This window comes from Triturus cristatus, chromosome 4_1 (genome assembly GCF_964204655.1).
Source record: "Triturus cristatus chromosome 4_1, aTriCri1.1, whole genome shotgun sequence".
Classification (NCBI taxonomy): domain Eukaryota; kingdom Metazoa; phylum Chordata; class Amphibia; order Caudata; family Salamandridae; genus Triturus; species Triturus cristatus.
Genome location: NC_140585.1, coordinates 1,274,245,946 through 1,274,719,968, shown reverse-complemented (window position 1 = coordinate 1,274,719,968; position 474,023 = coordinate 1,274,245,946). Strand labels below are relative to the sequence as shown.

At 43.3% G+C, this 474,023-nt stretch overlaps 1 protein-coding gene across 5 annotated transcripts; it reads left to right on the top strand.

Annotated features, from left to right (window-relative positions):
• The first annotated feature begins 166,549 nt into the window (after positions 1-166,549).
• Positions 166,550-434,320, top strand: TESPA1 (thymocyte expressed, positive selection associated 1). Of its 5 annotated transcripts, none has more exons than XM_085654778.1 (9): positions 166,550-166,715; positions 255,481-255,699; positions 265,063-265,105; positions 300,045-300,094; positions 353,535-353,588; positions 423,733-423,769; positions 428,383-428,481; positions 430,447-430,655; positions 432,556-434,320. In XM_085654778.1, the coding sequence occupies exons 2-9, from the start codon at positions 255,534-255,536 to the stop codon at positions 433,266-433,268; spliced, it is 1,371 nt and encodes a 456-aa protein (XP_085510904.1). In that variant the 5' UTR covers positions 166,550-166,715; positions 255,481-255,533; the 3' UTR covers positions 433,269-434,320. The 5 variants fall into 5 exon arrangements, with proteins under 5 accessions (XP_085510904.1, XP_085510902.1, XP_085510906.1 ...); XM_085654776.1 differs by having other exon boundaries at positions 166,586-166,715; positions 428,380-428,481; positions 432,556-433,669; XM_085654777.1 differs by lacking the exon at positions 166,550-166,715 and adding an exon at positions 217,637-217,706 and having other exon boundaries at positions 428,380-428,481; positions 432,556-433,379.
• Positions 434,321-474,023: the final 39,703 nt, after the last annotated feature.

The window sequence follows — 474,023 nt, the reverse complement described above, 5'->3', positions numbered from 1 at the left end:
ACCACACCATATTGGGCACATGACAGCCTCCGGAAGAATTCAGAAGTCAAACTAGACAAACACGTTCCATTTAAAACAGCATCTAATTAAAAGGAGATATGTGCCTGCCTGCTTTCATAACACTTAGGTCATGAGAATAAAGCAGTGGGCGTAATAAATTCCACAATTGCAGAATCCACATACTTGGGGAGCAGCTGCAACCAGAAATATTGAATATGTAAGTGTTTTCTACCAATTGTCTGTTCGCACCCCCAGAATGGTGAATGCCTAAGTGGCTTACAGTATTAGGGTTTTCGAACTTCTCACTTTTGAAGTCCTGCTCTATGGAGGTTAGTACAATATGCCAAGTTGCATTTTGAAATTGCAGTAGTCCGCCCTTTTGCTCTGGGCACCCAGCCCAGCTCAGTCATCCTGAAGACATCTTCAGGAGGCGTCTTCCTTCTTCTTGCCTGTTGGGGCCTGGAAAGGGCCAAGTGCCAGAAACTCTGCTTCTCAGCATTCCAGTTAGCCCAGCAGAGACCCAACAAACAAATCAAGCAGGTAAGTCACCCGGGAGCAGCGCAATTTAGGCTCCACCCTTATTCGTAACAGAAATGCAATTCTATACTATTTCCTGACATATTTACTATGTGCCTTAACTTCATTAACACATCTGAAGCATTTAAACATATGAATGGACTGGCACCATTATAGGGATTATAGATGCTTAGACATATCCACTCTGTTCAGTTGCAACACATAAAGGTGTACTTTTTACTCACGTTTTACATTTATTCTTCAAGTTCTTCATGTATGTATAATCGTGTATTCAAAGGGCATATTAAATTCTCATCTAAACTTAGCCTGCCTACAGGCCTCAATTGAAATACATTTTGCTTTGCCAGCATATTCTCTCTTTCTTTGCAGGTGTGTTGTCATGATTCTCATTAGTTAGAGAAAGGCCTACTGTTTGTTTTAAACTGCTTATAGTGAGTCCTGAAGGGAAGAACATGGGGGTGAATGGGGGAATTAATGGTCTAAAGAGGCCTTTTGTTCAACATGTACCAGAACAGACAGATGCTTAAGGTTGATCACTCCAGTCCAAGTTTCCATGCAAAGGGAAACTGAAGGGATGTTGCAGATGCTCTCTCAAATAATGATTTGGTTGGTTCCTCGTGGTGTGAAAGGACCAAGGATGTTTCTGAATCTCCTAGGTGTTATTGGTACCTCTGATGCAGATTGGGGTATACAAAATCTCCCTACTTCCACGGATAGAGTAATTTCACAGTTACACGCACATACACTCACCATACACTAGGGCCCATTTCACTAACATATACTCAAATACTCTACCAGCATTGAACCTGTGGAAAGAAGCCTTCTAAACTCCTAAACCCCACATCTACACCGAGGTCGATAAGACCTAGCTATTGCAATTGTCATAATCTAAACAATCTATACATTAATAATCAAATAGAGTACTCAATAATTGACAAGAAATAATTACCAACACCGTATTTAAAATTATGATTCTTTATCTAAAATTAGTCAAAGAAATTAATCAGAATAAATCATTTTCTCATAATTACCTATTCTAGCTAAATGTCAGAATGGGTCATCAGGACAAGTCTCTCAGTAGAAATCTCCCAAGTCACCGTCTTCACAGCATCGATCCTCACCAACGCAGGTTTGGGAAGAAAATGGCAAAGTGGCAATAACCCTCTCTAGGCTAACAATTTTTATAATATTTTAGACAAAAGAAAGCAACAAAAAAGTATTCATCGCATCCGCTGAACCTCTGAGCAAAGCGAGAAGGAAAGGATGTCGCATCGCTACATTTGGAAAATCTCCGCTCAGGAAATCACAAAAATAAAAAGACAGAACAGGAACCAAAAAATAAAAAATGTATCTCTTCACAGTCCACATTTCCTTAGCGATGACACAATGCTCAGAGTTCTTTCTTAACAGTTCCTTTGTCCTCCAAGGCTGTCCAATACAGCTGGAAACCTGCCCAGAACTGCTGCTGTCCTCACGGAAAGTTTTAACCAGGCAAGGACTGTGATCAAATGTGTTCAGCAAGGCCTTCTCATCACAAATTCTCACTCGAGGCCAGGCTGCAAACGGCGGACATTTTTGGTTAGGCCAAAATGGACCATCTTAATTAAAAGAGACAAAAACAACGTTACCACAGCATAGTGATTGAACAGTGTTAACCCCACTAATACCCTTATGTGTATGTAATTATCTAGCTTTAGCAACACAGAAAAGCATTAATTCAAAAGCGTTTCGTGCTTAAAATAAACAGCACTCAGCAACGTTTACTTAATAAAACATGCACATTTATTAATAGCAATACAAAAGCGTTCCCACGTGTCGGTTTTCTTCTCATTAGTATGTTGGTAAGTTTAAACACACACTTACACAAAACAAATAATTATTAATTAATGATTATTAATTTTAATCATGACAAATAGACAAACCAGAGCTTCAAAACCCTATAGATTTTCATTTAGAAAATCCTGCTCCAGCACCTCTGGGTACATTTACCTCACAAGTCCTGCTGGTGCACTTCTGTTTGTGTTGCTAGAGCACTTTTTGTGCCTTTACTCCCTTTGCTTCTGGTTAGACCTCATGGAGATAGTAGTTTCTCAGCCCCGTTTTGGGTTGCCCTAATTCCTTTTTTTGCTAGGCCTGTTAAACCTACTATTGTAGTGTCAACACTCCACCAAACCCCAGGTTACCCTAATCTTTGCTTCTGAGAAGGCCTCAGAGACCTACTACTGTAAACCTTAGCTCCCTCCACAGTTTCCCAATCTCTGCTTGTAGGTACACATCTCACACCTAGTATTATTGTGTGATTGCCTCTTCATATGTAGCTTTTACTCCTCTTCTGGATAGGACTCACAGACTTACTACTGTAGCATCTGGGTCGAATCTTAAGTTGACCTGTCTCTTTTTCTGGCATGACCTCTCAGTCTGGTTACATAGTGTTGAGGTCCCCTATTTGATTGGTTTATCTCTGCTTCAGGGTAGGCTTTTCAGACCTACTACTGCTAGTGCTAGGTCTCTCCCTAAGTTGCCCCTTCGTCAACTTGGGCATGCCACACATACCTCTGGGTAGCCTGGGTACATCACTGCTACTTGTGTTCTGTTGTGGGTACGCCCATTTAGGCTGTCTGGGGTATTGCTTGCTTAGATGTAGGGCCGCCTTCCTCTATTGCTGGTGTATACCCTTTGACATACTATGTGTACTGTTCTTTGGTTTCCCTTTTTCCTATTTCTGCTTGCTTTACTTTAATAACCTCCAGACCAAGGGAGCTAACAGCAGTGCTTAATTTGAGCGGGTGATTGTCGGTTGGTGGCACAACATTTATTTTCGGGGACCAGATTTATTTTCCCGCATCGGATATTTTCCTAGAACAATAGAGGGAAAACACACAAATTGGAACGGAGGAGGAACAGAAAGGGAGAAAGAAGGAAACTGTAAAAGTGTGATAAAGTAGCAAGGAGTGTTTGGTAGTGGATTAAAGAGGTAGGATACCTGCCTTGGCAAGCGGTGTGCTGATGTTGAATGCATCAGCCGTATGCTGCTACAGGGTGGAATTTGCCTGTAGGGCAATCTGGCTGTGCTTATGGGCTGGTCTAATAGGTCAGTGTGTGGTCCCATTTTTTGCAATTTAGGAAACTGTTTAATGGCCAGGTGGGCAGGTTTTTACTGTTGATTTCCCGAAATTACCACAAATATTGCATGCAGCAAATACAAATGTTTCCCATACCTTACAAAATACCTACACACGGTGTGCCAAGTTCAAAATAGGCCTGATTTTCTAACTGGGCCACTTTCTTTTAGCTGCCTGGTTTGCTACTGAGAGTCAATTATATTTTGGTGCCTAAACCTATTTTTGGTCTCAGTTTGACTCTGGGCTTCTGAGGTGGCTTCAGGCACTGGCACTCTTTGTTTAACAAACTAAGCACTGCCTATCGGCCCAACCTCAGTGTATCAGCCTGAGCATAATCCATGGCCAAAATAAAACTAGGAAATGTCAATCGCTGAAATAATTTATCATAATTCTTGAAAAAAAGAATGGTCCAGGTTACAATCACTTATACCAGTCCCGTTCATCAAAACACACTGCTTTGTTTACCTAACCAAGAGACCCAGCTATATGCTTAGTCATGCAAAAGCACCTCTTCAATCAGACCGCCCAGCATGGATTTGGAAATTATGTGGCACAAAAATGGCAATTTTGCGGCACCTTTTATGGTGACATTTAATAGCTGTTCCATAATAAGAAGGGAATCTGCAGGAAAATGGTCTTGATTTATCCACTCTTAATCACAACACCATTCTGCCTGTCACCCACTCTCTAGTCTCATCCTCCAAGTCTTAAGGACAAAGCATTAACCTTTTATGTCAGAAAGAGTTACACAGTGTGAAACTAATAAAATCAATTTGGGATCAATCCCAGGTTCCTGATTGCCCCAATTGTGTGATCTTAGCCAAATACTTTTTTTTTGTAATGAGCCTTCTTTTTGTTAATTACCACATATGAGAGAGCCTTGAAATACGTGAGCATAGAATGTGCGCTGTACAAAAAAAAGGATCATTTTGTACTGCATATATCTTGAGCTAACTTATTGCCAGGCATTCTCATATGTGTTAATTATCTCATTAGCACATATCAGAGTGCATAGAAATATGTGAGCTCTTGATGTGTGCTGTACACAAAAGGGATACATTTTACACAGCGAACATCCTGAGCTAACATTTCGTAAGGAGATCCTATGTATTAATGACCTCATTAGCACATATGACAACACCTTGAAATACATATGCTCAGGATGTGCGCTGTAGAAATAATAATCTATTTTGTACATCACACATCGTATCACATTATGGAATCAAGGAAAGCCACAAAGCTAAGCAAAAATCCCACTGTTTATATAAAATTGAAATCTGTGCCTTTCAACTTAAATGTTGAAATATGCGGCACATGCAGACACATTAACCAACTATGCTATTTAACGATGAGTCAAACCTCACAGTTTTCTCCAGCAAGTGCAAGAACCACCAGGATTAGCCTACAATTATAATACCCCTGCAATATCTCTGCAGTGGTTGTCTTAACCTGTGAAATATTTAAAAATGCAGCTTGTGACCAATTTAGTAGGCCAGTGTTAGAAATTAGATACCTGGTTGACTGAGGTATGCACCCAGGCCAGGAAGGAGCCACCACTCTAGTCAGGGTGAGCTAGATACATACTAAAAGATAACCTGTGCTCACCCTCTGGTAGCTTGACACAGTGCTTTCAGGCTAATAGAAAGAGGCAATGTGTAAGGTATTTGTGCAACACAAAGTAGCACACAGGTTTAGAGAAATAGATTAACATATATTATGAGCAAACCAAGACCATAACGACAATAATCCAATGTATAGAAGTTGAGATATGGAATTTTAAAGAAATAAATGCAGTAAAGCACTTAGAAGCAAGTAGAGCTAAAATTTTTATTTTAGGTCACGCTGGACTGGTGCAAAGTCAAAATTTGGACCAGCCGCGATGGTGCACCAGCTGGCTACAGGACCAACGCAGACCCCAGTGAAAAAAGTACCTTTCCTGGCACAAACAGCGAGATGTGTCGATGTTGAGGCTCGCAGGTGCAGGATTCATTGAACTTCTTCATGCAGGAAAGGTGATGGGTCTGTTCGGAAGACGGGTGCCGGAGTCGAGAGGTGTCTAGCAATGTGCCTGATTCTGCCATGCTGTCAAGGGGATACGTTGATCTCACCAAGCTGCATCAGTGGCAATACACTGTCTCATGCGGCAATCTCTGCGCTGCATTTACTGTAGCAACCGGGTCGATGCCCCTGTTCTGCTACAAGTAGACAGGAGATGCATTGAAATCCTTGTTGCAAGTATCTGGCCCACTTCCAGTGAGCCAGGCACAGGAGCAGGGGTAGAGAATTTGATATCCTTGAGTCAATCAGTAGGAGGCAAACCAACAAGCTCCTGGAGATCACTGGGAGTGAAGGCAGAGTCCAGCTCTCCCTCAGCAGAGTCAGAGAGCAGTAGGCAGCAGGGCAACAAACAGAAAAACAGACCTTCCAGATCAGCAGTCCACTTGAGTCCTTTAAGCAGCACATTAGTTCTTCTAGCAGAGCTTCAGTTATAAGTCCAGTAGTGCCTGACTTGATGGGGTCAGCAACCCAGTACTTATACCCCAAAGTGCCTTTTATGTGGGGGTGACTTCAAAACAGCTCTCCGAAGTGCACAAGTATCCCTTTCAAGCCTTTCATGTCTGCCAGGCTATATGTTGGGGGTAATAAGCCCTTTGTGTGGGGACAGGACACTGCCTATTCAAGGAAAGTGTTAGCCCCTCACTTACACCCTACCCAGGCAAGGCCATCATAATACAGATGTATGTAGATGGGTTCTAAAACACACCTACACTTCCTGTGTTGTGGATGTCTAGAGGGAATGCAGAAAGAGTATCTGTCACTGAGCCCAGATGTGTATTAGAGACAGGCTGTCAGGCAAACAAATCAGTAAGTGCAAAGAAACATCCACTTTCTAAAAGTGGCATTTCTAAAACGGTAATGTTAAATCCAACTTCACCAGTAAGGAGAATTTATCATTACAATTCCAAAGATATGAAATACAAAAAACCTACTTCTCTCGGATCACTAATTACAGCATAAAAGTGTATTATGGAATTCCCAATACTAGGCTAAGAGAGGGGTAGGCCTCACAGTAGTGAAAGAAGAATTTGGGGGTTTGAAACTACCAGGACAGGTAAAGATTAAACACACATGTCCTACCTTTCACTTACATGACACCATACCCTCAGGGTCTCTTAGGGCCTACCTTAGGGGTGACTTAACAGTAATAAAAAAAGGGGGGTTTAGTGTTTGGCAAGTGGTTTTAAATGGCGAGTTGAAGTGGGAGTAAACTGGGCACACAGGCACGGCAATGGCAGACCTGAGACAGGTTTGAAAGGCTACTTCTGTGGGTGGCACAATCAGTGCTGCAAGTCCACCAGTAGCTTTCAACGTACAGGCCCTGTGTATATGGTATACCACTTTACAAGTGACTTAGAAGTAAAATGAATATGCCAAACAGAAGTAAACCAATTCTACCATGTTTAGAGGAGGGAGCACATGCACCTTTGCACTGGTTAGAAGTGGTAAAGTGCTCAAAGTCCTAAGGCCAACACAAAGAGTTCAGCAAAAAGAGGAGGAAGGTAAAAAGTTTGGGGTGACCCTTCAGAGAGGGCTATTTACCAACAGCCAGTATGATGTACTTGCACATTTGTCCTTGTTACTTATTTCTTTGTTGGCAGAGGTGTACAAAATGTTTAAGTTGACTTTCAGACTTGACTTCACATGACTCCACACCTTGTGACTGCACTCCCCTTTGTGCCCCACCCTTTGAATCGACATATAAGGGATCACACAGCATGATTTCCAGTTGGGTAACAACATCCTTCACCTCCCCCCAGAGGTACATAATACTTCTTTCAAAATGGGATTATGAAATACTTGTCAGAGACTCTGTTTCCTCCTCTTTGAAGCATAAGGATCACATCATGAAAAAATGTAAACATGCCTTCAAAAACTGGCTAATTTGCTAACTTTGCCTTACACAAAATCCCTTAAATCCCACAAATTTGTCAGGTGTGAAATCTCACACAATTGTTTCAGCAGGGGGCTAGTTGGAGACAGCAATGCCTTGAGAGGCATTAGTTTGAGCAGGACATATTTCAATGAAGACTAATTAGGGCAAAGAAGGTTTTGTGAGACATTTTCTACTTAAATCAGTCCTGTTGCCTGTATACAGTGCAACTTTTGAAGGTTAGGTGCACCTACCATTCATGCAATATTATTGTAATATTTTTAAGTTCTCAAATGAAAGTTTCACAGTTTCACATTGTCCTGATAAAACATTTGAGTGATTAAACATTTGGAATCATTTGTTAAAATAGAATTAACATCATTTAAGATTAATAAGTTGGAATTGTGATGTTAAATGTCACTGTGGTGAAGGAAAACTCCCGCCTTTCTCTAGGAAGCTTCTTTATTGCTGAAACATAGACCACGTTTTTACTTTTTGTGCAAAGCGTTCGCCTTAAAGTTGAGGTGTTAATCGTGTTTAACTTGGCTAATGTTCCTATCACAGTGGCATAGCAATGGGTGGTTGGGGGACCCGGACGGCATGAGTTTTGGGGGCGTGGGCCTCCAAGGCTCTTACCTGCAGCCGTCTAGCAGCAAATGCGGGAAACTCTAGACTCCCCCACTCTTACATTCGGTTGCCGCAGGCAGAAAAATTAGGGACCTACATGGGCGGCACAAGGCCTAGCTACTCCACTGTCTGAACGTTTTTTTCTCAATTTAAAAACTTGCTGGTCCTCGAAGATTGATAATTTTACTGACCTCCAGTTGAGTGAGGTGTCGACAGCTTGTATTAGAGTCATCAGTCACCACACCAACCAGCAGTCTTGTAGGCCACGGCTGATGTCTCTCTGTCGTTCATGTCAGACGCCCCAGCTGCTCAGGCATTTAGCAGCAGAGAAAAGTACTCAAAACAGGATGGTGGGTGGGACTCCAGTCCGGACCTGCTGCCACATTGAGAGGGGAACACACTTTTTATCTCTGCACAAGTGCATGAAATTGTGGGCATTGCTTACCTTGCAGAATTTTACTGCAAATTCACGATTCACAAAATTGCGAAAAGCTGGAGGGTCTGTTTAATGACTTCCCTTCATCTTTTCTCACAGATGCCCAGAACTGACATATCCATCATAAACAATGCAAACCTGAACTATTAACAAACTCTCCCTGGTCAGTTAAAGAGTTCTACCCTACTCTGACCTTCACACTCTCCTTCCTCATCCTTTCCAACATGCTCTCCCAACTTCTACCTGCCACCTGTTGCAAGTTTCTCTCTTATTATAACTCTCTTAGTGCATATACCTCTTCCTTCTGTCCAAACCCTAAAAAGACTCTAGTTGTCCTGATAGAGCCACTGGGTAAAGTGTGTTGTAGACTATTCTCCATCTTTCTGCTGTCAGTGTCTAGAGTGATGCCATCAATCAGTGCATGAGCAGCCTGAGATGTTGAAAGCCACACTTATATTCTGCCGCCACCAAACTCTGACACTCCCACCTTATAATTTCACGAGTACTGTTAGACCTAGCATCTTTTAGCGTGTTTCTCCAGTCTTTTTGCTTTCTGACCTACCGGGTTTGACTCTGTTTTTGCTAAAAACTATGACTATGTGTCGCGGCAGTACATATCAGCTTCCACTCTCACTCTCCCTACATACTGCACACGATCGTGGCGGTACACAGTTGATTTTCACGCTGTCCCACGCTGGATTCGTTCCAACTCTCAAGGTAAGAGCTGCGTTTTTCACGGCTTCGCTTACGGTTCTCGGTTCCGTACCGTTTGACCACTACGCATACCGTCGCAACAGCCCACTTCTCCCGGGCTAAACTTGTATGCTTGTTTCTCCACAGATCCTGATCGCACACAATTGACTGTGTGAAACCCAGAAATCTCCCGCATCGCTGATGTCCTCTCGGACACGGCTTCCAATCAGCAATTGTTTTCTCACCCAGGTAATTCACGCACTTATCCACTCTTCACATGCATGCCGCCCGACACCGTGTGAACTTACTCCTGCCTGCTCACACTCTTCTCCTTTACCCCTAGGTTCCATTGAATCTCGCTAGACCGGTACTGGTACTTCCTTTTCCTGGCAGACCACCATTACAGTGGACATGGAACCGTGCTGTGCATGCTGTGTTTTAGTGACTCCTAAGGTGAAACGCTGTGTATCTTGATATATTTTGCACTCTTTGGGATATGTGGATTCTAACATATAAATTGCTGCTAACATCGATTTTTATCTTTTAAATACATTGCTGCTAACAGCGATTCCTATTTTTAAAAAAAAACATTACCAATCCTTCTAACCGTGTTATCGCTCACCCGTGATAGTCAGCCCCATTGCAGCCTTATCTGTAACAGATAGTACTTGGCGTTCGACCCCTGCGGTTGCCGGAAGTAGATCAGAACCGCACTGCACTCGGGGTTGACGCACTAGACGTTAGGCCGCCACTTGCTACTTAAACCACGCTGGAGCGGTCACGCAGTGGGCGCGCGCAGCGGGCACGCCAAAGGCAAACCCGTCTGCGCCCATCGGCGCCCAGAGCGCGCCCAGCGCCAGGACCCCTGGTCCTTGTGCCCCAGTTAACTACAGCAGGCAAACTCTACTGGATCTAATGCCTGCTCCATGCGCCCACAAAAATTTATTGGCAGCGGAGGCCACAAGAACGGCTATTGAATGCCCAGGTTGCACCTTCAGACTGAGCCCTAATCCTCAGAGAAATGATCGAAGGTGGAGGACGGGGGGTAACGCTCAGAACAATAAGGAGGCAGAGTCAGGCCCTAGGGAGGAAAAGACGGAGCAGACATCCAATAACCTGAAGGGAGACACACTTGAACATATTAAATGTCTCCTAATTAACGTTCGGTCCGTAGTTAAATACAAACATGAACTAGAGGACCTTATTCAGCTCACGGCACCAGATCTAGTCTTTCTGACAGAAACTTGGACAGACAACGCCTCCATCCCCGACTGGAATATTGCTGTCCCCGACGGTTATGCATATTCAGTTCAAAATAGAACATCAGGCAAGAGAGGGGGGATAGCCATTCTCTATCGAGCGAATTTCAAAGTTCATGTAGAGTCTATCTCGGCCCTCCCGGCAGAGGCACTACAATTTCGTATCAAACCTAATAATGCGCAGACCTTCCAGGACATACTAATCTACCACCCCCCAGGTCCAAGAAGTGCTTTCTCACAAGCCTTATTGACCCTCTTGGAGTCGTATACGGACTCCCACTCACTCACAATCTTGGGCGATTTTAACTATCACCTGGAATTAAACAAGAACCCAGACACTATCAGACTCTTAGACTACCTTATGGCCTTCGACCTAAAACAACTGATAACTGAGCCCACCCACACAGCGGGTCATACGCTGGATGGGATTTTTACTAACGATCCAGATATTATACTCTCTCAGTTATTAGATTTGCCATGGTCTGGCCACAGGGCTATTTATTTTACCCTTAATAGATCTCAATCCCAGCCTAAAGCACAAGTAAGCTCAGTTAAATGTCCAATAAGATGATGGAGTAAAATTAAGGACGGCATATTCGAATCAGCGCTTGACCAAGACCCTATCAAGTCAGAACATGACAACAATAAAGCTGTACAGCAGTTTAATGATTGGATTTTGGCAGCAGCCGACAGGGTTGCACCAATAAAAATAGTCAAAATAAAGGAAGCAAAGATATCAGCTCCATGGTATACTCTCGAACTCAAGGACCTAAAGACCAAATGCAGACAGGCGGAACGGTATTGGAGGACAGACTATGATAGCCTAAAGAAAATCGCTTACAGTCTCTCTGTGAAAACATATAAAGAAGCGATAGTAGATGCTAAAAAGCACTTCTTTACAGTCAAGATCAAGGACGCAGGAAATTCCACTAGGGAACTGTTTAAAACGATCAACCTGTTGGCAAAACCCCGGCAGGTTAGCACCTTCAAGCCAGACCAGCACTTTTGTAACTCCCTCGCGGAACACTTTCAACAGAAAGTAAATAAAATATATAACAACTTCTCGCACACCATGAAGCCTTCGGATCTGGCTGGGTCTGTTATATGCTCCAACCGGATGTTGATCAGCTTTCAGCCGGTGAGCAAAGAAGAGGTTAACGCTACTCTCCTCTCTTTAAAGTCAGGGGCACCTACAGATCCATGTCCACCAACCATCATGCATCAAGCTGCAGGTCCAATCACTGAACATCTTACCCCACTCTTGAACCAAATTTTGAGCTCTGGACAATATCCCGCCATCTGGAAAAAGGCAGCCATCACCCCTCTGTTAAAAAAACCTAGCTTGGATCCCTGCAACCCTAACAACTATCGTCCCATCGCAGGACTCCACCTCGCAGCCAAGGTCCTAGAAAAACATCTGAACAGATCCCTTAACGCTCACCTATATACACACGGCCTGCTCGACTCTTCCCAACATGGCTTCCGGCCACGCCATTCGACGGAATCAGCACTTGTAAAAACTGCTGAACAGATCTGTAGGATAGTGGATGGCGGTGGGAGGGCGGTTTTGGTACTCCTAGATCTATCGGCCGCATTTGACATCGTTAACCACACCGTCCTGGTGCAGCGCCTGAGGGACCTGGGAGTGGGAGGATTTGCCTTGGCCCTATTAGCCTCCTTTCTAGAAAATAGAGAGCACAGGCTGTTCTGGGAGGATTTGAGATCTGACAGTTTCCACCTCCCCTGTGGAGTGCCACAGGGGTCGGCCCTATCTCCTACTCTCTTCAATCTCTATGTCACATCTCTAGCTGACCTCGTCAGGAAACATGGTTTCACGTTAGTATCGTATGCTGATGATTCCCAACTTATCATATCTACCATCAATCAGCCTGAATCTGTTGCATGCAGATTTCATGCATGCCTCACGGAAATCATATCCTGGATGGGTCAGAATTATTTAGAAATAAACACTGACAAAACAGAGGTGATGGAGTTTGGACCCGGCCTACCCTTGTGGAACCAATCATGGTGGCCGGCAGAGGCGGGAGAACGTCCGTCCCCTGTAGAGAAGGTCAGAAAACTGGGGGTCCTTTTTGACAGCAAGCTCAATTTTTCTGCTCAAGTTAACAGCTTGACGTCTTCGTGCTTCTTTCTACTGAAGACGTTAAGAAAAATGTTCCCCTACATACCCCAGGAGCTTCAAAAAACGGTAATGGTGGCCCTTTTTCTCTCCAAGCTGGACTACTCAAATGTCCTCTTCTTAGGGATAAACAAGTTCCAACTGCTGAAACTACAGTCCTTGCAAAATGCTGCTGCCAGGCTGACTTTGGGTTTACACAAAGGGCAACCCATTTCAGATGGGATACGTTCCCTTCATTGGCTGCCTATAAAACAACGTATAGATTTTAAAGCACTCACATATGTGCATAAGGCAATCTATGGTGGAGCAGCTGAAGATCTTGAAAGCTTCTTCATACCATATGTCCCTCTGCGTGCCCTAAGATCAGCCACCCAAGGCTTGGTCAGAGTACCAGAGATCAAAAGAGAAGGCTGGGGGGGCCCGCACAATTACATACTGTGCAGCCAGACTTTGGAACAAGCTGCCCCAGTCCATGAGGCTCCAATCCAACCTTCAGATCTTCAGAAAACATCTAAAAACCAAGCTTTTTGCTGCTACATAGGCCGCTAAACTCCGCCCGTCCCCTGCCATAGCACCTTTTTAGCACCAAAAGGGAGTGATGCATCCTTTCCTCGCCTTTAGGGAGTGCTGCTCAAAGTGTGTGTCACTTTAAATGCACCTGAATTTGTTTTCTTGCCTCGCCTAAAGGGAGTGCTGTGTCCTTTCCTCGTCTTTAGGGAGTGCTGCTCAAAGTGTGTGTTACTTTAAATGCACCTGAATTTGTTTTCTTGCCTCGCCTAAAGGGAGTGCTGCGTCCTTTCCTCGTCTTTAGGGAGTGCTGCTCAAAGTGTATTATTTAAAGGTGCAGTGGTATATTTGCCTCCAAAGTGGGAGTGCAGGGTTTGGGTGTGGCTTATTGGTGAGAAGTCACATTCATTACAATCTCACACTACAACCCTGGTCTCACTGATGACTGCAGCCACCGAGCCGCTGCTTACACCGTGACCTGGGGGCACCACACTCGGCACCGCCTTGCTTCACTTCACAGCCCTGGCCTCATCGACACAGTCGCTGCACGCTGACTGCGACTTCCGTGAGCGCATTGTGGCTTGGGGGCACCACTCATACGTCTCACGATGCACCTGCTCATCCCACACCGCAGTCCGGACAGACCAACGCCAGCTCCCCGCAACCAGTTCATTCGCCTGCACCGTGATCTGTCAGCACCACATCGAGTACAGCCTTCACTCCGCACTGCAGCCCTGGTATCACTAATGCCGCTGGATGACCGTCACCGACCCGCTGCCTGCACCGCACCTTGAGGGCACTGCTCGCTGTACCGCTACGCTTCACATTGCAACCACGATGGTTGCCACGACCGGCCCACACCAACGTGTCGGCCGCAACACAAAAGGTACTGTCTACGGGTCTGTCAACGTCCCTGACCGATGTGGTCTGACGGAACTGTTGGATTCTGTTGTTTACAGTACCGCTGTAGCACCGGACAAAGCTACCGACCTCAAGAAAATATGTTTTTGAAGTATTCTTGCAAAGTGCACATTTGTAAAGTACCGTATGTTGGATTTGTGTCATTTTGGTCTTGTTTTGGATGTATAAAAATCTTGGATATTTTTCTAACCTGGTGTGGTGTCCTTTTTTAGTGTTTTCGCTGTATTCGTGTTGGTTATGTGCAAATGCTTTACACACTGCCTCTGATATAAGCCTGACTGCTCGTGCCAAGCTACCTAGGGGGTGAGCAGGGGTTATTTTAGGAGTGTAACTCTCTTACCCTGACTAGGAAAGAAGGGTCCCTACTTGGACAAAGGTGCAAACCAATGTCAACTAGAGATCCCCATTTCTAACAAGTACCAATTGGAGGAATCTTCAGTAGACTTGGTTCTAGACATGTTAACAATGTGCCCTGTACAAAATCTAATAATGAGCCCAAAATATGTTCCATTCAGCAAATCCAGTACACAGTAGCACTCAGTAAACCAGAAACCTCAACACAGCCCAAATATCAGTTCACCCACCTAGTACGCATACTAATCAATACAAGATCCCTAAGAAAAAGCAGTAATCACATTTACGGTGTGGTAGCAGACTTCAAATGTAATCTTTTCCACACAGAGACCTTTCTTAGAAAAGATACTAGTTGATACGACAGAAAACAGTACCTAACAGATACAAAATACTCTTGAGAAACTGACCTCATAGAAAGACTGACAGAGAATCATCAGTGGTCCACAAAAGGACTCTAAACCAGATTTAGAGTTTGGGAGACAGGGTACTCCACCACAGATGTGGTGCAGTACCCAATCCACCAAACTGACACTCTGCCCATTCTACTGAGATTCGGGATGACTGTCATGTTTCAGACGGCGGTGCCCCCCCGGCCTCCACCTTCAGAAACCCTACACCAATGTCTCAGCTCAGTTGGGACTGTCAATGTAGGTGTAATAAACCACCCCTCACATTTAGAGAGGATGTTTGATATGTCTTTCTTCAGTTCCGAACCACCATGGAAAGCCTTGTTGTCCCAAACTGAATAAAAGAAGAAAAACTACCCTCACACCCTGGGAGAAAACTTGGTGTCAGGGATTTTTTTTCTCCATCAAAATCAAACTCCCACTTTGGGAATTTATTTTGGACAATAAAAAACATTGACATGTGACTGCATGAAGCATAGCGGCCGCTCACCAAAAACATTCTTTAAATGAGGAACTCTGGCGACATCCTTCATCAATGACTTCGCAGTTTCAGAATGCAAATCAATGCTGGTTTTCGTTGCATTAACTTGAAACCGTCTAGCCTCATTCTTTTTCACCTAGTCACCTCTCCTCACACCTTGATATATTTTTGAGTCCTTTTTAGAGTCAATAGCTAACTCCACTATGAATCACAAGAATTTTTGTGTATTTATGGACCTCAACATCTTGTTTAAAAAAACAAGTCTCATGCCAGTCCTCCTATCTTCTCCCAACCACTGAATCCCCTGGCTTCCACCCGTTGACTCTCCTCCCCTCTCAGTGAATGTAGCCACCTTTGATGCACTATTTATCCCAATAAACGTAATCTTGGTCACTGGAAACATCACTGTTACATGGAGTGATCAACAAATAGTTCAACGAACATTTCTTTGGCAACCAAACCTCCTGATGTCACTAATACATACCATAATACCATGGAAGTCATTTGATGTGAACACATTCCAAGGATTTCTTTTCAACTCTCCATGATCAGACCCAGAAATGTCAGTTAAATAGTTTCAACAATGGCTAACAGTTGCTTTTTAAATAGTGTTTCCACTGAAAGCTACATACCTGCTGCATAACAGAAGGAGAGCTTGCTGGTATAACTCTGGTGTAAATATGAAAAACTCAAACCAGATCCCTCCAAAGACTTTGAAGGAACATGCTAAATATGGCTCCAAAGATAGCACAGAGTCTACAAAACCTTCATCAAGATGGCCAAAAAACTCCTTGTACTCTAAATACATCTTGGAGTCTACATGCTCTCACAAAGGGTTTTCCAAAATTGTTAATGAATTCCATAAGTCCAGCAGCAACAGTAAATGTATAATACTTTCAGTAAATCTGTAATAATGTTACACACAAATTAATAAAGAAAGCAACTAACCTCAAGCTTATGTCCTTTTAAAACCAAGTAATGCTTTCTCAAAGCCTCATACACCAAATCTGGCTACAGGGAGCCTTCAACTCATGATGTGCTCAATCAACCTATTAATACAAAACAAACTACCAATCTAATAAAAGCCATATAGTTCTCTAGTGGATCCATGCCCACCAAACATTTTCAAATCAATTAATAATACTAATATTAATAGATGGCATCCCACTAACACTCTTCTCTCATCCATGCAGGTCTGAACCTTTGACCCAGGTCTGCAATGGGACTTCTACAAGAGGAGGGGAAGTGATATAGAAATGCTGCAAGACGGTAGAATAAAAAAATATCCAGTAGTGCATGCCACTAAGTTCAAGAAAATTGTTCCCCACTTTCAGGCAAATGGGCATGGTTTAGTTCAGAAGACTTGGAGGCGAGCTGCTCTAGTGATGTACCAGACCACCATGAAAGTTATGTGATTCTAGGCAAATCACTGTGGGTCAGTTCTCATTCTGGTAAAACGATGTCCTTGTAGAAGTAGGCAAAAGGACAGCATTAAATACTGAATCTGTTTCTGCTCAGAATTAAAGGTTTCCCTTCTTATCTTTTGACTTTCATGGTTGAATCATTTTCAGAAAAAAATAGATATTCGTGCCTTCAGACTGGATGCGTGGACAAGCTGCATAGCTGAGTCCAGAAGATGACCAGGATATGTGGCTAAATAATAGAGAAGTATCCCTTAATGCAAGTGCACTGTCAGTAGCACATATGATAGCTTTGTTTAGAATAGGACCAGAAGACTGCATTGAACTCAAGGCAAAGATAGCAATTAAATACCAGCTCTGTCGGAGGAAGGTTTTGAAGGGTAACAATGCTGGTCCTTGTTAGATTAAAATGGGGATTGTAGTTAGAAGAGGAAATCTGTTAAGAAAAACAATGGATCAAAAATTGCAATTATTAGGGACGTAATGAAATAATATAATTGAACGAACAGCAGAAAGCATTTTGGGCCTCATGTAGGTAAATAAATTTTACCGGTTCTTAAATACCGAGCCGTACCGAATCGGTAAATTAGAATCGGTAAGTTATATGTAGGTAAAAATTCGGTAACAGTTACCGATTCGGTAACATTCGGTAAATACGAATCGGAATTCACCGAATCGGTAAATACCGAGGTGATAATCACCGAATCGGAAAATACCGAGGTGGTATCTACTGATTCGGAAAATACCGAGGTGGTATCCACCGAATCGGAAAATACCGAATCGGTATGTACGGATTCGGTAAATAACATCACATGACTTGACGAAACAGCTAATCCTGTGCAACGACAGCCCACCCAACCAGGAACTGCCCACACCCAGGCAGGTGTACACAATTAGCCGACGTGGCCACACCCAGGCAGGTGTACATAATTAGCCGACCCTGGAGAGGCTTGGAGTGCAGAGGAGAGGCAGGGAGCAGTTGCATGTGCGAGCGGGAAACGAACAGCATGTCCAGCCAGAGAACACAGAAAGACGGAGGGGAAAGGAGGAGGAAGCTCAAATTCAGCCCCAAGGAACTCCAGGTGCTGGTGGAGGAGGTGGTGAAGCAGCACCAGAAGCTGTTTGGGAGGCAATCCCTGCAAGTGCCTGAGGCCGAAAAGCGCAACATATGGCTGGCCATCCAGGCGCAGGTCAATGCTGTGGGAGTGACCCACAGGGACATTGAGGTCCTCAAAAAGCGCTGGTATGACCTGAGGATTGTGACCAAGAGGAAGATGGGCGACATCCAGAAGGAGGCCAGCCAGACCGGAGGTGGAACCAACAGGGCACCTGCCCTCACCGAACTGGAGGAGCTGGTGGCGGCCACAATCGAGCAAGAGAGCGTCGTGGGTCTTGGGGACGCCGACAGCTCTGCCAGAGCCGCAACACACCAAGGTAAGACGAAAGCACAGCAATGTAGCCTCCCCTACCCCTATCCCACATTCCCCATTGTGAAACGAGAATCACACTGCAGTCCACACGTGTCAGTGCAGACAGGCAATGCATTCCGGGAGATGTAGTCAGGGCAACACTAACCATGACGTAAATGTCACAGGGCAACAGGGCATGTCACGCACTCGAGGCACAAGGAGACAGAGGACAGATTGGAATGTGAAATGATTTATTGTGACGCTTGCAATGCAGCCCTTCGGGGACACTGAGCCAATGTTGTTTTTCTGTCCACAGATGTGACATCATGCAGTACAGGGCATGCTGCAGGGGAGACGGCACACCTGCCACAAAAATCACCTCTAGCCAGCACGAGTTCAGACCAGGGAGCAGGCCCACTGGCAGCCGCACCACCAACACAGCCAGCCTCGCCGCACACAGAGCCAGCATCACCTCACCGAGAGCCAGCATCACCACAACCACAGCCAGCATCGCCACTCATGTTCGAATCACCGGCCACATCTCCGCTTGCAGGTGTGAGAATGAGGAGGCGTCCAGCAGCCAGGCTACGAGCCTTCGACACCTCGTCAGACGACAGCATGGGCCCAGAAGACCGCACCGGGCACCAGGAAGGGAGCCATCCCACTGTGCCCCACACCTCACAGGCAGCACAGACGGGAGCAAGAGGGCGCCGCAGGTCGCGTGTCCAGAGTCCACCAGCACCCACTGACGGCCATGGTGTCTTCTTGGGGCTCGAGGGCCAAATGTTGAAGCAACAGCGCCTGCAATCAAAGGCAGTTATGTCAGTCCAGAGGCACATGCGGGTGATGAAGACAAGCTTAGTCAACATGGACACAAACATTGGCGGCATGGCTGCGGGCATTCGGGACATGTCCCAGTCAATCCAGCAGTTGTGCAGCAAATTAGATGCTGACATCGAAGCACGGCGCCGGGAACGCCAGAGAAGGGACACTACCAGCAGGGCACTCAACCGTCTGGCAACTGCGACTTCCCTACTTTGCCGGCGCTCTGTGACGATGCAGGAGGGCCTAACACAGTGCTGCAGCGACCTGTCTCGGGGGATGGTGCAGGTGACAAGTGCACTAGGGGTGCTATTGACTAGTCAGGCGTCGACAACTGCTGCAGGGGATGCTGCGGAGAGCATCGACACCAGCAGCAGCATCACACCCCCCGTCCCCGAAGCACGCAGGAGCAGCAGGCGGCTTGGGGTTGGCTCTAGTGAGGATGCACAGGCCGTGCAATCCACCACTGCAGCGCGTATGCGCAAACATTGATGTGGCCCTGCTTAGCCACTTCCCATTGGGTGACGTAACCCTGGACATACTCCTTGTATAGATGGTATATTGCCAGATTGGCCTGTTCATGTGTTCATGGCGTGGTGCCACATTAAACTACGTCATGACTTCTCACAACTCGCTGTGTCCCCTCACTTACTCAGAAATAGTTGCATGTGATCTCTGCCCGTCTCTCTCTCCCATCGATTGCAGTTGGCACTCTAGCTGCGCTGCCCTCTGGCTGGCCTGACTCATCCTCGTTGTCCTCAAAATATGTTAGTTCCACATCTGTACCTTTTTTCGTGGCAAGGTTGTGCAGCATTGCACAAGTGGCAATAATCTTGCAGCAGGTGATGGGTTTGTACTGGCGTGCGCCTCCGCTCTTGTGGAGGCAGCGGAACCTGCTCTTCAGTAGTCCAAACGTGCGCTCCACCACATTGCGTGTTGTTTTGTGGGCCACGTTGTATCGTCTCTCACTCTGGGTTGCTGGGTGTAGGTAGGGAGTGAGGATGAATGAACGGCATGCATATGCACTGTCGCCTGGATGAGTAAAAGGGAACCATCAGTTACATGCCTCTATACACTCTGATTTGCAGGTTTCAAGGGGCGTCACTGTTACTTACCCAGCAGGTATCCCTCTCCGAATTCGCCGGCACTCAGTCGTGTGTAGATCCCACTATTCTGGAAGATGTAAGAGTCGTGGGTGCTCCCAGGAAACTTTGCAACAATATCTGTGATGATGTTCCCTGCATCACAGATCACCTGCACATTGATGGAGTGGGTGGACTTCCTGTTCCTGTAGATGTGCTCTGTATCAGCTGGTGGACAGATTGGGATGTGTGTACCATCAATACAGCCGATGACATGGGGGAACTGTGCCATGTGATAAAAGTCTGTTTTTGTTTTCTGCAGTGCAGCCTGTGTGTTTGGGAAGCTTATGTAGTGGTGCATTCTCTGCATCATGGCATCCAGGAACTTCCTGAAGAAACGGGACAGGCAACTCTGGGATACACCACCCACCGCAGCTATCACCACCTGATAACTGCCGGATGCCAGTAGATGTAGGCTGCAGAGCACCTGCACATGTGGTGGTATGGCGTGCGCCCTTCTTGTTGGCTGGTCCAGGAGTGGGTGCAGGTCCCTTATCAGGTCCATGATGGTTTCGGGGTGTAGCCTGTACCTCTCATGTATCTCTGCATCAGTCAGCTGTAATAGTGTGATGCGCTGTCTGTAGATTTGTTCCTCCCGTCGCCACACCCTCAGTCCTGCTGCCTGTAGACGTAGGCGCCTTGCAATGACGTACATGGCGGCCATGTTGTCCACGCTGTTGCATTTTGGGATTGCTAATGTGCATTGTTGATGGTTACCACCTGCTTTCAATCCGTGTTAATTACCGACTCTTATTTACCGATTTTCCTGGATTTCTTAATTACCGCCTGCTCCTACATGTCATTTTAAATTTTTACCACTTCATATTTACCACTTCATATTTACCGATTCGTTAATTATGGATTCGGTAAACATGAATCGGTATTTTGGAATTCGGTAACTATGAATCGGTATTTACCGCCTCATATTTACCGAAAAGTGGTTTTTGGACTCCTACATCTCACTTGTCTGAATACCGGTCGGTAACGGCATATTTACCGAAAATCGGCCGTTACCGACCGGTATTTCGCTACCTACATGAGGCCCCTTGTGTGGTGAAAGGATAATTGAAAAAGAAAATAATCTCCAGCAAGGGAGGGAAGTTGCTGATATGGAAAACACCTTTTAAATTCGATGGGGAAAAAGCAAAGTTGAGATAAAATCTCTTTGCTTAAAGATGAATTCAGGGCAATGACTAGTTTCTATGCGGCCATTTGGGTTATGTGAAAAAGTGGGAGGAAGATGAGGTTTGAATGGAAATGAAAATGAAGAGGATTCATTTAAGGATCTCCATGGCAGAAGTATATTTAATCCTGTGGCCACCCATCATCCAAGGTAAAGAAAACTAGTGGACTTTAGTACATTTTTTTTTTGTTTTCAATATTTGTGTGAAAAACTAAGTGAAACCTTGGAACCATAAGAATTTTATGTAGTATTGTTCCAATCCAGTGGTTAATGATGATTATTTCAAACGCCTGAGCTCATCCATAGATTGCTAAATATTTGTCGAAATTAATAAAACATCCTAAAATTGTTTAGAAATTATGTCAAGATAAAGTTTTGGACCTAGCAGAACCAGCAGTGAGGAGTTTGATATGACAGAGGTGAGCGTGAAAAATACTCATATCGTTAAAAATTGCTTAAGATACTGGATTCAGAGAACAACGCGTATACTGGAGAATGCAAATGCAGCATTGTCAGGAAAAAATCCACCCTTATGAGGCTTGCTCCAAAGCTGGTCGGAGGTTTTCTGACCAACATGGAAAGTTTGCACTTAGTATCAAAAAGTTTTATTGTAACATTTGGTGATGAGAGTTTTGTTGTTGGTGATATTTGGATAATTGGCAAATGGGCCAATGACTCCAAGTTTTTGAGTCTGTCAGGAATTTTATATTTCTTAGTTTTCTTAGTAGAATCACTGAGTTCCCTCCTACAACAACCATTGAAGAAAGTAAGACATGTTTAGAGGGAGCTGGTCGGAGGTTTTCCGACTGATGTGGAAAGTTTGCACTCCGACTGATAATTTACAATGTCGTACAATGAATGTAAACTGGCAGGGCAAACCGACTAGCTACTGACGAGCTCAAGGTGCAAGTCAGAAATCACACATAATCCCTTAAAGAAGGTATTTCTGCCGTCAGAATTATGATATCGTTTTCCGACAGCCTTTCCATGTCAGCCTTTCAGACATGGGAAGGCTGTCGGAAAGCAACTCTGGGGGTAGCAGGACCCCCTTCTACCCTGGCCCTACTGTTGTGACCCCTGTGGTGCCCCATTCACATCCCTGCACCGTGTGGAAGGCACCATGAGGTGCCTGCCACATGGTACAGGGATTTGCAAAAACTTCCATTTTACAATGGGAGTTTGTGCTGCAGCCGGTTTCAGACTGCCGCACAGGCTTCCATTGTAAAATGGAAGTTTGTGATTGCACCATGTGCAGTTGCATCCTAATTGCGGTCAGTCGGTTCTGCATCCGCGGCGATGTCGCTAGATGCAACTCCGACCCAAATTGTAATGAGGCTCTTCATGTCACAATATAGGTTTTTAGAGTGATTTCGTTTTGGTAAAGAAAAAGAACAATGCGTTATAGGACACAGGTCCCGTATAAATCCTGTGATAAATCCTAAGGATTGAAATTAGTGGGTGTCATATAATTTGAATTTATAGGGGATACATTTGTTCAAACATACTCTGAGAGTGCAGGATTAAATGTTACAGCTAGACTTGAAGGATGCTTATTTCAAGGTTCCTATATGTGAAAGGTTTGTGAGGCACTTTCATTTAGCTGGAGGAATAGCCATTGGGAATTTACTTGCCTTCCTTTTGGACCTTTCTCCATGCCTAACCAAGGTATAAAGGTTTGATTGTTGGTTTTTTTGCGTCAAAGGGGAATTTGTTTCATGATATACCTTGGTGATTTTTTGGTGATGGCTCAGTATCAAAAAGTTTTAATGTAACATTTGAAGATGAGATTTTTGTTATTGGTGATATTTGGATAATTGGCAAATGGGGCAATGACTCCAAAGTTTTTGAGTCAGTCAGGAAGTTTATATTTCTTGGTTTTCTTAGTAGAATCACCTCCTACAGCTACCATTGAAGAAAGTAAGACATGTTTAAAAGGAGTTCAGACTTTTGTTGGGAAGAGTTTTTCTCATTAAGGGAGTGGGCACATGTAATTGATTTTGTATTTGTTGTCTATTATTATCTATCGGCTCTTTCCAACTCCTGAAGGAAGACTGTGGAAAGGCTGCTGATATTATCATTAGATTCCACTGATTGGAGCGGTGAGGTGGGGAGATTGAATAGTGTCATTCCAAAACAAAATCTCGGGAAGCTCTTTCACTCTTTATTACGGGCACTCAAGATGTAAATGTCAAAGTCAGTTCAATGTAGTCCATGATTCTGATCAACAGCCACTGGGAGGCCCTAGAGTTATGTTAGATTTTTCACAGTGTTCTGAAATGTAGTTCAATACCCTTTCAGATACGAAGACACCACACTTCTTGCGAACCAGCACGGGAGAAGTGCAAAGAATATACAGTACACAGTACACCATCGAGCTGCCAGGATATCAATTTATCTTCGTCTTTGAGTCTCCATCTTAGGAAACCACTAGGAATGGTGACCTGCCTACACCCCCCACCATTAAAGACACATTCACCACTGGCTAAACTACATGTGTATCCAGTACCCTCTCTGCCACCATTAGGAGCTTAATCCACCCGCTCCTCTGGAGTCTAGATCCTTATGGATTACTCAACTTTCTTTAGCCTTACTCCTACCCAATATACGCTGCAAGAATTAATTGAGGACTCCTGTGCTAATTAAAATCTCCAAAACGAGTTCCCCAGGATTAAAATTCAACATGTATTTACAGCCCAGTTGAATCCACATAGTCTTCTCGAACAATACGATAGGAGCAGATTAGTACTTATTAGATGATATTATCCCTCTTGCTCCCCATCAAACCTCTCATTGGACTACTACAAAGGTCTTCTACGCACCCTAGGCAGACCTTGAATCTGCTCAGTAATCTACCCAAGAAGTCTCTTGTCTTTACAATGGGGTCCATCCCCAATTTATTATTCAATGATTTCTTTTGAATTGTAAACTCTTCAGTTCTTGAAATTTCTCCCATCTGTTTTTACTGTGACCCATGTGTGTTGTATGACTTTGTGTGGTGTTTCACTGTCATAGGGAAGGGGTTTGGACACATTGTCACATCCGAATTTATGTTTAACTGTATTTGTTACAGTTCAATTTTTATGTTTAGAACTCAGTGACAAATTGCCCCATTTGCTATGAATTATCCCATATCTTGAATTCATATTGAGAATAAGTTGTAAATATGAAAGGATTTCATTTCTAGGGGCATTACTAACTCATGTTTACTTGCTTCCTGAAACATCAGTCTTGATTTACGGTGGAAAGGTTCTCTTGTGTGAAAGTGTTTTATGTTCTAGATCCACATCCCACTTCCACCTCAATAAGCCTTACCCAGCATGTCACTCCTTTTGATTATTGCATAGCATGTTCCTGTGTCTATCAGTATACTTAGGAGTCTCCCAATAATTTCTCTGTATTCAGTGCTTACTATGTATGGCCTCTTAATTGTCTTCACCAGTCGCGGCACGCATGACTCAGGAGTGGGTAGTAGCGGGTGGGGGGGGGGGGTTCGCGCGAGGGGAGCCGACCAAACAGTCAGGGCACTCAGAGTGGGCAAGCCACTCCTCCCCGACTCAGCCACCCGCCTTCCCCCAACCAGGCATACCCTTTTGCTTTCTTGCAGCGCGAGAAGCAGAAACATAAAATGGTATTTTAAATACCATTTTATGTTTCTGCTTCTCGCACTGCGAGAAAGCAGTGGGGCGATGCTCTGCCCTAATGGAGGAGCCGCCCCTGGTCTTCACCGTGAAAACTAACCTATCTTCATAACTTTTCTTATCAAGCATCTTTCGAGCTGGCCATTCAAATATAACTCCTATATGTGGAGCGCACATTCTTGTTCACTTTTTCATCCTCTTACCAATAGATCAAAGCATGACTGTTTCTTTATTGTGCTTTACTTTTCTTTATTTATCATTATTGCTGTGAAGGCAAAAAACTTGGGAGTGTTTTTTGATGACCGCATGTCATCTCACTCCAAACTAAGGAAGAGGTCATGGATGTCAGCCTACAGCTATCCTTACTCTGGGAAATACTCCCTTTACTCCAGTGAGAACACCATCTAGAATTAACAAGATCTTGGTGATGATGCATCAGCACTTTGGTAATCTGGTTCAGAGTGGGCTTCCAAAAACACTGACAAACAGAATACAACAGTAGCAGAATCAAGCAGCTAGACTGTTCCAGAATCTCTGAAAGCATGACGATTTAAAGCTAACTTGGAAATCGCAACACTAGCCTGCCAGCAGAATAAAGAAAGAAATTCCAAATATCATGTCCTGTACGCAAAGCATACTGGGAGAATGTCCTGGGGTTCATGTGAGCTCTTGTCCTTAAAGCACTTCAACCAGGAACTACTGTTCGTCAACATCATCAGGAGTTCTTAACATACTTTCAAAATGCTAAAACTTGGAGTAAGCTATATAAAAGTCCACACCCATAATGAGTTCAACGTGATGTTTACAGCAGAATTAACCTACCTCTGATTCAGAAACTCATTAAAACACAACTACTCTATCTGGCATTCGAGTATACAGGAATATCAGGGAGACTTATTTCTGCATCCAGTTGGAATTCTTCAAACACATCCCTCTGGATTTGTAACAAATTATATATAGCACTCTGAACAAACTGTAAGGTGATGCAGAGCACTATAAAAAAATTATTTAAAAACTATTCATTATTCTTCATATAGATTATCCACATATCATTCACTCTGTTTCGCAGAAATAAATGTAACACATTACTATACAGTTCTACCCTGAGTTCTCTATCTGTGGACTCTGAAGTCAGCCTCTCTTGCACCAAGTATTCACTTGCAAACACCATCGAGGTCTGGTACTTCCACCCCTCCATGTGGAATAGTATGTGGTAAGCAAGACACATAATCCTGGCATGCACTTATTTTAGTCTTGTACTACAGCATCCTGCATGAATATTACATGCTTGTGATCAACCACTGTATGCACTAGTACTTTTTATTTAAAAACTTTCAAAAACTTATAGAGTACTATCAATTTTGGAAATAATTTTTAACTCTGAATCATTGTTCCATTTAAGACTGATATATATGCCTTGTGCTGCTTATATTTGTGAGAAGCAAGCCTCTTGTGGGCATCAAGGAGAGTTTGATCTGAAACACAATTTTACTGATAAAGTTGATACATTTCTTCAGGGCACAAAGATTAAAATGAGGCCCATCTCAGGATACCTGAAAATGAGCCACATGCATCAAAGTCAGGATTTGCGAATCCAAAACAGCGAATTTTAAGAAATCGCTATTTAGGACTCGCAAATCCCTATGCATGTAGGAATCGGCCAAAAAATTGAAATTCCTACAAATTCCTTAATTGCGACTCGCAAATTGCGATTCACAAATAAGGAATTGCTTCCCATTCATTCCTATGGGCCTAGAGGCCCGTAGGAATGAATGGGAACTGCATGTGCAATTTGCGCGTACCAAATAGGTACTCTCAAATTGTGCATGCAATTTCAAGGGTGCCAAAAGGACACCCTGTTGCACCCCTGAAACTGAGATGTTACCACATGTTGCGCACATATATGCCCCAAGGGCATGTGTGTGTGTAACATAAAACTTTGAAAACTGCACTTTAGTGCAGTTTTCAAAGTTTTTGCAAATTACCATCAAGTTCAAATTGATGGTAATTTGCAATCCCTAATTGCAAATTCGCAATTTGGAATTGCATCATGCATTGCATTTAGGGAATCGCAATTTGCGATTCCCTAAATGCATTCGTAATTTAAGTAGTCGCAAATTTTGCAATTACTTAAATTGCAAATTTGCTTTTGGGTTGATGCATCCCAAATGCAAAAATACCGGTCGCAAATCTGGTATTTTCGCTGATGCATGTGCCCCAAAGAGTAGTCCAGTGAGATCTGATTGTTTTTCTGCTTGCAGTTCTGACCTTTGTCATTCATATGTCATGTATGTACTATATGATTCGACATGCCTTGATGTAAGTCCTTCTGTGGTGAGCATCTTTGCAATAAAAAGATAACAAAACAAAAAAGAGAAGTCGAGTGAAGACTCTTGCAACAGAGGCTGAAATAAAGTTCATCAGAATCTTGGCTTAGCACATTTGTGCCATTTACCATTGCAAATCATTTTGGCAGATTCAGAGAGACATGTTTTCCACGCTCTAAACTTTGCAGGCTGTGCTTGTGTTTGGACAAATGAAACCTGTGTATTAAAAGATGCCATTGCACCAGAATTGATGACTAACTAGTGGCTGATATGAAGGTCTCAGCCTTTAGTCTCATTGTTGATAGTAGCAATAATCAATGCAATGAAAAAATGAATCCCATAATTGTACGTATTTTTGATTTGAAGCAGTGTTTGATATGCTGCAAATTTCTTTCCATGTGTTTAAGCAGATAAAGTATAGCTGAAGGTATATTGACTTCAATATCTGATATTATGGAAAAGAGTTGCATTCCATGGGAAAATTATGTTGGCGTAGAGATAGTGCCTTAGTGCCAGTCCACCAATCAACCTTAATCGGTAAAATGCAATAAAAGTTACAATAAAAGCATACAATATGAAATTCAAAACAGGGTCAGCTTATAAATGCAAAACAGTTCATCCAATATTAATAACACAAACATAGTTTTTAAAATCAGATCATTGCGCATACCAAGTCCAGTGATATCAATAAATAAATCCTACAAATATTAATCATGGCTCGATTTCATATCTTTTCCTCACCACTAGAACTGTACTTATAAAGTTAATACTGCACTTTATATTTCTTGAGTCTCAATTCATTGTAAATATACTACCTAGCTTAAGACAACTGATATCAGATGCCCACTTGCGTGGTTGTTCACAAGTATGTACTGAGCAATCTTAGTGCAGGATGCTGTAGTGCAAAACAAAAACTCTATGTTTCATGAGATTTGTGACAGATTGAATAAGAAACTATTAGTAAACACCAATCATTGTATTGAGCATTCTGCCTCTACCCTACAGCCTTATAATAGAGAAGTACAGTTCATCATATTGCTTTGAATGTACTCCCACAGTTTACCAAGTACTTAGTGGAAAACAAAATTGCCACATCGCTTCCTATATAGTATGGGAAACAACCACTTGCCATTTGCATTTACTCGAAAAACATATAACTCATTTCTAAACCGATGATAGAAAATCTAGGTTGAAGTATATGGATAGCAAAAAGAAGAACATACAGTGAAATGAATATAATATTTGTCAGCATACTTTAAAGCATATAACCTGATTTCACTTCCTTTGTATTGCTCTGCTCTCATCTAGGACATGCCAAGCTTAATTCAATAGTACTGTGCCTCAGATTTCTTCTTGCTAGACTTTATTTGACTATCGACAGCCTTTCCTTTTTTGGAACTCAGAGCCGAAGTGCAGCACTCACTGTTATCTCGTAACCCTGGGCGTAGTTCGCGAAGTAGCACTTCGCGAAGCTACGCAAAGTGCAGTTCGCACTACGCGAGCTACGCGTAGCACTTCGAGAACTGCGTAGTACCTTGTTCGCACTGTGCCAGATGTCTTTTTCAATGATTGCACAGTGCGGACAAGCAACCGCACTGTGGAGTAGATTTTTACTCGAGCGGCAGCTTTCTCAACGCGAACTGGTAGTTTCTCATCGCGAGCGGCCGCGAGCATACGCGACCGCTCGCAATGAGAAACCTGACCTCCTCGCGTTGGGAATCTCGCTGGGAGGTTTATTTTCCATGCTCTAGATCGCCAACTTGATGTTGCTGATCGCGAACAAGGAAAAAGTCTCGCTGGGATGTCATTTTGCTTGCTCGCGGTCGCCAACTTGACGTTGAGGACCGCGAGCTAGCATAAAATGACCGCAGCACTACGCAACACTACGCTACGTGTGTACGCACTGTGCTACGTGCAATTCGCGTAGTGCGAAGTAGCGCGAACTTCGCAAACTAAGCAAGCGTAGCGTAGTGCTTTGCCCAGGCTTAGTTATCTGTAGCAGATGTAGCCTTACGGCTAGAGCGGTCAACCTCGAGTCTGGGGAACCGGGTTGAGTCTCGGCAACCACACTCAACATCCTGTGATTCTGGGCAAATCACTTAATATCCCTGTGCCTAACAAAAATGAATGTGTCCATCTGTAACGAAACTGGTGTTCATGTAAAGCGCTCTGATGTCTGATATCTTCGGGTCTAATTCCTGCTATAAAAAACTAAAAAAAATAATAATAATATGTGTTCGCAATTTCGCATGTATGACGAACAGGGCTAAAGCTGCTTCAGACAATTTGTGATGGTCAGGTGAAGCTGCAGTGCAGCAGGTGTCTTCTGTTACTGTTAGGTCCTAGTACTTCTTCTTGCCATTTCCTGAGCTCCCTCTAGTTTTTCAAAGTAAGAACTCTGTTTTTCACTGTTTACGTTTATCTGACACTGAAAATATATCCAGTTTCTTAGAAGTCAGACTTGTTTGCAAGACACAACATTGACCTGTTTTACCCTCTGGGAATACTAATTACAATAAAACTTAAAAGTTTAGGACTCATAGCCCTTCTGAGAAGTTGTTCTACTATGCGGTCTGCAGAGACTGGTCCTGTTCACTATAGTCCTAAAACGCTTCCTGGGGTCACGTGCTGAGAGATGGAGGGAGAATATCTGAAAATCATACACATATTTGAATTTACTTGTCCAGAAAGAATTCAGGTTTTAAACATACTTATAGGATGCATGATCATACTCAATGTAGCAGAAATAACAATGCAATTCCATCAACACAAATTAATATTTCAAAGTGGTATCATCAAATGTCAATTCAAGCACAGTATCATAGGAGACATGGAAGAAAATGAGAAAACAAGTTGGAAAAGTCTGAGCTATATTGTTACGGTTTTGAATGTTCCCCAGCCGCTATTCCTACACTTCTTAGCTCCCGGTGTGCCACGGCTGAAAACATTGGTCAAAGGCAAAGAGAGAATGAATGTAAAATAAAAGGCGACAAGGGCTTTTATAATCTAGGTCCAGCATACATGCCCTGCAATGTATCGGTACAACAAAAGGGTATGCAGTTCTCACGGGGAGGGAGCGACGGAAGGTTGAGGGAAGGGAGGACAACCAGTCGGAGAAGGAACACTAGTAGGGAAGGGGAGAGCTCCAATAGGAGCAAGGGCCCTCGCACACCCCAAGGGGTGTCATGTTTTATCATAGGGCAGCTCTTCGTCCGGCCAGCGCTGCAATGCCCAACGTGCTCTGTAGGGGGGCTCCTTGCTGGAGATCTTCAATGTTCTTAAACTGGTAGGCTCTATATGGTGAGGCAGAAGTGTGGTGGGTAGAGTGGTGTAAGTGTCTTAAAAATAGCTAAAAGTTTCCAGAATATACTTTATTCGCTGGACACTGATGCCATGGCTAAAAACAGACTACAAAAGTCCAGGCTCGAAGGAAAATTAAACCTGCTACAGCTCAAAATGTGTAGTGTGAAGGGATAGTGTTTTAAAAGGTCGACATATTTCATGCCTCCGTTCTTCTGACAGATGAGTGGCGTTTCTTCAGGACCGGGGTGCAAGGGGTACCTAATCTACTCTCTGGTTCAAGGAAACAGTCAGGGGATTCCTAAGGTGTACTGTCCCTATGGTTTATGATACTAAGGTAATCCGGAGTGGGGGGCAGAAATGTCAAAAAGGTCCTTCTCGTGGACCTATAGGTTACGGAGCAGGTGCGTCAGCCTGTACGTCCACACCACGGGACGCTTCCTGCTGTGTCGACTGAACCTGCAAGGCCTACAAGAACCCCAGAGCGCACACAACGCCCGGCTCACATGTCCACTCTGCACCCGGCCCCACCGGCCCCAGCACTGATTAACTAGCTCTGCTCCCATGGTCCCTAGGCCATTGTGATCTCCTACCTCTAAGGAGACACACCAGAGTTACCTGTAAGTTTACCTCTGCAGTGCATTTTCAAGTGTCACCCTTCATCTTTGCGCCCCAGTTTCCAAGACCGTCAGCGCCTGATCTGGGACTTTCCCAAACTTCTCCTGGTGGAACTTTGGACCTGGTCCCAATATCGATCTAAAACGAGAAGGTGAACTTTGTAAAAACATTGCCTGATTTTATATGCATTTTTCCTCTTTTTCCGCATTGTTTCCTATGGTGCGTAATTGTGCACAAGTGATATATTTTCCAAACTTTGAAAAATCTTAACTTTGATATTACTTACCTTAGAAATGTGTTCTTGGTCTTAAAAATGTGTTCTTATTTATTCTTGATCTGTGTCTCATTTATTGCCTCTGCGAGTACTACAAATTCTCAGCACTGCCCTCTGATAAGCCTAAGTGCATGCTCACTCTACAACAAAAACAGAATTAGAATTATCTACTTTTACCTCTGTGCACCATTTAGTGATTCTCTGGGCTCTCTGCACAGTGTACCTCTTTTTAGTACACTATATAGAGAGCCAGCTTCTCACACAAGGCTCTAAAAGGTACTTTCACTGTGGAAGTCCTACCTGTCCTCTGTAGAAAACCAGAGTACAAATTATAATACTTATACTGTATCTAGGGAATGGTACCGGATAGAAAAATAATGTAAACTATACTTTTAATAGCAAAAACTTCAATTCAATCGTGAAGTAACATTTTTACATTTTACCTGCCTGAACTGTCAGATGGCTAATTAGCATAAGCCTTTGCCAGCTCTAAGCCTTGCATATGTTTAAACACAGGGGTGGCCGGCACGGCTCGCGGGTGGGGGAGGGTGGGCATGTGTGCTTGTGGCTACATTTAAACAATAATAAACAAGCATTGGCATAGCCAATAGGTCTCGCCTTTGGGACCTTGTAAGTGTTTAGCCATGCAACAATTGTGCTGCATAAATAAATACTTATAAGGTCCCAAAAGCGAGATCTATTGGCTATGCCAATGCTTGTTCTTTGTAAAGAAATAGATGCTTGTTTCTATTTCTTTACTTTTGCTATAATCGCGGCACCGGCGCTTTATTTTTTTTCTTTATATTTAACATTAAAAGTAAAGCGCGGGTGCCGCGATTATACCAAAGGTAAAGAAATAGAAACAAGCATCTATTTCTTTACTTTTGCTATAATCGGGGCACCGGCGCTTTATTTTTAACATTAAAAGTAAAGCGCCGGTGCCCGATTATAGCAAAAGTAAAGAAATAGAAACAAGCATCTATTTCTTTACAAAGAAAAAAGCTGGGGGGGAAAAATGCTACCGCCAGTCATAGCCTGCAGTGCAAGCGCGCGCCCGCGCACATGCACTGCACACTGTAGCCGGTGGTAGCATTTTTTTAAGCCCTCCTTACATAAGGTCTCCGCCAGACCAGCGCAAGCGCTGGGTCAGGCTCGACCTAAAAAAAAGAGTTTGAGAAACTTTATTTCTATGCTACGGTTCACAGATTCCCGGGGACAGTCAGTGGACCGCAATAAAAGGTCTTGTCACGTCGCCGGTGACCTGTGGGCCGTAAGTTGAATACGACTGAGGTAAATGGTTCAGACAGAGACTTAGTATGCTTGTGTCATTGAAATGGGGCACAAGCAACTTATGGCGCTTGGTAAAATCTACCTCGCCTTGAATCATGGTGGGCAGTTGTGCCCGACATAGAGCATTATTATTACTTAGCAGCATAGCTGCAGTGGATTGCTAAATGATTAATGGACCGCACAATTTGGAAGCAACTTATGCACTGGTTAAAGCAGGGGAGAGAAAACTGATCAACTTACCTTTGGGCCGCAACAGCCATAATAAAAAATTAATCACCTGATGGCAGCTGAACTAAATTGCTTAAAGAGTTGCTAAGGACAATGACTGAAACAATTTCATGCATCTAACCTCCTGCTAAGAATACTCCTGGGTTAACTGTAATGGAAAGACAAAATGTACATATAGAGGAAGAGGTAGGACTGCATACATCGGGTGACCTGTATACCCATAGGACGCTAGTTCCATTCTCGCACTTTGCAACCTCCTAAAATATTTCAAATCGGCATTTCTTGACACACAGGAAATTATTGAAACTGGTATAGGACCTGGTTGTGGGGCATAGAGATGATGGAACGCTCTGCGAACAAAATTATGCACCCCATATTGCTAATGGGTGATGGACGGATGGCTGTTATTATACAAACAAATGCAGGAGGAAACCAAAGGTGACCTCGAGGGTCTCAGAGGGATCTGGTCCAGAGACGTGGTGAGAGACTTGGATAACAAGAGTGGAACATAATATTGAATTGTGCTCCCAAAATTTCCTGAAATGCAAAATTTAAATTTTCCACAGAACGTACCTTACCCCTATGAAGATTGGGGCGATTAATCCGCAGAGCAGCCAATGGTTGCCGTCCGTATGGGATGGGGGGAGTAGGTTTATCTCATGTTTTTGTCCCTGGGAAGTTACATGAATTTGCATTAATTCGCCTTAAAGGCAAGTACAGGGCTGACTGTATGTGTTCCTCATTCAATGCAGACAGTCTTTGACATGCAGCAAAAAGAAGAATTTCCCTGTTTGTGATTATTATGGGATGTCAGTAACATTCACCGTTTGGGGCAGCTAGTCATTTCTGCATCTGTGGCTGGTAACTGGATATGGGCCGGTCCTAGTATGGTAAGAGCTCTGCCTCCAGAAATCCTCCTTCCAAAGCTCAGTTTGTCAAAACCCTGGTCCTCACCCACCTGAATGGAGGTAACACTCTGCTAAGCAGCCTCCTTGACAATATTCAGACACCCATGAAAGCACCTTAACCACTGTAATACTTCCCATCATGGGCTTGTAGAAGTTGCCCAAATCCACCCACACTTAAGGACGAAACTATGCTGGCTCGCCACCAGGGCTCCGGCCATCCTCACTACCATCTGCATCAGCCATCAGAAAAAGAACACTTACATGCCAGGCCAAGAAGAAATCCACTTCAGGTGAACAATCCTACTTCCTCTACCTTAGTGCCAAGAGACCTTACGGTGAACGTGCACCGTATAAGTACCCAGTAACAACACTACGATGGAGTACAGCAAGAAGGGAAAAACTGAAGGAAAACATTCTTAATCTCCATATCCATGATCTGGAACAACATACCCAAAATTGCTTCAATCCTCATACAAATCAGAATGGAAGTGAAAATGCATTTCTCAAAGGATCACTATCTCCCTTCTTAAGAGAAATGTACTTATATTGCCTCATATTGAAACAGAACCCAGGGATCTTGCACACAGTTCATCATTTCGATTTTCACAGACCAGATATAGAGCCTCTTCCTTGACTGCATGGAAGTAGCTGCAGTGAGAGTAAACACAATTATTGTTTTAAATAATTTTATTTAAAAACCCTTCACAAAGAACAGGACACCAGGAGCGCCAGCCACCTGCTTTCCTCCCCACCCTTGCCCAGCTGCAGCATCCTGCATCGGGTGAAAGCCTGAAAGGTAGGTCACTGGGGTGAAGCATTGCAACTGCCCCTGCAGTGCACACAGACACATTCATTTCTTTTTTTTAGTCATGAGGAGATTTGGGCGGGGATGTACAAAAGGCACTCACCTACGGAGTGGCATAAGTTTCCTCGTCACTGGGTCCTCAATCGGACTGGCACAGACACTTGTGGGAAACCTGCTTCTTGCTCATCAGTGGAAATGTATGGCTGCTTCATCTCCTGCTGTGCTGGCTGGCAAAGAAGAAAGGGCAAGCCAGAGCTATGTGTGTTTTTAAATGGCTTTCCTTTCTTCCTACTGCACAGCTACCTGGCGGGTGACGTCACACTTTGCTTTGCCGTGGCACGTCACTGCTCCCTGGGAAACTGCCATCATGTGAGCATGCGCCGCAGTGTAGAAAAACGAGGAATGCTCACATCGCAATGTGTGACCTTAAATGCTGCCCTGATACGGTGTGTACCGGTATTCTCTTTGGTTACTGAGAAGTGCTGGTACTCGGGGGGGGGGGGGGGGGGGGGGTGGAGAAGTGCCGGTACTAAAGAACGTTGCGTATTGGCCCACTTAAAGCACTGTCTATGTGACATTTTTTAGTTTGCAGACAAGTAGTATGAGGAGTTAACATAGGAAATAAATGTAACTAGCAGAATTTTTGACACTGATCATGCACTCGATGTTTTTAATAATAATACGTTCTATAATTAGGTAAATGTGTTAGTCAAAATGTAATATAGTTATGCAAACTCGTAATGCTTAAGTGATGCATTCTTATGTTAGCTGAAGTTGTAGGCCTGAAATTCAAACCCCTGACAAACTCTTGCTTTAGGATTAATGTTCAGAATTTTATCTGCACGGTGGAAGCTGTTCTTTCTCATGTTTTGCATTGCAGGTGGAAAAGCATTCTTTTAGGCAAATTAATGTCTTTGTTTTAGCAGCTAGGCAAGGAGAGAAGTAGTTACACTTACAGGGCCTGGAGGTGATAAGGATAAAAGTCAGTTTCACACGGGAGAAGGCACGGGAACCAAGGACAAATTGTTGCAAAGGATGTACATGGAGAACACCATGGAAAAGTACGTTCACGTCTGTACCAATTGTGGAGAGCGTGCTAGAAGTGCATCATGCGAATTCTACCTGTGTATAACTAGTTTTTGGAAATAGGGATAGGCCCCACATCTTCATTGCCTTTGTAGAGAGAGCAGCTCAGAAGGATCTCTTTCTCTTGCAAGAGTGGCTTTATGCTGCTTGACCCATCTCATCAGGAAGAGCTATTTCTAAATTGACTGTGAATTAATGTTTTTTCTACCCTTTACGCTTTCACTTAAAAGAACCATCAGAGTGTGTCTCTAGAAAAGTTCCAGAATGAATGGGCCCAGCCCTTTCAGTGGAAAGCCACATCCGGGATGGCACTACCGAGATCCATGTGAGAGCAGTGAGACCACACCCAACCAAATGTGCATACCTGCCAATGTTTCAGATTCCTATGTGTGATTATGAGTGACATATCAACAATTATGTGTGACAGTTTCTTGCAAGCAAACTCAAGCAGTGAAGAAAAGGGAAACATAGAAATATCAGAAATGACACCCATTTGAGCAATGAGAAACTGCAAGAAGATCTTCTGTAAGAAGATCATAAAACTACAGAAAAGCACCAGAAATCAGGAGAGGGGTGCGCACACATTACAGTGAATCTGGACGCTGTATTAGACTTGACTATAGTACTGTTTAATCAACCCTAATAGGAACACGGATCTCCTCAGCTGCTGCCTAATCACAATAAGTCATTAGTTACCAACAGTCAGCTGACTCGGAGTTGCTTCAGCCCCCCAACGCAGACTGTAATGGGCATTGTGCAAGGCTCAGGAGTGAGGCTGAGCCTGGCACACGTAGTTGTTCTTCTAAACAAATTTAATTAAAAGTAAAGTGTGTGTGTTCATGGTCATAAAATCTATTTGCACGGCTGCGTTATTTTGTGTAAAATAATAAAGGCCGTACTCTGTGCAACGTATGGCTCTGGCTTTGCAGATTGATGGTACACTTGAATGAACTGGTTTTAATTGTTTGAATTCACTAGAAAAGAATGGCACCATCTACTTAGCTGCCATGGATCTGTCTCTTGCATTTGATCCTGTTAACAGATCCAAGCTTTGGCAGATAATGCTCTTGATTGGCATCAATGGAGACATTGTTCTTTTTTTAAGGGCTCTCCATAGAGACACCAAAGATGTAGTACGCTATTCTAATGATCTCAAAGTATCCAGTTCGTTTTGTATACAGAGAGGGGTCTATCAAAGGTGTATCCTGGACCCTTTTCCTTTTAATTTGTATATTAAGAACTTGAAGCAGGCCCTTTTGAAATTAAATACTGACTCCCCTCATGTGGGCAAGTGCAGTTTACCTGTCGCTCTGTTTGTTGACGAAGCTGTCCTCATGGCAAGTACCGCGAGGGATCTGCAATGCTTATTGAACTCCTTTGTACATTTATTGGGGGACTTGGACCTGTTGGTTAATACCAGCAAATAATTTATCATGCAGGTGGGCCAGCGTCCAGCTAAGCCCTGCACTTTTTTGGTGGGGGCTCCGCCGGTCTCAAAGACCAACATCTTTTCTTACCTAGGGGTGGTGTTTGATGTAGCTCTGCTTTGGTGCCCCTTGACAAGTCGAAAGACGGGATTTTGCTAGGGCCATTGCGGCAGCTCTTAACTTTGCCTCCAGACTAGGAAGTAGATTGATCGGGGTACCTTTGCAGATTTACAAAGCTAAATGCATATCGAAGGTCACCTATAGGAGTGAGATTTGGAGTTATATCGAGCACAACATATTGCAATCAGTTGAAAACATTTTCCAGAGACTGATTCTTTGCTTACCCCAGTGTAATCCATAGTTTATAGCCCACGAAGAACTTGGGATGGCTTTCCTCTCATATGTGCTGGCCCATCGTCTATTGTCATTATGGATGATAACCTGGATGAAAAAGTGAGTCGATTTAAGTAAAGAAATCTTGAGGGATTGTCTTTCACTTGACTATTCTAACCGTATTTGCTGGTTAAAGTATATTCGAGAAAGTCTCTCCAGTTTGGGAAGGGCTGATCTATTTCAGAATCCAGTTGGAATATGTAGAAGGGATATGTATTGGGTAAAGTAGAACTTCTTCAAAATGTGCACATGGGCCAGGGAAGAAGAGGAGTTAAGGAAGCCCAGTGTTTGTAGGTATTCCCTGTTGAAGACGGTGCCATTTACCAAGCCATATCTCTTATGGTTTAAAAGTGGCCACAACCATTTTTTACTGACTTGATTTCATCTGGACCTCTTTCATTATCTCTTAGCCCATCCCCATGGTGCATATAGAGGGCAGTGTCTCTTACCCTGTGGCTGCGATGGAAAGTCTCCATAGGATATGATTCACTTTTTAATGTTGTGCAGTTTTTGTGAGTTTCCTAGAAAGTCTTTTATTATTCCTATTCCTAAGAAAGCTAGCTTTAGGCAGGTTAGACCAGCTTTTATCTTTTTACAACTGCTTTCAAGCAACTCGATATTACACACTCTTAGCTTTTTAAGGGCAGCAATTAGGCTTAGGTTGAGCTGTGATTAATTTTTAGGGTTAAATCTGGGTTACCATGTTAAAATAACATTGTTTTTACCATAGATCCATTAAAAGTGTTTGCTACTTAGCTCTGTATTATGTATTGTTTGTGTTAATTTACTTGATGGAGTCTTTTTTAAAGGTGTTAGTTTGACATTTATGGTTTTCTTGTAAAAACCGAAAATGTATGATGACGACTAGAAAAGTGAAGTCATCGCTTGGCTCCCTCCTACCACCACTCCTTTCATCATTGAGGTGCAGTCCTAAATAATAGGCAGTAGCAGGCTCAGTCTAAAAACATTTTGCAGATGATCATCAAGCATATCGGCTTGCATCAGAGAGGGCTGTGCAGCTGTAGCACTCTGATTTTGCTCGTCAAGTGACGTCTCTGTGGCGGCGGGTGCATATGTCAACGTCCTGTGTGCCATTGTGGAACTTACTGGAGGAAAACAGGACAAGCTGTGAAGCACATAATTTGAAACTTCAACTTTATCACCTGAAACTACATTGAACTTACTTAATGACTTTAATTCATGCCCCCGGACTGACTTAGACCTAGGTCCGCCTAGGCAGACACACTTACTTGAATTTGCAATGACCGCTGGCAGCCAGGCAAGTGAGAGCTGCTGCATTTTCGTGTACATGCAAGACGGTCAGCTCAGGTGGGGCCTGGCCCGGCTGGGTTGGGTCCGTGTTAGTTGCAACATGGGCTGCAAGAGGATTCTGATTACCGTGGTGCTGCGAACAGCTCATCAACAGCAGCCTGCTAATTCTGAACTGCAGACAGCACGTGCCATGCGAGGGAGACAGTCTACCAACAACCCATAACTGTGAGTCTGACAGAACTATCTGACTCCAGACCTGTCTCAGAGGTACCCATTGGCAGGCACTGACTTGACGTCAGTGAAATATGGCAGCCCCAGAGCGGTGTTTGAATCATGAATGTGAATCAATCTAGTTTTTGTTACATAGTAATAAGGTGAGCCTAGCCCCACCCTAAAGAATTCTGTTGAGCAGCGCCCACCGCGCGCTGCCTGCCACTATGCCTGGCTATTATAATAACAGCAGCACTAAGAGTCGCACCAGTACCTTGACAGTCAGGCACAGGCTCTAATATGCATTACTTTGCATTTCAGTGTGATGCTGATCATCACACTGAAATGTGTTAGTCTAACACCTGATCCGTGGCACTTGGCAGGGCGGAATTTGTTTATTTTGTGTCCTAAACTGCAGTTCACACGCTGCATGAAACGACACTGGCTGCTCAGGGGCCGGACGCCTTTGGCTCTTCCCCACATAACCACCATACGCACACAGAAATATACAGCATATCCCTCTGTATATACGCATTTATTTGTACTATAGATATGTACCTACATATGTGTATTGCATTGTATTAATGTGTAGAGTAATTTTTTTTTTTTAAATTATAGATATTCATTAGTTCTTCTTAACAAATGTACATATTGCTGAGAGATACATTATTCTATGTTTTTAAAATGTAAATAAGTGACTGCATAAAAAAGTAAATCGTTTATCATAACTATTTATCTACAATTGCTTCACTATTGAATTAAACAAAATATATATAAATAAATACAATTAATTTGAAGTACAACACTTAAAAGACAGAGTTTTTTTTAAAATGCATCTTTAATCTACATATACTACCTTCTTGTATGCATCTATATACCTGCCATGTACTTATGGACCTATATATTTATTACTTTTCTTCAAATTCATCATATTCAATGCACTACCCTATTTCTCATCCTATACCGCTCTCAATATATCCTGTACCTCAACTCTGACTCATCTCAAATCTCTTTCTACTACTTTTTCAAATGCACTTCCACATTATTCACCCTATACCTATATCAATATATCCTCTACCTCCACTTTCTCATTCACCCAAACCCATACCACTACTATGATCCACAAAATAAACCTTTCTAGACGTTTGTCTACTCTACCACTCATTGTATCATCTCATACCTCTTTTACTTTATTGATCCCACAAAACAAGCCTGTCTAAACCTTTCCCTCTGACTCTTCCCCTCCACCTCGCATTTACTCATCCCACGCCTCCTCTTACTACTATGAGCCACAAAACATCCCTCCACTATCCTTTTCACTCCAAATAAAAGACTAACATGTCCACCACTCAAATTTAATATTTCACTACACTAATTCACCACTACTCCTTTATGGGTTACGGAGTAGCGTGCTACTCGATAAAAAAGCACTTCAACACCTATTCAGGGGTAGCAAGCACTATATAAATGCAAACCTTTTTCCTTCTTCTTTCCCTCTACTATCCTTCTCAATCCAAATAACTAACATATTCACCATTCAAATGACTTTCATATTTCACTATACTAATTCACCACTAATCTTCTATGGGTTCCAGAGAAGCGTGCTACTCGCCGAAAAAGCACTACAACACCTTATCAGGGGTAGCAAGTGCTATATAAATGCAAACCTTTTTCCCTCTTCTATCCCTCCACTATCCTTTTCAATCCTTATAACTAACATATCCACCACTCAAATTGCTTTAGCTTTTCATTATACTAATTCACCACTAATCCTTTATGGGTTCCGGAGTAGCATGATACTCGCTGAAAAATTTGCTTCGACGTCGTGTCAAGGGTAGTTAGCACTATATAAATGCAATTACAATACAATACAAGCACTCTAGGCATGAGAAAAAAACAAGCATTAACACATTGATACAAATTAGACCTCAGTAGCTTCTTCAGTTCTGATTTCAACTTTGCACTCCGGTGCTTAAAATCATGGATTTACCCCGAAAAACAAAATAAACGTATCAAAAGGCAAAGCAAAAACCAGCACTGGATAGGCTAGGGTGATATGCAAGCTGAGTAAGACAGTTGTGTGCAGTTGACATAGAAACATCAAAAATCCCTCACCTGAAGAGTTAGAAGGACTCCAGTAGCTTCAGGGAGGCAAAGAGCAGAAAGAAGAGCAACAGCTAAGCTATAGAGGTGCAAAATGAATACTGGAGCACATAAGCTGCAGGGAGGCCTCAGGCTTCAGTGGAATTAGCATCTTCAGTTGCAGGCACATGATTGAGAAGAAGGTGAAAAGGAACATCTAGGAGGCAACTGTATGCACAGGAGCTGCAGGAATGCTGGATTTAGATGTGGCAGCACAGGTACGAATGTGGCCCAGAAGTTTATTGAGGACAGGAACTGCAGGAAGTAAACATCAATGGGCTACAGGGAGACTAGAGACTTGGACTGCAGGGATATTTGGACCTGCAGTACGACCTAGAAGCTTTCAGAGAAGCTAGGATCTTGAGGCCGACCAGAAGCTCTAGGGAGGCCAGAACCTAAAGGTAGGGTAAGAGGAGCAGTAGCAGGATATGTGAGTCAGGGGTAGGAGGGCTTGCAGTGAATATTAAACCTGATGCAGGTGATGGGTTTATTTTTCATATGAAATATTTTGCATTCTATTGATATTAACATGTGCTTACGCAAATGTATTAACATTTCCTTTTCTCAGAATAGTCAAGACATCGAACTTGCAACAGGTTTACCATGACCTGAACAAAGGCCATCCCAAATCGGAAAATACACGATCCGGGGAACGCCATTTCCATTGCAAACAAGGGGTTACATACTCCCGGTTGTTCTAGCTGTCCTGAACTTTTCGATCAACTATGGATGTTTTTTGTGGACTTCTTAGCACATATTAACCTTGAAAAAGTCCTTTTGGACGAAACACGTGTCGGCTGTTTCTGTTTACATATGTGGCTATCAAAAGAAGAAAAAATAAAGAAATTTTGAAAAGAAATTCCTGCAGTATTTTGTGGACTTTAATCTGATACACACAAGCATAAAGTTGAGACCAGCTTCACTGGTTATACGATTTCTCATGTTATGCCTCGACAAATGTGCAATAGGCTTGCAGTGAATATTAAACCTGATGCAGGTGATGGGTTTATTTTTCATATGAAATATTTTGCATTCTATTGATATTAACATGTGCTTACGCAAATGTATTAACAGTGTATCATTCACGGTTAGATTGACTTTAGCAAAAGTGTAACTGCATTTTAAAAGGGCAAAAGTCTGATTGCCATCTGGTTTCATATCATGTGTATACCTTTTAGTTTGAGGACAAGTTGAATGAACGTTTTTCAAATGCATTGTGTCCTTGTCGTCATTCTCATGTGAAATATTTTCCTTTATGTAAAAAGTGTAGAATGTTTCAACAAACTGTTACAGTGCTCCTACAAAGTAGAGGCTGGTCCAATGTATCTCATTATTTTGCAGATAACTGTAAATTGGAAGTGTTTAGGGAAGACTCGTAAATGATACTTAGAAAATAATGAGCTTTGATTATCTCTGTGTGCCTTAACCTGGTGGAAGCATTTTATGGGAAAAGTGTGTAGGTGTAGCAATTGTTCAATTTGTGTGAATTAAACTAGTGCAGTGTAGAATACAGCTCATATGTATTGCAGTCATGCTTTCATCCACTTTGAGATAACTTAAAGCAGAGTAGGGTGTTTTTTATGGGTGTGCTGCTATACTTAAGATTTCAGTTCTGTTAAATACTCTTTATTTCGGTATAATACCATAAAAGAGACAAACAATGTTAAAACAGTATAAAACATTAAATATAATTAATAAAACTTTAAAGAAGTAAATATAATAAAATAAAAATAATATAATCCTAAAATTGAATATAAATAGTAAGTAATTAAAAACAGTGCTATAGTACCTAATACATATACTAAGAGCTGTAAAATCATTAATTCATTTATTCGAAATCTTATTCCGTTGCTAAAATCACCATTAAAGGATACAAAACGAAACATCACTATCAAAATCATAAATGTTATATACAAATATAAAATTACACATGCAACTATTGACAATGGGACAATTAATCAAGTCTTGTTCTTCTGGACACCAGTGCTGCTCGTAATAAAGATAAAACTGTAAAAATTACATAATCTGTAGGAAGCATTTGGAGATACATCAAAGCAGGCCTAGCTTGATTAAAATCCATAGATTTCAACAGGAGAATTAAAAATTGCTTCCTTGGCCAGCTGTAATAAGAACAAAACGTAAAATGCAACATTTCCTGCGGGGACGTATTGTCGCAACCAAAGGGTTCCTTTGTCTCCGACCACACCCTCCCATATGGAGATGCCAAAAAATTATGCGATTGATTGAACTTAATCTGGCCAACAAAAGCTTATCATGCTGTGAACGCATCTTGGCAAGATACGGTTCCAGCCCGTGCACGTTTTTTAGCAGCATGTGACCCCGATCTGAAATTTTCTGAAGCTCGACATGCTCCCTCTCCAAGTGACAGGATTCTAAGAACAATCTTTTAACACTCCCCAGCTCTCGCTCAGACACAATGAAGAGGTAATAAAAAATGTCTGACCTACCTATGTAGGTAAAAGCTGCCTTGACTTGGCCTATCTGCTAGGACAATCCCATTTAACGTTGATTCCCCCTACTCCAAATATTGATCCAACAAAGGAGCACACCGAGGGATATAAAATCCGACACCTGTGCGAGACCAAGGTACGCCTGCATGGAAAAAGCTAAGGGTGGAATGTGGAACCTGTACCATTATACATAAAAAAATGTTCTTGACCGATTGAAGGCAATCCAGCTTAACGTACCTCCATACCTCACTACCATAACGTAGCTGAGAAATACAGTTCACCTGGTAAAGTCCCTGGGCACCCTAGAACCAACCCTCTGTGAGAAATAAGGGAAAGTCTTTACTTTGCCCAAAGTAAAATCCGCAACCTTAAAGGTCTTACTACTGGTTGATTTAGGGCCCACTACCATCATGTATGTCTTTTAAAGATTTGCTGTCTAATCCAAATTCCCCATAAAAAACACATATATCTGATTTCCACATAATATCATTTGTGTACTACATAGATTTATCAGTAAAACTGTATATCTTATAAAATTTGTAACCATTTTGATCGAAAATGTGCTGTCTGTAAATGACAGTGCACTGCCACACAATATTTTAAATATATAATTGCAAGAGTGTGCTCCAAAATGCACCGCCAGCTACATACTCTACCCTTACCCGTCGCCTGCTGAATACATTTGCAAAACTTTGTGTGAATCTAGGATTTTTTCACAGTTCAAATGACTTCAGTAATCTAACATTGATGTCAGGATACCCACTCTTTTTCCCAGCACCACTGATGCAAAGGTGCTGAACTATGCCCCTAAGTCCAGTTTTAAAACAAACTATTACAAATATCCATAAGCAAGACTGAGTGAACCTTCCAGTATTTATTGCTGATGTGTTTTTACTTTGCAAAGTAATTTCAACAGAGAATGTGCACCCTATTCATAAACGTACACAATAATCCCACTAGTGTATGACTTTCACACATAAACTGAGAAATATGGATGTGGCCTAATGGGCAGCGCTGATGACTTTGGATCTGGGAAACCAGATTTGAGTCCCGGTATTGGCTCCGAGTAAATCACTTAATCTACTGTCCTTTAAATAAGTTTAATCTAACCTCATACAATGTAAAGTGCTCCAATGCTGTTTGCAATGTTTGTACTATATAAAACTGCAGGCACCGCTGGGTAGTTATAGTTAGGATGTTTTCAAAACTGTAAAGTACCCACCTGACTATGCTGAGAAAGACCCACAAACAAAATGATCGTCTTTCGTGTCTTGAGATACAGGGGATGAGAAATACTTTCTTTTATATACAACCCTCAGTCACTCTAGTAGTGACATGCTTTTACATCGGGTTCATCCTGGCTGCTAAAAGCCAGGAGGGGCTCGATCATATTCAAGGGAGCACTTTCTAAATATATTTTTCTTTTAGGTGACCAGGATTTCATTATTAACAAGCATTTACAATGCAATAGGTCTTGCATTTGCGAGAGTTTGAGCTATTGACATTCTAAATGACAATGCCTTTTATGCATGTATTGGCTTTTAAAACCTAAATAAAAGGCAGTGCCATTTACAATGCCAGTAGCTTAAACTCTTGCAAATGCGAGACCTATTGCATTGCAAATGTCTTTTCTGCAAAAGCGCCCCAAGCTGCGCTTTCACTTTAATGTTGGCCATGTCCCTTACGTTAGATGACCTGGCTCTAAAGAAAGGTGGGCGGCCACCATTAAAGGGAAAGCGGTATGTTGTAGTGTATCTCATGTTGTGCACCTTTAAACCTGTGATGATGTCTTATGATGTTTTATGCTCTAGAATGTATGTCTCCTGGCAACTGTATGAACCAGAGACATTCGTGTTGTGGCTGTTGGCAGAGCTGGTCCTCCTGGCTCTGCTACTCATGTAGCCAATAAATAACCAGCCTACTATCTTCTGTGTCTGCCTGGTTTCTACAAAATTGTGGCGACAAACTTTGGCTACATGGAAGAACCCACACAGCTGAGTTTATGACTCCTGACTTCATTGCTACATCGACTATCAACTTATGCTGATTTTCACATGGACTGACACCGCTGGACTTCTACCCACAAGGTATTTGTGCGCTTATAAGCTGTGCTGTCCAGCACTGGCATCTACGTTCAATTTCGCCCATTTCTGCAAAAGAAGGACATTGTTTACCTTTAAACTTCTAGCAACCGCCTTCTTGCCCTGCGCATCCTTCTCGCGCTCCTGTTCTTATTGCGCCATAAGCCTCGTTCCACCCTGCCTCCAGCCATCTCCACCTTGTGTCCCGCGCATCCACATTTATTCAGTAGCTTCGACTTTGCTTCAGCTCTGTTTGCTCATCACGTCGTGACCTCATCGCGTCACGCCACGCAAAGTCAAGGCGACCATCTTAATAGTTTGGGAAGCATTGTTTCGACCAGCACGCAATGTTGCAGCCATCTTTGTTTAGTCGGGAAGCATTTAACGCAACTTTTATATCTGGCATCACATTGCCTTGGCAACACAGCTACATGTGTCTTTATCGGAGCATCGGTGATACAAACACCCTTTATTATTGCTTTAAAGAACCAAGTAGTCAACGTTTCAAGTTTGCATCAAGTTGCTTTGACAATTCACCCACGTGTGTCTCTATTGCTGCATCGGTGATACACACACCTTTATAAAAAAAAAGAAAAAGCAGGAAGTCAAGTGTATTACCGCAAAACAAAAGGTGATACATAGTTGAACAGCCCAACAACGTGTATTTTCTGCAACTCACGGTGATACACACACCATTCTAGTCTGTTCATCAACAGTCAAACAGTGTTTCAATTATCAAACAGCGTTCCTTTTGTGCTGCAACTACTACATCATTGGTGTGCTTCAGCTATTTCATCAATAGTGTATCCTCGGTGATACACACACCTACAAGTCTTGTATTCCCATTTATCTCTAGCGTATCCTCAAGTTGTTACTTGCGCTACATTTTGACAGTGTATTTCCACTGTCCATCTACGGTGATGCGCACACGTTCTCTAAGTGTCATGTTCTACATATGCAGTGCTCTTTAACAGTATGGAACACTCATTCCTTCTCCTCTGATTTTTCACTTATCTTATCCTCATCTTTTTTTTTCTACAAACATTTACCACCTCTTTCCTATGAACAACTCGATAGTATTGATGAATATGAGGCAACAATCATTAAATTAAAAACCAGATTTGACAAATAACCGAGCCTTATGGTTTTAAGGCACAAAGGGGCATATGCATCAACCAAACTAATACCGATTCCTTAATAGCGAAAAATAAGGAATCGCCATTAAGGAATCGGTAATTGGCATGCATCAACAGATTCGGTGAAATTTAGCGATTCCTTAAAAATCGCTAAATTTACCGATTCCTTAATAGCGGGACACGCAAACGGCCTCACTAGCAAATAGCGACTTCGGTAATACCGATTTGGCTAATAGCGAGTTCGGTAATACCGAATTAGCTATTACCGAATCGGTAATACCGAAATCGCAAATTGCCGCGTCGCACCGGGAACAGGCTTATGACATCACCAACCAGGAAATACTGCTGCCCCACCCACATAGCCTCGACAGAGGAGCAGACAGGAGCTGGAAAGAAGGACAGGCTGTGCAGAGTGAGGCCACACAGATTCTGCCATTCACATCACACATCCATCATGTCGCAGGAAGTGCCATCCAGCGCAGAATCTGCACGCAAGCGCAAGAAGAAGTTTTCGGACAGGGAGCTGGAGTACCTCATCGAGGGAGTGGCCAGCAAACACGACCGCCTCTTTGGCAAGCTGTCCCTCAAGGTGCCTGAGACCGAGAAGCGGCGCATCTGGCAGCGCATCCGTGAGAGGGTCAATGCGGTTGGCGTCACTAGCCGCAGCATCGACGACCTGAAAAAACGCTGGTATGACCTGCGGAAGCGCGCAAAAGAGAGGATTGCTGAGAGGCTCCGGGAGGCAAGAAGGACTGGAGGCGGAACAACCACTGCACCTGCCAACACAGCCCTGGAGGACCTTGTGGAAGGGACCATAGAGCGGGAAGCCGTTGTGGGGGTGATCCAGATGGACACGTCCGGCGCAGCCACAAGTGCCCAAGGTAAAATGCATGCCTGTGCCACACCCAGCATAGCGTAAATCCATACCCATGCCCCCAGCCCAATCTCACTGTGTCTGCAGCTCTGACACAGACAGCTCCACACATGACACTACTGCATCTTGGGAGTTGTAGTCTAGTCAGCCCAGAGTGCAGGTACAGGCGTATATCCTCTGAGCACAAACCACATATTTTGGACATGGCTGTAGATTGTTCATTTGTTGGACCACAGAGGGACATTAATGGGTACAACACTATGTAGGTGTAATCATCCCACTAATCATGCACTGTTTCACACACAGATGCATCACCTGGGGACTCTGACGACAGCGACCAGCTGATCATCTCTGAGACACCCGTGGAGTCAGACCAGGAGACTGCGCAGGATGCGCAGGCACCGCCAACACCTGCCACCCCACCAGCACCACCTCCACCAGCGCCACAATCAACCGCACCAGCACCTGCGCCACAAGCCAAGGCACCAGCACCTGCGCCACAAGCAACGGCACCAGCAAGACAGCCTGCAGCCAGTACAGCCACAATACCGCAGAGGCACAGGCACCAAGTTGCGCCCTTGCAGGAGATGGCAACCCCCCCCCGCAATTGGCACCCACGCAGCGCACATCCACACCACCTGCTGCACCACCTGGAGGATCAAGACACGCACGGCGTCACAGGGCCCGTCGCAGTTCCGTCTCCTCAGCAGACCAGGATGTCCCAACAACCTCTGCAATCGAGGAGAGGATGCTGCGTACGCAGAACCTGCAGGGAAGACATGTGGCTAGCATCAGCTGCAATATCGTGCGCCTAGCGAGGGAGATGCGCGCCATGACTGCAGCAGTCACTGACATGGGCTCCGCGGTCAGGGACCAGACCACTGCGGTTGCTGATGGCAATGCTCAGCTCAGGGAGGAGGTACGTGAGCTCACCCGTGCCATCAGGGAGGGCCATGAGTCCCAGAGGAGGAGTAACCGGCAGCTAATGTCGCGTTCAGCCGCCGCTACCAAGGCCATACAACGGCACAGCAACTGCACCGCTGTGTTGGCACGCCGCACAGTCTCCCTGCAGGTGGACCTTGGGCACTTCTGCGGTGATGTGGCCAAGTCACTGGGACACATCACCACTGCTGTGGAACAACTTCAGAGCAGCACATGCAGTGCTGCAGCATTGGGAGGGGATGACACCAGTGAGGCTGCCTCCAGTGTCAGCAGCGTGTCACTGGCAGAGGCCAGCACCAGGCGCCGAAGTTCGCGTGCCTCCACGGGGACAGGCCGTGGTGAGGCTTTGGATGCACCTGAGCGGAGGCTTGGTGTACGTGGCAAGCGCCACTAGAAATTTGGACATGCTGCAGGTCCATGGTGGAGCAACCATGGCCATCCAATTATTGTGTTTGCACAGGCCTGACTTTAAGGAACCTTTTATTTACATTTATGCAATCGGAGCATGATTCCCATTGCTAGTTCTGTTGCACATTCCTCAGTGCTACTGTGCATTAAACAGTTGCACCCAACACCAACTTGTAATGTCTCATTTTACCCAGGGTCAAAAATGATTTTGCATTATGTCTGTCCGCCTCCTATGGCCCTCTGCTGTGTTTGGGATGTGTGCCGGTCGTCGTTGGGCGGGTGGTTGGTCAGCCTGGGGGTCGTCATCCCTGTCCACCTCCATGGGTATCCCCCTTCTGGTGGCAATGTTGTGCAGCATTGCACATACAGCAATTATTCGACAGCATGTGTCTGGTTGGTATAGCATGGCGCCGCCAGTCTTGTGGAGGATACGGAAGCGGCTCTTGAGAATCCCAAAAGTCCGCTCTATCACATTCCTCGTGCTGATGTGTGCAGCGTTGTAGCGATGTTCCTGCGGGGTTGCTGGATTTAGGTATGGGGTGAGTATGTATTCCCGCAGGGCGTAAGCACTGTCTCCTAGAAGATAGAAGCATAGACTTAGCATTGGTGATGTACATACATGTGTGGTGTTGGTGTAGGGAAGCGTAGTTCTACGTACCTAACAGGAGTCCCTCTCCGAATTCTCCATTGAGTAGTCGCCTGTGCATTCCACTGTTGCGGAAGATATATGAGTCGTGTGTGCTCCCTGGGAATTGTGCCACTAGGTCCGTTATGACGTTGTTGGCATCGCACACAACCTGCACGTTGATCGAGTGGTATGACTTGCGGTTCCTGAAAAGGTACTCATTTGCAGCTGGAGGACATATGGGGATATGCGTGCAGTCGATGCATCCAATCACATGTGGAAATTGTGCCACCTGGTAGAATGCCTGTTTGGTGCGGTCCAACTGCTGTGGGGTTGCGGGGAAGCTGATGTGTGTGTGGAGCATTGTCAGCATGGCATCTAGAAATTTCTTGAAGAAGCGTGACAGTGCGCTTTGCGACACACCTCCGGCAACCGCAATTACCCCCTGGAAACTCCCTGAGGCCAGTAGGTGCAGGCTGCATAGGACCTGAACGTGCGCAGGGATAGCATTTGTCCTGTGTGTCTGGTGCTGCAGTAATGGTTCCAGGTCTGCAATCAGGCGCATGATCATAGCGCGATTGAGGCGATACTTCTGGTACACCTCGTCCTCATTCTGGCCGAGCAAGGTTATGCGCAGTCTGAACACTCGCTCCTGGACCCTTCTCCTGCGCTGTCCTGCTGCATTGATCCGCATCCTCCTTGCAAGCACGTAGAGGGCAGCCATTTTGTGGGAGCCAACAGGGTCTCCTGGGCCACATTTAAGGGTTTAGTGATTGCCTCAATCATTTGCACATGTTGGAATGTTTTTTTAGAATTTTTTTTTTTGTAACTTTACCTCCAGGTTTTGATTCCCCTTATTTAGCTCTGGCAAAATAGCGATTTTTGGGATTTTCGTTATTAGCGAGTTTTGTTGCATTGGGGTGCGATTCGTTATTTGCTATTGGCAATTTCCGGGAGCTAATAGTGATTTCGGTAATTGCGATTTCGGTATATAGCGATTCGGTAAATTAGCATTTTGGGTATTAGCGATTCGGTATGTTCGAGGTTATTTATTTAGCGATTCGTTATTTGCTCGGGTTTTGGGTTGATGCATTGGGATTGGGTATTTTTCACTCAATACCGGGAGCTATTAACGATTCGGTATTTTACCGACTGGATTTTGGCTTGATGCATAAGGGTGAAATTCTTTAAGAGGAAGCAAGCTGAAGGAGAGGATGTGGATGCTTACATTTCTTCCTTGCGCAGATTAGCTGCTGACTGTAAGTTTGAGAACTTTACGGATCAACTCATCAGAGACCAGTTCGTTTGCCAGTGCAAAGACAAGAATATACGTCAAAAACTGTTGAGTTTGGGGGATCCATCTCTAGACGAGTCTATTAAAATTGCTAAAAGCATAGAGATATCCATTGTTTCACTGAACGAACTGGATGATAAACCCTTAGATACTGTTAATGTTGTTGGGAACAATCCTGTTAAGTTTCATAAGCCTGGTCAATCGCTCAATCAACCTTCTAAGCCTAAATCTGATTTAGACAGTTATTCCAGGGTCAATAGTAATAATATGAGAATCAGGTGTGGTAATCCTTCGCATATCAAGGGTTCCCGTTGTCCTGCTAGCAATGTCATGTGCAATTGTTGCATAAAGATGGGGCATTTTGCTAAAGTCTCCTTAAAAAAAAGGAATGTAAAGAAACCAACCATTTGCACTGTTGAATCTGATTACGAGTCTGATTCTGAAGTGATCTCTGTTGTCAGAAACTCAGATGAAACTAAACCTCTTTTTAGGGAAGATGTTGTGGTAGATGATCCCGCTTCATGTGTGATCCTATTGTTGACATCAATATTGGGGATCACATGGTGAAATTATTAGTAAACTCAGGGGCAAAGATCACGATGATTACTCAAACATTGTTTGAGAAGACCTGGAATGGTTCCCAAGCCCTATCTCCTGATTGCTCTCCTGTCTCGTATGAGGGACAAAGGATAGATTTAATAGGCTTCTTTGAAGATGAAATGGCATTTAAAGGTAGGAAAATCAAGGGAAAGATATATGTTGCAGTGAAGGGCCTAAACATAGTTGGTTGGTTCCATCAGGGCTTGTTCGGTATGATATTGAAACACGGCGCCAAGGAGCAGGTGTTGATTGTTAGTTGTGAAGATGCTAGTTTTCTATGGAAAAACACGTTTCCTGAAGTTTTTAGTGGGAACCTGGGAAGAATCAAAGGATTAAGGCACAAGATTATCGTTAAAGATAGTGCCCTTCCCATCAAACACAAACTTAGAGGAGTGCCATTCAGTGTGAGGGAGGATCTAGAAAAGGAATTAAAGGGGCTATGTGAAAAAGGAATCATTGACACAACCGATTCTTCATTATGCCTTTACCCCTTAGTCGTAGCCAGAAAAAGGGGAGGAGATCTCCATGTCTGTGTCGATCTGAGATACCTCAATAAAGAAATATGGGTAGATTCCCACCCTTTACTGAAACCTAATGACCTATTCTCTTCCACCAAAGGAGCACGATTTTTCACGAAGCTTGACTTGGCTAGTGCCTATCATCAGGTGGAATTGGATCCAGAATCACGTCATCTAACCGCATTTCACTACTGTCGCATGCCCTTTGGACTTGCGTCAGCGGCATCTGTTTTCCAGAGGATAATGAGCAATATACTCAGGGACGTTGATGACGTCCTCGTATTTCAGGATAATGTTCTCATCTTCGGGAAAGATGTGGCTTCTCATGATACTGTCTTAGAAAAGGTTCTATCACTGTTCAAAAAACGTGGTGTTGTCTTAAAGGAGGAGAAGTGTCAATTTTTGTGCTCCAAAGTTGAACACTTAGGGCATGTTATTTCTCATGATGGGGTCAGTCCCCTACCAGGATTGCTTCAAGCCATCATAGAGGCTCCTGAACCAGAAGACAAAGCTGGGGTCCAGTCATTACTGGGACTATGTGAGTACTACTCACAGTTCGTTCTGAACTTTGCATCTATTGTACATCCCATAAGTAATCTTCTCAAAAAGGGAGTCAAGTTTTAATGGTGTAATGAATGTATAGTGGCTCTCAAGTTTCTGAAGTCTGACTTAAGGGGCGGTCCAGTTTTGAAACCATTTGATCCTAGTTTACCATGTTGTGTCACTGTTGACGCCAGTCAAGTTGGAATTGATGCCATATTAACCCAATTGGACAACAAATGTGAGAACACAATATGTTTTGCCTCCAGAGTGCTAAGAACCCCCGAGCTACAGTATTTTGTCATTGAAAAGGAGCTTTTGGCCTGTACTTGGGCCCTTGAGAAGTTTCGAACTTACATATGGGGCAAGTGGTTCCTGCTTTTGACAGATCATAAGCCGTTAGTAAACATTCTGGGGGGAGTGTGAGTAAGTGCTGTTCCCCCAGAATTATGCGTATGGTGACAAAACTCCTTCAGTATCATTTCGGAGTGAAACATATTCCTGGTGGTAAGAATGGAAGATTTCTTATCCCGTTTCCCTGTCAAATTGAGTGAACATGATGAGGTCATTCTGGACGAGTTTTAAAGTGGAGACTGTGATAACTGTCTAGTTGCAGAGTTAGATTTACCTGACTTGAATCTGGGTTCTGAGACTGATTGGGTGCAGGCGCTGGAGTCTGACGGTGTGATACGTGAAGCCTGTACTTTCGTCAAAAATGGGTGGCCCAGGGAGAAGGTACTTCCTGCTCCTCTCCAACCTTTCTGGAAGGTTGAAGGTGAGCTCTCCATTGAAGATGGTTTGCTGCTCAGGGCAGACAAAATCGTACCCCCTGATGTTTTCTGCAAAACTATCATTGAAAGAGCCCACAAAGGTCTTCTTGGTTCCAAACTCACCAAGCGGCACTTCCGGGACGCCTATTGATGGCCAGGGATGGATACCGAAATTGATCTTGTGGTTGCAAATTGTTGTGTCTGTGGTGCAGCCGACAAAAGTTTGAAAGTGTCCGTTCCCCCTTTAATCCCTATTGAATGGCCCAAAGGTCCATGGTTGAAACTAGGTATTGATGTCATTGGGCCGTATGAAGTTCTTCCAGATGGTTCTTGCTTCATTTTGGTCCTCATGGATTACACATCTAAATGGCCAGAGGTCAAAATGGTGAAAGAAGCCAACACGAAAAATATTGTGGAGTTTCTCAAAAACGTGTGGTTGAGAGATTGCTTTCCTGAGACCTTGGTCTCGGACAATGGGAAGCAATTCATTAGTACGGAATTTGAGTCCTTTCTCCTTGAGTCTGGTTTGAAACATCACAAGAGCTCTCTTTACCACCCTCAAACAAATGGTTTGGTTGAGAGAATGAACCGGGTGGTGGGGGAGTGTATTAAGTGGGCCAGAGCTGGTGGTCATGATATTTGCAAGGCACTGGATGCAATGATATGGTTCTATAGGACTACGCCCCATTCCGCCACCAAAATTTCTCCTTTTGAACTTTTGCTGGGATGGAAGCCTAGCACTAGTTTCAGGCCTGCATGGATGAGTAAGTGGGTCAGGTCCAAATCTGATGTTGCCCAGCTAATGTCTTTGGCAAGTGAAAATATGTCTGTCGCACAATCTAAACAGAAGCAGTGGATCGACTCCCGTAGGGGTGTTAAAGTAGCTTCGCTTGAAGTAGGAGACATTATCAAGATCAAAATTGCTGTTCATACCAAAAAGGGGGACAGCAAATTCAGTCATCCAGTCAAAGTTCTGAAGATTCTTTGAAATGCGGTAAAGGTTGAGGGTGGTCATTGGTGGAGCCTTAACAGGGTGGTGAAGGTTCAGGTAAGAGATGCCGCCTCATGTTCGGATAAATTGGTTCCTTTCTGTAATGACCAAGCCTGTTCAAGAAAAAGTTCTAGAAACATAGTTAGGCCTGTTAGGTACAGGTCGTAATTTAGTTTTCTGTTTCTTTGTTTGTCTGTTTTTCCTCTGAAGTTTTTTTTTATTATTTTGTTTTTTTTTGTTTTTGGAAGAAGAGAACATATGTTGTAGTGTATCTCATGTTGTGCACCTTTAAACCTGTGATGATGTCTTATGATGTCTTATGCTCTAGAATGTATGTCTCCTGGCAACTGTATGAGACATTCTTGTTGGAGCTGTTGGCAGAGCTGGTCCTCCTGGCTCTGCAACTCATGTAGCCTCTATCTTCTGTGTCTGCCTGGTTACTACACAGTTTATGGGGCACCTTTGCAAAAAACAAAAAAAAATGTGTTTGTTAAGGTGACAAACAAATAGGTTTTTTTGGGTTAAAGTGCCCCATGCCGTGCTTTCACTTTAATGGCAGCCAAGCCCCTTTCTTTAGACGCAGCTTTTCTATAGAAAGATGTGCAGCCTCCATTAAAGTGAAAGCACAGGATGGGGTGCTTTTACAAAAAAGTTGACAAACAATTTTTTTTTTGTAAAAGTGCCCCATGACGCGATTTTACAAATAATATTTAAAGATAAAGCGCGTTGTTGCAGCGATTTAAAAAAACAAACATTAATATGGCGAGGGACGCATAAAGAAAGGTGCGAAATGATTAAAGAAAGATGCACGTTGGTTAAAACAAAATTAAAGCAGTGACAACATGTCCTGCCTGCAATAGCATGCAGGAGAAAGTCATTAAAGCAAATAGTATTTGGAGACTGTAATTAAAGTCTACCGAGTAACAACGCACGTAAGAGGGCCAGTCCTTATGGGAGGTTACAAGATGAGACAAGGCAGTACTACGGCGGGACTACTTAGCCTATTGACCAATGAAAAGCCACAGTTTACAAAGGATGGTGACAGGAGCCAATTAAAAAGATGGGAGGAAAATAGGTCGAGCTTAAGGTCCATACATGAATACAGCATGCCTCACAGAGCAGCACATGCGCTGCCCAGGCTCGACCTAAAAAGGGGAAAAATGCTGTTAGATATCGGGTCACACTACAACAGTCAGCTGCTGGACCACCAGGCCACATGCTTGACCTTTTGCAGAGATGCATTTGGTAGCAGATGTTCTACCAGAAGTAATCAAAATCATAATTTGCTAAAACTATCAATGTCGACGGATAGACACTAGTGAGAATGCCACCCATGCTCATTCCCACATCAAACCGTGCAAGAACAATAACTAAGAGTGCAATGCCTTGCAATAGTAAGAGACACACATGGATGTATGTAGAGGTGACTGTGGTATGCAACAGCTGACTTTGCTATAGCCTTCCAGTATTCTTGTATCTGTCAGCATGAAGAGGATTAAATATAGAATATTTGGCTGCAAAGCACACAGCCGCTCCCTACTAAACCACTTAGAAACTGAACAAAAACTCAAAATGTTTAATTCCTACTAAAGTGTAAAAGGCACTTGCAAAGCCATACGCCCTGGAAAGAGGTTGGTGGTACTTATGAAATATGGCAAAAGTTACAAAAATATAAAATACATAAAAATAAAGGTCTGGTCGAGTAGCCGAGACACAGCACTGGCAACAATGTGCACTACTTTTCTGGCAGCTATTCATGATTGGTAAAATGAGAGTGAGGCAAAAGATGAAGTGGCTGACCTATGCTGCATGCTTTGATGGGCAGCAGCAAACTATAAATGACACTTTAAAACACTCTTGGATGAACGGGGCTGAACAAAAACCCCTGCATGTATGTATCCAAGCATGTGTTCTAGTATATATATATTTTTTTTAAACATGAAGCTGGCATAACAGCAACAGCTGTCTCTAGCACAGACCAAAAAAAGGAAAAAGTTGCACAAGACTGGGGCAGAAAAGGAAACAGTTGGACCAATACGTTCAACTACATACAGAGATTTCAATAACAAAACAGTACGCTTTTTTTAAATCAGAAAACTGGTTAGTCCCAGGTGTGAGACTTCATGAAAGTCAACTTGGCCAGGGAGATTCTTCAAGACTGAGACTGCACCCAATGGTATGACCCAAAATTCCAACCAAGGATGGAGGCACATAGAGCCCATTCATACTGATATATAATGTCTGTTCGTATTGGTAGCGGGTCGCTGATACCACCTTTAAAGACCTGTGGTCACAGAATCCACTCCACCTATGGCTTTTCTGAATGGGCTTAAAGGAAGAGAGTGTTCCTTTGTCTAAGAACATTCTATCTGCCCAAATCATTAAAAATACAACTAAGGTCTAGGTTATTGAAGGAACTCATGTGCCGACCTCACTAAATACACCACAACGGTATAGGCGATTGGTGATCAGCAGCAGCATACCTCCACTCCATTCAGTTATCATAGGTACACCCCGATTGCATCCAATGCGAGTAAACAGTCTCCACTTTGCCTGTCAAGCTAGTGGAAGCCAATCTTGCTTCTGGTGTGCCACATCGAATCCCTAATGATGTCAGGTGTTCCACAAAATACCTTCTCCAACACTGTTGACCAGCCCCAGTCCGTGCAGGTAACAGCGGTGGGGAGGTGGGGCCGGGTAAGGCAGAATTTCGAGGTACGATGCTGAGGGAAAATTCTTTATTTATTTAATTTTCCCTCTGCATCGTCCCTCAAAACCCCCCTTACCCGGCCCCACCACTCCACTGCTGTTACCTGCACGGACCACAGATGCTGTTGACAACCCTCCCTATCCTCCCTACATTTCATACGTGGTTGTACCCTTCACTCTTGGCACTCCGACTCCACCCTTGGCCACTGCTCCTCGACCAGCTTCTCCCCCTTACCTCACTCTTGGCTCCCTGCCCTAGGGACCCCTCCATAATCAGCAGGTTCTGCTGAAGAGCACCATCGCCCCATGACCACAACAACTTCAAACCCTGCTCTGCACAATGATGTCATCACATGGGACCGAGGGCGTCACCCAGAAGCGATGTCTCTGGCGTCTGCTTGTTTTTTTTTTTTTAAGTAAACAATTCTTTATTCATGTTTGAATTTGATTGACATTTATTCATATGTGTGAATTGAGATGGTATGATTTGTGGAGCATATCGGATAGCACGCATTACAAATATAAAACCATACATGGCAACATTTTTGAAGATGGAAGTGGGACATTTTAAAAAAAATGCGAGACCTAGGGAATTGAATTCGAAGCAGCCACCATTGTCCCAGCTGCTTTAAAAGTGAAAGCACACACGGCACGCTGAATGTAAGCAAAGCACGTTGTCGTGCCTGCAGCAAGAGAAACTCAATAAAGAAAATAGTACAAGCACCGTGTAACAACCAAGTAAAGGGGCCAGTAACCATGGGAGGTTACAAATGCAGACATGGCCGTACTAAGGAGGGACTAAAAGCCTATTTAGGAATCAGAAGCCAGCATTTAAGAAGGACAAAGACACAAGCCAATGACAAATGTGGGCAAGGGAGTGGCCGGGGCTTCTCTCCCGTACTGAACTACTACAGATCATCCCCAGAGCAGCACTTGTGTGCTGGCTCAGGCTCAACCTAAAAAAATACAACTATATTACAAAATAAAACCTAGCTATTCTCACATCGGGTGAAAGCTTTTTGTAGCCAAGCGCATTCCGGAAAAAACAAACAAACAAAAAGAACATAAAAGCACTCAAGCAGCATGAGCGTCCCTGCTCGTTCCCGCGGTTCCCCTGCAAGTTAACTCCATGGGAGTTAAATTGCATGGAAAGGAGGGACATGCACCAAGCATCAGCCATTAGCACACTTTCATTTTTAAATAAAACACATATAAGCCAATCCTAAGCAAAGGAGGAGTCAGATCCCACAAATTAGATACTATAGATTGCCGAACATTGCAAGAGCTGTTTAGGCTCGACTTAAAATGACCCATCTACGCATCGGTCTCCCTATATTAGCGGGGTGGTTGGGCTCCATCAAAAATATTTATATCAATAATCATAGGAAGGGGTGATCAAGGAGTTTAATGGTCCTATTACCTTCAGCTTGTCAACATGCTTCTGCCCTATTCTTAGGACCAAAGATGGTCCTGGACATTCGGCAGGACAAAAAGAAATGCCACTGCCTTGGTCTGACTCTATGTATGTGTAAACAAAACTTGCACGCACATTTTTGGCATGCAACAGGGAAGGCTACTTGACTGTCTGTTAAACTGGCACAATAGTATCAAATGCACCAAACCTGTATGGGTGTAATTGTCAAGTCCCACGGGGTGCGGTTGGTGGTTTGGCCTTGTAGTCTAACAGATTTCAAGGGTCCTGCAACGGCTGTGTACGTACTTGGTACCACACCTCCCGGCTCGCCCTACAGTTATAGTTAGGACCAAGTTTCCATTAAAAATGTTTTTTTTGGTTTGCTAATTACTTTGACACTGACAAATCTTCACATAACTTTCCAAACAGAAGTCTCATCCACCTTCTCTCCTTCCTGGAAAGTTTTAGGGTAATCAGTCAAGCGGGGGCTACAAAAAGGGGGACAGGGTTGGCCCCAAAACACATTTTCTCCATTCAAGTCAAGGCAAAATTAACTTAATTTCGGCCACTAGGGTCATAAAAGTACACATATACATAATAAATAGATAAAACCTAATAGGAACGTATAAAACAACAAAAAATCATGAAACAGATTCTGTACTTAGCCATATCCCCCAGATAATTAAAAACTGCAGGATGCAAGCAGAACTAAAAAACAATCAAGAGCCATCCTAACTCTACTGGGAAAGAAGACACTTCCTTTTTAACAACCACATGCCCCCTAAAAACCTGTCAACCGCACAAGCAAACAAGGGACTGCAGTCAGATCTAAGAATACGCAAAGCAATGGAGTAGCTACGCATACAAAGCTGAGTGCATATGGAAGTTAGCCATAAGCTGAACATGCAAAGAAAACATGAGGAACTGCTTTCTCCAGTTGGTTGCACCAGGGGTAAGTAGAAGGTGATAGAGCAGACCATTACGAGGTAAAGTTCCTTAGTGGCCATACTCCTACTCTAAACTTGAAATATAATTCCATTGCCGCTGTAATTAAGTCCCAGTAGGGCTGAAGGTCGCAGAGACAGCTTAAAATCAAGAAATCCCTGTGATGTAGAGGTACTGGCTGCTTTCGGAGTGTCTGTGCCCATTACAGTGAGCCAGTACTTTTGCTTCAAGACAACTTTGGAAGGAAATGGCCAACAGCAGGAGCTTTCCAGAGTGCATCAATTCAAGAGAAAGGAGCTGCTCCTTAATTAGCTGCAACTGGGAAATCTTGTCAAAACATTCTGCAGCAATGACATCCTGTAAAGTGGTTGCATAAAGAGCAATTCGGGCGTAGTCCAAATTCTCCACCATTCATTATTCTATAGGAAAATTGAACTGCGACACCGCATAAACTGCTGAACCGAATTACTCCAAGTTTGACAGAAAATGTACTTTTTGTTAAAATTCTTTTTAGCAGTTTTAGAGAAATTAAGGTTAAAAAAAAAAAATATTTCATGCCACTAAGAATCTGCAGATCAGACAGATCTAGAGATAAGATCTGATTGGCAACCATCTTACCAACAAAGATGTGATAAAAGTAATTTAAGACTTGGGGACCCAGCCCCTTGTCCTGAAAATAAATTTAAAAAACACATACAGGGGACAGAAATTGGGTTACCCTGCCACTCTAGCCCTGGTGGGGCAATCCCTGGGGCCAAAACCAATATATTTTTTCAATTTACATTGAATTTGCGGAGGATCCTATAACTAAAACTCATTGCCCAAAGTAACTATAATTCACACCCTCCCCATGCATTGCTGATTACCTCACAAATTACACACTTATGACAAGGATATAGCGATATACAAGGGAAACTAGGAGGATTTTCTTTCTCCTACATGGCAGCAAAATAATGTATCTCTTTACCAAAAGGGCTCAGAGACTTCGAGTCAGAGAAGTATTTCAAGTCTGCTTTGAAAACTCAAATGTTTAGGGAACTCGAAGAACAGACCTCTCATTGGTCTACTGGTGGGACGCCTCTTTAGAAGCAGCAGCATGCTTTACAAGTGTCATTCATTCAATCATTCAATAATGTATTCACATGTAAGACATCATTGATAATATCACCGCAACATCTGAAGTGACCTTGTTGATGACAACACTGTGCATGGCAGAGACACAAGTTATAGTTTCTTTTGGATATGAGTTATAGTTACTTGTGATACCTGTAACTGGTGAACTATAACTCACCACTCTACCATCCACTGTGTTGTGTCAAATAATATGATTTGAAATCTCATAAATGTTGTGATAAATGCTATAAGTTCATATGTTATAAGTGATGTAATATGAAAGGGTATATGCAGTGCATGGAGAAGGTGCAAGTTACAGTTAATGTAGTGTGGTTACAGACTATGTTTTTATTTTATAAAAAGTATTTTAAATCAGAGTCCAATGTCATGAAGTGGAGTGTCGTACAGTACAGTGGAGAAGAGGAGAGTGTCATACAGTGTAGTGTCATAGAGTGGAGTGGAGTTAAATAGCATACAGTGGAGTAAAGTGTCATAGAGTGAAGTGGCGTATTGTACAGTAGAGCGGTGTGGAGCACAATAGAGTAGAGATTTGTACTGTAGAGTCGAGCAAACTGCCATAAATTGGAGTGGCATCTTGTACAGTAGAGTGGGGTATCATAATGTCTTGGAAAGTATTGTAGAGGGGAGTAGAGTGTTGTACAGTGGATTGCAAGGACATAGAGTGTAGTGCAGTGTTTTGCAATGTACTAGAGAGGTATAGAGTGGAGTACAGTGTGGTATAGTGGCACAGAGTGTAGTAGAATCTTGTGGAGTTGAAATGTATTTAGTGGAGTAGAGTCAAGCCACTTAGAGTGGAGTATCATACACTAGCATAGAGTCGTGTCTCAGAGTAGAGTAGAGTAAAGTGGGGTGGAGTGACATAGATGGAGTTGCATATATTATAGTGCTGTGGAGTCACATTGCTAGGAGCACATTGTTGTACAGTGGAGCGCTAGAGAGTGGAGTATAGGGTAGTTGAGTGACAAGGTGTAGACTGTCGTTGATTGGAGTACAGTATGGCTTAGCGGAGTAGGGAGAACTGGCATAGAGTTGGGTAGAGTGTAGTGGCGTACATTGGTATAGTGTAGAGTAGAGTGGAGTGTCGTATACTATACAGCGAAGTGAAGTAGCATAGAGTGAAATAATGTAGATAAGAGTGGACTAGTGTACAGAGGAGTGGTGCGGAGTGGCATAGAGTGGTGTGAGGTAGAGTGGAACAGTGTACTTCGGAAAACGGTACAGGGGAGTGGCGTAGAGAAGAGTGACATACAGTGGAATAGCGTGCATTACAGTGGCATATACAGGAGTGGTGTGCAGTGGAGTGGCATTGACTGGAGTGGCATAGAGTGGAATATCACACAGTGGAATGGCATATAGTGGAGTGGCCTAGATTTTGATTGATGTGGAGTGGGTAGTTTGGAATAGCACAGATTGGAGAGGCATAGAGTGTATTTGCCCACATTGGAGTAGCGTGGTATGGACTGGAGTGGCAAAGCCTTAAGTGGCATAGATTTAAATGTGGCACAGACTGGCATACAGTGAAGTGGCATAGCGTTGAATGGCATACAGTGGAGTGGTGTAGAATGGAGCAGTGTAAAGTGGAAAAGCATACAGCAGAGTGTGCAGAGGGGAGTGTCGTTTTGTGGATCAACTTACAGACTGGACTGACATGCAGTTGAGTGGTGTAGAGTTGAATGGTGTACAGTAACGTGTCATACAGTGCCTTACAGTAGAATGGTGTACAGTGGAGTACCATGGAATAGCATGAAGTGGGGTGTAGTGGAGTTGGCATAGAGTGTAGTGGTATAGAATGGAGTGGCATAGAGTGGAGATGTGTACAGTGGAATGGAACTGAGTACAGCAGAGCGGGCTAGTGTGGAGTGTTGTGGTGTTGAGTGTGGTAGAGCGAAATAGCATACAGTAGATATGCGTAAAGTGGTGAGGTGTGGGATGAGGTACAGTGTAGTGGCGTACAGTGGAATGGTATTAACTGGAGTGGCGTACAGTAAAGTGGAACAGCATACTGTGGAGTGATGTACAGCAGAGTGGTGCAGAGAGAAATATTGTTAAGAGCTCAATCGAGTGACATAGAGTATAGTGGCAAATAGTGGAATAGCATAGAGTGGAGTGTCGTACAGTGGAATACTGATGACTGTAGAAGCATAGAGTGGTGTTGCACACATTGGGGTAGCGTAGACTGGAGTGGTGTACAGTGAAATGGTATAGAGTGTAATAGGTTAAAGTAGAGTGGTGTGGAGAGGCACACAGTGGAATAGCATAATAGAGTTGAATGGTGTACACTGAAGTGTTGAGAGTGGATTAGCATAGAGTGCAGTGTTGTAGAGTGGAGTTGCCTATAACATGAAAGCGTTGAGTGGAAGGGCATAAAGTGGAGGGGCATAGACTGGAGTGGTGTAGACTGGAGTGGTGTTGACTGGAGTGGCGTACCGTGTAATAGTGTACATTGGAGTGGTGTAGAGTGGATGGCTCAGAGTAGAGTGGAGGAGAGTGGAGTGCTGTATAGTGGAATAGAGTAAAGTGAAGTGGCAGATACTGAAGTGACATAGAATTGAGTGATGTAGAGTGGAGTGGTGTAGAGTGGAATAGCTTACAGTGGAGCATCGTAGAGTGGAGTGGCATACTGTAGAGTGTGGTAGTTTAAACAGACTTAGCTGAAAGGGCTTGAATGGATGTTGTTGTAATGTGGCAGGAATATTGATATTGGGGTATAAATGGTAATTTTTAGTTGTAGGAGTAAAAATTGTTAAAGTAGTGTTAAAGTTATGAGTGTAAAAATACTTAGGGCCTCATTACAATGTCGGTCAGAAACGCTTCGAATGGTATTCGGATTTTCCTAACCCGTGTCGGAACCCATGTTTGCGACTGGCTGGGAAACATTTCCGACCGACCGATTAGGAAAGACGGTAACCGTTCGGTCATTCCGAATTAGTTCAGACCGGCATTCGGAGAATCTGAGTCTGTCAAAGCCGATTCATACAGCTCAATGGACTGCGTTTCTGACCGACCGATTACAATGTTGGATTCTGACAGCCTTTCTGAGTTGGACTGTCAACACAAAAAGCCTGTTGGAAACCGAATTTGGGGGCCCCTAGCAGGCCCCCATTCACCCTGGGGGCTCTGGTTGGGACTTGTGGGGTTACCCAAGGGACACCCATTTAAAACCATGCACAGTGTGGCAGGCACCATGGGGTGCCTGCGACAGGGTGCAAGGTTTTCCGGAACCACCACTTTTTTCAATGGGAGCCTGTGTTGTCGGTCGGAACACAGGCTCCCACTGAAGTCAATGGGAGAGTTTCCAAATGGTGTTAGGGACGAATGTATGACGTTACAATGCAAACATTTACAACGCATGCCTTTACAACACAGTTTTTACATCGTAACATCCATTACAACGCATGTTTTTACAACGCTTACCATTACAACGCACACCATTATATCACATAATTTTGGGGGTTAACAGTGGGGTAAGTGTTGGATAGTGTAGGGGTAAAAATTACTATTCCCACACCAGTGAGTGCAACAGTAGGGTAAGTGTTGAATAGTTTAGGGGTAAAAATTACTATTCCCACTCCAGAGAGTGCAATAGTAGGGTAAGTGTTGGATAGTGTAGGGGTTAATATCACTATTCCAACTCCAGTGAGTGCAACAGTAGGGTACGTGTTGGATAGTGTAGGGGTAAAAACTATGCTTTGTAATGGTATGCGTTGTAATGGCATGCGCTGTAGTGACATACGTTGTAATGGCTGTGTTGTAATGGCATGCGATGTAAAGGATGTTGCGATGTAATGACTGCATTGTAAAGGTTCTGCGTTGTAATGACTGCGTTGTAAAGGTAGTTTCCCATTAGGAACCATAGTAATCAGTCGGTCGAACTCTCCGAACATGAGCCGGTCGGAAATGTTTCCGACAAGGAGTCGGTCTGAATGCTTTCCGACCGACATCATAATGAGGCACTTAGTTATATTTTGTGCTGTGGTAACAGTGCGGTATACCACTGTACATGCTGATGACAACGCAGTATATAATTGGTTAATAACTGTCTTTCCAAAACAACAAAGGCAGCTATGTAGTTTTTAGCACACTTTGACTGCGTTCTGGTTTAGGGACTTAGATATAGGTAAGATATATATCTTATTGTTGTTCAATACCTATTACCGATTTATTATAATGGTAATAGGTAGTGAAATCTATTTATATTTTTCTATGTTTTTTAAAAAACGTTTACAGATAACAGCGCTGGTATCTAAAAAAACTGTGGTAGTTATAGGAAAAGAAATACATAGAAAAAATTATAACTACACCTTAGTACACTGTATTAGTGAATTATAGTGTAGTATAGTGTACTTGTAATTGTTTGACAAATGTAATTAAAAAAAAAAATTTAAGTAGCCCAGTAAATTGTAGGTATCACTATGATACTCCTTACACTTTTTTATAAAGAATTAAATATGTAAAAAAATGAAAATACACTGACAGAGGATCTTGCATCACAGCCATGCACCTTTTCAGAACTGATGATGTGTGATGCATCTCTGATCAGGAACTTGTTCAGACTCAGCTGCGCGAAGCATCCTCAGTGTTTGACACTGCAACTCTTCCCAACCAAAATTTAAGGTACTCTTGTTCAGCGGGCCTAGCTGGACCCATATAGCTAACCCAAGCTCCATCACGGTCAGACTGAACTTTGCCCCGGTGTAGCGCAACCAGATTTCCACAGTTGCAGCTTTGTGCTTTCTGGTGCTTTATGCACTGAAATCCTTAAAATTACATATCTCTGGTTCTACTGATTGGAATTTTGTTGTTTTGGTCTTGATTTATTTATTAGAATGTACCCCATTGTTCTACATTGGTGTGGGATTTTTCTTGTGCTCTGTTTTCACTTAATTACTGTTTGAGGTGCTACATATATATATAACAGAATGCTATTGTCCATGATCAGCTGGTGTTTAAACAATTTTTTTAAATTTTTTGAAAATTAGGTCTTCCAGCAGTTGAGGGGGGTCGCCATGGGAGCCCGTTTCTCCCCCAGTTACGTATGTTTGCATGTGGGCTGGTGGGAGGAGCAGGTACTCATGGTTGAACACCAAACCTATTGGGAGGAACATGTGGTGTGCTGGTTGCGCTTCATAGATGATGTGTTTTTAATTTGGAAGGGAACCATGGAGAGCGCTAACCGATTTGTTGAGTATATTAATTCAAATGCAATGAATTTGGAGTTCACTGTGCACATGAATATACAAACTATTGATTTTTTAGATGTGCAAATCTACATCAAGAACAACAAACTTGAATCCAGATTACACTGCAAAAGTACAGCGGGAAATTCCACACTACATGTATCCAGTTTTCATCCGCACATTTGAAAAACAGCATCCCATATGGGCAGATGTTGAGACTACGTAAGATCTGTAGCTCAGAGAGTGATCTAGCCCAATGCCAATCTGAGGCCTTTAAAAGATTTATTGAACAAGGTTATGCCAGAACATCATTGAATGGGCGATGAAAAAAGCAAATGATACGTCTAGGGAATCCATACTCTTTGGAGTAAAAACAAATACTATTCAAAGGCATGATCTCAGTTACACTAACCAAGATGATGAAATCAGTATCAGACTAATTACCACCTATAGTAAACAAGAAAAATCAATCAGATCAATTCTCTACAGCCAATGGCCTATAGTATTAACTGACCCTAGTATAGGCCCGATTCTCCCTAAAAAACCCAATGTAACAGTCTGTCGGGCTTTTTCAATAAAGAATGCATTAGTCAAGAGTAACCCTGAAACAGTTGAGAACACCAACTGGCTCACTTCTAGAAAAGGTAACATTGATGTAGCTCCTGCCGGGCTTGCCAGTTTGGGGTCAATACTTCCAATAACATCACAGCGTTCAGCCCAAAGCCAGTTGCGTTAGCAGGTCTATACACATGTAGAACAGATTTTGCTGTGTATGTCCTAGAATGCACTTGTCAATACTGATTCATAGATCTACATACAAATCCACTCACTCACCCAAACAGCCACTCATACATCCACTCACTCACTAACATAACCACTGATATATCCACTGATACACCCATATAGCCACTCACACACTGAGTCAGACACCCATAGAGCTACTCACAGATCTACTCATTCACCTATACAGTCAACCATACAGCCACTTACTCACCCATACAGTGACACACACCCACTTACTTACTCATTCATATACTAACATATACTCACTCACCTATACAGTCACTGACACAAGCATACACTCACCCATACAGCCACTTTCACATCCAGTCACTCATCCATACACTCATATACCCCATCACACACCTATACTGTCTTTCCCATACCTAGTTTCTCACCCATATGCCACTGACACATTCACTCACTTACCCACAAAGCCATATACATACTCACTCACCCATAGAGCCCATCACACATATACCCACTAACCCATACAGCCACTCACTCACTCACTCACTCATCCATACAGTCAACACACCCTCACCCACCAACAGAGACACTCATATAAGTACTCAGACAACCAATCAATCACCTATATAGCCACTCACACACTCATTCACACCATCATATAGTCGCTCATATGCCCACTCATACACCCACACAATCACTCACATACCCATTCACAGACCCATACAAGTTTTTACACAACCACTCACTCATCCATAGAGCCACTTAGACACCCACTCACTGAGAGAGCCTGATCATACAACTAGTCACTCAACCATACAGCCACTCACACAGCCACACACTCATCTATACAGCTACTGAAACACCCAGTTATTAACCTATACAGCCACTCACACACCCACAAAACCACTTACATACCCATACACACATCCATAGAACCTCTCACACAGCTACTCATTCACTCATAAAGCCAATCCCGCAGAAACTCGCTCTTCTATACAGCCGCTTACACACCAACTCACTTAGCCAAACACTCACTGAAACAGCCACTCACTCACCCATACAGTCACTTACACACCCAGTCCTCTACTCATTTAGCCATTTAGACACTCACTCACCCATACAGTCAATGACACACCCACTCATCCAGCCATACCGTCACTCACACAGCACTAGGCCACCAACACAACTACTCAGATACCCACTTTTACACCCATACAGCCACTCACACACCTATAGAGTCACTCAGACATCCAGTCACTCATGGATACACACAGTCACACAGAGACTCACAAAAGCTATTTAAAAAATAATCACTTATTAGTAGTACACAAAGTATACTAATGTTACTTTTGTGGTACCCTAGTATATACGTTTAACACACCAAAACGTTTAGAAAAACACTCACAATCACTGGATGATGTAATCAGTGATATCATCAGGGATTTCATTCGAGTTGTCATCATTGATGTCACTGACCAAGTCATGATTGATGTAATATGTGAGGTCATAAACAGTGCATTGTGGGGGGTAAGTTATAGTTAACTCAGGTAACTATAACTGCTGAATTTAACTGGTTTTGTACTGGTGAAATCTGAGCCTAACTGTTTTTTCAGTGAATATGTATATATATCTTCAGTGATGGTCATCACTGGTTAGTTATAGACATTTACATTGGAAATGCCTCTGATGTGTTGCTAATAACTTTTGCACTGTTTGAGAAATCTCCATGAAACTGTCCAGAAAGTGCTACTTTATGCCTAGTGTGGGCATGGAAAGTTTCAGGGTCAGAGAAAAAGGGTGGGGGCTCAAAAACACGTTTTCTAAATTCATTTTTCCGTAGGAAATTTAGACACAGCTGTGGCCCAAACTGCTGAACGGATTTACATCACATTTGGCAGAAATATAGATGTTGGTCCAGAAAGAGTGGTTTTGTGATTTGGTTGCAAATGCATTCAGTAGTTTTTGAGCAATTAATACTAACATATGTTGGATATCTCACCCCACAGATCTCAAGATGAGATCTGATTGACTGCCATCACATCAACCAGGATGTGGTGGAAGCCATCTTAGGACTCAAGACTCAGTCCTAAGTCCTCAAAAAATAGGTAAAAAGGCCTTAAGGGGCAGGGTAGAGATAACCTGATCCCTAGGCCTGTTGTAAGGTCTGGGGCCAAAAGCGTCCCAACAGCTAACCAAGACTTAGGGAGAGGCTGCACGCCCCCTTCCTTTTTTATGGCATTTGGCCTCAGGGGACAGGGTTAGGGGTCCCCCCGACCTGCTAAGGCTCGGGGAAGGGGCCTGTGCACCTACTCCCCTAAATTTAAGTAATGACCTCAGGAGCCACTATTGACTCAAAGAGAAGAGCCATGCTTCCCAGGCCAGGCCCTGTGGCCAACCCCATGCTTGCACCCTCATCATGCACTTAAAGGTCCTCAGGGTTGGGATTCCCTTGTGGCTTGGTGAGGTGATCTAAATGCCCCTCCCATTCACAAATATATTTTGGACCTTGGGAATGGGGAACTTGGAACCCAAAGTGGTTCTGATGGTGGGAACCATGCACAACCTGCCCTTTAAAAAAAAGGCTTTGGGGACGGGTTCCCCGGGGCCCAATGTGGATTTGGGAGAGGGGGTGTTCTAATGGGTTAAATAAAGACCAACCCCATGCCATGCATGGCCAAAGGTAACTAAGGTAACTATAACTCATGCCCTCTCCATACACTGCTAAATACCCTATATATTACATCACTCATAACATTTTTTTTACATCATTGATAATATCACTGCAACATAGACTCTGATTCACGCAGTCACACAGCTACTCAGATCACATATGTTAGACATAGTATCACTCATTAGTAGTACACCTAGTATACTAATCTAACTTTTGTAGTAGGTTAGTATACATGTTTAATACTCATAAACACTTAGAAAACACTTACACTCATGTGATGATGTAATCAGTGATGTAATTTGAGATGTCATGAGTTATGTCACTGACCATGTAATGAGTGATGTAATATGTGAGGTCAGAAGTAGTGCATTGCGGGGGTGTGAGTTATAGTTAGGTCAGCTAGCTATAACTGCTGAATTTCTCTAGTTTCACAGGAGTGAAATGTCAGCCTAACTATAAAGTCCCTGTAACATTTATTTTTTTCTGTGAATTATCTAAGGTTTTATCAATTCTATTTCCTAACTATAACGTTCCTGTAACCTTTGTTTTTTTCAGGGATGTATGACGTTACAACGCATACTATTACAACGCATACCATGACAACGCATTTTTTACAACGCAAACACTGTTACAACGCATTATTTTACAACGAAAACTGTTACAATGCAAAACTTAGTAAATTACTTAAAAGTGCATTTACAACGAAAACAATTACAACGCATACCATTACAACGCCAAAATATATATATTTTTTTAAAAAGTACAATAAAATCTGGCACGGGATGCAGGGAAATTAGGGGTTTTTGGGTGGGGAAGTGTATTAAAATGTGGAGAAAAACTGTACGTAAATTAAGTGAAATGCATTACAAAATGAATACGCGAGTATTAAAATTAATACGCGAGTATTAAAATTAATACTCGAGTATTACAATTAATACTCCTATTTCCCAAAAAAATCCGTTATAACACATTTAAACGTTTTACACAAATAACGAATAATTAATCAACAGTTCATATACATGCAAATCATGATTATATCAGAAAATAAGTAAACGGATTAAAACACAAAACACATACACATAGTCGCCATTTTAACCATCCCACTTCTAAAACTTGTCCTACAACACTTTCTATGAAAGCAATAGCAAAATACATGTTCCAAAATGGATGCCAAAACGGAGCAAATAAGTGAAAAAAACACATCTTTTAATGCTTTTTTAAATTATCATTTTCCACAGCAAATAAAAGTATACTAAAAAACACAACGAACGCTGTGTTTAAAAAAATTAATAATGACACTTACTAAAACTTATAGATACCAGCAAGACACCATTTTACAATCAGTTGATTATCAACTACCAGAGAGACCAGACGCAAAAACCTGACCCTCTGACTCCTAGACTGACAGAACACTGCAATCCATTGGAGAAGCATTCTTTCTTTCCTACTACAAGTAAGTTACTATTATATTTTAACACCATGTTTTCTCATAAATCATGTTTCATTTCCATCCAAACAGTGCAGCAAATATAATTTTAATATTTTGTAAAATGTTCTCTAGCCATTTTTTTTCTGTGAAGTAACTTTAATATATACGAACTTAGAATATCTTATTTTTTCTTACCTAAACCAGGAATTTGTTTTTCTTTCAAAACCAACAAATCGTTTGCAAAATTTTTTTTCAACACGACTCACCTTTCTTAATGTGAAGGTAAAATAATTTATACTTCTCATAATTTTAATTTTGTAAATAAAAACATTAACTTTACCACTAGCAAAAGTGTTGGATGTTATAGGGGTAAAAATTAAATTTTTTACTCCTTGAAGGTGCATCATTAAGGAAAGTTTGGGATGGTGCAGGGGTAACAATTACTAATTAACTCCAGGAAGGTGCAGTAGTAGGGAAAGTGTTGGATGGTGTATGTTTAACAATTATTATTCTTACTACCGTTAAGTGCAGCAGTAGGGAAATTGTAGGATGGTGTATGTTTAACAATTATTATTCTTACTACCGGTAAGTGCAGCAGTAGGGAAATTGTAGGATGATGTAGGGATAACAATTACTATTCTTACTCCATTTAGTTTCAGCAGTAGGGAAAGTGTGGGATGGTGTTGGGGTAACAATTACTATTCTAACTCCAGGAAGGTGGAGCTGTAGGAAAAGTGAAGGATGGTGTAGGGGTAAAAATTACTATTCTAACTCCAGGAAGGTGCAGCAGTAGGGAAAGTGTGGGATGTTTAGTGGTAAAAATTATTTATCTAACTCAAGATAGGTGCAGCACAAGGGAATATGTGATATGTGATGTAGTTAGACTTAAATAAAATGTCACCTTTACAAAGAAGTTTTCAAAATTTGCATTTTTCTCCAACGTTGACAAAATTTTTCATTTCTTAGTTGTTTATTCTTTCTTTTTCTCAGATAATTCTTTGCAACTTTCTCGAAAAAGTCAAAAAACAGAAAACCAAACAACCAAAAACTCCAGCCAGCAGGCCAAAACCATAGCAGAAGCAAAACCAAGAAACAAACACCAAAAACAAAAGGTATTTGAAATAAACACTGTTATAAATCCAACAATATAATACTGAAACCTTTAATTTAATAATTTAATTAAAATCCCACAATACAGAAAATATGAGTTGTAGTTCGAATAACTATTACTATTCTAACTCAAGGAAGGTGCAGCAGTAGGGAAAGTGTGGGATGGTGTTGGGGTAACAATTACTATTCTAACTCCAAGAAGGTGCAGTAGTAGGGAAAGTGTGGGATGGTGTTGGGGTAACAATTACTATTCTAACTCCAGGAAGGTGCAGCAGTAGGGAAAGTGTGGGATGGTGTAGGGGTAACAATTACTATTCTAACTCCAGGAAGGTGCAGCAGTAGGGAAAGTGTGGGATGCTGTAGGGGTAAAAAATACTATTCTAACTCCAGGAAGGTGCAGCAGTAGGGAAAGTGTGGGATGGTGTAGGGGTAACAATTACTATTCTAACTCCTGCAAAGTGCAGCAGTAGGGAAAGTGTGGGATGGTGTTGGGGTAACAATTACTATTCTAACTCCAGGAAGGTGCAGCAGTAGGGAAAGTGTGGGATGGTTTTGGGGTAACAATTACTATTCTAACTCCAGGAAGGTGCAGCAGTAGGGAAAGTGTGGAATGGTGTAGGGGTAACAATTACTATTCATTCATCTGGTAGGTGCAGCATTAGGGAAAGTGTGGGATGCTGTAGGGGTAACAATTACTATTCTAACTCCAAGTAGGTGCATCAGTAGGGAAAGTGTAGGATGGTGTAGTGGCACAAATTACTATTCTAACTCCAAAGTTATGTGCAGCAGCAGACAAACTGTATGAGTGTGGTGGGGTTAACAAATATTAATGTAACTCAATATCGGTGCACAATCAGGGAATATGTGATATATAATGTACTTAGACTTAAATAAAATGTCAAATATACACAGATGTTTTCACTTTTTGCAATTTTTCCAAACATTGACAATGTTTCCCATTTGTGAATTGATTTTTCTGTCTTTTTCTCAGATTAATCTTTACTACTGTTTATGAAAAGTTGAAAAAACAGAAGACCACACAACCAAAAACTCCAGCCAGCAGGCAAAAACCATACCAGAAGCAAAAACAAGAAAAAAACTACTCCATAAGCAAAAGGTATTTAAAATAAACACTCTTATAAATCCAACGATGTTGTGGACTAACCTTTTTTTTAAATAATTAAAATAAGCTGCCACAATACATTAACTATGGGTTGTAATAGGAATAACAATTACTATTCTTACTCCAAGTAGGTGCAGCAGTAGGGAAACTGTGGGATGTTGTAGGGGTAAAATTTACTATTCTAACTCCAGGAAGGTGCAGCAGTAGGGAAAGTGTGGGATGGTGTAGGGGTAAAAATTACTATTCTAACTCCAAGAAGGTGCAGCAGTAGGGAAAGTGTGGGATGGTGTTGGGGTAACAATTACTATTCTAACTCCAGGAAGGTGCAGCAGTAGGGAAAGTGTGGGATGGTGTAGGGGTAACAATTACTATTCTAACTCCAGGAAGGTGCAGCAGTAGGGAAAGTGTGGGATGCTGTAGGGGTAAAAATTACTATTCTAACTCCAGGAAGGTGCAGCAGTAGGGAAAGTGTGGGATGGTGTAGGGGTAACAATTACTATTCTTACTCCTGCAAAGTGCAGCAGTAGGGAAAGTGTGGGATGGTGTTGGGGTAACAATTACTATTCTAACTCCAGGAAGGTGCAGCAGTAGGGAAAGTGTGGGATGGTGTAGGGGTAAAAATTACTATTCTAACTCCAGGAAGGTGCAGTAGTAGGGAAAGTGTGGGATGGTGTAGGGGTAACAATTACTATTCTAACTCCAGGAAGGCACAGCAGTAGGGAAAGTGTGGGATGGTGTAGGGGTAACATTAGAGATAGTGTATTTACTTTTACTGACTAATTTATTTTTCTTCTCTTCTCTTCACAGATAATGTCTACTCTTGAAGCTGCTAAATATATTAAATCTAGGAAAGGAAAAAATGTACTGAACCATGCAGGATACATATATAGTAAAGAAAGAATACGTTTTCCTAGAAATCATTGGAGGTGTGTGCAATACTACTCTACCCATTGCAGTGGCAGAGCGGTTACACTTGATAATTTAGTTGTAAAAACAACAGAACATAACCACTCTGCCTCTGCAATGGAGGTAGAAATAAGAGAAACAGTAAATGAAATGAAAGCCATTGCAAGCACCTCCAATGATTCTACAGGATCCATTTTAAGAGAGGTTGCACAGCATGTCCCCAGTCATGTTGCTAGTAATATGCCTATAATTCCTAATTTGAGACGAATTATTCAAAGACAAAAGCAGGCAAGTAACATCCAATTATCTACACCACATACATTTTCTGATATTAGAATTCCACATGATCTTTCTATTTCTTTTGCTGATGAACCTTTCCTTCTGCATGATAACGAAAACCCTCTAAAACGAATTCTTATTTTTAGTACCCCACGTAACCTTGCTAAGTTAGAAAATAGTGAAATTTGGATGATGGATGGGACGTTTAAAAGTACACCCCATCCTTTCACTCAAATTTACACTATACATGCAAAAATTAACGATAATGTAATACCCTTAGTATATAGTTTGCTACCTGATAAGACTTCTGCAACATACTCTGAACTTTTATCAGTTATTAAAAATAAAACTTCCCAAAGTCCTAGGAAAATCATAGTAGATTTTGAATTGAGCATGATCAATGTGATCACTAAAACGTACATGGATACCCAAATTCAGGGATATTTTTTCCATTTTTCCCAGGCATTCTGGCGTAAATTACAAAAAACATCCCTAGTTGCAGAATACTGTCGAGATAGCAAACTTCAGTTTGAATGAAAAAAATTAACAGCACTTTGTTTTGTTCCTCCCGATAGTGTGGACGAGTACTACACTGCTATTACAGAATCTGAATATTTTACCAGTAATGAAGAAAAATTGGCACCCATCCTAAATTATTTCGAAGACACATGGATTGGGCACCTAAGCAGATCGGGTCGCAGGAGGAAGCCACGATTCCATGTGGAGTGGTGGAACTGTTACACAAGCTGTTTAGAGGGAGAAGCGAAAACAAATAATGCCATTGAGGGATGGCATAACTCCTTCAACCATACAATTGGCAAACCTCATCCTAATTTCTACTCTTTCTTGGAAACTTTGAAGAAGGAGCAAAGTTTTCAAGAAATGAGACTTTCCCAAACACTTGCTGGTAGTCTAAACCCACGAGTAACTCTAAAAACAAAGGAAATGTCTGATAGACTATTGGGAATTTTACAACAATTTACGTTGTGTGTGGCTCTAGACTACCTGGAAATTCTTGCTAACATTCTTTCTTTTTAAACATACATATCTACTTACTTTCCTGCTTTGCTTAAAATTTAATTAACCATTATTTACAATTGGCATACAAATCTTACACAATTTTTTTTTCCAAATTACGAGTCGGGTCTACTTATTTTTCATTTTTTCTTTTTCAATCTACTTTTTTTCCAAACAACCAAAGTATCAAAAACGACTTCCCTAGAATATGTTTCCAATTTTCCAATTATCAAATTCAAGATATTAATTTCTTATAAACATCCTTATTTTCTACCACCAAAAAAAACCAAAATATCTCTACCTCTTCAAATATCCCTATGTCAATTCATGAATCGAAATGTACATTGCTGCATAAACAACAGTAAAAATACAATCATTTTTTCACCAAATCCGAAAACGTTTTTTTTTTTAAACAAAGTTAAATCATTTATATTTCTTCCGAAGTGATTTAATGAACAGTTTTGTACAAACTTTAAATAATGTTACACTAAAACAAGACTTTTTTTTTTTTACAATTAACTTTCCTCGACCCGACATAGGCATATACTAATGGCATGATCGTGGACATGCTTTTTTACATTTAAAACATCAATTAGTTATTCCGCAACCTCTCCTTATTGTTTATTTACTATATATGTATCTATTTTTAACTTTATATCTATAAATAAATGTGAAAAAGTTTCCTACCTGCACGCAGATCAGCTTCCTGCTGCTTCCTCCTCCGATGCTATCCAAAATGGCGCCTTACGTTTACGTTCACGTCATGACGTCATCGCGTGCATCAATGTTAAAAAAGGACTATTTTATTTATTGTTTCTTTAAATATATGTTTTATTTTATTAATAAATAATGTTTAATTTTTAAAAAATATGTACATTATTGTAAAAAAAAGATTAAAACCAAAATGTTTATCCTATGCTTTTTTCAATAAAGAAATATTTTTAACACCTTATTTGTTTATGGTTATTTATTATTAATTTTTTATTTAAACATATTAAATATATATTATAATTTCTAAATTTACTAAATGTGTTCCTTACCTCGACTCTACTTTCTTTTTTCTTTCAAACTTTAGTTTTCGTCTTCTTTCACTCCTTCATTTCTTGTTCCGCGGATTGTATCTTCTTAAGCTGCCAAAATAAATGAAGGACAATTTTTCTCATTGACTTCAATACAAAAGCGTGGAAATCTTTTCAAAGTATGTTCTATTTTATTTTTTATTTTTTGTTTTTTTAATATTAAAAGTAATATTAATTTTTTAAAACTGTAAAAATAATATTAAAATTATTTCTAACTTTTAATAATTTTTTTTAAATATTATTTTATTTATAATATTTTAAAATATTTTCGATTTAACCTAATCTTTTAAATATTAATATATTGTATCAATACAACTTTTTTTAATTTATTTTTTAATTTATTTTTTCTACATACATATTTTTTAATTATATGTATTTTTAGTACAGTAATAAAAAATAATAATTAAATACTCTATAAATACTCAAGTATTATTCATTATTTATAATACTCAAGTATTTTACTTTATCTTTATTACTTACTTTTTAATACTCATAAATTACTCAAACATATTTTTACATTATTAATATTTTTTCTTTGATTTTAAATTAAAAATCTATAAATACTCATGTATTAATCATTATTTATAAAACTCAAGTATTTTACAATATCTTTATTATTTATTTTTCAATACTCAAAAAGTACTCAATCTTATTTTTAAATTATTAATATTATTACTTACATTTTAAATAAAAAATCTATAAATACTCAAGTATTAATCATTATTTTTAATACTCATATATTTTACTTTTTCTTTTTTATTTATTTTTAAATTCTCAAAAATTACTCAATCATATATTTAAAATATTAATATTTTTACTAAATAATCAAATATTATAATATATTTAAGTATTTTTTTTTTTTTATAAATTAATAAATTTGCGATGTAAAGGTCTATGCGTTGTAATAGTACTTACCATATAAAAGCATGCGTTGTAAATGCATGCGTTGTAAAAGCATTTGCGTTGTAAAAAATGCGTTGTAATAGCATTGCGTTGTAAATGTTGCATTGTAAAGGTTGTTTACCTTTTTTCAGTGAATTTCTTATTTTTTTAACTTTGTAATCCTAACTGTTACCTGCCACCTTTGACAGTGGCTGTGTGAGTGGCAGTGTGGGTCTTTGAGTGGGTCTGTGAGGGTCTGTGTGAGTGGGTGTGTGAGTGTCTCTGTGGGTGTGGGTGTGAGTACCTGTGTGAGTGGGTCTGTGAGGGCTTGTGTGGGTCAGTGAATGGGTCTGTGAGTGCATGTGTGAGTGTCTGAGTGGGTGCATGAGTGCTTGTGTGAGTCTGTTAGGGGGTCTGTGAGTGCCTGTGTCAGTCTGTGAGTGGGTATATGTGTACCTGTGTATGTCTGTGAGTTGTTATTGTGATTTTTTTACCCACATATATGTACATATAACTAGGGGTGGGCGGAATTTTCAAAATTACCTTTCGCAAAATTCCGCAAAACAGCAAAAAATCTCTGCGAACACGTGGAATTTCGGATGCTCACGGAGATTTCAGGGGCGGGGCTTCTTTGCGAGTTCACATGCCTCTTACAGCAATCCCTGTCAAAGGAATGAATCCACAACAAGTCCATGCTCTTTAGATGTCAAATGCAGCGCTGGGCAGCATGGGTTCCAATTTTTCTATAGAAAAGTTACATAAATCCTTGCAACTCTTTGTCCAGGGGTGGAGAGACTTCACGTCGGTACCCTGCACAGACCTTAGGTTCAACTCATCACCAGTCATGTAGAGATCCACGCATGCATATGTAGGAAAAATATGCTTTATTCCATATCAAAGACCTCCAGATTACTCCTCCAGTTACCCAGTTTCAACTCCTCTTTCTTCAAAGAAAGACTTTCCATTTTCGTGTCCAAGTTCCATACTATCTGGAGAGTTCCAGCAACTCCGCACTCTCTTTGGTGCTGACTCACAAGTGTTCTCTCCCTTGTGCTGAGTCACGTTTGCCCTGCCCCTGATGCGGAATAACATGTTCTCCATCTCCCAGTTCACGTCTTTTCCTGGATCCCATCAATTCTAGGGAGCAAGTACCAGGCGCAAGGATGAAGCTGCATATCTTTCCCACTTCCAGGTCTGAACGAAAACGTTAGCTCCATATCCTTCGTGACTCTCGTTGATTGATTATTCAATGCCTGGCTCACGGATGATGTGCATGTTAAAACATATGCTCTCTCTCTCTATAGTGTCTCTTTATTGCTGTCTCTTTCTGTCTGTCTCTATTTTTCTCTCTTTATTTCTCTCTCCAATCTCTCTCCCTCTCTCTCACTCTCTCCCTTCTGTGTCTTCCGCGCTCTCTCACAAACAACTGACATATAGATATAAAAAAGATGTATTACCTTCCACGATTGTGACTGTATAAATAAATAATACTTCATTGAACACCTTGCAATGAAAGTCCAGAGAGCAATCAGAGCCAACAGTGCCAGTTCAAACTCTTTAGCTCAATCATTTCAGAGATAATAAAAAGAGACGGGTCTCTGGATATGGGCTTTGAAGGCTTTTTCATCAGCAAAGTTATGCGAATATGCCTATATTGTCTCTGATCTGTGCAATAGACTGGGACTGCTGGTACCCTGCAGCCTCGGGCTGAGACAGCACACAGCAACTCATTATAGTCAGTTCTGCCTGCCCAGGACCAGGCCCTATTCAAAAGCAACGTTCTGCAGCTGCCTGAGTTGGATGCTGGGGCAGGACGATTTCTAGTATCCCCCTGAGCGGGAGCAGGAAATGCAAGGATGAGTGTAACTATGTCCACAGGCTCTCCATCACATGGAGACAGCCGTGCTACAATGAGTACCTGCGCACAACAGACATCCTCCCCACACACTCACAGTGGTGGGAAAGACCCCGTTAGAGGGGACTGGCCATGTATAGCCTGCAGGATCAGATGCATGCACCACCTATACTAACCAGCGGAGCTCTCTTACCGATCGTGAGGGGAGAAACGTCCTCTAGAACAGTGATGGGGAACTCTTGGGGCCTCTTCTCCCAGCAGCATCTCAGTGCCGTGCACGGAGCACTTGCATCAGGACCTGCCTCGTCCCTTTTACTAGAGAGTCTTAGACCGGACACTCAAACAGGAGAACTAGCGGAGGCATCCATTACCGAGGGGGGAGAGGGGGTGCCTGGTACCAAGAGTTAGCGGCTTACGTTGTCACAACATGTTCTCTGTCTCCAATGCTGAGCCACATGGGCTCTGTCTCTGATGCTGTGTAATCAGTTATGATTCACAAACGTCCCGTCTCTGGTGCTGCATCACGTGTGCTCTGTCCCGAAGTCACCATCGACCTGGGCCTGGTTCACATGTATTGTTTCCCTGGTGCTCAGTAATTTCCGCACTCTCACCATGCCAGAAAGAATCCTGCCATGCATATTTATCCACGAAGATGCCACCGTTTTGTGCAATGCAATTCCGTTCCGCCGCGGATCGCGGAAGTTTTGACATTTTTGCGTTCTGCGCGGAACGCGAAAATGCCGAAATTTCGCAAGTTCCGCGAGCGGAACAGAATTTGCCGCCCACCCCTACATATAACCTGGGGTGTCTTGGCTCTAGCTGAAGCAGAGCATGAACTGAACACCCTTATTTTTTAAAAGCTATGTTTTCAGTTATTTGCTAAAGGAAAGCAGGGAGGGAATGTCCCAAATATGTGAAGGAAGACTGTTCCAAAGTTTTGTTGTCCCAGAGACAAAGCTTCTTCCACCACAATAAGCCTTCCTGGATCTGGGGATTGGAAGAAATCTGGCTCCCAAAGAGCAAAGGGATCTACTGGGAGAGTACCACTGAAAGATGTGTCTCAGAAACTGAGGGCCCGTGTTGTCTAGTGCTTTATAGGTAATGCATGGGGCTTTAAATTTTACCCAACTACACATAGGAAGCCAATGTAGCTTCCAGATTCCAGGACATATAGAATGAGGCAGTCTCAGAAATAATCTGGCTGCAGCATTTTGTACTGTCTGAAGTCTGTTGATGTGCTTTTCCTGAAGATTCATGTAAAGGCCATTGCAATAGTCTAATTTGGATAGACCTAGAGCAGTGACCACATTTAATGGTATTATCAGGGATGTATGCAAAAATTGGTTTGATCATCCTATGAGTGTGGCAGGCAGATGAGACAACAGCAGAAATCTGAGCACCATACTTTAGCTTATTATTGATTTGAAAATCCAGGTTTCTGGTTTTGGACACAGGGGTTGGATTAGCACCAATCATTACAGGCCACAAGGTGGGAGATCAGGTGGGAAACAGGTTGCCGAATAGCACAACCTCTGTTTTCCCTGAGTTGAGCTTCAAACAGTTCCTGTTCATCCAAGAGCTACTCACTTTCATATAGTCCTGGAAGCGAGTAGGCACTGCAGGGTCATTGTTAAAAACTGACACAACTAATTGAGTGTTGTCAGCCTATGAAGTAAGTGCAAAGTTGAAGCTTTTGATTAAAGAAACAAGTTTGTAGACATATATGTTAAAAAGTGTGGGACTGAGCGAGGATCCATGAGGCACCCCGCAAGGAAGTGTAAAAGAAGAAAACTCAAAAACAACCCAGTCCCTCTGGGACCCCAGCACCTGAGCTTGACAGTCAGGGAATTCCTACCTTGCCCCTTTTCTTTTTTCCTGCCTTTCTTTTTGGGACTCGGCTGAAGCTGAGTCTCAAGATGGCTGACATAACTTTCTAGTTAAAGTGTTGGCAGCCAATCAGAGCTCTGCAGATCTCTGCACAAACTTGTCATTATTCACAAAGGCTTCACTCAAACTACTAAATGGATTTACACTGGATAACTGCCAGCATGATCGGGGGACCAAAATCTTCCTTTCTGCCAAATTAGTTGTAATTCCGTCCAGCAGTTTGGACTGCAGCCTTGTTCACCTCTCAGGAATCCCGCTGTGTGGGTCTTACAGAAGGTACCAGGAGGGCTTCTTGGCCCCCAAGTTCCCTCAGGAGTAAGGTGGACTTCATCTCCTAACCAGTAGTGCACCACAAGATGCGTTTGCAGGGTGGTGGAGAAAGGGGGTGTGGCCTATGAAGAACTACTAGCAATCCCAATGTGTGGGACTTACTGGAGATAGCAGGAGGTGTAGCTAGCCCCCAAGAACACCCTCATGGGTCAATTACCTCTCCTGTTACCGCCAGTACGCCCCAATCAACAGGATTGTTGAGACCTGGTAGGAGGCCTTGCCCCCTTTCTCCACTACTCTGAAAAAAGCACCTCCTGGTGCAGTACTAGTAGGTGATGAAGTCCCCTTGACTATTGAGGGGCCTTGAGGGCCAACTACCCCTGCTGTTACCTCCAGCAAGTCTCACACATTATGTTCGGTGAGACCTTTTTGGTGGCCATGCCCCCTTTCTCCACCACTATGCAAATGCACCTTCTGGTGCACTACTAGTTGTTAGATGAAGTCCCCATGGCTCTTGAGGGTCCTTGGTGGCCAACTAGCTCTCCTGTTACCTCCAGTAAGGGTACCTCCAGTAAGACCCACACAGCTGGATTGCTGAGAGGTCATCAGAAGCCACAACCTCTTTCTCCACATTTCTTCTAACACTCCTCCTGGCACACTGCTGCTCAGGAAGCAAGGGTTCCTCACCCTTCAACCAACAGTGAGCCAAGAGGCACATATTCAAAGTGGTGGAGAAAGGGGGCATGGTCTTTGACCACCTCTCAGCAATCCCACTGTGTGGGGCTGACTGGAGGTAACAGGAGGTTTTGTTGGCCCCTAAGGACCTTCAGCAGCCAAGGAGACATCCTCCCCAACCAGTAATATGCCAGGAGGCACGTTTGCAGAGTGGTGGAGTTGCCAGCTTAAAAAAACAAAAATCTATTTTTTAGGAAGGGGGCCGCATGCCCCCCCCTTACCTGGTCAGTTTTGGGTCCCGGGGCCCCATCCCCCCGGGCCTGCCCTTTTTAAAAAAAAAAATATTCCCATGCCGATTTTTGCCCCGGGGACCCCAAAGGTTGGGGCCCGGCCTTTCTTTCTTTCTTTCTTTCTTTCTTTCTTTCTTTCTTTCTTTCTTTCTTTCTTTCTTTCTTTCTTTCTTTCTTTCTTTCTTTCTTTCCTTCTTTCTTTCTTTCTTTCTTTCTTTCTTTCTTTCCTAAAAGGAAGGGGGGTCGTGTACCCCCCTTTCCTGGGCCCATTTTGGCCCCGAGGACCCCGTTCCCCGGGGCCCAGCCTTTGCATATTTTTTTAGCAAAGGGGACGGGGGTCCGTGTGACCCCCCTCCCTGGGCTGATATGGGCCCCGGAGATCCCATCACCCAGGGCTTGTCCAATTAGTTGGGGACTGCAGGGGGAGCATGAAGGCCTCTGCAGTCCCTGCCAGCTCCCCACCTTCTGTGGAAGGCTGCATTGCTTTTAGGCCCAGGAAGCTGCTAACATGCAGCTCCCTGGATCTCAAAGCAATGTCTGTTTCCATGCTCGCATGACAGCGGGCAGGGAAATAGACATGCTCTGCTTTCAACAAGCGAGAGCATTTTCAGCTCGCTCTTGTTAAAACCAGAGCTGAGTTTTCTATGGCATGGCGGGAGTGGTGCTCCTGCCATGCCACAGAAAACTGCAATGTCCCAGGGTGGGCACGCTGGGACATTACTGGAGCCAGCCCTGGGGGCTGGTGGTCTCCAGGGCCATCTAGGGCTCTACAGGGGAGGGGACGTGGCCGCTAATAATGATGCGGCTGCCCCGCTGAGATGCAGGTCCCTGGGGTTTTGAATTGCATGAGGAGGGGCGCCTGTGTGCCCTTCCTATATTTGCACATGCCCCTGGACCCAGCCCAGCCAGGGGCCATTTTCAAATGAATCACGGAAGCCTGTGCTTCGTTTTTTTAAAACTTTCAGCAAGAGTCGGGGATCCAGCTCGACTCCTGACAAATTCTTTTACCCTGCCCCCTTTTCTTTTTTTAATGTTTTTTTCTTGTGATGCGGTTCAACCGAGTCACAAGCTGCCTGCCAACACTTCCTGGTTTGAAATGTTGGCAGCCAATCAGATCTCAGGCACGAGATCAGGAGGGGTAACAGATTCTCCGTGGCCTCAGTTGTATATCTGAGAAATCTTTACATTTCTCAGCAACTAATGAAGGGATTCATATTATTTAACTAAAAAGGCGCTTTCTGGACCAAGAGCTACCTTTCTGCCATATTTGTGACCCTGGGCGGAGTACGCGGACTGCCACTATGCGGAGTTCCACAGAGTTACAAAAAACTCTGTGGAACTCCGCTCCACCCTCCAACACTGGAAAATGGTATAAAAAAAACACTTACTTGCTCTGTTATCTCTGGGCAGTCCTTCTCCTCACCGTGGTCTCTCCTCCTAGCTGTCCTGGTCCTCGCTGGTCGCAAACCCCTACATTGTATGTCTCTCTAGTACCAGGACGGCAAGGAGGAGAGACCACAGCGAGGAGGGCAGCCTGGAAATGCCAGAGCAGGTAAGTGTTTTTTTAAAACATTTTTTGGGGCGTCGGCAGGGGCTAACTCCCCTCTGCTGTGGAGTCGGAGTTTTGCCTGAACGGAACGCGTAGTTGGCAACACTCTGCAAACGCTGCTGGTGGAGTTCGCCACCCAGGCTTACAAATTTAGTGGAATTCAGCAGTTTGTGACTAAAATTTCCTATGGAAATTAACTGGGGGAAAAAGCGTTTTAGGCCCCCCTTTTTCTCTGCCCCTGCTTGATGGATCACCATGAAATTTTCAAGACAGCAGCTGAAGTGACTGGCGTATTAGCTTTGAAAGTTTTGCGAGGCTTTGTCAAATGACGCCAAAGTAATTAACAAATAAAAAATGCTCTTCCTACGGAAGCTACAACCTATCTATAACTACCTACTGGTGACCGCCAGTATGATATATATATATCCGCGGCCAGGGCGTCTGACTCCGGAATCTGGGGATCACGGTTCTATCCCCGGCACCGGTGGCAGATTAGCCCACCACCATGTGACTCTGGGAAATAGCTCTTAATCTTCCCAACGCCCCCCGCATCTTCTAGAGACCCTTACGGGTAATTGTTCATGCTTTACAAATGTAGATATTATTATTATATATATATACATATATTGTATATAGGTATATATATATATGCATATATTTTCACAAAAAATCAAAGGATCCAGGGACGTTATAGTTAGGAGATAGAATTTTTTTTGAACCCTTAGAAATTCGCTAAAAAAAAAACAAAGGGACGGTATAGTTAAGCTGACATTTCACATGTACGAAACCAGAGAAATTCAGCAGTTATAGTTAGCTGACCTAACTATAACTTGCCCCCCAACAATGCAGTGCTTATGACCTCACATATTACATCACTCATGATATGGTCGGTGACATCACTCATGTCACCACTCATAACATCTCATATGACATCACTCATGACATTACTGATCACAACATCACGTGATTGTGAGTGTTTTTAAAATGTTTATGAGTGTTGAATATATACAACAAGGTGTATTGGTGAACCAGTGAGTACATTAGTGCCTGTATGGATGATTCAGTGGGTGCATGACTGACTGGATACGTTAGTGATATAGTGAATTACTAGGGTTTTTTTTAAATTCTATTTCCGAACTACAACGTCCTTGTAATCTTTGGTTTTTTCAGTGAATTCCGTAGGTTGTTTAAAATGTATTTCCTAACTTTAACATCCCCTTAATTCTTATTTTATTTTCAGGAACTTTTAACAATTTCATAATTTTTATTTTATAAGTGTAACCATTTAAAATTTAATTTCTTCAAAATGAGAATTGTATCTAAATGAACCCTGCCTCTGTATGTATTGAAGAACAGCCAACACTTTTGTGCAAAACCTCCATACAACTGGTCTATTTTTTTATGGCTAATTAGTAAGTGCTACCTCGTTCACTTAATGCATAGTGCATCTCCTACAGTAAAATAGTGCTGAGAACACTAATGAAATGTGTCCAATGACCTTGTGTGTCTGAAAGTGGGCTATTGTGATTGTTCTATGAGCGTGTTTAGCTGTAATGTTAATGCAGTGAAAATCCACTTTATGATTTCCTATTTGCTGAAGTAACTCCTTGTTTGTGTGATACAGATGTGACTGTATTCCCAGGTATGAACAACCCAAAACTAATTTTTTTGAGAAATGTGATGGAGGAGTGTTTTAGAAAGTGATTTTTTTTATTCATTTCAGTAGATTAATAATTGTGTGTTTTTCCCCAAAATTTTTTGATTCGTCACCATGTCCTTGTGATACTCGCAATGTCACCACAAATAGCGCATGTTTTCCAGGGACTCTAAAAACATATATAGACTTATTTTAATTGATGTTTCACACTAGTTGTTTAGTAATGTTCTCTTTAAAGTTGTGTGCCTATAATGATTTTTCAATAAAACCACTTTTACTTCGTGTTTTCCGTTTTTGTGGTGACACCGGACGTCGCAGTGACGTTGATAATCGTGGATAGTGCATGTTTTCCCGAAACTAATAAACACATATTTAGACAAATTTGAATTGATGTTTGACACTAGTTGTTTATTTATATACTCTTTAAAGTTGTCTCTCTGTAAAGATCTTTCAATAAAACCACTTTTACTTGATGTGTTATTGTGTTTGCGGCATCACCGGACATCATGGTGGGTTCGCTAATGGCGGAGAGAGCGTGTTTTTTAAAAAATTTGAAACACATATATAGAAATATTTTGAACAACTTTCAGTATAGCTATTCACTACCATAGCATTGAAAGGTCTGCTTCTCTCATTTTTTCAAAATGACTTTGAAATGTAGTTTCAATCTCCGCTCTCGTGCGGTAGTTGCAAATCAGTTGGTCACCGCGAAGGTGGTAAGAAGATAGTCTTGTGCTGTGTTTTTAATCTTTAAAACTGCAGTTTCTTACTACCCGTGACTGTTTGAATTTAATCTCCTGTTCTGTGTGCAATTGGTACTGTTAAAAACTGTGTTTTTTTCCTGTGACTGTTTGAATTGAACTCTTGTTTTTTGTGAATTTCGTACTGTGTTAAACTGTTTGAAAATCTGTCCTAGTTTCCCCTGTACTGTGCTTAGGCGTGCAGCGGCAACTCCCCAGTCACCCCCACCTCCATTTGAGTCTTTAAAAGTTAAAAAGGCACACTGCAACCTCAGAGACTAAGCAAAGTATGTTTATGAGACTGCAGAATCAGCTTTAAGGTTTAAAACGGCTTTTGGAAAGTGTATGTAACCCTCATTTTTGGTTAGAAAAAGGGATTTGTTGAAGTGCGCAAAAAGCAGTATTTATGTGGCTTAGACATGGACCTTCCTGCATGATGAACCAGGGCAAGCAAAGTGTGGATTGAGCTTGTCTATATCCAAGGAGATTTTGATCTTCAGAAGCAGCTCACTGCCTCCTGGCCATCAACCTGTGCTTGAGATCACACGATCCATATATATGTTTGCAATTGGATGGTACAGTTGTTCTCTGTTTGGCTGCTGTATCTGTTTCTATTGGGCTTAGGTTTAGGTTTCTGATTGGGTGATAGGTCCGGGGTAGTGATTGGCCCCTGGGGTAGTGATTGTATTGGACTTATAGCTTAGGGTTCTGATTGGTGGATAGGTCTAGGGTCTGGATTGGTTCCTGGGGCTAGGGTTTCTATTGGGCATGGGCTTAGGGTATGGTCCCTGATTGGCTGCTAGGACCAGGACTGTGATTTGCTCTAAGGGCTTATCTCCTATTGATCCTAGGGCTTAGGGCTAGTGCTCTGATTGATTAGGGCTCGGGTTCCCATTGGCCAAAGATTATCTCATTCAGGGCTATATAAGCTTAGATTTCAGGGCATCTCAGCTCGGGCTTCGAGGCTATGGGTGGCGAAAACAGGAGCAGTTGCCTGTTTGAACCTGTGTGGGACTGGTTCGACTTAGGGCCAGAGATGCTGCCCTTTTTTCCATTTGCCATCCACCACCTTAACCCATCCACATCCACAAACATTAACACGCTCACAGCAAATGCACTCTACTCATTTACTACAAACAAACCCTAACAACGTTTCATTGTCTCAACAACCACTACAAAATACCACAAACCACACATGTAAACCCTTCTACCCCAACTACCACACAATGGCACCTTCACTCACACACAAAACACCACTCTATCGTATACCACTAACAAATCCACACATCACCAACACAGCCCAAATCCACAATATACGTAATTATATCCCATCGAGACACACACTCCCTGCTCACACAAAGCACCAACTCTGCCCTCAACTTACCCCTAACAGACCACAAAAGCTATATTGAACCTTCCATCATCTCATCCACTAGCAACCGCCTCCTCTTTTTCACAAAGAAACACAACCACACAACCCTTACATTCCACTCTACCATACCACTACCTCTTCCAGAGATCATATCTAACACAAGCACTCAAATCTTGTCCATCCTCTCTCACACACCACATGCACTCTGTTGGACTTGGCCCTTTTTGCTGGATCATCCCTGAACTTTTTGCCTTCCTCGTAGCCTTTTTTCTGACATGGTGTTGGTGGTTTTAGGACTCTGGGCACTTTAGCACTGCTGTCCAGTGTAAAGTGTAAAGTGTGTGTGCTGTCTGTGGTAAACATGGTAAAATTGGTCTACACCTTTTTGGCATATTTAATGTACCTGTCTGTCCCTGGTAAAGTGGTATCTCAGATACCTAGGGCCGGTAAATTAAATGCTACTGATGGGCTTGCAGTACAAAAGGGGGTGGTGATGGACGGAGCATCAGAACCAATCAAACACTCACACCCAGTCAACAGATCCGGGTTTGATCCATCACCGTTCTTTAGCCCACTCTGCCACCCCAGTTCAGACATGGCCATATGCAAATCAGTCTGACCCTGTGCCTCATGGGAACAGTCCAGCCCGAACTGCCAAGCCATGCCTTTCCTGGACTGGAAACAAGCTTCCTAGGACCGGACTGATGGGCTTGCGGCACTGATTGCACCACCCACCAAAGTAGCCTTTCAAACCTGTCTCAGACCTCTGCCATTGCAGGGCCTGAGCATGCAGTGTTACTGCCACTGTGACGTGGCACCAAAAGTGTGTGTCATGTCTGTGACCCCCTTTTACTGCATGTCAGGCACCCCTAAGGTAGGCCCTAACTAGCCCTATGGGCAGGGTGCATGGTAGGTAAAAGGTAGGACATGTACCTTAAGTGTGTGACATGTGCTGGTAGTGACAAACAACAGCCAGTTTGGTTTCTCACTGCTGTGAGGCTGCCCTCTCATAGGAATGCATTGGGGATTCCCTGATAAGTGTTTCAGTGGTAATTCCTGATATGAGAGGAGCAGCGTGGTCATGTTTGGTATGGTTGGGATAGTAATAATAAATGCTGCGCATTGGTTTGTGCAGATTTATTATCACTATTTTAGAAATTCCACTTTTAGAAGTTATCATTTCTGTGTGCTATGTGTCTGCCTGCCTGATGTGTATTGCATGTCTGGCTTTGGAGTGACAGGGGCTGGTGAGGTGTGTGTGGCTCCAGAGAGGGCAGGGTGAGTCAGCGCTAGGCTGAATGGGAGATCTGCATTTGGAGTAGTGCATATACACATATACAGCAACTCTTGTTCAACTGCCTTCCATTCATTGGACAATTTAGAACCTTGCAACATGACCCACATGCTGCACTACTGCCCCTAACTCATGCAACCTGCACCCTAAACAGACACAAACAAAATATTAAGATGCCACTCTTCACAACTTTGCATCTCCGTATCTACTGTACAACAAGGCTATTCTACAAAAACAACACAGCTCACCAACACACTCTTCACCACTACCTCCACTTACAGACCCAACAAAATGCCTTCCTAGCCTGCCGGACTAGGAATACAATACAGAAAAGTTACACTGTTGCCATCCTCATGCAGCTAATACCAGCACTAAGGACACTCTTGTTACAAGTCCACAAAAGTACTGCTCATTCTTCTGCAAAACAATTCACACCATCACCAAAACACATTCTCTAAGCTGCCTACTAATAAATGCTTGATCACTCTTTAAAAACAGGCATCACATCTATGACCTTCTTACTGACACACAACCTGACTTACTCTTCATAACTGAATCATGATTGGGAGATGACATGGCTCCAGTGATGCATGAGCCGTTCCTCTAAGCTATCAAGCTATCACACAAAATTGTAAAGGCAAAAGAGGAGGTGGCCTAGCTGCTGTATTCAAGCAAACATTATATATCACTAAAGTTGATAATGTCTCCATACATGGTTGTGAGGCTTTCTTAACCAGATACAACCCTACACCATCTTCCTCCTGTAACGTCCTACTCCTTTGCAGACCTCCACCTAGCAATGCAACATTCCCGAACACACTTCTAGACAGTTTCAAACCTGGTAACACTACACTCCAACCTAAGCAAATCTTATGACAACCTAAACATTTGATTTGATAAACCAAGTGTGCCCTATCCGAAAATAATCATGACTGGCCTAGACACACTGAACCTACATCAGATCATCTACAAACCCCCACAAATTGCTGGACACACACTAGATGTCATTTTTTACAAATACAGAACAAGTTACCTTTAAAACTATGAGTCCAGTCACATAGTCAGACCACCATTTGCTTGGTATCTTTCATAAAAGAAAACCTAACAACCCACCTAAAACCACCTTACATGCATCCACCTATGGACCTTGGAACAAACTCAATTTTGAACACTTAGTAACACAATTAACATCCAATACAGCTCTAAGCACATAACTATATCAGTGGCTCCAGGAAGCATTTGATATGTTATTACTGCTAAGGACAATAAATCAAGACAAAAGAAAACTGGCACCTTGGAGAAATACAGAGTTAAAACAGATAAAACAGCAAATTGGAAAGCTGCAACACATCTCGCTCAAAACAAATTCCAATCAAGACAAACTTCACCTACAGAAACTTAACAGATTATACAAGTCAGCAATCAAGACAGCTAAAAAATGACTCTATTCAGACAGAATTCAAAATGTGAAATGTGCAAATAAAGAATTGTATGAAATTTTTACCAAATTGCCTAAAAGAAACTCATCCCATTACTCAAGGATTCACAGACAAAATGGTAAATCATTACCATTTAAAGCAAAGGAAAACCACCAGCAATGACTCTTTTCCAAATACCCCTCCTAGAGTCGGCTAACCCAGCCTCTCCTTCCAACAAATATCACAACAATAAATTAAACGGTCTGGTCTAAGCAAGCAAGCCTGCCGGCAGCCCTTTTGACCCATGTCCATCACAAACCTTCAAATTATTCTATCTACCTCTTCTGCCACACCAGAAAGAATAATCGTCAACAGTTCTTTAACTACGGGAATATTTCCAGAAGACCTGAAAAAAGGCAAACAAAACGCTCATTACTAAAGAAAACAATCCTGGACCTGCTTAATACTGACAACTACAGACCAATTTCAAATGGACCTTTCCTGGGCAAACTGATAGAAAGAGCAGCGCGTCCAGATGTCACAATTTATTGATGATAATTCCATACTTTCAGAACTTCAAACAGGATTTTGTACAGGAAGAGGCACAAAATTACCTTAAGGACACAGTTGACTGGAACAGGGTTGCTGCACTACTTCTCTAGGACCTCTCAGCTGCCTTTGACACAGTTGACTATGACTCTCTAATACAAAGACTCTACAAAGCCAGCATAGATGGGACTGCTGTTGACTGTATCATATCCTACCTTCAAAACGGAACAGATGTTCCAAATCCCCCCCTTCCTCATCCAAACCATACTTCACAAAAGCAAGGGCCCCTCATGGCACTATCATCTCACCCATGCTTTTAGCAACTACATACTGTCATTACCGGCACTGATCAATGATTTTCACCTCGCATCCTATAGCCATGTAGATGACAAACAAATTCACCTTTAACTGGAAAGCCCCAAAGAGATTGGAAACTCACACATTTTTAGTTGCCTAGGAGCCGTGGATCAGTGGATGACATGGAGCCATCTCAAATTGAATGCTTCCATAACAGAAATACTCACATGTGGCGATTGGAAAAATGATGACCCGTTCGCTGCCTGGCCTGATCAGCTGGGAAAAACACATAAAGTATCTAAGGAAGTAAGCCAGCCTCTAAATTACCATGGACTCCAAGCTATCAATGAATGCCCAAGTGGCAAACTAGCAAGATCAAGCTTCAATACTATAAAAGATATATGCAAAGCATCTTCCCCCAACTGGGATTACCATGCAATATCCAGGTGTGGTATCTTCATCTCTGCCAAGCATTCTCCTCTTAGTGTTACTTATGTCCCCTGCTGCTCATTTCCATGCTAGTTATTTGTCTAAACACAACTATGCCGATAGCCTGTACCACGGATCATCTTCAACAAATATGAAAAGACTACAACGTATTCAGAACTCTGCTGCCAGACTTCTCCTACATGTAAAACCACTACCCCATATCTCCCCTGACTTGACCCTATATTGGTTACAGGTTGCCAGAAGATCCACATTCAAGCTGTTTTACATGACCCACAAAGTGATACATGGAACATGGCCTCTCTTTATTAGGAATAAAATCACTAAATACATTCATCAAAGGAAACTCAACTCAAGATTGGCACCTTGTCTCATAATCCCACCATACAAGAAAAAAAACATAGGTGGCACATCCTTCTTTGTTCAAGCAGCCAAACTATGGAACTCTTTACCCCAAACATAAGATTCATGGATAACTATCTTATCTTCGTAAGACTACTCAAGAGTCGGTTCTTCCCCACATAACCAACATACTCAAACATAAATATACTGCAAATCCCTGTGCATATAAGCATTTATTTGGATTATATGTATGTATCTAGATATGTCTGTTCCTTTGAATAAATAATATTTCGATATATATATATATATTTGTTAGGTCTGCTTAACAAATGTACATATTACTTATGGTTATATTATTCTATGTTTAACATGTATATAGGTCACTGCATAAATAAGTAATTTTTATCATAACTATTTCTCTACAATTGCTTCACTATTTAATTATTAAAAGGAAAACATATAACTGTAAGCATGGTCCTTATAAAAGTTGTTTTATAAATCCTGGTGAGGGAAATATGCCCATTTTATGTTTTCCCCATTGTAGACACTTAGCCCATAGGCTAACATTCCAATAATTTATGCACGCATAATTATTGCTAGGAAGGGAATAAAATATCATTTTGTAACTAAGAATGGTATTGATAAAGACGCATGGAAGCCTTACCTCTTGGTCTATGGCAGAGGAGGAGCCAAGCAGGAGCTCCCGGCTTTCGTTACGACAGCAGCAGCAGCCCTACCCGGCTCCACCCGCCCCCCCAACCTCACATTTCAGAATCAGCGAGCTCAGGGGGGTACCGCGGCTAAGCGGTTCAATACCTGAATCCGCCATCGACCGCTGAATTCGCCCCTGGCCTGCTTCTAGCAGGAGGAGCAAGAGGAGCTGCAGGAGAGGGCAGGCTAACCGCCAAGTGAGTGTGGCTGCAGTCAGATGGCGGCCGCAAAGAGTGCGCCACAGGCGGCCACGGAGGTGGCACAGTTAGTTCCGGGAGCAGCCTGTGGTCGCGTGTTTGGCCCCACTCACTTTTGTGGTCGCAAACCATCAGATTGCTCTCTTAGACATCGCCGCCTTCCTTTTATAGCCTGTGCCTGAAGCCTGGAGCCTCGCCAGAGCCAGGGGAGTGCAAGGGGTCTCTTTGGGCTCAGGCTCTGGCCTTTGTTCCTTGCCCAGGGAGGCAAAAGGCCTGTAAGCCCTAGGAGCAGCACCAAGATCAGTGCCAGTACCTGTGGGGAGCCACGCCTGTGAAGCTTCACTCCACTCCACTCCTGTGCTCCCTGGGGGTGTTTTCCTGCTGTATACACCTGCTGTATTCCTGCTGTATCCCACCCAAAGGCATAAGGACTGCCAGGACCCAGGATCAGTGCCAGCCACCCCTACAGCCAGGAAAACTAAAAGGTAGGTTGCTGGCTATTATCAGGTGGGTCTGATTATAGCACGCCCAACTACTTTTAAAATGCCTGATTGTAATTAAGGAGTGCTTTGGGACTTAAAAGGCATGCTTATAGAGAGGGGATTTGTTGAGGGGGAGCTCGGCTCAGGATCTAAGGATTTAAAAACGTTGTCATTCGCCTCATTTTATCTTTAAACAAACCTCTACACTTTACCACCCCCCTCCTCCCCGTCAGCCTCCCTTCCCAGCCGCAGTTATTCAGTCTCCTAATCTAATCTAATTCACCAGACTGTCCCAAGGTCAAGGCACAGAAATTCAGCCATCTGGAAGAATACAGCCAAAACAGTGCCAAAACTGAATACAGCAAAGCAATACTCTTTTTCTGGCCCAGTAGCACGGCCAGCAGCATGGTTAAAAAGAGAAATACGGCCAGATACTTGTCCAGAAACAGACAAACAGACACCTCCCCAAAGAGTCCCAGTCCACACCAGCTTAGCCAGCACCAGCAGAGTCCGCAGCTGAGCTCAGAATCTGAAGGAAAGAGCAAGGAGAACCAGGTCAGTAAGGAACCCGAGACCTCAGGTATGGGCCAAATGGAACCTCAAATTTATCCTGGGACGGAACCAGGAATTCATCTGACGATCAGCTCTACAGAGGAAGGTCCAAAGACCTTGCCCCGGGGCAGTATCCAAAACGACTTTAAAAAAATTACACAAACCGCAAGCTCATGTTCTTATCCCGTGAGAAGTCCACAGGAGCTCAATCTCCCTAACTAGGTCGCCTCTTATGAGCCCTGTGCCCGCCGAACCCATGGAAGGCAAAATCAGGCGTGTAAACTCTCACCTTACACTCTATCAAGACTGTGATCCAATCACAAGGACCTTTCAAAACAATTGCCTTACAACAACAGTGCAAATCCACACAATTTCCCCTCCTCTGGGAACTGAACCCCAGCTAAGGTCTCTAACACCACTGGAGCCACCATCTTCTCTTAAGGGGCAAAGATGCCATAGCATATTAGATTCTGAGAAGGGGTCCCTATCAGACCAGTTTTTAGCATCACTAGAAGCCCAGATAGACGCGCACATGGAAGCTTCTCTGGCTCAAATGCCACTAATTAAGATTGCTATTAGTACTCTCAACTCTCCGCACCAATCCCACAAAGGTGACAGTGACTCAGATAGCCCAGTAAGCCTGGCAAGCTCAGTTACCTCAAACTGGAACCAGTCATTGTTTAAACAGGACACAATCGCCTAAGCTCTTCTTTGGCAATCACAAAAAATGGAGCTCCAGATTGTCCTAATACAGTCGATTGCCACTAGCCTAGTGGATCTAGGAACTAGGTTGTCTTTGCTTGAACATAAACTAGGTCAAATAGAAGTGGGCCAATTCTGCTCTTGTACTCAATTAATTGACAAGCTGATCTCACTACTAGAAAATTTAGGGGCCATACTTGACAACGCAAAAAAAAACTTCACACCAAAATCTAAGCAAGTAGAAAACCAACCATTGGCAGCTTCCAACCCCATAACAACAGTGAACCCAGCCTCGAGCCCAGTAACTGTTAGCTGTGATGACACCTAGAAGGCTAGCCTAGATTCTAAAGCAAGCAAAATTTCTCACATAATCTCCCAGTCCAAACAAAACCTCACACAGCATGGTCTCACTTCCCTCACTTCGGGAGAACCTGCCCTCTCTAGAAGAGCAAAAAAAATGTTTTAAAAGCTCTCAAAAAAACAGCGTCTACAAAAGAGGCACTTGGTAGCCATAGGCTTAAATCCCGTAGCAGACTCTATCAATCAACAAAGAAAGTCTGTTAAACTCTTCCCAATCTTCAACCAAAGTCTCAAAGAAAAAAGTAACTCGAAGGGAAATCACATAGCTGAAACACGCCCAGGGCCCTGCATCTTGACAACTCAACACACTCCTGAGTCAGGAGAAGAAAAAAAAAGATGAACAATTGACGCAAACTACTAACAACCAAGCTCAAGGTAACTCATGTGCCTGTTCGCTGCCCCCCCCTTGCACAAAGGATATCACACTGCACAATGCCGAACATGTAATTATGTACGAGCCTTGCTCAAGGAACACGACAACTAAATATGGGGAATCAGAAGGCTTTAGCTCGCGCCTATATACAGCTTCAACCACTACCATCGGCTCTATCTTTACCACAACCAGCCTGGCTCCATCGAATGGAATCTTTACCACCATTACTCCCCAGCTCTGCACTTCCACAAGACCCACTATACCTACACACACTGCCCTCCAATCTGGAAACCTGACGGACAGCATCGCTGTTCCTGGGAGACACGAGGGTTGGACTCAGGAAAACCATATCAATGGAAGCAAAAAACTGCGGAATCTATCCAAGTCATCCCACATGGCCTATTTCCCGAGGATGAACGTCAATCACCATATCCCTACACTATAAGCCTGCAATTGAGGATGAGGAAACAAGGGGGAATAGCAGCAGACCCCCACAATATAACCATGTGAGGACCGACTAGAAGCAAGGGCAGAGGGTCACGACCTCCGGGAATATCAATCAAAAAGATCTGCCAGTAATTAACTTCGCAAATCCATCTAACCGGCAACTTGGAGAATTAATGAAATCTCGTCCAAACGAAGCTGCTCAGAAGGGGATAGAGCTACAAGGAGAAGGATTAATCTTTATCCCCCACTATACCTCAAACGGCCCTTCGGATATTTTAAACAGAGGGAATCTTTTACGATTATTCCAGCATATACCAACCTTGAAACACCTAACCTCAACAGAACTCATCTCGGTAAAATGTGCTCACACCTCAGGGACAGTGTATTCAGAATCCACAATTCCCAACTAGGATTAAACAGCAACCAGAGATGCTATAATGAGAGAGGCCCCCACCTTTGAGGAATGGGGCATTGAGTTAGATCTCACTCAGCCACAGAAATATTCGTATGTCCTACTGGGAGACAGTATTTCACATCCAAGGGGATCTATGTTGAAGGGAGCTTGGGGTGCAACCCACGACTGGTTGGTTAGGACCACAAAGACTTCCAACCCCCTAATCATCCACTGCGGGACCAAGGATAGGATTATCAGCTATCAAACAACAAATAACCACCACGAGAGAGAGATCCCTGCCGACATGTTCCAGGGGCAGCAACTTTCATTCTTCCACCTAGCAAAACGGAATCACCCTCCTCTTTAGCCCAGTTGCATCCACAGCCGAGTAAGCAGGCAGTAAAAAAACAGCTTTCTATCATCTCTTGGACATGTGGCAGGCTTGGCTTACAAGTCACAACATTATATGCTTTCAGGAGACGTGGTCACTGAACCTCACGTAATAGATGGATTCCACGAAGTGTTTCAAACAGCAGTACAAACAAGTCTTTTTGGACGGCCTTCAGGAGGTCTCTCGACTTTCCTTAAGCAATCAGTTAAAATACTGCATTCTCCACCTTTACAAACTCACAGGGATCTGTAAGCCTTTTCCATAGAAGGTCTAAAAATTGGTAAGAAGGCCTTCCCTTTGCTTTTTTTCAATTGTTATTTCAATCTCCACAACACTCAAAGAGCTCGCACTATGAACTCCCTGTGTGCCAGCATAAAAGGAATCGCTGAATTCCATCCGTCCCACAAAGTTACACTGGCAGGGGATTTCAGCATAGAATCCCTCTTCAGATACTGCACTGTCTTGCACAAGAGCATGGAACAAGAAAAAACGTAATTACCTTCTTGAGTCACTCGGTTTACAGTCAGCAGATCAGATCCAGAAGTGCCCTGGCTTCAAGAGGCGACACATATTCAAGAACATTTCCACAATTGATTATATTTTTATGTCACATCACCTGGTAACTTGTCTTCAGAATTTCGATATAATAAATTGCGAAAAAAGATATCATAACTCTTTAGTCATAAGTTTGGACCTAAATTATCTGACTGCTGACAACAGCCAGGAGCTGGGTCTCTCGACTGGAGCTGAAACACATACTCTGGTAAGGAGAATTAAGTGGGAACCCTTCCTTTTGCCTCAGGTGGGCAAATGGCTCTGCGAAGGGAGACTACAGCATGTGAACCAACCAGGCAAACTCATAGTTACAAACTGGGACTCCATGACTAGAGCTCTTGTTAAATCACTTCAGGGGCGAAAGGCTTTCTCTAAGTACTCATTGCAAACACCATGCCAGGGAAAGAAACTCCTACCTCAACGGAACATCAGTCCCACACAGAAGAATCTAAGGAGTTGCACTCACCGTTGGAAGCTCAACCCGACATCAAGAAATCTAGAAATCTTTATAAAAGCACGTAAGACCCACAAAAAGGACATCTGGGTTTTGAAATCAGCCCAACAGGAGGAGGAATGGAAACAAATCTTCACTATGCTCAAAGAAAGATCGCTAGCTAATTTTTGGAGGTATGTGAATAATCTAAAATCACTTGGGACATAAAGCGCAAATGGGGTTTCAGCATTGGACTGGGAGAACTATGTCAGCAGACTGTTTCTCGCCAACAAGCACACGTACCCTAAGCTGTACTAACCGCTGAACGTAGAAGAAGATCAAGACTTGCCCTTGCCTACAGACTTATAGAAGAAAGCTACGGCCATCACCTACGGTTTAATCAAACTTAACAACAAACTACAAAGTCCGTCAGCTGAAGGAATGAGGAACGTTATCCAAGCATCCCTTCTCCCGGCACTCTCTTACGGACATCAAGCATTCTCAGGTGCGTGCACTAACTGTCTGGAGCAGGCTCAGTGTGTGGGCTATAAAAAGATTCTCCGACTAGCAAAACATGTGCTTAGGGCCAGACTTAGACTGGAATTTGAACTGGCCAAACAATCCCTAACAATCGAGGTTGACTTCTTCAAATATTACATCCGAATTTTGAAATCTTTAAAGAACTGCCTCAGACTTATATTTGAAAAAATCTGCTACCCGTCAAATACTCAGCTCAAGAATGCACTTGTCACTCTGAAATTAACCAAGCTGCACTTGTCTTGCCCTGTATTTCTTATGCAACCTGGAAAAAGATCATTAACAGACAGGTGCAATCAGCCTCCTTTCAACAAGATCAGACCTCATTAAAAACCTCTTTGTTCTTTGCCTCATATCTGGGATCCAAACCGCAGCCTTACTTCTCAGCTGCTCTCAACCTTAAAGTCAGAAGAGAGAGAATGTACATGCGACTGTTGACTCTACCGATTGCGGATTTTAACCGGGCCTGGGCTAAATATACACCTGAATGAGCTTGTAGACTCTGTAATTACCATCATGAATCTTGTCTGCATCTTTTATGCTGCTATCCCGCCATAGCCCACAGAAGGAGAGTTCTCCTTAAGGAAATATACTTAAGAGAAGGAGTGAGTACCTGCTTAGAGGCCTCGGCCTTATGCCTTACTCAAAAGGCCCCCTCAACCCTGGCTCGCTGTGCTAGATTCGTACAAACCCTCAGATATGCTTTTTAGCCTTGTCTTGGTACTCCTCAACACACACACAAAATGCAAAAACTGATACTGGACTACTTCAAATGTAAACTTGGCCCTGGTCCTTTTGCCGATCTAAAAACGACATTATGAGACCACATCCTTATTCCAGCTTAGTCATGCCATGCATGGAGCTTACAGTACGCCAACAAGATTTATTAATTGGGGCCTTACCTACTGGAAAATGAACGTTACTAGCATGAACTATAAGCGTTAGGCTATCGTACAGAGTGCATGCACCTTACTGGAGAATAGGCCCTTGGGCTAATCACATGCTGCTGAAAGGTGAGGGCTACTGGGCTGGAGAACTAAAAGGATAGAACTCTGGGGATATTGTTTGCATGGGTCGGCCTGGGAAACATGTGTCTTCTCGGGCATTACCTGAAATGACCCTACCTCTCTTGAACTTTGACGGAAGGATCTGCCGTAACGTTTTGTTCAAAAATCCTTTATTTGGACATGAAAGCAATTGGAGTTTTTGTGGTTAAGAATCATGGTTTCTTATTATCTTATTTGTTATGCAATAGTTTTAATTTATATATGCAAATAAAATACAAGTATTGATAAATCCAACAGATTGCCAATGTGGAATTAATCATATCTTGTCCAGAAAACAAGTTATAAGACTTATCAGACTTTCTTGTCTGTAAGCCAAAATGTAGCCTTCCCTGATTGGTCATAGCTAAGACGATTTGCCAGGCTGTCTTGATTAGGTAATAAGTGGCCATCCAGGGGAAAGGCTATCTGCTGGAGAGAGCTCTACAGCTACAGAGGAATGCCAGAGCAGGGAAGATGGTTCATAAAGCAGGAGGCTTCAAAGGAGGACAGGACATACATGGCATGCCAGGCCTACCTACTCCTGTCCCCTGTGCCCCAGCCAGATAGCAGGTTTAGGAGAGGAATCAGCAGATGTCAGGAGGGGGAGCTTATGGAAATTGACTTCACTATGAGTTGGTTTAGCTAGCTCGTACTGCTTTGCTGAGATTTCATCCATGATGGATTTTGAAGGAATAGTGCTCTCTAGGATAAGAAGATGCCACACTTTGGAGTGAGAAGTCATGCGTCTGGGTGGCACTCTGCATCCAATTGGTCAGGGGTGTCCCTCTCTTAATGCCCAGATGCTGGGAATAAATATGTGAAAGGTGCATAGCCTCTCAGTTCTGCTGCCTGAAACTACAAGGAAAAGAAGGACTGTCCTGCTGGAATCTGAATTTGCACCCAAATGCCAGCACTCTGCATGACTGCACCGGCTGCACATTTTGATACTACAGCTCTGAGGACTGTGCCTTGCTTCTAGAAGGATTAAGGAGTGGACTCCCTGCAGCTACAGGTTAACAGAGCCACCTGCATCATCTCCGCCAAGAGTCACCATCCTCGAATGCATTCAGTGGATTTTTCAGGAATAGGCCAATTGCATTATGGGAATTGTGGTCCCAACCTTCCAAGGACCATCTGGAAGATTCCAGAACCTTGGATTTGTAATTTGGACACTTTGAACCCATGAGGAGACCTTCAGTAAGCACCTCCTAAAGTTCAAGAACTTTTGGGGAAAAGTTCCATTAGGTGACCGACCCGACCGGAATAGTCAAGTCGGCCTCCTTCAACTGCGACCTGGCCTGCATTTCAGGCTCTTCCCGCTGAAAAGCTCAGGCACTCCGACTTCCAGGTTTTTAACTGGGCCTCGTGAAACTCAAGCCGGCATACCCTCTCCGAACCTGGCCTGCTGTAGAGCAGCGAGAGCCATTTGAAGAAAAAGCTCCAGAAAAGTTTCTAAGTGTGAAGGTAAAATTTTGACCGGGACCCCCAGCTTATTGTATCCGACCAGAACTCCATTGCGGTCAGCCTGAAACTTTGACTTTGTACCGGTCAAGCACGACCAGATGTCCCCGAGTGGCATTGTAGGTTTTAAGCACTATAAAGTGGTTAATATTTACAAATTCATATCTCAGATTCCCTACATCGGATTTTTTGTCATTTGGTGTCTGTTTGTTCATAAAAATATTGACTATTTGTATAAATTGGTGAGGGATTTTTGTTGTGTGTTGTGTCTTACTGATTTGATGTACTGGTGTTTTAAAATGCTTTACATACCTGTTGCCTAAGTTAGGCCTGACTGCTCTGTTACAGCTACCAAGGGATGAGTAAGGGACTAATTTATTGAGGACCTTACTGGACCCTATACTGTGCTAGTGAACTTATTGCTGGTTATAGGTGCATACTTACCCCTACCAATAACCCACTTTCCAACAGTGCACTTGCATTTCTGTTCAGGGTTTCGCTTCCAGTGCCACTATATTATTTAAGCTCCATGTATGTCAGAGGGCAATCCATTTTTAAATACATTATAAAATAGTACAGCATTGCCTCCAGTTACTTCCCAACCTGGACCTCCTTCCTGGGTCATTTCTCTTTCATCCTGTTACGGAACTGAGCTGGATCCTCATTTGGCTGCATTGGCTTAATCACGAGGGATCCAATGTCTGGCCTATTAGGATACATATTCCTCAGCTGATCCCAAACCACAGTTCTAACCAAATTAAATGGAGGCCCGTCACACCTAGTCTCAGTGAGGGTAACATTTCTTACTCCAGGCTTTTGAAACACAGAGGCAAATCTACAAGGATTTAACACCGCCATACTGTCAATTTTTTCACGTTACGTCAGCATTTTTTATCACTGTATTTACAAGTTGCTGCTAACAGCACTACCTGCACCAACTTTGGTGAAAAACTACAGCAACTTTGAAGTAAGCATACTGCATTTGCCAGAATGCTATGGGGTGAACTGTGCTGGGATAAGAGGCAGTGTGCTCCCTCCTCCCTTGTGTTAAAAAAATTCTCCCTTGTGTCAACAAGTTGACAAGCTCACCTGGGATGCACCTTTGTGTTTATGTAGTGGTACTGTGACCTGTGAAGACTTGGGCAGCATTTCAGCAACCCCAGATGACATTTCTCTGCTCCCTACTACTTATACTATCTACTTTTGAAGGGCTAAACCCAGAAGAAAGTGGCTAGAGATTACAGCACTACCTGCACCAACTTTGGTGAAAAACTGCACCAACTTTGAAGTAAGGGTACTGCATTCACCAGAATGCAATGGGGTTCACTGTGGGTTATAGGACTATAACTGTACCCATAAGCTCTGGCCTACTTTTTTGTCCCTACAGGGCATCTAAGAAGTCACTAATATGCACTGTCTAGCAAGTTCTCTGTCAGCATAGGGTCTATGATAGTCTTAAACTTGCTGCTAAATGGAGTAATGTCGTCTCTGATGACATAGTCCCCTCTGAAATCCTGGCTGCATTAGAAACTGTAGAGCGCTCAGTACACTCTATTATTTTAAAATTACAACAATTTAAACTACATATACTTGCTCACTTTGCCATTGGATTCAAGCTAGCCTGGCTGATGATGGCTGATTAGCCCGAAACCGGTCCCAGGATGCTTGTTTACGGTCCAGGGAAGACATAGCTTGGCAGTTCGGGCTGGACTGTTCCCATGAGGCACAGGGTCAGACTAATTTGCATATGGCCATGTCTGAACTGGGGTGGCGGAGTGAGCTAAAGAATGATGATGGATTAAACCCAGATCAGTTGACTGGGGGTGAGTGCTTGCAATGTTCAACACTCCGTCCATCATCCCCTTTGGTTTTGCTTTGTTCGCCCTAAGTGATTACATACTCATATGTTTGTTTTCTATCTTTCTCTGCCATCTTGAATATTAGAAATGTAATTGTAATGTGTTTTTAAAGTTGGGATATAACCCTACGCCCAATGTATTGAATTCATTCATTTACTGAACTAGATGATTTGTGATCATGTTTGACATATTACAATAAAAAGAATTTAAAAAAAAGAAAAGCTACAGCAACTTTGAAGTCAGTGTACTGCATTTACCAGAATGCAATTGGATGAACTATGCTGGAATGAGAGGCAGTGTGCTCCCACCCCCTTGCATCTATACATCGGCATTTAGCATTGCCAAGAAAACACGTCAATATATAAATAAGGATTGTAATCCGCTCTGTCTTCACCTTTAAAAGATGGCAGTCCCCAGATTCCTCCCAACCCCCATGCACAGTCAGAACTTCAGTAGAATACATTGTCTGCTTACCTCATCACAAAAGTATGCAATGATCTATGCAGCAGGGGGTAAGCAGTCTCCCAGTACCAACATTCAGGTGGGGGCAAAAAGCGATCTCATAGACTGGCTCGCCAACTGGTGGCTTAAAACCCTAATAAAAGGGGAAAAAAGCCACAGATTCCTGTTGGCAATGCAAAGAAAGCTCTTTACTGACTGTCTTAACAGGGAGAAGGATCCTCTCCTGCACACTGGTCACACACAAAATGCTGCTTCGCGTGCAGATCTTTTTATACACATCTTTCACAATACTTTATTACAAACAGTAAATAATGGCTTGTAGGTTGTAGATAAAAGACAGAAAACCCTCAAAGACCTGTGACCCCATAACCCCAAACTCTGACCTAACCCTCTGCACATTATTTATTGCACTTCCAACAATGCTTAACATACAAAGCATTCTTCTGCTCCTGAATGCATATGTAGTGAAGGTAAATGTAATTTAAGTGGTGTGTGTGCTTATATCATTGCACACCTAAGACCTCCATGTGCTCTAAGCTAATTTAATTTCCCTTCACCTGTTGTCTTATCAGGTTACAATCTGTTTGGAAACATAGAGCTGGTGCCGGTGATCATGTGTGCCAAACTCATCCATATTTTCATGCTTGCTAAACACGAGTTGGCCTTTAACTGAAACCCTTTCAAAATACTTATCCCATTGTATCCACAAGTGAATTTTTCACCTAACTCTGGTCAGCGCAAGACTTGGGCCTAAACTGGTTTGTAACCACATACAGCTGTGTGTTTCTACTTGTGTTTGGTGTTGCATCATGTTCTTGTGTTTTACATTTTCTGCGTGTTTTATATTATCTGTGGTGTGCTCATATTACATATTTCCTACAACACGTGCCGCAGGATTTAGGATGCACTTTTATAGCACTGTGGCCCCAGGAACAGGTGCAATCATTGGAGGGCTCCTTCTCCGCCCCTGATGCTAACTAGGACTGGTAATCCCTCTGGCCAAATGAATGCCGCTCCCACGCGGTACCCAGGATGTGTTTTTGTAGCGCTGGCCCCCAGGAACAGGTGGCAGGGCTCCTCCTCCTGCCCTGATGCTAACTGGGACTGGTAGTGCCTCTGGCCAAATGAACACTGAAGATGGTGACTGGAAAAAGGGTGCAAAATTGAGGAAGAAACTACATGATAGCAAAGAGGAAATGAGAAGGGTGTAAAAGTGGAACGTTAGTAAAAGGACGGACCAGAGATTTAGTAATTGAGGAGAAAAGAAAATTAGAAAATTGGCAGCTGAAGACTTTGCACAAGGGGAGAAATGTACAGCTACATTCCAAATTGAAAGAAGGAAAGGAAGAAAGACTGTAAAAGGGGAGTAGTGATAAGTATGCAAAGGAGGATGAGAAGAGTAGCAGTCATAGGACAGGGGCAAAGTTGAACCAGGAGCTTAATGGATGCCAGGGGCTGCAGAGCCAAGAGCTGTAGGGAGGGCTAAAGTAGTAGTGGGGGGGGGGGGGATTACTCACAGGGTGTGACCTAGTGTGAGGCAGGAGCTAGAGAGAGACAGAAAGGCCATGAGTTGTGAAGAGCTGCAAAGCTGAAGAGAAACAAGAAACTTCAGGGCCAGAGTAGATGCAACAATGGGAGCAATGCCATGGGCTAAAGGAAACCCTGAGCCCTGGAGTTGCAGAAGTGGCAAACGTTAATGTGAGTCCTCCGTCCATTCAGGCCTTGAATACAAGGAGCTGAAATGAGTTCAAAGCTCAGAACCTGCGGTTGGAGCCAGGAGCAGTAGCAGCAGCCCAAGAGTTGAAGGGAAGCTTCAAGACGTCTGAGAGCAGCACGGGTAGGACAGTTGAGCAGGGACACAGAAGCGTCAAGAACACCTAGAGCTGTAGGTGGTCCGCATGGCCGCACAGAAATGAACGCATTCATTGCAATAATATGCATGCGAAGTCATGCATATTAGCCCCTTCGCCCGACTGTCAGGGCACCGCGGTGAGCCGTAGCGCTGCTGTTATTATAAGAGCCAGGCACAGTGGCAGGCAGCGCGTGGTGGGCACTGCTCCGCGGACTTCTTTAGGGAGCGGGGCAGAGCTTGCATCGCTGCAATGTAACAAACACTAGATCCATTCGCATTCATGATTCAAACACTGCGCAGGTGCTCGGCATATTTCACTGACATCAAGTCAGTGCCTGCCAATGAGTACCTAGGAGCCAGACAGTTCTGTCAGACTCACAGTTATCGGTCGTTAGTTGGCTGTCGCCCTGTCTGGCGCGTGCGGTTTGCAGTTTAGAATGGGCAGGCTGCTTTTGATGAGCTGCTCACAGCGCAGCGGCAATTACAATCCTCCTGAGGCCCGCGTGACAAACGACCTGGACCCGACTCAGCCAGGCTAGGACCCACCTGAGAAAGGCGAGTCACAGGCGGCTGGTGCGTATGTGGAAAAGCAGCGACTTTCACTGTCCTGTGTCTGCTGCCTAGGGTGAACCGGAGTCAAAGTCAGGCCAGGGGCATACATTGAAGTCATACAGTACGTTCAATTTAGTTGCGGGTAATAAAGTTGAAGTGCCAAATGAAGTGCTTCACAGCTTGCCTTGCTTCCCTCCAGTAAGTTCCATGATGGCACAGGACGTCGACACATGCACTCGCAACCACACAGACGTCACTTGACTGGGATACTTGACACATACAGTCAGTGAACTGCAGCTAACAGACAGCACACTCCTCTCTCGTGCAGGTCGACGTGCAGGATGATCATCTGCAAAATGTTTTCGGTCGGAACCTGCCCCTGCCTATTATTTAGTGCTGCGCCTCAATGGGGAGAGGATGTTGTCCGTCGGCCTAAACTGCCGACTTTGGTGCAGGAAACTAGGGTTCGAGCCTCGAGGTCACGTCCATCTCCTGTGATTCTGGGCCAATCACTTAATGTCCCCGTGCCTGAATATGTAATGTAAATACGGTGCTCATGTAAAGCGCTCCAATACCTTCGGGTCGAGTTCGCGCTATATAAATATGCAAAAAAATGATTAAAGGAGCGGCGGTCGGAGGTAGGCGAGACTTCACTTTTCTAGTCAATTCGAACAACTAAAACCAGTTCATTCAAGTGTACCATCTATCTGCAAAACCAGAACCACACGTCTCACAAAGTTCAGCTTTAATTATTTTACACAAAAACGCGGCAGCGCAAAAAGATTTTATGACCATGAACACAAGCATTTTAATTAAATTTGTTTAGAAGAGCAACTACGTGTGCCAGGTTCAGCCTCACTCCTGAGCCTTGCACAATGCCCATTACAGTCTGCGTTGGGGGGCTGGAGCAACTCCGAGTCAGCTGACTGTTGGTGGCTAATGATTTATTGTGATTAGGCAGCAGCTGAGGAGATCTGTGTTCCTATTAGGGTTGACTACGCTCTATAGTCAGGGCTTTAACTGTACCGGGCTGGGCACCGTCACATCCCTGTGCGACCCCAAAATATATGAAAAAATAGATTTCCATGGGGTTTTTCCTATGGGATATTCACAGGTTTTAACTTTCGCATTATCTTATAGCAATGGTGAATGGGGAAATAGTTGATTGCTGAGGCAGCACTGCCACCCAGTGGTAAAAGAAAAATTTACTATAAGGTCTGACGGTGTGATTTATAAACGTGAAACTAACTACATAAGACAACGGAAGGCCACACAGTCCTCGGAAACCATCCCAAAATATAAAACAGATATCTCTTTCGTCTCCCACCACCAGCATATAATTCTTGCACGATATATGGCCCCTAATTTCCTTATTTTTCTTAATTCGTGATATAGTATTCCCAACTGAGTTAAAGTGTACATATAAGAAGAGCAGTGAAGCAGTGTACTTTTCCAAAATGCTTAACAGGGGTGGCTAATATTTTTTCCCTTGACATTTCAATAAAATTATATAAAAAAACGCAAAGGGTACTTGCAAATATATTGAAGTCAGAGCCGTGCCTCGTTTTCAAAAGTGACCTGAGGCATTGCCGGAGAGGAAGAAAATGTATCTCATCTTCATTTATTACTGTTTCGGTGAAAAACTTTATTCAGGAACTTATCTCCGGTGGGCGAAAATCATGCAGCATTTTATACTGATGAAACAGTGCGAAGCTTTGCATACTTACTTAAGACTTCCCTCGGAGACTACTTAACAGTGTACCAGTATAGGTGAAAAAAATCAATGGGGCGTATTTACAAGCCTCTTGCGCCACCCGTACCTCACTTTTCCCATGTTAAAAATGACGCAAAAGTGGTGCAAGGGGCCTGTAAATAAGCCCCTTAGATAGTGAGGCTCCAGGCGATAGTTGCAGTTTATTTGAGATCTCTAGGTAAATAAAGGGGCATATTATCAAGCCAGGGAATAAAATTATCTCCGCTTTAGAGGCAGAAAACTGCCGCTAAAACGGCGCTAATGGCCTTGATAATATGCTCTATGGAATTCCAATTGAAGCCCATGTCAGATGTGAAGGACATCTAAAATGGGCTTCAATTGGAATTCCATAGAGCATATTATCAAGCCCATTATCGCGGTTTTAGCGGCAGTTTTCTGCCGCTAAAGCGGCGACAATTTTATCGCCTGGCTTGATAATATGCCCGAGGTTTCTGAAAGTAGAGATAATGGAGCAGGAAACCTCTCTGATAAGTACTGGAAGAGCATTTCATATATTTTTCAGGTTTCCCGAGAATAACCCTCTGAGGTTGGACATTTCGTCATCTGCTTGTGTCCCATTTCAACAGGACTTTTTTCTTTTTAGGGGTTTGTTTCGACCTGAGTTCTAATGTTTTTAAAGAGAATTTCAGGAATAGCTCCATGCACTATGCTTGCACTTTTAAATTCAGAGTGACGTACCAAGAAAAGCTCCCGAAAGGAAAGATGGCATCTATGATGCACTCAAAGCCTTTTGTTTTCACTATAAGGTGGTCCGCCACATGAAGGAGCACTTTGAGTGTAACTAGTTGAGATTTGTGAAGACCAGTTAGTTGTGCATTTCCAAAACGTATACATGAGAGGATCAAGGCAGGTTTTGAATTGTAAGACTTTGGGACTATGGAGAAAGTTTAATTAGAATCCTAAATTTCTGGCCTTATCTTTGACATGAAGCTCAAGCTGGAGGAGGTTGAAAAGTCAATGTATTTCTGGTGATTTGACCAATCTGTGAGTAGCTCTTGGCAGTTATTAGTGGGAGTTGGTGAAATTTGTTCTTCTGTAGGTTCAACTTTCAGTTCCATCTCTGATATTCGATTTTGAAGCTCCTCAAGGGAAGGGAGTTAAGGCGATGAGACTTTTTTTTTTTTCTTCTTTTTACAAATCTGTTATTTAAATTTTTAAAAGAAACACAGGAAAAACACGTTTGTGCACCTACGTGATCAGTAGATTAAGTAGCATCTCAGAATAGTATATGACTTCTCCTACCCTTCCCTCAGTACAGACAATAGTTGAGTTTGACACCAAGGGGCATATGTACAAGCCCCTATTGCCACGGGAACGTCACTTTTTGTGACGTTCCCGTGGCAATAGGGGCCTTGCCTTATGTACAAGGCAGAGTTAAGCCACTTAGAGTGGCTTAACACTGCTTTGTACATAAGGCATCCTTTCACAGTATGTTTAGCGTGAAAGGGGCATGCAGTGGGTGTTGTGGTGGGCGTTCCACCGCAACACCCACTGTATTTGACGCTGCCTCCTATGTAAAAGGGTGGCATATATAGGAGGCAGCGCCGAAACTAAGACCACGAAAATCCTGGTCTTAAATTGGCAAAACGAGGAGAAATGCATTATTTCGCCTCATTTTTGCTTTTTCCATGTGTGCTGCCTTGGCCCTTTTAGCAGGGTCATCTCAGAAGGTTTGCCTTCCTCCTGGATTGTTTCTGACCTGTTTTTGTTGGTTTTATGACTCTGGGCACTTTACCACTGCTGCTCAGTGCTAAAGTGCATAGGCTCTCTTTGTAAATTATGTTATGGATCAGTGTATCCATGATTGGCTATTTGATTTACTTGTCAGACCCTAGTATAGTGCCTGTAAATCAAATGCTGCTGGTGGGCTTGCAGCACCGGCTGTGCCACCCACCAAAGCAGCCTGTAAAATGTAACTCTGGCCTGCCATTGCAGAGCCTGTGTGCAGTCTGGGACTGCCATGTCGACTTGGCAAGTGCACACACTTGCCAGTCCCTAAACCTTCCTTTTTCTAGATATTAATCACCCCTAAGGTAGGCCCAAGGTACCCCTGTGGGCAGGGTGCATTGTATGTGAATAGCAGGACATGCGCGATGTGTGTGGCATGTCCTGATAGTGAAATACTGCCAATTTCGTTTTTCACTATTGCAAGGCTATCTGTTCCCATAGGACAGAATGGGGAGTTTGTTTATAATATCTTATAAACATAACTGACCCTGGGAACAAGATGGAAAAATAAAGTTTGTATGCCTGAACTCAGAATGTTAAAGTGGATCTTTTAGTGAGGGTGATTTTTACATTCTGCATTTGAAATATCACTTTTAGAAAGTAGGTATTTTAATGTCTAACCATCCAGTGTGCCTCTGCTAGGTTTGTGTATTGCATGTCTGGATTTTGGATGACAGGGCCTGGAGAAGGGCAGCGGCTCCAGAAGTCTGATGAGACAGGGCTGTGCTGAATAGACCTGGTCTGCATTTGGTGTGGTGGGAGGAGTAGCAGCTTCACCTGAATAGGGCTGTGCCTACCTCCCACAGTGATGTCTCTGCCCCCCTGTGGTGTGTCTGGAGGCAGGGCTCACTCTGACAATGGAGGTTGTTGTGCACTTGCACAGTGCCCCACAGAACTGCTTTTGGCTGCGTACAGACACTCTCTGCCTTCAGAGAACAAATGATTTTTGTGTATAAAAAGAGGGGCCCAGAACCCCAGACTTTTAGATCAATTCTGGGAAATCAAGAGGAACCTTTGCCAAGGAGAAGAGCCGGATAAGCTGAGGAGGATTACTGCCCCTGTGTTGTTTTCTGTCTGGGGTTGGCCTGCAGTGACTGCTTGCTGCCAAGGAAAGGAGAAAAAGGACTTTGCTGTTTGCCTTGTCACCTGCTTGAAGAACAGATCTCAAAGGGCTTGAAACAGAGTTTGCATCCTGTTCTGAAGTCTCAGGTCCACAAAGACTTCACCACCATCTCCCCGGAATTTCCTTGTTGGGAATTCCAACCTGCTGCCGTTTATGACCTCTAGAGAGTGTTTGTCGATGGGAGCTGGAAAATCGACTCAATATCGAAGAAGCGTGTCGCATCCGCACCTATTTCCGACGCATCGCCAAAGAAACCATCACAGTACCTGCCATGGCTCGAGAAATCGCTGCACGACGCATCGGGTGCAACGATCTCCAAAGCCCGAGATAACCACACCGATCCCAACGCAAGCCTGCTGTGCGGCTGCACGAAGCCATGCATCATACCAGATTGATGCATCGCATCGAGGCACTGAGGCTGTTGTATCGTTGGGGGACGCAGAAGAAACAGATGCATCAACTCCCCAGGCAGTAAGAAAACGACGCATCACCTCCTCTCCGGTGAGGAACCGACGCATCACCTCCACTTTCATGCAGCACACACGAAAGTTACAAAATAGCATTTTAGGATTGTTTATGTGCAGGAAGGGACACCTTCCTACACATAACCAATCCTACCCTGCACGCAGACACCCTTGCACTCTGGTGCAAGAGTGCCTGTGTTGGCGTTAAGCTGTTAAACTTAGTGCATTGCAGGGGGAAACGCAAGGCTGCACCACATTCTTGTAAATATGGTGCAGCCTTGCGTTTCCAAAGTGGCGGAGTGTGTCATTAAGCCCAGGAGGCCAATGACATGCCCCGCCACTTCATTGTACATATCCCCCCAAATGTCCAGACGTAGAACCTTCCAGAGAAGCCGGAGCAAAAGAATCACAGATAAAACATCTATATTCATTCCAATGTCCCCAGATTTGTGCCCATTTTTGGGGGCATCCGCGGCAATCATATTCCACTCCCTCAGCCAGCATACACCAATCCATGACCATCTGCCAGTCTATCTGTTGTGGCACTTGTTCCGCCCCACAGAGTCTTGCAATGTTCCTTTTGGCAATGGCTAGCCCCAGGGTTACCCATGTTTGCTCAACGTGATTGAAATCCTAGTCTCCCCAAATATTTAGCAAACACCATTTAGCAGAGGCGGTAACATTACTACTGCATAGGGAACCCTTACATTCCACAATCGATTCCCAAAACCGTTGTATCAGCAGGAAGTCACACACAGTATGATAAAAGTCTTTGTCCACAGCCATGCCTACAACACTCATCAATTGTTCTACCCATTTTTAGATCTCGCCTGACCCAGCGCATGCGCTGGTCTGGCGAGACATTTTGTGAGGGCTCCAAAAAGTGGTACCAGGCCAGCCTAGACTTACAGTGCATGTGCGCGGGCACGCACGTCGCGCTTTCCCGCGATTACTTTCACTTTCGCGGCCGCACGGCCGCTTTGATGTTTGATCGCAATCGCAATCACTTTCACGGCCTCATGGCCGCTTTGATGTTCTCCGTGAGGCTTCAATAGATTGCAGCAGTTAAAACAAGCATTGGCATAGCCAATAGGTCTCGCTTTTGGGACCTTATAAGTGTTTAGTTATGCAACTGTTGCATTGTTAAACACTTATAAGGTCCCAAAGGCGAGACCTATTGGCTATGCCAATGCTTGTTAACATAGTGTGTTGTGTATAGTATGAGCGGTGTAGTACTTTAAGTTGAACTAGAAGTATGGTCTTCTATTGGAAGATGGGAGATGGTCACTATTCTTGGGGATGCTACGGCCTCCGTCCACTCATCATCTTCCAGGGGCGATGAGACTTTTTGAAAATCAGGTCCAGTTGGAATATTGAAGAGAAGGGATTCCCCGTTTTGTTAAGTCTTCTCCCAGTGGCTCTCCATGAAGATTAAAAAGTGAGGGGAGAAGAAAGGAAATCCTGTACAGAATGCTAGAGAAAGAGTTGTTAATGTGCTTGTCATCGTAACCTGTACTATTTGAGCTCTGTTGCTTCATGATTCATTCTGTCTTTTAGGATCTTTGAGGTTTAGGTCAGCAATAGACCTCACAGTTGTGTTTCTAAGGATTAAATTGTCAGTGAGTCACAATGCACTAACCATAGGAGTGGATGGTAATAAGGAACTGAACCAAACCAGATGCAAAAGATTATCCTGTTGAAGCAAATAGTGATTAGCTTTCACAAAATGAAATGTGAGGAAAGGAGTGAAAAGGACGAATAGAGAAGAAAGGAGTAGGGGTTCTGCCCCAGGCCACACCTAGCCCTAATGCACCCAAACAGGGAAGAGAACACAAGAGGCCACCCTTAAGCACCAGGTCAAAACACGGAAGCTGCAGACAACGTTCCTCTACATCGCTTGAATGATGTGGCTTTTCCACCCATTGCTGAGACTTTTTTGATGTTTGTGGCACTTTATTCATAAGTCTTCATAACTTTTTCTCAACTGAACGTATCAGGGCCAAATGTATGTGTCGTTTCCCCACATTTTGAGTATTCTAAAGGTACCCAGGTATTGTGAATTCCCCTGAATGGAACCAAGAAAGTAACCAAAATATAGCATTTATTTTTTAATTGAGGAAAAAAGTGCTGTGCAAGTGTATCTTTTATTTATTTTATTTTTATGGCATCAGCAAAAGGTTAGTGTATCAGCCTCGCTCGAGCTTTCATTATGAGTTAGAGTTGTGAAAAAAAGAATTTCATTTTTGCCACATTTATTACTTTTTCTTTGCAGTAGCTGATTTTTCCGATGGCAGCATGTTTACACCAACACAAGACTAAACTGTGTGTCTGCATTTTCATATCCAATTTGCTCATATGTAAGGCCGTGTAAAATTCGCGTAATTTGATCTCACGTAATTACGCAAAATTTAAGAGAATGCAAATCTGATGTTTAGCGCTATATTAAGCAATAAATGCGCCCTCGTGCAAAACAACTGTTTAGACTAATTCAACTACCCTAACTTAGATGAATTCTTATTCCTATGAAACAAAGGGAACATATTCTCGAATAGTGCCTCTACAGGGGCGTATTGCTGCAATATTAGCTTCAAGACATAATTTATAAAATCCTTCCGTCTCGTGTAAAAATTTGTGAAAATAGAGAAAAATCAGGCAAACTATTATCCAGCATAACCTGATGTGATAACAAGACTTCCACAATTGCTCAAATTAGAGGCAAAATGGGGAAAATGAAAAAAACGATGCCCAGAGGTTCATAGCGTTTTTGAACGCTACTCGGCAGTGTACCAGGAAGAACTGAATAACACCAGTACTGCCATTCAGGATTACCTCAAAAACACCAACCTGCTCAAATTAGACTACAACGGTAACAATATTCTCACCATGGAATTCACAATAGAGGAGGTTACAACCAGTGGCAGGTTGCATAGGGCGTGCTGCGGGGCGGTAGGGCGGGGAGGGGCAGAGTGGGGAGGGTAGTAAACTCGGACATACGACGGAATGGGGGAAAGTAATTATTACGTTCCTGCGTTCCGTCATATGTCCGAGTGTACTACCCCCCCACCCTGCCCCTTCCCCGCCCCGCCCCGCCCCACTGACCCGCAGCACGCCCTATGCGAGCCGCCACTGGTTACAACTATTATTCTTAACTTGCCTCCTCGTGAAGCTGAAGGACCTCACAATATTCCTGCAGAAGTACATAAACTGGCAGTTTATATAATTTCTCCATTATTTTTAGATGTACTCAAAGAAATTCAAACACAAAACACTGAACATCCACTGTCTTCCTGGCACAAAGGTATTATAACTGTTATGGTAAAAATATACATTCCACCAGAGTGCAGTTCATATCGCCCTATATCACCAAATAATGCAGATTCTAAAATATTTACCAAAATCATGACAGATAGGATGAACAGCAATATTACAAGATTAGTTTCTGATGGACAAAACAGCTTTCTTCTTGGTAGAGACACTAGTACTCATACTAACTTAATTACTGCACTAATAGGACAATTTATGTGAACCTCTGTATAGTATATTCTTAAATACCGTTAAAGCGTTTGGCCGGATCTCTTAGTGAGTTTTGGGGGAATTATTGAAAAAATTTAATATCAGCCCTGAATTCTTTTGTCTCATACAGGTAAAATATCAGACGCCCAAATTGAAAATTCATATACAGCATGAACTTACCTCCTCTATAACAAGTAATCGGGGCACCCGACAAGGCTACCCACTGTTGACATTTCTGTGAGCTTTAAATATGGAACCATCTATTGAGAATTTACGTAAACCCACTGTTCTCAAAGTATCAACGGCCGAGAACAAGAGACAAGGGAGACCCTACTCACAAAGAACCAGGGTAGTCTAAGTATAAACAGAAACAGTGGTTCCTGTGGAATAATAGAGTAAATAATGATACTACTTATATGTACAATCGCAATAGAAGGGTTAAGTCGGTGTCCAAAGGAGAAGAAACCATAGACACCTCGATTTCTGGTAATAACAATCGTTATTTATTTATACAATAATGCAATTTTTACAAAAAAAACACAGAGCAATAGTGCGTAGTGTCCCCAGTGAACATGGAATCTAAAACATTAGTGACATATTTGTGAGATATACACTTGGTTTCCAATATTTTGTAATGTCCTTCTCCTTCTTTGATGCACCGCGTGTATCGATTATTATGAACCACACAATAATAATACTCGCTAAATCCTTCACAGAGACCAAAAAGGACTACACGGACCGTCGTGTTCCTGTGTACCAATCCAATTATCCACATCCAGATTTGCAACTCTGTGCAATCAACCTCTCTCTCAGCCCTCCCACCCCACACACTGGGTAAGTTCTTCTACGGAAGCACTCTCTCTCATTAAATAATGTGGCTAATAATATTTATGTATCGTTCTGGATCATTCTCAATCTTAATTCCTTTCTTCACACGTGCAGTGCCCGGCTAGGTCCCATGTGAGTAACCCCTTTACACTTTCACTTCCTTAAGGTGTACGTCCATCATGCTGATAGATAATCTTTGCCTCAGATACAGGCCACCCCCAAGCGCTCCAATTCTAGCAACGTTGTTACCCTTAAGGCCACACACTAATAGTTTGCATAATACAAAATCAATTTCCTGAGCCACAATCATAGTTTGCATCTGTTTCCTTTTAATTTTAGATGTTCCTATATCAGTAGGTCCTGATGAGACCCCTCATTACATTAGGGGTCAAACGCCATCAACAAAAATTAAAGCGAACCATTCATCAGCGCTTATTATTTTATAAGAACGCTGCTCCTATTACTTAACATTTTTGATGGTCGACTTTACAAACTATTGGAAACCAAGTGTATGTGTCACAAATATGTCACTTATGTTTTAGGTTCCATGTTCACTGTGGACACTAGGCACTATTGCTCTGTGGTTTCTTTGTAAAATTACATTATTGTATACATAAATAATGGTTGTTATTACCAGCAATTGAGGTGTACATTTTTTTCTTCTCTTTTGGATACCGACTTAACCCTTTTATTGCGATTGTGCATATAAGTAATATCATTATTTATTCTATTATTCCACAAGAACCACTGTTTCTGTTTATACTCAAAGTGTCAACAGCATCTTCTTTAACTGTCTATGCCCATGATGTATTGCTATTTTTGTTCTGCACTAACCCCACCTTAATATTATAGAACAGGATGCTGTTCAATTTGGAATGATTTCTGGGTACAAATTAAATTCCCACAAAACTCAAATTGTTCTTGCTGGAGGTGCTACTAGTACAGATACACGTTTTACACAAAAAGCTACATATTTGGGTGACTGCTGCACCAACATTGGGTCTTTGCTTCAACTTTAATTATACGTACTTATTACAACAGACCAGGGCTTTATTAGCCAAATGGATGCACTTACTAATCTTGTTAATTGGATGTATTAATCTGATTAAAATTAATATTCTCTAAAAAATACTTTATTATTTTCGGGCATTGTATTTGAAAAGGTCAAATACCATGCAAATCCATTGAATTTCAAAAACTCTCTATTACCAAAGGAGGATGGGCTGGGCCCTACCCCTCTCAGATTGGCAATTGTACTCATTTACGAGCCTTAGTAGTTGCATCAAACTGTTTTAAGATAATATCTAGGCGTGGGTGGAATTTTCATTCAGCTCGTGGAATAGGCCGACTCTGCATTACTCTTATAACGCGGAGTTCCAGTCAAATTCTCCCAATCGCCACATGGCTTTTTTTTCCCTAGGAGGTTCCATAAATGAGAGTGAGATTTGGCTTTCCCTGGCGACATTTTGGTAACGTGGGCCGTCACGGTCGTAGGGCTGCTTCTCGAGTAGATTTGCTGTCACTCAAGTAGATTTTCATCTTGAATGGCCACGCGCTCTTGCGCACCGGACGGTGCAGTTTGCGCTACTTTTTTAGCGCTGATCACGCAGCTGCTGCTAAATTGCAACGCAAACAGCGTGACGTGAATATTTACGCCCGTTGGCGGAACTCCACAGAATCTCAAAGAGTTTTATGTAACTCTGCGAGTACTGCCCACCCCTAATATTAACCTGGTTAACTGTCTACGTATAATATCTATTAACAACATCTCAGATAACGGGGTAATAAATTCAACAATAGAATATTGTTTAAGAAGGTTAGATTAAAAACCTTTGGATACCTGAGTAAGATTTGTGTGACATTAAAAAATGGCTGCAGAACCCAGATCTCCATACTCATACTGTGCTACTCAATAACCCTGAGGATCCAGAATGCTGTACATTTCCTTCCTTTGCAACCTGGCACTAGGTGGGGAGTACTTATGCAGGAATTTGTTTGATAATGGGCGAAAATCTTTTTTAGGATTACAAACCATCGTAACACATTTTTAAAATACTTGCAGATAAGAGTTTTTTTACTTAAAAATAATAGCACTGCTGATTCAATACGACTTGGCTAAGATGCTTTTTAGCCCCAATCAATTTTTCTGCGAGATATTCTTGTTTAATTCAATATAAAATGGAGGATTTAGATTTATGGGCCATCAAATTGTCTACTGCATTAGGAGTAGTAACTATAAGGCAGGAGCCTGCCCATATTCTTGCCCGTTTCTGTAAAGTCAATAATGTAACAGACTACGTGGGGAACAACCTTTACAACGCAACTGTTACAACGCACTACACTTACAACGCATTTTTTACAACGCATAATCCATTACAACGCACTACACTTACAACGCATGACACTACAACGCATTTTTAAAAAATACCTTTACAACGCATACCATTACAACGCCTACCATTACAACGCATAATATTACACTACACTATCCAACACTTACCCTACTGTTGCACCCCCTGGAGTTAGAATAGTAATTTTTACCCCTATACTATCCAACACTTACCCTACTGTTGCACCCCCTGGAGTTAGAATAGTAATTTTTACCCCTATACTATCCAACACTTACCCTACTGTTGCACCCCCTGGAGTTAGAATAGTAATTTTTACCCCTATACTATACAACACTTACCCTACTGTTGCACCCCCTGGAGTTAGAATAGTAATTTTTACCCCTATACTATCCAACACTTACCCTACTGTTGCACCCCCTGGAGTTAGAATAGTAATTTTTACCCCTATACTATCCAACACTTACCCTACTGTTGCACCCCCTGGAGTTAGAATAGCAATTTTTACCCCTATACTATCCAACACTTACCCTACTGTTGCACCCCCTGGAGTTAGAATAGTAATTTTTACCCCTATACTATCCAACACTTACCCTACTGTTGCACCCCCTGGAGTTAGAATAGCAATTTTTACCCCTATACTATCCAACACTTACCCTACTGTTGCACCCCCTGGAGTTAGAATAGCAATTTTTACCCCTATACTATCCAACACTTAACCTACTGTTGCACCCCCTGGAGTTAGAATAGCAATTTTTACCCCTATACTATCCAACACTTACCCTACTGTTGCACCCCCTGGAGTTAGAATAGTAATTTTTACCCCTATACTATCCAACACTTACCCTACTGTTGCACCCCCTGGAGTTAGAATAGTAATTTTTACCCCTATACTATCCAACACTTACCCTACTGTTGCACCCCCTGAAGTTAGAAAAGTAATTTTTACCCCTATACTATCTAATACTTACCTTAAATGCAATTAAATATTATGCGTTGTAATGGTATGCGTTGTAATGGTAGTTTTTAAAAATGCGTTGTAGTGTCATGCGTTGTAAGTGTAGTGCGTTGTAATGGATTATGCGTTGTAAAAAATGCGTTGTAAGTGCATGCGTTGTAAAAGTGTGCGTTGTAACGTCATACATCCGACTACGTGGCCAAGTGTATGGCACTCTGTTCAATTATAATGTTACCCCTCATAAAGTTTGTGAGTGGTATAAAGCACCCTTTCGATGCATATGATGTTCAACTGACGACTATATCCATATGTTTGTTAACTGTCCTAGACTAAATGAATTTTGGACTTCTATAACACGAAGAATTGAACTTATAAAACTCTCTATGGTTACCCCTACCCCAAAAATTATTCTATTAGGGAGTAAGACGGAAGATTTGTATGCAATAACTTTTACCGGGCTGATATTCGCTAAAAAGTGGAAATCAGAGCTTGCACATACTTATGAAGGATGATGGAGGGAAATCACACAGGCATACAAACTCGAGCATCTGAAAGCTAAAATATGAGAAGCTTAGAGGAAAATCAGGGACTGTTTAATGAAAAGAACTTTTGTTATCCCTTTTTAGCTTTCGTATTATGATATTACTCTTGCTTTATTGTTGTATGCTCCTAATATAAATAATTTTAAAAAAAGAATATTGTTTTTTTTGTTCGGCCTAAATATACGTATAAGGTGTTGATTGTAAACATAGAAATTAAAATACATTAGAAATGACTCAAAGATACTTTTCACTCAAAATGTGCTAAAAACACAAGGGCTGTGAACCACAGCAACTTGTGTGCTGGTTATTTGCATTATTCCATGCTCCTTTGCTATAATTTTGCTGCAAACTTCAGCTTACTTACAATTTCTTGAAACAAGCAGAACACAACAGTCATGAAATGCCACACATTATGCCGGTGTCATTTAAATTTAACTCGTATCTACTCATAGCACCCTAGGTGATGCAATGAACACAAAGTCAGCCGTGATAGCTTTTCCACTGGACTGTTAGGTGTCTCATTTTAATGAGCCAGCCCATGGGCTGTTTGAAGGAGGTCATACATATGAGCTGGTCTTCAGCCATTTTTGAAACATCCAGAAGAATGATTTCTGGAATTATTTAGTTAGTAGTAGCAATGAAGCACATGCAGCAAAGCAGGGATGAGCGGAGTGGGAGATCTTCTAGATTCGGCTTATGATGACCCATCACCAATCACAGGGCCGGACCGAACTTTTATTCAACCAGCATTTCCCTGGTGGGCAAGAGCTCTTGAAGCCTGGATTTGGAAGTTTAAGGCCACTCATGGAGCCTCTCTTACTTTCCCCAGATCCCTGAAGTTCATTGCAGCACACACAGGCTGGCTTTAAAGGAGGAATAAAGAGAGGGACGAGGGGGAAAGTAGAGAGAAGGCTATCAGAGAAGAAAGAAAGTAGAGAAGGAAAAAGAGAGAATGAATGAATGAAAAGAACGATTGTGCCAGGAGAGGCAGGGAGCAGAGTTGGTTTGGGCATTTTACCAGAGCTGGTTTTAGTTCCCCAGTCCGATCCTGACTAACCATTAGCCAAATCCTACTACATAAAAGGTTCCCCTATCCCAGAGACTTAGAACCAAACCCGGCTTTAAGAAAACATGTAAAAGGAGAATCCTGATACTATGTACCTGGGAGGGACTGAGATCTTAAAAAATGGTTTTCCTTGTACTCATGCTTTAAAAGTGCTTCTCAAGGGTCCCATACTCTGCCTCCTTCAACCCCATGGAGATAAATGATAAAAAGGACATCTTTGCAGAAGGATCAGCTAACCGGTTTGGATTGGATTTTGGTTGGTCCCAGGCTTGAGAGAATATTTGTGACTGTCCCCTACTGCCTCCTGTGCCCCGGTAACCGAAAATCTGTCCCTAGCTGTCCAAAAGCTTACCAGGCTATAGATAGCTGCCATTGTGAGAAACTAGGTGCCAAAGATTACTTGACCTTCGGAAGAGTAGTGTAGGGTACCTGGGCTACCCAAGAAAAGTAAGACTTTTCAGGCAAGATTTACCATTTAGAGATTTTAATTCAAGAAACAGACCTTCTGCAGGACCATATACAAAAGTTATCTATCCTCATGGAGCCGTGCCACAACTCCCAGCCTTGTCCTGTAAGATTTTTTTGAACTCCAAAAAGATGACTAAGTCTGAATATATAGAGAGTACTAAGGAAAAGGCAGTCAAGAGATTCCATTGACAAAGCAACATCAATGACTGCAGATTTCAAGTTGGTCTCACTGGAGATTTAGGCAAAAAAAACTGAAGGCATCAGCAGATACTCAGCATATTCAACAAATTCAGCCTCATGGAGTTTTTTGGCAGCCACAGCGTTCTGCCTGCCCCACTGAATGACTCTGACTTCTGTGTAAGAGGTTAGTTGTGAAGGTAAAAATGTTGACCGGGTGAACTGCTTTGTTTCACCCAACCTGCACTCTATCACATTCAGCCTGAAAAGGCGACAAGGACACCTCTACCTTACAGAAGAAAATTGATGCATTGGTTTGGATTCTCATCGGCATTTTTTGACATTTGTTTAAAAAATCTGTATCTTCTAAAGCCATTAAAAGTTTATTGTATCATTTGATGTTGCTTTATGTACCTCCCTTTATATTGTTCTTTCTTTTACTAAATTGATATGAGAATTGTTCTCTCTGATTGCTTACATGATACAAGTTGGTTCACAACCACATTGCTTTCTACCTGTTCTCTCTAAGCTCTGCAGCCATTTGGTCTGGCCACAAACATTGTTTCACATCATTTAAGTTTCTCGGTTTAGAACAGATCACTAGAATAGGTGTTAAAGGGGGGCGAGGCTAACCGGCAGAGCCGCTTCTTAGAGCGGCTCCAATGTCCAGAGCTTAACCCCCAGCCTATCCGTTAATTTATCCGGGGCAGTTGTCCCCAGACCGAGATCCGACAGTGAGAGGTGCTCGGTGAAACGTGCGGACCACCTTACGCCCAACAAAGAGGCTGTGGGGCCTGAGATCGGTTCCGTGGCCTGGAGACGAACAGCAATGCTCCGCCTTGATTAGCGAAAGAGCAGTTGCGGCAGACGGCTGACAATGCAAAGTGTGTGGAGCTTAGGCGGGAGCTCTCGATTGACATTGGGACGGTGGATCAGCTGAACGACGATCCGGAGAGTGGATTACTGTGAAGCCCCAACAAGAGCACCCCGCAGACAGTGACTATGGGCTCGAAGATTAAAGCGATGGCCCACGGGTGAAGTGAGGCCCAGCGATTCCAGCAGCATGATGCAGTTTGACGGCAGAGTAACAGACCCGACTCCTGCTCTCAGATCGGGAGAGACGAGTGTGCCAAGCAGTGTCTTTAACCCCAGAGGTTGGGTGAAAAGCGAGGGGTGGCATGTCATGGGCTGCAGATGGCCGTGTTTGGCCCCGTGTGAAGAGGCACAAAGCACTGTGAATTACTTTGGTGTGTGGGAGGAGGACCGGCCCCAAGCCTACAGCTACCTGTGGAGGGGAACCAACAGTGAAACAGCCAGCGGTTAGGAGAGCGGCAGCGGGGGCTGATCAGTGCACCAGGGGGCCTGGGGGCTTCTGGGAGCCTTGACAGGCCGACCAGGGGGTGTGTTCTTCTGCGACAGGCGTCAGGGTGTAGCTGAGAGCCAGGGGCCCCTGCCTCTCCCCCAGTACTCCCCACGCAACAAGATCGGTCTCCCGGTGTGAGGGTGCCCGGAGCCCGTGGCCAGAAGGGAATGCACCAAACTAAATTGGGCAAAGCCGCCCTGCCTAGAGGCCAAGAGGGGACAGATCCCTCTGGGGACCAAATGCCAGCGACTTCAAAGCAGCAGGCTGCGGGAGAATTCCTTTAATTACAAGACATCATGGTCGCAATAAAGGGAGTGTGAACGGCCCTAGAGGGGCAAATAGATAACGTTGGTTAGTAGGCGACCCTGATGCGAGCGGATCTGCGTAATATGGGAGCTAGGCTCCAAGGAGTGGAAGACACCACAGAGACACTTACACAGGACACTAAAGCCCTGCAGGAAAAAGTCGAGCTGCTTCAGGCCGCGATCTCCAGCCTGGAAGCAAAGCTGGAGGACTTTGAGGGAAGATCACGGAGAAATAATGGGCGCATCGTAGGGGTGCCAGAAAGAGCTAAAGGCCCAGCCACAGACCTATTTGCCGAGGACCTCACCGCTAACCATCTACAGCCTTGGGGCCTTTCGAAATTATTTACGGTGGAGAGAGCTCATAGAGTGCTGGGAGGAAGACAACATCCTGTGGCCCCACCGAGACCTATACTGGCCCGCCTCCTTAACTATAGGGATCATGATGTAATACTTCAGACAGCCAGAGCGGCCTCACAAGTCTGTTACGAGAACGTGAAGTGCAAGAAGCAGAGATGAACATTTCTGGCGGTAAAGCAGGAGCTGAGGAAAAAGTGAAGTACTCAATGATATTCCCGGCAAAGTTTCGAGTGGAAGAGGGGGGTAAATCATGGTATTTTGAGTCACAGGAGGAGGCATGGGCATGGTTGGAGGGCTGGTGGACAGTGGGGCGCCCCCCAGCCAATCTGAACCAAGGATCAAGACCCAGGAAAAAGTCCAGATCGACGGAAAGTGAGGCGGGGGTAGACAGAATGGAGGAAATACCAATTCGGCACGAGAGAGTGACTGAGCTCCACGACAAATTAAGTCCAAAAGGCAAGACTGATTTGAAAGAATGATCAGAGAAGTGATCTCTTGGAAGGGTCTACCCGAAATTGACTGCTACGGTCAACAGAACAGGCGAGGTAAAAGGGTGCAGAATGGAAGGACTGAACTAGGTGTAAGGCACCACACAAAGGCCGACTTTGGACACATTGAGTTACAAGGTTTGGGTAACAATCTCCATTTTGATGTTAAATGTAGGGGGGGGTGGCTGGGATGGCAGGAAGGCACGTATTTTCCCAACACTATTCAACTGGGGAGGGACGACAGGCAGGGATGCGGGGAGGGGGTAACACCAAGGGAGCTGGGAGGGAGTGGGGGAGAATTAGACATCATGTTGGGTGAGTTTATACTAGTTCTGGTTGTACAGCTTCTCACTGTGGACTTATGGGAAAATCACCAGACTATAGCGCAAACACCTGCAGTTCACAATGCGAACCATCAATTAGTAGGACCTAGAGAGATGAGCTTCCCTGGGACCCAGCAAAAGCATATACCCTTCCAATATCTAATATGGCCCACAAGGTGATACCGGAACTGAAGCTGTTGACGTGGAATGTCAACGGCTTGGGGGATAAAATTAAAAGGGGAATAGTTCTGCAGTTTATCAACCATCACTCACCTGATGTAATCCTACTGCAGGAAACTCATTTGCTGGGCAATAAATGTAAGGCACTGGACAGATGGGGTTATAAGATGGAGAGCTGGTTTCACTACTAGCTCCAGGGGCACTGGGCTACTCCTTAAGAAATGATTCCCACTGATAATCGAAAAGACATGGGTGGATAAACTGGGCAGATATACAGCCCTCTCCGGGAAATGGGAGGGAGAAACGTTTGATATACTCTCAGTTTACGAACCTCCGGACTTGGCAAGCTTGATGCTCTCAGAACTGAGGAAACTGCTTCTAGAATTCCCGATAGGCCATCTCATCATTGGCGCGGATTTCAATATGACCCTAGATGACACATAAGACAGACATCCGGGAGGAAGTCCCACACAACACAGACACAGTTGGCCGACTTTCTCAGAGCGTTCGGCCTATGCGACATCTGGAGAGCCCAAAATTCGCAACAGCGAGAATACAGATTTCATTCTAATGTACATAATAGTTGCTCTAGAATAGACCTCCTAATTATACCCTCCACCCAAAGTCTGGGCTTCAGTGAGGCTAGGCATCTCCCTCGAGGAATATCCCACCACTCCCCATTCTGGGTAAAATATTCAGTCGGTAAACAATGTTTATGGAACACTATCCCAATAAATGCTATGTATTTGAAAATTCTCAAGATCAGAGAACTATTTCAAGGAAAACAACTCCTCAGTGGCATCAACAAGAACACTCTGGGAGGCATACGAAACTGTCATTTGGGGGGCAAGCACTGTCATGCATAATAGGACACAAGTGGGACAAAAGAAAGGAGGTGGAGGAAGTGGAAAAGAGCTTACTCGACTTAGAACAGCAAGTAGTAAAACTAGACAACGAAGACACAAAACACTTATTAAGCCACAAACATTAAGAATATAGGGACTTGGCGATATGTGCAGCTCGAGCTGCTCAGGAGGAGACTATGTATCGTGTGTATGAACATGGGGACAAGGCAGGGAGATTTATCGCCTGGCTTTATAAACAAGAAAAAGTCAGTCGATGGGTGGCCTCAATCTGCTCGGAGGACGGGGAAACCCTTATAGACCTGCAAGATATCGCGGAGGAATTCGCTAATTACTATGAGAATATTTATACATCCGACTTCTCCATTACAATCCAGGAAGCCCTAGAGCTACTTAAAGATAGACCTCTCCCCCACTAACACAAGAAGACGCCCATGCGTTGGATGAAGAGCAAACGCCTGAAGATCTGCTGCAGGCCCTCAGGGGGGGTCAAATCAGGGAAAGCACTAGGCCCAAGTTGAGCTATACAAAGCCACGGCAAAACACACAGTGCCCCATCTGTTGAGTATGTTGAGTCAAGAGGCAGGCAAATTACCCCTACACCAGAGAATAGCCTCTATAGAGGTAATCCACAAAGAAGGGAAGCCAAGGGATCAGTGCGGGTCATACCGACCCATTTCCCTACTAAACACTGAGGCAAAAATCCTGGCCAAGCTATTGGATCACCGCCTAATCAATGTCATCCCTAAAGTGATACATCCAGACCAATCTGGGTTCATGCCGGGCCGAAACACTGCCCTTAATCTTTGACGACTCCAGGGGGTCTTGGGTCGAGTGAACAGAATACAAGACGCTGCCGTGCTGTCCCTGGACGCTCGCATGGCCTTCAAAATGATTGAATGGGCCTTTATACTTGTGGTGCTGGAAAATAGGGGGGTGAGTCAGCGATTTCGAGCATGGGTTCAACTCCTGTATACGGCACCACTAGTGAATTTGAAGGTAAATTGAAGGCTCTCACGAATTTTCCAACTTCACCATGGGACCAGGCAGGGCTGCCCCCTCTCGCCCTTAATATTTGCATTGGTCCTTGAGCCGCTAGTGATCTGGATCCGAGGGGATCCGCTGATTCGTGGCCTTCGCGGGACAGCCGACTGGGCAGATAAAATATCACTGTCTGCCGACGATATCCTTTTATATGTGGCATCGCCTAGCTCCTCTGTCACCAGAATTCTAAATGTCTTTGCTACCTACTGTAGGTTTTCAGGCTAAATGATCAACTGGTCAAAATCAGTGGTCCTCATTTTGCACGAGCAGAAACTGAGAATGCTGAGAGACTGCGAGGCTCAGGTGGTGGCAGAGGGGTTCCGATACCTGGGTGTCTTCGTCACAGCTAACAGAGAGCTCTTCACTGCTAAAAATCTACTTCCCCCTCTGACCCAATTGAAGGAAGATGTGCAGCACTGGGAATCACTTCCTTTGTCCCTCTTGAGCAGAGCAACCCTGTTTAAATGGATGGCGCTCCCACGCTTTATCTATGTTCTCCAAAATACACCCTTTCCGGTGCCCGATGATTACTTCAAAGCTATACAGGGCGAGATTAGAAAGTTGCTGTTGGATGGAGGGGCCCCAAGGATAGCTCTAAATAAACTCATTATGGGATGGTACAATGGGGGAATAGCTCTCCCCGGTTTTCGAAACTACCACACAGCAGTGCAACAAATCGTTATCAATCAATGGGCCCACCAGCCCATCAACGAACCGGCGTATCGGATGGACCGACTGATGCTAGGACCCAGAGGGTACCTACGTGCCCTAAATACCCCATCAAAAAACTCCAACTGATGGGTCCCATGGCTCTAACAGTCCAGACTGGGCACTCAACATTGGGAGAGATGGGATGGAAACATAAAAACACACAGGCAACACCACTGTGGGAGTCCCAACTCCTCGACACATTAGGAAGGAGACAGGGGTTTATCAAGTGGGACTTGCTGGGTATCTCGACGGTGGATGGAGGACGTGTGGAGGGGGGAGGTGTTAGACCATTTGCAGTTCTACAGAAAGAGTATAACCCAGCCCCTACGGAAGCGTGCCGATACATACAACTCCGGCATGCCCTGCAGGCTGCCCTCTCTAAGGGGGAGTCCCTCCCAGAGTCTTCCCCACTCGAGTGCAGGCTACTGGAGGAACATATTACCAAAAAGTCGATCTCACTAACATACAAGAAATTAATAAATCATGCTCCTGACCAATTAACTCACTTAAGAGGAAAATGGGAGGGAGACATTCCAGAGTTGCAAGAGGAAGAGTGGATGGAGGCACTTGCCTCCCCTCGAGAGGTAGCTATTAGAGCCTGTAGTGCTAGAGGCACTCTTGTGGTTTGACACCCAGTGATGACCTTTGACTGCCATTATTTTAACTGACTTTAGTGGTTTTTTTTTATCCTAGCCTAAATGTACGACGGTCCTGCATATGCCTTGTTTCTCTTCTTTATTGTAATCTTGCTGTCTTTCAGTGGGAGCTGTCAAGGAGTAGGACAGCCTTGCCAAGAATAGAACGTGTGGGATGTGCATTTGAAAGCGTGAAAGGGAGAGAGAGTTTTGGAATGTACTTTTTGGTCTCGAAGTGCAGTGTTGTGGGCAGTGATGCAGACATGTGCTCGGTGTTGTACATTGAGAAACGAAGTGTGTGAATCTATAAGAAGTTGTGCACAATTGTGCATTGTGTCGTACATTGATGAGAATTATGAAGTTCTTACTATTGGCTTTGACATGGCATCATGAAATCTTGTTTTCTGACATTGCCTTGCTTGAGCTTTTCTGCGTGCACAGCAGTGCTTGCAAGTTGCTTGGGTTATTCACGTTCAAGGTCCTTCTGTTTTTGTGAGGGATTGTTTATGTACTCTGAAAGGCTTTGTGAGCTTCGTCAAGATAAAGGCTGGAACATGCAAGATTTGAAGAAGGGGACGTGAGAGCTCCTTCCTGACGTGGGAATGCTAGCTTGGAATATGGCCAGTTTTGATAAGATTCCTCTGGCCCGGGGGGAGGTCTTTCTTGAACCTTCTAGTGTGTTTAAAGCTGAGGGTTGCAGACTCAGAAACTGGGAGTTTGGAATCCGAGCAAGGACGTCTATCTCAGAGCGTGGACCCTGGCTGCTGAGGCTCTCAAACCACTGCTGTTTACTTCCCCAGTCTGAGATGCAGTGTTTGCACCAGGTGATGTATTGAGTTTTGGTTATTGCTATTGTGATGTTTGGCCAGTGGCTTTGGTCATTTGAGGTGTTTTCTTTGTGATGTGGGAGTTATTTGAGGTGCACATCCAGAGTAATCATCTGATGTGTATATATATATATATTCACTGAAAAAACCATAGGTTTCACACATGTTATAGTTAGCTGTACATTTCACTCGTAAAAAACCAATGAAATTCCCCCCTTATAGTTAGTGCAGGCAACTATAACTCACGCAACCGCAATCCTCTGCTGATGCTAATACTGTATTTAGACACTTATTTGCCCATGTCTTCTTCCATTAAATTTTAGCTATACATATATTACAAATATTTTTTTTTCATAAAGACACATATGTCATCAGCAGAAGATTGCGGTCGCGTGAGTTATAGTTGCCTGCACTAACTATAACGGGGGAATTTCATTAGTTTTTTACGAGTGAAATGTACAGCTAACTATAACATGTGTGAAACCTATGGTTTTTTCAGTGAATTTGCAAGGTTTTTTAAATGCTAATTCCTAACTATAACATGTGTGAAACCTATGGTTTTTTCAGTGAATTTGTACGGTTTTTTAAATGCTAAGTTACTTTACGCCATTCGTGGCGTGCGCGCCCAGTTAACGCAGTTCGTTCCGTGCGCGCACGGTGCGCTTCGCGCACCGTGCGCGCACAGTGAGCACGCGGTGCGCTTCGCGCACCACGCGCCCACTTTACGCAGTTAGTGCCGTGCACGCACGGTTGTCACGCGGTGCGCTGCGCGCACCGCGTGCCCACGTTATGCGGGATGGGCCATGTACGCACGATGCGCTTCGCGCACCGTGCGCACATGGGGGACATATTATGCGCATCTTTGTGAAATGTATTCTTATTATTTTCATTGACAACATTGGCCATGCACAAAAGGTGCCCTTTGGGCACCATTTGCCCACGGGGTGGGGAGATTGTGGATAATTTTAGTTTTTTAAAAAAATTTACCGTACGCGTACGGTAAGCGTAATCGGCGATTTTCCGAAAAAAAAAAAATATTTTTTTTTTGGGCTTGGGGGTTGTTTGGGGACCCCTATATCAATGCTGGGTGGTTAGGATCACAAGAAACCGCCCCTTTAGACATTTTTTGGCTTCATTTTTGCTGCCCAACTCAGAGAGCGAGAGAGAAAATGGCGGCCGCCGCTTCCTGGTTTCGACCGATTTGAATGTTTACTAAGATCTAAGAGCCAATCAAAATCGCGCTCGCGCACGCCACCGTACGCGTACGGTAAGCGCACCGTAAGCGCACTGTAAGCTGGCTCAGATATATATATTGATTTAAAGGCTATTTTCTCAGAATCTACTGAACAGATTCACACCAAACCTACAAAAGGCACTTCCTTGACCTGAGGACTACCTCTCTGCCAAATTTCAAGTAATTCTGTTCAGCCGTTCGGGCTGTAGCTGTGTCTAAAGGTCCTATGGAAAAATGCATGGGAAAAACGCGTTTTGGGACCCCCCTTTTATCTCAGCCTCCGCTTGACGAATCCCCCCGAGACTTTCAGGGTAGGAGCGTAGCGTAGCGCCCCACCTATTTTGAAAAATTCGCGAGGATTCGTCGACCGGCGCCAAAGTTATTCAAAATAGAATGTTGCGGTTTTCCTATGGAAACAGGGTCCTAACTATAACTACCTACTGGCGACCGCCAGTAGGTAATATATATATATATATATATATATATATATATATATATATATATATATATATATATCTATATACGAAAAACACGAAAAAACGGAGCCCACAGCTTCTGCCTCATTTCATGCTGAGACTTTTATTTCTCTCTGTAGCGTGGCAGCAAACAACTCTCAACACCTTACGCGTTTCGACGCACAGCGTCTTGCTCACAGGTGAGTTGAATTCTTACTTTATATCTCCAAGTGGTCATGTGATCCATAGTTCCGACCACAATTCCCATAATGCATTCTTATTCAAATTTAAAAGCTGGGCTTGACATCGTATCATATTTTGCATTAGTAGCATTGTAATATAGTCAAAGTCCAATTATATGCACTCTTTTCACACTGCATTTCAGGAAAATTATTTCAACTGCATAGTGCACTTCGCTGCCACGCAAAAGGATACTTGCTTGAATTGAAAGCACGAAGTCCGTCAGAAAGAGGAACACTCCTCCTTCGTTATCCCTTTCACTCGTATTCACACCAAATAGCTTGGAAGTCCTTTTTTAGCTGGTGTGACAAAGCGCGAGTCATGCCCCCTCGATTAGATATGCACATCTTCCTCCACTTTACCGGGGGCCTCCAACTCTGCAGGGCGGGCTCCCAGACAGGAATGGAGAATCCTGTTATTTAAACACACGAAAAAACGGAGCCCACAGCTTCTGCCTCATTTCATGCTGAGACTTTTATTTCTCTCTGTAGCGTGGCAGCAAACAACTCTCAACACCTTACGCGTTTCGACGCACAGCGTCTTGCTCACAGGTGAGTTGAATTCTTACTTTATATCTATATACATATATAAAAGTACTCCGCAGTTGAGCCGCAGTTGTATCTTCAACAACGTAACGGCATACACGGACACGGACCAAACAAATTAGTGCTGTTTATTTTATTTTGTGCAGTTTTGCCGCCATAACGTTTCCGCTCCTCCGAGCCTTCATCACATGACAACGTGAACCAATGAGACCACAGTTTTTAAAGTGACAGTGCATAACAAAGACCGATCATATGACTGGTTTGTTGAAAGAGATGGAAGACATACTATGATACTAGTCCATAGAAGCATTTGCAGTTTTTGTGCATCAGAATATACAATTTAAAATTAACAAATTTAAATTTCAAAATTAAATATTACCATATATCCTGTATGATAACACAGTACTTCCAATGGCTTGATATATGTGCAACAGTTGGCAATAAATGTGCAAACGCGCTTGAGTGCAAAAAGATGCTGTAAACAATGTTTCATTTAAGATTAGTGAGGATATATGGATAAATCCAACTGTGAATTTAATGCCTCTTCTACAAAATATCGCTACATGTGCGGAATATTTTTCACATAAGGTTAAATCCTTGACTGAAGAAATCATTGTGCAGTCGATCAAATTACAAATACTTTTCATCGACTATCGACGCATCTCATACTATAGGCATTATATACGTGATAATTTTATCATACTTCTATATATGCCTAATATCTGCCATTATTTTGGAGTAGTGTAATTGCTAAATAAAAGTGCACGATCTAAGCAACTATGGCCAATCATATATATATATATAGATATATATATATATATATTCACTTAAAAAACCATAGGTTTCACACAGGTTATAGTTAGGTGGACATTTCACTCGTAAAAAACCAATGAAATTCCCCCGTTATAGTTAGTTCAGATAACTATAACTCGCACACCCGCAATCCACTGCTCATGACGTCACACATATCATCACTCATGACATGGTCAATGGCATCACTCATGACATCACTGATGACATCATCCTTGTGATAGAGTGGCGGTCGCGCGAGTTATAGTTATCTGAACTAACTATAACGGGGAATTTCATTGGTTTTTTACGAGTGAAATGTCCACCTAACTATAACCTGTGTGAAACCTATGGTTTTATAAGTGAATTTGCAAGGTTTTTTAAATGCTAATTCCTAACTATAACGTGTGTGAAACCTATAGTTTTTTAAGTGAATTTGTACGTTTTTTTAAATGCTAAGTTATGTATTTATTAATATTATTTTTTTTTTCAAGGTTTTTCACCGTGCGCGCACCATGCGCTCGCTTTGGGCGCACCCAGCGATTTTTTTCAAAAATAATAAAATGTTGTTTTCACCCTTGGGGGTCCTTCTGTGACCCCCTGACAAACGCTAGGGGGTCAGGAACTCTCTTCCAGGCCCCCTTTTCACGTTTTCCACCTTTTTTCCACCTTTCCTTTTTAGTGCGACAGACAAAATGGCGGCCGACACTTCCTGATTTCGACCGATTCGAATGTTTACTGACATCTATCAACCAATCAGAATTTCGCTCGCGCACGGCACCGTGCGCGCACAGTGCGCGCATGGTGCGCGCGTATAGATATTTATATGCTTTTAAATGCTATTTTCTCAGGAAATACTGAACAGATTGACACCAGACCTGCAAAAGGCACTTCCCTGACCTGAGGACTACCTCTCTGCCAAATTTCAAGTAATTCAGTTCAGCCGTTCGGGCTGTACCTTCGACTAAAGGTCCTATGGAACAATGCATGGGGAAAACACGTTTTGGGACCCCCCTTTTTTCTCGGCCCCCCCTTGACGAATCACCCCGAGACTTTCAGGGTAGGAGCTGAGCGGAGCGCCCCATTAGTTTTGAAAATTTCGCGAGGATTCGTCAACCGGCGCCAAAGTTATTCAAAATAGAATTTTCAGATTTCCTATGGAAACACGGTCCTAACTATAACTATCCACTGGCGACCGCCAGTAGATTATATATATATATATATATATATATATATATATATATATATATATATATATATATCTTTCTGAACTCTTGCAGGACGTCCAGTATATTTGCTTGAGTCTTATCTCATATTATTTGCTGTTTATTTATTAATCAGTGTTATTCATGCATTTGGATTATTGCTTGCGTACAAACATATATATCTCTACATATATTTAAATGTTCTGCATTTGGCATCTGGGAAATCCTTTCTGTTAGAGAGCATTGTGTAAAATAAAACCCCAAGCCTGATTCTAAGAGAGAGAGTCCTGTTTTTTAAAGGTGTTGTTTGTATTGTGTTATGTCTTTTGCTTCGCCAAGTGTTGAGCCATCGTGTGAGAGCTATATTATCTGATAGGCGTAAGCAAGACATCTAAAAATTAAATCATTACAGAGCCCAATTTCACCTGGTGCAACTCCAAATCCTCCACAGGGCCTACATCCCATGCACCACATTGTTAAAGATGGGGAAACAAGCTGAAGCATTTTGTCGAAGACGATGCAGGTTGGAGGGTACATTTTTTCATATAATGTGGGCCTGTCCCAAAATTCAAGAGTATTGGGCATCTGTAATCCAATGTTTGAACGTAGTATATGGGAGCAAGCTGGGCATTTCGGCAAAATGGTGTCTCTTGAATGTGTGGGAGGAGACGGATCTGGGGCGTGGGGACAAAATCGGAGTGACTTTAGCTCTAATGATCGCCAAAAGAAATATAGCACGAACATGGGGTGCTGAAACGACGCCCTCCCTGAGGGACTGGAAGAGGGATATGGACTGGTGAAGTGAAAAGATATTATTTTGCAATTGTGGTGATTGTAATGGATTTGTTGTTTTTGAAATAAAAAGAATTATAGAAAAAAACACTCAGAACCCTCTCACCCAAACCATGTTTGGAGCTCCTGTTCATCCATTTCATCTGCATTTAGCTGGAACCTCGCTTTATGGTGACCGTTGTTGGAAGGGATTCTTCCCCTCTTAGTCCACAGATTAAAAATGTAATGGGGCATCGGCACCTTTAGGTTTAGCTCACTAGTTTCTTAATCTCTGATTTTAATATCGTTTTTTGCTAGTCTTTCTAGTGGAGTTGATGTGCGTATGTTTAAGTTTTGGGTTTCTGGGCTTGGCATCCCTTCCCAAAGACGAACAGCAGGTTTTCCATTAAGTGAATATATTAGTGGTGCAGACCCTTTTTTGGTCGAGGCTTGAGCCAGCGTGCATGTGCTGCACTGAGAGACTTGCTGTACTGGAGTATGGAATAGAAGCCCCGCCCACTCTCCGCCCCTATTTGTCATTGGCTTGTGTCATTGTTCTTGGTAAATGCTGGCTTCATATCTCTAATAGGCTTGTAAGCCCCTTCTTTTCTTCATTTGGAACCTAACAAACACACCGGTCCCAGGATGCTTGTTTCCAGTCCAGGGAAGACATGGCTTGGCAGTTCAGGCTGGACTGTTCCCATGAGGCACAGGGTCAAGACTGATTTGCATTTAGCTGTGTCTGAACTGGGGTGGCAAAGTGAGCTAAAGAATGATGATGGATTCAACCCAGATCTGCGACTGGGGGGTGAGTGTTTGAAAAGTTCCAGCACTCCATCCATCACCTCCCTGTGTTTGCTTCATTTGTAACCTCCCATAGTGACTGGCCCCTTTATTTCGGTTGTTACCCAGCAGGTGTTATTTATTCTTGTAAGCACTGTTTTCTTTATTGAGTTGTTCCTACTTCAGGCAGGACAACGTGCTTTTCTTACATTCAGCGCAGGATAATGGCGGAAGCTTGTTTGCAATGCCATACGACCTATGGCATTGCAAATATTTTTTTAAGGGGGGCTGGTGCCTCTTGGTGTGCGTGTATTTACATACTTTGTAAATATGGACAAAAATATATATTTTTTATTTTGTAGTCGAAACAGCTTCAGAACTTTTGGAGAGAGGTAGACACAGTCCTGTGAAATAAAGGGTGCTCTCAGTCATTGAGGTGACTGTGGCAGTCCGAGGCGTATTTTAACAGGCAGTGATTGCTTTCATGCCCCCAGTGTCCCACCTTTGGAGTGTTTGTTTGTTGTGGTCAAAGTGTGGACTTTGGGAGGGGAAATGCCTACCTGTAACAATGTGATTCCTTTTCCACTGGGCTCCGACCTACCCCCTTATATTATTTTCAAAAAGACATCCACACCAATGAATGACTCCCCTTGTGAGCCGCATTCAGGGCCAAGGTGAGGCCACCATTAATGCCCTCTTAACCTCACTTCTCACAATCACTTTTAGGGGCCCTACTGTGGAGGGCTGACCTCTGTAAAGGGCCCAATAGGCCAATCCAGAGGGGTGGCTGGAGCTGAGGGGATTTGTGTGCGGGTAGGGGGCGGCTGTTGGGGGAAGGGACAGGTCACGTGGTGTACACAAAGTTCAGTGCCCTGGGTGCAGTGAAGTAAGCAGACTTTTTTGTGAGTTCAGTCATTGTATACCTTCTGAGGGAAATCTGATACCTCTCTTTGCTCTGATTGAGGCTACAGTCCAGCCCAGTGAAATTTTTCTCTCTGCCTACGAGGAGCCCATGTAGGACAGAGAAAAGCCCCAGAGCTTCGCCTGCAGGGTCAGTTTTACACTTCTTTTTGCTTCTTTTCCCTGGAGGTTAAATGATTTGGAAATGTAAGTGTTTGAACAGCACACAGATAAACAACATTTGTTTTTACATTTGATTTCCCTTTTAAACTCTAAAGAAAAAAAACTTAATTCCCTTTCACTGAATTGGATTTTTCAAACTACACAGTCGCATTCAGACACGCCCCTTGCAGGTAAGAGCGGTAGGGTCGGGTGAGGGGGGATTTTGACGGATGATGACGAGGGAAGAATTAAATAAAATTAAATAATGCTGGTCGCATTATGAAGATCATTTTAATGATACAAAAAAAAAACGTGCAGTATTTACTTAGCTCTTTCGCCAAATTCTTCACACTATTTTTATTAAATGTGGACTGGAAAGTGAAAATTGTCTTGTCTTTGAATCATTGTATGTCGTGATCTGACGTTCTTCTTTTATAACGTTTCCGGGTAGATGTTTAAAAGTATTATTCAAAAGGGATTCATTGTTTTCAGCCTCTGCCAATGTTATACAAATATTTCATCCAGCAAATAATATTTGGACCATTTTCTCTGGCCCTGGCTGGACCGGCTCCGAGAGCGAAGATTATTCCCAGCAGCAAATGAAATGACAGTGTTATTTAAAGGGGTTGCTGCACAACAGGGGTGGCTTATCAAGTTTATAGAGCAGTCGTTACATAGCCTTCCTTGGAAAGGAAGCGAACGGGAGCGAGGTTTTTTTCATGTATCATTATTGTCTAATAATAACCTGTTTTCTATATAGCGTGCCGTACAACGCTTCTGCAGTGTCTAAAGGGCATATTTACAACGAGGCGATAATAAATTATCGACGCTTTAGCGGCCGTTTACGGCCGAAAAGCGACGCTAATTTTATCTCTATATTAGCAAGGTCACGCTAACGCGTGAAACCTTGCTTTAGCGTGGGGATTTCCAATGCCCAGCTTTGCATCTCTAATGAGATGCAAAGTGGGCGTTCCTGACCTGACATGATAGGAGAAATGTCGCTAAGCGACATTTCTCCTATCATCAAGCCCCACGCTATGAAGCATAGCGTCAGGAAAAGTAGCGAAAACACCTGTTATCGCTACTTTCCTAACACCTGCTTCAGGACTGACTTAGCTATGATATCCTATGGAAGGTGGATATCATGGCTAAGTTTGTGAGTCCATATCAACAAGGTAACGTGAGATTATCGCTGGGTTTCCAGCGATAATCTCACGTTAGCCAGTTAGCGTGAGGATTTTTATCGCTATTGAGATAAGCGTTGCTAATAGCACGCTATCTCAGCGATAAAAATCCGCGCTAGCCAGCGATAATTATCCTAGCGCTAAATGCGCTTTGCGACCTAGAGGGTAGGGAGGGATACAAAGGAGTAGCGGAGGACGAGGAAATACGTCATGAAGGATTGTTTCGTACATACATTCACTCTCTCTCTCTTGTTTGAAATATTTATATGACCTGGGAAATGCCTCTCATTCAACAAAGTAAGGTGCAGGGTGCATTTCTTCCTCAACCTCTCAAATAGTTTTACTTGTAGGTAGCTGTCACTGCAGCGCCCAGATACACCTAGGGGTGACAGTGCTGCGCTATACAAATGCTGCTTGATTGATTGAATGAATAGTATGTGCAATATGACAAGAAATGATGATACCGTGATGCTAGGCTCAACACTATGACTGATGCCACGTCCATCATTATGTCTTGCTGGCTATCCCTGTGGTAAGGATGGCACACATAAGTAAAGAGTTACCGCCATTATGCTAGGGCCAACAGTAACCATACGTAAATAGTACATGTATAGCAGCATTAAGCCAATGGTAAACAGTATGCCAGGGGTGTGCAGCATCATGCCATGGATGCCCATAGTATGCTGAGGATGATCTTCATTGAGCCAATCTTTGCATCATGTCAGATGTGGGTCCCATATTGCTTTGGGTGACCTCAATATGCAAATAATGACCACCATAATGCCAGGGACCGTATTGGTCAAGTGGTGGGTTTCAACATGCCATTGAAGTCCATATACTGACAACAAATAATGGATCTTGTGGATGCTGTGTGAGTAAACAAAGTGATCATAAATAGCATGTAAATAATGTGGTAAAGTGCACTCTGACACAGTATTTTACATTTCTTAGCACTTTGCTGGTCTACAATTATGCTAATGTATATTTAAATTGTATCTGAATTCAAAAGCAAATGTTCCTTTAATTATCTAACTCATCAATTAATATGTTAATATGAAAATGAAAATCTCATCTCAAAGAAAATATATTCAAGTGTATCATATGGTGATTTGGAAAACATCTTGAACAATCTTTATTGAAAATATGTGTCGCAAAGCTGGCAGCACTGAACATAACACCCAAAAGTCCCCCCCAGCACCTCCCCCATCCCTTCTGCTGCACTCAGGAGGAAATCCCTGACCTTCTTTACATGGAAAGGACTTCCCTATCTTTCCATTTCTCAGACACATGTCCTACTGAGCAATGCTATGCCTAGCTGGTCAGTGGACACCTTATTGTGACCGAGCACTCTCCCATCTAGAGTACTACACAGATGACTTCAGACCACAAACATGGCAGCAAAACATAGAAGATGAGCGTTCTAGCATCCTATCGCTGATCTGTTCATGAAATAAGATGCTCTTAGCAAGAGCTTCTACTCGCGTCCTGCACACTTCTTATGAAGATGCTAGCAGACACAATGTATCTAAGCCTGTGTCAGGTCTCAAGAGTTTGGGTTTGAAGTTCACCAATCCTGGAGTATCACACTGAAAGCGGGTCACTTCCATTAGAGACAATTTTATAAGGATTGGCCGCCTGTTTGTAAGCAGAACTGTTTGACTAAGCAGAAACGTGATGCTTTAACTGGGTGGTGATGCCAATTATAAGCAGGTATGTGACAATCTGAATGGATGTTAACAAACATTTAAGTAGAACTCCCAGGAGTAGACGGGGTTGTAATGTTCTTGAGAACAGACAGAGGATTTTTAAAAGTCACCAAAGCCAATTGACCCACACAGTTTGCATTTCTTGAGGCAGCGAGAAAGAAGATTGACACTGTAGAAAATCCACTTTTTCTCCGTGGTCACCAAGGATTTTTCACCTTTTGGTGAACCATATATTTTTGCTCGCTTTAGTACTCTGTGTGCATTAACCCTCCTAACCAGTGTTGCAGTGCTTATGCTTCCCCTCTAAACGTGGTTACATTAGCATATTCCTAATTTATATATTTAAATTGCCTATAAGACCCTAGTATATGATACAAAGTGTACCTAGTGCCTGCAAGTTGAATGCCAGCAGTAGACTGCAGCACCTATTGTGCCATCCACCACAGTGGCAGTGCAAACATGGCTTCAGGTCTACCCTTGTAGCCTGACTGCAGCAAGGTAAAAACTATTATTCAGCCTGTCAAAATCAACCATCTTGACAAGTCAAAACCTTAATTTAAATATTTATGAATCACCCCTATTTAGGCCTTATTGACCATGCAGCAAGGTGCATTGTATTTGAAAGTAGGCCATGTAGAAAGTTCATATTACACATGTCTTTGCAGTGTTTAGACCCCAAAAGTCATTTTCACTGTACTAAGGCTGGCTTTCCATAGGAAAGTATTAGGATGCTTTATTATATTTAATAATGCTATCTTCAACTGAGAAACAGCTACAGAATTAATTCAAGGACTCTTTTAATTAATTATTAAAAATCCAATTTAGTTGTACAATCAAAATTTTAATAATTATTGAGGAAAGGGTACTTTCAGAAAGCTACATTTTCCCTCCCGAAAGTCTCTGGACACTAATTTGCATTAACCTCCAGCTGCCGCCCTCTGATTGCTCAAGTCCTGATGAGGTATGAAATTCCTCACAGGAGCTACACAATAACTAACTAATATCCTGCGTAAGTGTCAGAGTCTGCTTGACAAGTCTAGTGGGTTTACATATAACCCTTTGGGGTGCACTTGAAAAGAATGAAGGAGGTGCCAAGACCATTGTTGTGTGTGCATTTCCTCGTTGCAGGTAAACTTTTGTCCTTCTGTTTCAGGGTTAATTGGGCTTCTATTCGAGTCATAGTGGCTGCTTGAATCTGAATTTTGGTTTTAAATGTGGGAGGATCCTAGGATTACCGTAGTACACCCAGTACAAAGTATACAACAAGCTACAAGAGGCCGTTCCTGCTACTGCCCTGCTGAGTTGTGGCAACATGACCTGAACTGGCCCTTGTTGTTGGCCTCGGCTTGACACCCTGTGAGTTTCTAAGTGCCTCCCCAGAGGTCATGGGGGCTTTAGAAGTGTATGCCTGTGTTGGAGTAGGACTTAAAGGACTACGTTGGAAGATTAAATCTTTGACCAGGACAAACCTAGTTGGTGTATCTGACTCACGACCATTGCGGTAAGCCTCAAATTGTGCCTAGGTCCTGGTCTACCACGACCATTGACTGTTCTTGGAACCTTGTGCTATTTGGTGCTATTTCTACTTAAAACTTCAAAAAAATCATACCTATGGTTCCCCTTAATGGGTTTCTGTCATTTTGTTTATTAAATTGCACTCTATTTTTCTAATTTATTTTGAGATTTTTATCCTTATGCATATTGACTTTATTACTGCTGCAGTACTGTGTGACATATTCCCTGCTGCATGATAAGGCTGAGCATGCAATATTGGCCATCCGTGTATACATCCACTCTCCTCCAGAACATGAGTACAAAATATTTACATTTCCAACGCCAATAGCTCTAGCTCTCATTTTCTAAATCCTCACTCCACTGCAAACAAAATAACATAAGTAAAAAACATTGTCATTTACAACGGCAATAGCTTTAACTTTCACAAACGCGAGAGTTACTGCATTGCAAATGCTTGTTGCCATTTTAGTCACTTAAAAAAGTGCATGTTTGTTTTTATATTATATCGTGCTAGCCAAATGTATGCACAGCTCCACAGAGTTATAGCGGCAGAAATGCCAGCCCAGGCCTTCAATGCCAATAAGGAAACACTATTCCAGCTGATGAAGATTGGTGAAGGACATGCAGTCTCGCGCTGAGAACTGATTTTTTTTAGAGTATTTCCAAGTAGCTGCAGGCAGTCCCTTAAATGTGCAGCCTGAGGCGCACAGGGTCCCAGGCTATATTGTGATAAGCCCAGCCACTGTGATGTTGTGTCCGCTCCTATTGAGGGGGAGTTTCCCTGATCTCCAGGGCCAATGCTCTCATTTCAGTGCCACTGCCGTTGCCAGCAGCAGCCCAGCGATGTGTAACCTCATGCAAAGGGTAGCTGTGTGGATGGGGTTTTGCTAACTTGTAACTTAAAATAAAGAACTCAATGTACTACTGGCTCTGCGGTTTTACCTTTTACCAGTAGCCAATATAATCATGGGACAGATAGGCCAGCATTGAGGGCTGGTTTTGTAGGGCTGAATGATTCACAAACATTCTGGCTACTCAATGGGACAAGACCCTTAGACCAAACCATCAATACAAATGATGTGGACAGTTGTGTTTAGGCAGATCTCTGACTGGCAGTGCAGAGTGATCAGGAGGTAGCATTGTTATAAGATTCTACATTTTTAACAAGGAGGACAGCAAGATAGAAACGTCCAAAAATTACTAAACAAAGGCTTTACAGTTTCCAAGAGAAATGCTGGGCTTACCCTGGTATCTTTGGCACAGCAGTGACAGACCTTCCTCAGAAAAAAGTTAACAAATATTCAAGCATCAGCAAAATAACTTGAAATTCAAGAAATCAAGCAATATCGTGTTCAGGAGAATTTAGTAAAAAAGAAATTACTTGCGCATTTTACCAAATAATTTGTTGGCCGTGTAACGTGGTATTGGACACTTTTTGGCACATCAGCCATTTATATATTTCTTCTTCCGAGTTGGATTGGTGTCAGATATAGTTCCTCTAATAGACCCTGCAGGCATAATTGGACTTATATAGTCTTTGCTTGCTGTTACTTCTGATGAAAAGCAGTAGGCCATGGTGACGGATCGGTGGAGTACACTATATGAACACATGTTTTCATTTTGGTCATATATTGAAGACACCGAATAGACTTGCCCTGATGAAGTTCTTGGTATAGAACGAAACGCGTTGGCTGTTTTGCTGATTGCTGTACAATTGTCATCACTATTAAGAAGAATAAAGAACTCTTGTTTTTTCTCAACACTGGACGGACATTCGTATATTTACTTTTCTTTGGACTCTTTTGTAAGGTGGTGCAACCTACAGTTGATACAAGTGTATTTTTGGTTATTCTAACCGCCCCTATTGGAACGGCAGGGTTAGTGGAGTTGCGCACAGTGTGAGCTTAAGGCTCTGTGTTTTGTTTGGAAAAGTAACAACGTTTTTTAGGGAGAATATATAAGGAGGCAGGTGCATCACAAAACCAGGGAAGTTTTTGTATGGGTTGGCTGTTCCTTTGTTGCTTTAAAAAAGAAGTTACATTTAATTAAAAAAACAATACCAAAATGGTGAAAAAAAAGATAAGAGGGCAGATTTTTTTTTTTTTAAAGAAAATGACAAAGAATGCCTAGAAAAAAATGGGAAGTCAAGAATCAATGTATGCGTTTTGGTGTTGGAATCTGGGAACTGGGCACCTTTTCCGGTTCTGGATCAAGGCTTGCACACAGCCTAGCAGTTCACTTTCGTCAACAGCTGTACATCCGTAGTTAAATGTAGATGACCAGTGTCTGCAAAGCACAAACAAGTACCGAGGGCGTCAAGGCACTGGGGGCCATCTGGAAGATTATACGAGCTATTGCCCAGAGTCACATGGTGCTGGGCTGATCTGCCGCCGGGGATCAAACCATGAGCCCCCGGGTTCCGGAGTCAGCCGCCCTGGCCGTGGTGCCACACCTCTTTCCTAGTCTCTCTAATGGAAGTAACAATCCTCCAGCAGGGTATGACAGGATGTTGAGGTTAGCGAGGATGCCATGAGGTTGAGTAAAAGCTCAGAGCAGAACTAACTACAAATCTGTAGCTGCTAAATTCGCTTGAGCACTGGGATTACTTTACCATCTATTGTGCGCCAGCACAGGGGAAAAGGACACAAATGTGCCGCATCTAACAGATACGGCGCATTCCTGCCCTTTTCTTTTGCTGTATGGGCAGTGCAGCAGCAAGGCCTGCTGTGCTGCCCTATGGCAAAAAACCCATAAATGAGGCCCATAGTATTTAGCAGAGCTAAAATAGTTAAAAAGTTAAATTACAGCACAAAAATTTCCAAACACAATTTAGAAAACAATAACGAAAGAATGATGGATTTAACCCAGAGCTCTTGACTGAGGGTGAATGTTTTGATTTGTTCTGCATCCCCTCCATCAACTGTGTGTCTTTTGCTTTCTTCCCCTAAGTGCGCTGGGTATGCTCAGACGTGGGTCCCGGGCTCACTGTGCCACTGGATTCAAGCTATGCTGGCTGATGAGGGGTGAAATGCCGAAACCGGCCCTACGTTGCTTGTTTCCGGTCCAGGGAAAACCTGGCTTGGCAGTTCGGGATGGACTGCTCCCATGAGGCACAGGGTCAAGACTGATTTGCATATGGCCTGGTCTCAACTGGGGTGGCATGGTGAGCAAAAGAATGATGGATTCAACCCAAATTTCTTGACTGGGGGTGAATGTTTTGATTTGTTCTGCATTCCGTCCATCAACTGTGTGTCTTTTGCTTTCTTGCTCTAAGTGCGCCGGGTATGCTTAGACATGGGTCCCGGGCTTACTGTGCCACTGGATACAAGCTATGCTGGCTGATGAGGGGTGAAACCCCGAAACCGGTCCTAGTTTGCTTGTTTCCGATCCAGGGAGGACCTGGCTTGGCAGTTCGGGCTGGACTGTGCCCATGAGGCACAGGGTTAAGACTGATTTGCATATGGCCTGGACTAAACTGGGGTGGCATGGTGAGCAAAAGAATGATGGATTTAACCCAGATCGCTTGACTGGGGGTGAATGTCTTGATTTGTTTTACCATCTGTCCATCAACTGTGTGTCTTTTGCTTTCTCGCCCTAAGTGTGCCAGGTATGCTCAGACGTGGGTTCCGGGCTCATTGTGTCACGGGATTAAACCTAAGCTGGTGGATGAGGGGTGAAACCCCAAAACCGGTCCTAGGATGCTTGTTTCCGGTCCAGGGAGGACCTGGCTAGGCAGTTCGGGCTGGACTGTTCTCATGAGGCACAGGGTCAAGACTGATTTGCATATGGCCTGGTCTAAACTGGGGTGGCATGGGGAGCAAAAGAATGGTTGATTTAACCCAGATCTACATTCCGTCTATCAACTGTGTGTCTTTTCCTTAGGAATAGTCATGGCACACCTAGGTGTTGGTGTGACCATGGGAGGCAGCCGAATGGGATTGTGAGTCGTACTTCTATAAGGTTGTGGCAAATTGGCCTATATTAGCTGAGGAGCAAAGAGAGGCATTCTGAAGGTAATAGGGAGATACGTCAGGGTCATTGTAGGCAAAAGTGCTGTTCAGGACACGATTTCCCTTGGTGCAGTGCCTAGCATCTTCCCTAGTTGGGGGGCTTCTCACCATTGTGCAAGGTGCCCGCGTTGGCGCATGGCTGCCCATTATGCGCTGGCGCAGGGTAAAAGGACAGGAATGTGCATTATCTAATAGATACGGCGCATTCCTGGCCTTTTCTTTTGCCGTATGGGCTGTGCAGCAGCAAGACCTGATGCGCTGCCCTGCGGCAAAAAACCCATAAATAAGGCCCTTAGTATTTGGCAGAGCTAAAATAGTGAACATTTTAAATTACAGCACAAAAAAATCCCTAACACAATTTAGAAAACAATGAGCAAAAATATAACAAGAAAAATAACACAAAAACGATTCAAATCCAATTGAGAACTGGAGACATGAATTGTTAAAGTTCTAGAGTCAAAAGTTATGAAGAAACAGCATAGCATCTATGGATGGGGATGACTGGGACCTGGGAGCAAGTGGAGGCTTCCTGCAATGCATGGGTAGCCGGCTAAGTATAGTGGGTCTATCTGTTCAGAGATTTTAACTTCGCACTTAGGGGCATATTCACAATAAAGTGGCGAAGCATGTCGGTAAGCCAAAAAGGCTAACAACACGCTTTGTCACTTTAGAAATGCAGGGCTGCACCATATTTACCAGAATATGCTACAGCCCTGCATTTCCCCCTGCTAGGCAGCTAACTTTAGCTGCCTAGCGCCAACGCAGGCACCCTTGCACCATAGTGCAAGGGTGCCTGTGTTGAGGGGAAGATTGTTTATGTGCAGGAGGGTCCCCCTTCCTGCACATAAACAATCTTTAAATGCTGTTTTGTAACTTTTATGTTTGCTCCTTAACGCAGCACACATAGAAGTTGCAAAACTGCATTTTTTTTAAATGATTGTTTATGTGCAGGAAGGGGGAGGTTCCTGCACATAAACAATCGTAGGCAGTTTGCTGTTTCTATGTGTGCTGCACAAGGCAGCACACATAGAAACAGCAAAAACGAGGAGAAATAAAGCATTTCTCCTGTTCCGCCTGTTTAATACCAGGTTTTCCCTGGTCTTAAGTTTGACGTTGCCTCCTATTTACACTGCCCTTGTAAAGAGAGGGCAGTGTCAAAATCAATTGTTGTTGCGGTGGAACGCCCACCGCAACACCAATTGCCCTCCCCTTTCACGGTAAACACAGCGTGAAAGGGTGCCTTATTTACAAGGCAGCGTTAAACCATGTTAAGTGGCTTAACGCTGCCTTGTAAATAAGGCGAGGCCCCTATCACCATCACAAAGTCACTGAAAGTGACATTGTGGTGGCAATACGGGCTTGTAAATATGCCCCATAGTCCTTTTTCTGGTGCTTGAAATCTACCAGCGGACAAGGCTGAAGGCTGTAACCTATGAAATCCTCTCAAAGTCAGATTTGCATTGCATGATGTCCTACTGAATCCATTGAGTTTAGAGGGGAGGGCACCAGGCAGGAAAATTCATATGTCAATCCCACAGAAGTCCACTTTCCAGTCAGATACCTCGATCGCCTATGCTGGTCCCGATTAATATACTGGTACTTAGTCTTTTTTGTGAGCTTGATTTCAGTGGGAGAAACAATATTTGAAACTGTAGCCAAGCAGGATGTGCGGAAGCCAGATACCTTTGCTGTGAGGGTTTCCTGAGGCCGTCTTCTTCGGTTCAAAAAAGATCCCACAGCCGAAACCTGGTGTTGTTGCCCATCAAGGTTTGCCTTTTTTTCCATATGGCCTCAGCAGTTGGTCCCGGTCTTCAGGAGGTCAGAAATATTATAAGTGCCAACTTTTCCATTTTTTTCTGCAGCTCTACAATTTAGTCTCACAGGACATCTGGGACAGCACCTGGAAACCAGACCTCACTCCAGCCGAGGCCACCAGCAGGGTCTACATGTAACTGGTCACTCCTGAATAAGGTCCCTTGTAGCTTGTTGTGTGCCTATGGCCCCACTGGTGGTCCTCCAACTGACCCTTGGAGATCACTTCTCAATCCCGTGCACAAGTGAAAGCAGGTCCATCCCTTCAGGTCTTCTCACAGGTCACAGGCAGCAGGCCTCTTTTCTTCTGTTAATCTTCAGGTATAGAGGTGTTGCAAGGTGCTGGGGGCAAGTTGCGACTTGTGTGCCTTCCCCTACAGTGGGTGGAACTAGCTCCCTGAACAGTGTATAAAAAGTTCCAAAGGCTAAACCTTCTCACTTTTTAGCACATTCTCTCTCCCTTATTGTAAATTATCCTACAGTGCACAAGTCTTGGGGAAAATCAAAATGGCAGAACCTTTCACCTCTTGGAAGAGGCCCGCCCAGGATTGTGTCCATAGGAATGATCAGTTCCCTTCAATCAGTTCACACCAAACTGGTTCTTGGACTCGTTTACCTTCCACTGTGAATTGAGTCATAATGGCTGATGTGTACTCTGGAATCAGAAGGCCAATGTTCCCACGGTCTCATCTTACACCAAAGTATGCAATTGCAGGCCTCATCCTGATGCTTTCAAGTTATTGACGTTCCGAGATCCTCCCAAAAGGTGATTCCTGGGATATATTTTGCTACACCCGTCATACCCAGGCCATCATGCAAAAAAGCCTGTGGCATTGTTCCTATTCTGGGTGCAGTTTCACAACTAAAGCACTGACAGGGAGAGCAGCCCATATAGGCTAATTATAATTAGCCTATTGCAGTATTTAAAAGTCAATTTTTCTTCATATTTATCAAAGATCCAACTTCATAGTCTACCAATATTAAAAACAGTGGTTGAATAGACACTATAGATTTTACAAACCAGAGTTATGAAAAATAGCATTTTAGTTGTACTTCAGCTGTTCTCATAAAAAAACACACACAACACGCATGCAGTAAGAATAGCTTTTGGGGGGGAGCCACTGTAGGAACATGCCAACCTTTAATATCCAAATGTTTCAATTTTAAAATCCTGGGCACCCTGCAAGGCCTACTTAGAATTGACTTATTTAGTATTTAAAAGTAAGGATCTTTCCTTTGAAAAAGGATTTATTTTGACAGGTCTGCCTGCAGATTTCTCAGATGTAGCAGTCAGTCTACACATGCAGGCCTGAAGCAGTGTTTTCCTTGATAGCAGTGTGCCAGTGTGCAGAGTTCAGAGTCCAGCAGCATCAGTCCAAAAACGGTGGTGACTAAGCAAAAGGAGAAACATTCTTACAGTCAGTCTGTTACACGTCTTGCCAACTTTTCCTCTAACAAGATTGAATTGACCTGTGGGGTTCCCCAGGGCTCCTCCTTTTCTCCGCTCCTTTTTAATTTGTATCTACTTCCTTTAATCTCCTCCTTGCGAGAAAGGAAAGTTAGGACATATAATTACGCTGATGATGTTCAATTGGTTTTCAACATCAATCTCTCTCCATCCTGTGTCTCACTTTCAAGATACTATGATCTTCATAAGTGAATGGATGAACGAAAATCAATTGAAGCTTAACCCTGATAAAACTGAGCTTATCCTCACTGGCGGGTTTGCTAATCCATGGAACTCCAACTTTTGGCCTTCTATCCTGGTCAACCCTCCTTTACCGGTCAGTTCAGCCAAAAGCTTGGGCATAGTGATAAGCAATGATCTGTCCATGAAGGCTCAGATCAGCTCTGTTGTCTCTGCTGTTTTTTTTCAACTGGATGGAATAAAGAAGATCAGCAGATTTTTGTCCAGGGAAGCCCTGACTTTAGTTATCCTGGCATTGGTCATCTCCCGACTGGACTATGCCAACTCACTTTATGTAGGCATCCTGGCTTACCAACTCAGACGCCTTCAGCTAGTCCAGGATCAGGCTGCTAGACTGATTTTTCACCAACCTAAACGGCATCACATCAGGCCACTGATGAAAAGCCTGCATTGGCTCCCAGTGGCCAAGCGTTGTGTATTTAAGATGGGATGTACTATTTTCAAAGCTCTTCACGGCAACAGTCCAGCCTTCATCTCCTCTAAGATTCTACGTTATGCCCCCTCTCGAGTCGTAACCTGCGATCCTCCCATCAGAATCTGTTAGTCACTACCACTTTTAAACGCAAGAAACATGGTGGCTCCCGATTTACAGCTTTAGCCCCCCAGTTCTGGAATTCGCTCCCCGTGGAGATTAGGTCTGTTACCTCCTTTGCACTATTCAGGAAACAGCTGAAGACCTGGTTGTTTTCCCAGGCATATGATAACTAGGCTACTTTCCCTCTGCTGCTACCTTACTCACTACCCCAGCACCAAGAAACCGTCCGGTGAACGTGCACTTAATAAATACTTTTAACATACCATATTCCTGTTGAGAAACAAGAAACTCGACCTTAGAAAACACCCTGTGGAGAGACTGCAAAGTGCTGGTTGTCTCTCTTCTCTCTTTATCTCAATCCTCCTTTTCTCAAGCATGAATGTACTAGCAGAATCATGTTCAAAGAAGTGGGGTTGGATTGTCATCAGACCTCCAGATACTGTGCTCAAGGCTGGAGAGTTTGTCAGGCCTTTTACTTTTGGCATGAGTTCTGATCCAAATCCCCTACAGGTTATAATTAGGCAATTGTGGAAATCACAGATGAATTATCAGTCAATCAATCAATAAACTTTATTTTGGTGGTCAGACGTTAAAACTGCCAAGTGTATGTATACATTTTTTGCCGAATTTACATGTAAAAAACATATACATTGTTATCCTTTAAAAAGTAGTGTTCGATCGATTTCTAAAACTTAATACATAAAAATATGAACCATATAAAACTATATAAATTTAAAAACTTTGCATTTGATGAGTAAGTTAAAGGAAATCATAAATCTCTGGGGACCTAACGTCCAGGGCAATAGGGTCCACTCGGTTGTCTACTCCCAGCATACGCACATTTAGATTCCCTGCTAAGTAGGCCCAGTGAGGTTCATACAATTAGGCCTAATGGGTAAAATGTGAGATTACAAATATACAAAGGCAATCCCTATACTACTACACAATGGTACAATATTCTTACACAATACCACGCAGATATAATTAAATCCCAAAGATTGTCACATTTATTATAAAAAGTTTACATGTATCACAGTTAAAATCGATTATCCATTTTTACAAAACATATTAAAAACACATCATTAAACATTAGTCAATCCTAATACAAATCACAACCTGTTATGAGCCCGCATAACAGAAAACCTAAACAGACAGTGCACTTTGTCATAAGTAACACATCCTGTATGACCATCAATTTGTATCCGTAGTTTGTGATATGTAAGACCCAATTATATCTCCAATTCGCTACGGTGGTCCCCTGGATTGTGTGTGTAACTTGCGTCGACGCGTTTCGATGTTTTTTTTCTTATAGAGCCATCTTTTTCAAGATGATTCATAGGCTTTATTCTTATCGGCTCGATTTGAACCTATAGAGAGATAAATATTTTTAGTGAACTTAATACAAGTTCTCCTGACAATGAAGTAGGGTACTACTTCTATGTTCACAAATACCTCGTTTATTATTTATACTATTATTTACCTTTTCCTACATTACAATATCTATGTAATTACATGTTGCTACCATAGGTGCTCCCTTTAATATTGGTTCCATCATTTCAGATTCTTTAATAAGTCTATCGAATCTACATAAAAAAGACCGTTAATGTCTCCATGTTCCCGACATACTTAATTACCGCCTGGATAATTCATTTAGATAGAAAGTGCCTGAGATCTGACGTATCGGCTAGTTGTTGCTATATATATATCTGCATATGATGCTCCTATTTCTAATAGCTATCCCTGTGTCAGATAATATATACGAGGTCTCCTCCTCACCTTTATTTATTACTTCCTGGGCTTTAACAAAGCTCCGTATGATTCTTGTTCGTTTGAGTCCTTGAAGGCTCAGTGTTTTATTCGCGTTATATCGAGTTCAGGAACGCTCGTTGCTACAATATAACGGCGTGGTGTTATTATTTCAACAGCTCATGCTTGCCCTATCAAGCCGTATTCATTAAAAATGCTTACCGTTCACTTCGACACGCTTGTGTAGCTGTAGCCAAAATGTACGTGTCGCTCAAATGATGTTATCAAAGGCAGCGGGTGTCCATTAGAATCCACCCTTGTATCGCACCACCTATTTCGCAAATATATAAGTGGTAAAAAACGGGGTTTAGCTAGAAAACCAAAATGTTCTGGCTGATACCGCCCCCAAGTGCTGCTCTGTACTGGCAGGCAAAAAACTAAACCTTTCTCCCTTCTATCGACAATACGGCTGGGACCTCACCTTACAACTTGATGTTTATTACGCCGGTCTGGGAGTACTCCTGCTCCGTCTATCCTGTTCCTATCTACCGAGTCCGCCTATTTGTTGATATAGATCTCGTCTCGTTATTGGCTAAATCTAACACGTGTTGTCTCCCACGTGTTATTGCTCTCACGCATAGGAAAGTGCGTTGGTTCTTATTGGTTCCTTAGATCGATTTCTATTTAAATATACTCGTGTTTATGTTTCATGTGTAGAAAGCATACTGCAAGATCCCTACGTTTCTGTTCCTAGTTAAAGGCGTATGTACGTTACTATACTGCTAATCGTGGAATTATTTACTTTTAAACCCACCATTGACACCCGTGCACTCTGTTCGAGTGCAACAAAACTTTATTGTTCCCTCCCTCAGCTATTACTCACAACATATCGTCATACCTCTTGGCTACATTGCATTGTTTGTTCGAGGTAATATATCCATACAAATATATACTGGAATATCCAATTAATAGCCCATCAAATGTAGGAGATATTATTGCCATGTTTTTCCAACATTAAAACATTATTTGTGGATAACATACACCAAGTATGGCTCACCCTACGAGTTGGTGCTAGTACAGACATGTCCCTTTGGATCTCCCCCAATTATGCATAGTACACAGTTTACAAAATTATACACTGAATTGCATGATAGAGCATACAGCTTCTTGGAAGGATACAGTCATAATACATGCAAATGTACACCCCACATCTATTACAAATGTCACCATTTAGATTATGCCAGTAGGGAACTACGTGTCCGGGTGTTGGAACATAAATCGGCAATTAAAACGAAGAAAGAGAACGCCCCCCTGACTGACCATTTCAACAAAATGAACCATACCTGGGATCAAATCCAATGGTTTATTTTGGAGAAAGTATTTGTCAATAGAAGAGGTGGTGATCCCAACACAATCAGAAAAAAGAGAGAACAATGGCATATTTGCCACTTGAATACAGTAGATAGGGGATTAAATTCAAAAGAAGACTGGATGAGCATAATTGCCACATAATCTGAATGGTGACATTTGTAATAGATGTGGGGTGTACATTTGCATGTATTATGACTGTATCCTTCCAAGAAGCTGTATGCTCTATCATGCAATTAATTGTATAATTTTGTAAACTGTGTACTATGCATAATTGGGGGAGATCCAAAGGGACATGTCTGTACTGGCACCAACTCGTAGGGTGAGCCATACTTGGTGTATGTTATCCACAAATAATGTTTTAATGTTGGAAAAACATGGCAATAATATCTCCTACATTTGATGGGCTATTAATTGGATATTCCAGTATATATTTGTATGGATATATTACCTCGAACAAACAATGCAATGTAGCCAAGAGGTATGACGATATGTTGTGAGTAATAGCTGAGGGAGGGAACAATAAAGTTTTGTTGCACTCGAACAGAGTGCACGGGTGTCAATGGTGGGTTTAAAAGTAAATAATTCCACGATTAGCAGTATAGTAACGTACATACGCCTTTAACTAGGAACAGAAACGTAGGGATCTTGCAGTATGCTTTCTACACATGAAACATAAACACGAGTATATTTAAATAGAAATCTATCTAAGGAACCAATAAGAACCAACGCACTTTCCTATGCGTGAGAGCAATAACACGTGGGAGACAACACGTGTTAGATTTAGCCAATAACGAGACGAGATCTATATCAACAAATAGGCGGACTCGGTAGATAGGAACAGGATAGACGGAGCAGGAGTACTCCCAGACCGGCGTAATAAACATCAAGCTGTAAGGTGAGGTCCCAGCCGTATTGTCGATAGAAGGGAGAAAGGTTTAGTTTTTTGCCTGCCAGTACAGAGCAGCACTTGGGGGCGGTATCAGCCAGAACATTTTGGTTTTCTAGCTAAACCCCGTTTTTTACCACTTATATATTTGCGAAATAGGTGGTGCGATACAAGGGTGGATTCTAATGGACACCCGCTGCCTTTGATAACATCATTTGAGCGACACGTACATTTTGGCTACAGCTACACAAGCATGTCGAAGTGAACGGTAAGCATTTTTAATGAATACGGCTTGATAGGGCAAGCATGAGCTGTTGAAATAATAACACCACGCCGTTATATTGTAGCAACGAGCGTTCCTGAACTCGATATAACGCGAATAAAACACTGAGCCTTCAAGGACTCAAACGAACAAGAATCATACGGAGCTTTGTTAAAGCCCAAGAAGTAATAAATAAAGGTGAGGAGGAGACCTCGTATATATTATCTGACACAGGGATAGCTATTAGAAATAGGAGCATCATATGCAGATATATATATAGCAACAACTAGCCGATACGTCAGATCTCAGGCACTTTCTATCTAAATGAATTATCCAGGCGGTAATTAAGTATGTCGGGAACATGGAGACATTAACGGTCTTTTTTATGTAGATTCGATAGACTTATTAAAGAATCTGAAATGATGGAACCAATATTAAAGGGAGCACCTATGGTAGCAACATGTAATTACATAGATATTGTAATGTAGGAAAAGGTAAATAATAGTATAAATAATAAACGAGGTATTTGTGAACATAGAAGTAGTACCCTACTTCATTGTCAGGAGAACTTGTATTAAGTTCACTAAAAATATTTATCTCTCTATAGGTTCAAATCGAGCCGATAAGAATAAAGCCTATGAATCGTCTTGAAAAAGATGGCTCTATAAGAAAAAAACCATCGAAACTACGGATACAAATTGATGGTCATACAGGATGTGTTCCTTATGACAAAGTGCACTGTCTGTTTAGGTTTTCTGTTATGCGGGCTCATAACAGGTTGTGATTTGTATTAGGATTGACTAATGTTTAATGATGTGTTTTTAATATGTTTTGTAAAAATGGATAATCGATTTTAACTGTGATACATGTAAACTTTTTATAATAAATGTGACAAACTTTGGGATTTAATTATATCTGTGTGGTATTGTGTAAGAATATTGTACCATTGTGTAGTAGTATAGGGATTGCCTTTGTATATTTGTGATTGGTACCCCCTTTCCCTTTATTATATGAGGGGTCGCTCTCAGTTCGATATACATAAAATGTGAGATTAACCTTGGGCCTTCCTTCTTATTCTTCACATTTTTCCCAAACATTTTGCAAGCGCACAGGCAAATAGAGTTCATGCATCAGATTTTAAAAAGCAAGAGGCTACACAGTGTTCTCTGTTTCCCAACTGTTTACAGATAGCGGTTATACACATTCTTCTAGGGCCAGAATATGCTTTACAGCCAAAGTGGGCTTGGACACTTGATTCAGTGGGAGCAGAGCAGCAGGGACAAGCCTTGCTGTGAGCTGTGTTACACAACCATGAATTTGAGAAAGTATTCAGGGAAGTGAACCATATCTATATTAAGTATAGAGTTTGCTATCTGTTGGTGACTGTATAAGATCAAGGTAGCCTTCCAAGGAACACAGCAGTTTAAAATCAACAAATTCCTCTGTCAATCTGCCCAACTTGCTATCTCTAGTCTCATTCTGGGCTACCCAATCCCAATACATGGCTTTTACTTGCTTCTTTGTGGGCGGCCCTAGACGATTGGTACTACCCCACTGACCCTTTACCCTTTTGATGTTTCTGATCCAAGCTATCTTCTTGAATGGATCTAGGGTGCAAACTTCATCCAACGCTGAGGTGTACGAGGACAATTCAGGGGTAGAGACAAATCTCTGCCAAAAGAGGAGCAGGCAATGTCTTGCTAGATCTTTGATGGATTTAACGCCCATATCCAGTTTAAAAGGATGTAATGGTGTACTTTGGGGAAGTTACACTAAATTCCTTTGAAACTTGTTCTTCATCATTGTCAGGTTGGTCAATCGTTCGAGACCCCACAACTCGGCCATAGAAAGGGCACAGCTCACGGCTTTGCTTTTATAAATGTCTTAGGCAGGTGAAACAGGTTTTGTGTGTGAGCAGTAGTGTTCCTTCCTTAGGGCCCCAGTTATTTGCTTGAACTTTAGTTTATCTGAGTTAGATGTTGCTTCCAGGTCATGTATTTGGACAATTTGATACCCAGGTATTCAAAGCTATTCACCCTTTCTAATGGAATACGTTTTAGAGTAAGACGCCCTTTATATGATTTATAGGGATTCAACATCATAAGCTTTGTCTTGGTGGTGTTGATTTCTAGGCCTATTCCTTCACAAAAAACCTTGAACTGGTTTAATAATGTCTGGAGGCCCCCGGGTGTTTTTGAAAAAAGGAGGGTATTATCCGCAAAAAGGAGTGTTGCAATTTTTTCCTGCCCTAATGTTTGCTTCATCCGCTGGGGTCCTTGATAGATCATCAATAACTTGGTTGATGAACAAGGAAAATAGCGTTGGGGGCCAGGACACAACCTTGGTGGACCCCCTACTGAGTTTAATGGGATCAGTAACTTGGCCCTGGTCACCCCATCTTACCATAGCATGGTTATCCTCATGGAGGCGGACAGCTAGTGTCAAGATTTCTAAAGGCATCCCCATGTGCTTCAGTACCTGCCAGAGCGTATAGCGAGGCACATGATCGAAGGCTGACATCCAATCTATAAAAGCTACATATAAGCTCCCTTTGCCCAGCAACACCACCATCCAGTGTAGGTGGATGAATCAGAAAAGCTGGTCGATTGTTCCTGTTTTCTGCCGGAATCCTGCCTGGTAGGGAGACAATATATTATTGTCAGACACCCACTCCTGCATCCTCACCAGGGGGAACACGACAGAATACCTTCTGGATACAGTCTATGAGGCTGATGGTCATCTAGTTGATCGGATTATTCCTGTTGCCTTTTTGAAGACAGGAATAACTCCTGCTCCCTTCCATGAATCAGGAATTGGGGCACTCCCTGCAATGGCATTTGTGAGTGGCAGTATATAGTCAGACGAATTATCTTTGTCGTAACGAAATAAATCACCTGGGTTCCGTCAGGTCGAGGGGCTTTAGCTGGAACAATGGCCTCAATTGAAGACACAATGTCGTTCTTGGCAAAGAGACCCTTACTTCTAATTGACTATGACTCCTCATGGGGAGTCAGCATGGTAGAACAGCTGGAAGTAGAGTAAGGAGCACCAAAGTGATCTTGCCAGACTGTAGCTGTGATGTTATTGGCTAGCAGAGCTGATTTTCCATATCTCCCCTCCCAAAGAGTGCCCCACATTTTAAAGATCTTTATGGGAGCATGCCTCGACAATTTGCCTCCATTTGTTCTCGTCCCAATTCCTCTTGGCCCTAGCTAAAGCCAGTTTATAGGACCTACTTAGTTCTGGCACACAGGTCATGTTCTTCATTTTGATTGCCTTTGCAAGTTGGCGCCTTGATGAATTAAAAAACAGCGAGAAATGAAAGAGCCTATTTACTGGGTCATCTAAATGCGATCACTCAGGTGCCAGGGAACTTAGTGATTTTACCCAAAGGCTATCCTTTGTTGGTGATACTAGAGAACTCGCCCCTCGCCTCCAATATTATAGTTCTCAGGATAAACGCTCTGGACTGACTCCAATGGAAAACTCGCAGGAGACCCTCAGCATTTTCAGTCATTTTTGGCACAATGCACCCTACTTTTTTTGTCATGCTCTATTTAGTTCCTAAATGATGCTGCCAAAGTCTCCTTTAATCTGTAGTTTCTCAGCAAGGAAACCTTAGTTTGGCACCATAAATTGTAGATCGGAGTCCTTGGTTGTAGCAGTATAATGTGTTTATTGGGCAGTTCAAGGCAATTTTTGGTCAGAGACAAAATATTTGAACATCACACACTGCTCTGTAACTGTAGGTCAAGGGCCAATTTGTACTGCTCCATACATCAGTTTTTTAGTCACTTGAAGGCTGAAGCAACCTGCAGCTGCAGCATTTTACCACTACATGAGGAGGTATCTTAAGGATAGGCTTTCCTTGGTAGCCAAACACACGACTACCTCCATTAAACTGATTGATCTGCTTCTACATGTAGACAACCAACAAAAAGAAAGGTGTTTCGAGAAATCAATTACACCTTATCATTGGATCCCAAGAGATTCCCTAGCAGAAGCTACTCTTACTACACTCCAAGATGAACACATGTATACTGGGATTCACTGCAATCCACTCGATCTGGAAGAGAGACCGAAAAGGGAAAAACTGATTGGTAAAGCAGCACATTTTGTTTATTAATAACCTCTGTTAAAGGGGAATAAAAAATACACAGTCTTAACATGCTGACCAAGACTGGACGCTTCTTGACTACACGTATCTGCAGAAAGTCTGGCTCATTTTTGTTGAATGATACATTGGTCACTTCTTCTGGTCTTTTAGAGCATTGGGTCTCAGTTCATTTAGGCGCTTGAGATGTTTTGAAGACCTAACATTGTTTTATCCAGCGACCAGCTGTGGCTGCCGCAGGTAAGAGCGGTGGGGCCGGCTGGGGGGAGGGGCAGGGGGCATTCTGAGAGACGACCACCAGGGAAAATTATATAAATAATTAATTGTTCCTCATAGTCGTTCTTCAAAATCTCCCCCAGTCGGCCCCACCACCCCACTGATCTTACCTGCAGCAGCCACTGCTGCCAGATACATTTCTAAGAAGGCAAAGACTGAATCCAGCTAGGGTATCTTAGGTAGCTCCTTGAACTCTGGGATGTATGCAAAAAAACTCAAGATCTGCTGTTAGCAACAGATTTTGGACATTGTGAACCTATTTGTTTTGATATAATTGACACGCCAAATTCATGGTTATGTCAACACAACCCTTCCATCAATTGTTAGTAAGTAGTATGGAGTATCCATTGTACTTTGGATTTCTGTAAAACTCATCGCTATGCTGGGGATCTAGTCCTTTGATTTATCCTCTGTTGTAGTGTTCCATTTTAACCTTGAAAATAGGAGAACGCCAGATGCTTCAAATAAATGCAGATTGTCAGGATGTGTTTAGTGAAAAAGGAGCAGATTTCTTGCCTCCTCACAGGTAGTATGACTGCTCCATCGATTCAGTCAAGGATGCTAAGATTCCAAATGGCCACATAAATCTGTTAGCAGGAAGAAAGATGAATACCTTAAAGAAGCAAAAGGCTTTCTCATGTTTCAACCATGTCGAATGTCTTGAATGTTTATTGAGTGCCTGAGGTGGCTAGTGTATTTACCTAGGTATGCCAGTGAACTGTTTCCCCCTAATTTATAGGTAATGCAGCAGGTTCTGAATTTGATGTACATCCAAAGATGCAGAACATGCTAGTCTTTCAGGGCGAGGACAATGTCATATATTGCAGTCCTTTGGGACAGAGTATTGCATGGAAAAAGCCCTTCAGTGGGGCAACAGTAGCAATGGATGAGCAGGAAATTACTCATGTTACTGCACATATAAGATTTTTTTTTTCTAACTCTCGGAATATACTCGGTTTAATAAAAAACCCACACCCCTTAAAATTCAGCAGGTCAAATCTGTTAAAATATAACGGGAGATAAATGCCCGAAACATACAGGGACAGCGGATTTTGGGCCACTGCCTATAAAAATCGTCATGTTATGCCACATTTTGAGGAATACACTCATAATAGGTGCTATTTATGGCCCCTGATAAACAAAGTATCCCACAGTATTGTTATTGATGTCTTATGATAAATATCTCACCTGGCAGTGGGTGACTCTTAATAAGGGCCATAGCATGAAATGTTGAGCCTGAAGCCTTTGAGCTGAGTCCTGGTACCATTTGGAACCCCTTCTCTTCCTGGTACAGTTGTTGGTGTTTCCATATTCAGAATCAATCTGCATTTCATCTTTATAAAACGTTTCTCTGCATACTATACCATAAAATAAGCGAGTCTGCAGTGCACCAGTTCCCCCTACGGGGTATCGTCGACCTTTTAAAAAGGGACAGATATGTGTTGTTACCCAACTGAATGTTACTCATTTTGGCCGAGTGAACTCACTGGGATTCAAACCTGTGACCGTGCTGTCATCCACAGAGTGGCTGGATTATTCCATAGATCTAGATCTAGGTTTATGTTGGGAAACAGTCTTGAATCAAAGTTGACTATTGAAGTTTGTGAAGAAGAGAATTTGTTGTTTGCCAGTTTTATTCTCAGGCACTTGAATATCATGCCATAAGTCATTCAATGTAATTGGCGGTAAGTCTTAATTTTAGAACTTGTGTCATTGGTGTCTTGATGGATTTTGAGGGTGTCTGTGGAAGTGTGGTGGGGGGACAGCCATGGTTTTCCATAAATACATTGAGGATGATGGTGTAGAAATGGGTCCCTGGAGCACTCATATGACTCGTTGCTCCTTGGGTCTTCCAATCCGTATCTGGACAAAATAATGACATTTTGACTGAAAGTAGTCGAATCACCAAAGTACTGTGTTTGCGAATCCCAGGCCTGTTCTAGGATGTGTGTCATGGTCTTCTCATGGGTGTTGTCAAAGCTTGCAGTGAGATAAATCAGTGTCAACAGCCAGGGATCACGTGTCCTGGTGATAAGGATAGAGTACGAGGCTTGGCTATGTGCAGATACTATACTCCTTCTATAGCCAAGCTAGACATGTAATATTTGATTTGCTTTGCATGATGGTTCTGTGTCTGGAATACACTTGTTCTGTTGTGCAGTTCACTGACATTCAATATTACAGAGCTTTATCTTGCAAGGATGTATTTCAGTTTTTATTTGTATTTGTATCCTCCCCAGTGAAGTGACTTTCGATAATGCTGCTACCATGACACCATCATAAATGAAAGGTCAAGTGATGATATATTATGTGAGCAACATCCTTATGTCACTGTCACTTTAATCATCATGTGGCTGGACCATATTTAGGAGGGTCATACTGCCGAGTCTGTTGTTTTAAGTGTAAAGCTTGTATCCTCTGTGAATTGTGGTTTAATTTCTGTTGAAGAATAGGGTGGCTGGTATCCTTTGAAAGTGGTGGGGTGAGCGAAGTGCTCCATCGCTTCTCAGGAGACATAAACACAAACATGCACAATAAATAAACACTACATCACTGGTATGCATTACAGTACCATATTATATAAAATTAATGTTACCTGTCTGCATCCTCTGTGTCCTCCTTTGCAGTCTCTGGCGCCAAGCAGGAGTAGAAGAGCTAACATCCATAAGCAATCCAAAGGCTGCTCTCATGCTGTTAATCAGCATGAAAGCAGCACCAGGATTGGATGGAGTGGGGTGCCTAGACTCTCCTTCAGGCACTGGAGGCTGGTGCTTGGTCTCCACCCAGCTGTCTGGAGAACTTTAAAGTGCGCATGCCACTTTGGCCAGGGCGAGTGACATGCGCACTTTGGAGCATCCAGCCAAGCCACTGCTCCAAGTCCTCTATGCTGCCACGCGACAGCAGAGGACATGCCCCCATTTCTCCTCACTCGGGGGAAGGCAAGTGGCTGAGGCGTGCCGTTGTGAAAAAATAAAATGGCAATGCAATGATTTAATTGCCAATTTATTTTTAATAGCGCGGTTCACAGCGGGCGGGGAGGTGACGCTCCCCCTCCCTCATGAAGGAACCGCCTCAATGTTTACCTCCATTAATTCAAACATTATGGGGCATATTATCAAGACAGGCGTTAGAATTATCGCCGCTTTAGCGGCAGAAAACTGCCGCTAAAACGGTGATAATGGGCTTGATAATATGCTCTATGGAATTCCAATTGAAGCCCATGTTAGACGTCCTTCACATCTACCATGGGCTTCAATTGGAATTCCATAGAGCATATTAGCAAACCCATTATCGCCGTTTTAGCGGCAGAAAACTTTTATCGCCTGTCTTGGTAATATGCCCCCATATTTGTAAAGCGTCAAATACCCAATTGGCGCTATTGCAGACTGCTGAACACAATTCTCAATAAGTTTTATGGCCTATAATTATGTAGCTATAAGAGAAGAATCGCCTGAGTCCGAGCATTAGATATTATGTATTTTGAGGAATTTTAATAGTAGATCATGGGCTTTCTAGAGAGAAATGCTGCCATCCTTCAGGATCCCCCACCCTTTTACATGGCATGTTATAATGAACATCTGCAACGTGACTTTCTTCTTCAAGGCAGCAGAGGGCGTTCGCACAATAAATCACCAACCACCACTTACTTGTTAGCAAAAAAGGCCACTTTATTAAGACAGGTGCCAAATCATAACTTTTTGCAATGCAATAACTTTCCACAGTTTGTCCTCAAATCACCCCAAACCTAACCCCCAATGTAAAAGCCCTACCCCTAAACAGAATCCCGACCCCTGTGTGCATTTTCCCCTACTTCTCATTTCCTGATCACGTGACTGCTCCCCCCCTCCCCCGTTGGAGGATAGGCTAACCCGCTCAAGGCTGCCCACCCCCCCAGCAAAAACCCCGCCTACCCAGGGCACTGTACAGCCTGAAAAACAAAACACAAGAAAAAACCTGTCTTACCGTGGCAAAAGGAAAAAGAAAATCGGTGTCATGCCAACACCGGGAAAAATTGATGAAGAAAAACCATGCTAATAAACCAGAGGGTGGGTGGGTGGGACAAAAGAGAGTAAACCAGCCCCTCCTCCCCGCTCCCGAGGGCCCAGTGATTTTCCCGCCGCTGTCTTCCCCTACTTATCAACTTCGGCGCGCCTCGCGCCCCTAATTAACCCTCTACCCTGGCACCTGGGTGGCCGCTCCATTGTGCGAAGCCACCCAGGGGGAGACCTGGCTCGCGCCCTGCACCCCCTGGGTCCCCCCTCGCACAATAAATCACCAACCACCACTTACTTGTTAGCAAAAAAGGCCACTTTATTAAGACAGGTGCCAAATCATAACTTTTTGCAATGCAATAACTTTCCACAGTTTGTCCTCAAATCACCCCAAACCTAACCCCCAATGTAAAAGCCCTACCCCTAAACAGAATCCCGACCCCTGTGTGCATTTTCCCCTACTTCTCATTTCCTGATCACGTGACTGCTCCCCCCCTCCCCCGTTGGAGGATAGGCTAACCCGCTCAAGGCTGCCCACCCCCCCAGCAAAAACCCCGCCACCCAGGAAAACCCACAGAGTTTTCCTGCCCCACCCCGCAACTTAGTGGTCGTGCGCAAACCCATTTCAAGCGCACCATATTTGTTCCTTCCAGATTTTTGCAATCAAATCCCGCAACTCCAGCAGGTAATATGCTTGCCCCATTGTAGATAAATGTACCCCATCCTCTCGAAACATATACCCTTCCGTGCATTTAATGTAGGGGTGAGCTAGGACATGCACCCCATGACCCTCACAAAAATGTCTCATAGTGCGATTAACCTTTCGTCTCGCTTTTTCCATTGCTGCATGATGCCGTGCTCCTCTCCAGTGCAACCTTGTAATGAACTCCGTCCAGATCAACTGGGTGCTCTCCCAGGTAGCCCGGAGGACTTCCAAATCCTGTTTCATCAACTTTATTAATGACAGGCCTGACAAATCAACGAGGTCATTTTCACCCAAATGAAGAATGAGCAAATGTGGCGGTCCCCTTCCAGAGCACATCGTGGCCAGCAGCGGAAACAAACCCCCCCAACGCATTCCCCCTTTTCCTTTCCATACCACCTCGTGGTTGGCACTGCACAGTCCAAGGGAACGCCCACACATCTGCTGTTCGGCATAGATTGCAGCCCATTTAACGAAGGAGTGTCCTACTATCCATGTCGATTTTTTCAAACTTACGGGCCCCGGAGCCAGACCTAGACAGAAAAACAATGATTAACCAAAGAAAAACTAGAACCTATGCAGAGACTTTCCGCACATATTTCTCACAACATTTGGACTTCCACCTCCCAATACGGCGTATGTCTGCCCAGGACCACCCCAACCTGGCCGCCTCTGTAGCCGCCCCGATCCGGAAAGAGTGTGTCCCAAAACATAAAGGGTTTTCCCCTAAAAGAAGAAGTACTTTTCTCATGACCGCTAGCAACTGAGCCACTAAAAGAGGCTGCCCCGAGGCGTGGCAAAACACAAGCCCCATGGCCAAACCACTAGAAATCTTGAAACTTTCCCATTCCCCTACCGGGCAGCACAAACCATCCTCACTACGGTTTAAGAAAACCCATTTACCCCTGCCCAGCTGATCCGTCTTTGACATTCTCAACCACAGGCTCAACCTGTGCCCCTCAAGAAATACCTCATCCCTGCGGATACCTGTCCTATTACGCAGCCCAAGCAGTTCAGAGGCTCTGAAAGCCCCAAAAAACAACCATAAGAAACATAATCTAAACAGCCTGCACTCAGACTCATCGTAGCATACCAAAGGTAACTGCCCCAGCATTCCCTGCAGCAAATCAAAAGTTATCGCCCTTCGTAACTGTTTTGTCCCCGCCTGCACCCTGCTCAAACCTTTGAGAACCCTTTTCACCAACACCCCCTGAACCAAATCCCTCCCCCACCACAATTGCCCGTAAAAAGAAACCCCCGCCAACTTGCAAGAGATGGTAGTATGCGAGAGGCCTTTGTCAATCAAGTGTAACACAAAACCTAGCACCAACTGAGCATCGGTCCAACTCCCCCTCTTCTCAGCACACATGTTACCATAGCTCAAGAACTCTCTCCACGCCTGCTGATAACTCCGTCGTGTAGAAGCCGCTATGGAATTTTCCACAAAAGCGGCAAGTCTCAATCCCCCCACTCCCAGACACACTGCGGGATTGGCGTCTTGTTGTGTTCCGCCCCAGGAGCCAGCCTGCGAAACCTCTCCCACTGTAAACGAGACAGAGAGTCTGCTATACTGTTATGCACCCCCGGGATATGACGCGCCTTAAACACAACATTGAGCTGTAAACATTTGAGCATAAAAGCGCGCAGCAAGCGTAAAACTCTCAAATCCCTGGCTTTCTGCTGGTTAATCAACTGAACCACCGTTAAATTGTCAACGTGGAAAAGCACGGAACGATTCTGAAACTCATCGCCCCAGACATATAGAGCAACCAAAAGTGGAAAAAACTCAAGAAAAGCAATACTGCGCCCTTGTGACAACCAATGCCGTGGCCAACTCTCAGCGCACCAGCGGCCCTCCCAGAATACACCAAATCCATGCGCGCCAGATGCATCCGAGTAGATCTGCACTTGCCAAATCATGTCTTCGTCCGCAAAAAACAAAGACACCCCATTAAACTCTGCTAGCAATGTCAACCATATAGCCAGATCAGCCCTCGTAGCCGCTGAAATACGCACTCTGTGGTGAGGAAGAAAAGCCCCAGACATAGCCATGCCCAACCTCCTGCAAAATGTCCTCCCAGCCCGGACCACCCTGCATGCAAAGTTTAGATAACCCAACAGCTTCTGCACCTTCCTGAGCTCCAACTTGCGCTCGTCAATCACAGATGACAAAAATGCAGTGATTTCTTGAACTTTCTCCGCTGGTAACCTTGCTACCATTGCAATGGTGTCTATTTCAATACCCAGAAAAACCATCGTCGTGTTGGGACCCTCTGTCTTATCCGGGGCCAATGGCACACCCAGCTCCTGCGCCAGCGTCTGAAAAGCCCGCAGAGCTCCCTGGCACTGACCTGTACCTTGAACTCCAATGAAAAGAAAATCATCTAAATAATGACAAATGAGGGCATGTCCAGTAACCTGGGTGAAGCGCCACTGCAGAAATGAGCTGAAAAGCTCAAAGAGGGCACAAGAGATAGAGCAGCCCATAGGAAGCATTCGATCTACATAAAAGGCTCCCTGCATCTGCATCCCCAAAAGTTCAAAATCAGAAGGATGAATGGGTAACAGCCTAAAAGCAGATTGGATATCACTCTTGGCCAATTGCGCCTCCCTCCCTGCCGATCTAACCAAACGCAAGGCATCATCCACCGAAGCGTATGACACACAGGCATCGTCGGGCGAGATGAAATCATTAATGGATGCGCCCTCAGGCCATGACAGGTGGTGTATCATACGGAATTCCCCAGCTTTCTTTTTAGGGACCACCCCCAGTGGAGATACAATCAAATTGGGCATTGGACAGTTGGAAAAAGGACCAACAACTCTTCCGGCTTCTACTTCACCCTGCAACTTCAGCTGAACCACATGTGGCAACTCCTTAGCTGACTTCAAATTATCAGACCACCTACCCAGTCTAGGCCCCTGGTAACCTATCTTGAACCCTTCCTTGAAACCCCAAAAAAGCCTACTGGCGGCCTCAACATCAGGGTACTCCTGCAACCATTGCCCCAGAACCTCCACTTTAACCGGAGTAGGACCCCTTTCCTGTAAACTGGACAGCATTGCCCCTTCCCTTCTGTCCCCTCCCCATGTCACTGAACTTCTGGCCAGCGAAGCATTGCGTGAGGGGATGCCGTCCACCACACTGGGAACACTCATGTTTATATCGGCAAAACTGCCTATTGCAGAAACCCCTGTTGAAATTCCAACAGGCTCCAAAAATAGGGGTCTGACCTCTGCCACCAAACCCCGCCCCAGGCTGGGCGGGACGAGCGGGAAAGGGCCGATAGGATATAGGTAAACCACTAGCCGTGTGCGTAGTAGCAGGCGGCTGAGAAGACGCCATCCATTGAAGCCACAGCTCGGAATCCACATCACCCCAAGGTCTGTCCTGAGACACACTTAAACGGGCTCTAAACTCCTCATCATAAGACAGCCACGCAAAACCCCCAAAGTAACTCTGAGCCTTCCGAATAATATCCATGTATTTGAAAATCGCTACCGCCCTATCTGGGTATTTTTCACAATATACACTGGCATATATCAGGAAAGCAGACGACCAGTTCTCAATATTCTTAGGCACCCTGGGACGCCTCGCCAGTTCCCACTCCTCCTCCTTGGAGCCCTCCTTTGCCTGAATGTCACGGTGCAACAGTTTAAAAACATCCACAAACTCATGTCTCCAAATCCTGTTTTTAGTCTTGTCAGATAGATGTGAGCCCAATGGCATGGCAATCCCCATATACGGCAATTTCTTGTGGATATTTTTATCTTCCTCCACCACCTCCGGGACCCCTTTACCTTTCTCCAGAAGAGGCTGAGACCCAGGGACGGGGGCAACCCCCCCCTTCCCCACACCCAAGGAGGAACCTTGCTGCTCAGACACTGTCTTGCCCCCCAAAGCATCTCCCCCAGTCCCAATAGACCTGGTCGCTTTTGGTGGTTGACCCCCTTGTTGCCAAACCGACCACCACCCCGTAGTACCTGAAGGCAAAGGAGCTGGTCGAAGCGTGTTGACGGGCCATGCTGCTTGCGTGCGACTGGTATCCTCCAGAGCCTGGTCCGTTGCATTGTCCGCACTAGACGTCTGCAAAAAACTAAGCACATTTGGTTGCCCCACAAAACCCCTCTTCCCCCTCACAGGCTGCGCCTGGTGTGCCCCACAAGCCCCATCCCCGTCCCGCAATTCCCCTTCCTCCAATTCATCACTGTCCAAATTCAAAGGACCCAAGACACCAAAATCACCAGCAGGTGCCCCATTGTCCCCCGTCCCCTCCAGAAAACCCCCTCTGCCAAACCCCAAACGTTGCTGAACAGTCCCTCTAGTGGAGGGGTGCCCTCGCTGGGAAGGGCAATCCGCTCCAGATCGCCCCCCCTCAGTAGGCCCCCCAGACAGAGCCACAGCGTGCTCCATCCGCCTCGTGCGCTTGCCGGCCGCAAACCGTGAGGCTAAAACCGGCATATCTTCCTGTAAGCCGCTCAAACCAAGACGTTCCTTTCCAATCGACTGAACCCCCTGACCCTCCAAACTGCCACCCCTCCCAACCCCCGAAGCCGCAGCCCCTTGCACCCAGATCCACTGACCATCACGTGGCGCCGGTAACCCTCTAGCGGGAAACCCCTCTAAGTTGGAAAACTGTGCTGCGCGCCCTAACGTGGAGCTCGGGCCCTGAAAAGCTGCCTGGCCAGAAGAGTCACCAGTACTAACAAGGGGGGAAGCGCCAATTAGCGCAGGAGAACTGGCAGACGATGACGCAAAAACCGGCCCCTCCGGCGCACTCTGCCGCCCCAACGCGCTGTCACTCACTTGAACTGGACCCGTCACCCCTGTGCCCATGGCCCCAGACACCCTCCTGGGTGTCACCACCACTGTACTCCTCCTTAAGGGGCAGTCGGTAGGCACCTCCGGGGGAAAAACAACAGGCAGGGATGTCGCAGGGCTCAACAGAAATGTCTGCCCATTCAATTGCACCAACTGTGAGCTGTTATCCACGATAAATCAACTGACCCTATAACTGGGGTGGTGGCGTGCCTCTGAACTGGCCCGGGGACCTGTAAAACCTCCATACACTTCCCCCGCCCCTCACTCCTGGCACGTCCAGCTGGACCACCGGCCCTGCAACCGGCTCTCCTCCCACGCAGCCCGGCCTTCGAGAGGGACCGCCCCCTCCTTCCTCCCACTGCTGTCCGCCTGGGGCCCACAACCAGCCGTGCAGGAGCACATACCTGCGCCTCTTCCGCCGCCTCCTCCGACGGGCCTGCCTGCGCCTCCAGGTCCCCGCACTGGGCCGATTCCGGCGCCCCCACCGGATACATCGCGACCTCCTCCATCGCGTCGGGCCCCGGGGATAGACAGGCCGCCACCGCTCGAGCGACGCCCCTCCTGGCCTTACGGGGTGCGAGGTCCAAACCCACCCATGCCTGGCCAGCCACGCCAGGCTTCAAGAGGTCACTCCTGCCGGCTTCGTGTAGCACCCGTAACGCCTCCCGCACCGCCTCCTGTGACGCCATGACGCCTACGCAAAGCTACGGGAATCGCGAGGCAACAAAAGAGAGTAAACCAGCCCCTCCTCCCCGCTCCCGAGGGCCCAGTGATTTTCCCGCCGCTGTCTTCCCCTACTTATCAACTTCGGCGCGCCTCGCGCCCCTAATTAACCCTCTACCCTGGCACCTGGGTGGCCGCTCCATTGTGCGAAGCCACCCAGGGGGAGACCTGGCTCGCGCCCTGCACCCCCTGGGTCCCCCCTTTGTGAAGGCTGTCGGCGTTCTCCGGAGCTGAATCAAAACTTCAGTCAGAGTGGGCTTGCGGCATCAGTAGCGTTTACAAAGCACCCCCTAGGCACCCCCCCTTAGCAGAGCATGGCAGATTGGTGTTCATTAGTGACTATACATGCACGTTCCACCAAGATCTGTCCTATAGCGCGTGAAATCATACGGTTGTATAACACATTTTGCAGCACATATGAACTACCACGCCATACAGCCACTAAAATGTCTGCCTATTTTGCACATTTTTGCGCAATATATAAATTTAATATTCTACTATTTATATATTTATATTTATTTTATATTTATGTTTACTATTTTATTGGGTGAATGTCTGGTGGAAAATAACGTGCGTGTCGGTGTCTGGGGCAGTAATAAACTCAGGGATGTTAAACAATAAACTTCCACTGGAGTGAACTCTTCAGCTAGCGTTTAGTGCAGGGTTTCGCTAGTTATCTTTCAGCGCCGCCCTTTACAGAGGGCTCTTGGCATGCTCTTTTGCTCATTTGTTTTGTGCCGGAGGATGTGGGTGAGAGTGATGCTGGCTGGTTTCTCCCCTCCTAAAAGCAGGCGGCCTACTTCCTTTTCCCCCGCTGATGTCACAGCGCGAGACCGAGCACGCTCCGTGACAGTTAGAGGGAAAGAACAACAGTTAAAAGCTGACAGAGCGTCGCTGTGCTGACTTTAGGAGATGGGTCACTTCAGAGAGCAGCGGGGGTCAGTACATCTAACGAGGCTGCGTCACGCCGGCCTAGCACGGAGGGACTGTAAGTAGAACTTTGTCATCTTCATGTGTTGTTCTTTCTGTGTCAAACTCGGAGAAACGTCTTGCTGGGAAGCCTCGCGTTTGCACCGTTTTGGTGCACGGAAAAGATGGAAGGGCGAGAAGACACACGTGACACGCGGTATGGAGTGCAGGGGTATGCAGAAAGGTCTATACAACCACACACAGGGTAAAGGAAATGTGTGTTTAAGATTGAGAGAATTGGGGGAGGGGGGATTGTGGGCAAAGAGGCAGCAGAAGAGCAAGCAAGGGAAGCAGGACTGTGAGCGAGTTCATACAATGTGCACCAATCCAATAGTTACAGTTGCAGAAGGCTGTGATTCCACCTGAATTCTGTTAATTAATTCTCACTTTCTATTAATCACTGCTTAGGTCTGGCTGTTTTTCCCTTTCCTGATTGGCCCTCACTTTGTCATATTCTCTGTCCACCGGTTTTCTCGGTTGTATATCCATCCTCACTTCTGCTGCAGGTGTAGATATAAGTAGTGCAGCGGGTGCAGTGTACTAGGCTCTAGGAGCACGAGGTGCTTACCACACCTCAATTATGGGCTTATTTTACTAACAAAAAGGAGGTCAGGATGGCCCATTGTTCTCTTTCTTTTTTCAGGGCCAATGACACTATTGCTAAGCCACTGTCTTCTGCCCCATTGTCTCTTTCCCATGCCTCGCCTCTTCTGCATGGTCACACTAGATTTTTCAGCTTTTTCTGCACCTCACGTTTGAAGAACTTAAACCACTGTGCGCTTTACCCAGTGGTCGAAGTGGGGGAAAAAAAGTAGGGGAACTGGGAGGGGCAAATCAGAAGGCGGAAATAACCCGAAGGATTGGGTCAGTGGGCGGAGTCAGAGGTGTGGCCTGAAGGAGCAAAACATCCCAATTTTTAGTATTTGTTTGGCGTTTCACTGACCAGTTACAGCTTACTGCATCATTTAATTCAACCAATGGATATACATGTTTATTTACAGTAGTGGCTCGTAGTGGGAGTGTTGCGCGGCTGTGGGGCGGGACAGGGGAGGGGCATGGTGGGGGGTAGTAAACGCCGGCATACGGTGCCCAGAGGTAAGTACATAAATAAATAAAATGAATTACATTGCGGGCGCTGCAACGCAAATGGCGTTGCAGCGCGCGCAATGTAATTCGTTTTATTTATTTATTTATGTACTTACCTCCGGTCAGCCGTATGCTGGAGTTTACTACCCCCCACCCTGCCTCTCCCCCGCCCCGCCGCCCCGCAACACTCCCACTACGACGAGCCGCTACTGTTTATTTAAGGTTTAATATGAGTTATTGATATTACAATACATTCACAAAGTGGGATACGTTCCTAATCACAGAATGTACCAAATACGCTTAAAAGTGGAGTCACAAGCCATTTGTCTCTGAGCCATGGAGTTTCTGTCATCAGCACTTCTCCCTTTTTCCACAAGAGCAATTCAAACATTAATTGGCAAAATATCCTAATTTGCAAATGTTTTCCACATAATTATGGCTCTGCCATATTTGCCACATAATACATCAACTGCTGCATAATCTAACAATTTTAACTAATAAATTGTTTGCAGATCAAACGGATCAAAAGTTACTAAAAAATGTGACTTGTATTGCTGCGAAGTGGACGGCCCTTTGCAAAGGTTAACTGGACACCTTTCTCACTGCTGCATTTCTATGTTAAACTGGTACTAATAAGGCAACATCTTTGCAGAGACTGTTAGTATGTGTAGAAATATCAAAATAATAAAGTATCAGAAAATATACCGCATTACGCTGCAGCCTTTTTTATGATGCATAATTTAGTCAACACTGTGGCATAATTTTGTCCTCCATTGCTGCATAATTCCAATGGCCCCAAAGCACATGTTAAAAGTGCTTGTGAATGAAGCAGAGAGACCTTGAATTTTGCAAACATAGGGGTCTATTAGGATGTAGGGCAGATCGCCACCGCCCGCAAGGCGGTGGCGATCTGCCCTATATCATACCCCGCCCGCCACCCATTTCCCCCGCCATATTAGCATGGCGGGGGGGCCCCGGCGGACGGAAAGACCTTCCGCCAGTTGGAAAGGCATGCAGGTTTTGCTTAAGGGGGGCCCCCAGCGTATTAGGGGTGGGGGGTGCACATGGGGGGTACCTCTGGTACCCCCTACATTGTCACGGACAAGGTGGCAGGCACCACGCGGTGCATGTCACCTTGTACATGACAATGCACAACATGCATTCCCAGCATTCCCAGCATTGTGAGCACCGCCCACCATAATGCTGGGAATAGAGGATGCCACCGCCACGGTGGCGGTGGCATCCTAATTGCAGGTGTGGGACCGCCACACCACTGGCGGCCTGTCCCAGCACCGCTAGGGTGGCGGGCGGACTAAAGTCCGCCCGCCATCCTAATAGGCCCCTTAGTTAGTTGTCTGTGCAAATCCTGCATTGCCGATCCCTGGTGAGTTACACAACTACTGCTGAAACAAGGCCAACGAAGGTGCCAAAGGCTGAGGTGGACTTGCCTCAATGGTCCTGTGACCTCAGTGACAGAATCACTGCCACTCTGGGGTGTGCTGCTTTGTAGGCCTGCCCACAAGACTGAAAGGTGAACTTCAGTATGGATTGTGGTGGACAGCCCTTCAAGGTTAACCCATACTTGCCCCGCTAAGACACCAGGGCTTCTAAGGCCTAGCAAGGCCTTTTAGGGTCTAGCATGGGAATGTGCTGTCTCAGGAGAATGGTCAGATGGACTGCTCATGAAGGCTGAACCTGGTTCCCCAGTTCAAAATTCAGCAGCTCTGGCCATAGTACGACATCCTCTCCCACACTGAACACGTTACTGCCCCACTGAGAGAAACTCGCAATGCCTTCAGCTATAACCCAATCGTGCCCTGCTATAAATACCTAAAGGCGACTCAATTCAAATTATGCACTAGACAAGAGTAATATGCTGCCTGAAGAAAAAAAAAGTAACAACATCCTGGAAAAAGCAATTACTCATAGGGAATGCAAAATTAGGTAAAGTATGTGAAATGTAAGAGGGAACAACAAACAACATGGTTACCTTATAGCTTTTACACTCATTCAGAAATCAGTGGGTGCTTTAGCCTGAAAAGTTAAGGACAGGGCTACAGGGCCCAGAAGGGACCAGTTTCAATGTCCATTCCTTATGTCCTTAGAAAATGTAAGCAGTATGGTTTAAAAAGACCACTTCCGTAAACACAGAGGCGCGGTACACATTTGTTTTCCAATCCACCCATCAGACAGGTTTTACAGAACCTCCAGGAATGGTGCACTTCCTCAATGTTCCCCAATGTTGTTCTGGCTACTTTGCAAACACTGTCTTGCTTTATTTAATTATTTTTTATACTTTAAACCTTTTATTTCTCTTCATCCCGAGGCTGCACTTTATAATAGAACGACATTTCAAGTAAAATCAACGTCGTAGCGGATAGCACGGATTGCCTGCGCGAACTGAGTGTGGGTGCTTTTTTAAGTTAGAGCAGCGCGCGGAATTGGCAGCGCGTTTTTTAAACAGAGCGCCCGTTTCTCTGTGCAATTACATTGTTTATTTTAGCATTTATTCGCGTTAACGATCGTCAGAGTAGCACTTACTTGCACTCTAAATTGTGACCTTCACTGCGCTTTCCGCAGGCCGTTAGCCGTCAGTCCGGGACACTGCAGCACCGCCATCTTGGGGGTAGTGTAGAGGACTCTGGAGAGGCGCCACTTCCGTGTGTGCTCTAGTTGGAGACACAGGAGGCGGGGCCCCTACTTAAGACGAGGGGAACAAGCAGCTCGTTCCTTGACATCGTCTAATCAACGTCGTAGCGGATAGCACGGATTGCCTGCGCGAACTGAGTGTGGGTGCTTTTTTAAGTTAGAGCAGCGCGCGGAATTGGCAGCGCGTTTTTTAAACAGAGCGCCCGTTTCTCTGTGCAATTACATTGTTTATTTTAGCATTTATTCGCGTTAACGATCGTCAGAGTAGCACTTACTTGCACTCTAAATTGTGACCTTCACTGCGCTTTCCGCAGGCCGTTAGCCGTCAGTCCGGGACACTGCAGCACCGCCATCTTGGGGGTAGTGTAGAGGACTCTGGAGAGGCGCCACTTCCGTGTGTGCTCTAGTTGGAGACACAGGAGGCGGGGCCCCTACTTAAGACGAGGGGAACAAGCAGCTCGTTCCTTGACATCGTCTAATCAACGTCGTAGCGGATAGCACGGATTGCCTGCACGAACTGAGTGTGGGTGCTTTTTTAAGTTAGAGCAGCGCGCGGAATTGGCAGCGCGTTTTTTAAACAGAGCGCCCGTTTCTCTGTGCAATTACATTGTTTATTTTAGCATTTATTCGCGTTAACGATCGTCAGAGTAGCACTTACTTGCACTCTAAATTGTGACCTTCACTGCGCTTTCCGCAGGCCGTTAGCCGTCAGTCCGGGACACTGCAGCACCGCCATCTTGGGGGTAGTGTAGAGGACTCTGGAGAGGCGCCACTTCCGTGTGTGCTCTAGTTGGAGACACAGGAGGCGGGGCCCCTACTTAAAGCTGCTATGACAACGCGCAGCGGTGACGCGCAGCGGAAGCGCCGTCTCAGCGCCGGAGTCACGCCAGAGTCCAGCCCGTCTGTGCCCGTCCGGGCACAGACGGGCATAGGGCAGGTCACTATGGCGAAACCTAAGGATGCGATTCGTTCTTACGATCGCACAGAACTTATGGCTCTTCGGCATGTATTGCCTAACAGCGAGGAACTTCTTTCGCGACGCTCTTCCCTCCCTTTCGTTAGTGAGGTAAGGAGAAATCCCTTGGCCCCTAAAGGTAAAAATGACCTGGTGATAGGTCTTTTGAATTGCAGATCCCTCCCGCGTCATGCGACAGAAGTCAATCTGCTTATCCAAGACTCTGCCCTAGACGTTCTGCTGCTAACTGAAACGTGGTTGACCCCTAGCTCCGATGCAGATATCGTGGAGGCCCTTCCGCCAGGCTACCTGATTTGTCATGTAGATAGACCTGAAGGGCGAGGAGGCGGCCTCGCCATTATTTACAGGAGTCTGTTTGCTTGCAGGGCACAGAATGGCCAACTCTCGGACTGCGAGAGCTGCCATTTTGCCCTCAGGATATCCCCGACTGTGTCCATATCGGGCCTACTGATCTATCGCCCCCCAGGTGGCGTGGGCAACTTCGTGAGTTCCCTAGTTGAATCAGTTACGACTCTGGCCACATCGACGGCTAATTTTATGGTGCTGGGCGACCTGAATCTCCACTTCAACGAGCCCACTGACCAAACAGCTCTGGATCTCCAGAGCGTTTTAAAAGAGTGTGACCTGAACCTAATTAATTCTGGGCCCACTCACGAAAAAGGACACTTACTTGATCCGATCTTCTCGAACATCTCTCGCCTCACGGCAAAGCCCGCCCTCTCTCTCCCTTGGTCAGACCATTTCTTGGTCCCAGCCCGCTGGCTAATTGATTCACTACCGGTACGTACCAAACAGGCCTTCTTGGTGGACCGAGCCTGGTCTAGACTGTCGGTGGAGAAGGGGACCTCGAAATTGGAAGATACGATCCCTCCTTGTGCGTCGGACCCAGTCACGGCCGACTCCAACATTAACAACTGGCTATCCGCCTCCCTTGACTCTCTGATTCCGAAAAAGAGAGTCCAAAAGAGGGAGAAACGAGTTGGCTCGGCTCCGTGGTACTCGGTAGAACTACGGACTCTTAGGAAAGGATGTAAAAGGATGGAGAGGCTATGGAGGAAGAACTGGGACGATCATAGGAGAGAAGAATATCGTGCTGCAATGAGGGGCTACAAGTCAGCTGTACGACGTGCGAAAACCCTTTTCTTTGAAGATCGGATTAAATCCGCTTCTAGCTCCTCTAGGGAAAGTTTTAGAGTGCTCAAAGAACTGCTTAAAGTTCCGGAGCCGGGTGCCATGCATGATAAACAAAAGAGCACGGAACTAGCGGAGTTCTTTCACACGAAAATTGAGAAGATTCTAATTTCTCTCCCCCAGCCCAGGTTATCGCAGGACCACGGCAAACGAACTGGGGGAACTCAGGACAGAGATAGCGCTCCCGGCCTTGACATCTTCGGCCCAGTGTTAGTGAGCGACGTCACCAAAACTCTATCGCTGATTAAAAGTGGCTCCCCATGGACCCGGTCCCCATGAAGTTCCTTAAGCAGGTAACAGCGGCCATTGCAGCCCCCGTGACTGACCTAATGAACGCCTCTTTCACCCAAGGCCTGGTCCCACCCTCTTGGAAAATGGCAGTTGTCAGGGCTCTATTAAAAAAATCTAATTTGGATCATACGGTCCTTTCGAATTTTAGACCCATTTCATTGCTGCCGGGCCTGGGCAAAGTCGCTGAGCGACTGGCCAATAAGCAGCTGTCTGCCTTTTTGGAGCTGAATGGTCTTCTCCGGCCATCTCAAACTGGTTTTCGCCCGGGTCAGGGCACCGACACAACTCTAGTGGCGGTCGTTGATGAGGCCAGACGGATCCTAGACTCAGGAGGATCAGTGGCAGTGATCCTCCTGGACCTCAGCGCAGCATTTGACACCGTGAGCCATCAGTTGCTGATACAGCGGCTGGCTGAGGTCGGGGTGTCTGGGATGGCTCTGCAGTGGCTGAGTTCTTTCCTATTGGATCGAACGTATCAGGTCTGGGATGGATTGGAGAGATCTAAATCAATCCCCCTCCAGTGTGGAGTGCCACAGGGCTCTTCGCTGAGCCCTACATTATTCAATGTTTATATGGCCCCGCTGGAGGATGTAGTCTCCCCCTATAACATCAAAATCGTCAGTTATGCTGACGACACGCAGCTAGTGGTTTCTAAGTCCCACCTGGCCGACAACCCGGACATCTTGAAGTCCTGTCTGGTGGATGTCCATACGTGGATGGGAGAGTCCTCCCTCAAGCTAAACGGCTCTAAGACGGAACTACTGCTGCTGGGGAGTAAAGCTACCCTCCTTCCCCCACTCAGCTGGCCTGGTTGTATGGGTGAACCTCCAGCCCCCAAGGAAGCAATTAAGAGCCTGGGAGTCTGGTTAGAACCTGACCTGTCACTCCGTACCCATGCCAAGAAAACAGCAGGAGTGTGTTATGCCTTACTTAGGTCAGCTCGGAAAATCTTCCCTCTTCTTCCGTTAACATCAAGGAAATTGCTGATTCAGGGTCTTATAACATCTAGACTTGACTATAGCAACGCTATTTTCTTGGGCGCCCCTGAATCTACCTTCAAGATTCTGCAACAGGTCCAAAATGCGGCGGCAAGGCTGCTCATGGACATCCCGAGGATGCAATCTGCAAAGCCGGCACTAAAGGCACTGCATTGGCTCCCTGTAAGGGAGAGAGTGATTTTTAAGGCACTTTGTACGGCTCATAAAATCCTCTTAGGGAAAGGCCCCCTTATCTTAAAAAATCTTGTTACGGCATACAAAGCAAGCAGAACGTTGCGCTCAGAGAGGCAACACCTCTTACTTGTCCCTAGAGTAAAAAAGGCCCGCACAGGTGGAAGAAGATTCTCCTTTAATACGGCAAAGCTTTGGAACTCGCTTCCGCTTAAACTACGCGCTGAGACCTGCACACTGCGCTTCCGCAAAGGTCTCAAAACCTTTTTATTTCCCGGATAATGTGTCAATGCTGTCCTCCATCTTGTATTGGATGTTTGTCGGGAAGCGCCGGGATGCCCAAGGGTACCTGCGCGCTATATAAGATTTTAAATAATAATTTAAATAATAATAATAAAAGTGTTTTTCTGTTTTTGGATCCATTTCACAGTGGAACAAATAAACAAAAGGAGAGGAAAAAGAGGGTAAGAAGAGTTTCTAGAAGTCACGGTTTTCAGCAAGTGAGGAGCAAGACACAAAGAGAGGGAATAAGAGTAAGCAATAGGGTGTGGGCGTCAGCTGCCAGTGGCAGAGCAGGAGAAGTGGACACTGCCCTTGTCTTCTCTGGTCAAGAACGAAAAGACAGAGTCCTTTTCTTTCTCTGCCCAGCCTGCCCGTCCTCGAATGTCCAAGAGTGCCGAGCCTGCCGTCCTGGGACGCATTCTTAAAAATAAAAAGTAGGGGAACAGATTCCACTAAATTAAAGAATTAGGGGCACGCCGTGCCCTGCCGGTCCCGCCTACTTCGACCACTGGCTTTACCTCTCCTAAGGAGGAGTAAAGTGTCACTGCTCCCACTCCATATCTGGTTAAATTGGCATACACCTTAACTTGCAAGCATATCCCTAGTACATGGTGTAGCAAATGCATCCTGGGTCCGGCAGCTAAATGCCACCTGTGGACTGCAGTACCTATTATGCCCTCCACAAGGTGGGCCTGTAAAAACTGATAGCCTTCCCCAAGGGTCATAAAAAAAAGCTACATATGACATAATGAAAAAAATCAGAGCGGCTAAGGGTAAAGTGGCACTAATAGCCAAACATCATGCCTGGATGGTCCTTAACGACTACAAAGCCCTTAAACCTTAGATCTACTTGTAGGACGGTGGTCAAAGCAACTAAAAGGGGGTGTAGATGCACAAGATGGCCGACAGGGCGCACTTCTAAGAGGCTCCCGGCTGACTCCAGAGAATCCTTCAGAATACTGCCTCTACACAGTTTACACCACCCATTGGTTTCCAGAGACCACCTTTGCAACCCTGAAATCCTGTTGAACGGATTGTATGGATGTTCCTGGCAGTAGTAGTAGGAGGTGACTCGTGGCAGACCTGGAGGCCTGAGCCGGGCAGATATGGGGGCTGAAGGTGTTGCATCTGCCGGGACAGACGTGTCCCCTTTCACGGCGGGGGTCTTGCCCTGGTGGTGTTGTGGGGAGGCCTTGGTGGAGGTGGCTGACTGCCGAAAGAGGTGACGGTTGTGGGGGAGGTTGAGAGGCCTTGGCCTGCACTGGAAGAGCTCCATTCAGTGCTAAATGTGGTCCTGCTGTAGGCTCCTGCGGGTCGGGCTGCTTGGTGTTTGGAGGCCGGCACCCCAATTGCCAGTGACCAGGTGGTCAGAGACAGGAGCTGCTATTTCCCTGCCTGCACCTCCAGAGTGTCCATGTGGAGGTGGGTGGCCTACTGCTTGGGGAAAGGGCGAGGGGCACCGACATTCACCCAACCGGACCCTGGTGACAGAGGTTGTTGCAAAGGGGGCTGGGATTGAAAAGGGCCCTGTGGAGGGGCACCCCCTGACTCTGCTGCTATTGCTGGGGCAGCTTCTGGGCTTGTCATAGGCGGCTGGAGCAGCAATGGTGATGTGACTGGGGCCGGGCCCTGGGAAGATCTGCTGTGAGTGGCTGGAGGCGAGAGGCTGAGCCGCGGCAGGTCGCTGTTGAGGGGTGGCGACGCTCGGGCAGCCCCTAGGGAGACTGCCTTGTGACCATACACTTTTTGGGCCTGGTTCACTGACCGCAAAAAAGGGTAGCATGTACAAATGCCTGCCCTTAAAAAAATGAAACTGAAAACGGGATGCATTTAGAAAAAAAAACCTGCTTTATTAGAAAAGCAGTCACACACATGGTGGTCTGCTGACCCCAGCAGGCCACAATCCCTGTGAATGGTAACCATTCCTAAAGGGGTCGCAAATTGTGCCTGCCTCATCAATATTAATTAGGCATGCAATTTGCGACCCCATTAGGAATCGCAAACAGTGTCTCAGACACTGTTGTGCATTCCAATTAGCGAGTCACAAATTGCGAGTCGCAAATGCGATGCAATTTGTGGCTCACAAATTGGCGGGTCATACATCTGACCCTTTATGTGTGTCACCACAGCTTGCCTAGAAAACAAAATCCCTAATGAAGTATCATATTAGGCCATTGTCATATGCAGGCTGAGCGTAGGGCCTCCTTCATAACAGAAGGCATTAATACTGTTAAACTGTAGCTTAAAAAAATAATGTTGGAAAAAGAGTCAAAAGATGAAGTTGCGACTTTTAAAGGTTCTACAGCAAAATACTGAACAGTATACCTTTGGAAAAGGGACAGTGTTTTCATTGAATCTCTAAGTAACCTTACGCTGTGCATGTCCTTGTGAAGAGAGAAGTTTGTAGATCCAACAAAATGTTATTATAAAAGCAAGTACAACACATGAACATGCAAGGGTGATTAATGACTAGCACTGGCGCTTTATGACAGGCTAAGGCATCAGAAACAGCAAGCACTTGCTATATAAATGAATAAATCAGCAATTAAACTTCATAATTCTCGCAATGTAAATATGTGAAAGAACACTCACTCGCTCTCAAATAGAAGCTACACATTATGTTGCATTACTGACCTAGTCTGCATTTCTAAATTGGTCTGCAGTCTGCTATGTCTTGATCATTTGTCCATCCATGTAGGACATGGCTGTCACATGTGTATACATTAGTTCTGTTCTTCTTGTAGGTTTGTGGAGTGTGCATGGCACAGGTGGCTATAACCGCAATGGTATCCATTTTGGTTTTCTACATCCCAGTTGTGCATAGGATGGAGGATGGAGAGAGCCCCAGACAGCATTGTAAATTTCAGGGCTTCTTTGGGGCATTTTAGAGACCAATTGTAGTGAGTCAGACTTTTGGGAATGGAGTAGAGGAGAAAAGGGGCCACCTTAAAGCTTAGGGAGTTTTCCTAGCCCCTTCCTGCCCCTTTGTTTACTGGAAAGGCTACCCATACGTTACCAGATAGTTAAGTGGGGCAGAATCCCTTTCTTTTGTTCCTTTAGTTTGTATCTCTCCTTACCTAGAGGTTCCCAGTTCCACCGAACCTCTTGCTAATACTTGGATATGGATATGGATAGACCTTTATGAGTATAATAAGAAAAAGGCAGGAATAGCCCAGACCGACTTTCAGACCTGACTGTTGGAAGGTACACGGTCTCCAATTTTGATATAAATTTGAGACAGGAATTACACTGCCTAGAGCCAGTCTTAGAACTGACTGCTTGGATACATAAACACTATCTGCAATTTCGATACAGAGATGAGACAAAACCTTTCAGCCAGAGTACCAAGATTTCTCTACCAGAATTTGGGTTCTCTACACCAATGGCGACTGAGAAACGCTCTAAGTTGCAGATTTGTGGTAAATACTGCCAACTCCCCTTGCCAGGTTTGGCAAAAGAAAACAGATGACGTTCTATCAAACTGGTAGAACAAGCTGTCTTTGTCTTGTCTCAAGGTGGCGAGTTGTCTGACTGATCAGGAGTAGCGTCAGGGACTATAGACTACATTCCTCAGTTTCTTATGAAAGAACCAGGGTTCAAGTCCCCAAAGGAGGAGACTTCAACTAGTCGAAAGTACTCACACCTGGGACTTGAGGTGGGTACCTAGTTTCATTGGATGGTGAGTTTTGTGTGGCTGAACCACCCTGAGAGTTTGCAAATACCTCCCTGAAATTCTGACAGACTCTAAGTCTAAGTACACTGCTAAAGTGAACTCCTGCAGTTGCTTGGGAACCAGGAAAAAGTTGGGAAACTTTTGAAATATTTTGCTTCAGAGGATTGAGTTTCAGATTTGTCCCCCTGAAAGGCTCCAGCATCTCTGAAAAAACGACAAAGTCCCTTTCTGTCATGGGTCTTAGAAGATTTGCCGGATGGACCATTAGTTGGTCCAACCTGTTGCAGGTATATTTCCTTCCTCCATAGCCCGCTCCCTGCTGAAAAGGTAAATGTGGTAATTTATGACAGTTCTAGAACGCACAATCATTCCCAAAGGGATATGTTGGCTGTAGACAGAAATCCAACTTAACTCCATATGTCCCAAGTACGAAATCAGTTAGGGAATAACCATATCTTCAGCATACTACGAAAAGTCAGGAGATCAGAAGTCGAGCGTAAAAACAGATTGAGGAGCTTTCCAGTGGAAAGCTGACATATAATTAAAGGAGTGGCCCCCTATTTAAAATGTCTTAATTCGTCTACAGTGAATCAAAACCTGACTGGCAGATCAAAGGGCAAGCACTGGCTTGTGAAAAACAACTCCACCATTTGAGTCTCTGGTCTCATGAACTACTTGGTGCACATGACAAATAAGCTTGAAGATAGCTCTCTTACAGACTGGTTGCCAATGAAGGGAAATTAAACAAGCCCAAACATGAGCTCCTAATGGGAAGATTCCAAATCAATCTCTCCACCGAGATTTGACACAATTATAGGCGGGTGAACATATATAATCAGCCATCTCAACATACACAGCATTACCATAGTGTAATATACTCATAATAAGGGCTTGCTAAATAGTCTTGCGGTATGCCACAGCAATCCACAAAAATATCCTGCGGAGGGTCTGTGGGAGACCAAAGCAACTCCCACAGACTACATTCACCTGGTCCTACATACAAAGAGAGACTTCTTTAAGAAAACCCAGATTCATAACTACTCTTTTGGCCGTTCCAAATAGCAGGATCTCAGAATTCTCTGTGTTGAATTTCAAAGAGCTGGACTGCATCCAAATTGCCACCTCTGAAAGACAATTCGCTAAGTTTCCTCTTGTCTCTGTATTCCTTTTACCAATGGAAATGATCGGCAGAGTATCATCACAAAGATAATAATCTCAAACTCTAACAAAATACCCACCATAGGAGACACATAAACATTAAACAATGTGGGGCTCAGGAATAAACCCTGAGGAACAACACAGGCTTGGATTTAAAAGGAGGCAGCTTAACATACTGAGACTGTTTTTTAGAAAAGAGCAAAACCGTTGCCAGGTGGTAGAATGCAAGCCAATTTCATGCAGCCTTTGTAGCAATAGATGATGGAAAATGGTATTGAATGTGGCAGACAGGTCCAGGTGGATGAGAATGGCAGATTTGCCCTCACCAACCAGGAGCCTGATGCAGCCCAACACCACCAGCAAGGTGGATTCAGTACTATTTTTGCCTAACAACATGAAGGTACGTTTCATTTCTATTTAGTACACGGAGACGAGGATTATGCTTTTCTTCCTTCGCTTTAATACCATATTATCAAAACAGAAGCCATTTTAACATTTCCAGAAAAAAATCTTCCCATGAAACATCAGGGAAGCAAGCAAGTTTGTGCTGTATATTTGCCATCTTCTGAGAAGAAAGACTCAACAATGCTGACGTTGGGGTCATGATGAAGCCCAAGAAGGTTGCACTTTGTAGGGGGATAGAAGCGACTTCTTCTCTTTGATTACAAAACCCAGTCTTTGCGGCGATAATCTGATCCTGTCACCGTAATTGCAGAAGTCTGCAATGGGGAGAAAAAACTGGGATGGAAAGGTAGAAATCCTTCAGATCCTGGCACACCATCCAGTCCATCCAGTCCAACGGGAGCAGGAGTTCCCTGAGAAGATGACTTCCTTCCATTTTGAAATGGCGGTACACCAGTCACTCGTTGAAATCTAGGAGGTTGATGACTGACCTACGGTCACTATTAGACTTGTCAACTAGAAAGATGTTGCTTAAGAAACCATTGGGTTTCAGGTCCGAGTGACAGATGGCTCCCTTTTGTAGGTGCCTCAAGACCTTCTCGTTGATAAGAGCCGTTTCGTGGGCAGAGAAACATATGACCTGTCTGTGTGAAACCTGAAAGGGGGTTAGTATAATTCTTTATGGAAGCCCGGAACAGTATGCAAAACCCTAGCATCTGAGGTGTTGGGAGCCCAGGCTGAGAGGAACCCTACCAAGTTCCCCCCCAACTTGGATCAGAGCAGAGGGAAGGACACCCACTATTTAGGTTGGCACGACCTGCTTGTCCTCTGTATCTACCTCAATCTTGGAAGCATTGCCCTTTTGTTCGGTAGAAGTTGTTAAAACACGCGTTATTTTGATATTGGCCGCACCCTGAGCCTTCACCCCTGACATGGGTTTGGTATGAGGAGTGGCCAGTCGAGCAGCCCCTGCCTCGTCCAGCCCTCTGGCAAACCTGTGGGGTAAAAAAAATGTTAATATTGGATATTAAAAATGCAACCATCATCATGAACCACAGGCTCAACATCGTCTCTTCTGCTGACGACACCCAGCTTATCCTCTCCCTCACGAACAAACCTGCATCACCAAACACAACATCCAAGAAGAAATGAAAGCCGCGGCCACCTTGATGAGGATCAGCTGCCAGATACTCAACTCTTAGAAAACGGAAGTCCTCATCCTTGGCTCCACCCCCTCCGCATGGGATGAAGCCTGTTGGCTCCCCACACTCAGAAACTCCCCCACCCAGACGAACCACACACGAAACCTCGGTATCATACTAGACTCATCGCTCACAATAAACCACCAGATCAACGACATATCTTTGAACTGCTTCAACACCCTTCGCATGTTTCGAAAGACTTTCAGATGAATCCCATCCAAATGAAGAAAAACTGTCACGCACGCTCTCATCAGCAGCAGACTGGACTACGGCAACACTCTCTATGCCAGAATTAAAAAAGACATTTGTACACTCCAGACCGTCCAGAATGGCACAGCCAGACTAATCCTGGCATCCCCACTGCAGCCACATCACCCAACACCTCCGCAATCTCCACTGGCTGCCAGTTGAAAGAAAAATAACCTTCAAACTCCTCACCCAAGCATACAAGGCCCTTCACAACACCAGACTAACATACCTGAACAACCGCCTTTCCTTTCACTCACCCAAAAGACACGTCCAATCAGACGACCTCTTGCTGGTCACTGTTCCATGCATCTAAAAGGCCAGAACGGGAGGAAAATCCTTCTCCTATCTTACAGCCAAGGCCTGGAACGACCTCCTCCTCCACCTCCGGCAACCTACCACACTGCACCTGTTCAGGAAGGACCTCAAGACCTGGCTCTTCGGATGACCTCAGCACTCAAAGGAGATCCCGCCCCAGCGCCCTGATACCCTAGCTGGTGAGTAGCTGCGCTTTACTAACCCTGATTGATTGATAGATTGATTGATTGTGCTTTATCCAACAAAGTGAAAGTTGTTTTAAACTTTAAAAATTCCTTGACTAAGGGGTCCCGGAAGAGGCCAGGTCTCCCGGTTTGGAATCGAGCTTGATCGGCACTGAACGCTTCCGACCTGTTGAAAGGGCGCAGTTTACATTGCCCATAAAAATAAGTTGCGGGTCAACCAATTCGAGGAAACCTCTGGGGAAATGAGCGATCCTGACATTTTGGCCACTTCCGCCATCTCCAGGATCTTGGTCATGGGCCCTATGGCATCTAACAGCTTGTTTTGGCACGAGCGCCACAACCTGTCTATGCCCTTCTTAGTGTCTTTCATGTATTTTACTAAAAAGGCGCCCCCTTTTTGGAGTCGATGTCGGGGATAAGGGCTACCTTACCCTCCAGAGCAGGTTGTGGGTACTCTGCTCTGAGGCAGTTACTGCTTTCTTTTCCAAGTGTTTGTGGAGGCGACCAGTGACAAACTTAGCGACCTTGTTGCTCGGGGCCCAAACCGCTGACCGCGGGTGAATAATGTCGTCTGGATCCAACTTATCCGCATCGCCTCCCTGAGAGGGGTAGGGACTGTAGTTGGGTGCAAAGGCCTTGAGGAACCAGCCTCATCCTCAGAGTCCTCTGGGGAATCACCATCCTGGGGGTCATTAGTGTTGGAACGAGTGGGCCCGGGGAAAGAGGGCGCAGGGTCCAGGGAAGCAGACTCCTGCGGGAAAGACTTGGCTAATAAGGCTTGTTTAAGACGCACAAATGCATCTCTATCCACCCCTTCCTCAGATTCCTTCTTCTAGGGGTGGGGGGGGGGAGTGTCTCCTGGGGCATCCGTTGGGGAAATGGGGCTTCTCAGTAACCTGGGCCTGAACCTTGTCAAGCTTGGCACACTCCTGAGCAATCCTATCGGAGAGGCACTGCTCCATAGGTCTCAGTAAATCATTTACAGTCCTGTAAATTGGGGTATATACTGCCTCACAAAAATCCTCATCCCACTGCAAATAAGCAAGGGAATCCTCCTCATCATTGGTATTTTCCGATGGCTCCATGCCTAACTCAGTGCACTAGAAGGTTCCTATGTCCAGGCTGATATTACAAGTATGCCTGGTATTAGGAATATGTAATGGAGAGGAGGACCACTTTAAATGTGTTGGAGAAATTGATTCATGCACTCACTCACGTGGTATGAATTTCAGGCAGCACACGTGTGCAGAATTGAGTGCTGGGAGGGCCCAGACTATTAGGCACACGATATGGAAGTGTTTTTTTCTGAAAATGTTAAAATGGCTGCTGTTTTGATAATATGCTATTATAATGAAGGAAGAAAAGCATAATCCTTGCCTCTGGTCCTGACATAGAATTAGTACTCTTTATTCTAGGATTGTACCATAAATAAGCTCCTTTAGTCTACCTACGATTGAGGGTATATTTGCTCACATACCTCACAAATGTCCAGCCAGGAGGCTAAATACATAATTTGGGGCATGTCTCCAATGTCCCTCATGTGCCTTGACTTCCCCGGACCCGGCAGTTTAAGCTAGCTGCTTCCTTCAACACGCCCTGTATACTAGGATTGCTAGAAGAGCCTTCCTAATACCAATACCTGTATGAAATAATGCACTATGTGATGGCTGTTTCCAATGGTTATGTGTAAAATGGGCAGCCCCTGCTCCTGAGTCATTCTAAGGAGCTACTTGTGTCCAGGCTATATGGAGAGTCAGAGTGAGAAAGAGAGCCCCATTAACCCGGCATGTCATAGGGACAACAGCACGGGATCGCCATTGCCAATTAATTGGTAATGTTCAGGGCAACCCTTACTACTAGATGGCAAAAATGGAACAGTCTTAGTTTTCTGATAGTATCAACAGCATTCAAGAGGCCAGCAATGCAGGATATGTTGTAAATGCAGCACAGGGCAGGCATTGGAGCAGGCGGTCTGCAGTCTCCAGGCTAATGAAAAGGTAGTGGTAGGAGGCCACAGAAGACCAAAGATGGGCTGTTTTCCACCTACTCCTCATGTGTCTGAAAAGTTGTTTAGATGCAAATGACACTGAGAAATGATACAGATCGATTTCCTTAATATTTGTTGCCATATATATAACACATAAATCAATCTACGGCAGGCAACCCAACCTCCAGATTTAAGATGCCTATTGATTTTGAAAAATGTAGAAAATAATTATGACCATCAAAGATCACCACTTTCGGAGCTCCATGGCTCTGGCTGGTATCACTGTTCTTTATCTGGTTGACTGGAAAGAATCAGAACCCTTCTATGGCGTTGTCCCGGCCTCATAATAATACCACTAAAGTAAGACGCAATGCCAATCCATCATTTCCGACCCCTCATTCGACGTGGTTTGAGACGGGAATGTCCCCTGCCTGGTTTTGTGAGTGTGTACTGCTGCCTGAGTTACCCTTATGCATGTTATACTATGTTCTTGATTTTTCAGGTCAAAGTGCGCAAGATCGTCATGCGTGCATGCAGTGGTTTGCATAGCACAGCTGGTGTGTAGGACCAGAGTGGCGCTCTGTAGTCTGGAGGGTACACTATGACTTTCCTTCCTTCTCAAGAGTAACTATTGTTCCGTTGTCCACTGACAAGAGTTTTGCAGTGGAGGAAGCAAAAGTTTTTAACTATAGGTTCTATGCAAAACCTATTTTTAACTATAGGTTTTAACCTCTGCTGTGTGCACTGGGTGAGTGGCCTACCGCCCTTATCCCTCCTCTTCCGTTCTGCAAAGTCTTAAGTGGCTGGTTATATCCTGTGTGCCTGGGTGGCACATGTATGTATTTTAGATAGATGGCAGTATATCCCAGTGGAAGGTAGGCACTGCATGACTGCAGAGTTTAACTTGATCTGCCACAGCAGGCATGCTGTACAAGACGGTTAGAGGCGGCTTCTTAGCACTGTGTGATGCAAGACGTTCTGAGGAACATGTTTGGCCACAGACTCTGACGTTAGGACGGAGGATGGAGAGAGAGATGTTTTTACGTGTGAAGAAATGACGTTTTGCTGCCTTGTGTTCCTTCCTTGGGCACTATTAGATTAGAGGGTGGTTACGAGAAGTCTGGAGACAGAGGCCTTCTCTGAAGTGTTGAAGGCTCTCACTGTTATTCCCCCTGAGGTGCTGCTTCCTAAAGGGTAATGGATGTCACTCAGGTCTAAAGGTTTCTCTCTTCTGTGTACTCGTGTTGTGAGTTTTTCACTATGGAAACTCCCATCATTTCTTTTTCCGGCGGCATAATGCCCTTGTCAAAATGCCCCTATTTTCTCCTTACAGCGTGAGACTTGCATGGGCGCATTCAGCTTCTCCCAAGCCTTGGGCCTTAGGCAGAAGTATTTATGCTCATCTGCACTAGACAGTAGTGAGAAGGCAAGGGCTGCTGCTGTACTTATTCTCTGAGAACAGTGGAATTTTAATCATGTGTCCAGTTCATTTTAAAGATTGTTTCTAATTTTCTGGGAGAAAAGACACACCTCATACTTGGAGCATTTATATTTCAGGAGACCAGCCAAAATGAGGCTGTCCAAAAAAAAGGGTGCATACTCATAGCTCTATTGTGTTTAGTTTTTTTCCTAAACAACCTCGTTTTTCCTAAACATACATTTTTATTTATAGGTAGACGTTCAACTTGGAGTATCCTTTCTAGTAGAACGTTCCGATCTTCATGGATCAGATCTCTGCCACCGCTTACGCGGAATGCTCACCTTTAAAAGGCATAATGCTCTTGTGGGATTCAAATGCTAAGTTAGATCTAGGCTTGGCCAGCTTTCAAAGATTTAAGGAGTTTGTTGTTTTGTGAGGGAATTGCCAAGTTGGATTGGAGAGTTTCTAGGAAATACACACAGGGCCGATTTTCCGGTTCCTTTTTATATGTATGACCTGCTTTTCTGTTTTGCTGTTCTCTCCGATAGACTAAACATTAAGAGTAGGGCCTTGCCCTCAATAATTGACCACGTTATGCTATCTGGAGTAGTTTGCGACCACATAAAATCAATTGAGATGTTTTAGAGAGTGACGAGAGTGAACACAACCCTTTATTTAGTTGAATTTTGCCCCATCATAGACCCTAACTGTAAGCCTCACCAGCCCTTCCAGCTTTGGGTCGAAATGCCCTCATCCAGTGGTTCCCATGGATTAATTTGGATGCATGCAAATTCTATTGCTTGGATTTTAGATGCAAATATATTGAGACTATTACTGAGCTTCAAAAGAGTATATTCATTATTGTAAACTATTTAATGACTCAAGGCAAAATAGGCTGTAATAAAAGGGCTAGAGCGGCAGAGGGTTCAATATTGCTTGCAGGCAAGCAATGAGGGAATTGAGTATGATCAGAGGAAACCCTGAGAATTGGACCTGTGCTCTGTGGCCTTCCCAGCTGGGTTCTACAACCTGCCCACTTGTAGATGGGAAGAACTAAACTCGTGCCTCCTGTTTGATAAGAAATTGTCTTTTCAACTGTAACTCCGCAAAGTTTTGTCAGCAGACTTTATTCCAATAGCAATGTTGAAAAAAAAAAGATCTGTCCCTTGATCCCTATGGAGTAGTATGGACAGGTGTTCAGTAGCGGCCCGTGGAGGGAGCAGTAGCGGCCCGTGGAGGGAGTTCTGTGGGGCGGTGACGTGGTGCAGGGGAATGGCAGGGTGGGGGGGTAGTAAACACCGGAGTATAGATGAATGGAGGTAAGTAAACAATTAAATAAATAAAACAAATTTCGTTGCGCGCGCAACGAAATTCGTTTTATTTATTTAATTGTTTACTTACCTCCGTTCATCCATATTCTGATGTTTACTCCTCCCCGCCATGCCTCACCGCCCCACAGAACTCCCTCACCGTGCCGCTACTGGGTGGTCGGACCCTAGCCGATCAACGTTATTATAGTGCCCTTCACTTCGGACTTACACGGTAGCCTATTTCTAAGCTCTTCACAATATGACAGTGAAATTGGGGAGGGGTCTCAGGAAATGTAATACTGTCTGATACTGGTGAAGGAGTCTGAAATGGCTGCCCATAAAACAGAGAATCTTATTGAAAGTACTCTGCTTTACTCTATGGATTTTGTAATACAGACCTTGCTTTCCTATGCAGCTCAGTGGACTCTTACATACAAGTGAGACACTGTGGTTTAGCTCTAAACTCTTAGAAGCTCCCTGGTTCTAATGTTTGTGATGCAGTGGGACAGCATTTTGATGGCTAGTATAGAAGCTTTACAATGACCTCTACCAAGGCCTCTGAAATAGTTCAAAATGTTCAAGTTTTCAAATACTCCGTTAATTTTCACTTATTCTCAAAGTTGTGTGTACTTTCTCATTTTTGAGGTGGTTGGTTCCTTGAGATCTTTATTTCTCTTCATTCCTAGTACCAAAATGCCCCAGTGCACATTAACTTGGGTATGATGAGAACATGGATCATAATATGTTAACCTTAAACAGGTCATACAACACCTTCACAAGTCCATTATAGGACACCCTGCGAAGTGTGTGGCTAAGGATTGTAGATCATTGTAGACATTCAAGTGGAAACTAAATTTTTCCCATTTGAACAAGTTATATAGCACAGCAGAGAAGGAAACTGAGATCTGTCACTCACCCTTTAAGGAAGAGAAAACCCTTTTGTTCTACCTGTGTGAGGCACTTACAAAAATTGATGAGAGTCCTAGCAATCTGAGCCTAAAGAGGCAGACTTATGGATGTTTATAAGGACCCACGGAGTCATTGGATTCCTGTTATAGTTTTTAAGGTTTGGATTCTTATTATGGATTTGATCATTTTAATTCCCAACTAATTTGTGACCAAAAAGCATCAAGGTGTAATTGTAAGAAGTACAGCAAAGATTGTTGGTGTGCAAAAATCATACGATAGATGAGGCAGTCGACGTTGCAAAAAAAATAGCGTACTCCCAGGAAGATGCATGGTAATTTGAATCGCATGTCTCTCTTGTTGCTAAAGTAAGTGGCAACTACAAAGGCCAGATGTTCAATCAGTTAGCCAACACTGGTAGAGGTAGAAGTGCTCCTCGTCACTGAACAAGACCACGTTTTTGGATCTTTGCCTAAGTATCTAATTTCAAAAATTGTTGAGCCATGTCTCAGGAACGTTGGAGGTGCAATAAGATAGGACACTTTGGCAGTGTGTAGAGGGAGAAAACTCAGTAATGGCTGGTGTGTACAGGATCAAGCTTTGACTGACGATGTTGGCACTGTTGAGAACAGGGTCAAACAACTTGTGAAGTCCTTGGAGGTAATAGAGCTAGGAAGTTTCAACAAAAAAAAGTTTATAGGAACCCTCACATTCGCATCACAAATTATAGGTCTGGTATTCGGTTGCTGTTCTACTCAGAGACAAGGGTTACCATACTTGCTGTTGATAAGTATAAAAGAAAAAGAGTCTGAGAAAGTATTATGAGCTTCTGACGTCATGACCACTACATTTGAAAGCAGTAACATCAATCTGCTGGGGTATTATTGGGCGGGCATTGGTTTCCAAGACAGGAGCATTAGCAAGCAGGTATATGTGGCTCAAAAGGGTATTAATATTCTTGGATGGTGGCATCTTGGGTTAGTCGAAAGTATAGCGAAAGCTCCACACTCTTGTGACAAAGAACAATTTGGTTCAATTTTAGACATGTATGAATTTCACTAGAAATTTATGAAAAATTAGGTCTCCGTTGTGTCAGGAGATTTTCCAACTTAAAAAAAATTGGGCCCCTGCATTACAGCTTTACCGAAAATGTTGTAAAACATTTGGAAAGGTAGACACAAGTGTGTATGGTGTGGGAGCTTTCAGTGGGACGGATCTAAGGAGGTCACAGTAGAATTTACTTCTAAGCATTTGAAAGATGTGGACTCAAGATACTCCATAATAGAAAAAGAAGTGCTTACCATATATATTGGGGCGTGGAAACGTTTCCACCCCATTTGTTGGGTGGGTCATTTGATTTGAGAAATGATGATCGCCCTTTGGTTGATATTTTATCTGGAAAACAAATTAGGAAATCGACGGGCGATTTGGCAAGGATGCTAGAATTCAACTTTGAAATAGTGCACATTGCTGGTGGTAAGAATTTCAAAGCAGATATTCTGCCAAGGTTACTAATTGATGACCAACAGGACAATTTGGAGAAAGAGACTGAAGAGTGCATTATAGCTAAAGTTGAGGATCGTATAGTGTGTGCAAACATTGTTTATTGGCACAAAGAACTATAGACTGATGTTGAGTTGAAGGAAATCACTCATTTTGTGATAAATGGATAGGGAGCAAATGCTAAGAGTCAGTTTGCAGACTTTTCAACAAGGTTGCAGATGAGTTGTCCTAAGAAAGTGATTTGCTGGTGAGAGGTGACAAACTCATTCCTCCCAACTGCTTCAGACAGTGAATGTTTGAAACTGCACATGCCGGTCATTTGGGTATGAGTGCAACCAAGCAGAGAGTATGTGGCAACTTCTGGTGGCCGTGCATTGATGGAGGTGTTGAAGACTAGGGTCGTAGCTGCATACAGGGTTGTTGCAGTGATAAACACCGTGTCTCAATGGTTCCTATGCTCAGAGTGACACCTTCTCCCAAAAAAGTATGGCAAAGTAGTGGTTGATTTTGGGGGCCCATTTTTTATTTTACTGAATCAGTTTAATAATGCCTTGTGCCGATTGACCTACTGTATTTTGGGGTAGGGGTAAAAGGGAAGTCTAAACCTATGACAAACAGTCATAGTATGTTTCACAGAAGTTATTGCTAACAAAGGTGATCAGTGTGAGGTATTAATGGACAAAGGGGCATATTCACAAGGACTTCTCTCCGATTTATCTCCACCTTAACGCATCAAAAGTGGAAATAGAGTCAACACCCCATTCACAAGCTGGTGCACACTGCAGACATCGCCAGTATACCAGTATGTCAAATTCCATGTGAATTGTTGAGAGGGAGAAAGGTGGTTTCCACTTTTTCACTGTTTGGATGTTAGACTTCAAGTATGTTGTTAACATGTCACGCAACAATGCCAAAATTCCAGTGATGCTACAAATGAAGCACGGTATGATTGTGAGTGTTTGTTGAAAAAGAAGAATTTCACAAGATTTATTTTGTGAGATTTTGCCCTCATTAAAGACTATTTGCTTTTTAAAAAGTGGGTGTCTAAATTCAGGGAGCCTGCACAGATCTTAGACGTGCAGGGAAATGCTGTAAGTATCTTGGATGGTCAATGGAGGAACAATTCATATGTGGCCTATAGCCTGGCAAAGATTACTTGTTAAATAAATGTAACATTTATGCATATTTAAGCTTCATTTTTTCACAGTCTAAACTAAATACTAATAAATAAAAATACAATTTGCAAAAAAGAGCTATGTAGAAATACAGAAGGAATTGTAAAAAAAAAAAAACCATAAAACCGGGAGGCCTAATTACAGTATTAGAAGTTGTGTAGTATCTGAAACAAATAAAAAGTTTTGTTCTACTTTTCTTTTAAAGTGGGCTAGTTTCTTGCTCAAACAGAAACTGTTCGAGGCCTCCCAGCTGCAGGGATCGAGGTGCAGTCAACACAGTTGAAGCAAGTGTGACATTTTCCATTGATGACAGCTGGAAAAAGGGTGGGAATCCCCACTTGCTGCATGGGAGGGTTTCTGCTGCGACGGACGGTTGTGGTACCACCCGACACCTGGTGGCTAAATGTGTGCTATGGCTTTGCATTTTTCCATTATGGAGCCATATTCAATGTGTGCCTTTAAATAGACTTGCAATGTACTTGAGGAGGCTTCTGGTTAATACACAATGCACTATGGAGCAGTACAAGCCAAAGGCATAGGGAAGCAAATGTGAAAGTGACAGCATATGCAAAAAGCAACTGACACACACAAACACTATCTGGTGCTGCACGATGAGTGTTGCAAGGGCAGCCAATTAGCATGGAGAAGAAAGTTTATTTCCAGTTCTAAAGTTGTTAGTGTTTGAGTGAAAAGAACACATATGCAGGGTTTCTTGAGTACAGACATTTTATTTTGCCTTCCTGAGAAGTAGAAAAGATCTATTGCTAAAGTGGTGAAAATACTTTTCACTACTTTATGTACTTGCCATGGGAATGAGTGTTTATGGCCATATTTCCACACGTGGCAATGGGCAGACGGCTTATCTCATGGAAAGAGAGAGGAAATAGTGTTTTTTGCTGCAGCACTATGATGTTTGAAGGACATTGTGGATACGAAAATGTGCTGGGAAACTGCACAACTCTCAAGTCTGTAGTTTTTATAAATGCCCAGCATTTATTGGGTTCTCCGGCTGCCAGAGAGGAGCTTTGATGTTTCTAGATGCAGTCTTGCCATTCACTGGGTAAAAAATGTGTTTGGATCCACACAGGTCATACCACAGTGAATTACATTGGCCTTCTAGTGACCAGAAATGTCCATGGTTGTTAGGTCTTCTTGGTTGCCGAGCGGCTATGAGCCCAAATGTTACAGTCATCCGCTGTGACAAATGAGAGGAAATTGTAATTTTTTTATCATAATTTAGATCCCAGGACCAGGAAAGATGATAGACCCCCAGTCTGACTGCCCAGAGAAGCAAAATGACTGATTTCTCTGGGTCAGATTTCAGACCAATGCCAGCACAGGCCGGACTCCTTTCCACCCCATTCTTTTTCATGCACCGTAACCTGTTGTCAATAGGGCTTCCTGTCCCCTGGGGCAGTAACAATGGAGGTATATCCCAAATCTAACTTGTGAGTACCAAGGTTTGGGGGAAATGCCTGGTTCCTGATCCATACAAAACCCCCCTCCACCCCCCCCCCCCATTGCTCATTGCTAAACTTTTTTTTTATACCCTGATAGCCTAGCTGGCTTACTGACCTCCTAGTGGGCAGAATGGGGTATAACTATTGATGAAATCAGTGGCGGCTCCTCCGCTATGGTGAAGGAGTGTCGCGCCCCCTATAAGTAGCCTCGAAAGGTCAAAAATAAAACAGAGCTGAGGCTTTGGGGCTGAGCCAGCGCGGGGGGGGCAGTCACAGGGGCTGCAGTGGGCACTGTTATCAGTGCGCATGATGGTTTGGATGGCCGGCCAAACCATCATGCTCACTAAAGCTGCATCACCGGTTTGGAGACAGCAGGCACAGGCTACCAGCCTCCCTGGGAGGGCAAACTGAGGACGCTCAGGCCAATCCTAGCGCTGCTCTCATGACGGGAGAGCAGTGTCAGGATTGGCCACAGGGAGTCTGGAAGCCTGTTCTGCCGGCAGCAGAGCCTGACAATCAGAAGAGGGACGATATGGCAGTAAGTTCTTCTTTGTATTTATTTTTAAAAAAAAAATATTTGTCGTCCTCTGTTGTTCATCGTCCCTTCCTCCTCCCACTCCTCCTCTCTACCCTGACACCAACCGTCACTGGATGAAACAGAGTTTTATATAGAATAGAGTAAGTGATATATAGTGTTTTACATATAATTGCAATGAGATATGCTGCGTCATATCACAGTAGTTTTATTTTGGAAGAAGTAAGAGATTGGGCCTGCCAACACGTTTTTCACCCCCTCTATGGTGCGCAGGTCTGGGGCATTTTTAAGGCTGTTTACAGTTTTTCTCAAAAATTATCACAGACAATATATAACAAAATTACATACATGCCAGTGAGATGTACAGAAATAAGGAGAAGGCATTAATAATTATTAAGGGAGGGAACCAAATAAAGTAAGAGAGAAATGAAAAAAACTAAAAGGCTAAACAAATAAAGTTATATGATTATACTACATCAGTTTTTAATACAATCTCTGTGCCACAAGTTGCTGTGTTGTGCACTTTGAACTGTGCTGACATACACTTCATGTCAGTAGGAAGAGTAGTGACCAAGGGTTTGCTGTTAAGTGTGTCTAAGTGCTTGTGTTTAGCATCATGGTTGGAGTGTATAATTTCCTTTGTAGGTATAATTCATTAGAGAGCATGAGAGCATAGAATATCCAGATGGTAAAGGTTCCATGCAAAGTATTTTTTGTGCCAAACCGTTGGGTCAGTATAAGGTGACTGAGTTGAGCCTGTAGTCGAATTTCAAAGTTTTGTGATTTTCAGAAAAGGCATTTATGTCAAGGTATAGCTATGATCCAGTCGGTTACAAAAAAGATACATTTGGTCGGGCTGTCACGTTAGTGTTAAAAAGGAGCGACCAGGGAGGCCAATGCGGACTCAGCATGCCTACACTGGTGGCAATAGGTATGTTTAAAACTCAAAATAATGTGGTCTTGTATGTATCAGCAAACCAATAAGTCAGGTACCGGACCATATTGGTTTGGTACAAGAATAGTTTTTTCTGTAAATAGAAGGTACATGGCAGGAATAAGATCTAGTTTGGAAAGGGGTGGGACCTAAATGATAAAAGAGGGGGTCGTGAGGTGAGCTTATCTCCGGTGAGCTTATCTCCAGTCTAAGGATTTGCAAATGTCCCTGCGGTCCAAAAAGACATGAAGTTGTCTGCCTTAAGCTGTGATGTATGGTAAAACAGATTTGGGAAGTGAGAAACTAATCTGTATAATAACTGTTGCAAATGTGGGGCAAAAGTCGTTGTGTGAGAGTGAAGGCAACTCTAGGAAAAAACCTGAGTACATGTAAACAAAATTGCAAAAATGGCAGTGTTTCTCTCTAGGCCTAACTGGGACACATTACAGGTTCTCTCAAGTCCTAAAATAAGGCATTTCTGTTTTTGATGGTTACATATTTGCAAAATTATAGCGATAAATATAGCATCTATGGAAGAAATTTGACAGTCACATGGAGAAGCAGTAGTTGTATCGATGGGGATGCTTGTAACATTAAATGATGTAGTCATCTTAGAGTCGAAACATTGATCTTGGTTGTGCTTATTTTCGAATTGTGTGTGGCTGCTTGGAACAGCAAATGACAAAGTCATCTTGAAGTGGGATCATTCATCTCATTTGTACTTTATCTTAGGTCCTTGGTGGCATGATGCTAGCAGTTTCTCCGTGCATGTGTCAGTATTCTAGGTGTATTATGATCAGGGGCATAACTTAGTCAACGAGAATCGGGAGAGGGGGTGGTTGAATTACAAATGACCCAACTAAAAACAGTGGGGCAGATTTATGAGCCCCTTGCGCCTCATTTACGCCGCCGTTGCGTCACTTTTGTGACGCAGCGGCGGCGCAAATCCTGCGCCATGCTGTGGGGTATTTACAACGTGACGCATCTGGGAGATGCGTCACGTTGTAAAGCCCTGCACCAGCAGTAGGCGTACCTGTGCAGGGGGTGCGTTCCGTCGCAGGAACGCCTCCTAAAAGTGGCTAAGTGAAATCTACAAGATTTCACTCTGTCACTTTTGAGCCCATGCTACGTCAAAACCCTGCGCCTGCTTGCAGCAGGCGTAAGGATTGACGCAGCATTGTAATGATAGGGCACCCCAGAGCCTTGCTGGATCTGCGTCACGCTTGCGACGCAACTCCAGCAATGCGCCGCCTTTCCGACAGGAGATGCGTCACGCATCTGCCCATCCGAGTGCCACGGTGCGCCGCATTTACAATGCGGCGCATCAATGGTGGCGCACGGGTGGGCAGATGCGTCGCAACTCTTCTGGCGCATCTCTACTGATTAGCAGAGATGCGCCAGACGTCATATATCTGCCCCAGTATGTTGAGGGGTGGAGGGTTGACCAAAGTTTGGGATACTCTGTTCTCATGAGGAACAGGTTTAATTTTAATTTCCTTTAAGTGGGCCTCTGTCTAAATTCCTTTAAAAAAAAATAACAGATTAAAACCTTTTAGTCAAACGAGAATAACCGGAAAAACCAACAAAGGCATGGGAGACCCAACTCAGGGCTCCCATACCTATCTCTCAAGCCAAGAATGCATTTATTTTAGGGTGTTAAAAACCCCAAACCCTCCGCCTGCAGCTACACCCCTGATTATGATGACATCAAGTATACATATGCACTCTGGTAATATAAGAGTGGACTATGACAGTTCATCCGGTCCTTTGTTTTTATTTCATTACAGTATCTCAAGAGAGATTTTAGTGATTGATTGCAATAGCGGGTATGGGAATACAAATATGATGTAATGTCATTGGTCAGAAAAACTCAGGAAAACACAATTGGACTCAGTAAGCATATGCTTATTAGGGAAGGAACTTCAACAATAAGGACTGGCTTGAGAAATTCAAACTACATTCAAAATCAATTGTGTGAAAAAAAAACTTAGGTTTTTTAGAAAAAGCCTCACCCACCAACCTAGTTGGTGGCATGCTTCATCATAGAGTTTTCACCTAAGGTGCTGAGTGCATCCTACGTGTGCTTCGACGCCTGATTGCAACGGAACAGGATTTTATTGTGACAATTTGTGAGAAAAGGTGAGTTATTCTCTCTCCAGGATCCCCCTCCTAGCCAGGAGAATTTTAATAATGGGTTCCTGGGACAGGATTAAAAATGAACTGTGGATGTGAGGGAGATATGATTTATCTTGCACATCCTGAAATAGGTCTACATGTTTCAGCCAATTGGATTGGATTAGAAATGCTTTGTTCAGGAGCAACAGTGGCAGGCCAGAAAGGAGGAGTGGGCCCTTGGAGATGTGAGTGCACATGCGCTAAGTTGTGCATAAAAGTGGAGATATTATCTCTGTTTCTGGGGTTAAACAGTGACTTACAGTTTTCACCAAGAACGCTGTACCTGTAAGGAAAAAATGTGACAAGATGACTGGTGGTCACAAAACAAGATTATTGGAAATGCAGTGCTAGGCATAGTGCACCTATGCCGTGTCACATATACCTCAAGTGGTTGCATGCACAAAACATTCCTCCTTGCATGCACAAGTGTTAGTCACTTGGTCAGTGCATTCAGGTGATTCAACGATTGCACAACATTTATCAATCACATGACTCTTTCAGTTCCATATATGAGTTTATATTACCACATGTACTGTATATGCGTGTGCGATAAACTAGAATTTGTGCCTACATCAGAACTATCCGCAACAGGTATCCTGGGGGTCAGTGCTCACATCCGAGACTGTGACCTCTCCTGCAAATATCAACAACGTGTATTCACTTATCCATTTGTGGGGAAACCCTGTGCAGGCAGAGAACCGTGAGTGGTTGTTTAGTGTAAATTATCGAAATTGTGAAATATCCTATCTGGTGTATGCACCCAACTCTTTTAAGAGAAACATACGTTAAATGTCTTTGAGGAAGTAGATGACTAACTTAAGTCTCTATAGTTTTTAGTGACATGGAATGTGGCCGGGGAGTGCCTGTAGTCACACTCTGGGGAAGAAAGAAAGATATATCCTTCACAGGTTAGTGACCCCCCTTCTCGTCAATCGAGTGGTGACATGGCCTCCCACCAGTCAACCCCCCTAGCCGTTAGGCCACAACCTCTCCCTAGGGTAATCTCGATCCCTGAATTTATCAGACAGAGCCATTACCTGGGCGTGATAATCTTCCACTTGACAATATTTTTTTCTGAGTTGGAGAAATTGCCTGTACTGTAAGTTCTCACTGAGTGCCCTGGTATGAAAGCTGTTAATTTAAGTAAGGTGTTTCTCACTGTGGGCTTGTAGTATGTCTTTGTTTTAAGTTTTCCATTTTGGGCAGTGATTGTAATATCCAGAAAAGTGATGGTATTATTATTCATATAATGGGTGAACCTTAGGTTCCTGTTGCAGTTGTTGATTTAGGGTATCTTCTTGCCCCTGCCAGATCATCAGAATAGCATCTATGTAGCGTTTTCAAGATTTTGATCCTTCCTTTGAAAGGGTTATTGGTATTCAGTATATGCGTTTTCTCAAACCCAAAGACATACAATCCAGTCACACAGGGGCAAAGGTACTCACCATGGAAGTATCGTAAGTTTGAAAGAACAAATCACCTTCAAACTCAAAGAAGTTTTCTTTCAGGGCCAACTCTGCGCAGTCTACAACAAAAGCTTAAGGGGTTTTGAAGTCCCGTGTGGTTTCATCTAGGACATTCCTAATGACCCTGATGGTATCATCCTGGGGAAGACTGGTGTACAGGCTTGCTATGTCCAGGCTAACCAGGAGACTGGTCACTGGATGAAAAAGTATCTCTTAGAAAGTTCAAGAGATCTTGTGTGTCCTTTAGGTAAGTCGAGGTGTTTTGTACTAGGGGTTTTAAAAAGAAATAGCAGAAGTGTGACAAAGGTTCGAGAAGGGAACCAATCCATGACACAATAGGATGGACCGGAGGTGGCGTCCTGTTCTTATGTGTCTTAGGCAGTGTGTAAAAAAATGAGATTATTGCATTTTTTGAACACAGGAAGTCTGCCTCCTGATTTGAGATATATCCCAGTATCTCTGCCTCCTCTACAAAAAAGATTCATCCTGTTTTTCAGCTCCTGTGACTTTGTTGATTATTTAGGGGAGAAGGACGAGCTCTTTTTTATCCTTATTTTGTTTAAATTTATTAGGGAAGGAAATCACATAAACAAGTCCTTTCTTTAGTTGAGGATTTCTTATACTAGAGGAAAGGTTAGTGTGTCTATGATACACTAATACTAGTTTACTATAATCAAGTAAATGATGGATAGGAAACGGTTGGGGGATTATTAAGGAAGAAAATCACATATACAAGTCCAATATTCATAAGTTTAATAGTAATATACATTTTCAGATATTAGTTTTAGTGTGTTTATTGAAATCAAGGGGGTAGAATTCTTATCTCCCTTTCCTTAATTGAAGATTCCTGTTGCTCAAGTTAAAGGTCTGGGTGTCCTTTATACATTAATACTAATATACAATACATAAATAAATAAATGAAGTTCTAAGAGACAGTAGGGGTTTTAAGGTTATAGGGATATTTCTGGGTGGGTCTATGTATAGAATGAGTGTTAAACTAAACATGGATATTTGTTATGTTAAATTTCTTGTAGCCAGTAGTGCATTTCTGTTTCTGTTTAGTCTGTTTTGGAGGTGCCTAATTGTATGATGTCTTCACGTACCCTTTGTCTAATTTTCAGTTCACGATTCCCAGGCCTTGAGTGTAGTATAATTTGTTCTCGTCCAAAGAATTTGAAAGTTTTATTTTGGAGGTGTTCCTGGTTGCAGATATCCGTTAGAGGAGGGCCTATGTCAGATTTATCGATTGTTCTATACTGCTGCTGTATCCTGGTTCTAAGTGGTCTGATGATGCTACACACATAAGGGCAGATTTACAAGCTCCTTGCGCCACTTTTGCGTCACTTTTCCCATGTTAAAAGTGACGCAAAAGTGGCGCAAGGGGCTTGTAAATCTGCCCCATAATGTTTGGAGTAAGGGCATCGATGACGTAAATTACAAATGTGCTGTAGCAGTTTATTCACGCTTGGATTCTGAGATTTGTTCCTGGTTCTGGTACAAATTCCTTGATTTTGTTGATGCGTAGCTAACAGATGTTACAATTGTGACATGTATAGAAACCCAATGCTTTATCCAGAAAAGTGAATTTTGTTATTCTTCTGTAAATGAATTCCAATTTACATAATAGGTCGTTCAGATGTCTTGCATAGTGGAAGCCCATTTGTGAATGAGCCTGAATGTTGACGTTAATAGAGGGATGATTGAGTAGGTGCCAATGACGTCTTATATTTCTGATTTTCTGATGTCCATTATGAAATCTGTCAGGCAGCATATGACATTCTGTAGCTCATTTGATCACGTTGTCTTAATTCGTAGGAATGACTGGCATATCTATGCCATTTGTTGCGGCCTGTAGTTGTTTTTTTCTCATAGCCCCTCTCTTCCCCCAATTCCATCATATATTTTGGTGCTGTTGTGTAGGTCTCTTTTCCACTACAATTATTTTTGATTTGTTGTGATTCTCCTTTTGGGATATTTTTGAGGGTGTGCTGAGGGTGATAACTCTCTGATATTAGAATGGAATTTGCTCCTGTGTTTCTTCTTTAAAGTTTGGTTTGGATTTTGCCATTTTTTATGTAAATCATGATGTTTAGGAAATCACTTTCTTTAGTAGAAAAGTAGAATATGGTCCAGAGGTTTCATCAATTGGTGTTAATGTTCTGGAGATATTGTTTTAAGGTGCTTTCAGGATCCTTCTAGAGAATATATTGTTAATATTCCTGCCGCAGAATATTATGTGGGGAGTGTATTCTGCAAATTGTTAATCCCAGATCCAACATTTCTCTACTTCCCCCATAATGATACAGGCGTACAGCAGTGCAAATGTTTCTCCCATCACAGTACCCTGGATCTAGTAGTATTCTTGGATGGGACTGAAGATGTTATTTAGTAAGCAAAATGATAGCATTTTCCTTTGATAATATTACTTAGTTTCATGAAATGTGCTAGTTTAGTACCAAGTGCCTTCTGGGCTGCATTGATCCCATCTGTATGTCATATAGAGGTGTATAGACTCAATAGGTCTATAATAATAGAATTGAGCTTTTTAGGTATAGCCATGATATTCACAGGGCATTCTGGTTAAAAAAATGTGAGGTTTACTTCCAACCTTCTCACATCGGGAGTCAGGAGAATATGTAGGCAGGAACGTACTGTAGGCTTGATGGGTATCAGGGCAGCTCGGTGCAAGGAAAGGACACCCCTCATTCCTTTTATTTGTTATCTTTTGCTAGTGTCTAGTGGGCTTTCTGGCCCCAAATGTGGAAAACTCCCCAAAGTGCCCCCTGAGGGGGCAGAAATACTGTCTTGGGCCTAGGGATTTGGGGGCATGCTGGTGCCAGGACGAGCCAGCCCCCACCCCACTCCATTCCATTTTATTTTCCTTTTCCTGATGTCTAGCAGGCTTCTGTCCACCTTGTGCAGGTAGGGATTGTGCAACTGGTAGAGGGAGGAGTGTTGGACCATACATGGGGTGCACTACAGTCATGCCGAACTCTCAAATTGGCCACTGGAGTGGATGCATACACAGGAACCGCCTTCCTGTGACCCAATTGCGTTACTCAATACCTTTACCATCCAAATCACTGCTCAAGGGGGTGGGCATGGTGCACTGATAATCATAGAAATAAAGGTTTGAGCTTCAGGGAAAGCACTTCCGTAGCAGCCCAGGGTAAGTTCAAAGGGAAATCCCTCTGGTGCGCGAATAAGAGTGATTGTCAGCCCTGGGTATGTGAACAACCCCTTCCTATCCACAGCACTTGAAAGTGTCTTTGATCTTAGCATCCAACAGTTTAATGTTCTAATGCTGTTGTGTGATATCTTTGAATACATAAAAAAAGAAGACATCAATATATATATACAGCCAAAACCAAGATGCATAAGCACCCAACACACACACATATGGATACACGTTAAGTCAGATAAAAATATATGGACATGTAAATGTTAGATGGGTGGTTCTGGGTACAGAGATGGGTGCCTGGAAATGGGTAGGATGGGGCATGGATGTGGTTGCACAAAATAGGCGATTTCCCTTTATGGTGATCTGTAAGTGAACTGCAAGGGATCACTTTTTAATAGTTATGTATGCACTTCTGTGGCATGTGCAATTTTGCACTGCTCTAGCAGGCTTTTATGTGCGGTAAATTGCGGTAATATTTTGCTTCACAGTAGCACAGTTTGAAACTTAATTAAATATAGCCCCACAATTTTTTGAAGAGTTACACTGCAAACTTAAAAGACCACGCCCTATATATTCACAGTGAATCTATGACCTTATTCCGCAGCCTTTTTCCCCGCAGGGAATCACAACGCGATCGTTACAACGACCGCATTGTGATTCCGCATACCATTACTCCGCAAGTCGAAACAACGACTTGCGGAGGGGGGGCGCTGGATGTTGGAATAGTATAATTTACTATTCCAACTCCAGTCTGTGCGGACAAAAGGGAAGGTGTTGGATTTTAAATTCAACACCTCCCCCCCCCCCTCCGCAAGTCGTTGTTCCGACTTGCGTAGTAATGTATGCGAAATCACAACGCGGTTGTGGTAACGACCGCGTTGTGATTCCCTGCGTTGAAAAAGTTTCGGGGTAAACGTTGTTTACCATTCACAGTCGATCATTCATTGTGGATTTATTTTATTCAAATATCTTGTAACCCTGTGTAAAATAATATGCATCTGCACAGACAATGGTGTCCATTTTGTCCTGGCTAGGACCCTATGATCTACTAAGTCTGTCCAAATTGGCCAACGGAGGGTTTGTCAGACAAACATGGGTGAAGAACACTGAGAACCTCTGATATTCACCTAAAAACACAAGGCTTAACAAGGGTTCAGAATCTAAACGAACAGCCACAGACTAAAGACAATATATTTAGAAAAGTCTTCAATGAGGAAAGCCATTTACGTTCAGCTTTACCATACAATTCAGCATGAAAAAGGCTCTTTGCAAATTAGTTAGCAAGTGCTGGAGGTGGAGTGTCCCCTAAGACCCCTACTTCTTTCATTTTGTGGCATGTCCCGCAAAAATATGACCGCCAGTCAGGAGGATAACTAGTCTGACTGTAAGCTGAAGAAAGAAGTGCTGTGAAGCAGGTAGGGTTCTGAGGGAGTATGCCAATCAAAGGCCTTTTGCTGTTTCTATGTGTGCTGCACAACGCAGCACAATTAGAAACAGCAAAAACAAAACATTTCTCCTAGTTGTGCCTGTTTAAGACCAGGTTTTAACTGGTCTTAATTTTGTCGCTGCCCCATGTTTACGCTGCCCTTGTAAAAATGGGGCAGCATCAAAATCAATGGGTGTTGCGTTGAAACGCCCACCCCAACACCCATTGCCCACCCCTTTTACGCTAAGTATAGTGTGAAAGGGGGCCTATTCACAAGGTAGCGTTAAGCCACTTTAAGTAGCTTAATGTTGCATTCTGAATAGGGCGAAGCTCCTATCGCCACCACAACTTCAGAAAAAGTGACGTTGAGGTGACGATAGGGGCTTGTAGATATGTCCCACAGTATCAGTGAACAGCTTGGATTTTAACTCCAGAATCCAAACATGGGGGGGCAAGTTATGGAGCTAACAAAGAGACCACTTTCTATCTTTATCTCCTTCTCCGATGTTTTGGACAGACCCATTTACCCCTCACTGCGTATTACTATTCTGGGGCACATGGAGGATTTGGTGGGTGAAGGGGAGAGCGGGCCCTGGTGGGGTTGGGCACCCTAGTTGTAAAGAGAGACATTGTGCGGGCCTGGAACTCTGTCAACTCCCCCTCGCTGATGGCTAGGCGTGGGCCGATGGACAGGTGTGCAAAATGGAGGAAACCACCTATGAAACACGAGGCTCCCCCAAAAGCACAACTGGTGGACTATTATGGGCTGGTTAGTATGGGGTCATGCATTGCTTGTTCACTGATTGCGCTGCACTCTGCTGCTTGCACTACAAGGTTTCTTGTTCAAATGTACAAAATCAATAATATTTGGTTTATAAAAAAGAGATCAATTGGGTGCATGATATACTTATTCACCAAATGTTAATCACCAGGTATAGTCTGGTGTATCTTCTGTATTTATACACATGTATTGCTCTGAGTTCTTGTTGTAAATGCACTTGCATGTTTAATTAGCCTATAGCCTCACTGCTGGTAAGTATAGCATTCTGCTAGCCCTAGGCATAGGGTTGTACTTTTTAAACACCCCCAATAAACTAGAGGTAGTGGCCCCCCCACTAGACATGGGCGTTGATTCACCAAAATGACAGAGGTAATGGAAGTGATATCACATAACCTCTGCCCTCAGTGACATCAAAGGGAGTGCCATCATGTGACCCTTGTCCCTGATTTTTCCAGGAAGACTTGTCACACGACCTAACGTCACAATTGAGGATTTGCGATGGATAGAATCACAAGGTAATGCAAAGCTGTGCTATGTAAGGGTCTTTCCCTGGAAGGTGCATTGAGTTCCCTTGAGAGCAACCATAGGTTTTGATGCAAATCCCTATCTGTCAAAAGTGCTTCAGCGCACTGGGAAGAAAATGATGTGCCCCTTTTGAAGTAAGGCAGTTCAGCAACTTTGGTGTAGCAATGCCTTGTCTCAAAGAATACTAAAGCTTGGCCTCAATCTCAGACAATCTCACTCACTACTTGTCACTCGACTCTCATTCACTTACACACACACACACGACTACATTTACAGAAATATGTTTTCACGCATACGCATGCTCTCTCACCTCAAACACGCTGTCACCCACAAGCACGCATACCACATGCATTTAAAACCATTTTTACTTACCATGGCTGCCACCAGAGGTCCTGTGTTCTCCATTTTCTATTACACTAATAGTTAGTAATAGAATAACATTCAATATAATTATAATGAAAGACAGTCAGGGAATAGAGGAAGCGGAACACCCGCCTGTTCTTGGCAGTGATTTTGAGACCCATGAGGCAAGGGGTTGCAAAGGCAGTACCAGGGGTCAACAGGGGCAAGCTCAGTGTTGGACCTGTAATCCCTGGCGACCCCTAAATGACATCCATGAAAACAGGATCCGTGTTCACCCCTCCCAAATTTGGGGGCACCCGCACACCGCAAGGGAGGCTCACAGAAAACCTCCCTTCCATCCCAAAATGCTATCGATAAAAGCCTAGGTGTATTAGGGGTGGCATTTCACCCTCCACCATTGATATAATACTAAAAAGTACCACTTTCATAGCGGTGAAAAGGGCGGGATCTTGTGCACCGTTTAATTCCAGGTCAAAGAAATGATGCTTGCTATATGAGAAGAACCAAACAGTTTTGATCAAGGACCAGGGCCAGGATTGGAACCCATGTCATCAGACCAAGGAACTTACAATAAATCCAGAAAAGACCAAAGTATTGATCTTTGGGAGTTGCACAAAAAGAACACTTCTCAATTGGCACATGGGTAAAGATACAATAATTGTTTCAAAGTCTTATAATTACCTCAGGTGCTGGCTGAGTGACTTGGGCAAAGCAACTTTACATTTAAACAAAATTAAATCTAAAGTTGAGTCCACAATCTATGCCTTGAGAAAATGCAGAGCCCAACCACTATCCCAATCAGAAAGGTGCTACAATCAAAAATAAGGGCAATCGCGGGCTATGCGTAGCAGGCATTCCCAGGCAAAATGAATACAATGATGGAAAAAGTACAATGCCGGGTGTACAAACGTATTTTTAAATTACCTAAATACACCCGCAATAGCGACACCCGTCTGGAATTCGGCCTGGTGCAACAGAGCAAAGAATGCTTGGGAGTGCACGCAAAATATTATTATCACGTACTCACAGCACGGGAAGGGACCATGAAGAGCATGCTAAAACCCATCTTTAGTGGACCTCCTAACCCATGGCAGGTCTACATGCAGGAAGCAGTAGAAGTTTTAGACTTGGCAACACATAATTGGGGTCAAGAGATTATAACCTACCTGGGCGTTAAGAAGGCAATCAACAAAAAATGCTTTCAATTGTCAAGAGAAAGTGATCTAGCACATTTTGAGAGTGGAAGCGGTCGATCAGGACTGATGGTAACCTACATGGAGCACAAATCTCAGCCTTACCTCCAACAAGGCTCTAAAAAACATTCAGTGGGCTAGACTAGTGCCACTCCCAATAAAATAACTAAATCCGGGGTGGAAAGCCCTTGAACATATAATCAGCTGTAGAATCTGCAATTTCAGAACAGAATCATTACTACATCTGATGTGCTGCTGTCCGGGTCTGTTACAATCTCGTCTGAGGCTATTAAAGCCAATATGGCTACGTAAAGGTGTTCGGACAGTAAAAGACACTGTTTTGGCTTTATTATCCTGCACTTTACGGACTGACCTTGCCAGGCTGGGGAGATATTTAGAAGAAGTGCGTACCACACTTGTGAAGGAATAAGATCACACCAACCGCGAGAAAACAGTCTCGCAGTGGACAGACAAAGTCTTACTTCCCTCATAATGCTTCATATATTTTTCCAATTACTAATTGGATTGTTTTCTTTTTTAACTCTCCCACATTTTACTTGTACTTTTCATGAAAATAATTTGTTTATAATTGTAAAATAACTTTTCTTAATGTTCTGCTTTTAAATCATTCTGTCACATTGCAAATGGTTTTAAAAGTATCTGTGCAATTAAATAAATGTATATTATAGAGAGGGTCCAGATTCAGCTGATTTTTTAGCAAACGCATCTGCGGAAGAAATACCCTTACAGTAAACATTTGAAACACTGGATTTTGCAGTGAATTAAAGGTGCACATCTTATATTCCACATGCGCTTGCGAGTTCAAATGAAGACATAAAACCAGATGTGGATAAAATGAAAAACAAACCTAGAATCCCAATAAATGTTTGGTAAATATTATCCAAAAATAGCCGGTCTACATTTTGCATGTCTTAGTGCCCTAAAATGCATTAATGAGACAATCTAATTTCATATGTGATATAGCTTGAGACTTCTAAGCAAGTGCATTGGATCATAATATGGGTGTAGTGCACAATGAAATGCAAACGTCAAGTTTTGTATGTTTGAGTAACCGAAAATAGCGTGTAGAGGAAACCGCAGGGCGCGTGCCTGCTGCCGGAGGACCCAGGATCTCCTTCCTCTGGGGACAGCAGAGTGATATTACTCAGAGTTCTGTCACATGTGCACTTCTGATTGCAAGCAACTTGACATAAAATAGCTGCGTGAATAACTTGGTGTGCTCTTCATTTGGAATAACAACTCAAAAGAGCGACAAGAGCCCAGCCCCTTACACCAGTTAGCAGTGCTTAATTTGAGCTGGTGTTTGAAGGTGGAGACCACAGCACTCCTTTTTGGGGACCGAGATGTATTTTTCAATATCAGACTTTGACCCAAACCAAGGGAGAGAGATACAGAGAGAGAGAGAATAAGAAAGAAAAAGATGGAAGAACAGCGATGGAGGGAGAAAGCAGGGATGAAAAAGAAGCAGCAAGAGTGAGGCAAAAGTCCATGGAGTGTATGTCGGTGAAAAAGGAAGCATGGGGTTGAATCAAGACTAGACATGCTTTGTATTTGGCAACCTCAGATTCAGCAGCTGGCTACTGAGGCAATTTTTAGCCCTAACACTTACTATTTTACGAAAGTTCGGCTGCAAGTGAGACTAAAACTAGCCTTAAACACGGGCGGTGTAGGCTAAATCCCGTGGATAAAACATTCTGAGAGACACTCAGAGCTGCCTGCATGCAGGTCATGCAGCACTCTCTCTCCGACCAGGCTACAAAGAAAAGTGTATTTCATCACTGTTTGTATAGGTTGCCAGCAGAGATGTAGCTATCAGTGGTACCACAGGTACTGTGGCACTGGCCCAATGGCCCGATGGGGGCCTACTGAACCCTGATTATTGCTGTATTTTACTACTGAACCAGTGGTCAAGAGGCCCATTTTTTTGTTTTCACCAGGGTCCTTGGCAGCTGCCAAGGGCCCTTTCTATTCCACTGGCTACCGGCTCCCCGTTCATCCTCTCTGTATATAATCTTGTGGCTCTCCTTTCCCTTGTTATTTTACACGTTTTAAGGCACCTCCCATCTTGTTTACACTCCTTAGAAGCACTGAAAAAGCCCTGATTAGGTGCAGAAGTAAATTCCAATACTCCCCTTGACCAAAATCTCAGATTTTTGATCCCTGTGCTAACACTTCACCCCCTGCAATTTTCAATTGATCAGTTTACTGAACAAAACATGTTAATTAATACATTACTTACCAGTAAACTTCATTACCCCGATTAAGATCCTTGTCCCTGTGCTAACCACATGAGGCAGCCCCTCCCCCAGACATGCTATACTCACGCTAATCCTGTTTCTAATTTTGTAAAAACTTAAGACTCCTCCCTCTCTCCACCATCCCTGTACGTGACAAGTCAAAAAACAGAGGCATAAAAAGGGAGGGAGGAGCTATGAGTGGGACGAGGAGTACCTTAATCGGGGTAATGAAGTTTACCAAGTAGTGTATTTATTACCCCCTCGTTTGTCCTCCTTGTCGCAGTCCAAATCAAGTGACAACATCACAAGCAATAAACAAATAATGTTGTACACAGTGTTTTGAAGCTCAGTGTTTATTGAAAATAACAATTACTTCATTGCTGCTGTGAGAACCCCAAAATGCTAAATTATTCATAGATGCATTCTGAACCTCCAATTGTTAACGATTAGCAAAATAATGAGATTTCCATGTGGCGCTCTGTAGATTTCATGGATTAAATTCCCCCTGCCTCTACCCAAGAAGTGGGAAAGGTCCTAATGCAATGGATCTGAGCTAGGGGAACCACACCCAACGACTGGTAAGCCTGACAAATAGCTAGTCGAATCTGTCTATTCAAAGTAACTTTTTTGGCAATATTGACACATCCTGAAGAAATAAAGCGAGATTTTGATATCCGAAATTCCTTAATGCATTGCAGATAAATAAGAAACAACCTTTTCACATCCAGAAAGGAAGGAACTTGGTCACCTTCCTCCTGTAGGACAGGAAAACAATCTCCTGCTGTAAGTGATGTTTTTAATTGATTTTTGGAATTAATTTAAGATCTGGTCACGAAACCAACCTATCTGAAGGAATCTGCAAATACGGATAAGAAATAACCAGGCCTCACAGTTCTTTTAACCTCCCAGCTGATGTGATAGCTAGAAAACAATAGCTTTGGCTGAGACTCACCTCATGGCTGCCTGTTCAGGAGGTTCAAATGGCAAAAGTTGTAGACCTTTGAGTACCGTAGGCAAGTCCCAGTATGTAAAAATAGCCTGTGAAATTGGTATCTGTAAACTTTTCAGCAGGCAAACAACCAATAGAGCAATTTGATCCATCTCACCTCTAGAACCCCTAAAGGCTCTTATTGCCACCCATTGGGCTGCCAAGGTAGCAGGAGTCAATTCCCCTTTTTTGGGGAGAGGGTTGGCCTAACGGCTTGGCCGGTCGACCTTGAATCTGGGGAACTGGGTTTGAGCCTTGGCAATGACGCTGAACATCCTGTGATTCTGGGCAAATCACTTAATCTCCCCGTGCCTAACAAAAAAAAAAAATTAATGTGTCCTCATGTATCACAGCTGGTGCTATGTAAAGCGCTCTGATACCCGATTCGGGTCAAGTTCGCTGTATATAAAACTCTGTAAAAAAAATAAAAAAATCCAAGATCTGAAATGGATCTCCCAACACTGGATCTATCTCTTTAGGAGAACACCATTTAACATGTGAACCCCAACTTTTCTTATAGGATGAGACTGTAGAAGGTTTGTTGAGAGAGATATGCGTCTCTGGCTACCTTGCTAGAACAACCCATATCTTCTAATGCTAACCTCTTAAGTGCCATGCCGTCAGCTTTAGTGGTTGAAGCTGGTGCAGAGGTAAGAGTGGGGATTGCAGAGGAGAAGGAATGAATGGTGTTGAATCCACCCCGGCTCTGGAACACACAAAAGACTACCGCACACACAGAGCTCTGTAACACGCGTCTTTATTCCTCAGCATGCAACCGTTAACTGAATGCACTACGTCATAAACTTTATTGCCTAGACCCAGTAAACTCCCAACTGATTATATAACTTTGTAAGGAGTCTGGCAAGGACCACAAGGGTCCAGCTGCACATGATCACATGACACTACATCTCCCCCTTTCTTAAATAACAAGCATTTGCAATGCAATCGGTCTCTCCATTGGGACCTTATATGTTTTTAGCTATGCAGCACATTAGCGTGGGTTCTGAAACATCTACTGTTCTTTAACATAGAGGGAAAGTAAGTACTAAACTCTGTGACACACCAGGTATGGGAGCACATGGATGGAAATATTGCCTTTCAGCGGGAAATGGTATAGTCCAAAGCTCTGTTTTTAATATAAAATCAGGGCCTTCGGTGGTTATATCACTGAAAATATAAGATTTGAAAAAAATATTATTGCCTGCGAGTGGTCATAGAAGACAATTTGTATGGAATGGAATCTAGAGAATGCTAAAGTGATTCTGGTATTTTGCTGACCTCTGCTGGTTGTTTTTTATCAAGAAAGTTAAATAGAGGCAGTTGCCAGAAAAAAAAAAAAGTCCCTCAGCAGAAAGCAATTCCGGTATTTTACTGACCTCTACTGGTCGTTTTCTATCAAAACGCTTAAATAGAGACAGTTGAACAGAAAAAAAGTCCCTAAGCAGAAGCAGACAAGTCCTTGGGCTGATTTCCAGAACCCACAAAGTACATCACATATAAGTATATATTAAGGATATAAAAGATGTCTCAAATGCTCAACCTAAAAGTACGGCCAACATATATACATTAGAATTCTGCAATAAGTCATTGAGGTGCTCGGACTAATCTTCCAGATCCAGTCATATGAGGTGAATGAGTTGCACTGTTATTTGGCATTATATCTCTAGGCTCAAAGAAGTTGGGGGGAGAGAGAAGCAGAGATTAATTCAGCTTCCGGAGTTAACAATATTGTAATAAAAGGGGAATAAATAACTTGTGTCAATATTTCAGAGCCTCAGGAAAATTGTATAGGAGACCCTCAACCACACACTCACAGTATGCAGTGTATATTTATTCTCCTCTCGTGTGGTTTGGTGGATAGTGTCATCATTGGGTCTATCACTTGAGTGCTCTGTTCTCCATGTGATCTAGATGTAGACTCAGATGCTTGACTTGGGTACCCAGGTGGACTTGTCTCACTCGTGATGTCTTGAGCCGACGAACATCGAGGCAGATGCTTGAAATGTGACGAGTCTCTCGTAATGGACTTTCCAGGATGTTGAGCGGTCACCATATGTCCTTTACTTGTCACGACTTCTCAATGGATCAGCATCAAACGGAGCGTCAGTCTTGCATCTTTGATTTTGTTTGACTAAAACCCTGTCTCCTTTTTCGAAAACTGTGTCCCTAGCGCATCTGCGCTTATGTACATAGACCTTTATCTTGCTCATCAGTCTCAAATCTCATCAGTGTCTAGTACTCGGCTCGTAGTCCATTGTTGTAGCTTTGTCCCAGGTGTTCTGCCAAACAGCAAGGTGGCAGGGCTTTCACCTGTTGTAGAATGAAGAGTTGGCCAATGGGCATGAAGGGCTGGACAGAGGGCTGACCTGAGATCTATTCCTTCGAGTGCAGCGCGGTGAACGACTTTCTTCAGGGTGCCCATTAATTGTTCAACAATGCCATTTGCCTGTGGCCAGAGAGGTGTTCTTTTCTGATGCTTGATGTTCAAGTGACTAAGAAGGTCTTTTAACTCTCTGCTATTGAAGGGACTGTTGGTAGATTTGAAAATGGAAGGAACACCCCACGGTGCAAAAATATCACCCAGACTCTCGATGAGTTTGCTATGGGTGGTCGATGATAAATCTTCCACGAAGGGAACACGCAAGTACTCATCAATAACTACTATGAGATGATGTCCATTGTTTAAGGGCCCAAAGAAAACTGCAATTTTCTCTCAAGCGCGTTGGGGGGAGTGGTCAGACATATTTAGCTGATGCTGTGTTGTCTTGAGAAATAAGCAATTGCACAGGTGATATGCTTTCAGTTTCTTGTTGACTTGCTCATCAAGGCGAGGAAACCACACTTGGTCTCTGAGGCCTCTTTTGGTGGCTACAATGCCACAATGTCCTTCATGTGCCATTTCAATGACTTAAAGTCTGAAGCTCTCAGGTATGACAGTTCTTGAACCTCTTAGTATAATACCTTCTTGAGTGATAGAAAATTCTAACTGCACATTTTAGAATTTTTGATATTTATTGTCATCTGTGAGAGGTTGAGTATGTTTTCTCCATGATTATGTTGCAATGATATCCTTAAGTATGTGCATGTCTCTGCCTGTGTTGATAGCAGCAGTGATCAGTTTAATGGATAGAGATGCAGGGGTGCTGGACTTTACTATGAAATTGATATAATCTTCACCCAATTTAGACGTTGCACTGTGATTCTGTAACAGTACTCTTGGGAAGTATTCAGCGGGGTTTTGATCCTTCCCCAGCTTATGCACAAGGGTACAATCATGCTCTTATAATTGCAATCTCTACCTCTCAATGCAAGGGGGCATCTTCGCATTCGTATTTCTGAAAATGGAGAGCAATGCCTAGTGGTCAGCTCGAGTTGATGGTATCCTTTGCTCAAATCAAGATGGAAGAAGACTTTGGCACCATTCAGCTGTGTAATTATGTCCACTCTGTGTGGACCTGGGTGTCTTTCTCTCTCGATTGCTTTGTTGGCCTAGTGCATATCAAAACATATGCGCAGTGCACCTCCATTTCCTTTTTCGCACTACCACTATGGCCAAAACCCATGGTGTCAGACCAGTGGAGCACTCGATGATGTCATGCCTTAATAATGTTTCTAGTTATTGCTCAACGGCCTCCTGTAAATGAAAAACAATTTGTTGGTGTCACTGAGCAACAGGACAAACGTCCTAATTAATGTGAAGTTGCACCTTCATTATCTTGAGTTTTCCTTGTCCATGAAACAACAAAGCAAATTGACTTACTATTTCAGAATGTGCATTGAGGTTGTAGTTGATGGATATCAGTCCCATGTAAGCAGCAGTGCTGAGACTGAGTAGACACGCACTCAATGAAGTACCTTGGACAACATAAATTGGTGCTTGTACTGTCGTTTTCCTATGTCTCATGGTCGCTACAAATGACCCTTGACTTTGCAATGGTGTAGAAGCAGCCCATGTGTACACCTTTGCTTTTGATGGTGTTAGATGTGATATTGGAGACAGTTTACTGTATTTTTCTGCCAGCACGATGTTGATCGATGCATAACTGTCTATAATTAATATATGGCAGCCATTCACCTTTAGCATGATATTGGGGCACTACCAAATGAGTTTGGCTGCTTTACGTGGCGATCTCTCCTTGACTTGTGTTCTTCTTTGCAAGCAGCCAATTCAACATGTGCATGTCGTTCTGCAATGAAGTGCAATGATTCCAACTGACAACCCGGGAGAATGGACTCCGTAGGCTGTAGGGGTGTCCTGCACATGCAGGGGCACCCTCTCACTTAGAACCAAGCACCCTGACTTCAGGAGTGCAAAGGCCTGCTATAGGAGTGACATAGGTTTTAAGTGCAGTGACCCTTAGATATAGTAAACCTATATATTCAGTAAGTAGTGCATACACCAGCTTACACAGGCTGCAATGGCAGACCTGTAATTCCATTTTGCATGGTCTCCCATGGGTGGCATAATGCATGCTTCAACCCACGGGAGACCTCTAGGGTACCTATGCCCTGGGTACCTTTGTACCATATACTAGGGGCTGATACGGGTAACCCAGTATCCAATCTGGAGTGTACCTAAGTGCTCAACACAACAATTTAGGGACAAAGCAGATAGATGGGGGTCCTAATTAGCAGGATCCCAGTCAGACTAGTCATAATACAGCTTAGCACCAGGCAAAAAGTGGGGGTACTCATTAAAGTAGACCCTACTTTTTTACACGGTGTCATCTTCTTTCTTGATGGTGAGTAACGTTTTTGTCTCTTGCATATGTTCACCACCGCTCTCAACTTTGTGCATCATACCTGGTTGTCATTGGCTTTACCAATTCTTTGTACCTCACTGTCGCTGCCTTTGGCGCTTCTTTGTACCTGGTTGTTTCTGCTCTTAGCAGTTCTGCTTTGTATGGGTCTGTGTTACGCTGTGGTGCAGTATCTCATCTTCCAGCCTCACCAATACGATTCTGCTGGGCTTTCTGACTGTGCTCCTCTGTAAGGCCTTAACCTTCTTCGAGGGTATTGTATAAGCTAGAGCGGCACTTTTACTGCACCTACACCAACTGTAGCCTGCTTCTTGGAGCACATGTGGCATGTACGAGAAGTTTGCTAGACCTCAGCAAACTCTCAGGGAGAGGGGTCTTGTTTTTTCAGGACACATATCAAGAGATCTATCCAGGGATCCCCGAACAGATGACAACCTGATGAAACACTGAACGAGACAGGTGGAAAAGAACACACAAGGGGATTTTGTGAGGCTGTCTGCATGGTAATTGAGATCTCCCTGAAGATAAATTACCCACATGGCCATGAGATTGTTCTCTGTCCGTGAACAAATCATCAGTGCTAATGTATTTAAAGGAAAACATTTTTACCTCTAGGGTGATTAAAGTAGTGCCATTTTACCTGATTGTCCGTTTGTACTACCAGGTTTGAACTCAACAGGTGGGGGTTGCAAATACTAGACTACTTCCCACACCAAAGCCAACTCTCTCCAATAGGATGAACAGGCCCTGTCAAACTGCGACCACTGGCCTTTGGCTTACAGCCTTCTCAGGGTCACTCCCCAACCCCACAGGCTGGCATATATTGTCAATAGAACAGGGGGGGTCATCTGAAAAGGAGTATCCTTCTACAATTTGCGTGTGTACAGCGACTAACTCAACTCCTATACAATTGTTGCCAACAAAGGAACTTGTATGTCGTAATTGGCTAAGTGCGACTTCACCGCTTCTTGAGTTTCAGAGAAGAATTGCAAATTAACCAGTCATCAAGATATGGAAAGAGAGAGACACCTTTAAGTTGTAAGACTGCCAAAACTGGAGCCAGTACCTTGGTAGAAGCCTTTGATGAAGTTGATAGCCCGAATGGAAGGGTCTAAAACTAATAGTGTCTCTCCTCCACACAAATCTTAGATACTTCTGGCTGTCCTTGTGGACTGGTATGTGGAAAGAGGAATCTTCCAAATCTAGAGTAGCCAAATTGTTGCCTCTCTGAATCAGTTTTGTTGATATGTTTAAATCCAGTTTGGGACAAAAAGAGCTGTCTTGTTTTCATACCAAAAAGAGTATTAAATAAATTCCCAGACTTTTCTGATCCACCTAAACTGGCCCCTTTGCCTTCTTTAGAAGCAATTTCTGAGCACCATTGATAATTTCTTCCCTTTTTAGAGGGTTTTTTGACAGTGGTGTAGACCTGAGGAAATTTAGAGGAGGATGACCATCAAAAGGAATCCGATAACCCTGATGAATGATGGACAGGACACACTGATCCGCAAATCTGTCCCATCCATTGAAGGAAGAGAAACTGAAGTCTTGAGCCCACTTCTAGAAAGTTATTTCAGACTTGGTTCTTGAAAAACCTGTTTTTGTGGTCAGGATTTGGCCGCAAATGTGACTTCTCGACCTTGAGCCCAGCCATGGAAGGGACAACTATTATCTTGCTGTCCATGAACATTGTTTGTGAAAAAAAACTTCCACCCTGGTAGGGCTTGAGTAATTTTTTCTCCTACGCTGAGCATTAGACCATATCCATAAACTGTTCACCATAGAGTTCGGGACCCTAAAAAGAGAAGTTTATGGACTAATAATTTTTGGTTAATTTCCAGTTTCCAAGGCTTCATCCAGCCACCACAGGACCGGAAGACACAAATGCCACATACGTAGAAATTGAGCCAGAATCTTCATCTTAGCCAGAATGGGAGTCAGATCGCTCTTCTCCTGTAAGCAATCAAACAACTTCTCAAAGTTTTTTAACAACACAGGCATATGAAGCATATGTGCTGGCCCGCAAACAAAAGTTACATGCTGCGTATGAACATTTTAAGGTTGCCTTAACCTTTCTGTACTGCCAGGGTAGAGTCTTCAGAGGCCAAAAAATATGAAGATGCCATTGATGTCAAAAGGAGGATGACCTACAAAATAGTATTAAACTTTGGGACTTACGGAAATTGTCCTTCAAACTGGTTAATTAGATACCTTTTATTCCAAAAGTGTGGAATATTCTGCTTATCAATATCTCTTCATTCCTTGGCAATGAGCTCCTTTAATACACCGTGAAGGGGGAGATCATCAACTACTGAGCACTATATTGAGCACAGAACTGTTACACATTTAGGGGCAGATTTACGAGAACTGGTGCATCTCTATATATCAGCAGAGATGCGCCAGCTAATTTGCGTCACGGAAAAAAACCCTTGCGCCACCATGGATGCGTCGCATTTACAATGCGGTGCACTGTGGCACAAGGATTGATAGATGCGTGGCGCATCTATTGGCGTAAAGGCAACACATTGCTGGAGATGTGTCACAAGCACGATGCAACTTCAGCAATGCTTCGGAATGCCTATTTCTATTAAGCTGTATCACTCCTTATGCCTGCTTCAAGCAGGTGTAATGTTTTGACGCAGTGGCATCGTAAAAGGGAATCAGTGAAATCTTGTAGATTTCACTCCATCACTTTTACGAGGCTTTCTTATGTCGGAACGCCCACCCTGCATACATTATACCTGACGCAGGTATAATGTAGCGCAGGGCTTTAGAATGTGATGTATCTCCCTAGATGCGTCACGTTGTAAATATGTCGCAACGTGGCGCATTGTTTATGATGCCGATGCATCACAGAAGTGACGCAACGGTTGGTTAAAGTTGTCACAAGGGGCTTGTAAATCTGCCCCTTAATGTTTAGTATCAAAATCAAGTAACATTTTTATATGTACCAACATGTCCGAAAAAAGCTTCCACTGGCCATATTTTCCTTCAAAAGAAGTATCATGATTATCATCCATTTCCCCCTTCTGCTTCTTGCTATGAGTATCATTTAACACACTCTCTACCACATGATAAATCATGGACTGGAGATCCGTCTTTGAAATTTGCAGCAAATCTTCTGCCTCCAAGGACAGTACGTTTTCTTTTCTGTGCCACTTTCCCCCCAGCAAGCACAGTAAACCCGTCCCAAGACTTAATTGTAGTGCTATAAGAAGCAGGAAGCCCGAAGTGGTAAGGTTTTTTCCTATTTCTCCCAGGATCCTTTTTTCTGGTCCAGGGAGGATCTGGCCTGGCAGTTTGGGCTGGACTGGTCCCATGGGGAGCAGGGCCAAGACTGAGTTGCATATGGCTGGGTCCAAACTGGGATGGCAAAGTCAGCAAAAAATGATGGATTTAACCAAATCCGTGACTGAGAGTGAGTTTTGACAAAGTTCAGCATTCAGTCCATCATCTTTTTGTGTTGTTATAGTCACTCTAAGTGGTAAGGGTATGCCCAGATGTGGGTCCTGTGCTTGCTGTGCAACTGATTTCAAGCTAGCTTGGATAATGAGGGGTGATACCCCGTAACTGGTCCCAGGATGCTTGCTTTCTGGTCCAGGGAGGACTTGACCGGGGAGCAGGGTCAAGAATGATTTGCTGATAGATGAGGAATTAGGTTTGGAAAACGCCCATGAATGGTACCTAATTTTCCAGGATTGGTTTGTGTGCTGAAAAGGGCAGTGGCAAAGCAAAAGGTTTTCCTACAAAATAGCTTGTAACTGTCCTGTAAGCAAACACATTTCACTATGCCCAAGACACCTGAGGGTAATCGCATGCTTTATAAGACTTATTAACATAACATACATAAGATAACATTTGTTAAAATCTACTCATAAAAATAATTAAATGTTGTGTGATTTCTGGTAACAAATTTCTGTTTCTTCTACGTGCTGTACCAAAGGTGTTAATCATTACCCTGGTTAGTGAAAATCAAATTAACAGCCACAGAAGGATGGCAGACTGTGTTCACTTTGCTGGTCTTCATACCCATGACCTCCCTGAACAGAAGATGTCAGCAGCGAATCAATGTTTACCTCAGGGCGGTAGCTTGCTGCCACTTGGTAATCGACTTTTGCAGTCAGTGCTCATGGCTCACTCCTGTACATAAAGTTGTTATTAGGAGAATTATTTAATTGGGTTGTTAACCAAATATAAGTTTTACTGTGGACATTTATGTCTATATAATCTATGACATATAAGTAAAGAGATTTTTTGGTGCATCTTTGCTGAAATAATTCTCTAGAGGGCTACTGTCATGAGGGGAGAGAGTGGGCTATACAAGTGAAACTGCTAGTAACTCCAGGGTTTGTGTTCATTGCAACCTAGAGCACATTCTAGGGCTCATTTGAGAAGACACACTTGCTGCCAAAACTCTGGGCTCATGATCAAGAACTTTGTCTAGGTCCATCTCCAGTGCCTGGAACTGGAGTCTCCTTCGGAGTGCAGTAGTAAAGTTTATCTGAGAAAAAGATAAAGACTCCTTTAGCACTCCTCTTTAGTCTGTTTTTTTTGTCACCATCCTCTGGTGTGAACAATCTCCTATATCAGTGTTGGAACTGGAATGTTCTCTGCATTGTAAATGGGTATGTACCCCTGGCCGGGGTGCCCAACTGCACATGAAACTGGTATCCTGACTTTTTGTTTGGCCCTGAAGCCATGCTAGTCTAATGTCGACACAGAGGCCTAGGCCTGTCCATGGTAATGCAAAGTCCAGTACCTATTCTGCGATCTTCATCGGTGTACCAAGTGAGCTGGTTTGGTACTACTAACTGCCCAGGCTGAGTCACTTAGGTATGAGTAGATGTTGGTCTACACTGGTAACACACCATGATGCCATATCCGTTATCGATGTACAGTACTGCTGCACCACAATCCCTATTTTATAATATGTCACTTTGAATTGGCTTGGTAGTAGGATAGGATCTATGTAAAAGCAAAACATATATTTGCAAATAAGTCCCTATGACACCACGAATCTGGCTCCCAGAGGACCAGGCTCAAAGAAAACTAAAAAAGAGGGCTCTTTTGGTAAAGCAAATATACTCCTTAGGCCAGATTCAAAAAGTCCATACTAGTAAAGGTAGGACTAGATTCCTAACTTTTTTGGAATTCACAATGAACCTTGAGCTGCTCCCATTTCCACCCCCCAAAAAAATACATGTGGATTGTCCATTAAATGGAAACTGGTTAAATGAAGCGAAACCCAATCCTACAACCAGATCACATGCAAACTGCTGCCATGCTCTCCTGCTTGGACTTGCATTTATAGCAGAGGCTTCTCAAGATGCCCAAATGCCACTAGGAGCCGCCCTACATGTATTGTATAGCTGTGATATGATATACACGATTACTGAAGGAGCAGGGTATACCTTGCAGCGCCATCTATTATTGTGCCATTAAAGTTACCTGTGTCAATGCAACTAACCTTAAGTCGTTCTCTGCACCAGTGGAATTCACTGGAGTGTCCCAGATGCAGTGCTGCACATTTATGCAGTGTGCTCTGGACATATTGCTGCAATCGTATGTTTTCTGTCACCAGACCACATTCATTGCCTTTTCTAACGGCCTCTCAAGTCATAGAAAGTGAGTAGGAGGGGAGTGTGTCTGTGGGTGAGAGAGGGAGTTAAAACCATCTCCTTATCTAGCTCTCCTTCCTGGTGTGCAGCACATCAGGATCAACTCGTTCCACGCTTCCTGCCTCTCTATTACTGCTAAAGGTGGCGGCGTTGATAAGTCACGTCAGTGCGTGCCCGCGGCTGAGGCGCAGCGTTTCACCCGGCCGGAGCTGTGTTGGGTGAGTACAGCCTCCTCGCGCCGCTTGGCTGCGTCTTGCGTGGTAAGGGTACGGAGGTCATTAATGTGTTTAGCGCTGTTTGCTGCACTACGACTTTGTAGCTGCGTTCAGTTGTGTGCTTACCCTTTTTTCGCTGCATAACAAAATAGTTATTTCTCAGTGTCAATGTCTGTTTTGATATTGAAAGCGCCTAGTTAAAAGACAGGATAATGGAGGGTAAGTGAGCTAGTATGTATGTGCACGTGCAGCATTATACAGAATAAAATAAGCAGCATTCTATATGTGTGCTGTGCAGTAAGATTCTGTGTTATCTGGACTGGTGCTGTGTATGTGTGGGTTAAGTTGCAGTGTAGCTACAGGAAAGTTGCATCGCTGTGTTGTGTGATAGAAGATAGCATATCTAGTATGCTGTAGATGTGCAGTAACAACTAGTAGTCACAAGGTCTCCTCGTGTGATTTTACCGCAAGGCACAAATGTAACCCCTTGCAACCTGGTTTTGTTAAACAAGTACATATGAAAAAATCCCATGCTTTTAAACATATCTGCAGCTTCACCGAGGTTAATGTGCTATTTATTGTTATTAATATTGTTATTAATAATAATAATTACTATTATCATTATTATTATTAGAGTGGAGGGCCAACATGACTCACTTGAGGCTTTGTATTCAATTTTTTTACATTTGCCCTGCATATGGCGTTGCAGCTGATGGTCACCCCCCCCCCCCCCCATTTGTGCTGAAGAACAACTGAAGTAGTATTTTACTCCACAACCTTTTAATGCTGTGCAGCCAACCAAGTTTTGCAAGATGCTTTGTACCTGCCCCCAAATTGAGTCAGTGGACAGTCCTCATTCCACAACTACAATTGGTCAATTACACTTTACCATTGATACCCAAAGAACACCACCCCTTGATAGCCTGACCTCTACTAAATTCATTGTTAAAGTACTGCTAATTCCTATACATTGGCTTTTCTGTCTTTTGAATTAACAAACTTTAGTTTCTAAAATGCTTCCTTCGGTCTTATATGTGGCCTGGGAAAATCTCAGAAACCTCACCCAGCATCTCAGAAACTTCCACTGACTGGTGGCACAGGAAAGGGTTAAATCGAAAAGACTCTGCATCACATTCAATGCGTTGATGGCTCAGCACCTAAACACCCACAGAAAAAATCAAGAACTAACCTAGTCCTGGCCATCAGCTCTAACATCTGCAACCTCCCAGCTGCCCTTAAAAGAAACTGCAGGACGCAAAGATACAAGCTCTTGTCAGTGGCTGAACATCACCCAAGGAACGAACAACCCGCCTCAACGTTGAGGTAACGGCAACAACCTCCTGGCATTTAGAAAACAGCAGAAAAACGTCATTTTTTAGACTTTCACCCTATTCTGTCGGATTCACCCTTCGCTCTCTTGCCAGCACCTAAAACCAATTCAGTTATACAGTGTGTATCACGCCCAATATGTACATAAAAAAAATACTAGAACAGATTGAAGCAGTATTCTGTATTTCACAAGTGTAATGATATGTTAGCAAGGTAGTTCCGTATACCTCTGTAACGTAATGCAAATGACCATTATCTCATATCTGCAGAGAGTACCATACAGTAAATAAATTATGAGTATGTATCCGTGGAATAGAATTCCGTTGCATATGAGCCGAAGTATGATGCTGTATACACACAAGGAATTTGAATTCATCCCCGCCTGGAACTGCTCAGAGGTGTGTAGGCATTAGTGGCCATCTTGAATCCAATGCTGGTGACAGAGACAGACACTGTAATGCTAGCCATGTTTTTGATGGCTCTTGGAACCATGCCACCCACAGTAAATGTGGTGCTTGTGGTCTTCCCATAGTGTAAATACTCTCTAGACAGAATAGATGGAACAATTTTCAAATTCGACAACAAATGCTTTTTTGCTGCCCCATGAGGGACAACTGACTTCCTGCACTGCCACTTCAGCTTCCTTTAACCCCTTAGCAATCGATAGTAGATGAACATGCAAGGTCTGCATTCCATACACACTCTTAGAGGGTGTAACCAGAGGGAGCCTACTCCCCTTCAAACACTAAAGAAGAGCTACTGCCATGAAAGTTAGAAAAAAGGCTGGTAAAGCTCACCACAGCTCTCATGTTCCCTTCTCAGTGAGTTCTATTTTGAATATATGTCTCCAAACTGTATTTCCTTTAAAAGTCTATTCACAGAACAGTATAAAGGACTTTATTTTAAGTATTTCAAGCTGGCTACCAGGCAGCTGGGGAGGGAGTGGCAAATTAAGATGTTTGCGCTTTTCGCTGAAAGCGCTCCTGGATATTCACATGGAGTACTTCTGGGAAAAAGGAACAATGGCAAAATGTTTTAATTTATTTCCATATTAGAGTTTGCTTTGGAATATATAATCAGTAATGTCCCTGATGCACTGTGATATTTCTACTACAGACTCTGGGTCCTCGATAGTTTTTTAGTTGAGCCTAGGCAGCACATGCACTTTATCTGCGAGACATGCTGCGTTCCCTCTTTGGGTTTACAGCTCATTCATTGCTTTTTTATTCATCCCTTCTATTGTTTTTCAAAAATGTTTGCTTGCTAGTAGTTAATCCTTCCTCTTTGTCCCTCCTTTTTGTGTTTAGTTTAGTCCCACAGAGCACAGAAAAATTACTGTTAACATCATATGGGGGGGGCTATTGTTTTCTTTGATTCCTGCTCATGTCACTGTTTACCCATCTGCGATGGTTTAGCTTTAGTGCCCATCACTTTATCTCCCTGTCATGTTCAAATATGAAGATTAAATGTCAGACACTTCAGACTCTGTTTTAGAAATTGCCTCTTCAATTTTCTCTGACTTCAAAGTGTGAGGATTTCCTCTAAACTCCTCCCGCTTTGCTGCTTGTTGCTTTAGAGAGCCTCAGTCATCGGACCTGCAGAAGCTCAACCTTGCAGCACAGTTAAGGGGAAGGCTTGGGGAACTCCCATCACATTTTCGCTGACGCTTGTTCATATAATGTGAGCTCAAGCCACCCCGTCATGTTGGAGAATTTTACGTAAGCTCTATATACATTACATGATGTCAGATTCATTTTTGGGGGCATTTTTCTAGAGCACAAACTCGACTGATCCAAAGGTATTGGAAAGCACCAGTTACATTACACAAGGTCAGGTCAATTTGCTTGTTTTTAGGTGCAGTAAGATTGTGATGCCTCCACCAACCCTCTTTATTCGTTATTTCCCCTCTACCTGACAAATGGGAGCAGTATTCATCTCTCCCACCTCCTATCATGTCGCTGCATGCCTGCCTCCCTGCCTCTTCATGTTGTGCGCCTCCTCTTCAAGCTCTAATTTTCAAAGCACATTCACAGTAGCTTCCAGGGACTGTGACGCATTTTTTATTGTATATTGTGAACTCGAGCGACCCAAAGGTGTTGAAGCACTTTACATGAGCACTAGTTACATTACACAATGACATTCCTTGGGCTGCACCACTTACCTGCGGACCTGCTGCTGATCCTCTTGCCGTCTTGCCGCTCCTGGGGTGCTGACGCTGTGTGTCTCCTCTGTCGGCGCCTAACGCAATCGCGCCCGCGACAGGGGGAGACTACAGCTCCCAGGCTGCTTTGCGGCCAACTTCCGCTTGTCTTCGCGCCCGGAGGCACAGAAAAGGCAGAGGCTCCCTCGGTGGAGCGGGGGTGACATTCCTTGTGCTGCACCACTTACCTGCGGACCTGCTGCTGATCCTCTTGCCGTCTTGCCGCTCCTGGGGTGCTGACGCTGTGTGTCTCCTCTGTCGGCGCCTAACGCAATCGCGCCCGTGACAGGGGGAGACTACAGCTCCCAGGCTGCTTTGCGGCCAACTTCCGCTTGTCTTCGCGCCCGGAGGTGCAGAAAAGGCAGAGGCTCCCTCGGTGGAGCGGGGGTGACATTCCTTGTGCTGCATCACTTACCTGCGGACCTGCTGCTGATCCTCTTGCCGTCTTGCCGCTCCTGGGGTGCTGACGCTGTGTGTCTCCTCTGTCGGCGCATAACGCAATCGTGCCCGCGACAGGGGGAGACTACAGCTCCCAGGCTGATTTGCGGCCAACTTCCGCTTGTCTTCGCGCCCGGAGGCGCAGAAAAGGCAGAGGCTCCCTCCGCGTTGCGGGACGCGCGCGGGCGACGCCGGGCTAAGCCCGGGCAAAGGGCGGGCCCTCTGTAGCCCTCAGGAGCCGAAGGAGGCCGGGCCGGGCTCACTCCCTTGACTTCAGTTTGTACTGTTCTTATTTTACCTTGGCACGTCACTTTGTGTTTTATAGTGATATCTCTGTCGTGCTCCCTAATCTCTGTTGTATGCATTGCTTTAGTGGAGTGCATTTTTAGTTGCTTTGACATGGCTGATTGTGCTAATAAGGGTACCCTTGATGGCTATTTATTTAAAGTTAACTCGGGTTTAGATCGTGAGGCAACTCTCGCAGAATTAAGAGCGAGGCGTCGCAACTCTATTGAGCTCATTAAAAGTACGCCCCCATCTGCGACCCCACTTCATGTAATGACTTCTCCAAATATAAGTGGGCTTCTTCCTAAAGAGACTTCATTTCTCTCTGGCAATAATGACTCCGCCACATTGCCTCGAAATGTAACTACTGTTGAGATATCGAATGATTTGTCCCCAATTGTTTTATCTGTACCCCCTAGCCTAACTGTTGAGCCAGTCGTATCGAATGGGTCATTATCACAAGTCATCAAGCCTCTACCACATAAGGTCAACTCATTTAGGCAATCTAAATCTACAGGCCCATTACCTAGAAAACGGAGAAAGATAGACTCTGAGTTATCAAGGAATAAAAAAAAACCTAGCCGCAATTCTGGTCTGGCATATATAGATCAAGGTTCTATACCTTGTACTGCTAACACATCCTTCTCAGGCAAGTCTGTATCTTGTCCTTTAAATGTTACAACTGTCACAGAGCTAATGGGAAATATAGATCAGCTACTGAAATCTCTCATTTTACCTATTGTTGAGAGCTTAAAAACAATCGAAAAAAGGTTGGAGAAAGTAGAACTCCTAATGAGTAATAAAAGGGAACTAACCACGGATTTTCTAAAACCAAATATAGTGCCCCTTATTGTTTCAGCTTCTGCTGAATCATCTTTAATTGCACCACCATTGGAGTCCATCTCCCAAACCCACCCGAGCACCAACAAGGTAATTAGTACCAATGTAGGTGGAACTACTATCCCAAATCTAATGCAACCCATTATTCCAAATAATGGCAGCGACCACCTGGGAGAAAATATCCCGTCACAAAAAGGTCCAATGTGCGATAGAAAAGGACGCAATTCATCTCTTATTGCAAAGTCACGTGGGCCTTTCTCTATTGATTTGCCACCAGAGGCTGTCCCTCTTGTAGTAGTCCTTGCGGGCGTTCCTACTCTAAAAGATGGTACAACAGAGGGATATCTGCAGTTAAAAAATAAGGTGATTCACTGGCTTGGCCAGAACCGCCCTCTTCCGTCGTATATCAATGGGAAAATTTTACATGTTCGGCGCCTACCCTGGCTGGGAAATACACCAAAGAATATAAATGGGGACATCATTTTAATTAATTTTAGGGACCCTAGAGCTGTCAGCCATATTCTTAACTGGCATGCAAACCATATGAGGTCTTTTATTACTACTTGGGAACTGACCTATTTCTATCCTAGAACCCAGATAGCTCCCAATATTAAATCTGGGGTTTCACTTTGTAATCAATCCAATCCTCCCATTCTGACCAGAAATCGCTATGAGGCATTAGCAAATCTTGAAGACGTGGATTGACTTAATAGTCCCAAAGCTTCGTCTTCGGTCCCTGATGAGCTACCTCCTGATACACTTCCTTTCTTTAATGAGCTAAGAAACTCAGTATCAGAAGCAAGTGTGGACACCTGTATTAATTATTTCCCTGTTCCAGATTCCTTACCATCTGTCAACTGTCTGGCTGGCACCGAGGCTACCACGGGGAACTTACTCTCCTGGAATATTGCCGGGCTCTCCTCCAAATTGGAATCTGAGGATTGGATATATTTTGTTAATAATTTTGATTTATGCATATTCCAGGAGACCTGGTTATGTGAACCCTCTTTTACCCAGGGATATTTGAATTATTCGGTGCCTGCATTAAAAGGACCTAGGGGGAGACCTATGGGGGGATTAACTATATGGGTCCGCCAGAGTCTAAAACTATCTATTAAAGTTGTTGATACTAAAAACCGAGATATTCAACTAGTTAAAATGAACCTATAAAAACTAGGAACGTTGGATATTTATAACGTCTATGTTCGGAGTAATAGGGGAGGGAGGTCCGAGGCGTTAGCAGCCTTGAGTTGTCTCCTTGACACCTACTCTTCAAACAATAACATCGTTATTGCGGGTGATTTTAATAGAACATTTGAACCCCTAGTCAATGAAGATGACCTTTTCGGGGATGAAGAGGATTGCCAATGGGGAGTTCCTAAACTGGAGCTCAATCCGGTTGGGCGATGGACCAATGATGTTATCGCCTTAAACACCCTCTGTTATGAAAAGGGCTTAAGAGCTCTAAATGGAAGGACTAGTAGTGACAGAAATGGGACCAGTACATTTGACAATGGGCGACACAATAGTAGAATTGACTACGTTTTATGTAGTCTTAAACTATGGCCCTCGATATGCGATATGGAGGTCGTTGGGAGGATAGAGAGCGATCACAATCCCCTGTGCGCAACTCATAAATGGTGGTCCCACACTAACCAGCCTGCTGGCTCCTCTGAGCTCGTCCCTCCCCTAATTGTTCCCACTAACGACCTGCGTAGATTAAGGTGGGAAAATATAGTAACTAATCATCAAGCTATTGCTAACATTAGTGGTCAGGTTGATAAAGCAATATTGACTATAGAGCTCTCCAACTCTCCTGGCACTGGCTTAGATAAGGTAGTAGGAATACATAATACCCTCTTTTGTACAATTAAAGACTACTTCCTTAAACCGGTAAAAAATAATGGAGCTATAGCTCCTAAGCCTGCTAAGTGGTATAACAACCAGTGTAGGGAAGCACGATTAGCCTTGGGTAATGCCATAAAGGGCGGTCAACCTGCACTAATCCAATCAGCTAGAAAGGACTATAAAATTAGTATATACAAGGCAAAGAAAGACTGGGATGAGCATCACTGGTCTGAGTTAAGGGCGGCCAGCAATAGAAGGGATTCCCGGTTATTCTGGCACATTGTCAGGTGGGGAAACTCGGGTTTTCCCGAGTCACCGCATAACAATGTGCCAGAGGAAGAATGGGTAACATTCTTTAGAGAACAGTATGCTGAGCCAAATAGCTTCGATCTGGGCCCAGAAATTAGTCTAGATCAACTCCAGGAAACCTTTTTTAGTATTTCAGAAATAATGATGGCCCTTGGCTCAGTGGCTTGTGGACGTGCCCCTGGTCTTGATGGAGTCCCAGCTGATTTATTCATTAATGATAAAGAACGCTGGTGTAAGTACATTCATCTTCTTATGAATGCAATTGCACTGGGCGCAGCGGTACCAACATCCTGGCAGGGTGCAGTAATTATACCTATCTTTAAGAAAGGCGACCGGTCCCAGCCGGGTAACTATAGACCAATAAGTCTCATAGATACTATTCAAAAGGTTGTGGGACGTGTGATCGTCAACAGGCTCCTGGACTGGGCGGAGGAGTTTAATGCTCTTTCACCCTTTCAGGCAGGTTTTTGTCGATCCACAAGTACGGTGGACCAGGTCTTCCGTTTTACATTGTTGCAATGGAGGACCGTTGTGCTGGGTGAGGGAAGCTTGTACGCGGCTTTTGTTGACCTGCGGGCCGCCTTTGACCTTTTTCCTCGTTCTAAGTTATGGTCGGTCCTCAAGAAGCAGGGACTCCCAAACGAGCTATTATCCCTCATAATGAGACTCCATGAATCTAACTATGCTAGAATTCCGTGGGGGGGGGCTGGGTTCGGTAACTGCGGACTTCCCTGTTGAGAGGGGAGTACGCCAGGGATGTTCGATGGCTCCCGTGCTTTTTACATTGTATATTAATGATGTTGTGGGCCGTATGCTTTCAGCTCAAGTGGATGCCCCTTTTTTAGCTGGGACTAAAATCGCCATTTTAATGTTTGCAGATGACACGCTCATCTTATCTAAAACCCCTAGCGGTTTGCAGCATGCCTTGTCTATTTTTGATCAATTTTGTGGGGAGTATGGCTTAGAGGTCAACACAGCCACAACAAAACTTATGATTTTTAACCCCCATTGTAGTTTTAAATCTAAAATCACTTTGAATAACCGCCCACTAGAGGTAGTGAATACTTTTACATATCTAGGTATACACATATCTAGCGAGAAGAGTTGGCGGCATCATATTGATATTGCTACACTTAGACATAGGCAATTGTCTGGTGCTATCTGTGCTGAGCACAGAAAATCTTTAACCAAACCTGTCAAACCTGCTTTGCAGGTCTATGAAGCAAAGGCTCTAGGCTCTGCGCTTTATGGTGCCGAGCTTTGGGGCTTTGAGAAGGTGGCTGCACTCCAATCCTCGGAGAATAAATTTCTCAGGGCTATAACTGGTGTCCCCAAAAGCACCCCATTGCTGCCCTTAAAATATGATTTGGGTAGAAGAGCAGTTTCAGATTTGATAAAGCTTCGCCCGATTATGTACTGGCATAGGCTATGGACTACTCCTGTGCTCCATCATTACGCAGAGGGCTTCTTAGATATTATAAGATCTGATGTATACCATAAAATTGGATGGTTGAAATCACTAAAGATTTTCCTGACCGAGCTTTGCATGTGCTCACTCTGGGAAGACCCTGTGAGAGCACTCTTTCCGTCCAAAAGCATCTTAAATAGTACTTACTGGGAGATGGTTGCTTCCCGGCACTGGAGTAGCTCCAGTGCTGATTCCATGACTGGTGAATTTTTGGAGGCTAAAATGTATCCCTGTTTAGAACCCTATTGGGACGTCATAACCAGCCCTGGAGAAAGGAAGCTTCTCTTCCAACTCAGAGAAGGTGCACTTCCCCTCAAATTTTTGACAGCTAAGTGGGCAGGCGGATCTTGTGATAGCTGCCCTGCTTGTGGTATTACTAAAGAAACTATCGGTCATTTTTTATTTTCTTGCAGATCTTATGCGGTGCCAAGGCGTATCTGGTTGTCCCCAATGTGTAAAAATCTGGGGACAACCAGAGGTATCGTGGCTCTGCGTATTATATGCACCAGCACTTTGACATGGATTTCAGTAGCTACCGCAAAGTATTTAGGATGGGCGTGGTCGATCAGAAAGAGATTGCTAGTCACTTGACTATTCTCTTGATTAGACAGAGATTGCTAGCCATTTGACTACTCTCTGTTATGTTATCCTCCTCTGCATTTTTATTTGTATGCTTTTTTAAATTATTCTTATCCGTATATTTTAATATTTCTTAATCTGCCATTGTAAATAGAATAGTACGTATATATAGGTCTAGTAATCGAGTCAGAAAACTTTAAGAAGTGTGCTTTGTACTTTGATGTTATTGATTGAAATTTAATTCTATTTTAAATTGCTGTATGTATCTGTTTTATATTGTATTTGTTCTTGCTTTTATGAATGAAATTCGAATAAAGCATACTTTGACTTGACTTGACTTGATTACACAATGACAGATTACATTGTGGGTGCATTTTTATAGAATGCAAACTCGATTGACCAAAAGGTATTGCAGCAATTTCTGAAAGTGCCAGTTACATTACACAACGTCAGGTTAACTTTTTTGGTTTAAGGTATGCAGAGTTTAAGTGTTGCTGACGCCGCCCCTATTTATTCATTAGTGCCCCTCTACCCTGACAAATAGGAGCTGCATTCGCACCTCTCACCTGCTCCCATGCTGATGCATGCCCCCCGTTGCCTTTCCCTGTCGTCCTCCTCCTCTCATAGCATTCACAGCATCTCCTCTGGGACTGTGAGACATCTTGTGTTAGATAATGAGAACTCGAGTGACCCGAAGGTGTTGGATCACTTTACATGAGCACTGGTTACATTACACAAGGTTAGACTAATTTTTGGGGGCATTTTTATTGAGCTTAATCTCGACTGACCTGAAGGTATTGGAGTGCCTCCATGGGGCCTTTTATTTTTTAAGAAGGGGGAGCTGCGCGGCCCTGGGGACCACCACCTCCCTGGAGCGGGCCATTCAAACAGAAGGAGGGGGCCACACCCCCCCTCGCTTGGAACCATATATGGCCTTGAGGACTGTAACCCCCGCGGCATAGCTGTTTTCATTTGCTTGGCAGGAGGTTTGACAAGGTCTGCGACATGTCTGCAGGCAGGGAAAGAGATGAAACAGATTGCTCTGGCAAGCAGAAAGCTGCATTGAGCGGAAAGAAGGAATAAAAGGTCAGAAATGAGTAGAAAGAGGCAAAGTAGGGGACAGCAATAAGCAGAAAGAGGCAAAATAGGGATTAGCAATGAGCAGAAAGAGGCAAAATAGAGGTCTGAAACGAGCTGAAAGAAGCAAAATAGAAGTCATAAATGAGGGGAAAAGGCAAAATAAAAGTCAGAAGTGCAGAAAAAGAGTAAGAAATTGAGCAGAAGATGAGCAGAACTCACTCGGGCACTCATGCACCCAGTCACAGAACAAATCAGACACTCTCACAGTCACTCACAGACCCATTCTGACTTTCATGCATCCACTCACAGATGAACACAGACATACACCCACTCACAGACCCAGTCAGACACTCATGCACCCACTTACCGAATCACTCATTCTCTCTCTCACCCACTCACAGACCTACTCAGAGACCCACACATCCACTCACAGTTCCACTCAGAGACTCACTCCCCCACTCATAGACCCCCTCAGACACTCATGCACTCACTCACAGACTGACTGGCACACTCATGGAGGTACTCACAAACCCACACAGAACCTCTCACACCCACTCAGACACTCTTGCACTCACTCAGACACTTACACACCCACTCACAGATCTACTCAAACACTCAGGCACCCTCTCACACACCCAGTAAGAAACTCATGCACTCACTCCAACACTCATGCACCCACTCAGACACTCATGCACCCATTCACAAACCCACTCAGACACCCATGCACCCACTGGCACACCAACTGAGACACTCATGCATCCACTCACACACTCGCTCTCTAAGGTTACAAGTTACAGTTAGGAAATAAAATGTTAAAAACCTTAGACATTCGCTGATAAAAACAGAGGTTACAGGAATGTTATAGTTAGGAAAAAGATTTTTAAAAGCCTTAAAAATTCATTCAAAAAACCAAAGGTTACAGGGACGTTATAGTTAGGAAATATAATTTAAAACACCTTAGAAATTTACTGCAAAAACGAAAGGTTACGGGGACGGTATAGTTAAGCTCAGATTTCACTTGTACAAAATCAGTGAAATTCAGCAGTTATAGTTACCTGAGCTAACTATAACTTATGCCTCCGCAATTTACTGCTTATGACTTCACATATTGCATCACTTATGACATGGTCAGTGACATCACTGATGACATCTCAAATGACATCACTGATGACATTGTCAACAGAACCACTAACACCCCATCCAACCTCTCATACACCCACTCACACGCCCACAAACCACTCACATACCCATTCACAGACCCATACAAGTACTCACACAACCACTCACTCATGCATAGAGCCACTCACACACCTACTCGCTCACTCATACCTCTCGCTACCTATAACGTCCTTGTAACCTTTGGTATCTTCAGTGAATATCTATGTAGGACAAAACACGTTATCTTTCATGGTGCCTAATAAAGCACCTTGATGCTTGATTACCCTACCGGTGTGGCTGGAATTCTTCAGTTTAACAAAGGGAGAGTGACTGTGCATCATATATATATATATCACTTTATTACAATCACAGAGATCTTAAAAAGTACATTAAAAAACGCACAGTTTAAGATGGATATAGAGATAAAACCCAGTGTTGAAAGGAAACAATTATTCAATATATACAGGTTTACAAATACATAAAAAGAATTCATACAGTATATTTAGAGCTTTGATCCATAGTGCATACCAATATTTGGCTAAGCCAAAGACTATTACCCTACGAGTATTGGTGGATACAATTCTCAAAATAAAGTAATTGCCAGGACCAATTTGCTTACACAGGGGGATTATCCTCTTGCCCCTCAAGGACAGAAAAATAACAAAAGGACCAGGGATTTGGGACTTTAATTACAAGTTGAACAAATGTCACCAGAAGAAATATTTATATGCCACTTTTTACAAAACAGTTTGGTGGGTAATGACTTATAATGAAATAGAATAAATAATTTCTGTTACAATTTCGTCAATAGTTTCCTCGTATATATATATATATATATATATATATATATATATATATATATTATCTACTGGGGGTCGCCAGTAGATAGTTATAGTTACAACCTAGTTTCCATATGAAATCTCAAAATTCTATTTTGAATAACTTTGGCGCCGGTTGACGAATCCTCACGAAATTTTCAAAACTAATGGGGCGCTCCGCTCAGCTCCTACCCTGAAAGTTTCGGGGTGATTCGTCAAGCGTGGGCCGAGAAAAAGGGGTGTCCCAAAATGCGTTTTCCCCATGAATTTTTCCATAGGACCTTTAGTCGCAGCTACAGCCCGAACGGCTGAACAGAATTACGTGAAATTTGGCAGAGAGGTAGCCATAAGGTCAAGGAAGTGCCTTTTGCGGGTCTGGTGTAAATCTGTTCAGTATTTCCTGAGAAAATAGCATTTAAAAGCATATCAATATCTATACACACGCACCGTGCGCGCACTGTGTGCGCACCCTGCCGTGCGCGAGCGCAATTCTGATTGGTTGTTAGATGTCGGTAAACATTCGAATCGGTCGAAACCAGGAAGTGTCGGCCGCCATTTTGTCTCTCGCAGTCTGAGGGGGTGAAAAAAAAAGGTAGAGAACGTGAAAAGGGGGCAGAGTGGACAGTTCCTGACCCCCTAGCCTTGGTCAGGGGGTCACAGAAGGACCCCCAAGGGAGAAAAAAACAATTTAAAAAAAAAGAAATCACGAGGTGCGCGCACCGCGCGTACACGGCACGCACTGCGAACCGTGGGTGCTCGGTGCGCGAAGCGCACCGAGTGCCCACAGTGCGCGCACATCGCGATTTAAAAAAAAAAATGAAAAATCACGGTGTGCGCACGGTGAAAAACCTGAAAAAAAAAAAATTAATAAATACATAATTTAGCATTTAAAAAACCGTACAAATTCACTGAAAAAACCATAGGTTTCACACATGTTATAGTTACGAATTAGCATTTAAAAAACCTTGCAAATTCACTTAAAAAACCATAGGTTTCACACATGTTATAGTTAGCTGGACATTTCACTCGTAAAAAACCAATGAAATTCCCCCGTTATAGTTACTGCAGGCAACTATAACTCACGCGACCGCAATCCTCTGCTGATGACGTCAGATATTACATCACTGATGACATATGTGTCTTTATGAAAAATAAATATTTGTAATATATGTATAGCTAAAGATTAATGGAAGAAGACATGGGTAAATAAGTGTCTAAATACAGTGATGTAATATCTGATGTCATCAGCAAAGGATTGCGGTCGCGTGAGTCCATCTGGGAAAAAAGATTACTAATGATACCTAGATGCATAGAGGTGGAGAACTGAAGACCACCCAGAGTTAAGAACCCAGGATTGAGTACATGTCAGCTATCAGGAAGGAAGAGCATTACTTATGACAGAGAATATTTTCCTACTGATGATGAGCAAGTATGTTAGAGCTGACGTTCATTACAGGGAACATGGACCTGCTCCTGATGAGAATGTTAAGAGGAATTACAGTCAGAATAGAAAAGCGTTATTGAGACGCCAGGGCACAGGCCATGCCCCCTACAAGAGGAGCGACTTTTCTAGAGCTGAGAATCATGGTCAGTGAATTTTTGATCGATCATGGTGGGAGTGCTTTATTGAACCGAGGGGCCATGGTAGACCTCATTTCCTGGCTAAAGATGGGCAAGTTAAGGGGACGCTGTAGTGACCATGTTCTCATTCTTAAAGGAAAACAATTCTAGAGGTGGTGACTCTTGACATAGCTTTTAAAATGTTAAGCTAGAACAATATTCCAGAGCTGAAGACAAACAGCAGAGAATGTGTTCTCCTCCTTGATACGATGGAACACATGACTTTCTATGGAAAATGGCATTCTTCTAGAGCACTCTAACATCGTTAGTGGGCCTGCTCCCTGTTTTACAAAACACTAAAACTAACAAGCATTGGCAAAGCCAATGGGTTTAACGTTTTTATGGAGACTGCATAAATGCATAAAATGTGTAACCTCCCATGGGAATAGTCCAGTTTTAATCTATGCTAGGATTCCAGCATGTGTCCTCACTGACACATGCGCACTTCTTGGCATTAGTTGTGCAACCCGATCTGCTTTGTTATGCATAGTTTGCATTATTTAAAAAATCTTTTGAGTATTACGAGTTGGATCAAATGCCAATTCACAATTCAAAGACCAGGGATTTTTCCCATGCCAGGAGTAAGCCTCTCATCCTGTTTTGTTTTTCATTTGCATTCTCACATACATGTAATCAACCAGGGCTAGCTCACCTGCTCAGACCTTACAACAGGAGAACGCTGTTACGTGATAAAAATGGCTGGCCCTGCTGTGTTAGAAAGAATACTGCATGCTATGTTAGCAATATTTTCACATATCAATCGTTTATGCTGGGAGTTGACATTAAGTAAAGTCAAAGCTGTTTATAAAATGTTCATTCTTGTCTTTGAAAGGAAACCCTGTTCAGTGCTGTGGGACGGTCCATTAGGCTGTGTGTGCACCAGTGTCAGCAGCAGTCTTTTAGACATATCCTGCCAGATGTAACTTCACGTATGACACTTGCCCTATTTGCTCGCTATTGTCTGTGTAGTTATGCATCCACTAAGGGTCTATGACTGTCTGCTATAAAACACAGCTTGGGTGGAGAAATCGAAGTGCGCATGAGTGTTTGCCGGGCCTTTGGCGGCCGGCCAGACTGTCATTGCCACTTGAGACAGTGCCACCACTTCTCCTACTTTCTGGTTCTGTAGCGACCTTCCAAAATGGATGGCTCCGCCCTTGGCTCAGCTGCAGGAAGTAATGGAGAAGGGAGAAAAAATAAAATGATAATAAACTTTGCTATTATCATTTTCTTTTTCATTTTTCAATGCTCAAAAGCAGTGGGGCGACACTCGTGCTGTACCAGGGGAGCCGCAGCTGACCTTTGGTCATTTTAGAAAATAAGAGACAAGTGAGACATGAAAGGTGATGGGGTGTGGCAATTTTTCAAGCAAAAAGGCGAATCCAAAATTAGGGCAAGGCTCCGGAAGCAGCGGTCCAAGTGGTGCTGCAGCACCTTTAAAGATACCCTTGTACGAGGTCAGAAGGCAAATGAGCAATATATACTGCATTACATTTTGTTTTAATCTTATTAAAAAAAAAATAATAATTATTGAGCAGAATAGGAAATATAAGTTAGAACAAACATCAATAAACATATATATACATACTAATACAGTTAATGCTATTCAATACAGAAGATCACCAATTTTTGAATAATCGGGGGAATAATCAAATCATAAAAGTTAAAGTGCATCTAGTAGAGTGCTACAAACTCAAAAAACTTATTTTTCCATCATCAACGATAATCATCACCTGGGTCACATATATTCAAGGTTAGGCCATTCTCCTAATTTAAAGTGCAAGTGCAAATGCGATTGAGATCAGAGAAATACAATTAAACAGTTAAACAGAAAAATTAGTACAATTAACTAAAGTGCAAATGGAAGTGCAAATATACTTTAGAAGAAAAGTACATACATCTCGGATGCTATTTCTTCAGATAAAAAAATGCAAATCTGGAGCATCACCTGAATGATAATACTCCAGAGAGAAAAGCCCTTCTCTTCAACTAAAGTACACATACAATTGATATCATATTGGGATATAATTCAAAAAAGGAGAAAAACACCTGGTAGTAATGATAATATAAAATTAATAACATTTATCCCTGCAAATCCCTTTCCATTTGATCGAAAAGTTTCCAAGCCGAAACAAATTTTTAACAGCTCCAACCCTTTTCGCGTATACTTCTTCATAAGCTCTAACTCGTTTAATTTTTTTATACCATTCAATAAAAGTTGGGGTTTTTGTTGTTTTCCATTTCTGCAGAATCAGTGAACGTGCCACCAGAAAGGAGATTGATAAAAACATTTCTCCCTCTTTTGTTATAACCTGGTTTGGGCTTTTTTTTAATAGACAAAATAATGCCATCTCCGGTTCTAATTGCATATTGCTTCCAAGAGTGCGGCTGAGCCCAGCACATAATTCCATCCAAACTGACTCAATTTAGAGCATGTACAAGCAATATGAAGCCAACTGCCCTCACCAGGTTGTTGGCAGCGAAAACAAATATTTTCAATCTCTGGAAAGATTTTATGAAGAGCATATGGCATATTATAAGCTGACCATCGGGACAGGAAAGCCATCCTCTTGAAATTTGCAGCTCTAAGTGCCTGATTACAGTACTACGAGATCGCTTGCCATTCGCTGATTGAGAAGTTGCAGGACAGTTCATTTTTTATTTTTCCAGAAAATTAGTGACAACGAGAGGCTCCCCTTGATTTTGAAAAAGTCTATACCAATTCCCTATACCTCTCAATTTGGTTCTACACACGGACAGAAGGATCAAAGAGGTGCCTATGTTACCTAAAGGTAAATTTTTATCTATCAAAGATATTACCTGGAGGAAGCTGAAGAAAAGGAGCCTACTCTGAGTGCCTCATCTGGACTGAACCTCCTCCCAGGTGATACATCTACCTCTTATTATAAAATGGCTTAACTCTTTAAAACCTTTTAATTCCCAAAGTTTGATGTGATTACTACGAATAAAGAGGCCCATGCTTCTAGCCTCTGTCAACCCCAAATATTCAAATCCCAAAGACTTAACTTTTTGGAGAAAAAATATTCCTAAATCTAATGGAAAATTTTTGAAACGTCTTGTAGCTTACTTTTGAAGGCAATTTTGATGTTTTTAAGAAGACCAGTAGCTGAGTCCCAGCTTCATCAGCCATTTTCTTCATAAAAAAACCATCCAAAGCCCCCCTATTATCGAGCAGACGAACTAAAATATCCATAAATGCAGCTTCATAGTAAGTTCGGATATGGGGGAGTGCCAGCCACCCCAACTTGTATCTAGTTGTAGAATTGATAGTTTTACTCTTGATGCTTTTTTATTCCAAATAAACTGGCGAAAAAGTTTATCCAATTCCCTAAAATATGCTGCACCAACTTTGATCGGGACATTTGAAAAAAGGAAAATGAATAACGGTAGTACAAGACATCTTAATCAGGGCAACACACCCTATCAATGAAAGAGGAAGCAATCTCCACTTTCCCAATAAATCTTTGATCTTACTCAATGTGGCTTCATAATTTAGGCTAAATAGATCTGCATATTGATTTGACACATAAATTCCTAAATAACGGATCGGTACAGACGAATGTGCTTGCTGTTTCAAAATATCAGGAAGATAATTGCAGGAGACATTTAATGCCAATACTTCAGTTTTTTTATGGTTGATTTTATATCCTCCAATTGCCTCAAACTGAGCAAACTCCTTTAACCCCTTCAGTGCCCATGACGAGCTGGACTCGTCATGGGCTGCGGTGGCGCTGTGCCCATGACGAGTCCAGCTCGTCATGAACTCCGCCCGCTAATGGAAGGCGCGGCACTGGGCGGGGAAAGGGGCGGGCATGCAAGGGGTTAATATTAAATCAACATTTTGTTTTTCCGGTTTGAGGTAAAGTATCACGTCATCAGCAAACAATTTGATTTTAGACATCCCCCTTTTAGAGTTTTTATATCTCTATTATCCCTAATCCTCACTGCTAAAGGCTCTATGAAGAAAGTAAATAAAACAGGCGACAGGGGACACCCCTGCCGAGTCCCGCGTTTTATATCAATTAGACCTATTGATTTAGAATTAATCCTGATCTGGGTCTGAGCTCCTTGATACATATTTCGAAGCATAGTAATAATTTGCCCTGGAAAGCCAAACTTTTCAAGGCCATAGAACAATGCTCTCCAGTTCACTAGGTCGAATGCCTTTTCAGCATCAACCATTAATATTATTGCAGGGGTTTGATGAGTGTTAAAATAATCAATTGCTTGAATAAGAAAAAACGTATTTGACGACATTGACCGGCCTGCTATAAAGCCCGATTGGTCGACATGAATTACATGTTGAGCCAAAGAAGTAAATCTGTTTGTCCAGATTTTCTTCAGAATTTTGTAGTTTAAATTTAAAAGAGTAATTGGCCTATAAGAGCTATCTTCTCTGGGATTTTTTCCTTTTTTTTTACAAAACTGACTATTGATGATTCCTTAAAAGACGCTGGGATTTCTCCTCCTGCTCTGACAGAATGGAAAAGCTCAAGCAAAAAAGGAAGTAGTTCTGCCGAGAAGGCTTTGTAAAATTTGGTCGTAAGACCATCATTTCCACAAGCCTTACCTCCAGGCACCGAGGCTAGAGCCAAGGAGATTTCTTCTATCAAAATATCAGTCATTAAAGCCCCTTTTTGTCCTATAGAAAGTTGAGAAAGGACTAAATCATCAAAATAAGACTTGATAGCTTGTTTAGATATCTGATAGTCAGTTGAGTAGAGATCTTTATAGTGATCTAAAAAAAATTGAGATAGTATCTTGTCCAGAAACTAAATTTTGTGTCCCAGGAGTTAGCAGTTCATCGATTACCGCTGCCTCTTGTTTAGCTCTAGTTGACCATGCAAATAATTTCCCTACCATCTAACTTTCTTCATAGGTTCTCTGCTGGTATGCTTTTGTACTACATATCTCTTTCATGATAAAAAATTCCCTCAATTCCTGTTTGGCCCTATTAAGTTCCTTTCCAGCACCCTGACCCCTCTCAGAAGAACCTCTCTTTTTATTAATCAAAGCCATATCCACTGCTTTCTGAAGTTCTCCAATTCGAACTTTACGTTCTCTAGTTTGCCCTGCCATAAAAGCTATCATTTGTCCTCGTATTGCCGCTTTAAAAGCCCCCCAAACTGAGAAAAGACTTGCAGTTCCTCTATTAATCTAAAAAAATTCCCTGATCCATTCTTGCATATTCCCAATCCACCGTTGATTGGTTAAGAGGAATCGATCCATCTACCATCTGGTAACCCCCAACCCTAAGTCAAATTCCAATTTAACTAAAGAATGGTCTGAGAAAGAATTGGCCATAATCTCTTAAGTAGCATAGAGAGCGTGACACTAAAAAAAAAATCAATACGTGAAGCTGACCTGAATTGACCAGCGTAATAAGTAAACTGTTTAGCTACACCATGAGCCCTTCTCCAAGGATCAACCAGTTGAGGATCCTGTTTAATAACATCTATCAACTTCTTGGTCCCAGGTTTCATCTGCCTTTTTGCTTTATTAGATGTGTCTAATTGCAGATCCTGTATAAAATTAAAATCTCCTCCTAGAATAATTGGACCTAGCGCTGTTCTAGCTTTATCATTAATACTTTTAAGCGCGTATAATCATCTACGACAGGTGCATAATAATTCACTAAATTCAGCAGATTGCCATTCGCCCTTACCACAATCCAAATCCATCTACCATATGGATCTCTAACAATCTGAACAGTTTCCCAATGTAATCCCCGTCCAAAGCAGATAGCGACCCCTCGTATTGCTGCCTGGGCTGAGGCAAAATAGGCCTTTGAGAAATTGTTTGGGATAAACAGATTAGGTTGATTGGATTTAAGGTGGGTCTCCTGTAAGACCAAAACTTGGGGGGAGAATGCTGCCAACCATCTTATCAGGCCAGCATACGTTCGCTTATTCACGATACCGTTTACATTAATCGATATAATACGAACATTAGTTCCCATTTTTCACGTTATTGTTGAAATAAAACTCTTTGATAAACATACCCTTTTAAAGAAAGAGCGACTTATAGCAGCATAGAAAGCTGTTTGTTCCTTTTCCTTGTCCTTCGTGATTCGCTGCAGAAGCTCCTGTGCTTCATCCAGATTTGAAAACATATGGAAATTTCCATGAACCAGGCCTCGCAGTTTTGACTGCTGGGCAATACCTGCTTGCACCCCCTGTGCCGTAAATAGATAGAGGAGCTTAACAAACTCCTTTCGACGGCGTGCCGCTGCAGCACTCATATCTGAAAAAATATGGCAGAGGGGGACCTCAGATGATGAAAATTGCTTCTTTTGAATTTCCCTGGTCAAGATTTGCTCCTTTATGCGATAATCTGAACAGTTCACTAACATGGTTCTAGGAAGTTTAGAATTAGGAAAGGGCTGGGTTGGAACTCTGTGGGCACGGGTGATCGTAAGGTCCCCAGAAAATTCAGGAAGAACTGTCTCTTTTATGAAGAACTCCATCCATTGAATTGCTTGAGATCCTTCACATCCCTCCGGAACACCGAACAACCAAAGATTAGTCCGACGTGCATGATTTTCTAGATCTTCGAGTTCCAGTTCCAGAGCATTCTTTAGTTTTTTATCATCTAAGACCTGCTGGTGGATTGAGGTGATCTGATTCTCTAACTGAGAGATTCTGGATTCAGCTTCCTGAAGTCGAGATGGCATAGTCCCCACTACCTCTTCAATTTTTGATAATTGTGCACGTAATGCTGCAATTTCAGTTGCCTGGGTAGCTTTCATTTCCCTGATCTCCTCAAGAATTAGATTGAGCATACTTTTATATCGCACTGAAAACTAGGCCCAGATTCTGTTGTGGATCCTAATGCTGATCCTGTCGCGGATCCTGTTGCAGACGCATTTACCTTTTTCAAAGCTACTTGCTTAGTACCTTCGAGTAGCTCCGATGATAACTCAAGAGGAGAAGAATGCCCCATTGGATGGAGGAGCAGGGGGGGTGCATGAGTAGGAGTCGGGGAAGAAGAAGAAGGCTGAGCTTTTTGGTCAACTTGTGGAACCCTCACACTTTGAATGTCCAGCTTAGGAGGCTGTTGCTGAGGAGAAAGCAGAGACTGTATTAAAGTTTGAGAAGATTTGGTTTTCTGGAAAATCAAGTAGTCCTTGTTTTTACCTGCCAATAAACTGGGTGGGTCTATACGCAAGCCCTCTTGGTTTTCCGTTAGGGGATTCTTGTCCTGATTTTCCCGGTTCTCAGTCTCCCAGACTGTATCAACACTACTGCCTTTTATGTCCAGTGTAATTGAATTCGTCGGTACCTGGCAAGTGTTGACTGATACTCCTTGCGACCACCTTGCGACCCCTCTTGACCACCTTCGCCTTGATCTGGAAACTCCTCCTCTGAGCTCGAACAATTGGCTATGGGGGTAGACCCTCTACGATTTTTCTGAACTCGCTCCTGGTCCACTTTTGACGTACCCTGGACCATTTTCATTTGTATATTGCGAGTTCTTGATTTTGAGGGTGGGTTAGAGTCTGACTGAGACGGGGTAGTGGGATTTTTAGTGTGACTTCCCATAATATTGGAGTTAATCACTATCACAATATATATGGTTAACTGACAAAGACCACACCCAGTGCACTTTCCCCTTGAAAAGAAGTCCGCTTTCCACCTACTCCTAATCACCTTAATTTCACTTCAGTCCAGTATTTTGGTATTTTAACAAATCCCCTGGAAAAAAAGATTTAAAAAAGAAACCCAACCCCTGATAGGGATCGTCTTCTCTTCACTCCTCCACAGTCAAATTATTAAATTGTCGGAGTGTCACCAAGTTTACCTGCTCCCTTAACCCTCCGGATCCAACACATCGAAACACGAGCGGCCCACAGGAGAACCGCAGCGATCGAACCGGAGCAGGAAGCAGGAACAGACTCCAAGGTACCAGCCCTCGAGTAGCACAACCCCTCGGGAGAGTCTGAAAAAATGCAGGCAGTGGGTCTCAAACACAACTCCGGCTCCACCAGTCCTAGTCCCAGCAATCCTGAGGCTCCAAGCATCAAGCATCAAAGAAGATTAGTGGAGAGAAACGCGAAGATGCTGATCCTCAGGCCGCCATCAAACCTCTTGTGCTTCCAGGTACGGGGTGAGGCGATAATCACCTAGGCTACGTGGAGGCGGGATCTTCCATAGCCTAGCCGTGCTTGAACTATCTTATTACATTTACTAAGCATTTAAAGACAGTGGACAAACGTCAGGCAAAGTCTTCTGACAAATATGGTGCTCATTTTTTTAACACAGAGATTGGTGTTTACTTTACCTTTCTCAGTCAGCATGGTGAGGAAATTTGTAATAAGATCCAAGGGAAATTTGTAATATGATCAAAGGGACAATCTTGCTGGGGTACAGGAAACAAAAAAGGATGTCAAATGTTTTGTAACACCCATCATTAAAATAGTTGTAAACGAGCTATACAAATATTGGAAAGTACACCAGCAGTATGAAAGAGACAAAGGAGCCTTGATGGGTTTCTCTATAATTCTGAATTGTGATGGAAAAAAACCTTTCAATAGGATCAAAGTACGCCAAAAACCAGAGGCGGTTCCTCTTCCACAGCATTAGGGCTTTGTTCTTCTATATTTGTGGCCCCTTGACCCCTATTTGTGGGCCCCCAATCCCCAGTAATAATGCAATAAAGCAAAACATTTTTTTTCTGGCCTCAGTGGTCAGGTTTTTCAGCCACGGGCCAGTTGCATAAAGTAAAGCTCCTGAACGCTGAGTGAGGGAGGTGGGTAGGGTGGGACTTCAAAATACACGTGCACAGTACACATGATTGATAGTCACTCACTCAGTGAAGTGTGCATGTCAGGCATGCCACATAAAGGCAGCCATCCCACCCAGCATGCGCACTAGAGCACCTTCTCACCTGCTCTATTAGTGAGCTGGGGGACTCACAGATGCAGCCCCCAGTACCTAATGAGCTCTAAATACTCCTGCTCAAGCCAATTCTGGCCCTGCTCTCATGCTATGTTGGTACTATTACAGCAAGAGAGCAGTGTCGGAATTGGCTTAAAAGACGCAGTTAGTAGGCCTCTCTGCTGCACAGGAGGCCACGTGGGTGCGGGAGGTTCCTTTCAGGCCCATATAACTCACAACCAATTACCGTGGCTTTATTATGAAGCCATGCAGTGATTGGCCCTTCTGCCCTTGCTCTCTGAGGGACATATTTATAAGCCCCTATCGCCACTATAATGTAATTTTTTTTTATGTTGTTGTGGCGATACAGGATTCGTCTTATTTACCAGGCACCTTAACGTGGCTTAACGCTGCCTTGTAACTAAGGCCCCTTTTCACACTATACTTGGCTTGAAAGAGGTGGGCAATGTGTGTTGCCATGGGCATTCTGCTGCAACACCCATTGATTTTATTGCTGGCCCATATTTACAAGGGTGGCGTTAATATGGGGCAGCACCGAAATTAAGACCAGGTAAAACCAGGTCTTCCCCTGGCGAAACGAGGCGAAATGCTTTATTTCTCATTGTTTTTGCTATTTCTATGTGTACTGCGTTGTGCAGCACACATAGAAAAAGCAAAATGCCATTGATTGTTTATGCACAGGAAGGTGTCTCTTCCTCCACATTAACAATCATTAAAATGGATGCATTCAATTTAGCACAAAGTACCGTAGATATGTCGAAAATCGAAGACGGTGCATGGCGCTTGGGAGGTGAGGTGCCTGAAAAGCTAAGCAACACGTTGGTTCCTTACTGCACACTGGAGGTGATTTGTCCATTCCTTACTGGCAGGGGAGGTAATGCATGGGTTATTTACTGCTAGGCAGGGGAGGTGATGCGTTGGTTCCTTACAGACAGGCAGCCGCGACCCACGCAGGTAAGAACGGTGAGGCAGTGGGGCCGGGTTGGGGGGGATTTGACAGACGACAACAAGGGAAAATTAAATAAATAATGATCTTTTCCTCATTGTCGTCTGTCGAAATCCCTTCCACCCAGCCCCACCGACCTAACGCTCTTACCTGCATGGGCCGTGGCTGCTGACAGGGGAGGTGATGTCTCAGTTCCTTACTGGCAGGTGAGGTGATGCGTAGGTTTCCAGACACTCAGCCTCGGTTTCTGACTGTGGTGCAGTGTAAATGAGAATCGGCATTGAGGGATGATGCATCAAAAATCTAGACATGCTGTATCGATGTGACAGTGGGCTCGAGACTCATCCTGCAATGATTCTTCTGACACACAGTGACCATGAGCTGGGGCCTGCCATGAAAGCCCAGGTCATTGCTTCAAGCGGGAACCACGCTTCGGTGCAGGCAGCAGTGATGCAACAATCGTTTGCAGTGGTACATCGAGAAGACATGCGCTAGGAGTTGATGCATGGATTTCCCCCTTAAGATCACTAGGTTACCCTTCCAAGGACCCAGCAAGCAGCTGCCCAGCGCAACAAAGCAACAGGCAGAGTGGCAGTCCCACCTACAGCATCCAACTCTTCTTCCTGGCAGAATGTCCTCACTGCAGACGTGTTCTGATTTTGGGGTGTCAGAGGTCCAATACTTTTATCCCTTTCTGCCTTTGAAGTAGGCCCACTTCAGAGATAAGTCTCTGTAGTGAACAAGACCCTGCCTGTCCCTGAACGGGCTCAGGACACATTACAGGGTAGTCCAGACAGATTTTTGTGAGTACAGGCACAGCCCTATTTTGGTGTCAGTGACTACTAACTACTCCCACCATTTTAGCTCAGGAAGGCACATCAGCCTGGTGATGGGCCATCAGGATATGGAAGGCACAAGTCAGCTCCATTTGTGTGGCTGTCTGGAGTGAATGCAGAGGTATTTATTGCAACACCAGGGCTATTGTAGGTGCAAGGAATGGTATTCCATCCGAGCTTAGCGCTCTCATAATGAGGCCCATAATATGGTGATTTATTATCCTAAAAAGTACAAACACAAGGTGGAGATGAGAAGCAATTGTTTTGAACTACTCATAGGCATAATCATATAAGGCAACTCTTGGCATTGAGAGACGCTCAGTGACATGTAATGGCCCGATCGATCCCAGTGGCAAACCTCATATAACTCAAAAACATGTCATACTGGTTGGGAGACAAGACAGAAGAACCTTTCAGCACAAAGAGAAGTCTAAGATAAAAGTCATCAAAGTGAAACCATACCTTTTATGTAAATACTTTGAGGTGTTTTCATTTTTTACAGGGATAATCAAGTCTGCCTCTTTTTGGGGTTGAACCTCACACTTTGTATGAGCTGTGATGAATAAAAAGTGGACATGGTGGTGTTGGCATATTATTATTTATGCTTGCACTTGGTAATAAACCTTGCAGGTCTTTGAGATGTTTCTGCGCTTATTGCTACCATGACTAAATTGATTAAAGAAAAAACAGTGTTTATGGCTTGTGGACAATAGATACAAAACTCCAACCTGCCTGGGTACAACAACATGTTCAATCAATCAATCAATCAATCATAGGCATTTATAAAGCGCACTACTCACCCGGAGGGTCTCAAGGCGCTAGGGGGGGGGGGGGGGGGTCCGCTACTGCTCGAACAGCCAGGTCTTGAGCTTCTTCCTGAAGGAGAGGTGGTCATGGGTCAGGCGTAGGTCGGTGGGGAGGGCGTTCCAAGTCTTGGCGGCCAGGTGGGAGAAGGATCTTCCTCCTGTTGTCGCTCTGTGGATGCGGGGGACGGCTGCGAGGGCGTGACTGGTCGAGCGGAGGTGGCGTTTGGGAGCGTAGAAGTTGAGGCGGCTGTTGAGGTAGGTCGGGCCTTGGTTGTGTAGGGCTTTGTGTGCGTGGGTGAGGAGCCGAAAGGTGATTCTTTTGTTGATCGGGAGCCAGTGCAGGTCTCTCAGGTGTCTGGAGATGTGAGTTCGTATGGGGACGTCGAGGATTAGTCTCGCCGAGGCGTTCTGGATCCGCTGGAGTCTCTTCTGGAGCTTGGCGGTGGTACCGGCGTAGAGGGCGTTGCCGTAGTCCAGTCGACTGGTGACGAGGGCCTGGGTGACCGTTTTCCTGGTCTCGGTGGGGATCCACCGGAAGATCTTACGTAGCATGCGCAGGATGTTGAAACAGGACGAGGAGACGGCGTTGACTTGTCTGGTCATGGAGAGGGAGGAGTCCAGGATGAAGCCCAGGTTGCGTGCGTGGTCTGTCGGTTTGGGTGCGTTGCCCAGGGCGGGGGGCCACCAGGAGTCGTCCCAGGCGGAGGGTGAGGAGCCCAGGATGAAGACTTCCGTCTTGTCTGTGTTCAGTTTCAGGCGGCTGGTCGTCATCCACTCGGCCACGTTTTTCATCCCTTCGTGCAGGTTGGCTCTGGCGGTGGCGGGGTCGTTGGTCAGGGAGAGGATCAGCTGGGTGTCATCGGCGTAGGAGATGATGTTCAGGTTGTGTTGGCGTGCGATGGCCGCAAGGGGGCTCATGTAGACATTGAAGAGGGTGGGGCTGAGCGAGGAGCCCTGAGGGACGCCGCAGATGACTTCCGTGGCTTCTGATCTGAACGGGGGCAGGCGGACTCTCTGTGTCCTTCCGGTGAGGAAGGAGATGATCCATTCCAGTGCCTTCTCCTCGATCCCGACGTTGCTGAGGCGCTGCACTAGGGTGCGGTGGCAGACAGTGTCGAAGGCCGCGGAGAGGTCCAGGAGGATGAGGGCCGCTGTTTCTCCGTTGTCCAGCAGGGTTCGGATGTCGTCGGTGGCGGCGATGAGGGCAGTCTCGGTGCTGTGGTTGGCCCGGAAGCCTGACTGGGAAGGGTCGAGGGAACCAGTCGTCTCGAGGAAGGCTGCCAGTTGCTTGTTGATGGTCTTCTCGATGACTTTGGCTGGAAACGGGAGGAGCGAGATGGGGCGGTAGTTCTTGAGTTCGGTGGGGTCCGCCGTTGGTTTCTTTAGTAGAGCGCTGAGTTCGGCGTGCTTCCAGCTCTCAGGGAAGGTGGCGGTGTCGAGGGAGGTGTTGATGATGTCCCGCAGGTGGGGTGCGATGACAGCGTCGGCCTTGTTGAAGATGTGGTGAGAGCAGGGGTCGGTTGGGGATCCGGAGTGGATGGAGTTCATCGTGCTGATGGTGTCTTCGAGGTTGATCGGTATCCAGGCGTTGAGGGTGGTGGTGGGGGGCGTTGGTTTGGTCGTGGGGAGCGTTGGTTGTGTTCTGAAGCTGTTGTGTATGTCAGCGATCTTGTTGTGGAAGTAGGAGGCGAGGGAGTTGCAGAGGTCTTGCGATGGGGTGATGTCGTTGGTTCCGGCGTTGGGGTTGGAGAGCTCTCTGACGATGTTGAAGAGTTCCTTGCTGTTGTGTGCGTTGTTGTCCAGCCGGTCCTTGAATGCTGTTTTCTTGGTGGCGTGGATCAGTTGATGGTGCATTCGGGTGGCGAGCTTGAGGGTAGTCATGTTGTCCGGCATTGGGTCTCTTCTCCAGGCTTTCTCGAAGGCTCGGCAGTTCTTCTTGGAGCTCTTGAGTTCGTCGGTGAACCACGGGGCCTTCTTGCTTCCGGGTCTGCTGGGTGGGGTCCTCAGAGGGGCGAGCTCGTCCGCGCAGGTGGAGATCCATTTCGTGAGGTTGTCGGCGGCTTGGCTGGGGTTCGGTGAGCTGGCGGGAGGGTGCTGGCTCAGGGATGTTGTGCTATTCAGAAGCTGAACTGCCCGTGAAGCGAGGGTACTCAACTCTCTGCTGATACTAGCTCATAATAAAGGCTGCGCCTGCGTCCCCTCACCACGCCCAGTAATGTTTGAGCAAATCGGTATCAGGCAAGCAGTGCTTAATTTGAACCGGTGGTTTCCGGTGCTCGGCCTTGGCACTTCATTGTCAACATCGGAGCTTGTGGCAGTCTGCCACAAGGTGCCGCTGTCTGAGATGACCAACACAACAGTCAATTATTAATTCAGTATACATTAACAATGACTATTACCTGTCACCCAAGCTATTCTTATAGCGTTGGGGGGCCTGAAATAATCCGAATTGCCACACTTGTAGAAGTGTGATGGTTAGTAGTTGTTTTGTTATTACCATTAGCAGCATGGAGGGACAATGTGTGGTGCAACCTGCAGTGGCCTCTTGACAAAAGCCCTGGCACTTATTTTTTTACAAATGAAGTACTGCAGGCATGCACATATAAAATGTATCATACTGATTGTGGCATGCCACCCTGACATCTGTCTAGCTGTACCATTGCCTTCACCCTTTGCTTTCACTGATGGTGAGAGTGAGGACAGTCAAAGCTAAGCCACCAGTCACACTTCCTTGAAACGGTACTGCGCTCATATGAAACGTGGTTAATTTCTCTTACAGCTAAGTTTGAAAAGTGCGATGAAAAGAGCATTTCATGGCTCATACATTCCCATTATCAAGATGCAAGCAATGCTTTTAAAGTAATTTGTCAGGGCATAAACACAGGACCTGGCAACAGAGCAGATTGGCAATGGCATGTACATATGGTAATGGGCTGTAGTCTACTGTAGTGTAAACTTTGGAAAGGAAATCCCAGGGAGGCCCTGCCAGCCGTGCCTTTATTGCACACTAGTTTGCTCTTGTGACCAGGCCAGGGAGTTCACAGATGTGCTGTGCTGCTTCATCTGCAGCACACAGCAAGATAATAATCTGTTTTGTATAATTTATATATTATCAATATAAGGTGCAGAAGTGGATCCTTAGTTGCAAACAGTTATAGAACTTCTTCTAAAAATAGTTTTGAACTTTATTTTTGTAGCAAAGCACTGAATAGCACGCTTCTATAACTTTTGAGCATTTTTAATCAGTAAGATATGGAACCTGCTTTTATTTGCTTCAATTTTTTAAGTCTACACTTTCGCAATTATTTTCTTAACCTTCTTGCTTTCTCAAATTTGTGCACCATATATTAAGCAGCAAATGTGCATGTCAGAATATAGTGGCAATATCAAGAGGAAATGTAAATTTACATGTGCTCTTTCAAAATGACAGTACTCTACCACATCATGCTTTAGTCATATATTCGGTTCAATGTGCTCCCAAATGCAACACTATTGTGTGAAGGATAGTGCAAGCACTCTGCTAGCAGGGGTGGGGTTCATGTATGAGGTAGGATTATGAAATAGAACAAGATTACACACTTACTGACGACAGTGCTGTGAGTGTGATTCCTGCTGCTGGAGTGTGCCTCAGAAGCCACTCTGGTGCTGAGCATTTTTTATTTGGTTGCAGGTTAACATCATATGTGGTATTCAAGGAAGTCTTTCACACCGGTTAACTCAGATGTTGCAAAAACTTTCTGCTTAATGAAGTTAAAGTGGTGAGGTTGCAGAGTAATTTGTTTGCTCTCCTTCACAAATCTGAGTCATATATTAGTAGGGTAAATTCCGTCATTAGAAATGCCTACTGCTGCAACCTCCCAATGGGGGTTAGCCCAAAATGTGAATGACAGTCAATGCCTAAAGGGGTTAACCCATTTCCCTATTTTATGTAGGCAGCCTTGTGGGTGGACCTAGGTTGTAAATGGCACTTTGACAAACCATTGGGAAGAAACGTCAGAAGAGAGTTGGCATGGAGCCCGTTGCTGTGATTAGTGATCAAGACTTTATTTGCGCGATTAATAAAAACTATTGCACTCAGTTGCAAAATAAAGAATAAAAAAGCATTGTGAACACATTAGGTGCGCCATGAACCATGAAGATAACAAGCATTGGAATAGCCAATAGGTCTCGCCTTTGGAACCTTATAAGTGTTTAACCATGCAACAGTTAATGTTGTTGCACCAATGATATTGTGCTGCATAACTTAATACTTATAAGGTCCCAAAAGCGAGACCTATTGGCTATGCCAATGCTTGTTAAACTGTGCACGCCTCACTACTGTAGGGATGCGGGGTTAGGGGAGTTAAAGGCAGGTGGGTCCGGTGTCGCACCCGTCCCGACGTACCCACTGACCCAGCGTGACCATTGAATAATGCCCGCAGTGGGTGGGAATCAAAAAAGCTCAGAGGTCACAGTGAATTTATTTAAATTTTTTGTACTAGTGAATGGACGTCATGCTGCTGTTTTGATGGGAGGTGGAGGATGGCAGGAGGCCGGCTTATTTCACAGAGCAGTTGTGGACATTGTGAGAGTAACCTGCACTGTGAATTTAAACATACAGAGGGAGTGTGCAGCTAACTGCAGAATAGTTATTGGTGGCCTTGCGCCAGTGTGCCTTCACCACCAAGGATTCTTGTCCCAATTCCACGAGGGCTGGGGACAGCAGTCTCAGGATTTTCCATATACCCACCTCATGTGTGACAATGTTCCTGTACTGCAGAACACAGAGCAGCCCCGCAAAGGCATATAGGAATTAGGAGATCATGGCCATGGCCCTATTGCCATTGCGCAGTCAGTTCGCAATGAGGCACGTCAGGGAGGCAGCATGGAGGAGGTGAGTCATCTGTGCCCAGAGCAGGTCCCATGAGTTCAGCTGGATCTCCAGCCGTGAACATCTCCCTACTGTCTCTGCAGCCCACTGACCTAGTTAAACCAGGTACAAGGGAAAGCAAACACAGAGAAAGGTTCTGGTTGTGTTTTTAGATCCAAGCATTGTGTTTAGCCTGAAAACTGGGCAACAAACGTCTTGTAAAAATATGATGAATACAGCTCCTAATTTATATGTGCATGTCTTACTCTGCGGAAGCGTACAACTTTAATCCAATAGAATAAATCACTCTGACTGGCAGTTAAAAAAATTGATAATATGTATGCAGGAACTAAAACAGTATTAAGCTGTCTAGCTACAATAGCATTAGTGAACCAAGAGGCAAGTCGGCTGTCATGTACCCACTTACATTTCACCTACATTATTATTAGAGATGAAGCAACATCAAAGTTTATTAAACCATCAACAAGAGAGACGCATGTACAGCACAGAACCTGAGCCAAATAATTTCAAGGAGCTCCCAGATGTGATAATCAAGGAAAGGGCAGAACGGCAAAATAATGTGTTCAAGCAGGAAAGCCTAGATTGAACACCGGTTTCCTGGTTATAAACTGTGTAATTCAGCCCCTGGATGCGAGTCTTTTTCTCTCTCCTGTTTAACCCAAAGGATAATTATTGGTGTTTAATTATTTTAGGTGCTGAATAGGTGCACAGTATTATCTAAATTCATGTTAAATCTAGCAGACACAAGGAGTTTTACTTTAAAAAAAACAACAACAAAAACAACAAGCGGCCGAAAAAGTGAAAGTGATCGCAATCGTGATCAAATATCAAAGCGGCCGTGAAAGTGGAAGTAATCGCGGTAAAGCGCGGTAAAGCGCGGTGCGCGCGCCCGCGCACATGCACTGTAGCTCTAGGCTGGCCTGGTAGCACTTTTTGGAGCCCTCTCAATAAGTCTCGCCTGACCCAGCGCATGCGCTGGGTCAGGCGAGACCTAAAAAGAACTAGTCATAAAAAAAGTGCCCTAATCATTATGGTGGTCTTTAAAAAGGAGTCATGGTCAGAAGCAAGAAAAGTAAAAGTACTGCTGAGCCATGCTTCTGCTAAAGAAGGTATGCAGCGGAGGGGAAGGTGCTGCCAAGTCCAAGCAAGACCTGATGGCATACATTCCGAAATCGTCCCTTTATTTTGTTGCATGTCCCAAGAGCGTAGTATCGGTGAGTTGCTAAAGCACAGTGCATTTGGCATTTGTTAAGTTATTGATCCAGTAATAAATAAGAGATGATGGTAAGTCCTGATAGTTGATTACATTTCTGCTCTGTTCTGGATTCCCGAGGATTAAGCTGCTGTATTATTTTATGGTGCCGGTGCCGGTGCCAATACATTTCAAACCTAAATAAGCATTGGCATAGCCAATAGGTCTCGCCTTTCGGACCTTATAAGTGTTTACCATGCAGCACATTACCCTGGGTGCTGTGCCACCAGGGATTGAAGAGCTATACAATTACAACACACTCGGACATGCAGTGTGATTCAGAAATACAGACTTGCCTCAGGAAACATTTATGGACACATTCCAAGGCTTTTTAATGCAGAGACAGAAAGGCAAGTGCCTCGATGCAAGTCCACAGCAATTATCTGTGCGACTGTCTCACTAGAGTATTGAACAACCGATAAAAAATACCAGTTCAGTACTTTCCAATGGTGGGGATGTCACATCTCTCCTCCCCCGGGCCTCTATACACCAGGCACCCTTCCCAGACTTTTTTATTCAAAACGCTGCTCGCACCATCCATTTACCAGCAAAACCCGGGCCCGCCCTCTGTCCCAGCCCATGGGTATAGGGGCAATGGACATAGCAACAACAACATAATACTCCCATTTGTCGGTTAGAGAGGAAATAATGAATAAACAGGGACGACGTCGGTATAAATTAATCTCCATATAACTAAAACCAAAAAGATTAACCTGACCTTGTGTAATGTAACTGCCTCTTTTGTAAAGCGCTCGAATACATTCGGGTCAGTCGAGTTCTTGCTCTATGAAAATGCCCCAAAAAATGTATCTGACCTTGTTTAATGTAACTAGCTCCACAGAGTGAATACAACATGACTCGAGGGGAGAGCGTATGCGTTGTGTAGGCTTGACCTAAAAAATGATAGGAGTGACCAAAGAGACAGAAATAAATATATTCTCGTCTTTATTATACAGTTGGAATGATCTGTGATATGAAACGTGTTGCAAATCTTCTGCGGTACCCCATATGAAATAAAACAAATATGCTAAAAGTAGCGTAAAGAGAGTGTAAAGTATATTACCATTATATCTTATTTTTTGACCTCACAAAAAATATTTTCTGTTATCTGCATCTAGTGTGATGTAGCTGAAACCCTGGAGGAATCGTGTTGATGCAGTAGATCACCCTGGTGCCAGACTTACATGCAATAGTTTGAAATATTAATGATTTTTTCTGAAGCTCAGTCGAGTACACAGTTCTCCATTTAATCAAAACACTTCTTGAATTAGCTGATGTTTGAACTGCACGAGGGATCCTCATTTAAAGCTTCTCAGAAAGCTCCAGATGTGTTCATTTGTTGGCATTTGTAAAGTTCAAATACTCAGTGCCCAAACACCTGCAGTCTCATTCAAATTGCATTTTTTCAGACCTCAAATCCAGGTGTCCTGAAAAAGTAGATCCCTCAAAAAATCATAATATTTTACTACTACTGGGCCAGTTAATAATACTCTAGATATTTATTTATTTTTGGTGATTTTTGCAAAGTATTGTTTTTATTTTACGTTTTCGTGACAAAGACGTGCAACAATATCATGTCAACAGTATAACATTACAGCATTTCTCCACATATGCAATACACAGTTCCCATGAGAAACCCATGCCAGGTGGCACAGGAAGGTTTAGTTTGCTCGTACTACATACCTACGGTAAAAAACATACATTAGCTTAGCCCAGGACCACAGGACCAGCAGACGTCCTCAGCCCTCGTCCCCACCAGGGGTCACCACACTCCCACAGCATCTCAGCACTTTTCCAGGGACCCACTCCCGCCTAAGGGGCCCCCCTCATCAGCACCAGTACATAATGGGCAGGGATCATCATTCTTCCGCTCCACCGCCTCAACCTGCTTCACCAACTCTGCCCATATCTCTAGGTCTTGTTCCTCATTCTCATAATTTCACACTCTTTTCAGCCTGCACCGCTCAGTTATGGTGCACTCCCGCAGTTCAGCCAGTCATTTGTGTAGTGAGGGTGTGGGGGCTCAGGCCTAGTCCAGTGTATCACTATACGTCAACTCGCTAACACCAGTCCAACAACCTATGCCTAATCTTACTCCCTGTTGTGGGCTTCAGTAGGAGATCGAGAAGACAATCTTGAGCCGTTAGCTATATCCGGGTGCATGTGACCTCCTGAAGTGTCCACCTGACCCTGCCCAGTCAGCCCCTAACTTGTGGCATCCCCATGTCATGTGTAAAAAGTGAGCTGGGTTCACACTATATCTAGTGCAGCCCTCTGCCTGATCTGAAAATATTCTGTGCAGGGTTGTGTCATACTATATGCATGGTGCAGGTAATAGAACTGTGTCAGCTTAAAGTGCGCATTACTAGCGTTTTCCTTCACTTCACATGTAGCCCGCCTCCGCTTTCAGCCGGTGGGGCACCCCCAGTTCCATAAGCTGTGTACCGATCCATTTATGTCTACTGGGCTCCTCACAGCACCCTATCCATGCCCATTAGCAGGCCACAGTGAAACCTCGAGCACAGTCCTCAGCGCAGCTTAGGCAAAAAGTACTCACGGTCTCACCGAGTCCCAGCGCTCGTCTCCGATCCACCCAGTAGCGTCCAGATAGTTATAGTTCTGGAGCATGAAGGGTCCAGTGCCCCCTGCACCAACAAACTGGGATCTGTCACCCCCAAAAATAGACCCCTCTCTGGCCTCACCACTGTCTCGGAGGTCCAGGCCACAGGCCTCAATGACACCATTGGAGTCCTACAGTCTCATCTTCGTCCACAGGAGACACCTCATCATCTGGTGAGCATTCTCGACCTCTAAGCTGCAGGTAGGCTACTCCTCCAGAGTCCAACACCCTCAGTCTCAGGCATCAGTCTTTCACCTTGTGTCTGGACGCTGTAGGTGGCACAACGTACTCCTGCCTCCATGCTCTCCCTTTGGGCTGGCCTCACAGGCCCGCAGCGACCCCTTTGTCATCACAGTACCTCAGTACACAGGCCTGTTTTTCTGGATATTCGAGCTCCCCCTGTGTCCCTCCCTACTCCTTGTAGGAATATGGTTGGTAGGGGTAGGCACTATCTCTTAAATGTGTTTAACTCAGACTCCCTCTGCTTGGCCAACCCCCTCCCAATCTGCTGGGTGGTGGTCAGGGCTCCTGGTCCGGAGGTAATACAATTTCCTCTCTGTGGGACAGTCCAAACAAGTACCAAGAGACTGGAAAGCAGGGCTGCAGGCACTCTTCACTCACTGATCTGGCTTTTCCATTTTTTCTTACTGGACACCCACCAGGGTTGTTGAGGAAACTGAGATACGGGAGTGGAATCCAGAGGAGTTAGATTGCTATTCTCCTTTGCAGTCCCGGGAACAAAGATTAGACTTGAGAAGGCCTGTCTGTGGCAGACCATCCATGAAAAGAATTTGCCATTCTGACAGAAGGAGCTGGGCTTCATCTCATCAGGTGGCATCCAAGCAGAGAATGAGCTTCTGTGATGCTTGTGGAGGCAAATGCCACATTGAAACATGAGGCGACTGCACACAGCTGAACAGATGCTCAAGATAAGGAAACTTAATGCACATTATCACCAAGGTAAACGTTGGAAGCTTTATACGTTCATTAAAGGTGAGACTGGTTCACCCCTGGCCCCTCTCCTGTGCTGTGGGAGCCTGTGGGTGCTTCCAGGCACCATCTGTAGCTGGGAAAAGAATGCCGTGTTAAAAATGTTAACATTTGAACTCTACATCTCTTCCTCAGGTATTGCATAGACTCCAGCTTTCCCTTACCTGTCTTGTGCTAATAGCAGTAGACCCATCCCTGTGGGTGCCATAATGCTAGGAGATCTAGACTGTGACCACCTTTTTGTCATTGGAGGGTATCAGAGTGGACTGGCACCATGGTGAGCGACTACTCTCCTACAGCTAGTCCAGTGACTATTGGACTAGTGGGACTCTGCTAACAATGTCAAGACAGAAGGCACCTGTATAATGCAATCTTAACTTTGTTCTTTATAATGCTTAGGATCTAGGTGATATAATACTGCTCGAGACCAGAACTCTGGCCCAGAGGGACAAAGATACTTCTGTTTTTATTGTGTATCTTAGTTTTATGTGTAGTATATTTTTCATGTGTTCTTGTGTATATTAAAGTTATTTTCCTTTCTAATGTGAAGACTTGACTGGTCACTGGTCGTAGTAGGTTGTATTACCGAGTAAATTGTATTCCAAATGTCTCACCCATCAAACCCAGAGACATTTTAAGGCATGAGCTAAGTGGGCCACCATTTAAGTGGACCACTCTTTAGGCTTTTGTGACAGTCTAGAGTTTTTATATAACTGGTTTGTCTACTTATTTATTTTTTTGCCATTTTTTAGTCTGTCCATTCTGACCCCTACCTGAGTGATAGTGAGGTATAAAGAAAATTACCAATTAGATTCTGGTTAGATTCAGCAAATATTTAACATTCTAAAAAGTGTATGCCCAGCCCACTGACAATCCTTTGCCTCTATGCAGTATGTGCCACTTACTATGGACTAAAGCCGGGCATTGTGTGCTCCCGCTGCGACTGCATCATTCTTGTGAAGCTGCTGCCAGACCGGTGTGACTACAGCCTTGGGCCTCCTGACTCTGAATACCAGTCTCATGCAGCAGAGACAGCGCAGTAAACAAAAGCACCCATCAGCACCATATGCCTGAAGGGGATGACAGACTAGCCTCACCATACATTGTGGGTAAAAGGCTTGGTTCGATCACTAGTCTTTCTGATTTTCTGGTGCAGTCCAGCGGGAGACTGCTTGTGCTGCAGTGCGACCCAAGTGTAGACCGTGATGGTAGGCCACATGCATTGCAGAGCAACATTATATGCTCCCTTCATGTCTGCACTGTACATGCAGAGCTGCTGCTGGGCTGGTGTGATCACAGGTTAATGCCAACTGATCCAGAATATATGTTCCTCATAGAGCAAGAACGGGAGAACATTGCACAAAAACTGCATCCTCCATATGCACAGACCCAAAAGATCAGACACCAGTCCACTGCACCACATGCAGCCGGCATGTTCACGCTGCTACTCTTTATGCTTCTCTGGTGCTGCTCAGCCTAAATGAAACTGTGCGCTGCTGGGTTGGACCAATATGTCGTCGGCCAAGAAGAGGGATCTCATTGATCTCACCATAGCTGCAGGGGGTTTGAATGAGTTCAAAATGTATAATGAATTCAGTGTTCTTTCAAGCAGGGGGCCCCAAATTATGTTTGGTCCTGGGTCTACTAAATCCTTGATATGTCCCTGACCCCGCCCCCTTGAATAAGACTGTTCTGTCGCACTAACCTGAGAGAGGCAAGTGCTGCAGAGAAATACTTGGTTATCTAGTTTGGGGTCCAGTAGTACTGTGGCCCCGGACACCAGTGGGGAACAACTCCAATTGATGCAACTGAAGCGTGGTAACCCCTAGCTGCTGTGGTGAGCCAGGAAGCTAGTCGTCACAGACACTCTCTCTGTAACTCAGGGTCAAAGCATGATGATTAAAAATAAGTTCCAGTCACTACTCTGGTCATTAATCATGTGAGAGCTCCAGGCAGGTGCCTCCCAGCTCGGATATGCCTTAACTCCCATGGTCCAAGCGGGCAGTGCCTACTGATGCCATCATTCTCCTGCCTCTTCGACACTGTTACCCACTGAAATTTAGAAGGTGTTGCATTTTTTCAATTACATTTCTACCCTTAGAGTAGTTGTAGAAATGTAACTCTGTACTCTTCCATGAGCACTGTGGAACGCTGGACTTACAATTCAAGGAGGGGCTGAAGTTCGACACCAGTCAACATTGCACAATCCTTTGTGACAAAGTAGCTCTAGCATAGAGGCCTGGGATGCATTCAGGCACACTTCCTACCACATCTAATTCAGAATCCAGAATTCAGCTAAAACTGCATCTTCTCCATTTCTGCTCCTTTCCGCGAGGGAACATATGCCTGACTGCCCATTGTGTCTATCTGGCTAATGCCAGGCAGGCTGACTACATTTATGATTTTAGGGCTGGTTCCCTGCTGGCTTGGGGCCGGAACCCAACTAACTTAGGACTTCTTCCCAGCAGGGCTTCACATTGTTCCATCACACCCGCTATGCTGCAGTAACAGGTGTTGTCTCAAAAATCCTTCAAACAATTTATTTGTTCTTCCTCCCTTCCTTCTAGGTCTTTAAGGCAGGCCTAACAAGTTCAGCTATATACAGTAACTGCCTCGCGCCATGATGGAAGGCCTATCCTTCGCCAGCCGATCTACGGATAAAAGAAGAGCCTGGGCCCGGCGCACGCGACACTGGCACACCACAGTGGATGAGATGGATGCCGATGCGGCCATGCAGGATGTGCCAGAACTGCCACAGCGGCAGCTGGATGACGTCTTCCTGGACGGTAAGAGCCTGCAGACCAGTGCTTTGATCACCTCGACAGACTTTTGTTAGTACTGTTTGTAGGCAAAACTGTATGATATAATGATCAAAATGTTATACATATTACCCAAATAAATAAATAATCTTACTGCAAACGTTTGCAAACCACGAGGCGAGGGACATTATAACGATCTTCAGTTTCAACAGTAATCCTTAAACATAAGAAGAACATGGATAATTCTGGCACACGTCTGGCATGCTCCGAGTCTGCAATCCGAGGAGTGGGCGCTAGGCCTGCTGGATATCCAACAGGCCTTTGACTCGGTGGAGTGGGTTTATATGTGGGCAGTACTGACTAAAATGGGACTGGGACAAGCATTTATACAATGGATACAAGTCATATATAATAGACCGACCGCAAGGTGCGCATACAAGGGAAAGTCTCACAGAGTTTCAGTTTACAACGGGATACTCAGCAGGGGTGTCCCCTATCCCTGCTCCTGTTCACCACCATGATGTAGCCACTGGCTATTATTTTACGAACAAAGATGGAGAACTGGGGGATACGATTGGTGGGGACGGTACATGTGGTCTCTATGTCTGCAGATGATACGCTGTTATATTTGCACCGCCCGGAGGAAGCAGTCCCGGTGCTTATTGCCGTACTGGATAGGTTTGGTGTAAGGTCTGACCTCCTTAACCCCAGAATATCCAAGCTGTTTCCCATGGGGAGTTTTATAGGGAAGCCTGATAATGAGCTACCAAATGTAGGGATGAGATGGGTACTGGATGGGGTGCGTGACCTGGGGTTTCACACTGACGCATACTAGCACGGCATACCTAGCCCACAATATTGTGAAGAGAGTCGACAGTATTAAAAGATATGTTGCCTTCTGGAAGGGACACCCGTTATCATTAATGGGGAGGGTAGCATTGACTAAAATGGTTATCCTGCCGAGATGCCTGTACACCCTACAGAATTCTTTATATATGGTCCCGCAAACGTTTTTTTCTCAGCTTGATAGCCTGATCGTAGAACTCTTGTGGGGGCCCAAATGGATGAGGATAAAGCTGAGCGCTCTGAAGAGCCATGGGGAATGGGAGGGCTGGAGGTCCCTCGTTTGAATTTTTATTACATGGCTGCACAACTGCAGCACGAGGTGCATTGGTTCGATGAGCAAGACAATTGGGAGAAGCGATTGTTGGCGGGCAAGCATTGAGAGATTTCCCTCCCTGAATTTTTATGATGGGGTCAGGGGTGCCAGGCTCTTTTCCCTATGCCATACGTCATGTTGCATCGTTTTGAGGAATGGTGGTTCAGAAGGTACTATAGAGAGCACCGGCTGCCCCGGAAAACTCCACTGTGGGCGGTAGCACCCTTCAAACGGATTGGGCACACAATGAATGTTAGAAAATGGAGGGAGGGTGGCTGTCTTTTGATGGGAGATCTGTACATTGCGGAGCGGTTCATGACGAGAGAGGAAGCATATGACGCGTTCCAACTAGGCAGGGGACAGTTCCAGCAATACGCTAAGATTTCGGCGGTGACTAGAGAACTGTGGCTGACATTTCCACAGGAGCCACAGGTCACAACAGTGTTTCAGAAGATAGTCACCCTGGCGGGAGGATGAAGGTTCGTTTCGCACATATATAGAGCGCTGAAGGATGATGTCCCCACTACTCCCTTTCAACTGCACACGAAATGGGATGATGCAATGGGTGAGCCCCTTACGGAGTCGCAATAGCAGAAAGTACATGAAGGGGTCAGACATATAAGCTCCAACACACACTTTAAATTAACTCAATATAATGTTGTACATCAGACTTACCTCACTCCCCAAATACTGCGCAAAATATACCCGGACCGGGCAGACACATGTTACAGATGCAAATCCTCGGATGCGGAATTTTGTACATGTGTTGTGGGACTGTCCTGAGTTGGCGCACAACTGGGGGACAGTTATAGATATCCTGCAGACTGTCACAGGATGGACCATACCAGCCACTATCAAATAAGTGGTGTTGGGACTACTGACCATGCCAAAAGTCAAAAAATTCACTAGAAAGTTCATACAACTGGGTCTCGTGTTAGCATAAAGGTGAATCACAATTCATTGGCTGAACCCAGATCCACCCACATTCAAGAGGTGGATTAGAGATATGCTAGAGTGGGCCACTGCAGAATTAATATGGATGAAAAAGGTGAGGAGGGATGATAAGCTTGAGGAAGATGCGAGGGCTTGGTACCTAATGATCACAGACTTAACCACAGGAAAAGATCCCCCGGAGAAGGAGATGCTTTACTTGCGCACCATTCCGGAAGGGATTGGCTCATTACCCATACCTGAGGTCCCTCATATCCCAGAGGATAGCATAGTTAGTTGAGGTACACAATAGAACAGATGGCCTTCAAGCCTTAAAGTGAAGGTTGTGACTTATGAACCGGGGGAGGGAGAGGTGGGAGGGGGGTAAGTTTATAGTTATTGTTACAAATGTTTTAACAAAGTGATAATAACATATGAGATATGTGGATTTTGGCCCGAAGTAGGCAAAACAATGACAATAGTCTATGTTAAATGATTATATATACTGAGTGAATGTAAGCAAGAACAAACAGTAGAGCAGCGCTGGCAGTTACGGCAACTTATTGCACCACTGCAGGCTAAAGGGGCGCAAGCTTTTTTGCTAAATCCCGCTAAGCTAAAGGTGATATATAAGAAGCATACGCTCTTCTTTACATCTGAAATACAAGCAAAGGAGTATCTACAGTCTATGTGAGGTCAGGACAGGCGGTTGGCATTTTTTTCTCCTTTCTGTAGTATTAGATGATGGTTTCAAATATGAAGTTGAATCTTACAACTAGGTGTTTTTGATTGGAGGGTCATTATATCTTTTTTAGGATCGTCAAGGAGGGGGGGTTCTTCTTGCTGGTCCTGGGTGTTCATGGTCCCATATCTATATGGTTCTGTAAGATAAACAATAATAGCACGGATGTTAACTGTGGGCTTTTTAACGGCATAGGTGTTTTTTTTTTTTTTTGTTTAAACACAAGGGATGTGCCGGTGGAAGGGCGCTATCGGGGAACGGGAGTTCGTCATCATAGGGACCATTGGTCCTAAAGCCTCACTACGGGGGGGGGTTTGGGCCTGGTGGGCGGGATGACTGGGAGGGGGGCTGTTTTGGGGGGATATGGGGGAGGGGGTAAAATAGAAAAAAAATAATAATCCACAGCATTTCAAATATGATAATGATGAGAAAGCACACATTTGGATAATAGAAGTATCGATTTTGGGCATGCATCCATATCCAACTGGGAGATAAGATGGCTAAAATAGGATTACATATTTGTTCTTTTAATGTATGAGGGCTAAATACCATTAATAAAAGACAAAGAGTAGCCGCAGAGTTGCAAGTTATTCACCCTGATTTAGTGTGTGTACAGGAAACGCATGTACCCTGGGCAAAGCCGAAAAATCTAACAGAACTAGGCTTCGCGGTTCTGGCTTGCTCACAATAATCCACAACAACTCGGGGGTTGCAATATTAGCTAAATGAAAAATCCAGCAATCAGGGCGAGCATTAGTGGATAAGCAGGGTCGTTGGGCCATTGTGGAATGTATGGCGGGGGAAGTAGGTATACGGTATGTACAATTTATGGCTCCAACTTCGATGAGGTTGCAGTCCTCGAGGAGTTAAACATCGAATTGGCCTTATGGCCCACCCCTCTGATACTATGCGGGAACTTCAATATACATATGGGTTTTGGGGAATTACAATGCGGTAGGCAAAGATATAAAGGTAGGAAGCCTGAGCTGTTTGAAGCATTACAGCACCTGTTGACAGATCATGGTTTGATCGACGTCTGGGCAACACTGCAGGAGTCGGATCTGGGATATACATTTTATTGCCATCCGCGTAAAAAATTAGTGAGACTTGATTATTTTTTTGTATCTCCACCACTAGTTACAGGAGCCAAGATTCAAGTCTTTCCTATGATTACCTCTGATCATGGGCCAGTAGTGATGGATATCCCAGCTCTTGGTAGCCATAAGACTCCGAGAGTTTTTACATTCGACAGGAAGCTCCTATTAGATTCCATGTTTATAGATCATATGAAAGGTTGGATTAAGGAGTTCCTGGAAAACAACTGCAACTCTTCCACATACGGGTTTTGTTTGGGATGCCCTCAAAACTGGTTTTAGGGGGGAAGCTCTGAGCTATGGACTGCATAAAGAGAGGCAAGTAAAGTTAGCAGCCCAGGAACTATATCTTAATCTTAAAACAGCTGAAGAAAGGTTAGCCCAAGGGATAATGGCAAATGGCAACATTAGACAACTACAATCCAATGTTGCTAGATATAAAGCTAAAGTTAATTTGCAATGGAGTAAGGAAAATGCTATTAAATACCAGTTATATAAGCAAGACTGCTATGAATATGGTTAAGCCACAGGGCGCTGTCTAGTGCAAAGACTTCGTTCAAAAGAAGCCTCACAAAGAATTGAGGGTATGAAACATTCACAGGGTGTTTTGGTACACGACCCCCAGGAAATGTTAAGAATTTTCCATAGCTTTTATGAAGAGCTATATACAGAAGATAAGGTAGGGGGGACAGACTGTGGAGATTGGATTGCCCAATCTAGTATTCAAGCAATTGAGATGGGAAGAAGTAGACCTTTTAGACAGTTCAATTACTGCAGAGGAATTAGAAGAGGTCATTGATAGTATTGCTAATGGCAAGACGGCGGGTCCTGATAGGCTACCCTCGGAGGTCTATAAGACTTTCTTTCAGGACTTAAAATTGGATAAGCTAGCAGCGTTTCAAGCCACACAAAGGGGATCTACCCCAGGATCCTGGGATCAAGCAAACATAGTTTTATTCAAGAAGAAGGATAAACCGTTAAATCTCCCGGGGTCTTATCGACCTTAGTCAATTGCGACGGGAAGAAATACGCCAACATTTTAGCAAATCAGTTGGCCAAAATTATTACTACACTAGTGTCCCAAAGACAGCATGGATTTATACCCAATAGGGGGACTATTAATCATATCAATAAGGTTGTGACTCTACTCGACATAGCAAAGGTACAGGGCAATGATTTTGGGTTGATTCTTCTAGATGCCGAAATGGCTTTCGATCGTGTCGCATGGGATTTTTTATGGGAAATTTTTATAACAGATGGGGTTTGGCCCCGGGTATATCGAAGCTATTCAGGTTTTATACCGAGCTCCTGTGGCCAAGATATGTGCAATGAGTCTTGAATCCGATCTCGTGCGCATTTCTAGAGGGACTAGGCAGGGTTGTCCCTGCTCTCCACTTTAATTCGCCCAATATCAATCCTTTTCTAAATATGCTGGAGAGAAGTGCTGGGATCAAACCTGTAATTATAGGGCAAGATCGTTTTTGTGTCTTCGCATATGCTGATGACGTAGCGGTCGTAACACCTGACCCCGTTGCAGCAATGTCAGAAATTGAACACCTAGCGCAATCGATCATCTCCATTTCAGGTTACAAACTGAATGCTGCCAAAACCCAGATTTTCTACACAAATCAAGTGGCTGTTAACGAGCCTAGAATTGTTAAAGAAGTGACATATTTAGGACTCAAGATCCGGGTGTGTCTAAAGGAATTGGTTGAGGTTAACTGGGGGGCTATTATAACTAATAAAAGGCATTCGCTGGAGAGATGGAAATGCTTACATCTTTCACTGGTTGGAAGATGTAACATTCTCAAAATGAACATATTACCCATGGTTCTCTACTATTTTAAGGCAGTTCCATTGGAACTGTCTCGTGTGCAGCTACAACAATTGCAGTCAGTATGTGCTAGATTTCTATGGGCCCTGGGGTCACCAAGCAGAGCAATGCGTTTTATGACTCTCCCCCTAGAGAAAGGAGGGTTGTCGGTCCCGAACTTCACTTTCTATTATTATGCCTGTATATTACAGAACTTTACGAATACTTTTAACAGGAGAACAAGTCGGCAATACTGCTGAAGCCCCATCTCTATATGATATGGTATTGGGGACTGAAGCTAAGAACTAGAGGGCAGTTATTACAAAAGAACTTGTTTTAAGATCATCAGTACAGCTTTCAAGGTATGGAAGGCAGTACGGACAAGCCTCCAGATTAAAAGCGTGTCATACTACACCCCCACCTCAGCGACTACAATATTACTGGCGATTTTTTGGGTCCAGGTGGTGGATAATTGGAGATTAAAAGGTATTGCAATAGTGGGAGATTTTTATGGTGAAGGGGGTTTATGCTCCTCCTTTTCAATATTGGTGGATAAGTTTCATTTGCCTAAAAATCAATTTGTTAAGTTTCTACAAATTCGTGATTTTTTATGTAAACTGCAAATTATGAGTAAACAGCATAAATTGATAGAAGCTATTAGGTGGCAAGGTGAGATTGGGATATTGTATAACTTGTTGGAGACTAGAAGGGATGATCTCGATATGCATGATCTTAAATGAGAAAATCGGTTGGGAGAGCGGGATGTGGCTGTCGCACATTCAATTAGCATAGCAGGGACATTTTTTATATCGGCCAATTTAAGAGCACAACATTATAAGACTATTTAATCTGTATCATACTCCTGCAAAAATGCTGAAGTGGGATGGGGTTAATTATGGGAAATGTTTCCGATGAAGAGCGGATACTGCCGATATTGTGCATATTTTTTATTCATGTAGAAACGTATTACATCTGGTTGAACATATTGAAAGGTTTCCCTTAGAAATAACAAGGGCGGAGAAAAAGATTTTTATCGCTATAATGCTCTTAGGAATTGGGGAAGATCTACGGCCGGGGGTACCTGTGTATAAATTACGCTATCTTATTTTCATTGCCACCGCGGTGGCTCAGCTGTGTATATCTTCTATGTGGTTACATCAAGAGGCACCAACTTTTGAGATGTGGCCAGGTTTTTTAATGTGTTTAACTTGGAATACAGCCTTTATGCTGTCAAAGGGGTTAGAAAGCGTAAATTGGGTAAATATATATGGGGCCCCATGATCGATCATATGATGGATTGAAACTTTTAAAAGTGTTTTATAATAATATGATGCGATATAAGATGCTTATATAGTTTTTTGTATGTGCTGTGGATTATTTCAATAAAAAGAATTAAAAAAAATAAAAAAAGATAATGGAACAAACCTGAAGGTGAAGTGCATGGTAAGAAAGCAAAGCTGATTTAGGGGCCCATACTAGCAGCCCGATAATCCTGTTGGGTCTGATAACGGTTGTTAAAAGCCCCAGTTGGGATTAAAAAATCACCAGTAGCACCACGGTTTAAAGTTTTCATCTGGGCCCCTCTGTGCAAAGTAAGAAAATGTCTGGGTAAAACTCCTGACAAAAACAGGGGAACAATTGTGAGCATCGGTATGAAAATAGTGATTCCCAAATATTACTTCCCATTAAAATGTTATTCCGAGCATAAACCCACACACACACCCAGAATTGCTAATGCCATGGTATGTTTGCAGCTAATCATCAGCCCACTTTTAAAGGGCACCTTGGATGAAAATGGAGAGTGAAGGTAGGTGGCCTATGGAGGATATTGCAGTGTTTGTGCTACAAAGGTTTATGAAACAAATTAGTTTTTCCATTACTTTACAGATTTGAAATTGGAAACCCTGGCTGAGAGAGCTCAGTATGATAAATTACTAAAATATAGGTCTAAACACTGAAGACGTATGCTCTGTTTATGAGGAAGAGGGATGGTTACATTAGAGTAGCAATTGATCGGGATATTCAGTTAGTTTCTAGACATCAAGTTACAAGTGAAGTGTGAATCCACTAAGGGTCGGACTGCAAAAAAATAGGCTTTGGCACCAAAAACAAATTGGCCCCGTTAGCTAACTAGACAGCTAACAAAAAGTGGCCTGCATTTTAATCGGGCAATTCTGAACTTTTAAAGACACGCTGTTTGGCTATTTTGCACGGCATACGGAACTGCATACATTTGTGTTTGTTGCAGACAATGTTGTGGGAATATCAGGGAAATCAACAATAAAAAACACCCACCTTGCCATAAAGCAGGCACACAAACTGCTAAAAAAAAACAGACCCACTCACTGTCCAGTCAGGCCAGGTCATCGGGCACTGCCTGATTGCCATACTGGCCAGTTCAACCCTGAATCCACTTCTGGTTTCAAGTCTGTATTTTGTACATTCTAGAAACTAACTATTGCTTCTTTTATATTATCAGGTGGATTCCCTCATAAATCGTGATTGAACTGAGGAGATTGAATAGCATCATGCTCGTGAAAGTAGGAAACCATTTTTGTATATACTTTAGTATATACTTTAGTAGATATACTTTAGTATATACTTATATGTGTATGTACTTTGTGGGCTCTGGAGATCAGCCCTAGGACTTGTCTGCTTCCGCTTAGGGACTTTCTTTTCTGTTCAACAGCCTCTATTTAACTGTCTTGATAGAAAATGACCAGCAGAGGTCAGTAAAATACTAAAATTGCTTTCTGCTGAGGGACTTTCTGTTTTTTATTTTTCTGGCAACTGCCTCTATTTAACTTTCTTGATAGAAAACGACCAGCAGAGGTCAGTAAAATGCCAGAATATATGTATGTGTCTTGTAAAGCGCACTGCTGCCCTGAGGCGTCGTGGCGCTGTAGACCGCTGGGGAACCCGTCCTGGTTATCCCTGTGAGATGGTCCCTCCAGGGTATCTCCAAGGTGAAACCAGGCATCCCCAGCGAATGTGGGGGGCCGTTGTGGAGATGAGGCAAGCTAATGCCCAGAGTTGCCGAGTGTGATCGCAGGTTAGAGTAGGCACCGAAGCAAGAATTATCAAGTCCGCTGGCCCTGGTCCACGACCCTGCCGCATCAGGAATTGAACCCTGGTCCCGGGCTGTCCTCTGCTTCCAGGTCTGCTGCCTCTAACCAGTGAGCCACACCAATCCATTTTCTGGATTCCAGTCCATAGAAATTGTCTTCCACAAGCACCCGTAGACAATAATATTTTTTTTCAAATTTTGTATTTTCAGTGATATGATTATTGAAGGCCCTGCTTTTATATTACAAACAGAGCTTTGGACTATACCATTTTCAGCTGAAAGGCAATATTTCTCTCCATGTGTTCCCATACCTGGGGTGTCACGCAGTTTGGCGCTTACTTTCCCTCTATGTTAAAACACAGTAGATGTTTCAGCACCCAGGCTAATGTGCTGCATAGCTTAAAACATTTAAAGTCCCAAAGGCGAGATCGAATGCATTGCAAGTGCTTGTTCCACTTAGAAACGCTGCGTGCTGAACAAAGCTTACCTAAAAGAAAGACAAGTTATCTACCGCGCCTTGGCAATGACTTGCGTGTATTGCTTATCGCTGAACTCTGAACCGTGACTTTCCATTCTCTGAAACAGGAACGCCCTCCAAGAAGATCCAGAACTGGCTGCAGGACTGCCGGTAAGTTGAAAAAGAATGTACCGACTCTCGTTCACCACAGACCGTTGTATTACCTCCTCGTTTCTAAAGCTATGAATTGGCTGTAATCTACCTATAGCCGAGTTAGGGGTTTTAAAACACTGGAAAAGCCTTAAAACCAAGCCAGATTGCACTTTAAAGTGGGCGACTTTAGAATAATGTAATTGGCAACACAAAAAATAGAAAAGGTTGATGAGGGCGTAATAACTTCGATTTGGCTAAATGTATTTGTCCCCTTGCTGGCCGCAGGTCAAGTTGTGCTAAGTGCATTCTCTTTCTGCTACGTGCATTCTCTTGCAACTTCTCAAAGTGCCTATGTTGTGAAGTTCGCCATCGTATTATAAGCTATGCATGCCATCGCAATTTGTAAAATTCAGATTTGACATATGATTCGCTCGGTCACAAGCTGCAGTTGGTCTCACAAAACATGTGTTTCTGTGAAAGGTTGCCTTTTTTCTTTTAGCAAAATCAGTGTGAATTTTACAAAAGTCTCTTCTCTCCACAATGTGAATTCATGTCTTTATAAAATAGAATTAGTGAATCTCCTGTTTATTACCAAATCTCATATTCAGCCATTAATTATTAAATTGTGTAATTCATTGCGGTTTACAAACTAAACTTTGCAGGGTATATTGTTTCCTCTTTTTGGGGCATTATTTATAAATGTAATATCGTTTGGCTCCAACTTGAAGAGTTTTTATTGCATTTTATGTTTGCACGAAGCCTATTCTTTTTTCTTTGAAACGGAGGTTATAACAGTTGCAAGTCTTTTTTCTTCCCAATATATGTATAATTCTTACAAAAAACTAAAATGAAATGGAAATTATGGGTGACAGGCGTGAACCACCATATTCATTTAAACATAACTCCCACCTGCCACCATCATTTGTGGAACATGTAGACTAGGGGTGTGCATAACTTCCATAATTCAGTGTATCATAATCAGGCTGAGTTATCAAACAAATTAGGAAGATTACGCATAGTTGCGTGAGAAGAGTAGTTCTGCGTTTAATGCTATTTCTGCCCTATCACATCCAAAATGGGCGCAAGAATGAATTTTGCAATAAGAAATAGTGCTAAATGCAACAAAACATGAATAGCAAGCACAAGCGGCTGCTCGCGCGCATTATAAATGCTCTTGGGGTAGGATTATCACCCAATTTACCCTAAAGCATTTAATGCCATTTTCTTATCACAAAATGCCCAGCTCGCCCAATTGCCCCGCTCGCATCCAAAATGAGCGCAAGAAAGCATTTTGCGCCATGAAATAGTGCTAAATGTGCTGTTGGGGTAGAATTTTCCCTCCAACTCACTCCTGGCATCTAGTGCTATTTTCTTACCGCAAAATGCACCCTCACATCCATTTATGCGAGTTAAAATTACACCCGGGCCTAGTGTAAATGAGATCTCAAAGAAAATATTCAGGCAGTTGGGTGTGTAGGACTTTGTGTGATGTTGAGACTAGGTAGCTGGAGTGGCATATACATTTAATGGTAATTATGTGTTTTTTGTTTTAGTGCTATTTGTATTTTTGAGAGGGTTTGATATTGAGTATAGCAGCAGTTGCCCTATGGTCAGGAGTAGTAATTAGACATTTTACAAGGAAATTGCAAATTCGGTATGAAAACTTGTTTTGTTGAAATTGCATATTTGGGCAAAAACAACTGGCCGTGCCTTGCCTACAGGCAGAGGCTAGTTGTAATAATAAAGTTTTACATCCCTCCATCTTTCCCAATGTTCCGTGTGTGCGTGTGTGGAACAATGCTGGGGGAATAAGCCATGTACATCTCCCCTGCTGGGCAAAGTGGCGTTATAACAAACCTCTATCACCCAAATAAATGAAGACAAGGGACTAATGGCACCCAATACTTTGTGTTTATGTCGCTGCCTTGGGCAATACATATTAAGAATGTCACCACATAGTGCGGCAAAGATCACCTATGGCCTTACACGTGAACCTTAACTCTCTATAATTTTTAATTCTTGGTCTAAAACTCTAACCCTTGGAATAATACCTCTATGATTCTGTCTAAGGCTTCTCAAGCTGTAGTTCTGAAGACTTTGTTGACTTTTCATAAAGTTCGACCGTGCTTAACATCTTTTTATTTAATTAGTGTCTTATGCAAATCTGTCTCTATTCACACATACACGCACACACATATTTACTTTTGCACTGAAAAAAAGAAACGTTTAAGTGACATTATAGTTGGGTATGGTAAGATCTTAGCTTCAGTTAACAAAAAAGCAGAAAGTAATTAAAAAAACATTCATGTGAAGTTATAGTTAGGTTTTGAAATAAGTTAAAAACCTAAAATACTTGCCAGTTGTAGTTTACTAACAATAACTTTCAGACCCACCATGCGTTGCTTATTCCCTCACAAATTACATCACACATGAAGTGTTAAAAGGCATCACTGATGACATCACTAATCTCAAATGACATTATTGATGGCATCACTGATAACACCGTAGCCATCTAGAGTTACTGACTGTACACATCTAGCTCCTTGGCATGGAAAATCATAAGCCCTGGAGGCAAGTGTGTTTGTGTAAGTTGAAAGTTATATGTTGCACAGTTTACAAATCACTAAAATTTAGGATGCAAGTAGTACTCTAAGTTAAACAAGGTAAAGGCTGAGTTCACCTGATGTGGGTTGCAGAGGTATGTTTCAAATTAGGTTGTGGCTTAATGCTAAGGTTTTCTTCAAAATAACAGCGATAAAGGCCACAGTTTCTTTTGGCAAAAGATTATCCACCTAAGGATATCTGGGCATAGACCCATGTTAAGTAGTTGTAATATAGCACTATAGACAAATTCTATATAGCAAGGCCATTTATAAGAAGTGGATATTTAGCTCTAGAACTTCCTTAAAGATTGTAAGGCATTGCAGATTGTTGAAAATGTAGCATATAGGAGTGTCCCCCTCTGAGGTGGTTTATCTCACACTGCTGTTATTAGCATTGTTCTGAGGTTATATGGCATTATGCCCATCTCAGGAATGTGTGTTTTTCTGAACTATTGAGGGTTGTCGATAGCATAGGGCAGTGGGAAATGTATAACTGTTAACCTCTTGACTTAAAATTGGCCACACGTGTAGTGTGTTGGCTTATTTTAAGTTGACAAATGCACCATGCTATCCAAGCCCCCACCTTTGAGCATGCACTATAAGGGGTTCGGTGCAGGGCCTGACCCCTGGCAAGGTTCTGCACCAAACTACAAGGCAGCCGGTCAACCCCCACGCTGCACACGGCCAAAGTCTGTGCGTAGTTGGGAGTTGGCAACAGGGCCTGACCTCAAACCCAATCTTGCACCCAACCCTCTGCAAGTGCCCAACCTGGAATTTTCTTCTCTTTTAAAAAAAATTTTCTCTGGTACCATGCTACTACAGTGGCACCTGCCACACAAGCTTTGATCCCCTGATACTGTGGTACAGATGAAGTTTCCCTGAGGAAGCATGCATGGTTCTGCGGTATCATTAGGTGGAAGATTGTGCGGCTTCTCCCACAGAAGTATGACAGTACCTTGCAGGAGGGCCATGCTGGATCCAGCAGGAGTACTGTGGTACCTACAGCCAGAATTTGTTTTTATTTTAATCTTTAATGGATGACCCTCTCTGAGTCCTCTCCACAATTGGCTGAGGGTCATGGTGCACCATCATGCCCCCTTATATCCTACTTAAAAAAAGGTTTTTAAGTACACAGTAACTGTGTCCTGTAATGGCAGCCGCAAAGCTTACTTCAGAGTTGCGGCCAGCCATTCGGATCTCTTGACACCCTAGAACCGACACTGTTTCCATAGTACCTAAATAGTTAAGGGAGACGAAGTACCCTCAGCTAACTAGAAGGCCCTATCTTTTCAAATTTTTTGTACCGCAGGACTCCAGCTGGAATTACCGTCTACATATCCCTAACCTTTTAACCCCTTCATGCTGACCTAAGCATTTCGTTAAATACTAATTTCTCAAAATTGGATCAACAGATTTACACCAAATCATAAAAAGCACACTTTCCGAGTAAGGTTCTAATTTTCTGCCACATTTGGTGTAATTCCCTTCAGCCATTTTTTCTGTATCAGCAAGCAAAAGTTTTCAGTAGCAATTACCATGGGCAGTAAATGTTTTGGAGCCCTCCATTTAAACAGATCTGCATGAAACTTTGTATGAAGAAGCCGAGGTGGATGAACTTTAAAAAAAAAATGTTTTGTGCAACTGGCACACTTTGCAATGAAACATGGGCTAAAAGCTTGCAATGGCAGAATGGTATCTGACAGCCGTAGTTCATTTACATTTAAAAGAGGTAAGGCTTGATCTAAAATCTATTATATGCTGATTAGTGTAGCCATTTGGGGCAAGCTAAAGAAGGCAGTAGGGAAGAGAGTGATCATTTCCCACTATGCCTAGTGATGTCAAAGATTCTATCTTAGACAAGGACACAGGACAGGGGTCCACTAATAACACAAACAAACATTGGAAACAACCGAAATTCAGTTAGGTGGCCATTAGGAGTGAATAATTCGGAGACCATGGCTAATATCTATAATGTGTTTTCCGATGAAATGTGCCCATTCACTGACTACTCTCCCTTAGACATTCCCATCGCAGAAATCCACTGTTCCATGATTGTAAATCTAAAACCATTATTAACCAAGATGCCTCCCCTAAAGGTAGGACAAGAAACACTTAGGTTCCCTCTGTGCAAATCCCTGGTATACGGAAGATTGTAAAGTGGCCAAGAAGCTGCTACTTAAGGCCGTAAAGACTAAAAGTGCAAAGGTTGTGCTAGAGGCCAGGTCTAACTATTAGATAGTATTATCCCTAGCCGAAAGGACATGGGAAGAGGCTAAGGATTTAGCCATCTGTACAAAGCACTATTTAGATCCAGCCTCCTGGACTCAACATTTTTTTGATCTTTCCAAGAGGCACTGAATGACTATACAAACAATGGCCTAGACTACATATCCTACTTTAGCCTAGAAGAGACAAGAGGGCCATCAATGCCATTAAGTTGGGAAAAGCTCCAGCACCGGACAAAAATCCAGGGGACCTCCTTAGGCATGATAAGGATGTATGGACACCCTACGCTAATTTACTTTGGAATGCAGCGGCCAAGATATAGCTCAAAAGAATGAGAGGGTTAAGAAAAACGCTCTATATTATGTATACTTCAAACAAATCTAGTTGGGTTGATTGGGATTGAGGGGGGGAACGAGACGCGGGCTCGCGTCTGCACAGACGTCATCACACTGGTTCCTTCTGAACCAGATTGCCACCATGGGTGGTGGGGGAGGTATGGGTGGGGGGGGGGATACGGGTGGAGGAGAATAATCTCAGACAAAATTGGGAAGTTAACTCTAAAGAGGGAAATAATACAAAGGTTTAAAGATGAACTATGCATTTTTATACATAAGCTTCTGAATACACAACTGAATATTACACCAGACAAATTACTAAAAAGGGAAAAAAGGAAACCATGTATATATGGCTAGGCTAAAGATTCTTTCTATGAATGTATGCGGTCTTAATGACCAAAATAAAAGACAAAGGGTGGCGATAGGACTACAAGCAACCGGGGCCAATATTATATGTCTTCAAGAGACACATATCGAAGGCTCACAACAGCACCTCCTAAATACACTAGGTTACAAATTAATCATAGCCTCAATGCAAGGATCAAAAACACGAGGAGTGGCAATCCTATATAAAGGGGGCGAGATTCAGTTTTCCAAATCGATAGCTGATAATCTAGGATGCTGGGCAATTACAGAATGTACACAGGGGAATGGTAATAAAATAACTCTGTGTACTATTTATGGTAATATAAGTGACGATCCAAGTGTTTTGGAAACTGTCTCTAATGAATTGGTACAATGGCCACTGCCAATAATCATCTGTGGGGATTTCAACCTGAACCTTCCATGCAATTGGTCAACGGATCCCAGATATATCTATAAGGGTAGGAAACCGAAAGTATATAAGGCCTTTAATGAGATGTGTGAAACACATGGCTTAATAGACTGTTGGCAAATCAAACATCCAGATGACCCTGGCTTCACTTTTTTTTCTAATCCCCATCTAAAACATTCTAGATTAGATTATATGCTGATGTCTGGCTCTTTGATAGAAAATTGCCAAATAGACAAACTACCAAGAGTCCTGTCAGACCATAACCCCCTAATGCTTAAATTAGAGAAAGGAGAAATGGGTAGGGAGATACAAAAATGGACATTCGAAAGAGCACTGCTACTGAACAAAGAGTTTTGCCAGCATATGAACAGATGGATACCCGAATTTTTGGAGGACAACCTTGGTAGTACCACGATTGAGGTAGTGTGGGATGCCCTGAAGGCTGGAATCAGGGGGGAAACTATTAGTTTTTCATTCAATAACAATAGGAGGGCAAAAGAACATATGGAGACTCTCCATAATATTCTAGCAAATGCTGAGGAACACCTAACAATGGCAGTACAAATAGGAGAAGATATTGAAGAGCAAATAAGAAGGGTGGCAATAGCTAAAAATGCTATCATAGATATTTATACCGAGAAAGCAATAATCAAAGCATCACTAAATAGAGAATCAGTATATGAATTAAGTGAGCAAGTAGGGCACCAATTGGCGATACAAGCCAGACAAAAAAACTCTGCCAATATAATAAAAGAAATAAATGATCCAAGAGAGGGACTCACAACGAATATAAATAAAATAAAACATGCATTTCAAATATATTATCAAGAGCTATATAAGGAAGAGGGTAAACAACAAGATAAGATCGATGAATATTTAGATCAACTCTCTATTACTAAGATAGAACAAGAGGATTTAGATAGCCTTAGTCACTTACCATTTTGGGATGAAATACTATTATCTATGAACAACTTGAAAAAAGGAAAGGCAGCTGGAACTGATGGAATCCCTACAGAATTCTACGTCACCTTTAGTGCACCCCTAAAGAGAATCTTAACCGATCTATTTATTCACGTCTTTCAAGGTGAACGGCCCCCGAATCATGGTCCAATGCAAAAATTGTCGTTTTTTTGAAAAAAAAATAAGGAGGCCCAAGAACTCGGATCATATCGCCCTATCACCTTGATCAATGGCGACTCCAAAATATACTCAAAGCTACTAGCTAGTCGCTTAGCTCCAATCATCAATAAGATTGTGTCCCTCCAACAGCATGGGTTTATACCCGGAAGATCCACCGTGGATCACATTCAAAGAGTAATTGCCTTGTTTGACATGACCGAGGTATCGGGAGACCCTATGGCGCTCATACTGCTAGACGCTGAGAAGGCATTTGATAGGGTCTCCTGGACCTACCTCTGGTCAGTCATGTCAAGAGCTGGACTCGGGGCAACCTTTATCAAGGCAATCCAAATGATGTATATCAAACCCTGTGGGGTAGTCATGGTAAACGGATCTGCCTCTGGAAAATTCAATATAACTAGAGGGACAAGACAGGGGTGCCCATGCTCTCCGTTACTATTCGCACTATTTATCGATCCGTTTATCAACAAACTCGAAAATAACGTTATAATCAACCCAATCAAGATAAGAGATATAGAAACTTAAACACTTGTCTTTGCAGATGACATAGCGGTGGTAACGACAAACCCTACAGCCTCTATTCAGGCCATAGAAAGGGAGGCGGAAATGTTTGGCAAGATCTCGGGATATAAGCTGAATCAAAACAAAACACAGATAGTACTGAACAATAATCTTAAAATAAATGATATTCGAGTAGTGGATAATGCCATATACTTAGGGGTTAATATTACAGCGAAACTAGACAATCTTGTTCAAATTAATCTTGAACCACTAATACAACGAACAGATAAAGATTTAAGAAGATTAAATAATCTTCATCTATCTATTATAGGTAGGTGCAACATGATTAAAATGATTTATCTGCCTAAATTCCTATATCTATTTAGAACCATCTGTCTTGATTTTCAACCACAATGGTTTAAATGCATTGAAAGTATGTTTTCGCAATTTATCTGGGGTTACAAGCGATCCCGTAGATCATCCAAATTTCTATCACTTTCAAAGGACAGGGGGGGACTTTCCCTGCCTAATATCCAACTATACTATTGGACAACTATAATGACATACTGTAGAGAGCTACTATCCATTACCCAAGGGAATAGACCAACAAACGGAATTCCTACACCACAAGAATTAATATTAGGGGAAAAAACTAGAGGGTATCTCTGGCGACACTTATACGACAGCTACTATAAAAAAGTACGATTTAAAACTCTCTTAGGAATACATAAAGCATGGAGTAATATTCGTAAAATATTGGGGATCGGAAGGCTTTCCTACTATACATTATTATTTGATAATAATAACCTACCGGAGCTATTTAGAGACATATATACGAAAAGGTGGATAGAAGCAGGGATTACACACCTGGGTTGTTTTTTTACATCTACAGGAATAAAATCCTTCGAAGAAATTAGAAAAGAATATATGATGAGCTATAGAGACTTTTTCAAATATCTTCAAATCTGGGATTTTATTTCTAGAAAAGGAGGTGGCAGATCGAAATTTGAAAAAGTTCAATGTATAGAATTTGTGAATCAAGGAAAGTGGACTAAAATAGGAGAAATATATAACCACCTCCTGGGCCTATGTCCAGATGATATGGATAAATACTATACAAAATGGCAAGAAACCTTAGATATGCCGGTCTCCACAGTGATTAAATCATTCGAACTTTCTCAAATATTATTAATCTCCACCAGACTACAAGCACAATACTATAAAACATTTTTTCTGTTATACTATACACCTAGTAGAATATCAAAATGGTGGACCGGAATGGGAACACGATGCCCTAGATGCAATCTTTACAAAGCAGACATTGTACATATATTTGCTACATGTAACACCCTACAGGGGTTGATCAAAGATATCTCTGATTTTTTATCTGAAATTCTTCATACTAAAATTGAAATCTCCGTGGGGGAAATCTTGCTGGGCATTGACGATAACAATCGACCAAATGAAACAAAAGGGCTAATATTTATCTCAATGTCAATTTTAAGACTATGTATTGCCTCGGCATGGTTAGACCCAACACCACCAGTGTTTCAACAATGGCGATATCGAATGTTAGCGACACATAGCCTTGAATTAGCTATATATAAAAGAAAGGGTAAAAATAAGAGATTAAAAGGATTAGAGATATGGGATCCTTTAACCCAATGGACAAAACTCTAATGACATTGAATTTAGTATTTAATATATATATGTATGTATAACACAATGAACTATTTTGTCTGAGAAGGGGTGGGGGGTGGGTTGGGGATATTTTTGTTTTAAAACAATAAAGAACTTTGAAAAAAAAAAAAAGGAATGCAGCGGCCACAGGAGGCCCGGTCCCTCCGACATAGAGAAGAGCTGAAATAGTCCCTATTTTTAAAAAAGGGAGTAGACAGGAACCAGGTAACTGTAGACCAATAAGTCTCTTAGACACCTTACAAAAAATATATGCTAGACTGGTCCTGAATAAATTGAACGCTTGGAAGGGCAAAAATAACATTTTGACACCCTAACTTACAGCGTTCAGGACTCGCGCCCGTACATTAGATCAGGCCTTTAGGCTTCTGTGTATTATGTGGAAGTACATCAAGCTGAGGGGAGGGCACCTGTATGTGCATTCGTCGATCTAAGGTCGGCTTTTGATCTTGTCCCAAGGGGCCTTTTATGGGCCACCTTAAAAAGCCTAGGTGTACCTAATGAAATTTTAACAAAAGAATTAGGCTGCATCAGAATAACTATGCCAAAGTCCACTGGGACCCACGCGGTGAACTTACAGAACCTATCCCTATAAAAAGAGGAGTGAGACAGGGATGTGTGTTAGCACCCACCCTGTTCACACTATATGGTAATGACGTCGTAACGCGTCTACTGAAGTGCAACTATGACTCTACAAAGCTCCTTGGGGCCACAGTACCTGCATCACTCTTTGCAGATGATACTATTTGGTTGTCCCAGATGTCAAAGGGCTTACAAAAGCTACTAGACAGTTTCAATGAGCAATGCATAGCCGAGGGTCAAGATATTAATTCTAGTAAAATAAAATATATGGCCATTGGACCCCATAAGACTTTTACCATAAAAACAATGTGGTACGGCAGCAAAAATTGGAGCATGTACATAATTTGAGATATTTTGATAGAATGTTGGACTCCAAATTTTCATGGCTCCCCGACTTAATCAAATCCACAACTGTTCTCGCTCATAGCACTACGGCTATTATAAACAAGCATCAAGCCACAACATCCAAAGTGCTCTCCCCGGACCTTGAGGTATACAAGTACGAGGCTCAAACAGCAGTACTATATGGCACAGAGCTGTGGGGTGTTAACAATCTATACCTGTTTATCCTGAGTGAGAACAAGTTTATAAGAATGTTATTATGCCTTCCCAGGTCTACACCAGTGATACCTGTTTATCAGTATACTGATATCAAAATAATAGATCACTTAGCCATCTTGAGACCCATGCTGTTCTGGCTAAGGGTATGGGTCACAAAATGATTGGTACAATACAGAAAGGAATTAAGGAAACTGTTGGGAATTGACAGTCTTTACACCTTTCCTTGTTTCCACCATGTTCAGACCTGGTTTGGCAAGCTTTGGTTAACCTCCTTTTGAAGTGATCTCCAAAAAGAAACAGTACATTCAAAAAAGCACTTGAAGCAGATATACTTGGGGTATGTTTTGAACACTCTTCATCATGACCCTAGATTGGGAAGTTTGACTGTATAATTTGTTTCTGTTAAACCAAGCCCAAGTTTTCAACAGTATCTCGATCTTGTCCAGCGCCAATCAGCAAAACGCTGTATATGAAATTTCGTTTTCACATCCTTCAAATGAAATCCTTTACAGCAAGGTGGAGACCGGCCAATAATGAAAATGAAGAAACTAAATGCGGTTTGTGTACCCTAGATGCTGTAGAAAATGTTGCATATGTTTTATTCCTCCATCTGGTTTATTCCAATTTTAGAAGGAAATGGATTTGCCATATCTGCTGCAACATGAGGTTTAAGAAACATGGAGACACATTGAGAGTTGAAAAAAATGACACTACTCCGCACATAGTTTTTAGCTTAAGTGGATATTTATTAGCAGTAGGATTTGTATGGAAACAGAGGGGATTAATATTCTAACTAGTGTAGTCCTCTTTATCACGCATGGTTTTATCTTACAAGAAATTTTATAATATGAGACTGTTCAAGGACTGGTATGTGCAGGCTCTTTATTGACAACACTTGATCAGCAGTGCATGATGAATAGGCTGTTTGCACTATATTGATACAGAAAAGAGAGAATTGAAATTTTAATTGATGTGGTTTTATTTTCCAATAGTAGTTTTATCTTTTAACAGATTTTATAATATCAGAATTCTGAAGGATTATTTTCTGTATGCAATTAATTACCAATTCTGGATATGGTGCCGATTAGGATCCTGGAAAAACCGGGTACGAACCGTCGGTCGGAGCGTTTTCTCCGTCCGACTCGTACCCGGGACAAAAACATTACAAACATGGAAGTACGATTCGCACGGAAACACCATTTCCGTACGAGTCGTACAAAACACCGACCGACGCAAATATACATACGAATGTGATCCAGGAATGCTCCGACGTGACGTCGGGACGCTTTCAGGCAGCGTTTCACGACCCAGGAAGTACGAATCGAACCGACAGCAGTCCGGACGGCAATATTTTTACGGCACCCAAAAAGTGCCAGAAAAGCGAAGTACGCCGCGAAACGACCAGATTAGGGGGCCCGGTACGCGCCGTACCCCCCCCAGCCCCGTGAGTACGCGCCGAACCCCCCGTGTATGTACACCCATGTACGTACGAGTCGAACCCCCACCCGTGTATGTACACCCGTGTACGTACGAGTCGTACCCCCACCCGTGTATGGACACCCATGTACGTACGAGTCGTACCCCCACCCGTGTATGTACGGTGCGTACCCCCAGCGCTATGCGCTGGGGCTACGCGCTGGGGGTACGCACCGTACATACATGGGTGGGGGTACGACTCGTACGTACACGGGTGTACATACACGGGTGGGGGTACGACTCGTACGTACATGGGTGTACATACACGGGTGGGGGTACGACTCGTACGTACACGGGTGTACATACACGGGTGGGGGTGTACATACACGGGTGGGGGTACGACTCGTACGTACACGGGTGTACATACACGGGGGGTTCGGCGCGTACTCTCGGGGGCTGGGGGGGTACGGCGCGTACGCACGGGGGCTGGGGGGGTGGTTGGGCGCGTACATACGGGGGCTGGGGGGGTGTTGGGCGCGTATGCGGGCCCATGTCTACATGGTTGCTATAGGAGTTCGGTGCAGACTGTGTTTTTTCCATCCGGTTGTAACATCGGACGCATGGGATGGATCGTACTTGCGCGGTCGGACTTCACTTTTCACATTTGTACGGTAAATCGTCCGGGGACGTGTCGGACACATTTTCCGACCCGAGGACGTGTGGGGAATTATTCCCAACGCGATTCGTATGGACTTTTTCCCATGCGAATCGTACTTGGCAGTTTGTACGGCACTTGTACGATTCGTACGGTAAAAAGACTGGATACGAGTCGTACGGGGAATTTTTTTCCAGGATCCTAATCGGCACCTCTGTACGATGACTAAGCTGTATGCTCTTTTTTGACTACTCTGAATATGCACTGCATGATGAATAAGCAGTATGCATGTTTTTAAATCTTGTTTAACTGAAATAAAAGCAATTTGACAATCTTCATGAAACGTTCTAGGAAGGAGCCGAGGAGGATGAACTTTTTTTGTTTGGAATGTTTCATGCAGATTCATCAAACGACAGCAAAGATCAAAGAAAAACCGATCTTCCTATTTAAAGTCTTACCTTACTATAACTACACTAAGACAACCTCCACTTAGTATGTATATAAGAACACACATATAATTATATTTTCTTCGCTCTATTGCTAAGTCTCTCTTGTCCCTGCCCCCAGGCATAAGACCTAGGGGCTCAGAATGTACCTACCCTGCACCCTAACACTTTTTTTAAACTTCTGGCCCGGGAGGCACATTCTGCAAGTCTTATAATGGCAACCACAACATTTCTCTGAGTTGCAGCCAGCCAATCAGATCTGTCGTTGTAACAGAACCTATACCCATTTCGCTGTACCAAATAGGCCGATGGGAGGAAAAGCACCCTCAGCCAATCAGAGGACCCTATTTTTAAAAAAGTCAGTACCCCGGTACTAAATCTAAAGATATTTTAAACCCCTTCATGACCACCTCAAGCACATTTATAATAGCAAATTTCTCAAATGGCTGAGAGGATTTGCAACCAAATTATGAAAAGCATACTTTCTACGATAAAAGTTCTAGCATCCTTTTCAGCCGATTTGTTTCTGTTTTGATTCCCATAATTTCCTATAGGAAATAAAATGGGAAATCAATGTTTTGTGACACTCCTCTTTTTTTGTTTTGGCCCCTCAGTTTTTTGGTTTTCCGATTGGTGAATTGTCACAAAATGTCCATCCCCCTCCCCCCAAAAATCATCACCCTCAGAAACTGAGCTCCTCCCTGGAATGTTTTGAGGTGATCTGTCAAGCTGGGGCTGAAGCAAAGGTGGGGGGTGGGGTCCCAAAGTGTGTTTCCCATTCAGTTTTCCATAGGAAAATGAGACACAGCCAAAGCGGCTGAACAGAATTACACCCAATTTAGCAGACAGCTAGATCTAGGTCCAGCAAGTGTGTGTTTTGTGATTGGATGTAATTCCACTCAGGAGGTTTTAGAGAAATTAAAGTTAATAATGTATCGATATATCAGTTGAAGGAGGATTTGCAGATCAAATGGTAAAATCTGAGTGACTGCCACCACATCCACAAAAATGTGGTGTTAGCCCTTTTAGGACTCGGGAACTCAGTCCCCTGTCCTAAAAAAGGCTTAAAAAGCAAATACCGCAGGTTATGGATACCTTGCCCCCTAGGCCTTCATTTCTTTTTAAAGTGGCAGCCACCATTTAAAAAAAAAATAATAATTACCCTGGGGTGGGCCTGGGACCTGGGGAAGTGGCGCAATGTACCTTCCATAGGGAAAGATTTTTAGGAACCCATCCCAAGAGCTACATTTTTATTATTTGGGGAAGCGGGAAATCAGGGCTCCATCCTGAACTGTTGATCTGGCCCTGGAGACCCCATCTCCTAGGGCCCGATAGAGCTGCAGTGTCCTGGGGAACCCATATCCAGGAAGCTGTAGTTCTCTGCCTGAAATGAGTGTGGGCATACCCTCCCCGCAGTTTGCTGGGCAGGGGACACAACTTTACTCCCACCCAGGCAGGACCAGTGAAAAATGCTGCTTCCACCTGGGCGGAAGCAAAGTCACTGAGCGATTATAGGAAATGTGGGTGCCAAAACAAAAAAATGGCAGCTCTCACCAGGGTGGTGGCTTGGGAGCCGGCAGGTTACCTCAGACGACATGGTGCTCTCACTGCAGCCCCCAATAATTACAAGAAATGTGGGTGTTCCTGGTGTGCATCAGGGCACCCAATTTTAAGAAACAAATACCAGACCTCACCACGGTGGGGGGTTGGGAAGCTGGCAGGTGGAGTGGGGGCCCCAGGGCTTACCCAAAGCTCCCAATACATGGATATGTTGTAGATGCCCTGGGTGGACCAAAATAAATAAATGACAGCAGGAGTCGCTCATTTATTATTCACTGCTCCATTTCAGGAGTGCCCCACAATGCCCTAGGGCTTTTACATTAATATTTTGTATTCTTGGTGTTGCCATGCGTGGGGCTGTGTACGAGGCTGTGAATGGGGGGTTGGGTGCCCAAGTGTGGAATTAGGCGCCAGGCCTGGCCGCATCACAAATGCAAACCCCGCATGGCAATCAACATCTTTTTTCATGTTAAAAACCCATAGAAATTCACTGAAATACCAAAGGTTAAAGCAATGTTTTAATTAGGAATTGTAGTATTATGTAACCTTACACTAAAACAAATCCTAGAAAAGTCACTAAAAAAAACAAAGGTTAAAGGGATGTTATATTTAGGCAAAAATGTCAGTTAAAACATACCCTTTTAAACGAAGAAGCCACTTAAATTCAACAGTTATAGCTATCTATATTTATCACAGATAATCTAAAATAATTATCTCAAGTAATTGTCTCAAGTAACTATAACTCATGCCCTAAAAGTGACTATAACTCTAGGTACTAATCTAAAATAATGAATTGTGAATACAATGTGTTAATATATTACCTATTGCTAATATTACATCACTCATGATATTCTATGTCATCACTGATAACAAAGCAACATCTAAAATGATATAATTGATGATAACACTGTGCATAGCGGGGGCGCGACCTTAGTTACAAAATGTATTCATTAAAAGTTAATACATTTTACTTTTGTAAAACGTATTTTCAAATTAGAAAGACATAATTTTCAGCTAAGTTTAGTTCTTTGTGTCATGGAATGCTATGATTAATTTGGTCTGAGAAGTTATAGGAAAGCATTAGTCATTGTCAAAGATGTTTTGGAAAATATATTTTTATAAAATAGGTTTTTTAAAACCTAAGGAGTCATATGCTACCCCGTTACTGTCAGCTCTGTCCTGCGCTGGACGACAGCCCGACCATCTTCCCGTAGACCCGGGCCCAACTGCTCTCAGGTCTCCTATTCCATAACCTACCAGCATTAGATTGGTAACCGGTTCTGTTCCAAACTTGCATGCATGCCATAAAGGCTTCATCCCATGTTTCACGTCCATAAATTTGCATGTAAATGATATAAATGAAACCTTAAGGGGTACATGGGTATCACTCCTCTCTCTCCATTTTTATGAGGACTGCTAGCAAAGGGGAACTCACAGAAGGCTATCTGCTGGCATATTATTGATTAGTTAACACTGGCTGTGTCCTTGATCACCCATAAGACATCGTGACGAAACGCCTCAATTTTTGACCAAAGGACACATAGGGGAACTAGGATTCTGTAGCTTTGGGAGGCTTGGTAAATTGAGGAAAAGTATTAAAGATATATTGCGAGGTATTTTGTGCTTCAAAGATACAATTCAGCTATTCTCTAAGCAAGGCATTTTATGTCCCTCATCTTTCCAGTGCACTGCTGAGTAATTTCACTGCTTGCCAGTTGTCAGAGGACCATATATTGCCAGCCTGAAATTCGGGTGATTCTGTATGTTTTTAAGGGTATTGGCATTGTCCTATGATTAGGATGTAGGGACCACAGAAAGATGCTGGATCTGAGACATCTGAGTTTTCAGAACCATAATAGTTTCAAAGGGAACCCCATTATTTCTGCAGTGAAGGTAAACTCGGAACTGTAAAAATTAAATCCATGAACAATCTTTATCTGTTGTTGTACAATAGGATTTGGAATACTTTTAAAGGACTAAATAAATCAATAGGTATATTTATAATCTAAAAGATTGGTAATTAGGAGCCTGTTATTGCTGTGGCTTTCACTCGTGTTAATAAATAGGTAGCATGCCCCTGGGTAGCTTGAATTTTCTATTCAGAAGTGAAGGTGTTAACTGTATGACGTTAGCTTTGAATATGGATAAGTATAGGTTATCACCGGGGTCCATGTCCACCATAGACATAGGAACTTTGGAGAACAGGGGGTATATATATCCCTTCCCACCCTGATTTTGGAGTTGGAGGGACACATTGGACAATATTTCCCCAGAGTTTTAAGTAGAAACGTTTTTCAAACAGCTGCAAACCATTCCTCAGAAGCCATGTTGCACAACGCTAAAGTCTGCTTGAAGAGCTGTAACTTGAGGAGCAAACTATGTGAGAGCTATGACCTCTTTGTTTTGGTAATTATTAAATTAAGGCTTGATACCTCAATGACCGCAGAAAAATATTTAGCAAAAACATTCAGGTCTCAGACCCCCCCCAGGATTTCACTCTAGCAGCACAATATCAAACAGGCGTGTTTTGTGACAGTGTTTGATCTACAATGTCTGTAAAAAGAACAGCTGATGGACGGAATGCTGAACAAATCAAACATTCACCACCAGTCACAGATCTGGGTTAAAATGTATTGTTTGTTTGCTCATCACGTCATTCCCGTTTGCACCCAGCCATATGCAAATCAGTCTTGACCCTGCTCCCCATAGGAACAGTCCAGCCCGAACTGCCAGGCCAGGTCCTCCCAGGACCAGAAACAAGCATCCTGGGACTGGTTTCTGGGAATCACCCCTCCTCAGCCAGGCTAGCTCGAATACAGTGGCATAGCGAGCACAGGACCCATGTCTGGGCATTCCCTTCTCACTTTCGGCAACAAATGCAAAAAAAGAACAAACGATGGACGGAATGCTGACCAAATCAACCATCCACTCCCAGTAAGAGAGCTGGGTTAAATCCATCGTTATTTTGCTCACCACGACATTCCATTTTGGACACGGCCATAATGCAAATTAGTCTTGACCCAGCTCCTCATGGGAACAGCCCATCCCGAACTTCCTGTTTTGGGGTATCACTCCTCATCCACCCTGCTAGTTTGGATCCGGTGGCATAGTGAGCACGGGATCCACGTCTGGGCATATGCTTTCCACTTTGGGCGACAAATGCAAAAGAAACAGAAGATGGGTAGAATGCTGAACAAATCAAAGATTCTCTCCCAGCCACAGATCTGGGTCAAATCTATCGTATTTGTGCTTGTCATGCCATTCCAGTGCGGACCAAGCCATAATGCAAATCAGTCTTGACCCTGGTTACCATGGGAACAGTCCAGCCTGAACTGCCATGCCAGGTTCTCCGTGAACCAAAAACAAGCATCCTGGGACTGGTTTTGGGGTATCACCCCTCATTAGCCAGGCTAGCTTAAATCCGGTAGCTTAGCGAGCATGGGTCCCACATCTGGGCACACCCTTCCCATTTCGGACAACAAATGCAACAATTCTAAACATAAAAGCACACCTCTAAATCCTATGATTACACATGTGTATATGTGTGTGCATATAGTGTCAGCTGCATATGAAGTGTGATAAGTGTATTTATTGAACTCCATATACTAACACTAATTGAATAAGTGAATACAACTCAATTATCTTTGGCATTAAACTGAAGAGCGAAGGATATAACTCTAAGCTGTACAATATGCAGGCCTGGATGCAAATACCAGCTTCCCCACTGTGCCAAATTGTGTGATCCAGAGTCTGTTTCTTTACTTCACCATGTATCATTTTCCTTAACCATCCACCTTGAGAACACATTGAAGTAATCAGGTACTGGATCTGCGCTCTACAAAACTCCACTTATATACGGTTAGTATACAATAATCTTGATTTACATTTATAAACATAAGTTATAGTCATAATATGATATGACAAACTGACATGTTAGGGTAACTCATGGTAATGTCGGTAGGGCATGAAAGTATTCTTGAATGTTTTATTTAAAAAAAAAAAATATTACTCTCAATATAATTAAATTCAATGACAGTCAGTTAAACTGCTTTATTTGATTAAGAAACTTAATCATAAAAGGACATCACAGATTACATTTCACAAAGATAAAATATTTTTAAAAAGTGCATATTGCATTGCAACCACTAAGACAAAAATGATTTAAAAGAGATATTTAGAAATCCATAGATTTGCTGCTACGAATAAACGTTTTTAAAAAGGAAATAGCAAAGCAAATTGCTTGATCCGTAAGAGGCCAAAGGGAGAAAAGAGCCACCCTATATTGTCTAAAAGTGTAAGCTTTCAAGAGTAGAAGGTGATACATTTGAGTAAACTTGACATAGCATTTGCAAAAGAAAGTAAAATGTATCAAAGTTTGATTAGAGTCATCATCACACGGACAATCAAGTTGACTGTCCCTTCCTAAATGTCCTAATGGTAAACATTGCAAATTACTGATGGAACCTGTTCGAAAACCTCACCAATAGATACCTCCACCATTGACAAGAGGTATATAGCAAACACAGGGACATCTTAAGGTTTCTGGGGGCCAGAGCTAAATGTATTTTGTGGGCCCCTGTTCTGAACAGATTTTAATTTATAATCCTATTTCAACTATTTCACACCCTCTTTGACCAGGTCATTGACAGTGCACAGACACACTCGTCCTACTTCTGAAGGCTTTTCATTGTATATTCAAGGATAGTGACATGTTTTCAATATTTGCAACACAGCAGCAGATCACCAATATTACTGCCAATAAACTCTGTGACTCCCTTCCATTTCTCATATGTGAGGTATTGTTTTGATCTTAAAGAAACTTTTTTATGGATGTTGCATGAAAATCAAACACAACATTTCGCTGCAAAATGTCTGTATTAAACTCATGCACATCGCTCACATTAAAAATAAATTAAAAGGAAACGTTTGAGAATTATTCAAGGTCATCAGGGCAAGACTTCCTGCAGAACAGAGCTGGCTCTAACACGGGCCCCCTGAAAGGCTGGGGCCTGGGGCTAGAGCCCACTTTGCCCATGTCTTAAAACGTTTCTGAGCAAACAAGGTTCAATGCCAGCAGTAGCCTGTTTTGAAAGACATTCTTTATTTACCACTTTATTAAATTCCCTAAGGCAAGGTCAGACTGGAACAGAAAATGGACCAGAGCACCAAAATAAAAGAGTCCCTTATTAGTGAATTAAAGAACTAAAAGTCTGGCCAAGGTTTGGAAATTTAGGGCAGTCTTGATCTTGGAAAGACAAGCTGTATACGTGTTTTGCAAGGCATAGGAGACAGAATGCACTTGTGCTTGTTGCTGGCAATGTTTGTGTTCATAGCAGGAAAATCAACAGTGACAGAACAGCCCAGCAGACTATAAAACAAGCCCACTATCACCCCAAAAAACGGCTCACAAACTAACCTAAGAGTTCAGCCCGTTGGGCACTGCCTGATTGCCCTATAGGCCAGTTGAGAATTCTTAGCTTCCATAAAATCGAGCTTCACCCAAATCATTACAGATTCTGTTATATTGTCAGGGTTAATAAAACCAGGTGTCCGTCAAAAGTGAAAAAACATTTTCGGCTTAGGCAACCAATGAGTGCTCGTCCCCTGCTCACATTTAAAGTAGTCTGCATTCCACTCTTGATTAAAAATTGCCTGAGGATTACTCCATATTAACAACTACAGCATCAGAGGTGAAATCTTTATAAGGCACTCAGGCAAGTGAGTCCTAATTCTTTATGCCAAGCAAGGTGTGGACAGCTAGCTGGGTCAGTTCGAAGTCTACGGCAAAAGTAATTTTCAACTAGCTGGATAATATCTACATTTGCATAACCTGATGAACCTGTGTCATACATAGTGGCAGGAACACATTGTGCCTAATTACAATGTTGGTCGGAAAGCCTCCGACCACTGTAGGTTTAAACTCTGAGCGCAGTATTACAATGATAGGGGTCGGAGTTTAAATGGGCCGGAGAATCCGACTCAGTTCCGATAGGCTCAAGGAGCCTCTCGGCCAGTTGGAAAGGCTTCATAATCCCTTAAGGATGGCGTTTCCGCTGCCAGGGTTAAGATGGCACTTTACGACACAAGTACCCCCAGCCCCCCTGGGCCACTGCATGTGGCCCAGTGCCCCGCTTCACATCCCTGCATCGTGTGGCAGGGATGTTTAAAAGCTTTTCAAGGTATCTTGTGTGTGGGGGGTTTTGGCCTACTACACAAACTCCCATTGAAAAATCAAGGTTTGCGACCGCACCATGTGTAGTCGAATCCTCATTGCGGTGTCAGAACCGCCGACCTGAGGTCAGTTGGTTCCCCGTCCGTAGCGATGTCGGTCGGAGGCAACTCTGCCCAACATCATAATCAGGGCCTTTATGTTTTATAGATATCTAAAAAGGTGCTACCAATTTGCCTCCTATAAAAGAACACGAGTTAAACAGTGTTCCAATAGATTGGATATGTTACAGTTGCCTAGTAGATAAATTAGAGTACCACTGACCTGAGAAATCAACGGACTCCCAATTATGGATGCTTTAGAACATGGATACCATGTTGGAGTTAATATGGACTGGTCTTAATCTATGTCTCTTAGATCCACATGTCATGATATGGGGTTTAAAATAATTATTATCCATGTCTAATTTCCTCATAAAATTAGCAAAACCCAATAGTAGTTGTGATACACTCCTTGGGGTACGAGCCATTAATACTGCATTGTCGCCATAGATAGTGATGATACTTGCAGTTCACCTATCAGAGGTACTTCCTGTCCGCAAGCAGTCAGGTGGCTACTCAATTCGTTAATGTATAAAATATACTTATATAGATAGGCAAGATTAGATAAGAGGACCATGAGGAAGGTAAAGATGCGTAATTCAGTTGGTTAAAGATGTTTGCTAGCAGAGGTGCCCAGAAGTCATGGTTATATTTCAGTAAGTCATTCAGTACGCCATCTGGACCAGAGTCTTTATTAGGGGCACAGTTCTGGGGAGCTCAAATCACTTCCTTCAAGTCGATTTATAAACTTGTACTTAAATTCTGATCACCACCCGCCTCATGTTTTACCTGGTTAAAGCAATAAACACTAGAAAAGTGCCAAACTCAGCCAGCTGCCGGGATGTGTGAGTTAAGGGGTGACATTCTTCTGCTGTCATTTCTTAAACAGCTAATCTTAAACCAAACACTTTGGCATCATTCCTCTTCTTAGCCACCATTATAGTCTCTATTCTGATCTCCTTTTATTTTGCTTTAAAGTTTATTTATATTGAGCCCTACATCTCTTTACCAACTCCTTATTCCTTGGTGTAGTTCTGAGGGCAAGTCCCAGGTTTCGGTTTACCAGACGACATGCTGAATCAAACCACTTAGGGTTCTGATCAGCAAGCCTAGGCAGACTTCATTAACCCCTTCGGTGCCCGCCCCTTTCCCCGCCCAGTGCCGCGCCTTTCATTAGCGGGCGGAGTTCATGACGAGCTGGACTCGTCATGGGCACAGCGCCACCGCAGCCCATGACGAGTCCAGCTCGTCATGGGCACTGAAGGGGTTAACATTAACTCGACTCGAAGGCATCAGAGCGCTTTACATGAGCACCAGTTGCATTACAGAAGAACACATTCATTTTTGGTAGGCAAACCGAGATTAAGTGATTTGCCCAGAACCACAGGATGTTTGAGCCTCCCTCCAGACTCGAACCTGGTTCCCCAGTTTTAGTCAGCCGCCTTTACCGTTAAGCCACACCCTCTTCCTCTTCCTTTGCCATCTCACAAATGTCACTAAAGGACTCAGGTTTTACCCTAACATCCCTCTCTGGTGTAAGACAAATAATGAAGGCTCTATAGCTATCATTGTTAAAAGGTTTCTAAAAAAGTATACTTGGATCAGATAACATCTGGACTAGATGTAGGTGTTTAACTTTAGTATGGATAAATATATAAGAACTAGGATTGAGGGCCTCCTACAAGTCTTGTGTGTTTTTTTATTGGTGTTATTAGTGTTTTCTTCTCACTGTTCCTATTTGTTAAACTGCAGCAGAGCGTAGGCTAGGTTAAATTAAATAAATACTAGGCCTGGATTTCATATCAGTGCAAGCTGTTCATTTCTGTGCTTCCAACCTCTGTGCCCTAGTTTTTATTACTTGCGCTTTCAGTACTGAATGGTGCTGGTGGCATGCAACTCTACATGCTTGGGAAATAAATAGTAAGGCTCAGATAGTGGAGCCACAAAAATAGGCAGGCTGGACAGAGATGGGGGACAAATAGTCTGCACTTATTTGTGCATGTTTAACAGACGCAGCTTTTGGCAATAAAAAGTGGCGGGTGACGGGGCGGCAGCAGCGAGTGTCATTAATAATTTTACAAAAACGTACCTGATGCAGCCGGCTGCCTTGTGCCTCAGTACTCTTCTGCTTCCTGCTCCCAGCAGTCCCTGGGACACCATCAGAGACTACCGATCCAATCTGCGCTCTGCTCTCATGTTGCATGAGAGAAGTCCGGGAATTGGCCTGAGTGGGCTGGTTTGCCGCTCACTCAGGCACAGGGAGTCTGTGCTGTTTCTCCACGTGGCTGTGGAATACAGCTGGTTTGGAGAAACCTAATTGCACTTGTCTGTTTGGCCGGCCTAAGATGGCCGGTCAAATTCACATGCATATTCATAAGTGCACTTCACTCCACTCCTCCTCCTGCCCATGGCCCAGCCCTACCCCTGCCCACACACACTGAAAAATAAAATGATAATAAAATATCATTTCATTTTTCATCTGCTGGCTCTGACCCAGTGGGGGGACTCTCCTCCGCCATTGCGGAGGAGCCGACGCTGATGTCAATGTAAAAAAAAAGAAAATGTAAAATGTCAAGGTACTTATAGAGCGCACTGTCACCAGACAGCCACCTTGCGGTGTCGCCTTTGCGATTTCCTGGCGCTGATACTCATACCGCTGTGGAACCCCTCTGGCTTTCCCTGTGAAGTGTCCACTCCTGGGCACCCCCAGGGTGAAGCCAGGCATCCTTAGCACTGTTGGGGCCGGTGTGGAGGCTAAGCAAGCTATTGCCCAGAGTTGCAGCGTGGGGCCTGTGATTAGAATAGGCACCGAGGCGAGAATAGACAGGTCCGATGATATTGTGCCCGAGCCCCACCGAGGCAGGAATCAAACCCTGGTCCCTGGCTAGAACTCTGCTTCAGGGTCGGCCGCTCTAACCATTGAGCCACACTCCTCCACATGTCTCAACACACTAGGCCAGACTTGTTGAATATGCCAATGCTTGCTTTTGAAAGATGTGTATTTGTATGTGTAATCAAGAAAGAATTAAATTCACTTTTTTGGGTTATATAGTGCTGTGTTATCAAGGTCGGCAAGTCGTAACAAATTACTTACAGGCTGCTGAGAAGATGCCTCAGTGTGAGGGCGTAAAGCACCACTGTTACTGGAAATGTTCAGCACATCAAATATAAATCTACATCTGAACTCCACCCCCCTGAGAAACAATGAGGTGTCTAATTACTTCCTGTTCATTCACCGCAGAAAGGAAACAGAAGTTACATTGAGTGACATTTTATCTCACCAAACACCATGTTCTGACGCCTGATATTTTCAACAATCTATTTTAAGGAAGCATTGCCATGTATGTTTATTGTGGGTACAAACATTTTACAGAGTGTGGCCACAATCAGAGGCCTAGTCAAGCTCCTGTCAACATGACAGTAGGACGCCAGCTGCAGTTACAGCCCAAATGATGCTGATTACCTGAGGTTGTTGTCACTGTCAATAACTGCCAATTTAAAGCAACAAGTGTTAATAAAAAGAACTATAACTGGTGAAATTCAGTGGTTTTTATGAGTTTTTTACTTACATTTTCACATAAGTAAAACATCACTTTAACCTTTACTTTTATCAGCGAATTTCTGAGTTTATAAAAAATGTAAAGTAAGATATTTTTACCATACCTAACTATGAAGTAACTTTAACCATTGTTTTTTTCCGTATATTTTGAAGGCTTTATTTAACATAAATTACTGTTATTATCATCCCTTCATGTTACTATCATCCCCAATGTAGATACTGTGTTACAAGGGCGTAAAGTTAATTATGTTGGCTCCTGTGAGAGGTCTGCAGGATTGATGCAATCCATAAAATTGTTGTTGTTTTTTTGGGGGCCCAGGTGAATCCCCATAAGGTGCAAGGGGTCAATATACCCCTATACTTTATTTTATTTTCAATATTAGGACACAGGAACGAAGTCCCCATGTCATGGAATGGCTGCTGCAACACTTCTCTTTTTTGCGGGAAACAAATCAGAGTATGCAACACTTCTCTTTTCTTGCGGTGAACAAATCAGAGTATGAGCTCCCTCTGGACTCAGAGGAGCTTTTCACTCTAGTTGAAGAAAAACTGGTGATGGGGGAAAAATCCCCCTCAGCTAATCAGATCACTCTGTTATTTGACGATGTGGGCTTGCGGGACTCTTGTAGACCCAACCATTGAGAAACCCACAGTCCTCCTGCAGATCCAACCATATTGCATGCCTCCAGGACTCCCGATGGCCCAACCATACAGACCAGTGGGACTCCATCACTCAACATGCAGATTCAACCATATTTTGAACCTTAATTTCTCAAAGAACACTGAATAGATTTACACCAAATCACCAAGAAGACACTTTCTGGGTAAAGATCTAACTTTCTTCGAAAATTGGTATAATTCTTTTAAGTTGTTTGGCTGTAGCACTTTTTTAATTTGGAAAACATTGTGAAGATTCATCAAATGGTGCCAAAGTTATTAGCAAAACCAAGAAATCTATTTTCTATGGTAACTAGGTCCTAAGCATAACTACACTGTGGTGGCTGCTGCTGTGTAATATATAGGGGCCGATTCCGATCCTGGAAAAACCGGGTACGAACCGTCGGTCGGAGCGTTTTCTCCGTCCGACTCGTACCCGGTAAAAAGACCGCACAAACATGCAAGTACGATTCGTACGAAAACACCATTTCCGTACGAGTCGGAAAAAACACGTACCCCCACCCGTGTATGTACGGCGCGTACCCCCACCCCCGTAGGTACGGAGCGGAGCCCCAGCGCTACGCGCTGGGGGTCCGCACCGTACCTACGGGGGTGGGGGTACGGCGCGTACATCTGCGGGGGGGGGCTGGGGGTACGGCGCATACATACGGGGGGCTGGGGGGGTGTTTGGCGCGTACCGGGCACCTGTTTGGACGTCTCCATGGTTGCTATAGGAGTTCGCTCCGGACGGTCTTTTTTCCATACGGTTGTACAATCGGACGGAGGGTACGGATCGTACTTGTGCGCTCGGACTTCAGTTTTCCTATTCGTACGTACAACTGCCCGGGGACGTGTCGGACACTTTTCCCGACCCGAGGACGTGTCGGGGTATTTACCCAATGCGATTCGTATGGACTTTTTCACATACGAATCATACTTGCCAGTTTGTACAGGACTTGTACGATTCGTACGGAAAAAAATCCAGATACGATTCGTACGGGGAATATTTTTCCATGATCGGAATCGGCACCATACTGTGTGTGTTTGCGTGTGTGTGTTTTCATGGAATGGTCCACAGATGCAAGTACTCATCAATATATGCAAGGACTGTCCTAAAATAAGGAAATGCCAGCAATTCAAAGATGCTTCACTCCTTATTTATTATGGCTGTCAAGACATTTCACCTTAATCAAATCAGACCTGAAGGAAGAGTTACACAAAAGTGAAAGCAACAGGAAAGGTAGTGCGGTGGAAGAAAGAGGCATGAGGTAGGATAAATATCTACTTTTACAAATGAATATTGTCATCAACATTAGGCTTTTCTCACTGTTTGATAGTGTTGGAAGAACCCTGCAGGAGGTATTAGGGTGTATAAGTCAGTGCAACACTATTCAAGACACCTAATGATAAAGTAATGTCAGGAAAATGAATTGTAAAAATGAAAAGGAATAGGAATACAATGCACGCATCAAAATGAGGACATGCATGTATGACCCAAAAGAAATAAATGGGACAAAGGAAATTGAAAACTAAAATTTAGAGTATAAAATCAATGAGGAAGGACAAAATGTTGCTAAACTTTTTTTTTTAATTCTCATTTAGTGGTGGATAGAAATGGGGCATCTGTCAAAAACCATCCTTTGCTCCATCTGCCATTGAAAATACCTTTGTGATAGGGTATCTCCCAAGGAACAGTCAGGTCCATGGTCTCAGATGTTTGCCTTATTAGGGTGGGGCTTCTAATTCTTGTTTTTCCCTACTCAGGCCATAATGCATGGCATGGCAGTCGCAGGCAGTTAAAGTAAGCAATGTTCCCACATACTAGGCAAAGAATCGTAGTTTCTCAGGCACTATGATTTTACATTTTTCAAATATTAACCCCACCAAAGCCAAAAAAGAGCCTTCATACAAGTTTTTGTTCCCCTAGTCTGGAATGCTTAGCAACAGAACCAAACCCTGCCTGTCGTTTATGCATGTTAAAGTTCCTTTAACCGCAGCTGAGGTGATATAGATGCAAACTCTTTAGAATGACCGATGGTTGCCACCTTTGATATTTATTCTTTGACTGAAACCTAGGGTCCTCTTCCTTTTGAAGAAGACATTCCAATGTTGTAGTGAAGATGTCTTATGCATACATATTGCAATGGAGCTGTCCTCCCTATAGCTCCTTATGTGAAGGAGATATATGAAGAAGAAATATTTCTTGGTCACTTGTGTTTTGATATGTTGATATGAGCAAGAAAGAGCGTCAAGATAACAGCTTGTGTGTTTGAATACTCAAGAAGCAGTGCTTGAGCAAGCGCTCTCCCTCATAGTGCTGGCCAGACTCATGCCACCAGTTGATAAAGGCCAGAATCAAACATAACCTGAGCAGACAATTTTTGACAAATGATGTATCTGCCATCTGACCGCCTGAAGTTGAAAATGTCAGAAAGGGTCCTCCGCAGATAATCCATAAACCATGTTTTTCTGGATTTTCTCACTCCCAGGTCTGGAAGTGCTGACAGAGCTTTCTGTTTAGGTTTTGGAAATGATTGTCGGGGTTCTACAAGAAGACTGCTGTACAGCTTTCTAGCTCAACCACAATGGCACCATAGATAGATTACATTTAAACTTACATTTACAAGTGTTTCTGTACCTGAAGAAAACTGTTGCCACTTAATCCTGACAGTATCCAAGTTGGCTGGTTTTGATTAGTCTTTTTATTATCCTGTCTCAACGATAAGGGCTAAATACTTTAATTAGGTTTTTCGCCTACCGTAAAAACACAGTGGCAAAACACTACACTATCATCAGTAAGGTTGCATGACTCCAAAAGGGTCCCTTAAGCCTACATGTAAATGTTGAAACATTCCTAAAATACAACCAGCCCTGACTCTATCACTTGTATCTCGAACAGGGTAAATAAACCTTTATCCAGTTCTGTTTATCCACTGAATAATAACTGTTTTGTATCCTTCTTGTATGAATTGTACCTCATTATATATTCATGAAGCATTGCAAATGTTGTGTAGGTCTCTGTTCCACTGATAGGAATGAGTTCTAAAGTTTTGGTAGAGCAACCTGAAAGTTCTTAAAGTGTAGATTCTTTATCCATGATGGCCTGCCTTAGCATGAAAGCTACATGTTCTTGTTTAGACAGAACTAGGTGTGAGATCATCTTAATAACAATATCAGCCCAGCATATTTTATCATTTACCATCTCGGCTCTGTACCAAAGTTTATAGTCCCAGCTGGGTCAGAAAGAGTGGAAGTAAAGACGGAGCTTAACATTAAGCACCATGAAGTTTTAAAAATTGCATTCATCACAGCCAGCTAACAAAACCATAATGACAGCAAGAGCTCTACCACAAGCCAGAGAATATATGTTTATCAATATTTTAATTTGATGCTTGTTCTGATCATCATGCTATTCAAGTTATGCATGCAATAAAAGTTGATTTTCTTGACAGCTTGTTATGTATGTGAATTGTCTCTCTCTGGTTGACTGATTAAGGAGACCCAATGATGGAAGCAGATGTAGAATTAAATAAATTGTTACATTCATTTTGGGACTCTCTGTGGCTTCTCCCATTTTCCCCATATCCAGAAAGAGCAGAAGTACTTAGTACACATGTGTTCAATGTACTGAGGTAATATCTTCATGCAGTTTCATAAGTAGTTTTGTTTATAGTACAGGCGGGCATCATTGGTTTTTTCCCACTCATAGTTATTGGGTTTATTGGCTTCAACAAGCATTTCACAGGATATACAACTAATACATAATGTTCTGTAATGTAGAATTCGTCAACTTGAATAGAAAAAGAGCACGTAAATAATTGCTGAAACGTTCCTTGACAGGCAACATGTGAGTGATTGTAATCACTGGCATGGGAAGTGCTGGGCTGAAAGAAGTCGAGGCTATTAGCAAGACGTGAATCCAAAAACAACCCAGTCGTCCAGTGTGCTTGAATATTATAATGTGGAGAATTTAATAAATAAAACATTAAATATTAGCATATTTTTTTGGGGGGGTCGGGTCATCCATATTAACATCTCCTGTAGGGGAAGGCAGGCATTTCTAGCACTATGAAAAGGGGCTCACCCTATTACAAGGGGGATATTTTGGGTATTCCGTGAGTCACTGAAATTTGCATTTTAGGGTTGCAAGGTGTTGGCACAGTGCAGAGGTTGTCCACCCTTTATATGTCACATACTTATGAAACATGGTATTAAAGTGCACTAAGCACATGATTCATGTATGGTTTAACAAACTAATGTAAGTGTTGCACTTCACATTATTAAAGAGTGTCTTCACTGTAGGATTAGAGAACTTACTCACATAAATGTTTTACCAATATTAAGTGTGATTAATAAAGAATCATGCTCATTTAGTAGATAATGTACTCACCATTGAGATCAAATGTGACTTTCCTAATGTGTGTGCTACATTACATGAATAATATTTAATGAATGGAAACTGTGCTTAAAACCATCCTCATGTATGTAGAATGTAATCCTACTAGAAATGATAAAAGATTTATGTAATGTGTGCATTTCTATTCCATATATTTGATTTAAATATGCTTTTTCAGTCTAACTTGCAGTTGAACATTTTAATGTCTTATTGAATATTACATGTGTATGAAACCTAATACATTAGAAATGTATATTATTTGTGTTTAAATGGGATAACGCATATTAAATGTGCACCATTGAAATCAACATTTAACGTGTCAGGAGCAGGCCTGTATTCCACCATGCTGCATAAAGCTGATTTCATTTTTCTGCTAACTCGACATTTCTTGCAGGTATTCACATGCATTGTTAGTTGTGGAACAATACATTACTGTACAACAGATAGGGGGAAAGAGCCTGAGAATAGTACCCTAATGAAGGTACATGGAGAAACAGAGCCCTAACTGAATGAACTGTATTACAAATTGTTACCATCCACGTGTGTCTAAGGGAGAGATGTCGCTCCCATGTCCAGTGTGGGACAAACCAGCAATGTTGCAGTCTGCAACTTTTGGATTTGACGAGTACAATAGACCCCTATTGGTGGTCAAGAGGGTGTTGTCTAATGGACTTCGCATGTTATACCGTTCCCCTTGAACTTCAGATCAGATCCTTCACCTTCTTACCCTTTTGATCCAGCAGACACCTTTCGCGACTCCCTGCTATCGGAATGGACTTTGAGAGGCTTTATACCTCAATGCTTCTTTTAAATCTTGCTTAAATGTGGGTTAGACTAACGCTTATATACTCCTGACCGAGCTTCTGAGTAGGGGTGGGCGGAATTTGCGAAATTCACTTTCGCAAATTATCGCGAAAATGTTAAAAATCTCCGCAAACACGCGGAAATATCCCGAAGATGTGGAAGTTTTTTTCCCGCCCTTTCGCGGTATTTTCTGCGTGGTCGCGGCTCGCCAACTTACCCATGCGGTTGCTCGCGGGTGCGGCCATCTTGTTTTCACTTGTCTCGCAGTGCATGATCGCGAGAAGAAAGACGCGTTCGCGCGACGAATGATGTTACTGCGGGCGCGAACTGTCACGAGACAGCGCAAATGGCTACCAACAATCCAACATCTCGTGGAGAACGCGACCGGATCGGGAAAATTTGTCGGCGAACGCGGGGATTCAGGTAAGGTGATCGTGCGCACGCGAGAATGTATTATTTTACAGCGCGAGCAAGCATAACATTTCCGGTAAAATGCGGATTGCGGAAATTTTGACATTTACGCGCTCTCCGCGGAACGTGAAAATGTCAAATTATCGCAATTTCCGTGAGCGGAACGGAATTTTAGCCCAGGCCTACTTCTGAGATGCTAATGTTTCCCTACTTGATTTCTTTTTGTCTTGATCTGTATTCCTTTATGGAACTTCACTAATTTGCTAGGGATCATTTTCCCAAACTATTCTCTGGACTTTGCAACTCTAGATTGCTAATGTATAGGAGAGAGAGCCTTAAATTACTTTCTGAGCACCAAATTTTGATGCTACTATTTTACATTGCTGTGACAAAATTGCTTGTTTGTTTAATATAATTCGTCTGATTTCTTCAGGGGTCTGAGAATCCCAGTTGTTACTCTGCATCTTTATAGCATGGTGCTATGACTGGTATATTTGAATTTGATTATTCATTTGTAAAAAAATCTTCTTAACACAAGCTACCTATTCCTGGTCCCCAGTGTGTAGCAATCTGGGTTGCACTCTTAATTTAATTTTGATTAATGCTAATGCTATCTCCCATCACCTCTCAGGCGGATGAAAAGGTCTATCAAAGGGCCAGTGGTGAGCAAGTGGGCCCAGAAAATGCTGGATCAGGGTCATCTTTGGATTCTCCCCCGGGAGCCTTCATAACCCGTCCAGCCTTCTGCTATTGAATATTTGCAAAGCCTTCACATCATTGACATTGATTCTTCAGCCGTTATCCCACAAACTTACCAATCTTCTGGAAAGTTCACTGCCAACACCTTCTTCCTATCCCACTTCCAACCCCACCGCCCTATTCAACTGCCGACCTTTCCCCATCTACTAACTTTTATGTTAGAAACTCTTAAACATCTCATGTTTAACAAGCTCACTTGAATTATGTGCTCTCCTAACAACTAATCTAAGTACAGTTGTTCTTACAAAAGCTTCACACCACCCAAATGGCTTTGCCAAATGTCTCCAATTTCCTTACAATGTCTCGGAATCATCACCTCGCCTCCCTCTTAATAGTTCTGCAATTCTGAACAGTGCTGAATATAGTCCATCACCCAACACTCCTTGCAATCTTGCCTCTACATGGGTATAGGAAAGGCATTAGACTGGTTCAGCTTTCCTCTCAAGGTCCTCCTTACTGTCCCTATTTGTTTATGTTCTTCAGTGATCTGTCTAGAATACCGCTCACCAGCAATACTGCACATACAAATCTTTTCACAGAAAGCCACTACATCAATATCTCCTCTCACTACTCCACAAATCTCAATATATTGTATTCCTTACACATATATTCCCTTACTATGTAATCAGCTATCTATTTATTTATTGTTTTAGTCCTATTGTACAAGAAAAAAAATACTCTCTCAAAAGCTAGACTCTGTCCTACCATTATTACCCAAGACCTCTATCAATGTATCCTCTATCTTCATTCTCGCTCATCCCAAACCCTTTCTACTACTATGATCGCCTAAATAACTCTTCTTAGACTCTTCCCTCCTCTACACCTCCTGGCTCATCCCAAACTTATGTTTACTACTATGATCACCCAAACTACTGTACTAAATTCTCCCTCATCATCTCTCCTGTGACTTATCCCAAACCTAATTTTTCTACTCCGATTCTCTTTCTCCCTAATCCCTTTCTACAGGCTCTTCCCTCCACCATCTCGCCTTTACTCATCCCAGACCTCAACTTACTACGATGGACTACCAATTAACACTTCTGGTTTTCTTCCCTCTTCTATCCTTCCAGTAATCCAACTAACAGCCTCACATGTCCTCCGCTCAAATTAACATATACCTCCCTATACTAATCCTAATACTATACTATACTATACTATACTATACTATACTATACTATACAATACTATACTAGTGCTTTGACACCTCATCAGGGGTAGTGAGTGCTATATAACTACAACTAAACTTACAATTGCCACTGCTTTTTTCTGAGGTCATTTCCACCTAACCATCTCTGTTGACGCTTCAGATCTTTTTTCTCATTCCCACCATCACCCTTCTTCTCTGATAGAGCATTTCTTACTGTTCTCAAGGAGATTGGACGACACTCGCCTCTGTAATGCCAAACTCCTCAATGAAAACATGGACCTCACTAACAGGTACATGCATCAACCATTTTTGTGAGCGCAAATGGTGCGATTCGCAAAAATCGTCCGTTTGCGCCCGCAAAAAGGGCTTCTGCAGTGTATCAACCTGTCAGCCTCTCGCAATATAAGAAATCGCAAATTTTTGAGATTTCTTAAATTGCGATTGCCATTAAGGAATTGCAAATTGCCATTCCTTAAATGCAATGCATGATGGAATTGCAAATTTCGAATTTGCTAATAGAGGGTGCAAATTACCATAAAGTTGAACTTGATGGTAATTTGCAATTGGGGCATGTGTGTGCGCAGCATGTGTGCACAGAGCAATTTCAGGGGTGCAACAGGATGTCCTATGGACACCCTTGAAATTGCTTGCACAATTTGCGAGAACCTATGGCTACTCGCAAATTGCACATGCAATCTCCCATTCATTCCTAGAGTCCTTAATTGCGATTCCTTAATAATCGCAATTAGGGACTCGCAAAAGCTTTTCTTGATGCATGTGCCTGTAAATCATCAGCCTCCGATATCCCTTACTTCTGCCTTGCCCTTCTCTAAATATCCTGACAGCTATCACTCAGCCAGGAATCTTGCTGTTCTTGTTTAAACAATATGTGAATAGGATCCTCCATCAACACAAACATAACATATAACATTAGGAATCCAGCTTTTCAGCAACGGATCAATCACCTATTACCAACGTTGTCATGCAGTCGAATCTGTTATCAACATGCTGGTTTTAATCAACTTAGACTGTTGCAACAGCCTACTTGAAGGCCTTTCTAGGTCGTGTTTTACTCAATAAAACTATCAATTTCCGCACAAGAATGGTGCATCGTGAAAGCCCTCACTCATTTACCAGCCTCCACCGACAGAAGAACATGTGGCTCACTGCCACTAGCAAGACACTGTAAAAGCCTCTTACTGTGGACTTTATGGCCATCCCTGACATAAGCTCTCCTATCTCTGGCAACTACCCAGCAGTTTACCCTCAGTATCCTAGACTCACTACACTCAAGTCCCCTCCACTCCAATCATTACCAACTACAACTTTGCAGAAATTAAGAGGGCTCTAAACGTTCACCTACTGGACACAGGGAGATCTCACCGGTCTTGTACTTGTCAAATACATCCATCTATAACTCTCTTACTTTGCGAGTTGTAGTTCTTAGAATATGACCAACCTAAACTGAACCTGAACTCGTGGCTTGTACCAACCCAAACCATGAAATGTTTCCTATTTGCCATATTGAATCTATGAAAGAAACTACCAGACATGACTGATGTGATATTCTGCAACTCAATAAATAAATGAAAACGTACAGGAGCCTCACAGCTACTTAAAACCTTATTGTTGTGGAAGCCTGTTCACTTTTGGGAAACACTGTTAGATAGATGCCCACTGGGAAAGGCTGCTGGGGACCTGATCCCCAATGAGAAAGGGCAATTGTGCGATCTCTGTGCTTCCCAGTTATATAATTCTTGGATAACATTTGGTAAAAATATAATAGTATTTCTTAAAAGTGGTAAAACAAAATACAAAAGACGGTGGGAGTAAAAGTCAGCCAAAACAAAATACAGAAATTGACTAAGATGTGTTTTTCTGCAGGAGAATTTCACCTGAGATAAGAACGTCACCTGAGGTGTACTGAAAAAGAATATTTTCATGAACACCTGCAATTAATTCTTTCAAATAACACCAACCTGTTTCTAATGTTTCTCACTAAACACAGGAAGACAAATTGCATCCGGTACTTGTGAATTCCTCAGTTTGTTTTGGCATCTTTTTTGACTCAACGCTTTTAACATAAAAAAACCACAGACTATTTATCTCAGAATTATGCATGGCTAGTTCTGCTGGCACACTAGAACCTGCTCAGAATAATTTAGAAGAAATCACACTACTTAGAAAAACTGTCGCGTTCCATAACTAAATAACACAGCATGGTCTTAATAGAAATTGTGATGAGAGATTTCTGAACGGCGTGTGCATTAAATGCCAAGTTGTGCTTGGTCCGTCCAGTCTGATGGTAAGCAAGTCGGAGGTGACTGATTTTGACTGAGCCCTCCCGAACTTCCAGATGTTCAAAGCATCTCTGAAATAGCATTAATGAGTGATTCATTCTGTACGTTATTCAGAAGCTTGTGGTGGGATCTTAATTGTATATTTACACGTTTCAGATCGTCAGTGGAGAATTTGCCGGAAGAGACCGATCCAACTGGTGCCAGTGGTAAGTTACGCCCAAATTATTCCCGCTAATCTTAATGAGAAGTATCAAAATCAGAGGGCTTATTTACAAGCCCCTTGCGCCACTTTTGCGTCACTTTTCCCATGTTAAAAGTGACGCAAAAGTGGAGCAAGGTTATGGTAAATCTACCCCCAGGTTTCTGCACATTCTGCAAGCACTACTTTTGACTTACGCTTTGGGAAGCTGTAGGATTGCATGTGGGCCCCACTCTTAAACTGGCCACACTATAGGAGCACTTGACTCTCAGGGTGGAGAGGACTGCGAAGTTGACTCTGAGAGGTGATATGGGGATAGAGACTCAGAAAAGAATAGCTATCGCAAGAACACCCAATGAATGATTGTTTATCCAATACTTTTGGTTAAAAAGAAACAATACTATTTAACCACTAAGCTAATAAATCGTGGAGAATGCAAGCGTAGTCATAAACACATCACACAATGCTACTCAGTTTAATGAGAGAAACTCTGGGAGGTATAGACAGATCCAGGATCCCTTATGGTGCTGTGGTTCAGGGATCTCGAGACCAGTCCTTTAAAGTGATCTCTGTCAATGTTCAGTCCCAGTCCCTACTTATGCAGGAGTTGTCTTACTTTTAACTTATGTAGCAGCTTCATACTATCACATTTGTATTTGTAAAGCACACTTATCACCCAGGGGTCTCAAGGTGCTGAGGAACAGATGTTTATTGTTACCCAACGGTACTCATTTTATCAACCTCAAATGGATGAAAGCCTGAGTGGACCTGCCAGGACTTGAACCTGTGACCATGAGGTCAAACACAGGCCCCTGCAGTGGATGCATTAGTCCACTAAGCCACCAGACCCGGCTTCAGTCGCTAGCTGCAATCTTTGAGCCCTGTCGCTCAACCAGCCCTGATCAGTGGGGCGCATTTGGACCAAGGATTGAATTCAGGTTTCAGATTCGCAGACCCAGCAACTCCCCCCACACCAAAGCCAAGAGGCAGATTCACAAACTGGTTCTTGCAGGAGGTAAAAAGATTCGATATGGGAATTAATGTTAGTCCAAAAACCCTGCTCTGGGATCTCCATCACATGACAGGAGGGCCAGAGGTCACAAACACACTTGCAAGTGCCAGGCGCAATTCAGTCTTGGAATACGACTTCAGAGATGCACATCAGTCTTGTTTTGGGGCAGCAGGCTTGAGCCTCCGATGTTACCTGCAACCAGAGACGGATGGATTGTACACTCAAGGACCCTTCCAATTCACGCCGACAGCCACATCAACCATCCTAGGGAGAAGGCTGAGGATCATCTCAAGGGTCAGTGTAGGCTATAGAGGGCACACACTCCTGGACAGGTTCGCTGGCCTTGCTATTAACTCCAGATGTTCTTCTCCTCCCACTAAACCATGGTGTCATCTTCTGGGCAACACCTCCACCAGGGCTGCAGATGGGCTTTCCTCTGAGCAGACTCATCTGACAGGAAAACGTCCAATGTCTAGCTTTTACAGTGATTCCTCATGCAAGGTAGGACCTTAGTTTCCTAAGAAGTGGATTGTTGACTTCTCAGGTGACTTCCTTTCACTTTACTGAGGTGCTGGCTGTCAGGGCACCAGCCTTTTTTTCTCAGGGATTCTTCCACATGCTGCAGGACAGTGCCTCAAATGTCAACGAGAAGTCCTATACCTAAGATTGCATGCTTTAGTCCTTCTCCGTGCTCCTTTTCCAGACAGAAATTGTGAACTCCTTATTTGCATTTAAGAACTGGATCAGGAAATATTGGCAGTTTTGTGTATCTATCGTTGTTCAAGCCAGTCTCTAGTTGCAATCCAAGATGTATTCCAATAGGGTCACAGTCACGCAGGATCTATACCCTCACCACTTATGCTACCAAACACCAGTATAAGATACACTGCTTACATGCTGAACGTAGCAAAGGACCTGGTTACGTGAAGCAGAGTAGAATTCTACATTGCTGAGCCTAGTGGCTGCTCACCCATCATCTGGCATGGGTAAAAACAAGTACTGGCAATGCCAATAGGTTTGGTGCTGGCCGTCAGCCTTTTGGCAATTCTTGTTTTGTCATGGTTATTGCAGAAAAAAGAAAGAGAAAGATGTCAGGCAAAAAAGAAAGAAGGCAGGCAAAAAAGAAGGAAGGTAAGAAAGAAACAAGGCAAGAAAGAAAAGTGAAAGAAGGAAAACAAAAGAAACAAAAAGGAAGGCAGGCAAAAGACAAAACGAGAAATAAAGAAAAAAGAAAGGAAAACCAAAGAACGAAAGAGAGCTGCAGGACTCTCAGCTGTTCATGGAGGCGGATGGCATTAGGCTGGTGCGGCTTGTGTCTACTAGGCCACCTGCCCCCCCTCCCTGCTTCCCCATTTGTTTAGCTGAACGAGCTCTCTACTACATCTACGCAGCACTGGCTGTGATCGGTCACAAGAGGCAAATCAAGAGTGACCTTGGTGGAGCTCAGGACCTGTGCATCATCAAGAGATGAACCAAAGCGAGCTGTGTGGCGCATTATGTTTTGTGCATGAAGGACCACACGTTTGCACGTAGCACTTTGTAGAAGGTAGGGTATTTCTAAAAAAAATAAAAAAATGAATTGCAAATGGCACTTTGCACTTTATCTTTGCACTTTGCACTTTATCTTTTACTTCTATTTAATGTAATTTAATAAATTAAATAGTTTAGTTAGGATGTTTTTGAGCCGAGGACTGTGGGAGTTTGATTCTTTATCAGTTGCTTTTTGAAAATGTAATGTGAAATGCTCTTTCTAAATTGTTGAACATGCTTGTTTAATTTATTGGTCTTGCTAGTTGATATATAAACCGACATGTAAAATATTTGCTTTACCTATTTTTTTCGTGTTCTAATAAAAATATATATATATAAAAAAAAAAGGACCACACATGGAAGGAATAACTGGGTGGAGGAGGAGTGTGCTAGTGGAGAGTGGGCTGTTGGAGCGTCACATGGAGGCCAGCTTAGGAGGCCATTCAGAGTTACGGAGTCCCTGAGTGGAAGCGGATAGTAGGAAGCAGGAAGCAATATTCTTCCCTAGTCTGCCCTACCAGCATGTCAGTCTAACGTACGCCAGGGGCAATGGAGCCCACCCTCGAGATCCTGCGCTCCATGAAGCAGAGCATTCCCAAATAAGCCCAGACCATGATCCACATCAGCACCTAGGGCAAAAGCGGTAAACGGATCCAATTCACGCTGCTCCAGCATGGGACCAACACTGAATTATTTTGAGCCCTAGGTCCTAAGTGAAATCAGGCCTGTAAGGTGGCCTAGGGGACTGTGAGCTAACTGTGGAAATGGGGCATATTAGACTCAGACAGGGGTTCTCAGTGCACAGAATCAGCCTCCCAAGGCGCTGGTGTGGCTTGTGCCTAGGGGATCACCTATTTTCCCTTCCTTCAGTCTGCCAACCACCAACTGACTATTGGGTATACTTTGTCACCAGACATATGAAGAACCAGAAGGAAATAGAAGCAATACATCAATGCACTTAGCAGGTCTGTGGGAACCTGCTCTTTGCAAACAGCACTAGCACTGAGTTGAAAACCTTGTTTATGGGTTGTGAAGAGACACAAAACTCAGTAACAAACAAGCCATTACAGAAGAACCTGAGTGCTCATGCCCCTCCCTACAGTGCACTGCTGACAGCATTAACTTGAGGAAGAAAGGTGGCACAGTTTACTGTCATTGAACAATGAGATCTGGGAGATCAAGGAAAGAAATACAGACAGCCTGGAGTCATAAGAAGAACAAGGACTATGTTTGGGGTTAATCGAAGTCCAATGTGAGGATTTCCTATGATTTTTGTTGACATGCCTGAGTCAAGTCTCTGATCCATGTTTGGAACTCATACTGTTTTTCCTTTCTGTTCTTCTTGTGCAGATTCTCTACATGTCAACTGTGTATTTGTTTAGCCTTTTTGATTATTGTGTTTCCAATTGTCTTTTTTTCTTTCCCACATGTGGACACCTGTTTACTGTATTATCTTCCTTTTTTTGCTGCTACTTCCCAATTGATGTCCATACTACCCCCTTGTTCTTTCTTTCTGCCGACTGTAAAGCGCTCTGATATCTTTTGGGATCTTGTTCGCGCTATATAAAACTTTATAAATAAATAAATAAATAAGGAGGGAGACATTAAAGCACCTGACAGGCTTGGGGAATCCGCACCATTGATCCTAAGACTTAACCAAAAGAGTAATTCCTCAGCCACCTCATCATCGCCCATAGAACAAGGCCCAGAATCCCGAAACCGGTTCTAAGATGCTTATTTCCTGTTCAGGGAAGACCTGGCTTTGCAGTTTGGGCTGGATTGCTCCCATGGGAAACAGGGTCAAGACTGATTTGCATAAGGCTGGGTCTAAACTGGGGTGGCAAAGTGAGCTAAAGAACGATGATGGATTAAACCCAGATCTGTGACTGAGGTGATTGTCTGAAAAGTTTCAATGCTCCGTCCATCATCCCCTTGTGTTTGCTTTGTTCACCCTAAGTTGGCAGGGTATGTCCAGACCTGGGTCCCTTGCTCACTTTGACCCTGGATTCAAGCTAGCCTGGCTAATGAGGGGTGAAACCCTGAAACTGTGCCAAGGATGCTTGTTTGTGATTTAGGGAAGACCTGGCTTGACAGTTTAGACTGGACTGTTCCCATGAGTAACAGGGTCAAGATTGATTTGCATATGGCTGGGTCTGAACTGGGGTGGCAAAGTGAGCTAAAGAACGATGATGGATTAAACCCAGATCTGTGACTGGGGGTGAGTGTCTGAAAAGTTTCAGCGCTCCGTCCATCATCTCCTTGTGTTTGCTTTGTTCACCACCTGTCACCCAACAGAGAGACAAATTCCAATAGCACACGATCATCCACCCATACCCCCTTTGGATAACAAACAAATAGCAAGCATCGTTGGTTTCCGTAATGTGACACTTAGAGATTAATTTAAGAAAACCCACATAATAACCAAGACAAATAGCTTAGCTGAAAAGGTTGTTCCAATTACACAAACTAGTTCTGAGCTCCCTGCAAGGACACCCGTGCAATTTACAGTTCGCGCCATGGTGCATGCCCCTCCCCCTACACAGGGTGACTTTACACCTTCTAGTAGTACAGCCAAGAAATACAAGCCTGTAAAACCTGTCAACTTTACAATGAAAGCAGTTCCAAAGACTGAAGACAAGGTCGACCAGCAATCACCTTCCAGTGTTGGCCTCCCTGTACACAATTTATCACTATCACCAATCATCATATCAAATGACAACTCCTCCATTAATTTGAGCACTTCCATAAATCAGGAACTGCAAGAGCCTCATCAAATCAACACGCAATCCTGTTAGTAAAACATTTCCAGCCCACCCACAGCACAATGGATTCAGGCCCCAAATGGAAATATAAAACGCCTAACACCAAAGACATCACATCATCTGGATGACCTAGAACACCCCGTTAGTGCACCAGGAGAAAGAAATGACCAATCATTATTCGATTTATCCTTTTTCCAATCGGACGCCATCAGGAATCGGAGTACACAAGAAGGATAGGCTTTTAAAATGGTTGCAGAAACCTCAAACACAATTTGGCTTCAACTTCTGCAAACTCTGCAATCTACAGTCTCTGCTCTAAATTATTATTCCAATAAATTAGACATTCAAGTTGATCTTTTAAATGCACTCACAGTGTACGCAGCAGGAATAGACAGCAAACTGAAAAGTCTAAACAAATTGATTATAAGAGCACAATCAAAGACTAACCTGGTTCAATCCGTGCGCTGCTGTTCCCCAATAATGGACAGCTTGTCCTCACTCCCATCATTCCTCACAACAGTCCTGACAGAAATCAAGAAACTTCCTATGGGTCCAACATATTGCCCACAACAAATGGACACAGCTACTCGGCTACCTCTTAAAGTATATAACGATGTCACTAACACCGGAAATGACACCCCGAGTTTGAGCGCGACCACAGCAGCAGAGGAAGAAAAAGTAATCATATCAACACCAGACAATCATGGCGCAAGCCACAAGAGCAGAATATTTTAGCACCATCAGACATGTAATCTGTATCAGACAGGGCTGCACACAAAACCCTTGACTGTGATGAAGACACCACCGGGTAGCGGTGAAGCCGGACCGAGTTACTCAGCTACTGAAGATCCATTGCTACAATGACCCTTTAGCAAGAGGAAAAAGAAAATACTTCGAAAACAGCGCATCAAGGTCAACAATTCGACCCAACACATAATATGTGATCTTTTCCAATCTTCAGGGGTAAAGCAGGATCACATCCAACTGGTGGTGAAAGCAGACCTCCACAATGGCAACCTACCCAGATGTAATCTCTGGAGGCAGTAGCCGAATCCACAGGTCTCAAGTCGCAGGGCTCTTAGCCACGGGAACCCAGCCCTAAGGGTGACCCAAGGCAACCCCCAGTACACACGAGGGTGGCTAAGGGTGGAAACAACATACCAATCACAGCGGAGCCAACCAAAGAAGATCTGATTTCACCACCTCCGACGCTTATCTATCCTCAGTGGAACGGGAGCCATAACAAGCAATGCTGACAAAGGGAACCTGAGTAAACAAACCCCGAAGCCCTCCAGAAACGTAGTTATGGAGCGACACAACTACAACAAAGTAACCAACGACGATCCAATACCCTGATTCAAGGAATTCATTAGGGTTGCAATTACAAAAGGCTTGGACATTCTGAAAGTGTACAAGGGAACATCGCTCATCATTGAACATTCGCACGATGATCAACACAAGGAACACCAGCAGGGAATAACAACTGAGTCACATAGGAGGGATCAGGCCCCTTGAGGGACTAGTGATTATAATCAAGATCACTGCTATGACACGGCTCCCCTAAATCAAAATGCTAGGGTATTGTCCATTCCAGAGTCTCGCTCTCAAGGTCCCCATGATATTTTAAACTCAGGGAATATCCTTAGGCTGTTTAAGTCTATCCTCGAACTGAGGAAACTGGAGTCCGGTGATATCGTAGCAATTTAATTTCTTCCCCCCCCAAAGGTCACTAAACAACAGAACCTACATTAGTCACATTAATTTCGACAGTAAACACAGAGCAAATCTTATTCAGAACAGAGCAATTTAAGACGTGGGGTAGTAAAATAATTCCCTTGAAAGATCCAGGCTATCCAACGGTATTATCAAAACCATCGGTCATTACAAACACTGCCAGGAAGAATCTGTTTTCAATATAAAAAAATGCTCAAAGTCGTGCCTTCTCAAATGATAAGCTTCAAAAGGTGCAGGATTCAGACTACATGAGGGACGACTGGGCATGGCTGCCAGCACATTAATCAGTAGAAGTCACGACTGAACCATTTCCCAAATAGCTGCTCATGCTGATACCCCCTCATCATCCATGTGTTTCTGGAACATTAACGGTCTGGTCTCACACTGAAACTCCAGTCCTTGGATGTGAACTCGTTTTTAAAAAATCACAAAGTCAGACTCCTCCAGGAAACTTGGGCTGAGACAAGCCTGCCATTAGTAGGCTATCTAGAATACAGGTCACCTGCCACAAGGACCTACCCTACAAGTTCGGCAGACCGAAAGGTGGGCTATCAATCTATGCCTCAGTCAAGCTAAAAGCAACAATCGACCAGCTATCATTTGAGGAGGGCTGGCTTACTGGCATTAGAGTCAATATTTTCAGATCACAGCAATCATTATTATTGATAAACGTGTACAATTAGTCCAAGTGCCAGAGAGAAAAGGTCCGAGTTGAAGCATCTAACTCAAATCCTGTGTGACTTATTCAACGATTACACCAATACAGCTGCCTGATCATGAAGGATTACAACTCAAACCTTTTCCAAGACCTTCCCGAAGATTATGAAGAAACTCTTCCAGGTTATGGACTTCCTGACATGGTCAACCCCTTTCAGATGCAAATACAAAAGGAGGGGATACAGACAGAAGTTTTCAACTACAACATAGCCCAGGGGGCTACAAACTGGGGGGTGGGCCCCCCTAGGGGGCCCTCAAGGGATCCCAGGGAGGTACCAGGCTCTGGCCAAAAGAAGTACTATGCTGATATTTGTTTTGTTTTCAGCTAAAGAAACACATGAGTGGCAGTAAGCTGCTCTGTAAATGGCCACCACTAACATCTTTTCTTGTCATTTATATCCTGGGTGGGGGAAGGTGTCAACAGGGAAGGGATTTCTGATAATTACACTGTGGATACTTTTACACTTTAGTAAGGTCTGCCTGACCAGAATAGTATATTTGGCAATCATGTATTTGATTTCATTTTAAAATGGTAAATAGAACTTAACTGCGATGTTTAAACAAGTCTAGACCCATTAAACATTGGCAATTTAATATAATAGTTGTGAACATTTTTTAAGGGGGGTGCTGATGTTTTTTGTTTCACTGGGATAGCACGGCATTAAAAAGTTTGAAGACCATTGACGTAGCCCTTACCAGCTCCCCTTGTATGCAGGAAGAGTTTTCTATAGTCTCTATGGTGAGGGAGGGGGTAACTCTACAATGCCTCCGTGGAAAGGAATTGGCACTACGGTCAGAGCCTCCGGCTTTGGAACTGGGGAATCCGGTTCAAGTCTCGGTATTGGCTCAACATCCTGGGATTCTGGGCAAATCACTTAATCTCCCCATGTCTAACAAAACAAATATTTCCTTGTGTAATGGAACTGAGGCTCAGGGTCGATTTTGCACTATATAAAACTACACAATTGTTTTTTTTATAAAACATTGATTGCATTATTTTAGTGCTTTAGGGAGAGTGGCATCTTTTAAATCTTACACTCCTTGATATCTTGCATTCAATGGTATGGTTTGACTGGGATAGAAAATATGTCCAGGCAACACTATTTGGGAATCCACTGAAAAAACGGCCCACATTTGTTTAACAGGGCAGTTTTGAACTTCTAATGACATGCTGTATAGAGAACTGCATGCATTTGTGCTTGTTGCTGGCAATGTTTGTGGTAATATCAGAGAAATCAACCGGCTCCCAAGACCATAAAATAGGCTCACGAACAGCTAAAAACAGTAAGCCCACTCACTGACATGTCAGACCAGACCTTTGGGCACAACCGTATTGCCCTATAGGCCAGTCAGAACTTGTTCAATGGAACAAAAGACACACCCAAAATAACATTTGGAATTTCCAAAAACGCACACAGTGAGGCCAGGTCATGTGAGTGTGCAAAGAGCCTTTCCATACCACAGACATTCCCAGACTTTCCAACTTCCATACATTTTTTATCATTTGATTAAAGATGATGGGGCCTAAACTTCTGTACCCCCATCTGGTGGTGGAGGACCACGGAAGGGCAGTGGCTGTGAGCCGAGCCTGGGTTAAGAGTTGCAGCTAGCCGGTACGGTAGGTATTACGAATGGGACAATGTTCAAGACCAAGGGCAACAACTGTGCCCAATGAAGCCAGATCTCTCTTGAAAGATGGAAAGTAACAATAAAATGATTTTTAGCAGTTCTTTTCAAAGAAAAAAACAAACGGTTTCCTAAATTAGAAGGGGCAGGATATGGGGGAGGATTAGTTGGCATGTGTAAAATAGGCCAAAAATCGACATTACTTCAGTAATCATAACTGCAGAGAACTTGAGAAACACACATTTCTTGCTACCTGCCAAACAAGCAAACCTCAAAATAGTTCAATTTTGTTTATTTTTCATAGTTAATAAAAACCATTGCATGCAGCTATTAATAAATCAATTTCTTCCAATGGCTAAAAAAACTCAAGTGTGAGCAAAGAAACATAAAAACATACTTGTATTGATAAAATTAGCAGTTACAATTATTTACGCAATTTGCACCTCTTAAATGTGGAAGCCTTAATGTCCTCAATTCTTATTTAAAGAATTGTAAAGTGTTTTTAGGTAGTGCAAGATGAATCGCCATGTAGGATGTAAAGTGCAAGTGGCTTCTACAAAAAATGTTCCTAAAATGTTGCCTGGTTTTGCTCCTACACTGGTCCAATGCCCCTTAATATTAATGTTAGTCCCTGGAAGCTTAGGGGGATTGAGGTGCCATTTAGCCGGGTGGTTAATGCTTGCCTGCAGGAGCGAACTTGAAGTTTTAAATTGATTGTCTTTAAGAACCTTTTCCTTTGAGCCTTGGGCACCGGGCATAGACAGAGTATGTTGTGTAATAAAGTACCTTACTTATATAAACAACAGCTTAGGTTTTGTGATGCGTTCTTCCAGGATGGGATAAAGTATTTAGGGGCAGATTTATGTTTGACTTGCGCCTCATTTACGCCGCCGTTGCGTCACTTTTGTGACGCAGCAGCGGCGCAAATCCTGCGCCATGGTGCGGGGTATTTACAACGTGACGCATCTGGGAGATGCGTCACGTTGTAAAGCCCTGCGCCACATGTAGGCGTTCCAGGGCAGGTGGGGGCTTTCCGGCGCAGGAACGCCTCCTAAAAGTGGCTGAGTGAAATCTACAAGATTTCACTCAGTCACTTTTGAGCCCATGCTGCGTCAAAACCCTGCGCCTGCTTGAAGCAGGTGTAAGGATTGACGCAGCATTGTGCAGATAGGGACCCCCAGAGCATTGCTGGAGCTGCGTCGCACTTGCGACGCAACTCCAGCAATGCGCCACTTTTACGGCACAGATGCGTGACGCATCTGTGCCGTTTTTGGCCCATGGTGCGCCGCATTATAAATGTGGCGCATCCATGGTGGCGGAGCTGGGGCGCAAAATAACTGCCGCATCCCTGCTGATATGCAGGGATGCGTCAGTTATTATAAATATGCCCCTCAGGGTTTAAAATCCCAAATCGAAATAACATGAACTGCTTCTTTGATGCCTGGGAGAAATGAGCTAACAGGTACTCCCGGGGTCTCAGAGTTTTTTTAGGAATTGATTACTGTCCTGTCCTTGCAAAGGAATTTTGGTCAATTAAATGTGACAGGAGTTGAGTTGGGGAGTTGGTTACTCGACAAAAGGCGGCTTTTCCCATGCTGGTGGCCCATGTCTCTTTTAATACCTAGTGGCATATATACAAGGGCATAGCGCCACCGAGACACCACTTTTTCTGAAGTTCCGGTGGCGCAATGCCGTGCTCCATATTTACAAAGTGGTGTTCAGCCACGTGGTATGGCTTAACACTGCTTTGACAATATCGTCCCCTTTATTGCAAGTATCTGCATGAAAGGGGTGTGCAATGGGTGTTGCTGTGGGTGGTCAACTACAACACCCATTGATTTTTTACGCTGCCCCAGATTTACAAGGATCTGTAAATCTGAGGCAGCGCCAAAAACTGACGCTATGCAATAGCAGGCATTACAATGGAGCAACAAGGAGAAATACCTTTATTTCTCCTGGCTTTTCTTTTTCTATGTGTGCTTAGAAAGAGCAAAACTCCATTAATGACTGTTTATGTGCAGGAAGGTGTCCCTTATTGTACATAAACAATCATTAAAGAATGATGATTTGCTTCTTCTATGTGGGCTGCAGAATGCATCACTCATAGAGGTAACAAATGGCGTAAGGGTGTCAGTGTTGGCGCTAGGCAGCTATATTTAGCACTAGTGCTAGAGAAAACACAGAGATGCGCTGTATTGTTGTAAATTATTTGTTGCTGAATTATTTCAGCCACTGAATAGCAGGCATTGGATTGGTGCAATGAGAAGAAATATTTTTATTTCTCCTCATGTTTGCTCTATGTGTGCTGCATTCTGCAGCACACATGGAAAGAGCAGATTGAACTTTAAAGAGTGTTTATGTGCAGAAACGTGTCCCTTCCTGCACGTAAACAATCATTCTCTGCAACACAGGTACCCTTGCACTATGACGCAAGGGTGTCTGTGTTGGTGCCAGGCAGCTTTTTTTTGCGCCAGCACAAAGGAAAACACAAGGGTGCACAGTATTCTTGTGAATACAGCATATCCCGCGTTTTATAAATGACGCAGTGCAGCACTGATAAATTGCGTGCAGCACTGCACCATTTCCTTGGAAATATCCCCAGTTCCTAAATTGCCTGCCTTAACTTTTCTCACCATGAGCCTTTTTGATTGTCTGTCTGTTGTTCCACAATTTCAATCCAACATAGATTGTTAATGGATCCATTTTCAGAGGCATCCAATCTCCAACACAGATTGACAAAAGCATTGATTCTTTGTAGGTATTAATTTTTTGAACCAAACTCAAGCTGAACCTCGGCTGGTGACGTTGTTTTTGGTATGGAAAACACAGTTTTATATAGTTTTGTTTGGAGCTTATTGAATGTTGCTGTTTCCCTTCAGTGCATAAACCATCGTTGGCATTAGCTGTGCTGACATTATGGTGAGTAGATAGCTAAATGACGGCCAGCTGAGTCTCTTTTTCAGTAATTTGAACCTCAATATTTGCAACTTGCTTTGGCCTGCAAAGTGGCTAAATGCTGTTTAAATGTCATTTGCTTTTCCACATGTATGCCTAAATATTTATATGTAGTCGCAACCTTAACCTTATTCTCCTCCGTGAACCAGGAGAATGACTTGTATTTGGTGTTGACCAGTAGGACCACTTTGGTTTTATTTCAGTTTATCTGTAACCCTTGGAGGTCCATGTAGCTTTTTAGAGCCTTCATGCTGAGCAGCAGGCCTATTGTCATTTGACTAAAGAGAACAATGTCATCTACATACTGTATTCACCGTCCTTTCTCTGATGCCAGGGTTGAGGTATGACTGTTGTCTTGTGGAAGATACAATGCTAGGTCTGCTAGATATAAGTTAAATGGGCTTGGGGCTAGTATTTATTTATTTATTTATTTGAAGTTTTGTATAGCGTGAACATGACCCGAGCAGGTATTAGAGCGCTTTACATGACGGTTGCGGACGACATAGATCGAGAGATGTGGGAGACATTTAAGGCAGTATACATCAGTAACAACAGTGAAAAAGTGGTGATAGTGGTCCGTGACAGTGGCCAGATAGCAATCGCGACACAATACATAAGGAATAACAGTGGAAAGGTGGCGTGCGACAAAGGTCCGTAGCAGAGGCCAGGATGTGACTAAGACAGTTAAAAACAGGCAGGTCGCCAAAAGGGACAATGCTTCTAGGTCAGTGTGTTGTTCATCAGTAGAGCTTTCACTTCCCTTTTGAAGGCAAGGGTTGAGGCAATTAGTCTTATTTCGGCAGGTAAGGAGTTCCATATTCTCGGGGCAACGCCAGAGAAAGTGCATTTGTAGGCTTTCAGTTTTTTAAATTTCTTTGGCTTGAGGAGCATAGTGCTGGTGCTCCTTGAGGGCCTGGCGCTTCCAGATAGCTCGAGCTTATTCTTCAGGTAGATAGGGGTATTGAAGTGTAGTGCTCTATGGGTCATACAAGCAATTTTAAACTGGATCCTTGCCTCAAATGGGAGCCAGTTGAGAGCTTTTAGGTCAGGAGAGATGTGGTTGGATTTCTTGGAGCCAGTGACAAGCCTAGTCGCTGCATTGAGAGATGCTCTGAGTGGGGCTAAACTGAGTTTTGGGAGACCGCAAAGAGTAGCACTGCCGTATTCAAGCCGTGAGATGACTAGTGCTTGCACCGCTGATTTGAAGTCTTCTTGTGGGAGGTAAGGTTTGAGTTTTCAAAGGATGCTGAATTGAAAGTTCGCTCCTTTGGAAGATGCTCTGATATGGTCTTGCATGTTTAAGTTCTTGTCTAGAACAACTCCCAGTGATTTAGTGGAGTCAATGATGTGTGGTGTGCAGTTGAGCGTGGTGAGGTTTGTTAGGAATTGCCCCGCAATGGGGGATTGCCTAGTAGGTGTAAAGAGGAGGATTTCAGTTTTAAGGGCGTTAAGTTTGAGGTGGTTGGAGGTTAGCCAGTTTAAGGTGTTGTGCAGGGTTCCGTTGAGTGACTGGATGTCTTCAGGAGAAGATAGTTTCATGTACAGTTGGGTATCATCCGCATACATGTGATATTGGCTGTTGGAAGCTTTGAGGATTACAGTCAGAGGTTCAATGAAAAGGTTGAAGAGCGTGGGGGAGAGAGATGACCCTTGAGGGACACCCAGAGTACAGGGACTGGAGTTGGATAGAGTTTGATTGGTTTTGACTCTTTGTGATCTGTTGTTGAGAAAAGAGGCAAACCATTTTAGGGCAATGCCAGAGAGCCCCATACTACATTCCAAGAGGTTAAGAAGGTTGTCATGTTTGACTGTGTCTAATGCAGATGAGAGATTGAGTAGTATTAATAGGCAAGCTTCATTCTGATCGAGCGAAGAGAGGGCATCGTCCACTATATGCGTGATGGCCGTCTCAGTGCTGTGCTCAGCGCGGAAGCCCGATTCGAATTGCGCAGTTGTTCATGTACACATTTCTCAAGTTGCTTTGCCAGGGTAGGAATGTTTGTGATTGGTGGATAGTTATTCAGGTCTTCTGGGTCAGCCATGGGTTTTTTAAGAATAGGGAGAGCTAGACCTGCATTCAGGCAGTCTGGGATCTCCCCTTCGAGAAGCGAAGCGTTGATGATTTTGGACCAGAGCGGGACCAGGGTTCCTACCAATTCTTTGAAGAAGTTGGGGGGAGGGGGTCATTGAAGTGATTGGAGGGTTTCAGGGTTGATAGTATGCTGAGGATGGCAGCGTCATTGGCGGGCGTGAATTGGTTCCAAGAGGCATTGTTTTTGGGGAAGGATAGCACGAAGTACGAGGGGGGGCAGGTGATGAGGATTCAGGCAAGGGTGAAAGTTTGATTGGAGCCGATTTGAGGTCCGATTCAATCTTATTCGCCTTTTCGAGGAAGAAGTCAGCAATGGCATCACAGCTCGGCTGATGGGAGGAGATGTGAGGTGATTGGCCGGAAGTGTTATTAGATTGAGACTTAATCAACTCGAAGAGTCTTTTCAGGCGATTTTTAGCTTTATCCAGTTGGGATTTTAAGAAAGTTGCTTTTGCCATTCTGATGAGTTTATTGTATCTGCTCCTTTTTAGTCTAAGGGTTTTTAGTGGATCCGTGGATGGAGCTGTTCTCCAGGCACTTTCTGCTAGTCTAAGGCTGCGTCTGTCCGAATTTAGGCTGTCATTGAACCAGGGTTTGGAATTTTTGATGGGCTTTCTTTTTAGTTGAAGGGGTGCAGTTGCATTCAGGGCAGACAGCATAGCGCTGTTATTATTGAGGTCGTGAACATTGGCCATGTTAACAGGGGGCAGTAGGGAGGTAGTGTGTGATATGAGCTCATTGATGTTTGTATTGTGGAGGGATCTTTTCCAATGTTTCTGTTTTAGTGGTTGTGATCTATTGGAGTTCCAGCTTTCAAGGATACAGAAGGTGATATAGTGATGGTCTGACCAGTTACAGGGAAGAATAGAATCGAGTTGGATGAAGTTGGGATTAGCGATGATTAGATCAAGGGTCGTGCCTAGGTAGTGCGTGGGACTCTCACAGTATTGGGTCAGGGAGAGATCATTAAGGTGGTTTTTGAGAGTGTTAACCACCTGATCAAGTGGGTCATTCCAATGGAGGGTGAAGCCTCCAAGGAAGATCTGGGGGCAGTGACGGCCCAGGTTGGAGGAGATGGTTTCCATAGTATGTTCAATAAAGGGGGGGTTGTCACCCGGTGGGTGATAGAAGATGTGCAGGGTACAGATGGATCTATGCTTGCTAGTGATATCTATGCATAGATATTCACAGGATGGGAGAGTAGCTGAGGGGGTATGTTTAGCTGACAGAGAGGTGTGGTAGATGCAGGCTATACCTCCACCCGTTTTCTTAGCTCGATCAAGTCTGACAATTTTGTGGCTGGGCGGGACCAGAATGTCAAGGATGGGGCCTGAGGAGCCAGTGAGCCAGGTTTCGGTAAGAATAAGGAGGTTAAGTTCAGAGGGGGCTGATGCAGTTGAATAGGGGGCGCTGTTTTGTATGGGCTTTGCCATTTCAGGCGGATTTATAGGGGTGGATTGTGAGGATCCAGAGGGGGCTGATGTGGTCGAATGGGTGGTTTTGTACGTTCGGAGGAGGGAGAGAAGATCAAGTTCTGATAACTGATTGTTGAATCTGGCGGGTCTGGATTGGGCATTGGGGTTGGGGGAGGTATACCATTTCTAGCCTGGGGGTCTCAGCTGTGGGTCGGTCTGTAGCATTGTATGGGAGGCTAGCATTGTGGTGGGGGGAAGAGGGATAGGGTGGTGCTAGAGCGAATGCAGTAACTCCTGCGATGACTTGTTGGAGGCGAGGTCATGGGCCAGGTCAGCGGTGGTGTTAATAAGATTTTGAATGGGCGTTTTGAGATTAAGAAGTTCCTGGTTGATTTCCTTGAGCTTAGCAGCTGGATCCCTTGGTGGTTTGTGTGGATGTGAGGAGAGGTAAGGTTCATTCCGGTGGACGTTGGTGAGTGCAAATAAGGGGGACGAGGGGGAGGGGGGGACCGCTTCAGTGGAAGAATTCCGCCTCAGATGGAAAGGAGAAAATTATGAGTGGGCGCTAGGGTTAGGGGGCATAGCTTCCCTGGAGGAAAATGGGCCAGACACCTGAGGGGAATTATGTGGGAGAGAGTATGAATCCCTGTTTAACGCCGTTCATTGTGGCAATTTTGTTCCTGACTCTGCTGCATCTCCTATTTGACCTGTACCCAGGTTTCAGAGTATAATGCTGTAATTGCCCTCAAAAAATCTCTCGAGATACCCCATTCTTCCAATTTCGCCAAGAGAGAGCTTTGAGGGACCCGGTCAAAGGCAGACTTGAGGTCAACAAAACTCACAACCAACTCAGTTTTTCTCTGTTCAGCTTTCTCTTGTAAGATGCTTAGTGCTGTTAGGTTTGTGAGGGTCCCCATACCTGGTCTGAATCTAGTTTGTATTTGTGGGATAACATTTTTTTCATTGACCCATGCTTGCAAGACTCTGAAATAGCATTTAGATCACTTTGCAACAGGAAATTTCTGGTATACAAGAAATTGTGTTAGACATGCACAAAACAGTTTTACTGTGCCACAGAATTGCAAGATGTATTTACACATGGACTGGTGACGAGCCAGAAATGTAGATTTGGCTGATGGCTGATTTCGGGGTTTGTTTGTGAGGTGACTGTTTCTTCCTATTGGTGAGTTACTGTCTGAACCCATACGTAGTCATGTCACTAGTATTTTGGAACAGCAGCGAGTTTGATTTCTGTGAGATGTTCACTTTCTTTTGAAGGTATGGGGCTCTGTGGGTTACCTTCCTACTTGGCTTTCTCTCAGTTGTCTCTCATACCCTTTAACTATCTTTTACAACCCTGACCATCTCCTTAACTGGAGACACCCTAAAGTACCTGATACAGTGTTAATACTGTAAACTTGCTGGGGTTATGGCCACCTACCACTCTCCCACCTCTACCACCCCCACCACCTGTCACACACCTGCACCTTCTCCACCTGCCTATCCTCATTTTAGTTGATAGCACCATCACCCATAGCAGCAAAAATCAAGGCAGTGTGTGTCAAGACGTTAGTACAAAGAGGCTACGGAGACTAGTATTGGGTGCTGTGGCACCAGTTTTCTTCTCCAGCTCATCCTGTAAGGAAGTACAGGAACAAAACATTGGCAAAGCAAATAGGTCTCGCCTGTGGGACCTATTGGCTTTGCTAGTGGTTCTATTCATGCCTTATTGCATCTCTGCTATGTGGCATGGCTTTTAAAAAGAGAAACGCCATTGTGACCCACTGCATCATTTTGTAGGCATGCACTCCATGAAAGCGTGGGGCTACAAAATAATTCAAGCACTCTTTTTCTCATCTGCCTTAGTGTGACTGAAATCTGTGACTTCCAGCAGCATTGACAGCGATCTCAGCAGTAGGCACAATGTAACACCCTGTTAAACACTCAAACATGTAATGTATAGGTGATTCAATAATTTCATCAGCAGACTCAAAATCTACTCGGCCATTTTACTGGATTTGGAAGATGAGTTTTACAGCAGATAACACACAGATAACAAAATCAGGTGTGCATCCTATGGCACTATAGTATCAAATTATTCCTGAGCTTGGGTTGCAGTTTGAATTGTAGGAAGTATATCTGAGATCCAGTTTGACTGCTCTGACAGCTCTAGTATTAGTTGTGAAATGTATATACAGCTATATTTCACAGTTATGTGATGGCCTGCATTAGAGATGGGTTACGTTATTTGAACCACTTTTTCAGACCATAAATGGTGCTTGTCACAGCTCTTAGTTGAACACAAGAGAGGGATAGGTTGCAGTCATGGATACACCCTCCATACAGGGAGGTTAGAAAGTACCGAAGTCTGTCTTTCAGCAAATAAAGTGCTAAACCGGCTATTCTTACATCGATGAGGAATGGGCAGAGGCGGAACGCAAATTGGGGGGTCCCCACAGAATATGCAGGGATTTGAGTTACTCTCTTGAGGATTGTTATTGGGCGGGCTGGGGCTTAACTCATCCTCTATCAGACAGCATGATAAAGCAATATGGTCCATCCCGCCGGCTAAGCCACACCCAAAATAGTCTTAGTACTTGAACTACCTCCTTGTCTATTTCCCTCCACCCTATCTGGGGAAGTGTGAAGAAGAGATCACAGAGGAAGTGCCTGTGGCTTACGCTTCCCGCCCGTGACCCCCACTGTGCTTTCCTTACCCTCCCCTTTGTCCTTCTCTGTCTCGTCCTGGCCGACCTGTGGAGGAGTAACCCATCTGCCAAGATCTAAAACAGGCCCTTAGAATACTAACAAAAGTTCAAACATAATTAAAGAATAGGAGTTGGCCTAAATACTAACGGCTAGGGCGGTCGACCTCGAATCTGGGGAACTGGGTTTGAGTTTCGGCATGACGCTGAACATCCTGTGATTTGGGGCAAATCACTTAATCTCCCCGTGCCTAACAAAAATGAATGTGTTCTCATGTATCACAACTGGTGCTATGTAAAGCACTCTGATACCCAATTCGGGTCAAGTTTGCGCTGTATAATACTCCGTAAAAAAAGATTTTTTTAAACCCTAGCCATCTTCCTTCTGTTTTTTCTGGTATTCCATGCAGATAAGTACAGTTTTTCCTTTTAAACTAGCGTATGGTAGTGGACTGTATAAACAGCCTATATTTGACTTAATAGTGTTGAATGGGATCACTAACAAAAGAAATGATAGATATTTTAGTGGTTTAAGTCAGTGTGTTGAGCATATGGCTGGAAATTGAAAGCTTTCTTAAAGAAGGAATTTCGTTACAGATTGTAAAAATGTTCAATGTGAGGTTAATATGCTTTGGATAGTCATATTTTCCTTAATTTACTGTTTTTAAACAATAATATCGAAGTTACTGTTGAAGCAAAGTAGCAAGTCCAGCGGTTTGAAGTGCAAGAGGCTATGGCACATAGTTCCAGTAGTTGAGCGCGAGGACACTGTCTTGTGCAGCGTTGCATGGTTCTAGCAATGTTCAAGGTTGAGTGTGTGCCAGTGATGTGGGTATCTGAGCATACAGCCTCCGATGCTGCATGCTGAGTGCGAGCCTTTGTAATATCCTACTTTCCCACTGACCTCTCTCCTTCCTTTCTCTGTCTGTCTGTTGCCCTTTAATTCTTTAATTCGCTACAGCCTTCCAGTGCTTTTACTGCTCTTAGCTCCATACAGTCATGCACTGCAAGGATTTGGTCCCCATAGGTACTCGTCATTCACAAGCAGCCTCGGGGTCAATTACGAGGAAGGAAAAGTGTCAGAAGCCCAGATGAAACAGATAAAGGGCTAGGCACATATTAGGGCACACCCGCCTCAAGTACTACATGATGCACAAGCAGCCATTTTAAGAACTTGGGTAAATACAATAGAAACCAATGGAAAAAACCCTCTTGACAGATTGGGAAGCGTGTATCGGCGCCAGGCAGTTAATTGTAAGTCTGGGCGGTGAACTCCACTCCGCTCGCGGAGTTTGCTGGGTTGTCCATACATCGCTTTACGCAAACCTCGCAGAGTTCCGAAAAACTCTGCTTCGCGTTGCGGAGCGGAGTATTTCTCCTTGCATGCGTTCGTCAACATCTAGTTGGCGAGCGCGAGCGTGAAAAATCCACTTCCCGGCAGTATTTTCCCTTGTTCGCGATTGTCAACATCAAGTTGGCGAGCGCAAGCGTGGAAAATCAGCCTTCGGGCGAGATTTCTCAATGCGGGCGGTCAGATTTCTAATTGCGAGTGGTCCCGTATAAGAAAAGCTGCCGCTCGAGTGCTTGCGCTGTGCATGGCGCCATTCACGATGATTGCACAGTGCGGACAAGCACTTGGCACTGAAAATCACAGCAAACTGCCATTTATCTATCACACTCCACTGCTCGCGGAACTTTGCGTAGTGCGGCAGAGTTTTTTTTGCACTTCACGGGAACTCTGGGAACTACGCCCAGGCTTAGTTAATTGTTCGCTTTTGCGAACAGCTGAGGGGAAATGTTGGTTGCATAGTGCAGTGGCAGAGAACATTTGTAGGAATATGTAGAGAGATGTTTGTGGTTTATGTTTGTGTTTAAGTAGATTTTTTCTTCATTAGTACATTTTTATGATGTTTTGGCTTAGTGGTCAGATTTAGATATATATTTACTTGAGAGAGAGGTGGTATTTGAAAATTGCTGAATCTATTGCACAGAAGGAAAAGGAGATTTTAATAGAGGACAAAATAAAGAATATGCTGCAAAAGTTTACTGCTGATTTAAATGGCAAAATGGAGAAAAAATTGTAGGCTTGATTTCAGGCCAGGGGTTTGTTCTCTGAGGAGGAGAGATTTTGGTCAGCTGGTGAAAATTCACAAGGTCAAAAAGGTGGTAAAGGTAGTAGGAAAAGAAAACATGTTGAAGTAAACCTGACACAAGCAAAGAAAAAGATAACTGGAGAGGCAGACATTGGGTTTTGTGAGCACACAGAACATGGTTGCGTCGAGGACACACATGGGGCCCAATAGAAGGGTCCAGAAAAATTGAAGAGGAATTTCAAAATTTGACATAAACATACAGTTGGAGCAGGACCTTAGGCCAGCTCCCCCTGCTGCTGTGAAGCTCTGTGCTTCTTCCTTCGCCCGCTGCATCACTTCTCAGCCCCGTCACAGTTTCCCTGTGATTTCCCTCCTTGAATCCGCCTATATTTTGTTCTGTGCCTGATACTCTCCTGCCCACATTTCCTCACTGCCTGTCATTATGTCAGATCAGTGCTTATTTTTCACCCGCTGTGTCTCTCTACTTTTGTCACATCCATGCTTATTTGGTCTCCTGCTGTGTCTGACTGCCACTCCTCCCGTTACTGTTGTTCTGTGACTGCATTTTGTTAACTCTATTGTGCTTTGTTGTTCTTTCTACCTCATTTTCTGTTGCCTTCTAAATCCATTCTGCTCCGGATTTGTTAACTTTGTATCCATTGTGGTCATCCCTCTGTTTCTGTCCCAGCGAGTAATCCCGCATTGCTGCCTGCTTTCCCGCCGCTTCCGCCTCCTGCTTCCTGCCTCACATCGCCCCTCGCAGGGCATACTTAATGGAGACTACACAAGGCTGTGCCGCTGGTGCACCAAATGCCAATCAAAACAAAGCCCGTCTGCTCCCGTCCGTGCCTGGATCCCACCCAGCACCAGGAACTCTGGCCCCACAGGTACTCCACTGCAGATCTCTGAGCCCTGAACCCCAGACGCCGCAACCACTGCTGCCTTACATCTCCTAGTTACACAACAGGACCGTTTATCTGCAACCACTGTGTCTTCACCTGCAGCCTAGGACCACCCGCTCTCACAGAATCTTGCACCAAGCCCCCCCGCTGACCAACACCACCTCTGAACCACTCCGATGCCTCCTGGTCAATGCCAGATCAGTCTGCAAACACACTACCGAAGTCTGGGACACCAGTTCCACCCTAACCCAGATGTAACCTTAAGACCAGAGTCCTTGCTCAACCCCTCCTTGACCCCCACATCGCCACCATAACACCCAACTGCTGCAAGATGACACACCGGGACCACACCAACAAACACAAAGGTGGCATCAAGCTACTGCACCACCACTGAAGATGATACCTTACCGATTAAGGAACACCTGCATTTCCAACTCCTCACTGACGACAAAACAACCATAAAAGGCACCCTTGCCTACAGACCCACTGGACCACGCACAAGCTTTTGTAACATCATAACACACTTTTTTGCCCCACTCACCATCGAATCCAAGCACTACATCTTGCACGACACAAACTCCACCAACCTTTTGGAACAAATGGGCAACATCAGCCTCGCCCAGTTGATCACAGACCCCACACAAATAGCAGGACACACACTGGACCCTATCTTCACCCCCAGCAACAGAGTCAAATACAACCATACCACAGAACTCACCTGGACCGACTACTCCATCATTAATTTCACCGACCACAGGTCCACCTCGCACCATCCCCAACCCCCCCAGCTTCTCCTTCTGCAGCTGGAGCAAAGAGACACAGACCCAATGGATGGACACCCTCAACACCATCCAGCCCGATGCCACAGCAAACCTGAAAAAGGCAGTCGAGAACTTCAAAACCTGGATCACCATAGCCAACTCAAAACCCTCAGATCCACAAAACAAGCCAGCTGGTACACACTGGAACTCAGCACAATAAAACACAGCTGCAAACAACTACAGAGAAGATGGCACATCAGCAGAGACAATACAGATTAAGCCACCTTTAAATCTGCCCTCAACAAATACCTCCGACTCAAAGACGTGAAAAAGGACACCCTTGCTAGCGCCAGCACACCAAGGAACTCTTCACCATCGTCAGAGATTTCTCCTACCCAACAGCCACTGAGAACATGATCCCTTCCTCACAGGAACTCTGCAACATTCTAGCAAATCACTTCCACAACAAGATATCCGCTATCTACAGGAACTTCGAGCCCCAAACCCATCGACCTCCTCAGCCTCCTCACTCCACATGGGGCACCACAGCCATTATGAAATCCAGCCACTCAGGAGCACCTACCGACCCCTGCCCCAACCGCCTAGGAAGCAACAAGATCAGCCACAAACTCACCACCATCCTCAACACATTCATTGCCACAGCCACCTTTCCTGATGCATGGAAACACGCAGAGGCTAGATCTCTCCTTAAGAAAGACTCCACAGGCCCTGCAAAATCCAGAACTGCTGCCCCATCTCGCTGTTCCGGTTGCTCACCGAAGTCCTCGAGAAGGCCATCAACCGCCAGCTCACAGCATACCTGGAGAGAAATAAAATGCTAGACACCTCCAAATCTGGTTTCTGGGCCAAACACAGCACAAAAACGGCCCTGATTGCAGCAACAGATGACATCCACACCTGACTCGACAGACGAGAATCTGCCGTCCTGATACTTTTTTACCTCTCCACAGCCCTCAACACTGTTTCCCACCACACACTCAACAAGAGACTGCACCAGATAAGAATCAAGGGAGGCAGACACAGATGGATTGCATCAGTCCTCATGGGACGCAAACAGAGATTCTGTTCTGCTCTTCACCTCGGAACTAACGAGCACCATCTGCGGCATCCCTCAAGACTCCTTCCTCATCCCTACTCTCTTCAACACCTATATGACTCATCAAGCTGACATCATCAGAACACACAATATCAAAATCGTATCCTAAGCCGAAGAAACCCAACTCATCCTCTTACTCTCAGCTGGCACCACCTCTACCAAGAACAACGACCACAACTTCATGAAGAACGTCACAACATGGATGAAGGACAACTGTGTGAAGTTCAACACGGGCAAGACCGAAATGTTTATCTTTGATAACCATGCCTCCCTCTGGAAAGACATCTGGTGGCCCGCTGAACTCGGACCCACACCAAAAGACCATGCCCGCAACCTCAGCATCATCCCGGACAGCCAACTCACCATGAAACAACAGATCAACACAGTCACCGCTGCCTGATTCCACACCCGTCGCATTTTCCAAAGAATCTTCAAATGGCTCCCCATAAGCACAAGAAAAATAGTCATGCAAGCCCTAATCACCAGCAGTCTGAACTAGCGCAGCACACTGTATGCAGGAATCACCACCAAACTCATGAGAAGTCTCCAAATGATACAGAATTCAGAGGCCAGACTGATCCTCCACCTGCCTAAATGGACCCACATCACTCAACACCTGAGGAACCTCCACTGGCTCCCCAGCCAGAGAAGATGACAATTAAAATTACTGACATGCACCCACAAAGCCCTCGACGACCAAGGACCAGCATACCTGAACCTCTGCCTAAACTTCCACCAACTGTCCACAAATCTTCATTCACCTCACTCGCCCTTGCACAAATGCTGCCCATCTGCCGCAGCCACAGCAACCCATCGCCTGGCTACCCTCACGGGTGACAAGCTGCGCTATTCAACTACTGAGTGATTGATTGAGTTGTTTTCTGTGATGATTCTTCTGATAGCACAAAAGGAGATTTGAGGTATTCTTCCGAGTTTGATTCTGATGATGAGAACAGAGGCAATATACAGAGAACAGAGGCATTAGCGGGCACAAGGAGTGGAGAAGCTGAGTCTTTAACAGACCCATTAGGGGACGTTATGTTTGGCCCCATGATATTGAAGCACCATCTATCACCTGAGTGGTTCCCGGCGGCACATGTTGCTGAGTTTGTTGAAACATGGCTAAGGAAACAAATTCTTAAAGATCTAAGGTTACGTCTGAGATCAGAATGCCTGAGCCCAAACTTGGCAAATAATGTGAGTGATGACGCCTGATTTAAAGACTAAAATACTAGCAATTATTGGCAAAGGGGGACAAGATTCCAGGAAGGGATTGGCTAAAGACCAAGGATGTGTCAGGATAGGTTGCTGCATCTCACAGGACCATTTACAAAGATATGTTAGTAAGAATGCTTTAGTTGTTGAGGAGCTACGAGAGTGGGTTCAAAGGGCTGATTGTCTATTAAGAAATGTCTATTGAGCTCAGGAAAAGTATTTTGCTGAAAATGCACCCACAATTGGTGGGATTAGGCAATAATGAAGCAGGGCAAGCTGCAAATGGAATTTTATTCGGTGATGAATTTATAAAGGAAATGTCAAGGTATGCATGGTCATTTAGCTCCCTACAAAAATCTCAATGTGAGATCAAGAAAGTGTTTGACAAACGTGTTTTTCGCTGGGCTGGGTGTACAAGGGTTTGTTTCCCTGGCCATGGTTAGGGCATCATGAGGGCTTTGTTATTTTGAGGAATTAGGCCCTATACGTATAATACCTCAAACCAATCAGGGGGATTTTACACCCAGAAACAGATACCAAGAGTGAGAGGAATTTGTGGAGACCATCATTCCCGAGATCAGGTAAGAGTAGAGACCCTATTGTTACCCAATTAAAATTGGGCAGCAGATTTGATATATTTTTTAACAACTGGATTCGGGTAAGTGGGGACGTTGGGTACTAGAGATGGTGCAAGTCTATCACATAGATTTTATAGAAGAACCAGTACTGTCAGCTCCTAGGAATGATAAGGTTCAGTACAGAACTTACAGAACTGGTAAGCAAGGAGGTTCAGGAACAGAAGAATTTAAAGGCTTTGTAATCAATATATTTCTGGTAGAGTAAAAGGACAAGGGTATGAGATCAGTAATACATCTGAGGTACCTGAATGAGTACCACCATTTCAACAGGGAAGGCATGCACTGGTTAAGAGATGTACTGCAGACAGGGGATTGGTTGGCCCATTTGGATTTGAAAGATGCTTATTTAACAATTCTAATATGGGAACCTCATCAGAGATTTTTACAGATCAGATGGAATGGAAGAATGTGGAAGTTTGTTTGTCTACCATTCGGTCTGTCTTCTGCCCCGTGGTGTTTCATAATTATACTACACCTGGTGTAGTGTTTCTAAGGGAACGTGGTGTACGTCTCATAATTTATCTGGATGATATATTGTTCATGGATCAGAAGAGATCAAATATAGTGGAATACACAAATATGGCAGTGTCCCTGCTGGAAGACCTGGGTTTTGTAGTGAACAGACAGAAGTTGTGTCTGGTTCTGAGTCAGGAAACTCATTTTTTGCAGTTTATGGTAAATACCACTGAAGGACAATTGAAGCTACCGCAGGATAAGGAAGGACATGCTTTGAATTTAGAATTAATTGCTTTGAGAATGTTGGCATAAGTGGTAGGCCTGTTGTCTTCAATGATTCCTGATAATTTTTCAGGCTTTTTGAATTATTGGGCGCTTCAGAGATTGAAAGCAAAGCATTTCAGAGATGGGCTGAAGTATTCGGAAGAGATTGTGCTTACAGAGGGAGTGAAAGAGGAACTTTGTTGGTGGTTAAGGAATATGGAGGCATGGAATGGAAAAGCTATTTTTGGGGAGAATCCAGAGATACTTATAGAATCAGATGCACGTTTAGCAGATTGGAGAGCTTGTTGTGGTACAGTATCTACAAGAGCAATATGGTCGGAAGAGGCGAGCGGATTACCCTTAAACTGTTTGGAAATATTTGCAGGGTCCTTTGCGATAAGTTTCATTAAAGGGAAGGTAAGGTGTTCAGTTCTTTTATGGATGGTCAATATCTCAGCAGGGAGATATGAAAACCAGTTAGAGGGTCTGAGGTCAAAGGATTTGGCTGATCTGGTGGAGTATTCTGAGAGTATTGTTTGAGAAGGAATATTTTAGTGCAAGTGCATCACATACCAGGATTAAGGAATGTGGAGGCAGTTTAGTTCTTGAGGAATTATAGGGATTGGATTCTGGCCAGATCAGTTTTCCTGAAGATGACAGAGTTTTGGGGGCCCTTTCAGGTGTATCTATTTGCAAGCAGGTTGAATTCCCAGTTAAGGAGATTTTTCAGCTGGGTTCCAAACCCAGAGTCAGCTGGCATAGATGCATTCCGACAGGATTGGAGGGGCCTCGAACCGCATGCTTTTCTTCCCATTTCAAAGATTAATCTAGGAACTTTGATAGTCCGCAAGTAGAAGGAGATGATGGTGTCTGTATAACACCTCTTTGGAGATCTCAGGTTTGGTATCCAATACTTCTAGAACTCTCAGTGGATTTTCAAATTCTGTTGCAAGTATTTCAGGAAATGTTAGTAGGTCCAACAGGAGGGCTGTACAATTTAGTAATGGCACGGCAGCTGAAACTGGTGGCTTGGAGAATTTGAGGTGAGTTTGGGAGGTGCCAGAGCTTTCACATGGAGCTGCGGCTCTCATTAAGGAATCTGGACAATTGGTACTAGGACAATGTACAATTGGCTTGGCAGAAATGGTTTTGCTGGTGTGTGGTGAAGGATTATGATCTCATTTCGGTGGATGTCATAGAAGTGGTGAATTATTTATCTAAAATGTTTGAGAAGGGATTATTTTACAGTACAATTAATCTATATAGATCAGCAATTGCCACTGGCCCTATTTTGTTCAATGGCATTATGGTGGGACAGGATGTTTAGGTGAAGAGATTAATGAGGAGTAGAAGGATTTTGAAACCGCCAGTCGCTAGGTATAATTCTGTTTGGGATGTTTCTAAAGTGCTGATTTATCTGGAGGGATTATGTGCTGATGAAATTCTAAATGTGAAGGATTCATCACAGAAGGTAACAATGTTATTATGTCTAATTTCATTTAGGAGGGTAATTCACCAGAAAGGGTGCACTTTTATTTAAATAAAAGGACAAAAACTAATTCAGTGACAATATTTTATCCATTTTTTGATGAGCAGGAGAATCTATGTGTTTTCGTTGTGTCAAAGGGAATGAGATTAGAACATTACTGTTCCGTTCCGTGGCTGTAAATCAGTTATTTTTATTTCATTTAGACAACTGTATAAGATTGCACTGTCTCCACCTCTTGCTAGATAGGTGAAGGAGGTGATGATATGTTCGGATGTGGATGTTAACTTGTTTGGAGCACATTCTGTGAGGAGTGCATCTGCTTCAAAAGCTTTTATGGTGGGAAGTGTATCACAAGACATTTTGAGGTGTGCTAATTGGTCAAATGATGCCATTTTTTGAAGATTGTATTTTAAGACTGTTGAGAATGTGGCTTGTTGTTTGATAGAGAAGTTTAAAACTTGCAATAATGTTAGGCTCTGGTCTTACCATAAAATCTAGATTTTCCCCAGTTTAGAAAATCTAGATTTTAGTGAAAACACATAGGCTAATATTATCCCACACGTAATCCCAACCCTGCTTTCATTATTGTTGTATTTTTCTTGTAGCTCATGGACAGCAATAGAGGAAGCGGTTAGAGAAATCTGAATCCACAGAGAACATTGGATATTTTTTGGAATACTGAGTTTCTCACTTTACATCTGGAGTAGGGATTTGGTTATTAACAAATTTTGATATGTGTTCTTGAGATATATTGAGACTGTATTTATGTTCTATATGTTATATGACTTGTTGCAGTGAGCTAAAAAGAAGGAAGATGGCTGTGGGTTCTAACCTTTTATTATGTTGGAACTTTTGTGAGTTTTCTAAGTTCTTTAAGGGGGCTACTGAGAGGTGGCGATAAAGGAGATTAGAAAAATATTAGCTTCTGTGTCTTTAATAAAATCCAGATATTCGGTCCATCAAAGCTGGGGAAAATCTACATTTTCCACCAGCACTAAACACTGAGATTTCCTATTGGGCTTCTGAGTATGTAACAGGGCACAAACCAAACAAATTCTACTCCACTGTCCAAATGTGTTAGACAAGTCGACAAGCGGAGGCAGAATCAGCTTGATTTGTTGGTACTCCTACTAGAGCTGAAAATACAGCAAAACCTGTATTTTCTCCTTTTTTGCCATTCTGCAAAACCATAATGGAGCATGCCAGTATGCAAAGTCTGTTTGTTTCGATAGTATTATGGACCTAAAACAAATGTTGCTAACCCCATTGCTCATCTTTATCCAGTGTGCATGTTACATAAGATTGTCCAATGTTGCTTATGTCACACAAGATATTCTCAAGGTTTTAAGCTTGATGAACAAAGTGAAGGGGTCTCTAAAAGGGGCTGGGCTTAAGCACAAAAAACTGCATTGTGTGAAACACAACATCCTGTAAACAGCTAACACTAAATAAAACATGGAATATAAAGAGGAAATAAACTGCTGACAAGAATTACTGTAACCTTTTCTATATTCATGTTTTCAGAAATAGATCAGTGTTTTTGCCACAAAAGTTAAGGACATGAATACTGGACCCGATAGGGACCCGTTTCAATGTCCGTTTTTAATGACTACCGGGTCTGAGACCTGGAGGGACCTGGACCACGTAAAGCCCTGGCTATTCCTTGTTGCCTGTTACGTGAATATGTTTGTGCTAATGCTGACCATTGAGTCCAATTTTACCCCTGTCTTATATTTTGTCGCTGGCAATTGATGAGGTCCACAGACTACTTGAAACAATAAAACGATCAACTGTGCTTTTCATCTTACATGGTTGATAAATGCAAATGGTCAAAAGGAACCTCAAATTAGAATCAGAAACAACAGTACTATGCAGTTTATAAAACCCAACTTATTTTAATAATAGCTTGTCTTCATATTGTGATTCATAGCGTGTGTTTTTTCTTAGCTCTGCTCTAGCGATGCTTTTATCACCTAAATCTACTAAACTCATTTAACCAACTTTTAAGGAATGAAGGCTTTGTCGGACACTCATTTGAGACACAGGAAACAATTCTTTAAAATGCGTTTGAATCTGTTGCCTCTTAAAACTGTAATAAACGGATGAGACAAATGAGAGAGACATGTTTAAATTACTGTTTTATTTGATTTTAAGAATCGTAAATTGCTTTTTCGATTACGACTAAATAAAATATTAACCGGTTTAAAGTGCAGCATTGCCTACAAAATGTGAGGAAGCTGTATCATGCTAAGTAATCAGTGATTTGTCCAGGTTCACACACACAGTTTAACCCCTTCGCTGGTAGGTCTCACCCCCCCTTGCCCCCATGCTAAGCCTTTTTTGGGCTATTTGGGGCACTTCGCGCTTAGGCCCCTGTAACCTTTTGAACACATAAGGTATCAATGCCAAATTTGTGTCCTTTTTGTTCCAACATCATAAGAATTGTAAAGGTACCCAAGGTTTGTTGATTTCCCTGGATAGGACCCAGAAATCATCCAAAATTCAGCTAAATGTTGGATTTTCGGTGAAAAATTGGGACAAAGTGCTGCAGATAAAGGTGTCTGTTTTTTCCCTGCGAATGGTATCAACAAATGGTTTGTGGTGCTGAAATCACCATCTTTCTAGCATTCAGGGACTGACCGATTTTTGTCAGAAAATCAAAAAAGTTTACACTGTTTGGTATTTTACTGGGACATAGCCTGTTTTAGCCATTTTCTTTTGCTTTCAACATCCTTCCAGTTAGTGGTAGAAATGGGTATAAAAGCAAAAATGGATCCTGGAAAGCTATACATTTCAGAAAAGTAGACAACATTTTGAATTCAGCAAGGGTTCATTTGTGTAGATGCTTCAAGGTTTTTTCATAGAAACTAACAGTTGAAAATAGTAAAAATTGAAAATGAGTTGAAAAAAACATCCATTTATACCAACGTTTTCACCTGTAACTTCTACTAAGTATGACAGATTTTTTAAAGCAATATACCGTTACATCTGCTGGACCCTTCTGTGTGTGGGAATATAATGGACTTGTAGGTTTACCAAGAACCAGAGGAACCCAGAGCCAATAACTGAGCAGCTTATTGCAATGGTTTTTATTCTGTACCGCGAATATAGCAAATCATTTGGTAAAATACAAACAGTAAAAAATTGGTATAAACAACACCAATGTATTTCTGAAATGGGAAGAAAATATAGGGTTTAGAAACAGTAGCTATTTGCACATCTCTGAAATTGTGGGTACCCATTCCAACATGTGAATTATAGGACATTTTTCAAAGTTGCTAATTTTTTACACATTGGCAGAAATACATCGAAAGTCAATAGCTAATAACAGTTGCTCCACAATTCTGTGTTCCCCTAAGTCTTCCGATAAAAATGGAGGAAACCAGGATGGGGTGACTTGTCTGGCTCTCACCAGGTTCTGTCACCCAGAATCCCTTGCAAACCTCAAACTTTGTAAAATAAACAAATTTTCCTCACACTTCTGTGATGGAAAGTTCTCGAATCTGCATGGATCCACAAAATTCCACCTGCCCCGCATTCCCCGATGTCTTCCGATAATGGTACCTCACTTGTGGATAGGCCTATTACCTGCAACAGGAAACGGCCAAAAACACAACTTGGACACACCACATTTTTACAGTGAAAACTGACCCTATTTTTGCAAAGTGCCTAGCCGTAGATTTTGAACCCTAGGTCTGCCGGCACCTAAGGAAACCTAGCAGACCTATACATTTCTGAAAACTAAACACCCAGGGGAAAACAGGATGAGGTGACTTGTCTGGCTCTCTCTGGGGTCTGTTACCCATCATCCCTTGCAAACCTCAAACTTTGTAAAAAAAAACACATTTTCCTCACATTTCTGTGATGGAAAGTTCTGGAATCTGCATGGATCCACAAAATTCTACACACCCCACATTCCCCAAAGTCTTCCAATAAAAATGCTACCTCGCTTGTGTGGAGAGGTCTAGTGCCCACGACAGGAAACGGCACAAAATGCAACGTGGACACACCAGATTTTTACAGTGAAAACCGAACCCTTTTTTGCAAAGTGCCTACCTGTAGACTTTGAACCCTAGCTCTGCCAGCACCTAGGGAAACCTTGAAAACCTATACATTTTTAAAAACTAGGCACCCAGGGGAATTCAGGATGGGGTGACTTGTCTGGTCTGACCAGGTTCTGTTTCCCAGAATCCCTTGCGAGCCTCAAGCATTGTAAAAAACAAATCCTCAAATTTCTGTGATGGAAAGTTCTGGAATCTGCGTGGATCCACAAAATCCCACCCACCCCGCATTCCCCAATGTCTTCCGATAAAAATGGTACCTCACTTGTGTAGGAAGGCCTAGTGCCTTGGACAGGAAACGGCCCAAAACAAAACGTGGACATACCACATTTGTCAGGTTCTTCAAACGAGTCTCCTCAGAATCGGAATGATGCAAAAAGGGGTCCACCTCCTGTTTTCCCTAACTCTGATAATAATATCACACAGAGAAAAAGGGTGAGCAGGTGAGGGTAAGGGTAATGGGAAGAGGAAACAGCGTGGAATATGAACCTGTAGAAAGCAAGAAAATACACATGAACACCTGTGCCTATAGGACTACTCTCATAAATGTCTCACTATACACAAATTATACCTTAGGAAACAAGGATGACCAAACTTCCTGAAGTTCCACAGAACACGCCAAGACTTTCAATAACTTATTCCCTGCCAATGCCTGTAGAAACAAAGCAGAAAGATTCAACCCCTTCCTTTCATTCAGACACCCACAATCCACACCTCATACAACGTTTGAGATAGGTTTGACTAATAACCATACATACCTCATACAACAAAAGAGAGAGCAAAAAAGGTAAAGCACAAAATAGACCAAGAAAGCCTTGCAAAGGAGTTTGTTGACATGCTCTGAGTGAAAAATACCTAAGAGCATCTTCTTCTAGACATAGGGTAGTCCTCGATTTATAGTCATAGTCTCGTAGCACCCCCCAATCTTCACGTTCACATTTGAACGCTAATCCAATTGGAGGTATTCTCCCAGAAATGCCAAAATCAATGTTTGTGAAATGATAAAATGAAGGAAAAAATAAAAGAAAACAAGTGGCGTAATGTAAATCACAATACTTCCTACCTGGAAGTTTTTTACTCCACCAGTGATTATAGCAGAATCAACACCCCTGGTAGCTGGGTGGTTACCCAGAGGAAAGTAGATGTCTCTGAATGTTCCACTTCCGTATTCAAAACAAAAAGGATCTTTTTCTTCGAAGCGGAGCAAACTGCTTCCGTTCCCTGCACAATCCCCGCAGGAGAAGAAAACAGTGAGGTCAGAGAACAGCCCTCCGAGGCCGTACCTCACCAGCGCAGGAGACCTCCGAGGCTCTGGAACCAGGAATGCGGAAGACTCCGCTCAAGGGAAGAAAACCACACTGCCAAATTCCCCCCTTCCTTACAGCAGGATTGCAGAGATTACAAATAAGGTGCAGTTTTAGAGGCAACCACTTCAGCCGAAGGAAACTTCTGGAGGCGAATCCGAGAACGTGGATCACCTGGTCGTACTGAAACAGAATAGGAATTATGCACGGAAAGCGTTGTGCATCATTGTCTTTCATCCCGTGAGCCTCTAACCAGATGGCTTCATACGAATTGTAGTTTCCAAACTAATTGAAATGAGGAAGGCGATTCCTGACAACATTTTTACATTGAAAACTGACCTTTTTTTTTGCAAAGTGCCTAGCTGTATATTTTGAACCCTAGATCTGCTGGCACTGAGGGAAACCTAGCAAACCTATACAATTTTGAAAACTAGGCACCCAGGGGCATCCAGGATGGGGTGACTTGTCTGACTCTCACCAGGTTCTGTTACCCAGAATCCCTTGCAAACCTCAAACTTGGTTCCCAACATTTTTGTGATGGAAAGTTCTGAAATCTGTGTGGATCCACAAAATTCCACCCACCCAGCCTTTTCCAAAGTCTCCCGATAAAAATGGTACCTCACTCGTGTGTTTGGGGCAAGTGCCCGCAGCAAGGAAGGGGCCAAAACGTATTGTGGAGACATCAAAATTACCTATCACAAAACGACCTGGTTTTGCAAAGGGGGTCACCTGGGTTTTTGGCCCTGGTGGCCATCTAGGGAAACCTGCCAAACCCACACATTTCTGAAAACTAGGCACCCAGGGGATTCCAGGGAGGTATGTCTTTCATGTACCCCCCAATGTGTTCCTAGCCATAATCCCCCGCAAACCACAAATTTAGCTGAAAAAAATCACCTTTTCTCAAATTTCTGTTTGGGAAAGATGTGGGATCACAGGGTTGACACAAAGTTCCTACCACCCTGCGTTCCCTCAGGTCTCGCGATAAAAATTGTACCTCACTCGTGTGGGCAGCCCAAGTACCCGCGACAAGGAAGGTCCCAAAACTTATTGAGGAGACATGAAAATGACCTATCACAAAACGACCAGGTTTTGCTAGGGTAGGTCACCTGGGTTTTTGGTCCCGGGCTCAGCTACCATCTAATGAAACCTACCAAAACCAACCATTTCTGAAAACTCCCGGGGGAGTCCGGGGAGGTATGGCTTGCGTGGACCCCCCTATGTTAATCCCCTGCAAACCTCTAATTTAGCTAAACAATCACTTTCTTTTCAAATTTCTGTGTGGGAACGTTGTGGGATCACCGAGCTGACACAAAGTTCCTACTACACAGAGTTTCGCCAGTTCTCTCGATCAAAATGATACCTTACTCACTTCAATTACAGAGAATACAGTTTTAAGATCCTTATGTTTACTTCCCCAGAGTACGCCACTTCATTCACTACGGCTAGTTATGGGTAGACGCTGAATTATGGACAAAGCTAAGCTGCGCCCCAGGCTTTTTTGGCTGCGTCTCAAACTAACCCCTTGAGCTATCCTATTATGCTGCAGCACTTGACGAGGTTTCCAAGCTTGACCGCTTCAAAAAGATTAGGTGGTTCAATGAGGTTAGGTCACTACTATCAGTGATAGGTCTGGGAAGCTCTTGGGAAATCAAAGACGTTGGCCAACTGCCAAGGGAAGAAGTGGTTAAAAACCACTACTGGAGCTAGGTATCACAGTCTTTTGTTGCTCAATCATTTGTGGGCCATCTCACACTAGAATTCATGGAATTCAAAATACAAAGCACTTTCGAACAGTATATGGAGTTCATTACCATCCCGCAGGATAGGAAACTTTATATCCAATTTAGATTTGGATCCCTTCCTGTGAACTCCTTTACAGCTGCTTGGCGGCAGCCTTTGGGAATAAAATAGCACTGCCGGGCTGTCCTACAATGATTGAAACAATTGGTCACATTTTCTTTGTTTGCCCTCTGTATAGACTCTCGAGACATAAGTGGCTAGTACCTGTTTGTAGATTATTGGGAATTCGTTGCCACCAGGAAGCGCTGCGCATCCTAAAAGCAAAGTTCCTTGGAAAAATGTGGATTATCAGAAGGTATGCGTCCAAGACGCGATAGTCTTTATTTCATAATTGTATCAAATAATTATCCCCAGGCTTAGTAACAAATATGGTATATTTTATTCTAGTAAATTGATCAAATTTTGAATTTCGGTTGATTCCCTTTTCTAACATGGTATATGTTTTAAAAATAATAATAGGTTTCATCTTTTTTAAATTGTTTTCATGTTTTATACAGTGTTGATTCAAAACTTCTGGCATAAGACATGTACTATCTAATGATTCTCTTATTTATAAATAATGTTGGATCACTGTACTGTAAGCACTTGCACTTTTATGGTTGTAACTACCCAATAAAGTTTATGATATACCTCACATGTGTGCGTGGCCCAAGTACCCGGGACAGGTTTGCAGGGGATTCTGGGAAGGAAAATGTTGGGTGGTCCATGCAAGCCATACCTCCCTGGACTCCCCTGGGTATCTAGTTTGCAGATATGTGTGGGTTTGGTAGGTTTCCTTAGATGGACGCCGAGCCCGGGGCCAAAAACCCAGGTGATAGGTAATTTTGATGTCTCCTCAATACGTTTTGGGCCCTTGACTGTACTTGGGCCACCCAAATGAGTGAGGTACCATTTTATTGAGAGACCTGGGGGAACGCTAGGTGGTAGGAAAGTTGTGTCAGCCCAGTAAACCCACAACTTTCCCACTCCGAAATTTTAGAAAAAAGTGATTTTTTAAGCTAAATTTGAAGTTTACTGGGGATTCTAGGTAGGAAAGCTTTGGGGGTCCACACAAGCCATACCTACCTAGTCTACCCTGGGTGTCTAGTTTTCGAAATGTGTGGGTTTGGTGGGTTTCCTTAGATGGCCGCAGAACCCGGGGCCAAAAACCCAGGTGACCCCCTTGCAACACCAGGTCGTTTTGTGATAGGGAATTTCATTGTCTCCTCAATACATTTTGGGCCCTTGCCTGTACCGGGTACTTGGGCCTCCCACACAAGTGAGGCACCATTTTTATCAGGAGACCTGGGGGAACGCTGGGTGGTAGGAAATTTGTGTAAGCCCAGTGATCCCACAACTTTCCCACACAGAAATTTGAGAAAAAAGTGATATTTTTCAGCTTAATTTGAGGCTTGCAGGGGATTCTGGGTAGGAAAACGTTGGGGGGTTTGCGCAAGCCATACCTCCCTGGATTCCCCTCGGGTGTCTAGTTTTCAGAAATGTGTGGGTGTTGTAGTTTTCCCTAGATGGCCGCCGAGCCCGGGGCCAAAAACACAGGTTACCCCCTTGCAAAACCAGGTTGATTTGTGATGGGTAAATTTGATGTCTCCTCAATACGATTTGGGGTCTTGCCTATTGTGGGTACTTATGCCACCCACAAAAATGAGATACAATTTTTATAGGGAGACCTGGGGGAAGGCGGGTGGTAGGATATTTGTGTAATCCCAGTGACCCCACAGCTATTCCACGCAGAACTTTGAGAAAAAAAGTGGTTATTTTTGGCTAAATTTGAGGTTTGCAGGGAATTCTGTGTAGTAAAACATTGGGGGGGTCCATGCATGCCATGCCTCCCTGGACTCCTCCTGGTGTCTAGTTTTCAGAAATGTGGGGGTTTGGTAGGTTTCCCAAGATGGCCACCAAGTCCGGGGCCAAAAACCCAGGTGACCCCCTTGCAAAACCAGGTCGTTATGTGATAGAGAATTGTGATGTCTCCACAATACGTTTTGGCCCTTTCCCTGCCGAGGGCACTTGGCTCACCCACACAAGTGAGGTACCATATTTATCAGGAGAGTTTGGAGAATGCGGGATCGTGGAATTTTGTGGAACCACACAGATTCCACAACTTTCCATCACAGAAATGTGATCAAAATGGTTTTTATTTTACAAAGTTTGAGGTTTGCAAGGTATTCTGGGTATTAGAACCTAGTGAGAGCCACATAAGTCATCCCTTCCTGGATTTCCCCGGGTGTTTAGTTTTCAAAAATGTATAGGCTTGCCTGGTTTCCCTAGGTGCCAGCTGCGCTAGAACCCAAAATCTACAGGTAGGCACATTGCGACCAAAAAGTCAGTTCCTAGTGGACTTTCTGCCACCCTGGGGAGGGGAATCGAGGGGTTTGCCCTGATATGCCCTAAAGGGGGCTAGATAACTGTGGCAAATTTTTCTAGGGGGTGGATGCATTAGTATGCCCATTCTGGGCAGCCCCACGGATAAAAAAAGCCAGCATAATTGCTGGCGTCTAGTGGGCTCTCTGCCGCATCCCGGGAGGGGGCAGATCAGGGGCTACTGCCCCATCTGCCCCCTGGTGGGGTAGAAATACTGTGGCATTTTTGGGTGGGGGTGGGGCAAGATTTGGCAGGCCATTCTGGGCAGCCCACACCCTTGAATTTTGAAAACAAAAATGTTCCCTGATGCCTACTGGGCTTTCTGCCCCCGCCCAGGGCAGCAGATAAGGGGCTATCTGCCCCTCTAGGGGGGCAGAAAGACTGTGGCACTTTTTATGGGGTGGGGGCATTGGCATTCCCATTCTGGGCAACCCTCACCCCTACATATATAAAATAAAACCAAAATCCCTAGTGCCCAGTGGGCTTTCTGCCCCCCAGGGGTCAGATTGGGGGCTACTGCCCCAATCTACCCCCGGGGGCAGACAGACTGGAATTTCTCTGGGGGGGCATTGTTATGGCCATTTTGGGCAGCCCCCACCCCTACATCAAAACAAAAATAATCCCTGTTTGCAAGTGGGCTTTCTGCCCCCTCGGTGGGGGCAGATTGGGGGCTACTGCCCCAATCTGCCCTGAGGGGGGGCAGAAATACTTTATTGCCCAAAAATATTTGGGGAGAGCAAAGGCCCTTGCCCAAGGGGGTGCTCACTCCTCCCTGGTGTCTAGTGGGTGGATCCCCAATTGGGGATCCCCCTCCTGGGGCGATCCTGTATTTCTCGCCTTTCAGATAATACAGAGTTCCACAAATTCCACTCCCACATGGTGGCTCAAACACAGCGAAAAAGGAGACATAAAACACAACAACACCTAGAAAAGGGGTTTCACTTTACGAAATGCAAAGTCTCTCTTTTTAGAATAAGTCCTGGGGTTTTATTTATGGCCACACATCACAATGGCAATATTCAAAGCTCAACACTTCACCTGGTACAAACACTGCATCTTAGCCCACTCCATACCGGGGGATTTAACAGCCGGGGATAAGAGCTTCAGCAACTAGGGTTCCGCTGTACCGAAGTAGACGTGTCCGTCCCCATTCGGATTCCAAAATCCACGGCAAGAAGGAGTTCCACGTTCCCTCTACATTCTCACATGGTCCAACCTTTATCTCGACAAAGCTTACGAAAGCATTCCAGGGTGCATTAAACAATCCCTATCAAAACAAACCTTGAACGTGATTAACGCAAGAATCTTGCAAACACTCTGGGGGCCTTTCTGTGCACGCAGAAAGGCTCAAGCAAGGCAGAGTCAGAATTCAGGATGACATGAGGCCATATCAAAGTCAATAGTAAGAACTTCATAATACTTTCCAATGTACAACACAATGCTCATGTGTGCACCACTGCCTATAGCATCACATACTTGAACTCTCAATGTACAACAAAATGCACATTTGTGCACCACTGCTTATAGCATCACATATGTTATCTCTCAATGTACAACACAGTGCACATTTGTGTACCACTGCTCATAACACTGCACTCCGAGACCAAAAGTACATTCCACACCTCTCTCTCTCTCATGTTTTCAGATGCACATCCCACACATTCTGTTCTTGGCAAGGCTGTTCTACTGTGACAGCTCCCACTTCAAAACTACGAGAAGAAATCAAAAAGAGAAACAAGGCATATGCAGGACATCGTACATTCGGGCTAGGATAAAATAACTCACCAAAGTCAATTAAAACTATGGAAGTCAAAGTTCATCAAGTGGTGTCAGACCATAAGAGTGCCTCTAGCACTACAGATCCACAAGCAGGGATCAACTGGGATTCTCCCCTTTCCAATGATACCCCTCCCATCTTTCTACATGCTCGGGGGCTGAGATAGCCCCTTGAGCAGATAGTAAGTGAAACTGAAATGAGCCTAAAGGCTCATTTCAGTTTCAATTTCTACAAAATGACATCACTGCAACATGTGCACTGAACTTCAATTCACAGAAACCAGGGGGAGAGCCTCGGGAGCTGGGGAAGCTCTTCTTTCCTGTTTGGTTCCAGGGACCACTACCTGCTCTTAAAAAATGAAACAAAAACGTTTAATTTTTTTTTTAAATGCATCCCATTTTTCTTTAAGAAAAACAGGCTGCATTAAAAAAAAAAAAAAAAACTTTATTGAAAGGTAATCCCAGACATGGAGGTCTGCTGAGCCCAGCAGGCCACCATCCCTGGGAGGGCCAGCCATTCTCAGTGGGGTCTCAAATTGCGACAAGCTCATTAATATTCATGAGCCCCTCAATTTGCGACCCCATTGGGAATCGCAAACAGAGTTAAACACACATGACAAATAGCGCCTCGCAAATTGCAAGTCGCAAATGCAACCAATTTGCAAGGTGTTATTTGTCAGGTCATACATCTGGCCCTAAATCCATTGTTATTTTTGCTCCTCCTACCATTCCAGTTCAAACCCAGCAATATACAAATCAGTCTTGGATACTAAGAAGGATTCTTTATTTCATGTCACTTAGGCCTGAGCTTTCCTTTCAAGAAAGCAACTGTTTATTGGTTTCAATGATGCCAAGAAGGGCAAATTAGCATCTTACAGGCCATTTTGTGATAAATAGTGCTACAAGCTGGCAGAAAAAGAAACATCTCCGACAAACATTGCACACGTCTTGAGGTAAACATATTCTGCAGTTTTCCCTATTCTGTTTTGCTAGGGGTGCCACACAGTATTCAACATGCAGTTAATTAATGTTTGGTTATTCACCGTTTAATAATTAAAGTATATTTCTTTTACATTGCAATGGTCATCTTTAACTTTTCAGTATTGATTCGAGAGCGCGCAGTGAGTGATTAACAATCTCTGATCTTATGGATATTTTTAAGTTGACTGATATGCTGAGGGAGTTATCAATAATAGAGGCAATTCTACTTTCATGAAGCCCATTTGGCCCCAACAATAAGAACGAGGAATCAGTGATTGAAGTTAAGTTTTATTACCAATTAATAATCAGACCAGTATATAGGCTTATGAAGAGAATATGATAAAGAAGATACTGCATTGCAGCTAGAATGCTAAAATATCTCAATAGGTTCAGTCTCAGTAGAATAAGATATGAAATAATCATAGCCACAGCAATACAAACACTGAAAAGTAGAAATAGGTGTTCCTTAAAGAAACTCTGATTCTCTCTCCTAAACATGAATAAGTACTAAAGTCATCTAATCAGGGCTCTAAGTTTAGTATAAGAATGGTTCATAGAATAGGGTCTCAAGGAAATTTGGAAGTATAAGAAAGTGTCAGCATGGTAAAGACTCCAATAGTAGTCTTCCAGAATTGGAATAAGTGTTTAGCATGAAGCTTCACACTTGCAAGAATAAAGGAAGCAGAGAGGTCTGTACCTCTCAAAGTTTAAGGTAATCTTCTCTAACTTCTAAGAGAGTGAAGACTAATTTAAACCAGTAAAACTTCAACAACAATCATATCTCTCCCCACACCACCAGCAACCACTCATTTCACTTCTCGTATTGTGCATTTGCAACATTACCAGACTTTCCCATCCCACAGAACTTGGACAGTTACTGCATCCTTGAACATTCTCCATTTCAAATACGCGAATAATAGGAGGCTACAAATGCTCATTAGGCCTTCAAGTGTCTTGCCAAGATTTCTCTTCTCAGGCCTTACTATCAATAAACTAGTACAGACAACAAAACTCCTTTCTTTAGCAAATGAAATCATGAGAACACACCTGCAAAAGAAAGTACACATTGACCAAGCAAAGTACATTTAAAAATTAAGGCCTTTAGTCAGGCTTACTTTATTTAAACATTTAATGTGCATTTCGGATACATGGTTATACTTGTGCACATGTAACTAAAAAATAAATGCAACCATGAGTAACAGCATACATGATTCCACTTTCAAATATGTCTTTCAGAACATATGCAAATGTGACTTGGAGTATAAATGCAAACATGAATACAGAATACATGTCTTCATGTTAAATTGAACATTTGCGCACGCTTTTAATAAAACTCTAGTTCCTAAAGTAAATACATTTCATTAATACATTAAAATTTTCACACACGTTAATAATGTGATGGCACACAGTAAATATATTGTCAAAATAAGTACAATGATAACGAATAAAGGATGGAATTGAAATTGTACTCCTCTAGGTTTGACCATTAACTTGAATATGTGATATTCTGCAGCATGGGTCTGGATGGAAGGCTGAGGTCAATGGAGTTTGATCAGATTGTGCTTCAACAATTTTCTCTGTAACTGAACAGATTTCTTCTTTGAAACTCTTCCGAGTTATTGTCATGCTGAGAGGCAAGATCAGTTGGAACTATATGTAACTCACCGTGCTTACTGCAAATTTTGATGGGTACATTGTCTACTCACTGTTTCCCCACTCTCCATGGTTATAAAATTACGGGTAACTTATAAATGTGTAGCAGTACTTTTCTCACCATTGCTGCTTTCTTCCTGGAAATAATAGTGAAATGGGCAAAACATGCAAGCTTTTGTGGATCTATGGTGTCACTTCCTGTAGTCACAACAATGTGGCTCCTTTTCTGAAGTTTCTAACTAGTGCCTACACAGCAAGTAAAATAACCATCATGACCCAGTAACGTGCCTCGGGGTTTTTTCTACAGATACACAGTATGCAGGACAATAGAATATCCACCAGAAATAGCCATAGCAAAGATCTGTAACGTTTTTATTTTGTAACATTTTTCTTCCTAAAAAGAGTACTGTGTGATTCATAGATAAGACCACAGTAGATCCTGATGATGATAATCCAGTTTATTAAGTACAAAGTCAGCAAAGACCCCATCCACATCGAAGTGCCACAGCAACTGCCATGTTAAGTAGCAACATGGTTACACTGAGAGAAAACACAAAACAATATACAAGGCAAGGTGCATGTAATTTCAAGGCACATCCTGTAAGCAATCTATGACCACTACTGATTCAACCAAACCCACAACCTTAATTTCAGGCCAGCGTGAGAACATGTCCACACACACCAGAACATAACAATCGTAGGACTTTATTTTCACCAGACACAGACTGTCCAGGGCAATATCAGACCAAGGGACATTCAAATGCTCTCTCAGCACCATTGGTTGTGTCCTACACTTTAGTGTTTCATTGCTGTGTGAGCCCTTCAAATAATTCCTTACCTCTCTCTTGATACCCAAGTCCATTGCAGCCACCAATAGCCTTCTCGTACCCTCTCTTTTGTCTTGGCAATACCCATGTAGCTAGTGTGAGCACTATCAAGCAACTTCTTTTGAAGTCCACAACAATCAAACTATCTTTGGCATGCCAGTACGCTTTTACGTCATCATCACTGTGAGAGGCTGGCCTGGTATATGCTGTCCACTAATGTAAGTGGGCATCTTGCACCAGTCCAGACAACCCTTATGGTTATTTAAGAGGTCTCAGACAACCTTAGAAAGCCATGCAAGTGGTAGCTGTGTAGAGCAGCCTTCAGGCTTAGTCTTGAAGGAGTGTAAAGCAGCTTGTTTTACCAGAATGCAATCTTGTAGTATATATTAAATGAAAAAGAACCACACAAAGTATGTATAAAAATATGTGTTTATTATATAACACTATCTAGTACATTACAGTATCTCCCACAGATAGACACAAAGCACACACTACTTTAGCAAAGAAATCACAGTAAATAGCTCTATTACACATTTGGCCCCAGGGAGGGACCAAACCATATACTAAGAAAGTGGTATAAGAATCACGACTCAAGTCAGGATGATGTCGAGAGGACATATAATTGCTGGGGGTCCACAGAAGTAGATAGGGACCCCATGGAGAGTGTGTGCAGTGTGTGAACACGACCGCATGCTCCGTACAAGTCTATGTGCAAGTCGCGGTTGGATTTTTAAAGAATAGGGACCCTTCCCATTGGACCCTGAAGAAACCCCGTGGGAGACAGAAGGCTGGAGAGCCACCCCACCCGTGGATACTATGGTACCCAAGTTACCTATCCCAGGGAAGCCGGGTGCATAGGTGGGAAGTGGCATCGGAAACCGCTGTCGAACGTAATGGAGAACTTCAGGAAAGTGCCGCTGCTGGAAGAGGAGAAAGTGTCTGGATGAATCCAAACGTGGATTTTAGAAGAGGAGTACCTGAAAGCAGAGGGGACAGAGCTGTCCCATGAAGGATGTCGAGTGCTGAGGGGTCGGTGTCCGGCCGGCGCACCAACAAGCCTTGGATAATGCAAACACTGCAGAAAGTCGAAAAGGTGAAAAGTTGGGACCAGCAAGGTCCAGGGGACTCACCACAAGCAGGGGAGTCAGGGCAGGCCCGAGCAATCGGGGGAGCCCAAAAGAAACAAGTGGGACCCTCAAGTGGACTCACAGGCCAGAGGCACTGTAGTCGCGAGAGGAGCACAAGCAGCTCACTGCAAGATGCAGGCCACGATGCACACAATGTGGTGTGGCTGAAGATTCTGCTCATTAGAGGTGCTCGAGGTTAGGGATACTTGGAGCCTGAAGATCTTCTTGGAAAGACAAAAACAAGCCTTTGCAAAGGGGATGCAGTACTCAGGGGTTTGGTTATTGCAACCCCACTAGGGCTACTAAGCTCTATGAGATGATAACAATTTTTCAGACAAGCCAGTTTGCTGGCAAATATCTCAGAAAAATCTCTTGCCCAAATATTTCTCCCCCCTGACATGCGGCATTTCATTAACACACACAGATGAACTCTAATTGGGATACAAGTATACATACAGATCCTGCTGTTGGAACCAGCTAATAAGCGAGTCTGCTTTTACAGAAATATAAACTTTCCCTGAGATAATTCTACCTCGAAATTCAATTATACCCCAGAAGTAACCCAGTCAATGGGCTCTCCCCCATACCTTTTTGGTTTCATAGCTGGCTTCAACAGTCTCCTTTGCCAAGCAGGTGCTGCTCATAAATGGTCTTGGGATAAGAGTTATTTTAGCGATGGAATCAAACAGCATTTTTACTGTCTCATTGTTGACCACGACCACTTCCAACAGACCTTAACAGAAGACTCCTTCACACGAATGTTGATCTCTTCAATGTCCCCATTGTTAAACTCAACTTCCCTCAACTTATTTAGATCTTTTGTTAACCTATAGCAACTGTGACATTTGCGTCCACAGTTCTTACATGTGACCTTCCAGTCTGGACAGTTCTTATGATTCGCAACATGCCCGGATTTGTCAAACCCGAAGCACTTGCCCTGAAATGACTTTGAAATAGGCTTCATACAAGTGGAGGCCTTATTCTTTGCCAATTTTTCCTGATCAACATTTACAACACCACTATCACTCTTGTCCACAGCAGCATTCTTGTGTATGACATCCACACAAACATTTTAGTGTTCATGCGTTTTGGCAATAGTAATAACCTCTTGTAGGGAGGGGTTGTCCTTTTGCCACATACTCTTCTGAGCCTTGTTCAATGCACACCCGAGCATCAGTTGATCTCTCAGTCACTCCACCCGAGATGCCCCAAAATTACAGGTAGACACCAATTTGCGTAACTCTGTGATGTACTGTTCCACTGTCTCACCTTGACATTGCGTTCTCCTCCCAAAGTGATATAGTTCAAGAATGGTCCTAACCTTGGAAAGATGATGCAAATCTACCTTTCTGAGGCAAATCTCTTACTCATTCAACACAACACAGAATGACTTACAGGCCCCAATGGTGAGCATATCACCACAGATTTGCTCTAGAATTATAGGCCCCAATGTTGAGTGTGTCACAGCATTTGCATTCAAGTCACCAACTTACAGGTCCCCCAATGGTGGGCGTATCACCGCAGATATGCTCCAGATGTTTTTAAATTTCCACAGGGCTCTTTCACAGCTGTCAGACTGCATTCAGGGCAGCAACGAGACACTAGTTGCAAAGGCAACTAGAAGCGCCAATTCACATGCAGTACGTAACTCTGGTTCACCACAGGCTGTCCACAGGTTGATAAGCAACAGGGCTCATTCACAGCTGTCTGGCCGCATTCAGGGCAGCAATGAGACACTAGTTGCCAGGCAACTAGAAGCGCCAATTCACATGCAGTACGTAACTCTGGTTCACCACAGGCTGTCCACAGGTTGATAAGCAATAAGAAATGCTAGTGCACAGCAGGCCGAAGCAAAGCTTCACCATTGCCACGTTGTTAGGACAACAGAAATTCGTCCAGGGAACAAGTCACATGTTAATGAATGCGGTCAACAGAGCTTGCTGTAGGCAGGGAACATGTCACACGTTGGATCCAGGCCGCAACACGTGAAACGTCGATCCCAGCAACAGCAGAAGTGCGTGCTCTGATCCCAGCAACTGCAACCATTCCTCACGTGGCAGAGAAAGGGCACAAGGAGTCTACCCCAATTAAATCCCAAAGTTCATACATCCATGGTGAGACAACGCAGGTACAGTCTCCTTTTCTCCCAAAAAACTTGTTGGCTTGATTTTAAAAAAAACACCACACTAGCAGTGTTGAGGTCTCCACCACAGGAAGAGTAAAAGATCAATCCCAATCCAGAACGACAAAATGAGGTGACAGGGTGTCAAGCACATTGCTTGTCACTGAATGTGAGATCCATAGATAAGGCCACACTAGATTCTGGTGATGATAATCCAGTTTATTTAGTACAGAATCAGCAGGTACCCCACCCACATCTAAGTGCCACAGCAACTGACCCAGAATCTAACCCAGCACATTCCACATTAGCAACCACCTCACATTTCAAATCTCTACATCATAGCTTAGATACAGAACACCACAGTTATCCATCAAAGTTCTGGGATTCACGGTTATTTGTACCTTCCAGTTACTACAGGTGCATAAAGTTTCTCCTGCTTGGCTGTTGCAGTGAAAGCAGGCATATTGTATTTTTGTAGAACTCCAATTATTTCTCAACACCAACTGCTTAGGTGCTCATTCTCCACTTCACTGTTCTGTAAGTGCTAATATTCAGGGCCTTAATTATGAGTTTTTGCCTCAAGGCTGCGCCGTAGGCCGTACTGCAGCGCTGCCCTACAGCAAAAGAAAAGGGCAGGAATGCACCGTATCTATTAAATATGGCACATTCCTGTTCTTTTCCCCTGACATGGTACACAATGGGCTGCCATGTGCCAACGTAGGCACCCTTGCACCATCGTGCAAGGGTGCCTGTGTTGCATGGATGATTATTTTTGTACAGGAAGGAAAACCTTCCTGAATAAAAAACAATTGCAAGAGGCTTTTTCCTCTTTCTATGTCTGCTGCAGAATGCAGCACACATTGAAAAAGGAAAAACAAGGAGAAATAAAGAAATTTCTCCATGTTGTGCCTCTCTTACGCCTCCCCTGGCGTACGTTTTTGGCACTGCTTCAGAGTTACGATTTCTCATAAAACTGGGGCAGTGTCAAAAAGCCATGGATGTTGCTTGGAACACCCCCAGCAATGGCCATTGCATGCCCCTTTAACACAGAAAACTGCATTAAAGGGAACAATATTTACAAAGCAGCATTAAGCCCAAAAAAGTGGCTTAGTTCTGCTTGGTAAATATGGAGCAGGCTCCTGTGCCAAAAAGTGATGCACTTGTGGCGCAAGGGGCTTATAAATAAGCCCCTTAATGTTTCCGGGACTGGTTAAGTTGCCCATGAATATTTGCCTTTTAGGTTGAACCATCAAGGCTAGCAGCATTATTAATGCCGATGTGACACGCCAACCCTTGACTTCCTTTGTTGATTTCCTTTCTGACTCTTACCATGCTTTGCCTTAGCATTTAGTTTGGTAATGTGTGTGTCATTAGAAGCCCCTTTGACATTAAATTATGCTTGTGTCTTTTAATTTAAGGATGTTCTGCTGTTGCACATCGGACGTTTTGCCGCCTTTCAATTTCAAATTGCTAAACCTAGTGTTGCGGTCATGGTTAACCCCAAATATTAAGAAGAAAAGAAGGAATTCTTCATAGGCCTCATGAGCCCCACAAGAATCTCAATACTAGTCGGATTCCAAGTTGTGTGAACATTACTGCACCTCTCAAGTAAACCCTTGACGAATTTGTGTTGGGACATCCACACCATTCTGAACGTTAAAGACCTTGGATCAAGGGAAAACATAGAAGTACCACATTGTCACCCTTTTGAGGAACACTATTTGACATGACATGGCATTACTACACTTGTCGTATTCATGTTTACTGAGTGTGATATTACCACCTAGTATCCCCAAAAGTTTGAAATGAGGCCCTAGGCCGTTACCTTTGGAAATACTGTCAGTTGTGCTTCTCTCACTTCATTAAAGACCCTAGAAAATGCTATGGAGTGAGGTAAGAATGCGATGAGATTGCTCTCTGAAAAGACTCAAAATCTCAAGGATTGGTGGTCGAAAACAAGGTGAACTTTAATCAAATGTTGAGTGTCTGTTGATTTTGCAACACAAGCAGCTATTATTTTGAGTATTGCTCTCCTATGACACTCTTTATGTCATATTAAGTCAAGTTATGTAATGTTGTGATGCTATATTGCCTTATGGTATACAGTATATGATGTGAGGTTTTGAAGCTTACTACTTGTAGCTAATATGGTTTCTTAATGGGTTACCTACCAAAAGTATATAAAAAAACATGATCTTGTCGTTCCCTCAAACCACAGTTGCACATAGGAGGGCATTGTGTTTTATGCAAAATTAAGGCAAAATATATAGTTCTGAATCAACATTCTGAATTTTGAGGCGATATGTTACAGGTGAGTAAGGCTGTGATGATTGGGATTTTTCTCTGATCTATGAAACCATCCAAGCCTAATGTGTGAGGCAGTTTTGCTGTCAAAACGAGAGTCCATCAGTTTCTTTTGTACAGTACATTCAACCACACATTTCTGGTTGATTGCCTTGCAGCTGTACGTATGAGAAACAGCACCCTTAAATGGTTTGAATAGTTTTTTTACCTGCTGCTCTCACATTCGCAGCTGGTCTCGCGAATCAGTAGTGGGGCGGGTTGGTACAGGGGAGGAGGGGTGTGGGCGGGGTAGATGGGGGGGATTTTTTTTAAATCACTTACCTGTTGGCTGGCCAGCTGTCGCCTCTCTTCCCTCCTCTTCATGGCTTCTGCTGGAAAATGCCCCTGAGCCAATCACAATGCTGCATGCAGCATTGTGATTGGTAAGCATCCAGGCTCCCCTAAGCTGCATGCAGCATTGTGATTGGTCTGAGCGTCGTGGTTCGGCTCTCAGATGGGGAATGGAAGCCGGGATATGTTCTTCACCTAGGCTGTAATGAAGCCTGGGTGGAGAACATGCTAAGTGCGCATGAATGTTTGGCCATCCCCTGAGAGCTTGTCAAACCTTCATGTACACTTAGGAGGGTGTCGCCACTCCTCCCCCCTGCGCAGCCCAGACACGCCCACCCCACAAAACTGCCCCAGCACAGAAAAATAAAATGATAATAACATTACGTTATTATCATTTTATTTGTCCTTTTTTACCTTGCTTAAAGACAATTGGGCGGCGCTCCTCCTCCTTAGTGGAGACACCTGGACAACATTTGCATACCCACAAATTTTACAGTCAAAGTAGGCCATCGGGCGGCCCTAGCAAATGTTTGGGATGCATCTGGCAAACTCGTATAGCCCTGAGATAGCTCTTTGTATGATCCCTACATTTTTTGTGAGTAGGGGTTTCAAACTGAGACCTGAATTGTGTAACTGACCCAGATAATAAAACATTTCCACTACAGTTAAAACCTGACCCTGTGCTTGAAGATTGCAAGATTTAGTATTCTTGGGGCCTACCACCATAAAATGTGATTTCTGAACATTTGTGGATAAGTCCAAACTGTTCATAAAATCGATAAATGTGTCTAAGTCATTGGACTTTTAGTCGTTGGTTCAAAGGACTGAGTGCATTAGCCCCCGTGTCCATATCTAATCACCCATGTGAGGCCGCTATATAGGTCACTCATAAATGAAACAAGTGCCTGATCCACTCCCTAAGGTCCCCAGCTCAGTCCATAGCTTATCTCTGTTGACACAGGTGAAAGCTGAGCTGAGGTCCTTGAAGGACAAGTGGACAGAATCTTCTCTTGCCCGAGTCTATTTAGATGTCAGGAGATGTAGATTTAAGTTCTTCTTAACTGTACCTCTCCCGGGTATTAATCCATATTGCAGGTCAGAGAGGATTGCCTTATCAGTAGCCCCGGAAATGAGTCTCTCTAGAACCACTTTCTTTATGATCTTCACTTCAACACTGACCATGGAAATAGGCCTATAGCATGCAGAATCTGTTCTGTCTCTTTTTTGAATATATGGACTATTACTGACCACTTCCAGGCCTCCTGAGGCAAACCTCTGATAGCCACATTTACAAGGAGAGTTAAAAGTAAAACAGGGGCCAAGAGATCCACTAGTGATTTTAACAAGTTGCCCGGGACCCTGTTGACACTGGAGGCCTTACCCTGGAGTAAAGATAAAATTGCCTCTTTTACTTCTGGTCAGAGATTCTGATTCCCTATTATTTCTGCACCCTTGGGATTAATATTCATAGTTGTGCGTTCTCTAGCAAGATTTATTTCTCTTCAATACATGTTTTGTTCACATTATGCCCCTACAACGAACACTAGAAAGACTTTTTGTTTTAGAGGCAACAAGGAGCAAAATGGCCATCATGGCTCCCCTGGGTAAGGTGGTGTTAATTCTGCACCCCTGACTTAACAGTACTTTGTGTGTAGGTTAATTCCAGGGGTGCAGAATTAACATGATATCAGAGTTGAACCCTTACAATCTTAAGAGGAATGAGGATTTACTAGGGGAATTTGTAATTTGACTTAATGTTCCAGGTAATTTCCCATTCTCCCCCACATTTTCCTCCAAAGATTTCACCAGCATTCAGGAGCTTTGGTCCACAGGAGAATATTTATGGTCAGCGAAAAAACTACACATTTTCAGTAACTGCAGTTACTTACCTGATAGGGGAATCCAAGAAACTTGTCTCTCTGAAAAGAAATTGGGCACGAGTCTCCTGGGGGTTGAGGGCCCCCACCTAAAGCTACATACTCTTAAACGTGGACTCCAACTAGTCAGGACTGTTCTTTCTCAGGCCACCAACATATTGTTTACTTCATTAGTACTAATGCGTCTCTAACAATCAACTGTGCAGTCATCATTGTGATAATATTTTCCGCTGTAAAGAACTGTTTCTTTCGAGAAATAATATCCTTTTTAATATTTGCATATGATTTTAGAAGTAAATGTTAAATGAAGATCATTATTCTTTAAAAAATTAGTTTTCTATTACTCCTACCAAATTTTCCTCCATAGACAGTCCATTTTTATTTCAACTAGCTGCCAAATTCGTGCTGCTTGTTTTGACAATTTTGCATGTGATATTTTTGCATTGAATAATTACTCCAAGATTAATTTCCAGCGATTGATCTAGGAGTGATTAAGCAATAAGGCTCAGTTCTGAATCTCATTTTTCATTAATAATGTTTACTACTTTCGTTTTAATGCAACACTCATATGTATTATATTTGTGTCTATTTTTTTGTAAATCATCGATGTTCTTTGAATCTATTTCTTATATACTAACGGAAGACAATTTCCTGTGCTCAAAACATTTTTTTAATGCATTTTTAATAGATAACATTTTCGTTTACTTTTTATGGAGGGTATTCTCTGTACTTCCATCCCTTAAACTTTTCTCTGTTTATGTACTGTTACCCATGATTGTTTCATTTACTCTTATCTCAACCTATCCCTATCATTTTCGCATATCTGTTTCCTTCCGCCATTTTTTGTATCTGAAGCGTTTATATTTCTCGAATTTTTAGGTCAAGCCTAAACAGTGCTTGTGGTGTCACGCGATCTGTTGTATGGACTTTGTAGGGTCTGACTCCTTCCACCGCTTTGGACTGGCTTTTGTCTGTGTCATCAAAAAATGGTTGCCTGCAAATAGATAATTGTTGATGCATGTCCCAACTTTTCTCTCAAGTTAACTCCCATGGAGTACTGCCGCGGGAACGAGCAGCAGTGCACACGCTGCTTGCGTGCCTTGTTTCCGAATGCAACCCATTCATCCGACAACTGCGCGGCAGGAGAGTCAGTGTGATATTTTGCTAGTAGGTCCAGACGACTTTTGTTTTCATTCTTTGTGCATCAATGTTGGTTTGTGTGCATAGTTGACTGTGAACGTGGTGGTCTTTGCAGGTACTGCTTGTTTGTATATGCGTAAGCTCTATCTTGCTCTGCGTGAACTTGTACGTTATCCATGTGCGGATGTGTGTGCATATTATGTCTCCGGGTGCATGCATGCCCTGCCTGTCCTGAAGCTAATTCTCATGTTTTGTCATTGCTTATTTAAGCTTGGATCCACGCTCTACCCACGTCCATAATTCCAAGGAACGCAACCGACGAAGAACAGCATGCATGCTAATAACGACAATGGCTGCCAGTTATACTTACTTCCTTCATGCCCGCTCAGTGCCTCCACGCAACTATACCACAACCAATGCCCCGGTGGAATCCTGGAAGGTCACATCTCTCATACTTCACAAATAAACATTGGCAAAGCCAATTGGCCTCGCCAATGTGAGATCTATTATCTTTGTAAATGGTTTTAGCCATGGAGCGCAACAGCACAGCTACTATGTATGCATCATGGCTGAGAGTACAAAACAAAAGGGCTATGACGAGATCGACACAAGAAGTGTCATAGCGTTTTTTCCCCCTTTACTCTCAGCAACGCTGTACAGCAGCTGTGCTAGAAACATGGCTAACAAAACATTGACTTAATCAATAGATCTCGAATAAGCGAGGGCTATTGCATTTTCCAATACACACCAGAGGTATTTTAACCGAGGAGCGTTGAATGGCCAGACAATTTCCTTCTGTGAAAAATATAAGTTAGAGTTAGCCCTACAGACTCTTAATCGAGTGTGTTTGAAAAGTCACATTTATGGCAAAGTACTTTCAAAACTTAAAAAAAATCCCTATGCCGCCTTTCATGCCGCGTTATGCCATGTATCGCCATCTACTACCTTCCACCCCTTTTATTAGCTGCGTTTATAACTCAACTGCATATTCTCTACGTAGGACCCAGCAAAACAGATAGAAGAGGTGCAGTCTTGACTCTGTACTACTTTATTTAAACTGACGCTATACAGAACCACGCAGAACATGCTGGTTGAAAAGCTTCAGCTGGCAATTACGCTACCAGGTCATATAATCTGCAAACAGCAACCAATTCACAAAGAGGGGAGAGTGGTTAAGCCAGCCCGGACTATGAGAAAGCCAGCGAATAATAGGGAGACATCTCCCCACACAGCAAGACACACAAACCGGGGTTCAAACCCACAAAATACCATATCCCGATTTCTATGAACCCTTCTTACCAGATACGACAGCTGGGGACCCCAAACGTTCCTCTAAGTGCGCATAGCTGCTGTGCGTAGCTAGGGACGTCTCTGTCACTAAACAGGGCATAGATAATCGTATTATCTGATGGGTGGGCAGAGGCTGTATTGGGTGCATACACTATACAACATCTCTGCTATTACAATTGAGGACCAGGACTTAAGAGCAGGTAATAGATACTTGCACCTCGGAAATGGTTTCCTGCTTTCAAAAGCAATACCTCAGGATTCGGCACACCTGATCTCATTTTCCTTAAGTAAATTCCACATGTATACAAATTGTATCTGCGATCATTGTGGGTTTTTTGTCATGATTAAAGCATGCCATCACAGATTTTCAGAAAAAAGGTAATAGATATTGCTTTTATTGTGCCTCATTCCACTGAGACTAACATTCTGTAATAATTTGTTCAAGATTACCCCATACACTTTATAGATCCTCCACGGATCAGGTTTCCCCACTGCTGGTATTATTCTATAAATGTCTTTTGTATCGCTGAGCATAATCCCTCACAGGGTGCAGTACCATATCTGGCGAAAAGGGGTCCCAAAGGACATTTAGTAATAACCTGTGTTACTGCACCCTTTCACTGCCTTGCGCACAATAAAAAAGTAAAATGTTGCTGTACCTACAATTATGTTCTGCAGAGCTAAAGACTTATAAGGTCGCAAAGGTGAGACCTATTGCATTGCACATGCTTATTCTTCCTGTTGCTTTTATTATGATCTAAATGTATGCCACTATTTCTCACTAGTGTTATCTTTTGATACACAGCACATTGCTTGATAGATAACAATTAATTACTTGCTTCTTATACTTGACTCAGCATTTGAAGGTCATCTGCTCCCTGGTGTAGTAGTGATAGATATCTCCCAAACAAAGCCCTTTTGTGATTCCTGCATATGGAAATTTGTATAGATTATATGTGATTCCTCAGTAGACCTCTGAGAACCATTTTCTTTTCCTCTTGCATTTTTCAGGTGTCCACAGTCATGGGAGTAGCTTAGACGATGAGCTGACTCTTGGAGCAGAAGGTGAGACTTGGATGATCATAATGGTCCCGTCTATATCTAATGATTGGCAATTAATGAGTAGAAGAAGTCAATCAGATCTCCTATGCATGTCTGGCTTCACACATTAGCCCGGAGCCTCACTCCTTTTAAATTCATTGTATTGCAGCGTTGCACTTTAATGAAATGGCACATATACAAAACTAGCCAGTTGAAATGGCATCTGGTAAGATGTCTTGCTCGTTTGAGGGCACAATTTCAAAGCTTGTATATTTGCATGTTGTATGAAGTTACCCATTCAGTCCTAAGAGAAAAGAGCATTGGTAAAGCCAATAGCTCTTTCTTCTGGTACTATGCGCCACAGGAGGAAAAAACACAAGCAGGAAAAGCTGGGAAAATGAAAGCCATTTGTTACATCCTGCTTTTCCTCCTTCTCTGTCCTTCTTTAGTGTTTGTTCTAAGCTGCTCAGTCTGTATCTATGATGTCATTTAGAGTTCCTTTGTGTATGTTTGATTCTATGGTCAGTTATATCTGAGGCTGAGCAGCAGGGCAGCTGCTCCCGGTGGGGCCTTAACTTGGGCCTTTACTGAATTACATTCTTGCTTGTATCCTGTACATTAACTCCTGATTACTAAGAATAAACCCACATCTGGATGCAGCAACACAAGGAGTCATCTTTTATTTTGTTAAATGTTACACTGGCGACGATTTAAGGAAAGAAACCACGCGTGATCAAAAATTTTGCAAGAGAAACTAGAAGAAATTAACTGAACCTCATGCCCAACCCATTGATTGCCCCACCGGTGTCTACAACAACAGACAGCCTGAAGTAAGTTGGGTTTGGAACATGTTAAAGTACACCTAAACGTTGGATGTTTAAGTTGTCACCTGCTTCTTGAAATCTGCTTTTACATAATATTATATGCAGCTTCATGTGGAGACTCCCTGCCTTACAGTCATCTTACAAAAGGAAGTGATTTGATGTGAATAACTTGGAACTTGTACACGGATGCTTGATGCTAGCTTTTATCAACGTCTATGTGATTGAGAGGGAGAAGCTGTGTGGATATTTGGTCATTCGATCTCATTGCTAATCTACGATGACTGTGACGGTGACATTTCAAAATTCTGACTACGGTGACTACTTTTGTTGTTTTAATTTCTTATTTTGAAAACTTTGTAATCTGCTTTGCTATTCATATTGACCAACATGCTTATTGTATTGTTGATGACATAATTTACATCTATGTGCTGTTTATGCTACTTTTATGTTTTTCTACATGTTACATATGTATGGCATTGTCATTCCGTGGTGGTTATCGCATTTTAGTCAGTTTTTAGACTACAGTGATGTGCTGGATTAGTTTGCTTTTATTGGATTGAGCCACTTATGTGCTCAACTTTTGTTGGGGTGCTCAAATTTTATTTATTTCCACTGATTATACTTAAAGGTGATGAGATATGTTGATGCTCAGTTTATTCTTTATTTTTGATGAACCACATTTATTAGTGCTCTATTCTATTAGAGGGGTTCACATTCTTACTGTGAGGAGTCATACAGGGGCTATATTTTCTTATTAGTATTGAACCACATTAGTGCTCAAATTGTTTTTGAGGTGTTCATTTCCATTTTGAATTTTCTGGAGATTAGTTGCTCCAGTGTTTGGACTTTTAGATGTGTATTGTTGCGGAGCCACATTGGTGCTCATTTGTGAGGCGCTCCATTCTTTTCAGGTTTAATGATAAAGGGCCATAGTGTGCTCAGTTATATTCGTGCTCAGTTTTATGTGAGGAGTCTTAGTGCTTCTCAATTTTGGGATTTCTTGGTGGTATTCGGTTTTATGAAGAGCTGTGTAAGTGCTCATTGTGCTCTGTGTGGTTGAAGCTTATTTATGATGAACTACTTGGGTACTCTATCGCTTAGAGGTGTTCAAATTTATTGTGGAGTTATGATCCGCAGATTGTTCATTGATATGAACCACGTAAGTGCTCTAATGTTTTAGAGGAGTTCATATTTCATTTATTAATTCTTGTATCTGAACCTTTATTGCCATATATCTTTTGGAGTGTTCAGTTTACTTGGTTGCTTATGATGAATCCATCCACTTCCATTCTTGTGGATTTTGTTATGTGTTGGCCTTTACCATATTTATTTATTTTCCTTTCCATCATTTTCAGGTGACGGTACTGTCTTTCGTACTGTCACCATTTGATCTTTTATCCTCTTCCACTTACTTTGCGAAGAGGATTTACTTTGTATGTGCTGTATGTTCTATCACCTACTTTCCTTCTTTCCGTCGTTTCCGTACGTCTCTTATTTCTGTCAAAGGGGGAGATGTGTTACATTTGTTTGTGCTGTATGTTCTATTTCACATCTGTCTCTTATTTCTGTCAAGGAGGGAGATGTGTTACATCCTGCTTTTCCTCCTTCTCTGTCCTTCTTTAGTGTTTGTTCTAAGCTGCTCAGTCTGTATCTATGATGTCATTTAGAGTTCCTTTGTGTATATTTGATTCTATGGTCAGTTATATCTGAGGCTGAGCAGCAGGGCAGCTGCTCCCGGTGGGGACTTAACTGGGGCCTTTACTGAATTACATTCTTGCTTGTATCCTGTACATTAACTCCTGATTACTAAGAATAAACCCACATCTGGATGCAGCAACACAAGGAGTCATCTTTTATTTTGTTAAATGTTACACCATTCAAGAATAATCAAGCTAATGAGAGTGACGATAATGCTAACTAATGGTAAGCAATAGGTGGGCTGTAAGCCCCTGTAAGTTCTTGATAAGCCCTAATCGGTCTTTTGCAATCAGACAACCTGCGCTGTCTGAGGCACTCAACCTAAAAAGAAACCTTTCTACACAGGATAAGTTAAAGTTTTAAGATATGGGCTACATAACAAGACTTGTTCCATTTTTTTAGAATAAGATGATCAGGAGTGAGCTCAATACCATTCTTAAACTATCTATCACCTTGGCCACCTTCCCCGAAGAATGGAAACAAGCAGACATCAAGCCCTACTCACATAAATACTTCTGCTGACCCCCATCAAACTCAAGAATGACCACCCCACCTCCTTGTTGCCCTTTCCCTCCAATGTCCTCAAGAAGGCCATCAACCGTCAACTCACAGAACACCTGGAGACCAACAATCATCTGGATTCTTCGGAATCCAGATTCCGCAGCAACCACAGCACTGAGTCTGCCCTGATTGCTACCACAGACGAAATCAGATATCTCCTGGGACCAAGCCCTGATCCTTCTTGACCTCTCAGCAGCATTCGACACAGTATCACACAACCCACTGATCAAAAGGATTCACAACATTGGAATCCAAGGAGACACTCTCTAGTCCATCGCCTCCTTCCTCACTGGAAGAACAGAGAATCCACATTCTTCCCTTCACTTCGGAACACAAAAGCACCATCTGCGGCTTCCCTCAAGGTTTGTCCCTCAGCCCTACCCTGTCCAACACCAACATGACTATCTTGGCCAACATCCTCAGTCATCACAGACTGAACATCATGTCCAATACGGACGATACCCAGCTCATCCTCTCGCTGTCAGAAGACCCATTCAGCACGCTGACCAACTTCGCATGTGCATAATGAACATTGCCGACTCAATGAGAGACAATTGCCTAAAACTCAACTCAGACAAGACCGAAGTACTGCTCTTCGGGACCAACACCTTCCCTTGAAATGACCTCTGGTGGCTTTCCAAGCTAGGACCCTCACGCACACTGACCAAACAGGCCCACAACTTTGGCATCATCCTGGACAGCAAGCTCACCATGAGAAGACAGGTCACTGCAGTCTCATTTGCCTGCTTCCTCCCCCTCCAGATGCCCTGCAAGATTTTCAAGTGGCTCTTCATTGACACCAGAATGACCATCACACAAGCCCTTGTCACCAGCCAACTGGACTATGGTAACTCACTCTACGTAGGAATCACCTCACACCTCCTCAATTTACTGCACACTATATAGAACTCAGTGGCCTGACTCATTCTAGAGCTCCCTAAATGGACTCACATTACACCCACCTCAAGAAGGGCCACTGGCTCCCCATTCAGAAGAGATGCCAGTTCAAAATGTTGATCCACACCTTCAAGGCCCTACACAACCAGGGACAAGGTTACATCAACCACCGACTGAACTTCCACCTTCCCTCCAGACACCTGCACTCCACTTCCCTCTGCCTCACCCACACATCCCCACATTTATACAGCAACAGTGGAGGACACTCCTTCTCCTTCGGCACCACAAAATCCTGGAATTACCTCCCTCTTCACATTCGGACCTCGTCCTCCCTGCTGGAATTCAGAATAGGACTCAAGACCTGGCTATTCAACTAAGCCCCCTACAGCAGCACTCCCAGGGCCTGGATACCCTCACGGGTGATTAGACACGCTATACAAATATAGACTGATTGACTGATACAACATTGGGTAGTTGGGAACACACTGTGCAGAATGTCTTCTTTAAAACCTGATCAGATGTTAATTTAAGTCTACTTTCAATTTTACTCACATTTCAATTACCCCTCTTCCATTTGGGAGCTGAACCCCAATAACTGTCTGAATCCCAATATCAAAAATCCCGAATATTTACTTTGAGCAGTTAGGCTACACAAACCTTCTAATTGATCTTAGAGCAAGAGACCACCCTTCCCTTTAATCAGACGAATTTAGCAGAGTAAAACCATTTGGAAACTGAGACCACTCAAGAACTGAGTACTAGATCGCAGCGCCAGTGTGGGACGAACTCGGTGAATTCTAAGGCGGCAGCGGACTACAGGCTCCAGGAGGCTTAGGGGCTTAGTGACCAGCAGCGGCCCCTCCCTCCCTTTGCACCGGACTTGAAAAGCACCTCGCGCTTCCCGCTTCGCGGGAAGCGCAGCGCCAGTGTGGGACGAACTCAGTGAATTCTAAGGCGGCAGCGGACTACAGGCTCCAGGAGGCTTAGGGGCTTAGTGACCAGCAGCGGCCCCTCCCTCCCTTTGCACCGGACTTGAAAAGCACCTCGCGCTTCCCGCTTCGCGGGAAGCGCAGCGCCAGTGTGGGACGAACTCGGTGAATTCTAAGGCGGCAGCGGACTACAGGCTCCAGGAGGCTTAGGGGCTTAGTGACCAGCAGCGGCCCCTCCCTCCCTTTGCACCGGACTTGAAAAGCACCTCGCGCTTCCCGCTTCGCGGGAAGCGCAGCGCCAGTGTGGGACGAACTCGGTGAATTCTAAGGCGGCAGCGGACTACAGGCTCCAGGAGGCTTAGGGGCTTAGTGACCAGCAGCGGCCCCTCCCTCCCTTTGCACCGGACTTGAAAAGCACCTCGAGCTTCCCGCGTCGTGGGATCGCGCGCGGGACGCGCCGGGCGAAGCCCGGGCCAGGGGCGGGCCCGTCTAAGCCCGTCAAAGACCGGAGGAGACTGGACTGGGCCACCCCCTATTGATTTTAATTACAGTAAGGTTGTAAGACTTTATTCAGTACAATGTCATTTTAATTGATATTTTGTATATACTATCGACGCCCACATCCATAGTGACATCCAGCGTGTGATCGTGGTCATTGAGATAGGATTAGTAAATATGGTATCAAAAAATACCCCGCATTCTGGCGGGGCTGGAACTGGGATAATTGGTACCATAGACGCCTTTTTTACGAAGGCTGTGACTGTTCTGGAGAAGGAGATAGCCCTAACTGAACAAAGACTATCCCTTGAACCTGTGTTTATGAGAAAGTCGTCCTTGGGGAAAATTGCTAATGTACTGTCTCCCGACCCAACAGAGACCCAAAACGTACATTCATCATCCCAACAACAAAATCTTTCCACAGTACTGGACATAACTGGCGTAGATACAAGCTTAGAATCTTTCATGGCTTATCCTATTATGGAACCTTGTCGACGAAAAAGCCTTCTACCAATTAATAACAAGCCATCACCTGATTGCACTAATCGCAAACAAGTAGAGGGAAATGTTTCCAGCTTAAAGCGTAAACGAGGTGGAAAGCAGCATAAGGGTGGGCGCAATAAAAAGAGCAAAAGTACACTACCTATCCACAACGAAAAGGGGATAACATATAGGGACAAAAACCCCATACAATTTGAAAATCTTGTCCCCAACAACACAAATTCAACCGCTGATAAAACGGACAGTCCACCTGTAATTGACAGAAACACAGTATGCTCATTGGATAACATCGAGCATTTAGTCAGGTCTTTGATTCTCCCACTGTTAGAACGTACCAGACGCTTAGGCACACAGCTAGAAGTCCTGGAAAAAATTACGAGGGAGAACTCAGCCTTGCTAAAAAAATTAGGGGACGCTAAACTCATGACACATAATCCTACTGTAGCACCCAAAAATACACAAGCAGTACCACTAAGTACTAAACTTGGACAAGGTAATATAAACTTGGCTCCACAGGAGTGTGAAATGACGATGATGGATACCGATAACACCACACAAAATGAAAAGGCTATAAAAGCAACTACCATAGATAGTCTTAATTCATGTATAAATGAAGTTTCTGATAACACGGCATCCGGGTTACAAAAAGCAAGAGAAAATAACGGAAAAGATCATAAAAAAAGAATTGATCTACCACGGACTCCTACCCCTATGTGATTGTACTTGCAGGGGTCCCAGAGTGGAGTAACATTAGGGATGAAACCACGTCTGAATTAAAAAACAAGGTAATGTTTTGGCTAGGGAAAAATAGACCTCTCAGACCTGATTTATGTGGGGAAATCATTAATGTTCGCCGTGTAAATTGGCTCGGGCCGACAGCTAAAGACATTATTGGGGATTGTATTATCGTAAATTTCAGAGACGCAAGAATTACCGAATTCATTCGTGGCTTCCCAAATTATGGAAACCCCGGAGGAATCCGGTCTTTGGATTTAAGTTACTTCTATCCACCGGCTCCCCCTTTTGCTGTTACTGGTCAGAGACTGACTACAACACGCTATGAAGGAAGACCCCCCTATGTCAGAAATCATCGTAAGGATTACAGGGTGCCTATGACGCTTGGTGGTTTCAGACCGTATAACCCTGACCATTATCAACAAATAGGGAATTTATTTAATGTCCCAACGCACAACAGATTTGAATCTCTATCAGGCTTGGGGGGGGGTGGATTGACCAGCACGGGAACAGACCACTGATACCTGTGTGGAATATTCCACCCCTGTTCAAGTAGGGGACAGTCAGGAAATGGGGCTTCCCTATGACCAAGCAGCACAGGATTTGGCTAGTAACACACTAAAACCTAATGAAAGGGTGGACAGGACATTTTTGGGAACTCAAGAAGAGAGAAAGGGCATTAGAGAAAAGATTACTATCAACCCAAGACATGACACATATGATAGGACTGGAAAAAATTGGTCTATTATCTATTGGAATATCGCCGGCCTCAGGACAAAATTGGATAATCCGTTATGGCATAAATTAATTGAAGACCACGATGTTATATGCCTACAGGAATCGTGGACGAAAGACGTATATCATATGAATGGTTTTAGAACTATTTTTACTCCGGCAATTGGCTCAGTGCACGGCAGAGCTAAGGGTGGGCTCTGCACATATGTCTCTAACCGTTTTATTTGTCAAACTATCGAGGTCTTTCACAATACCACTTACTACCACATTGTTGGCCTACACATGAAGAAAAATTTCTGTATTCTGGTTATTAATTTTTACAATAATGTTCCCCCGGCAGACTCAGCTCTAATTTTTAAAAAACTTAGCTCGGAAATTAACTCGATACTTTGTAATAAAGGAAAGGAGTGTGTCGCCATATGGGGGGGGGATTTTAACTGCACTATTTGTAATAGAGCCAGGAACGGAATTTGTGGTCTAACTTTGGATAAAGAGTCCGCACCAACACATTTTGAACATAATGGTAAGGGCGATGCCCTAAATGAGACTCTTTTTGTGAATGACTTAGGGTTCGCAAACACTTTATGTCAACCAGAAGTTTTGTTTACTCCCACCTTTTGTGGTAGGGGACTCTCCTCTGTAATTGATTTTGTTTTGATTTCTTCGTGCTATAGGAGTTGTGTTAGAAATTATGATGTTTTAGATCTATCCCTCAGTGATCATTTTCCCATTAAGGTGGAACTTAGTAACCCCCGCGTTATCCTCGATAGCATTCCCAGGCCACAATCTAAAGATATTGCTATCTCTAGACAAAATGGATACGCTTTAAAATGGTCAAAAATTGTACCTGCTGACTTTCTTTCTAACCTAATTAAGACATGTAACACATGTTTCAACACTTGTCTGGATATTGACTCCAAAGATCAAGAAGTTGTAAATGATTTTAAATCTATTGTAACATGCATTAAGGAAAGCCTGTGGGTTAGTTCGAAAAAAGATAATAATAAAAACAGGAAAAAGGAGGGATGGTTTGATCATGAGTGTACGAAGGCACACTCTAAACTTAAATTGGCATTAAATGGACAAGTAAGGGATAAAATTCAGATCAGAGAACTCCGTAAGTCTTACAAACTGGCAATCAAGAATAGGAGGGCCAGTTTAAAGAAGGAAGCGTGGGAGGAATTACTAGGTGCCTCAGAACGGAGAGACATGACTGCCTTTTGGAGGGCAGTAAACGCACCATATTTTAAGGATGACACCAAGGCGAGGATTGAGATAGTCATTGGTGAGAATGAATGGGTGAGTTATTTCGAGTCCCTTTACAGCCCCGTTAACCCTTTGAGTGATTCGTTAACGCAAGATTTACCTAACATATCCACAAAATTTAAGAGCTTGAACCTCACATTCACACTGAGCGAGGTGATGAAGGGTATTAGCTTGAGTCAGGGGGGCAAGGCACCAGGCCCTGACGGGGTACCTGTAGATGTCTTTAAAGATAATCTCACACTATGGGCTCCCCTACTAACCAGATTTTTGAACGCTGCTTGTAAGCTAGGTCTCCCTACCACCTGGTATGAATCAATAATAGTACCAATCTTTAAAAAGGGCGATAGGGAAAGCTGTAAATGCTATCGCCCTATATCCCTACTCGATTCCACCATCAAAATTGTGGGCAGGGTTATTCTTGAAAGGTTGCAGGCGTGGGCAGACGAGCACAAGATTATCAGCGACTTGCAATATGGGTTTAGGGAAGGGGTCGGGACTGTTGACCAAGGACTTAACTTATTCATCCTTTTGGAAAAATATACAAAGGCTAAGGGCGGGAAAATGTTTTTAACTTTCGTTGATTTAACTTCCGCCTTTGACTGTGTTACACACAGCAAACTATGGTTAATTTTAACACGATTGGGAGTTGAGGATAATATTATTTGTTTTCTAAGAGAGTTGTACAATGGGGCCAGGGCTACAGTTAGATTTGGTCTAAAGGGAGAATGCACCAGAATGTTTAACATTGTGAGGGGAGTAAGACAAGGATGCGTCCTAAGTCCGTTCTTATTTACAATTTACATCAATGGGCTTGAGGATGTCCTGCTGAGGGACTGCACAGACATGCCATCGGCAATAAAACGCCATATCCCGGCCTTAATTTATGCTGATGATGCCGTTCTGATGGCAAGGACCCCTGTTGCAATGCAAACTATGATTACTTCCTTTTCCACTTTCATGACTAGTTTGGAGCTGAGGGTGAACTGCACAAAAACGTATTCCATGAATTGTGGCACCAAAACTAAACAGAGGAAAAAAGTTATGTTCATAGAGTCTAAGCCATTAGAACATATTTCTAATTTCCCCTATTTAGGAATCATGTTTGAATGCTCAGGTCAGTGGAATGCTGCAATTAAGGGAAGAAACATGCAATTCACTAAGTCCATAATGGCCCTTAAACTTTTTAGTAAAAAGATGGGTAAGAAACCACTGAAAGAGTTATTGTGCATTTATAAATCCAGTTGTGTGGCCGTGGCAACTTATGGTGCAGGAATTTGGGGTTACTCAAATGTAGCTAGTATTCAGCTAACAGAGAATAGTTTTTTAAAATTTCTTCTAGCTACCCCAGACGGTACATCAACTTTTAACGTCCATGCTGAGCTTGGAATGTTATATATTGAGGACCTCATTAGAATTCAACCTGTCCTCCTGTGGTATAGGGTTTGGACTACAATTGAGTGTCACCTGAACCGCCTCATATTGAGGGACACCCTAAATCTGGAGAATGTGCACCGAATAAAATGGCTGAAGTATATTAAAAGCTTCTGCGGTCACATTAACCATCCGGAATTTTATGATGATCCTGAGTCTATGGCAACGATCTCTAGGAAGGAACTGAAAAGGTTATGTATTATGTACCTAGAGAAGTTAAGAGAACGAACGGAACTGACAAAGAAAACTGTGATGTCCCATCAATTGATTTTAATATCGCAGGATATTCAACCATATTTAACCCTGCGGTTGACGGAACATGAAAAGTTCCTGTTGATACGTTTTAGACTTGGGTTTCTTTTTAGGTCTGTGAGTTTTCCTGTAAAGAATGATTGGTCAGCTGGAATTATTAAATGCCCCTGTGATAACATTTCCTCCCAATCGGACATTCATATTTTATTCTTTTGTAAATATTATGTTATACCTAGGGAAAGGTGGATTAAGCCAATCATAAAATATATGAATCTTAGACAATGCCGACCTGCCTTTTTGATTATACGAAAACTTGAGGATATATTTACGGTCGCCTCGGTTTCTGTATTTCTAAGAAATGTTTTCCATTTAAGAAAATCAATATTGTTTTAAATGTATTTTAGAGCCCATCTGCCTTTTAACACTTATTTTACTTTTATCATTATTGACTTGAAATTATCTGTAGTATGAATTTGCTCAAATTTGAAATTTGAATTTTGGATTATGAAATGTGATATAACATGTCTTTTTATGTACTTTTATGGTTATCATTGTTTTATAACCGAATAAAGTCTTAATGAATGAATGAATGAGTACTAGATCAGAATTGCTTCAAAGATTTAATATAGAATCGTTAAAAGAACAAAGTTTAGCCGTGAAAACTCAATGATACAGAAGTACAGGAAAACAAGTCAAGTCAATAAATATAAGCCCTTCTAAATCCTAAATATAAAATTCATGAAGGGTACTGAGAATGTCTAAGTCAGAAAGAAAAATCTCTGAGAACTCGGACAGAGTTTCTGGAAAAAAGTGAAAAGTCACCCGCAGTCTTTCAAAACCAGGATTTTTTAAACACATTTTGTGCATATTAAATTATAAGATTTCAAATTTAGCGCACCAGGAACATGGTTAAATCGCACTGGCAAATCACAAACAATGTCGTAATTTTACAAGGTCCTTAACACTTATCCATTTCTTCAGGTAAGAGAAATTTTCTGTTTGCTCCCCCAGCAACTGCACTACAAAAATGTTTGATTCAATATGAAACATTTAATAAACAATAGCCAATAGAGTTATGATCCTTTGCATGCTTACATCAGAACTTCCAGGAGAAATCTTTTAAAATGATAGTTTTGGTACACGATGAAAAGTTTCTTTCGCATGACACGTTTTTTTTTCTCTTTATCACTACAATCTATTGATGTCATTGTCATGTTGTGCGGAAACAGTGAGGAGAGAAGACTTACAGTGGGCTACTGAATGGGAGAGTGGAAAGAGCAGAAGCAAGATGAACGGAACTCCAGAAACATCATCTAATTTGATTATACAATAGCTCACATTAAAATGTGACACAACTATATTATATTACATTATTTTTCACACTCCTAAGTAAAACAACCATCTTGTTTCAAGTATAAAATCATTAATTCTTCACTTATGGTCATATGCATCATAAAAACTACTAATTTGCACAAATTAGTTGTCACCCAAATTTGCACATCTGAAAAATCTTAAACAATCTCCCCCTGTGATTATTTTTGAATAATCACTAACACCCAATAAAATACCTTTATTATTCAGGCATTTGTTCATTGAAACTTTCATCTTCTTAGGTAATCATACTTTTTTCTCTAGTTCTTGTAAATGTTGATACACTTGATCCTTATAATCATCCAGTTTCACATCTGTCAACCTTTTTCTTTTTCTTAATCTATTATAGCCTCTATTAATAGTATTATATTTATTAATCATACACTCCAAAAACTTTAATATAAGCAATAAAGTAATTGCATAAATCATTACAATTGCTATAGGCGTTAAAACTGACTGAAGAACAAAACTACCAATATTACCTGACCATACACCTACTTAATAAAACTATTCCCAACTTCCTTACCCAGGATCCTACACCTTTCCATAATCCTGGTTCTGTCACTGTCTAAATGTAATGAGTCAAGTTAGTTATGTTAGTAATAAAATATTAAGTTGCTCTACTATAATCAGGAGTAAATGTACTACATCTTCTTGCCTTAATTAACTTGAAAACTCCACCTTCTTTAACCAAGATAATATCCTCTCCAAGACAGTTCTGCATTACCATTGATACCATTATTAATTTAAAATACCCTGCTGTATCTATAGCAAGTCAATCTACTAATATAGACAATTGTCTGATGTTCACATCACTCATGGCCACACCCATTTAAGGCATCATTGCTCCTAAAATATCTAAAACCACTTGTCCAAAACTTCACCTTACTTTCTATATGTCATGCTCTTCATGTATTTCGTCTATATGATAAAGTCTTGTAAAAACTAAAGCAAGGTAACACAAACCCACCCAATTTCTTGGTAGGTTAAAATAAGCAGCCCTTCCACGGACATAATAAATTCCTCTCAAAACAGGTGCTCCTCGAGACAACAGATCTCTACTTACTTCACAAAATGTGCCATACATACTCTCCCCTACACATTCCTTTTTACCCTTTTCTCTATCATTTTTATTCACCATACAAATGTCACCTTTTCTTTCCTGCTCTACTCTTAAACTAGGATGTAAACCTGAAAACCTAAAATCTTCTTCTTTCATTTCTTCTAAAGCAATCTTTTGATCATCCTAATGTGTTACTACTTTCACTCCTCTTTAATTATATTCTCTGATAAAATCCTGTTTCTCATTACTCAAAGAACATAACTAATCTTTATTGAAGTTAGTATTATTGTCTGTTTTGTCTAATCACCCTCATATAATCACCACATTTGATACTTTCATCGTTGTCATCAAGAAGGAAATTCTATAAAATACACATTCAAATCTGTTGAATAAGGATAAAGGAATTGCTCATGATTAAAAATAGCCACAAACATGTTCCAGGATAGTGCACAGGGCATCTCTATTTATACGTATGTTGATGCTTTCCTGGATGAAACAGGAAGGCCAGTGCACAAATAGCAACAATTTATTTTCATTATATCCACATACTCCCTAGTCATTTTAGTATACACATTATCTTTAAAACCACTATCTAAATGTTCATCCTGTATTGGTATCATTTGTCTAACATTTCCATAATTAGTTTCAATTTCAGCATTACTTTTCATATAACTTCAAACATTTCCTACAAGAATCAGTAAGCACTCCAACAAGCCAACTAATACTGAAAAGGTTATAATTAGCAAAATCATCCCTATAATATTACAGAGTCTGTTGTTTCCCATGTTCTCAATTGAGACCAAAACAAAATCCTTCCTTGGCAAAAATTGTAGTCAAAACAAAATGTTTCTTCAAACAATAAAAATGTTCTTCTTATTTCTTCAAAAAAATAATAAAATAAGGAAAAATCAATGTCTCAGCTTTTCAGTCTTTTGGTAAAAAAATGTTTTGGGAGAACCTGCTAGATCAGTATCTTCATCAAAATGAATTTTTATTCTTTTCCGGATCTTCTTCATTAATACTAAATAATTCTCTATTAAAGAAAAGAAAAACTTCAGGGTGGTTCTTCTGTTGTAGTCTCTATGTCTGAACCACTCTGAAAACAATATTGGCTTTTTCTCAAACAAAAGTGTTCCTCCTCAGTTTCATCAACTTTCTGTTCTCCAGATAATATAGCTAGATACACTCACTTAGGTGAGGCATATCTTCGATTTGGAATTCCTCTTTTGCTCTTTTAGCAACTGGTGATTTACTCTCATTATTTCTGGATTAAGTTGTCTCTCGAAACCTCTCAAGACTCTTTCTGACCCACAGTGCTTCCATTAATAGGTTCTCTGCCTAGGAGCCTCTTCAGCTCCTTCATTTTCGACTATGTTTTTCCTGTTTTCATCTCCTTTTCGGCTATGACTTGAACCCAATCCTGAGCTCAGACTCCAAATTGAGCTTGTTCTTGGATCAAAGTTGTCTTTCTCCGCTTTCTGCACAGCAAATCTTTCTTCTGAGAGGAGTCTTTTTCACTTTAATTTTCAACTGCAACTTGTCATTGCTTTCATCAGAGGCTGCTTCTTCTTGCTGTCACACTTTTTTGCATGGTTGTAACTCATCACTCTGTAACTGGACTTCAGTAATTCAGGTCCTTCATCTGGACATTCGCTCACCTGATATTTATGTAAATTTTTGTTTTTGCTTTTTACTTTGATTTTACTCATTTCAGAGAAATCTTCACCCCTTTTGGCTTCATGTTACAAGCAGAAACTTAGCCCTGTGCTTGTTGAGTGGGCCGTGCATCCTGATCATTCAAATCATTTGCTTCCTCAACTACTCTCTCTTTCTTAGTGTGAGTAGCATTGATCAACCGAGGTACTCCTGCCCACTTGACAGCACTATTCGTTGTCAAGCTGATCCATAAAGAACCTTCCCGTATTTCGACCATGTATCCATTGTGAACATGTTTACGGACAACCACCCAATTGCCTGCTCTCAGACTAGCAGGGTGTATCCTTGTAATCTTCAGTAGAAATATTCCAGCATATCAGCCAGACCATAGCAATAATCCAGAACTCTGCTCTCATTTGTGGCGATTTTTTTTTGCTGAAGCTATTGCTGGAAAATTGGCGATATCGGCTGTTTTCACCAGGTTGAGAATGGAATGATAATTTAAAATCACTGAAAAAACCATAGGTTTAATGAACATTATCATTAGAAATTAGCATTTAAAAAACCTTTGAAATTCACTAAAAAAACATAGGTTTCAGGGACGTTATAGTTACAAATTATCATTTTAAAAACATTTGAAATTGACTGAAAAAACCATAGGTTTCAGGGACGTTATAGTTGCAACTTAGCATTTAAGAAACCTTTGAAATTCACTGAAAAAAACCATTTCACTCATACAAAACCATAGAAATTCGGCCATTATAGTTAGCTGAGCTAACTATAACTAACGCCCCCGCAATGCACTGCTGATGATGTCACATATTACATCATTCATGACATCGTCAGTGACATCACTGATGACATCATCCATGTGAAAATCTGATGCACCTCCTCATACCTTAATAAAATCTTTGATACAACCACTCTGACTACCATTTTCGAAACAATAGAGACACCAATACCAGTTACTACGTACGCACGCACGCACTGATTCCTAGGTCTACACACACATCCACTCATTCACCCATACATGCAGTGACTCATCAATACAACACTATTATAGGCACTTATACACCTATACAAACACTAACATACCTTTATACCCAGCGCTAACGCGTAGTTTGGTGCTGCTGCTTCTGTTTTAACCTGTTTTAATTTTGTATTTTGCGCAGCTATTTCTGGCGCTTTGTGCTCTCGGTGGCATAATTACTGGGGGATTAGTCAGACCATACCTGCACGATAAAAATTTACAACTCACCTGCACTTTGTGGGATTTAGTCAGCTGTTGGGGGGCTACTCAGGACGCGATCGCGGCGTTCCGGCCGCCATCTTAGGTGAGGCTCATTGGATTGGGTCCACCTCGGGGGCCATCTTTGGTGGGGATAGAGGTGTGTCCTCGCAGGACTCCCGCGTGGACTACCGACACAGCATTTAAGGGATGTGTGTTCTAGCGCGCAGCGTTGGCGCGCAGCGAGCGCGACGGCGGCACGCCGGAGGTGCGCCAGAGGTAAGCCCATTTGCGCCCGTTCGCGCACAGGTCGTGCCGAGGGCCGGGAACTCTGCTCCACTGCCCGATGGTCGGTTCGCTTATTCCAGAGACATGCTGTTAAAACTCAATCCAGGCACGAATACGTGCCACCAGCCGCATGCCATCGAGCGGTGGGTGCAGCCCCTGATATGTGGTCTGCTTAACGTGAGGTCTCTGAGCAAACATCATACGGAAATTGCCTTACTTATAGACTCCTATAGGTTAGATGTTCTGTTCATGACAGAAACATGGACTAGAGCGGATTGTGCAGTGGAACTAGGGCTAGCCTGTCCTCCTGGATTTAAGATCAGACATAACCCGCGGGAGGGAGCTAGAGGAGGTGGGGTTGGCCTTATATTTAGGGAGTCGCTTGATGTCTCAGTGCTTGACACCAAGCGCATTTTGGGCTGCGAGACTCTGGCCTTCTCTCTGAAAGGGCATGGAGGAACTCTCTACTCCGGGCTGCTGTGCTACCGGCCCCCTGCCAGCTCTTTATCAGCAGTACCAGAGCTAATTGATTCAATCTATGAGCTCTCTAATACCCATGCTAGGACTTTGATTCTGGGAGATTTTAACCTGTGTTCTGATGGTCCTACAAGGTCGGCTCTCTCGGATTTGACTCAGGCTTGTAGCGATATTCATCTGCAGCAGCTGGTGCACTCACAGACCCACATTAAGGGCCACACTCTTGATCTGGTCTTTGCCGATACTAGCCAGGTTGTGGTTCGAGATATTCTTCCGCAGTGCTGGACGGACCATGCCCTGGTCCTTTTCTCCGTGGCATGTCCTATGGCTTCAACCGGGAATGGAAGTACTGGCATTAAGACCAAGATGGGCAGGCAGTGGTCAAGGTTACTTAGACAATCCTGCCTGCCGTCCCTGCTGGCCGGGGCAACCCCCCCTTTAGGGTATTCTGTGGATGCAAGCTACGAGAGCCTTAGTCAGAAAATTATTAATGCCTTAGAGGTGCTGGCTCCTCTGCACAAAATTAGGAATAGATCCAAGACTGCTATGCCGTGGTTTACTGCGGAGTTATCGCATTTGAAGCTCTGTTGTAAACGCGCGGAGCGAGCTTGGAGGAAACACTATCTAGAACCCGATAAAGCCCTTTTTAAGCAGGCCTTGTTGACCTATAAAATGCAGATTAAAGGCGCCAAAGCACGTTTCCTGGAGAAATCGCTCTTAAATGCACCGAATAAAACGCAGGCCTTGTTTAAGATTGTTGGGGATCTTTCTCGACCTGCTTCTGTGGCCAACAACATTCCTGCCTCCCAAGCTTTATGTTCCTCCTTAGCGCAGGCGTTCGAAGATAAGATCGCTTTGATCTTAAGTAAGCTTGCTCCTACAACTACAACTGTCACTCAGCCCGTACTTGGCTCCACTCTAGCGGCCGAAATGGAGGCAGTAAGGGTAGTTGGTAGTCAGGCACAGCTGGATAGTTTTTCCCTTCCGTCTTTTGAGGAGTTTTGTCTGCTGGCTAACAGTGTATCCTCTGGTTCTCCTTTAGACCCATTGCCACACAAATATTGGAAAGTATTCCAGGCGGAGCTTTTCCCTCCGCTGTATGCTATCTGTTGCCAGTCTCTTTCTTTGGCACGTGTTCCAAAGTGTTGGAAATTAGCAGTGGTCTCACCTCTGTTGAAGAAGGAAACTTTGGATCCCATCTGTCCAGCGAATTACAGACCTATATCGCTGCTTCCTTTTCCCATTAAGATTCTGGAGAAACTGGTTACTAAACATCTGTCCAGTTTCCTGGAGACCAACTGCTGCTTGGACGCGTCTCAATATGGCTTCAGACCAGCACACGGTACGGAATCGGCCCTGGTGACCGTGTTGGACGATCTTCGTTCGCGAGCCGACATTGGGCGAGCGGCCTTTTTAGTGCTGCTCGACATGTCGGCCGCTTTTGACACGGTCAGCCATGACATATTGGTCAGAAGACTTGAGGATACAGGGGTGAAGGGCTCGGCTCGTGATTGGCTGTTTTCCTATTTGGGAGACAGACGCCAGGTAGTGGCCTTGCCACCATTCCAGTCGGAGATTAAAACAGTTGAGCAGGGCGTACCGCAAGGGTCTGCCATCAGCCCTATACTGTTTAATCTTTATCTTCGCCCTCTGGTGAGCTTGATTAAATCATTTGGCATCTCGGTTATTAACTATGCCGATGATACGCAGCTCATCTTCTCCATCGAGGGCAAAGATGCGGTGTCGCTGGAGACTTTCCATCAATGTATGGCGTCAACTGCGGACTGGTTGAGGCAGAATTCTTTGCAGTTCAACAGCTCTAAAACAGAGGTTCTACACTGCTCGCTGGACCACATCCCTCGGCCACTGCCTCCTGATTTTTGGCCTTCCTCTTTTCAGGAAGCTCCTTTTGCAGCAGCATCTGCCAGGAACCTGGGCGTTGTGTTTGGGCCTGATCTCCAATTGGATCTTTTCGTAAATAAAACTGTGACCACCTGCATGATGTTGCTTCGCATGCTGTGGAAGATACTTCCGCTGCTGCCGGCCCATGTTCGCCCAGAAGTGGTTCGCAGTACCATTTTGAGTAGGTTAGACTACTGCAACGCACTACTCCTGGGAGCTCCAAATAAATTGTTGGACAAGCTACAACGCGTGCAGAATATGGCGCTAGCCGATCTTCACTGGCTACCGGTTTCACAGCGAGTTATCTTTAAGGCACTTTGTTTGGTGTTTAAAGGACTTCATGGGCAAGGACCTGCTCCATTGCAGGAGCTGTTCCAGTGGTATGTGCCCACTCGTTCCCTTAGGTCACTGTCAGCACATCTTGTGGTAGTTCCAAAGGTATTGAGAGCTCGGATGGGCGGCCGAGCTTTTGGTTTCGTGGCGGCCAAACATTGGAACTCTCTCCCTCTGCTGTTGAGAAGTTCTGGGGAGTTTCCCTCTTTTAAGAAGGAACTAAAAACGTTTCTCTTTCCTAGGTTTGCTTAATTTCACCTGACTGCTATGTGTGGTGTTGGTATAACTGTCTAAAGCGCCAGGATACCCTTCGGGTGACAGTACGCGCTATATAAATACGCCATACATACATACATACCACCACTCATTCAGAGTTACTCACACATCTAGTCAGTCATGCAAAGAATCAATCACACTTCTGTTTACTCAGCTATACAGTTATACACACACAAACTCACTTATTCATAGTGATACTAACATATACTTACTCTCTTATACAATCACTGATACAAGTACACACTCATCCATACAGCACTCTCACAATCACTGACTCTCACTTATAGTCATTTATATACTCCAACTCTCTCATACACTGCGTTTTACATATGTAGTTACTTGGACATGTAGCCCTGAGATATACATTCCCTCACCAACACACCCATATACACACACTCACCCACCCATACAGCTGTTTTCACATGCAGTCTTGAACCCATACAAATCCTCAGGCAACCAATCAATAACCCATATAGACACTCATGTAGCTACTCATCAACCAATGCAGCAGCTTACACAGCAATAGACAGACTGATACAGACATTCACACAGTTTAGTCACTAACCCATGAAATCAGTAAGACACATTTAATCACTCACTTATACAGTCAGTCACGCACCTACTAAATCCCCCATCCACACACTTTTTACACCCACTCATTCTTCAATATACCTTGCCAATATATTTATAAAACATATTTAAACTTTACAGAAACACACAGTCACTAGATGATGTCATCGGTGATGTCATTTGAGATGTCATCAGTGATGTCATGAATGATGTAATATGTGATGTCATCAGCAGTGCATTGCGGGGGCGTGAGTTATAGTTAGCTCAACTAACTCTAACGGCCGAATTTCGATGGTTTTGTAGGAGTGAAATGTGCAACTAACTATAACGTGCCTGAAACCTATGATTTTTTAAGTGAATATATATATTCACTGAAAAAACCATAGGTTTCAGGAACGTTATAGCTAGGAATTAGCATTTAAAAAACCTTAGAAATTCACTGAAAAAACCATAGGTTTCAGGGGCGATATAGTTAGCTGGACTTTTCACTCGTACAAAACCATAGAAATTCCCCCGTTATAGTTAGTTCAGCTAACTATAACTCGCGCGCCCACAATGCACTGCTGATGACGTCACATATTACATCACTCATGAATTTCTAAGGTTTTTTAAATGCTAATTCCTAGCTATAACGTGCCTGAAACCTATGGTTTTTTCAGTGAATTTCAAAGGTTTTTTAAATGCTAATTTCTAACTATGCCTACAGAGATAGGACATGTGAAGAAAGAAGGAGAAACGCACATAAAGAAAAAAAAACAAATGCAGAAAGAAGCAACAGAAGTCCTCAAAGACGAAGAAAAGTGCAGGAAGAAATATAACGTGCAGAAAGAACAAACAGAAGAGCAGAAATAAGCCTTGTTGCAAAATCATCCTGTACCCTCAACTTTTTCAGACGGATACTGGTGGTAACTGAGTCTGACTAACCAGTCCTAGAGCCAGTGCTATGTTAAAAGACACTCAGAATACAGTGAAAACACCTACATACACTAGGGCACACTATGCGTTGGGGTCCCCCTGTGATTAGCATGACCTCCTCTGTAAGCCCCTAGTATATAATAGGGCAGGGGATTAAAACTACCTCTTAAAACGCACCACAGGGCGTGTTTGAACACGTCACCTCATGCCCCGTCCCCTCCCTTCCCCACTTTGTAAAAACGCCCTGTAGCCATTTTAAGTTGGGAGATTAAGTCCCCTTGAATCCTGAGGGCCCCTAGGGTCCAACTAGACCACTAGGTACCTCCAGTAAGCGCCACAGAGCTGCATTGCAGAGAGGTGTAAAAAGTGGCCCGGCCTGCACCACCTCTCTGCAACGCAGAGCAGTGGTGCTTACTGGAAGCATCTGGTGGGCTAGTTGGACCCCAGGGTCCCTCGGGATTGAAAGGGAATTATTTCCCCAACTTAAAAACGCGCCACAGGGCGTGTTTGCACACGTCACCTCAGGCCCCGTCTCCTCCCTTCACCACTGTGTAAAGGCGCCCTGTGGCCGTTCTGAGTTGAGAGATTAAGTCCCCTTGAATCCTAAGGGTCCCTAGGGTCAAACTAGCCCACTAGGTACCTCCAGTAAGCGCCACAGAGCTGCATTGCATGGAGGTGTAAAAAGTGGCGTGGCCTCAGAACACCTGTCTGCAACGCAGCTCCCTGGCGCATACTGGAGATACCTGTTGGGCTAGTTGGCCCTCAGGGACCCTCAGTACCCTCAGTATTGACTTACAACTGGCCAGGGGGCGCGTTTGCAGAGTGCTGCAAGGAGGGGGCATGGCCTCCGGCGAGATGCCGGTCTTTTATTTATTTATTTTTAAGAAGGAGGGCTGTGTGGCCCCCTTTCTTTTTCTAATTTATTAGCCCTGGGGACCCCATCCCCCAGGGCCTGCACCCTAATTTTTTTTGTTGAAAAAAATTAATTTGGCCCTCCCAAGGCCTTAATCGGCCCCGGGGACCCCAACCCCCGGGTCATGGCCTTTTTTTTTATTCTTTAGGAGGGGGGCTGTGTTGCTGGACAAACCGTATGTACCTATCACCATGACGATTTGCGTGATATTCATTAAAAGGCGACTATGCATACAATGAATCCACGTAGAATGTATTCACACCGCTAGTGAAGCTCTGACATGTCTGACACCCTACCGTGCCTAATCCCGGCGCCCCCGCTGGTGGGTACTCTCCAAGTAGACACCCTTGTCGTTTATTTATACAAACATGGGTAGCTATTGACGGGCACATTTAATACACATGCACACCAAGCCATTCAAAGGGGATTCGACAAAAATTCGCCCAAACTATGCAAGAAACCCCCTCACGGTTAATAAAACACACATCCACCGCCGGATGTGTAATACTTTTTATTTTACTCTCTGGAAAGGAGACAAACCTCACTTGAGAGTCACAGCGTGCTCCTGGCTGAGCCCAATGCTGTGTTACACCCACCATTGCCTGCCGAGTGCCACACACCTCTGTGTTGTATTCCACCATCTAGTGCTTATGCTATGACACTCTCTAGCCCATGTGCACTGTAACACCACCCCGTGAATATGTCATGCCACACTTGCCTTCGCACAGGTTATATTGCCCCATCTAACGTGCCTTCCTCGATGCCTATGTTATAAAGCACAGCGCTATGCCATACTTATTACAATCTGGGATCCATATCTTTGTCACAGTGCATATGCAATGTTACACTACCCAGCACATATTTTATATTACAACTTTAGAGACTACTTAGGTTACACAACACTGCCCTGTGCATATTACTCTCCAAGGCGCATATCACATAGCAAGCACTAGTGCCTGTGCTATCTCGCGCTCTCCAATGAATCTGTCATTGCGCACAATGTATTGCATATTATATTTCACGCCCCGGTTAATCTTATATCACACTTTTTGGTGCATAGTTTATACCATATACTATATCTAGTTTTCATTTTCAATCGTGCTCCCAGGACTATGTTCTATATAACACTGCGTCCACCTACCCTTTTCACGGGCATTACATTTTGCGATGGGGGGTGGAAGGTCAGGGGATGTTTCTGCCAAGTGAGCCCGGAGTCACAGTCCCAAACGTTCTCTTCTTCCTGAATAAAAGTGAGATTATGCTGCATACTTGTTCATATTTTAAGTAGTTCGCACAGACACACATTTTAAAAACAATAAAGTTCCTAATACCCACCTTCTATGAACAGTTAGCTTGCTGCCCCATCCACCTCCTCCCTATCCTCTGTTGTCTGAATCCATGGACTAGCCTCCTCCCTCCTGCCATGCATGGTCTGATGTGCTGCCACCGCCCTCCATTTAGCATGATGTACCAGTCCACTCCTCCTGCCCTCCACTGCCCAATTCTATGGGCAATCATTGACCTCCTGCTTAGCCTCTGTGCTTAGCTTGCTGCTCCTATTCTCCTTCCCCCTGCCCTCCGATGTCTTTTTGCATGCCCCTGCTCCATCCTTTTTGACCACCATGTTCCATGGACCTGCCACTCCTATCTACTCTGAGTGTTCTGTTGAGCTGCCACTCCCCTCCCACCTGCCCAGCATTGTCAGATGACTGTAACCTGTCCCTGCCACCTCCACCCTGCCTGTCCACATGCCATGCCCCTATCCCCTTCCTCCTGTCCTTCATGGTCCATTTTACTGCCACACCCTTCTGCCCTCCCTGGTCTGTTGTGCTGCAACTGCTCCTCCTGCCTGTCCTGCGCGGTCTGTTGTGAGGCCCCTTCCCCTGAACTCTCTTGTCTGTGCCCAGGTCCTGACCCTCCCTTCTATCCTCCATGGTCCTTTGTGCATGCCCCTGCACCCTCCTTCTTGCCCATCATAGCCATTGTGCTGCCACTAACCCTCCCACTTGCCATGCACGGTCTAGCTGCTCCTGACCCCCTCCCACCTTCCCTCCATGGTCTGTGTGTATGCCATCAGTCTCACTGTTGCTGTCCATGGTGTGTCTTGTTTCTAGTGCCCATCCTGCCTGACCTCCATGGTCATCTTGCTGCTCCTGCCCTGCCCCCTTGTCCCCAGCCCTCTGTTTCCATGTGCAGACCCCTATTCCCTCCTTCCTGGCTTGTCGGTTCCATTGTAATGCCCCTGATCCGTCCCTCCTGCCCTTTATGGTCTGTTATGCTGCAGCTTTCTCTCCTGTCTGTCCATTATGGTCAGCTAGCTACCATTGCCTCTTTCCCCTCTGTTGTCTGTTGTCCATGTGCATGGTCCTGTCCCCTCCCTATTGCTTTCTATGGATTGTTGTGCTGCACTCCCGTCCCGCATGCCCTGTGTGGTGTATTGTGCTGCTGCAAACCCTGATGCCTGCCCTGTAGGGTCAGTTTGGTGCACCTCTCAATGTCCCTCCTGTCCTCTGTTATCCGAGTCCATGTCCCTACCCCAATTCCTCCTGCCTACCATGATCCAATGTACCATACTTGCGAACATTTTGAACTTGGTAAGAGGGAGATTTTGAAATAAAACTGGGGTATTGATTTTCCCCTTTGAGTTACATTGAAAAAGAGAAGATTGTTGACAGGAACCAGATCAAGTAAAGCCCATTTGAGCTTAAAAACATTGGACGTTTCCTGGCTGAAACGGGTCTGTTGGCATGTATGGTTGTATGACCACTGCCTCTTCCTTCTGCCCACAATGGTCTATTACATCACCACAGCCTCTCTTGCCAGTCCTGTATTGTTGGTTTGTAGCCCCTGCCCCCCTTTCCACTGCCCTCCATAGTCTATTGTGCTGCCACTGACCTTCCTGCCTGCCTAGTGTGGTCAAATTGTTGCCTCTGCACTCTCCTGCCTGCCTTCAATTTTCAGAGTCCGTGCCCCTGGCCTCTGCCTCTCAACAGTATCCCAATGAACAACTAGATTGCTAACATTCTATATTTATTACAAAAGTGTGGACTGCCTGACGTCATCTTGATGTAATCAAAACTGTAATGCCTAGAGCATTTTCTTTAGAAATTACATATATGAGATGGTCTTATTTGCATCAAAATTATGGTTAGTGCTCTAAAAAACTAAAATGAGGACATATTTTCTGAGTTTTCAAATAGCGACAAAGAACTTTTAAATTATTTGTAATCTTAGTTTTTTTATCCAGTTGACCACTTGATTAAATGTTGCATCCAAGGGGAGAGGGTGTGGTGTTACTTCCAGAGCTGCAGACTTTGCAACTGGGGAACCAGGTTGGAGTTTCTGCTTCAGCACAACATTCTGTGATTCTGGTCAAATCACTTAATCTCCCCATGTCTACAACCAAAATGAATTTGATCTTGTGTGATGTAACCAATACTCATGTAAAGCACTCCAATACCTGACAAGTCTGCACTATATAAAGCTGCAAATACACAAAAAATAAGTGTTTTGCACACTTCTGTCATTGGGCTACATTTGGGCTACATTTGGGTGATATTTGGGCTACATTTGGGCTACATTTGGGCTCTTTTGTCTCTGGTGGCCATCTTGGGAGATTTATTTTTTATGAAGTTTCCTAATTTCCTCATTTACTGCAGTCTCCTCAGTAGGAAATACTTTCAGTTTTTTACTTTTATTCCATCAAGAAGGCATTCAGATGTGTCACACATTTTCCATAAATTCTGAATGTTAGCACTCTAGTTGCTCATTAGATCACTGTAGTAAAGCTACTGCTCACCAGGCATATCTGCTGCTGGTATTGAAAGTGCATGAAATAAAAGAGGATTTCAGAAGTCAAAATGTGTTTTTCTTTCTGCAGCACTAATCATAATTTATATGGCAAAATGAACCCCCTCATTTTGTTCCTTTGTAAATTAAATGTTTTAAGTGTTACCGCTTTATTCCAATCAAGATGGCTTCAGGTGTGCCATACTTTTGTCATAAGTAAGACTGTTAGCGCTCTAGTTGTTCTTTAGAACACTCTGGGAAGCTGCAGTAGAACACAAAGGAATCAACTGACAGTCTCTGCCCTTGTTGGATGTACATGTTTTACTGAGAATGTCAGACTTCATTCTCACATGACTGAGAAAGATAATGTGAATTTACAGAAAATATGCTCTCAGTTTAGCTTATAGATCACCTTCCAAACCTCTGTGGAAAAAGCATGAGAAAATAGTTTTCTCTAAAACATGGTTCATGATATCACAGCAGAAGGCTTTTTCACATGGTAAAATCATCTTAGAACACACCACAATTCCTTAAATGAGTATGGTACCATCAACAAATGATTTATAATGTAACTAAAGTCTTAAAACCTTCTATTAACTGCAATGCTTTTTAATGAGGTGCTATCATGTATATTGGTCCTAAGATGGCTGCCAACACTTCTTGGATGAAGTGCTGACAGCCAATCAGATCTCAGGATGAGATGTGTGGTTAGGCTCCGCCCAGATATATATATGATTTTACTTTTGATTTTCTCAGGACTACTGAACAGATTGACTCCATATATGCAAAAGGCACATCCCTGAGCCGAGGACTACCTCTTTGCCCAATTTCAAGTAATTCTGTTCAGCCGTTTGGGCTGTACCTTGGACTAAAGGTCCCTATGGAAAATTGCATGGGGAAAATGCGTTTTGGGACCCCCCTTTTTTCTCAGCCCCCGCTTGACGAATCCCCCCCGAGACTTTCAGGGTAGAGCGGAGCGGAGCGCCCCACCTATTTTGAAAATTTTGCGAGGATTCGTCAACCGGCGTCAAAGTTATTCCAAATAGAATTTTGCGGATTTCCTATGGAAACACGGTCCTAACTATAACTATCTACTGGCGACCGCCAACAGATAATATATATATATATATATATATATATATATATATATATATATATATATATATATATATATATATATAGTTCATCCTCCTGTTCTGGAGCCCCCGACCCTACAGGGCGGCCTCATCAATGGGGATGGAGCAGCCCATCCAGCAACAGCACAAAAACAAAATGAGGCCCAATACTGGAGACGCGTTTTTATTGAAGGCCAGCAGCACAGCAGGCAAATCCCAACACAGCAGGTAAATCCCAACGTTTCGGCACGTAATTGGCCTTGGTCACGGGTCAAAGTACTATCTGCAAAGTGCTGTGCGTGGGAGGAAGGGATTCGAAGAGGATGACGTCCTGCTTCGATCGTGCTTGAGACTGGAGTTGTTGCAGGCCACAGAGGGAATAACATCACCACAAAGCAATATTGACTCACCTGGCTGTTTTTCAACAGAAATCTCCAAATGCTCGCAGTGCATGTGCCAAGTAAGAATTGTAATTAAACTGCAAAAATGAGGACTACCCGTATGCACAAACGTAAGAACTGTAATAATGCACTGTGGGAGCTGTAGTTTGAATATGCGGCCACGTGACTAAAAATAGTTCGGCACACATGAATGCACTTTGCAGATAGTACTTTGACCCGTGACCAAGGCCAATTACGTGCCGAAACGTTGGGATTTACCTGCTGTGTTGGGATTTGCCTGCTGTGCTGCTGGCCTTCAATAAAAACGCGTCTCCAGTATTGGGCCTCATTTTGTTTTTGTGCTGTTGCTGGATGGGCTGCTCCGTGCCCATTGATGAGGCCGCCCTGTAGGGTCGGGGGCTCCAGAACAGGAGGATGAACTATATGTTTGATGGAGGAGCATGACCCACTCCCACGCTCCACCTACTAAAGGAAAGGAATGCCACTAGAGTGAAAGCTGTGCGTGGGAGGAAGGGGTTCGAAGAGGATGACGTCCTGCTTCGATCGTGCTTGAGACTGGAGTTGTTGCAGGCCACAGAGGGAATAACATCACCACGAAGCAATATTGACTCACCTGGCTGTTTTTCAACAGAAATCTCCAAATGCTCGCAGTGCATGTGCCAAGTAAGAATTGTAATTAAACTGCAAAAATGAGGACTACCCGTATGCACAAACGTAAGAACTGTAATAATGCACTGTGGGAGCTGTAGTTTGAATATGCGGCCACGTGACTAAAAATAGTTCAGCACACATGAATGCACTTTGCAGATAGTACTTTGACCCGTGACCAAGGCCAATTACGTGCCGAAACGTTGGGATTTACCTGCTGTGTTGGGATTTGCCTGCTGTGCTGCTGGCCTTCAATAAAAACGCGTCTCCAGTATTGGGCCTCATTTTGTTTTTGTGCTGTTGCTGGATGGGCTGCTCCGTGCCCATTGATGAGGCCGCCCTGTAGGGTCGGGGGCTCCAGAACAGGAGGATGAACTATATGTTTGATGGAGGAGCATGACCCACTCCCACGCTCCACCTACTAAAGGAAAGGAATGCCACTAGAGTGAAAGCTGTGCGTGGGAGGAAGGGATTTGAAGAGGATGACGTCCTGCTTCGATCGTGCTTGAGACTGGAGTTGTTGCAGGCCACAGAGGGAATAACATCACCACGAAGCAATATTGACTCACCTGGCTGTTTTTCAACAGAAATCTCCAAATGCTCGCAGTGCATGTGCCAAGTAAGAATTGTAATTAAACTGCAAAAATGAGGACTACCCGTATGCACAAACGTAAGAACTGTAATAATGCACTGTGGGAGCTGTAGTTTGAATATGCGGCCACGTGACTAAAAATAGTTCAGCACACATGAATGCACTTTGCAGATAGTACTTTGACCCGTGACCAAGGCCAATTACGTGCCGAAACGTTGGGATTTACCTGCTGTGTTGGGATTTGCCTGCTGTGCTGCTGGCCTTCAATAAAAACGCGCCTCCAGTATTGGGCCTCATTTTGTTTTTGTGCTGTTGCTGGATGGGCTGCTCCGTGCCCATTGATGAGGCCGCCCTGTAGGGTCGGGGGCTCCAGAACAGGAGGATGAACTATATGTTTGATGGAGGAGCATGACCCACTCCCACGCTCCACCTACTAAAGAAAAGGAATGCCACTAGAGTGAAAGCTGTGCGTGGGAGGAAGGGATTCGAAGAGGATGACGTCCTGCTTCGATCGTGCTTGAGACTGGAGTTGTTGCAGGCCACAGAGGGAATAACATCACCACGAAGCAATATTGACTCACCTGGCTGTTTTTCAACAGAAATCTCCAAATGCTCGCAGTGCATGTGCCAAGTAAGAATTGTAATTAAACTGCAAAAATGAGGACTACCCGTATGCACAAACGTAAGAACTGTAATAATGCACTGTGGGAGCTGTAGTTTGAATATGCGGCCACGTGACTAAAAATAGTTCAGCACACATGAATGCACTTTGCAGATAGTACTTTGACCCGTGACCAAGGCCAATTACGTGCCGAAACGTTGGGATTTACCTGCTGTGTTGGGATTTGCCTGCTGTGCTGCTGGCCTTCAATAAAAACGCGTCTCCAGTATTGGGCCTCATTTAGTTTTTGTGATATATATATATATATATATATATATATATTCACTTAAAAACCATAGGTTTCACACATGTTATAGTTAGGTGGACATTTCACTCGTAAAAAACCAATGAAATTCCCCCGTTATAGTTAGTTCAGATAACTATAACTCGAGCGCCCGCAATCCACTGCTCTTGATGTCACATATTACATCACTCATGACATGGTCAGTGGCATCACTCATGACATCACTGATGACATCATCCTTTTGATAGAGTGGCGGTCGCGTGAGTTATAGTTATCTGAACTAACTATAACGGGGGAATTTCATTGTTTTATTACGAGTGAAATGTCCACCTAACTATAACATGTGTGAAAGCTATGGTTTTTTAAGTGAATTTGCAAGGTTTTTTAAATGCTAATTCCTAACTATAACGTGTGTGAAACCTATGGTTTTTTCAGTGAATTTGTACGTTTTTTTTAAATGCTAAGTTATGTATTTATTATTATATTTTTTATATATTTATTTTACAATAAACTACGTATTTTATATGGTTTTTCACCCCGCGATTTAAAAAAAAAAAATTAGATGTTTTTTTTCTGCCTTCGTGGTCCTTCAGGGACCCCCTGACAAAGGCTAGGAGGTCAGGAACTCTCTACCCTGCCCCCTTTTCACATTCGCCACCTTGCTTTTTCACTCTCGCACTCAAAACAAGCAAAATGGCAGCCGACACTTCCTGATTTCGACCGATTCGAACGTTGACTGACATGTAACCACCAATCAGAATTACGCTCGCGCACGTTAGGGTGCGCGCATGGTGCACGGCTATAGATATTTATGTACTTTAACTGCAATTTTCTCAGGAACTACTGAACAGATTGACTCTATATATGCAAAAGGCACATCCCTGACCTGAGGACTACCTCTTTGCTAAATTTCAAGTAATTCTGTTCAGCCGTTCGGGCTGTACCTTCGACTAAAGGTCCTACGGGAAAATGCATGGGGAAAACGCGTTTTGGGACCCCCTTTTTTCTCAGCCCCCGCTTGACGAATCCCTCCAAGATTTTCAGGGTAGGAGCTGAGCGGAGCGCCCCATTAGTTTTGAAAATTTCGTGAGGATTCGTCAACCGGCGCCAAAGTTATTCAAAATAGAATTTTGAGATTTCCTATGGAAACAGGGTCTTAACTATAACTATCTACTGGCGACCGCCAGTAGATAATATATATATATATATATATATATATATATATATATATATATTGGTTTACACTTCATTGCGTTATATACTTACATTTTGATTGGAAATGTTTGCATGGTAAAGTGGAGGAAGGTTTCTGAAATATATATATGTGTGTGTGTGTATATATATATTCACTGAAAAAACCATAGGTTTCACACACGTTATAGTTAGGAATTAGCATTTAAAAAACCTTGCAAATTCACTTAAAAAACCATAGGTTTCACACATGTTATAGTTAGGTGGACATTTCACTCGTAAAAAACCAATGAAATTCCACCGTTATAGTTAGTTCAGATAACTATAACTCGCGCGACCGCCACTCTATCACAAGGATGATGTCATCAGTGATGTCAAGAGTGATGCCACTGACCATGTCATGAGTGATGAAATATGTGATGTCATGAGCAGAGGATTGCGGACGCGCGAGTTATAGTTATCAGAACTAACTATAACAGGGGAATTTCATTGTTTTTTTACGAGTGAAATGTCCACCTAACTATACCATGTGTGAAATCTATGTTTTTTAAGTGAATTTGCAAGGTTTTTTAAATGCTAATTCCTAAATATAACGTGTGTGAAACCTATGTTTTTTTCCGTGAACTTGTACGTTTTTTTAAATGCTAAGTTATGTATTTATTATTATATTTTTTATATATTTATTTTACAATAAACTACGTATTTATTTATTTTTGGTTTTTCACCGTGCGCGCACGGTGCGCGCACCCCCGCGATCTATTTTTTAAAAAAATTAAAATGTTTTTTTCTGCCTTCGGGGTCCTTCAGGGACCCCCTGACAAAGGCTAGGGGGTCAGGGACTCTCTACCCTGTCCCCTTTTCACGTTCGCCACCTTCCTTTTTCACTCTCGCACTGAAAACAAACAAAATGGCGGCCGACACTTTCTGATTTCGACCGATTCGAACGTTGACTAACGTGTAACCATCAATCAGAATTACGCTCGCGCACGTTAGGGTGCTCGCACGGTGCGCGCACGGTGCTCGCACGGTGCGCGGCTATAGATATGTATGTGCTTTTAACTGCAATTTTCTCAGGAACTACTGAACAGATTGACTCCATATATGCAAAAGGCACATCCCTGAGCTGAGGACTACCTGCCAAATTTCAAGTAATTCTGTTCAGCCGTTCAGGCTGTACCTTGGACTAAAGGTCCCTATGGAAAATTGCATGGGGAAAACGAGTTTTGGGACCCCCCTTTTTTCTCAGCGCCTGCTTGACGAATCCCCCCGAGACTTTCAGGGTAGGAGCGGAGCGGAGCGCCCCACCTATTTTGAAAATTTCGCGAGGATTCGTCAACCGACGCCAAAGTTATTCCAAATAGAATGTTGCGGATTTCCTATGGAAACACGGTCCTTACTATAACTATCTACTGGTGACCGCCAGTAGATAATATATATATATGTGTGTGTGATGTCCCGTTTATAAAAGATAACCATCTCCCCGCACTGCTATATGCAGACGACGCGGTCCTTATGGGACGCACCCCAAATGCACTACGCATACTGGTGAATGGCTTTGTTGCACACATGGACTCCCTAGATCTGAAGACCAATTTTAAAAAATCTTTTGTAATGTCTTGCGGCCCGAAGAGGCATCATATTGGCAGCATAGTAGTGGGGGCAGAAAGACTGGGGTCAACTGGCAGTTTCCCGTATTTGGGAGTGGTCTTTGCTGCGAACAACTCCTGGAGTGGGCATATCGCCCACGCCAGGAGTAAGTTCTCAAAGTCCATTAATTCAATTTTGAGCCTCCCCCATCCAAAACTGACCGGGGCATTGCCTGCTATCCTAAAAATATACAAAACTCAATGCGTCCCGGTTGCTACTTATGGCGCTGAGGTTTGGGGTACTGCCAGTTGCTTAGACATAACCACCGAGGAACATAGATTTTGTAGGAAACTTCTCTGTGTTCCCATTACTTCCCCACATTTTATATGCCATAGGGAATTGGGTTTGCATTTTATAGGGGATTTTATTCGTGCCCGTCCGTCCCTTTTTTGGCTGTCAATCTGGAAAAATCCCGCCGCCAAACTGACTAGGGACATCATTGAGGATTGTCTTCGCTGCGACAGGGGCATGACCATTCCCTGGTTATCAGGGGTGCATAGCATTCTTCGGAGCGTGAACTTCGAAGATATTTTTCTGAAACCCTCCACTACTAAGCACCCCACTAAAAGTGAACTTAAAAAAGCACTTTATACGTTATTTGATGTCGAAAGGGTAGCAAGGGAGTCCTTGAAACCTAGCGTTTCTGGTTACTTAGCCTGTAATTTTATAATATATCCCACACCCAGATATTTAACTCTCCTGTTGAGTCATTGGGAGCGAGGCCTTATATTTCGCCTTAGGGCAGGCACCATTAAACATGCACTTAGCTTCCCTTTATGGAATTTTAATGACCAATGTGTTGAGCCATGCCCCTGTGACTCCCAGAGTAGGCAAACAACTCTACATTTTTTATTCTTTTGTAAATTCTATATGAAGTATATTAAATGGTTTTTAACTCCGTATTTTAACAAATCAAAACCAATTAGCCTGGAACTTGCATTTTCAATGATTTTGTCCCTGGACGATGATGAACTTGTCTTTCGTGTGAGCTCTTTTCTAAAAACTGCGGTTCGTGCCCGGTCTACAATGTCTTAAAGTTTAGATGGACTATTCCCCATGTGTAAACAGTATTTTATCTTATTGCATGATTTTATAATTGTTTTTTTTGTACTTTTATGGATTGTCAATGATCCGAATAAAGTTTTCATTGATTGATTGATTGATGTGTGTGTGTGTATATATATATAGGATTACACTTCATTGCGTTATATACTTACATTTTCATTGGAAATGTTTGTGTGGTAAAGGCATGTGTGTGGTAATGACTTGCATGGTAAAGGCAATGTTTGGTGAAGGCATTGCATGGTGATGGAGGCGTGGTAAAGGCATGCGTGGTAATGGCATGTGTGGTTCCACCATACATACATAATAGTCTGCCTTTTCTCCAAATGGGTGGAAGATTTCCCATGAGAAGAGCTATAGAATTACAGCTGTCCAATTGTTGTTCAGGGAACTGATACCAAGATTTGATCTCCCAACTTCTATTGAGACTAATCGTGGCACACACTTGAAAGATGAAGGGTTTCATTGTATTTACCAACCACAATCCTCAGGTTTTGCTGTAATTTACCAATGGCACATTGAAAAATAAACTGGCAAAAGTCTCTGCCTCAATTGGTTTAAAACGGCCTGATGCTCTTCCTCTTAGTTTGATGACTATGAGAAGAGCTCAAGACAGAAACACAGGCTTGACTCAACATGAAATACTGATGTGCAGAGCCATGAGGCTTGTATGAGACCTTCAGAAGCATTAGTTTTAATAACTGATGACATCATTCTGGATGATTGCTATGGTCTGGCTGATATGGTGAAATCTGTTTCTCAATCAGGGGAATATTTCTACTGAAGATTACAAGGATACACCCTGCTAGCCTGAACGCAGGCAATTGGGTGGTTGTCCGTAAACATGTTCACAATGGATGCATGGTCGAAATACGGGAAGGTTCTTTATGGATCAGCTTGATGACGCATAGTGCTGTCAAGTGTGCAGGAGTACCTTGGTTGAGCAATGCTACTCACACTAAGAAAGAGAGAGTAGTTGAGGAAGCAAATGATTTGAATGATCAGGATGCATGGCCTACTCAACGAGCACAGGGCTAAGTTTCAGCTTGTAGCATGAAGCCAAAAGGGGTGAAGATTTCTCTGAAATGAGTGAAATCAAAGTAAAAACCAAAAAGAAAAATGTACATAAATATCAGGTGAGCGAATGTCCAGATGAAGGACCTGAAATTACTGAAGTCCAGTTAGAGTGATGAGTTACTACTATGCAAAAAAGCAAAGCATGTGTGACAGCAAGAAGAAGTAGCCTCTGATGAAAGCAGAGACAAGTTGCAGTTGAAAATTAAAGTGAAAAAGACTCCTCTCAGAAGAAAGATTTGCTGTGCAGAAAGCGGAGAAAGACAACTTTGATCAAAGAACAAGCTCAATTTGGAGTCTGAGCTCAGGATTGGGTTCAAGTCATAGCCGAAAAGGAGATGAAAACAGGAAAAACAAAGTAGAAAAAGAAGGAGCTGAAGAGGTTCCTAGGCATAGAACCTATTAACAGAAGCACTGTGGGCCAGAAAGAGTCTTGAGAGGTTTCGAGAGACAACTTAATCCAGAAATAATGAGAGTAAATCACCAGTTGCTAAAAGACCAAAAGAAGAATTCCAAATCGAATATATGCCTCACCTAAGTGAGTGTATCTAGCTACAGTATCTGGAGAAGAGAAAGTAGATGCAACTGAGGAGGACTACTTTTGTTTGAGAAAAAGCCAATATTGTTTTCAGAGTGGTTCAGACATAGAGAGTACAACAGAAGAACCACCCTGAAGTTTTTCTTTTTTTAAATAGAGAATTATTTAGTATTAATGAAGAAGATCTGGAAAAGAATAAAAATTCATTTTGATGAAGATACTGATCTAGCAGGTTCTCCCAAAACATTTTTTTACCAAAAGACTGAAAAGCTGAGACATTGATTTTTTTCCTTTTCCTTATTTTATTATTATTTTGAAGAAATAAGAAGAAAATTGTTATTGTTTGAAGGAACATTTTGTTTTGGCTACAATTTTTGCCAAGGAAGGATTTTGTTTTGGTCTCAATTGATACAACAGACTCTGTAATATTATAGGGATGATATTGCTAATTATAACCTTTTCAGTATTAGTTGGCCTGTTGGTGTGCTTACTGATTCCTGTAGGAAATGTTTGAAGTTATATGAAAAGTAATGCTGAAATTGAAACTAATTATGGAAATGTTAGACAAATGATACCAATACAGGAAGAACATTTAGATAGTGGTTTTAAAGATAATGTGTATACTAAAATGACTAGGGAGTATGTGGATATAATGAAAATAAATTGTTGCTATTTGTGCACTGGCCTTCCTGTTTCAGCTAGGAAAACATCAACATACGTACAAATAGAGATGCCCTGTGCACTATCCTGGAACATGTTTGTGGCTATTTTTAATCATGAGCAATTCCTTTATCCTTATTCAACAGATTTTAATGTGTATTTATAGAATTTCCTTCTTGATGACAACGATTAAAGTATCAAATGTGGTGATTATATGAGGGTGATTGCACAAAACAGACAATATTACTAACTTCAATAAAGATTAGTTATGTTCTTTGAGTAATGAGAAACAGGATTTTATCAGAGAATATAATTAAAGAGGAGTGAAAGTAGTAACACATTAGGATGATCAAAAGATTGCTTTAGAAGAAATGAAAGAAGAAGATTTTAGGTTTTCAGGCTTACATCCTAGTTTAAGAGTAGAGCAGGAAAGAAAAGGTGACATTTGTATGGTGAATAAAAATGATAGAGAAAAGGGTAAAAAGGAATGTGTAGGAGAGAGTATGTATGGCACATTTTATGAAGTAAGTAGAGATCTATTGTCTGGAGGAGCACCTGTTTTGAGAGGAATTTATTATGTCCCTGGAAGGGCTGCTTATTTTAACCTACCAAGAAATTGGGTGGGTTTGTGTTACCTTGCTTTAGTTTTTACAAGACTTTATCGTATAGACGACATACATGAAGAGCATGACATATAGAAAGTAAGGGGAAGTTTTGGACAAGTGGTTTTAGATATTTTCGGAGCAATGGTGCCTTAAATGGGTGTGGCCATGAGTGATGTGAACATCAGACAATTGTCTACATTAGTAGATTTGCTTGCTATAGATACAGCAGGGTATTTTAAATTAATAATGGTAGCAATGTTAAAGCAGAACTGTCTTGGAGAGGATATTATCTTGGTGAAAGAAGGTGGAGTTTTCAAGTTAATAAATAGGCAGGGCGAGAGCACTGCTCCAGCCCTGCCATAGCAAACACTGCTTTGCTTCTTAGAAGCGAGAGCAGGAAACCTGATCTCTCTTCCAAGAAGCAAAGCAGAATTGCCTTTGGGCAAGGGAAGCTGCTTCTCAGCAGCTACCCTTGTCCAAAAGCAATGCCAGCTCCCACAGGAGGCGGCGAGCCGGCTGGGACCACCGGGGCATTGGGGCCTCCGTGGTCCCCAATGTTGATGCCAGGCCCCAGGGGATGGTGTCCCCATGGCAAAAAGTAGCCCTGGGAAGGGGGGGCCATGTGGCCCCCCTAAAATACTATTTATTTATTTTTTTAATTAAAAAGACGCTATGGCCCAGGGGCTGGGGTCCCCGGGGCCATTATTGGCCTTAGGAGGGGGCCTTGTGTCCCTCCTCCAAAGTTGAAAAACAAAATGCTGGCAGGCCCCAGGGGATGGTGGCCAATAGTGGCTGAGGGAAGGGTAACCACGTGGCCCCCGTCCTTTAAAAAAAAAATAATAATAAGAGAGGTAGTGCCCCAGGGGACAGGGTCCCCGGGGCGAATACTGAATAATGGAAGTGGGGCGGGTTTTTTTCTTTCTATTTTAGAGTCGCGAACCCCAACGCGGCTCTCAGCATGGCCCCCCCCCATGTAACGTCATGTTGGATTTGCGAATTCACTCAAATAAATATTTTTGTAGTTTATAATTTAGAAGGTAGTGTTGTATTTGTGAAGTTGTTTTAAAGAGGTAGTGTGATTGAAGTTAATGATAAGATTACAATTTATTGAGTTGTTAATAAAATTAAAAATTAATAGTTAAACCAGAAAAGTGTATTGTGTTGTAGTACATTGAATTCATGCTTTTGCAGATTCGTGTTGGGTGCGCGAATCCACAAAAAATAAAAAAAATATATATGTGTAAAAAAATTTAGATTCAAAATTGTGTTATAGGGGGGCTCTAAAAAGAGCTCTTGTTTTCATAATGAGTTTGTTGTAGCTACATGTAAGTGCTGATGCACAGCTTTAGGTTGTTGAGAAAGACTCTGTTTTCTTGATCTGTGAAGTATACTCCATCACTTCTGTAGATGCCATCCATTTAAAAACGTAGATTGTTGTTATAGATGGAGCCCTTCCAATGGTCTCCGATGTAAGCAGAAATAGCTTTATTGACATTCTTTCTAGCTTTCTCAATCTGTGGACAGAGTTGATTTGACCACTTCCATTTCTGTCTTTGGCATACATTAGAAAACACAAAGACAGTTTCAGGTAAAAGCAACATCAATTGTGCAAAGGTGTTCTTCATTAGCATTTCCAGACCTACCACAGTCAATGTGCCTAGGTCATTGCCACCACAGTGTACAATCATGAGGAAGGGGTTGGAGATGCAAAAAGGTTGTAACCAAATGCATCAATTGGTTCCACTTTAATCCTCTCTGTGCAATCTATTTAATATCCACATTTTGGAAAGCTAGGACTTTGTCAATACCTCTGAGTTCAGCATACCTTTTGCACCAGAAAACATAGCTGTGTCCAACAATCCATACTGTAAGCATCTTGAAGGGATGTCTGGAAGTAATGAAAAGATGTCTGTAGCTGAGGTAGTCAGTTGGTAGAATGAGAGGTCTCTAAAATGGTGGACAAGATGCTGTTTTAAAAAAAGTAGAGAATTGATTGGCTGTTTAAGATCATTGTACACTCAAAAATAGGGTGCATGTTACTTTCTTTAAAAAACATGTTTCTTAATTGTTAGTAAAAATATTTGAAAGGTACTGTAGATAGGACAAGGTCATATCTTGCATATGTCAACCACACCTACTGTTTGCATTTGTAACCTTGTGTGCTGAACTTGAAAATATGGTGAACTTGTGAACTGCCTCTTCAGTTGAATGTTGCAGAAACTGCTACTATGGAAACTGGGATTAAGCAGAATGGGGGAAGGGTTGAATGTTATATGTGGTTTTAAAATATGGAATTGTAATTTATATATAAGTGATATGTTATTAAAGTAAGATTTCGCAAGTCAGTACTATCTTTAGAAGTGGCTTGTTCTTAAAAAATAGTGGTATTATTATTTGTAATATAATTTTGAACTCCTGTATGGATTTGCGGCTTCATCTCGGGGGTGCACAGTGGAGTCTCAACTCTGGAAAATTCCAGAACCAGTTTGGGCACTTTTAGAAGTCAGTTGATAAGGGTTAATATGTCTAACCAATAGAAATGTGTTTTACAATCTTAAATTATGTAGGAAGCAATGCGATTTGTTACTTACATTTATTTGTGTGGAGACAGAGAGTAAAATGTTGCCATTCCTGGTTTTACTTTGTTGAGAGCGGTGCATTACATTGATTGTGTGCATAAGAAAATCTTTTATGAGTTTCTGATATTTTTATTCTACAAATCAATTTGGAAGTTGAGTTATAAATTTGTGAGGTGTATTATGTATTAGCTTTATTTTTACACTTTAAAAATGATTCAAGAATTGTGATGTTTGAAATAGATATGTGTATTGTAGTTTGTTTTATTGTACTTAAATGTTTTTTTAAATAGATTCTGTATAGTAATATGTGTATATTGGAAGGTGGATTAGTGATTATGGTAGTTTGTTTTAGTGTGTGGAAATGTACATTTGGGTTTCAGGGACATTATATTTAGTAATTAGCATTTAGAAAACCTTTGAAATTCACTGAAATAAACCATTGGTTTCAGGGACGCTTTAGTTAGAAATTAGCATTTAAAAAACCTTTGAAATTCACTGAAAAAAACATAGGTTTCAGGGACGTTATAGTTAGAAATTAGCATTTAAAAAAACTTTAAAATTCACTGAAAAATTAACAGGTTTCAGGGACGTTATAGTTAGTTGGACATTTTACTCGTACAAAATCAGAGAAATTCGGCCGTTGTAGTTAGTTGAGCTAACTATAAACCGCGCACCCGCAATGCATTGCTGATGACATCACATATTACATCACTCAGGACATGGTCAGTGACAGAAAACTGCAAAGTTTAGCCATAAAAGTCTCACTAATATAGAAACATAGGATCACAAATCAAGTCAATAATAAAAGCCCCTCTATATGTAAAACTCATGAAAAGTGCTGACAACTTGTTAGTGAGAAAGAAAAATCTCAGAGAACTCGTATTGAATTTCGGGAGGAAAATTAAAAGTTGCCCCAGATCTTTCTAGACCAGGGTTTCTTATACACATTTAATGCATATTAATGAATAAAACTGCAAATTCTGCATAGCATGATCATGGTTAAATAACAAATGGCAAATCACAAACAATTTTGTAATTTTGAAAAGTCTTTAACAGTAGCCCATTTTTTAAGGTAAGAGAAATCTTATGCTTGATTCCTCAGCAACTTCACTCTGGAGATGTTAAATCCAATTTCAAACATTTATTAAACAATAGCCCATAGAATTATGCTCTTTTGCATGCTTGCATTGGAACTTCCAGTCAAAATCCTTCAAAATGACACTTTAGGAACACAATAAAAGGTTTTATTCACAGTACATGTTTTCTATTCTTTTTATCACTACAATCAATTGGCGTCATTGTCATGTTCTACAGAAACTGTGAAAAGAGATGACTTGCAGCTGGCTGCTGATTTGGAGGGGGAATGAGCAAGATAAATAGTATTCAGAAACTTCATCTAAATAGATTTTACAGTATCTCACATCAAAATGTGCCACAACTGTACTACATTATTTTTCACACTCTTAAATAATCATCTAATTTTAAGTGTAAAATCATTAAATTCATTGATTACGGTAATATGCATCATATAAATTACTAATTCACACAAATTATTTGTTAGCCAAATTTGCACATCTGAAAAATCTATTTTGGCAACAACTTTTTTTTATATCGCAATTTCTTTATTCCAGTTTTAAGAGAGGAATGTAGAAGGCATATAAAACACTTTGGATCATACCACATTTCTATAGCATTAAAGTAAGTAAACACACCAGGGGAGGGTGGCCTTATGTACATGAGGTTCAATGCCTATGAGACCTTTGCTAGAAAGACTTTACAGAGGGTGGAGTTGTTAAATGGTAGCGGCAGTTTCAGTCGATAACCTTTCAAGTATTTGCCCGGCGGTAATCGCCTCTTATACCACTCGATAATTTACCAATGAAAGAGGCAGGCGCCGGAGACTGGAAGGCAGGAAACAAAGTTTTATTCCGTCGGAGCAGAACACATCAGATCAGACAGCAAGGTATCGTCACGAGGTGCTCTAACTGCATCTCTGAGACCTGGTCTCTTATACACTGGTTTATTGCTTTATTACACATAGTACATTCTTGAGATTCCCTTGATGCATGGGGGAATATCCCCTGAAGCCCCGGTTCAGATCCGATCCCATACATAGATACAGTAGAAGTTCCCACCCCACTCACAGTAGGAGATGGCTATTGCGCAGCAGGGTATTCCGTCAATTCCCGGGGGCGTGTGTGACCGGTCGGGTCTCAGGGGGTAGGGGCTTTGATCTACTGTAATCCCTTTGATGTGGGGTGTTTCCCTTACAGTAGGGGCAATAAACTGCATCCGCGGGGCTAGGTGATGGCCTGGGACCAGTTCAGACAATGGGCCGCAGAGGAAGGGGGTTATCAAAGGAGAGGCATGACCATGTATGGGATGTCGGTCGGAAGTGGTTCCGTAGCAAGGTCGCGCAGAAGGAGAGGGTTTATGGCCTGTATGAGAGAGCGGGGGTGGCCAGCGCGCGGGGGATGCTCGCAGCGCCAAGGGGACCGCGCTGGCGAGTGACAATGAGAGAGTGGGGTGCCTAAGATGGCGGCCGTGCATTCGCTGTGCGTGGCGCTGGGGAGAGGCAAGATGGCGCAGATAATGTTCAGTTTGTAAGCTAAATTTCCACAGTCCTCCCTTTTAACATATCTCGCCAGCTTGTCTAGTTCGGATTTATCCCCATAATACTGCGGACCTCCACCTCATAAAGGGCTTTCATCCGCTCTGTTTCAAAGTTCAAAGTCTTAGGGCAGATGCAGTTCATAAAAAGCGAACATAAAGGTGGCAGACACTGAATCCCCAAGCAACATCCACATAGTATCACAATCGGTATTAGGATAAATGAAAACAGCCTCCATCCCCAACTTTTAATAGCGTCCCAAAACCAACTCCCCAGCGACCATTCTTCTTGCTCTTGATGGACCTCTGTGGACAGTCTGTGGAGGTGTTCAATTGCTTTGTAGACTGAGGGTGAGTTGTCTGGTACGTAGGTACAACAGCTGGACCCAATGATGCGGCATGCTCCTCCACGATCAGCCAGAACCACATCTAGAACGAGGCGGTTCTGAAGGGCCACTAAGCGGACGGCCTGGAGCTCGGCGATGTTGTTGGCGAGGGCGCCAGCCGTAATGTTCATTGCCGTTTCGACTGCCTGGGTTAAGTGGCGGATGGCACGGCTGTTTGCCATTGGGCCCCAGAGTGGAACAAGGCCTTTGACTGCGTCCATGAACTGTGCTCCGGTGGAGTCGGCCTGCACAATGTCTTTGGCCCGTTTCTGTCGGTGATGGTTTGCTGGAGCCACATACGTCGGAGGAAGGACAAAGGCGATGTAGCAGGTGCCTCCCCAACCTTTCGGGAGCCAGGTGTAGGCCTTAGTACCACAGACGAAGTACATATTCGGGGAGGCAACAAAGGAGGGTGGGTCAACTGAATCCAATGTTCGGGTGATGAGGCAGGAGCTGTGGCCCACCAGCTGTGCCCCCAGGCCTTCGAGGCATACAGATCCAGTGATGTTGATGACGGACAGGGCCACTGTTAGGGTGGCGGCCGTCCGTTTTCGGAGGTAAGAGAAGGTGGGTCTGGCTGGATTGTTGAACACTTGCATTTCAACTCGTTCTTTGGCAGGGATGTCCATGTGAAAGGAAGCGTTCGATCTCAGAGGGCAGAAGAGGGCGGAAGTTCTACCAGTTTTGTTCATCCAGAACCCATGGTAGAAGTGTGACATGGTTCTGCCGGAAGTGGCATTGTCCTTGTAGCTCTCCTGCAGAAGGATCAGCCAGGCGAGGCAGGAACCATGGACAGAAAAAGGTGAAGGGATGAAAGGGATTGAGTGCCCAGTGGCATGTGGTAGCAATCCACAGATCCAGCAGTTAGTGGCGTTGGTGGTAAGATTGTGTTGGTGGAGCAACTGCACAAAAGAGTTATTCCAGAACTCCTTACGCCTTTCTCGGAGTTGGGGTGAAAGTGAGATCAGATGGTGCTCCTTCGTGGTGGTAGGTTGAACGGTGGTCAGCAATGTCTTATGAGCGGGTGTGTTCTCCTCCATGATCCAGAAGGTGACCATGAGGAGAAGGCAAAAGAGAAGGGTAATAAAAAGTGTTATAGTCTTAAAGCTGTGCATTCGGTCAGTCTTTGGGTTTTTGTAGGGGATCTTCGGACGTCCGGTTGCTTCCATCACCTTCATGTCGGGCGCTTCCATCACCTTCGAGAGACTCGGTAGCGGGCAGAACCACAGACTTTGCTTAGTTTCTCTCCTGGTGGCCTTTGAGGTGACTAGGCTACCGCTCTGAGATTTCCACTTAGCCTGTGGTCTGCTTAGCCGAAGTCCTCTCCTTTCGTCGCAAGTTATACCCTTCTTTGGATGGCACAGTGGGATCGGGATATTCAATCAATTCAAGTGTCTCTGTATCCGGGCAGCGGCTCAGGGATGGTCGGTCTTTGTCCAGAAGTTCCTCTTGGGCGGTGACGTTGTCCGTGGTTGTCAGGGTCGGTGATACCTTCTTGCAGTGGTGTGCATGCAGCCAATTGCGTTTCCCCTCCACTCGAAGAGCTGTTCGGGTGGTGATCAGGACTTGCAGGGGGCCCGTCCACCGGGGCTCCAGACTCTTGGTGCGCTGGAAGTTACGCACTAAGACGAAGTCACCAGGTTGGATGTCGTGCCCGGGGCCCCTGGAAACATCGGGAATGGCGTGCAGCACCTGCTGATGGATGATAGACAACGTTTTAGTTAGATTGTACAGATAATCAGACATGAGGACGTCCGGGACGTCGTGGATGGATGTCGGTTTTGGTGCAGTCAAAAGGTTCATGGGCCGCCCGAAGATGACCTCGTAGGGGGTTAAGTGGTGTTTGGTGGGGGTGGAACGCATTGATAGCAATGCTAGTGGGAGAGCGTCTGGCCATCTTAGCCCTGTGGTGGCGACTATTTTTGCTATCTTAAGCTTCAATGTGGCATTGTGTCGCTCAACCAGGCCTGCAGATTGGGGATGGAAGACCGCATGGAACTTCTGTTTTACACCCAACCCTTTTAAGATGAGTTGGATAACTTCGGCTACGAAGTGGGGGCCATTGTCGCTCCACAAAATTCGACAAAGGCCATATCGGGGGAAGAATTCCTTCAGTAGTACTTTTGCGGTAGTCATAGCGGTGTTGTCATGGGTTGGGTAGGCTTCCACCCACTTGCTGAAGGCACACACAATGACAAGTACATACTTCAAACCTTGGCACCTTTCTAGCTGGACATAGTCCATTTGTAGGACTTCAAAGGGGTGATTGGGGACCCCAAACCCTCCCCGGGGTACAGCAGTTCCTTTCCCAGGGTTGTGTTGGAGGCATACTAGGCATTGTTGGACTAGACGTTTGGCTGAGTCTGGTATTTTGTCGTTGTGCCAGACTTTAGAGATGAGTTCGATCATGGGGGCAGACCCTATGTGTGCGGGGGAGTGTGCCATGGTCAGCATGGGGATCAAGTATGAATCTGGTAACAACCATTTGTTCAAGTCTTTGGTTCGCCAGCAACCGTCATCGTCCTTCAATCCCACCCGGGCCCATTCAGTTAACTCGTGTGGTGTGCTGGCTAGTTGGATATCCCTAATTGTTTCCCTAGCATCCTTCCATTTCTCAGTTTGTGACCTGGTCACGTACATACGGGTCGTGGACCTATTCTCGGCTGTGGTTCGGGCAGTAATGTCAGCCAGTGAATTTCCCTGTCCTATAATGTCTGTCACCTTCTTGTGTGCCTGCCATTTGATCACAGCTAACCGTGTGGGGAGGAGGACTGCTTCGGTCAGGGCAGAGACTAGATCTCCATGCAGGATGGGTGTGCCATGAGAAGTCAAGAATCCCCTCTCTTTCCATAAGAGCCCAAAGTGGTGAACTACCCCGAAGGCGTACTGACTGTCTGTGTAAATGTTTGCGGTTGTCCCTGCTGCCAGGATGCAGGCTTGTGTAAGAGCAATTAGTTCCGCCGCCTGTGCGGATCGCTGTGTGATGCGGGCTGTCTCAACAACTGTTCGGGCTGTGGTGACTGCATAGGCAGCTGAGGTGGTGCCATCGGGGAGCTTGATGCATGAGCCATCCACCCACAATTCTCCGTCAGGGTCCGGGAAGGCAGTATCCCGGAGGTCAACCCTACTCTTGGTTTGTTCGTCGGTGAGGGTCACGCAATCATGTATAGGGGATGCATTGTGGTCAGCGTCAGGGAGAGGCAGTAGTGTAGCTGGATTCAGAGTGGTGCATCGTTTCAATGTGATGTGGGGTGCAAGCAGAGTCAGTTCATAACCAGTCAGTCGTGCGCTAGTCAGGTGTTGAGTCTTGGTTTGGTTCAGGAGGGTGTCAACAGCATGGGGTACCAATACCGTGAGGGGGTTCGAGAGCACGATCCCCTCACTTTGTCGGATAGAGACAGCAGCGGCGGCTACTGCTCAAAGGCAGGCGGGCAAAGCTCTGGCTACGGGGTCAAGAGTGGCAGAGAAGTAGGCACAAGGGCGTTGCTTAGGGCCTATGGACTGGGTTAGGACAGACAACGCACATCCCTCCCTTTCGTGGGTGTAGAGGGAGAAAGGTTTGGTGTAGTCTGGGGTTCCTAGGACTGGGGCCGAGCAGAGGGCGTTTCGTAATTCTTTGAAGGAGGATTGACATTCAGGTGTCCAGGGGAGGGGGAAGGGGACATCCTTAGCCAGCAGGGAAAGCAGAGGCTTTATGGTAAGACTGAAGTTTGGCAACCACTGTCGACAAAAGGAGGTGAGGCCCACTAGGGATCGTACTTGCTTCTGAGTTTTGGGAACAGGGGTTTCTAGGATGGTTTGAATTCGGTCAGGGGTAAGCTTCCTCCCGTCTTTGGATAGTAGGTGGCCTAGATACGTTACCTGGGGCTGGCAGAATTGCAATTTCTTTCTGGAGACCTTGTGACCGTTCTCCGCAAGGAAGCGGAGGAGGTGAATGGTGGCTGTGACGGCAAGAGGAGTGGTGTCGGCCGCCAAAAGAATGTCATCGACATACTGTATCAACACCACTCCATCGGGTAGTTGGACTGCATCCAGTTGCCTCTTGAGGGCTTGGCTGTAAATACTGGGACTCTCAGTGTAGCCTTGGGGTGCCCTGCAGAATCTGTACGAACGGGCTTTTAAAGTGAAGCCGAACAGGTAGCGGCTGTCTGGGTGGATGGGGATGGAAAAGAATGCGTTCTTGAGGTCAATAACAGTAAAGATGGTGGCAGTGGATGGAATCAGGGTGAGGATGGTGGTGATGTCTGAGACTACGGGGTACTGGGGTATGACTACTTTGTTAACCTCTCGCAAGTCAACAATGAAACGGTAGGCTTTCTCATCCCCCTCGCCTTGCTTCTTTACAATGGGTAGGATAGGGCTGTTGCAAACATTACTGACTACTTCTTCTACCACTCCTGCCTCGACCAGGGACTCGATGATTTCCACCAATGCCTTCTCGCCTTCGGGTGATTTCCGATACTGTGGAAGCTTTGGGAGCACTGCGTCCGGTCGGACGGTTATGTGTACCGGGTCGATCACCATGCGCCCTACATCTGAGTCGGTTTTAGCCCATAGATGTGAAGGTAATGTGTCGAGTAGGGACATATCAGCATCGGTTATAGAGAGCATACGCCGTGTGTGACAGGGTCTGGACAGATCTGGGTTATCGTGTAGGATGACTCGAACTCCGTCTGGGGAGCATCTGATGGTGGCTCGAAAATGTTTTAGCAAATCAAGTCCCATAATAGCATCGGGGGTGTTGGAGGAGAGCAGAAAGGTCGTGTCAGTGGTGTTATCTTCTAAGTCAAAGGAGATTGGTGCTGATAAGGGGTTAGTGGAGGGCGTTCCGTCAAAGCCTATTGAGGTTACGTGTGAGCCAGACAAGGGTGCCCTAGGAATCAGTCGTTTAGATAACGCACTACGTGTCGCCCCAGTATCTACCAGGAATGGAGATTTTGTGCCCAAGACCTTAGCGGTGACGTAAGGACCTTGCTGGTCAACACGGAGTTCGACTGGATCCCTCCCTTGCCCCTGGCGGTCCTATGCGAAGTCATGAGTGCTCTCATAGTCGGACTGCTGACACTGGTTTTGGCGGGGGCGATCAAAGGTGTTTGGTCTGCCTGGCCTGTCGTTGATGGTGTTGTTCGTGTGCCCTCGTCCCTGTCCTCTATTTCTGGGGTCATATGCTGTGTCTCTGGGGTCCCTATTCTTGTTCATTTCCAGAAGGACCGGGCACTGGGATTTCCAGTGTCCGAACCCCCTACAGAACGCACATTGATTCCCATCTAAGTCTCTCCGTCCGTTGTAGGGTGTAGGGGTATGATCTCTAGGGGGTAGCTTTCTAGGGGCGGTTGGTTGGTAATTCTCTTTCGGGGGTTCCCTTCCCATGGTCACCCCTTGCAACTGTGCTATCATTACCCTCTCCTTTAATTCCTTTTTCTTCTTCTCTGACGCCCTATCATTCTCGTTCTTCTGGTTTTCGTAGTATTGGGCCATCTGGAGAATTGCTGCGGGTTTGGAGGCTGCCCAACTACTCTCGCTGGTCTGTAGTTTCTGGGAAACTTCTGGTGACAGACCCTTTACATAATTCTGGACAAAGAGGTGGTGTCCGGTTGCGGTGGTCATGTCTTGGCCACTGTAATCGGAAAACACAGTCTCGAATCGGGAGAAGTATTCAGACACATCTTCCTGGGGTTTCTGACGGCAAGCCGTCACTATCGACCAGTCTACCTTTCTTTCTGGGATTAGAGTCTTCAGCTTTTGTACAATCTTGTCTGGGAGCTCTAAGATGGCTTTCGGGGGTTTCTGTCCTGGTTCTCGCTGTTTATCTATGGTATCGAGTTGTACCCAGGTATATCCGAACGGCTCAGCGTGGTCAACTCTCCGGATTTGTTTCCACACATCAGCCGGCAGGCATAGCCCAAAGAACAAGTCGATATCTGCTAACGTCATTATCGTTGAGCCTAAGGCTGTACCCAATTCCGTGTAGAAGGCAGTCGGGTTCTTTCTTAAGTCGGGTAGAGTCTTTCTAAAAGTCAAAATATCTTGCCGGTCCCACGGCTGATAGACCCAGTTATATACAACCCTTCCCTTCGCATCTTGGTGGTTGATGTCGTCGTGTGTTCCCTGACCCCGTGGGGGGACCCAGTAGGGGGCAGCTTCTTTGATGGGCATCATGGCATCAGCCCTTCCTCCCTGGGGTTTAGTTGCTATGGGGGTTTCTGTTCTGGTGGTCTGTCCATGTTCTTTAAGGTGTCGGTAGACCTCGAGTGTACGAGTGAAGAGGTTCGTTACATCGCCCTCTCTTTCTTCCCCAATGTCTACCTTCCTATATAGGGCCGCTAAGCCTTCGGGACCTTTATCGTGGTACCTATCCTCATATGCATTCAGGGCGTGATAACAGAGCCGTACGACGAAGTGTCGTCTGCGGCTGTCGGCATACGAGTTATACACGTCTGTTATATACTCCTCACTTTCTTTTCGCTCCACCAGCGTCCCTACTATCTTGTCAATTCCTGCTCGTTCATCCTTAGTTAATCGATTCATTCTGGTGGACTCTTTCTTTCCTATCTCATGGTCGTCTAGCGTTGTAGTCGATGTTGGGTTCGGCACAAGAGGCTCAGCCGGCGCGGAGGCCGTGAGGGCCGAGGCCCCTGTACTGCTTTCGCTCGTGTTCGGGGGTTGTGGGTGTTGCACTACTGATTGGGAGGGTGCATACGGAGGGGGCATGTAAATGATCGGGGGACCTAACAGTAATTCGTCATTCGTTCGCTGCTTGGAGGACAACTCAGGGTAGAGCACTGAAGGGGTCCTAACAGCGTACTGGCCTGAGGTTTCGGGCTCCTGTCTTAGTTTAGTTTCCCTTCTCTCCTTTATGTCTTCTTCTAACTTTCTAGCGGCAAGGTGAGCTGCCTTTCGTAATTCCTTTTCTGCTTTTACTTCTTCCCTCTTTTTCCGTTGCGTTGCTTCTTTGCGCCACATGCCGATACTGTCAAGCATAGTAGGCGTCGTCTTATTGCTACGCAGAGCTATTTCTAGCGCTTCTATCTTATGGTCGTCGAAGGATCCCATCAGTGGCCACTGACTTTCGGGGTCCTTCTTGGTATATTTATGCCACAGCTTGCTATAAGCTACGGCGACTAGTCCATATTTAGTGAACATGTCCTTATTAGGGGTGCCTTCCAGTGGAGCCGGGTGGTTCACCTCTAATAAGCGGTCCGGGCAGAACCAACTACCAATCAGTGGGGAGAAGATAGGCATGACGGGTTTCAACGGGGACAAAAGTCAGCACTACCTATCTTTTCACTGCTTGCAAAGACTAGACAGAATATCTCTATTCTTCGTTATTTGCAAGCAGAGAATACCTCCAAAGAACCAATATCGAACAACTAGTGTTCGGACAATCAATCAATCAATCAATGGGGAGATAAAGATAGGCACGACGGGTTTCAACGGGGACAAAAGTCTGCGTTACCTACCCTTCACTATTTGCAAAGACTAGACAGAATATTCCTATTCTACGTTATTTGCAAACAGAGAATATCTCAAAAAGCACTATTCTTCAAAACAATCAATGTTCGGACAATCAATCAATGGGGAGATAAAGATAGGCACGACGGGTTTCAACGGGGACAAAAGTCTGCGTTACCTACCCTTCACTATCTGCAAAGGGAGAGAGAGAGAGTATTTCTACTCCTCCCCGTTTGTAGACAGCGAATATCTCAAAAAGAACAATCAATGAGCAATACTAGTATTTCCAAAGCTTTAAACAATCAATCAATTATTTCTCAATTTGTCGTGTATCACGACCTTACCCGGACCGCGTGGACAGTTTCTCGTCTTCCGCCTCCAGCGCCCGATCGTCCTCTACTCTCCGTATTTGCCGCGGCACTCCTGATGGTTCCCAGTCAGGACCGTAGATCACTCGAGAGAGAGGTCTGCTCGGAATCAGTGAAGTTCGGATGATCGGCTGCCAGACGAGGGTCTATTGGGCAGGAGCTCTCCCGATCGTTGCAGTCGTTCACTCTGTCGTCGGGACCTCTCCCACTGGATCCACGTGTCGCTGATGGGCCCCACGTTTGGGACGCCAATTGTTAAATGGTAGCGGCAGTTTCAGTCGATAACCTTTCAAGTATTTGCCCGGCGGTAATCGCCTCTTATACCACTCGATAATTTACCAATGAAAGAGGCAGGCGCCGGAGACTGGAAGGCAGGAAACAAAGTTTTATTCCGTCGGAGCAGAACACATCAGATCAGACAGCAAGGTATCGTCACGAGGTGCTCTAACTGCATCTCTGAGACCTGGTCTCTTATACACTGGTTTATTGCTTTATTACACATAGTACATTCTTGAGATTCCCTTGATGCATGGGGGAATATCCCCTGAAGCCCCGGTTCAGATCCGATCCCATACATAGATACAGTAGAAGTTCCCACCCCACTCACAGTAGGAGATGGCTATTGCGCAGCAGGGTATTCCGTCAATTCCCGGGGGCGTGTGTGACCGGTCGGGTCTCAGGGGGTGAGGGCTTTGATCTACTGTAATCCCTTTGATGTGGGGTGTTTCCCTTACAGTAGGGGCAATAAACTGCATCCGCAGGGCTAGGTGATGGCCTGGGACCAGTTCAGACAATGGGCCGCAGAGGAAGGGGGTTATCAAAGGAGAGGCATGACCATGTATGGGATGTCGGTCGGAAGTGGTTCCGTAGCAAGGTCGCGCAGAAGGAGAGGGTTTATGGCCTGTATGAGAGAGCGGGGGTGGCCAGCGCACGGGGGATGCTCGCAGCGCCAAGGGGACCGCGCTGGCGAGTGACAATGAGAGAGTGGGGTGCCTAAGATGGCGGCCGTGCATTCGCTGTGCGTGGCGCTGGGGAGAGGCAAGATGGCGCAGATAATGTTCAGTTTGTAAGCTAAATTTCCACAGAGTGAGCAAACAGGGAAGGGTTCAAGCATTAAACTTTTGAAAAATCAGTTCAGTTAATAGAATAAAGAATGAAAGGTCCACACCAATTTTATGAAAATTGAGAAAATATTCATCATTTACCACATATTTTGTAGTAGTAGCAGCAGTAGTAGTTTAGTTTACAATCCATAAAACTCCATTAAAATACAATAATTTGAGGTGCATACACAATAATTTATAATTTATAAAACAGAGTAGTCAAATTGTTGATAAAAAGGTACCTGATTACCCAGGTACTAATAGCAATACATAGGACCTAACCCTTATGTCCAAAAAACAGAACAAAGGTCAAAAACAATTGCACACTAAAGGGTTCCATGGGATTAGTTTCTTATATAGTCAATATAGCTCTCTCTCTTGACAATAAAACCAATTTACTTCGTGTACTCTCCAAAATAGGTATATTGTGTATTATACAATCAGAATATGTGGAGAAGTTGCAGTGCTCAAAGATACAGTGATGTGCAACATTTACAACGATATATATGTATATACAAACGGGATGACTCAAAGTTTCATATAAATCAACAGTTCAATGTATATACACTAATTCCTGGCTTCAACTGATTGAATATCAGAATATCCCCATTAAAATTGACTTTTCGACCCTACACACAATTTACTCTGGTCTCTTCGGGACATAAGCATGCTGTCTGGCACAACCCCCTTTTGGGGCAGAATGTAGAGGGAGGCTATTTCAATACACACATCAGACATATCTTTCCTAATAAACTGTTTCTTAATGAGTAGAGATCATCCTCCAAGCAGTGTACATCATGTGCTGTGGTAGTTAGTCTCTGGATCCCAAATAAAGAAATTAAGTCATACTCTAGACTCTGGTATGGATACTTCTGATTCTGTCCTATACCAACATCACCAACCCATGGTGGAGGCTTGTAAGCAACATCGTCTACAGCTTTCCTCTTCGCAATGTAATATGTTCTATCAGGTTGTGCAATGTTCTAACTACTACCCGTGAACAATCGCCTTGTTATTTAGTCCTTTCTATTATAATGGTTGGCAATCTATGTGCAAAATGTCTCATCATGCCATGTAAACATAGGTGGTAAACCAGTCAATATTGTAAACACCTACACTGTTCGGTGTCACAATGTGCCCTGTACACTAGTGTAATCTCTAAGTAAGTATCATTAGAGGGATCTCAAATGGAACACATCTCACCTCATCTCTGTAAAGAAGGTCAAATCAAATCACAATCCCATGAGGTTGTCACTATGCAGTGCTGTGTACCTGTAGCATCTGCATCCAAAAGCTAAATAGTGGGAAAGGGTGCGCAGGTTTCAGCATGCTCTTACTTCCTCTGGTCCTTGTTGAACACTAGACCACCTACCGTGGCAGCCATCTTGGGTATACATTCTACCCGAATCTATTAAGATTGAATGGGTCAAAAAGCAGGAAAGAACAAAAACAAGGGTAAAAAAGGGGAGGAAACATTGTGGATAAAGGGAAAAAAGAACGGAAAAGAAAAAACAAGGGGAAAGGCGAGAACGCAGCATAAAAAGGGAGGGGGGGAGAGGAAAGTTGGAGCCAAGAGGAAAATAACCAGCAAGAAAAAGGACAAAGATAGGGTAATGACTGAAAAAAAGAAATAATTTAAGAAAAACAGACAAAGAAAGAACACAGTCACTAATGAATAGGGACCACTGGAAAGCCTCTCAAAGAGAGATTATGCGACCCATGTCTTTTTTTCCTAGGTCCAAAGCTGACCTCAGAGTTTGAATTGTTAATTTTCTCAGCAACGGCTGGCTCCATTTTGCCCTTAGGGCTTGCCTGCAGTGTGAATTGTCTTCAAATCAATTAAAGCAATAGTAGCATCGTTTTGCATGACCTGGAGATGTACCCCAGTTATAGTTCAACATTGAAAGATAGAATGTCTACCCAGAACTTAACATACAAGATATTTGCCAGCATGGCCTCTACCTCATCCAGTAGAACACATTTGTTAGTTAGAAATGCATTGGTCAGGCTTCCCTGGGAATGATTTAGGCAACATATCTCCTGTAATGATTGAATTATATGTGGAGTTAACCTCAGATATTCTGTACCAAAGTTAATGGATTTAGGGAAGGACCACTGGTTGGATAGGCCTATCTTCTCCAGCAGGACACGATAATGCTTAACCAAGAGACCCACCACCCATCAGGTCCAAAAACATCGCACAAAGCCTCCGTAAAGTGGATTAGCCCTAGTTCCCCCCTTGATCCAACCCCATACAGAAGTGATTTCAGCTTGACCAGTGAAGAAGTATGCATAATACCAAGGTCTTAAAACAATGAGGCCATAGGGCTCAACAACCACTTTGAAAAACGTTTCTCCCAAACCGACAATAGTGTGACATTTGTATAATCCTGTATTTCTGCTCTATAGAGTGAGGCACCTTAGAATTCAGAAGGGCAGGAGGTATCAGTTGTCCACACTGCATCTTTGCAAAGTATGCAGTCACTTGATACCTTGATCATTCGGTTCACTGATCTCAATATGTGATTTTTCCATTTTGTACCTGATGATATACCAATGCCCAAACACAAAAAGTAATTCACTTGTTCAAGGACTGAAGTGTCCAATTTTAAATTATTCTTGAAACACTTCTGTGGGCTGAACATCATCAAATTCGTTTTGGCGCTGCTAATGTCTAGGTCCTTTAATCTACAGAACTCACCAAATGCATCTAGTAGGGTCTGTAGACTACTTGGTGTCGTTGAGTGCAATAAAATGCCACTGGTGAATAGAAGTACTGCAGTCTTAGTCCATGGGTTGTTACTTCCAATCGGTGCCTCTGCGACATGGTTGGTATGCAAGGAAAAGTGCAAAGGTGCCAGTGAACAATCTTGGTGGACACCTCTGTCTACTGGAAAGGGTTTTGTGGTTTCACCAATCGGCCCTCAGTATATCATGGGAAAATTTCCTTTGTTGAGCCTTACCAAAATACTCAGAAGACGAAATAGAATAGCCAGACCCTTGAATGAGCTCCAAAGCAGGTGTCCGGGAACATTACCAGAAGCGTGAGGCAGAATAAAAGATACCACATGTAATTGCACTTTCCCAAGTGAGATGTGTTTTTTCCAGGAGCAAATGGAACCTGAACACTGGATCTACAGTGCTGGTTTTCATTCTAAAACCAGCCTGATAATTTGATAACATATTTTTCTTTTCAGACCATGCTTCTAGGCATGTGAATGTTTTTTGATGCCATAATACAGGATTATCAAGCAGTAACTTGCTGGATCATTTCTGCAGCCCTTCTTGTGCAGTGCAACAGCACAATTTAAGCTCCCAGTAAGGATGTTGATAAAGGAGCTGCATTACAATGGCAGTGTTGCCTGTGGCCTTCTGTTCCTGCTTTTCCAGACTGACACAGTGACACCACCGCTGCCCCCAGTTTTCCCACCAGGGTTTTCCTGCCAGGGTTTCCCCATTCACAGTTCTTCCCGCCAACAGAAGCCCTGCTCACCCCAGGATATATTTAATGCAGACCAAAGGTATGACCACATGTGCCCACTGCCATGACCACAGGCCCTCCAACCCCCGAAGATACGCCATCGCCGAGCTCTATACCCTCAACTCCAAATGTCGCAACACACACTGCCATCACACCAACCAATGCTCCACATTAGGACCTTTTTCCTGTACCCACTGCCACTTGACTGGCCCAGTACACACATCAGCCTACTGACCAGCCCCACCCAGAAAACACCAAAGACATCACCTGAACAAAGATATCAACTTGCATGCACCCTTCTCAACACACGTTCACTATGGAAGCATTCCACTGAATTATGGGACATCATCACCACCCTTGTACCCAACATTGTCTTCCTCACCGTGACCTGGCTCAACCCCACATCCACCCCAGACATTGCAACAGTGACGCCCAATGTGTATAAAATCACTTCCCAGGACTGCACCAACAAGCCAGGAGGAGGAACAGCCATCATCCTCAAAAGAACGATATAGTGCACCACCACTATCTACAACACCACCACCACCCTTATGGAACATCTCAACTTCAAGCTCCACAAGGACGATAAGGCAACAATCAGAGGCACCCCAGGCCTGTTCTCCAGCTTCTGCAATACCATTGCAGACTTCATTGTGCCCATATCCTTAGACTCCAAGGACTACATCTTCCTCAGCGACCTAAATTTCTACAATCATTAACCCGAACGAGAACACCGCACACCTCCTCGACAGAATGAGCAGCGTCAGATTGACTCAGATCGTCCATGACCCTACACACACTGCTAGACACATGCTGGACCCCAGTTTCACCTCAGGCAACCGCGTCAAATACAGCCACATCCCAGAACTCAGAAGGACCGATCACTCCATGGTCCACTTCGGCATTTCCAGCCCTGTAATGCCATCCCCAAGATGATCAGTCACCCCCATCAGAGATGAAATAAAATCTCAGAGACCAGCTAGACAGACACCCTCAACACCTACAATAGTTCTACCACCACTAACCTTGAACAGGGAGTGAAGAGCTTCAATGCCTAGATCATCAATTGCACCAACAGCATTGTCCCCATCAAGAGCAACATCCAGAGAAAATTCACCAAAAAGGGTAGTTTGTACACCCAGGAACTCAGAACAGCAAAACGAGACAACAAACATCTGAAGAAGAGATGGAAGGATATCTCTGACAAGACAGCATTCAAGACATCCCTCAACCTCCACCACCGCCTGCGGAAGGCAACAAAAAAGACAGCCCTAACCACATGCATCTAATCGAGCCCCAACAGCACCAAGGAGCTTTTCAACATTGTTAGGGAATTCTCAAACCTGGCTGCCAGTCAAAACAATACCAAACCCTCACAGGAGCGATGTGGTGACAACTTTGCAAACCTCTTCAGTGACAAGATCGCAACCATATAAAGAAACTTCAAACCTCAACCCACACCTATGGACTTCCTCAACAGATACGCCACCACCACAACTGACATGAACCACAGACTGACCACCTGGAACCTCCTCGCCACCTAGGTCACCACCAGGAAATCCTCCAACTCTGAGGCACCCACAGACCCATGCCCGCACCACCTCTTCAACTTCAGTAAACCAAGGGATCGGGCAGGAACTCACCACCCTACTTAACACCTGTATCACCACTGCAACACTTCCTGACACCTGGAAACATGCCAATGTCAAACCACTACTCAAAAAACCCTGCATTGAACCCAGCAAGCTCAAAATCTATTGGCCAATCTCCATGCTCCCTTTACTAGCTAAGGTAGATCATGACCAAGCAACAAATGACACACATGGAGCAGAACCAACTACTCAATGCCTCCCAATCTGGCTTCTGCAGCAATCACAGCACCAAAATCTCCCTGATCGCAGCAACCAATGATATACAAACCCTCCTGGACTGAGGAGAAACAGCAGCTCTGATCCTTTTTGACCTCTCAGCAGCCTTTAGCACAGTATTCCACCATATGCTGGTCGAAAGACTCCACTACATCAGGATCCAAGGGTACACTCTCAGATGGATCACTTCCTTCCTCACTGGAGAAACCCAGAGGGTTCACCTCCCAAATTGCACCTCCAAATCCAAGGAGACCACCTGCAGTGTTCCCCAGGGCTCATCCCTTAGCCCCATGCTGTTCAACACATACATGACCCCGCTGGCCAACATTGTTAGATTCTACTGTCTCAACATAATTTTCTATGCAGATGACATCTGACTTATCGTCTCACTCACCGATGACCCCACCACCACCAGAACCAACTTCCGCAGATGCATGCCAAGCGTCACTGACTGGATGAAGAACTACTATCTACAGCTGAACACAGCCAAGATGGAAGTACAGATCTTTGACAACAGCAGCAACACATAGAACAACAACTCCTCGTGGCCATCAGACACCTCATAATCATTACTGACAACAAGCTCACCACGAAATCACAGATCAACGCCATTTCCTCTGCCTGCTTCCTAACTCTGCGCATGCTACATAAGCTCTTTAGGTGGCTACCCTATCACACAAGATGCACTGTGACACAGACCCTCATCGCCAGCCAACTGGACTATGGCAATGCCCACTGTGTAGGAATTGCCACACACCTCTACAGAGACTTCAGATCATACAGAACGCCGCAGCCAGATTCATCCTCTGCCTTCCTCATTAAACCCACATCACACCCCACCTCTGGCAAATCCACTGGCTCCCCGTACAGAAGAGGTACCAATTCAAGATGCTGACCCACACACACAAGGCTCTATGTAACCAAAGAGGCAGTAGAAGGATAGAGAAAGAGAAGATGCATTAAGTCAGCTGCAGGAGAGCCGCAAGTCTAACAACACGTCAGCTGTATGAGAGAAGGAAGCTATAGACGTAGGTGTGAAAAATAGTCTATGGTATAGAAAGAGCATAGATTGAGTAACAGATGCAGATCTAGAGAGTCTAAGTGATCGACTCCAAATCTTGTCCCAGAAACTCCAAACACAACCCAAATCCGCTTCCCAGGCAAGCTCCACCTTACTCTTAACGCAGGCAGGGTTGGGAGAAAAGACATGTTTGTAAATTGAGGAAGCCTTTGGGAGAACAGTAAGTATTTTAGGGAGAGAGCTTTCCTCCAAAGAATATGTAACTAAAGGATGTGAGTAAAAGGCATCTAGAATGGCTGCCATTAAAATGGAAAATTTGTGACAGAATGAGCGAGGACATTTAAAGGTGGTTTGAAATTGAGGAAATGAACAAAGTGTTGTACCATCAAATAGGTCATAGACCCATGTTATCATCAGCAGTGTCCAAAAGAAAGGGTCTGTTGTTAATAGTAATGAGGTGATTATGCCATATCGGCAAATGCAAAAATGAATCTCTTGAGTTAATCTTCGGTTGGGTAAGCGGTCTCAACAACAAGGAGCAAGAATGCTTGAATAAGCGGAGAGTGTTTTGAACAGTCTTGGAAGAGAAGGCCAAAACCTTTTGTGTAGAGAAAGGAGCAAGTAGAAAGTGTTCAATGGTAACCCATAAAGGTGTGAAAGAGGAGGATTCAGAAAGAATATCAGACTCAAGCATAGAGAAGTTGAGATGAACATTAGAAGAGGAAGGAATGTTATTGAAATAGCATTGAGTGAGGGAAAAAGTAGGAGGAATATTGTGGAGTATATAAGTCTTTATAGAATGTAATACATTCATCTAAAATATCCTGATCCTTATACATAAGCTCCCCATCTGAAGAGTGTCTGGAGTCAATTAATATTCGATCCATCCGAGATTTGACGTAGTTAGCTAGAAGGTTACCAACTGTTACGTCCACCATAATAGCGAACGCTACTACAAAGTAGTATTGATGCTTCATTATCAGTAGTTACTTTATTAAAATTCAACTTAGCACGTACAAGCTCTTCCATAATAGAATCAGAAGGTGAGGTGTAAAATTTGTGTTCCAGGGCTTTGATATGAGCTAATGTAGATCTATGCTGTTGAAGAAAACGATTCTTCTTTTTAGAGACAACATCTCAGATTAAACCACGAGCTTTAAAAGAGTTCCACAATACACGAGGAGAGAGGGTGGGGTCATTGTTTAACTGTACTTTGTTACTATCCCTCTGATGGAAGAAATGGTTGAGGGGCAGGCAACTAAGGCTATTTATATCCCTATAATAAAACTAAAACCTAAGAATAAAAGGGGGGTTACTAAACCTGTTCCTAAAGGGGATGATTGCAAAAAGGATAGCCAGGTGGAACATGACTGTTAAAAGTTATTTAAAAGCTTCACGGTAAATTAGATAACATTGAAAGATGTCTTATGACTGAAATGAAATCTTTACAGAAAGATGTGGCTTTCCTAACAGACCTGGCCCTTAATAATCAATTGCCAAATACAAAAAATAATACTTCTGGTGTTAAAGGAGCAGATCAAAATCTAGCCAGTAGAGTTATAGAGGATAGGGACTGTTTAACCACTATAGATAAGGCGGTATATAGAGAGTTACAAGAGACAAATAGGCCAAATATGAATAAAGAAACTATAGCACGACCGGCCATAGGCCAGAGAATAGATAAAGAAGTAAATTCCCATGACAATCTTCACTCTGCTAGGAAACCTAACACTCTGCCTCTATCTAGTAGAATACTTCCTAGTAGAGCACTTCCTAGTGAGGACGACCCCAATCGTAAAGTAGTGTTTAATCTTCCGCCCCAGGCTACACCATATGTTATTGTTTTAAAAAATGTCCCAAAGCTAAATACAAACCAGAGAGAACCATATGATATGTTAAAAAATCAAGTAGCCCACTGGTTTGCTACCAATAGTGCCGCTGGGGCGCATATCCTCCATCAAGATATAATCATGCTAAGGAGAGTTGATTGGGTGGGCGATACCAAAAAATCATGTGAAGGAGAGTGTATTGTGGTTAACTTTAGAAACCGCAGGCTGGTGGGCAATTTGTTAAATCACTTTGTGGATAATTATAATGGATTTTGTCTAGCTTCAAAAGATTGTATTATGGCAGTCCCACTTGGCTTCTTTTACAAACCCATCCTAAATAAACAACCTATAAAACAGAGATATCAACCGATTTTCCTTTGTATAATAGATACTCTCCACTCTACATCTATGCTTTCAGATGTAGTGAAGTGGACTGACTCAGACAAACAAGAGGTGAGCTAAGGAGACCGAACCTGGGTGATAACGCTAAGTTTTGGTCGCCCGATATACATATAATTATACAACCAGAGGGGACAGACGAAGCGGACCATGTGTGTGCCGGCGAAGATACCCCTAATATAATAAATCCAATCATTACTAATGAGCAAGGAAATCAAGTGGCCCTGGGTTTACAAGTGGATATGGCTAAAACACATACTTATGACATTAGACACCAATTAAATGGCAAACATGAGAGTGGTGGGATCTTGTAACCCACTGGCGAAATATTTAAATTTTTGACCTGGAATATAGCGGGCATTAAAAATAAACTCAAGGATGAGGATTGGCTAAAAATGTTAGATGGATATACGATCATCTTAATCCAAGAGACATGGTGTACTGAGCCTTTGTTTATAGATGGTTTTCAAACAATCAGTACCAGTGCTAGGCTGTCAATCATGGGAAGAGCAAAAGGTGGTCTCGCTACCCTGATTGCGGTCACTTCACCACCAGCCTTAAGTAAAATCTTTGACTCGTCTGAATATTACCAATTTTTGAAACTTTGATCGCTAGAAAGCCAAGCATTTGTTATTATAAATTTTTATAACAATGTTTTTAATAAAACTAAATCTAAAGTACTTACATCGATGGAGAATGATTTGGATAACTTTTTGAAGGGTGTTAAAGGGGATTATAATCTTATTTGAGCAGGCGTATTTAATTGTGTTAAGTGTGCTTATGACGGGGCGAACCCTGTGGGTATCATGATGTTTTAGGGGAAAGGATCCCGCACTTTGTGCACGATGGGTATGGCGAGTCAATTAATTATATGATGCACAAGTATGATCTATCTGTTTTAGAACCAGCTGACTCTGATGGAAAACATTTGGTACCCTCGTTTGTGGGGAACCAGGTCGTCCTCTAATATGGATCATTTCATTGTATCTTTTAACTGCTGTAACCAGGTGATTTCCTCCTATATAGAAAATGGCCTCTTTAGTGATCATAATCCGTTAACTATCATAATCAGGCTAGATCTCTTGCCAAGAACAAGAAGTAAACAACTGGATGAAGAAATAGCCATCCATGGGAATAATGGAGTTTCCATAAAATGGACAGGAGTGAATCCAGTAACTTTTATGGAACCGTTTTTGGGAAAATCACAAGGTGACATCGATACTTGCCTCGAAGCCTCTTCTACTGCCCAGGCAATTGTAAATGCTTTTTGCAAAATTACTACCTCAATTGCCGGGGATCTTACAACCAAAAGGAAAAAGCAAACATGCAATATAAACCCCAGATGGTTTAACCACATATGCACCAAACTAAATAGAGACCTGAAACGGGCGATAAAACATAAACCAAGAGATAACATTAGGATTCGCACTGTGAGGAAATATTATCATCTTGCTTTAATAGAAAGGAAAACAGAGATTCGGGAGGGAGTGTGGGAATTATTAACCCAAGCTGCAGCTAAAAACGACCAAGTGCTATTTTGGAAAACTGTAAATTATCCTTTTTTCAATGAGAACAGTGTAGCAAAAACTGACACTGTCATAGCCCCGGAAGTCTGGGTATCTATATATATTTGAGCATATTTTTAACCCTGGCACTAGAATAAGCACTAGCGCCATTGCAGACACATTTATAACTATAGAATCAGTCGGAACGGCTCCAATAACTCCTGATAAGATAAAAACAGCTCTGGAAAAAAGCGCAAATGGGAAAGCGTCTGGTGCAGATGGTGTGCCAATTGACGTATTTAAGTTTAACATGGCTCTTTAGATACCCATCTTAATGAATGTTTTTAATGCTACTCTGAAAGGCGTTTTACCTGCGACTTGGGTAGAGAGCATTATCATACCCATTTTTAAAAAAGGGGACAGGGGAATGGCTTCTTGCTACCGTCCAATATCTCTTCTTGATTCCTCCTTTAAAGTGATGGGCCGCATTCTGCTAGAAAGGCTTGAAAACAGGGCAATCAAAGGCAACATCTTATTGGATGCCCAGTATGGTTTCAGAAGAGGCATTGGAACGGTGGAACAATGCCTGAATTTAGATCTATTAATAGTGAAATATACATTAGTAAGAGAAGGGGTGCTACATCTATGCTTTGTAGATCTAACTAGTGCCTTTGACCTAGTTAATTATCAAACATTATGGCAAACACTAATGGGGCAAGGAGCACCCTTAGAAATAATTAACTACCTGTCCCAGATTTACAATTTTTTGACTTCTAGGGTACGCTATGGAAAAAGGGGAGAATGTACTCCAGCCTTTAAAGTTACATGTGGCATAAGGCAGGGTTGCGTACTAGCGCCCTTTTTATTTTCTCTCTACATTAACAGTGTAGACTCCTTTTTACAAACATTACCTGCAGACGCCCCAAAAGTTGGTATGCGCTCTACGCCTGTCCTTTTATAAGCGGACGACGCTGTCCTAATTTCTAGGACAGCAAACGGGCTGCAACTTGTAATCGAAAACTTTGTGTCTTTTATGACCGATAAAAGTTTGCGGCTAAATTTAAAAAAAACATTTGTGATGACATGTGGGAAAAATAGACCCAAGATTAGACAACATCATGTTAGTGGATTTTCTACCTTCTCATACTTAGGAATGCTTTTAACAAAACTGGTAGATGGAACTCGCACATTGAACTGAACAGCATGACATTTTTAAGAGTGACGGAAAGTATTTTTAGATTTGCCACCAAAATAGGAAATAAGCCCATACAAGAGATTTTACCCCTCTATCGGAGCAAGTGTATCACTGGGGTTTGCTATGGGGCTGCGATCTGGGGGAGAACACCTGTTGTTACCTTACAAATACAAGAAAATAAATTCTTTAAAAGATTATTAGCGGTTCCCCAAGCTACAGCAAACTGCGTAGTACATAAGGAACTAATGGCTCCATATCTAACTGATACGATACATTTAGCTGGCTTGCTCCTGTGGAAAAGGATATGGTCCAAGGATGAAACTAAATTCTCAAAAGAAATTATAATGGACTGTTTGTCACTTGAATCTTACAGGAAAATCCCATGGCTGGAGCACATTTTCAAACTACTAACATATTGTAAAATCGACTAATAAAAAGAATCCCTCGAAAATTCAGGAGATTAGTAAAAGGGATTTGAGGGCCAGATATCTCAAACTTGCAGTAAACGATAGAGATAGAGATGCTAAATTAAAAGAAAGTGTTGTCTCCTACCATGAACGGGTGGCCACGGTTGGCTTACCCTTATACCTTGTATTAGTGAGAAGCAACCAGTATAGATTCTATTTAACAAGGCTGAGGATGGACACATTACATTTTATAGTAGCCTTCCCAAAAATGGAATAATGAAGCCACTAACTACCTAACTGTCCCTGTGATGGAAGATCTGCACAATCAACTATGCACTTTCTCCTATTTTGGAAATTTTATATAGATATGCGGAAATCGTTTTAAAAGCCTTTATTTTTATTTAATGGACTTTTTAATTACAAACATGCTTTTAGTTTTATTTGTAATTTAGGAAATGTAAAAATCATTAACTCCGTTATCAGATATGTACAATGTGCAATTAGAAAAAGAAAATAACTTATCTTTTTAGATGCCTTATTATATGAGAATGTGGACGATATAATTTAGCTGTGTAAACATAATCTTTTGTAACTGATAGTTCAACACGTAAAGAGAATCCTAAGCCCCTATATATTATACATATTCCATCAAATAAAATTAGTACTTGTATTTCATGTATTAATGAAATATTGTATTCATTATTTTCATATTGTATGACTGTGATTCTTATTAATGATATCGATGTTGTATGAATTTTGTGCTTTTATGATGATTTTGTAGGCACCGAATAAAGCTGAATTGAATTGAATTGACAATAGGTTCAATAGAGTCAGGGATAAGATTTTGAGTTAAAGATTTAGAAGGAAAGATATAGTCTAACCAAGAAAGCGAGCCATGAGGTGGAGAGTAAAAAGAGAAGTCAAGAGCATCTGGGTGATATAATCTCCATGCATCCACAAGGTGTGACTGAGAAATGGAATTAAGAAACTGTTTATGGAGTTTGTAGGGAATAAAGCGAACTTGGAATTGCCGGTCAATAAATGGATCAATAATCTGATTGCAATCACCTCCCAGAATAAAAAAATCATCCCTAAAATGAGTACTTTTTTTGCAACAGTAGGTCAAAATGAATGGTCCGGTTGAGTTGGGCCATAAACATTAAATACCGTCAAAGAAATATTATTAATGAGTAATTTAGCTAACTACCACCTCCCTTCAGAGTCAGTTTCTTGGGATAAAACTTTACATTTTAATTTTTTATGGCATAAGAAAATTACTCCATTTCTCTTGGTGGAAGTGGGGGAAACTAAAACGGAACCAACCCAACCCCATTTTAACTTCAATGCTTCTGATTCGTTGAGATGAGTTTCTTGCAAAAAGACTTTGGGGAATATTATCAAGCACGATGTTAAAATTATCGCCGCTTTAGCGGCAGAAAACTGCCGCTAAAGCAGCGATAATGGGCTTGATAATATGCCGCAGAGAATTCCAATAGAATTCCATATTGACACCAGAACATGGGCTTCTATGGGAATTCTCAAGGGCATATTATCAAGCCCATTATCGCCACTTTAGCGGCCATTTTCTGTTGCTAAAGCGGCGATAATTTTAACCCTGTTTCTTGATAATATGCCCCCATATCTGGGTGATAGGAAGTGAGATGAAATCAAATGCTCTGTCTTTTGATAGGATTAATAAAACCTTTCACATTCTAAGAAACAACTCTGAATGTAAAAAATCAAATATATATATATAGAGCAACACATTCAACAAAGAGAGTAAATGTAATAAATAGGGGGGGAGAAAACTGAAAAAGAGAAATATTGCAATAATAAAATTAAAAGGAAAAGAAATAAAAAGATAGGATACATAAAGAATACATATAGGACTATACGATCTATAATGAAACAACAAAGTGCATACATAAGGGAAGGAGAAGGTAAAACAGGTAAACATGGCAGTACTAAGAGTAACAGGAAAAAGAGAAAAGAGGTAGAGAGGGAAAGGAAGGGGGAAGAAAAGAGACAGTGAGAGATGACAGTACATGCCAGAACCTGATAACTGTAGTACGTACCTTCATAGGGAAACAAAACGAAAATAAGGAGTGGCAACGGGCATACAAAGACAGAACATCCAACAGGGGGCAAAGCACCACATCGAAACACCTTGTAACGCAGATAGGAACAGGAAAAGGAAATGGGAACATTGTAAACTCCAAGGAATCTGCAATGGCAATAAGGAATTAATATGATCAAACAGCAGTTAGGAACAACAAGCTACAGAATAAACAAAAAAGGATTGAACGTTACAAGAGTTTACTATTAAAGTCAGGTAACAGAAAAAGGACCAGCAATCACCATGAAGGAAGTAGAATGAGAGTGAATTAATTTCCTGAGAACTGCAGGGTCCTCAAATGAAGAAGTTTTGTTCTGAAAGGTGACCTTAAACAAACAAGAATGCAATAAACCATAGCAAGTACCAAGAGTACAAAGTGCAGGGCGGAGATCCAGGAATTCCTTCCTCCGTTTAGCAGTAGACATAGAGACATCTTGAGAAACAAACAGTCTTGCACCAGACCAGAGTAGTTGTTTCTTGAGTTTAGCTGCATTTAGGACTTGTAATAGGTCAGTGAATTGAAAAATAAAAGAATTACTCCACGAGGTTTTGAAGGAGCAGATGAGGAAGGGAGGCACGGGCCCAATCTGTGCGCACATTGTATATTTAATTTAGTCGACGTAGGAAGGTCCAGAAGCTGTGGGAGGAAGGTGGTAAAATAAGTAACAGGGTCTTCTCCTTCAAGGCCTTGAGGGAGGCCATATAAATGGAGATTATTGCGCGATTTCTATTTTCAAAGTCTTCAGTCGACTTTTTAAGCAGCAAAACCTCTCACTTTAAATGTGTAATTCTGGCACAGAAATCCTGTACATTTTCTATTTTCTATTTTGGGAAATTTATAAAGCGCACGTACACTATGCAGTTTCTTGGCGCTGGAGGGATTCCTGGGCGGGAAAAGGGCACGGGAGGCTAAGGGGCTAAGGGCTGAAAGCTTGCTGGAACAAAAGGGTCTTAAGGGCCTTACGGAACTCCATATAAGAGGAAGAGAGGCGAATCGAGAGCGGAAGGGTATTCCAAAAACTGGGCGCGAGGACTGAAAATTTCAGGCCTCCCGATATTTGTTTCTTGAAGCGGGGAATGACAAGTAGGGATTTAGTGGAAGAGCGAAGATCTCCAGAAGGGTGGTAATTGGTGATGGCAGAATTGATAAAAACGGGAGCTGTGCCAGCCCGAGCTTGAAAGGTGAGGCAGCCAAGTTTAAAAAGGGCCCGTTGTTTGATGGGAAGCCAATGAAGGGCGATGAGAAGGGGAGAAGAATGGTGAGATTTAGATAGTCCATGTACCAAACGAGCTGCCTGGTTCTGCACCAGTTGAAGGCGTTGAAGAGCATAAGTGGGAACACCATTATAAATAATGTTTCCATAGTCGATCTTGGAAAGAATCATAGCCATTACAATCAGTTTGAGTGCAGAGGGAGAGAAAAACCGGGAGACTTTCCTAATGATGCGCAGGGAAAGGAAACAAGAGGAAACCACGGCACTTATATGGGAATGAAGTGTCAGATGATGATTGAGTGTGATACCAAGAGTCTTGGCTGAGTGAGAGGGGGTGGGAGGAAGGCCAAGAGAGGGGGGCCAGAAAGAAGAAGACCAGGGGTTGCCACTGCCTCCAGTCAGTACCAGCTCTGTCTTATCCGGGTTAAGTTTAAGATGGTTCGCATTCATCCAATCCCGGATAAACAGCATGACGGACTGGAAGCTAGAGGTGCCTAGTGAAGGGGAGGAGAAATTAAAAATGAGTTGGAGGTCATCAGCGTAGTTGTAGACTGCGCCCTCCATTTGTTGCAGTGCAGATTTGAGGGGGAAAATATAAAGATTAAATAAAAGGGGGGAAAGAGGGGAGCCCTGAGGGACACCGCATTGCACACTGCGAGGCGGAGCAGAAAATTCGGCTAGGTGGACGGCCTGGGTGCGGTCAGCCAGGAAGGAGCCTAGCCAGGCCAGCACCCGTCCCCCTATACCCACCGCCCTGACACGGGACAAGAGAATGGAATGGTCCACCGTGTCAAAAGCGGCGGATAGATCGAGGAGGAAAAGGGCCTGGGGGGTGTTGGTGTCGATCCCCTCCCTGAGTTGGTCCATGACCGAGATGATCACATTCTCAGTAGAGTGGCGGGGGCGAAAGCCCGCCTGATAGGGTGAGAGATAATTGCTGTCCTCTATGAAGGAGCTGAGCGCCTGGGTTACGTGAGACTCAGCTACCTTACCCAAATAGGGGAGAAGGGATATGGGTCGGTAGTTTGCCGGGGAGGCCGGGTCCGCTCCGGGTTTTTTTAGTAAAGGGAAAATTATGGCGGTCTTGAGAGTGGCAGGGACAAGGCCATGTGAAAAACAGTCATTCAGAAGAGCAAGGACTGGGGATGGGCACTCGGCAAAAATCTGGCGGAGAATGCGTGCCGGGCAGATGTCAGTTGGAGAGCCCGACTTGACATGCCTGAGAAGGGAGGGCAGCGTTTCTCTGGTCAGTGCAGGAATAGAGGTGAAAAACAGGTTGTTGCCAGGTGATTGGAAGTGAGTGAAAGTGGGCAAAGGGGAGGGAATGTTGGCTTTAATGCAAACTATTTTTTCAATGAAAAACTCGTTGAGCGAGTTGCATAAGGCCTGGGAAGGGGAATCCGATGAAGCCAGCTCGTGGACGGTGGCAAAAATCTCGCGTGGCTGGCTTTCTGCGGCTAGAATACGCCCCGAGAAATGTTCTGTTTTGGCTGCTATGATGGCTTGTTTATATTCGCTGAGTATGGTGTTGTAGTGTAGCCTCTGGGTCGAGCAATATGCTCTTCTCCAGGCTCGTTCAGCCTGCCGTAACTCCAGTTTCTTGGCTTTAAGGCCGGGGCTGAACCACTTGTTGGCGTTATGGGTGCGGTTAGTGGTGATCCGCTTCAGGGGGGCCACTTGGTCGCAGGCTTTGGCAAGCCAGCCGTCTAGAGTGGTGGTCTGGAGATGTGGAGCCATGCCCGATAGATCCGGGCAGGTGGCAGTTAACAAGTTGCACAAAGATGGAATGTCAACTCGATTCCAATTCCTAGCCCGGATGATGTTGGGGAAGGAAGGTGTTAATTTATGGCTCAAGTCCAGGGAGAAAGCGAGCACGGAATGATCGGACCATGGACAGGGCGAGATAGTTGGAGCGGAGATCGGGATATTTAGAGTCCATATCTGGTCAAGGATGTGGCCCCGGATGTGGGTGGGACCATGAACGTGCTGAATGAAATTAAGACTGAGGAGCAATTGAGTAAAGTTTTTGGATATGGCATCCTCGGCGGGATCGGTGGGCCAAAAATTAAAATCTCCCAGAACGAGGACGGATCTGCTATTGACTGCTAGGGTGGCCAATAAGTCCTGGAAGGCAGGGAGGAAGCCAGGGGAAGGCTGGGGTGGCCGATATATTAATACACAGGTGATTGGGGTCTTAGAAGAGGTAGAATGTACTACAAGACAGTCAGCTGCTGGTATCATGGGCGAAACGAGTGTCTGAAAGTGAAGTCTATTGCGGGAAATCAAGGCTACCCCTCCGCCCGCTTTATCCTCCAAATGATCTGCACGGAGCATACTGTAGTGGGGGGGAGGGCCGCCAGGACGTTCGGCAAGGAATCAGGCCGGTACCATGTTTCGGTTAAAAACAGAAGATCTGGAGAGTTGGAGTCTAAGAGATCAAATATTTCGGTCTGGTGTTTAACAGCTGACCTGGTGTTCAGAAGGAGAGCAGAAGTGAAGGGAGGGGGCGGGGCGAGCAAGACGGTTTTGGGCAAAGCAATGCCAAGATCTTGGACATGGGTCCGTGTTGCCGGATTGAGAGGCTAATCTTTGTTAAGGAAGCGCAGTTGTTCGGTAGTATATGTTAGGAGACACGCATAGTGGTGTGCCCCTTGCCTCGGTCGGCCGCGGACGGGCACAGACGGGCTTGCCTTAGGCGCGCCTTCGGCGCGCTGCCGTCGCTCCCGCTGCGCTCGTCCGCTGCGCGTACGGCATATGCTCATGATCAAGGGGGCAGGGGGGCCTGGCTTCGCGGCCGTGGGCGTGTCCTGAGGGCCAGTGGGGAATGGCGGCGGGTGTGTATTCAAGCCTCGGCAGCACAAGATCTGCTGCACGAAGAGCAGCCACAGCTGGTGTCAAGGGGAAAATGCCCAGTAGAAAGAGCGCAAGTAAGTAAAAGTCGGCAATACAATTTACAAGTTAAAAATCACAAGCATTTCTCCCGGCTTTCCGCCTCAGGAGCAAGGTTCCCTCTATCACGCGCTAGCAGTCAGCGCGTCTTAAATGGGCTGCGAGGAAAAAAAGGGGTGTGGCCTCGCGGCCGTGAGCGTGTCCTGTGGGCCAGTGGGGAATGGCGGCGAGTGTGTATTCAAGCCTCGGCAGCACAAGATCTGCTGCACGAAGAGCAGCCACAGCTGGTGTCAAGGGGAAAATTCCCAGTAGAAAGAGCGCAAGTAAGTAAAAGTCGGCAATACAATTTACAAGTTAAAAATCACAAGCATTTCTCCCGGCTTTCCGCCTCAGGAGCAAGGTTCCCTCTATGATCACTGATCTGTTGTTCCACCAAGCATAGGCAAGAATCCATGGATGACAATTTATTGGCCAGAGTCTGTAGGCGGGTATTTGTCCCCTCAATTAAAGGTCTTAGAGCACGTATGTCTTCCAAAACAATGTCCAAGGATACTGCAGACATCTTCTACAAACAAAAGGATCAAACAAGATCCCCTTGTTTGATCCTTTTGTTGGTAGAAGATGGTAGCTGTACTTTAAATGCAGGGATACGTGAAGCCATAGGTTGAGAAGACACGGATTGAGCCATTTCCCCAGAAGGATACAAAAAAACAGTATGGACAGAGCTAGAGAGGGTATCACTGATGGTGTGTCTGTTGATAGAGTGCAGTAGTTTTTTGCTTATGCACATGAACCAAGACAGTAGAACCAAAAGTGGCTTGTGAGGCGAAAGACAATAATAGGCATAAGACACTACACAGGCAGTAAATCCCTCTGAACAAATAAGCCTCCCGGAAGAAAATAACAGTTCAGATGTAAAAAATGAAAAGAGGATTCATAGAAAATGTAAAAAGAGTGCTCTTAATCAAGGCAAGCTAATCTCAGAGGAGAAGTTCATAGGCAGCAAGGAAACAAAATGAGGGGCGCTAGGAAGCCTGTAAGGCGACCTGATAAATTTAGGGTCCAACGCGGAGCTTGTAGGTAAAAAGCAGCAGCCTCATCTGGAGCAGGGGATCATACTGCAGGAAACATCCGTTTCAAGAAGAAAGCGGCGCAAAAACTGCCGTAATCACATCAGCGATTCCTGAGGCAGCGCAGAGTTCTGTAGTTAGGCAGCCAACTTAGGTCGCATCAGGGGCGCCTCCCCCCCATTCACTCCAATTTTAAAAATGGCCCAAATCTGTTCTTGGTAACAACCTAGTTTTCTCTCTTGTACTAAATATACAGTAAATTATCAGTCAGGGGCTAGGGGAGGTGCATCTCATTGTGCTTTAAGCCTATGTCCTAAGCTTGACGCTCCAAGAAAACTAGCTCTGCCACTTGGCCTGTTAGCATCATAAAGGGCATTCCAGCCTATAAATTCCAGCCAAGAGATTTACAGAAAGGCTGGTTACCATTTACATTGGATGAGGATTATCGGCACTGTTCCAGGCTTGGGCACGTGCAGTCACTGTGGTAACAGAATTTAACTAGTATTTTGACATGTTATAAACATTACTTTGGATTTTGAGCTCACCAGTAAGAACTAATGTAATATCTGATACACTGTCCTTCAGGCCCAGTGTGCCCCCATTTCTCTCCAGTCCTACATTACATTTTTAGTATTTTTCAGAGACTTTCCGGGTTAAACATACAGAACTCTTTTATTCTATGCACTTTGTATAAAAACATAAATAGATTGCTTTGTTCTTACTAGCAAGTCTGCCCTGTGGCAGGTACACTCATGCCACTAGTGTCGCTGTACTGAGGCGAAGAAGGTTTGTCATTTTTCTACTTTACTAAATCTATGATGAGATGATGAGTGAGAGAGTGTGTATTTCTCGTTTTCCATCAGAAATACAAGCCCCCATTTAAGACACCTTTAATCGATGATAAAAATGCTTTTATAATTGAGGTCCTGGTAACTTAAAAGCTGAGGACTTCTACATGATATTTAGGATGGGTGCAATATTACTAAAATTGATCCAAAACAATGGAATTTGATATCTTATTAGTGCAGTTCCAATCACTGTACATTAATTTTAATAGGGTGTTCATATGGTTGCAAATAGCTCTTTGGTTTTCACTGTAGTTAATGCATGTGTTTTCTTTTTACTTTCAGCAATGCCGTTGCCTGGTGTTTATAAAACCACAACAAGGTGAGATATTGTCCCTCTGTTTGTAAACCAATTTTTGAGAAGTGAATAGATTAGCATATACAACTGTGTGAGAAGAAGAATTTATGTGCAAAGAAGTTGGGTTGGTGTGGCGCCTTGATTCCTTACCAAATATGGATGGCATGTATATTGTTATATATTTTTAGTGTACCTAATAATCTACATTCTTACTCTTGAAGAGTGACACAAAATCTTGCAGAGTGGATGCATTTTAACAAACAGGTTGTGTTATTTAGCAAAAATAATTTTGAGGGAAAAGGAATTTTGGGAGAATTCATGGACATCCAGAATTTACACTACATAGTCAATGAATGCAAACAATTGAATTGATGACTACCATGGAGGGCGCACTAAGGTTAGTAAAATTCATGTTTCCACACACATCTCAAATCATTTCATTGGTAATATTGTTTTTACTACATATAGTTGTGGGTGATGCCCTGAACTGTCCCAATCAGTATGCAACTAGGTTATCAGGAAGTAAGAAATATTTTTTTTTCCAATTGGTACATGGTGCATATTCCAAGCACTCACCTATTTTAACATATGCATTGAGAAGATTCTTGATAGAATTAAAAAATTTAGTTATCAACTTAAAAAAAAAGTTCACCTGAAAATGTTTAGCAAATAAAATTCTGGTCTCAGCTTAATAGATTTTGGGATACACGCCCTTCATCAGGGCCAATAATGATCTGCACAAATGTGTGCACTGAAATCATGAGATGAGCTAACCCACAGCTTCGCAATATCTGGCAAGTCAGTCAAATTTCCCAGAAATTTCAAATAGCTGGCTAATTACTTGATTTAGGAATGAACTTTGACCTCAATATAATATTCCTCCTAAATGAAGCCTTTTGTATAGAAGAATAAAACAGTATTGTTCCAGAAGGCTTAAAAGACTAGCAGGATTATTCAGGTTTCATGTGAGGACTGTACTTGTTACATCAGACTTAGAAATCTGACAGCTAAAATATTAGATGATTGCCCGGCTTGAAGGATGGCTGTACCATAGGTACATTAGTAGAAGGATTTGAGGTCTTCCAAAGCAGGTTATAAAATGAATGGAAGCCTTGGATGGTACCCTCCTAGTGACTTTGCTGCTTCCATGGTATTTCAGGAACATCTGTTCAAACAGGAGCATAGTTTGCAGATGTGCTAGCAGTACCAGTGGTGAGTCTATAAGCAATACTGGGGCACAGCATAGATGTTTCTTCTCGCTCCAACAACATAAGAAGTGGTAGCCCTCTGGCATGAGACAAGGGCTGAGGTCATGAGAGATCAGGTCAAATTCATATGATGTGGTCTTACTCGTCTGTTTGTTATCCTTCATGGTTATGTTATAACCTGTTGTGTTGTGTGCATCTTCCTTATTACTATTCTGTCCCTTGCTGCTCAGCCATGTGTGATGTCACTTAGAATGTTGGGAGTGGGTGACTGGAGGAGTTGGCAGTTTGAAGAGATGGGCTGAGCAGCAGGGTGGCTGCTCCTGGTGGGGTTCTACTTGGGACTTATTAGTGGTCTTACAGAGGCTTTACTTGAGATCTTACCATCGTATTTGATCCTGTAACCTGCCTAATAAATATACAACCTGTTCTACGTTACCTGGCTACCTGATTGATGCTTCATTATTACACTGGCGACGATTGGAAAAGAATCTACGTGTGTGCTACTTCTATGGATTATGGACTTTGAACTTAATGGATTTACAAGTGGAAAGGAACTTCAAGAGAGCTTTCAAGCTGGTTGCTGAGAGAAATTGTACTGAAACTGTGAGTGAATAGAGATTACAAGCTACGTTTTTGCTGAAGGAAACTGTGATTGAAACTTATGAACTGGAACTTGAAAAGTGATTACAAGTGAAATTTGGTAAGCTGACACTCAAGAGCCCCACCAGTGACCTATCCATCGGTCGCCCTACAATGTGAGTGTCAGTTTCTTTCTTCTGTACCGTGTTGTACCATGTACTAAAGGTATTGAGAAAAAGGATAAGGAAATGTAACGGAAATGCTCTAGTTATTTATGACAAGCTTGAGGAATGAGACTGTGTTTAAAAGAGCTAAGAAACTATTGGAATATATAAAAGTAACTGGAAAAAAGGAATTGGAAACACTCCACCAGTGACCACAACTCAAGTGTGCCAGTTTCTGTTTGACTGCCTGCTGCCTACATGTGCCGCGATTTGGCAGTATGTGTTGTGCATCCAGCCACGCATTAACTTTCACTGCAGTGTTGCTTAACAGCGAAAATTCATAATTCGGGGGCATATGTCGAGCCTCGGTGTTAACGGTTCTTCTATTGTTAAACTATCCTAAGATGTGGTAACCGGACCGTTAAGTGTTCGGGGGCAAGTGTCGAGCCCCGGCGTGATGTTATGAGGTTATGACAGAGTTTGGGTCTCAGCGTTAACTGGTGATGAACTGTTTAAAAGGAAACCGCCAAGCAGCCATTCAATAATTCAAATTGATCGCGCGCTCCTCACCTCTCCATGCGGGACTGCTGGAGAGTCTTACATGACGTGAGAGAATGGGATCTGAGCAAAGACGTCACTTACCTTTGTTGCCTTTACGACGCGTGGTGGTGATGTTCTCATGATGTTCGCAAGCTGTGGTTGTGTGGTTGCACGAGGATGAGGAGATTTGCTGCACTTGTTTTCTTCCGTAAGCCGTAACCTGTCCTTCTGTGGTAGCGGGTGTGCGGTGAAGGAGCAGCGGAGTCGGAGTCACAGATCTTTGAAGCATGCGCGTTGATGGGTGAATCGCTTTCTTCTGTGCATGCGCGGTGATGCGCACACCTTCGTTTCAGTAGCTAATCTACGTGCGCACATGCGCGTTGGTGTGAAAAACCTACTCTTTCATTTTTTTTTCTGTTTCTGATTTGATGTGTGTGTTTTGGATTCGTCGTGTGGGGCTGAGGAGGATATCTGCTCGGTGGAACTGCCAAACTGCATCTTTAGCTCCTGGTTTACTCGTGACTCCACGTTGAATCTTGCCTTTCGTCACGATTGCTTTCTGAGGTACTGTTTTCTCGAGGGTGTCATGGTATTTTTGCCAACATGACTGGAAACGAAGTACTGCCAACCTCGACCTGAAACTTGTTTCTGAAGAGGTGTTGTAGTTTTCCTGAAGTATGGCTCACACTCTGTGCATGAGCAGCTGGCGGGTGATGGAGGCATAATTCACTGAACACTGAACTTTTGAGTGGAAATTTTGAGTGAGAGATCGCTCACCGGGGTTTGGGAGTATGTGTACCCATTATTTTGGTGGGGTTGTGGAGCTGTGTGGAGCGATGTCTTCAATTTTTGTGACGTCTTTGGGAGCTAAATGCCCAGTTCTGGATCATAGGGGGTTGTTTCCCTATTTCTGTGATTTGTATCATAGGGAGGTTTATTTTCCCTATTTAGGAGTCTTTTGGGAGGTGTTTTTCCCCTATAGGGTGACGTTGTTCCCCTATTTCTGTGATTTGCGTTTTGGAGTATCATAGGGAGGTTTATTTTCCCTATTTCAGAGTCTTTGGGAGGTGTTTTTTCCCCTATAGGGTGACGTTGTTCTCCTATTTCTGTGTTTTGTGTGATGGAGTATCATAGGGAGGTTTATTTTCCCTATTTCAGAGTCTTTTGGGAGGTGTTTTTCCCCTATAGGGTGACGTTGTTCCCCTATTTCTGTGTTTTGTATCATTGGGAGGTTTATTTTCCCTATTGCTGAGTTTAAGGGAGGTGTTTTTCCCCTATAGGGTGACATAGTTCCCCTATTTCTGAGTTTAAGGGAGGTGGTGTTTTCCCTTATGTTGGTGGTGTGTACCCATCTATTTAGTTTCCTTAGGGAGGGGGATGGGTTCATTATTCTTTTGCTTTAGTGTTTTTCTTGTAGGTTTTTTCTGATTTGATTTATGTTCACTTGCATAATGAATTTCTGTTTATGTAAGCAATGGAGTTTTTGGTGATATTTTGATTTTGTGTATTTGTATCTTCATACTTTGTTTTCGTAAGGAAGGAAGATGTGTTATAACCTGTTGTGTTGTGTGCATCTTCCTTATTACTATTCTGTCCCTTGCTGCTCAGCCATGTGTGATGTCACTTAGAATGTTGGGAGTGGGGGACTGGAGGAGTTGGCAGTTTGAAGAGATGGGCTGAGCAGCAGGGTGGCTGCTCCTGGTGGGGTTCTACTTGGGACTTATTAGTGGTCTTACAGAGGCTTTACTTGAGATCTTACCATCGTATTTGATCCTGTAACCTGCCTAATAAATATACAACCTGTTCTACGTTACCTGGCTACCTGATTGATGCTTCATTATTACAGGTTATTTACAGAAAAGAGGCCCACAAGAGCAGTGGAAGGAGAGTTAGGGAAACAGGTGGGGTTTACTTATAACTAATAGGTTACAGATGTTGGAACAATTAGCGTCATCTCTTTGCCACCCTATGGTACCCAATGTTAGACTGCTTGAGATGAGCTTTACTTCCCCATCATTGACTTGATGTTACTGGGAATCTTTAGTGGCAAACAGTCTTTTTGTGGATGGATAATCACCTAATGTATCTATTTTGATTCTACACATGCTTATATGTAATGCTCCATTGCCTCTATATTTTTAAGTAGAAAGGTTTTGGACAGATCATCATGCATCAGGTTACATCAGCTGGGCAACAGCATGGCCTCGAGTGGAATATCCAGTGGGACCAATAAGACTGGCACCAGGTAAGGTTTTTTTAGAGCAATGAAATTCAGCAGGTCGGTATCCACCCATGATGTCCCTTCTCTGTGTGTAGCCAGGATATTTCATTGATGATCGTAAAGAATAGTTTTTGTATGTGGTAAATTTTTACTGTTGCTGTGAGATATAAAGTCTGCTGCTCATGTAGTACCTGCTTATGTTCTGTGTGAAGAAAGCTTGAAGAGCTGATGTCTTGATGGGGTTTTACAGTGTTATGGGGGAAATCTTACAATGCTTTTATTGATCTGCAGCCTTTCTGTATGTGAAGCTAAATTGTACTGCTTAGTTTGTGCTGTACTTGTTCTGAACATGGCAGGGTCGCAAGTACTAGTGCTGCTCTGTTGTACTTCACCTATATATGACGTTTACCTCCTGATGCACAGTCATCTTTAATTATAATTGACTTTTGCCACACATTTTTTATTAGTACACAGACATTTTCGCTGTGTTTAAACACTTGGAGGATTACATTTTGTAATACTACAGTTTATTCTGCCATGCTAAAAACATCACAAACACTTCTATACCAAGCAGCCCACACAGCATGTTTGGGTGTTCGATAAATACCCTACTATTCATCATGCCGAATAGAACTTGAAGCACTGAAGCAAAGGGTCTAGAGATGCTTTGCAAAGACTAATATACCAGTTAGAACGCAGAGATGGCCTTGCTTGGGAGCAAAGTTCTATGGAGTACACAGATGGGGGACCAGCTGTCAGGGATTGGTGAGGTGACATGGGGTGTGCCTCAGGGGTCCGCACTCTCCCCCTTACTTTTTAACATCTACCTACAACCTCTGATGGAGGAGCTCATGCGTAGGAATTGTGAAATCTTTAATTACACAGATGACACTCAGCTGCTGGTGCAGCTGGAAGAATCAAGAGAGGCTCAGGAATCAGTGAGGAACTTGCTCAGATTCACGGTCAATTGGATGACCAATAACCTCTTGAAGGTGAATGCAGAGAAAACGGAGGTACTGGTGCTCACCAACCAGCCTAATCCTTGGGATGATCTGTACTGGCACCCAGAATTAGGAAAAACTCCTACTCCTGGTACGGTGGTAAAAAGTCTAGGTCTAAAGATCGATGCAGATCTTACCATGGCCCCTCAAGTTTCGGCTGTGGTAGGCTCTTGCACGGGTGTGTTGAGGCAATTACGCAAGCTGACCCCTATTCTTTCAGCCTCCACCCTACAAACCATCGTCTCTGCTACAATCATCTCGAGGCTAGATTATGGCAAAGCTCTGTATCTTGGTTTGCCACAGAAGTTGCTGAGGAAGCTGCAGGTCGTGCAGAACAACGCAGCTAGACTGATTTTTTCTCTACCGAGAAACTCACATGCAACCCCACTCCTTTGGAAGCTGCACTGGCTGCCTGTGAAGTTAAGGGTTCAGTTCAAATGTCTCTGTGTGGCCCATAAGGCACTCTTTGGTAAAGCCCCAGAGTACATTAAGCAGCGCCTGAGGAGGTATGTTCCCGGCAGAACTTTGCGCTCAGGTCAGGCCTCCAATCTGACTCAACCCAGATTTAAACTAAAAACTAAAGGAGCTAGAGCCTTTTCAGTGATTCTTCCGCAACTTTGGAATGAGCTACCGGCCAGTCTGAAGGAAGATTCACAGCTATTTTCCTTCAGGAAGAAACTGAAGACGTACCTATTTAAAAAGGCAATACTTCCGGCCTAATCAGAGATGGCAGAGGGTTTCAGGGTGACAGTATGTTATGTTCTTTCTGTTTAAGAGCTTAGAGACCGGCGGTGATAGGCGCTATACAAAAACTTTATAACATAACATAACATAACAGATTCTGTACTCTTGGGTTCTAAACCAGCTGAGCTAAATTGGCTCAGTCACAGAGTTGTATTTAATTTGTGCTTCCAGTGTTTATTGGCAGTCCAAAGTCGTTCTAAAGTCATAATACATGATGCCTGATCTGACCTTTGTCTCTTCTTAGTGTCACTGAACTCCTTAACTTGTTTCAAGAAGACGCCGAGGGCATCCTGTGTAACTTAGGCTTTGCAGCCGAAAAACCTCAGGCAGCCTCCAAGATCCCTGCCCGTTTCTTCCGAACCCCTTCGCAATTGAAAGGCATCGATTTCCGGGTGTTCCTTGAAGCACAGGTGCAGAGGATAGAGATGGAGGACCCATGCTTGATGTTGGCAAGTGAGTATAATACCTGACAGGCTGAAAGTTTCACCCTTTAGGATTTTGATATTTTAAATGTACCATGATTGGGTATTACATCCACCAGTAATGTATGTGGGCACCTCCACTATTGTTTCCTAGTGGGTGGAATGTGAGACGGATTTCAGCTTCTACCAAACGCATGTTTCCTTATTAGAGGACTGAGTACAGCAAACAACCTGTCTCTCTTGAACCAGAGTTAGTGGTAACACATTCAGGCTCATTCTAATTCCCACTATAATTCTAAAAGCGGGAGCAAATTGTGCTTACGTCCAATTTTTATTTATGAACTAGGAGTAAACAGACCTTGGACCAGGTTTTTCCATGGGCAAATGCCCCATGGTATGATCTGGAGGAATTTGTGTGGGGGAAATTGCTCAGAAAATGCAATTGCTTGCAAATAAATGTTTCCTGCTAGTTATTCCCCATTCGAAACTCCGATAGTAGGAATCACATGGTAAATCCAACGGATTATACTGTGACTTTGCTGCAGTGGTATTTTCCCAGGCACGTTTACCACCCAATGTTTCCAAGCAAGTTGGCCTAAGGGCACTATTTGTTAAATAAGTGGCATTAACATCGATATATGAGGATTGTGTAGAAGGAACATCGACATATGAGGATTGTGTAGAAGGTCTTGGTCCACTTTTGTGATGCTTTTCAGTCCCTGTAGCTTGTGGAAGGCAAGCTTTATTTCAATCAGTGTCCTTTATTTGTGTGGCATGTCTCAGCAAACCCCGCACTGTATCTTTTTCTAGCATTAGATTGACAATTATGAAAAGAAATTAAATGAAGAAGAATCATGTCAGAGGAACAAATGACAAAGGAAAAATAGTTAATAGGTCTATAATTTAGCAAAAGGTGACAAGGATTAAGTTAGATTGATATCTGATTTAAGGACGCATCTTTTTATAACCGGAGAGTGTCTGGCTTTGTGGAGATCCAATATAACACTACAGGAAAGATAGTTACATGTTTCCAAGGGTAAGCCAACATTATACAGGAAGGAACTTCTGCCCTCCCCTCCTCTTCCTTCAACTCACCACCCTTTCTACCCCTTCTCCTCCCTTTTCTAACCTCCCTTCTCTTCCCATCCTTTCTCCATCTCTCCCCTCCCTTCCCTCCCATCCCCTTCTTCCCCCTCCCTTTCCTGATCCTCCTCTACATCCACCTTCCCTCCCCTCCCTTCCTCTTCCCCTTCTCTTCCCTCCTTTCCCATGCCCTTCCCTCTCTTCCCCTGCCCTCCCTTCCTCTCCTCCCCTTCCTTGCCTCTCCTCATTGTAGTTCTTAAATCATCAAGGGCTAGTGAAGTTCCATCCTTAGTCAAGAACTGATTATTCGGACCAAAGGTTGACTACTGTGAGTCCAGTACAAAGAACAAGAAGTAAAACAGAAATAGTTTTTTATTTTTGGAAACTTAATCTGTTGCTTCTACCAATGGGGCATGAAGCAGATGGCCCTACTTCATTGAGCCACCCCACAGATCACGCTGAAGATAATACTTCTCAGCAAATGTTGAAAAGATTTCTTAACCCAATTAACTGTTGAATCTTAAACTCTTTGATAAGATCATTCAGCAGGCATTGGCCACGTTCTACTACAAAAAGTGTGTGGGAGCTCCACTGTGTATACTTAATCAATAGAGCAGATCTGTAGAGTGCAAACATTGTCCAACAAATCAATAGGTATATAGGTAGGCAGTCCTGCTCCATTGTGTATGGTCAGTAGACATGGACAGGAGTCTTGCAGTTGGGTCTCCTTCATGTCAGTCGCAAAGACCATAAAACAACTGTATTGCCCCATTCATTCACATATCTGTGTAGTTTTTACTTCTCTTCAAAGCCAATCTTCAAAATTGAAAATTGATTTTTGTTTTCAGATCGCTTTAAACAAGTGGAGACATTGACTGCAACAGCTAACGCTCTCTTCTGCCTCTATTCCTACGTCTCCAAGACTCCAGTGCAGAAGATTGCCCCCTCCTTCAGTTTTGTAGACTATGGAGAGATTCCAGACAGCATGATTACACCAACAAAACAAGAGCCCATTTCTCCTGTCAATCGGCTTAAGAGAGCGATTTCCCGAATGTGCCTGTACACCTCCTCCAGAGACACAGGATCTTTTCATAACACTAACCAGGTCACCCCTAAAAAGCTCAACAGCCTGGACATGGTGGTGAATGAAGTGTTGGAGATTGTTCGAGAGGAAAAGCTGAAAAGTGAGAAAAATGTTGATGTATCATCAGAGGGACATTCTGTGTTGACTTCACATGAAGAGACTTTGAATGCCTCAGAGGGGAGAGCACCACACTTCATGCCGACCAAGAGATTTGAGGCCTCAAAGTCCATAAATAAGTCACTGGTCACAGCAGGAGGAGCTTGGTCTGTCGGTCATACTGAAATGTTACAGGGTTCAGGGAGGACTAAGCACTCTGTTCTGAATATGGTCAAGTTAAAATCAGTAGAGACAAGAACTCCACCTCCTGGACCTGACAAGAGGTTAAAGTCCCAAAACAAATTGTATTTTTTTCCAGAGAATGGTCCAACAGTAACAGCACATGAAGAGACAATAGGTAATTGGGAGAAGGAAAAATAAAGATATCCTTCTTTTGAAGAAAGCTGGAGTGAATTGCGAAAAACATAATGCCATACTGATAATTTGTTTCTATTCTTCTTTGTCAACCATATGCATCCACAGGTATGAAGTCAGGAAGCTGTTTGCACATTTCTAGCCAAAGCAAAGTTACCGCCATTCAGCCGTTTCTGTCTTAGCAGGGAATCACAAAGTGTTGTCTGCAGCCTGACGTTTCCAATCCTGATATTTGATTGACTCCTAGAACTCTACTACTTTTTCAGATGCCCAGCCTCTTGATAAATCATCTTATTCAATTGCCTTCCAGCCATCACCAGAGCTCACTGCTAATAAGTGTGTCTTAGCACTTCCCGGTCTACCTGGTTTCTTCTCCATTTCTTCAACACTTACTTTGGCCTAACCCTTTCCATTAAAGTCTCCCATGAAATCACTAGCCGATTCAATGCATGGGTGTAACATAGACATCAGACATCCCTGTAGTGCTGGAGGGCATTTTTCCATTCAGCAGTCTTTCCTCAGAGAAAATAGATAACAGCAGTGGGTTAGGAACCTTTATCATTCCCACCTTCGGCCACCATCAATTTACCATCGATTAAAACCCCTTTCCCATTTCAAAATGTGGAAAATCTCCGATACTTTCCAATCAAGAGCATTACAATATTCAGTAATGTGATTCCATTCCTTCAAGCTAAATGTGAGCACTGACCCTAACTCTATAAACAAGTTTAGCCATATTTATAACTCTTAAGTTAACTTCAGTCATAATGGAATTGCAAACCCTACACTAAAAAAAACCTTTAACCCTAAACCTAGACATAATTAAATTAATTAATTAAAAATGATTGGGAAAATAATCTCTGATGCTAATGCAGGCAGCAAATATGAGCAAAGAAATCAGTTTATTTAAAAGATTGGCTAATCCCAACCATAAAAACCTGAAAATGGTCATTAAGTTAGCTCGAATCCTACATGTAATGTAGGCCCATAAAATAAGGATAAATGTAATAGTAATGTATTACATCCCTTTTTTGGAACACATATTGAACATTCACTTATTTCATTTGTCATGTGCTTTTTCATCTGTTATTTTAAATGAACCAATGTTTTACTTCCTTTTAAAGCTGCAATTCATATGGAATGGTTGAAGTTATGGTATAGCTCAGTAGTGAAGTTGGATTGCAGTTTCCCCTAGAGAGTATTAAAGGAGGGTCCTGATTTTCTTAAAGACAAAGGAGTCGAATATTATGCAGTCTCTCTTCTTGCTTTATTTTTTGTACAGCACTTAAAAGAACACTACAATCCCTATAATCCTGCGTGCCCAGGCAGTACATTTTTAACACAAATGAAGTACACCCTCATCTATAAATAGCAGCAGCCCAAACATCATTTCCCCTTTTCTTGATTCGTCAGAATCTATAGGCCATGAAAGAATAAAAATATCTCACACAGTAACAGAAAACTAAGAAGCAGCCAAACAACATCTTTCCTTTGGTCATCCTCCTCCCAGGATGAATGTTAAACTTGCATCACATGCAATTGTCCAGCTAGATTATAGACTCTTGGCTAGTCGGGATTAGTACTAAAAGTCATTCAACAGATATATCACTATGAGCAACAGGGAGGACTAACAAATATCAGAGGTGGGGTAATGTTTGCCTCCTTTGACTTTAATGAAATCAGCAATCTCCTTCAATGTTCTCTAGGAAAATCTGCAATTTGATTACTAGACAGAAGGTTCTATTAAGAATGAAGGAATGAATGAAGAATTTATAGAGGAATCACCCCCGAAGGTGTATCTCCACGCTGACAGCAGAAGAAATAGAGTGTAATGGGATGATCAGTTATTAAAAAATTCAGTTTTCAATAGTTTCCTGTATTTAAGAAGATTGGGGCACTTGTGTAAGGTGATGGGGAGCGAGTTCCAAAAATGCGGGGCAAGATAGGCAAAAGATTTGCCACCAGTTCAAAGTTTATCGAACCGAAGGACTAATAGCAGATCCTTCTCTCCAGAGTGCAGAGATCTGCTAGGACGGTGGTGGACGAGTTTTTCCGCCAGATATCTGGGTCCCCTGTCATTGACTGTTTTATGGACCAAGCAGTAGATTTTAAACTTGATTCTGTCATGGATGGGGAGCCAGTGAAGGCATTTAAATGATGGCAAGGATACTGATCTGGGAGGCATATTAAGAGCCAGCCGCGCTGCCGTGGTCTGAACTACTTGCAATCTGTTTAACACAGCATCATTTGCAGCTCCCTAAAGTGCATTTTAGTAGTCAAGTCGACTGACTCTCGGAGCTTGAATTAGGGTCTTACGGACAGATAAAGGGAGAAGGTAGAAAAATTTCCAAAGGAGCTTCAGCATGTGAAAACAGGTGCCTGAAACAGCAGCCACTTGGTCTTTCATAAAGAGAGGTCCAGATACACTCTCAGATCTTTTGCCTTGATTGTAGTTGTGGGGCAGGGCCTAATTCTGACGGCCACCAATCGGGGTACCACAGAATCTGTGCTTTGTCAAATAGAAGAACTTCCATTTTATAGGCATTCAACTGGAAAAAATTATTCGTTATCCAGTCAGAGAGGGCTCGCATACCGTCTGCAAAGAGCTGTTTTGTTGCCACCGTATTATTATCAAACGAAAGAAGAAGTTGCGTGTCGTCCGCATATGAAAAGGGAACAAAGCCATGGTCTCTGATGATATTTGCAAGGGGGCCCACATATATATCAAAAAGAGTAGGACTGAGGCACGATCCCTGAGGAACCTCCTACATAAGGGATTTAGCACCAGATCGAAACGGACCCAGATTAATGGTTTGCGTGCGCTGATCTAAAAAGCTGGAAAGCCATTGAAGAACTGGCCCTACCACACCAATTTTGTCAGTTTTTGCAGTAGCCTATGATGAGCTACAGTATCAAAAGCACGGACGGGTCCAGCAGCACTAATGGTACTGCCTTATTATTATCTAGAGAAAGCTTAATAAAGTCCGTCACACTTATAAGGGTGGATTCGTTGGAGTTTCTTGGTCTAAAACCAGACTGTGAGGGGTCAAGGCATATTTGGGCTGCAATATATTCCATAAGCTGCGTTCAAAGCATTTGCACAACTGCTAAAGCTGTATGCTCTATAGGTTTGCAATAGTAAGTACCCTTGAACAATTTACAGTTCTCAACATGTCCTCCCACCTTCCCCTGCCCAAAACGCCTTAGAACCCTTGCTGAGTGAGCCCCAAAACAATCTGTTTCTACCCCTGCCATGACCATTATACCTTCAACCTACCAACTAAACATAGTAGAAGACGCAGGCTTAAATAGCCTATGTAAAGCTATCAAAAGTTGTAGGTCAGTTGTCCTCAAACTCTTAAGTTGTAGAGGAAAGGCAGGAAACTCAATGGAAGTAAAGGCATTTTTGGTAAATGTTGATATTGTAAAATGAATAGGCCTGGGCGAAATTTAAATTACACTGGCTTAATTCTCATCATTTTTGGAATTTTGCATTATGCTTGATATGGAAAATTCCCAAATGATGCCATTATGCCACTTTGCATTATTGTGTGCCATTCCCTTAAAAGATGTATGGCAAAATGCACAATTCACTGTACAAGTTTACCACTAGCTCACACAAAAACCAGAGCTCAAGCGCGTATTCACTGTGCTCTTGTTAAATACACCCTTACAGCAAAAATTGACCCAAGGATGCACTTAACCCTAATATAGCACAAAATTATGGATTTGAATTTTAAGCATTATGTGGAATTTTGACAAAATTTTGTGGAATAATGCTAAAGCAAATTATTCAAAGTTTGCACACCCTTAATAAATGAACTCCCATAAGCGAAAAATGCATGGCAGAAATATCAAGCACCCTAACAGCTTATGCTCTTTGAAAAGAAACCAAAGGCTACCACATTACCAATTTTGCTGACAACAGTTTTAATGAATAACCTGTCATTATCCTTTCCCTATAGAGACAGCTGGAGAACTAGCCCTATATCAGATAAAGTAGAATGCCTTGGCTTGGTTGGATGCATATACCTGATACCCTTCGATAGTCTACAACCCAGTGGGCCTTCCCAAGCAATTTACCTTGAGCTTTCTGATGTCCTGCTGCTATAGCTGATCTATATCCATTATTAGTTCTATAAGAAGCGGTTCCACAGCTAAGAAAGTCAGAACATTTAGAACACTTGTGATATCTTAGAAAACGTTATTAATTCCTCCTCCCACACGTCAGCTGCTCCAGATATCCCACCCTGCCTTATAGGAACTTGTATATTTTGCACAGAATTCTCTGAAACGCATACATTGCCAGGGCCTTGAGATGTGGTTTCAGCTGCAAAATCTTCCTAACTGAATTTTCAAGCAGGATACATAAAGGGCTACGCTGATAGGACCCCATGTCTTGTTGAGAGTCTGAAATACTTGGAGCTCGAGACACCACTCACTGTTGCTATATGTGGTCCTTAAATACCATTCTGTTACTGCATTGTTCGGTCCCAGAAGGTCTTCTGCCATTGGAGATATTTTCATCTGTCGATAAAATTCCCATAGGAACCTACCTAGACCCATCAATAGCTTTGATCTTGTTCCTTCCAGTCCATTTATGTACCTGACTACTTTAATGGTGTCCATGTGAAGGAGGATCACGCATTCAGCCCTGTTTTTTTGCAGGGCTCTGGATTGCATAGGAGCCTGCATAAAGCTCTGAACAATTTGCGTGCATTAAGTATTCCTTCCTGAAGCATCCTGCACCACATCTGATTCTAAGACAAGATGTATTGATGTGGGAAAGATAGTGCACCCATTCTATGTGCTTACATGATTTCGCCACCAACCCATCTCCTCTTTTGACCCCCGATTTAAAGCGGCCTTATGTGAGCATGCAAGACCTCACTTGAAGGTGTTAACTTTATGCTGGAGAGCACTGTAATAAAGAGATCCTGGAAAATTGTATTAATTCAGGAGTGCAGGCCCACCAGTCTTACCAAATGGGAGAGTAAAATCTGATTATGTGACAACGTCACCCTTGACCCCTTCTTTATCACTTTTAACTTGGTTTTAGCAACAAACGAGTATCCTTTTCAGCATCCATCATAAACCCCAATAATTCAATCCTTCTCAAGGGGATGAACTCCAGCCTTTCCACATTGATAACAAAATTCAATGACTGAATCAATGCTATGGCCTCTTGAACTTGCTTTACCAGCCTCCCTTTGTCCTCTCCCAGAAATATATCCTCCAGGTACACCACCATCATCAGTACCTGTGCCTTGAGGGCCTCTGCCAGACGCCTCATCAACTGAGTAAAGTACCAAAGAGTGGAGGATAGACTGAATGGAAGAGACTTGGATTTGAACGCCTGTCCTTGCCACAGAAACTGCAGGTACTTATTGCCCTGAGCCCCACACATTTTAATATTAACATGACGCTGCTGGTATACCTAATTGAATAATGCGTTATCAAAGTGGTTTCCTATCCAGATGACACCGAGCTTCTGCTGACTTATGACCACAGTGCATTGGAAGCTAAGTCAAAATTTGCAGCTTACATGGTATCAGTGATGGGATGGCTTAAAGCTAACTCTCTACAAAGTAACTCGGAAAAAACTGAGGTCTTGTTGTTTGGTGCCTACCCCTTTCCCGGATGGTCAAGGGCCTTGTCGATTAAAGGCACTTTACATCTTCTGCCCCACCACCCCCGTTGGAGATGGGCAAGAATTTTGGGGAGTACGTTGATACACATCTATCCTTCAAATTCCAGATCTGAGCAGTGGTTAAAACCTCCTGTTGGATATGGAGGGTGTTAAAAACATTTCTTGCCCTCCTACCCTGGGAAGTCCATAAACCCGTAGTTCAGACATTGCTCCTCTCCACACTGGACTATGCTAACATTCTGGACCTTGGGTCCTGAACTACCAAATACAGTGACTTCAAATGGTGCAGAACATGGCAATTCGCCTTTTATTTAAACTCCCCAAAAAAGACTCAGTCTCCCACCACTGTAACCAATTGCACTGGCTACTGGTGAAAAAATTATTATTTTTAAAGCACTGACTGTGGCACATTCCGCCTTTTACAAGGCTGGACCCAAATACTTGTCCAACAAGATTGTCACATACTGTCCTAAAAGAACTTAGCCTTCCCCGTCTGCCCGGTTGCAGGCTATTCCCTACACCAAATATAAATGGGGCGGTCCAGCCTGCTTAGATGTGGCAGCCAAGTACTGGAACGAGCTCCCTTTTCCACTAAGATGCATCATATTTTAAAAACAGCAGAAAACACATTTGTTCAAACTTGTTCTCCTGCGTCGCTGTCTGCATTAGCGCTGGGGCAATCTCGTAGTAGCTGTGTGCTTTGGAAATTCACTCATTCATTTATTTATTCCCTGTCAGGTAGACTGTTTAATCCAGACACAGCATCCAGTCCCATGTAAGAAAGATGTCCCACAGGCATAAGATCTCCATTTTGAAATGGCTTACAGAACAATTTGGTTGAGCTCCCTCAAATTTATTACTGACTGATATGTTTTGTTCTTCTTCCCCACTAGAAAGATGTTGCTGGCAAAACCCTCCAGATACAAGTGGCATGGTTCTACATCACCCTTCCGCAACAACTCCAATACCTCTGCTGTGACAAGATCACAACCTTGCTGAAACAAATGTACAGCCAAATGCCATCTGGTCTGCATTGGCACTGCATAGATTTCTATTTAAAACCTCTAACCATCTGTAATTAGCGTGGGTCTTTTGATATAAATATCTACTATTAAAGAAAAAGGGACCACCTATATTCCATTGTCAAAAGGACAAAGGATACTACACTTTCGTTGAATTTACCCTCGCCTCTGTTGGCAATAAAGCATCCTCCTCTGCTTCTTTATGGGAAGAATGTTGGTCCAGAGTATCTACACTGCTAGCAGTTGAACGGTCTGTAGAAGATCCCCCCGCCAATGAAACAACCGCCATTTCCACTGGCACTTGGAAAGTCCCATCCAAACTCATGGGCCAAGGATGATTGTCTTGTCTGTCCAGAGAGGCAAAGGCCCTAAAGTAATACCCAATTTCTTTAATAAAATAATCCCTAAACAGTGACCCTTGAGAACTGGCCCCTAGAACCGAGCCTGCTGGCTACACCAGTTTGGGGTCAAAATGCAACTAGAGTCCCTTGTGTGTCTCCAATGAAAGCCACCCATTTGTTTTCCCAAGAACGCAGATCCTCCCTTTGGCCCAACCAGAAATTGTTTCTGGGTCCAATTGACCCTTACGTCTTAAGCAGCTCTAAAAAAATGGGAATCAGAACCAGGCTATCTAATAATTTGTATTGGACAAGGACTATGCCCTATCCATTCCTTTTCTAGTTTCCTTCCGACATTTGCTTTAAAAAGTTTATAATTTTTTAATCCAGTCCTGGAGTTGTGGCCTCTTTCTCAGGTACTGTCAGTATTGGGCACTCTACATTCATTTTTAAATCTACCACTCTTATCCACTGAACTTTTTATCTTCGACCTAACATATTCATCAATAACCGGTAGAGGAGCCCACTCCACTGAATTTGGATGATGAAGGAGCTCAGACTCAAACATGAGAATATATCCCTAGGCAAAATAACAATATGAGTCTTATTCCCAGTTTTTTATCTTTTTACGGGTATTAGTACCACCATCAACATCTCTGTAATAATTGTCATTGTCATAGTATTCATCGAAATTCTGTGAACATAAATCATCATTGGGCCTCTTGCTAGGGCCTTCCGTATTACCCACAATAGGGTTTTGCCGCATTGAGATAAAGTTATTATCTCTCTGCGGAATTGAACCATCACCAAATGAATCTCCCTCTTACCTATGAGGGGAAACATATTTTTTCTTCATTATTCTTTTGTCACCATAGCTATATACTTCCCCTTGCTGGGAATGTAACCTGCCATCGATAGGAATTAAAGAGCTTGTAATAGCATTGAACACAGATTATTACATATCAGTGGCTGCACTTTTAAATGATGAAGAGACTGCTTCATTTAATTAGAAACTTGAAAAGTCGAAATATTCACAAAGTTTTTCTTAAAAAACATCCTCCTCTTTATTAACATTGTGGTCAACCATTATAATCAGAAAAAATCAGGGAATTGAACGCCCCACAATATATTCTTTGAACAAGTTATATCAAATATTTTAACACAAGTACACAGAAAAAATGGTGTGCCTTTAAATAGTATTCACAGAAATCCCAGCACCAGCTTACATAAGCAATTCCTAAGGCAAGGTTCTGGACGGCAACAAATAATAAAATGTACCAGAGCATGAAAACAAATAGGCAAAACTCCCCCAGCAGTCTTGAGCTTCTACAATATAATTAGTCATGTGAGCTTTAAAAACATACAAATTCAACGTTAAATAAATAAACCAAGCACAGCGCACTGAAACAAAGTAAACATTTCCAAAGCAAACCTTAAAAGCAGACTCCTGTGGAATTGATACAAAACAAAAATAACAATATCACACACAGGCTTTAACCCCTTGTGTGCCCATGACGAGCCGGACTCGTCATGGGCCGCGGTTGCGCTGTGCCCATGGCGAGTCCAGCTCGTCATGAACCCCGCCCGCTAATGTAACGGCCGGCACAGGGCGGGGAAAGGGCGTGGCACACAAGGGGTTAAAGCAGGGACCTTTGTGAACCCGAGTTAAAGAAATCAACATGTCTAATTAAAACCAAGTGAACAATAAATACATCTACAAAAATCACAATGCAATGCTGGCAAAGTGTGTTTTTTAATGCACTTATCTTTAGCAGCAAGAAGAGAGCAAATTGTGTATGAGTTACTGCTATTTATAAGTGGGAATGTACTTTGTATGTGTTAATACCTTCCAGCTGTACAAAATAAATAAAGATGGAAGACTGCATAATAGAGCCTCCTGTCTTGTAATAATATTTATATTATTTTTCTCATTATTCAAAACCTCCAGCTGTTCACAATTTTGCGATTTACTAATTTCCTAAAAAAAAATGGTTGAGTGCCATGCTCACAATATTTAAAATACTGTCCCAAAAAAATAAAAAATAACAACCCCAAGGTTAGGAAAAATTAAAAAATAGCCTTGTGCAGTCAGGTTCTTTGTTTTTGACAAGTGCATAAACAACAAAGAACCTGACCGCAATACCCAGTCACCTATGTTGACTGGGAAGTTGCACTATAAGCAGCATGTCATGATGTACCTCGATGTGGCACCATACATCCCTGGTAGGTGTTTTCTGATGCAGTGGCAGAGCACAGCCGCCAGTGAGAGAGTGGCAGGAGTGTGAAAGTGCAGCTCATTGACTGGCTCTGAGAGGCTGGCAACAGGACTGTGAAATGATTAATCACAGTTTATGGCACAGTTTATTCTATGGTGACAATAGTTAATGACAGCAACCGTTAATCAACATCATTCTTTCATCCATGTCATCTGATTTTTTGGGGGGGATCACTCAGAGGTGGGACTGGGAGCAATTTGTTGGGATATGGTGAGCACCAGAGAGTAGCTGAGGGGGAGCAGTAACTTGACTGAAAGACGGAAGAGCATCCCAAGAGGGAAGAAGGAGAGGACAATATGCTGAGAGGCAGCAGAGTGGGAGGTACCATGAGAGAAGGAGCTTCACCATGAGCGAGTGCAATGTCCTGAAGTGGAAATTATTAGAACAGTGCTCTGGTAGAGGTCTCACAGGGAGGAGCCAGCACATTCAGTGGCATGCCTTCAGGCGGGATGTTTAGATTGTCATATCCCCCAATAAATGTATTTTCTGATAAATAGTTGGGTACAGATGTTTTAAGTCAGAAGTGCACAGCCCCCAGTCTATTCACCGGGGCACATTACAGCGAGGGGAGTAGTATCCTAAAAGTGTAGTACCTCGAGTGACAGTAGTGCACTGAGGGTTATTACTGGGAGGGGGCAGCACTGTGATAGAGCTGCACTCTAAGAAGGGTTTCACAGGAAGGAGGCAGCACCATGATAAGTAGCAGTCCCCTGAGAGGGCAATGAGAGTAGTACCATGAAAGGGGGCAAATGGAGGGGTGAGTATCCTGCCAGTCAGCTGGGAAAGGAGAAAAGCAGCACCATTGGAGAGGGCGGCGTTCTGAAGGGGGACATTGAACTGTACCCAAGAGGATTTACAGAAGAAGAGAGCAGAGCATGGGAGAAAGAGAGGGAGGTAACCACAAGTGTGAATAGTACACTATCAGGTGTTTCACTGGGAGGGGACACCACTGAGCAAGAGCGACATCTAAGAGGTTTGATAGATTACACAAAGGAAGAGACTGCAGTCCAACAGTAAAACCGTAAAGATTGGAAGAAACAGCACCCTTAGAGAGGGACTTGCAGGGAGTGGATTCAAGCTGATCTGGCTGCACACTGACAGAGGTGCACACTGATAGGATTTTAATTGGGGGAAGCACCATGACAAGCATAGGGAAGCACTCAGAGTGAGAGCAACAGCTGCGTGTTTGTGTGAGGGTAAGCTGGCATCCTGAGGAAAGAACACAAATATGTGATATCTCAAAATAGCACCATGCTCAATGGAAGGACAATCTTTTTAAAGGAGAGAGCATAAACTTTCAGAGGGAGCAAGAGGTGGAGAAACACCAGAGAGAGTGCATTACACAAAGATAGAGAGCAGAATCTTTTGAGAGTTGCACTCTAAGACTGACAGGAAAATGCTTTCTGAAAATACAAAAACAGCAGCATTCTGAAGAGGAGGAAATGCTCAGGTAAACAGGGCAACACAGGGAGCCTAAAAGAAAAAGCGCAGCACATTAAGAGATAGAAAGAACTACACACAAAGCGAAAAAAAGGTAGTGGTAGTGGAAAACCCACATACTCTTTTCACATAAGTTCTCATGGAGGTCACCAATCCCCATTCCTGAATCAAATTCTCACCAAGCCTAGTTTATCAAACCTGGATCTCTTGATGACATCTGTCCAGCCAGTGTCACAACACTTACTCATTCCATTCTCTTAAATCAGGTGGATTAGGTGGCTCTGCTCTCTCTTGGCTCTCATATTTTCCATCATGATATAGCCAAACACTTGCTTTCTCTACCTTTCAATCCATCTCTTTCTCAGTTAAGTATCAAGTACCTCGGGTATCATTCATGTCACCAATCGTATTCAACAGTTAAAGGCTAAATTACACTCTGCTCTTTTTTAGACAGATCATTCTCAAGAAGAGATTCAGTATATTCTTCAATCTTGTATATATTTGATTGTTTCAATGCTTGTTACCTAATGCTCCCTGTTAAGGCCATTACCAAACTACAATTAATAGAGAACATGATGGTGAGACTGGCCTATGTGTTGGGCAGGTGTGAGCATGTAATGGGAGCCCGATGCAAGGTACACTGGCTGAGTGTGAAGCAGAGAATTGAATTTTCGAATCTATGCCTAGTCATAGGCCTTACAGTCATTCACGCCAGAATCTCTCAGTGTTTGCTGACATGCCCACTCCTATCTGGCTCTTTATATTATGGAAGTGGTCCCTCATCTTAGAAATTCATGACTAGGTGGTACAACCTTCTCAGTGATAGCCTCTAGACTATGGACTCACTTGACCTCTTTCTGTCACTGCATTACTAACCATACATCTTTTTGCAAAGCCCTGAAAGGGCTTCTCTTTCAGTAACTTTGCACAATCTTCCACATTCAGCATTACATGCTCAGTCCTAGTGTTAAGACACCTCTAGATGAACATGCAATTTACAAGTTTTTCTTTAATTCATTAAGAAATTACAGGCTTTAAGAGGGGTGAGGGCTGTACCCATAGATGGGAACTGCATACCCTGACTTATGTTGAGTTGGAGGTAATCCCTTTGAAGAGAGTGCCACTCCTTAAGAGAGATTGGTGGTATGTCAGCTAGAGTAGCCCCAGAGAAAAGACAGGGCAGTTCCCTGGAGAGGAACACACTTCGGAGAGGAACACTTTAAAGGAGAGAGAGTGATACAGGAGGGGGTTACACACAATGACCATTTTCTAGTGGCTCATTATATTTTAAAAGCTATAAAGTTGCATGGAACCCGACAAAGACATAATAATATTAGCAACATTATTTATTCATTTATTTGAGGAGTTTTAAAAAGCGCATACATGACCCATTCAGTTATCAGAGAGCTGAACAAAATACTATACAAGTTACACATATGGGGAGAAATTTATTAAGGGGTATCAGAGCTCTGTACAAAATATTATACAAGTAATGCTTACAGGGAGAGATGCAATAACGAATAAGCAAAATAGCAATGTAGATACAATGAGACACTTTGCATAGTAGAGTCAGAATCCGGTGCCCACAGTTTAGTTAACAGGCTGAGTAATGACAGGGTTACTAATAAATGAGTCTGTTCAACAGAAGAGCATTAACGTCTTTTTTGAATACGGTAGTTGAGGTTTTTTCTTCTGATTTCAAGCAAAAGTGCATTCTAAATTCTTGGGCCTAGATCAGCGACTGAGAAATTGTACGTTTTATTTTTGGAAAGCTTCTTTGGTTTTACCAGAAGGGATTTGAAGCTTCTTAAGGAATGACTACCACTGGACAATTCAAGGTATTGCCCATGTAGACAGGAGTGTTGTGGTGAAGGACCTTGTGTGTCATACAGGCTTTAACTGGCTCCTTGCTTCAAATGAAAGCCAGTATAGATTCCTTTAAAATTTATGTAATGTCATCAAATCTACTGGATTCTGTGATGAGCCCAGCAGTAGAGTTCAATGTGGCTTTTAGAGGTGGCAGTCCTACTTTGGGTAGACTAGCAAGAGTAGGGATTCCCATTATCTAATCAGGAGATAACTAGAGATTGGACTGCTAGTCATCAGGGGGCAAAAATTGTTTCATTTTCCTTAGTATGTTCAGTTGGTAATTGGCTCCCCTGATGGTAGTACTCATATGATCTTGCGTATTCAAGTGTTTGTCCAGCATTATACCTAGCGATCTGGTAGAGTCAATGATGTGGGGGATACAGTTGAGGGCTTTAAGTTGTTTGCACCATTCTTTTATGGTGGTAAGGTAATTAGGGGTGCAATTAAGAGTAATTCAGTTTTAAGTGTATTGAGCAAGAAGTGATTGCGGGTTAACCATTGTTGGGTTTCGAGTAGGGTGCAGTTGTGAGCTTTGATATCTTTGGATGAGTAAATTTTCAAGTACAGTTGTGTGTCATCCACACACATTTGGTAACAAATGTTTGCGTGCTTCAGAATTTCAGTAAGAAGTTTCATGAACAAATTGAATAGAGTGGGTGAAAAAGACGATCTTAGTGGGGCTCCTATCGAAACCAGAGCAGTGTCAGAGAGGGTTTGATTAACTTTGATTCTTTGAGCTCTGTTTTGAAGGAAAGAGGCAAACCAGTTTAAGATGGGGCCAGACAGCTCAATCCTTCTTTCCAGCAAGTCCAGTATATTGTCATGTTTAACTGTATCAAATGAAGAGGAGAGATCAAGAAGTATAAGCAGTCATGATTCTTTTTGATCAAGTAGTCTCAAGGTGTCATCTACAATGTGGATAGAGCCATTTCAGTACAGTGACTAGTTCTGAAGCCATATTGGTATTGGTCAAGGAGCTGAAACTGCTTAATGTGGTTGCAGAGTTGCAGGTGTACACATTTCTAAAGTAACTTTGCCAGAGTTGGGATGCTGATAATTGGAAAGGAATTATTGAGGTTGGACAGGTCAGCATTGGTTTTGTTGGGGATAGGGGTCACTTGGCCTATTTTTTAGCAATCCGGAAGTATGCCTTGAGAGAGAGAGATGCATTATTTATTTTAGTCCGAAGAGGGAGTATGGAGGATCTGAACTCTTTGAGCTTGGCAGGCATGGTTTCATTGAAGTAGTTGGAGAGCTTAATTGATGTTATTGTTTTAAGTATATCGACTTCATTTGGAATTTTTAAGGCATTCCATGTGGCATTGTTTTTTGAAGCGTGATCCATAAGAATGGGTCTCACTGGGTGATGCAATAGGGGGAGACTGGGCTGTAACTGGCCTGAAAGATGCTGGGAAGAAAGTAGCAGTTCTGATTCAAATTTCCTAATCTTTGGTATTGTTTTTGAGAGTGAAACTGTCTGCATAAAAGCATGGCAGGCAGCTTACTTATTTGAAAAATGGGTAAAAGGAGGCCCAAACACAGCGAAAAAGGAGGGTGAGAATGGTCATCTGCACTTGGATAGGTAAAGCGAGTCATTTTGAGTAGACATAAAAGCAAAGTTGGTGCACCAGGTGGCCACCATAGAACCATCTCCTCACACCCAAAAAGAGACATTTGCGGGCATTGTAGTGTCATGAGACTATGAGGCATATGTACAGTGAAATGGCGCAGTGCGGTGCTGCGAGCAATTTTGCTGTGCCAAGTTGCATCATTTAAAAAACATAGGGATGTGCCACATTTATAAGAATACAGTGCACTCCTGTGCTCTCCCCTACGTATCCCCTGTGGCGGAGCACAAATAGAAGCAGTGCGCCAGCGCAGGCCCCTTGCACCATGGTGTAAGGTTGCCTGCATTGCAGGGATGATTGTGTTTGCCTGTACAAAAACAATCATTAATGGCGTTTTGTTCCTTCTATGTGTGCTGCCGAATACAGGACACATAGAAAGAGCAAAGTATGAGGAGAAATAAACATATTTCTTCTTGTTGTGCCACTTTAACCCCTCCCCTGGAAAGGAGTTAATTTATGGCACTGTCTCAGATTTACACATTCTGGGGCATTGTCAAAAAGCCATGGGTGTTGTGTGGGAACACCCACAGCAACATCCATGACATGTGCCTTTGATACAGAGTACTGCTTGAAAGAGGGCCATATTTGCAAGGCAGTGTAGAGCCATGCAAAGTGGCTTTGCGTGGCCTTGTAAATATGGGCCAGAACACCTCCACCGGAGCATCAAAAGAAGTGATGCTCCAGTGACGCTAGGGGCTTGTAAATATGCCCCTATGTGCGCTAGACCCTTGTGGTTCTAGGTGGACTAAACAGAGGAATTTACTAACTTTCTGGGAGGTGTTGTTATTTACGGTTCTGGCATAATGAGAGTTCAGTGCATGATCGTATGCTGAAGAATAAAGACATCTGTTACAGAGCTCAATGTGTGGTGTATTTATTTACATGATTCGGGACTGGAGTGGACGCTACAGCTGGCGAAGAGTAGGGGATTGTTCTGCTCGATTTTCCCGGCCTTCTTTTGAGGAAAAGATGATTAAATGTGACTTCAATCTCGTCCCATTCAAGTCTAAGGGTTAGAGTAGTGAATGGAGCCTATTTACTAGGCACTTCGACATGATTCTGTGCTCTTCCCCATAGATCAGGGCTCGCACACATAGCCTAGGGGATAGATTCGTTAGTATTAGGGATAACCTGTCCTGTAGTGAGGGTATTTCACGGAGCTGTGCTGAATTCAGGCCTGGTAGGCCTCAAACGGGAGAGACTCCATCTTTCTTTCTGCTCCAGCAGCTTGGGATGCTTCTAGGTCAAACGTAATGTTTTAGTTATGAGGTGTTATTCGCTTGGAGAGAACCGGTTCAGGCCGGCCCTTATCGAAGGATTGTATTTTTCTTCATGCCGAAGACACTACATCAGGCCGGCCGGCTGGGAACGTGTCCTTGGTACGGGGAGGTACAAGAATTTGGTGGGCGGCAGGTTACGGGCCGGAATTTTCCATGAGGAAACGCACCTCTATATTAGTGAAAGTCTGAGGCAGTTACATGTTCAGTCCGTAGGCGGCATCTAGCCGTTAGCAGTAAAGCTACTACTTATTCCAGGGAAGACAGACGCCATCTTGAAGGTGGAGAAGAACCGAGAGACAGATGCTTTCCTAGCAGAATAGCCAGAGAGGAGAGAGTAGCCGATAAGGAAGAGATCCCAGTGACTCGGAGAAGGGTGATTCCAGGCGAGCCGAGGCACAGACGAGAAGGGAACCTAGATGACTACTGAGTGCAGGCTACATACTACTAAGGTGATGTCGACCCTTTCTTATTAGAGTGTACAACTTAATCTTTCACTTTTCTTTGCAGGTTATGTGTTATATCGTAATGTTATGTGATTGTGTATGTAATGAGTAATAAAGTATCCAGTTTGTAGTGAACCAACATGTGCTGCGTGTTCTTGTATAAGAGGGTAGCCTATTCTTCTAGTCAGCTGCGGCTACATGAACAGATGTTAACCCTGATCAGGTAAGTGGTAACTGAATAAGGGAAAGAGGAGCCCCTCGAACCTGAGAACAGGCTATGCTCGAACTGGCAATCCTTGTGTGATCTGATGAATAGTGAGACTGATTCCCTTTTTGTATGTTATGGTAACCATAGGATGAACTGTCGTATGAGACTGCCGTCTAGGTAGAGAGGTCTGGGTTCGTATGGGACCGCGAGGCCGCCACTTGTGATACTGTCGTATGGGCAGAGAGGTCTGGATCCGGGTGGGATCGCGAGGCCGCCACTTGTGATACTGTCGTATGGGCAGAGAGGTCTGGATCCGTATGGGATCGCGAGGCTGCCGACTGTGCTGAGACTGCCGTCTGGGTAGAGAGGTCTGGGTTCGTATGGGACCGCGAGGCCGCCACTTGTGATACTGTCGTATGGGCAGAGAGGTCTGGATCCGGGTGGGATCGCGAGGCCGCCACTTGTGATACTGTCGTATGGACAGAGAGGTCTGAATCCGTATGGGATCGCGAGGCCGCCGACTGTGCTGAGACTGCCATCTGGGTAGAGAGGTCTGGGTTCGTATGGGACCGCGAGGCCGCCACTTGTGATACTGTCGTATGGGCAGAGAGGTCTGGATCCATATGGGATCGCGAGGCCGCCGATTGTGTTGAGACTGCCGTCTGGGTAGAGAGGTCTGGGTTCGTATGGGACCGCGAGGCCGCCACTTGTGATACTGTCGTATGGGCAGAGAGGTCTGGATCCGTATGGGATCGCGAGGCCGCCGATTGTAAGAGGTCTTGGTATGTATAGTAGGAATCCCCTGTCCTTAGGTGATAGATATATGTGGTTGCAGGATTGTAAATAGGTTCTAGGGAGGGGGTAACGTTCTGGCTGGGTTAGTGAGGCTCTGATGAGCAGGTTCTATCTGATCCGAAAACCCAAGCAGAACAGGGATACATACCCCAAAGAAACAAGGACTGCTAGCCCTGATAGTTTGGAATGGCACAACAACCTGCTTGAGAAGGAAGTGCCACATGACCTCAAAATAGGGTAAGACAACTCAAGCGCAAGCACAGGATTGTCCTTGCAGATTCTGCAGTCTCCTGTGGACGCAAAGAAGTCCTTTGGAATAGTGAAAGCTCTCAATGGCTGCTGAAGGGAGTGCAAATTACAATGCAGCCATATTCCTGAAGACACCATTGTCATTCAACACTGCCAAGAAGTACAATATTGACACCATGTGGACTGAATGGATTCAGCCATTCTATGACTTCATAGATGCCCTGGAAGAAGTAGATGATAATAGGAAAATCTTTAAATACATAAAGCACCTTGCCAGTGATGAAGTAAAACAAGTGCTGATGAAAATCTCTCAGACCGAGACAATAATGTACAGTTTGATCAGAAAAGCATTTGGAACCAAGTTCAATCTGATGCCAAATGTTGACTATGAAAGGTGCATTTTTAATCAAGCGAGGCAGCAAGATGGTGAAATGATGGATGAGGGATGGGTTTGTTGAGACACATGACCTGCTTATCAAACACTGAAAGGTTAATGAGATTAATGACAAAGAAGCTGTATGCCTCAGAGTCATCGATGGCTTTCTTTCAGACTCATTCAGAAGAGGCATGTAGCAAGAGACTCTCAGTTTGTAGAAAGTAAGAGTGGCTGCAACGGCGAAGAAAGAGCAGACCGACAAGTTGCTCATATGGAAGCTGGGAAATGGAAAAGTGAATCAGAGTTGATGAATAAAAGCAAGCACAAGTACAAGGTAGATGCATGCAAGTTGATGTCTCCAAAGAAGAAAAAGTTGTGTTTCCGATGTGGGGTTCCCCAAGAAGGTAAATGTCTAACTAACTATTGGACAGATTTGCAAATGTTGCGGGTAGGAGAACCACTTCACAACAGTTTACAAGGCAAAAGAGAAACCAACTGAGTCACAATGAGAATAAAAAACAGATCCCGGAAGGTTACAGAAGCAGTCTCGCCACTCCTTCCAGGACAAAAAGCAACATAAGTTCAGACAAGTAGAAACCAGACAAAGTAGATAGTCATCAAGGTCATCCTACAAAGGCTCTTCAACATCATTATCAATTGCCAGTGAAGAAGATGGATGTGTGATAATGATATCGATCAAAGAACAACATGCATGTGTAGCTTTGGCTGCTTGCAGAGAAAAACAAAGGACAAGGGCAAGCCAACAAACAAAATAACAGAATTCATTTGGATGCTGCCCCAGAGTTCCATTAAAGGTCAACGGTTGTCCCATAACCTTTCTCATAGATAGTAGTGTGTCAATCAACATCATGTCATTCAAAAAGATTCACACCCTCTTTCCTGTGCAATGCCCCCACCCGTCAAGCACAAAGGTATACACGTGGGCTGCTGCCAAAAACGTGTCAAGGGCTGTTCATAGAAACTATGTTAAATAAAACAACGTCAGTGGAAACACCAATTCACGTTCACGTTCTTCAAGGCACGTCAACCAGTGTATGCCTACTCTGTTTTGCCCCTGTTGTGGGCATGGGATTGATATCTCTCGACTGCAATCTCCATGCTCAATCTGAAATTGTGAGTCAGTTCCAGTCATTCTTTCATGGCCTAGGAAGGCTTTAGAAAATGTAAGTGCAACTTTATAATAATTAGGACATTTGCCCTTTTGCCCAGCGTCACAGCAGAGTCAGTTTTCACTTGCAAGGAACCATTGAGAAATATCTGGAAATGCTGTTGAAACATGACATCATTGAGGGCTCCACCAGTCCTATGCCCTTGGTCTCGCCCATAGTGGTAGTGCCAAAAAACGACAGTGTAGGTGCAGTGCACAACTATGTTGATATGCACCAGGCAAACAAAGCAATTGAGAGAGAAAGACATCCTGGTCCACACCTAGCAGACATGATCATGTAGCTGAACAGAGCTAAAGCCTTCTCCCTTCTTGACCTAAACAAAGGATACCATCAACTCAACCTGGAAGAGAACTGTAGGTACATTACTACTTTTTCGACTCATGTTGGTTTGTGCAGATACAATTCGTTGAGTTTTGTAGTGTATTTGGCTGCGGAAATATTTCAGGATGTTATACATCAAATAATTCAAACTGATACACATCATTTTAACTACAGTGATGACATACTGGTATTTAGGACAACGCAAAAGGAGCATGACAAGGCTCTTACACAAGTGTGCCAGCTGCTTGTGGATGCAGATCTCTCTCTGAATGCAGCATTGTGTGTTTCACCAGATCAAACTTAAGTTCTTCTGTGCACATATTCTCTGATGGGTTAATGACTTCCTGACCCAGAGAAAAGTCCAAGCACTGTCAGCTACTTGCCCCCCACAAGATGTCACCATGCTGCGATCCTGCTCAGGCATGGCCAGTTATCACTCAAGGCACATTCATGACTTTGCTACTGTGAGCACACCATTGAGAGACTTGACAAAATAAAATGTCCTTTTCCAGTGGTCTCCTGAAAATGATCAACGTTTCAAAAGAAAAAAACATGCGATTGGGAATGCGACAGAGATGGCCTATTTTGACCCCTAGTTACATACTGAGACAGTCGATGCAAGCCCAGTGGGGCTGGAGGCAATCTTCGCTCAACATAATGGTCATCCAAATGCTCAGAGACACATTGTGGCCAATGCCAGTCAAAGCCTGTCTGACACAGAGTGTACCTATTCTCAGTTTGAGAAGGAGAGTCTGGCTGTATTGTGGGCCTGCGAACATTTTCATGTGTTTCAAGCCTATCGTGTTGTGGAATGATTCATGGGAACCCTCAAAAGGGTAGTTCAACGAGTATCGATAGAGGGAATTGAGTTAAACCAGGGCCTGTGTCAAGCTCTCAATGCTTATTGTTCAACTCCTCACTCCAGAACTAGTGAGAGTCCTTACACGTTGCTATTTGAGATAGCTATTTCAACCAAACTGCCACAGTGAACAGTCAACCGATCCATGAATGCGTATAAGGTTTCTGGCACAGACATCTCGAAAGTGCAAAATAAAAACATATGCCAATCGGCATCAACAAGCTTAGGAAACAGTCTTCAATAAAGGTGATTGGGATCTGGTCAAGCAGAAATGAAATCAGAAATCAGACACTCTGTTTGCTGTCAATGGGTTGTGATGTGCAAAGGACACATGGTAACAGCACGTCATCCCAGAAAGCCCATCGCATGAGACTTGTTGCACTTTAAGCACCTGCCTTAACGTTATCAGGTCCTGCAACCGTGAATGGGGTGACCCCACCTAATAGTCCAGATCAAGCATCAGAACCTGTGCCATCGGTGCACAATCAGAGTGCACCTTGTGCCAATCGAACTGGCCGACTAGTGTGAGCGCCTTGATGACTTATTGAAGAACACTGATATGACTTGTTTATGCTTTTTATTTAACAAAGGAGGAGATGTAGTGTTGTGAGACTATGGGCGCTAGGACCCTTTGGTTCTAGGTGTACTCAACAGAGTGACTTACTGGGAGTTGTTAAGGTGTGGTTATTAATGGTAATGTCATAATGAGAGTGCAGTGTCTGATTCTATGCTCAGGAATAAAGACATCTGTTGCAGAGCTCCATGTGTGGCATATTTATTTGCATGCTCCCGGGCTGGGGAAGACACAACAGGCATTACAGTAAAGTTTGACAAAAATGTTGCAAACAGAAACACAATTGTGAGCTGCATAATTTAAATTTTTGCTGCCAAACATTTTGCTTACCCATTTTGCAATATTATGGGTGGTCTGAGTCAAACTACAGGGCATTACATAGTGTTGCGGCCAGGGCCACTGAAATTCCTTTCATCTAGTAGAACTGAGCTTGGGCGAGCTGGCTGAGACTCCATGGCAACTTGCCATCAGGCCCCTTTATCTTAGCAACTGTCAGCCACTTTGTCATTTGCTGACTTCCCAGGCACCTCTCCCATGATTTTATGGAATACTATTGTGTGGAGGTTCCATGGTAGCTGTCAATAGATATCCTCACCTGGGCTGAGCACTTGTTAAAATCTGCTCCTGGCGGCCTGGCTGTATGTACTTCTACTTGTACATGTCTGCATGAAGCTGAATAAATCCTCCTGCTAACATAGTCTCAGAGTGTGTTCATCACCAACCTGCATCATAACAATAGCGATGAGACTGAAACAAAAAAACTCTTGTAAAAATAAAAGGTCACAGCATATTAAAAGAAGTGAAGAAAAGTATCCAGAGAGGAGAACTGTTGAATAGAATTCAGCGCTACAGCTGAGGACCCTGCTCCAGTGGAGGGGATTTGGCCCCTTTTTGTCCCCTCCGATTCTTATCTTTTAAGTGCTTGAGAAATGAAGGAGTTACAATTCAATTCAAATTCAACATACAGTGCAACCCATTTGGCTACATAGTAAAGCTCCAAGGGCCAGATGTACAATGCTTTTTTGGGGCTGCAAATGGGAGAGCCTCCCGTTTGCGGCTGCAAAAAAGGGTAATGGCATGTATAAATGTAATTTTGCGAGTCACTGACTTGTAAAATAGCATTTGCGACTCCCGCTATTAGGAAGGGAGTCCCTTCCTAGTAGCGAGTCACCATGCCATCCACAATTGTTTTGCAAACGCATTTGCGGCCGCAAAACACTCACAGTTTACCACCTACTTCAAGTAGGTGGTAAACCATTCGCAAACGGGAAGGGGTCCCCAGGTGACCCCTGCCCCTTTGTGAGTATGTGAGAAAATATTTTTAAGAGCATGCAGTGGTCCCAGGGACCACTGCCTGCCCTTAAAAAAATTAAACTGAAAAGTTTCATTTTTTTTTACATGCATCCCGTTTTCCTTTAAGGAAAATGGGCTGCATTTGAAAAAGAAGACTGCTTTATTTAAAAGCAGTCCCAGACATGGTGGTCTGCTGACCCCAGCAGGCCACCATCCCTGGAAGTGCTAGCCATTCCTAATGGGGTCGCAAATTGCGACAGCCTCATTAATATTCATGAGGCATGCAATTTGCGACCTCATTAGTATTCCCTAACAGTGTCTGAGACACTGGTATACATCCCAATTTGCGAGTCGCAAATTGTGAGTCACAAATGCGGTGCCATTTGCGAGTCACAAATTGGTGAGTCGTACATCTGGCCCCAGGTCAGGAAATCAGGATAAACAGGCATATATTACAAATTTAAAGTCAGTGTAATTTAAATCAATCTCAGGAACATTCATAGCAATACAAAACCATCACTGGGCTTCTAGCTCTACGATCAAAGTTAATTCTCAATATTAAGTAGCCTCAGTAGCGATGGTACAAAACAACACAAACACAGCAGAATGAGAAGATTGAAAAGTCTGATTCTCCTGTCTATGATGCATGAAGATTTCTAAATCTTCAATTAAACTAAACTATAAACTGTTAAACGAGGATTTGATTAGATCCAAATGATAGAGCAAACTGTGACATCGAGAAACTTCAGTAGAATTTTTCAAAATAAAGTATGCATGATGCCATGCAAAGAGAATAAAGCATAGAAACATTAGGCACAGAGGTCTAAACCTCTCCTCTCATAAAGAAGGCTTGGCGTAGTGTGCTTTCATAGCCACAAGCATTGCCTAGTTATACTCTTGAAGACCTAGAAATTATGTCATGGACCTGATTAAAGACCACCTTCAAACAATACTTTCTTTATCAAGACACAGTTATAATTCATTCTTCTTAGATGTATGTTTCGAAAACACATCAATACTGCTTTCTCATTTGATCCACATATCTCTAGACCTTGAATGTATGCTTTCAGTCCACACAGCCAGTAAGCCTCCTCTCTGGTCTTGTTTTATTTCTCTCTTGACTCCCTTCTCACTGCCTTATCAGTTCTGCACAAATAAGACATCTTTCCATTCATTAGGTGACTGTACCAGGCATCTGGAGAGGGGAGGAAAGCACTCAATGGAAGAAAAACAATCACATTGAAGATTAAACATTGTGACACCCAAGTGCTTTGGTCAAGTTAACTAATGTAGAACTTCAATACAAGTTATGACTGAATAAATCCTAATACACAAAAGTGACATTATATTATAAATACATCTCTCATGTTGATATATTCCATTATACAACAAAGCAAAACATCTTCTTATGAATGCATATGGACCATAACTCTTTATTACTAGAAATAAAACATTAATGAACACGCTTTTATAAATGTCGTGATTACATAGCATGTGCCATTCATATATGGCTTTAAGTGCACTTTTCTCTTGCAGGTTACATTATATCTCATGGATACATAGGGCCAATATATACATATGTGGCCTGATCAATAATAATGAGGGTAGAGTCAATGTAATGCTGCTCCAACCCCATTAGTGCGATTCCACCAGACATCCCCAAAGATATATGAGCAGTGTTATTGAAAAGAAGAGCTCAGATGACACTCATCTGTTAATGATACTAGAAAAAGACACGATGCTTATCCAGGCCCCGCAGTAATTTACAATGGACATTGAAATGTGTCCCTATTGGGCATTTTCGTCATGTCCTTAACTTTACTGGTAAAAACACTTACAGATTTCGCAACAATGTATGTACAAAATGTTAAGGTAATCCGTGTCAGCAATTTAGCTCCGGTTTATATTTCAGGTTTTACCAAATCTTGCATTGCTTAAGCGAGTTAGCTATTTCCATATTTCCAGGAAGTGTTCCTGTATGTTTTTTTGTGTATAGCATATTACTTTTGTATAGGGCATACTTTGAACTCACCTCCATGTGTTTAGAATGGGTCACAATTGAGAGCTCTGGAGTTGAGGCAGAAGGAAGTGCGAGTTTCTCACAATGCCTTTCACTGAAAATCTTGCAGAATACATTACCATCCAATCCTTGGCCTCTCTGCTGCTCACACAGAGACAACTATTGACAAAGGTGGCTGGGTTTAGGTGTATGGCAATTATTTTGAACATATATCATGATGCAATAACAGAAAACTCACAGAGACCCCAAAATATCTGCCGGGTGGTGCACAATGGGAATCACTGAAATTTAGTTTGTGTTTAAGCTACGCCTGAAATGACATAGGCTATGTCCTTTTTAGAGACGGACCCCCCACCCCTTCACACACACACACACACACACACACTTTTTTCTTCACACTTAAAGCCCTGCTAAACCCCAGGTATTTTTACAAACAGCACAAAGAAGATCTGCGAATAAGCTAAAAAAAAAAATATATATGAAGGAGGAAAGACACCCAGAGACTATGTGAAAGGCAGGATATTTCTGGATATCTGCCCTGGGTCACAAGCTCTGCCCTGGGTGAGTCATCAATTATGTTCATTTAGAGAAAAACAAGTCATTACGTGAACTGTATTCAGCATTGGGTTTCAGTTTGTGAATAAGTTACGCCTGGGTGTAATTGAACAATTATGCTGTACTGCCATCTACAGGTAACGATTTACCGCCAGTTTTTTTTTTTTTGTGACGGTTTTTACCATTTGTCCTTCTGCCCTAAAATGGTTGTGGGTTGTTTTAATACGTGGCAGTTACTAAGGGCTTTATGTAATTTTCTGTATGTGACATGCAAGTATTGGGCTTATGTATATTGCTGCATTTGACATGCACTCTAAGGGCATAATGTGAATTTCATTTCGCAATACGTCCAGCTAGAACAAGCATGGACGGAAATAGATACTAGGGCCTTCGTTTCATCCCCACAACCTACGTTCATTGCCCTAATGTGTTTCTGGCCGTGGGAGTAAGGAGCAAACTGGCCTTATTTTCATAGCAATCTGCGTGCTACAGGTTAAGGCCTCTGACCTTTTACTGATGCAGCACCATTTAATTATCCATTTTTTTTCGGATGGGCATTTCTGAGCATTTTCTTTTCAATATTTAAAGAACATCTTTTGGTCTGGAACCTTTGTGTTCTACAGGTGTTCAGTGTTTAAGACATTGATTTGCACTTGGTTTTTGTGTGACCCTAACGAGTTTCACTTTTGGATTGGTATTATGTTATCCAGGACTGGGGTGTGAATTTTTTTTGTTAATTTCAATATACTTTTTATGGATTTTTACACATATAGTTATCATCGCTTTTTCGTTATAGGGTGGCAGCCCAACTTGCTGTCTTTGTCAAAAGTACAGGTACATGGTATATATGTTTGGCTGTCCCCCTAGTGGATAGGGGTGTGACTATAATGCTTATATTGCAGTCAGTTTTTGAGTCTAGAAAGGCAAGAGTTTTCTGTTTGATGTCAGGCTCACTACTTGGTATGTTATTTGTTCATGCTACTAGTCCCAGTTGAGGGTGTTATTCTGGTATTAAAGCTCTTGATAGAAGGGTTTGCTATGTGTATGGTGTGGTGATTGACGTAATTTAATTTGTCTCTTACCCTATAACCACTCTTTTTTTCTATTGCAAGGCTTCTACTCTATTCTCAAGTTTCTAGGGACTCACCCTATGTTCAGTTGCAGGGATTTCAACCTATTTTCAGCTGTAAAACAAAAATGTGATTTCTTGTCCGCATTTAATGGCCCTGCTATCCTCTAGCTGAAAAAGACAAGACCATCTCACTGGACACAGTTGATGGAGTGGGAAGATACCATACAAACACAATCAACCTAATTAAAAGAACAATTGCAAAATGAATATAGTCCAAAAAGTAATTTCTTTTCACATGCCTATTTATAAGAAAATGGAACTATCATAATACATCATCTTATGCATCTAATAGATGACAAGGAGAAAGAACCGTACCTCACAATACAGCCTTCACCGTTCGATGTTTGCAGCCAGGGGGAGGGGTAGAAAAACTAATTGCAGGGGAAGATTGGAAGAGGTTTCAGTAGATACATATGAAAGTCAAGTGGGCGTGCAGACATAATAGGAAATCTCGTTAAGTTGGAAAGGAAGGAATGGAAGTGTTTTGGTCTAAAAGTTGTTTAAAATTCTTGAAGGATTATATTCCTTCGTTATCATGGTGTCTTGATTGGCTGATGCTTTTTGTGAAATCAATAAAAATGTGTTTATCAAAAAAAAATCCTTGAAGGATTTGTTTAGGAACCAATTCCATATTCTGGTCACACTACCATTAATGTTCGGGCCATTGTACTTTCACTTTTAGAAGGCCAGAAGTTCTAAGGGAACTGTTTCTGCACTGCGTGGTGCCATAAAAAGTGCAGACAATTTTAGCTCAAAGTCAAGCGAGGGTGGAAAGTTATATGTGTATAGCTCATTGTGAGTGATACTCGCTGTCTTGAAGGGTCATCTTCTTTCTATGTTTAGTCACTAAAGTGTTACTAGTGCAGGAGTGATGTGATAAATCGGTTTCCAGAGAGAGACAGCGCACTAAGGAATGCAGGAAGAATACCTTCAGAGGAGTACTCTACTAAGACCAGTCAACAGAGAGTTGCAGTGATGAACGATCGACAGCACGGGGATTGGACACGTTTAACGAGTCCTGATCAAGGATGGAGTGGCGATCACCCCACAGATGTCACTCTCTGAAACGTGCATTCTTGCCAATGTCATTTATTTGTATTTGTTGGTTGAGCCTTCTGTTTTAAATGAAGTATGGCAAGTGTGTGCTGTCAGCAACGTCAGATTTGCAGTCGAGAATATTGCATGAGTCAATCCCGGATTGGATTGGTAGCATCGAATGCAAAGATTAGCTAAGGGTGATTGATAACTGGTGAGATGCCATCCACTCTTGTTGCAGTTTGGAATGTTTGGGTGAGTACACCACGCCATAAGCAGAAGACATCTTGAGCTATGGTTGTGTATCATCAACATTTGTATGCTACAAGATCCCAGAGTTCTTGAGTAGAACTCCCAGTGGTTCTATCTGTAACCTAAAGAGTGCAGGGTCAAGAGTGGACCCTTATTGGACCATTTGCTTCAGAAATACAGATCTGGAAAAGCAGTTGCCAAATTTGGTCTGTTGGGACTAATTGGTCAAGTAAGAGATAAAAAAGTTGAGGACAATTGGATTGATGCCCATGCGCTTATTAAGAATCCTTGAAAGTGTATTGGGGAGGACTTGGAGACAGGAGTTACCAGTGTCGAGCATACATAGTGTATGGCTGACCGCCTAGAGCACATTGACTACAGTATGACAACCCTCTCTAAATCTTGACTGAAAACATCTCATTATCAGAGATATGTTGGCCAACTAACAGATCTGCAACACAGCGTTCGATTGTTGAAATGGGAAGGGTGCATTTAAGACAGGAAATACATTGTGATCCCCCAAGTCTGGTGTGGGCTTCTTCAGTTTAGAAGTGACTTGGCCAATTTTAAGTCAGTCTGAAGACACCATTTCCTCCAGAGAGAGAGTCACTGGTTTTCGACCATTGTGAGAGGAGCTGTTAAGTCAGGTTTTTAGAAATATTTGGAAGAGGCACAATTAAATGATTAGAAGTTTTCAAATTCGCAATTGTTCTTTTACAAAACATAATCTGTGATTACATCAAATCGAGAGCAATTAATCTTGGATCTACAAGGAATGTATGTTTCTTCGAGAGTCGTGTAGATATGGCAACAGCAGTTCAATGCAATAATGTTTTGATTAAAGAACCTGGCAACTTCTTCAGACTTGGCAGCAGGATTACCAACTCTGACAACGGGTCAAGGGTTCTTAGCTAATCTATTCCAAAGAATGTTCCAGGCAGTTTATACAGTGTCGATAAAATATTTGATATGCTTGGACTTTGCAGAGATTATATTCCGTTTATAGTATCTTTTGGCAACCCTCAAGTTGTTTTTATTATAATTATTATTACCATTTGTAGAGGTCCACTGTTACAAAAAGGTGTTCTGGCCCTAAGAACCGTCTGCTGCCTAGTGGAAAATTAGAGAAAATAAACAAACGTGGAAGGAGAACCAGTCAAAAGAACAACCTACAGAACATAGAGCCAGGTTTTCAATAGCTTTCTAAATAAAATCTTAGCTTGTTAGTAGAGTGAGGCAAAGGAGGGATAGAAAAGTTCAACCACCTATTGGTGCCTTCCTGAATTTGGGGTCTGTAAGCAGATTGACACTGGCGTGGCGAAGCATGTGCGTCTGCCTATAGTGAGTGAAATGGGTTTGCAGGTAGCTAGCCCCACCAGATGGATAGATTTATGAACTATCCATAGCAGCTTAAACTTGATCCAATATAATTAATACAGGGTGGCTGATAGATGAATAGCGTGAACGGGAAACAAAGAGTTGCAATAATCCAGACAACTTCAAATAAGTAACTGGTCTACAGTGGGTGAACATGGTCAGGCAGAAATGGCAAAGTTTTGCTGAGAAGCTGCATTAAGGTTAAGCAGGTATTAGAGACCTTCTTTACATAACTAGACAATGAAAGCTCAGCGTCCTTATATACTCCAAGCCTCTGTTCTACTAAAGAGGCTTCGGCGTCGGATTACTAGGTAACGGCCCAAAGATTGCTGGTAAAGAAAGGGGAGGTCTGCCTGTGTCACAGCTGAGGATTTCCATTTTTGTTCTATTAAATTTAATGAATTCTGCCCTAACCAATATGAGATGTCCCATAGGCATGTGTGGAAAGCTTCCAAGGGCAAGGGGCTAGATTGATCAAATAACAATATTATTTGTGTGTCTTCAACATAATTCATTAAATTAGTTCCATGACTATGAATCAATTTAGTTTCAGGTATATATGAAATAGTGTATGGCTAAGGGAGGATTCCCTGAGTAACCCCTTGCTCCACTTTTAGGAACCCGGATTAAAAATGCAGGAGGTATATGACTTGGTCTCTGCCTGATAGATAGGATTTACACCAATTTAGGGTGGCACCCTGGATGCCAATTTCCCTAGCCATGAGATTAAGCGGTTATGGTTACTGTATCAAAGGCAGCTGACAGGTCTGGTATTATTAACACTAAAAAGGGCCTATTGTCTGCCGCCGTTCCGAGGTCGTCTAATACAGCAACCAATAAAGATCTAGTGTAGTGGGCTGGGTGAAGGCCTGAAAATGCTGGATTAAGTAAACTATTACCTTCAAGGAAATTGGAGAAGATTTTATTAACATGATTCTCAAAGATTTTCACAGGAAAAGGGAGGAGAGATATTGGCTGGAAAGTGCTTAAAAAGGGGGGAAACGAAGAGGGTTCGTTGAGCAGTGGGACCACCATAGATGTTTTTCAGTCTGAAGGTACAACTCAAGATGATAGCGAACTATTACATAAGGACTTCAAAGGTTTAACAAGACAGTTATAGACCTGCTTTCAGAACTTTGGTTGAAAAGGATCTAATGGTGATCCAGACGGAAAACAATTGGCAATTTTCAAAAAGTCAGTGGTGCTGATTGAACCCACAGTTGTAATAGTTGGTAACATGCTCTCAACAACCAAAGTCTGCTTAATATCTGGAGAGCTCAAGCCGGGTAATGATTCTGCACCTGGATAAAGAGCAGGTGAAGTGAGATTTCTAAGACTTGAAAGCATGTTACAGACTTTCTCCACAAAATAAAAGGAGAGGGTGTAACACAATTGTTGTGTATGCTCTATGGCCTGAGAATAGCAAGGAGGATTATAAGTGACTGATACTAAAGTGTTTGGGGTGATGAGAATTGATTTAGCATAATAGTTTGCTGTAGCAGCAAGGATACATTGTTTGTAAGTTTTTGGCTCAATGTTTAACTGATTTCTAAGACCAAGAGAGTAGGACATTCACCAGCATTTCTCAATTTTATTACACTCAAGTTAAGCTGGTCACTGTACCATGGTGCAGAAGGCCGGGCACAAGAGCAGATATTCTTGTACAGAAGAATACTATCTAAAGCCTGGATAATCAAGTTATGGTAGCAATCTGAAGCATCCTCAACTGTGCGGTGAACAGGGAGATAGGCTTCAAGGGCCTCCTCCATCATGTCTTTGAATGACACTTCAGGGATAGTAGGGAGAGTAGTCGATAATGCTTCACAGGTTAATTTAGCCCAGGGGCAAGGCGTGATGGATTTATTGTTGAGTGGGCAGCAAAGTCATGATGAAGCTGATTGCCAGATTTGGAAAAGAGAGAGTGATTGTTCCACACCTAAGGAAGAGTCGTAGCAATAGTAAAGAGTCCTTCTGGGTAAAAGAGTAAATTAATAATATAGCTCTCTTTGTCAGTGGTTTCTGAGATAAATTAAAGCTCCATACTGCCTCTATAGAGCCCAGTCTAGGTTGAAGGGAGATTGTTCCCAGTATTTCTCCAATGCTCCAAGAGATTTCCGTACTGCAAAGAGATCGTCTTCTGTTCCTAACAGAAGCAAACTCATTAAGGAGTTCTGTCATACAAACATTGTATGTGGTGGGACGGAAGTAAAATCATTGATTCTGGAGATCAAAAAGAGGTAATTCGAGGACAGCTGTACAGGTTTGTTAACATAAATGATTTTGGAGGCCCTGAACCAAGTAAACCTTCCCCAAGCATTTGTGGTGCATAATAACGAATAAAAGGGAGACCTGGGGATGATTGGACCAGTGTGCAGTGACTCTATTTCAACCTTAGAGATTACTAGGTCCAGTGTACAGCCTTTGCTATGAGGAGTTTCAAGTTTCAAGTTTATTTATTATGATTTGGGACTCTGAAAAGGTCCACATAAAATAGAAAATATGCATCCAAAATCAGCGTAACACTCTTATAAAAGAGGAATGTTCTAAATTTTTTACTCTACTAAATTCATCACATCATATAAAAGCCGATAAAAAGCATATGAGACCTTCCAAGGACCTTTCAAGTGCCAAGTAAATTGATCGATAAAAAACTAGATTGCCATCATTAAATACTTAGAGGACTTTCGTTAAACGTTTATGAAGATTACAATCCAATACTACAGTAAGAACTTTAAGAATTAGGAACATATAGTATAAGCGGGGATTTATAAATTCAAACTACAGTACACAATAACCAGCAGCGTAATGAAAGTGCAAGGATATTTAAAACTTTGTAGTAAATTCAGGGTTGTACAATTCGAGGTAAAAAATAAAAACTCATGGTAAGACAAGAATATACAATTTCACGTACAGTACTCAATAACTAGCAGCATAATGACTAGAAAAAGTGCAAGTTCTCGGAGACATACATAATAAACCAATACTGTTCTAAAATATATTTAAAAATTGTTTAAAAACGCAAAATAATTTAAAACAAACTAGTTCAGAAGGAGATGCCAGCAGACAGTTACGGGCCTCTTCTGCTGTGGTGATGTTGTACTTTAGAAAAAAATTCCTTAGGTATCTACGACGTAAAGGTTGTAATGTGGGACAAATAAATAGGACATGATTTAAGTCTTGTCTTTCCTATCTAGCAATGCTCTCCCAAGCTCCTGTTACAATTCTTAAAGGGAGTAAATTCAGTCTAAGCAGCAGAATATCTCTACGTACTCCATGTTGGAGATTCCATAAAACATAAGGTTGAGGTTTTTTGTAAATAGTACTCCCTGCAAAACAGTCATTTTTACAATTCTCTTTACACAATAAAATATCTCTTTTACGAGATACCCCGTAGATTGCTTTTTTAATTCTGAGCATGTTTACAAAGCACCGCCACACTTTCCATCTCGAGGCCGAACAATTTTATGACTTTTTGTTGATTCCTAAAAAGAGCTCTTTTTCTTTCATAATGACACAAATTTCCTCACACAATGCTACTTGTAAGCTATTTGCTAATGCGTTGCTCCATCTTAAGCACGCAGCCATAGAGAGCACATAGGTGGAGAGTAAACCAAATTCTAGCCGAATTGCTGCAATAGGAGCAGCACGATTCCGATTATAGATTAGGTGCCAAATCTGTCCCTCTACTTTCTCAAATTTATCCCACTCTTGTGCATCTACTGTTTCGCAGGCATAGCTCAATTCTGGCGGTATCTTTATTTTATGAACTGATAAAATATGTGCGAAATGTCTTTTCCCACAGTGTGCATAACATCGATTGATTGCTGAGGCCTGTGAAATTGTCTTGCCTTTACATTGATTCATATGATTGCTACTGGAACACCTGTTTGTAAAGATTTTTCCTAAATATGGATAAAACTTTACTATGTCCAGTTTCTCATTCCCCAAGAACCAGTGATTGTTCTTTCTGACTCTACATCCCCGTTAACTAAAAACCATAACTTTGCTCTTTAAAATATTTATTTTTAGGTTGTATTCTTCTGTATACCTAGTCAACTCAGCTAATCGTCTTTGAAGTCCGGTTGGGGTTAGATCCATTAATATGGCATCGTCTGCATATAGCAGGCAGCTCAACTCCTAATTCAGGGGAATCCCCTTTGCTAAGCCCCACTCCACTTGGCAAATCATTAACATGAAGAGAAAAAGAAGAGGGGCCAAAAGACACCCTTGCTTCAACCCATTATGGGTCTCTAATTTTCTTGACAGGCCCTTTGTTCCCCCCAATAAAACCTGCATCCAAGTAGAACAATGCAGTGCAATAATCCGTCGTAGTAAATTCCCTGGTATCCTCATGGTAACCAATTTCCCCCGATCTACCCGGTCAAAGGCCTTAGAGAAATCTATAAAAGCCTCAAATAATGGCATTTCCCGGCTCACTGGATACTTTTCAATTAAAGTTTGCAAGGCGGTGATGTTATCAAGGGTGCCACTATTTTTGCCAAATCCTGTTTGCTCTACAGGAATGAAACCATTTCTGAAAGCCCAATCCTGAAGAAGGGTAAGAATGCTCTTCACAAACAATTTACCAGTCGCATCCAGAAGAGATATCTGTCTTAAACTGGCAGGGGAATTTTTGGGACCCTTTTTGTATAATGGAACAACTATACTTCCCTTCCAGGAGTCGCCATGAGTATAACAGTGAACAAACAGTGGATGTAAAAATTCTGCCCATGCTTCGCCATCCTGTTTAATTATGGCTATTGGTACATCGTCTAGACCCATCGCACTAGAGTATCTTGCCCCTTTAATATAACCGTCTATTTCGGTGCACGAGGGGGCTCCATAATCACTTCCCACGGAAAAGGCAGAGCCAACATCAAAATTCCATCCGACTGAAGAATTTAAAGCATACAGCTGGGAAATATACTTAGACCATTCTTAATCTGATATCAGAATGGGCTTTGCCTTATCTCTCCCATGACAAAATTTAGCTATCAGTGCCCAGTATTTCCTGATGTCACCGGATTGAGCGACCTCACGTAGTTTAACCCAGTTTGTGTCTTCCACCCTACTATGTTCAGATACCATTTTCTTTTCCATACCTATTTTAGTCTATTGCTTTCCCTTTGCCTGGGTATTGAGGACAGCCTGAATTGTTCTCTGATTAAGGTATTAATTTCCCAATATAGTTTTTTAATTTCCCATGATTTAGCCACTGGCAATGCAGAACTGGCAACTTGTTTTTTACTTCCACACAATCTAATTACAGCCAGGATTCTCTCGGACCTGGTAATGGGGGATTCTTGTATATGAATAAAGGCCACATTTTCAAAAACTCTCTTAAAACATGGAAGCAAATTATTTGACCAAAATGTGTGCCTGTTACTGCGTTTATATGAAATATTTTCATCCCTATGATTTCAGAGTTCATGCTTCTCAAATTGCATATCAACATCCACAGCCAAAACTCCATGATTACTCATGCCTGTTGCTAGTACCTTAAATTGTGTACATACACCCAAAAATCGGTAAGATACCACCATGTAAAAATTAATGAATGTCCATATGGGCCCCGGTAAGTATAAGAGGCAGGGGAATCCTCTTGAAATCTGCCATTTAACATTACAAGGTCAAACATTCTCAGATTATGAAAAAGTGACAAACCTCGTTTATCTGATCTTAAATGGTCGGGCAGTAAAGAATCCGGAATGGACCATACTTCCTCCAACACAAAGTTTGAAAAAGACATGACAGAGCCATGGGTAGGTTTATTGTAGTAGTTGGTAAAACCATTACTAGAGAAGAACGAAGTGAACATGTTGGCAGCCTGGTTTTAGAATTTCCAAGAGTAAATTGAAATCACCAAGAAAAATATTTGTGTTTGAACATTTAAAATAAATAAAAATATGCTTGGTGCAGCTGGACATGGATGAGTCTCAAACCCATTGTTAATAAGCTGCATACCTCACTTTTCCCAGATAATGAAGATATTGGCAGATTTATTTATCTGAAGAATCTTTAACCCCAAATGATAGATTGAAAAATGAGTGATATAATTTGATATAGCCAATAAGAAGATTGAAATTATTCCGGAATCTGTTTTGTACAAGGCTATGCACAGAAGACTACTGAAAGGTACTGTTGGGATGGAAAAGTTCTCTGCATGGTAAAGAAAGTGTATCCCTGCCTTGAGTGCCCACCTGGACTGTTGTATTGACCTATAATGCTGATTTTATATCATAGATGAGCATGGATCATGCATGTGTGCCATGATTCATAGGCATGTCTCACTGATTGCAGTCTTGTTGGCCTGGGACGGATGTCCAAAGCACTACTCTCATAGTGGTGGAAGGATACTGCCTTCACCAGGAATTAAGCAGCACAAGCGCTGTGGTGGCAGCATACCGGGTACTGAACAGTAGTGGTAAACAGGAACTTCACAGCGCAGAGGTAGTGATTCCGAGCTGGATGTATGTGTACCTGGGAAGGGTACAGTACTGGGATAGAGCAGTATGGTGCAGTGCATGTGTGGATAATACATTTACTGATTGTATATATCCTTGGGAGTAATACATTACATGCGAGATGTAGTGCTGTTCAGTGCGCACACAGGAAAAATCATCTCTTGGGTTATGTGTGCTTGTGTGGAGTACAATATATGAAGGGTGAAATGTGCAGCGTGCACAGGCTGAGCATGCGTGTGTGCTGGCAGTGTGTTTTTGCGGAAGCTACATGCTGGTATAATCCAGAAAGGCAACAGTGCTAAATAGTGTGCAGTGTGAATGTGTGTGCTCAATATATTTGTACCTGTAATGGTACAATGCATGGAAGGGACAGTGCTGTATATAAGTGTGCTGTAAATGCACAATGAGTGCTGATGTACCTGCAGTGGTACATTACATGGAGGACCCTGGGTTCCAATTTGGGAAGCCCATGCCTGCCCAGTGAAGACATGTGGAGGAGGGGATTCCCCCAGACAGATTTGTGGATTGTTACATTCATGTGAACTGGGAGGGACACACACTGGAGGGAAGGGAGAAGAGACTCATTTTGCATTTTAAGAGGTTGCTCTTTGTTTCAATGAAAGATCACAAAGAAGGGGACTGACATGGAAATCATAAAGAGTAGGGCTGGAAGCCTGGGATTAACTTTTGATGCACATACCAGTGTGGCTGATATCCAGGTGTGAACTCTGGCCACTCCCATGAATTACGTTATGGGACAGTCAGATTTGGAGTCACACCGGCTGCTTTCATGAGGAAAGAAGAAAGAGATGAGTGTTCACTTCAAAAGAAGGAGAACCCCAACATAAACCTTCAAAGACTCCTACTCTATATCACATTCGGTGTCTGGAGAAGAACAATAAGAAGGGGAGGTTGAGTCCCCAAAAATCGATCATCTGCCGAGCAGCTTGACGGGCTGTGTGAGAAGGGGAAGCTATGCAAGACTTCTGCCTGTGACCAGGACTTGGTGGCAAGGCCTGCTTATCTCTCTGCTGGGTGAAGGAATATCACTCAGGGACACCTAGACCAGCTGCCCTGGAGCACCAGTGCCTGCCTGCTTGCCAAGACACGTGTGCCGTTTGAGGAAGAGCAGGGTTTAGTAGAGATCAAAACCATGAGGACTCCCTATGCGAGATGTGAGGATTTAGCTGTGCATCGGTCGAACTGTCACACGTGTTCAGGATTGTTTTCAGTGACCCCCGTATACCGGGAGAGGGCTGCCATAGACTGAGCCTTGTGTTGAGCCCCGTGCGGATCTTTGTAGGCCTGTATCACCGTGCTGTGGTGACATGGTATGCCAGAGGGGGCCACCAGTAGCGTACCATTCCAAAAAGTGCCAAGATTTCCAGGTTTTATGACTACCTCAACTATTGTATCTTTTGATATCTGTATTATCCTATAGAGAGACTGAAGCTACAATGCGTGAGAGAACTGCCCCAACTCACAGTAGAGGACTGCTGGAGAAGTCATGGACGATGCAGCATCCTTGCTAGCTCCGGTCGGGAGCAGAAGAGAGTATTTTTCCCCACACCAGTTGAGCAAATTCAACTTACAACATTTTTGCGAGCAGGAAGCTGCTCCTACATTTGAGAGAACTCCGGCAGTGCCACTCAGAAGAGAGGGTGGCAAGCAGTCTTACTTCTGAAAACTGAGCAGGACTTGCGGGTCCAAGTTGAAGGTGCCCATTACATTGATGAACTCTTCTGTGCTGCAAGAGAGGGCAAGAAGTGAACTGGACCATTTGGGCCCCAGCGAATTATCTGCTAATGGTGCTACTGCACCATCAACACTTTTGACTAAATTCCTAAAGCGTCAAATGAAGAACTCTTGAGGACGGCCTAATAGTTTGCATTCCCTTATGTGGCCACTAGTGAATGATAATAACCCTGAACATGTTACATGAAGGAGGGAGGAGTTGGGATTTGCCTGACAACTACTAGAGCCCTGACTTTAAGGGGATTGTGTTGTTGCTTCTGAATGTTGCACTTCGTTGCATACGTAGAGTCAGAAATAACAAACTACTTTTTTAACAACAGCAAGTATTTGGCTGGACATTGATTTATTATTCGTACTGTTTGCACTTTGGGTCATGAATTGCGTTACGTGACTGTAATAAAGTAAATCCACACCAGATGAAAATATGTGGTAAGAGGTATTTATTACAGCCTCAACCAACAGCCAGCATATCAACTGTCATCATAGAACCCTCACATGACAGAACCTCAGAACAAGCTGGTTCCATGCCTAGTGTTCTGGCATGGAGCCATGTTACATCATTACACTTCTTCCTCTTTACATTAGAACAAAAGTAACATGAGAATAATAAACACATTTGAACAACAAGAAAAAGAAGGTAGAAAGAACTACACAAAATCACGTAAATGCAAAGGAAACCTGCGTGTTCTGACACCCCTACAAGTACTATGAGACCTTACATCAATGTCTGAGGGAAAACGATAAGAAGTATCATCCCTCCTGTTGGCCACACCATACCCCCGAAAATGTGCTACACAACTATGATTCCAGATGCGACCATCATCCGTCTTGACAGCATTTTTAAACAGCTTAATAATAGTTTTTGGAGAGGTATATTCGCCAGTGTAATAAAGTAAATCCACACCAGATGAAAATATGTGGTAAGAGGTATTTATTACAGCCTCAACCAACAGCCAGCATATCAACTGTCATCATAGAACCCTCACATGACAGAACCTCAGAACAAGCTGGTTCCATGCCTAGTGTTCTGGCATGGAGCCATGTTACATCATTACAGTGACCTTGATCTATATCCTCCTTTAAGGTTCCTTGACTGCTTCACCACAGCTACCACTGAGAGTCAAGTGCAGAAGGGGTACTTGGTCCAGTTGAGGAGGAGCAATAGTAAGCTTGGCCCTGGGACTTCCAGAGTAAAAGGCCTCACCACCACTGTTAGGCCCAGTAACCTCTGCTTGAGCCATAACCCTCTGAAAGGGGTTCTGACAGGCACTGTGTAGTACTATTAGTGATAGATGGCACAGAGATTACAAGATAGCATGGTATGGATGGCGGTAGACAGAAATACACATAACAATAACATTTGGATAAAAACTATTGGAGTTGCAAAGATTAAAGAATGAATGTAATTAGCAAAGACGTCAAGTCACAGAGCTAGGTGTAGTGAACAAGTTGAAAGAGATGACACCATTTTTTATGATCAAAGAGTTAGGGAACTGAAAGGAGAAAGCATATAGAAACACATGTAACTTGAAGAATTAGGATTTATTTTGCAATCAGTTGTGTGAAAATATGAAATAGACAACAAAAGCAAAACATTAGTTGCCTTTAATGTCACTTCAATTCAACTCAATAAATCATTATTTGATCTTAAAAAGGTCATAATAGCGCAGAGTAAAAACAATACCATAAAACATATACAATAAACGCAGTATCTTAAATAACATTCTCAATGCATTCATGATTAGCTAAAAACATAAAAATCACATCAATCCATCACAGAAACAAATTGAATTAAAACAGAGTATAACTGTTCCTCTAGACGCCTCAACTACCTTACTGGCTCCCCTCCTTGGGGTTTCTACTGCAGATAGCCATCTTAAGAAAACAGCACAAGCTATGACAGATATCAGGGCTATTTAACATTTGAAGGAAGGTTAAGGCCATCCTACATTTCTAAAAGGCTATCTTTTCCAATGTGGGTTTAAGACAAAGCTGAAAAAACTTACCATATGAGTCACAGAAAAACAATAAAATGTATCAAAGATTGTTCTGCCTTACCGTTGCAGGGACGAGGGGCAGCATGCTACCCCACGCATTCGCCCCATCATAAAAATATGCTAAACCAACCCCTACCTGAATCTAAAAAGGAGAGACTGCTCACAACGTGTTAAGTCTAGCATAAGGTACATAGCAGTATCGCCCATCACAAAAATGGAGTAATGATGGCAAATAGTGTGTTTACAAATAGCTTCCTGAATCCTCTGTGAGGAGGTACGTTCAGGAAACCTCTGCTTGACCACCCTTTTTTCGGTCTTAGTAATTAAACCAGGGGTACAACCAAGAAGGCCAATATCAACCAGAGATTATGGACATAATTCAGACAGGGAATGGAGAGTCCCTTATCCAGACGTAGACACTCCTCAATAACTGCCCTATTGAAACTTGCCTCACTATTACTCCACACACCCCCTCCCCCACACACACAAAGCCGGAGGGGTGCCGGTCAATACTATCAGAAATGTAGTCTAGGTTCAGTTCGGAGTTCAAAATAAAATTTGCACATGAGGGCGGAAGGATTCTCCTACAGATCCAGTTTTCATCTACTTGTATGGTAACAGCATTATGAAATCCACAACCCCCTGGCTCCATATGGGGCAGTTAGGATACATTACATTATGTACACTTTAATAAATGGGGAAATCGTGGACCTATCGTCCGTAGGTAAATAATAAATGGAACCTGCTGCCTTTCTGAGTTTTCTGCGGGGCTGTATTTATTTGTATCTGCCAAGAATCACTTAACACCAAATCGCAGAAATTTCCTACTGCACTAAGCTTTGTCTCGTCTAGTTTTAACACTGTCAACGCTTTCCTATCAGGTCCGAGTCATAATGTGTGATTTCGCAAAATTTCTTTTTATATCTACAGTACTCATAAATGATACAAAAGATTCCACCAGGCTACGCAACACTCAAGGAGTTCTAGCTAACACTTAAAGCCCCATGGTGAAAAGCATCTCCTTTAATCACAGTTAGTCATTCCCATTTTTTGTTGTATACGGGTCCCAAACCCATACATAATTGTGAAAAGGCATTTTCTAATGGTGGTCTTTTCAACACAAAAATCATCAACATGGATTGAAAGAGGCTGGCTCCAGCTCCAGAACTGAGCATCATTACATTAGAGCAGTGACAAATCATTGTTGTTTTCCACTGCTATGACATGTTGGCAGGTGATAACAGCAATTAGAAAAGCTTGCTTAAGGATCATGGACAGGTGTGGGACCCATCTGTAGTATGAGAGCAGAAATGTGATGCCTGATATAAATCTTGGATCTCCAGCAGTGAAAATGAATAGCTTGTGTGGCTAAATTCTCCATTTCAAACTTAAAAGAATAATGTCAATTTTTCTATTTATTCATAAAGGAACTTTTTTATTTATTGATTTAATTACCTAGCCAAGTGTTGAGATGAATGTAACAAAGCCCTTTTTGTTTGCCATAAACGGGAAGATCTGTTGTAATTATTTTTACAATTTTTCTTAAGTAGTTGGCAAAGTAATTTCCATGGATGCCAATAACGGGCCCCTACGCCACCTGTTGCCACCCATGCCATCTTGCTTTCTACCCTTGTAAAATTGTAAATTGATACTTGTATAGCGCACTACTCACCCGCAAGGGTCTCAAGGCGCTTGTACGAATACCGCTGTGGAACCCATCCTGGCTTTCCCTGTGAGGTGTTCACTCCTGGGCACCCCCAAGGTGGAGGCCAGGCATCCTTAGCGTTGTGGGGGCCGTTGTGGAGATTAGCCTTAGCAAGAGCACTAGTGGCATAAAATCGTCAGCAGTGTGAGCAGCGCTTCATTTCACTGCTATGCTGAAGCTCTGCCTGCAGAGACATCATAATGGCCTGCAAGCTCATCCTGGGTGGGGCAAGAACTTGTTTCACTCGTTGCTATGGTAACCCCGTGCTGATGCAGTCTTTGATATGATACATTGTATGTCTCTGCTGCGGACCTGGGCTAGCATGCTGAGTGAATGAGCATGTGTCAAGCACAGCATGGCTGAGCATGATTGGACAGTGACTAATTGCATGTGTTGCAGCTAGCAGAACGTGTGTGTGAGTGAAAGCGCGCACCTGTTGCACCCTACCCTAGCTGTGGACGTGGTGCCTGATGCAGTATGTGTACTGCTGGAGCAGAGTTTTCTGTTTGAAAATTCGCTGGCTTTTGAAGCTCTGGCATGTCTATTTGTCATATTAATTTTAATAATTACTAGCAATTAATTATTTGTCTTGTGCAAGTGTGTTTATATTAATCAATCCGTTTGTCTTAACAAGAGAGAGAGAGTTACACGAGGGTAC

Bases quoted from the DNA above. Each gene is read 5' to 3' on its own strand.
- TESPA1 (XM_085654776.1), top strand. From the start codon at position 255,534: ATGATGGAAGGCCTATCCTTCGCCAGCCGATCTACGGATAAAAGAAGA. The intron at 300,095-353,534 runs GTAAGTTACGCC...TGCATTTTTCAG, and splicing joins CGATCCAACTGGTGCCAGTG to GTGTCCACAGTCATGGGAGT. The intron at 430,656-432,555 runs GTGAGTATAATA...TTTTGTTTTCAG, and splicing joins CCCATGCTTGATGTTGGCAA to ATCGCTTTAAACAAGTGGAG.